The 490111-nt window shown below is 39.4% G+C and overlaps 5 protein-coding genes across 27 annotated transcripts; 3 read left to right on the plus strand and 2 right to left on the minus strand.

Moving 5' to 3' along the window:
* Positions 1-10688: 10688 nt before the first annotated feature.
* RPL34 (ribosomal protein L34) lies at positions 10689-29458 on the plus strand. Its single transcript, XM_048305244.1, has 5 exons — positions 10689-10699; positions 26596-26669; positions 26767-26866; positions 27604-27707; positions 29336-29458. The coding sequence occupies exons 2-5, from the start codon at positions 26605-26607 to the stop codon at positions 29418-29420; spliced, it is 354 nt and encodes a 117-aa protein (XP_048161201.1). The 5' UTR covers positions 10689-10699; positions 26596-26604; the 3' UTR covers positions 29421-29458.
* A 2896-nt stretch (positions 29459-32354) lies between these two features.
* On the plus strand, positions 32355-36832 carry OSTC (oligosaccharyltransferase complex non-catalytic subunit). Its single transcript, XM_048305008.1, has 4 exons — positions 32355-32585; positions 32800-32893; positions 34478-34675; positions 35789-36832. Exons 1-4 carry the CDS (start codon positions 32447-32449, stop codon positions 35805-35807), a joined length of 450 nt encoding a protein of 149 aa, XP_048160965.1. The 5' UTR covers positions 32355-32446; the 3' UTR covers positions 35808-36832.
* Positions 36833-68048: 31216 nt separating this feature from the next.
* ETNPPL (ethanolamine-phosphate phospho-lyase) lies at positions 68049-82166 on the minus strand. The gene is made up of 13 exons (XM_048302909.1): positions 82020-82166; positions 80073-80191; positions 79754-79913; positions 78820-78894; positions 77249-77342; positions 76130-76246; positions 74334-74416; positions 73608-73833; positions 72597-72751; positions 71771-71860; positions 71431-71561; positions 70493-70560; positions 68049-69634 (listed from the first exon to the last, which is right to left on the minus strand). Exons 1-13 carry the CDS (start codon positions 82073-82075, stop codon positions 69503-69505), a joined length of 1506 nt encoding a protein of 501 aa, XP_048158866.1. The 5' UTR covers positions 82076-82166; the 3' UTR covers positions 68049-69502.
* Positions 82167-87824: 5658 nt separating this feature from the next.
* Positions 87825-392194, minus strand: COL25A1 (collagen type XXV alpha 1 chain). Of its 22 annotated transcripts, none has more exons than XM_048302910.1 (42): positions 391582-392194; positions 390943-391012; positions 237420-237464; positions 235318-235325; positions 233194-233220; positions 214435-214461; positions 209690-209707; positions 191377-191403; positions 191185-191211; positions 179566-179637; positions 178570-178677; positions 175419-175454; positions 163739-163765; positions 161218-161262; positions 151794-151847; positions 150215-150241; positions 147830-147874; positions 143471-143503; positions 143278-143313; positions 139384-139428; positions 127588-127650; positions 127031-127099; positions 126086-126130; positions 124028-124072; positions 123432-123509; positions 120479-120502; positions 119527-119571; positions 117918-117962; positions 117525-117605; positions 116716-116778; positions 115093-115143; positions 114699-114725; positions 112554-112634; positions 110651-110686; positions 109740-109793; positions 104853-104906; positions 103680-103706; positions 102884-102937; positions 97314-97322; positions 97105-97191; positions 94269-94307; positions 87825-93526 (listed from the first exon to the last, which is right to left on the minus strand). In XM_048302910.1, the coding sequence occupies exons 1-42, from the start codon at positions 391972-391974 to the stop codon at positions 93524-93526; spliced, it is 2250 nt and encodes a 749-aa protein (XP_048158867.1). In that variant the 5' UTR covers positions 391975-392194; the 3' UTR covers positions 87825-93523. The 22 variants fall into 22 exon arrangements, with proteins under 22 accessions (XP_048158867.1, XP_048158869.1, XP_048158871.1 ...); XM_048302912.1 differs by lacking the exon at positions 179566-179637 and adding an exon at positions 180488-180547; XM_048302914.1 differs by lacking the exon at positions 233194-233220.
* A 43253-nt stretch (positions 392195-435447) lies between these two features.
* On the plus strand, positions 435448-481427 carry SEC24B (SEC24 homolog B, COPII coat complex component). Of its 2 annotated transcripts, XM_048304138.1 has the most exons (24): positions 435454-435723; positions 441688-442392; positions 450372-450557; positions 455296-455400; positions 458365-458445; positions 460178-460359; positions 461877-462061; positions 463223-463325; positions 464203-464329; positions 464949-465058; positions 465983-466095; positions 467480-467598; positions 467947-468002; positions 468309-468515; positions 468880-469003; positions 469621-469779; positions 470212-470385; positions 471033-471143; positions 472364-472539; positions 474125-474262; positions 476377-476481; positions 477536-477628; positions 479273-479376; positions 480526-481427. In XM_048304138.1, the coding sequence occupies exons 1-24, from the start codon at positions 435609-435611 to the stop codon at positions 480638-480640; spliced, it is 3693 nt and encodes a 1230-aa protein (XP_048160095.1). In that variant the 5' UTR covers positions 435454-435608; the 3' UTR covers positions 480641-481427. The 2 variants fall into 2 exon arrangements, with proteins under 2 accessions (XP_048160096.1, XP_048160095.1); XM_048304139.1 differs by lacking the exon at positions 455296-455400 and having other exon boundaries at positions 435448-435723.
* The last annotated feature ends 8684 nt before the right edge of the window (positions 481428-490111 follow it).

Below are 490111 nucleotides of genomic sequence, written 5' to 3' on the forward strand. Positions count from 1 at the left end.
GAGGTGTGTGTTCAGCCCCACCGCTTTGTGTTCAGTGTGGGAGCTTGACTTCATTTAATCTGGTAAAAAGAAACTGGAAGGGAGCCTAAGTTGCCCTTGGCACCAAGTGAAAAATGTTCTGGTCCTGGTGACCTTGGTTCTGAGCTCTTAGTGGTGTGAGAAGGGCTGCAGTAAGGAGACTGGGGAGCTGGTGGACAATGCCTTACACAGCAAAATCCAAGCAGCCATGGAAACGTAATACTGTGTTTAGCAACAGAAACAGGAGAATCACTACTGTTGATGATAACTTGCATATTTCCTGTAGTCAGAGTAAGGAAACATTGGAACAGGCTGCCCAGGCAAGTGGTGGAGTCACCATTCCTGGAAGGATTTTAAAGACATGGGATCATGGTTTAGTGGTGTGTTTAGCAGTGCTGGGTTAATGTTTGGACTTGATGATCTTAAAGGTCTCTTCCAAACTAAATGATTCTATGATTCCATGACTTTGTGCTGCTCCTTTAGGGATGTATTATTCACAGGAGGGAAAGGCTGGCCAACAGAGCTTCAAGCAACCAGTCCTAACCCCATCCTGGGCTTTTCTGTAGCTGCTAGGCTCTGCATGGGGAGATCTGACTGAGCTGGGACAGACAGACCATTTACCTGTGGACTGTTGGACTGCCTTAGCTTCCTACAGTCCTAGCGCTGTGGCCCTGCCTTGCTCCACCACTGCATGGCTGGTTTGGGCCAGGCAACTGTGAGTGTCATCCTAATTTCCTTCATTGGTGACATGGCTAACAAAGCCTTTTAGACACCTTTGCTGTTACAAATCTCTTCCCTGGTGCAGAGGGAAGATGTCCTTGTGTGAATACTGGACAGTGCAGTGGGTCTTGTCTCTAAGAAATAGTATAAGTTCATTAAGTCCATGCTGTCCTGATTTCTCATTCTTCACAGATAGCTCAGCATGAAGTCTAAGCCTCTCTTTCTGCTCTAGGCACTCTGTCATCTGATTACAGCCATGCAGTACCACATCCCCCTCCCAGGGGACAGCTGATGGTACTGCAGTTGTTAGTTCAAACCCTGAAAGCTTTGGTTTGGGAAAAGGCGCACAAAGTCTTGCAAGAAACAAAGAGAAAAAATACCACAAAATACTGTGGAGTAAACAAGATCTGTTTTGCAGAGGCTGACTAGAGACAGCTCGGCAGAGGCACTTCCTAAAGTCACAAATCTTCTTTGCTGCCTCTGTGCCTGTTTCCTGAAGGACCTGAAGTGTTTTCATGGACTCCAGATGTAAGACAACAGGTCAGTATAATTAAATACCCAAACCAAAAACATATCACCATTGCTAAATTGTATAGTTAACACCAAAAGCTAGTATTTTTACATCAAAACTGTCATTTGGTTAGAGAACCTCAGGTACAAACCCACAGACTAGCCTCTTCTGCCAGGCAAGGCAGGTTTTAGGATCTTAATTATGGAGGTCTTCATGTAGACTAGGCATCATGTGTGAAAAAGATAAAATAATTAATCTTGGTTTTGGTAAAATATGTTTATTTTGGCATTTTTTAATGCTCATATATTGCTTGTGGAAACATTTCATTCTCGGTTTAATCCCAGTAGTACAATAATCATAAAACCGGGGGCGGGGAAAGAAAAAAAAAAAGAGTACCCTAGTATACCATAAAAATTAAGTAGGATGTGGTATTTTGTGTAAAACAGCAGGGTGGGGTAGGAAAAAAACCTTAGTACTAATTCTGGAAAGGGAGCAGTCGCTTGCTTGATATGCCCTGATGAAACAATGGAATTTTTTGCATGAACAGCTGCTCACTGGTGTAAGCACAGGTTGCTGGATTTGGCCAGTCAGTATCAATTGAGCTTTGTTAAAAATAAGGCCCAGGTATAATCTTTAATATATCCCATGGGCACCCTTTCTTATGATTTTATCTATGTGCAATTGAAAGGAAACTCCTCTAGAAATAAAGAGACTGACATGTCACATCATGATATTAGTGCAGTGTTACATTTTGTGGCCCATGTTCAGTGCAGCCCTCGGTGATCTGTTCCAATAAGGCAGATAACAGCCAGTAGGATGATGATTCACCCGTCAAGCAATAATGAGCAGCCATTGCATCACCTTCTGTTGTTTATTATACCCTCAGGCTTTTCAGAATACGGTTGCCTTGATAAAAAGATAAAAGAAAGGAACATAAAACTTGGGTGAAAGAAAAATCTTATTAAACTGAATCTACTTCTTGTCTCCTCTTTCTCTGTTCTCTTTAAAGTTATTATTAATAGGGTTAGACTGTTTGATAGTGAGCAATGTTTGAATGAGAACCTTTACTGGTGGAGCAACACCTCTGAAGGCACTTGGTGCTTTAGTCAATGAATAGATGAGACTCAAAGAATGTAGGATGGATTAGAGCAAAGTCCAGCCCGGGAGAGACACAGGTACATTATGGGCCAAATTCTAAACACTTTGTTTCATATATTCGAATTGTCCAGATGTCAGTAAGAACTCTGCCAGCATAAGAGAGCTGAGTAAAACCTGAGTGATCCCCACAGGCTTTGAAGCTATAATAATGTTTATGTCTCAACCTCCTCTCAGAGTTCATAATGAGCATTAATTAAATACACCTCAGGGCTCCCTGTGTAAGAGTCAAATACTCTTACTCCCACTAAAGAGAGAGGGGAAACCAGTGCTTGCACAGGAGGGCTTGGAGTTTCTTCTGGCTCTGGGTCCTATTTCAAAGGACTTTGAGTGGTCAACCGGACATCAGATCTAGCTGTGACCACAAAGATTTAGTTGTGACGTTGATCCTGTGGCTCAGTTTTCAGGAACTCTGACCCCATCCGCTCCCCATATCTTCAGGCAGAGATGTTGCTTAGAGATCCGTATGCCAATATTCTATTTATCTTTAAGAACATGGGGTAAAGCAGTAATCTGTTTAGTAGACAGTCGATGCAAGTGATGTTGAAGATAGCTGGTGTACTTAATTTATGTGAGGTAGGCACCAAGTGCAAACTTAGTAATAAATACACCTAATTTGTTAGCCTCAAAAGTCACCACTGTAAAGTCCTCTCTAGTCACCGAAGAAATAATTCAACACATTCAGTTAAGTAGTTAAAACAAATACATTGTTCTGAATGTGAAACAAGGTGCCCGATTTTACTCTTGGAGGGAGCACTGACAACGTCTTTGTCACAGAAATCGCACTGGATTTCTCTGTCACTGTGAGCCAGAACATACAAGGAAATGATGACATAGTTTATTGCGTATGAGCCTCATTCTGAGATACTTACAGGAACAAACCCTGACCATTGCCATCATAGGGCCATTTGCTTAGATATGGCCCATGTGCCTAGATAAGGTCTCTAATCAAATGATACTTCAATTTCCTTTCAGCTGTTTCAGAACCAGCACCCACCAGAACCTTGACAATGGTGAAAACTTGGAGGGTGAAGACGGACTTATTGTACAATAACAAGCTATCATGGTTCACACTATCTTTTGCTGCTGCTGAACAGATTCCACATGTGACCATAACGGGCATGCAGGAGAACTTCTGCTCCTTCTATGTCGTGTGGTAGTACTAGCAGTGCTCTCTGTTTAAGCTCACTGGTGGAGTTTAGGCCATGACCAGCACTCATCTCAGTGATGGGTAAAGAGAGCAGAGAATAACGTTTGGGTCTTTTAAAGAACAAGATGGGAGAATCACCATAGAATATTTTATGTCTAGAACTGGCTCCTCTTGGGCTGTGAGTCCTGCAATACCAGGCAAGTGTTCACGTGCAGATCCCCCACACAATCTGCCCTGGAGACTAATAACCTAAAGCAAATCATCTGCACTATGTGCAGGTTCCCTTCATATAGACCATATAGCTCCAACAGCAGATGAGTGTACACACTTGTAAGACTTTCATGCTAATTCTCATACTCATTTCTTTGTATTATTCCTAGAAATTTACGGAATTAAATCACTCTCCCTTTTCCCTAGACAAAATCAAATTTGCAGCACTTCTACTTTTCTGAAGTTCTCATGGTTTCTCCAAGTTTTCTGTGGTGCACTTAAAAGCAGTGTTTGGTTTATAATTTGTGACATTTTCAATTTAGTTTTTTATATCTAGATTATGCCATAAAATCTCACATTCATTTAGCTGTCTAAAGTAAGGGAAAAGTTATAAACTTTTGCCCCATGTCTGAGACAAGACTTTTCTTATGGCAAAGTGACCATCAGGAGGAAGCTAGCCAGACAGTCTGAGTGATGACCTAGGGGGGGTGATGGAAGCCCCTGTGGGACAATGCTTTTTCCTGCTTCTGGAAGTCCCTCCTATTTCCACATTGGCTTGTGCATCCGGTACTTTACCAGGATTCTCTTTCACATCAAAGCATCTCTCCCCGGGCTACACATGTAGGGGCACAGCCTTAGTTTCCATGGGAAATAGTTTTATCCCAAAGGAAAGGGAAAGAAATGTTTGGTTTAAACATGCTTAACACTCCCCCTTCTGTATAAGGCACTCTGTTGTTGCACTTTCTCTGGTCCCTTGGGGTATCAACATGCTCTTTACCACACTCATGCTTATTTTCTTAGTTGAGGTGTTTAGAAGGGGCCGTGGGGAAATTTTGCTTTCATCCACATTGGTTAAATAAGCATCATCAGGCTGAAAGCTTGCTAAATTAATTGCACCAAATTCTTCTTTGTTGGTTTCACCCTTAGGATGAGTTGGTCCCAGTTCTACCATTTAAAATAACTTTGTGACGTAGACAACACGGAATTTGTGTTTCTCTACTAAAGTTATTAGAAATACAGAAGCAGCCAAGGTATGGGTGATAAAACTGTTGCTTGTCTCTTGCTTAGTGAACAGATCCCTGAATTATGTGGAGGGATCCATGAATTTTCCTGGAAGTCAAGGAGGTGTTTTCAATAAAGAGTTCAAATCAGATATGAGTTGCTTACTCTGTAATTTGCTGAGAATTTTGTGCAACCTCCGTCAGCCCATAGAGGAAAAAGAGATTTCTGGAAATTAGACTTCTCTTGAGCTGAGTGCTCCTCTTGAGTAAACAACCCACCAGCAAAAGTTGCAAGCTTCATGATAGCAGCTATAACATCTTAAGGATATCGATGTGATGAGGTTTGTAGCTGATATTGACTTATAAAACAGATGGGCTTTGAGTGCACAAGCCCTTTTCTAAGCTTAGCAAGAAGACAATAGCATGTTTCTGATTTGACTGAGTGTGGGACCACTCAAAACTACACAAGTGTTTGCTGGTAGTCATGAATCATACCAAGGAGGAAACACCCACTGCTTTCTGTGGCCAGGATTAAACCAAGCCTGGACACTCTAACCACATATGCTCTTCCTTACTCCAAATACTTAAAAAACATGTAATTTGGTAGCCCAGTTACTCCTTTTTTGAAGTCTCCTGAATTTGTGTGTTTTTCAACTGTTGATGCCATTAGTTCCTCCTCTACTTCCCTCTGTTGGCATGTAATCTCTTTAGGTTGGTTGCTCATGCCTTCAGGGTTGCTGGGTTTCTTTCCATGCCAGGCTCTTTGATTTTGTCTCTGTTGGGCTGCTAGGTCCTTTGATTATTTGAAGTGCTTTGAATGCTGACTTTAATTACATTGCCTTGTAAGAGGCTCTTCTACAAGGTTTGCTGACTGCAAGGCCTCTGACTGCCTCAGCAGCCATGCTGCTGGGTGGGGAAAGTGCCACGGAACACGTCAGCATTATAAAGACAGTAGTCACTGAAGTGCAAAACTGACAAATCACCTTCAAGAATGTGAGACTTTGTGTTGTTTTGTTTATTATATATATATATATATATATTTCTCAGTACTGGCAGAATTTAAAATGCTTACATCTACAATGGAAGAATGCTAAATCTGGAAACAGATCTCTAATGTCTCACTCAGAAGCATGGCATTTTTCTTAGTGACAGATTGTCAGCCATGGCCAAGCAGGGCCCAGCAGAGTTGAGGATGTGGATGATTTGGAGACTGTCCAGAATAAAGGAACAGGAATGATAAAAGCTTTATAAAACATGAGTGATGAGGAAATGTTAAAGAAACTGAGTTTGTTTAGTCTAGAGGAAAAAGACTATGGGGGAAAATGTATGAGTTTTTCAATATATAAACAATTGCTTTAGAGAGGACAGCCATCATTTGTTCTCCATGGCCACTGTGAGAAGGATGAAAATAAATCAACATCATCTGCAGCAAAAAAAAAAAAAAAAAGTTAAGCTACACTTTGGGAACTAGGTTTTGTCTGGATATTGAGCCCTTTCACTGGCAGATTTGAGAACGGGTTAGAGCAACACCTTACAGGGAAGAGGTGACTAAACCTTATTCTGACTCATGGGAAGGTATAGGACAAAATGATTGCAGGAGATTCTTTCCAAGACTTACAGCTTTATAAATTTTTGAAGAAGGACTTTGAAGGGAAAAGATTTGAGCTGGGTAAACACGTAGTGGCTTTTTCTAACTGGTAACTCCAGTCACCCTGGTGTCATTTAAACAGTAAAAAATTAAGTCTTTCCTGTGTCAGCCTTTTTGGGAAGAGTTTTTAAAGCCATACAGATACTCTGTTTAGCTCTTCTTTAGAAGCTCCCATTCTTTCCTCTTTGTTCATCCTCTTAACTTTCCTCCATGAGATGTAAAATATGCTTTGGTCACCTGCTTGAAGGACTTGGAGGAGGCTCATTCAGCTTCTCCCACTGGTTTAAAAGAGATCCCCAATCTGCAATCACAACCAATCCAGTCTTCCCAGTAGGGAAAACAGTTCATGGTGCCATGGTGGGATAATAGAGTTGCACGTTTTAGGTATCACACCTCAGGCAAATCATTCTGGGCCCTCACTGCCACCCTGAGGAAGTTTTCAATGCACATTCATCTGATGTTACACCATTGTGTGGTCAGATTTGCAGCCCTATTTGCAACAACAGAAGGAGTGTGGTGTTTGCTGCACCCTTATAACAGTAGGCTTAAAATCATCTGGTGAAAAATGCCTTCTGATCCAGCCAGATGGTGGGTCAAGGGCAAAGTGGAGGAAGAGATGAAAAAACTGAATGTTTTAGTAAGGGTTTTAAAACCGTTAGAAACATTTATGCAGTAGAGGAGGTAACCAGGGAACCTTTAGAAAATGTCTTAATGTGGTTTTCACCTTAGAAGTATTTTTCAGGGAATGATAATTCATTCATAATTAATTGGTAATGGATTTATTATTATCAATATTGATTTCACTTGACAAGGCGAGACATAAAGTTAACAAGTGTGAGGCATTGTGTGCAAAACATGAAGTACCTCCAGGTTCATTGCTGTGCCAAGTAGGTTGATCAAGAGCCAAGATTGCATCAGGGGACCCCTTACTGCCAGTCTGCCAGAGAGGACAAGAGTCCTGGAGGCAGAACTGCCATCAAGAGAGGAGGCATAAGCAGGCAGCCTTGAGCAGGCCATGGGGGAGGTAGTATACTTCTGAGATTAAATCCTATGTGCCTTAATAGAGACAACTTCTCTCTACAGTATCTTTCAGCATTCTGCTAATTAAAAAAAAAAAAAAAAAAAAAGACTAGGATAAATTTACAAAAATAAATAAATTAAAGAGAAAGTAACTTTTGCCAAAAAATGAACTTTCATGTTCAACTTCTGCTTGAAACTAACTTCCCAGGAGCCAACTTTCTCAGGGAATAGCCTGTTATCAGATAAAGGAAGGACTGAACAAGAAAAATAATTCCTTTGTTATGAAAGTCATCCCCCTTTATCAGGGCCTTCTCCCCCAGCTTTTAATGCTCACTGAATTTCTTCTGATCTCTTAGCATCTTTGTATTTTCCCGCCTGTCTGTCAACCTCCTCTGAGGGTATTTTCCTTCTTGAAGCTAAGCTTTGCAACACAACTAAAAGAAAGCAAACAGAAATGTCTTCAATCACTCTAATTACTTAAAAATTCATAATCATTTCTATAGCCAAAGGCAGAAAAACTAATTATTTACTGTCCCAACCAGTTTTAGCACCTCCCGGGAAAATGTGCTATTGAGCCAGCTGCACTGATGCATCTGCAGCAGGCAGCTCTCATCGCTGGGACCCAAGTGTGCCAGCATCACCAGTGGGACTTCTTCAGCTTTGAACAGATCTGCTGCAGCAGGGTAGCTATAAGGCAGAGGAGCTCAGCCACCGGGGACTGGGAAGACAGCAGCGTCTTGCTTCTCTCCCTAGTGAACCTTCTGGCCATCTTCACATTGGCGTTTACAGAAAAGTGAGCTATTTAGGAAAAGATTGTCATTTTTCTTTTTTCTAAGTGCAGCCCATTTAAGCTTGTTACATAGGATGTAATGGAAAAAGAGCACCAGTAGAATTCTGGCTGATGCGGGCAAATACCTGTCCAAAAATTATTCACTGAGCGGTGACACTGCCTTTCTGTTTATGTGTTTGTTTGCGTCTTATGGAAAGATGCCCAGCTCTGGTTACTGCTGTGAGAGATTTGGAGGATTAGGACTTGCTCTCTACCCCACATTATGTTGCTGTCAGATTCCACTGGAAAATCTTCTATAAAGGGCATCCCCTTCCTCATCCTTTTGAGGCAACTCGTATCTTCCTTCTTATGTATCTTCCAAGGGCCTTTCACAATCTGCCTCCTGAAGTTCTGATCCAACATTTGTGACTTCTGTGTAACATGTTCTGAACCAAAAAGACCTTTCCCTCAAAACCTCAAATTCTTTGAACTCCCCCATCCAAATTCACAACAGACTCTACTTTCATGTCCTTCTCTTGCTTTTTGTTGTCAGCTGGAGTAGACTTGCTGCATTTCTCAGTAAATACTGAGAAAGATAAACCTGAATACACAGCCTTTACTGAGGTCTCACCATGGGTTACCTCAGACACTGTCTGCTGTTCTACACTGGAGCAAGAAGAGCAGTCAGAGAGCTACAACATGTACAACATGTAATAATTTACCTGGTCTCTGACAAGCTTTAATTACCATAGCTGATTAAAAAGACCTGGAAAGGCTAAGTGTGAATGATGGGGATCTAGCAGAGGTGGATGGTCGGGGATGATAGATCAGACATGACATGATGATAGGACAGAGAGGATAACAGGGCTGTCAGCACTGGAGCTGCATGTGTCAGAACTAAGAGAAGCAGCAGATCTGAGACAGCAGTGATGGCAAGGGCCCTGCAAGGCAGGGAATGGATATGAGGGAACAAGCTGGGAAATGGAGAAGAGGGCATTGGGATGGCAAACATATCTATGATCAGCAGGTGCAAAAAGGTATACTCATGTTCTATGTTAGAAGTGCATTTACATCCTACCTTTCCTTTGTGCAGTGAATGTTGTGGAAAGGACTGTACTATTTTTAACCTTTGGAATTGAATTAGGCTATTGTGATATGCATCATAAATCAACCAAGCATGTGTCTAGTCCTAGCCATGTATCCAAGACAGCAGCGGCCACCAGCTCAGGAGCCATTGCCCTGGCTGAACGACAACGCTGCGTTGATTCATAAACAGAGGAAGTACTTTAGCAAACCGACTTTTTAGCCTAACTTCTGCCAAGGACACCCCACAGAGGTACTTGTGGACTCCATCAAAAGGCTGAGTCTCCATTATGGTATTTAGTCTAGGCTTCAGTACATCCAAAGGGCTGCTCACAACTTTCATTGCATTTGCCCCACCTTGGCCTTTCCCACTTTGGCTGTGCCCCAGCTCCTAGATGTCCCAGCTCCTCCCTCGGTCAGGCTTTGGCTTCCTTTCCCAGCCCCATCTCAACCCTTGCTCTCCCTGCCCTGAGCACAGCAGTCCCTCTGTCAAGGCCAAGGCTCCCACCTGCTTGGAGGGGCAGTGCCATCTCCTCCCAGCACCCAGCTAGGGTACCTGGCTTGCATAGCTGGGGCTGAAGCCAGCACAGTTCACCAGCTGTAAGGAAAACCTCTGGGGAGTTACGTCTGCTACTGTTTCTGGCAGAATAATTATACTGACACACGCACGGGAAGTTTCTACCTTTTCATATGTTTTCAGTGAGAGAATTCAGCATTGTTTCCCAGGGTTACCATGAGCTAATACTGCAGACATGGAGCCATGACAGCATTTTTCCTTTGTGAAGGCATAGGAGTAGTGACTTTCCCCTTCAAGGAAAGCCCTATTCCCTTCTTCCCATGCTTTCACTCTCCCACCCACCCAGCACAACTTGATGTTGCATTGATTGAGTAAATTGTGCAGAAGGATGCAAACATCTGGGTGTTGGCAGAGTGTCTCCCAGATGGCCAACACTCTTGCTTCCTTCTTTTTCAAGATGAAAGGGTCCATTTTAAAGCCAGTTAAAAGAATATTAGAGAATTGATCTGAACAACAAAGTGAATAGGCCAAGAGTTAACATTTCCATCCTCTACTGCCCTCTATTGAGAATGGATCCATCTGCAGAAAAAAAATCTAAAAATGACAAAATTCAGCATAGAGTTTTATCCCCACAAAAAAATCACAACATTTTAAAGCCCATATGTTCAGTTCCAAACAAAGCTTATAATTTTGCTTTGTTGACATATTTGTTAATGCATTATTCGCAGGTTCCATACATGAAGGCAAAATTGTAATGAATTAACCATTCAATCCCCACAGAGTAACCATTCAATCCCTAGGATATGCTTATGGAGAACCTGTTATATTAATAACCCAACTAATAATAAACCTATTATGGTAACCCAAAAACATCCATCTGGGACATGATCTTGCCAGGTGGAAGCTGCTCTGAGGGTTCCATATACAATATGTTCCACATATATTATGGCAAAGACCCTTTGCTTTCACCTTTACCTAATCAGCTCAAATGTCAGTGGATGAAAGAGCAATTAGTTATACTAGTCATCCTTGGAAACTAGAATGACACATTTACCTAACAAAAAAAAATAACTCAGAAGAAAATCTGCCTCTTCACTTTAAAAACACTCTATGGCAAGGTGATTCCTTGGCAATATCATTCCTTCTTTGGAAGTATTTGTGGAAAAATGTAGAAGAACAGAATGAGTTATAGTGATGCTAGTAAAAAGATGATTGAAAAGATTATCATGTTCTGTATTTTTCTACCATTTTATCATCGGAAGAGCTCCAAAGGCTTATAAGTAATTGCTTGCAAATTAATTATTTGCAAAATAATTACCTGGAGGTAATTATCTCAAAAATCACAATCGACAAGCAAAGATTAAATTTGATTTTGTTTTACATAAAGGGAAATTTGAGGGAAAAAAATCAAGTCTAAAGTGTTTAGGTCTAACGCCTAAAACTAGAATCCTCCATCTCCTCTTGTCCTTTCAAACAAAAAAGTTTTAATATTCACAGGTGTGTAGCACTTTCAGCTATATAAAGGATGGCAGTGGATTCATATTGGTAAACCACACGACCTAACATTTTCTGAGGTGAACATGTCCCACTGTGACATCTTCTTCATTGTGGAATTTGAGAGTGAAAACTTAATGTGTTGTGGATAAAGCTGTGATGATTTGAAGATGAATTTGCAAGAAAATGCCACCTATTTTGGATGCTGATTCCGGATACGAGTGGGAGAAGGTTCACTACTCTGGCCTTTCCTCATTTCCCCACTATTTTGATAGGTGCCCACCGATGTTTCTAGGTTCTCTTCTGCCAATGACAACTAAACTCTGACAGGCTTCACCCAGCCCAATTTATTTTTTCCCCCCTTGCATACAAAATGGTGTAATTTTTACAGAAGTTGTATTTTCTTCACTATCTTCTGCATCCCAGATCCATAAAATAACAGGCTTACATTCCAGAAATATTTTTCCTTCAGTATAAATCTGAGCTCCCTGAATGGGGAGCTGGGATCTTAAAAAACAAAGCCCTCTGCTCCTAGAGCTCTTATGGCATTTCATAAAAGAAATAATCCATCTTTTGCCAAGCAAGGATTCTCTCCCACAGACCATCTATGTGGTTTCCATCTGCACGTTAATTGGAAACTGCTTGGGGTAAAAAAGTATTTATATGTTTCAAATTGAAGCTGTTCCCATGCTCTGGCAAGGTGCAGGGAGCTCTCTTCCCACAGTCCAGCCCTCCAAGGAGAAACCACAAGCTGACTGCAGACCTTGAGCGCTGAAACTCTGGGGCATTTGGGTGGTATCAGCCAGGCCGAGGTGGAGCCATGTGCCACTGCTCGCTAGAAGGAGCAGTGTGCCTGTTTTCTCTTGGGCAAAGGGCTCTCTGCTGGGTACACTCCTGCCTGCAAGTCTTCAGCAGAGTCTCCTTCTCTCTGCCAACTGTGGTTGAAGGAACACGTATTTGGTATTGTTTCTGCCAGGTAAACATCTTTAATGCCCCCAGAATTGATGCTGATGACTTCCTTCAGGCATGTAAGTCGCGTAACACCTGGGAGAAACCTAGAAACACAGATGAGCCCCCTCAGCACAAAAACTAAGCTGAAAAGCATCAGAGGCTGAGCAGAGAGAGCACTTCTGTCTTACTCAGACCCTCTCTGGAAACAGGGGACTTGCCCATACAGAAAATTACAAGGACCCTGAAGACCAAAAATGATAACTGGTAGATAGGCTTTGCATTGCTCTTACCAGGAATAGTCCAGCAGTGGCTTACACTCGATCAATTTATCAAAACAGCTTTCTCCATGTGCGAGGGCTAAGAGCTTGGGCAACATTCATCCTCAAGGAGCACTCACAGAGCAGATCTAAGGAAGATTTCACTCAAAAACTGCTCTGGCATCTCCTCACTTAGGAAATTATAGGCACAAGCAACCAGAGAAGGGGCCTGGATAGATTGTACCCTGACTGGAAAACTGTTTTGCGGACTTGCTCTCTGTGCTGATCTTCCTTGCAAACTCATCTTGGGATCTCTTAAGAAAAAAACCCCAGTATATATAAAACATCAGAGCAAGTTTATCCATGACATGAGAAACATTCCATGGCTATTATTTTAGGAATGGATCCAGATGGTGATCTACTGCAGCTTAGTAACCAGAAATATTTTTATGCTGCTCTGAGATAAAATTTTTCTCAGGTCTGAAATCAGAGGAATTGACTGACAGTCTCTCTACAGCAAATAAATAATGTGAAGACCCAAATGGAGTATTTATTTTTGTGATTAAACTAGTCAGCAGGTTAATTTTAATATAATGTAAATGCAGGATTTATGGAAAGGATAGTACATAGCTAAATGCTATCTAGCAGTTTTCAATTCCTACTGGGACTTCACTGCAATGTACTTAAAGCCCCATCCTATGCTTCAGCAGGGCTGGAAGCCTGTTAGTGCTTTGAAAGGATGAAAGCAAATGAAATTGAATAGCAAACAAAAAAAAGTTCAGACTTGATCAGTGATGATGAGAGAATTCCAACTGGGTCCGCTTGGGAGCAATGATCAAGAATTAAAGTCTTGATTTTTTTTTAAGCTAACAAATGAAGCTTCTTTATTCTACTTAAATAGGATAAGAAAAGCCCTATTAAAGGGAGCTAACAGTTGTACTAATCTGCAAGCCACATCTCTCTTGGCCCCAGTAGGAAAAAAAGAAGGAAAGACTTCTAAAAATGTTTAACAAAACCCAGAGAAAATGAGAAGAGCAAGAGATAACTCAAAGATGTGCAACTTTGTCTCTGTGGAAGAAGAAAAGTCTGTTTTCATACCTGAGTGAAGGGGCAGGAGCATGGGGTGCAGCTCTCATCCTTTGCACTCCATCCTCCAGAGTTTACAGTCTGCAGGCTGACTGCAGAGGGGCTCTTGCCAGGTGTATGAAGGTGGCCTGGGGCTTGGGGTTTTGCCCTTTCTTTTTTTTTTTTTTTTTTTTTGTTTTGACTGAGGACTTGATCCCCCCAGGCACCTGCCTTACCAGGATTACTTGCATTTCTGGCATGAATGATCTCAGCAGGTGGCTCTGTGAGGGCAGTGTGCCCATTCCTGGGCAAGCTGAAATATTGGCCCGCTCTGCTGTCACATTGGCAGCCTTTAATGTATGCTCATCTCCATATAAGTATTGCTTAGGCTCCAGATTTGGCCAGTTGTGAGATTACTGTACCATCTGTAATCCATACGCTCTCTTGAACCTCTGGCTGGCTCGCTGGCTAAGGGGATCTTTCAGCACTCCTGCTGTATCTCCTCCATGTCCACGTGCTCTTGGTGGCACCATTCAGCGTCACTGACTTGACTCTAGCTGACAGGGACAGCAATAGCTGTGAAGATGTGTCAATATCCCTGGCTGCCAACATGTGGAGGGAACCTGAATGCATGCCCAGGACTCCTCGGGAATTAAGATGTGGCTTCTAAATCTTGTGTCTGTCTCTGCACAGCCCTGGTGACCTGTGCTGGCTGGATTAGTGACAGAGTAATGCTGTAAGGACACTTTCACAGGGCTGCTGGACTAATCCCTCAGCAGGGGAGGAGAGAGAGGAATAGCACGAGTGAGATAAGAGAGAAGATCCCTTGGCATGTGTGTACCAATAAGTTAGGGAGGAACCATTGCTATGAGAATTGAGGACAACATGCCCTCATTAGTCTAAGACACATAAAAGACATGCGGCATGGGGTGTACAGGGACAAAGGATAAAACTTGGCCCCATTGTAGAAATACGTAAAACAACAGCTGAAACAGAGTCTTAGTTCACTCTTTTTTTCATATGGACCAAGCCCACCTGTGAATTGATAACCAAAATATAATTTCGCCCTCATCTCAAGTCAATGTTTAAATGCAAGTGATGAGGAAGAACTCTCAGTAGGACCCTGAGCTCATTAAGCCTCAAGAAGAGAAGGCTCAAGGGGAATCTTACCAATCTGTAGAAATACTGAGTGAGGGAGAATAAAGAACAAAATATGCGAAATACAAGAGGTATTGAAATACGGTAAATCCAATTTATACTTTAAATAAAACGTATTTACTATGGATGTGGTCAATCATAGGAACAGGTTGCTCATAGAGATTGTGGAGTCACCATCTCTGGAGGTATTCCAAACCCAACTCAATGCAGTTTTGTGCAAACTGCTCCAGCTACCCTGCTTTGAGCAGAGAGGTTGGACTAGACAGGCTCCAGAGAACCCTTCCAGCCATTTTTTTCCCTTTACACCCCCTCTCATCATGGATTCAAACTGCACCCTCTTGAGGAGATCAGTACAGTTCTTAAACTCCTGCTCAGCAGACACATGTGATGGAGATGTATGTTTTTGCATAAAGCTCACAAATCCTCCATGTCTTAACATTTTTATGTAAGCATTTGCCCCTAAAAATGAAAGCTATAAAGTGCTTCCTGACTTGCTGTTAATGATTGCAACAAACAGAGCAGTGATGAATTCAAGGCCAAAATGGGGGTCTTTCAATGACCCTCAGAATTTCCAACTGCTGCACACAAACCCCGTTACTACAGAATTGTGACACAGAATAATGAAGTAATTTATCCAGGCTAAAATGGGTCAGAGTTTTGACAGTGATTTCAGTGAAAGCGTAGTGAGGTCCTTTGGGTTTGGCTATATTTTTCAAAGAACCTAACCTGATTCCTAGTACAAGGAAGCATGCCCAAGTTACATGGCTCTATATTTTAAACAGAACTTCCTTTTAATAACCTGGGTTTGATGCGTTTTACAATGTATTTATTATCTCACACTGTGATATTTTGTAACTTAGATTTTCAGCTAACGAGTAGCTCATCTAATGAAAATAATGATTTTTTCATGCTGTACTACATGGAAACTTAAAGTATTTCAATTAAACAAACCACCTCATTAGTGTGCCTTGATAACATAGTTGAGTTTTCTTTGATATGGTCAGAAATATATAGCATGCTTTTGGGATGCAATCAAACTCTCCAATAAACTTGTTGCTAAAGACAGCTGACTAGCACCATGTATTTCTTGAGCAGTCAAATGACCTAGTTTAGAAGTGTTTGAAGCCATTTTATACTTTGGAAGGAGAACAAATTAACCTTGTTTAACAAGTAGTTTTCAATTTGTGTCCCAGCATTCTTCTGCACTCTACCATCTCCAGAGCAGCAGCATGGCCTTATTTCATCCTTCCTGTTACATATCCTATATATTTAATGCTACAGCTTTGGGAAGCACCTCTCATCTGCTGCATGGACCCTTGGAGGGGGTAGTGTCATTGCACTCAACAAGTATTTGAAGCCACAAGGCTTATTATCTGAGGTCTGCTTCAGTTTTTTGTACTCACTGAAGAACTAAAAGAGAGCCAGGGTCATTGCTGCCTTTCACTTTGATTTATTTGGCCTGTTCCTTTGAAAGTCTTGTTCAAATGAATATTGCAAAGATAGCAGAGCACTCTGCAGCAAAACTCCAGCTTTTGGTTGAGACAAGGCCAAAATGAGCTATATCTTTACTGCAGAGTATTTCTGTGGCTGCATTGGGATGTGGGGTCAGACCTGTGGCTATTATAAATCAACATATCTCTGTTCAGGGAGCTGGTTTTTATCAGATGAAGATCTGGATTCACATTTCCATAGTTTCTCTGAGAATGAGCATTTCTGGGTAATGTTCCTTCTGTAATGCTAGGGTATATTAATGTTACAGTGAGTTGCTGTCTTTTAGGCTCTTCCCTTGAAAAATTTGGTTCAGATTTAGGTCTCCTTATAGCAAAATGATTTGCAGAAAATATCTCTGATTGTTGAAAGTAATTAACTACTCTCTCATCAGCTGCAGTGGACCACACATTTAACGCTTCACCATCTCTATGTATTCACTATAAAGGAGAAGCAGATGAAAGACATTTGGTCCATGTGCCAGCTCGCCTGTACTAACCCTTCTTGTCACTCTACTCCTTTGTCAATTCTTTCAAACACGACTTTAGTGTGGCTTCTTATCACTGTGAAAACCACATCAAGCAACAAACAAGCAAGCTTTTCGCACGCAAAACTTAACTGGTGGGCTGTTACATTTGGGAAGCTACATGGTATCTCCCCACCTGCATTCTTTCTCCCTCAGCAGCAAAACTAAAGTGGACCTTGTTAGTTTTCTATTCAAGTTAATTTTGATGCCTTCTGTTCTCAGCAGATAAGATCTTCATCCTGCTGCAAAGAAATATCTACACCCAAGACGCAAGGTCTCATCTACCTTTGCCTGCCTGTTACAAACCCTAAATTCTAAGCTTAATGTAAGTTGGCAGTGTCCCTTTAATCAAAATTTAAAGCTTGTCTTCAATCTCCTCAAAGCACTTAAAATCTAGCAGCTTTAGAAGGAAAAGAATCATTAGTGCTGCCGTTCTCTGCTTCCCAGCAAGCGGGAAGTTTGACCGTGGGGTGCTACACGGTGTTGTGTTGCTCTCCACAGAGCCCTATTTGGGATCAGTCTGTCAGACTTTTGCTCTTTTTGCTGCTCACAGGGAGGAGGGCGCAGAGCAATCAGAAAATCTGCTCAGCAATAAGATGAAGCCAACACTTTCCTTCAGAAGTTTGGAGCAAGCCCTTCTTTGCACCTGCCATCTCTGTAAAGACAGGTACTAAAATTCACATCTGACTATGTCAGAAATACTGCATTCAGCTGTCCCAGCTTCTATCACAGGCATATCTGCTGAGAGAGGAATCAGCCATTTAGTCTGGGATGTTCATAGGAGATTGGTTCCCGTTCAGTCATTCTGATTCCTGGACCAGTGAGAAGCCAGGCTTGCAGTTTGGCAGCCGAGTGCTTGGAAAGCTGGCTGTGAGCCCCTCTGAAAGGTTGGCCTTGAATCTGCAAATATGCAACTCGGAAACCCCCGTAAGGAGCAGCCAGTCTGATGCCAAGCATAAGCCAAGCTCATCACAGCTTCATGAAAAAATAACACCTTCTGGGGTTTTTGCCATGCACAGCAAAGTACAGTATTGCAAAAATATTTTGTAGGCAGCTTTCTGTACAGTAACCTGCTGCTCTGCAGGCATGGCTACCTAACATTGATCCAGGCATTTCTTTCAGCAGTGTTACATCTTGTGTTTCTATCAGCGTGATGCTTTCGGATTTAATATGCTCTGTTGTTTGCTTCTCAAACCATTTAACTTTTCTTCCAATTTCCCTTCAAACAAGATGAATTTGCATTATTTCTTTGTTACAAAACATCATAAATATGGATGTATATGGGTACCTCTAGGCCTTAATTGTTTCCTGTTGAACACCGATAAAAATGTATCTGGACAGATAGATATTTTAATGTGTCTCTAATTATTAATGTACAGTTTAGGTTGCACCTAGCAAGGAACATCCAAAGCCTCATGTGCACATATTTGCTCACTCACTTTCTCTCTGCTTCTCTCCCTTTCACATGTAAAGTGTGTAGTAATGTGCTGGGCTTTTACCTTTGGAGAATTTGTTTCAATCTGACTTACATTGTAAGCAAAATTGAGTTGCAGAAGATCATTCTAATTACTGGAAGTATTTGCCTAATCTTTAGTATGTTATAGCCTGGTCATTACCATTTACAGAATGTTATAATTTTAGATTTTAAAATGTGCTCACAGCTGGGCAGTACCTTGATAGCTCCTGCAGTGAAATCTGGTGTGTGGGGAGTGTATGCTGCATGCAATAAATACAGTGTGACAGTATAAAGGGCAGGACACTTGGTCCAGTGAATGTGCAGTAGATCATCGTTTGAAGGTGAATAATTTTACATGTAGCTAGCTACACAGAACACACATCCAAAGGGATTCTTACCTTCATGTCTTCTTGAAGAATGAAGGCACTTATGGAGAAGTAGGGTAACGAGACATATGGAGAAGACAGGAGGCAGCTCATTCATAGACTTAGCACTAAGATATGGATACACTTAACTGAAGAGGGAAGGAGTGATGCTTTTTTCTCTCTTTATATGATGAAAATAAAAAGTGATCAGGATAGATTTTTGTTATCCTCTGGGCATTAAAAGCTTAAATGCAAAATGCATGATTTATTATATCTAGCCAAATCTTAGGGGGTAAATAGGCAGTATGGGGAATTAGTTGTTGTTAATTGGACTTCTGAGCTGAATTCCCAGGGTGCTGCACTGCAAGCACATCCCTTTTGTCTTAATATTGAAACAGGGAGAAGCCAGTTCTATGATGGATTCATTCCACTATAGAACAGCAGAGCACGCTAAATCATCTTCATCAAAGTAAGTTGCACATGTTGAATGTAAATATTTTAGGGTTAATTTCCACATGTACTATAAAAGGTATTTGTTTCTCCATTGAGCATTTTGAAACTGTAGAGTAAATCTTCAAGTAGCATAAATTGCCTAATTGTTCTCTAATATCTGAAGATATGATTGCTGTTCCTTAAGCTATTGTATTTAGATCACATTTTCTGTGTAGTTTGGGGCAGTCAGCTCTGCTGCTGGTGAATTGAACTCTTCAGAATTCCATGGCAGTGAGTGTGCTTTCAGTGATACTAACAAAATGTGCAATCTCGAAAACTGTATTTCATGTTGTTTTATCAACACTATAAACAGTGCTCCTTCTTTAGAAAGTTTTAACAATAATCACAAAAAAACCCCAAAACCCAAAGATCCCTCACAGATTCAGGAGACCCAGAAAAAACAGCCTTTGCATCAGGCTTTTGTTCTAGGAGCCAGTCCAGTCTCATATGCTGAAAAAATTGATAAAGTACAAATCCCCAGAGCCAAGCAGAGGCCACAGGTCACACACCTCCTTTAGCAGCCTGTTGTAGTTGATCCTCCTTGCACAGCTAATTGCCATTGGTATAATCCAAAAGGTAACTGAGAAAAACAGTCTTCTCTCACATGTTTGACTTGGTAAAACATCACAAAGAAATGTCCCTAGTGCTCCTGAAGTGCTCAGAAAAAAACTAGGCAGATGTTTATATGAATTATAAACCCCTTAGAGAAGTTAAGAAGCAAAACCTTCCTGTACTGTTAATGTATCTTTAAATCACTAAGACAAATATAATTTTTTAAAAGGTAACTAATGCATGATTGACCTTTCTTCATTCTTTATCTCTCCCCTCATCCCTGTGTGGTCAACATTTGCTGTGGTAGGTAGCCCTTCCTACTTTAAAGGGCAAAGCAACAGCAAAATATCCAAAATTCCAGATCCCTTTGACACTTAACCTCTCACTGAGTAGTTTGGTCTCAGTCAATTCAAAGGAGTTTTATTGTTTATTGAACTTGAAATAGAATCTAGCCTATACCTTTCTCACCTGTTCACGGGATCCATGTCAACTTATGGCAGATGGTTTTGAAAATTTCTTGAGGAAAGGGGCAGCTACTCCTAGTATTTGGTGTTCACTACTCTCCCAAAACTTGTGCAGATAAAGAACTGTAATTTAATTATCTTTGCAGAGTCCCTGAGATTTTATTAAATAGTAACATCAATTATGCTTATTTTAACACTGGGAAAGTTAGACTTAAACTAGACTAGTGTTTGGGGAACTAGATTGTTAAGGTGTTTGGGAGGTAACACTGAGTTGCCTGCAGACTTTACATTAAAGATACCCAAAATCAAGGTCACCACCACCAGTGCCCACACAGCTGATTACACTGCCCTTAATTAAGTGATTGACCCAAGTCTGCCACAGGAAACTGTGTCAGTGAGGGTGCTTTGCCCCTTTGATCCTGGGCACAGGGCACATCCTCCCTGTAAGTCAGGGAAAATTTGGCCATGCCCTTCGCCTTGGGTGGCTGCTGTTGGAGGAGGGAGCAGTGTGAGGTGATGATCCCAAGCAGCTCTGGAGACATTTCCAGTGTGAATCTTCCTGGAGATGTGAGATGCCTACAGCATTGCACATATTGCTGGGGAAGGATTGCCTCCATGCCCTTGATGCCTGGATGGTCAGAAGGCTTAGACATGAGAAGCAGACAGAGTTTAGCTTCATTAGGCACCAAGGATGAAATGCAGTTCTCACAGCCTGGAAGAGGTGTGCAGAGCCCCTTTATTTGTCCATTGCTCTGAGTGGAATATGCACAGCCTGACTTACCATGGCTGCTCCAGGAGAACCGATGCAGGGGATGTCGTAGGCCAGGGACCCTGACTTCAGCTCCGGGGCTGATGAAAAGCAAATGTGAGCTGTCACCATGCAGAATTCACAGCTGCATGGGCTGCCCACGGGCTCAGTATCCTGCTCTGTCTTAAACACTTTCCACAGGGGAGGGGGAGTGCACACAAAGCCTGTTTAATTAGGCGTTGTGTAGGAAGGATGAACTCTATCCCAAGTGAGATGGAGGATTGCATGTCTCCTCCAGATGGTGAAAGCTTTTTTTTTTTTTTTAAGGCAGGATAAAATAAGCAGGTGTGAGTATGGGGCCTACCTGTATTGGTTTTAATCAGCAACTTTAAGCAAACTCAGTGTTCTCATCAGAAAAGGGGAAAAATAAACAGCTGAGCACTGTGATTCATTTACACTTCAAATATACTTTGAGTTGGTTATTCCTCAATTAATCAAATAGCTGGTGTATCCCTAAAGTAGTATAAAGTGACACGCTGTGTGAAATCAATTTTCCCTTCCAAAATCATTAAATTCAGTAGCCTGTGACTACATCCCTGCTAATTCTAGTACCGGTCCTTTCATCCTCCATTAACTTTGGCACGCCTAACAGGCTGTCAAAAATAATTTCCCAGAACGTAAATAATTCAGAAATTAAAAATTAATAAATAATAACAGAGAGCTACTGGGAGATAGACTGGGTCAATTAGTCAGCTCTGCATTCTGTTTCTTCGCAGCAGGGGGGCAGCCACATTCGTTACTAGAATCTTTCCTCCGATTCCTAGGTCTGATTTACGGCTCTTCATTACTGGATCCAGTCAGACACAATTACCTCCATCACTATCTCAGTTCCTAACTTCAAAGAAACACACATTTTCTTGTCTGCTTTTTTTCTCCTTGCAGCAGCCTCAGCTTGACGTCCCTGGAATTTCTTCCACGCGGACTAATTAATAAGACTTTGACTTATCATATTCACTTCTCTTCTTTGATGTCCTACCTTAGTCAATCATCCTATTTAATTAGAATTTCAATGATAACTTTACTTATCTGGTGGCTAGATGTAAATTAAAATAACGGGATTTTAATTCTCTTTCTTACAGGGTTATGACATTTTTGACAGAAAAAGTTTCAACCCAAATACGATATTATGTACTTCCTATGCTAGGAGTGCATTCCACTAAATTGTTTTTCCCTTTGCTACAAAATAATTTTGCTTGTTTAACAAGCTCTACTGAAATGGAAATGAACTACAGCTTCTCATAACATAATTTGCACAGGTCTGTGTTGTGGAAGGTTATGTTGATAGAAATTAGTATAATCAGATTGTGACGCATGCCACATAGTTAACAAGGAAAGGGAATGAGATTTTTAAGAAAAAAATCAGTTCTGGAGAGACAGTGGACCCTAGGACCTCTTCTTTCTCTCCTTTCCAACAGTCGCTAGTACTTCTCCAAGGTTTCTTGTTTCCTTTCCACATTTATGGACCTAAGCCTGCTCGTTGTATCCAAGCAGCACCTGAGGCTGGATTCTGACATTTCTAAAACACATATTCATATGCTGTTCACAGAAATGGTATCATGCCTGTGACTTAACAGGAGCAGCATACTGCTCAGCCATCACATCTTTTCCTCTCTGCAGTACCCAGTATGTGCTTGCCCACAGGCTTGCTTTCCTTCCCACGCCTCTTAGAATTTGCCAGTCTAGACTGGTACAACAGCAAGTGAGTATGAGTGAAAACATCTCTCATTTTTTAATTGAAGCTTATGGTGGGGAAAAGCCCCAGAAAGATTCATGAAGAGAAGTTAATGTGGTAGTAGAATCCTCCTGGGGCCTGGTAGATTCTGAAAGTGGTACAGAAGTGTGAAGAAAATATAAGGGGATCCAGCCAGGCTTATCAAGCATTATGCCTTTGGGAACTCTTGCTCTTACCCTGCTGGAACTTTCTGTGTGACCAAGCAAATGGTCGTGTACATAGGTAGGGGCTTGCAGTAAAAAGAGAGAGAAAGAGAGGACTATGTGGAAAAGAAAGAAAGGATGGTCATCATACTAAGAATTGGTCTTAAACTGTGCACAAAGAGTTCTTCTGGTGCAATAAACAGAATATGGTGACAACCTGCTGGCTGGTGCAAAATACACTCCATTACTAAACTGCCATCAGAGACTATTATCTTTCTAATTGGATCTGGTGGAAAAGAGGTTTACAGTTTTGTACCGCCAATAAGCAAGTACACCCTGAAGCCAGCCTCCAGTTTTCTCTAGGAAAAAGGTCCACAACCTCAGATACTATGCTTCCACTAACATCCTAGAAGGGAAAAATTTAAAGCATGCCACTGTTACTTTACGCACAGCACTGTTGGGCTGTGCGTTTGATAACCCATCCCCTTTGTTGAATTCAAGGAAAGAAGAAAATGCAGAAAGAGTTAATGAGGCATGTTGGATGTGGAAAATGACTGCTCTCAAAAGAGATGTTTTTTGGTCCTGTGAAGAGGTAGGAGTAGCAGAGAACATGAATCACTTGACTAATCTGTACAAAATGGGCTTAGTGAGCTGCTGCTTCAAATCTTATCCCCACATTAGATAGCATTAAACCAGTTGTCATTAAGCTAACATTTCTAGATACTCTGGTGAGCCGTTTGCCTGATAGCCCTGTTCCTCTTAAAAAATGAACTGGAAATGCTTAAAAACTAGGCCAGTGCACTGGCAGAAGCAAATGGCTGGAATTTAATTGACAGGTTCTAAAACCTACACCAGTTGAGTTTAGAGCCTAAATAGGGTAAGTTCAAAAATGTATCAATACTATTGTTCAATAATAAAATAGTTACCTGTTGCACTGACAACATCTAAACTATTCTATCATAATTTAATAGTGTTGTTTTTTAACAATTGGATTCTGTTACACTTTTATATTTAGGCATGATTATTTAATCTAATTTAATTGGCTTTCTTATTCCCCTCAGGGTTCTGGGCCTAGAAAGTTCATGTTAAATACTCTAATTGCTCTGAAACTTACTTGCCTTCTAAAATATGCTCCTATTTTAAATATACCCTAAAATCTAGTTCATACATATTTTCTCTTCTTTCATGAATTAAAAAAAATCTGGTGTCCATAATTTGCACTTAAAAAGAGTCAATAATTAACCAAAATAATAATTATAGATTGAAAACAGGGAGGTTGCAGTACAACCAACTGTGAGTTACACACCCGTAAATAAGGCCAGGAGCACACATCAAAGCTTTCTGAGCACCCGCTACTCTCTAAAAGCAGAGCTGAAGCTGCTAACGATGGCAGCAGCAGCACCCTATGTGTTTAATGCGTGGGTCCCTGAGTAACATTGTGGAGCAGTGCTCAGGTCAGTGGAACAAAAGAGCATTTTGGGGCTCACAGGTGGTGGGCCTAACCCTGTCCTCCTTGCAGATGGTGGTTTCCCATTGATGCTATATGAAGATTTTGACCATGTGGGTCAGCAGCGATTATGGCAGCAGCCACAAGGCATTCACACGCGCCGTGAGAAGGAGGGGATGGACTTGGTGTGGCAATGGGAACACCACCACTGCCACCAGAGGCTGGGGAGCAGAAGTGAGGGAAACGTGTGCTTTAAAATGTCTTGGTCTTTCATGTGTCATTGCCAGGTGGTGGGGTGGGATCCAGACCCATTAGGGAGGTCACAAATGGATAGCAGAGGCCAAATGCTGATTTCAGAGCACAGAGGCAGCTCTGCTTGTCAACATGCTCCTCAGCTTGGCAGGGACCTGGGTATGTGGGATAGGAGCTGAAACAAACATCTGGGAGAAGTGTAGCCCAGGGACTATTTCTCCTTTCCTTCCTATCAACACAGTGCTTAATGAAAACATGAGGGGCTGCCAGGGATACCTTTTGTGCATTTGGATTTTAATAATTATTAAAATGGCACCACTGGAATGCTGTTTGTGGCTACTGACAAGCCATCCTATACTCCCTTAGCTCTTGCTATTTCCTTTATTTTCTTTTCTCAGGGCTCTACCACAGGCTATTAAATAAATTTCACAGAATATTCTGAGCTGAAAGGGACCCACAAAGATCATTGAGTCCAACTCTTAAGAGAATGGCCCGTACAGGGACTGAACTCACAGCCATGGTGTTATTAGCACCATGCTCTCACTGACTGAGATAATTTCATAAGTCAGAAAACGTGAACCCAGCTCAGGAAACCTGAATCATGCTGACAGATGAACACAGGCAGATGTACTAAAGGAGAGTCCCACTTACTGTGTCCTGTTTCCCTATGCTTTTCCTGGGTACCTGTGCCTTGGAAATGGGAGTTTGAGTCAGGTGGACCTGACCAGCAGAGAAAAGTTTACAACTTCATGCTCCTGCGTGAGCACCTGCCTTGGAGCACATGACACAGTGAGTACATGTCATGGGAAACGGGCACCAGGATTTTCCATCCAAGACCACCAGCGCAGCTGCTGGCACAGCAAGGAGGTGTCAGGCAAACGTGGGTATTGTGTTGCTCTCCACAGGGCCCAGTTTTGGGATCACTCCGTCTGCCTGGTCCAGTGCCCGGGAAGACCAGTGCTGGGCAGGAGCAAGGGCATCTCGAGGGGAATGGGGCACAGCAAGGACAGCCCTGCAGTGCTCCAGGCAAGGCTTTCAAGGAGTTCTGGGGGAACAGCCTTTTCCCCGTAGAAGTTTAGTGTAAGACATGCAGTTTCCAGGTGTGTCACGTGCCAGTTTGCCGTGGAAAACCACGTATGAGTGACTTGTAATTCAGAGCTTCGAACAGAAGGATGGGGAATGGCTTCTGGGCTCACAGATATGTAATTACCATAATGATGCACAAACCCTTCTTTCTGAGGACAGAAGCCGATAGTTCAGAAAAAACAGTTTTTCGGTAAAACACACAATAAATAAAATCCGGCCCCCACCGCGCCCATCGCTGGTGCTCCCGGTCCCGCCGCCGAGCGGCGCCGCGCCCCGCCCCGGCCCGGCCGGCCCGTACAACATGGCGCCACCCGTGCACCTCTGTTCCGTACGCCATGGCGGCGCCCGCTCGGCAGCGCAGCCAGGATCCGGAGCACAGCGCGCAGGCGCCGCTATTTGTTCCGGGCTCCTGCGCGCCCCTATTTCAATGGTGACCCGCGCATTTCCGCTTCCTCTTCCGGGTCCGGCGGCGCCAGGTATGGCGGCTTGCGGCCGGGGGCTGTGGGCGCCCATCCGCCTCCATCCGCGGCCCGGCGGGCGGCAAGGGCGGCCCGAGGCCCGTGGGCTGTGGGGAGGGACCGGCGGCGCTGCTGCTGCCCGCGCTTGGGCTGGAGCGGGGGGCAGAGCTGCCCGGCAGAGAGGCCGGGCCTCCCTAGGCCTCCGCGGTGGGGCTCCCGAGCAGGGCCCGCGTCTCCCGGGGCTGCAGATGACGCTTATGTTTCTATAAAATACGTAGCTGCTAAAGCTTTAAGCAGTTTCCTAGGAGCGCATGACATAATCCAGGCAAGACCAGGATGGTTAAACAGCGTTCAAGTTAGTTCGGGTGAATCTTCTTTGCAGATCGCATCGTGCCCGCTGTCACGCGTTTTGTTGTTCTGTAATATAGTGGTGTTGGCTGTCACTGGTCAGGAAGGGCTTTAATTTTACTAATATCGAATCGACAGCTGCTGATTCACATCTGGTACAGTCGTTCAGTACAGGTGGTCCTGTGACAACCTGAACTTCCGTGTGGATATCGAGCTCTTAACTAGTGCCGCTTTGTTTTTGACTTACTCAGGTGTGAAAAATGGTGCAGCGCCTGACATACCGCCGTAGGTTGTCCTACAACACAGCTTCCAACAAGACCAGACTGTAAGTAAGACAGTTTGTAAGAAAATTTCTGTTGTAAAAAGGTGGTGTTTCAGTTTTGATTGATAACGTTAACTGCTTATTTTTCTGCTGTACCTAGGTCCCGAACACCCGGGAACAGGATTGTTTACCTTTACACCAAGAAAGTGGGAAAGGCACCCAAGTCAGCATGTGGTATTTGCCCAGGAAGACTTCGTGGTGTAAGTATGATCATAAACACCTAAGGGTGTTCGTGTGGAGCCGTGTTTTTTTCAGTACAAAGAGCCTTTCCAAATAATACAGTGTGCCTGTTTATTGACCAGTTCTTGTTGAAAGAACTTTTTCCTTTAAGATACTCTTAATCAAATGTTGTAAAGTTTACTGGTAAAATAAGCTTTGGAAACTCAAAACATTTTTTAATGCTCCTGATTTTGCATTATTGTTAAATATGAACCCTCTTGTTTTAGAAAATCTAACTAAAATTTTTAAAGCTAGACAAGGTGATTCTGTAGCAGATCTAAAAATGTAAATTGGGCCTATTAGACCTGCAGAAAAAAGGGTAAGCCAAGTTTAGAAAAGTTTCAGTTTTAGAAAAAGGAATTAATGTTTTTAACTGTTTTTCTTTGGAATGTTTTCTTGAAGTAACACCATCGCTTCTAACAGTTATGGGAATGCTTGCAAAATGTTGATCTTTAGCCAGTTCCTGTCTTTGAAAAAACAGTCTTTTTTCTAGCCAATTTTTTTATGAACCTGTTGATGAACCACTGGGGTAGAATGAAAAGATCAGCTGAGGAATGCTGAAGATGGTACATACAATGAGCTGCAGCCTCAGTCACTTCTTAGCATCTTGAATAGTAAATTTCTGGTGTTGCTGCTTTTTTTTTTTTTCTTTAAATGGCAGATACACAAAACTGCTGTCTTATGACACACTTCTTTTTCTTTTTTTTGTTGTTTGTAGGTCCGTGCTGTGCGCCCCAAAGTTCTGATGAGGCTGTCAAAAACAAAGAAGCACGTTAGCAGAGCCTATGGTGGTTCCATGTGTGCCAAGTGTGTCCGTGACAGGTAATGTACAGAAAGCCGGCTTTATTCCTGAGGTTGCTTCCTACGAGGTTCTTAACATCTCTTCATTCACATAACATGGCCCCAAACTTTGAAGGTTCTGCTCTGACACTGGTGTAGGGAAATGGAGAGTGTGAGCGTGGGGCACGTCAAGCAGTGATGGGTGCTAGTCTGTCCCTTGGATTTGAGGGAGTTTCTGCATGTGGAGCTCCTTTGTGGACACTTAATGTTCTTTGGGATTTCTTACTGCACTGTTGCATGGATGCTGAACAGTCTGCTTGTGCTGGATTTTTATCTTTTGTATTGAGCCCCCATAGTAAAGATTTTCCTGTTCTGTTGTCCTGTTCTGCCTCCTGCAAGTTTAATTGAATTTTTCACTTCTTTGAAATGTTTTGGGATTCAGAGATACTACTTGCTTGTATGTCAAGCAGCTTTATGTGGTTAAGCTTTAAAATGGCCTTTGCTGGGCCTCTCTGAATTCGGTTTTATTGTGTAGCAACTGCATATTCTGTGCTTCCTTGGCAAGTTTGAGGAAAAACACGACCATGAGTGTGTCATCTCTGTGAATGGTAATCAGAGCAGGTCTCTGGAGGCAGCAGTCTACTGCAAGTTTTTTTCATCAGTACTGCCAGCATTTGTTTTCTTTTTGGCATGTCTAAGTTTTAAGATAAATTACATTAGGCACCCCTGAAGATGAGCTGTTACAGCTGCAGAGACACAGCATAACTTTTCTCTGTTGAAAGCCACTTTTTTTCTGAGTGTTTTCCCAAAACCTTCATGAGCTTGATAGGTAGTTTTTAGTGCATGAGTATGTTTTATTCTTACTGTGCCTAAACCAGAAATCACAGCCACCTCCTTCCCTATAATGGTCAGGTTTTCTCCTGCACCTGCTTAGGCATCTTTGATAGGTTTTGTGTACTGTAGGAGTAGCCATACGTGCCAGATACGTGTAGAAAGCATTTTAATGTTTAAAGATAGAAGAGTGTATATGATATAATTGCGCTCTTAACTCAAAACTATCAAATAGGCTGTTGATATGTGAGTGCTGATAAATAGATCTGTCCCATCTACGTGGTGGCTCTGCATGTCTTCCAGAAATAGCTGTATTTTGGCATGACTTGTCCTGCTAGGCTTTTTCCCTGTTGATAGCCAAGGAGCTTTAATCCTGACAGGGAAAGTGTTCCTGTTTTTAATAACTGGGTGCACGTAGAATTTCCTTTAGTTGCAAGGAAGAGAGCTGACCACGACTGGTCACACCAATTCTGACTTTACCAGAATGAAATTAATTCGCCAGTTAGGAGTTCTGCTTTTTGTCTTTGAAGTTTGTGAAGATGGTAAATTTTCCCACGTTCAGCCATCAAGTATTACCTTGCTTGCCTCCAAGCCACTTACCTGTAATCCACAGGCACCCTAGGCTGCCATCCCCCAATTGCTACGTTCGTACAGTGCCACTGTCCCTGTCTTCTGCTGCTGGCAAGAACAGCAGTGGGTTCCCTTTTTATGTAACTGTGGAACTAACACCACCTGTGCAATGAGTGTTGGAGATGGCAAAATCATTTGTAATTGTCTTATTTTTTGTGGTTTTACTTTAGTAGGTAGACACATATGCTAAAGTAGTTTTTCTTTTCCAGGATCAAACGAGCTTTTCTTATTGAAGAGCAGAAGATCGTTGTGAAAGTGTTGAAGGCACAAGCACAGAGCCAGAAGTCAAAGTGAACCTATTTGTAATTTCAGCCCAATAAATGAAATCTCCACTTCTGTGTCCTGTCATTCCATGTGAAGAGCTGGGCTTTGGTGCATTAAAACCTGTAAGTCAGGATGCTCTGTTCTGCCTGCTGACAGGGAAATGAAGCAAGTGGAAGGAAGTCTGGTTAAACAGGACTCCCAGCTCAGGCTCAGTCATGTAGAGGGATTGGAATAACTTCCAGCAATGCAGGTTTTCTTTCAACAGCTGTTTATGAAGTCATTGGAGGACTCGGAAGAAAGTTAGGACTTTGACAAAGAGCAAACAAAAGTGACTGAAGACTAGAGGAGAGGTTGTCAGATGAACAGGAGAGCTAGTATAGGCCTAAGGTAGATTTTTTTTTATTTTTGTATGTGGTATTGCTCAAATGAGGGTAGAGAAAGTAGTCTTTAACTTCTCAAAGCCAGTGCTGTATCCGCCGGACAGTTGCATGCTGCTACATCTTCCAGGATCTCCTGGAAGAGAGCTGCAGCTGCTGTATTGTGTTAGGCCTCCCTGGGTCAGCAGTTACAGGTACAATACCAACAGAGCTCCAGGACACAGCTAGAACAGACCTTTAAAGGCTTCCTGGTTAGGTTTTAGAGTACCAATTTGGGCCTCTAGTATTGAAATTCAACCCAAAGTTAGTTTATCATTAAGGATGTAATTGTAGTGTAAAAAGTGAAAATGGCTTTGCTTCATTCTGTTCTGTAGAGAACTGTTAATGTGTCTCTAATGCTGTCCAGGAGTGTTACAACAGTCGGGATACTTCTTGCTTTACCTGTGTGTGCAGTAGTATTCCTCAGCCCCCACTCTGAATATTGAACTGCTTTTGCTATCTCACAAGCATCTATTTTAACCTGTTTTTAACCAATAACTTATTTCAAAAAGTAGTGAGCTCCACCATGAGAGTAAGGAAGCAGGATAAATCATTTCTGAGCACACAGACTTCCTGGCAGCTGTGAGAGTGCCACTTGAAGGGGTTTCTAAGGTCACCTGTGGAGTCTGCTCAGGCTGCGGCTCAGACGTGTGCAGGTCGCTCCTGTGTGCATGCTGTGTTTTAACCCTGCCTAGGTCTGTCAGGCTGTACAGTCAGCCAAGGGACAGAGGGCAAAGGTTGAGTTGAAAAACCCTCGCTGGTGCTTTGGGTGAGGTGCCTGGCGACTCACAGCTGCCTCCTGGGTGTGACAGCAGCAGGTGGCTCTGGTCCAGGATAAGTGACTTAAAGCTGTGCGTGGTGAAAGAACCTGTACCTCCCCAAGGTTTTCTTCACAGTGCCCCAAGTAGTTAAAACAATTTTATCAATATTTTCAAAATGGATAAATGTTGTATCTTGATGTGAAGCATTTCTCCTCAGCTCAGGTGCAAAGGTTGTAGGTCATTAAAGGAGCTTTTGAGACTAACCTGGCATTTTTAGGTGCTGTTACTATAGTTAGTTTACAAGGTTAAAATTTTTCTTGTCTTACTGTCCTAGTACAAACTTTAGTATTTTGGCATGCTGGAAAAAAATAAAGAAGCAGCAACCAGGGCAGGTGTGTGTAACCTGCCCCAAAAGTGCTCCTGTTTTGCATTAAATGCTATGAGACTAGAGTTTTCCTTCAGACTTCTGGAAAGGAGTCAAAATGGAGGGAGAGTAATTTTGGAATAATGAGGATAAATTTCATAAACATCTGCTGACAGGCACTGAGAGGGAGGTACTTCCAAACAGGAAGGCTAAGACTGAAAGCTAGCTATAAATGACATGATTGCACCAGAAGTCAACATAACTGATTTTGGAGAAGTGGCATTGCCACTGTAGGCAGAAATAAAAGCAGTCATTGGGCAAAGCATCAGTGAAGTGGTAATAAGGCCCTTAATTATTTTAAGACAGTTTGAGCAGATGGCTGCCGTGTAGGAATGGGGGCAGTCATTTGGGGCAGGGCTGTGCAGTGGGAAGTAGGCTGGGTAACTTGGCAAGGTGGGCGAGTTCAGCTGGCACGAGTGCTTTCAAATAAGCTCCTGTAAGCCAGAGTGAAGAGCTCTTCCCTGCCCCTTTCTTGAAGCAAGAGGAACTAGGCGAGCTCCCACTGAAAAGGGGGAGATTTTCTGACTGGGTGCTGCCTGGGTGCTTCTCTCCAAAGCGATCTGAGGACAGAGGCAGGTGGGGCCTGGCTGGGCTAGGCCGATGAGGTGTTTGCACACTTACAGGACCGTGTGAGACAGGGTGTTACACACGGTACCCTGCTTGCTCTCAGAAGCTACTGCTGTGCTGTGCCTTTTCCTCCCTGGTCTCTGTGCAGCTGTCGGGGTGGTCTCCTCTGGCTATGGGTGAGGATGGGCACCACATCCCATGATGCGGGCAAAGGGCATCCCAGCCCCACGCTCCCCTGCAAACACAGGGACTGGGGTGAGGCCTACTACGGACCTTCGTCTGCTCGCCGGGTCTGCATCCCCCCAGGCTGACTGCGCAAAATCACACGCGGGACGTGGCTTTTCCTTCGCCCGTCAGAAAACTGCATCAGCACACGAGTGCCCAGAGGGTGCCCCGGGCGCCGCCGCTGTCCCTGCTGCGAGCAGCGTTCCGCGGGTGGGCTGTCGGGAGCGCCGGTGGCTCCCGGGGCCCACGCGTGTGCGCGGCACCGCTACCGCCGGGGCGGCCACGTGGCTGCCCAGCCCGGGGCGGGGCCCGCGCGCGCCTGGCCACGCCCACGCCCCGGCGCCGTTACCCAGCGCCGACACGTCAGAGCTTCTGGGTCCTGGCAGATGGGTAAAATTGAGAGAACGCCCCCCCACCGACGGTGGACGTGCGGTGTTTCCGATGTTTTTATGCAGAAAAAAAGAGTCTCTTTTTGAATCTGTCATTTACGTCTGATCGTAATTTCTAGTGCTTTGTTTATTTTGTCTTTTTTAAAAGTGATCGATCGCTCCCTGTCAGGACGCGGGAGCCCATTTCCGTTTCCGCCTTCGTGTCGGTGGCGGAGCGCGGCCGCGGCGGGACGGAGCAGCGGTGCCGCGGCCGCCCCGGGACTGCACCGCGGCCATGGAGACGCTGTACCGCCTGCCCTTCGCCGTGCTCGAGTGCCCCAACATCAAGCTGAAGCGGCCGAGCTGGGTGCACATGCCCTCGGCCATGACCGTGTACGCGCTGGTGGTCGTGTCCTACTTCCTTATCACCGGAGGTGAGGCCGGGGCGGGCGGGCTGAAGGGGAGGCCCGGCTCACGGAGCAGCTCTCCCTCGGTCCCTGCCCCGGGTGGCAGAGCCGCTGCTGACCCCGTGTCCGGGTCCGCACCGCCCGTAGAACACGAACCTCGGCCAGCCCCGAGCGTCCCCGCGGTGTCAGGGCAGTTCTCGCTGCTGCGAGTCAAAGTCGGTGCTTGCTTTCCTCCCTGTAGGGATTATCTATGACGTGATCGTGGAACCTCCCAGCGTGGGGTCGATGACAGACGAACACGGGCATCAGAGGCCGGTGGCTTTCTTGGCGTACAGGTACGAGCAGGGCCCTGTCCCCATTAGCGATGTCTTGTAAATGGCTAAGCTCAAGGGAATAAACCTCGTCTTGCAGAGCTTTGCATCTGCTTCTTTTTTTTTATTTTTTTTTGGTAGCTTTCTCTACAAGGCAGGATTTGTTTTATATCAGGTTTTGGTTGGCAAATACTAAAGCCACCACCAAACCAGCATTGAAACCAGTGGAAATTGAAAAACTCAGCCCTAAAACTTTTAAAAATGAGAAACCTGGTAAAAAGAAATTGTTTGGGGCTGGCAATACTTCTGTTTCTTGCTATTCAAATTGAGTTTTATAGTGGATGCAGATACATTTGATCATCTTTCATTGCAGCATAGGTAATGTTTGGGAAACTTTGGGTTCTGACCTTTTAAACTCTAGTGTACTTGGGACTCTGGTGTCTGAGGGTGGGGAACATAGTTACAAATGTAACAACAGGGTCTTCTTAGAGGCCTTGCTTTCTATTACTGAAAATGAGCTGGAGGCTCCTAGTAACAAACTGGTCTGAAGAGAGTTAAATCTACATATGTAACTGGCGGGGAGCTTATGTGTGTGGAAACAAATAATGATTTTTGTTAAATGCCAAAAAAGTTGGTTGAATTTGTGAGGTCTGTGACATGGTTGATGTGACAGATTTTGACTTGGACTAGATATGTGTTTCAGACAGATTGGATTGTTGCAATATAGATGAATCAAGTTACTTCAGGGAGTTGCTAGCACTGTCATTTGTCAGTGTAAACAAGATGAAAGAAGACAAACTTGTTTGTTTCCAGGATATGAGACAGTAAGGATAATCTTTATTTCTGTATGGGCATCCACTGTAGTTTCATCAATGCCAGTTTTATGAGGTTGCTAATTAGGAGGATAGGAAAATGGCTCAGTGACTGTGGGAAGCAGGAGACTCGTGAGCCAGGTGCAATATTCATTCTGCATCTTGTCTTCCTCTCTCCCTGTCCCTTTCCATTTGTAAGAAGGAAGTCCAGCTCTCTGGGCTGACAGAGAGCCCCATGGGGCATCCTCAGGCTGGGTCCCTGCAATGGATCTGGATTGAGTGCAGGCTCAGCGAGCAGGCAGTGAAACATCCTGCAGGATGTGTGCTGGAACCAGAGGATATGCTTCATGCACTGCCATAGTGCTTTGAGTGGGAGTTGTCCTGAGAGGATTCAGGCAGTCCTGCTTAAATATCGGGATGGAAATAAGGAGGTTGTGGTGCCATGCCTTGGGCCCATCTGTGTAAGCAGGGACTCCTTGGACTAGGTGTTTCTGCAAACAGATGAGCCTGGGTGGTCTCTGTTAGTGTGCACAAATATGTATAAATCCTCTCGTGCTGGACTGGGCACCTTGCAGACTCTCAGTTCTGGAGACAAATTGTGTTTTAAAGTCTTGATGTAATTGTATAATATCAGTTTCCTACTTACTTTCAGTTAGAAAGTCAGCTATCAAAATTAATCATCCTGTGTGTTTATACAGTTAAATCATGTTGAGTAGATGGGGTTTGAAATGTAAATAATTTCTTTAATCGTCTTCCGACTCTTCTCACTTCACCCTTTTTTTTTTTTCTCCTTTAGAGTAAATGGGCAGTATATTATGGAAGGCCTTGCATCCAGTTTCCTCTTCACAATGGGTGGCCTAGGATTCATAATTCTGGATCGATCCAATGCACCAAATATCCCCAAGCTGAATAGGTTTCTTTTGCTCTTTATTGGATTTGTTAGTGTGCTTTTGAGCTTCTTCATGGCCAGAGTTTTCATGAGGATGAAATTACCGTAAGTGATTTAATTACCTTTCAGCCTTTATTCTCTTTTGTGGCTTATGTGTGCCATGTTAAATTTAAGAGTAACAGAAAATGTGGTGATCTTCAGCTTGAGTATAAGTTGCTTTTTTCAATGCACTTTTTGGAACCAGCTGCCTTGAATGAGGTGAGATGCTTTGGGAGCCAGCTACTGTAAGATGGTGCTGTAGTTAGAAAAGGGTGACAGTTCCTGGTATGTCAGAAAATATGATTAATGAGTCTGACATGCTCAGTGTACCGTAAAATTCATTGTATGTCCCAGTCAGGTAAGTAGTTATAAAGCAGGGCTTTGAGGAAAATGAAACTGTTTAAGTACTTGAAGGAGGGCAAAGGAAAAAGAGATCTGTAGCTTTCAAGTTATGCAAAATCCAAATGCAGGTTTTCTAATTTTCCCCCCTCTGTATTTTTCAATCCATTGATGTAATTTAGAATAGCTGAAACCTGATGTTGAGAATTACTGGTAGCTAGTTTTTGAAGTAGTTCCATGAACTGTTGAATGAATAGTTACAGTCATTCTTCTATTCTTAAAAACTTTTTATTGGCCTCTGCAGCGTACTTAAAAAAACCTGTTTCATAACAATAACAGTAGTGATGGGTTCCCTGGCAGCAGGTCTGGATAGGGACCTGCCCTATATTTTCTTGCTTCATTGATGCCATATATTCTTTTTGCTTCATTGAGTACATGTGTGTCTTAACAGTTCTCGTTCTGAAATTCATGTAAAAAGAGGAATGAAAGAGAGAGAACAGATTTGTGTTGAGTGCCAGAAAAGATCAGATATTATATTGAATATCTTAACATTTGTAGTCTGTGTAAAGGGTACAAATAAAGAACACTTAATAGGGCGTAATGTGGGCTTCAAAAATTCCTAACAGTTACCAAAGCTGGATTGAGAATGGGCTAATCCATTTTCCTTCAGTGTTCATTGAAGAAAATCAGATGAGGAAAGAGGATGTAGTTAAGACAGCCTTGATCAGCAGAGGCTTTTGCAGTCTCAAGTTTGGGTTTAAGATTGTATGTCTCTTGATTTTTGAGGAGTGCTGCCTATGTTTGCTAACTTTTTCTCTAAATTAACTTTTTTTTCTGTAGGGGCTACTTGATGGGTTAGTACCTCTTGTGCTGTGTGAAAGTTCGAGCTGAATTTACTCCTCTTCATGAAGTGTTTTAAGAAGAAACAGCAAGAAACAAGTTCTGTAGTCACCATCAGCAGCAAAGAGACCTGGCTATGAGAAACAACTAGGGAAAGAGTGCTTTCTCTGCAAACAAACTCACTACCAGTGGCTGATCTGTAGTTTTCAAGCAATGTTTTATCATTTTTGATGTAGAGCGTTTGAAAAAGAGGAAGTTACATAGCTGAGTAGTTCTTTTATATTCCATCTCAGTATGAAGTAGAGAACCTCCCTTTAGCTCTACCTGAAATGAGTATTTGCCATTGACTTGACAAGTTCTTTGTTGCAGGTTTGTCTCCTCTTCCCTGTGTGGGACAATTATGTATGTGAATCAGAGAAGAAACACCCAAAACGTTGATTTCCAAGTTATAATCAGAAAATTAGTAACTTTGGATGCTTTACAGCCAGAATACAATGTGTCTGAAATTATTGTGAAGGCACCTTTTGCCTTGATATTAATGCTCTATGTGAGCAAATCCAGACATGCACTGGGAAAGGCAAGCTGTATGAATGTGCATTTTTTTTAAGAAAAAGTGTACAAAAGGAGCCAAATAAAACTTATTTTCTAAAAAAATTATTATAATTTTGTGCAACTTGTAAAGCTTTTTCTTGTGTGCATGGACTGTTCTACATCCATATGCCAGTTGCCACACCATGACCACATAATTTCAGCTTTGTTTTTCACTGTTGGATAATGATTTTTTTTTTTTTTTTTTAATATCAGGGACAAAAAGCCTCATTTTCCATGAATTTGTACTGTATGCGAACAACACACGGTTATCAGTAGCCAAGAAAACTTACTTCTGAAGGTGCTGCTTTTTTGTGTGAGGCAAGGTTCCAGTTTAATTTGTCTTAATTTTAAAAGATTGAATGTTGCTGATATGTTTCTTTCAAGTAATGTATTGCATTTTGGGGGAAGGAAAGATCCCTCTGAATCACCATAAATGTCTTTTTTTGCAAGTCATATGTGTTTGAAGCACTATTTTGATCAGTATAATAATATAAAGTAGAAAAGTTTATTCCTGTAACTGTGAAGTAAGCATTACTGTTCACATACTTAACTTTCTGAGCTAGTTGTTATCATCTGCCCTCAGGCTATGGCACTTCCACTACCTCATTTGTATGTATAATGTGACACTTGCATCTGTTCATCTTACATGTTTGTCATTAAGATTTAAGGTAGTTTAAGCTGTTTAATGAGGCTCATAACTGCAAAATTTCCAGTCTTTTCGAAGCAGCTATCTTTTGGCCACTCTGATTTTGGTGAGACACATGCTTACCTTCAGGGGGGAGTATTGATATTGTGTAAGTAAATAACTGGATATGTAAGTCAACTTTTTAATACTCTGAGAGTCAAGTCAAACCAGAAGGTCAGTTCGGTGAGTGTAATTAAGACTTTTTGTGGCTCACTGCTTGTTGTAGTGCAGTTCAGCTTCAGCCTCCCTAGTTTGCAGCTGGTTCTAAATGAGCATGCTCTTGAACAGTGGTTTTGAAGGCACAGTTCGGTGCCTGTGCTCCCTGAAGTGCCTTTCACTATAATTGTACACCAGGTGATGGAACAACAAATGAAACAGACATAATTGCATGGTAGAAGGTAGTTTTGGGAGAGTAAAACTCGGTGACTCTCTCTGCCACAAATAAGGCTGAAGGAACATCACAGTTTTTTGGTCACAGGCTCCAAGCTAGGTCTGGTATGATCATCTGCCAACGTCTGTGCCACAGAGAGAACCAGGAAAACAAACACAGAGTAGAAGATGGACCATCCAGAAAAGAGGCATGTGGTAGGTTGTAAGATGGCAGAATGGTTTATTTTGAATGTGGAGGCTTCTTGGTCACCCAAAGTAAATTTCTACTGAGCACTGTCAAATAAACTGCAAAGAACAGGTATTGCAGTGTGTTATAGGAAACCTCTTTGCAGTTAACGAAAGGCCGGTATTTTCTGTAACTGTCTGCTGTTCTTTGTAGGTAACAGCAGGTGGCCTCTAAACTAGGGGCTTATAATAGCAATAGGAATGTTTCAGTGACTGAAAGAAAACTTCCTGTAACTAGTGACAATATCCATCTGTGTTTCATGTTCATATCTTCAAGGTTCAACTGAACTAGATCGTGGGCAAGAGGTTAAAAACAAGGTAAAGCAGAGCTTACAGGAACACATCTTTCCTGATTAAAACCAGAAATTTGGCCTACTTCTAAGTGCAACAGAAAGAGGCTGAAGTGTAGAGGTCTTGATTTTTTTTTTCAGTATTTTCAGAGAAAATACTGAATCCATGGCTTCTCTGAGAGATGATGCCTAGTCAATACAGTCAGGAGGACATATATAACTTATATAGCTTTTTAAAGTTAGCGTATACATATATGAACCCTTAAATGATCTTATACTTAATTGAATTAAGCTGAAAAATACCTCTAGATGAAAAAGAACAGACATTCCGACTTCTTTTTTTTCCCCCTCAATGCATTTTCCAGACCCCTGCATATTGTGGAACGGTAACAGAATCGTAGAATCATTTAGGTTGGAAAAGACCTGTAAGACCATCAAATCCAGCTATCAGCCCAGGACTGCCAAGCCCACCACCAAACCATGTCCCTGAGTGCCACATCTCCACATCTTTTAAATACCTCCAGGGACAGAGGTGCTGGTAACCGATGGGAAGTGGCTCCGTGAGCAATTCCACCAATTGCCTCTACTGAGGATCCTTGGATGCATCCCATCCAGCCCCATAGATCTGTGTGTGCCCAAGTGGTATAGCAGATCACTGGCCACTTCCCCTTGGATTATGGGGGCTTCATTCTGCTCCCCATCCCTGTCTTCCAGCTCAGAGGGCTGGGTACCACAGAATGACTGGTCATGTTATTAGAGACCGAGGCAAAGAAATCATGAAGTACCTCAGTCTTTTCCTCATCCTTTGTCACTATGTTTCACACCAGATCCAGTAAAGGATGGAGATTCTCCTTAGCACCTCTTGTGTTGCTAACATATTTTAATGTTTAATTGTAATTTTTAATTCCCTTTTGCAGCAGTAGCCAGATGAAGTTCTACGTGGGCTTTGACCCTTCTAACTTTCTCCCTTCGTGTCCTCTTGGCATTTTTATACTCCTCCTGAGTTGCTCCCACATCTTACAAAGGTCATAAACCCTCCTTTTTGTCATGATTTTCAGCCAAAGCTCTCTGTTCAGTCTGCTTCCTGCTCATCTTGTCTTTAGGCATGTTGGGATGGCCAGCTTCTGTACCTTCATGATTTCCCTCTTGAAGAATGTCCGGCCTTCCTGGACTCCTTTGTCTCCCGAGGGACTGTGTCTATCTGAGCCATAAGCAGGCCAAAGCCTGCCCTCTGGGAGTCCAACATAGCAGTTCCACTGACTCCCCTCCTTACTTCTCCAAGAACTGACACATATTTGAAGATTTGTGTCACTGAAACAATTTGTGGAGGAAGGAGGATGATTCAACTGTTTTGAAGAAAAATGCATAAATATGCATTCTTTAGGAAGCACTATGTGTTTGACTTCTTAAGAGTTACAGTCTTATAACCCGAGACAATCCTGAATTTCTTCTGCTGCTTCCAATATAGGGAGCCAATGTGCCTGTGGGAAAGACAGCAATTCTCATTTATTTTCCTGACACACATGGAAATCCTGCATGCAATGGAAACTGTTTGTCCTAGAGCATAGCAACATTTGTGATAGTGTAATTGGTATTGCACGTTTGTGAATGTGATTACTGTATTTTTCCTACAACACGGTAACTTTCCCAAAAAGGGTTGCAGCCATAACTCTGGCCTATTTTCAGAATTTCTAATTGCTACTTCTCATCACTATAGTTTCTTTAGAATATTTTTCTTCTAGAACATGGGAAAAGAGGATTGAAACAATTAAAAGAAATTAATGGGAACAGTTGTAGAAATCTCAGAAGAGTGTTTTGTCATGCTTTGCAGTCACATTAAGGTCTTTCAACTATAATGTTTGGAGAACTCTGAAGAAATCTGGATTTTAGTGACAACAAAAAATATAACTAATGCTTTGAACTCTTTTTAAAGATTAGTGTTTCAGGGGAAGTGGCTAGTAAGAATATAGGAATTTCTAGGTGATTTGGTTTCTTTGGTAAAAACAAATTGTGCTGATGTCCTTTTTGTTTGACATGGATACCTGTCAGCCAAGAACTGGACTGAGACCATGAGCTCATTTTAGAGCAACAGCTGTGGCACTATAATGGGAGTCAAGCATGTCTGACTTCCACCATGTTTTAATTAGAGATGCAGATGCAGGGCACTGCATTCTGCTATCCAGTATCTTGAGTCCATAAGGCAATTTGCTGAGCTCCTGTTTGATGATATCAGCTTAGTTACTGATGTTCTTCAGGCATAAAATGGAGTTACACTTCATCATGTAGCTATCCCATATGGGTTCTATAAATGTCAAAGCCCTTAGACTGTTCTACCTGCAGAACTGGAAGAAGTAGTATTTATCTGTGAGTAAATCAGATCAATATGGTATCATCTGCTGCCTTATGCTTGTGAAAGATTGACATTTGTAATTTCCTTCTCTTTTTGGTATCAGTTTTCACTACAGAGATCAGCGTGGATGGGGGGGACTAGTATCCTTTTGTTGTTGGTGGAAATACTATGCTTTTAGTGGAAATAGGGAAAGAAAAAGTTAGACAGGACTCAGACTGGTTGTGTTATTCTAAAATAAACTGTGAAAGTTAAACTTCTTCTCCTTTACTTAGTAGACAGCTTAAATAATTTCAGAACTTTTAGGTATTTCTGACAGATCCTGGATGATAGATAATATGTTTACCACATTCAGCTTTCCAGTGTATCATCTGTCTTTAAATGCAAATGGAGACTGTGAAGAATGGGGAATAATAAAAAATAAGCGTAACTGCACTTGGAAGAAGAGGTTTTGGGGTGTGGGGGAAGCATTTTAAGCACCTGGAAGAAAATGGCAAAAAGATGAGTAGCCAACTTGGATTTTTAAAGAATAAGTAATATGAAGAAAAAGGCATATATGAGAGTTATGGGCCCCATGAATAGAAGAAAAGCAGATGTTTGGGCTGTAGATTTTGATACTGTCTTGCATGTTTTGGAAACTTGGCTTAGCTAAAACAGATATAAGCTGAATTCCAAAGTACTCTGAAAGCATTTTCAGAGAGTGTTTACTGATTAGTTGATGTCCTTATATCAAAGTGGAAAGATATCTTACTTTTTAGGTCTGTCTTGGGGCTAGTTCTGTTCAACACTCACTGACCTGTATTGAGTAGGGTGTGCTGACTAAATAAGCAGAAATCATAAAACTCAAAGACTGCTGGGAGGGCAGAATTAGGATGCATAGTGATCCTAACAAATCAAAGAGTGGTCTGAAAAACTGGGCTGGTTTATTCTTCCTGGGAACAAGTGCAAAGTATCAATGCTACTCAAGCAAAATAGCTGACAAAATGTGGGATGCCTCAGAGTAAGTCCTTGGGTTCTTTTGCCCCACAAGCTGAAGAGGAGTGCAGATTGCCTTTTGTGCAGCAATACAACATCATGTGGAGATACTGGCAAAACTTTTAATAACCGAGTACAGGAGGCATAAAATTGAGAAAAGGAACGAAGCAATTTTGTTTCTGCATCAATAGTAGGTAGAATTTCAATAGCGGCAAGGAAGAGTTGGAGTAGTACTAGAAAAATCTTTAAGCATAAAATAGTTTACTACTGGACTAGATAGTCTATGCCAGTGATGGAATTTCTGCTTTGTGCAGCTTTAAGAACAGGCTTGGCAAATGTCTGTTAAAATTTGCAGGTACCTTTGGCTTGTTTTGGGATGAGTGGTTTCTTGAGGTGTCTTTCAGCGACTGCCCATCTTTATTATTCCATAGCTGAGAACAAAACTTTTGACCTTCCAAACATCAAGGCTCTGTGTCTTTAAAAATAGTTGTGGAAGTCTTTGTGAATAGCTAAATCTGTCCTTTAAAACTATCCCTGCAGTGCAGTTGTGGGACAAAATCCTGCTGGCCTTGGTTCAGTCTGAAAAATCAAGTGGTTATATGAGCTAGACATGACAGCAGAAAGTAGCTCCATTAACTGCCAGAACAGAAAATGAATTAGCTGTTGGAGCAAGGAAAATAGAAGTGCATGGAGGAATGTTTAAGGCCTTTTTCTTTTCAAAGTTTTATGTTAGTCCTTTAACTAAATGTGTTATAATTAGACAGCTGTCAGTATAGCTGTTGTATTAGAACAGGGCGATGAGTGGTATGGAAGGAGCCTGTGATATTTTTAGGAAGTATTTTGCTAATGGAGCTTTCTCTCTGTTTTCCCCCTCTTTGAGCTGGAGCAGCAGTAAGACACTGAAACGTTTCTCAATTACACGGACTTCCTCAGACACCTCCTTTCAGCAACTCTGCTTCACTGACCTGTGGAATTTAACTTCTTCAGTGTTTTCCCCAAGTGTGTCTGCCTGTCTCTGCTACAGCTGGTTGTTAAACCAGCTCTGAATGCTGTGTTTCATCTCCTTTTGCTTGTCTGATTCTGGCCTGAGCTTTGTCAAGGTCTTTATCCTATAGTCTTTCAGCAGCTGCCATCCCTTGTTCCTTTGCTGTCATTCCAGCCTTCTGAGTTTCAGGATACCACTGTTGGTTTTGATTGCTGTCTTTCTAACTGCTGTGGTATTTCTGCCTTCAAAGGGTATTATTTATCAGTCTCCTCAGCTCTTCCACTTCCTTATTCCTCCTCACTGGTACTTGCTCTTTTATCATACTGAAATCCATCACTTAGCCCCACCAGCCACTGGAGCCTGTCTATGAGGCTTGCTCCTCTTAGTATTCCTACCTCTGTTCCTTCTACTCTGTCTACAGGTCCTTCAATTTTCCCTGCTGACCATTGTCTGAGCTACTTTACCCTGCACTGACTCCACACTTCATTAGCTCCTGCTATCTGTGGCAAAGCTTAACCTCCTGGCTTCTCTCCTGCTTTCAGCCTCTCTCATCCTCTGGTTGTTTCTTTGTCTGTTCCAGTTTTCTCTTAGCTGTCTCATATCTTTGTTTTTTTTGTTCTACACTCCACACCATCTGTTGTGCTGCTGCCTGCATGACTCATCCTGAAAACAATAAAAATCCTGCTGCATTCCCAGTCGTTACACTAGGGAGCCAACGAAGGCACGCCAAAATCTACATCAACAGCAGTCAAGCCAGGGTCCTCATGGAATTCAGGTACAAAATTTTTGTTTAAATCAATAGAAGTTAACTGCCAAATACATCTGAGAATCCTGCCAAAGCTTCATCACAACTCTAAGAAAAGGAGGCCGTTGTTTCCTGGGGCTGGATTTAAAAACACCTCTGCAGGGATGATCTGCAAGGTCTTAAGTTTCTTAGTGAGTAACTTGAAAAAAACATTTTTTTCTTCACATACAGTTACTGAGTGTTTTATGAGCATAGACAACATATGCTCTGTACACAATAGAACAAGCTAAGAAAAATCTGTCACAAATACCAAGATTCACATACACAGTAAACAAGGCAATAAATACGAAAGCTCATAAAACCAGGGAAATGGAACATTCCACCAGACCTTCTTTAAAGGTACACAAAGAACATAATGCTTAAAACCACTGCTGATTAATAAAATATATTTAAATCATAGTTTGGTTCCATAGCCTAAGGAGAAACAATTTCAGATGTATGAGGAAGGATTTTTCCCTCTAGTGTTTTAAAAGGTAGCTAAAATACTGTCACCTTAAATATTTTTTTGTCTCATCTAACATCTAGGTAAACCCAGGCTATACTTCACTGAAATCAATGGAGACAGACCCGTGCAGAGGGAAACAATGCTTGTAGAATTTTGGATGTGTCTAGGGGTTGTGTTTAACCACAGCTTGTTTACCTGACTGTGACTGAACAAGCCTAATTTTACTTGCTTTGCATGGTCAGTACAAGGTTTTGCCTTTGTGCAGCTACATTTGGATAATGTCTTTCAGTCTTGACACCTTTAAATTTTACCTTTCTGCTGTTCCAATCCCCTGTTAAGCTGTTGGTTCCCCACTGGATGGCAGTCCCTGCAACGTTATTTACTCTGAGAAGGAAAGCCTGGCTTTAAAGCAGAGAACTGAAATCTCAGACTGCTTTGTAGATGAATATGTACGTAAAATGTTATGGCTGTGAGTATATTTGCATTCTTTTTTCTTGTTGCTACAGTATGAGTGTGTGAAAGATTTTTCTGTACGTGTCTTTCACTCAAGTTCATTTTCCAGCTGAAAATTCAAGGCTTAAAACCATGCAAGAGGATAACAACTTGCACTTCTGTGGATCAGTCCAGCCAAAAATTTCAAAGCACTTTACACAGACTAGGTCAATTAAGAAGTTCGTGTGTGTGTGTGTGTGTGTGTGTGTGTGTGTGTGTACATGTGGAATTTATACATAGCTCATAAAAGGGAAGAAAATCTGGAGTTTTAGAAAGTCATATGAATTACACAGAATTACAGTGCTTACCTAGAAAGATAAAAAAATAAAGCTTCAGTGTTTTGATTGAACATCCACTATATATCTGAGGGTGGGGATGGAATTCAATGGCTTAAAGGAACAGACTATTTAAAATATAGTGGGTACGCAGATCAGAACTACATAGTACTGAAATTATGACTGATGTCCTTAAATTAGAAGTCAAAGCATAGATTGCAGAGGTAGAGAAAACCATGTGGACTTTGCCAGGATTTTCATGTGTATGGTTATAAAGGGTTTTGTAGGATGAGTTTACTGCCACAAGGTTTTAGAAAAAGTGCTGCCAAAACCTGGGGCTCTCTGTGCTGGCATCTGCCTGGAAGCGAAAGGTGAAAAAGTATTGCTACAGCCCCCATAAAATACTTCAATCTCTAAGATGCATTTCTCTAAGGTGGAAAGGTTTGCACCCTAATATATTTTAAGGCAATGAGAGTCTACTGTTTCACTTGGATAGAAATTTATATGACAGCTTATTACAAATAAGTCCTGTAGAGGTCTCTTCAAAAGTGAAAGGGAGATAAATGAAAATAGGAAGAAGAATGTGTGCTTATCAGTGCCTGGAGAAAAGGCCTCTTTCAACACCCTTTACAGATGCCTATGTCTGAGCATTTCAAAGCGCTGCTGTCACACAGGTGGCTGGTTTTGTGCCCCTTTTAGAGATGTCATGTCGAGATGGTAAAGTGACTAGCTTAAAGTTATGTAGCAGCTTAATTACAGTGCTAGGAATAAAATTAAGATCTAATTGTCAGTTCCACATCCTACCAACAGCGCTGGGGACTGTCAGCAGCAAGCATTCACTGAAGTTTCTACAATATGTTTTTTATTCTAGATATTTTCAGGGTAACAATGGCTTTTTAAATGCTTTTGTCAAGAGGCACTTTCTCTAGAAAAAAAAAATGCAGCAACATTTTATTGAAGGTTTAAGCACAGTACGTCCAGCTTACTGGTTTGTTGGCAAGCTCTGTCTCTTCTTTTTCCTGAAATGTAGTCTGTTTCTCTGCAAGATCATTCCTTCACCCTCCTTCACAACTCATATATTATTGAAATAGTTACTCCCAACTCTCTCCAATTAGTTCATTGTGCTAAACTTTCTCCCTTGATAAATTTTGAAAGGAGCTCTCAAATTTTCAGTTCTGCTGGCCTTTTTGCTTATGCCCCATATACTTCTGCTTAAATATCATGTTATTCTTTTCCAAGCACACCTTGCTTTAAAACTGCCTCTGACCCCGTGGTACCTTCAAAATTAGAGGACTAGAGTCCAGCTCCGGAGCTGAGACCAGCCCGATGGTGCCCCTCCATCCGCCCCTGTTGCCCATCTGTTTGCAGATCGCCCAAGGGCAATTTGTAAGCTCCTCGGGACAAGGGCAGCCTCTGTTTCTGCCACACCTTGTCCAAGGGAAAGACTCCTCAGCACTTTGGTTACACCCATAGTAGATTTTCCATTAATTAAATTTTATCACGCAAAACCCTATCACCAAATTCCTGACCAACTGTACTGTTTATTTCTGTCTGATTGAGGTTTCAGATTACTTCTTTCTAAAGCTGTCTTTGCCACTTTTCCAGAGGTTTCCACATCCGGCTTTCCTTTCCTTTTCCTCCACCCCCCTCCCCAGCTTTCTGCTTGCAGGGAAATGCTGGTGCCCTCATTAGTGTGGCCCATTTCATTGCATTTCTGAGGCCTTTATTCAAACCCCGGGCCAGCAACTTTCTCCCTGTCTGTTTTTGAGCTTTTCTGTGCCTGGGAGCATGCCCCGACACACCCTCTATTCCTGCCCAATCCTTTTCCATGCTGACGCAATTTGTTTTTTTGGTCTGCTGCCTGTCCTGAGATAACCTTATTCACTATCCCCATGTAGTCACATCCTCTCCTTTAGGAAGAGCGTTCTCTCCTCAGCTGGAGAGGTCTTGCTTGGGCAGACTGCTGCAATAACGTGCAGACCGTGGGTAGATAATCTGGGAGACAAAGCATGTTACTTTTTATTGTACTTCAAGCTGACGCCACAGGCAGAGGCAAGTTCTGCACAGAGTAGGGCAAACAGCCACATGGTAAGGAAGCTCCAGCAGCTTCAGTGCAGTTGGACACGTGCATATTCTTTCTGAGTGACTGTCCCGTCAGAAATGGTGAGGAGAAGGAAAGATTGCAGGAATTTAATGATTCAGTACTTAACTTCAGGGGAGGCAGGATATTCAGTCATTGTTGATTTTTTCACTTCTTAGGCTGAGGAAAATACCCCTAAATAAAACGTGTCCCACATGGTTAGAAAGACCAGTTGTCCATTGAGGATAAACTTGGAGTACAGTCCAAAGCCTTGTTCCTTACTGAGATAGAAACTTCTTTATGGTGTGAATACACACGAGTGCAGAGTTTTGGTTTGGACAGCTGTAAAGACAGTCATGGCCCAGTTGTGACTGGCATCCAGATATATATCACAGGGGCATCATGCTTGGAGATGTCATTTAAGGCTTTTCTCTTGTATGGACAAGTGTTTATAGACTTCCCCAATGCATAGACTGGAACCATAATTTGTGCTCTGGATTTCAGGTGATAATCTATGAGTTGCTGTGTTGCTCTAATAAATTCACAACTAATTATGTCTGCCTGAAAAGTCCCCTGTATTCTCTTGTGTTCATTTATGAAGCGGACTTGCACATAGATTAAGTACCAGTATACAAGAGGAGGTTGCTGTAACTCACACCTACTTTGCCATAACATGGCTTTAAAAGGTTTTATTAAAGACTTTTTGTAACTGAAACACCCTTTCCCTGTACGTATTTATCTGTTTTGTATTAGGGTCTTGGATGAGACTTACTATAGGGAGCTTTGTGTTATGTCTGCACTGCAGGAGACATGCTTGAGTGCTATGGAGCACCCTGGGTTCACACGAGCATTAAGGCAGCTCCATGCTGACTGCCCTCCACACAACCTCTGACACTAGCGGCCTTTGATGATTCCCATTTCACATCTGCATTTTCTTATTGATTACAGAGTATACTTTTTGAGGTTACTGTTATTAAAAATACCTGGTCACTGCTTGTTCTGCGGCGATGCTTGGAGGAGCAAACTCCCATTGGGTTTCACTGCTTTGGCTATGCAAACCCAGGGATGACATTGCAGAATTCACAGGAGGTTGGGTAGGGAGGCAAGAGGAGTCTGATGATTAGAGAGCTCCTCCTCTAGAGGTACTGCCTGCTTCATCCCTCCAACGTGAAGTCTCAGGCGAACTTGCCGACACCATGGAATTGAAACTTTTTGGCACCTGCCAGAAGATTGTCTATGACACATTTCAGGAAGCACTTTCACCACAAATTTGACATGTTTTCTCTTTGAGAAATATCTGCTACGCTTTAATTCTTACCTGGTTTTGCATTTTGGGAGGATCTTTCCTTTGCTGATTTTCGGATGGAACTTCATTGCTCTACGTTTTCCTTAGATCCATTGTCCTCTAGGGGCATGGAAAAATTCTTTGGTGGGAATTGCTTCTGGGTGGACTCTGGATATTTATGTCTGTGAAAGTTGGATGTTTTGCAGCCTGTGAACATAAACTTCTTTTAAAGCCAAACAGCCTGAGAAATATAATTGCACTATATTATTTGATGACCTTTGACTTTTCTTATCAATGCAGTACTTCTTTTGCTGATGAAAGAAAGACTTGGGAAATGTACTATCTTGGTCAAAGATCTGTCATATGATTTAGATTCACTAGAGAGTGACCACCAGGATAGCAGAGGATGTGGGCTGTTTTGAATAGCTTCTCTATATATGTCATTTGTCTATGTGACTGTTGATATTATAAGTGTAAAGGGCTAATGTAGCCCCAACAGGATTAGAGATCTGCAGGAAGGCAGACTATACTTAACCTAATTACTGAAATGTTTAGTCAGCCAGTTCAGACACTAAAACATTTTTTTCCTGAGTCGAAAGAGGACATCCAGTATAGGGCAAAAGCAGAATTATACAGTTGCATGAGCAACAGAGCCTGCTGACTGGCTGAATCAGTCTTATCTGCTGTAACTAACAGAGAAGAGAGAAGAATGATAAAGCCTCAGGGGAAGGGCAAGAGGAGACACAGATATTTACCTCCTACTCCTTAAAAAGAAAGTTCTTTGCAGCAAGGGAACTCGATAACTAGAGGTGATGCTCGGAGGGAAGTGCACCTTGTATTGCTGTGGAAGATGCAAAAGACGCTGAGGAGAGTTTAGGCAGCTGAGCTGGAGTCCTGCGCTCATGTTTCAGATGCACAGAGCAGCAATGGTAGGTGTGTCTCAGCTGGTGCAGAGCTACCAGGTGGATGCTGACATGAATTAGGTTATCCACATGCCACAAGACAGGGCCATGCAGGGATACTTGCAGGAGTGCTGGAAGCAGCATAGCTGCGTCAGCTTGGTGCCACAGAGATATAAAAGCCTGTTCAGTATTTAGGTACTAATGTTCACTGTACTGTGCTGCTTCAAGACCTGAAAATGACTCACTTGGTGATACCTAGATCTCAATTTTGCTGTGTAGCATAGCCTGTGTATTTCATTTAATCTATGAGTAAAGCAGCTGAGGTTGAGAATTTCCTTTTGACAAATTAATTGTAAGGGACTAGGAAGGTGGAGTTTTGGCAAGAGCATCTATGGATTGTGATGGAGTCTTGGAAAGATGTGCCTTAAGGTCTTGAGGAGCCTGTCAGGGAGAGAGAAAGGACACCATTGCTGAGTCTGGAGAGTAGTTTCAGGCCAGATGTAGCATCCCAGAATGAAAAGTCCTCCCAGAGCAGCAGGAAGCAAAATTGAGGTCTAATATCAAAACATGCTGACTGTTCACAGAATGATCTCTGCCAGTGTTGTAATAATTTTCTTGTAGGTTTTTTTTATGAGCATCATTTAGTTGTTGTTATCTCTTTGGCCTATTTTAAGCTTTGCAAGAGAAAATAGATCCTTATGGGACTCCCATTGATACCAATAAAAATCAACAGTGCGTGTCAGTGAAATCCTGACTGAATTCAAGTTTTCCCTGCAACACCATTTACTTCCAGATTTATCCAAGAAATTAATTCTTTCCTTCTTTTATTTGATAAAAATGTGTGTTCAATTGCTTGCAGTTAGCAGCATGACAGTAATAAGCCATTAAAAGAAGGATAGGGACTTTGGAGATGAGCTCAGGAAACTCGTCAGGGACTGGAGGCAGTGATTGTGAGGGAAGCTGATGGAAGCTCTGGCAGAACAGGTGTGGTGAGGAAATGTGGAGTTAGATAGGGAGGGGTAAATGGGAGGAAGGGAGGAAAGGCAGCTGTATCCTGGGATTTGTAGGTGGTGACAAGAAAACTGTATTTGCTGTGACAGTGGATAGTGAGCAAGCGGGACATCTGTCATCTTTACTTGTCAGCTCTGTGGAAAATACTGTTAGAGCTTCAAAGTCATATTGCCTTTTCAAAATGAAATGATCAAATACCATGTTTCAAGGAGGACCATTGTCTACCTTAATCCCATGCATGATCTTTGCCTTTTTGCCCTGGTTTCTTAATTAGCTCAGCTGTTTTGTGCACACTTATCAGACATGTAAGAGCCAGGCCAGCATTTCTCATCATTATCAAGGATGATACTTTGAGCTCTAAAGCAGCCACACGTGGGTAAAAGGCTTGCAATTTGTACTATTTATTAGCTACTGTTTTCCAGAGCATGAAAATCAGTGAAGCTTTATAACCCTATTGTAAATTGGAAAAGACAGACTTTTAACTGATGAAGACAGCAATGGCAATGAAATATGCATTATGAAACCGTGAGCGTGTTCCTTTATCACAGAACACTGTTGGGAAATGCATTAACTGTTAACCACCAGTTAACAGGCAGGTCAAGCAGACAAGCCAAATGTAAAGGTCTATTACCTCTTTCAGCAACCCTAGGAATGACAGCTCAGCCTGGAGGCTGGCGTAATTCAACCAGACCTTGTCACTGTGCTTGCCCTGCTGCCATATATTTTGTAGTGAATTGGGAAAGACCATCACTTGGTGTCTGGAAATACTAGAATGATCAGCAGTTACTCTCAGGAATACTTAATCAAAGCCAATGAGTCTTCTCTATGAATAAATATAAACTCTTTGATGTGCATCCACATAAAAAAAATCAATTGCTATAAAATATGACTATGAAATGTATGGAAAATAGCAGTTAGTTGTATTTCAAGTGACCACTGACAGGTTATGGCTTTATGAAAAAGGGCTTTAAATCCTCAAAGAAGGGATGAATTAAAAAAGAGGGTAATGATTAAAAGTAAAGAATTTTGCTTGGGAAAACTATTAGCAATTCATTAAAATACCTGAAAGGCAAAATAAGTTGGTTTTGCTTTTTGTTATGTTACTTTGGTAAGTTATGTGTACGAGTTTTCAAATTTAGCATTGCCTTGAGTATAATTAAATATGTTTTGGAGGTATAAGGAAAGCAAAGTATGGAAATATGTTCTAGAAGGAATCTGAGTCTTGTCCACTGAGCTTTCCAGAACTGTCAAAATGGGGGTGATGTACAAGACCATGGCCCAAAAAAGTGGCAAGATAGAAGTATTTCTAGTTATACCAGAAAAAACTCTACTCTTGGAAATAGTAAAAGTAAAGTTTCAGAGAATATTTGAACCAGTCTAAATGTGCTGCTTTTTTTAGTGTAATTCTGCAGTTTTCTGAATCCTCAGTGAGTTTGTTCAAACCATGAGAGCAGAAAACTAAACCATGAAAAAAGAGTGATTCATTTTCTGCCAGCTAAGCTTCCTGACTTGGTTCTCCACTGCATCAGATGGGTGCCTGTGCTGTCCAAAGGGAAGGGTGGGAAGACACAGCCAGGGGTCCGAGGAGGAGAAATCATTGTTTTGAGCAGCAACTAACCATTCAATAAGGCACAGTTTTACTGTATGGCAAAGCCAAAATTAACTCAAATACTATGCAAAGGGGAGGTTCAAAGTAATGGGTTTTATCTCATTGATTGATAGGAAATTTTGTGATCTTTTTCTGGGAATTGTGCTCACCTCCGAGTTGTAGCATATAAAAAAGTATGCAAGATTTAATATTTTATATTAGGATAGTCACAGAAAATTGAAGTAGAGAATAAAATATTTTTGAAGTGAAATGAAGGGGATTTGGAAACACGAATTCAGATGTACATCAGAAATCAGGAGAAAGGGTGCAAATCCATTGTTTTACTTTTAGATAGACTGAAAGATTTTAAACACATAAAAAAAGCCAGAGCTTTACTAACAAATACCAGCAATTGTCCAGTTTCCACCAACATTTTTTTTATTCTGTGAACAAGACCACCAAACACTGGTGGTCAGTGCTCTAGTTCCAGATTTGTCTTTTAGTTGGTACGCAGATAAAACTCCCAGGTAACTTTGGTGGTGACCCTCCAGATGGGAATGACTAACTCAAATGTCTTCCCATTTGTCATGATCCTTTGTCATTCCTTCTTTGCATATCTTCTTGGCATCAGGTGTGTATGTGGAGTGATGCACAGTGGCATAGTGCTTAAGAAAGTGCTTCTTCTTGTTAAATACATGTGATGATTCCACAAGTGGCTTGACCTGTCTTTACTAGGCAAAATAAGAAGTTCACTAAGTATTTTGTCTGAATAAAGACTGGAGAAAGGGGCCCAGACTGTGAATTCAGTCCCCACGTCACCTGTGGATCAAATGGAGTCTTAAATGGTAATTCCCTTCACAGCCCCATGTGTATCCAGGGTCATTTCAGAAACATCTAACACCATATTAGCCTAACAGGAACCCAAATTTGCTGCTATTTGAATCAAGGTACGCCATGGTCCTTTCCTGTTTCTGTTGGGAAGTTCACCAGGCATGTCATGAAAGGTTATCAGTGTAACCCAACCGGCATCCTCACGGGATAAACCCAGGCAATTCCAAGCAGAGGGACAAAAGGTCAGAGCACTGCAAACCCAATACTGCCACCAGCATCTTGGGTTACAAGGTTATGGTACAGAGGAAGGAGGGGGATGAAGCGTAGCCTAGTAAACACTCAATCAGCTCTCAAAAATAGAAAGTGACATGGATTCTAGGCGTAGAAATATGAAGCTACTGTATAGTGCATATTCACCTGTCATTATCACTAACATACGCTGAGAGGGAGGGCAGCTGGCTCCAAATTTCTCCCTCAACAGAAGAGATATTTTTAAATAAAGTAAATTTAATTGACTTTGGCAGCAGGAGAGACTCTGGAACTTTCGTGATCATTTTGGAAATTCTTCACTTTAGACAGCAGTATTTCATGGTTTCTCATGTTGAATCAATATTGTTCCAGCAGTTTACATGCAGGTAAAACTGTGTATAGTAATGACCAAGCTCTCGTTCTGGTACAGTCTTAATTAACTGGAACAGCCTTTTGGTTAAACTGCTGCACATTTCCTTCCCATTTGCTGTATGCCAGAGAGCTGGTCTTTGAGGGTCTATCTTTAATCTCAATTCTTTGTTACTTAGGAAACCTCAAAGTGGAATGTGGTTCATTGACAGTGAAATATCCTTGGTGCCATCTTTGATTCATGGGTATCTCCTCTTCAACATCACCTGCAAAATTCTGTGTGTTCTGTGTAAGGCAGCGTCTTATTTACTGTTATCCGATATAAGCATAGAGGAGAGACTGTAACTGGGATATTTACACTGATATTGCAGATTGTACTGGAAATAAATGATGCAGACATAGGTACTTGTGCAACAGTAATAATGTTAGTTAGAAAGCCTCACTTTGCATTTGAGAGGAAAAGAGAAGACGCGCGAATAAGGAGATTGGCCAGAAGACTCTATCAACTGTTAGTCTGTGTAAGCCAGAGTCCTTTTAGTCTCCAGCTATGCTTCTGAGCCATCTTTCTGGATTAGCTGGAGTGCCAGATCCTGCTTTGCCTCTCAGTGCATGTCAACATTGGAACAAGCATAAAAAAGCAGGTTCTGTTCCACAAATACCTCCAAGTCTTTCAAAACTTTTGAAATCTTCTGAAACTTGTAATCAAGCATGACTTTGTTGAAACCTCTGCTTGCAGAGTGAAAAGGTCAGTCCCTCTATTTAAGTGCTTCTCTTTTATGTACACTGGACTTGCAAAATCTAGTCAAAAACATTGAAACTGATAATTTGAACAAATGTGTTTGGTTTGACGAAGCAGTTTCTGAAGCAAAATCTATTCTTTAAACAGATTTCGTGTAGTTCCAGCATAATAGTAAGGCAGCTAAGAGGGATGGCTCTCTCACTCAAACACTCCTGCACAGAACAGGATTTTTGTAGTGACTCCTCACCACATCTCAGTCTGACATGCCTCTGTGGGCCTGGAACTGATTGCATGGTTTTGGAATTGTTTTGATCAGAAATTTTATTGGCAGTTCATTCCTGCATAAGGGCTGTTGATGTACCTCTGCCCTGTACTCTATGGAACTATTATTTAACTCTTTTCAGACAAGACATGGACTTTTACTCTCCTGTTAACTATGTTCCTAGTACCTGGAAATAGTGTTGTGTCCTGGTGCTGCCCACGTTTCCATGTATCTGGGAGAATTCCTGGGTATTTTTGTAGAAGACTTGCTATTATTCTGAATAAAGAGTGATTGTAGCTACCCAGTCTTAAAACCAGGCAAACTGTTTTAGATAACCTGAACCAAATTACAGTAATTCTCCTATAAGTGCTCTGAAGCTTGATTATCTCTTTATAATTTGTATCTAATCTAATGCAGTGCAAACAGTACTGAATTGGTCTTCCTGGTGACATGCAGACATGCTATGCAAGTTATATAATCCAGGAAAACATGGTATTTGTCTAGAGCCACAATTTCTTCTTTTATTTTGGTATCCAAAACCAGATTGGGTTTTGCCAGTGTACTGCAGAGACTGACATTTACCAGTGATTGCTCTTTGTATTTTAATAGTCATTGTAGGAATCATAAGTCTGGATTAGGATTTTGATGTTCCAGGTGCCACACAACTAAACACAAAAATGACAATTCCCCAGAAACTTTCAATGAAACTTAATAAATCAGTTCAGTAGTGAGATGCAGCTACTTAATATAATCCTGAAAAACCCTAAGGAAATTCCCAGGAGTGAAGGACCAGAAAATACAGTCAGGGTTACCTGATTTGATTTATTAATACATTCAGTCCTACCGCATGTGTGAAACCTCCAGCTAAACTGGAGCATTTATTTGAAAGGGATAGAAAATAAAGAGAGTTAGGCTGAAGAAACAACTTGGAGTTAACAAGGGTCACAGTAGTACAGCTTTGAGTAGACAGACAGACATATAGATGGATAGATATATGATGTTGGTATTTTTTGAAAACTGGGATTGGAAAAATGAGCTGTCTGTCAGCAGAAGGTAATTCTGTACCTCAGGACCCACCATAAAAAGTGCTGCATTCAGATACTTGTTTTAAAAAGAGAAAGGGGGAAGAGGGAGAGATCAGAGACAAAATTTGCAGCAGGGCAGCTCTGGAGTAAGTCTGAAAAACAGGATCAAGCAGCAAGACCAGCAACTGGTACAAACCATAATTGATACATAGTAATTTATATATTTATAGCTCTGCTCCACAATAACGTCCACCTTTTCCACAGGGCTTATTAATTTCCTCAGTCATCAAAGACACAAAAAGGGACACCCTTTAAATTCAGGTAAAGAGTATTTATTGAGTGTTTTTGCCTTTTTTTGTTATTATTGACTGAGCTACCTGGTAGTTTTAATAGTAACTAGCTCCAAACAAATGATTACTCATGGTTGATGTAATTTTTCCTACCGGGTTGCTCAAGGTTCAGTAAGAAATTAAACATCAAGCAAAAGAACTTGCAATAGCTAAATGCAGCAAAACAGCTAAATGATAGTTTATGGGGATAGCGTTTGAGTTATGCTCTCACCACCTCTGCAGGGTGTATCTGCTGGCCACTGCTCCCTCTGCCCTCTGGTTAGCCTGAATCATACACAACCCAGGAAAAGAGCCAACTTTTGTGATTACAGATTCCATGAAATCCTTGCACGAGTGGGGTCAGGAGCTTGTTGCTCGTCAAGGGCACAGACGTCACTGAACCTTTGCAGTACCAAGATGGTTCAAGAACTTATGAACTGGGTGGGAGAAACAAAAAGCAATGTCAGTCATTTTAGACTGCTTGTTTCAGGTGTTACTAGCTGTCTAATACGTGCTCCAAAAAACCTGATTACTGCATTATTTTGGGGAATACAGATGACATGTAAGGTTTCTGGCACATCATTTTATATTTGTTTTCCCTATGCCTGGGGGCTTTGCATGATAAAAACAGAAATCACATACCCAGAGCTTAGGCTACATCCTCTCTGTGTTCCAGTCTGACATTGTTCCTGTCACACAATCAACGCACAGTCACTAATTCTGTAAGCCTACAAGGGTGTTATATCACCTCCTGTGAAAGCCTGTGGTGAAGGTGACTCAACCAACACAGTAAGCAGGTTATCCTGTTGCATAATTTGCTTTATGGTAAAATTAGACATGGTCTCAACCAACAAAGTTTGAGTTGAGACCCATGTTTTTCTGAGACTCAGGTTCACTTAAGTAATTTAAAAGAAAACAATCATTCCTGAGCTAACTTGTAAATTCCCACATAAATTTAGACCAACAATTGTAGAAGGACTTAAGGCTTGTATTGTCAATCTTAAAAGCAGCAGACATAAGAGTAGTAAAAGATGTAAGGGTGAGAATGACCTAGTAGTTTTGTACTAAAATATAAAAAGTCCTAATCATTTTTCACCTGCTCCTGTGACCCAGAATGGCTCACATTGATGTTAGCCTCCAAGAGCAGGATGAGCTCATCCAACCTGTCATTTGGGAATGGTCTACTTGCACCAACTCACTAATTTTATCCAGGACAGTTTGGAAAAAAGCTGTGGGCCATCATCATGCATGCAACACACCATGAGAATAACTTAATAGGACAGACAGCTGAGTTGCTTCATCCAGAAATGTTTGCAGGCACTGCTAACCATAGACAGAGCCTGAAGTTATCTGACCTTTACTTCCACCTGAAAAGAACCAGGTTGTTCCTGCACTGTTGATAGAGAATGTGGTTGTTCACATTGAAGAAGTTTCTTCTCCCTACCAGCCTAACCAAAACAGAAACAAACTTCCAGGAGGAAACTTGGGGTACACCAGAGCAAAGAGCGGAAGCTCCTAAAACAATATCCTGTGTCCTGGGGCCATGGTGGGGTAGAATCTCTGCCCCGGGCACTTCCAGGCCAGGTGGCCCCATGGCTAACTGCAAGACTGTGATGTTTTAGAGTGAACAGTTGCTTCGGAGAAACAATTTCTGCTTTTTGTAGAACAGAACCAGTTGTGTTTTTCCAGGTAGCTGCTGTCATCCTGACAGCCTCTCTGGCCTGAGGGCTTCATAGGCAGTTACGAGTTTCTACTGGCAGCTTTTTGGTTTCTTTGAGCGTGACCATGAAGAACTTTCAGTACTGAGCAGGTATGACTTTGCCTGACAAACCACGTGCTCCAGAGCATGTGAGGTGTTGTCATAGTTTGTCAGTGGAGTGATGCAAGGAGGGCTGGGTGCCTGAGAGGCCAGAGAAATATTTGATCATGTTGAACAGCACTGGGAGGGAGCAATGTCACAGAGAGCAGAAGACACCTAACTCTATAGCAGATTCTGTGTGGGCTTGACAAGGGGTGTGGGGGTTTTAGGAAGTGAGGCTTAGCCTAATGCTGTGGCTCTTAAGGGTGTTTTTTGCTTTCCAAGTTCATTGTAGGTCTGTGCAATAGCAGTTCTAAGTTTAACAGATGAAGCAATGCATATTGGAGAAGTTCTTTACCCAGAATTTTATTTTAAAATATACAGGTTTAGATGTGTTCTTCGAAAGTGTGTTTCACCAGAAAGTGTTGCTTTGATCGTGTCCATGGAGCCAGATGATTTTCTCTGAAAAAAGGTTTCTGAAGTGGCTTCACAGAAAGCTTTTGTACACACCCTGAAAGTAAAGGACAAAGAAATATTCTAATGCGTTACAAATTGTTTTTGAGAATATGATGATTATTGGAGATCTCAGCTCATAACTTTTGATAATTTGTGTCTGGCAAAGAATGAATCAAGTATATTTGACAGAATAGTAGAGGTTGTTCTCTTGTATTACACTGATAGTGAGGAAACTGGAGGGAAAAAATGAATTCTTTAAAGGTTTTGAGCACCAAAGGAAATTAATGCTAGGAATGAAGAGGATCCAGCATGGTGCTTGTTTGCAAGCCAAACTGACACCTCTTTCAACCATTTTTAAAAGTTGTGTTGGTACTTCATTTTTATGTTAGATTAGTGCAAGACAGCATAACCTGAGAGTGTGTGAGCTGTGGCAAACTGATGGACTGTAGCTTTGTACTTCAGGCTGTCTGTGTACTTTGGGTGTGAAACACTACTGGTTTCATACAGTTGTTCAAATGCATGGGATGGGGGATGCAGGACTGTGAGTGAAGATAATGACCCAAGGCTGTTGTGACTTGCACGACTTCACGGAGGCCAGAAACGCCACAGTAATTTATACCATCTGAGAATATGATACATCCTAATAAATTTAAGCCTTGCTTAATAGAGCTGATGAGCAAGCAGAAGCTTGATACATCCTTTCATGTGGAAAGCTCTGTGTGGTTCAAGTATTTACATGCATGTTTCAGGATGGACATGCACACTCTTCTCTCTGTCTCTCTTACTCTGCGAGGTTGCTCCAGACCTTAGAAATACTTAGATTCTTGAGGAAAAGTGCTTTCCAGCATTTTAAAAATGAGCAGTCCATGGAGGCAAGGAATTAATGCGGGACAGGTATCAAGACATTTCCCTGCAGAAGTCATAAGCAATGAAGAAAGTCTCTCATAATCTGAAACACCTCATCTGTTTTAGATTGTTCCTACTATATATTACAAATTAGTGAGTATTACAAATTAGTGAAACACCAGTGAAGACCTCCTGCTGTTATTCCATGTCCCTGAGTTCAGTCTGTATCATGCTCTGGCTGGATATTTTCATGTGAAATAAAGGGTAGCACATATAGGTTATCTGAAGTTCCTTACAGTGGCTCCCTACCTAAGCCACACAGGGTTTCAAGTGCTAACATACCTCAGTAAGTATTGTAACTGTTGCCACACACTGAGATTTTATGTGTCTTAAAATGCATTGTTTGCTGCTGGCCATTTTACATCCAGTACTGCTACTGAAGTGTAGAGACACTTCAGAGATGCTGTACCTCTTCTTTTTCTCATTTTATTGTCTTACACTGAAAATCATCATCACTGCCATGTTCAAAGCAGTGAACATGATTGGGTATCATCTGCAGCAGCATTCTTCATCAGCAGAATCTGAGGATCACCTAAGTCCTGCTGTGGAGATTAATAATTGCAGTTTTACCAGAGCACTGAATGCCTTTGTTGGGCATCTGTATCAGACTGGTATCTAACTTCTCAGCCTCAGGGCACATATCCAGGACCAGATACTGGCTCTGTTTACTTCTGAAGCATTCTGGAACCATGATTCCACACAGATGAGATGAATACACTTGATGACTGAATTTCTGTCAAATTCACCAAAGCACAGAATTTATAGACTCTGTGCTATCTGCAACAGGACAGTATAAGCCTCATCTGGCATAATATCTGTCAAAATAAACTTCCACTCTCTCTGTCCCCAAAATTTAATAAACTGTGTATGTACTGAATCAGCTCAGTGTAGCTTGTGGCCACAGCGGTTTTGATCTGGTAGTAGTCAGCCTAACATAGTCACCTCAAATCCTGGCTCCAGGTGTATGCTTTGTGATCAAGAGCACAGTACTGAAAACTGAGTTTCCTGTCTGGCTAACCCAGGGCTAGGATACAAACACCCATTTTGTTCAGAGCACCAGCTTTTAGGAGTGTCAGAACTAGAGCCAAGGAAAAGAAATACAGGGTGCCTTCAATGATCTGAAGTCATCTATTGACACTACTTTGAATTTTTATTGTCTTTTTATACATGTTTTTTGTTCAAACATTCCCAATAGAAAGAGTGGCTGCATGCACAGAGGAATATTTCCTTTCTGACTTTATGAGCCCCGTTGGAGGAGGTTGATCATCCCATTCTACCAGAGTTAAAAGTTACTGTGTAAGCAATTCTGGCCTGCTAGATGGTGCTGGAAATGAGCTCATTTCTAATCTCTCTTGCAGGCAAAAGGAGTAAAACACTGTCTAAAGAGCTGCTCATTCTGATTCCTAGTGCCATCATGGATGTGTTCAGAATCTCTAGAAGACTATGGCAAACAAAATCTTGAGCAAAACTATGCATATCTCTAAAAATAATGTAATTGGATGCCATGGTCATTCATTGTGGAGCTATAGTGTCCAAGCTGCTCCTCTCCCTACTCCTTTCAGAGTTATTGAGACAGAGTCTGCTATGGAAACTACAGAAGAGTCTTGGGTACTGTGGTCCTGAAGTTCTGAACCTAAAGGTACAGATACCCTAAGAACATCAGTTACAATATCTTCTGTACAATTCAAGAATGTCAGCAGGAATTAATCAATAAGAGGTTCTCCAGAAGAACTCCCTTCTTTTTTATTATTCCCTTTATCCTCACTGCAGAGCTAAATTAAATGTATGGCAAAAAGCCTACTGAAAATGGAACAGTGAGAGAAAATATCAAACTCAAATACATCTGAAAAAAGAGATCTCAATTCTGATATGTGTCAGATCCCGAATTCTTCCTTTCAGAGTGAGTGAATTAATCTAAAATGCAGTGAGGCAGACTGATTCCAGAACAGGTTTTCACACATGAGTTATTCTGCAATAGTTATTGCAATGTGTGTTTACTCTATCCTGGTCAGAATTAACTTACAAGTACAGACAAGTAATTCTATTAGACTTGAGCAAACTGCAAAAACATTTAATAAAGACAATTAGTTATAAAATCTGCAGTGGCATTTGTAGTTCATTTTGGATTTGCTTCTCACAACATTTTGTGAGCTGGCACTAACCCCCCCATATTTTTTAAGTAATAGAGAACCTTGTCAATTCTTCTGTGATAGTGTATGCCCAAGTATTTAGAGCAGAACTTTTGATATGCCTGATCTGAAAATTGTTAAGTAATCAGCTCAGGGACCGTTTGAAACTTAAGTAATGAAATATCTGTGAACAGCACTCATAGCATTACAGAGGTAAATTATTCCAGAATAGCCTGGTTGGTCACATGAATGTTTACGATTTTCATAAAGGGAACACGAAGAGAACTGTCAAAGGCATGAGCTTACATATCCCCATTTGCCCAAACTTTGGCCATTACCAACTTCATTACCACATATTTGTCCTTCAATGTACATTAGCACCATCTCTAAAGCAACAGGAGAATGATGTTCCTGGTGCGTTTTTGTCAAGTTTCAAATCAATGTTGACTTTGTCACTGATGTTTCAATGGCAGGCACACCTCCCTATTCAAAGGATGAATTTTGGCACCATCTACTTTAGTTAATCCTTTTAAAAGTGCTTAAGCATCAACAGTAGTATTTGGCTCTGCATGCATGATTTCTGGGCAACTACTCAAAACTTACTAAGCAATAATCTTTTTGTTTAATCATTCACTGCAAACATGTTACATAAAATGGACTGATAACAGAGTCACGAGACTCTTTTTTCCACTGCTATTCTACAAATTATGAGACTTAAAAAATTTTGGAAGACAGGCAGTGCAAAATTAAATTTCCTACTGCTCTGAGAAACAAGATTTTTTTCAGACCAATGGAATTAGGTCTTGCTAAGCTGCTAGTACATGTCTTCCTGTGGAAAGTAGATCATCTTTTGGAGAACTCAGGTACCGAAGGATTTCTGCATGTTTTGTTCAGTAACAGAAGGGGTGAGGCAGACATGATGCACCATTAGGAGCTGCATAGGCTTTTATGGAGGGAACACTTGTGTACTGTCAAAAAACTTCAACCAGTTCAAGAAAGCCATCATTGCATCCTCAGTGGGAGAGATTCCTGGATCTGAGATGAGGCAATGCTGCTGCTCTAAGGCCCTCAGCAAGTCCATACTAGGAGCTGCATTGTATTAATCTCCACACAGACATTTATATGGTATGGAAATACACTGCCACTGCTACATGCTCCATTGGCTGGCAGAGATTTCTCCCATCTGTCCTTCTGTTGTGCACTTAGAAGGTGCTTAAAGTTGTATGACTCTTCTGCTTCCTTGTTTTTATTTCTTGTTTGCCTCTTGCTTAAGACAACCTGTTGCCCATGGGCTGGAGTGTGTCACCACTTTCTCCCCATGTGATCTGCGCTTCGTGCCTGTGGTTCAGTTGCCATGAACCTTCTCCCTTGAGCAGCCTGCTGCAAGTTATGATCAGTCAAAAGGAGCCAAAAGCCATGTTTGCTCTGCAACGAGACATTGCAAATGAAGCACTATTCATCCAGTGAAGGCAAAAAACACGGTGGTAGAAAATGCAGGTGTGACTGACGGATGTTATTGCAGAAGTGAACCCTGTATTTGGGCAAGCCTTGGAGTTTATTGTGTAAGTATAAAGCAGTTAATTGAATAGAAACAAGTCTGGAAAAACAGGAAAGAAAGAACGGACTGTCTTGAGGTAATTCACCATTCAGCAAGCAAAGGGGGATTGTTACTGGACATGCCAAAGCTGCCATCTTTGACTTTCAGCCCCCTAGCAACTGGCCTAGAAGCCTGCCTTGAAACCAGGCAGGACGGAGGGCAGTCCATGAATGGCCTTAGGCGAAGGAGATGAGGAAAGGTAGCTGTGCTTGTTTCTCTCCATACACTTTTTTTTTGGATGTGGTGGGAGGGTGAGAGGAAAAGCGAGCAGAAAGATAATTTTCATCTAGGCAATTTTGAAGATGCTAGGCCTTCTGGCAAATATTCATGTAGGTCCCATACATGTTGAGAAATAATTTTGTTTTCAAAAAGCTAAATAATCCCTGTGGAACACTGGTCTCAGACATTTGAGCACCAGGTTTACAGGTGTCTGAACTCTGTAACCTGTAGCATCATTGCAGGTGCAGAGACTTACAGCCCCACACTCACCCCCAGAGCAGAGCCACTCTACCTTAGGAAAGCTCAAGACCATGAAGTCTGATGCCTAAGACAACATATTGCCAGGTTTTAGCAGGGAAGATAAACTCTGCCACAAGAACTGCACATAAGGTTGCAAAGTGGTTGTAGCTTCCAACAATTTTCCTGCATGAAGAAGCCTTGCTATTTTTCTTTACAGGCATTCTCTAGGCATTTAATGTTTCAAGGATCTCTAATGCATTTTTTGGCTGCAAGGTTTTCCACAAAAACCCATTTCTGACACTATTAAACCTATAGGTAAACCAGGTTAATCCATATAATGTGTTTAGGTGCAAAGATTTCTCAGTTTGAAGAATGGCAGAATGGCATGCAATCAAGACCTTAAGTGAGGATTTTGTTGTTGTTAATGTAGTCTAATTTGTCAACCCCACTTTTAAGTCTCTGTTTTTCAGGATTTGTACTTAGACAGTATTTCCTTCTTTTCCAGCACTGGCCTACAGGTACCTTACTGGCTTTTCCTTTTCTTTGCTACCTGTGGAAATAACTTTTCCCATGATAGCAGTATGATGAAGTATTCTTAAAGGGTTCACCTGCCAGTATTAGTCTCTACGGAAGCCCCCGTCCCTTCATAAAATTCATTTTTTCATCTCAAAAATATGTCCCATGGAGGTTCTCTCTGTTTTAGTATTACATTTATTGAGAATAAAGGGGCTGCCTCACAGATAAATTGCTTTGGAACATGTCTGTATACATATTTCTGTAAGCCTTTGTGCATATATGTGTGTAGATACACAAACCTACTCATATATGCGTAATGTACATGCACACGTATTATTTCTAGAAGAAATTCGAGTATAAGCAGCTGCTATTTGTTCTTCTAGGCTGTTCTTCTGGAATGTCAAATAGCAAGTTTTTACAGAAGGCAGTATTGTTAGTAGCTGGAAAATTTTTGAGAGATAAGGAGGAAGATGTTTGGCAACTTTATGATGCTGGAAGACAAAAAAAAGTGAGGAGAAAATAAACCTAGAGATGGGTACCCAGCAGAACCTGAAGGCTTATGCTGCTTTGACTGTACTATGGGAGGAGGGAATGTTTGCAATATGAAATGCTCTCTTAGCATGCTTTCCAGTGTGTCCCATCCCCCTGCTCTCAAATCCAAACTGGGAAAATATTTATAGTGTAGGGTAGGTACAGTAAAAAGAGAACAGGACTCTCACTGGGATGCAGCAAATAAGAAAATAGGCATGAAGGAAAAGTCTTCTGAATTTTATATGAAGCCATGTGCATTTGTGGGCAAATAGTTCCATACAGTGCTTGCAGGTAACTCTCCAACCTCTCTCATGAATTGGGAAGTAGTTTAAGGCACTTTAGGCGAAAGAATGAAGATTCAGTCCTTACCTGTAGGTATTTGTTATATTTACACATCTATGTCAGGAAAAATCTTTCTTACATCAAATCTAGTAAACTAGAAGTAATTTCTTTTTCCACTGGCATTTGGAAAAATGCCAAAAATACCAGTATCCTCATTTAACTGTGGTTTAAGAAAGTATTAAATTGTATTAAATATTAAAGTATTAAACATTAAATTGAAAGTATTATTTCATTATTAAAAATGAAAGTATTAAACATTAAATGCTGTGATTATTTTTGTGTAGAGGCATAATTTGGAAGGGAATCTGGTCCTGTCTCAGAGACTTGTAGGTCTCATCTGCTCTCAAGTGCTGTTCTTCAAAGGTGAATATGCAAAATATAGTCTGCCCTTATGGTCTCGTTTATTTATGATTTATAAGCCCTGTGTCTTGCCTAATAGAGAACAGAAGAAAGCTAACTTAATTGAGAGCTGGTTATAAGCACTGTGAACAGAAACCTTTGTTCTCAAGAGCCAGCCACTGGAGCGTGTTAGCAGTGCATTTTCCAGATGAACTCCTTTCATGCCTTATTTTGTGACTAGAATGAAGAAACTAAGGAATGGACACCGAAAGCTTTCTATTTGTTTAAAGAAATGCCTTGTGGCAACTGAAAATGTATTTACAGACCTTTAAGCTTCCTTGGAGATGCTAGCCATATTACTTGTGTCACTGTGGTTCTATGGTTGTGTCTTTTCATTGCTTCCTGATATTTAACATAATCAGTCTCTGATTATATGCTGCTGATTATAGGGGTTTATTCCTTGACAAAACCACAGGCAAGTAAGGAATAAAATGAGGTAACTGCAAATAAGTAAATTGAGCTAGCTCTACCTTGGGTTTTGCATTCCTGTATCATCAGTATTGTTCCTGATAGGGTGATTAACCTTTGCAAACCATAATAAAGGTTATTACAGCTGTGGAAGTAGAGACATAAAGATGTTAAGTCACTATCTGAGCCATGTAATGGATCAATGATAGGCTGAAGCCAGGAATCCTTTCCAGGTTTTCATGTGACCCCAAGACTTTCTGCCTTGTCGATTATTAAAGACTTTTAGCAGTCCTCAGTGCTGTGCCAAAACACACTTTTTCATGTTCTTCCCCTTCCCCTTCCTTTAATTTAATTTTAAATTCCATATTGTTGTAAATGTATGTCATTGTGATATTGGAGCAGTGTTTACCTAAGACATATGAATGACTGTGAGGAGAGGTGGGAGAGACTGAAGACTATTTTGTTTAGTGCACATTGGTCTTGAGCTGCAAAGCTCAGTGAAGGCTTTAAAGATTTGGTGCTTTGTATCTGGGGTTTTCATTTAGGCCCAAATGCTTTTCCTTATGAAATATCAGCATGAAGAGTCTTCCTCTGCAGAGTTGTCTCTCCTGGCCTTTGTGAGATACACTGCATCTCTGGAAGCTGAGGCCTACAGAGACAACATGACACAGTCCAGGCATACAACAAGTCAGTAGGAAATGCAAAGACAAAACTTGCCTTTTCTAATTCAGCTTTTCTGCTGAACCACAGGCACCAAAAAAATCAAATGTTCCAGGTAGGAAAATACAAATGTATGTGGATAGCAGAGATAGGGAAATTCTGTCACAGTCATTTGGCATTGTGTTTCCTTGCATAATCCTTCTGGCAGCAGCACAGGCCAGGTCCAGGGTGAAAAGAGACACTACTACAACACCTGCTCAAGTCATCACTGAGAAACCTGGAAAATTAAACCAACCTTTCTGCTGCTATGAGCTAATTTTCCCTGCTTGCAAGTATAAGTCACTTGGTATTTTTCAAAGTTATTTTATTAAATGGAGAAAAAGCCCACAGAGGCAGGTCAAAGATGCAGCTACAATATGCTTCAGCGTGTATACCCAGTACATAACTGTACATCCCAGTGCCTTACTTGGTCTTGTCTAGCATATTACCAATTGCTTCTTCTTTATCACATTCTGGTTTTTTCAGCTCTTAGCTTAGAGTAGCTGCAGCACTGGGGGCTTACTGTCCAAGACATACCTGTACAAATTCATTTTACAAGAGGCATCCACTTAGTTATATTTTTATGATGGGTGTTTTTGACTTCTTTTAGGTGTGATTTTTTGCATGTTGGTGCTGAAGTTTTTTTGCCCCAGTCAGACATTTGACCCAGACTTCTACCATATTAAAAATGAATTTTTTGTCTCTATTATTTTTTTAAATAAAAACACCTTGTGCATTGTGATGACACATGTAAAATAAGTTTTTCAGGCTTGTCCCTTGATCCCCTTCTTTTACCTCCCTTATTTTATGAGATATAATCAGAGCTTGCTGCTTCTGGATGTGAGTGTGGGGACTTTTCTGGATCTTGATGTGTTGGGGCTGTCTGTTATTTCCCAGCCACCAAGCTTAACTGTTGTGAAGGTTATAAATGTATTATCTGAGAAGAGGCTGTTGTATGTCTAAGAAACCATTCATCTGAAAAGCAACAGACAAAATATAATACCCCTGCATAATTCTTCTATTCATTGTAGTCCCATTGCAATGTTTTATAGAGGTAAGACTGAGCCTTTTCTCCCCAGATGAGGACGTGTGGCATACTCTGCTTCCCTGGCAGTTCTGCAGTGTTGTGCTGACATGGCAACTTTGGATGCTGATTCTTGTCTCCAGAACAGTGCTGTCTAAGGCACAGCTTCCTGACTCCACAGAGTCTCAGTCCTGCTTTCTTTTCTGCAGCAGAATTAACTGGCAGTGGATTCAGACTCTCAGTGTCACATTTTCATCAGTATTTGCAGCAAGCACTGTCCTTTCTTGTTCCCTTGTTCTAACTGGTCTGTTTGTTTTAAAATATAAATGTGCAATATAAAAAGTGACAAAAACAGTGACAAACTATGAGAATGCAATAAAATTTTCTTGATTGAGATTCCAGTAGGATGATGACCTAGAGTGAAGATACAAGTAACAAACTCCAGCGTGATGCCTACTTGGGATGGATTCCTGCCTTTCCCTCACTCCACTGTCTCTTACTCCTGCATGAGCCTGTTCCTTAGCCTTGCAGAAAACTTGGGGGGAAAAGGTGTGGTGTTTTTTTTATTCTGCAAGGTTAGTGAGTGGAACTGGCTTATGGAGATGTCTGATGATTGGAAGGACTAGGGTGGAGGTTGAATTACATGGCTAAAACCAGGACTTGCACAGCCAATACAGGAGAGGTAGAAAGAAGAAAAAGCGAAATGGAGTCAGAAAGGGGAAAAAAGCCTTGCCTGTTTAGCGAAGGGAATATATTTGATCAGTTCAGCTGACTGGAACTGTGGTCCCTGTGTTTAGCCTTAATTATTTCTGCTTCCACTCTCTCATCCTTTAGTCAGGCTCTTTTAATTAGTAAGGCCTTCGCAGTAGGGATTGTGCATAATCTTGCAGCTGAGATAGAGTTGGAACACTGATGTAGTAATAGTAAGTCCAGCAGATCCAGCTCAACTACTGGAACGATAACTGTTGGATTTGTTCCTCCATTTAAATGATAGTGGCTCTTTTTAGTGTGCATCATAGGAGTGATATCCTCTCTTCTTTAAAGAAAATAGAACACTCAGTTTTTCTAGGTAATCTGCACTTTGCAAAATAAGCAGAACCAACAGGTAGAGAACTTTCTGACTTGTGAAGCAGAAGCTGGGTGAAAAACACAAGTGAATTGCACCAATAGTTGTTCCAAATATTTTGAGCAAAACCAAGGCACAGGTACAGGGAGAAGTAGGGAGGCACAGGCCCCTTGTGCTTACGGGGCTGCAATCTTCAAACCACTCCCCCCACCCCCACCTTAGATTTAGGCTAATTGGAATTTTTAAGTCTATTTCTTTGACATACTTTTGAAAATTAAATATTAATGACCTGCCACAACAGCTGGTGTCATAGTACAGACTGGTGGGCTCTGTGCCTTTGAGCTTAAGCTTTCTAATATATCACACAAGTATTTGCTTGCTTGTTGCTGCACACAGTGGATGAGGTGTAATGTAAGAAGAGGCACTCCATACACAGAGTGACTTAAACTGTACCTTTAAATTAGGTTCTCTTAGTTCTCTGTGTAGTTTCATTTTGGAAAAGACCTGTGGTGTCCTTCCTGGTGCACAGTTAGCAGGGAATGAACTGTGGCAGCTGAGGCAACATTTGGCTTAAGGGTAAGAGCTGCCAACAGCTGAGTGCCTCAGGGAAACACAGCCTAGTCAGTTCTGCTTTGGCATGGGGACAACCTCCAGCTAAAACTGAAGTTACTTCCCTCAGCAAATAGGCATTACTGAAGAATAAAATAAAAAAAAAACCCAAAAACAACAACAACAAAAAAACCCACCACCCATCGTCATTATAAACAAGAGATTTATTTTTATGGATGAATTATTCAAGGATCATGAAACAGAAAATAAGCCAGCTTGAGGATGTTGGAAAGCGTTACACCAGAAACATCAATATTAATGTAGCAAATTGTGGAAAACATGAAATTAGATAAAGTGCTAAATTTTCAGTCATATCAGTAGGATCATTAGCAGCAATTAGGAAACAGCAGAATGTAGGGTATTAACATTGAAGAGGAAATAAATACATTTTGTATTTTTTTTTCTGAAGTACAAATTATTTGGAAAGCCCTCAGTGTCCTCCACGGCATGGAATTGTGCATGTACTAAGAAAGAAAAGCAGGGCTTGTATGCTGCCACTGAAATTTAGCACTGACAACGAGGCAAGTCAGTCTGAAGTATCTACAGCACAGATAGGCACTGGTTGCATGCATGGTTTATACAGTGGTCCTCTCCTTTTAGTAACCTACCCAGTGTTAGCATTTATGGGTCAGGATCCCATGCGACTGGTGTGCAACTCTTCATCACCACTGACAAAAAGTACCAGCACTGCTTTGACAGGATCAGGTAGTAACTCCCACAACTCTCAAAGCAACTAAAATCCATGGGAATGCAAGCTGGGCTGTCCCTGGGAACCTCTTTTTGAGAGACCTTCAGGTTAAATTCAATCAATCAGTGTGTTTGAAATTATATATACTTTACGTGCATATTTTATAGACTCATAGGATTCAATCTATACACTTCTGGAAAAAAGAATTTAAAATCTTACTCTATATAAATATTTATAAAAGTCACTTTATTCATAGAAAATTAGATTCTTCATTTTCTTTGAATTTATAGTGAGAGTGCCCTGCATAGGCATTGTGTCTCTACACTTGGAGTGGTAGACTCTTAATACAGCATTGCTGACATTAGCAAAGCTACTCCAATTTACATCAGCGGGGAATGTGGTCCATAGGACCTAAGTTACACTAGAAGATAATAAGAATTTATTTCTCAAGCATTGTTTAGTGAATTCAGCCATTAAAACATGGGAAGTAATTAACATCTCAATATTACATATTGAAATTTAAAATATTGTATAACTAGCATGTTAGGCATATATTTTTAAACTTAATAGGATTGGCATTTGCTTTATGGCAGTTAAGCAAATCAGATTCTGCGTAATATGGGTAAATCTGCAGTTTTCACCAAGTCTGTGTACCTAGGTCATGCCTGCCACTAGCACCAAGGTATTTTTGTATCACTTGTCCATTCTGTCACATCTAGATTTCAAGCCACATGGCACAATTCTCATGTATCTGAAAAAGTATTTTAAACCTACTGAAGCTAATAGGAATTCAGCCAGTTTATGGAAGGCATGACTAGGCCTCAAACAGATCCTAGGACTCAGATTATTGCACTCTTCATCTCAAAAGCAAGACGGACACAAATTCAAACCAAATGAAGAAACTTTCCCTCTTCATGTTCTTATTCTTTTACTTGGCACTGAGCGTTTTTTTGAATAAATCCCATTTTCTTGTCGGCAGGCAGCTCCATTCATGTGGCCGATGCTTTCACTTGCACCTTCTTGTGGAGAACTCTCTTCAGTTGTCTGAAAAAGAAAGGAGATGTCAGTGGAGGCATGTGTACATCTTCCACCAGGCAGCCACTGGACCTGATTCCCATTAGGTAGCTCTGCCTTTCTATTAGTGCCACAACTTCTTAGTTCTGAAAGAAATTGAACTGATTGTGTATAAATGTCTGTGAGAGTAGGCTTGCACTCCAAACCTAGTAAAATCTAGGTATATAGCAAATAACTCATCAGGTCTCTGCTTAATTACTACACCCCTAGGCAGCGGAGCTACTGCATTCCCACCCCCACAGCACCACCAAAACCCACCAAAGGGCAGTTGAGCAAGCTTTCCTGTATAGAGGGTGACTTGTTTTTAAGGGTGTGAGAAATCATATGTGATTTATACAAAGCTGGAGCTGCAACCTAAAAAGTCCTAATTTGGATGCATGTCAGCCATTCATACTCAAGGAGCTGTGGTGGAAACAAAACCCTTGGAACTCTCTGAAAACCTGGACACCTTCCAGGCTGCAGGCTGGCTTAGAAAGCCAAATATCTTTCAGTAGCATGTAATACCAAGAACCAGTAGTTGCTGACTGCTGGGCTCATGACTTCGTGCAGCCCAAAGTCTGGTTGGTCTTGTTTGCACACAGGCAGATAAGGTGAGGGGCTTGCCTATAACATGCTGTAGGTCTGGATTACTCAGCTCTTTTTAGATTTGCCCCAGTGAGACAGGGTAAATCCTCTCAGGTTTCTAGTAGCGAGTTACTCTCTGAACTCAGTTGCAAGGCACAGAGCTGCTCACGCTACCCAAAATGAAGGCATGCCCTACCAAAGTAATTTATACTTGCTTTGCCGAACACCTATCTGAAAAAGAGCTAAAAAAAATTTAAAACATACTTTTCTTTTACACTGTACATTTGTAGATGCATTATTTTCTGTCTTCATTCCAGTGGCCTCTTCCATTTCTGAAAAAAAAGTAATAAAATAATTAAATTAAAAAGAAGGAGGGGAGGTGGTAAGTAAGCATATTTAGTAGCTGGCTGAAGTATATCAATCAGCTATTCCTCTGGGCATTTATCACACAAAAGAAAAACTGAAGAGTGATGAATACTTCCTAAAACATTTTTCGAGGCAATGTGATTAATCTATCAGTACTGTATAGCTTGGGGGTATTTAGAGAACAGAATAAAATTAAGAATTTGACTGTAGCACAGGGGTATCAGAGAGACCTTTCAGAGCAGAATTCTGCCTTTGTCCAGCAGGTTCACGGAAGTTTAGTTGTTATATTCTCAGAAGATGGGAGCATTTCATGTATAACAGGCTCCAAGAGCCCTTATACTAACAGTATAAGTGATGTTATTTTCCCCTGGGTTGGTTCTCAGGTAAAAGACAAATAGAGCCTGAAAACCTTCAGGCTAAATTTGAGTGAGACAATCACGTTCCAGTACACTAGTTAAAAAACAAACAAAAAGAAAAAAAAGAAAAGCTAGAGCACATTATGGAAAGTTACACCAGTGTATCTGCAGTGTGTTTCAGGCCTGTGCTGAATTAACATATTCACTCCTTAACAAACAGCATATGTGACCAGAAATGAGTAATAACACTGAGTCTGTGAGAGAATGGCTCAAGAGCAGGATTTTGCCTAAAAGTTTGGATGAAGTACATATGGGGCTTTGTATTTATTTATAATAATTGTCATTAAGAACAGCAGTTTGATGAGTGGTAAGAAATGCAGTTGATTACTTTCCCTTGCATGTAATGGCCTAGGCTATGATGGTGTTTCATTGGGAAATGAACAAAGAAGAGTATTCCTTTGAGCCCTAAGACACACATACCTGTAAGAAGTGCATCAATTGTCTCCACTGCGTGTTTTGCATCTTCCATTGTTAAACACATTGGTGGTTTAAATTTTAAAATGTTTCTGTAGGGTCCATCTGCACTAAGAAGGATTTGACGTTCTTTGAGTCTGTGGTAAGAGGGAACACATGTGTTAGACAGATATAAAACTATGTTGTGTCCTGTCACTTCCTTCAGGCTGAGACAGATGTTGAAAGTTTTCTTTTTTAAGTACTAGGTTACCAAAAACTACACAAATCTAAAATTAAATTAATGACTAGCTGCTGGAGAATATTAGGAGGGTTTGATCACTGCACACAGTTTTTAAGAACTACTTACTTGTAAATAAGATGAAGGGCTTCAGCTGTGGCTGGTGTTCGCTTTTGCTTATCTTTCACCAGATCCACTCCAACAAACAATCCAACACCCCTGGAGTAGAAAAGAAAAGTACAGGCAAGTGAAATCCAGTGTCAGTAACCGAAGCCTTCTGCTGCAAACGCAATACCTGCTTCTAACACTGTAATTCCCTTCCCTGGAGGACAAATAGGGGAAGGAGCGTGAGAGAGGAGACTTCGTCTTTGGTCATCTTTTGGCGACTTCACACAATCAAATGGGATAATAGATATTTCTGGATAAATAAATTTACCTGGCTCATTAAAGCTATATGGCCAGATAAGAATGACAGAATAATTTTCTTTCATTCTTATCCTGAAAATCTCAAGCCAGGGAGACAAATAATGAAAAAAAAGAAGTATAAAAACCCCACAACCCAACCCTTTCCCCCCAAAAAACTTGAAGGCAATTATCCATGGTAGTAACAAGAGATGAGGAAAATCCATAGTAACGTCTCACAAGGAACTGGACCAGAGATTTGAACAAGGTCTGCATGATTACAGCGGTGTGCGGACAACTTAGTGCATGTGGATGGCTCTTTCTCCTACTCTCCCAGAACTTTTCTAGTGGCTATGCTTGTAACTAATTAAGCAGATGGATGGACAACTTTTTTTTAAAAAAGTATTGCCTTACAATACCAGTTTTGGGTAGTCCATTTTAAGAGAGAGGTGTACCAAAATCATGACATGTTTCCACTCACACCAAGTTTGTTGCTTTTTCTAGCATAGTTACTTTCTTCTCTGAAAGAATTACATTGCTGTAATGCACCCACCTGATATCTCCCACTAAGGGATGTTTCTCTTTTTGCTCAGCCAGCAACTCCAGGAGATAATTTCCTACACGTGTGGCATTTCCTTGGAGATCTTCTTTCTCTATTACATCCAGCACAGCCAAGCCAATGGCACAAGACACTGGATTGCCTCCAAACTGATAGCAAAGGCAAAACAAAACATGTCATCAAAATCAAAACCCATCATAACAAAACATTCTTCTGTTTCTATCCATGTTGCTTTCACTTGCCCTCTTCTGCTTGGCATGTCATGAGGAAAAGCTTGAAAAGGTGGGGATTTTGTGCCATTCAGGCTGTGGAACGCTGTCCCCTACACTTGGGAAAGGGAAGGGCTCCCTCTTCCTTAGCTTCAGGTTGCAGTAGTTTGAAAATTTCAGGACTGAAGCATTCAGCTGATTGCAGGCAAAATGCTCCTGGGAAGAGCAAGTGGATGACAGATTTTATATATTTTGAACCAGAGAGTATAAACTCCATTAAAAACAGGGGAATTTGTGGTAGCTGGGAAGAAGGCTGAGTCACAGGAGCAGAAAGAGGGCTCAGTAAATGAGATGACTGAACGTCTGTGGCATGCACACAGATGAAATGTTTCCTAAAGGGTCACTGTTTTGTTAGGTGTCAGCTGCAGAGCAAAGTCTGCCAGCGCATGAGCTCCACCACCACAGCCTATCCTAGAAAATGACATTTTACATGATCAACATTTCAGAGGGAGAGAGGGAAAGAGACCTAAGCAAGAATTTATCTGTATGGATGTGAGCTGAGATGCATGACCTGCCAGAGAGCTTGTGCTGGTCCATGTGATGATGTACCACTTGATACAGAGCATATTTCAAAGCCTCTTCACTTGCTTTTAGATATTAGACTGTGGTTGACTCGAGCTCTCAGTAGTGTGATGCAGTGATGGATGCCGATGTTATCTGGATCACCTGGAAAACTTCTAACTGCCAAATGCTCACCAAAAGAAAAAAAAAGGCAAAGCTTCACCTATGAACTTACTGTATTGAAATACTCCAGTCCAGAAGCACCAAAACCTTCAGCAATTTCCCTTGTTGTGACTACACAAGACATAGGGTGTCCATTGCCAATGGGCTTTCCCATGGTGACAATGTCAGGCACAAAGTCTTCACCTTGCAGCTGGAATGCCCAAAAATGCTTCCCAACTCTGCCAAAGCCAACCTGGACCTCATCAGCTATGAACACTCCACCCACGGCACGCACATACCTGGAAACAAACACAATAGTTTGAAAGTCTAGTGCTGCAGAACATGGCTAGGCAATAAAGGACAAGGCAGTCTGCATCACAGAAATTCTGCAGTGTGAGGCCAAGTCAATAAAAAAAGAAAGAATACAGTTATAGCTATTTTATAGCTATGAAATTTTTAGTGTGCTACATGTTAAGGAAAAATTTTGACATTTTAATGTCAAATGGGAGTACTGCAATGGTACTGCAGGATTATAACTGGTTTAACTTCATCTTCCATCAAATTTACGGCTGAGGATTAAAGATAAGTAAAGAATGGCAATTATCTACCTAAAAAAATTAGCTGATATTCCATAAAAAAAATTGAATTGAAATCATACTCTTCAATAAGTACAAATGAACCACAGATAGCCAAGAACAGGAAAGGTTAACAGCTGAATTGATTAGATAAGTCTATACTGAAAAAAGCTGTTTCTTTGGTTAATTTTCCCGTTTATGCCCTTATGAAGTGCTGTACGTACTCTGCCACTTTCTGGAAATAGCCCACAGGTGGAATTACTTGGCCTCCACAGCTCTGCATGGATTCAGCTATGAAGGCAGCAATCTACAAGAGACAAACTCATGTGAGAGCTGTGTTCATCTACTTGGCCTTGGCACAGATATCTAACACTCTAGAAATAAATGTTTAAATGTGGGCATTTATTTAATCACGCAATGGGCTGGACAACTGAGAGCTCTTGAAAACAGCTATGGTTAAAGGATTTATTCACTTTGTAATCAGGAGTGCCCAAATTTGCAGTAGCCAGGGCCACCTTTGCAGCCTGATGGGAATGCATGGACCTCCATTAAGCCCTTGTCCCATAGCTGTGGAATTGGATGACACTTCCTGGTGTCAGTGGATGTTGAATTACGCTCCTGGGAGCTACATAAATTTATTTACAAATGTTAGTTTACAGGAGACACACAACAGTGGGTGCCATTTTACCTAAGAAGTTAATAAAGCTTGCAGGTATATGTGGTTTTTTTGTTGAATCCAGAACACCAGGCAGAGGTGGGTAGAAGTTGAACTGTAAGATGACCTGCGGCTAGCCTTTGGGCACCCCTGCCTAATGCAAATAACTATGCAAATAAAATGTCAGCACGAGGCACTTGACAAAAGAAGAGAAAAATTCTACAGATGAAATAATTCCAGTTGCTAGGAATGAAAAAGAAAGTTATTTCAAGTCAGGAAGTGTAAGAGCAGCATATCAGACACACTGGAACATCAAAATTCGTTTCTTGTCAACAGCAGAGGTCTATGCAGCAGAGATACGATATTACCCCAAGGTCTCAGCATAAGTCTGCTATTTAAGGGATTGCATCCCCACACCACTTGTGAACCCCTCCCTGAGCATCAAGAGGTCTCTGTGCTGGTGCAGTCTTCCTGGAAACAAGGCCGAGCAGTAACGTGCAAAGAACCGTACACTACATTTGAGTATACGGCCAAAGAGTACGAAGCGTCCCATAGCATGTGAGGCTTAGCCTTTAGCACAACTTGTCCTGCCACAGGTCTATGTCACCAAAACCTAAGAAATATGCAAAAGAAAGGAAACAAGGGAAGAAAAAACAAAACTATCCGTTAGTAGAGAATAAAAAAAAAATTGATGAAGAAACTAAAAGAAGGGTGATGTAAGTCCATTGGACTAAAAGGGAACATGTTCCAGTCTCTGCTGAAGTCTTCTGGGACTTCAGCAGGTTTTGGACCAAGCCCTACAAGTCTCAACACACTAATGCCATCATATAAAAGATTAACACACATTTTAGGTACCCCTGTTCAGAAATTTTCTGGTTTTGTCAAGGTCATACTGTGTATGATTGAAAGTTTCACCTTTTTATATGACTTTGAAGTTATCTTAAGTAAATAGGCTCAGAAATGTAGTATCAAGATTTTAACCAATACATTTTCTCCATGTCCTGGAATTTTTTATATATGCTTACTAGAATTTGTGATGTAGTTTCTCAGCTGACCTCAAACCTTTCCCTATGATATTTACAATCTACCGAGTCAATGCATAAAATAAGAAATTTAACAGCTTCGATTGTATCTGCTTATATAAAACTGTGTAATTGATCCTTTCATTGATGCCTAGAAAAATTATGATAAGAGCATCAGGTAGAAAAATGGCCCATTTTGAACATAGAACCCATCGCAGAAAAATAAAGGGAGAGGGAAGCACATGAAATTGGGAAAGAAACAAGTCCTTAGTTGCCTGTTACATGCCCCCATGCCATAACAAATAGATGAAGCCTCTGCATTTCCAGAGCACAAAAAACACACCTTGCGTCCATTCTTCTGTGTTTCTTCAATAATCTTTTTCACCTCTTCAGCATAAGCACTTGCTGGATCTGGGTGGTCTTCCCTATATTTCCCTCTGTAGATATCTGGAGAAGGAGCCTGAAAAGACCAATTTATTTATTTGTTTTTATAAAGGCCATCCTTCTGTGAAACATTTACTTTCTTTTCTATTGCTCCACTTTATTGGCTTTCCACACAAATAGGTGATAGGAGTTAGGACAGCCTGGATGTTTGCTTTGAATTGCAAAAATGCTTACTGGAGCTTAAACTCAATCTGGGCCTGTCATGCGTTCAATATTACTGAAAGCAGCTGTTGTTAAAAACCATCATCTACCTCATCCACCTTTCAAGACTGTCCTTCCTCTCCCTCAAGACACAATAATGAGTACCCATCCACCACCTTATTTCAGATTCTTGCAGAAGATTCATTTCTGCAACTGGAGAGCGGGGTTTTCCAGTCTGTCACTTCCCTTCCAGCATTTTAGTCATGGTACAAATCTGTAGGACATTCAAACCTCTACAAATGGTGTTAGGTTCAGTAAATAAGAGAAAGGAAGTGGTTTAAAAAGGTTTAAAACTTCAGCAGTGCAGTTAACGCAAGGAGGTCTAGATAGGAAAGGCCTGCTTGGTGTGTATTTCTGGACTGAGAAAAGTCTTTGTCTTTTTAAGATACACAAATTTAGGTGAAAAATCACACTCCCTTAGACACCCATGAGTCCTATACCCAAATCTGTGTAAACTTGTGCAATCTGCCTTTCCAGTTTTTGGAACTAGACTCAAAGTCCTGCATATCTTTAGCCAAACCAACTCAATGGATATTGGCTAATTTCATCAAACTGTGTAACTAATGCAGTGACTAAGAAAACCTGTAGCAAAATTAAGGAAATCAGCCTCACAGATGAACACCTGCTTAGAAATCCAAAGACAAACAATTTTGCTGTATTTATTCCACTGAAAAACTGCCAAGCATATGTACACTAGCATCAGCAAAACAGAATGAAAGTATATTTACTCCAGAAGTGGGTAATTCAATATGCTGCATCACAGGCAAAAAAATGACCAAAAAAACCCAACCCAAACCAAAACGAAAACTACACTTACCACATGCACATACTCCTTCTTGCTGTCCTTTCCCAGCTGGTTAAATTTATAGGGACTGATGTCAATCAGAGATGTAACATGGCCATGGTAAGCACTGTGTGAGTGTTAAATATCCAAGTCACTTTTCAACAAATGTATAGGAGAGCTAAATTTACAACTGTGCCTATACATAATCCAGAATAAGCAACTGTATCTGCAACACAGTAGCATTGTTTGTGAAGGGATCTTGATTTAATTTACTCAGGCTTTCTCTCAAAGACAATATGAAATTGCTGTGGACTTCAATTCACTAGCAAGAGTGGAAACAGGATAAAATCAAGTGCCAGCACGGGGACAGACTAAGATGATGTCCCCTGGACTGCACTGACTTCAAGGTGGCTGCCCTAGCAGCTTTACCTGGAGCTGAAGGGTGGGTCCAGCTCCTTCATTTCCAACCCATGGGCCTCACTCTGGCCAGCCCAAGCTTTGCAAGCTAGACTCCAACATGGTTGTGAAGACTCTCAGGAGTGTGCATTGCATTGAGAAGTGGGGACCTTATGCGGCACACCACTATTTGCCCTGCTGGCACTGCAGGAGAGGGAGTTTGACAGAAGCCACTGTCAAGAAAAGGATATTGTTTGAATAAAAAAGTTTTATACTGCAGAGTATGCTAAAGCTGGCTACTACTGAGGCCATTTGATTTAGAAATGAGGAACCAGAGCCTTTTGAGCCTAAAGCATGTAGCATCTTTATTGAGAGAATAATAAACACTTTTGTTCAGCTTTAAACTTGAAGCGAAGTGAACCTCAAACCAAATCAAAGACGTGTCACGATCTCTTAGGAGAACACACACAGGTTAGCGTGTGGCTGACAGGAGTCTGAACACAGCTGAGTCAAACAAGCTTTGTGCTGTTCAGATAGAGACATGTGCCCTTGCAATTGCTCTGTCTGGACTTTCTAATCACAATCTAAGAAGAAAATCCAGTACTACAGCAATGTCACCAAACCTACAGCTGCATCTAGGATAGAAAAACCCTGAAATGTGGTCGGCCACCTACCCTGTGGCTGTCAGCCCTCTCAATGGCTCCTGATTTTGCAGCCACTTGGTTTTGTGTGCGTACTTGTGTTCACTGGAGGAGAGTTGAGCATCATTGCAGCACTGCTGCAGAACTACAGGATCTTTCTTCTTGATCACTGAATATTTGTTTGTGCAAAATGAAACATGTCCGGCAACACGTGACAAACAGAAAGCCCTTTTCTAGAGCAGTCCAGTAGCCAGACCACTCACTGCTGTTGAAACCAGCATTTAAGTCTCTGGCCTGAATTGCTTTGGGAATCTTTCTGGGAAATGCCCTCTAACAGGTGACTGACCTTCTGGGGTGACCGACAAGCTTATTTTTCAGAGATCTTCAAAATTTGTGTTTATCCAAATGTGAAAAAGGGATTTCCTGACCTGTTCTAAGACAAAAGCAACAAAACTTTTCTTTCAGCAGGCAGTGGAGTACAAACAGCAGGGGGTTGCTGCAAAGCTGCTTCTGAAGTAATGGCAGGAGTTGCTGGCTGCGTTCACACGAGCTACTCTGCGTACTTACTTTTCCAGGGTGATCACATCTTGGTGCCCACGGTACTGCCGAGCCAGTCGTAAAGCAAGATCATTTGCTTCAGACCTGCATAGTAACAGACACAACAGCATAACAGCGAAGAAGTGCTTCCAGCTAAAAGGGTATTCTGACAGATGACAAGGCATAGGACTCACGGATATAATAAATCAGCACAGCAGACTCTGTTACTCTACAGATTACAATGCTAAGGTTGAGACTATAAGTGCCCTGTAAGGGAGCAAAGAAAAAACAGCCCTTTGTATAAACAGCAAACAAAGAGATGCTTTATTTCCCTCCCCCAGTTTGCCTGTAGATATTTACCTCCCCTTGGTACAAAGGAGACCAATTTGCAGCTGAGAACACAATGTAGCCACTAATCCCCAAAAAGCCATGTCCCATCTCCCACACTCCACAACTCTGTTCTCCCCAGTGCTTGCAACATCACAAATCTTCGCGCTGGAAGAAGACTCAAGGTTCCAGCCTGATCTGTCACAGTCCCTCTGCTCGCATGTCCCTGCAGGTTGTGTGCTCTGGACATGTAAGCGACCGCAGACTACTGAACTGCCTAAAGAAGACTAACTTGATTCCAAGGTTATCTGTCAATTTACAGATGGCATTCATCAGTTTGTGTATAACATTCATCGATTTGCAGAATTAATTTCCTCTTGCTTTTTTCCCCAGACTTTTTTTGCATAGCATTCAGCAGGCTAGTTTCATGTTTTAGCTCTCTTGTTTTGAGCCATCACTCTAAATATGATGGCTACAAATAGGAAGTAAGTTTTGATCAGTGCTGGATATATTTTTGTTGCATGTTACTAAGTCCTACTTAGTAAGATTTAGACCAAGCTGCATTGAGTGTCTATCTAAAACAGGAGCAAAACAGTCATTAAAAATAGTCATATAAAAAAATACAATTCAGACCTACCCAGAGTTAACAAAATAACAAACAGAGAGTTTCTCAGGCAGGGTGGCTGTGAGACGCTGTGCATACTGAACGAGGTTGTCATGCAGGAAGCGGGAGTTTGTGTTGAGCAGTTCCATCTGTTTTGTTGCAGCCTTTATCACATACGGATGACTGTGGCCCACTAAAGAAGAAAATAATTAGTTATTACTTGCAAGCAGTCAATTACTAAACCACAAAAGGACGTTCAGAGAAGCACTGTGATCATCACTGGGTAGACATGTGTCCCGATCCCTATTGGAAATTAAGGAATGGAAGCAGTCTCACAAGCCAAACTGCTTACCATGTGCAACATTGTTGATGCAGTCTAAGTATTTCTCTCCTTTCTCATCAAACATGTATTGGCCCTGAGCACGCACTATCTTCAGAGGGTCCTTGGCATAGAAAACTTTGCAGGAAGACCTAAAACATAATAAATATAACACCATTTTAGTTTTCTCATTTTTTCCCCCTCCTTGAGTGTTGAGTGGGTTGATTCTTCTCTTCTGCAAAGAGCTTGTGAGTCATTCAGCTGGTGGTCAAGCAGGGGCTCTTGCTCACAGTGAAAAGCCATGCATTTCCCCAGGCACAATGGGAACAGAAGTTGGTCTTTAATAAGGGTGTTCTCAAAGCTTGACTGCCTGCAATTGATTTCACGGGAGAGCAGTGTCTGCACGTCGTTTCAGATCCTTATATGTCCTGCTGTGTTCCTAGGCCATAGTTCTGTTTGTTTACATACCTCACAGACATCTATGGCCAAGTAACTCACTGGGACTAAAGTAAGCTGTTAAGCACTGTTTTACACGATAGCCAAAAAATCATTACGCAATGGATGACTGTAGCATATAGAGGTCACAGTCAAGAACAAAACAATAATGCCTTGCAGGCTTTATTTTCAGAAGTGCTGAGCAGGTCCTAAAAACCTCACGTTCTCACCCTGTCTGCTTTGGATAAAACCTTTAAAAGCAGCTTTTTATAAGTATCTAAATCACACTGACTTCCAGAAAAATTCAAGCTCCTTATAAAATTAACCAAAGTCCTCTTTAAACACTTTTTTTCTTTCTTTTTTTTTTTTCCCCCTCCCCCCACTCTTGGAGAATATGCCAACTATGTAATTATGTTGAATGATATTACTGAGCAGAAGGAAAGTCTTCTGAACTGTAGTGGTGTTTATATGACCTTGGATAAACACAGTTGTTTCCAGGTAAGTCTGAGAATTACTGTTGGGTATAGTTATATGAGGTTATGAACTTGTAAAGCCTGAATGTGACTCCTGGATACTGAGTAGTTTGCTTTCTTTCTCACAGCTTCTAGCCCTGTTGCATAGTTCTTTTCTGACATCTTCAGCTATTTCTCTGCTATGCTTTGAAAGCAATGTCCATCATCATTGGCCATTTCTTGACCACAGGTTTCTTTCTCTAACCTGTCAGTTCATTCTGTGAAAGTTTCTTTTTTGTTTGCCCAGCACTGCTCAATCCTACAATCCTTGCTCAGGCAGGACTCCCTTAACAATGAGCTGGCCCCTAAAAAGCAGTTGATTTTCTCTCTTTATGAGGCCATGGCTTTAATGAATCTTTTGTTATGAACTTTTAGTAGGCTTTCTATATATGCTACACATTTAAGAAGCGATTAGCAAAATATATCTGTTTTTACAACCTGGACTTACTTTTCACTTGGCAACATCCACTGAAGAAATAATTAAAGCTGCTCATCATGTATGAACCAACGTTGCCATACAGAGGGATCAGATACATGCACAGGCAGGACTATTGCTCAGATCACAACCTCTGGCAGCCCTCCTGCATGTCCCTCAGTTAAACTTAAGGAATAGCCACAGCTTCATTCAACAGAGACGGCTGTTTTGCAGGTGCATGCACAAAAAACCCCAACCCTGCACAGCCCCATTTTAGACATACACCTGGGTACCACATTCTGGCTGCTTGCTTCGATCTGTTGGAAAAGTGAATGATGCGTTTGATGTGCAGTGTTTTAATGACGGCATTCCCCACCTGCCTAGGGAATGCCGGCTGGCCCCGAGACTTCCCAAGCCAGAGGGCTGACAGGTCCTCTGTGTGTCCATGTCCCCCTCCCCGCTGGGTCTCGCCGCGGGGCCGGAGGGGCTGCCCAGCACTAGCAGCCCCGGGGCAGCGCCGAGCGGGTCCGGACGGGCGCTGTCACTAGAGACTGACCTTCCTCCTCCTCCTCCTCCTCCTCCCCTCTGCCCCTCTCCCGGCCCCGCCGCCGACCCTACCCGATGTGCTTCCTCCGAAGGGCGAGGGTCTCCGCCTTGCTGTAGAGCTCCTCCATCCCGCCGCAGGCTCGGCACGGCTCGGCTCGGCTCGGCACTGCTCGGCTCGGCACTGCTCGGCTCGGCTCGGCTCGGCTCGGCTCGGCTCGGCACGGCACGGCTCGGCTCGGCTCGGCTCGGCTCGGCTCGGCTCGGCACGGCTCGGCTCGGCACGGCTCGGCTCGGCTCGGCTCGGCTCTGCACGGCACGGCTCAGGAGAACACCGTCCGTCCCAGCTGCTCGAGGGTTCCCCGCCTCTTATGCCGGCGCCGGCCCCGGCCAAACCCCTCCTCCCCACCGCCCTCTCTCCCGCCTTTCCCGGCGGGACGGGACGGGACGGGACGGGACAGGACGGGACGTCCCGTTACGACCGTTCCCCCATCTCCCTGATCCCCCTGGGTTTTCCTTTCGGGGGACTCGTGTTTCCTGTTGAGCTGAGGCGGGCCAGCCGCGGGTGAGCCCCATGCCCTGGAGTTTGTTGGGGTTTTTTTTTGTTTTGGGTTTTTTTGTGGTGTTTTTTTTTTTTTTTTTTCCTAGGGATGCAAACCAGCACAAACTCGCAAAACAGATTTGGTGCGTGGGGGCGGCGGGGGAGGCGGGCGGGTGCTCAGCTCCCACGGGCGATCCTGCCATTCCTGCCAGTCGTCGGTCATTCTGGTGGCCACAGCGTCGCTGCCACAAATATGCCGGGGGACAAATGGGGAGGAACACAAAGCGGATTATTTAATCAAAATCAAGGTCATGATTCAATGTCCCTCTGTGCTTCTTATGGCCCAAAATCTGTTTGTAAAAGTAGGCTGAGATACTACTTGTATACGTCCATCAAAGCCAGTATCCGTATTTGCGCATTTCTTGTAGAGTGAGGCAAATTAGGAAGATCTACGGTTTGCCGAGTTTTGTACATATAAATAGAAAAGAGCCCTGGTACTCAAATACATTGGTTCACTCTTAAGTCTGGGCAACACCTAAATATACCTAGTCCTTGATCACTTTGTAACCACAGCAGCAATACAGAAGTGACTTGCTCAAATGTGGCATTTCTTCATGGTTATACCTGGTAACCATCTCACTGGACATCAAAGCCCACAAGAAAAAGAGGGGAGAATAAGATGGGCGAAGAAGGACAGAATTCACATCAAAAGGCATCACATTTCTAAACAGCGGAGCTGCTGGCGGAGCACCTCAGATTTACCTCCAAGCATGCACCGTCTCCTCTGGAGGCTGCTCCTTGAGCTGCATGAGCAGAGAGCAGGAACACTCGCCCACAGCCCTGCCACCCCATCTGTAGCTCGTCTGTGCCACCTGCAGCACTATGTTTGGAAGAGCTTTCAGAGAGCATATGTAAAGCCACATAATTTCCTGTGCTGATGATACTTCCTTTTTCTTGATCAGTATCCAGCAAGTCATCCCAAATTGTGCAGACTGAAGAAACATACTTCCCAATTTTTACATTTTTTTTTTAAATATCTCTGCCAGCAAGCCACCTTTCTGCTTCTCTAGACAGCACTTCTTTCCATCCAGTCATTTGCTTGAGCTTTCTCAGTGTTAAATTTGGAGCTTTCACATTCTGTACTGCTCCATTGGAAACCTCATCTCACAAACCAACAGCGCAGCAGAAGTCATAGCAGCTCCACCTCTATATCCCAGCAGAGACAGCTGCTGCCTGTCTTCAGTGTCTTGTCCAGGCAGAAAGACTTTAAAAGACATGAGGGAGTTGCCAAAACTGTCAGCTAGGGCAGTATTGTACAGGCAACGATGAGATTCATTGATGGGGCTCAAGAAGAGAACAGGCATTTAGATCTGCTAACCTCCAAACAGAGCCAAGGCTAGAGCCTATCAGGAATGCTCTCTGAAATGCTTTTCCATTTTGCCTGCATCTCTGAAAACTGGGGAATGATATTTAGCATAGGGTGGATGCAGTTCAAGTTGTACTACACCTTATATACTGGACTTTGCAGCAATCCCTTTGTGCCAGCAATGTACAGACAGGCTGGGGCCAGGCAGCGATTGGCAGCATCGAAGGCTGAGAGTCCCGACGCATTTCAGGAGAGATGCTTTTCCCACACTGGGCTGGTGCCTGCCCTCTGTCGGCGCCGAGCACAGCCTTGTCCCTTCCTCCCGGGCTGCTGCCGATGCCAAGACTAGAAAAATCTCTGTTGCTTATCTGCCTGGTCTTGCTCACACAGAAACCCTGGACCATAAATATATTTAAGGGATATACAAAATACTGTGCTGCTACTTCTTCAGAAGCATGCACTGACAGCCCTGTTATCAGGGCTTATATTTCAGGTTTAGCAAAAGCAGGTTTGTTCACAGCTAGTTTAGTAATTGCTTGAAGCAATAGCAAACTTCACCCAGAAAGCTTGAAGTGGTAGGTGAAGTAGCTTCTTAGAAGGGGGAGGTTGTTTCCCTGTTCTTTCAAAGCCATGGAAAGGGGCTTAACAATCAAGAAAATATCCCTCCCTCTTGGCTCCTAGTTCTTTCATGCTCTTTTGATACCATGAGCACGAGCAAGCCTGCCAAGTCTCATGTGTAGAGCAGAGGAGGTCTCTCCCCCAAGAGTAGCAGAGACCCTGACACAAACGCAGGCCTTTGCAGCACTTCATAATGCTATGCAGTAAATATTGGGAGCTATCTCTGCATAGCAGGATTAGAATAGATTAAAAATAGTTTGGTTTTTTTTTTTAATATTGTGTTTCAGTAAAAAACCCAAAACACAAACCAAAACATGCTGTTTACTCCAGCCTGCTCTGTTCGCTTTCCAAACATTTTAATTTACTTTTTTCCATGCTTGTATATGGGCTTTGTCCTGGCATAGTACCAGAAACCAGAAGCCTGGCTTCCTGTATGAAGGATGAAAAGGAGTACATATTTCTAAGAGCTACCCAAAGTATCCAAGTAAGGCGCCTCTGGCTAACTGTGAAGGAGTTCCTCTGAAAAAAAATATATTGCTGGTGCATCCTGAGAAGCAAACCCATTGCAGATGGATTGCTGTGAAAATTGATCTGCACTGAAGATCTGTGTCAGTACAGAAATTTAAAGATGGACAAACCATACCTGTCTGCACATTCCCAGGGACAGGCAGCTGCTTGGCATTTGCTCTGGAAAGGGAATGGACTTGGCCTGTGAGTTCATGCAGCGACCGGCCCCAAGTCAGTTAAGCACAGGGTGTGTCATCAACATTTGTTTTTATCAGTTTTATCTCAATCAGAATCGATTACTTCACAACAATTTTAATATACCAAATAGAAGAGAGATCCTAAAAGCTGGCAAAAAGTTACCAGGTACTTGTTAGCTCCAGGAGGGAGCAGCCAAAGGTGATGTCAGAGAGACCTCGTGACAGCTCCGCTTAGGTGTGGGCACTTTGGAAACTCGGTCAAGCTGTAACCTGCACATACAGAAATAATCAAGGCATTTATCATCTATTGAACATTCTGTCTTGGTATAAGCACATGAACAAAACCTGCATCTTGGTTATGTGACAGGAGCTGTGTCCACCTTTAACCTGGGAGAAAAACTAAAGCAGCTTGAGTACAACTATACTAGCAGACAGTGATTATCTCTGAAGAGGTTTGTGTACAGTATTTGCTGAACTCTACTGGTCGTATCTACATACACATTTATATATGTTCAAGTAGACACATGAAGATGTACATACATATATACCTACATATGAGTGTACACACACATACATGTAGATACATATATATGAAACAAACCACTGTATTTTTTTACTGCATCTAGGAGGTGGGAGAGGAGGATGCCCTGTGAGTACTCCATCTGGAAATTCACAGAAGCCAATGGAAAACAAATTAGTAACCCTGGGAAGACAGGACTGCCTGCAGCAACATGACTTAAATGTTTTTGGCATTCTCCTGTTTTTCTTTTAGTATTTCTTTGGGTGAATTTGTTACTACTTGCTGGAACATGAAATGCTTTGTCAGCACCTTGGGTTTTTTGTTTTTTTTAAACGTTTGTGTGTGGTTATTATAATTGAACTACAAGGTGAAACTGTGTGAGACGAGGACATAAAAAGCAACTTCGGTTGCATTCTTTTTTATTCGGGTTGGGATTAGCAGCATTAGTAGGTCCACAAGGCAGAGTTGCATAATAGCCTTTAAGTATTTAATTAAAACTCCATTTTAAAAATAAAGAGGCCAATGTGGGAGGCATTTCACATGCAGTCCTGCATGTGCTTTGGCACATCCCAAAATTATGAAGGATACGTGTGAATAGGAGGCAATGCTAGAGTAAAGTCACGTCCCATGAGTGCAGTAGGATGTGAAGGCTATAGGATATTGGTTACCTGAGATTTGGCTCTAAAGCATCTAAAACTCTAAAGGGAGCAGAGTAGTGAAAAATAACGGGGATGCTGTCAAAGCACTGAACGGGAAACCCACGGGGTGTTTGCTCTGGCAGCAGTCCAGAACACACGTGCTTCTTTTCTGGCAGGACATCTAGAACTGCATTCCTCTATGAAAGTAGAAGAAAGAGGGAAGCAAGAAAAGGGCAAGAGTGGCCACGGCTGAAGCAAGGATGTCACCTGGGTCAGGGCTGCCCGGCTGGGGCGGCAGCAGTGCTCGCAGCCCTCAGGGCCACATGCTCAGCCTGGCAGAGCACAGCGCATGCGGAAGCTGGAAGTACCTCATCCAGGAATGGGAGCAAAGACATTTTTAGTCCCTCCAAGAGTCTAAAGCAGAGCTAGATAAGATTAATGGACACTTATGGGGATTAGCAAGAATTAATAGTAGAGGCCAAATGTCTCCACCTATAATTCTCTCCACCTACAGTGACTCCATTTTTGAGGTGATGGAAAAGGAAACAATGTGGAGTATTCTGTTTGTCTGAAATGTTTTGGGATTTAGAAAATCCAAACATTTAAATAATGTGTTGAAGAAATTACAGCTGCTCCCCTGTGTTTTCTCATTTTTTAAAATCTTTTGCTCAAGAAGACTCTTGCAAATGTATGTCTTCTTAAACCAGGGTGCTTAAAAATATACAATTTTGCAATAACTATTATGTTCCATCATTTCCGAACAAACTGAATCTGTGGAAAAGAGACCTTCACATTTTCTAGCTTGTACTGCTACTTGTGACACTGCCTGCACACATCTTTATTCCTCAGCAGGTAAGGTTTATTGTTCACCTTCAGAATTACAGAAAGGGGAGACTGGTGATTTTCAGCTTTATTTCTTTAGATCCCAGGGTGCCTCTGAACTTGCCTAAGCAATAGTTTCAACTTCGGGTTAATACAGAGATCCTTGCAACTTTCCCAGAGCGAGAAAAGGCTCTAAGCTTTGCAGCAAAGCTACTTCCTTACATGATTTGTGGATTCGCATAGCCTGTGCTCCCTGTTTAGAAAAGATAACGGAAGAGACTCTACTTTGAAGGGGAAAGACACATTAAGAATAGGAAGAGGAAGGTGAATTTTCTTACTGCACACTGCAGGAAAATAGAACACGTGGCAGAGGCCCTGATTTTTGTGCAAATGTCTGACACAACTTGCTCTAGACTTCAAACTCCAGGTTGGCACAAAGCAGCACACACGTTTTCCAATCCAGACAGACTAGAACACTTTTTTGCACCAACATTAAGAACTTTATAACTATTCAAAATCAGCACCAATGGTTGGATTAATATTTTAATAATTACACACGTTTTACATTATGAAAATAAATCATAAATAGTGTAAAAATAATTCTGAAGATCAACTTCTCACAAGCAAGAAACAAAACCTGAAGTACAAAACTGAAAGAAAACAAAACAATATTCAACTGAAAAACATGGAGAAATTTTAATAATAAAAACAAAAGCATGCTGTTTGATCGGGTTCAATTAAGTGGCCACAAGAAAGTGGTAAATAATAACAAATTAAAATGGGTGATTAAAACCTTTCAATTCCTTACACTATTCATCAAAAGAGGTCTTGTGACATATTTACAGTGCTAAGACACTCAAAAGTATTTCTAGTATTGACAATATGATGCTGACCCATGCATTTTTCCCCCCAAGCATTGAAATCCTTGCCAAATTACTTTTCTTTGTATTTTTATCTCTTCTACTTCATTTATGAGACCATTTGCAATACAAAAATAACGGCACATATAGATGAACTTAAAAAAGTAAAAAATACAAATAAAAATATATTTTCCAAAGGAAAAAGTCAGATACATACATCTTAGCGACATTTTTAAAGTTGTGTGATATTTTCCCAAACATGTACAATAATATAAGAATATCCACATATATGTTAACAATATGTAAAACATTCTTTCACCAACCCAACTCTCCATAATACTTCAGAGAAGTGTGCAAGTACCAATGGGATCTGGGAAATTCATACAATTTCTTTTTTAAATAGAAACAAGTAAAACACTAACGGTCCCAGGTTAAGGCCCCCTGCTTTCAAAGAAAATTCAATTTCTAAGCAGCATTGATAATTGGATGCATTTAAAAATAAATTGAAACAAAAACAACACTCCAAATCTCTTTTTAAAATACAAACTCCATTTGTTCTGTAGAGTATCTTTTTCAGAAATGATGGTGGCAGGCACTTGTTTCTAACTGCATTTAATGAATCCAACCACCATGTAAAATACTTTAATAACAGAGGGTGCAAGAAAACCTTCATTTGTACATTACAGCAACACTGACATCCATAAAAACAAGTTGCAGAAAAGGAAAAAAAATCAGTGTTAGTTTTAATTCCAGTCACTGAAATAGAATTTTTGCAATGTCTACAAATTAGACTTTATTTTGACCACTATCTTTGCAGATGTGTTTTGTGTGAGTCTTTAGTGTGAAAATTTAGGAATCTCATTAGGTAAAATACAGAGATTTTAAAATGTAATTTAAGATGGTCAAGCAGCAGAGATCAGGAAATTGGAAGGGAAGGGTCAACTTCTGCATGCCTTGAACCTCTTCATCACTTTCAATAAATAGGCTGAGAATATCTCTGCAGTTCTTACTGAAGTACTCCTGATTTAGGCAAAACCCCACTGCTGAAGTTGGTAAAATTCCCCTTGTGACAAAGCACAACACCTGGGTCCTTCCTCCCACATGTCTCAAAGAGCTTTTCAAGGAGAGGATGCATCTCTGTCCCCTGGTCATTGCTGGGGATGGGGAGGCACAGCCAAGGGAGGAGCCTTACATGGCTGAGCCAGGTTTACGATCCCAGCTCTGGGGTGGTCAGTGGGACAACTCTCTCAACACCCCACGGAGATCCAGGATCTGAGCCACATGTCCTGGCACAGCCCCTGGCCTTACAAGCACCACCCTCCCATGAGGACCAAAGGTCTTCTGATCTCATTTGGGTTGCTTTGTCTCTCTTGTGGCACAGCCAAGCAACTGGGGGTCCCATGCACCCCATCCATGGACACAATGCTCAGTGGGGCCACTGCTAACTTTCCACACTGTACATCAATCTTAAGAATTACTCCTTTTCAAACTCTATACTTTACACATGTGCAGATATATGGGTTTGATCATTCTGAAACTCATTCATACTACTTACACCATAGATTAAAAGAATATATAAACAGCTGGATGAAGAGTATCATTCTGCTTTGCTACACTATCAGAATATGACATCAAGATCAGCAATAAATAAAAATATAAATCAAAAAATACATTGTATCATTGCTCTGTGATTTAACATTTCATGCTTTACCTCAGGAAAAAATAAAAAGTTGTCTAAAGCATCCTGAAAGAAAGCTTTCCTGTAGTTAGTCTATGCATATGAAGACAAGGACCACGTATGTCAGACATATTCCATACAGTGCTTAAAAGACTTGCAGCCTCTGTAGCAGGACTTCTGCACAATGTGGTTTTAATGCACTGGAGTAACAGATAGATTACAAAATTTCATATGAAACAAATACTGAAAACTCTCAAAGAAACAAGAATTAATCATACCTGAAAAAGTCAGGGATATAGAAACTGTGTAGCCTAATACCACTACACATTTCTACAGCTGAAAAGACTGGTAGAGGAACTACTGTTCCTGTCACAAACTAAACAAAACAAATCATATCTACTTGGAGGAATGCCGCTAAACGATACAACAACACACTGGCGGTTCAAACTGTAGCTTTGCCATCAAAAGGAAAAATATATACTAGCACCAGAAGTAGTTGCTTCTTGAACAAAATAAACGCATTGCAAGTCTTCACAGGGTGCTTTTCCTGATGAAATATTAAACCCAATTGCTTTTTTTTCTTGTACTGACCATGCAACTTTTCTAGATATGGTTAAGTTTCATTTCAATTCAATCTTTGAGATGCAAATATTAATGCCAAATATTCAATCTATGTATGTAGTTTAACCTTTCAAATTAAATTGTTTATCTACTGCCCACTCATGATCATTTAGAAGGAATGAACACTTCATGATATTGAACAACACAAAGGCTAAAAAAAGATAAGTAAGATGATTTGGAAAAAAAAGTATTCCTACCTGTCAGGAATTTAATAAAGAAAATAATTTACAAGACAGAAAAGAAAGCAAATAAAGGTGCTTAAGTGTTTCTTCAGTAGGGTCTCAGCATCAGGGAGTTAAGGGAGAACTGAATTTTGACTAACACTTAACAGTAGTGTCTGTAATTATTTCCTGAATGACAAAACCATGAACCAAGGCTCTGCTAGCTTTATTGGTGCATATAGAAATGGATGCTAGGAGGGCAGTTAAAAAATATAGGTACACAAATTTAAAAAAAAAGAGAAAGTGCTAATGACAGCATGCATTTGATAGTTTTTTATCTTGTTGCTTTTTCTTAAATGAGTTGTGTTTGTGGACACTCTCAATATGGAGTTGCTAAATCATCTACACAGATCTTAAACATCCTACTTGATTTTGCACGAAAATACTCTGAGGCACCTTTCAAAAACATTTCATCTTACTGTATTGATTGCCAGTATTTGATATCTTAAAAAACATTCAGCTTCTAGTCTCCACATCTATCATATACCCGGCCAAATGTGCCAAGTTAGGACACTGACACGAGAGACTCTTTTCTGTTGGGCAGGCAGCTTGCTCCTCAGCCTGCTGTGTTTTTGAGATGGTGCTTCCTAAACAAGCAGACTGGAAAGTCAGAGGCTTCCATGGTGCTGCTCCTGTCCTCTTTCTGAGAGGCCCTCAGTCGCATTACTGCTGTAACACTCCGGTAACATTTCATATTCAGCCTGCGCCACGTGAAGGTTTTCACTGTTGTAATCATGACTATTCAAACAGGTTGATAACTTGCATCTCTGAAAATTTAAGGAAAGCAAAACATATTTCCTTATATCTGTGAACACTTGTTTATTTCTTACTACTGGAAAGATGGAATTGAGCAGTAAAAATGCACATGCATTCAGTGTATATATCTACATAGTGTCAGATTTATGTTTCCATTAGTAAGATATTACTAATTGGAGGTCACTAAATTGACTTTTCGTTTTGAAAATCTGTTTTTTCCTCAATGAAAAGCTGGATTTGACTCCAATATACCAAAATGATAATAAAGATTCACCAAAGGGAAATATTCCATTATAGTGGCATTTCCACTGATCTGAGATTGTGAAGCAATACAAAAAGTGTGACCCCCATCTTCACATGATTTAGAAATGATAGAGCAAGGAAAAATGTGCGTTCCAAGAAGGGCATAAGGCGCCCTCATATGAATGGAGGCAGGCTGTCTTCTTCAACTTTAGTTTTGGTCTACATATGAAAGACAACTCTTCGAAAAGTAACTAAAAAAGTTTGTGATGATCCTGCTATATACATTAGGAACAGAAGTGATATAAAAAGAATTTCCATCTGCCAAATATGGCACCATTTCTCATAAATTAATCTCTCAAACTAATTTCAGTGCACCATATGAAGACTCAAAATTGTAAAAAATACCTCGTGGCAAAACTACAAATGTGCACAAATCACATATTTCTAGCAATAAAAAAAAGAGGGGAGAAGGAAATGTTTCTCCAGAAAGCCATCTGAACAGAAACAGAGAAAAATCAACACATTTAACAGTGGAGCGTGGTGACAAGTGTGCAGTGATAATCACACGGAATTGTTTCTCTCCAATGTTTTTTGAGTAATAATGTCCACTAAAGTCACTGTAACAACATAAAAGGAACATGATGAATACACTATTCTGTGAAACACAGAAATAAACTCTTTCTTTTCTAGACTTAAAGACTTCAAAGACTCTGAAATAAAAACTGTTAATACTGAAACGATGAATATGTGGCTTGAAAGTATTTTCTTCAATGCTGTCACCACAAATGTTGAATACATTATTGAAATGCATTCTTTATGGCAACAGTAACAGGAAAAGGAAACAAAATTAACCACTGCTTCCAAAATCCCGCAGAGAAGTTCAGCTAGTTACGTGTAATTTAAAGTGAAAAACCTGAAAACCACACCATGATACATACATCTCTGGTCAGTTCCATTGTTATCCTCCTCTGGAGGATGATCTGATTCATCCCCACCTCAAGAATTCTTTCTCCTCCAGCAGTCCCAAAATACAATATGCAGAGTATACTCTGTCCATCCTCAAGTGAGGTTGAGAAGCTTCTGGTCTCAGGCGGTGTCTGCCATCAAATGATCCCTGCAGCACCTCTGTAACCTTTTCAAACAACCCACAGAGAAGTCTGGTTTCTTCTTCAAACTTCTGTCCCTCTTGATTAAGGACTCGACAGGGCCTATCGTGAATGTCTTCACGACCGTGAGCAGTGCAAGGCAAACCGATGCTGATCAACAGGCGGGACCCTCCTTGATCAAAGGGGCCAAGTATCCTGCAAGACTGGAAGCCATCCACCTGCAGCTGGAATGCTATTCCCCAAAAATTCAAGGCCTCTTTCTATGCTCCTCTGGTTTATCTCTTTTTAGCAATGAGCCATGGTGTGACTCCCTTGAGATGACAAAAGGAAATGACTCAGAAGCTGGAATCAAAGGTCACCGTGAACAGCCACTCATGATCACACAACAAGCAGGTTTGGCACACAAACTCATGCTTTTAGTTCATATGAGCAGATGTGGTGTCATGAATCATGAGGTGTTTAAGATGGACATGGAAGCCAAGTCAGTAAACTCCAACAGCAGCTGGTACAGTACATTTCATAGCATTTTGCTCTTATTTGGTCACAATTTCTTGTAAACTAGTTCATGGCACTCATTGTCCATGCATATCCACAAGCCAAAATATAAGAATTTACAGAAATATTAATTTCTATTTTTGATCATTGCTTTGAGATCTCTCTCTCTCATTAGAGAGACAAACTTTGCAGGTTTATCCTGCAGTTATTGTATCATCTAACTGCAGATGTAGGTGAAAAAAAGATGTATGTATGGACTATTGCAAACAAGTAGAAGCAGCTACATGTAAACATATCTCAGACTTGTAAAATCAAATTTTCAGTTTTCAACTATAAATAAAAAAAGTGGAGCACTATATACACAACTTCATGCTTGTAAGGTTAGATTCATCACTGCAGAGACAAAAAGAGATACAGATTAAACAAATTAGTAAGGTATTTTGGACATCTATTACAAATAAGGCAGAGTTGCAAATATAGATGGTTATTTCCTTAGCACCAACTATTCTTTGGAGATAAATGCACCCAGGATTTCACTTATGCTTCATGTTTTCTGATATATTATATACCAGTATCCCTCCACCTACATTATTCTGGATGCTGTGTTTTTAAATCAAGCACTGTCTAGGTTAAATCTTTACTAAAATAATGTTGCCAGTTAATACTGCCATAAAACACAAAACCCAGGAGGATATATTGAAGAATAGAAAACTAAGGGAAAGAGAAAGTCAGGATATGTCCTTTTCAGTATCCCAGAAAACCAGTATAATAATAGATCGACAGAATATCTTGACAAAAATGCCACATCCATGAGCTTTTATAACGAATAGAAAGCACTGATCATCTGCAGAAACCAAAAGATGTGTGAGTCTTCATGGGAAAAAAGAAAAGTCTTGGACTTTCCAGAAAACTAACGCCAGCTGTTTCTACAGTGCTGCCTCAATGAACTATTCTACATAAATTACAACACATGACATGAACTACTGTCATGGAGAGGTCTGATCTTGCACTGCTGGGTATGTCTGCCTAGGAGGCTCTGAAGTCTATCTTGATGCTGTTCAGTACGATTGTGACAGGCATTTCTGTGTGCTAAGGACATACTACTCCTGAAAAGAAAAAGCTCTGCCCATCCTACCTTTTGCCAACAGCCAGGCATTGGTAATCCATCAGGACCCTGTTTCAAGGGGAGTAAAAGGAAAAAAAAAAAAAAAAATGCAAAGGTAAGTTTGATAGAAAAGATATTCCAGCAACATCTGTTAGAACAGCTGAAGCAGCTTTGACTATCTAAAAAGTAGCTACCAAGTTTAACTTATTTCCTCTCTTATTCTCAAAGTGAAGGGAAAGCCAAAGGAGAGAAGGTTTACACTATAAATACATACGTGCAACTCTCTGCTATAAAGATGTTGTTCTCTAAATCATTAGAACATCTTTATCAGTCTCTTATTGCTGCTAGAGCTCAGGCTACATGTTATTTTAAATATAATCCATTTTATTCACAACAATCTCGATCTCAATGTACAAGATCAGTGAGAAAAAAATTCTATCACTTTTATTTTGTGAGTATTGTGTTTTATGGGCCCCTCATAGAAAGGTCACCCTGTGATAAGGCAGCAAGACCCGAATGGGAGTAGGATCTTTTCTTTTCACTTTCAGTATTAGTTTCTGAATGATGGAGTAAAATCTTAAGGCCTGAACACACCTTGAGTGCCACAGTGAAAGAAAACATCAGCGGTGGGAGCAGGGCAGAACAGCACCACTGATTATTTCAGCGCTTGGACAATATGGCCATCTAATTTCTTCTCATGTTAGTGAGAGTCACTCCTTTTCTTCCCTGCTGCTACCCTACCTTCAGGTATCTCCATGTGTCCAGTACAATCAGGGCCAGCTTTTGACCACAGTCATACTGGTTTTCATGGATCTAATTCCAATTTACATGGCTATCCAGGGTTAATTCAGGGAGTTATATGCTCAGAATTAGGTGCACATGTGATGTAACTGGACTATGCATAAGCAGAAGAAGAATCAGGCCTTTACATTTTTTAGAATTTAGAATACCAAAACTTAATATGTTAATTTACATGTGAAGAATAGTGGTAAATAAGGATTTTTGAATATACTTGCATGTGGTCTGTTGTGAATGACTTGCTGCCTAAATAAGAAACAGTGCTGCATGCTAAGCAGTTTATTCTAGCAATTATCTATGAAAAGAATATTTTTTATCCATCAAGGATTGTTAGTGAATCTTCAGATATAAATGATAATACAGAGACAGAGAAACATTTTTAAATTACAAAAGCATGCTTGATTATCCCCAACAAAATATGAGATATGGTTACCATTAATTGGAAGCAAACAACACGGACTATGGAATAATCTTAATGGACTATGTATTTACAATTAAAAAGCAATTGACTTCAAATTAGGAGTGCTATACTCGAAATAAAACCTACTTAATTCAACATTCATCTCAGAGAACCGTGCTTAACCACCAAACAATATCAGAACATGCAGATCAAATTTTACTGTGAACAATTAAAAAGAAAATCCTCCTTGTATCTTTAGGAAATGTGTATGTATTATTCATCTGGGGTTTTCTTAAATGGAAAAGAGTTCCAACTTACTTTACCACTAAATAAAAATCACTGTTGCCAGATTGGTACAAGGGAGAGGGTCAAGAAGTAGCATTTTAGTATAGGTGGGAACTTGAATTCATGCTAGCATAGGGTGGGGAGTGTTGTGTGTATTCCAGGAAGGTAAGTTCCAAGGGTAAGACCATTAAATTGAAGATATTAAATAACAAAGACAATCAGGGTTTGGGCTGCAGACCGTTATATTCTTACAAACATCAGGTAAGCTTTTTATTTCCAGATGTGTTTGAACACTCTGATGAACAGGCCAGACACCTCAAACATTACTTGTGCATGGTCTGAAAGCCAAGCTCCAGCTTGGCTTACTGGAAACCTTGATTTTTAGAACCAGTATTTACATCCTTCTGTTTGTGACTCTCATTTTGGCCAAATTGTGAAAACATGCCCCTAAGATGGCATGGATTTGAAAGGAAGTCCGGGGTGCAGAGTAGCTATGGGACAGGCCAGGGTGTGGAACTGAGCCAGTGCAGACAGAAGTCATGAGACTTGATTAGAGGTGAATGTTGTGCTGGATTTTTACAACTTGCGTTCAGGGTGAGTAAGGCAATGGGTATTTTGCGAGGAAAGTAACAAACCAATGATTCTCAGGGAAAATGTAGGAAGGAGACAAACTCATAAATTACCATGTGATGTGGGAGCAAATTGCTGAGAGTTAGGCTTAAGATGTCAACAAAAACGTGTGTTCTGTCACTGCAGTTATGATCACTTGAAGCAGCTGGTTTGGTCATGCACATGCATGTGTTACGTGGAAAATGTAAAGTCAGCTCAGAAAAACGTTACTTTACATTGAGAATGGCTGACCACAAACAAAGGAACTGCATGCAGGGTTGGTAGGAAAGAGAAATACTGTACCAATTGGCAAGGGGCATCCAGCCCATCCAGGCCAGGCTGGCCTGGCTCCCCTTTTTCCCCCTTAATTCCACGGAATCCCTGTTTGTAAAGATTAACTTGCAATGTTACTGTCAAGGAAATGCCTTCAGTATTGACTTAAATGGAGTGAACAAAAAACAACGTAAGAGGCAAGAGGAGCAAGCTGACTGCTTGTGATTTAGACCTGTGGGGCACTGACTCTGACACATTCAAAAAAGAAAAAAACCAACCCACCATGAAACTTCACAAATTTAGCCCAAAGGTCTTAAGTCTGGTGCTTTAAACCAAATTAGGAGGTTGACAAAAAAAGTCTGCTCTAGAATATGAGATGAAGCTGTGTTAACAAAGTGCAACAGGTTACACAGTAGCTGGTGCTTGTTCCTCTCCCCTCATTTTTTATTCCATCAGTTTACAGCAGGATGACTGATCTTTCAATACACAAGTGAGACGTACCAATGGGCAAGGTGCATCTAATCCAGGAGCACCCTGTTCTCCTTTCTCCCCTTTAGGCCCTTTTTTGCCTTTCTTTCCCTTTTCCCCCTGTGGATACAATGGTTTGGATAAAACAAGTTTCATTCTTTTGAAAAAAGTATAAAGAAAGATTTGGTTTAAAGTTTGGGTTTTTTCTTTTTAAGCCAATGGAGAGCTGAAAGGACACTTACCACTGTGTTCTGGTTTGGATGGTGCATTATGTGGAAAAATAAATTATATGATCACAAGCAAGAACTGCAATCAGTCTCTATTAGTTTGTGTTTGTACTTCATATCAGTATTATGAATGTTTTGAAACCTAGAACAGGGCTTGAAATCATTGATTTCTTGAGAAAGAGGCAAATCTGCAAATCCCCCCAATCCACAGTCCAAAATAAGAGGTCTCCTATTTTGATAAGTGGTAGCACTGAAGGCACATGTTCACTAAGCTGGACTTGTCAGCTTCCCCAGAGGATTTGTCACTAGTCAGAAGTAACTTTGGGACAGTAGAATCCATCAACAGAGTCTTTTGAAAGAAGACCTGTGGCACAGATGCTTCACAGGGACAGCTGACTCGATTCCATCAGCTTCCATGGTGTCACATCAAGGGTGAACTTGACCAGGAGCATCTTCTGTGAACTGACCCTGTGTGCTCTGGTAAGAGTTTGGAACAAATCCTGTTCTGTGGTATCCATAGAAACCCACTGACATCACTGAGGGTGCACTGCTGTCCCTCCACGACCATTTCAAACCCTGTTACAGGAATCAAAACACTCGAACTGCTTGATGGAGAGGTGCTATGACACTTTCAATGATTTCATATTGTCTTGGTATCATAAAGTAATCAGAAGTGATATTTAGATTATTTGTTTAAGCATTTCAACATTCAAATATTCTCTTTGCTGCGGGCAATGTTTCATCTATTTGTTTTACCAAAATTCAGTCCTTAGTTTCACACTGAGTTTTCTTTTTAAATGCAAAACTTCCAATGCTTTAATTTTCATAGAAATTAGTTGATTCCCTTAACAAAGCTACTTGGAAAGACGACCTCACCTTCAAGCAGTATAAGAGGTTTAGAGAGTTCATTTTATAATTGATTTCACACCAGTTGATCACAATGGTAAATGAGTTTCAGGTTGCTCTCAATTTCACAAAAATCAAAAAGGATCACTTAAAAAAAATTAACAAATTGGACTAGGATTGTAAAAAATGGGATAGGAAGGATGAGTAAATCAGGATATCACAAAGAAATGGGAAAAATAGTCATAGGAAAATTAGTATAACATCGGAGAACCAGCAAGTGAGGTCGTGGCTACTGGGAGGATTTAATTTGTGAGGAAAAGGGTAAAAAAGACAGAGGAATTGTAAGAAATGAGGGTAGAAGGAGAAGGAAGGAATGCCCCTTTGGAAAGACAGACGGATTTTGGTGAAGCATATTAAATAGACATTTAACTTGTTCCACACCAGTACACAAAGACTTAATCCATCAACAAGAGAGAAAAATAATATTTACACATAAAAAAATAATTATATAAATCATATTTTAAAGAGGAAGGAAAGCACATTAGTCATTTCATATTACAGTATACTTGACACAGTCAAATAAAACAAAATGTTCCATGAACAAAACATACTGCATTCATGTCATGATAGAAGCACAGGTCCTTGTCTATCTCTTCTGTGTGCCAAAAGGTCACAGGATAAGAGTTGGAAAAATAGAAACCCAAACATTACCCATCCTTACCAAATAATAAAGACTGTGATGTAAAAAAATCCTCACAAGACAAGAATCATAAATTGGCTATGTTTTCATCTTAAACCTACAAAGATGACAACATAGCAGAGAAACCCAACAGCTTAGGGTCAAATCTCGTGCTATTTGTGCTCAGTGTTGCACCAATTTATCTGCAGTGAGTGTGTGTGAGCACAAAGCATGGACATACTCCAGAAAGGATTCTGAAAATGAACAGTTTGGTTTGGTTTCCAACTCTTTTCAATCTTTAGGATTTGCATTTCTTTAACTTCTTGTGTTACAAGCCAGCAAACTATTTTCAACTTCCAATTTTGCAGGCAGATCTATGGTCTTATTCAAAACAATGCAGCAGTCACCTGGTAAGGAACAGTCTGAATTTCCTGGGTACTTCACTACTTTTTCCACAGACTGGGTTCTTTCTTCTTAATATTTACTCCTTATCCTGAACTACAGAAACCCACAGGAGATACAGAGCCTGTACATCTGATGAAGAATAAAAGAAAAATTCCTTTCTGTCCTTCCTCAATGCCTAGCGATATAAAAAAATGGTGGCACTTCTGCAACACTGTTATGGTTGGAACAATCTACAATCCTCACATGCACAGATTTTCATCAATGCAGAGTGCAAGGGAAAAGGATAATGCCTTTTCATCCTCTGTTCATATTCCTCTGTCAAAATTTATAACAACAGTCAACCGTGCATCTGGGACCAGGAGTCCCTTCCCTCCCTTTCCCCACAACAGAATCTCTAACTTTTGTTAAAGCTTATTCCTTTTTGAAAGGATTTTCTTTTTTCTATTCATGAAACTTGAAAACATAAAATGAATTGTGCAAAACTTTTTTGGGATAAGTGCTCCTGGACTATAATTTTATATGAGTAATTACAGCTAGAACACTTTAAAAAATATTTTTACAGTCAAGTCAAGAAGACATTATAATGCAAACACTGACTTCCTTTCACTGTAGCAGAACTACTGATGGGCTAAAATACAGATCAGCAGTCTAGGCCTCATCTCAAACTTATGAAGTAAAGGTTTATTCCCTGCATGTCTGCAAAAAAAGTGTCAGTAATGATACAAATTTTTGCAGTGCAATTTAAGTTTCTTAACTAGAAACTCACTAATTTCAATTTGTGTGATGTCAGTCCAACAGCCAATACTGTAGAAATATTTAAAAACCAAGAAATCATAAGCTGGATGGTCAACTTGTTTATTTGTTATTACAAACTGGTTTATCTGTTGAAATGGGTGCTGTTACACCAGTTTGGTCATAGTTAATCAGTAATATTAAGGAAAGCCACCAGAACACAGAAGACTTGTTATAATAAGAATTTGAATTAACTGCATTACTTTGTGTCTTTTGAGAGTCAGCTTCCTATTTGGAAAAGGAACTATTGATGCAGCTTAAGTAATTTTGGTGAAGCAAGTTTGCTTGCATGATACAAATATTCCCTAATTTATGGGGAAAATGTGTTAAACCTATGCAACAGAAGTCTCTTCCACAGAGGTCTCAGCTATGTCTTCCCTGACTTTTCACTGGGAAAGACCTTTCTTTGCCTCCTAGTTTTCCTTAAATATTCTGGGAATTTTTAAGGCAGGTATTCAATACCCATTTTTGCCCTACAGACTTCCTGTCAATCCTCTTTCTGAAAAAATAATGTATTTTTTGAAACATCTATCGGACTTGCTAACTACTTTATCCCACGCATTCTCCTCAGGAAACAGGGCTTGCCTTTTCATGAATTTTTAGGGGGATGGAGGACCAGAGTTCCTAGGAGATGTGTCCTGCAGCCCAAGAGAACAAGTCTCCACAGGCAGCCTAAATCACAACTGAACTCTGAACAGGGCCTAGCCATGCCACATGCAATTCCCACATACAATTCCCTCACTCCCTTGCAACTGGAAGTCCCATGTTCAACATATCTAGTCAGTCCCTGGGAATAACAGACTAATATCCAAAAGCAGCACGCTGGACTCTGGAACATTAAAACTTTTTACGTTCTGAGTGCTGAATCTCATCTGTTCCATTGTCACATCATATTTGTATAACCGAACTTTTTACCAGCTTTCCATCTTTTCTTCTGCAAATCTTCTGGAGCTCTGGTGGCTGAAATTTGTCTGCCTATCTCTAGCTGTACATGGAAACACACACTCAGAAAGTCTGGCTGCAAGGGAGTTCTGGATTCCCTAAGGGAGCCTAAGATTCCCATTGTGAGCAGGATGATTCCTGTCCCTAGGCCAGGTCAGACCAGACCAGGTTCTGCAGTGCTCCCTGGGCAGTGGTTCAGGCCCCTCTCTGGGTGCACTGTCCCAGTGCTGTGCTGTCCTTCTTGTGAGAACAATTGCTCTGAACCTCTCAGGGGCAGCTTGTGGTCCTGCATTTCCCCATTTGCCACTATCCAGAAGAGTTTTGCTCCATCATCTTTGTGTCTCCCCTTTCAAGCCGCTTGGCCTCCTCATTGTTAGACTAAGCCAGTCCACCTCCTCCAACCTCTACTATTGGTTGTGTTTGTCCCAGACCCCTGCCAGCTTGGTATCCTTCTTACTCCCCAACTTCTCAAGTTTTTCTTGAACTGTGAGGCTCAAAAGACCATCTGCAGTATTCAAGCAACCTCACTGGAATCGATTAGAGAGGTATAATAACTTATTTTTATCTTCTGGACACAACTCTTTGAATGTATCCCAGCATGAGAGCACACTGTTAAGCTCATTTGAGTTGGCACTTGCTGTAACTCCCACTTACCACAAGAGAGCATTTTGCCCACCACCTCTCTGAGCTGGCAGTTTATCAGTTACACCTTTGGACGGAGAGCTGCTCTCAAGGAGAAAAGCTGTTCACTTGTGGCAGACAGACCTGTACTCTGACAGCAAGCAAGAGCTCACCATTCATTGTGATTACTCTGCCAGGTCAAACAGTGCCTTTATAATATTCATGGAGCACCTGCTTAAACAACTGTTGTTCTGCAAAATCGGTACCTTACCAGGGATCTCTGAGCTCAAAAAAAAGAGCAATATAGCAAGGGACAAAGGGGAAGGATGTATTTCATAGCACCCTTTTCATGCATTCTTGGGAAGTGTTGTACTCATAACACACTTTTCAGTGCATTCTTGGGAAGTGTTTTGCTTAACCGTACTAAGGAATGCAGATGAACTCTAACACCCATGGTGACTTTTTAGCCCTGCTTCTTGTTTAAGACACCATAATGAGAAATTAACTTAGCCTAACCCCGCATATGTCAGCTTGACAAACATTTGTCTGTCCTAGAAAAATCATCTGTTGCATGTATGTACTTTTACATTAAGTGGCTTGGTGTGAGTTCTAATTCAGCAGTTTTAGCAACTGGGCTTTGTGTTGGATAGAAATGGAAGAGATTTGCTTGTGAAGTTTCTCTACACACATTAAGTCCTGAATTGCTTTTTAATAAACAGATTTCCAAGTCCCTGTGTCTGAACACTGAAAATGAAGTCAGGTTGTTTCTGTTAACTTCCCTGTCTAGTTGGTTTACCAGAAATGGTAGAGTACACGATTCAGTTTCAATCCACAAGTATCACAAAGTACTTAATTGCAAAAAAAGAAATTGCGAAAAATAAAAATTAAAACAGTTCCTGTCTTATCCACTTGTGGGACAGGTAGCATGTACAGGCATGGTAGACCAGGATCAACCATTACACTGCAAATACTGCCAGGGAACAGAGCTGGGCTCTTCAGTGTAAAATTACTACCACAATGACTAAAGTCTGCATTAAATATTTCAGGATTTTCAACAAGTGCAGGGTGGATTGGAGAAAATGAGCCTGAAAAAAGAGCTGTGCTTTGGAACATGCTGATATTTCTAGTTCTGTACATACATTTTTGTGGTTTTTTACGATTTTGCTCCAGTATGTATCTGTGACTTGCCTTTTGGCACACAGTAAAACAAAGATAATTTTTAATGTGACAATTTATAGCATAAAGACAGCAGAACTGATTAGCTGAGGAATCAAGCAACAGTTAATAACACTGTGGTCACCTTTTCTCCCTTTTCTCCTATATCACCCTTTTCTCCTCGAGGACCAGGGAAACCCTATAAAAACAAAATGGACAAAGATAGGTTGACTTTTATTAACATGCAGGTTAAGTTTTCAAATACTCTTGGAAAACCTAAAAAGATGATTTCACTACACACTCTGTACATATATGTGTGCTATGTGTGGACACATGCACAGACAAGAGCATGTGAGACAAGTAAGTCACAGAGTTTGGTAGAAACATTTTGGCAGCTACAGAGAGAAATCATACCGCTCAAACTGGCAATCATCCATGCTACACAGCATATGTGCATTCTGAAAAAGACTCCTCCAAGTTAGGGATTTCAGTGTAGGACTACAGAAAAAGACTTTCAGTAAGTCTTTCTAGCATGCCAAGGAAAGAGCCTATGTTTTGAAACATACCCCTTACAGGCTATGAAATTATTCTCTTTAATTAGAATGAATTTAGTTAACTAAGTGTTAAGTGACTCCTCGTTCTTCTACAAATGAGTCATCTGAGTATTTTCCTAGCAAGCATTTTTAAAGCCCACTGACATCCAAAGAACCAAGTACTTGTATTGCTAAGCACTAGTATCTGCTGGTGTCTGTCGATAAGGGCTGTACATTGCACAATCTTTGTCCTCTTTACCACAGAGAAAGAGCGAATGCAGCATTCAGCACACTCTCTGCAGGTACTGCATGCACACTAAAGGGCAGCAAAGCTGTTGTGCTCCATAAGGGATTTCTTGCAGATGCTTACCGACCCCTGAGTGTGCCCTGGTCACACACATTACTTACATCAAGGCCAGGCTCGCCGTCTTTGCCCTGCCAAAGAACCACAAAGAACCACAGAACTGCATTAGCATCCCTCAGACCAGGACATTGCTGCCCGTGTTTAGCATTTCCAGGAACTGATAACCTGGCTTCAAAATTTTGCTTGACTGTTTTGTTTGCAGGCAGATTCCAGGAGAAAGCTAAAAATACAGAAAAACCTATAAAGTTTTATTTTTAGTTCACAGGAATGGGAAACAGATACTGGATTTTTTTTTTTTTTGCTTTCAATTTAACTCACTAAAGTGACTCTCAGATAAAAATACGTAGCAAGCTAATTTAACACTCCATAGAGCCTGAAAAACCATCTCCAGCCACTGACTCCTGATTCAATTAAATGGATCCAATTAAACCACAGGTCTGTATTCCAGGTTAAATTAATTAATGAAGCAGATAAGACTGGAGAGGGGATGGAAACACTGAAAGTCTCCTGAAAAGGCTGGTTGTGCCTGGCCAAGCACATTTACATGGCTTTCCTTGCGTCAAAGTACAGAACAGACGTGTGTATGTACACACCTGACCCAGTCATCAGCAGTGTAAACAGGGAAAGTCAACTGATTTTATTGGGGATATCCTTGTCAGGCCAAAGGAAGTACTACCTCATATTTTAGGAATGGATAACATAATTAAAATTATTGATTTAAAGTGCATAATTTCCAACAACGAATGAGCAACAATGAAGTTCTCAGATTGCTTCTGAGCAGATGGCACAGAAATGAAAACAAAACACATCTCTGAAGTGACAAACAAAGCAAAAACATAATGGCAAAGAAACCTTGCAGGATGGAAATCCAAGCCCCTTATTGACATTAAAAAATTCACAGCTTTCCACAGTTCAGCCTGAACTCCTGGCACTCTCACATGGTCAGGCAGCTGATGGCCAAAGGCTGCTGAACCAGGAGCACCTGCATTCTGCATTTCCTCTCTCTTGCTGGCTCATGTCAGGTCTGTTTTGTTATGTGCATGGGTAGGAACCTAGCAGCGTGATACAGACCATAGACCTTGCACTGTCAGGGTTTATTATCTATCTTTGCCTTTTCCAGCTTACTCTATTGCTAGGTGAAAATCAGCCATAAAGCACACAAGGTTTAATCAGGGAGGGATGAAAAGTGCCGTGCGTACAAATTCTGTGGAACTTACAGGCAAGCCATATGGTCCTCTGGGTCCAGGGTCACCTACAGTTCCCTTCTCACCCTAAGAAAAGATTACAGAACAAGCAAACAAAAACACTGGTTATCTTAGAAATTATCTCTACCAAGTGCTTTAGGTTAAAGTTTATGCATTCCTAAGTATTTTGAGTGAAAAATATCCAAGCTCATTGCTTAAGGGGGAAAGAAAAGGTGTGTATTACTTTCTAGGCAAAATGACTTTCTAGGCATATGATACCACATTCATTTTTAAATACCTCAGTAACTGAAAATATTTTTCAACTGAACTTGCGCCAGTGTCAAGTTTAAGCTTTTAACAGCTTAATGCTGCTCTCAGTAAAAATCCAATGTTGTAATGAAAACTGAGGACATACAGCATCAAGCTCCAACACAGCAGGCTGAGATACAACACAGTGACACGCAAAAATGATGTGTCAGTCAAAGCTTGTATTTAAGTAGGCAATGCTTTTAACAGTGACATTGTGAAGATTATCCTGTGCACTGTGCTGTGTTGCTAAATCCTCTATTGGATTCTAGATAAGTGATGTAAATATACCCTGGTTTATCAAAATCAAAACAACTGTAACAATATGCAAGACAAATAAGTACAGAGATAACTCCAGAAGTCTGATCTCATTCGGCACCAAAATCCATGGAAAAATTACCAATTTCCAGAGGGGTGCTTCCAAAATCATTTTTCAAACTTAATACAGGGTAAACTTTTCTAAATGGAATGGAATTTCAAGGCAACAAATTTCAAATCACTTTTGCTCTCTAATTGTTCTTTATCAAGACTGATATGAAGTTAAGCTTCCCAAGCCAGCCAGGACTAGCCCATGTAACTGCGAGCACAGGTCCCTGTGAGCTTGACAGGGAGCCAGGGCTGGGAAGAAGGCATGGAAAGCAGTCTTGTTTCAGACTGTGGTGTTCCTTCTTCTGAATTAAATCCATCAGAAAAGCCATTCTCTTGGGAGAGAACTAAACTGCTCCAAGTGTTGATGAAATAAAAGAAAAAAAACCTGACCACCTCTAGTTTTCAAAGCTCCTACTCTGGATTTGTTAGGCAGGGTGACTTGGATCCCTTCTTCACCCCCTTTCCTGAACACACCCTAACACAAGGCTGCGTGCAAGGCTCCTGGTGTGCACAAGTGCTGAGTTTCATCCTAGTGTTTGCTGCACTTGCACTCTTGAGATAATTCTCTGTACAACATCCTCTGGGTTATTTACCACTTATTATTAATTAATTAATGACTCTATAATTAAAAGCACAAGACAGAGATGTAGATGTGTACCTAATTAATAGTGGTGATCATCGGCACAGCCAAGTACTTGGCACAGCTCTGAAAATGGACTGCTATGTCTAAATTTCATTGACCAAATTACACAAAAAATAAGGCACCAGAACAAACTGAACCTTAACCTGTGGTTGAATAATCCCAGCAATAAGGAGTCTGTCAGAATAACTGACATTTGATCTGTTTGAAATACTTCATATTTTTACTAAGGCGGACACTTGCTTTAGTCTAGTGGTAATGAGTTGTGCAATGTCAGGTCTCTCTGGATTTTGTTACTCCCCTGCTAATTTCTGAGCAGCATTTAGGCTGGATGCCCTCCAATAGGAGTATTGGGAAGTAACAGCTGATTTTCAAAACAATAAATCCCTTGCAGCTTTAAAGCTTTCTGCTAAGAAGAAACTAATGTGCTGACCTATGTAGGTAAGAGCTACAAAACCCTTTGATCAGTACTCGAAATATGTCAAGACTAGTTAAGCATCTTTGCTTTTTTACTCTTCAACAGCAAGATGACTGTACAAAGTCCTCTCAAGATAGGCTTATAACATTGCTAAACATATGGTAGACATAAAGATACTGAATGTATCAGTCTAGGAAATAATCTCATCTGTTATGTAACAATATATTTGGAGAACTGTATCTCAGAACTTTTTGCCTCCAATACAAAGCACATGCTGAAACATGTTTGGAGTATCAGATGAGGTCCTGAATGTTCATGGATTGTATGAGATGGATGGACTGTCATGAGCATACTGCCCTCAACTATCACAATTTCCTTCAGCGTGGCAGATACTGGCAAACCTTAGGAAGGTTTTTAATATTTTTTTGTGAGACAATCCATCAGTGTCCAAAGAATAGAAACTATAATCTATGTTTCTGCCTCCTATTTCACTTCAGTCTCCTGAATCATGGATATTCATGAGTTACCATTTGCGTGAATAAAGCTGAATAATTGCTGTCTCCACTAGGATAGTTAGGGAGATTTCATACCACTGCTGTGCTGAGAAACATTTTAACCAAATTAAAGAGAATGCACTTTCCCTACTTGTACTAAATGTGTGTAGTGATGACAACGTTACACAAGCTACACATCTGAAAGCCAAAATCAAGCTCAAAACCAGGTCCTTGTCATCAAAAAAAAGAAAAGAAAATAATAAAAAAGGAAAATGTATATTGCCAGCTCTCAGATTCCTTTAGCTGGTCAAGAAGTTGGATACACGTTATGCCTGTCATCATCCTTCAGGCTTACATGTTCCCTTTCATCAGCAGTAGCTGAAGATGTCTATCTGTTCTCCAGTGTTCTCTACTTTCTCTCAAGACAGTATATAAGTGAGATTAACAGGTACACAGTCAGATTCAGAGGCCTATTATGATTTACTTCTTCATTTAATAAAGATGGTCTCAGTAAAATCTCTCTAAGCACCTGGCAAAACGGTGTTCCAACAGCTGAAGAATTTAATAACGACTATGAGATACTGGCCTAATAATTATATGAATTCACATTATTAATTACCATTTCAATTTCTACTAAACAATTTATAAAAAGTTTAGTGTCATGCATGATTTTCTTAGTCTACCTTGCCACCATCTAAATAGATTTTGTATAAAGATGATCTGACGTTTTCTATTTTAATTAAATAGTTAAATTGAAAACCAAACAACCCACCCTAATCTGCACAACAGCCTGTCCTACCTCGGAGTAGTAATTCAGCATCACCTCAAATGCAGCCTGTGCAACAACAAATCCATGATTGTTCTGTAAAATAGCCCCAATGCCCTTCTAGATTAATACTGGCCCAGGGTTTTTCTTCTCAATACAGACAGAATGTGGTCCTATCCAGTGACAGTGAGCACTGGCCCTATGCACTGCTTTTAACTAAAAAGTAAAGTCTGAAATCTGCAGACAAAAATGTTTCCCTCCTGTTTCACATTAAAAAGTTCAACAGTTGCAAATGCAAGTTGTAAAACTGCATTAAAAAGACACTATTTGTTATTTAAGTAATGAGACATATATCAACACTGGGCACCTGTTACATAACTATGCTACAATCAAACTTCTCCTCCCAAATGGTACTGAATAATTAAATGAACAATTACAGCAATAATCTTGTTAGCTGCCCGCTTGGCAAAAAGCCTGTCGTATCAACTTCCTTCCATTCATTTAGTTCCACAGAAAATGGTGGGTGTGTAGGAATTTTCTGCACACCTTGGTCTCTCTATTTTTGCAAAGTTCTCCTTCTATGCCCCTGCAACTACTGATTTACATCACAGCAGTTCCTATCCCTTTTGCAGCTACTGCTTTTCAACAGTCACAGTAGGGCTTATTCCAGATCCAGCTGCATGACTTCTTATGACCTTGCATACTCCCACAAGAAAAAAATATTAGTAGCTCTTTTCCACAGACGAGAAGAATAGTTTATATTCTATTTCATTGTCAAAAACATTTCAGCTGGTAGTACATACACATATCCTTCAACATGAAAGCTCATAATGCAAGAATAAAATGTACGGTATTTTTATATACTTCTACGTGTGTATCTCACCTAAATTATTTGCTTAAGACAAGAGGATGATGATCAACTATCTTTTCACAGAGTTGACAGAAGATATATTATGTCCTAACTGAAGGAAAAAAAGAGCTGAATCTGTAATCCCCTAGAAAAACAGAAAAAGTACACAAGTCCTTCAGGCACTTAATTAGCCCGAGTGGTAATTGCAGTCTACGGTACAGTCTGTTTTGGGCTATGCTGCATGTCTTGTATTTATCCCTCAATACACATCTCTGTAAAAATGAATCTTACTTTTCTCAGATGAAGCTAACCAGACCTCTGCCATGTGGCTTTGTCCTTAGTACAGCTAGTCTGAAGTTGCTTTAGCACAGTTCTTTTGTTAAAGTGAGGAAGTCAAAGAGACAAAGTTCTGGACTGGCAGCTCCTTGGAGGTTTTAGTTAGGCTAAGGTATCATCTTCTGGTTTTTTCCATAAGTTGATGGTTGTATCATTAGAGGTGACAGGCTCAGTTAAAGATTAGAGTTCCTATCCTATTTCCACTGGAGAAAATATTCTGTGAGAATTTCAAATTAAATAGAAGGGCTCCTATCTTCTAAGCTTAAAAAAAAAACCAGGAAGAAAAGTTTAAATTTTACAACAGCTGGAGATATTCTTCCTGGATAAAAACACTTAAGTGCATAGAGGAGAGAAATACTCTTCTTTTTTTTGCCATTGCATTCTTACATAATCAGATCACATTATCTTCTTTTGTACCAGTTTGTTCTCTCAATTTACACAAAATAATGAAAACAATGAAAATCATGCTGTGTGTGATACTGTGAACTAGGAAGTCCTGTCAATTTCTTCGTGATTAGTCATTTCAAAATACCAGCTCCCCTGAAGTTAGTGAGTTACAGTGCCAACCTTAAACAGATAAATGTGTGTGTAACTAGAACGGACACACAGTTGTGGGCTGCTCCTCTATAGGTGAGGTACTGTTCTGTTTAGTGACATCTAGGCAGAGTACGAGTCCCCCCATGACATTGTTCCCTTGTGGCAGTCACTTCGTAGAGAGAAGCACCCAGAAGATATACTTACTCTCTCTCCTTTGGGACCTGCAGGGCCATGGGGACCAACTGGGCCATCTACACCCTACAAAAAGGAACAAGGAGGGTAAGAGAGAGTGCTTGTTCTTACAACTCTTTAGTTCTAATAGCTGTCTTGTAGACGAGAACTAACATGGAATCAGTCTTCACTGGTTGAAAATTTGGATTTAATTGTGATGCAACCTTTTTGGCTTTCAAAACTCCACCCATAAACTCTCCTGTTACAAGGCAGACTATCTTTCTTCTATTTGGAGTTCACTACATTCATGGAAGCAATCAGATTTACAAAGATCTTAAACTGATTGGAAGAAGATGGAAGAGTCAGAAAAAAAATTTTTTTAAATTATTGTTTGTTTTTTTTTTTAATTGATTATTCTTTAAATTGAAATGTCCACCTGTAAGATGGACTTACCTACTGCAGGGATTGATAGCAATCTTACTTCCAAGATATAACTCTTTCACTGTATAGAGCTCTTTATCATTAAAGAAAGCAAAAGATTTAACATTTATGATGTGTAATGTAACAATGCCTGTAGATGAACCCCAGCACATTTGCATCTCCTTCACTGATTCCATCTTAGCATTGAACAGCTATGTTCTCCTGTTATCTACATCCCTAACCTTACTCAGGAAAATCAGCATCCCAACCAAGCAGTTGTCCAACCAAAAATCAAAACTGAGCTGCCTTTTAAGGTTCAGAGCTCCTTCTACAGAGAATTACATTTGCTTTCCCACACATATTGCCCTGAGAGTCTGCTTGAAGCCCCCTCTTATGCAGCATGGAAAATGCCTGCAGCATTTGGCCTTCCTTCCTCTGTGCAGTGAGTGAGCTTGGCCGGCAGAGCCCCCGGGAAGCACATGGACTCAGTCACGAAGGGGGACACAGAAAGACAAGGGACTCACCCGGGCTCCTGGCTTTCCGTCTAAGCCAGATGCTCCCTGTGTGGTTAGGTGGAAGCATGGATGATGGGCACGACACGAATGACAAGAACGTGAGATTAGTAAGTGGTGCTGATGAATAAACACAATTCAAACACACAGTACACACTGTGACAGGGTTCTGGAGTGGGTATCACACTACTACAGCATGTTAGTTAAAAATTCACATAGAACACCAAGAGCCTGATTCTGTTCTCACTTCAGTGTAACATCACCGACCCACCCCTGCCCTCACATCACAGTGTATTAGAGCAGAATATTGTCAGGCTACAGGAGCGCTACAAACACCAGATGTTAGGGTGTTTTTGAGCCTTAACACATAAATATTTACTTTGTAATTTACTCGCATGCTTTCTAATTTGTAAATAGCGACAATACTGAATACTACACACAAAGGAAGAAAAATGTGTGTTAACTGCGATAGGAAATACTTAAGTGCAAGAATACTGCATTATGCAGCCAACAAAATCTGGATCCTGAGCACAATGGCCTCATTCATTTCCAAGAGCCCGGGAGACAATCACATTTCCTGTTTTCCCGATATACTCCCAGTTCAGGGCACAGTCAAGGGCTGCAGCGGGCAGCCAGGCACGCCGGGCGAGGAGCCTCAGCATCCTTGGGGACGGGGGGACCCCTCGTGGATTCTGTGGGAATAACAGAGCAGCAGCCGGAGCGCGGCAGCGCGGGAGGGGATGTGGGGACAGAGGGAACATTTGTCAGGACACAGGGAATAATCTGGGGAGCAGCCCCCTACTGGAAAAACAAACTAAACCAAACCCCAAACAAACCCAGCTAAAATCTCCAACCAACTCAAAAAACCGAGCCATTTTCTGTAACGTCAAACACTTGGACTTTGCTCCTGAGGATGACATTTAGTAAGCAGGAGCAAAACAAGATCACTGTAAATTTGGAAAACCTAGTAGCCTATTTTGTTCTGGAGCCTCTTCTACCTTGTAGCCATTTTCAGGGCATCTGCTCAGGCCTCCAAAGCTCACTGTCTACAGAGATGTAACTGCCAATGTGAAAATGAGCTTTTTTTTCCCCTCAAATTGAATTAAAATTCTCAGTGATGCTGACCTTGTCCAGAGGCCCTGAACACAGTTCTTGTAAATATTAATCAGAGAGGTTTGTGTTCCTTTGGGTCAACTAAGTCTATTTTCTCCATTTTACTGTTAACAACGTAATCACTGGAAATAATCCTCATACAACAACAACAAAAAGAAAAAATAAACTCTTTTTCTGAGAAAAAAATACAGCTGCCTTTTCAGCATGCTTTCAAACACATAAAGTATTTTCTATTTCATCAACCTAAATTTTAAGAACTGTGATGTTTCCATATTTTAAGGTTCTTCACTTCTAAGACAAAATTTATGCCAAACACTCAGAATGGAAATTTTCTAAAGAACAAAGCAAAAATAAGAATTCAGGGAACAGAAACCAACTAAATTCCCTGACCCAATTTTTAGCTTTCCTCAATTAGACCTCTCCTTTTGAACTGCAGAAGTGCAACCAGAGGAAGAATAACTGAGGAGATGGGGGAAAGGGAAGACTCCTTTTTTAATGGAAACACCATACAACACTTCAATAACAGCATGACTAATGTAATGGAGGTGATGACATCCTTGTGACACTGAACACTCTCAACTGACATGCAACAAAAAAAACCCAACCCTGACAGCACTGGATTTTACAGGACATTACTTGGGACGATAGCACAGATTAGAGACAAAACAAAACAAGACTGATGCTCTGCTCCAACATGGTATATTCTGTGTATGCTATCGAGTAAATCAGAGTTGTTCATCAGGGGTAGAAAGAGACGTTTGTGATTTGCACTGAAATTGAATAGTTGGGGTTTTTTACTTACTGGAAGACCAAGGGGCCCTCTGTCACCCTTTTGACCTGGTTCACCCTTCAATCCTTTAAGACCATTTAACCCTGGTTCACCCTAAACGTAAAAGTATAAATGCCAAATTTTTGGTGCTATAATGGGTGTTTAAGCTGGGATAGAAGAAGCCAGTCTCAGAAATAGCTGCAAATTCCACTTTGAAACAAATTCAACCTTCTCAGCTTACTGGCAATTTATGTACTGATTTAAGAGTGGGCAAAAATATTTGGGAGGTGTCTGCTGGAGATTTAAAATCCATATGAATAAAAAACTACAGGAAAATTATGGGTAACAGATTTTTTTAATCTTTTCCTAATAATTATCACTATAGTTAGGTGGTTTGAACTCAGCATGAGTTGCAGGGGGTTTTGGAAATTCTTCAAATCCCATAAACCACCCTATGCAGATAATACAAACTGAAAGAAAATGTTCATAAAAGTAAGCCTCAAAACAGTAGGTTTCTACAGTGGGATCTCCTGAGAAGCACATTTGGTAAGGAAGCAATACTTTTCCTTACAGCAAACTGGAATTTGCAGCAAAATCTTACATAAAGATATTTTAAACCTTTAAGCATACATCATAAACAGTAACAAGTTGAAAGAAACAGTACAGGTTACACACTGCCAAGCTGTTTGGGAGGTCCATAGATTCTGTGTTCATACAGAGAAATTTTAACCATGTAAGAAATGGCACTTGTTGTGATTGTTAAATTATGCATAGGCTATTATATTAAACATCACTAAGATGATAATACTGGGCTCAGAACTGCCAATAAATCATTCTCTCATAATGAAAAACTGCATCTGCATGAGGGCTGCTCAGTCAAGGCGAGTATTGACCACACCTGCCTCTTCTGGGAAACAGAAATACGTGGGTATTTCATCCAGGCTGCTCCCTATGGCCTCATTGCTAGATTTCCCTTTGATGTATTATGTTACTGTATATTATATTCATATTTTTTTTAAAAAATCTCAGTAGAACCGAGTCTGCTCCTTTAAGCAACTCCAGACATCATCTGCCTGCTTTGCACCCTAAGCAGCCATTTCTTCATTCTTCTATTTGACTCGATGTGACTTTCAGAGCAGTAGCACTGGAAATGCTGAAGTCTTGGAAACAGACCTGAGAAATCCCATAAAAGCCTGAGTCTCAGGCCAAAAGCCTGAGGTAAAGAGGGGCTGGTACTAAAATAGAACATATTTGATTTCAGAAAATGATTTATGACTTAGGTTTCTTGAGCCAACACAGTCTCATAAGGGGTCAAACCTGTGATTTTCTGTCTTGTACCTTCAAAAACCCAAAATAAACCCCCAAAACTAAACAAAAACACCCTCTCCTCTCTTCCTTATTTTTTGAGAAAGGTGTGATTAGGGAGCCATAGTGATTTAAATGATCATGTCTGACAAGACCACTGGCCTTAATGAATACAGTGTCATTCTGAAGTTTATCTTACTGGTGAATATGGAATTAATGCACAAATTAAAATATTCCAACTCTCCCAAAATTCACTTCCACTCTCCTGAGCTGTTCTCATGGGCTAAGAGAGCCCCTAAAGCATATCTTTGTGTACTACGCTATGGAAAATGTTCAAATGTATTGCAGACCTGTCTGATCATGAATTCCAGTTTGGAAAACAGGAAAATGCACACATCAGTTTGTGATGGTGAACCAGCATAACATGTGAAGGAACTGGTCAGCAAAATACCTGGTGCCTAACAAAGGCCATGAACACTGGAAGAAGCAGGAGATACAAGAGAGCATAAATGAAGAAGAGTTTATCTGACTTCATTTCCTGAGCCTGTAACATGCTTTTTTATTCCAAAGTAATTCCAAGTGCAACGGTAGCTTGCCCATAAACAGGAAGCTAAATAATTTAGTGCCACATCCCAAATATTTGTACAAAAAATGGACTCAGCCAATGCTGCGGAGAAATACTACTCAGAAACAATCACAGAAAATTTAGCAAGCTTTTAAGGTGCAAATATTAAAATCTGCTTTAAGGTTTAAGAATATCATGAACTTTTATTAAATGAGGCATGACAAAACATAGCTGCATGCATTCAAGAGCAAGGCATGACACTCTGCAGACATAAAGAGCACATCTATTCAAGACAGGTATTAATTTACCTTTGGGCCAGGCAGTCCATGAGGTCCCTGAAAATAAAAATAACATTTCTCATTATGAAAATACACCACAATTTTTTGGAGAGTGTTTTTGCTTTATAGGGATACAAATTACCCCTATATTTCTGTACTCTCAAAAGAAATTCAGCTGTCAATAAAGCAACTACAAACACCTGATTCTGAGGAGGTACCAGACCACTAGCATATTAACACTATCACAGGAATGTGCCATTTTTTTCTCCAATTCCTATGATTTTTTTTAAGACATGCAAAAAATTTTCCAAATTAAGTCCCCTCTTTAATGACCACATATTCTGATAACACTTCTAGTAAGCAGGCAATAAAGTGGCAAGAGGGCTTAGACCATTTCTAGCACCTCTGTTCCACCCAAGCTTACCATAGGGCCTGGAGGACCATGTGGCCCTGGTGGTCCAGGTGGTCCTATCACCTACAGATAAAAAACAATGGCATTAAATCATGCAGAGCAAAGAACTCCCACAAAAATACCAGAAGTCAGGCTGACTCTTGTTGGCAAGCACTTACAAAAATAGCAATGCAACAGTGAACATTGACAGTGCATCTAGACAGGGCTTTAGGAATGGGAATTAGTTGGATTTGAAAGACAGAGTACCCAAAGTGCAGATCTGCCTGTGCCATATGGCAGCATGCCTGTCTCCAGATTCTTATTCCTAGGGTCTATGATACACTTTAAGACACTATGGGGGAAACAAAATAAATCTCTGGAAAACAAACAGTACTGAGCAGGGATGCTTGAACTTTTAATATTTTATGGTATGTGCTCTTTAGTTCTCTCTTGTACTACTTAATCTGCAGAGCCAGAAGACGATGACGTGTTATTTTATTCCTCCTCAACACTGACAAATGGAAAAGATACTAAATTCAAGCTAGGCTTTGGCATATTTTCAAAATTGCCCTTTGTCTCTCCTTTTATTTAATTTAGCCCACTTGTACCAAAAATTCTTTGAGGCCAGTAAAAGAGGTAATTGGGTTGCTCAGCATTTAGTGCACATATATGCTGCAGTGGTTTTCCGTGCTCCTAACAAAGCCAAAGAGAGAATTTCATTATGATATATCCAGTGCAGTATCACCTCTGTTCCTGGATTTAATCCCACTGGGTTGCTACCATAACCCGCAGAGTAGCAGCAGGGATGCTAAATCAGGTCTCCAGACTCATGCACTGCTATAGTAGATGTCGGTAGTGGCAAGAGCATCACCGAGATGCACCTTGAAACATAAGACAGATTCCACCATCTGTGAAATCTCCTGAAAGTTGTAAGTCCTCCTTCAAGTGAAAATAAGCAGAACAGATGAATGAATTGGTGAATTAATTTGAAAGAAAATAATCCTCTTCTCATAGAAAGAAACTTGGAGATGAGGGATGCCTCTTGTGTCCTGCGACAGCACAGGGCAGCCTCTGACTCCGCAGAGCTACGGCTTCTGTCACTAACCTCTGCTCTGAGGTCTCCCATCTTACTGTGCTCTGATAATGTTAGTCACCCACACCATAAAGGTACTATGTAGGACTTTGTTTGGGTTTTTTGGGTTTGTTTGGTTTTTGGTTTTGTTTTTTAATGCCTTTATAATGCTTTGGGAAAAAAAAAATCAGGAGAATGCCTGGTCTCACACAACTAGCTCATTACCCTGGGTGACATATCACTAGTCAGTCTAGTTTGGTTCTCACTGGACTATCTGAGATTCCCAGAGTATAAGGTTTTGAGAGAGATTATGGTTTGTTTGGGTTTTTTTCTTTCTTCCCATTTAATTCATTACAGAGCCAGAAGGCTTTGACTGAAGCGAGCGGAACTTGCTCATAGTCATACAACAGAACAGAACAGGAATTATATATTTAAAATTTCTTAAACTGTATTTAGCTCTATGACCAGAAATCTGTTCATTCTCAGGAACGATCAGTCATGAATATCAAGTATTGCTCAGAATCAGAAGCTGGAGAACCACTGCTGAACTCCTGTGTTCATTGCAAAGCCACACTAAGACTTACTGAAGGACCTTGGGCACCAGGCAAACCAATGTCTCCTTTTTCACCTTTCATGCCATTAGCTCCCTATAAAATCATACAAAACAGCATTTATAAACAGCTGTAATCTTATTAGCAATCAATCTAGAAATTATAATACTTATTGGCAAATAGTTACCATCATTACCATAACACAGCACACATATAAAGGAAATCCTTTAAAAAATTCTGGCACTACTTTCTAAATAATTTTTAACAAATATAAGTGTATGCTTTTATATTGATAACTATCAATTGTAGCAAGATATTTATGACAATTCCTTAAACTGGCACTCCATAAATTGTACCATGGATACAATTTTGAAATTGTTTCTATTTTTACTGAGAAATTTCATTTGTATGTATATATATACACACATGCATATATATATACACACACACATATATAAATAGGAAGAATGCATCCCATAAATATTCATGCATTTTCTCTCCCTCCTCAATCTAAGTCACCTGAAATTTCCATTCAAAACATAGCTCCTTTCTCCTTGCCCAAGCTGTGCTATATATTACAAGAGAAGTACAGCTTTGGTCAGCCTGCCAGCTAATCTCTTTCTTCCCTATACAGTATTTTTTTTTTACTGTAAGTGGAATGAAAAGTTCTGACAATCTTACACCTCCTCCTAGATTAGCTGCAGAACAATCTCAGAATATTCTCCCCAGCGCTTTCTGCCCCATTTGCAATTTATCAGCACTGTTGGAAATTCCTGATAATGGAAGAGAGAAAAAATAAAAGTATTTTTGTTAAAACTAATGAATTCGTTTTTCATACTCACTGGTAGGCCAGGCAGTCCGATTCCTCCCTTTTCTCCAGGCATTCCAGGATCACCTGTGTCTCCTTTTGAGCCCTTAGGACCCTAAAATACGGACTTATTCAGCAAATCATGCAAAAAACTAGAGACACCAAGAGAATTCTAGCTTTGATCCTAATAAGCAGAAGTCATGTGCATGCATATACCTTTGCTATTAAAATGCAAAAATGGAGACATCATTAGATCACAGACTATGCAGCAACATTATAATGATCTTTATTAATTATTATCATAATATTAATTAATATCATAATATTCTTTAGATCTAAGTTAAAACTTGGGATCATGGAAATAATCTCTTGCAACAACCTATGGTTTCTCACATGTTCTCCACTACATGATTGACATAAAATGTACCTGCTCTCCATCAGCTCCTGGAGTTCCTGGGGATCCTGGTTCACCCTGCAAGAGACAAGACAGAACTGGATTATCCCAATTGTCCCAGACACTAGAGGAAAAAGTCAGAGAAATTCTCATAATTAACAAGAATAAAGCCAGGGAATATTCTGTCAAAAAGTCCAGGACATATATAATACCTCTATTGAATAACTTTGGGTTGTATAAAGGCCAGACAAGTGCATTTAAAAAAAGAAGAAGAAGACAAAATCCCATGGGGTGAAAAGATCCCAATCCAATGGAAACTTTGCCTGCTACCAGAATAAATACGGAATCACGCCTCTCCATTTATGTAAGGTAGGGAGGGACCTCATGTTTTTTTTCCCCTATTAAAAATCACTCAGTGAAGGAGTTCACATTCACAACATTGTCTTATGACCAGCTCCTAGGTAGCATTCTCTAAGGGAATAAGTTACTTGGATGGGTGCAGTCAATGATATTGGAAACAAACTCCTGTAATGTTGAATTCTGCTTCACATTGTAAATTTTGAAGGAGAAGGCTCACCTATACGAAGGAACACAATCTCTTCCACACTCAAACTTCTCTGTATTTCACAACATACCCCATGCTGCAGAAATGCTGCGTAGATGATAATGCAAAAAGCAATTTCTGCACACTTAACTGTGTACTCTATTATCAATTATCATGTAGAATGAACCTTGTTTCTCACAATTTCTCAAAACAATGCACATGTGTATTGTGATGTATTTCCATATGAAATACTCTTCATATCACTGGAAATACTGGATGAAGTCTGAAATGTCTAGTACTGTTATTGAAGATGCATCTATTTGCTCTTGCAAGAGCATAGAGACACTGGGAGAAGATGCAGTATCTACTATTTAAGAAATAGGAGAAACATCTCAACTAGTTTAAAAGCAATTAGGGACAGTCCACTAATTTCAACACTTTTTAAGTATAGGCAAATTTATTATTTAAATTTTACAGAACCGTGCAGCACATGGTATTCATTGTCTCTGTGTGGGCTGCTCACTAACCCTTCTGTACTACGTGTAAGCACCAGCCAGGTGGTATTAGCAGGCTTGGGTTTCCAGCCAGGCTCCAGGCCACATGTGTACGTTGTAATTTTTACTGACATTAGACAATACTGTACTTATTTGGGTGGGTACCCCCGTGACATAAAAGCTGCATTCACATGCACTCACACGGTGGCCAGTGGTGTCTTGCACACAGTTTTGCCTACCTCATTCCCACTCAGCCAGAAGTGAGGCATGGGAGCCACTGTTTGGTTGTGTGGATACTTCGCAAAGTCCTAGGGAGCTACCTTGGTGCCGATCCCTGAGCAAGATGGTTCTGCACTCTTTCAGTACTAATTAATTTTGCTGGTCCTTAGCTGAGCATCTGTGTGTGGCAACTAAACAAAGCACCTGTTCTGGAAAGCTACATTTCAAGAATCTGGGTACAAAGTTAGAAACATGCCATATTTGATGAATTTACAGTTAAACAACTGTGCTGGAAAGCTCAATTTACCTGGGTGCATACATCATTTAAAAAACTACAGAAAATTCTCCACCCTTAAGATACAACAAGTAAAATAAGGAAGATCACCTTTGACCCTTGCAGCCCTTGGGGTCCTGGTGGTCCTGGTGGTCCCTAAACAGAAAATACAAACCCCTCAGTTTTTAAATAAACTCCTGAAGAACTTGTCATGTAAGCACAGGGCGAATGTTAATATAGCTACTGTAACAAAATGGGTTAGATGTTTAACACAAGGGGAACCAAGACCAGTTATGGACAAGTTGTTAACCTATGACAGCTCTCAACAACAACAACACTACCACAAAAACAGTGTTAAAATAACAGTACAGCCTATATTTTATAATAAAGGCCTCTGCTCCTATTGATGAAATGACACTGCTTCCCTTAATGGAAGTGAGACCAGAACCCAGTCGTATTTGCCAGCTCTCACTACCTGATCCAAAACAATCTGAGACCAGGAGAAATCTCCAACCAGTTGCAAAGAGGATTCTGCTAAAAGATGCTAAGTGCATCTGGGGATACTCAGTGCTTTGTGAAATTGCCATGGAATAAGCTGTAACCATTTTTTTCATTTCTACCCCAGGCTGTGGACACAGTGTCATATATCAAATACTGGTCTGGATGGTGCATAGTGGGGATGCTTTAAGAAAACCCCACAACAACATTTAAAAATCCCCTGCATTAATATAAAGAAAGGGTACGTACAGATGGGAAAATATAACTAACAGCAATCTTGCAGAGAAGAATTTGAAACAAAAAAGAAGAATGTGTTTTCCCAGTCTTGTACTTAAATGAAGTTTTGCCATTAATTCAGAAGGAGCAGAATTGGTTCCATTGTTGGATGGCTTTCAACAATGGGTTCTCTGCTATGGGAACCACCAAGCAAAGAAATCAATACATGCTATGATGAACCAGGCTGACATCCTATGAAGACATGTCCTGAGCTAGAAGAATTATGAACATGCTTGCAACACAGAGGAGAAGTTCTACAACGCACAGTAAGTCATGCAATAGGAATTACCGTGACAGTCAGGGTGGCAACCCTCTGTTGGCAAAATTAAAGAGCTGTCAGTAGCAGAATTAAACAATGATATAAATAATTCTGTTTGCTACAGTTATAATCTCCACAGAAACTATGCTGTATCTGGGAGACACCATGCCTTCAGAAACATGAATAAAACCCTTGTTAATTTTAACTCCTGGTGTTGGATTAGCTGCTTGGTTTCTGTGGGAATTAGATGAAGACAGTAGTTTCGTATAATTAAAGAGATCAAATAAACGATGACTAAGTAGCAAAATCTAAGCAGAAGTCTTCAAAAAGGTGTTCTTTAAACTTTTTAAGAAAACATAAGGGGTTGGTGTCTGAAGTCAACCAAAAGACTAGCCCTATGTTTTGTGATGCCTGCAGGTTTTGTACCAATGCTTAACCAGTGAATACGATTCCTGGAGTGGAAATATAACATTCTTTTTCATATAAAAATGCAGTTCTACACTAAAACTACCAGTCCACAACCCAGCTATGTATACTACAATTCTGCTTTAAATGCTTGGAAAGACAAAGGATATTTTCATCATGGAAGGAAGCAAAATATCTTGACCTGTCACTATTCTTTTTGCCAAAGAATCTAAAAGCAAGTGGAAAAGTATTTAAATGTAATTTAAATGCCTGTCTATATTTTTAAACAGAGTAAAACCCCAAATATTGCAGCTTGCCTGTGAAGAACTTACTGGCCTAAACAGAACAAGAAATATTTGCTTTTCTAATTGTTATCCAATGTGCAAATAAATGTTTGCAGATCTTCTGTTTTAAGCTGTAAAAGAATCTCCATGTTTCAGTGCAACAATACATACTGTTGGCAAAGATCTGGAACCTACTCAATACAAAGCACTTGAACAAAATTGTTCTCTAACACATGGCTTTAATATACTCATATCCTTTGAATTTAAACATATTAACGGAAATATATCAGTAACCTTAAAAACACCGAGAAGTTCAGTTTATCTAGGTATGAAAACCTAAAATAACCATTGCAAAGTACTGTTTACGTGTTCACAGTAACAGATTCCTTTACAGTGGCAGATACTTTAATATCTAATGCTGTAGCTCCTACAAAGATTAAAATTTTGAGACTACTGCTTTTTGCCCTGGGAAATTCCGCAGCATAGGTGTGAAGAGCAATTTTGACAGAGAGATTAATTTTGTATTTGGTCCTGCAAGTGAAAGCCACATACTCGCAGCAGGGCTCTTGCTCAAACCACGATGACAATTTTAAGATTGTACTTAAGATTGAATAGGAGGCACAAGGCAAAGTAACTAAATTGCTAGACTGCTTCATGATTTATTACTAAATTCTAACATGAGACAAGCAGCTCAGATCTTGCAAACTCGTCAACTTCTTAAATCCGCAGGCCAAATTCTGCGCAAGTTCACAGCTCAGTGCTGAGCACTGGAAGTTCTCATGTACTTCTGTGAGAGAACTGCAAATCTCAGAGCCCCTAAGAATTTGGCACCAGGAGACTTAGGAATGGGTGTTTGCCATCTGAAAGGACTGTGCTGGATTTGGCAAGGATATTTTCGACTGATCCTATATAATCTTACTTATACCCTCCCTGCATAGTCATTCCCATTAATATCAATTATTTGTTGCCCTGGATCAGAAGGTGATGACATTTGGAATGATTTGCAATGGGATAAAGGCTTTCTAATATGTTTCAACCACTGCAAAAGGCTTTAGACCACTTTTAAGGCTTCTTTATGTGCTGCAGCTTTTCTGAGGAAGCTTGAAAGTAAGACTGATGCCAGAGTTACGATACAAAGACAGAATACAGGAGATAGAGGGGCTGAAACCCCTGGTAAATCTCTGTCTGGTAATACACAACATTAATTTCAGGCTACTTTAGGCATGGAACCCAGAGAGGGATTTGGATGACTGAAAGTTGTGTGTCTGAATTCCCTTACAAGCAAACCAAATGAGGCAAACATAATGCAGAGCCTCAAAACATGCCTGTGCCGACTTCCCCACACAATGAAAGAGTGGACGCAGCCTTAGTGACATACACGGCTCTGAGATTTTAGTAAAGGCAGTGAGACTTTTTATTTTTTGAAAGAGTCTTGAAAACCAAATGACTGGTCAGATATTTGCCCACTCCCACTGAGTAAATGCAAGAAAAAAAGTTCACCGGCTGCAGTGAGAAAGTGATCAGAGGCACAATGAGCCAAATCCAGTCTTCAGTTTCACATAAGCAAGCCATTCACTTTCGTGGAGTTATACTGCAAAGAATTTGCATCTGAGTATGCTGCAATGTAAATCACCTTGACTGCAATGACATGTGTCATCTTGGTCCTTTGCTTTTATGCAAACACCCATTCACTCTTTTTGTAACCCCACTTTAATCCTCCACACTTTTCTGCACACCAGTCAAAATAGGTTTTCCAGAAATGAATAAGTGAGAAGACTGGTACTTGGTCTACTTAATGTACTCAAGTTGCTGATTGAATCCACAGCTTGCTAATGGAGCCATGTTACATGGTTTCCAAATCCCAAATATTCTGCTCTTTGCATTTTATATGAAGAGGAGGAGGAAAACAAGGGAAAAGAGAAATGTCAATATTATAACACATGAATTGAAAAGCAGACACTTCTGTTAAACCTGTGTATGTAGTTTATTACACTAATTCAGCACTGAACACCAAAGCCAGCAATGAATTAGTTTTGTCCTCATTAGATGATGTCAATACTCTCCAGGGAACATGAAACTAATTCACTCAGATAATTTGTAACAGGGAAACAGTTTGTCTTAGCACCAAACAGAAAACCTGGTTTCCAAATATAGAAAGCGATTCCTGATTAATAAGCTCAACAATTTTGCACACAAAATGTTTTCAAGCTCTAGGCAAAAGAGAAATACAGTGCTGTCAAATGACTTTTTCCCAAACCAGAGTGAGCCAATTCACCCTTGTTATGTTTGCATACCTGCAGAGCTTCATGGATATTGCCATTATAATCAATTATCTCTGTTGCACCTTGATCACCCTTCTGTCCAGGTGGTCCCTGTAATACATTTTCCATTAAAATCTGGAGACAACCGAAGACTATTTTAAACTCTTAACTATTGACACATGCTTTGACTTTATTTTGTGGTGTTGGACTCTTAACATAGTTACAATATACTACCACAAAACATGGAAGTTAGCATTTAAAGGAAAATATTTTTTTTATAATGATAAATAAGCAAGTCAGTAACCAGTGACTTGTGCTGCAGCGGGAAAGCAAATACATGAAACCTCTGAGGGGAGACATTTAAGCAGTTCCTACACTCCAGTTCTGTAGTGGCTGTGAACAATGTCAGAACATCTGGCTTGTAACATCCTGCCCACAAACTGTGGATGTGAGACTGCTTCAAATAGTGGCAAGTGATGTTAGTCATATTAAAGGCCAGTTGGCAACCACGTTCCAACAGTGTCAAGTGCTCAGTTTCACCTGGAGTTTTAACTACTGCTACAATTTCAGTTCACATGGACTGAATCTAAGAGTACAAAACAAAGAGCTCACATGAGAAGTAGACTTACCCGTGGACCTGCAGATCCCGTGTCACCTCTCTCACCTGTATCACCCTATGTAAAAACGATATTTGAAAAAACAGATACGCCATTTGAAAATGTATCACATAGTTCTTCCCTTTTTAAATATGTTTTCTTATATGAACTGGTTCACAGGGCCTCTCATCCTAAACAGAATGTGAATCTTATTTAATGAAAGGAAAAAGTCCTTCAAAGTCTACATAGTGGTAGAATTGACAATGATGTATTTGATTCTGTGTGAATTATTAGAGTATTACATCGGTTTGAAATAAAAAAATCCCAAAGAACCAAAAAATGGGCAGTTACCAATTAACTGATTTGTGTAACATCCCCTATTCTTAATGACACTACTACCGAAAGCTTGAAGAGAATACTAGAGAAATGAAATCACTCAGGCTGAAAGCAGTCAAAAACTTCTTCAAATGTGTGTTTCAAAACGTATAAACTTTTCTTTCTGTGATTATGCCTCCACTAACCTCCTGAACTTCCCTGCTCTGAGACACTGCCACCCTTACAAATACAACAGTGCTGTCAGATTTAAGAGTTTCTTGATGCTCTTTCTGTGACAGGCTTAAGATCACTACCAGCTTACACACAGTTTTTTCTTCCTGGCTATTTGTAGCACATTTCAAATTATGGGAATTTCAAACATGTATGCATTCACAACCCAGCATCCACAATTAATTTTATTTCATGGTTACTTTCTTATATTTTTATATTGCTCAAAATTAATATGGGTAAAAATTGCAACTTTTGCTCCTGTTGAAATCTAGAGAACTTTTTGGTAAAAGTCAGGGAAGAATCATTAACTCACCAGTGGTAACGGAACACAAAGAAACCAGAAAACTTTCATAGAGCTAATGAAGGCATAATGAAGCTAATGAAGGAGAGCAGGCTGGTGGCAGGGCATGATCAAGGTTGTGCCATCTGCCTTTCCTTTTGGTGCTGCCTTCACAGCAGCTAGTGAACATGTCACTGGAACTGTTAAAAAATGCAGTTCCCAACTATTAGGCCGAGTTCAGTGGGCCAGATTTTCATCACAGGTATGCAGGTAAAATGAAAATTGCATATCCTTTCTTGATAAAAAAAGGAATTAAAGGGGATATATTTATAATTTTGGTGCATGTGGGAGGTGCCCAGGTACTGCAGTCAAATGAGAGGCTGATTTACTCTTCTACTCTCACTCTGATACTTTAATCCTGTCATCAGTTCCTTTGCCTTCCAGTGCTTCTTTCTGGTGGGAATCAATGAGGTTAAATGGCACTTGTTTAATCACATCCTTAAGCACTTAAGGCCACCCTTCAAGCACTTTACAAGTCCTGCAAACAGCATCACACCGGCCTACATTGTCCTGTCACCCTTATTTTGACACTAGACTCAGTAATCACCTACACAAACACATTTTCGTTTTGCTTTGACTCCATCATGTAACAAGAAGGAATCCAGTGGGAACAGTACTTGCACAGCAGATAAAGCAATAGAAAAATGTACATTTTCTCTCTCTCTCCATATATGTGGACCAGCTATACCTATAGACAGACAGATGGGTACATAGATATAATCAAAGTAGTCTTTTTAAAACAGTAATGCAATCAACAACTCTTGCTTTTGTAGGACTTCTGGCCATCATATCTCAGCCTGCAGTATGTGGAATACCACTGATTCCTACCTCACCAAAGTGTGGATCCACAAAATTATTGCAAACCCAGTAACAGCACACTCAGGTGTTGGGTCCTGGCATGTGGGAGGACTAACACACATCAGTTACACAGAGAGAAACCAAGTTGCAGGAGGAAAAAAACAACAGAGTGGAATGGACGTTATAACAGAAGAAGGATTAGAATCACAGTGTTCAAACCCCAAATAACTTGACAAAATTTTTTAGCTACAATTGAAGGTCAGAAGGTTTCACTTATAAAGAACACTGCAGATTGTGACAGGTTCTTTAAAAGAGGTAAGTGAAGTTTCTGTGAAATGTTGCAAATAATTGATCCTAAAAATCATTGTGTTAATTAGTTCCCTAAAGACAGTTTCTCTACTACTAACCTTTGACCCTTTGGGGCCTCTAGATCCAGGTTCACCTGTTTTCCCCTGTTTGAAGCAAGATGGGAGAAAAATGGTAGAGAAATGGGAGTGCAGAGAAAAAGAAATTAGTAATGGCTAACTACAGTTTGGAACAGCAGAAATACTTTATTTGATACTACCAAGATAATCTTTAAAGGCATTTAATTTAACAGCACCCAGATTAACATATTCTTTAATTCCAGAGTGCAATGGTCATAGATTCCACCCTTCCAAAGGAAAAGTAGTATTGGCATTAGTAAAGAGTAGGCATCATTATGGTTTTCAGGAATGAATGATGTCATTCCATTGCTCCTGAGGAATGATAGCCAAGAGATAGAGAAGATAGTTGAATATTCTAACATAAGGAGATTAAAATAAAATATGAACACCACTTCTTTTCACAACAGGCCAGGTGAATACAAACTCACTGGCCAAGGAGCACAAAATTAACCTTACTGTTTTCAAAATGCAATAGGAAAGAAAAACTTGACAGGATCAACACCAGGGGAAATATTAAGACAATGCTAAAATGTAGTTAGACAGATCTCTTTCTTAAAGAGTTAGAAAACAGCATGCAAAATGGATTTTCTCTGCATTCAATAGCTACACTGGTCAAAGAGTTCAAACTTCGATGCTGAAAGTTAGGGACCCGGAAGTCAGTACTTCAGCTGGAATGAATTAGGCCAATTCCATGACAGTGTATGTAGGTAGTGTCTTTACTTTGTAGACCAAATAAGAGTCCATTCAGACTGCAGTTTCACAGCTGTGAATACAAAACTGCCATTGTCTTCTGGACTGAAGTAGAGTATTAGACAGAATTTTCATTTAAAACCTCACTCACCAAGTTTTGTTCTATCTTTCAGCAGGCAGAGATGTGTTCATAGGTGTAAAACTAAGAAAACATTTCCAATGTAAAATCAGACTGACCTTTGGTCCAGGGATTCCAGGTTCACCTCGCTCACCCTTCCCAACAGGGCCTGCCTCTCCTCTGTCACCCTATTGCAACAGATACACATATATCACAAAATACTGGGCAGCCTTTAGCGTATCACCAACTGAGCAGGATCAAAGAAACCAAGACAACAGAAGAATCAGAGGTTTAGTCTATCTGTATTTTCAGAATCTGGTGCGTAGTATCAAAGTTCTATTCCCTGCACACACTTTTAAGCCATTTTCCTAAAACCCCTCACATTTATGAAATTATACTTTCTTCAGTCATGCCTATTCTGCCTCTTGAACAAGTAAATTTGGGGATTCTAACATGAAAAAAGATGCTTTATTAATTAAAGTTATGATGGAACATCTGCCTTCACATTTTTTGAGGGCACCAATATGAATATCTATATATCTATCTCATAGCACTGGTCCATGACTTTTCACATTTTCTCCAACAGTGGTCTCAGTATCTGTTACTTGCCGAGGGAAGTTGAATTTGACATCAGCTCTAGGGGCTTCACAGCAGCGCAATGGCCCATTACCCTTACCTTTGTTCCTGGTAGCCCTGGCAACCCAGGCTCTCCTTGTGGACCAATGAAACCTGGTTCACCCTTTAAAAACACAATATGAGAGGAATGCTGGATTACTTATTAAGCAGCATGCAACTATAATAACACAAGTTTATTTTGGGTAGTATTTTTCCCTGTATTGCTTGCAGCTCTCTGGCTGTGATGCAGCATAGTTATATAGAAGTACTTTTCTTCATGGGTAACTTTCATCACCATAAATTCCTGTAGCAAGACGCCACGCAGCACATGAGATGCAAATGAAGCAGAAGGTGTCAAACGTGGGGTTTATGAGGTTAAGGACTGTTAATATGCAACCTGGTCTGTAATGTAACACACCAAACTAATATCCAAGCAAGACTGAAGGCAGGAGGAGAGATCTGAGTTTTCCTAAATTTAAAAAGGGACAGTCCATTTCAGTCATGTGTTATGAGGTAGTTTCCGGTTGCAGCATGTGAATAGATGGGCAGGAATGGTGTGTGACACAGCAATGACAAATGGAGATGGTACTGTTGGGATGTGCTGAATCTCCTTTCAAGTCAGAGACTTGCAGTACCATGGTACTTTCCCTCCTCATTCTGACAGTAAAATACTTCAGTTCTTTGCAGCCAGACAACTTCTCTGGCTGTGAACAGCTGGGAATAAGGCACAGCTCTCCTCATTCCCTCTCTGTTCTGCCTCCTTCCTTCCCATTCATTTGTACAAACAGGACAGACAAATAGCAAGAACAGAGTAGACTTGCAGCAGAAGCAGCACTGAGCAGAAGAGTAAGGCTGTATTTTATTACCTATCTCCATGCCTAAAGGGAGATAATGCAAGATTAATAAGCCATATGCTTTCTTTCACAAATTCTCCTGAAGAAGGCTTCCTACTATTTAACCTTGCATTTTTTCAGATATATTTGAATCACGAAGATATATCCACAAGCTACTGTATATTTTAAAATCAGTTATGTAACCCACTTAATATTTATTTATTAGCTTTTTAGCAATATCCCTGAACTTAATGACTAAAAATTACCCATCAAATAGCTAGAAGACAGACAGATCATAATCCTGTAGTGATATCATTATTGACAATATACAGAGACAGTGCATATGAGCAGTTAATTACTATTTCTCTTCATCTCTTCCCCTCAGAAATACAGGTATGCTGCACATGGTGAGCAAATTAGGAAGTATTCTTGCACATTCATCTGTGCTCTCATCAGCAATCCATCATTAACAGTTAAAGAAATCTTTCCTGTGGTTATATCAAGGACCACAGCAAGCTCCCACAGACCTCCACTTAAGATTATAAAAAAATACAAGTAAATAATGAGCTTTCTCACATGACGTTCCAGCTGGCCATGGTTCAAAATATGGTAAAGAAATAAACTGAGACAAACATGTCACAGCAAAGCACGTGGGGTTTTTTTTGCTCTCACAAGACAAAAACTTAGAGTTAATATGAGTCTTCATATTAGTACACACCAGCAAGAGTAACGTAAGGTTGTCATGCAGATGGAAGCACTTTAATGTCAGTAAATGAAGAACAATGCAGCTTCAATCATTTGTTTTAGAATGAGAGGGTACTCAGTAGCCCCATACTGTTTTAATACTGAATTTGCCTGGGCTAATTTTTTGGCTGGCTTCTTATGACTTCAGGCAGAAAAAATATGCAGTGACTACGTGATTCTTTTCAGTGGTAAGGCTTAGAAGTCACTCAAAGGTTAATGCAGTTTTTGAGTCAAATTCTTCTCTCTGCTCTGGACTATACCAGTTGTATACCACAAGAAAACTTCTGGCCAAAGTCCAAGAAGAAGCCCCTCCTTCCCCCAAAATCTCTAAAAAGAGAAGAAAAAGATGCTTTGCAAAAGCTAGAGGAATTGATAATGGAATAAGCTTGTGGCTCAATTAGCATAAGTAGAATACAGGTCTCATATGACACAGAGTTTTAAAATGTTTTGAAATGTGGAGTGGAAGAAGTGGTGTGTCAGCAGAGACCAGGAATTGACTGGGTGAGCAGCAGCTCCGCTGGGAAAGACGCAGCAGCTACGGTGGATGCCAAGCTGAACATGATCCAACAGTGCATTCTTATCCCACATGAAACAAACTGCAGTCGTTAAAACATGGCTACATTAAGAAAAACATGCATTTCTTCCTCTATCCAGTGCTAGAGAGGATAAGTAGATTTAAAGACAGATCTGATTTGCCGTCTGAACTAAGCTTCTAAGTAGAAAGACATGTTTGAATGATTTGAAACTAAGCTATGTCTTCTCTAATATTTCAAATCTCTTGAGTGTAACCACAGCACAAGGCATTAAGTAAAATGCTCATTGGATATACTTCTGCATCCTGCCATAATACTGCTGACTTCATGCTTTATGGTATCTTTAATGCCATTCAGATAGTAAAGAAAAAAAAAAAGGAATCTATCAAAATTGGCACTGCCAATGTTGGGGCAAATGTAAAGAGAACAGTTTCCTCTCTGTAAGGCATGCTGGTGTCCCTGTTATGCAAAGTCAAGGAAAAGACCTTTATGATTAGTCCATGACACAAACAAGATTCCAGAGCAGTAGAGGAATGTGGTTAGAAAATCAAGAACTAAGGGCTTTAGTTTTTTGTTGTGAATGTATGACACGTATGATTTAGCTGGCATGTAGCTGCAGGAAAGCCAAGAGCAAAGGCTTGCTTGGGAGGGCACTGTGGTTTGACAACATTGCAGCTCTTGTGTTTGCTGAGGCACCTCCTGTTCTTAAGTCTCTAACTTAAATGAACTCAGAATTTGTTCTGCACTACCGTGAAATGCTGAGAGGAACGCAAGGAATCAGAGTAACTAAGACTTGTAATACTTTTCCAAACATCTCACTACAGCTTCTTACAATAAAATCGAAGTTTTATCTAGTTAGAATGTACAGTAATCTTCTTTGCCTGCTAAAGCTGGGGCAGGGAACACAAAATCTGGAAAGAGGAGTTAATCAGTTACATTTTGAAAGAAAAGTAAGGAACTCCTCCATGTGAAATACTGTTTGGCAGCTGTATAGAAAGCCATCTGCCAGTGATGACTCTATAATTCATTTTAGTTCAACTGTTTGGCATAGTTATGAAATCACTGCTTATGAAATTTTTGAAGATTATGAAATAGTCGCATTGCACAAGATGCCAACAAGGCAAATTTCAACGTTCAAACTTCATCTACTGTTAGACTTGGAGCAATTTGTATTAATCACAACACAGGCAGCTTAGTTAAAAGAAAAACAAAACTAAGCTTGTGAATTTCTACCAGTTTACAGAAATGATGTATTATGATATTAAGAATAATTTTTAGTGCCTTTATGTGTTAATATTTTAAGAGACTACCTCCATGCACGCTCATTTTCATTCTCAAGTATTTGTTGACTGTGGAAATAGTAATGGGTCAGATAGCAAATTATATACTACCACTCACAAACATTGTTAATGTTCATGTTCACATCTTACAACAGTCTGAAACAGAAAAGGGCCCTAAAATGCTGTAAACCTAGTGTAATGTGAGCTCGATCAGAATTTAATATTAAAAAGTCACCTTGTAATTTACTTCAGACAACAGTCAGATTTTTTATGAGGATTATTATCTAGGTATAATTATAACTGGTTTTCATGATGATCAAAGCTTTTATGGGCTGAAGCAGAGGCTAGCTTTGATATTAGAGGTTAACCCTAAGAAGCGCTTTAGTTCACTCTCAGTGTCATCTTTTAAGTTTTACAGAACCCATAATTGCCTAAAACTTGGACTTCTGCTTAAAAAAGGTACAGCAGTTGAAATACCATTTTCACTGTTCATTTCTGTTTTAAACATCACTAATTTGGCAGATGTTTATTGACAATGTAGTTCTAATACCGTATTTGGTCAGAATTAGCCTTCATTGCACAGCTGGGACACACACCACCACCATTCTTTGAAACTTTGCTCTCACAGACACACCTAGTCCTCTCCCAGTGCCTGAAATACAAAGCTTTATGGTGATGCATGCACTCAGCAGAGAACAGCAGTTGTTGGGTACACTGTTATCCCAGAGAAGGTTCTTCCTCCTTTAATCATTCTTGTAATGACTATACCACACGTTTTCACAATCAGATCAATGAATTCCTAAAAAAGAAACCTGTGCTGCAGAAAGGCATCCAAACCACAACTTTCCTATAACAATAAAATAAATTCACTTCCATTTCTGAAATTGCTATCCTACTTGTAAGCCTCATGGTTACCCTACTATATTACAGCTACATCAGATTATTACACTATTTCTTCTGTGCTACAGAAATGTGACTAAACCAACCTTTAGACCATGACTTTGAAAGGAGAATGTAATTTCAATCCTTATTCTCATCTAGTGCTACGCACTAGAACTAGCCAGGGAAATTTAAATGTCTAACTCTGACCTTTATTACATAGTTCACTGGTCCTGAAATATTTTGTTCAGTGTTGGCCCCATTGCCAAGACCATGGAAGTTCTGTGCCTCCTGGCTGAGTTGCAGGTCTGCCACAAGGCAGGACACACACAAACACCCTTCCCCGGCATTCTCTTGAAAATCCAAATGTACCAAGGTCAAGACTCCTGTGTGCACACCTCTGTGTTGGCAAACCATGCCAAAGCATCCCGAATTTCTGTGGAGGATTCTGGAAAGGCTGATGCATCCCACCTTTTCCATAAACAGAGAACCTAGCTGTGTGGACTGGAGGAAAACCACAACCATGCTTCAACACACCGCTTTGGACAGGCTTGGAAATTACAAACACCTGCCTGCAGGTCTAGTGGTTCTCCAAAAATTCCTGTGTCTGGCATGGGCCAGCACACAAATTCTTCAAGAGTCACAGACTTTGGGAGATGCCAAAGCTCCTTTCTCACAAGCACTGATGTGGAAGGGTCCTCATTTTAATCACATCAAGAGACCAGTGCTTGTCTTCAGTGTTACGCTGGCTCACTTAGAGCATATTTAAAACAAAAACAGTATGATGCCCTTTCTCACCTAACTCTACTGAAAGAATCCTGCCAAGGCGGAGTTATATAGAAGAGCTATCAAAAAAGACCCCAAACCCAGACGCAAGACAATTTGGAGAACAGCTGTGAAGCTGTAATAAATTTGATTTGGTTCATGGGTACCTGTGCTGATTTTCCAGAAGTTGCCATCTGCTGTCCTAAAAAAACTTTGTTTTTGAGGTTGCTATCTAACCAAAATACTGCACTCCTCCACTCTGGAGATGAGTGAGGGCCAAATTCTCAGGATCTTGTAACAGAGCAATCCATGGTGGTCAATGAAGCTGTGCTTGCTCATGTCCTCCCTCTGCCTGCAGCACTTAGTTCCAGTGAAGCAATTTCTCAGAAACTCAGCTGGCCTTAGACTATACAATTCAGAGTACTTTGTCACTGTGAAGGGCATTAGAGGGACTTTATATATAGCCTAATGTCCATGGGAATTTTAATCTCAGGAGGACTACAATATTCAGCTCCTAAGAAGGAAATGAACAAGGTACAAGGAAATCTGATTAAAAAAAACAACCCTAACCCCATTTTGTAAGGTCTTTCTTAAGGCTTTTCATATCACTTTAGAATTGGCTCCAGAAACTGCCAGTTAAAACAGGTTGTCTGGCTCACTCATCGCATTTGAAACAATATCTTTACTCCCTAATCAGGCTCTAAACTTAGAAAAACAATTGTGGTTTAGAATTTCCAAATGCGTATTTAGACTTTATGATTCATTTGGAGTTAGAGAAGTAAAACCTGGCTAAACAACCTGGCTAAAACACTGAGGTCTCACAACAAGCCTCACTTTGTATGACATACATTGCTTTTTAGTGAGCCTCATTTTCTTCTTGCTTTTAAGTTCTGTCTGCTTAGAAAGTATGTTGCTTTGGGAGAGTGCTATCAGAACTAGTAATGATTTTGATTAATTCTGCATCCATTAATTCTGCATCATATAAGGGACTTCTTATAGGCTAATTATAATTCAAGTCAGCATGGTAACTATTTCTGAGGATAGAATAACAACACTTGTTTTAAGAAGCACCTAATTTTTAATTCTTTTCAATGACTGAACTGCGAAGAAGTGTTTGGCCCCAAATTGTTTCTGTTAGAAAAGAGTTAGATGACAAATCTAAGGAATTTTTGTTGCTCTTCTGAAAGGTAAGGAGCTTTATTGCATACCCTCATTTCTGGCCTTATAAAAATGTGTATTTGAGGTACAGAAATAATTTCAGAATACTGGTATCAAATTTTCTTTGTGGATGACAAAGTACTTGATTTCTGAATACAGTTGGACTTTGATTATTCAACTATTTTCAAAAATTTTGATTTGGGGTTTTTTTTGTACAAAGAAAAATTAAACTATGGTATAAAACATTTGCTGTGAAGTAGTTCTTATAAGCTCAGTCTTCCAACCAGTAATAGCTTTAGAGCAAGCAACATTCTGTGCTTTGGTTCCTCATGTTTTAGCATTTTCCAGGACAGAAAATAAGAGATTTGGAGGATATAGTTTCTGAGAGATTAACAAGAACTGGAAGCATGTATCTTGAAGGACACCCGAACAAGCACTCCTGACACACACATACTATCCAATGTTAATGATGATTTCATTTTCTGGCTTTGATTCTCAAAATCAGCTCTGGGAAATTACATGTCTACACTATGAAACTGATTTGTGCCATAATATATGGAAAGCAGACAGCTAGGAATCAGTGAACAAAACTAGATATGTAACTATGTACATACAGATATACACTTCCACTATGGAAAGCATATAGTCAAAACACATTGCACAGGTGTGCAATGTATTTTACCTACCCACACAAAGAGATACTTCTGAAACCTAGCCCACCAAAGGCGGGTACTAAGTCCTATTTTTTTAGATCAGTTCTCATTTTCACCCAGAACACACATCCTTATCACCTACTCTCCAGTACTTAACCTGTACTACAGTACGCATTTTCAGCAGCTCAGGCAGAGGAGCCACTTTCAAGAACACTGTATGTGAGTGATGAAAGCCTGGAAATTTGATCACACTCGCATATTTATATACATATATATGTATCAGCTACAGCAAGTGTATATCAGAGAAAAATAAATTCCCTCAAATTTCAATTGATGCAATTAACATGTTCAGCCCATCTCTGTATCCAGGATTTGGACAGGCCTGTCACAAAATCAGAGGGTTCCTTCCAGCTCCTGGGTTCAGGCTAGAAAGAGTTCTGAATATGGTGACCTATCAGATAAAGATGAACTGAAGCCTGGGCAAGAATATCTGAGTACTGGAGGAAATGGAGAGAGAGACAGACCCTGCAGGTTTCCTGTTAACACTATCAAGGAATAAAAACAGGAAGAAAAATGGAAATACCAAAAATGAAAAATGCATTAGGAAAATGTGAACAGCCTTCCTAAGAACTCCTGTGAGAAAAGGGGAATTTACCAAACTTTCCTACAGGTGGTAAATGGCATTGACTCAAAACCAAAATGCTTAGAACTACCATTCGCTTCAGATTTCCTTTCATTTTGCTGCCAGATGGTAAGAACAGCACTTAAACACATAAGCTTCAACAACAGTTGCTCTCTTTTCTACAGGAGTTTAAACAGGAGACTAACTTCTATGCATTCAGCTTGAAAATTCTCTCTCATTTTCTCTGAAATTTCTCTTTTGTAACAGAACTAACTGGCTGAAAGTAGTGTCAAGTCTTCTAGACCTTAAAAAAGTACGTTCTGTGGAGCAGAGTGTCTTTCGGTCTTCAGAGGGTAAGATGTCTGAGTAGGTATAGAACAAAAAAAAGAAATTTAAGTACAGAAGAAAATTAGAGCTGCTTTTGCTTTCATAAAAAGAAAAATAAAAGGATATAAAATCGATTCGAATTCCCACGTTCTTATCCAGGTTTTTCTGAAACCTTGCTCAGGCATAGTCCCAGGGAAGTCAATCCCAAGAAATTGTATAGAAAGATACAAGGCATTGCATACTGGTAAGTCTATTGAATCAGCCACTTCCACTGGATTTTAAAACACAGAAAGCTTTCCATACTTCCCAAAAGCAGCCTTTCTCTTCTCATGTCAAACCATTCAACAGTTCAGTTTTCTTGAACACAATAAAATAAAAATTTATATGCGCTTGTAAGCCTCAGTTCAGTATTTGTTTTAAAAACTGAGGGACAAATGCCAGAAACACCACAGAAAATCTAGATCCTGCAAAAAGTGCTGTTACTGAGAAGAGGCTTGTCTTTTGTGATGGCTTCTCGCTGCAGTGAAGAAAGTGAGAACTGTACAGGCCAAATTCCAGAAAATGCAATGCAATGGATTTGAGAGATGTCTGACATTACAATGAATGAGGGCATGCATGATTTCCATTACAGTAAGCAAGTGCTGCTTTGTAGGTATCTTCCTACAAAAGCTATGAGATAAAACAGACACACGAAGTTTGTGTTTCACAGACAGACTTCTGTGTCTGCTTGGCATCAGTCGGGGGATAGTAGAGCGATGAGTTAATATTCTGAGTTTAGGTGGAACACATTCAGGGCTCATTAGGTTTCCAGCCATTCCTAAACAGCAACAGGTGCTTGAGAAATGCTTCTCCAGTATGTCACAGACAGCTTCTTCACTGTCTTGGAAATAACTGACTGCGCTTGTGTTTCCTCCATGGCACCAACTGACAATGAGGAGAGAACGAAAAGGAACAGGAAGAACTCCCAAAACATCTGCATGTGCATAGTGAATGGCTCTAGAAGAGTAAGAAATAAAAGGCCCTGCTGCATACCCTGAATTCAGATATGATACTCGCCTGTCTGTCCAATGTTGCTGCTCATTCAGACTCCGTATCACATTCAGCCAAGCCCTAACAGGTTCCCAGGAACATTGATTAATTAATTGAAATGGCATTGTAAGAAGCTGGAAGTTTCTCAGTGATTAGTATTCATTAATCCTTTATGTACTTGAAGCACACAGGACTAAATGTCTTGGGAAGCTTGTTTAGCCATGGGAAGAAAGATGAGATGTAGCTGGACAGTATGGTCCACTGCCTGGCACAGCATTTGTGTTGGCACAGGTTGGTTTAGCTTTTGCAAAGAGTGCTGTGCATGTGCACAGTTACCTAAAACATTTCATAATACAGCCTGCCACTGCAGAGAAACATTCACAAGGAAGCAATTTTAAGTTCAACTAACAGATTTAAAGAAAAGGGGACTTAATATTTAACATTTAAGAACTGTATCCAGGAATTTTCAATGTGTAGAATAAACCTGTACCTTGTAACCTTTTCCTTACCTCTCAAAAAGTTTGGAAAAGGCCTGAAAAATCTCTGCCAACAGCTACTGGGCTGGCATGCAAATGCACAAGAATGCTGTAATCTGTTTGTTAGGAAAAATTTCCCTTATGGAAACTTACATTTTGTAACAAGTTCTTAGATGTTGCAATGACATTGTGAGAGGTTTCTGCTATGTCTTTGATGTTATACCACTACTGCAAATCACTATTAAGATAGCATAGCAAAGACAGATCTTTGAGAGGTTTATAAAGTCCGTATGGGAACAGATCTCAAAATCCCTGAAAAAATTGTAACAAACAACAAGGATCACTCAGGGGGAAAAAAAAAAAAAAAAGGATAAAAAATCACTGCTTCAAGTAAGTTTTGTACAAGATGACAGCACCATTCCAAGTCCAGACAGTTGGGTTTCCTCCACGCTCAAGTCTCTCATCTGGGCACTGCTATTTCAAAGCAGCTTTCAATCAATCTCCAGATCACTGGAAATTTGTTTCTCTGTAAGATAACACTGATGCTGTTTTTGTAAATCAACACAATGATCCTACCATGGTGGTACATATATCATTGCTAAAAGGGAGGGTGAGAAAAGGGGATGAACTACTACTTTTCCTTTGCTGATGAGTGCCCATATTCCTAATTCCAGCCATTCTCTGATTTCTGCAACCACTTCTCACAAACATAGTCTCAGTGACTCAGAAAAAATGAGGGTTTTTTACTACAGACTGCTTAATAAAACAGAGTTTACAAATGCCTTGAAATGAACAGCACCCATCCTGCACTTCTGATGTGACCAGATATGCTTCGCTCTGTCCTGTGCACATTCTGCTTGCTTGTCACCATCCAGGTCACACACAGGTAGCCACCTCAATGCAGAATTGCACTAGATGAAATTTCTTCACTGAAACATCACCAGCCTCCCTCTGGACTAGACTTAAACAGAAAGTATTTTCCTAAATGATTAATATTTGACCAAATTATTCCATTTTATTCTGCACTGTTTTTCCACTGTATCCACTGAATTTGGAAATAAATTTTCACTGGGCAAAACTCCCACACTTTATCCATTTTTCACTTCACATTTTGTCTTTTAGGTGATTCTGGAAGCTCCCCTTCTGAGCCATTCTTATTGCCAACAAGTAATTTTCCCGGAGCAGCCACTCAGATGTAGACTTTTTTACTTAGTGGTTATATGCATGGACATGTGGCCTGCATGAACATGGAAACCCCAAAGACCAGCCACAACTCCAGTTGCTTTTGGCAAGTGTCCCCAGGACGAGTGCCTCAGGCAAGTGCCCCACTGACCTCCAACTGAGCTACCTCTTTGCTCACTGTTAAAGTAAACAGAATAGGGATTGCTGCCAAAGGCCCTTATAAAAATAGTTTATTCACACAAGACTCTTCTTCTGCATGATCTTCACTACTCAATATGGTGTTCATCCTTGCAGAAAATGAACAACCTCCATGGGAAATATATTTTCAGCTGTTACAACACACAAAATTTAATATGCACATTCAATTCTTCCCATAATTCACTAGTAACACAGAAGGGACATTATGCCTCAATGGTGTGGCAATTCACAGGTCCCTGGAGAAAATCAGTGCAAGTGTTACATTCCATGAGATAAATCCTGAATCCTACCACAGTGGACATGAGTTTGGTCTTTGAATAATCCTCCTTGTTATGGGGGAAATTCTATAAACTGTCTCCTTGAGACATATGCAGGCTCATGCTGGAAGGCAAAGAAAAAGTTTCAAAGCGATTTTGTTTTCTGAAAGGATGATCTTTGTCACAACGGAAAAGTGGCCATTCTGATCTGTGCTCACTCAGGATATGTGAATCTGCTCACTCTGTGCAGAATCACACAGTTACAGCTCAAACTGTGCAAATGTCTGCAGCTCCCAATGCAACCACTTATGCCAGAACTAAACCAACTATGTGTCTTTTATATCAGCTTACCTAAAGATTCCAGACAAACTGGAAGCCAGGGACTAAACCAGGTATTGTGTCAGGGACTGCAGCTAATACTGAACAGAATATTATTAAAACATTTTGACTTGTCAGTGGAAATCACTGCTGTGTAACGGAGCACAGAGTATTTTTGTCAACAGAGCCAGGTCTCCACAGCCTGTGTACAATTAATGCAGTTCTCCGGCTGGAGGCTTGGCTAATTCAGTAGATTATTGCTACTGGAAAGCACACATCGAAGTGGAAACCAAGTAAAACTTTTGATGACAAGACTTTTCCATTGAATAAAAAAAAAATTTAAACCCTCTACTATTTTATATTAAAAAAAAAATAACTAGAATGTTCTGCCTCACATTTTAACGTAAGATATACTGTTTGCCTACCCATACACACTTAACCAATTTTCCACGTGAGAACTTTCTGTAATAAACCCCAGTTTAATACCAGAGACACAGAAAAAGATGTAAGACAAATACATTAAGTCAATTTGAGCCACATTCTTGCATTTCCCCCTCTTTGTGGTGTTCCCCCCCAACACAACAGGTACTACAGTTTATTTACCTTTATTCCAGGGAGTCCAGGAAGCCCAGGAAGGCCTGGTTCACCCTATACAGGAAAATTACATAATATTACAGACATTATCCAGTTATGGTCGCTATCCAGTGAACAGCCCTGTAAATTCTGCAGCAAGATAAAAGAGCATGAATGATTGCTAGTCAGCTCCAGCAGGACTGATTTTTTCAAAATGAGTGACTTAAATGTACAATTAGTAAGAGTCAAGTTAAGAACTTAGGTATCTTCTGGGAACCTTCAATGTGAAGATGACACCCAAGTTGAAAATCCATGTCAGGAAAGCCAAATAAGAATTCACATTAGCCTTCAGCAATAGAGAAGAAAACAAGCAGCACTGGTTCATTTTACACACTGCCGTTGAAGTTCTGTACTTAGGACAGATGTTTAATTCTGTTCCATTTTCAACTCTGAGCTAGATATTGTGCTGTGTAACTGTCTGATTTAGCTACAAAGCAATTCAGAAGAGCTTGGTTTAAATTGCACAATTCAAGCAGGACTGCCTAATTATAATCGGGCCATCAGTTTTATAGAGCTATCCATAGCATCATTTCAGAGCTTGTTCTTTATCTGTGAATATACACGGTGTCATGAAGGATAGTGGGAATATAACCTTTTACTGCTTTACCCAGAAAAGCCTTGATTATTTAAAATTGCAATGAAAGGACCTATAGAACTCTATTTGCAAGGTAATTTTGTAACAAGTATTGAAAACTGAATGCATTAATTTTGAAATTAGTCTAAGACAAGAATGACAACATTCTCACAAATGGTCATTTTGAGATATCAGCTAAATGGAAAGATGTTGTCTAGGGAAAAAAGATGATGAACAGAAAAAAAAAAAAAAAAGAGCAATAACACATGAAGAAAACATTATTTTAAAGGCTGGGGATTTTACTTTAATATAGAGATGGATTCTAACCAGCACCTTGGATCTGAATATTCCCTGAACTTTCTGGAAGCTCAGGTTTGAACTCTGAAGCCAAATTCTACCTTTATAACGAGTTGAACTATATTCCAGATTTTTTACACTCATGAGCTTTACAGAAATCCAGACTTCAGCTCTGTGGTTTGGGCTGATACCTACAGGCTGTGCTATTAAAATATTTTTTGTCTCCATGTACACACATGCTTATACACACTCATACACTCACGTACACAGTGTATACACACACAAACAAACACATGCACACGTAATATAGGTGCTCATCAAACTGCACCACCCAGAGACACTTCTTTGAGGCAGAGATATTAAATAGACTTGAAATGCTCATGGCAAAGTTGCATTCTGCCACAAACTGAAAAACACAATAGAGGGGCTGCAAATCTCTTTACCAAATGGAATAATTTTTAAGTGGTACAGAAGGATCTGATAACAGCTTCTTTGTCTGTTTTAGTTTCTCCAAAGTTCTAACTGTTCAAATTGCCTACAGGCACAGGAAAGATTCCAGCCTCAAAATATTAACTATAAAGTCAGAGGAAAGAATAGAGGCTAGGATGCCATTTTCAACAGACACTTACTTTTTGGTATGTTGACTACCACTTTCTAAAGCAGAAAATGGGTTATTACTCTTGCAAAAGAATAATGCTCCATTGCACTAACTCCAAATCCCTACTCTGTCTTTCCACTTTTTGCATGAGTAGCCTATTACCATCAACTTTTCTCACCTAATTGTGGAAGCACTAAATTTCACTTGTAAGCACAGAATTTGAAAATTTATAATTTGTAATATATTGCTGCAATAGGTCACTATTTAGTCTTGGGACAGAGCTAACCCCCATACACTCACACATAATAAGCAGAAAAGATTCACCAAAGCCAGTTCAGAGTCACAGTAATCTAAAACAATTAAAATGCCCCTAAAAGATACATCAATATGAAACACAATGAAATCAATCATTATTTCTTAGTTACAACTAGCACTGCAGATGAATGCATAGTATTTGCTTTTTTTTGGACCTTTCCTAATATAAAAGTTCTGAGTGTGATTTATGAGAAGAATGACTTTTAAAGAAACCAAGGCTGTATACTAACTCTATTACATAACAGCAGCACGGGTCATTCTGTCACCTCTGAGCACAATATGGCCCACAACAGCCTTGTCAGACTGCTGTAACATTGTCACATTTCATTTCATGCAAATGGTATTCAGCTGGGCAGCTCAACAAATATTTGTCCTTAGAAGATGGATAAGGGACAACTAGAAGAAGAGGAAAAAAGGAAAATATAAGAAAGAAAAGAAGACACAGGAAGGAAATACAAATAGGACATAGAGAAGGGGAAAAGCATCAAGATGAGGTAGGTGGCAGAGGTGTGCCCCCAGTTGGAAAGAGAGCCTCCCACAACCTCTGGTGGTGTGAACAAGTCCCTGCTAAGCAGGGGTGCAGAGCAGCAGACATGGGGCACCTGTCTGGAGGAGGCACACTGAACAGGCATATTATGGGAGCTGATGGTCGGGGCTGGGGCACCAGTGTGGCATACTGGGAACTCATGAGTTGAATGGAAGGAAGACACTAAGCCCTCCTTTGGTGTGAAAAAGAAGGTGAGAAAGTCTGAACTGCATACCTCTCACTTATCCATGGTGCCTGAATCAGAGCAAATCTGAGCGCCTGGGACTGAGAACCAGCAGCCTGCTGATAAATCACTGCTAGTTCTGCCTCCATGGCAGCCACTTAATGAGAGTATGAATCTCCACAGGCGCTTAAGTGCATTTTCTAGTTTATTGCCCAAGTAAAGCATATGCTTCAGAATGCACACACTGAATGATTCTGCGGATTAGGTAGCTTTAAACTACTTTGATTACCTTTCCTAATTAAAACTGCACTTTACTAAGGAACTGCATTTGCAACCATAATAGTCTTTGTTTAGTCTCTGATGAGAATTATAATTTCTTAAATAAAAAGACTTAATTTCTTATTTATATGAGGCTTGGGGTTTTTCTTAGTCACCAAAAGACCTTGAATATTAGAAAACGGTTGTCCTGCCATCCACTATATAGAATTTTAGCTCTTGACTGTCTGTCTGGAATACCTCAGCTGGCAGAAGGACTCTGTTCCACTCTGGCAGCAGTGTGCAGGAGATCATTTTCAATGTTGTAAGAGGTAAGAACAGTGCCAATGGCTCCAGAGGGAAACCAAGTATTGCAATGCACAAATCCAGTTCTCTCACTGTCTCTTTGCTCTCCCTGCAGGACCTGCCCCCTACTCTTATGAAAGGGAGCTGAAGGCACAGCAATCACTGTGTTTGATGTACTGTAGATTCAAAGAGTAAATTCCCCAGCTTCAGAGGGCCTCATGCAGCACAGTCATTCTAACTCCTGCAGGACCTTTCCTTGCAGAAGCAGCCTCAGCCACCCAGCATTCAGGGGAATTTCTTACACTGGAAGGAAGAACAGAGTGGCATTACCTGGTCTGTGTCCTTCCAAACACACTGCGTACCTCTTACAGTTTGATTCCCCTCACAGGTGTATGTGAAAGAGATTCTGACCAATATTTATTTTCTTCCTAATGAGATCTAACAATGTACCAGAGTTTGAAGATTAGTAGTCAAACATGCAGGGTTAGCTTGTGATCACTCAAGGAGCAGAGCCATTCTTTGTTAGTCTCACCAGCTGCAACTGGGCAAGCTTTTAATGCAAGAAGTGTGCTGTGGCTAGAAGGGAAGGTGGGTTAGTCAAAATTGCTTTTCATGTTCATTAGTATCATCATTGCTCTGCCTTTTTAAAATACTAAATTATCATAGACCAAATGTGTACATCATTGGGCTGCTAAATTGGACTGCCTCTGACTCATCCCAGTACAGGTAAGTGCCACTGGTAACACAGATGTAACATAAATTATCACAAATCCAGCAGAAAAGGGAAACAGAACATTTCCAAGTAGTACCTTTTGTCCAGGCCGTCCAGATTCACCAGGTTCACCCTAAAAGAAAACCGATGAAAGACATGAGATCTGGGAAAATGAATTAAAGGTCGAGCTGTGGAAAACCGTAACATTAATGATACCCCAAATATGTGTGACACTGTAAAGTAACATGCACCCCTCTTCTCCTTGTTCAACTTCTTTAGAACTACATTACCTTAATTCCAGCCGCAGAAGAGCCAGGGTCACCCTGATACAAAATCCACAAGAAATAATCATTCTTACTACATATACAGTTTCCCAGGAAACACATAAAACAAATCATATAATAGTATAGCAACATCACATAGCAAAATAACTGCATAGCAAGGTTGCATGGTTTTTGTGCTGCTACATAGGAGTTTAACTAATTAATTACATCAGTGTGATTCAGAAAAGGAACAGTATTGTTTTCAAGAACATGCAGAGAGATCCAGCTTCACTCACCCAAACATCTATTATAGTTAACCTCAAACTTCACAACTAATAATGTAGATGTAATAATTGCAGACGTTGTATAAATGTACTTCACAAAGCCAGAAGATGGGACATCCTTTGACATCTCTAAATTGCTGATCTACATTAAAAATAATTTACTGCTGTTTACAAAGAATATGAGTGACCATTTTGACCTAATTTTATAGATGGCAAGTGTCAGGTCTCAACTGACAAAATTTTTTGTGCTAATGAAGATTTACCTTGAAAAAAAACTCCAGTGACCTATGAGTTTATCTCCATCAGGAGCTAGGTCATAGCTCTATTTCCTCAACACTCCAGCATATTTAAACTGATAGATTAAAGCATGCAATGTTATACTTTACAGGATGAGACAGCTACAGTAATTTACGTATTCAGGAAAGGTCTCTGTTCCGAGAAGGCATCTAGCATTCAAAAAGATTTGCCTACATTTTGCTGGGTTGACTGAATTTCATAGGCAGTGATATGCACAGGACAGTTTTTTTCTTAAACAACATGCCAAAGAAAAAAGAAAAAAAAACCTACTGAAAAGTTTGCTAGTCAGACTACATACTATTGAAGATGACTAGTGTGCTTCTATTTGAAAAATTGTTTAACTGTTCATTATTTAAAATAATTGTACATTGTTCACTGAAAGTAGCAAGCTGCTACATGGCAGCAACTTCAAGCTCCTGAGAAGCCTGCCTGTGATTTACATAGGCAAAATAGAAGCCAGTACTGAAATACACTTTGAAGATGTATATGCAGGGTATAAATGCTTAATATTCTTTGTACAAAATACAGATAGAGGACACCCATTCCTGATGTCTCTGTGAATGCCATAGAAAGATGTTTGGCTATGGCATCTTTTTGGTATTATCTTATAAAATTAAATTCTACCAGTTAACACGCTCACTGGCCTCTGAAGAACAGGAATACACAGTTAGTGCAGCTTGCTCTTGAGTGAAGAAAACACAAAAATCAGAATATTGAGGTTGATACATGCATGGAAACCTGAGCTGCCTCATTTTGATAGACATGCATGAGTGACACTGCTAATATCCCTTACAAGCATGTACAACTGAAAGCCTCAAGAACCTTTTATAGCTATAAAGGGTCAAAGCAACTAGTGAGACACATTAACCAGTTAAACATTTCGAAGGGCAACGATGGATATGGAGAAGATAAGACACAAAATATTTATAATCCACCTTCGTGCAACTATAAAAAAGAGCATCAAAGAAAAAATTACAGTACAGTATGTTCTCAATTTACTGATGAGTCAAGACAGTTTGCAAATGAAGCAACTTTAGCAGAGAAACATGTACAAAGAAGGAAGATACTTGGTAGTTTCTAGGGACCAAGGCTACAGAGGAAGAACAGAAGCAAGAACTCAAGTTTGGCATTTACACTGTCTTCAAAGTAGGAGAATTCAACAAAGACATTTTCATTCTAAAGTCTCAGGTCAAGAATCAAGGACTCAAGTCCCTATTTTTGAGTGTCACTAGGTACAGCAGTTCAGAAAACAAAGCTACATTTTTTGCACAAACAGGAACCTGCTCCTATACCAAATCTGAATCTGCTGCATCGTGGTATCTCACTCTCTCACCATACGAACAAAAATTTATTATTTATCTCAAAACATTACTTAAGCTTTTAAAGAAATGTTTTTAAGTTTTATGAATGATGGATTAAATCCTCTAAGCCTATGTATAGCATTATGATCTAGTGCAATGTTCTCTGCTTATTTACACAGAATTAATGGCTTGTTTACTGAGCAGGAGGGGTCTGTACATGTATGTGGCTGAACACCCAGAACTGAGTGGATACTGGGCTTATCTCTGAACACATTCAGCAGCTCTTTTAGAAAGAGTCGTTACAAAGAGCCTTATAAGTCTTACAATACAGATAGAAATACAAATAAATATAGAAAAACAGTCAAGTCTGCTTTATGAACAAATTAATTAAACGTGTCCAAAACAGTCATTCTTATTTCCTCTGCCACTTAGAAATTGCTGGGCATCTTCATGCCGGAATTATACAGAATGATCACAGAGCAAAAACTTCCCCCTATGCTGAAGAACAGGAAAGAACACAAACCCTGTTAAGCAGCTCAAGTGTAAAGTAATGACACCAAGTTTAATGCTTACTCCTAAATTATCTGCCAGAAACCACCCTTGTAAGCTCTCTAGAAAGTGCTGTTTGCAAAGCTACCTATCAGAAACGTTAAGCTGTAGCTCTGCTCTAAGAATGGTATCTTTTTTCCTGGGTGGCAGATTGTCTTGTAGGCAGGGAAGAAGAAGAAAAATATTGAAAGTCAACCAAGTCACAGCTCTGGAAAATCTGGCAAAAATTAATGCAGAGGATTCGAACCTGTTATGGTTAAAGCAGCGCACTCCAAACAAACAGAATATATTCCCACGTCACCACCCCACCTCTGAAACTCATATGAAGCCTAGAAGAGATGGGAGACTTCTGCATTATGAAGTTCAGCAGGTGTCTTGAAATTTCTTCAGATACAGCAATATATATATGAAGTCTCCTAACAAACTATACTTCCAAGTTGATTCCAACTTGACTGCCTAACTGTTGGAAGTTCACACAGCAGTATTTAAAACTTTATATTTGGCCAGAAAGGATCTCCCACTGAAAGAAGGAGAGAACTTTTTTCTTTCCTTAAAAAAGATCCCAAACAGGGGGATGTGCACACTGATATGGGCAATATTGGCATTCTAGTGGATGCAAGCTCAGCATTCACAGCTAATGAAGTAGAAAAGCAACAGGTGAAGTTGCACTAGGCCACGCAGAGAGATTAAAAACTTACCATTTACTTGTTGTAGAACTATCTGAACAAAAATCTCATACTTGTAGCAGATTATATTCTTAAATCACATAAGAGGTGGTCAAGATTATGTTACCAGCATACATTGTGTAAGTAAGTAAATAAGGTTCTGAAGACTTTCATCTGGGTTAATAAGCATGACTGCAGATAAAGTATTATTTAAATTAACTCCAAGAATCAAGTAACTTGACTATTCTTAAAACTAATGTCTATTTTTAATTGCTGATTTTAGAATATGCCTTAAAATATTTGTGCTCTTCAAAGTACAGATTAAATGCACCCAAATGACAGATCCTGAGGGATTTGCATGCATTCCTTACCAGCTTGATAAATCCATCATAAATTTCTCCTTGCACGGAAATGATGTAAGTTGGTTAAGCATTACACATGCAGGGGTACAAGAAAAAATGCTTATGCTTCTGCCCAAGTGTAATCACTAAAATAAATGTTTTTTAGAAATATATGAGTTCAAAAGTGATGGCAGAAGAGATCAGTATGTCTGACCCTTTCTCATGTGCAACACAGCCTTTACCCTGATTGCTAAAGACTGACTTGTGTAAGGAAACCACATTGAAAACTCCAGTTCAATTTTCTGAGCGTGAGTCTCACATAAAAGAAAACTCAAGAAAATAAAAATTTTGACAGAAGCTATTTTTTGGTGATTTCTGCAACATCTTGGTACCTTGCAACAATGAACTAAGAAGGTATAAAGTGAGGTTATTGTTGATGTCATGTAGAATGAAGATTTGAAGTGTGGTTATCGTCAACTCTTGATTTTCCAGCTGCCAATTTTGGAGGGAAATTGCCTATCATGATACCATAATTTTTGTCCCATATTGGTTTGGTCCCTCTCTTTGATGGAAACACAGAAGGGGAAAAGTTAAAGGGTGTATCAGAAAACGTGGCTAAAATTCAACAGAGCAGTTCCAGCTGGTGGGTTGTGGCCAAAGCTTTGTATGATGAAAATTTCAACAAAGAGGAGTGCTAGCTAGAAACACGATGATGTATTCTGCACTAGAGTTTCTGCTGTATGAAGTCAGAAATCTTATGCTTAGTTGAACAGAATAGTGAAAATTTTTCTGCTGCTCATAAAAATGAACTCAACTAAATCACGCACCTTTAGAAAACCCCCAGCTCAAAATGCATTTTTCTTTTGAACAAATTATTATTTTCGTTAGTTGGTTATACTATAAACACACCTAAGGCACACATTTTCTTCTCAACTAAGAAGCAGTGTACCTTTTCTCCTGTGTCACCCTTCAGTCCATTCTCGCCAGCATCCCCCTATAATTAAAATACATGTTATATTTTAATGATTTTATGTAAGCACACAGTATGCAGAGAAGAGTCAGCATTCCAACATGATTAGCAAGTTGATTTTGTTATTCAGATAGTCAATCTCTCTGTGACATGGTCAGGAAGTGGTGATGTCTTATACAGACTTCACTATAACTGCGACCCCTTTCACAGATCCGAAAAAAAGCCCCACCACAAAGTATCAAAATACCTGTTGGTATAATCTACCAACTCTCCCAGTTCATTGCAGCTCAGCAAGGAAGGAACGATTTAATGATTTCATGATGATTCAACACTTTAAATTACCACTACATTTTTCTTCCCAATGCAGAAACATTCACCTAGATGCATCTAATAAAACTCAGATGACAGTTACACAATTCCAGTACTTTTTATTAGGATTCTCAAGTCATTTATAGCATCTACTCTCTGAGTCTGAAGTCCTCCATGAATGATTCACAAACTAAAAAAAATTCACTAAATGTCACTCCTCCAAGGAGCTACCAAATGACTTTCTCTCTACACAAAATCTATGCACTCTTTATTGTTTAAAAAGTGATGTTTGGATAACACCTTTTCATGGCTGAGTAGGTATCTTCTACTCAAAAAGTGTCCAAAATTTTTAAATAAAAATTTCACAATATTTATCTATAAAAAGACCTAATTTCCACCCATAGTCATGTAGCTACATAAGAAGTCCAGACTACACCAAATAGTCTTTGTTATATGTTAAGAATATAGGCTAAAAATTTCTGTGGGACTTGAGGTTCACATAAAGTGCAAGAAGTATTTAAAATGCCAAAAATATTGATAAAAATAGAGCCTAAGTAGACTAAAAAAATAGTCCTGGTCTTGGTCAGATAACCAGTAGTACTATTCAAATAACATTATTCAGTATCTGTCATATTGTTCTGAAAACTTTAATGTGAAATTCCATTCAGAGAGGACTTAGAGAGCAATTTATACATCACAGTCACTGATACAATGGGAACTAGCTAACAATCTAGCACCACTTCAATTAAGGAAACATAGATGAAACACAGAAGAGTAACAGGAATGTCATGCCAAGTTCATTTGACATGATAAAGCATATTGAGGGGATTTGTAACTACACTTTTCAGAAAAAGACAAAGGATAATTATGGAAAAATAGAATGGTTTTAAGTAACAAAAGTTCAGTACATGTTAAAATTCACTGTTATTCCTTTCATGTATGAAAACAAACAAAGTACTGAAGCACTTTAAAAATATTATTTTAACAGAAGAAATTATTTCACGATGCATATTTCATGATTACATACTTCTACATGTGGGGTACAGACTTCCAAGATTTCCCTGGAATATTTTTATGGTGTGCTTTTGAAAATGTGAAATGAATTGCCTTGGCAAAGCATACTTCCAGCTGCTATTACACAGATTTACATGGATCTGGAAGTGAAATTCAGTTGTAGCTGCAAAGACACAGCTAAACACTTCTCAAGAGCAAATGGCACCTCAGTACAAGCAACTTGCTTTTTACAAGTAAGCTCAGCATACTTGCAGAAGATGAGGCTGTGCACAGATTCCTACTCAGAATAAGGCTTATGTAATTTCTCAAACTGCCCCTGTGTGCAGGCGCAGAAGCTTGACTCTAAACTCATTGTGCTCCTACCAGCCACTATGCCTGGAAGAGCAGAATTATACTCTCCTGCAGCACAGAGTTTTATCCCACCCCCTTGTCTTGTCTTGGTGTGACTGGACATCAGAGAAGCAATTTCTTGCTAACTCACTGCAAGTAAGAGCACCATCAGCATGCCAGTTGTGCTGCTGGTGCCTCTCCAGACAGCATTGCTTGAGGGCATCGGGGCAGACTCCCTTGCTCTTACTTAAACTGACCCAAACACAAATGGAGCATTCCACTTTTAGTATGTTGAGAACTGGTTATCCAGGTATCACTTAGAGTGTAGTTATCATTTGTTACCTAATTGTTTTATTCCACACAAGTGCCAGAGCATCAAAACAAAGTTATGAGAAATGTGTGGATCTCTAATTTATTCAGACGGGCTCATCACTTTCTGAGACTCGCCACAGTTAGGATTAGTTGCCTGATTGCTCAGCTGTGCAGCCTTTAACACACGATCACTGCACTCTGTGACTAATCCCACTGCAGTAATCACAGATCAGTAACTTCCATTAGTATTATCTGACTCTCAGAAAGGCTGCACAATGCTGCTCAAGTTCTAGGGAGTAGCTGTGGTTTTTTATTTTTAAACTTGGAATCAGTGCACTGGCGACTTTCCAAGCAAGTTATCCAAAACAGAACCACAACAAAGGAAGTGAAATGTCTCACCTTTTCTCCTCTTTCTCCAGGGTCACCCTGAGGAAAATGATTGGAGCAAAGAAGTCATAAGTTACTAACTCAGGCAAAAATCAAAGTGTTAGTATTACTACCATTACTAATAATTATGTCACTACTGACAACAATGTCTCAGATGATACAATCCAACAAGAAAATCCCCAATGAACAAAAAAATATTTAAATGTAATAGATTTCAATGGATAATACAACTGCAACATATACTTTTTTAAAGCTTCAGTAGTTTGCATGTGAAGACCTCTCTCCCTATTTTGTCATAGACACTGACAAACAGGCGTATGTCTTTGAGAAATAGCCTGCAGGGACCTAGGTGAATCCTACATGTGGTTCTCCTTGTTTTGGGAACAAACAAAGGAAAAACACAAAGTCTGAATGTGAAGGGAAAGTCTCATGATTCTGTCAATGGCTCAGAAGGTTCCTCAAGAGAGAGAAAATGCCTGAAGTGTCCTGAACTAATTCATAACTGTTTCAGAGCAAAGAGACTTCAGTGCTCCTTACATTCTCTGTAACAATCTCTGTAACAGAAAGATGGCTCATAGCCATTATTTTTTTCAAAATTAAAACATGCTTGAGAAACTGCCAAAGCACTTTTGCACACCAGCCTGACCTTGACAACTCATCTCTGCATTTCTGGCTCAGAGCTGCACTCTGGCTCATCTTTGCCCCTTCTCATGGCTGGCAGTCACCAGGCAACTCAGGGACTACAGCTGTGAATACGAATTAAGCATCAACTGCCATAATTTGGCTTCTTCTGTATACAAAGTAAGAAAAGGTCATGCTCCCAAATGGTTTGTTTTCATTCCTGATGGACAAGCAGCCAGTCAGTAAATGCAAAGAGGCTGCCTTGCTTGTCTGTCAGCTGTAGCATGATGCACAGAATCAGCTGAGGAGCACATGTGCACCAGACACGCTCCCTTGCAGCTGATGGGATTAGAATTTAGCATTACCCCTTCCAAGAGGCCCACAGATCCCATCATCTTGGACATGTTGAGTTTTCTTTTAAATGAAGTTATCATAAGCTTTATGTTCTATTTCACTTGTTCAATATTAGAACAGCAGAACAAATTATATGACAATAAAGTAAGTGCAAAGAGTCAGTCTGATGTAACAAATACAGGCTGAGACATGCTCCTAATGAGGCTTGTTGCTAACTTCTATAATAGCAGGATCAGCCCTCAAGACTTCACCCTGACATTTGTCAAAGAACTGACCACAGCAGTTCTTGAAAAGAACCCTGAAACACATTGTAAGGGGCATAAACAAAGCCTTTCTGAAAAGGTCCCCAAATTCCCAAATACTTGCAGGCATATTGCATTCAGCTGGGAGTGGATGTCTATGCGTCAGTGCCACTGACTGGAATTATACATGCACAGCAGAAGAATATGCTTCTTTATGGGGAGATGTGTAAAGCCTCTTACAGCACTGATCACTGGAGTGAGCAGATCATTAAAAGCCAGTCAGAATATAAAGCCGAGTTGGAAAGCCTGACTGTCATCTACATATGCACTCACACACTCAGTGCTTCTGTTTTTAATCCATTTTCAATACTGACCTTGAGCCCTGCTTCTCCCTTCTCTCCTGCTATGCCAGGCAAACCAGGTTCACCCTAAAGGCAAAGAAAACAAAAGATGAAGTTAAGAAAGACATGATGAAATATATGAGTTTTCTCGTATTGGGTAAGTAATGATAAACAAAATTTAAAAAGACTCTGCAAACATGTACCCCACAGCTGGGCACTAAAATGCCTTATTTCATCAGTTAGCGTGGATTAACCCATATTAAGATAAGAAATTATTCTTCTGAAGGAGATGAAAGCACACAGATGTCAAACTAAACGGAAAGGAGACCTGTGACTCCTGATTCTTAAAATCTGTCCAATTAACCTTAAAAGCACAGTCTTCCCAGCAAGACTGCCAATGCTTTCCTCTTCTCTGCAACTTAGAAATGCTGCAAGAAAGACTTATCTTAATTTATTTTGACATTTGTGCTTCTGGTCTCAGACAGAAGGCATATAACGAAATAAAATGAGAAGGGCTTGTTTCAGAAATGGAAGAATTTGGAAGAACAGAGAGCTTTTCAATTTTAAAAATATACTTTGCTTGTCCATTTTTTATACTCTTATACCAGTGGCTGAAAAGTGGTTTTAAAAGATTTTAAAACTGTCAGTATTACATCAATTTTCCAAATTTTGGGTATGTTTAATGGGTAGTATATTATTCTTCCAGGAGTCATAAATTCTTTTCATAAGTCAATTAGCAAGTAACGCTTATTTTCAATCTTCTTTCCCTCCTTTGAATTTAAAAATAATGGAAAGAAACAATCAAGGAAAAAACCCAAGTCAAAACAAACAAAACTCTAAAAGATATTTCTTAGTGTTTATATCCCGTATTTATGGGAGAACCACTGATATTCATTTTAGATAAAACGATAATGCAATGGTTTTTTTTACTGTAAAACAACTAGAGCATATGGCTAAGTATGTAAACGCTTCTGCGAGTGTATGTCTCAGCTTCACAAGAAATACCTTTTATAACCCTCACACAGAGAACTGCATCACATTTCTGACATGGGTAAGCACATTGAAATAACAGCCAAAAAAAAGATTTTAAAAAGTCTGCAGCAAGGTCCTTCTAAAAGTCCTTTGCTATGTAAGTGTATAAAAATCCACTAGCTAACATACCCATCGCATTTAAAACAGCAATTTATATCAGAAACTTAGTGAGCAATTTTCACACAGTGTTCAAACTTAGTACACGTGAACCTATCCTCTACTCAAAGTTACAGAGGCGTTAAGATAAAGGCTTTTCCAAACACAAGATATATTTTCTAGTCCTCCATAAAAGCCTTCTATTAAGAAAGAATTTCTCTCTTACTTCCGCAGGCAGATTTAATCATAGATAAATTAACTCTGATTCTCCATGAAAACAAGTTCCATCGTATTTCTAAATTAGGTAAAGGAATCATTAATTACATTTTAATTTCATTGAGAGTTGGACTATTCCAAAAAACAAAGCTAAAGTTCTAGCAAAACTCTAGTGAGGCACTTTCCAAGCCAGAGAAAAAAATGTTAGGTACCATTAAGCCCTCAGGGAATTAAATAGTCACTTGTGTCAGCCTTTTCTCAAGACCCCTTTGTACTACAGTAGCTGTGAGGCTGATAAAGTGGCACAGGCATTCAATATATGAGTGGTCAGGATTTGAAGCTGTTGGAGATTAGGTGTGAGTGTCCTAAAGGATTGACCTAAAATGCTCCTGAAGAAAACTGCCAGTTGACAAAATGAAGCAGAAGGGACCCATGAATATACACTTGTTTCTCCTCATCCTCACACCCCAAACAAGCTTGTTTCTGTTCCCTTCATTTTTGAACAGCTGCTGTCGGCTTATGCTTTCAGGGGCTTAAATCTCTAATCAAAGGGTTGAAGTTCCAAGCTTGCACTTTCCTCCCAGGTTTATGTATCAGTGCTATGAATGCAGAGGGCTACGATTGTGACAAAAAGGAGGCTGCAAAAACAGAACAAAAAAATTATTTTCTTCACGAAAAAGTGAATATCTCAGTTTGCCACCATAGTAAATCCCCATTCATACCAGCAATCTCATTTCTGACCTACATGCAACTCTTCTATGCACAGCACTACACTTATAATACTGAAAATACTAGGCAGAGACATTTGAAGTGCAGAAACTAGCTCTGAGAATGGGAAAGATTGAAGGCAAACCTAGAAGAATAACACAGAAATGACCTTGTGCCTTTATGTTTTTGAAGTGATTATCATTCTGTTTCTAATGTTCAGAAGAACAGGGAAAATATTCCTTTCCCTATGTCAGATCTCTATTTTCTTGTCGGTACGAGGAATCAGGGAGTAATAAGGCGAAGTGAAAATGTACAGCCCATAAGCTGTTCTATGCCCTAGCCCTGATGAACATTCCCAGTGCACAGCTAAACAAGCTTTGTGCCAGGCAGTCTCCCTTTGTAACTGCATGGCAGTCTGGCTTTATGGGCAGATGTTTTTACAATTCCAGTAAGCCTTAACATAAACCCCCCAAACAAACAAGAAAACCAAATCACAACACAAAAATAGAAGTAGTTATGAAGCAAAGAGCACTTCACTTTTGAAGATGAGTAGATTGATAGCTCTTGATAGCTCCTTCCTTGCTACGCACTAAAACACTGTATCATTTTAGCCATGTTGGTCCCAAAAGATCATTTTGATTCCTGGCATGAAAATAATTTAAAATATTTCTGTTAGGAAGTATAGTTAATTATTTTCCTTCCATTTAGTTACTTTTAGTTATTTATCTCTAAAGGCATGTATTAAAACCAGAGTGCAAAACGCTGTATGAGTAAAAGTGGAGTGTAGAATGCTGTAGGAGTACGCTTCAGCCCCACAGGTTAGTGCTTTGGAGATGAACAAAAAGCCCAGCTGACCTTTAGGAGGCTGAAGACAATGACACTGCTATTCACGGAGTGATGCATGCAAGGGAACACCAGACATTCAACGACATCAATTGACACAATAACTTAAATCAGACTGCTTTTCAACCTGATAGAATGAAAGAAGCTATAAAGCTAAATCCTCAGTGTCACATGTTTTTTACATTCACCAGGCCATGGGTAATGTCTTTCCTGACTGCTGTTGTAGTCTCTTTTCAATAGCATTGACAGCAAAGGTGTTAGGTTGCAGAAACAGTTCTCTTCTGCACATCTGCTAGCTTTGAAATCAAGGCAGCATATTTTTATTTATTTTTTCTTTCACAGAATCACAGAATGTCTGAAGTTAGATCTCCCTCTGGAGATCATCCCTGAGGGCCTTCATTGGATTCTACCCGGTATGTCCATGTTTCTCTTGTACTGAGGAGCCCACAACTGGACACAGTACTTCAAGAGTGGCCTCAACTGTGTTTCTTCCCATTTAAAGAATAATTTCTTCTATAGTACATCTAACTTTAGCCCTCAGCTTGCCTTTCTCCATCCAGGAACTCCTGAGAAATTATCACTCAGTAACAGAGTGATGGCAATCATGTTCCAAAACTTTCTGTTTTCATTACATGACCCAATACACAAATGGACAATAAACTATTGGAAAATGCTAGAAAAGCTTCCTTTTCCCAAATTTCATGTAAAAACTATGCAGCACTAGAAGGTAATTCTCTAGCCTCTGGTCTGCTGCAGAAAAAAACACTGCCACTAGAACCCTTACAGACACCGAAGTGTCCAGCTATTCACCACCAGAATCCAATTTTTTTCAGATAGAGTTTGCTGAATTCACAAATGATCTCAAAATGGTGGAAATAAAAATTTCCAGCAAATGTTCTAGTCTTCATTCACCTACGCAAAATCAATCAGCTTAACTCAGCAGGCGTGTAAATGTTCCAGTAGTTTATTTGATGACAGCCCACACAGAAGTATGCTGCAGACACAGTGGGATTGTTTTGCTGTTGTTTACATGCTATAGAGAAATTGCAGAGCCCCCATCAGTGGAATATTGACAGTTCACTTGCAAAGAGGTATGTTGTAATGTTTGTTTACTGTCAATAACAGGAAAGTCTTTACCATGTTTCAGGAGCAAACCTGTGGATGGGGAGCTGCCACTGACAGCTCCATGTGTTAACCCCAAACACCCTTACAGGAGGACAAGCACTTTGGCTCCTCAAAAATAGCAGCACTCTAACAAACTAAGTTACTGTCACTGCTGCAGTGAATTAGAAAGAAGGCTGTTCCATCAGCAAGCTGCAGTGTTGAGGCATGACTGAATGAGTTACAAAGGGCATCACCTTTAGCTATTCAAAACCCTCTGATAATTTCTAGAAATGGCTTCAACAAAATGCTCTGAGTCTCAAAAGTCTTTGGCTTTTTTTTCCAACTGGTATAAATGATCAAGGCAAACAAAATGCTAACATGTCAAGAATAATACCCAAACCAGCCATTCAATTCAGGAGTTTCAGATAATTTGAATCAAAACCCGAAGGATATTCCTTTGGACACACACCAGAACACCTTCATTCAAGTCCTGACACTCTTGAGCCTATATTAACTGTATAACTGAATTAACATTGACAGAATAACTCTGTCTTTCCTGTATCTGGGCAGAGAACAACCTACAGCACCCTGCTTAATAAATAGGTATAGTAGTTTCCTCAGATACTCTCATGATTGGGGCAATTTTAATGCTTACACTGAAGTGAATCTGAATTTGGTGAGTATTCAAATGTATAGAGCATTGCTTGGGCTCTGCTGGTAACATGAGAAAAATCTGTCAATACGAACTCATAAAATCTACTTCAGAACAGGTTTGAAAATGTATTACCCACTGGAGTCCATATCAAAGAGTCGAGGCAGTTGAAAGCATGCTTCTCCTTACTGGAGTGCTTTGTGCCCTTGAGGCATATACCTTCATATCCAGAATTAATCAGCTAAAAATAACATGGCTGGAGGCCCCAGCTTTTCTTGTTTGTAACAGAAAAACACCCTAGAGGCTGCAGGTCTGAAATAGGTTTTGTTTTGGTGAGATGCATAACTCTGTCTACACCAGCTGGTGGATATCCACCTCACCCTGAAAGAAAGGCTGCCAGTATTGCTATATTTTTCAGTCACTAGAATATAATCAATTTAAGGATAAGGAAATGCAAGAGGCCCCAAACCTAATCCAGTCTAATTTTACTCTAAAATACATAGAAGAGGACAGAGGCTAAAAAAGTGGTTTTTTAGATATGTTACTGTGATTTCCATTTCAAACCAGTGTTGAATTACCTCCTTTCAACTTGCTTTTTGCGCCCCTCAAAAGTAACTTAAAATTGTTTGTTTAAGGACTGGAAATCTCTCCTGGCCCACTCACCAACTGAAATTAAGTGGAAAGGCTCTTCAACAAGACTCAGCTGGCCTGCAAACCTGTCTGAGAATTTGTGAACTGCCTTTATGGTGTTTCCTCCCTTTATCTGAAAAAATGTTAGTACATGCACACCCTTCCTCATTTCTCTGAAGAAATTTGATATTGCTACCTTCAAAATGTGTTCCTACACAGCACTGTACACAGTAATAAGGAAATACATATAAATTAGAATAAAAAGAAGCATGAAGAAAGCAATAACAAATATGCATACCCAGATGCTGAATCTACTGATAAGAAGGAAAATTCTTCTGAGGTTTATCAAATTGCTACTGTCAATCTATCAAAAGAACTTGAAATGAAGGGATCTATCCTGACCACTCATTCTGTTTTCAATACACCCTTATGAAAAAACCCACCAAAATATCAAGTACTACATAAGAAAAAGCCATTTATGGAAGTATAGAGTGAGGGGTTTATGCACTCCAGACCAACTTATTTATAACAAAGAGAGCTGCACAGACTCCAGAAACTGGGTTCCTTCAGGCCAAATACCATCTTGATTTAAGGAATCTCTGCTTTTCTCCTTGTGTCTCTGCTGCAGCCAATGAGAGTCCTTATCAAATCAGTGCCACTTCACAAATACCAAAATTCTATACTTGCAGAGCTGAACTTTCCAAGAAGCCTTTTGTGGCCATTTCAACATGATTAATGTAGGGGTGTGATATCCTTAGATCACTGCAACCTCACATCTCCATGAAGAACCAATGCTTTTTTGTACTTTTCGAGTGCCTGAGGACTTTCTGCCGGGGATGGAGAAAGGGAAGTTTCTTGGCCATTGCATTGTGATAGAAAGCAATCTGTGGCTTGCACAACAGTCTGCAAAGGAAAAGGAGCACTCAGAAAGGCTCTCCTTGTTATCTCAGCAGGTTTTGGTCCATCCCAGGAACAACACTCTCTCCAGCTGCAGGTAGTATTAAGCAGCTCCTTTGCAGTACTGTTCTCAAGATAAACCTGCTGTAGTTTCTCAAATGTAGGAACAAATGAAGATTGTAAATGTCCTTGCAAGACTACCTGTAATGTTTCACTGGGTTTGGCCTAAAAAAAAAAAATGTGTGAAGGTTTTATGGCAGTGATTTTGCTACTCTGAATACAAGAAAAATCTATTAGTTAACAGCCCTGCAAAAACATGTGGGTTGTGTAAAATTACACTTACTCTAATATCTAGAGATTGTCTAAGAGAAATGGTTCATATGTTAAGGGATTAGAAAACTGTTCAAAGTGCACTCAGAATTTATGATCTCATTCCCAGACCTATTGGTCAGACTTGTCAATCATCTCCCATAGCCCACTATTTCAATTAAAGAAGAGGTGAAAGGAAAGAAAAAGGAAAATTACAGAGACACATAGAAGATGGAGATGACCTAAGTCTTTTGTTCAACTGCTTAAGGAGAGAGCAAAGCTAATTCACTGCTGACATACATTGGCTGAAAAATACTTCATTGTCCAGATGAGAAAAGCATTCATACTCTTAATTTTAAGCATGTGCTTAACACTCACTGACTTTTAAACTAAGAAAAATATTAACTTGGAACTTAGTGCACTGCACATGCTGCTGTTTGACAGAGCGAGCTCACTGACTAAAAGGCAACCAAGACAGTAAGGCTTTTGTAAAGTCTTTTAACTACGTAACTTCTAAAAAGGGGGTGACTCGCATCACACATGCAAGCTGAATCCAACTCTTCTGCAAATCAACATGAATCTGAATGAGTAAAGCCAGGAGTGACAGCAGCTGGCTCATAGTACAGCCCAACTCTTAAAATCACCACTCTGGTCCTCATTCAACAATATCTTCTGCGTCACACTGCACTGAGAATCTGTTTCTTCATAGAAATTGGAAGAACTGATCTTCTGGTAGCAAAATATTAACATGGGAGTCCTAGGCTGCATGATACTTCCTAATTTTAGACAAACTCTCCTTCAGTTTAAACTTCAATTCTACCACTGTTTCCAAGCTAATGGAATTTTTTTATCTATTTGTTTAAAGAGATAGCAACATTCAACTTTCAATGGCCTCATCTTATATGAAAATAATGTATTTTCTGCAAATAAGGAAGTGCTTTCTAGTCAGTATTGACCAACAGTTGGGAAATCAAACTAAAGAATGCAACAGCAATTCATTTTATCTGTGTTGCTTTTGTCCCGGTACTTATGTTTTACTTTAGCAATTTAGTTTTCTTCTTGAAGGTCAAAAGTAAAGCAGTCCAGCTACATTAAAAACACACTGACATTTTTAATAAAGTGGTAATAATTTAAAAATGTCTTTGACATTATAGATGTTACGAATGTTGAAGTAAATCAAATAAACAGACACCCATAAATTGAAAATTTTTGGCATTTTCTTTTAAAGCACAATTTAAAATTAATAATCAGCATTTAAATATGTGTTTGTATCTTCCCATAATGTTCAATTGCATATTTCTTTTATGCCCCTTAAAACATCACTGCAGGTCTATGTGGTCTCCTAAAAATAAACATGCAACAACCTTGCCATAGAGCTGAAAAAAATTCGTTGTCTCTTAAAATGACACATTAATCACACATTTGACACATTTCATTATTAGCAATTTTTTGTGCTCATCTGAGTGAATATTTCTGGCTGGAGTTTGTATGATTATTATTAGAAATAAAGTTCCTGAATAAAATATGAATCATCAGTTCTGTTCTATTCAATGTGGTTTGCAACTTCACCCTATCCAGTCTTCTTACACATTAATGCATACCCAGATATGCTACAAAGTATATTTTCACTCGAACTTCAGCCATAGTGAGACCACAAAAATTACTTGAATTATGTACAGTAACAGCATCTGAGTTGGTAAGCACTGTCTGCCATTCATGTTGCATCTGAATGCAGCTATAAAATATGAGGACTTAACACACATTTGTTTCGTATATTTTCTTATAAATTCTGGTATGAGATACATATACATATAAAAATTCTAAATATTTGTTATTTTGTTGTTCCACATTAGTTGTAATACTCTGAATAATTTATAAATAAATTCCTATCACTATCACTGTAGTGAAATAAATATCACTATAGTGAAATAAATGATTATTACATAATTTCTTACAACCACTCTCAAAACACAGGTCTAATACTATGTATTAGGCTATCAGAAACAATACATTCTCCTCTTTTTATTTTTTTTTTTAGGGGAGAAGAATTAAAAGCAAATTATTTGAAACATCTTAACACTTTTATTCCTAGGCCTCTTGGTGAGGGAAGCAGAAGCAAGAGAGGATTGTCTAAAACAACCCTTATACACTACCATCTGTTGCTGCTTGAACCTGGTGAACATATATATCATACATTTTCCTTTTGGCATCCCTTGCCAGTGCTTTTGAAGTTCACTAGGAATGTTAGGGCTTGTGAGAACAACAGATGGATAATACTCTGTACAATCAAAGAGGTATACTATTTAAACTTCATCACCCAGATTTGCCAAGCAACCTTAGCAATGCTGTAACACAGCCCTGCTGCTTTATTGTGACCTCTCCTTATGGAGGGCTGTTCTGAACTATGACTTTACTAAGAGATGACAGTGACTTGCCTAAATTAGCATTTCCTCCTAGTTGTGTTCAAAAATACTTCTGTTTGATTTATTTCTCTGTGTTTTCATCCTCAAAATTTAGTTTCACATTATTCTCCAGCTGTGTTTCCATCTCATTTTATTTCTCTATTTATTGGTTGTATTAACAGTGTATTGGGCACTGTATCAATACCCGATATCAACATAAGTGTTTGCATCATGGGACCAAATTAACAAAAAGTGAAAAACCCTTTGTTTGTAAATATGCTGACTAAAGCAACACATTATTAATATGCATCTCTTTCTACAAGCTATCAGTCATCATCAAATCTGAACACCAGACTTTCAGCTTAATTAATTACATTTTCTGCCTGTTCAGGTAAAACTAGAAAAAAATTACTTCTGAGCACAAAGCACATTATATGTTCTTTCCACGAAGCCAATTTGAAACCACAGCTCTGGATATAAAGTTGCGTATTGCTCATGTGAACAAGCCCAAAATTGCTTTAATCCACTACATAAATAATGGCAGTGCTGACAAAGTCAGGGAACTCACCACTTGTCCATCTCTCCCTGGAACACCAGGCACTCCGACAGAACCCTGGAGGGAAACAGACGCCAGTGTTTAGCAAATTAAACAGGTCATGAAACCTTTCATTTCATAATACAGTATTTAGAAATAATGGTGAATGCTTGCTTATTGTAGCTGCAGTAAATTTTTCAAAAACTCATTTTCATCCAAGCTGAGCTCTCCTTTCATTTGAGATTCTATACTAATTAGACATATTCTCATGTTGTACATTTTAATGACTGTATGGCCTTTTCCAGGAACAAGCTTCAAGCTCATGTTTTGTAATGTTGTGGAAGCTTCACAAGAAATGTAAGAATTAAAATGCTGTTCCATTTAATGCTCTCAATAAATTTTGAGGCTGATCCTATGCAATTGAATATAGCACCTGAACAAAACTATTAATGCTTCTGGAGGGATCATTCAAGCTCAATAACTTGTAGCACCAATCCATCTAAAGGCTTTTAAGAGATAATCTGCAGTGATTCAGTCTGACAGTACAAATTACAGATACACTTTTAAAGTGCACCAATATTAGCATAATCAAAATTAAGAAGTCACTACAGGCTAAACACAAGGGGCAAAGAAAGAAAACAAAATATTAACATTGATTTATATAACATTGAAGGGATCTTGTTTACAAAGGTCTCATACTGTAAGTTTTTATGTGATAGACAATTTTTTTGAAGGCCCTTGTGCAACTTGCTATGGAAGTTCAGTGAAAACATGATGAATGAGGAAAGCACAAAAGCTGTGTCTGCTTACACAGCATTCTCCTCTTATCTTATAAAGATGGTGCTGCTCAGCAAGGGAACTGAAAGAATTGGTGCATGGCATTTCCCCCCCATCTCGCTTAGAGGTGTCTTTAAAATTGGTTTAGTCAAAAATCACCAACATCCAAAGGAAATGCATCCAAAATGGATGCACATGTTTGTCAATGAATAGAGTTGGGAAATCCTGTGAAACAGGAAAAGGAAGCAACTCATGAGGGTCTCAAAAACCCTCCAAGAGCTAGTAACAGAGCTTTGAATCAGTAAGAAATAATACACTGCATCCCAGCATATCTCCATGACCCACAATGCTCTCCCCTTTCTCCCAAAGCTTCCACTTTGGCATCCTTGTTGTCTCTTCTTGCTGGATGCATGGTCATGGCTTTTAGCCACTGCAAAGGGGCCTGAGTGAACATTCTCACATCTCCGTATCATTTTTCCAGAAAACTAGAACATAAAGCTCAGGAGGGCACTAAACCATCAGCCTCAATCAACTATCCTAAATGTAACAACTTCTCCTCTCAGTGACAACTGATTATTTTTCTTACAAAACACAGGATGTTAAAAAGTGTAAAATGAAGCTGATTCTACCGTGATAAGTAAATGTTTATCAGATATTTGAAAGTTTAAGGCACATGGGTTTTGCTGATGCTGTACATGCAAAATATCCTTGTCTTAGGGTATAGCTTTATAATGGCACCTTAGACATGAGTACAGCTTTAAAATGCCACATTCCCACACTGCCAAACACGAAGGGTAGTCCTCTCCTTCAGTCTGCAAACTCTGTACAGCTCACAGCTGCCAAAATTCCATCAATTTGTATACTTTGGGATTATATTTTTACATATCACAGGTTTTTCTTTCTTTTGTTAAAAGTTTCATTTTAACAGATGCAAGAAAACCTTCACTCTAAAGAACATTATCTCAGAAGAAGAAAAACAGGCATCTTTCTCACATACGTCAATACTGCTTATTCCTTCCTCTTTTTTGTTTCCTTTATACCAATTAAAGCTGTTTTATTAAATATCTTTCATACAAGCTTTCAATCTTTTGAAATCAGCTATAAAATTACTCGCCTTGGTGGTATGTGGGTCAGATGCTGGAAAAGTATCACTAACTAGCTGTTATTGCTGATATTCTGAGGACTGTTTTAACGGCGTAATTCCATAAATCCTAAACTCACTCAATCAAACTGAGGCAGTCAGCTTTAATGAGTGTAAATAATGCTGAAGGCATTCCCAGGAAGTCAGGTCTCAGGTTACCGAAGGAACAGGAAGACACCAGCAGACCACCTGAACACCACCAACCAAGCACTATTTATCAGCAACACCTACGTCCTTTGTTTCTGCTGGTCAATTCTTTAGTCATATGGCACTGATCTACTTGAGTAAGGACATGCATTTAATCAGAAACTTTATCTCCCCACCTTTCACAATGTTTTAACTTTGGTTTCCTAATCGTACCAGTGTATGAATGAGAAAATTATAGTGACCTTTTCACCTGAAAGTTAAGCAGACAGATTGAAACAGTCTGCTCTGCATTGCTTCAACTTCCTATGATGGGGGAAATGAGAAATCTTGTGCCTCACATTATAGGGCTGCATTTTGCAAAAGCAAAATTCAGAACCTAAGCTAATTGAGTCAATGCACTGTACAGTAGCTTATTCCATTCACCTTTTCTGCTTGCAATTTGGCACAGGAGGAATAATCACTTTCACAGTATTGTTGTTTATACTATACCTTTTGTCCTGGAGGCCCCTGAGGTCCCTGCAAAGGGAAAACAATTCAATTAACATCAAAACTCCAGCCAATTTAAACTCAAATGAATAATTAAGACTGTCTTATTGTGTAAGCACTCTGATACTGGACTGAAACCAGCTGATGTTTTATAAATCAAGGAAAAGTAAAACTTTATGCTCAAAATGCACAATGAATCTTTTCACTTTTGGAACTGATCTAACTACTAACTAGAATACTCAAATTTTCCCCCTTCTAATCTTTTCCAAGCCATCTGTTTCTTCTAATACTGACAAATCTCTCAGCATTAAGATGACTGTGTTTTTTCTCTCTGTCAGCTAACAGCCAGTTGTGTGTCCACAGTAATATATCAGCTTGTCAGCATAAAAACAAGGTTTATGCAAACAAGCATTTTTAAGATAGAGAGAAGCATAAACCTCAAAATCTTCCCACCTTCTAAGTATCAGCACACACGACTGTGTTATACGCAACATATATATATATATCCTGTGTGCCATCATTTGCAAGTGAAGAGAAAAATCATTAACTTCAGAAATTGTTAAGAATGCTCTTAGGAGCATTTTGTCCCCATGACCTGAGAAGGCAGGAAGAGACATCTCAACTTAGGAAAGCTTAACTGCTTAATGTCATACAGGAGTCCAAGGCTCATCAATAGTGATAGGACCCATTTCTCATCTGGTGTCTCTGAAGTACTCAGGTGGCCACAGTAGACAGAAGAAACAGGTACAAAGTAGATGAAGCAACCATGTCTTGGACACTTTGGCAGTCTGTTTTGGTAACAGCCAGACCATGTCCACCAGAGTTCTATGCACTTTTGTCCCTAGGTTCCTACTACGGGCACTGGTGCAAACTGTGTGTGCTGGTGCTGTATCAAGCAAGGTGAATTCTGAGGCCATGAGGGTGCAAGAAAACCCAGAAAAACTGGGGAATCCAAATCCTTCTAATGTGAGAAAGAATAAAAGAATAATTGATTGATAACAGTCAGAAAAACAAAAAGATTGCTGCTTCAAAATTTGATGCTGATTTTATTCTGAAATTAGTGTGAAGTTAGGCAGAATTCTCCACTGTTGGTAGATGCAGGGCTTGTTGGAACATTGCTCCAATGTAAGTTTAAACTGCTAAGAGGAAAAAGCTCCACTGGTGGTAATTCTGGGTGCTGTATCCACTGATGCAGATGAAAGCCTTGCAGTTTTAAATGTGGATTCATGTGTCTAAAATTTGGTATCAAACCTGCAAAAGCACAGATCAATGTTGCTTCTCCAAACTTTTGCCTGATTGTCTTAACTGGAAGAGAGTATTGTGAGCATCTCCCTTGGACTGTACAGACAGATTCTGATAAAGGAAAACCACCTCTGAGGTAGAGGGTGACAATTTTACTTCCTTGTCTTCAAAAGAAAGCAAAAGTACCTAAGCACTCAGCACTGGCGATGGTCAGAGCAGTAAATGTATTTTTCAGATGGAGAAAAATGTCCCCAGCTCACTGTGTTTCAGAAAAACTGCTGTTTAAATCAAGTATTCTTTTCAGTAAGTGCCTGAGAGTGAGAGTGATCTGCTGGGTGAGGAACCACAAGTATAACAACAAGTCCACAAACAGTGTTTTTCCCCTTCTTCAAGTGCTTGACACCATCCTTCTCTTCTTCTGTGAGAAAGACACAAGTTTCTCTAGCATCTTAAAAACTCCATAAAATTAATGCTCAAACTAGTGCTTTTCCTGCTTCAACATTATCAAAATAGGCTCCAAATGTCTATATCCTGGGCATCAGGTCTGTTGACCTGTTGTGTACTAACCAGCTACAATTTGGGGTTACTTCATGTCTTAGGAAAAATCCCTCTATCAGTAGGCCAAACTGAATACAGAACAACTGAAGACCCCCTTCACAGATCATACCAGCTATTTTTATGTCCAAGGGATGCATATATCAGTTTATAACTACTTAAGAAGCTATTAAAACCTTCTAAAGACCTTCAGCTATATTAAATTACCATTTGGGAGCTCTTAACACAATACTACTGTATGAAGGTGAAAGGATAATTCACTTACTAATATTATCCCCCAAAGCAACCTGTTAAATGTATTCTCTGTTGAGGACTTTGTGCCTGGTGCTTGCAGCTGTCAGCCTGTGGGATGGATATAATTCAAGATATTGCAGAAAACTCTTTTTTCCCCCAGAATTTTCTCCTCATCCCTGACCCAGCTTCTCCAGATGAGTTACCGAATATGCAAATATTTACACAGTAGCATGATCTTGCTCTTAGGGAGCCTTTAAAATAAATCACTCAGAGAAAAGAAGCAGCGGATACTTATCAATAAATATCTTATGCAATTAAAAGTTTTCCATTTCTGGTACTAAAGCCTTTACTCAGACTGGAAGTAGCCCTGGTGTTTAACATCCACTGAGCCACTTGATGACAAGAACAGTCCTCAACAGTACAGCTACCTTCAGAAACAGTATGGCATTGACTCAGAAAACCAATTTCAAATAAAAGCTTACCTAAATTGATACACTTCACAATTTAACAAGTGCTTCTTATCCTTAGAATGTTCTGACCACAAAACACACCTGAATAGAAACAATTTTTCTTTAACACACTGCTCCCTAGCATTGGGAAAGAGGCTCAAAGCCACTGGAAACTTAATAGCTCATCCATTGACAGCTCTCATCTCTCCCCCACATAAGCCTGCAAGCAGCCACTTAACAGAAAATGTGAAATTAAGTTACTAATGGAAAACTACTTCAAAAAAAAACCAAAAAACCCAAACCTGTACAACACCCCAGATTTGTGCCTACTTTTCTAGAGTTACCTACAATCTCTGAGCAAGGCACAGAGTGACACTGGAGAGATAGAAATAATCAAGTAAATAAAATCTGGGAGAAAGAAAAGAATATGAAAGAATAAAACAAAGAAAATTAAAAAAAAAAAAAAAACAACAAGGCTTTAGCTCATTTCCAGAGGTGTAAATGATAGCTTTTAAAAGAATCTCTGTAGAAAATTCCACATGAACATGTGGATTTTTCCCCCATATTACTCTACTGAACTGGGGAGCATGCTGTGGTACCCACTTGAGAAACAGACAGTAAGACCAGCAACCAAAATCTCTACGTAAGTCTTAAAACAGAAGCAGAAGGCAAGAAATATGTGAAAGTTTCCAACCAATTCCTCAGGATGCTTTGTTTTGATTTTTTTCTTTGTTTTCCTTCAACTGCTCTGTGTTCCATAACAGCTGCAGCAATATCCCAAGGCTGCTGTTTGCTCCAGCACAACCAAAGAGATGCTTTGTAAATGCAGGCTCAGCTAAGCTTCCCTCTGGACAGCTATTCTGCCCCTGGGTCCTGGCAGCCAGTGCAGAGCTGCTGCCATGGGTCCCCACCTCATTCCCCTCAAGCCCAAAGCCTCGGCTCTGCAGTGACCACACACACACACAGAACATGCAGTTACCTCCACCAGCTGGAGGCTCCAACTACACCGCAGGTAATACTCAGCCTCTGTCACCATCATACCTGGGTATATGAAGGACCTAAAACAAACCCCAGCCCTCTAAAACCATCAGCTGATCAAGAAAACAAAACAATCCCAGAGGTACAGAATTTTTTACCTTTTTACCTGCCTACTACAAATATATATATATATATAAATCACTCCATAATAGTCTATGCAGATTACGTTGATAGCAAATATTTGTCTTTTGCCTGCATCATTGAAAGCTGCCAGAGTTTCCATGTAGGGATTCTTAGAATCAACTCCTAAACCATTGGCAATTGATGCCAAAAAGCTCATTTTATAAAGAGCATCTAGGCTTCAAAAATTTCAAAGAAAGTTTATGAAAACTGTTCAGATGAAGTAACTGCTGAGCATTTTTGAGGATTATGCCATTTTTCCTCAAATTGACACACATTTGCAGAGGAATTTCAACTGAGAAGGCTGAAAATTTTGGTTACAAGACTTGCCCAGAATAGGAAGATAACAAAATATAATGAAAATAAAAAATAGTTCTAACTCTTTCAGCCATCATGAACATTTCAGAAGAGCCCTTTGCCATCATGTCCAACTGACTAAACTAGCAAGGCAGCTGTGGCAGGGCTTCTCTGAAATAGGTTCTCATTCAAGTAACTCCACAGTAGGAGGATGGAAAAACAAGGTGTTTTGCTCCAAAGAAATTCAGCTGCTCTCTGTGTTTCTCTGGAGACAGAGAATTATTGATAATACCTAAATACTTGGAAAACGGGCTAACTAAGGATAAACAAATGTGTACAAAAGTCTTCTACGCAATTGTGTTTTTAAAAGGTAAAATATTTCCACTATGAATGGCATTCTTCCATCACTGTTTTTGGAAATCAGCCAAACCTCCAGAGACTGAAGCACGTCAAGACTTTGCATAATAGAAATGATTGCATGAACTTGGACATTCCAGTTTGTCCTTAACAAGTAACTATTCACAATAAATTAAAAAAACAAAACAAAACAACACAAAACACATCAAAAACTAATAACAAAAAACCCAACAAACAAGCAAACCCCCCCAAACCAAATCAAACTGAAAAGATTTAGCTAAATGTAGTTAAAACAAAGTTTGGGGTCCAGTTTCCTTACTACACCTCCCTTCTAATGTTGCAATTATATTTTCCTTTTATGCTTAATATGTTCCCTGTGTTTTAGCAAGCTGCAAAATAAGAAACTTCTGCCCTGTAAAGGTTAAAGCTGCAGTTTCAAAGAGAGAGAGAGATTAATTTGGGGTGTCGTACATTAGCAACCCTCTCAAGGTACTTTTGTATTCAAGTTCTAGGGACTCGGTTGCTTAACGTTTGAAGAAATGTATGAAATAAAAAGCTGGGGCATTTTCAATTTGCAGGTCTGGGGCAGGAATAATGATTTGTTTTACAAGGTGTCAGAGTTCATGGACAATGAGCACAAACACCAAATGAAAATGCCTAACAAAAATATAATGAAAACATGAATGTTTCTGTATACTCAGTAAGTTATACAGCAAAATAGGTCACAATGGTGCAATACACTGTCATAAAAAACTCTCTTATTCCAAAGCCTTGCAAACAAAAAAACCACCCAAAAAACACAACCAAAGAACAACAAAACAAGCAAAAGTTTGTGGTTTTTTATTTCCATACCCTATGTGAAAGTAAAAGCTCTTTGTAACCAGAAGGCCTCTGGGAAGTAATGTGCCTATATTTCTGTGAAACAAAAGAACTTCCAGGACTGTTCCTGAGAACAGATATTTCCCCTTTGCTGCCTGTAAGAATCATTAAACACTTAGAATAGAATAATGAAATCATTTAGATTGGAAAATATGTTTAAGATCATTGAGCCCAACTGTCAACCTAACACTGCCAAGTCCAGCACTAAACCACGTCCCTGAGTGCCACATCTACGCACCTTCTAAATAACTCCAGCAGTGGTGATTAAACCACTTCTCTGGGCAGCCTGGTCCTAAGCTTGACAACTCTTTCCATGAAGAAATTTTTCCTAACAGCCAATCTAAACCTCCACTAATGCAACTTGAGGCACTTTCCTCCTGTCCTATCACTTGTTACTTGGGAGAAGAGATCAAACCCCACCTGGCTACAACCTCCTTTCAGGTAACTATAGACAACAAGAAGGTCATCCCTGAGCCTCCTTTTCTCCAGGTGAAACACCCCAGCTCCTTCTGTTGTTCCTCACAGGACCTGTGCTCCAGGCCCTTCAGCAGCTCTGCTGCCCCTCTCTGGACACTCTACAGTGCCTCAATGCCCTTCATGTAGTGAGGGGCCCAGAATCGGACCTAGCACTCAAGGTGCAGCCTGACCAGCGCTGAGTACAGGGGCATGATCCCTTCCTTATTCTCACAAACCAGTATCTTACCAGTCTAATGGCATAAAGAACTGAAAATGGAAACCTGAACTAGCAAATAAACATGAAAAGGAAGCACAGGTTTCATACAAAGCATTCACCTGCATTTCAGTGGATCTTGTGTCTGGATCCCATTGCCTTTGTGTAAAATTCTGAAAATATGTACCTGCATGGTTGAGGAGTGTTTCATAAAGATTACAGTTTCTAGAATGTTGGTATTGAAATGTTCAATGCTGTAATATTGATACATCACCTAGATATAAGAATGATCAGCTAAGAAAACAGATCAACTATGATGAAAAACCTCTTATAGCTTCCCATAAAGCAGTGACCCCCTCCCATGCCATCTACCTTAACTGACAAAAAAAGCTGCAGTAACTATTAATTAGTGCTCAAGAAGAGCTTCTTATCTTCATTCTTTTAGTCATTGTTGTGGCAGCCATTACTGAAGTGCAGAGGTTCCAAAATGCCTGACTATTTTTCCTGAGATCTCCGGCAAGTTAAGCCCAGTGCAACCGTACTGGTGAAGAACAAGAATAGTTGCTATGAAAGGCACAGGCTGAGAATTTCCATTTCATCTGCTAGTTCTCATAAACTTTTGCAGCTAAACAGCTTAAGAACAACACCTTATAAAATTTACTATGAACATGCTACCAGAATAAAACAAAGAAGGCGCCTACAGAACTCTGGCCATTGAAAACAAAAATCACAATTAGTAGCTTCCCAGAGGAGCTATGAAGATTCACAGCAGCTGAGAATCTGGCCTTGACCATTGGCCCGAAAGGCTGAATTGAAACCAGCAGCACTTCCCAGACAATTCTGCCTGGTCCCTGTGAGTTCATTTTAACCTAAGATGAAAAATAGTGTTAATTCATTTTAAAGATGTGACATTTTTCAGACTTAACTGCAAGGTTACACTTTTCCACTGTCTTTCACAAATATGGCTATATCCTTTGGAAGAACATCCTCCTTTTTCTGAACAACCAGTAAAAGCAATAACATTACCTTTTATTTTCTTGAACAGATGCCCAGCAAATCTGTATAAGCACAAAAGTACTAGTTTGGAAAACAATGTATCTTAAAGCAGAGGGATTTTGCATTTGTGTTAATCATTATAGTATAGAGTTCTTTTGCAAAGAGACACCTTTACCTGAGTTCTCTGGTTATTCTGGAGCATTCTGTTCCTGTAAAACATCTGCAAAATTACTTATCTGTCTTCAAAGCCTATTTTGGGGAAGAAAATAATACATGGAGCTTTTCTTCCACTGACAAGAAGTCACTGTATGCTAAACATGTTTAAATTTCCCTCTGAAAAAAGGAGCTGAAAACATAGCATATTTTAATATTCCACATTTTTATTCATATGAACTAGTGGAAAATACTTTACACATAAAAGCACAGAAAAATCTCCCACATGGAAATTAGGAACAAAACCATCCCTTGCACACACTTCTATCCCACTGCATGTTATGAATCTGAACACATTGATCTATGAGTGTCAGCCTTTAGTATTTTCCATCACTGACTCTAAGTTCTCATGAATAGCCTGCAACCAGAAATCCTAACTCTTGGGTAGAAACAAATTCCAAATCCATCTATTATTCATTCTGAAAATGAGAAGATAAACTGGAAAAACTCTTGTATGGTATTCAAGAGTCTTTATCACCAAGAATTGCAGACAAATGGCAGGGGAAGCAGGATGAATTATGAGAGGCAGGACACAACTTTAACTGAGAAGGTTGAAAAACTATGGAAACTACTGGCCTTCTCTCTTGAGCAGCACACATTTTTCTTGTTCCACATAATATTTCAAAACTTAATCCCTTTGGTCACCCCACTGCTTGGCCTCCCTCTGAATTCTCTTAATCCTTTCTGCACAGAGGAATGATACCTTCAACTCTTGAAGAAAGTACATCTTGCAGGGCTTTCAAGTGTCATGGAAACCAGACACAAATTTCAACTACTAGTCATTCTTTCATTCTCTTCTAACATTAAAGATGCATGCAGTCACATCTTTATAACTTAAACCTCCATCTCACCTAAAAAGAAATTGAAATTTCTTGGCTCAAAGAGAAAACATATTCTTCCTGACACAGCAACAAACAGAGCCAAAAAACCCTTGCAAAGAGTTCTCCCAAGCATCTCAACCATAAGGACAGACAAGCAAAAGATTGCTGGCTGGCATTTGGACAACCTGGAATGATTTTTAACAGAGAATGAGAGACTCCTGACAACTAAGCAACTAAACAACTAAACCTCCCACATCCTAAACTGTCCCACCACCATGCCATAACCCACACATTTTTTTTTTACACTGGAAATAGGGGAAAAAGAAAGGCCATTCCTTGTCTTGAAGTTGAACTCTTGTACCAAAGCAGAACTCATGTCACAGAACTCAAACACTCTCATTCTCTGCATATCGTCCAAGCAAACCTCTACTGCCTGAGAGGGAGAAAGGTTATTACTGCCCTCTCTCAGAACATCACCCTGAAACATAATTTTCTTTTTATTTCCCAACACAGAACTTCATTAAATATGAAGAAAACCATGGCAGCAGATTCTCAGTTGGAGCAAATTGCCGTCTTGTCACTAGAGTCACTGGATTTCCTGTTACATTGAAAGGAGAACATGAATGTTCCCAGAATTCCAAATGCATTAAAATAATTTCAACTTTCTGTGCATCAAGGAACACACTGCCTGAGCAGGTGTTGGGAGGAAAGGGTGAAACCCACAAGATTTGTCGAGGAGGAAATAATTTCACTCAAAGTGACCTTGCAGCTGGGAACACCAAGAATTTTGGTGTGGGGAAACTCCACTTATTATGTCTACTGTTGCTCATCCTCTGCCTGTTTCAAGAAGCAGAATTCCTGTGTGGAGATAATACACTGTCACAGACATACTTGAGCCTTCTGCTGGGAGAGAGAGTGCTCGTTAGAAGCACAGCCTTGTGATAAACTGCTCCTGCAGGAACCCTTCGATATATTGGGGCCAGTAGCAGCCCCACCCCACCCCTGCTGTGCGCTAGGATGAACTGAGCCCAACAGAGCCTGTATCCTGTGTGTCTCTTTTCACTAGGATGAACTGAGCCTAATGGAGCTGTGGCTCTGTGTGTCCCAGCTACCTGGTGCTGTTAGTGAGCTAATGAAATAAATCTACTCTTTGCATTTCAGCTGTGGCTTCGTGGTTGCCCTGGTTACCCGTACGTATTGATTCACAGTGTGTCACGCCTTACTCAGCGTGTGTCACACTCTTGTCAGGCTTCCTCACATCCTGAGGAACAAGCTGGAAAACACCGTTACCTATTTCTGTTGCCATATCTTGTACTCTTCAAGAAATTTATTCCCCTTCTTGTGAGAAAACAGAAAACTAAGTCATTTCAAGCCATACCACTGCTGGTTCACAGGTACTAAGTTTGCCAGCTCTATCAATAACATGTACATTCATCTAAAAATACCAAGGCATGTTACCAAATTCAGGTGTAAAAAATGCTTTTGAAAGAGAAAAATGTTCTGTCCCCATTATTATAATGCAGAGGTCAGGATTGCTGCTCTCCTTAACTTGAGGAGCAGGATGGGATTTAAAGCCACTGAGAGTGTGACCCTATAGGCTATAAACAGCCTTCATTTTCCACAACCTTCAGCATGTGCACCCAAGCTGTAGGAATTCTCTCCCAACATTTAGCGCTCTTCTTGGCTGCATCCTGCCTCCATCTCTGAGGAAGAATCAGAATATATGCCACAGTACTTGCATCTTACTGGAAAGGGCCTTGGCCACATGGGCAAGTAGGAAACCACAGCACACTCCAACATATGGACCTTTGGGAGACAAGGACTGGTAGTACTTTATGGAACTCCTTGGATTCCCAGTTTCAATTTCATTGGGAAGAAAAACAGGAAGCTAACTCGGACTGCAGACTCTTGGTGTGAAACAAAGGCAAGTCCTTACAAAAGAATCCCTGCAGAAACAACCTAGAAGCTCCTCTGGTCAGAGATCTCCATTTTCCTTTACTTTGAAAAAATAATAGACGAAAAATGCACAAAAAGAAACCCAAACAAAGGGCCTGTGCTCCTCACCACATAATATACCTATTTTTTCTAGCAATGCAATCTTACAACATACATGTTGGGAAATCAGCTATTCTGGCAGCAGTATCTGAATTTCCAATATGGAAATTCATTAAATGCAGGACGGAAATTGTCAGAAGCAGCTAGACAGTCCCTGTCTAAAATTGTAACATTTTACAGAGAAAAGAGACTCTGCAAATCTGTACTGGCACAAAGAGTATGTCAGAAGCACCAAGAAGAATAAAAAGAAACTAATTACCTCCCTGATACTCTGATGCTCTTCACTTGATCTATACACAACCTAACATTTAAGCTGTCAGACTGACTTTTCAAGAAGACATTTGGAGGTGGAAATTCATGTAATCTGGGATCCTTCTCCAACTCAGGCTTGCTGATTTGATTTTCAAACACCTCTTCTTCCTATCTAAACACATCTGCATTTAGAGAAACAGAGTAGTAGCAGTTTTTTAGTTCTTACACACAGATGGTTACATTAGAGCAGTGGGAATGCTCTGAACATGGGGACTAAAAGGTGATGGATTAAAAGCCCTCAAGGATCCCATGACTCTGCAGATCTGGTCTTGAATAGAAAGAAGACACTATTGCAGAACCTGAGTGAGTTCTGTCCAGAGGTCAAATAGGAGAATCTTCCAAATACAACAAAACAAACCCAAAAAGCTCCCTTCCTAGCTATTGCATCTATTCTTCCCAGGCCCTCAGAAACCAGAAGAACAGATTAAAAAAGAGCACAGAAGCATGCTAAAACATGAGGTACTACCTTTGGGAGGCTTTGATTTTGAAACTGATAAACCTTTATTGCAAAATGAGAAAGTACAGGCCTTTAACTACCTGATCACAGCAGATACTTCCAGGTCTCAGAATCTTAGATTTTTTCTTTCAAAATATATTGGATTTTGTCAATTGAAAATGTTTTGCAATTTGTCAAGGTAAAATATCATTGTGCCTGTTTAAAGCTTCACAAATTCAGATAGCAATCATATCTGCACTGATTTTTGAGCTGATTATTACTGATAATCCTCCTCCTCAGAAACACTCAGGAATAAAAACCACATGCCTTGGGCTACAACCTGTCATCTCTCATAAAAATAAAAATGACCATGTTTAGAGAGATCTTAAGGGAGAAAAATCACTGCATGTTCCACAGTTCTGGGAATAGGTGACAGGCAGAAACTTATGATGCCTTAACCTGTGGCTGAAGCTGATTTACAACCAGTGGAGCTTCAATTTACTTCCAAATGAATAGGAAGTATTTGACACACACAGAGGAAAAAACTGAAACTTCAGAAGAGAACATTCTGAGAGTTTCAGTGCTGTGTCTTCACTGTTCTGTCCAGAGTCCTTGCTACAGAGACAGCTTGAATTTTGGCCTGTAAAACAAGTAGAGGATTCCTGTGCTGCTCAATGGTCTCAAGGTAGAAACAGCTCAACTTAGAGACACTGTTAAGAGGGTGCCAAGAGCTGTGACCCCTGGCTTGGTTCTTTTTTTGTTTTGCTGTGCCCTTAGCTGTTTTATTTCCCTCTGCTTCTGCAAGCTTAAAGAAGTTGGCCTTATGTGACAGGTGACTCTATTTAAACAGAGGATGTTTTCTCTCTTGTGTTTCTTCACAAGTAAGGCTTCAAATAGCCTGTGACAAAGGAAGGTTAGGAAACACACAGCCATAAATCTTTTTGGAATTTCCCATTTTAAAAGGTATGTGTCATGTTACACTTTCTTAGCAAACTGGAAGAATACTTACTGTCAGTCCTTGTTCTCCTGGTTTTCCTGGCTCACCCTTTGAATAAAAAAAAGGAGTGAATAATTTCAGCAACATGTCTTGAATCCAGTTTTCTATCCAGTAACAAAGTATCTTAGAAATTCCTAAACAGGTATGGCAGCTGACCGCACATTAAACTATTACGTTTTTGCTTTTTGACTGCACATTAAACTATTACTTTTTTGCTTTTTAACCTGGTAGTCCAAATCACAGACATCTTAAGAAGTACTACTCCACAATCATGCAATGGTATCGTTCTCAAGGCAAGAGTTAGATGTTGGTGTTCTGACTCTGTCCCTTGGTTCCAAACATAATATTCCATTCCATGGTGCTGAAGGATGCAGAAAGGTTATTTCCACGTATCTGCTGTATCCCACAGTTTACATATTCCAAGATTACTGTTCTGTGTCATCACCTCAGCCAGCAGGCATAACTTACCACTGTCAATTACCATGTTCCATAAAACCATGAATACTGGTATTTTGAAGCCATGCAATAATTACTCAGCTGTTAAATACCTGGATTTACTTTCAAAATGGTAACCCATCATTCTTCCAACGTATTCTCTTTCTGTGGGCACAACTCTACCTAAAGATAGAATCTATCTTCTCCCCTTTCTTCCCATATGAACACAAAAAGAGACAGTAAAACATATCAGTCATACAATACGGGCTAAAAATACCCATCCAAAACCCCCAGAGCTCCTATCATTTTAGCGGTCTGGTTTATACGTCACTCCCTTGAAAACCCAACAGAGCACAGGGCAGTCCGTGCACTGTTGTATCAGCACAGCTGCAGGGTCCTCTTTAGCAGCTTTGTCATAAAAGAAAGCCTGTCCTAAAATTGACGAGAACTGCTCTGATGTCGTTGTTCTTGGCAACTGAAAAGAATCAGAACTGCTTCTCTGGGTGTGTGTGCATTGCACTCAGAAGCAAACACGCAGCACCTGCAAACACACCGAGACAGCTGGGAGAAAGAAGCCATGGAGGCACTGGTTTGTGGCCAGTCATTACCCCAAAACACCACCTTACAGCTGTGGTGATTGTAAACCTTCTTTCTTGAGAAGGACAGGCTGGAATAGAAGCCCTGCTTTCTCTAACCCTGCAAAAGAGGCAATGTCTGCCTATGGTCATTGGTCACTGTAAGGACATCCTCCTATAGCTGCATGATGCTGCAATGCCCCAGCTCACAGCACAGTGCAGCTGCTGTTTTCAGCTCACTAGCTCAAAGGTCCACATAATTCTTTACCTCAAAGACAAAGCTGTCCTTACATCTCAGTTAAGTTTTCCCTTTACAGCTCTCCTATTTGACTGTGTATCACACAGCCATGGAGGAACAAGCCTTCTGAGGATCAGGAACATTAACCTGAGGGTACAGAACAGTAGCGAGGGGCAGCGAACTGGATGGTTTCTACCTGAGTGCTTGTTTGTATCTGATTCTAAAGCACTATTATGAACTGATTTTCCATAATGTTAGAGGGCTTAAGATAGCCACAGCTTAGAAACTATAAAAAGAATCTCTCTCTTGCCATCTAAAGTCAAAATCACTACAGAACTATTATAAAATGGAATGACCTCATTGCATAAAATGGATGACTTTCCTGATATGAGAAAAAACACTAGTGATCCCTTAGCTAAAAAGCACAGAGCAACATGCAGCCACACTGTAATCAGCAAGGTCAGCTGATTCTGCCAGCCCCATGTATGGGAATTACTAAAGCACTATCCCTGCAGTCAGAAATGGATTCTGGTTTCAGTCTTGCCCTTGCCAGATCAAACCAGCATCAACTCTCCTGACCACAGTCCATTTAACCACAATAAAAGAACACAAGGGAGACCCAGAAGAGACCCAAGGCCTGATGTGCCACAGGATTAACAAGAAAGAGAAGACTGCCAAAGTAAAGCATCCCAATGAGAGCTCCAGACTTTTAATGTAATTTCATAATCTTGAGCTAGAACTTATGAGGGCAGTACTGGTAAAAAATCAAGCCAAAACAACAACAGCAGCAGCAGACCTAGAGTCCTAGAAGTTTCAACTGGCCAGCTTTGCTGGATTTTCACAGGAAATTTTAGCAGCATCTTACTACTGTCATGCTATATTACATTTAGACAGTTAATACCTGAATAGCGTTAGAACAGGAGTGTAGATATTTCTTTTTTTGGTTTTACCCAAAAAGGCCGTGCAGGAAAAAATTATGCCTTCCTGTCCTGGCCTCATGTAACAACCTATGCTTTTCCTTCAAGAAACCAGTTTGTTTCCAGTGCTGGTCCTCACCTTGCTGGTTCCCCATGTGTCTTCTTGGCCACAATCTTTACTTGTCACGCATGTGAAGGTGCGTGTGCATCTGTACATGTGCCATTTCAGTTTTCATGTCTCCCTCCTGTCTGTGATTCCATTTCCACACTGATAACACATTCCGTGGCATTCACGGAAATGGAAAGAAAGATACGTCTTTCAAAGGAATAAAAATTAAGGAGGCCACAAAATATAAAACCAAAATCAAACACATACTTTGCTAAAAAGTCATGTGTTTAGGCATCTGTTTAAGAAGTGTGGGACTGATCCTGTGCCTAAAACAAACAATGCACAATATACTGGATTCTGCTGCTTGTCCTAATGCAACAGAGGCTGAGTCAAAAAAAATGGTACTGTTCTTGTTTAGAGATGGCAGAATCTAACTCCAAACTTCATCATACTTTGGGCAGCTTTAGCACCTTATTACTTTATTCCATGACTTTTGAGGTTAAACCATTAAGAAGTGAAAAGTAAAGCACATCCACACTGCGAGGTCTCAAATTCAGCTTTACCTTGAAGTTTGAATAGAAACATTTATTACTCATGGAAAGGGGCAGACTCTCCTCACACAGCTATTAAACATCAATGAGCAACTGAGAAACCTTAGAAAGTGTGGGGACACTGCCAGGGGTGGGAGGCAAGGAACCTTGGTGTTACTTCTGGCCCTGCTATACACTTGTTCTGTGTGTGTGGGACTTCGGGTACACCATGAAATCTGCCTGTGGTTCAGCTTCTGCACGTCTTACCTGCCAGTCTTACCTCAGAAAATGTATTTGACACTACACTGGCATACACTGGAGAGAAATTTGGACACCAAGGCAGCAACAGACTAACTCACCGTTAAGCCAGGCATCCCACGAGGACCATCTTTGCCAGTATCTCCTGGGGGACCTCTGGGTCCTGGTGGCCCTGGAGGTCCAGGGGGTCCAGCTTGTCCTTGGTCCCCCTAAACCAACAAAAAACTCATGACAAGTTTGCTTTAGAGGCATCAACCACATAAAAACACACACAATTCACCCACAAAGAGAGCAAGACGGGCTGGAAGAAGCTGCCATGAACTGGACAGTGACTTCTTCACTACTTATGGCAGAAACAGCACTTTGCCTTGAAGACCAACAGTTTGTATCTGTCTGGTGCCATCAGCCACAGAGCAGAAGATTTAGATTCCAAACTGCTTCTCTTACCACAGCACATATGCCAAAATTTGGGATAGTCTTGAAATATTTTACTCATCTAGTTCTCCAGAGCAAGTGACTGTTTTCGATAAGCATCTGTTTGCTTCATGATTTGCATAATCATAACAAAGCTGAGGCGAAGAAGGAAAGTCACATCTGAGAATATACAGATTTGCACAGCAATTTTCCAAGCCCATGAACGATATATTGGTAGATTTCAAAAACAAGCATGGAAAATAACTGCTTTTTCATGAAGTTGTACATAGTTTTCCATCTGTTTCGGGAGGCTGTTTTATAGTGACAATTAGCTAGCTCTCTTCATTTTTACCTATTAATTTGCAAAAGTCAATTTTCAAGAGAGTTGTCAAAACATATTACCTTCCCCTCTAAAAAAGAAAAGACACCCCAAAATGGTACTTTAGTTATTTCCAGCATGTCACTGCAAACCACTGGAAAAAGCTGCTCTGCTGGCATCTCAAATGTGGATCACTTAGCAAAGCCACCCATAGTCTTTTAACTGTTAATGCCATTAACAGTTGCTTGATTTCAAAGCCTTTTCAAATGAATAACCTGCTATAAGAAGGCATCTGATAAAAAGGTACAGCAAAGAGTAAACTGAGTGTAAAGAAGAACCAGACTCCAGTGAGATGAAGCACTACCTTAATGAGGCGGCGTTTAATGAGCTGCTGATCAGCAGAGAGAAACCCATGATTGATTTTAGGAAACACCATCTGATCAGGCAGGTGAGGTCAAAGGTTGAAGATCAGAGATGAGAGAATTGAAGAATAGACATCAGAAGGCCCGAGAAAGAAATAAAGACATATTCATTAGATTTTTAATAGCTAATGTAATATGAACTGGTGCTTCTGCCTGAAAGAAACTGTGCATTTACTTTTGGAAAAAAATTACCTCTATTGTACAGGACATACTGCTTATGAATTAAATCATATACAATGACTTAAATGTGTAACTGCTTTCTCCCCAGATTTTGCGTGAGAATTCTGCATGTATATTAGTTTTTTCATTACCCAGGCTCTAAAACTCAGTATTTTTATATGTTGTTCTTTCAGCAAAGCTTCTAGAGACAAAGCACCAGTTCAACTTTCAGTCAGATTTTCTAACCAGCATATTGTGCCATGAAGAATGGTGTTATTTTTGTAAGGACTGAAGCTCCAGCTTGACCAGATTGCTTCCTGCTTAATTTGCAAATCCACTTTGAAAAAATATGGATGTACAGAGTAAACCTCTGATATCTACCACAATTATCTGACTCGACATGTAACCAGTATAGAGTTCGCTGACATTTTCCACACTCATGTATGCCTCAGGGAAGCTAAACAACAGGAAAAACCTCATCTGAAAGTAAGATACTGACCAAGACCAGGGGGAATGTAGGCATTTCCAGGGGTAACACCATACACAGTTACAGATTTGATCCCACACTCTGCATCTGGAGTACTTAGATCAATGCAGGTACACCATAAGGATTCACTCATATTCCATGTTAAAAACAATTTTTCATGTGCACTTTTATGCTGATACAGAGAGACCTGACTGAACAGGCACATGTCAGCCACAAACCTTGACGGTGAGGATCTGATTACTGTGCAGAGCAGCAACTGTGGGGAAGCCTGGCAGGCCCTAGGGACACAGCATAACATGGTACGAGAACAGCACAACACAAACATCACAGAGACACAATTTACTAACAGACAAACAGAACAAACACTACGTTTAGTACACCCCACACTGTCGACTGACAGGAAATGGCCTCTCTGTCATATGGGAAACAGAGCTGGGTCTGCACTGCACTGCAGATGCAAGCTCACAATAGGAGTATCAAGAGATTTTAGAAGGACACCATGAAGGTGTCTTTCCTTAAAATTACAATAAATTATGATCATTTGACAATTGTTAAGACTATCAGCCAGCACATGACTTAGCCATTTTCAATTGAAATGTACTACAGCACTTCAAAAAGTGAAAAGTAGAAAGACTCTGGATTGCTGCAGAACTTGACAGCAATGACAGTATACACTGAAGTACTTTGCATAATTAATATCCTGCTCCTCACATTCTGTTTAACATATGACATTCAGCACATAAACTGGTAGCACATACCTAACTATAAACACTGAACATTGATCTACTGCTAGATATTGGGTAGTCCATAAGGGCCATGGTCAAAATTTTCAAGACATACATAGCAGTATTTTCACATCCATTTTTACCCCTCAAGTGTTGTATGCCACATATGGTTTCTCATATTCTACTCTACCAATATGTGCAGAACTTGTACTGTGCTGGTAGGAAAAGGGAAGAGTGTGGTAATTGTGGCCTGCTGTCACAATACAAGGGGGTGAATTTTGCTCTCAGTTCAACACCTTTCTTGAGCTACCTTGTAGGGTTATGAATTAAACCTTCTGATAAAGCCAAAACCTTATGCAGCTGAGCAGTGAATTCCTACAGAGGAGAAAACCCCTAAGTCCTCTCCTTGCCTTTAGCATAGCACATTGTCAGAAGCAGAGGCTTGTTCAACGGCAGAGAGGCTGAGGAACACAGAATAAAATTTAGCCAGGAGCTCTAAGCCCCCTACATGCCCACAGACCACCTTTATGAGGTAGAGTTGGCAGCACAGCCCCTCTGGGGGCTCCTCCTGCAGCAAACAGCTGCACCATGGCAGCTTAGCACCTCCTAAAGGGGAGGCTGCGGCCGACTCTTGCTGCCAGGCAAGCGGCCTTCTGGGGAGTCCCGCATGAAGGCTCTGCTGTTGCAGCCCATGTTGCTGTAGCACACGAGCTCTTTGCAGCCCAGCTGGCCCAGGGCAGCCTCCCAGGTCTCTCAGCTGCAGCAGATTCTTTTACTGCGGCAAGTACTTGCTCTGTTCATCTCCACGTGCAACCACACCAGAGATCCTCTGGATCACAAAGACTGCACCAGCCTTTACAAAAAAGGCAGAGTAACTTTGTGATGCATATATGTTCTTCGCTGACATCTTGGAGTTGCATTTAGCATCTTTATTCCTGCTATACATCCATGAGATGAGGAAGCTGAGACCCTGTAAGTCGATCCCATAAAGCCAGTGGCTAAATGCAGCCTTCCCACTTCCTGGGATGAACTGTGGTGTGGCTAACTGCATTGCTCAGTGACCTGAAATCTCCTCTTTAGAAACAAATAAACAGAAAACAAAACCAAAAAAGGCTAAAACTCACAACATATAAAGAGACTCACTCCTGAGACACTGATAAGACTGGAATGATACATCATTTAGGAAACAGATGTATCAAATTTGCATTTATCTTATTATGGAATATAAGTTAAAGAAGTTATTAGCTAGTAATGTGCCAGAATCTTTACATCTGTGACTCATTAGCCCTGCTGTGCACATGGTCCATTTCTCTCCCAGATAAAACTACAATACCCATGTAATGGAAAGGAGCACAAACAAGAAACCTACATAAGAAGTAAAATCTGAATAGCAAGCAATAAATGACATTTATTGAAAAAATGGATAAACAGAAAATTTTTAAACAACTTCATTTTTTATTTATCAGCCTTTAGAATTACAGCACAGTAATTTTCAGTTACCTCTAAATTAGTATATTTGCAATTGGATGTTTTAAACTCATATTAATTTGGATTTATTTCATCTTCAACATGATGGAGAACCGAGAATTAATTAAGAAAGGCACTTATGCAGAAAATATACTGGTTTGTCATGAAAGATTTTTTTTTCCTTGGGAAGAAATGGAAGACTTTGGAAAGATTTGTGTAGCTGTACACAAAATCATTTACATTCAGCACTTCGCAGTCCAGCCCCAGCATTTTCAAAGCTTCCCAACACCCCACAGGCAAGTTCAAGATCAGCTATCAGTCCTGCAGTTTTCTGCCTACATAAACAACACGTGAGAAAAGGGGACAATCCCATTCCTCCATCTGCAGAGTAGTTACTTCTTTCAGCTTGCTCCCAAGTAGGACAAAGCTTTCCTTCCTTTGCCCAAAGCGGTCATAATCTTAGACATAACACTGAGATACGTGCAAGGCCAGTTTGGACCTGGATCATCTCCCCATGAGTAACACCCATCTTTGGAGAGAGCCAGAAACACGGGAACACTAAATGGAACCCAGCAAAGAAACTACAATGGGTCCATAGTTTTTGCATGTGTGGGAGGCTTTAGAAGGCATTGCACCCTCTGGCATCCATGAAAGATAATGTTGGCACACAATGTGCTTCTAAAAAGGCATAAAAAGAGCTGTCCTTCCCACAAAGTGAGTTCTCTTCCTTTCCTGTCACTGCTATAAATACAGCCACAAATATCCCCTGGATCTGTTTTATTTTTTCTCTATCTAAAGCTGTTCTGAACGACGGATTTAAAGTTACTCAATTTTCTCTTTATTTGGTTTGATTCTTGAACTGCACATAGGAAGGGTTCTTGTTCTCCACCCTGGGAGGCCCTAACAGAATACAAAACATTACAGTCATCAACAGCGACCACTGGTCTACTAAATTCCTCTGCTGACAGCTACTCAAGCTCACCCTGAAATGCTAGCTGGCTACAATTTCTAAACTAGCACAGTTGTTGCATGCCTCACTGCCATTTTTGCCCAAATGCCAAGCAAAACACAATGTTTGACGGAGGGTAACAGCCATGGGACCACCTTACCTACCTGGCAGCGTAGGTAAACCCTACTTGCCCCATACAATGGCTACTGAGAAAACCAAGGGATGCCAGAACATGGTATCATTCCCCATCTGAATTTATAACTAGATGAAATAGTTCTCCTGTTACATTCATCATAGCCTTGAAGGATGTAATTCCCACTAGCTGTCCTAGATTTTTCACAGTACTTTCAGCTTTGTCCACTGGTCCACAACCCTGTCACAAGGCAAGTATGGTAACATTAAGCAACAGTGTTACTGGTTTTACACTGCGCTGCATACGCTCCAGTTTGACTATTGCATTTGCTCAGTATAGTAAATGTCATAGTCCTCCCTAGGATTTTCCTTCTGACCTGCCAATAAACCCAAGCTGCACAAGCTTGCATGTTCCTGTGAAGACATGGTAAATGAGACAGGAATTACCACCTGCTGTTCTCTTGCACTTCCTAAGGTTACAGCCAGCTGCTGCTATTTCACATCAAATCACACAGGCTTCAGGCCAGAGTAATCCTGACACTCTTTATGGCTGCTCTGCCTCTCTCCAACACCACCTCCAGTTCTAATTAATCCCTCAGACTGAGTGCCAGTCCTGTGGCTAATTATTGTACCTGCCCTGGGGAACACAGTGTTTGGTATCACCCTGTACAGTGCCATGGACTCTCAGCAGGAGCTCTTTTATATAATCCCTTTTATCATAACTGCTGCTTTCTCCAGCAGCAAATCTGCTAACAAAAACAGTACACCACAACAAGACAAGAATCCAGAAATTTCTTTTCACTTTGGCAAACATTCAGAAAAGAGTTTTGATTTGAATACATTATATAATGATTCACACTTTGTATTAAAATAATAAAAACATAGTGTTTAAGATCTGGCATAAACAGATCACTGTAGAAGCATTATTTCCTATTGTCACCTCTGTATTCACAGTGAATTCTACCTCACACTGCATTCAAACTGAATAAAAGTCAAAAAAGCCAACTCCTCTACTTCTGTCCGACAGATGAATTTTCAGCGAGGAAAATGTCTTTCCTACACAACTCAATTATGTGTTCTGATGAGTGATCACCATCTGACCTCCACAAAATACCCTTCCCGAAGGCAAACCTGCTACTCTCACTGAAAGTGGTTGTAGGCATCCAGTCAACTGCAAGATGGGATGGTCCATAACCAAACTGCTCCTCAAAGAAAAAATTCTGTCCTGGCTTGTGGTTCTCTTCAAATTTTATACCTGCTGCACTTATGTGATGCAGATTAAGTGGCTCAAGCTTCTTCTATGGTGGTTATTAGGATTGGATTAAATTTTTTTAGAGCTGTTTTCAATCAAATTTGCCTAACTCATATGTTCAGTTCTGCAGCACTTTTGCATGACAGCTGTAGTTGGAGATACAACAACTTCATGATGTATTTTCAGTGACAGGACAGGACGGTAGAAAAAGGAACAGGATGTACAGAGACTTCCTTCCTCACCACTCCTCTGGCATTACTAAAAAGGGGCAAGATGCAAGCCAACTGGTGGAGAGCAAGACAAGCACTGCCTAGCTCTTCAGACAGGAATGACAACATCCTCGTCTCGGGAGCAGGTATGTGGCACTTTCTCTGGAGTGTCACAGCTGTTCTGCATTCCCCAAGGGAACCTCAGGAGCTGAACATCAAAGGCATAGCTTGGCCCTAGAGAGTCATTCACAGCCAAAAGGACACTTTGTGAACTCTGACTCTCAAGTCGGAGTGTCCCAGTGCTTTAGACAAAGTTGGCAGCCAATACCATCTGAGTTCTTTCCTAACTTTTCCTCATTACAGAGCTCCAAGTTACCTTGCTCCAATTTGTTACCCTAGTTTCGCCTTAATGGAAAACAGGGGAGCCACAACAGCCCAACACCAGTGAAGTAGAACAGATAATTAGTCCCAGGAACGGAGAAGGTAAATACCCCTGCTGCCTCCTGGCAGATAAGGAAACAAAGTCTTAGAAGTTAAATTAACTGCTCACAGACAAATTGGCATTAAACCAGATGTCCAGAAGTTTTCTCAATGATTCTGCTTCAGTGAAAGTTATGTTAACAGAAGGAATCACTAATGCTTTTTAAATATTCTTATTGTGGCACACTAAGAGTGCAGTCTGAAACAGTAGCTAGATACAGCTTATAACTTGATCTATAATTTGATTTACACAGGGCAATTAACAACAGAAGAAACAGCCATGAGTGTAATCATACTGGTAAAGTATGAAATTAAAGCAGCTCTCTGTGTCTGCTACATGTCTGAAGTAACATACAGTAAAACAGAAAATATGCTTTTAGACATAAATAAGAATCATCAAGAACAGTAGAAATTCATAGAGTATGTTTAAATTATGCAAAATTGTATTTAATTAACGTAATATTTTGACTCTAATACTATACATTTTCACCTTGACAAGATGTTGAATGAGGATAAAAATTATCAGCATGAAACTTTTGGGAACAAGGCTTCCTCTAACATAAATGATTTACCTACATTCATTACAGTTAGCAATGTCAGCCTGACCTCACTCCAAAAAACTAAGTTTTGCTTTTGGAGAAGACAGGAAATCAGATTAACTTATATATTACTACTTATTTTGTGAAGCAAACCTGTTCCTTTCTTTAAAAAAACCAAACAATAACAAAGAAAACAACTCAAACCAAAATCAAATCCCCCCATATAGTACCAAATAGGATGGCTTTAAAGGAGGGTGAAAAGTCAATGGTCATGGTTTAATCATCATTCAGTAACTAGTATTTTCTAATTTATGACTGAGGTACTGATTCTAAGGACATGAATACAGATTTTCCATGCATTGTCACTAGGAGTAGGAAAAGGCTCAAAATATTATATATTTCCTAGAAACATATTAACTAATAATAATGCATACGTATTAAAAAAGGCTTTTTAAATTTTTCATTTAAAAAAAATCAGGTCAAAATTTACTGCTTTCACACCTTCAATTTCCCTTTAATATGGGATAGTTTATAAAAGTTGTATCTATAATAGAACAAGTGAAGCAATACTTCACTTTTAAAAGAGAATTTATGTCTATATATACACACACACTTGTATTTAGTTATTTCAGTAAATAGACTGCTTCCAGGACTGGTTTTGTCAATATTAGGTAATTTTGAAATAATCTGTCAGCATAGAAAAGTAGAACTTGCAAAGCAATGATTTCTCTCTACCAGGCAGCAAATAAGTAGCAAATATATTAAAAGTAAACAGGGAAAAGGATTAACTAGAAAAGAACATTATATCTTTATCTGAACCTAACTGTTTTAACAGGACTCAAGGAATGTTTTTAATCTTCAAGTCAATAAAGGTTAACAAAATAAAATAAACTTCTGAGTTCCTGTCTTTTCTAGAACTTCATCTTTCCTGCTTAAGACATTTTTAGAGATATTATCAGTTCTGTGCCACCCCAGCCAACAGGAAAACTTACTTAAACATACCAAAAGGAGAAAAGCATTTTATGAAAATACTTAATATGGCTTCTGGGTGGTATCTCATTTCACCTAGACCAAAACCAATTTAAAACCAGCTGCTAGCTAATGATTTCTAGCCCTGATAAGTAAGAAATCACTCATGTATCTGAACTAAAGGACAGAAGATATTTATTATGTCATTTACAGAAGGGTGTTGCTTTCTGTTGAAGACTGAGGCAAAGAAGGCATTAAGTACCTCAGCCTCTTCCTCATCCTTGATTACCAGGCTCCCCTCCACATCCAGTGAAGACATTCTGTACCAGCTGTTCTGTTCCCAAACATTGACCTCTGAAGACCAATTTCCATTATCAAGGTACAGTCTCTTCTTGGACAGTACATCCTTTGCAATCCTACCATCATGATATTTTCAAAAGCTTTTTGTAAATTGGACTAGAGCTGAACAACAGGAACTGAGCAGCCTGATATCACCATCTAGTGTAACAAACAGTCCACAGGCTAAACTACATCATTTTTAATTTTCTCATGGCTCAGTACAGTAAAGCAAATCTCCATGGACATTTCATGAAGCCAAGCCCTCTGCAAAAAGAAGAGCATCCAAAAGATGTACTTATATTACCATTTCTTACACTGGTATCGAGGAAAGCTAGTTCTGCATTTGACCTAAATGTTTAGTCAGCCACAACTTCACAGTAATTAGAGATCTGATATAAAAATACATAAAGAGATAAAAATATAATCTTTTCCTAGTAAGATCAGGACTCACCATCACTACCTTATTGGTGGTCTCATATGATTAAAAGCTGTATTAACTTGCTGCTCAAACTCACACCCAGGGTATGAATTTCAATATCACTCACACTACTAGAATGTGTTTTGGCTCATATTTTCCACAGACAGCATGGACATAGGTAGATCAAGCCACATGGCATTATGAACTAGAGCCCTTATGCCATCTCTGCACAATGAAGGAGACTGATCCACACATTACTTCTGAATACTTACGAAAACTCCTCAGATTCTTGAAAAAAAAACCAACACAAAACCCCAGCCACATTATTCTAAAAATACAAGTACCTGACCACTGGGTGGTATTTGCAGGATTGAGTTCTTAGTGTATGACTTTATTGAAGGCATTTTCAAGAAAACCTGAACTTCAAAGCAGTTCAGTATATATTCTACATGTCCAGTGACTGCAGACATTTTGAGATAACTGATTACTATTTTTGCAGTTTTGAAATTATTTCAGAAAGAAAGATCCTGCAAAAATCTCAAGGTGAAAACTTGGGTGGGTCAGAAACAGCATTATCTTTGCCTCTTGCAAAGTGTTTCCACAAACATCTTTTCTTTTCAGCAGAATTTTGGAAGTGTAAGGTCTCATCTTGACCTGGACAGTCTACATTTTATTCTGATTTCTTTTACTAAAATGCCTGGAAAGAAAGTAGCTTTTCTAAAGAATAAGGGTCATTTTGAAATTTCAGTCATAGCTTGGAACACTAACAGTTTTTGCTAAGTTAAATGCTTATTTCAAGCCAATTATGTAAAAATATAAACCCAAAGAAACGTCAGGCACCTTACCTGTAAAAGATGAATTAGCATGAAAATGTTCACTGCTCTTGGATATTATATCCAATCTGTCTGCAAACTTGTCAAATCCACACATTAATGTCATGCCCCAGTGACTTTCGGGTACAATATTTCTCAAAAATAATATTGTATGCCATTACCTCCAAACCCGTTTATTTTACACAGGCAGTGATGGAAAACTACGTGCAAAGGTAACCAACCAGGACTAAATGGGTTTAGTTTCATTTGGTGCATGAGTGGCTTACACATAAAATTTCTACTAATTATATTGAAAATCCCCTGGCACAGCAGGTTGAGCAGATTCACCCTGAAGACAGTCATCAGAAGAGATAACTGCTGTACCATGAAACATAAAATGGTCAGAGGCTTCATGGTACTTATTACTTGTGAAATATGCAGGTGGAAAAAGGAGAAGTTGTTGTAGAACACATTCAAAAGAGACTAAGGGAAAACCAATACTGGCTAAATTTCCCAAGCTAGACCCATATACTTAAATAGGAGGTATGTTACTGGAACATGCATTGACTAAAGAGTTGGTGAAATTTCAGCTTGTCCACAAGATGCTAGTCACCACCTCTTCCTCTCCACTTCTGACCTTATTGAACTCCTTTTCTGTAATCAGATACAGAATTCAGTCTCAAGAGCCAGCTGCTGCTGCAGATACAACTTTGTGATGTCCTTCTACATGAACTCCTCAGGTTGGATATTTTCTGCTTTTTATCTGCACTTGATTTACCAAACCCACAAACAGTCATAACCATGATTTGTATGGCTCAGTAGCCTGACAGTACACGGAGTGTATTTTGGCAAAGTGGGACACAACAGCCTCTGCATAGCAGAGGTCCCACTGCAGTAACACTGACCAAACCCGAATCTTCTTATCAGGCACTGCCAACACTTCCAGACCTGGCACTGAAAGCCACACATGCTTCACCACTCAACAGTTCTTACACCTCTTCAACATTTTGCCAAGATATCTGCATCATCATTCCCTTGTGTTGATACCACTTCATTTGTTCTCCAGTGTTCAGACCTCTGGGTCTTTCCCTGGAAGCTTCTCCAACAGTCATAATTCCAGATTCTTATCCTCACTTATGTAATATTCTTCACAACGTTGCTCTTCCGTATTTGTTATAGCATCCCTCTCTGATACTTCCATCAAATGTTCTCTCCTGTTCTTTTGAACCTAAGGCCACAGTTGTGAATGTGAATGTAAGAACATGCATCCTTCTGCATGTAAGGCCACTTAGTGCAAGCACTTACACATGGGCCTGTCTTATGCCACCTGAACGGAGCATCCTCTCCTAAGCCACAGGCACGGCACTGCTCTGCTTCCCTGCCATCTCTCTCCTCACATTCCCCATGAAGCTCTGTAGCACAGAACCAGACAAAATACCAGCCCACTATGGCCTCTGAGAGATACTAAATTTGCTTAGAAGTTAAAAGGTAATTTTTTAATTATTCAGAACCTTTAGTTCATGTATTAGTTAGCTTAGAAAAAAAGCACGTTGCTCTTGCTGTTTCTCTCTACTTTCTTTTATTTATTTGAGTAGTTTTCCAACTCTTCTTATTGAGTTTCAACTGAAATAATATTTAAAGCTGTTCACTCTCAGGCTGCTGTCTTTATGATGTGCAGCCCTAGCACCAAGCATAACAGGACACCTTGGTAGTTAATAGAACATCAAAATCAGCTGTAAAAGCATGTTGTGACTTTAGATAATCTTACTGACTGAAAAAATTTAAAATCCAATTAAATCAAATTATATGAAACAAAACAGTAGAATAAAATAAGGGTGCAAATTCAAAATATTTAACCTAGTTAACAGAAGAAAATAATCCATGGAACATACTGTTATGGAAAAAATTATAAACATGTAACTGAAGAGAGGTACTATATTATCTGAACAATGTAACCAAGCGTTTTCTAATGAAGCACAGATGTAAAGAAGAGTGAACTAGCACAGCCAATCCATTTGAACTTACACTCCTGTATTCCTCTATTTCTCTGTTAAAATAAACATGATATTTAGAAATTAAAAGAACCTTTACATTTCCTAAATTAAACCATGTTCTAACTGTCTGGATTGTAACTACAAGGTGATAATATTGCTATTATTAAAAATATTAAATACATATATGTCAGAGAAAAAAGCTAATACATGCATACATTATATTTGTTTATAATTCACTAAATATTAGCTACATTTTACATGAAATCCAGAAGTACATTTATTAGAAACCCCCTGGCCCTCTGCATTGTGGAAGCCCATGCATGGCGTGAACACATTGCTGGGGAAACTGAATGGTTTGGTTAGGAAAGCCAGCTTTATACAGCAGAGCAAAATCACTGTGAAACCTGCATCCACTCATAATGGAAACTGTACCCTATGGAATCACTCAAATCTTCCCAGACACTACCTGCTCACGTTCAGATTACTGTCCTGCAGACACTTCAACATGCAGGGTAAATGCAGCTAATAAGCATAATTAGCTCAGACAGTGTATTTTAATTTAGTTTTGCACTAAAGGCTAATTGCCTACTCAGCGAAGGGGAAGTGTAACATTTTTTTTAAGATGCTTACCCGAGGGCCCTGATCACCTTGATCTCCCTGCAAAGTGGAAAGATGAGATGATAGGTTTAACACAGCATCTGTGTGCTACCCAGCTCTCTTACATAATCTAACATTTCACTGCATCAATACAAACGGTCTCTTGAGTTCATGCTGGGAGGGCTTTCCAGTCACCTTGTAAGAATCACCCGAACATCAACTCACCTTCTCGCCTTTTGGACCAGGAGGGCCCTGAAAGAAACAAAGGCAAAGATTAATTACTGATACTGATGAAGTCCTGGGACGCAGCAAGAAACAGGTCTGCGCCAACCTGCAATTTCTTCCCAACTATGTATTTCCTTAAAATTTTTAACTCCAAATGCCCGGGCTATTCCAGAGATGGCTTCTTCACTCTACTAATAATAGGAACTGCATGCTATTCCTTGAAGAGTTTGCTAATACTGTGTGTTGAATCAGTCTACTTAGACAAGCAAAACTATGCCTGAAATGGCAAAATTTCTACTGATTTCACTTAGGGACAATAGTTTATCTCCTATCAGATAATAAAAGTTTTCTAAGACTGTAAAAGTTCTTTGCAAGTGCACTTAATGAATTCAAATACATATAAATCTGTCCTGTATTTTGGCACCCTCCTTGTCTTAGATTGCCAAAGAAAAATAGATTAGGAAATCTAAAATTAGGGTTTTCATTCCTTTTTTTGGCAATACTGATGTTTAGTCTCAAGCATACTGTTTAGTCAAAATGAGCTCTTTGTGTAACATGATTTTGCAGGAGTATAACTTTTTGTTACTTACCACCCAACAAACAGTAAAGTGACAGAATCACAAATATGGAATCACAAATATTCTATTTTTATTGAGCACTTTCCAGAAAGCTAGCAGCAGATTTCTAAACCACTAGTTTTGCAGGTTAGTATCTTGTGAACAAAAACGCCATCAGTCTGCAGAAAACTCGCTGCTGAGACAGTGCAGACTCTACCTCCAGCTTTCTAAAAGATATGCAGGCGTTTCATTACAAAGAAGGACCTGAGATACATATGAAAGGAGCTGTAAACAAAGAAGGAGCCATTCCAGCTAGCATGGTTCACTGTTAATAACACAAAGAGAGTGTGTGGCAGTGTGTGTTTGTGAGGGTGTACGCATGCAGAACAAGAAGAGATTGTCGCCAACAACACGGGCAAAAATTCACGTGGTTCACATAAATGCAGTGGAATGGAGGTCAGTCTGCTGTGTATTAAAGACTTGATCAACCACAGGAAAGTCTTTGAGAATCCCTGTTGTAGCCAGTTTTCTGCTTAGTTTTAAGGGCTTCTGATGCATGCCAGAGAAGAGCATCTGCTGCTAAATATTTCAAGGAGTTAAAGCATATGCCTCTCCTTCCATGGTCTGCCATGTCTTCTGTCTGCTGCCAAGGACAAAGAAACAAGTCTGCCTCCTGATGTCCCTACGACTCCTTCAGGCAGGACAGTGCTCACTGCCGGCTGAGTGGAAACTATCTGCTCAATTAACTATGACCCCCGCCCACTTTGTGTTGCCCTGCAAGCACTTAGCCTCTTTAAAAACAAATTAAACAAAATAATTTAATGAATAAATACAACCTAGCTGCACCTTTAAGGTCTCTCCATCTGGTTTTTTTTTTTATACTTTTACTGTCCTTTCCCAGTTCACGTGTTCACAGAAATACATACCAAAAACTACACGCAGCCCTGTCTACTTTTAGCTACAGTCCTCACATACAAGTACTGTGATGTGACATTACAGCAGAGCAGGTCTGCTTTAAAACTTTCACATACATGCCACAGAGCTTGTGAATTTGCAAACTCATACTATCAGTAACACAGTAATTGCTAGATGGGAAGAACTAAACTCAGTGCTGGCTGTTGCTGCCTTTTCCATAGTGAACGCTGAGCACAAGTGAAAGGCTGTGCTCACATGTTCTACCTCCTTGAATTATCAAGCCATTACTGGCTCTGAATATCTTACTGGCTGCAAAGTGCAAATAGCATGACCCCTATCTGCTACAGTCAGAATCCAATTTCTTGGGCCTTAGGCATGAAATTATAGATAACATGACATGACTGAGACTGTAAACAGATGTTGTCTTGCGGGAGCTGTTGCTGCCTTCATTTAGATGCTCAATGCCATTCTTATGCCCAAGAGTGGCCCTGCTTCTGATGGGTTTTGGCTCGTAACTTTTCTGAGGGGTGCTCGCCACAGCTCTGCCTGTTGGTAGAAGCTAAGACAGGAGAGATCACATCAGCTGCCTGAACTAAGCTGGCTCACTGAAACAGAAACAAGTTAGAGCTCACATGAGCGGTTCAGCCACCAGATCTGCAGGGCTACTGCACTGTCTCCCTGGTACAACTGCTGGCAGTATGTTCAGCCATCTCCAGCTGCACAAGCAGCCCCTGCCCCTACCCTGCCTATTTTCCACCGTTCAGAGTTCTCTGAAAGCACAGTTCATACCCATACATGTTTTTTAGTAAGACTGAATCATATATCTCTTTTTTTTCCCTCCTTTTTCTGTGCAGGATTTTCTGAAAATGACCTGTGCACATCATAATCAGAATTAGTTTTGTGTCTCATTGTTTGGTGTTTTCTCTCCCTAAGTGGCATACACCATCATCTCTATCAAGTCACCTTTCCAGCCCACAAATTTTTCATATAAGTCTTCACATGTATCTGACAAGGTTACTGTACCAGGAGTTAAAAACAGCTTTCCAAAAGCCCACAAAAGCACTTCTGGTGTGAACATTCTCACAAGTCTCTTCCCTTGTATTTTCAATGTTTTTGCTTTCCACAAGAGTCTTGAAAAACAAACAAACAATTGCAAACAAAAATAGCTCTTTTGGATGCAAGTGAAGAGAACCAGTGGGGTTTCTTGAAAATAAAAATTAATGCAATACTTTCATGGCTCATTCACCCATCTCTTGGCTTTTCCCCCACTGTTTCAATTGTCCTCTATTGTTTTTGCAACTTTAAACAGAAAATTCCTATCCTCAGCCTTTGACATCTTCTTTCCATTTGTGCTGAGAAATTCTCCCAAGGCTTCTACTGCAGAGTTTATTAGTGTATGTACACTGAGTGGAGGCAGGGAGGAAGAAAAATCTGAGGAGAAGTTGGGTTTGTGGGGGTGGGGTGTGATTAGGAGACAGATTTGTTTAAAGGAGGGCAAGGTTTCTTCTGTTTAAGGGTACAGACACAAAGCACAGAGTGAGTAAAATAACACTAGTTTTGTAGGCCACAGCATAGACTTGCTGCTTTTTTCCCGGGGAGACTTCTGTGCTTTCGTTTATGAGATGGCAGAGATCAAACCATGAGCTGCCGAACAAATGTGAAAGCATTTTGTGTAAGTTATATGAAACGTCTGAGGTCAGAGCATTTCTGAAATAACTTTACAGTGTTTTCACTGGAAACAGAGGCTCTTTTCTCAAAGTGCAATTATCTACTCCAGACTACTATACATTTCCAAGGAGAGTTTATAGCCTGTTTCACATAAGCAAGGCCTTGTAATTCTCGAACACATGCAAAATCTGCATTCATAATTAGGCGAAAAATACTACTGTTTTTAAAACGAGGTCTCCGAAAGCACACTGAAAGGCCTCCAGGCACCTGCCAGCCAAGAACAAAGCTGAAATCAGGGTCAAGTCCAAAGAACAGCTATGTTGAGGATTACCAACACGTGACCCCTTTTTCTTTTTTCCCCTTTTTTGCTATCAAAATCCCATTTCCATTCTCTGATGAAATTTTCCAGAATAGAATAGAAGGGCAAGAGAATGCAGTACTAGAAAACAGGAGACTGATCCTTGCAGTCTTCAACAGAAAAGATTCCCTTAGAATTAACTGTGATCAGCATGATTTTTTTCACACAGCTGGAATTTTATAATTCATTCCCTGAAAGATGCTAATTTTGTATCCTACCCTTGAGGCCACTGCCACCCATATAGTTTTGCAAAAGTTAGATTCAGAGACCTCTTAAAAAGCCAATAGTTGACTTATATTGGTTTTACAAACACTCATAATTATCAAAATTCTCTTACAGATATATTTTCTCCACATTCCTATTGCTACAGACCTGCCTTCAGTCATAATACAGGAAGGTCTGCTGCAAACTCACCCAAAAGGCTCCAAGCATTGATAGGACAGTAGAACTGAAAATAGTTGGGGATTCTCAGTACAGGGTTCAAAGGAACAGCCATGTTGAAGGTTCTGTAGAAAGCTCCACAGTCAGGACAGAGGAATGCAGATTTTTCCTGACTGTTAGACAGCACATACGGTGCCTCTGTAAAAAGGACCTGCCAGTCCCCAGCACAAGCTGGTGACAACCAACCAACAGAATCAGCTGGACTGTGACAGTCCCAGGTCCCACTGGGATCATCCCCCTTCACAGCTCCTAAGGAACATGACATGTCAAACTTGACAGCTCCCATCACACAGAGCTACCACGGAAGACACAGGTAATAGTAACTTTTCAGACACAGTCACTCTTTCCTACATTTGCACCACAACAGCCACAGGCTAAAGCAAGCTGGCAGCTGGAAGACTGAATGTAGTTTGCAAGGTTCAGCCTTCATTGTCATTTGGGATCAAAGAGCATACAGTGCAGTCATCCCTACCAGCAACTACAGCACCCACAGTGTGACTGGCAGCCCAAGGGAACAGCAGCCTTGCAGAGAGGAGCAGAAAAGTGAGCCAGCTATTCCAGTGTCATCCAGACAAATCCAAAAAGGGAATCAATTTGCCAGCTTAGTTGAATCATGTTTTCACAACTAAACAGCACGCCATACACTGCCTAAGTTAATTCAATACCGCAGATTACTTTGAGGGTAAAAGGTGGCTTTAGCACATAACAACAAAATAATCAGATACAAAGGTCAAACTTTCTTTCTTTGAAACCTGACTCATGACTTTGATAATTTACAAGAATCTGACTGGAACAACAGTCCCAAGTTTATCCTATAATTGCTACAAAATATTAGGATCAGATATGGTGAATCATAGGAGGTTATACAGAGTGTTATGAAACACCACTGTGTTTCATAACTATTTCAAAGTTCCTACACTCATTTCAGTCTTGTATCCACTATGCAAGCTCTGAACTACTGAGCAGCGTGGTTTTGGCATCAGCTGAACTTGGTCATGTTTTCAGCCAGTGTTTATATATGCTAGTTTACAATGCCAACATTTCACCTTGCATCAATTTTGCAAGTACTCAGAAGAATTTTCAGTGAATCTGTATAGTTTCTACTGCTGAAGTCCCTTCTTTTTACATGTTTTATTCTTCCCCTGTAATATGACTGACTTACAATGAAAACTTCAACCAACCACCTCTAAAAAGACTCTTACTTTCATTTCCTCCCCGTATAGTCTAAAGTTTTTGTTAAAATATCCTAAGCAGAGAAAAAGAAACCTGAATTTTTGACACAATAATGGTGACTGACTTAAAAAACATTATGTAAATTATTTAAGCTGAGAAATATAAAATTGATTTATACAGCAATCTAGATAAACAGCTCAGTTAACATTCACAACAGCAAATTCTAAATGACTCCTGCTGTAAATTCAAACAACTGCATTCAGAAGTCAGTGATTTATAGCAATATATAAACCAGACAAGTTTATAAATTACAGGCAGGAGAACACAGTCTACCCAAAATATGTCAAGAAACCATTTAGACTGTAATTTAGACATTGATTTCTCATGCAGTGCTCTTGCTGATGTTGGGATGGCGTGCTTTTTTTGAAATTTGTAATGCTGCTCACAAAAACCATCAGCTCACATTAGAAGCTACAGAAGGGTCACAGCTGACTAACTAATCCAGTGCCCAGGAAGAAGCACAAGGCCCAGTGTCCCAGGCAAGGAGATGCTGAAGGGCATCTCCTCTTCCTCACACTGACATACTTTCTTTCTTTGATTAATCAGTAAGACTGGCATCTTCTCCTCCCCTTTCCCTTCCTTCTACAGACAAACATAATGTTTTTCTTTGAAAACCTACAGAACACAAAGGGTCCTACAAAGGTTCCATGGTACAGAGGGTATGTGACTACGTACCCGTAGCCTGAGCAGGAAAAAACAAGGATCAGCTTTACTATTTCCACAAATTAATTTAAGTAAACATTGTGATTCGAACCTGCTGTTTCTTGTGAGTCAAGCAGCTGCTGTATGTGCCAGTAAGACCAATTTTACAGTGACAGAAAAAACTGGCACATTCTTAAAGAAAAGAAAATGGCTTCTGGTAAAGTCAGAAGCCTTCTGACGTTCACCTACTGCTCAATGCACTGCAATACATGTATTTCCTGAATCTTGGCCCTCGTTGCCTTGTCCACAGTGCACCTTCCTATTCTCCTACTTGGTTAGATGAGCAGAAATTTACTGATGATGTTAGAGATTTGATGCAATGCTGTAAAAAAACACCACAAGGAAATTCCATTCTTGTAAACTGGTAAAAGAGGATAGATGAGAAAACCTAATACTTCTGTATCTCTCATGTTATAAGAAAACAACCAGAGTTTCTGATTTTAATAACAGGAAGGAAGGAAGACTGCAAGGAAGATAAAAACACAATCTCTTGGTTACTTCAAAAACACAGAAACTTTTGGCTGGCATTCAGAAATGCAGGAAGACATAATAAAACAACTGATGTGGGCCCTACAGAATCAAAACTCAGAACACAGACTGAACAGGGAGCTTTTTTTACAATTACTGTTATATTTCCACCACAGTCTCAGGATTTTTTGAAGTTCAAGCTATGATTTTTAACAATATTTTTAATGACAACATCGTATCAGCTTCAGTGTTCAATATTTGGCTTATAAAAGATCTCAAAAATGAGACATTTTTGATACAGACTGGTTGAGGCTTCCTACTCTTCCACCCATCCTCCAGCAGATCCCTGACTCGTTAGAGTCCACCTGAGACCTGAAAAAGCATCACATGCTATCTTAGACTCACCAAACAGTTTGGGTTGGAAGGGTTTAAAGGTCATTTGGTCCATCCCCCCTGCAATGAGCAGGAACATCAACTTGAACAGGTTGCTGGTCAACAAGTTGCCTATCCAACCTGACCTTGAGTGTTTCCAGGAATGAGGCATCTACCATCTGTCTGGGCAACCTGTGCCAGTTTTTTGCCATCCTCATTGTAAAAAATTTCTTCTCTATATATCTAGTCTCAATCTACCCTCTTTTAGTTAAAAACCAGTAACCCTTGCACTATCATAACAGGCCCTGCTAAAAAGTATAGTATGAACAACATTAACTCCTCATCCTCCAGTAACTCAGTTAGGCTGTTCTGCACTCCTTTACCTTCATAGAGCCTCCCCACTTCTTCCTCTTCTTCTTTTTTTCCCCACTTGATCCTGTACTAAATGACTATACAGCAGAATTTTCTTTTATCCCCTCTCCATTAGGAATATCCATACTTTTGTGTGTGTGTCCATGTGTGTGTGAGAGCATGCTGCTGGTGGGATTTAAAAAACAATGCTGCATTTCTATATCAGCATTCACTCAATAGTTGAGTGGTTATGTCACAAGGAACAGAAAAGTGAATATACAGCATGGTAGCTATGGGATAGACAAAAATGAGTCTGCTGTCAATAGAAGAAAATACTTATTTTAAGTCATGGGATTCTTGGTAAGATTCAATAGCTTGTAAGATTCAATAATAAAAGAAAGTGTAGTTGATTTAGTGTCTTGTACCTTTTTTAATAAGTATTCACTATATTCAACAGCAATGATGCCACAGGAATTCAATGAATTAAAAATCTATAAAAATAATGCTTGGTAAACAGGAAGACAAAGAAGAATTAAAGACTACCTTCAAATTTTACAACAACAAGAACTAGAGTGCAAAGATTTTTCAACACTGATTGATCCACCTTTTCTTTAGAAGAACTGCATTATTTTTATGTCAAACTATTGAAGCAGGAAAAATTTTATAGCTCTAAACTGTTTTTATTTCTACAGATTTCATGCCTTTTATTTTGCATCGAACATTGAAAGGGATATGAAACAAATGGGGAAAAGTAACTAGCACTCCTTAACCTCCTGTTATCTCCATTTATTAAAATAACAGTGGCATAGTACCACTCCAGAGGAGTCTTCTGCACTACCCAGTGGGAACTGCACCCATAAGCAGCCAATAAGCAGAATGTACAAATACAGAGCTATTTTGCTCAAAAATACTCATATACTTCTGGCACCCTGGTCTAAGGAGATACTTCGGGCATTGATGCCTTGAACTCAATCACAACATTCTACTTTATGGAAGCAATTAATATGTCCTAGAATTAAATAAAAATTTGAGGAAAAGAAAATTAAAAACAAAAAAGAAAAAAGATTCTTAAAAGAAAGACCAATATAGTCCAGGGAAATTTAGGGCTTATAAAACTGCTTTGGGATTATAAAATTACATTCTGGCTTTCTTTCCTAACACAATAGAAATTGAAAAGAAAAAAAAAAACCACGTATTTTGCCAATCAAACTCATGAAATCCTTTTTCCAGTTTTTGAGATAAAAAATTCACCATTAAGTACTTTTTATACTTCCTTTGGTAGGTTTTTATTCATAGGCCAGCTCTCTCATTTATTCCTAAAAGCTTAGTAAGAAAAAAGCTCCTCAGTGGGAACAGTAGTTCATATTCCAATGTTTCAGCTATTTTTTAACCTAAAACCTGAACAGTGGCTTCTGTAATTCAAACACCTCTGGTGCTTCCCTGATTGTTTACTAGCCTGGTAGATGATTCAGCTGAAATGACAGTGCCCTTTGCTCATTTAATCTTTTCGTGTTTGACTTAAAACAACCTTTTCAATGAGGATGGCAGGTTGAACTTCAAATATTTTGGAGAAAACAGACAAAGGATGAAAGCAAGGGAAGGGGGGAGTTTCAGAGCAATGGAGATTCACCACCACCGCTCACTACCTACAGGAGAAGTACCTATGGTCATCAAAATACATCTTCCAAGCTCCCTGGCCTTCTGGATATTTCAACTTTGCTGTCTGCATTACTACTGTGTGATAAAATAGCATCCAAATATCTATCAGGCAGATCCTCCTTTGACCAGCAGCTGAGTCTAGGAGATTTATGTACTTCATTAACAGATGCTGCACAGGGTGCAGCTCTACAAAAAAGTAATAACTACACAGAAACAGATGACTGAAATTCCAAAAAAACCACCCCTCTCTGTTCATCTATTTGACAAAAGGGCTAGTTTCAAAACAAGGTTGTTTTTTGAAGAATTTTGGCCTGTACCTGCTATCATATCAAGGCACATTTACTTTAAAGTAATAAAGGCTGAATTTGTGTAAACAAACAAACCTGCACAGCTCACATCCAAACAAGGTTTTGCAGCCAACATGTATTTGCTGTATTTAAACCTATTTTCAGCAAGGGGATTTTAACACAGACTTTGAAATAGGGAAGGCCAATTCCATTCTTCCATTTACTGTCGTGACTCCACACTGGTTTCAGTAGCAATGCTTTTAGTTTCACTCAGTATTTCAAAGGCACAGCACACTGTCCATACACTGTTTTTCTTTTCCAAATTTTGCTACTCAGTACAGGAGACATTTTCTCATTCAAGGTAGTAGAATGTCAAAGAAACATTTAGATATCTCTTTAGTGTTGTCTGCAAATGCTACTATAAAATGCTACTGTGAAAGATGTGTGCTCGATTACTTATATCATGAATGGTTAAAAGAAAATGGCAGTAAAATAGTAGTATAAAGCCATAGCCATGTAAATAATAGTGTAAGGGGTAGAAAGGCTTCTGAGACATCCACAGATTAAGAACAATGAAATTATTTCAGAAACTAGATTACTTTTTAAACTTCAGAGTATGCTAATGCTTGGGGAAAATTTATTTCAGCAAAATACCAGACCTTTCTCTGAGGAACTTATTCTGCTTTCTTTCCTATGCCCCCTTGCAAGTTCTGTAGTCCCGTAAATCGTTCCATTGGTACCCAAAAAAGCCTTTTTACAAGAACTGTCTGATAAATATTGTGATAAAAGCTACACTGCACAAACCCACCTGAGGTGACCTGCAAGTATTAGGTTACTGCAAATGCTTCTGAACTATCACAGCTACAAGTCACTGCTTAAAAGAGGCAAAGACTTGACACTCTAAGTCATAACTCTAGTATTGATGGGGATGTGTCAAGCCTAAATTACAGATTAATTTATTTAACATCAAATAGTATACAGACAGAAAAGCATAAAACATAGCATATAAAATAATATTTATGTCACAATAAGACAAACAAATGTCACTACAAGAACTAAGTCTTTCATTTATCTTCACCAATTCCCTTATCCACAAAGGGGAAAATGACAATGATGTATTTCATAGAGCTATTTTGAGAACTTTTCAGCTTTGTGAAGTTTGAGATGGAACACCAGATAAATGCAAATGAGTTTTTGTATCAACTACAAACATACACATACTTTTATATGCAGACATATTTAAAAGTGAGATGACTGAATATATTTTTGCAACCTATAAGGCTGGAAACATCTTTATGCAGGAAGCGATTTAAGACAACATAAAGTTTATTAAAAACAAAACTGTTTTCTGCTCAAAGACTAATAGTATGGTCTACAAAATTCAGAACATCTTCAGGGGAAATTAGACACATATGTATATTTATACTTAAATGGATATTCATTCTTTTTGGCAAATGATCACTAGCAGACATACTGGGCAATATAGCCGGATTGTATTTCTGAAAATACGTGATTCTCTTACATGTTTCTCAGCAGCTCACAGCTCTTGAATGTTACTGATGGATCTCAGTAAAAAACTATATTAGGAAATCCTACAGTATTGCAGGGACGGACAAAGCATTTTTGAAATTGTCGATCTGAATTAAAGCTCAAAAACAGAACGGACGCTTCCATGCCATGCTCATTAGTAACATTACTGGCAGTACACAAAATACTCTAATGAAAGTAACTGCTGCATTTTCTGGGTTTTTTTCCTTCTCTCCTCGAAACTTGACTCACACTTACAGGAAAGAGTAACATATCAGCACAGCTCTTCATGCCAGCATCAGTTCAATATAAAAAACCTAAACCTTTTCTACTACAATATAAATTTGCTTGAAGTAAAACTTCAGTTCAGGAGTGTCACTTTATAATGGGAAATACAAATTTTGAAGGTTTTCTCTAGCAGCCTGAGATCCAAATCTCCCAGGTCTGCTCAAGTTTACAGAACTTTCAAGCATCTAGCACAAAACATCACCAGTCTCTGAACTGATAATGGCTTTCAAAGAATCTCTGATATTTTGAAAGCCTTGTGAAAGACTAATGTCTTAGACATCACAGCATTATCTTCAAGTCACAATAAGCTTGATGAAACACACATTTTTATAACTCTTAATTTCTTTTTTTTATTAAAGCTAGTGAAACTACTGGGATCTGCAACAAATTGAACAGGAATTCAAAGCTGAAATACAGCACGAAGATCACTAAAAACAATAAGCCAGCATGAGTTTAATATCAAATTAAAAACATGTGCAGCAGGATAGTAAAATACTATATAATATTCCCGAACACAGTGCAATACGTTGCTTTGACATAATCCCTAATAGAACACAGAACACACTAGTGTATTTCTGCCATATGTAGCATAAGAGGAAGAAAATACAAAGGTCATTTGATAAAGAAATGATTTAGGAATACAAGAAATGTTTCAGAGTCCTTAATTATATTTTGACAACCCTTTGTAATGTCATAATGGAACCACAGTACTAAGTTTGCAATTGCTTTTTTGTACTCATATGTACTCTGTTAAGCTAAGCAATGCTTTACCAAAATTAAGGCTTGCAAGTAATTTTTGCTTCACAGTTTCTCACTTGCTGTTAGAAGATCGACTATGCCCTGGTGACAGCTGGAACTTCTAGATGAATTGATGGAATGCTAATGTGTAATTCTCCATCACATTTATACTGGCATATGTCACCAGTGAATCAGACCTTCATGTTTATTTTATTAAAACAAACCCAACTCTTTTCAAAAATGAATGATGCCACCATGAAGAAAAGTTGGTAACATCCTACAAATAGAAAGCTCTCATGCATATTTTCTTTTAGAGTTTTAAATATTAGGTTTATGTATTTCCTTATTTTAGGGCTTGTTTTTTCACAAAAACAGTATCATAAATTGTTGCTATGCGAACTATGAAATGAGGAGATCAACTTCTACAAGTTTTGGGTCAAACAAACTGTTCTCAAACCCCATCTTCCAAGCTTTCTTTATTTGTTGCATACAGCTACTCCCAAAGGAGATCTTTAGATTCAGTAAAAGAAGCCACCTTCATAAGAGCAGAATTTATTTTACAAGGACATCCAGAGGTGATAATTATGTTGCATGAAGAGCCCTTTTCACAGAATTCTGCACAATGAATATTCTTATTTTTCTGTTTGTAGAAAATCAAAATGTAGACTGAATCAGTAATTGTAAAATTAACAGAGTTCAAGTCTGATACTTTCTGAATCGAGCAAGAAAATCAGAAATAAATTATCTGTTCCAGGAAATGCTGTGGAATATCTGAACATCTTGCTATTTCAGCACCAGATAGTTACTGAAATTGTAACTCAAAAGCATGCCTACCAGAGTAAGTAAAAGAACACAGTAGCACAGTTGGGGTAGGAGTCTGGCCTTCTCTTGGTGTCTGACAGAGCCTGATGAGCAGAGATCTAAAAAGTCTAATTATCCCCAACTACATTCACTTATCAGGGTACTGAGAGAAGTCATCAATCTGCCATTAGAGGCTCCTTTGCAATTCCTGACAAAAGGGTGGGAAAATACAAGTAAAAAAACACATCGAAAGCAGAGCATAGCATCAAATGGTACAAGAATTTTGTTTGTTGATGCCTGGAACTTTTACCCTCCTCCACCTTTTTAAATTATGTGTGGTGCTTCCTTAGTATTGGTAAAACTGATAGTTCACAACAATTTGCTCCTAAATCTCCAATTCTGTGCTCTCTTCTTTACAGAGCAAAGAATCCTCTTACTTGCACTAATACTATCTGCTTAGGCAAGAAAACCATTAAATATTCGCAGCTCTTCTGGTTTACACATGTGCATAAATCTACCAGTGTTTTATATTTTGAAAGCGCTCATTGTTGTCAATTCTTTTTAACAAAATTAACTTCTATTTTATTACATATGAAGCTGAGAAAGCATCATACTTAAAAACAATTAAGTGCATTATCTCATTCTGAGAAGACACATTTCTGGCATCTTCTGTGTCATAAACACTTATGTATAAAGTAAATGAAATTTTGAGCATGATTTCTCCTCTTACATTCTCTGATGTGGTTCATTTGAGCAGCTAACATAAAATGAAAAGCCATGAAAATGGCATTTCTTTCTTCATGTTCACAAATCAACATGAACTGTTTCCTAAACAGATCTCACAACTTCAATAGTGTTCACAAATGCTATTACCATTTAAGAAAGGAGAATGGCAAGCAAACTAAAGTTCTGCCTTCTAAATATGTATGAAACTTAGTACAAGCTTGTTTATTTATGATGCCCTCAGATTAATTTCTGTTCTCATAATTTATAGTAGATTGTTATTAGCAGCAAAGTGATCAAGGATTCATCTTTGTATAAAGAAAGTAAGAAACACTTTTACAAGTCTGCTACCTAATGTTAATAAACTAATTGTCAAAGTTTGACAGAAAAATCTGACCTTCACCTTGTAACTCAAAAGCAGATTAGCATTTTCATATTCAGACTGAATTATACAATCCTTCAGCTGGATCAGAAGTTTACAAAGGAGCACAGGGTATCAGTTTCTACAAGGGGAAACACCCCAAAAGATCATTCTCTGCAGCGTGAGTAGCTGACGGCCTGGGTACCACCGCTGGGATTCTCCCAGGAGCAGTAACTTTGCTGCTGCACTGTGTATCTGAAAGTGAGGAACTATTTCTTCAGTATTAGGCTGATTTTGTCCTTCATAAGTGTATTTCTTGCCTCCTTCCCCCACTCTCCATGCAAGTGAAGAGTCTTCAGGCATTCCTGAAAGCAAACTGCCAGAAAAAAGGAATGTGGGGTTTACACCTCAATTTATGGTGATCGGAACAAAAGAAACATACCCAGCTCTAATGATCTGACAGGTAGAGATCACTTTGCAGCACTGGTCAATAGGACATTATGAATCTCGCCCATAGCTTAAAAAGCAATAAAAAACCACATATACGATCCCTTGATGTTATCAACTGCCCTACTACTGAATGGCATGCACTGAGAGGAGTATTTAACTGGATGTGGAATGCAGATGGCTATCCAAACGATCAAAACTGAAAGGGAAACTCAGCAGGAATTCAAGTACATTTTCTTTATACACCCCCTTTCCCATCCTTCCTACCATCAGTTACTCTTTTCTAAGATCTGGAAGCTCTCCCTAGCATCACAGTGTTCTCTAGGAAGTGATAAATTCTGCTGCCTTCCAAAACCACTCAAAACTAGGGCCTGTGACCTGCTTTGTTTCTCTGTCCTTCAACAAAAACCAGAAAACTAAAAGTTAAAATGGTTCCCACCAGCTCTGTTGACAGCACAAGCCAGTAATAGCCAGTTTAACCATGAATCAGAATCTCTGTCATCAGAAATTAAAAATACTCCAGTCACATACCCTGGTGCTTGATGGTGAAAAAGAGACGCATACATTTGTCACCAGAATCACTGTGGAAACCCTTCATCATGCACAAAGCACTGGAAAATTTCAGGCTGTTCTAACACCACATCCGTGGATGTGTCACATAAAGGAAAACAAGAATCTCACAAAAACAAGTATCAATCATTAATATTTTGTCCATTTCTAATGCAGATTTGGACAGCTGCCAAAGAGAAAGGGGAAGCATCTCTGAGGCTGCTGTATCTCAAAGTCCCACACAGAGAGTGATCATGTATGCTGACATGAGAGACAAAGTACATTGTGCTAGAGATAGGCCAGGGAGAGGATATTGCCTCGAAAAAGAAAACAGTTGGCTGGCTGAGACAAAGTCACACCAAAACACAACCTTGCCCCATACTTAAGAGTTGTCCATAGTTTTAGTTCAGCAAGACTTTTTAAAGGATTGTTTTGTCTTCCTTCACCATAGTACTAAAAGCATGGCTTCTAGTATGTGGATGAACTTTACCTCTAAACAAGAAAAAAAGTTTAAAATAGCAAGCCTTCTCTCTTTACCCATTTGTTATGGAATTAACGTTAGACTAGAAGCCAAACGCTGTTCTCTGACAAGCAGGAATACTTCCATTATTTTAAAAAGAGAAAGCAGAAAGTATGGGCAGAATTTGGTTGTATAGATTTATTGGGAGAAGAACCCTTTCTGGTTCAAGCTAATCTAAACACATATTTACATTCCAGATTAAAAAAAAACCAAACGGATTTTTTTTGGGTAAATCAAAAGCCTGAATTTCATTTCAGCAAAAAGATTAAATATTTTATTACTTGCTCTTCTACAAAGAAACACATTTATTATAAAATATTTAAAATATTTGTAATTTAAATTTATTTTAAATAAAGGTATTTAAAATAGCTTTCTTTTTAAGAAAACCAAAATCATAAGAAGGAACTTTATTTTTTTAAGATTAGGCCTAGAAGTTCTTCAGTTTTTTTACTGTGGTCTTTACTTTTGAGACCTGCAACAGAACCATAAGCTTTTTCTGGAAAAAACAAAAAAAAAAGGGGAAAAAAAAAAAAGCCTGTGAGTTGTAATAAAGCTTGTTACTACTTAAGATGGGAAAATGTGAGGCAAAATTGTATTTTGTCATGTATTTTTGAAGAAAATCAGCAGTAAAAAGTTCAAAGTTAAAATGATGGGAGGTGTTACTGATCTGTTGTACCCAGTAATTAGGTGTGTGTTGGGTGAATTTAGCGTGTATTTTATAAAACCAGAGACAAAAAAGAATAGGTGTTAGTAAAACATTGAGGATCAGAATTTATTCTTGATCTTAGCATGGACTTGCATGGTTAGGACATCAGAAACTTTCTAAGTGCTTCTCCAGTCAGCATAACAATTTTGTTCTTTGAAGCCAGGCAGCCTTTACTTACTAACCAAAGTGATCAATACTTTTAATTTTGAATTTCTCATGGACACAGTTAAGACCTGGGAAATTGCTGACAATCGTAACAGGCTGGAATTGCTGCATCATTTTAATGACACGCCGAGGGGTTTTGAATTATTTTATCTGTATGCAAACGGATTCTGTTTTCTGTGGATACTTTAGTTTTTAAAAATCTTGAGATTTTCAGCCACAGCTTTCCATATTTAAAAAATGCTGCCTCACAAAGTTATCTGGATCTGGGTTTCAGTTTAAGGGGAAAGGCTTCCAAATGTACAGCCTCCATATAGTTGCCTGAGACACGCAGATGTCAACACTAGCTAGAAAGCAATTCAGCAGAATGGTTATCTGATTCAGTAGCTGCCTACAGTCAGAATCTGGAATTAGGAGGCACGAATGTGTACAGCCAGCGTCATGTGAGAGATTCCCTAGGTATCCAAGACAGCTGCCCGTGAATGACAGCTACAACCACGGCCCAACACAGAGTCCAGCCCGGGTACATAAAACAGCCAGCGGCTAAGGCTGGAGAAGCTGGATCAACTCACACAGCAACAAATGCCTGAATGCAGACAGTGTAATTGAGCCCGAGGAGTTTACCATGGGCTGAACAGGTTTCTAGGTGCACTGAGTATTGACCTAACCTTCACTGGCTGCAGGGAATGCTTAGACACCTCATAGGTCAACACCTACACAGAAGCCTCTGCGTTTAGGCATCTTGATCTGAAGCTGAACACGACTCTGTCTTATGCCATTATGGCTTCCCCACCAGTGCTCTCAAAAGCATTATTCCTGGACTCAATCAGCCAGACGAAATGACAAAGTACACACATGTCCTCCTGATACAGTAAGACCATCTTGAGCTGGAAAGGAGGAAAAGGCATTATTAAGAATAATGGTACGTGTTGCTGAGGACAATGGTAATGACCCAGAGGTGAGCACTTCCACTGGGAGGAATTACTGAAGTTAAGACACAAGAATTCTCTCTTGGGGGTCATTTTTAGATAGTTTTTCCTATGGCTTGCACCTCACTTCTCTTACACCCATGACAAGATTTCTCTTTCTGCCCTTGAAACAGCACTGAATGCTGCCATCTCCATGGTGGTTCCTTGCCTAACAGCTATCTCAGGGCATTTCATGTAGAGATACAAGCTCCAAAGACTGAGCAGTTGTTTACAAGCATTAGGCAAGAGACACTCTCTAAGCAACTGAAATGGGGGAGGTGGGGGTCCATACCCAGAAGGAAAGGACACGGGTGGCTGCACAAGTTAACATCAACTACAGGGCAGCCCACGGGCTCAAGTATCAGCCTCAGGTCCTCAACAGAGCTTGTTCAGAGCTACAGTGCCACACAGAATTACAATCTCTCTCTTCATTGACCCCCAGCAGCACAGAGGCTGAAGATACCTCTCTGTGTAGCCCACACATCAAGAGCCTGCTGTGAAACGTAAGTGCCATGGGCGATGGTCATCTCCAGTATCATATGGACTTCTTATACAATTCTATTAAATGGAGCCTGGCACTGCAAGGGTATTGCACATTCAGGCCAAGTGGTTTGAGGGTTTGTAAATCAATCTGTCTTTCAACAGAAAATGGTGTTTAGAAACTAAAAAATCTAAAAGAAATGCTTGCTTCTCATAATGAAAATCTTAACTTAAAAAAATTACCAATTGATAAGGTGGTAAAGCTTTAACTTTCAATTTTGATTCTGAAATACAAAAGGCCATTACAGAAATCCTGGTTCGGGCAACTAACTACTGCTAACACAGTTCCACAGACCAAAGCTTACTTCCCACAAAGGCTGAGTTTCTCAACTGATTTCAATAACTAACTGGTACAGGCTTCCCCCCCATTTCCAGGCTCTTCCATATTTTTATAGCACTCAAATAATTCACGCTGAATTTTTGCTATGTGTAATGCTTCCTTTTTGCTGGTCTACTTTTCCCTTAGAAGGGACAAATAGGTCCCTAGATTTCCACATCTTCAATTACAGCTCACAAGACAAAGTTCTACTATTCTTAAATAAAGCAGAACTAATTCAAAGCAGTGTATCTAATTAATCAAAATAGCTAGCAGTGCAGTATTTAAAATAACTGAGGGCTGCCTGGATTATAGCAACATTATTAGCATGTGATTAATAAGCAGTTGAAGAATTACATTTGCTACACATTTGCTAAGTTATTTTATCTTGCTTTAAAGTGTGGTGGCAAAGTTTCAAGCCATAGTTAGGAGATTTGCTTTATTCGGTATTATGTTGTTAACCCCACCATCTGGTCAGACAGCTGAAGGAACTTAACCATATGTGGGGGGCATATTTCTCTCTTGGGAAATATTTGTCTTGTAGAATTATGCAATGGTTACCAGTTTCTATCTTATTACAGTAGGATCAAACAACCTGAGCTTGGTGGGCCTTGTATTTAGCTATTAATTTTGTAAGAAAATAAGATGGCACTTACTTGAGGACCAGGCTGACCCTGAAAAGAAACAAGAAAAACAAAAGATTATGGAAAGTTATGGCAAGGATTAACTCCTTAAATAGTAGAAAATAGTTACAGTACTCTCTAATAAGGAACTAATGAAACACACATACAATGTAACTGCCATGAAGTCAGATTTTGGACTCTTTAAGTTGATATTGAATTTGAATGTTTTAATTCAAACTGATGAACTTTCTTGCAACTAACTGATTCTAGAAGTAAATTACAATAACATATCGAAATGATATTTGAGAAACTTCTTATTTTAGATAGTCATAACAATTTGGAAATGATAGTAAGACCTAACTGACAGTCCTCAAGTGAGAAAGAAGCCAGAGGTGCTGAGCTGATTCAGAAGCAGGTACTATGGGTTTTCTCACTTTCCTTTCTCTATTATGGCTCACCTCCATGTTTCAAGGAAATGCTAATTATATACTCTCAATGCTCATTAAATGAACAAAGTCTCAAAACTGGAGGAACACACTGCTGGACAAACACTAGTCTTTTTGCCATTGCTGCAGGCACCACAGTTTTAAGCAAGTATAAACCAGTATTTAAACCAGCAATTGTGAAACGTTTGAGCTGAACCTTTGTCAGTTGGTCCAAGACGACAGCTGATACATTTCCTCTCTCTTATTTATCAACATCCCCTTTAGATCACCCCTGGACAAGTGGAGAGGCACCCTTTGCATGCTGAGGAACTGCATCTCTTGTTGCTGCAAGCCCTTACACAGCAGACTTCCTATCCCTAATTTGCCTAGCCCAAAAAAGCCACTACAAGTCATGAGTTATTTCAGACCCCCTAATAGAAATTATTTGCATGAAGCAGAATTATTTTAGCAAACGATACAGTAGCTGTGACTATAAACAACATGACCCAGACAATCAGCTCCCACTGCAAGGGAAAAATAATTACGTATTTCTCCCTGGAAAACGAGAATTCCTTTAAACTCCTAGGTCTAGCTTAGCTTCTGGTGTTTTATGACAATTAAAATAATACTTCACTTAAACTGAAAATATGTTTCCTTTTGTTGACAGAAACCAAGCATGGAGCCTTCTTTTAAATCTTATAAAACCTCTTCACTTTATCTAGGAGGTACTTCTACAGAGACTTGAAACTGTTCTGTCTGAACATCAGGAAACACTTTTTTTAGTGTTAATCAAGCAGAGGAACATGGGAGATTGTGGAGTTTCCATTCCTGAAGATATTCAAAAACCATCTGGACATGATCCTGGGCAAGCTGCTCGGGATAGCTCTCCTTGAGCAGAGAGGTTACACCAGATGACCTCCAGAGGTCCCTTCCAACTTCAACTGCCCTGTGATTCTGTGTGATTTTAGAGGAGGTGGGGGGCAAAAGCATTTCAATTGGGAACAATTATCAACAAGAAAAGCAGATGGAGAAATGCTTTTATAGTAACTAATAGAACTTTATGTGCTGATTAAAAACCAGGGGAAAAAAGGTATCTAAATTCAAAGGAAGGTTTTAAATTTTTTTTTCTAAAATGTAAGGAATTGTGTTACAGAGGAATAATGGTAAAGTACAGAATTATTGTGGCTAGCTAATCTTTACACTGAGTGTAGCCTAAAGCATTCCTTGTTGTGGATGCTGCAGTTTTCTATTCGTTCCTTAGAAAAAACTGCACCATAGAGGTTATACAAAAAATAAATTACTGGCTGAGGTTTGTCAGTTCAAATATCAAGTAAAACTTTCTGAGTTGGTGAGCTCTATGAAGTTACACATCACACTGGGTTAATGAATATGATTGGGACTCCTTAGCACTCAGACTTCCCCTCAATCTTCCCCTCACAGCAGGTTTTAAGCTATTATATGCTATACCTGATCTTAAAATCATCAGGAATTGCTTACTGATGCAGTACTGGGCAGACAGTGCAATGAAATTGTATAAATTATCTAAACTGAGGCCTATGCCTGCAAGCTTTATACATAAAATTCACAATACATTTGGTCACAAGAATATCTGAAGTTGCTATACATTTTCACCTCATCATTAAAGGCTGTCTCCAAAGTATATATATTAAAAAAGCCAAAACTGTGTATATATTAAAAAAGCCAAAGGTCTGAAATTACCAAAATGTTTCAATAAAGAGTTGATTTAAAGCAATGGAAAGCAAATAAAGAGAATATATGCATATATATTTTAACAAAGAGATTTGAAAATTGACTTTTTTCCTTCATCTGGACATACAGGCTGCTAAGTGACCCCATGGTACATGCTATATGTACGATACAAGAGACGTATACATACACGTAATACAAACATATCCTGAATTGAATGTGAGGATGGGAATCATGCTCCCATGAAAGTGTTTTGTACTCTCAATCTCAACAGCATCACTACTTTGCCTCGCTGTTACTGAGCATTTATAATTACTCTTCTTTCATGTCTTCAATACAGAAAACCGCTGGAAAATGAATTTTTATAGGACAATAGTTTTTCATGTAGACAGAAAACTCTTAAGAGATATTGGGGAATATAATAGCTGCATTACTCTTAGTTTATACATGCTGCCAATATTACAATTATCCTGCATTTAGCTATAAATGCAGATGCTGAATACAAAAGTACTCATAGCAGGATTATTTTACCCCTTGGCTATTAGCTCCTTTGGCATGGAAGGAAATTTGCATTAGCGAAGTTAATTATTTTCTGGTTTCTACAATGGTTCCCAATCCTTCAATATTTCTTCTTATCTACTCCTTGCCCTACTATCCACTGCAGTTACAGTAAAATTTTCCCTTCTCACAAGTGATCCAGTAAGTGACACTACCCAGAGGATGCAGCAAGCACTGAATTACGGAACTCATCAGATGTTCTTATAAAGATATGCAGAAAAGCATAACAACACTGCCATTTTTAATTGTAAGGGGTTACTGTCACACAACAGCAATTCAAAGTGTGAGACACAAAAAGGGGCTGTTAATTTTGCCCTCTCTCATTTTTGCATGTTGTGAAAGGGTCAGGAATAAAGCTCCTTGAGTTACTTTGGTGTTCATTAAAAAACCCTCTAACATGAATTCAATTGGATACTATAACTCGTTTGAGCAAGCTCAATCTCAATTTCTCTGCTTGTGTTCCCAAAATGGCCCCAGGACTGATGAAATCAGTCTGGTTCATTGCTGCATAAATCGCCCCCAGTTCATGTTACTTGTGGATTAAAATGTTTTAGCTGTAAGTCTTTCTCTAAATTTTAGATAACCAACAGGGAGAAAATACTGTTCAAGACTGAAAAGTCAGCATTACTCTGATTTTTGTCTAATGAACATCTCTTTATTCAAATCTGTTATATACTCTAAAACCGATTCACTAGCTACCAACTAATTGCTGTCTTTGCACGCATTTAAGGATCAGTCCCAACACCACTGACTGATCAGGTGCATTTTGATGGCTGCTGCTTTGGACCTCTGGATCATTGCTCATGTACTTGATTATCCAAACTGAAAGCTGCTTTTTATTTTATTTATTTTAAATCCAAATTACTACAGTGGGTATAGCTGCATAACATGCCACGGTTTCAGTAAAATCTCCAGAACAATTTTCCCTCCTATATTCCTATTTACTAGCTTAATACACTATTTTGAGGTAAACAAAGGGGTTTGGCAACCTAGTCTAATTGCCATGATGAAAGGTCTTGTACTGTTGTTAGTTAAACCCTTCCTAGCAACTGAACCTATATAAATATATATATATATATATATAAGTGATATTAAATGATATTAAAACAAACAAAAAATATCCATGGTGTAACTGAAGTCAACAGGTAAGTTATCAACCCCCTAAAAGAGATTAAAGAAAAAGCCTATTGACTGCATGCTGCGAACTTCACAGACAAGCTACTTAACAGTAGAAAGAAACCTCAAGGAGCACAGGAAAGAAAGAGAAGAAAATGAAAGTTGACACTGCAAGTTAACAAGTTGAGCTTGCAAAGGAAATGGGGCTTGTAGTAAGTAAAAGGATAGAAAAGAAAATAGGTATCCAGGGTATCAGTGAAAAGGGGTGCCATGGGAAGGGAGAAAAGAGAGGGAGCAAAAGGAATATAAGGAACATGAGAAAGTGCCAAAACTGGATTTTCACACCTTTGCAATGGTGTTAATCTTTAAAGAGCTGGGAACATAAACTTCCAGGCTCATACATCCAAACATAAAGCTATATAAATATACACACAAGTACAAATGCATTGCATAAAATTAAAGGTTGTTTCTAAACTTAATTCAAGCAGGATATCCCTAAAGATTATCTGGAATATCATACAAATGCATTTATTATGAGACGTGAGGCCGTTCAGATTTAATCAGCCAACAAAATCCAGGCACAGAAATTAAAACACAAAAATTAAGAATTTGTGGAGGAAGGAAAGCAGCAAGAGTCACAGAAATGTAGCCAGAAGTGATATCCTGCTGTTTGAAAGGTACCACCAAACTATCCTTGGACAGAGCACCCAAGGAGGAACATCTGTCTTCCAATCTAATTCAGACAGAAAATGATAAGGAAACAGGAGGAGCAGAGCTGACCTCCATTTCCTTGCGTAGGCACAAAAGACTGAAGTGGCTTTTCAGCAACCTGTTAAAAATCCACGCTACTGGAGTTGAACTAAGTTATGCTGAAGGAAGCCAGTATTTGATTATATGTCAGCATATTTAAAAAAGTAAAGAGGGTAATATGTGAAAGACCTAAATTACACTGGTTTTGAACAAATCACCTACCAGCTTTCCATCCATACCAATCGGACCCTGGGATAATCAAAAGTCAAAACAAAATGGAACAGTTAAATCAGAGGAACACTGAAGATGAGGGGAAAAAAAAACAGACTTGAGGAATACTGTGGACTTCAGAAGATGTGTAACTCTATATCAGCAGCTAAATGCAGTATCTTAAAGATACTTTGAGAATGAAGGCACAGAAAAGAAACAACAAAAGAAGCAGACCTAAGACAGGATTAATAAAAACAGCATGGTGGGAAGTAGCCAAGCAATAGCTGGTGTTTAACAAAAGACAGGTTGAACATGCAATGAAGGAGTTGTTAGTCTGGCAAATCACAGTGATCCAAAATAACCAAACATATGAAATAATGCATCTTGCTTGTGTATTTTTCTTTAAAACAGCTACTTACTTAGCCTATTTATTTATGTGGTTGCAACATAAAATCTTTTAACTAATCTGTATTTAAATTAACATTATAGAAATGATTATTAATAAGAAACTTTAGCTCAGGCAGGTCACAGGGGTACTAAAGATTTCCACCCACACTTTGTCTAAGAAGTCTTGTGCCTTACTCTGCTTTTTTTCCCTTGGGGAACATGGAATTTTCCTCACTAGTACTTTGCAAGTTACTTATTTCCTTCAGAGTGCAGAAGTTGGTTGCAGTCATATGAATGCAAATTATACAAAGGATTTAAAGTGGATGTATGCTGTTGTAACTGAGTGATTGGTCTTGTATCAACTGCCTGTTTAGGTGATCAGAGGAGAGAGAAGAGAGCTAAAGGAAGTTGGATTAATTTTAAATGTCATGTTTATTTGCTATGTCTTCTGACAGTGAGCAGTCAGATTAACTTTCATTGACAATGGAATAAGAGCAGGAAGAGTAGTTTCTTTCTGCCATTAAATTAATGTTTTAGGCTGAAATTGTGAGCTCTCAGGTATTTGCCCTATGCAAACGGGACACTACTTTGTGTCTGCTGAAGAGAAGCTTTCTCTTAAATAAATCCAGACTTTCCCCTGGAGCTTCACAGGCACCTCTCTCCAGTCTGCCTCTCCTAAGCATATGGGTCCCTAGGGCTGACTGCTCACACTCCTACATTTGGATCACTGCTGCTAAGACAGCACATAACATATTTGCTGGCTTTAAGTTCACCTATTTTATCCTTGCTGCATTTAGCCCCCTTCCTAAGCACTACTTTGGCTCGTGAGCTAACAATCAGCGTAGAAGTCTAGTCTAAATCAGGTGTGCAGGAGTTCTGGGGACTCCTTCATCCAGGAGTGTATATTCATACCTTCTGCATCATTACTGATATGTACTACATATAGGTAGACATGTATTGAGCTAGTTCAACAAGCTATTGAGAAAGTAATAAGCACTATGAAAAACTGCTGCCACATCACCTAGTGAGTTCCCTAGGTATCTGTCTTCTCCCACCCTAGATCCTGGACTATGCCAAAAATTCCAGACATACTTAACATGAACAAGGGCGTCAGTTGGATGCACACATTGTCAAGCTCATTATTTTTGGTACAGTATTGGCTTTTTAAGAAGCCTGTGCACTAACCTACTTGTCAGATCCAATAACTAGTTACTGTGTCTGGGAAGCCCTGTGGGAATAAAATGCCTTACCTCACTTTCCCGCCAGCCCTTACTGTGGTTTCCTGTCACATCATGAGTAGATGACATGCTGCGAGTGTAAAACGGGTCATCAGTATCTTGGCTGTCTGCATGACCACCACCTTATTCATGTGCTGACAGCCTAGGAAAGTTTGTGACTCTTGGGATGACCTACAGTATCTTTCAAATGTTATCTCTGAACAGTCCTTCCCTGGTAGCAAGGAAGAAGAAAGTAACACTGTCCAATGCATTAAAATGGTACAGCTTCTATTATTATGTTTCCTCTGTGCCTCTTGATTCCACACATGCGGCACACATAAAGCACTCAGTATTTTTCTCAAAATTATTTCGCAAATTTCTAAATATGGTTCTATACACCCCAAAAATTAAGGCATTTCCAAGTTATTAGTTATCCCAGATTTTTTCTAGCACTGGGTACTACAGGATATTTACCTAGTAATATTTACACACACAGTCTGCTGCAGGTACAAAAATGAAGGCTGAGCTGAACTCTGGTTATGAGTAACTCTGCTTCTCAAAAACAAGGTAGAGATACTACCAGTTAAAACACTCAACAGTGAGGTCATGGTAAGTATATAAAGTTCCCCACAGGGCTTTGTGGAACAGCAGCTAAGTTTAACTGTTAGGTTCGCTGCAAGCTTAGCCCAACAGATTTAATTATTCTTATGATGAATGAATACAGAAAATAATTATGCAAGTATTTGTAGAAGGAAGATTATGGGGTTAAACTGGCTTAGAGGGACCAATCAACAGCTCTTGCACCTCTATCAGTGCTTGTATTGTGAGCATAAGCACTGTTTTTAGGGAATGTTTCTTTATCATAGGAAAAAAAGGCTGTTTGGGCTCCCTTACAATGACAGGTATTTTAAAACTACTATTGAAGTTTTGCCACTGTTTATCCATGCTACACAGCTCTTGTCCTTGAATTAAAGAACTATATGCAGCATCTCGAAGAGTCTCTTAAAGAAGAAACAGAAAATTCCAGTTGGCTGTGGAGAAGCATCTGCTTCTCTACAGGAATGTAAATAATAGGGATTTCTCCCATGACTCCATTTGTATCAGGGTTACTTGGTCTGAAGTCTCAAAATCTCTTCTGGGATTTGCGTTGTAGAGTAGAGGAAAAAGGCAAAACTGGCTTGAGTCACACTGCCTTCCAGAAAAAAAAATACGGTGAAACAGAATATTATTCCTTCATTATAAAAATACTGACTCTTTAACAGCCAAACATGGCAATTTCCTTCTTTCCTCAATTACTAGTGTTAGAGAGAAAAAGCACTTTTTAAAAGTGGAAAAGATGAGAATCTCCACAACAAATACAGGCCGGATGAGAAAGATAAGCTGAAATAGTACATGAGGTTGTTTCAGGAGAAAAATCCTATATATGACAATATTTTTTGAAATTCATGACATGATTGCACTGGAAGCCTCACGGAACACTCCAAGTAATTTTCTTTTGAGATAGGGACAGTTTAATTTTTTCATTCATTTTTAGAGAAAGAATTCAAGTGATAGTCTTAAACTTGAATGTCTTCAGAGCTGTGCTATGTAGATCGACCTACTTTCTGCTGTGTTCTATAAAATAATGGCCACTACAGATTAGAAAGTAATTTTTGACAAGAAGTACCAAATACATGGTCTTCCCTACCACAATCCCTGTAATGCAGTTTAGAAAATGAGACAAGACAATGAATTATGAAGACGAACTGGATGAGTAGGTTTAGAGAACACATGTACCCTAAATATTTTTTCATTTACTGTAGATACTAGAGATGGTATTGAAAACATTCCTTCTGGACTGTGCATTTCCCCTTTAGGTCTCCACTTCCACTTTTAAATGTATGCTATGGCTGGATGTAGCAAGTCTGTCTGGAACAGAGCTCAATTTCTTTTCAGTAGCTCCTGTGGGGCTGTGTTTTGTATTTCTGCTGCAAACAGTGTTGATAATATGGAGATGTTTCAGTGGCTGCTGAGCAGTGCTTACGCAGCATCAGGGCCTTTTCTGCCTCTCAGCCCGCCCCACCAGCGAGGGGACTGGGGGCGCACAAGGAGCTGGAAGGGGACACAGCTGAGACAGCTGATCCCAACTGATCCAAGGGATATTCCATACCACACAGCATCATGTTCAGCATATAGAGATGAAGGAAGAAAAAGGAAGGAAGCTTACATTCAGAGTGATGGCCTTTGTCTTCCCAGACAACCATTAGGTGTGCTGGAGCTGTGCTCTCCTGGAGGTGGCAGAACACCTGTCTCCCCATGGGAAGCATTGAGTTAATTCCTTTCTTTGCTTGGCTTGTGTGCACAGTTTGTGTGCGCAGCACTACTCAACTGTCCTTACCTGAACCTAGGGGGTTTCTAACTTTTAGCCTTCCAACTCTCTCCCCCATTCCACTAGGGGAGTGTGAGTGAGCAGCTATTTGGGGCTGAGTTGCCAGCTGGGTTTAAACCATGACACTGGATATTTACTTACACTATTACATAACTTTTTTTTTTTTTCCAGAATCCTCAGAAGCTGTTTGTACAGTAGATTTCTTCTTTTCCAAATAGCACCCAACTATTTACTTAGCACTTAACTACCTGGGTAACAACCCTATACTGGACAGAGACAACACATGAAGAGTTAGGAGAGGATGAGTGCCATTTCAGTCTGGTTTTGCACAAAGCAGCTTCCACTCCTCAAGAATGATGGAAACAGAATTTCCCTCAAAGAAAAATACTTTTAACCAGATTTTCAATGCTTCACAAAATCAGTTGCTTTCCATTTAAGCAATATCTTTGTACATATGTGTTACTCAGCAGGTAACTATTTTAAGGATTTTAGGGGTTATTCTTAGAAAGTGACTACGTAAGCAAGGGCACCAGAAACCTTCGGAGAGTTTCTGTCAAATAGATGGTAAATATTATTACTTCAGGTAGCTTTAAGGTGATAATAATTTCTTCAGAAATTTCTCACTGAAAAGCAAAGATAAGAAAAGATGTCACGTGTTGAAATTTACTGTGTGATAAAAGAATCCTCCAAAGAAAGAAAAAGAAGAAGGTATAGATTATCTTCTTACTCTTAACTTCTCCACTCATACTTCAGTGATCTTTTTCAATTAAGGAATACTCATCAGAACACTGAGTTGTGAACCAGGACATATAACAAACAGAAAACAGATATTTTTCCTTCTTTGTAAGGTGAAAAACCACACCCTATGTAAAGGAAGAGGGTTTTTTGTTTGATTTGTTTGGTTTGGTTTGTTTCTTTCAGAAAGCAGAAACTCTTATCCTGACAAAATTATGTGACTTAATTATTCCACATTTATAAACAATCTACCATAAATTTGATTGTTAGGTTGTTACCTGCAGCTGCCTGAAAATCTCTTATGTTAATACACATACAACTGGACATTCAGGAGAAAGCACAAATCAGCTTCACAGCAGCTTTATAAGCTGCATGCCAGTTACTATGTCAGACTGAGCTTAAAAATACCTATGTGGAGGAAGAAAAAAAAGAAAAAAAATCTGTCTCAAACTGCAGGTTCACACATCATCCCCATTAAGTTCTGGTGAGGTGAAAGATGACACATTATCTTTTCAAAACACCTATTTTAGCTTTAGACTGATAGAAGTCAGAAAACCCACCACTGTCAGGTTTCCTCACTATGATACCATTAAAATAATGACTTTCTTTCTTTCTTTCATTAAATGATGGATTTCTTTCTTTTTCTCCTCTTTGTTTAATTACAGGTTTATCAAGTCTGACTTTATTAGATAATATAGTATTCCTAGCAAGTCTGATGAGATTTCTTCTTAGTGAAGTTTTGCTTTAGAGCTTATATGAACAGTGAGCATGATAAGATCAACAAGCTAAATTTCTCCTACTGATGAAACATTATTGGTTCTTTTTCAATGACTGAAAATGATTGCTGTTAAGATCAATGGGAGACAACAGCCCAGGTACAGAAGTCACTTGTTCCACGTTTGGGAGAAGAAAAGTGCACTAAATCAACCTGCAACAAGTGTCTCAGGCCAGCAATCAGGATATTATAGAAAAAATCCCCAACCAAACCAAAAACAAATAATCCAGATTGGGCAGGAGAAAACTTTACTGTAAAAAAAAAAAGGCTCAAAGAGTTCAAGAAAGATGAACTGAGCCTCTCTAAAGCCTCTTTACTGCAAAAAGCAAAATTACTGACAATGACAAATGAAGCACTACAAGGCTCTTTTAAAAAAGTCAATTTCAGAGTTTCCTGAGTTCTACCCTCAAGCAATTTGTACCAGTTACTACTTGAGACATAAACTTCAGCTAGATGGATCATCACCTGGAGACTGCAAAGTCTAACTGTGTTCTGAGGTAGAGATGTAGAGGTTTAAATGAAATGGGTTTCTTTAAAAACAAAATTGACAGTGCTGTTAGGCTGCTTAATTTTCTTGACCAGAAACTTATGTACCCCATCTTAACTGCTAGAGACTTTATCACCTTCAACCTTCAGAACCATCTTTCCTAGACTCATTCAAACCACTGGTGCAGAATTAATCATTCGAGATCTGAACTACAACCCCTCCCCAAAACACCTCACTGATATCATTTTCATGGAATGGCTTTCTTAATAGCTTGCTAGAATTATCCTGTAATCCCAGGCATCTCTCACATGTTTGCAAGCCATGTATTAATTCTCTCATAAGAAAATTCCTACAAGATTATCAAACCAGCAAGTTTCTCAAAGCATACAGTGGAAGCAGAGAAGAGTCTTAAAAGCCACATCCTGATAAAATCTGGAGAGTGATGAATTGCAGCACCATGATTAAGGCTCCATCAGCCAGAAAAGTTACCCCATGCCTAAACTAGGTTTTCAGTATTGAGTCCAGTTCCTGAACATAAAGGTAATCAGAAGTTATTCAAATTTATATTTTAATCCACCTGTCAAGTGCAGTGCCTTCAGTACAGAAAAATATGCAGCATGCACATGCAAAGCAATAAGCCAATGTTAACAGTTACCTGCTGAACAAAAGTGGCAACAGTCTTACACCTTTTGTTGTTACAGAAAAGAAAATGTTTGTGTTTTTCCATACTTATTAGTTACTTCGAATTTCAAGAAACAAAAGGACACATGACCTGAAGCTATGAATTTCACTAAATGGTTCTAGTGGCCATATTAACCTAAATTAGATGATGAAAATTATCAATAGTGGAATAAGATGGAAGATGAGGAACAGTTTTAAATATTCCAAAATAAGCAAGAAGTGCCAGGTACAATTTCCAAAACTTTTTCTTGGAACAACATCACTCTATATTGCAAGACTCTTAGCTGGGAGCCCTACTTGCAGTCTGAATACTCTTAATAGCTCCTTTACATTATAAGATGGACTGGTTATGTCTAGAAGTAAGCAATTTAAGGAAGAAAAAATTGTTCAGAGTTTGGCTATTCAGGGAGTGGCTGAACTACGAAAAAGCTCTGCATATGGTAACAATAAGGGAGTACAAAGAGTTCTGTGCAAGAAAAATTATAGTCACAGCTTTACAAAAGCATATTTCACAGCTGAAAAATAATTGCCAAGATACTTTTTATTTTTATAGTTTATGCAGGAAATCTGAAAGGCAGTTTCTTGTGGTGCAGATGCATTTTTTGAGTATCTGAGCACTATGACTGCTCTTGCTGCTGAAATATGTATGTAAGAAAAAACCATGAGAAAGAGATGGACAGATCCAAGTCGGAAGGAACCTTCTCAAAGACTCTGGGTAGACATCCTTCTGTTTATCATGGCCAACACTGCATACATTGCAAATATATATGTAAAAAAAGGGCCCTGTATGACTGTGAATCCCAAACTGTGGAGTACCTCTGTTGTCTTCATACATCAGACTAGCAAGAAGATTATTCCCAGACAGTTTTCCTCCTTGTAGCCTGTGCCTCTTACTAGCATCTACTACATCTGTACAGTCATATTTGTATGACAAATTAGTGGAGAGGGAAACTACTGTTGACCCCAGAAAGAGTAAGAGCAACATAGTTGAAGTTCTGGTAAAGAATGGAGCGAAAATGTTTCACCATAGCCCATTAAAACAGTCAGTCTTGTGAAGTTTTGCAGAACTACGTGTTTCTGTAAAAATACTTGGTTATGCTACTGAATTCCAGCATAGCTTAACAAGTACTTGAACATGGAAAACATACAGACCAGAGAGAAAACTCCTAGTACATTCTACCTAAAACTTCTCTTTTCACCCAAAGAAATTGAAACTCCTGTATCTGTAAATAGAAAGCACATGGCTAATTCATCAATGCCAACATCACCGGGTGATTATATTTGATGTGGTTGGTGCCGTGTTGATGAGAAAACAATAAACTGTGAAAAATGTCACTTCTCAAAAATTAGCTGGCTAGCATTCAGTAGGAGATAGATTGTTGTAACAGCTGTGGCATGATGACTTTGATGAATTTGATTTTTGTTCTTCTGGGATAATTCTGAAGAATCTGTCTCCTCACACCACCATGGAAGCAAATCCATTTGCTCACTGAGACTCTGTTAAAGAACAATCTTTCTTATTACCTGTGTTTTGATGGCTTTACAGAATGTGGGGGAAAAAAAAAAATCCATTTCACTTCTTTCCATCAACCTGATTTTTGGCTTCTATAGATCTTTTTTTTTTAGGGGAAGTAAGGTCTATTACAGAAAAATGAAACTATAGTGGGTATATAACACAGTATTATATGAATGTAACCTTCAGAGACCAATTTTTTCACCTTCCCTCAGGGGAAACATCAGCTTTGGAAAATTGACAAACTCAGGAGCAGGAACATAAAATGATTTTTGCTCCATTAGGATAAAAGAATCCTGCCATCATGCTCCTTTTATCTGCCTGTAGAGGCAAATATTCTGAATGAGTCTCCCAGGGAATTAAGAAAAAATAGAGCTGCCATAGAGATACTTCTGGTTTTGAGTTGCAATGAAGAACATCAACCAGAGTGGATACATCTCCATAAAAGAGAACAGTTACAACAAAGGGTTTAAAAGAGAACAAAACTAAGAGCCAAGGTACTGAAGCATTTATAAATAAACACCCCAATCTCTTTCAACTATCATGAGGTTGAAGAAAGCTTTGTTTGAAGAATTCCAGGACAAGGAAAAGAAGCTTGTGCAGATACACGACATTAAACTCCAAAGCAGGTGCTTTCAGCTGCCATATGCCATCAGATACTGGAACATAAAATTTTGTACATGCATGTCCATTCAGATACTTCTGTCATGTACCTATCAGATTTAAAGGGCAAAAATATGCATGCAGTTAGTGTAAAGACACTCCTGTTGTTCTAAACACACAATAGCCTAAATAACTTCTTAGTGGGATGGTGCTGTACATAACTATGCCGCCTCCAAAGTGAGTGGACCCAGTAAATTCCCAAAAACCACAAAGCATCATGGAAAAAAACATAGGAAGCACACTTACAAAGATTATTTCAATCACAGAAATAAAGCAGAATTCAGGGATGCAATACAACTTTTTTCACTCTTTCTTCCTGAAACACTTCCGTATATATTTTTTAATGATGCACCACTTGTTCTATTTCCCCAATTTAACAAGGAAAGAGGGATGTAGCAACGAAAAGAATTTGTATTTCAAGAAAAGATGGCCGGTTCTTGAAAAAAAAAATTCAGGCAAATCACGATCAGTTTCCATAAGGAACTTCTATTACTGTGATTTCGAAAACAAGATCATTAAGAGCTTGTGAAATGCTCAGCCAGGCATACAGCATCTTTATTTCCAAGTCTGTGCTTTTACTAGATATATTAACTGGGGAGCTGCACAGTACTTCACTTACCATCTTAATACCCTGTCCCATCAATTTAAGACCTCTGTCCTAATGGTCTGTCACACAAACACCGGACTACTTTGATTCTGAATTCCCTTTAAATTCCAAGTACAGCCAGTGCCTCCTTGCATGAAGAGAAATCCTTCTTTCTTCCCTGACAACTGCTGCACAGAAACAAGTAAATTTGACCAACAAAACTAATCAAGGATGCAAAAGTTACTGAAATCTGACCTACAACAGAACATGGGCCACCCCTCCAGCCAAGAAAACTTGAAAATCCAAATATGTTATACCTGTGTCTTTTAGAGCCATACTCCAGCAAATCATGCACTCCTCTTGGCTACTTCCTGATTTCAGTCAAATTATACAAGTTAAATTGAAGTCCACCAGAGCTGAACACATGAATTCAAAGGCAGAACACAGTTCAGTGCAACAACTTAAAATCTCCAAGCATTTACCAAACTCATTAGTTCATTTAATCTCAAACTCTCTAGACTGTTCTTTTAAATTTTTTGGACCCACACATGAATACCTCAAAATAAAACATTTTCATTACTTTCTTCTGACATAACTGGTTTTCAAGATTATAAAACGATTTTTGCAGAAGCTGGTGACAGCATGAAGAAGAAAAATAAGTGGTTCTTTGCCTTCCCATCTAGGGAGAAAAAATTTGGATGTGATGGTAATACCAGATTACACTTAACATACCCTAAGGGCAGAGACCTAAAATGAGAGATCTCCTATCGTATTCAGAGTGGATTAGAAAAAATCAGGATAATTGATTCACACAGCTGGAAGTGGAAATGTTGAGGTCATTTTCTCTTTGGAGAATGGCTAATCAGAGTACCTGAATGAAAACCACAGGCCTGACTCGTGTCTTTTTCCTGTTAAAAAAAGGAAGCTACAATTGCACTTTCTCAATGACTAGGAATGCAAATACTACATTATGCATAACAAAAGTTATTGAACTGCTGTATGCTGCTCTTGATTCTTTTGGAGTACTTTCTTTCAATGTTCACTCTCACCCATGGAAAACTCTACCATTATTAATATCACCCTATGAAACTAACCGCAAGTGGCAAACTAAGATCATTCCGACTGCTGGAATCCACAACCTCAGTGTATATATCTAATATGACTGAACTAAAATATGAAATTGAATGTAAGCTTAAGTCCAGTATAGTGACACAACTCCTGTTTCATAAAAATCTGCGCACTGAGGAGTAGAAAAATCTACCCTTAAAACTTGGCTTATCTTAGTTGCAATGTGTAAATGTTAGATGTGTAAAATGAAGAACGGTCACAGAAAAAATAGTATAACTTTTGAAAACTTCCAAATTTTTTCTAGGTTTATTCACTTGCTAGAATGTCAGCCTTCCAAGAGCAGTTTATTTCCATTAGAGTATCATGGAAAGAAACTGATTTCTACATCAAAAAACTTTTCAACTCATGAGTACTCATGCACATGGATGGCTTTTCATGAGTCAAAGCAGCAAAGAACAAAATTTCTCTTATTTACACCAGGAATAGCTACCATGAACATGTACAAAATAATCCAAAAAGAGTTTTTAACTCAATGGTTCTCTGTTAGATTATCAGTACTTTTTAGATCTCAATACTAGCAAAACCAATAAATGTTAAGTGCTTTAGCTTAAACTGGGCAGGCAGGGAGAGGGAACCAACAACAACAAAAAAACCCCCAAAACAAACAAACAAACAAACCCCAAAACAAAACCAAAAAAACCAACCACCCCTCCCCCCCCCAAAAAAACCCAAAACCAAACACAAAAAAAATCATCCCAACAAAAAAAAAAATTCAAAACCATTTTCTGAGGATGATTTATGATCTATATCCTACACCGTCATGGAAAAACCTTCCAACTGACATTCCACACTGCTTGTATACATCTTTCCCTCCAGACAAGTATGTCTGCTTTCAGAAATGTCTTTAACCGATCTTGATTTTGATATGCACCGGTAGAAAGGTGAAAAAACAAAAATAACAGTCCAAGAAACAGCCTAGAATTTTCCCTGTGGTTCAAGAGGCAAAGATGCAGCACACTAAATGTGCCCATCTCAAGATCCCCATAATGGAGGAAAAAGCACTTAAAGGCTTTGATCTACCAGCTGACTCCTGGCACTAAAAAAGCAATCCAAAACCATAGAGCTGAGAACCCTTGACAAACAGTAGCCAAATCATTGTTGTGTAATTACTGAATGATGCTAACCAGTGTGGGGCCCAGTCCAGGCATATCAAAAACCACTTTGATTCCCAGTAGGGAAACAGTTGCTCATTCAGCCCTGTAAAGAAGAGCCAGTTCAGGTGACTGCCTGCTCCAGATGTTCCTCTCCTCATATCGCCTCTCTCCTAAATGGAATCTGAACGCTGACTGCAGAGGGAAGCAGAAGTGCTTCTAGGAAACACTATCACCCTGCACTTTCTGGAAATCACAGAATCCAACCACCTAGTCTAGCAATTTAGGAACAAGTTTCTTCAACAAAATTTTACACCCCTTGACCTCAACTAGGATTAACAATGCATTTAAACTCCCACGTGGGATTAGTCATCTGGGAGCAGTATGGGTAGTACAGTTTTACAGATCATTCAGAGTATCAGAAATCAAAATTAAAAATCCAGCATGAAAGAAAATCTCAGAATCATGTTTGTAGCCCCCCTTCCAGGGGAAGGAACTGATGACTTAAGAATTCTTATAGGGTATCTTAGGATTTGCCTTCACATTTGTGACAGATATAAACTGAATCATAGCATCACTTAGGTTAGAAAAGACCTTTAAGATCATCAAATCCAACCATTAAGTAATTACACAGGATTTCTATTGTAATTGATTTAACCTTGTCTTTGAATTTCAAAGCTTCTTGTGAGACAGTGACGGTTCAGGCAAATCCCAAGAGGCATTTTTAACCACCACTGGTTAATCACTCTACATCCACCCACAACTATCAAACACAAATTGAAAAATTAGACCTAGAATCAAAAATCTTTTGGAACAGAAAATTTTGCTCCAAGGTAGTTTATTTCATAAATAAAGCTTGTTCTGTTTCACCAGAGAGCTACATCGTGCATTGGGAGGAAATGACTGGAAAATTTCAAGTGGCAGGCCTGACGAAAAGCAAGTATGAATGATCTTAGGTACAGTTCAAGCATTAATTAAGCCTGTCAGAGCATAAATGTGAAGATGTTAACCACAGCCTTCTGCATGGCACCTGCTAAGCTGCCAAGCTGAACTCAGTGGAGTAGCCCAGAGAGACCAGAAATGTATGTATGCTGTCAAAAAATGACAAACCACCTTAATTCCTTTCTCTACCTACACATGCTTTATTATGAAAGAGAAGAGGGCAATTTCTAAGTCTGCAGAGGAAAGTACTGAAAAAATACATTTAATTCTTAAATTACACCTACCCCCTATCTATCTACCATCAGCTACAAATCTTTATTTATCTGATAGATATATGGGTTTGTGTCATTTTGAATTGACGTCAGCTGTGAATCAAAACTGTACTGACTCATTCATAGCCTTCAGTATCCTAGCATTTCGTGCTCAGTTTTTAATCACACACTGACATCTAGAAAGTCCCATGCAGAGATGTGGATTTTACAATATCAGAGTTCGTGCATCCGAGATGGAAAATGCTAGTTCAAAGAGGGTCTTGGTGGATCCAGCATATGGTAACAATTGTCTGTATTATTAATCCATACACTGAGGTTATTTATTAGAATGTTGTTTTATTTTCCTATTGGTTTTCTACATCCTTATTTGTAATGCTACGTATAAAATGGACACAAATAATTTAGAAAGTTTAATGAGTTTAAACCAGGACATACTATATAGGCAGGCTTTTACTGCAGCACAAGTAATCTTCTTAAATCACTATGTGGACTTTCTCCTCTAGCTTATCTATGGCAATTTATTTCTATAATTTCCAGTGAAGAAAAGGGTGGAGATATCTTTTTATATTGCTGGCTTTTGCAGATGAAGCAGTTTCTCCTGTACTGTCATAGTCACAGAAAAGGAATAGCTTGGGGCTCTCTGAGTTTCCTCCAGGGAGCTGCAGAAATAAACACTGCCTTCTCTTATTTATGCAGTCAGCATTACACAAATGTAACAAATGAGAGGATTCAGACCATAGTTCATTCAAAATGGCAACTGCCTTGTAAGAGGCTAATAAATGTGTTGATGCGCAGCTTCGTTTCTGTGACACAGAATTAATTGCAACTTTAATAATAGTAATTTTAAGAGGTCTCAAAATTTTCTGTTAGAATCATGTTATATAGTTATCTTCAATCACTGTGAAAACACTGGCATACAAAAAAATTAAAAACTAAATTAAAAATTAAACTCATGAATTGTATTACATGTTATTTCCAGAACCGAAGGTTGTAAAACCCCGTAATTGTATGAATGTGACCGACGTGATTACAAAGGCCACAGACAGTACTTAGCCATGAAGATTTAGACATCCCACAATTTGTAGGAAAAACTGCAAGTTTATTTGCTGAATATTATCAGTATGTCCTCAGCTACAGTATGTTTACAAAAATTACCACATTTTTACAACCTTCCTCTAGTTCTCACGGCACAGAAATATTACAAAGTTAACCTGCATGGCAGCAAGTTTAACATTGCACTTGTTTAACCTGAACCATCTATTTGGGAACAGTGTTGAGGTTTGCTGAGGATACTGTTATTGAATATGGTTCCAAACAAAGACATCAGTAAACCCAGGAATTTTTTAAGATGGACACCTGACCAATTGTATCTCCTTCCACTCCCTGAGAAGAAGCAAGGAGTTTGAGGCAAATGGATCAACTGAAAACCTCGTGTCTCTTAAGCCAATCTCTTCTATCATGACTGAATACAAGGATAAAGCATATAAACTGAGAAAACACGTACTAAATTCACAGTACAAAGAAGCTGCTGAGATTCAATATGTTTTTAATTTTCTGTTCATTTAAAAGGAAAAAAAAAAATCAAAACCTGAAATAGTTTGCAATGTTTCACTACCAAACCTGAAATTTATTGCAAAAGTTTTGCCGCCATATGCCTAAGAATTATGTTGGGCAAATGCCAAAAATAAAAGGTGGTCTGTGAAGATACCTGTTGAGGAAAAAAAATGCTGTAAACTGGGAAATTTTATAGGATCAGCAAGCCAAATCCTCAGGGTAAGGTCAGGAATTGAGATAGCTGCTCCTTGAGGTTAGACTTTTATATTTTTGTATGATTCTGAAAAGTAGGAGATCTGACCAGCTACTAGAAATACAACAGCTGTTGCAAAAATGCTTAATATTGCCATAGGCTATGTTTAATTACAGACAAAAACCTCATGACCTTTGCTCATTTCTTCTCTTTTGATTATTCTAATTTTATTTGTTTTACAGCAGCTGAGTTAATATTGTATCTGAGGTTGAAAAACTTGCACTTGGATGGGATTAATTTTATGTATATCCAGAGACACTGCTACTTATTACACTTTGGCCTAGGCAGCCCCAATCTCTAACTGGAGACACAGAAGAACACAAAATATGAAGCACCATCAAAGACAAAGCAACACAGCAGGATAAAAAAAGGCCTTTTACCAATTTCTCACAAGGATGGTTTTCATGTTCTTCCCCACCAGGCCTATTTCTTCCAACTCAAATGCCTCACAGCCCTCCACTGTTCTGCCTGGAATTCTCTTTGCCTTTTGCAATATACGAACAGAAAATGAGGTGAGAAGAAACCAGAGACTTACAACAGCAACCTGAAATTCCTTACAGATCAGGATAACAGCTTTTCTCAAGGTATGTTGGGACAAGATTTTATGGGTGCAAGAATCAGAAGCATGATGACAAAGACGTATTGTAATCAAGAAGGAATTAGATCAGGCTAAAGAATAATTGAAAGCCTCTACCTGCACTCCTAAGGTTTGCCCCTTTGTTATGTTGAGGTAAGTCTTTTGAGAGCTAGGAAAATTTTAAATTAATTAACAGGTGAGATTTCAAAGATCTACATTTCAGATTTTATCAAGTGATGATATTTGACACTTACAGAAGAACAATCTCCAATTTAGACACTTTTTCTTTTGTTCAAGAGAGGAATCTGTCTACATTTCTTGAAGATGAAAAAAGGATGTTAGAAGAAATGGGATTTAATACAAGGCACATGGTCACCTGGAGCAGCCACTCTCTCCACGGCTCCTGAAAGTCTTGTATATGCACAAAGTGCTCTGCAGACTGACTGTCATGGAGAGACATAGGAGAAATTTCCCCACTTCTCTGTTTATGAAGACATGCTCTATGGGTATTTCCATATTCTGACACTTAATTCTGAAGAAGTGCAGCTTTTCCACCACACATGTGGCAACTTCCAGGATGATTTACTTGGATGTTGAGTTTGATTCTGTTTGCTTCAATTTTTCAAGGGGAAATGGTAAATAACTGCTACCTATATAACCTACAGAGGTTTACAAAACCCCAAGGTTTGTGTATTTGGCCTCCTCACCGCATTCACAACATATTACTTTTTTTAGTGGTTGGGTAATTTTGCAGGGAGGATTTGGTGTGGGTTTTCTTTAAGGGTGTGTATATATGCATGTATTTTTTCCAAGTTCTAGCACCATTTCCAAAGTGACACTGTCACACAAAATCCCTGCAACAAATGCCTGTCATCCTCCAATGTTTGTGCGCTCTTTTTTCTTTGAGTAGATGTGATAGTCTATTTCAATTTTAAACTCAAGCTGAAAGAGTCACAATTCTGAATTTGGTCACTGTCTGTCATACAAAGCTTGTCATGAGGAAAAAGAAGTTGCACCAGTGTACATTTTTTTTAGTATTCATGGTGCCTTAAATAATAACCAGTTAATCATGGTTTTATAAATCCCTTAAAAACTGAGTTACTCATTAGCAGTAAGCCCCACTCATTTTATTGATTTTTGGTGATATATCTTCCTGGGAACTTAGATTTCTCACCGTAATTCCTTTTACTTGTAATTACTTTTTTTTTAAAGTATCTTTAAAAACTAGAATAAACACAGGCAAAGAAAACTTAAGTATTGGAGAAAACAGCCACTTGCTTTTGTGAGAGAGCTGCATTAGGTTTAGGTTGTATGTGGCAGATACACATCACTATCCTCACAGAATATCCCATAAAATCCAATAGAGATTTAAGTAAAAAAGCTTCTACAGGAGTTAAATAAGACTCTGGAGAAATAACTTAGAACTCTAATAGCCTTCTCATAGAGCTCTACAGGGCTGTACAAGTACTTTTAAAGTACATTGCACTTGCACTTACATATTTCCCATTCAAAGCAGGACCGTAAGACTGTAACTGAAAAGACTGAAACATTCAGCCGTATGACAACTTTCAATAAGCAAAGCCCAATTTTATTCCCAGTCATTTTCAAGCAGGAAGAAGCAGTACTCAGTCAAGTGCTAAGCACTGCTGAAGGCTCACACTGGCCTGTACGCAGGCAGATGCACACGTGAGGAGAAATGCATTCAGACTAAAGTTTGCCCACAACACCACCACTATTAGACTCAGCAATTTCAATACAGAACCATGGCTCTGAAGTATCTTCATTGTTTTCAGATCCCACAACAGATCTCTTCAAGGAAACAAGCTTGTACTCACCTACACAGATAAATCACTCTAAGAGAAATTGGAATGTGCACTCAGAAACCTGATAATGTTTTTTTCAGTACATCCAAGCAGGTTTCTTGACACGGATGATCAGTTCCTCACCAGCCAACTTTCAACTATCCATTGGTGACATCACTCAGCAATTACAGAAGCTGCCCAAGTAAAAGCATTGAAATAGGCTGCATCAAATTAAGTGTTGCCAGCAGATCAAGGGAGGTGATTCTCCCTCTCTGCTCCACTCTTGTAAGACCCCATCTGGAGTATTGTGTCCACCTCTGGGGCCTACAATGTAAGAGAATATGTGGATCTGTTGGAGCAAGTTCAGAGGAGGACCACAGAGATGATCAGAGGGAGGGAGCAGCTCTTCTATGCAGACAGGCTGAGAGAGTTGGCATTGTTCAGCAAAGGCTCCAGAGAAATTTTACTGCAGCCTTTCAACACTAAAAGGGGGCCTACAAAAAAAGGTGTGGAGAAATACAGGTTTTTTTACCAAGGCCTGTAGTGACAGCACAAGGGGTAATGATTTTAAACTGAAAGAAATTAAGTTTTTAGTGGCTGTAAGAAAGAAATTTTTAATTATGAGAGTTTTGAAATACTGGAACAGATTGTCCAGAGAAGCTATGGATGACCCATCCCTAGAAGCGTTCTTGACCCCTAGAAGTTTTCAAGGCCAGGTTAGACAGGGCTTTGAGCAACCTGATCTAGTGGAAGGTGTCCCTGCCCATGGCAGAGGGATTGGAACTAAATGATCCATAATTTCCTTTCTCACCCAAACCATTTTGAAAGTCTGTGATTCTACAAAGTCGTCCTCCAGCTGCAGATGCTATGCAATTTATATTCTACCAATGGAAATATTTTTAAAACTCACTGTCTGTATTTTGCCTATTGATTGGCAAATCAATATGGGAAGGTCCTTTAAACGACATTATCAAGTGCTATAAGTAATATCATTACTATACTTCAACAGTCACTATGTTGTGCACATATATTACCACGTTTAGTCACTTGCTTTCTAATACCCATGTGACAGCAGGCATATACTTCTTTCATGAATGGGATGCTGCAGACAGTTTGCCTGACTACTAGAAAGAAATGTATTAATAGATTTTAGAAAGATGCATTATTTCATATTTTTTTTTCCAGGCAATAAATCCTAAAGATGTGAATGAAACTGACAGGAAAATGCATTGCATCCATTATCAAAAATTACTCTGTGATAGTCATTGCAGCCAATTGCTAGGACCTCTGTCATAACACTTTAGTTTGCTCAAAATGCATTGAATGATGCAGTCAAGTGAAACAGGACAGAATCAAAAGAAAGGACTCAGAGGGTCCATATGGCAACACTACAGCTTTCTAACATGGAAAATTGAGATGCAGTATCTTAATAAGTTTTAAAATTAATTAATTAATTATGAATTTTGTATGCAAGAATGAAGAAACTCAACACAAAATATGTACAACATCAAACAATCAGTGCATTGTAAATAGTCTGGTTCTTTTCAGAAACTTGTCAAAGGCTTTTTATTTAGCTTTGTTTTTAAAGGAAAATCCTACATTTTCTAGGCATCTGAGACACCAAAAAAAAAAAAAAAAAAAAGAAAGGGTCATTTTGACAGTAATAAAGAAAAACCAAAATACACCAACAGGATTTTAGAGTAATCATAAATCGCTATCATAAACATATGATGGTATTACCGGATAGCCATTTCGCCCTGGTAGGCCCTGGTTGAATGAGATGAAATGGTACGACACATTAACAACACAGTCATGACATAACAAACATGCAGAGTACATCACTAGGAAATTATAATTCGTGTATTGCTTAGTTGTTTTGTATGTGATGACATTTCAAACCAATAAATATGAGATAGGTACTACACAGTGAAGAAATGAGGCTTTGGCAATGGATGTGTTTTAACTTAAATAAGCACTTTAATTAAAAGGCTACTGGCCTAGTGAAATTCTGTTTCTATGGAGAGAATTAGCCATGTAAACTGACAGGCAATATGTAGTTAATTTAAAAATAAAAAGGTTTAGTGCTTAGGCAGTAAAGTATTAGATTCCACTAGAACAGAGGTGCCAAAGAAGAAATCTGAGATGGCTGTAAATGATCATAAAAAATTTCAAACTCCCCAGCCTTTGACTGCTATTACATGTGCTACTCAGTAGTCATGTACAAAAAAAATAAACAGAGCACTGCAGAAGCCATTGAAATTACAACCTACACCTAATTCCATGCAGTTTCATGTGGGATATACAAATATTTGATATTTTAAATGAAAACTATTACCACAGTCTCCCAGGTGAAAACAATACATAAGATCACAACAGTTGCCCCTAGCCAGTGTCTGCATAAATACAGAAGTGAATTAGGAAGAGAAATTACATTTTTAATGGCTTGTAACAATGTAAAGCATTGCTGCCCGTCAGCAAGATGAAGTCTTGCAGGTTTCAAGCATGAAACTTCAATTCTAAGTTGGATGCTTCTTAAAATTATTTAGTTTTGGAATCTATTTCAGGTCTGTGCTAATATTGCCAAGATTAAGGCTTATATGGGGGGGTGGGGGTGTTTGTTTGATTGTTTGGGTTTTTTCAGTGTACCTATACTGAAACAGTGGGGAACTGAAGTCAAAGACATTCTGAATGAGGCATATAGTGAACTCTTGCCACATTGCCTTGGTACAGGAAAATAGCCTGTATCATGATTTATGTTTGCTCTTTGTGCTTCATTGGAGGGCTGCAAAAGAAATTGGGGGAAAGAGTGTTTCTTTCAAGTAAACAGCACCTTTAAGCATTAAGCCTGTCTTTCCATTGATTGCTTGTTAAATGAATTTGTCACTATGAATTGCTGAGCACATGGTCAAAATCTCACAAGGATAAGTAATAGCATGACTCAATATACGCAGTTTACAGTAAAATCTTTAGGTCATAGCAGGAATTCAACATATTAACTAAATATTCTTAAACATGCAGGTAGCATAGAATAGACAGATGATAGAGTCTTGAAAATATTGTGGAAATACTGCATCTATTAAAGAAAAAAACACAAAAGTCTGCAAACTGTAAAAGAAATAATGTTTTAACAGTCACACTCCTCCACCATATGATGCACATGGATGGCATGACAGATACAAATGTTTGAGACATATGTGCTTACTCCTGTCCTTCAAGTCAGACTTCTGACCTACTGTAGGAATATACAAATAAGCAAACAAAAGACACACAAAAAAACCCAAGCAAAAAAACAAAAAAACCCTCAAAACCTCAGAAGAGAGAAAATGTTTTCTCACACGAAGAATTAGCACAAGATTCAATCGACAATTGAATAGTATTATTTAATAATAATTTTACACAAACACTTACTGGCTTCAGTAGCAATTACACTGAAACGAGCTGGACAGCCTGTATGCCTCCAAAGAACAGGGAGATTCTACCCCAAGACTTTGTGATAAATGCAGAGGAAATTATTACCTAGCAAAAGTGGCCAAGTCTGGGCTTAAGATAGGATACTCGCGAGTTTTTATACTGCAGTAAAATCTGTGTTATGAAGTCACAGGCAAAATGAACATAACATACTTACGCAGAATTGTGAATCCAAATGGCCATCTGGAGCGCTGAACATAAAGCTTTATTGGTTTAGAGACTTTTTTCTTAAGGAACTTTCTGATTAAATTATTCAGCTCCAAAATACTGTGTACGTGTAAATATCAAAATTCCTTCTTGAGTATACATGATCATTTTATCATGCTGATAGCTTAACAGGATCTAACAGATTTCTCCCTGATTCTGGAAGAACCAACAATGTATCACTGTACTTACAGGAGGTCCTGTGGGGTGGGGGAGAGGGGAAAAAAGGGTAAAAAAAGAAAAAAAGAACATGTAAGGTTACGAAGTTACTGAAGAAGGACATACATGTACAGTCAAGCACAAGGCCTTGGGATTGTCAGTGAGCAGCACTGGTAATACCGGGCACACATTTTCCCACTCAAGTAATCTTGAGCTTTAGTAGTGCTCTGAAACTTGTAAATATGACTACTGCCTAAATGCATGCACTTACCTTAACAAATCTTCAATTACAGTCATGCAATCTTATGAAAATTTCTTCTCCATTCATTTCCATGCAATTTCATGCCAGTCCAAAAATACCAGCCATGGACTACAATTCATTTTTTCAGACTCCACATAAAGCATATGTAACCACATCACCAGTTTCAGTTAACCACACAGTAAGCACTTGATCAGAGCTTGGCTGAGGAATTGCACAAAGTACCCTTGGCATTTAACCTGGGCATCTTGTCAAGAATACATGTACCAGCATCTTCCAGAATTCCAACTTCGCCTGTAAGGGGAGGTTTCAGTGGCCACCTGACAGGGCTGAACTTTCTTTTCATCGCCTTCCTCTCTCAAGGCACACATATAAAATGCTCCCCATTAAAATGTCACACTTTGTGAAGTGATATTTGCACATTTTTTCAATTATTTAGACCTCAAAGACTTTTGTGTAGGAGTTCTTGGAAACATTATCAAAGGGCCACAAATCAAATCTACTATTTCAGTCTTATTAGGTTGAGCAGCTGCAGCTCCCAAATCAACGGCATTTCATTAAGCTTTTATGCCTCTCTCTAATTTCTGAATAAAGTGAAGTGCAAAAGAAGTATAAAGCAGCAGCAGCTGTACTTTGAGATTGCTTTTAATATTGACAGCCTTTTGGTTTTAACAATGCAATTTTTATTGTCCAGCAACTAAGGTAATTTCTTTATTCTGGCAAACATTCTTAAACAGCATTTTAAGGTGTAGGTCTGTTTTTAAATGAGGGATCCATTCCCTTTATTAATAGTTTAGCATGTGTTTATTTGAGATGTACAATGAATCAATGTGTATCGCACAAATTAATTTCCAGGATCATTTGTAATTTAATCTTCAACCACAGAATTTCTCTCTATATCATAGCCTCTTTCTCTGAAGTAAATACTAAAACAACAGTGAATGGAAACACCAAGGTGATTTGTATCAACCTTTGTCAGGGCTTGGCTTTAGTTTTGTGATTCAGGAAGATATGGAAATAGTTTTTAAGAGCCAGATAAATTATACTTTACATAGATAAGAAAGGCTACGGAAGATTCATAGAGATCAAGGTGACTGGAAGCCTTTCCTAGCTGGCAGATTAGACAAGACAGCCAAGGAGAATAGAAATGCTCATTTTCTACTGCATTGCCTCCACAAAGGTCACCTTGATGAAAAACTCAATCCCACAAGGTAATTGATTCAATTGTTGTGAATGTCAACAGCAAGAGGTGCTCAGCATCTCGCAACTTTGCCTCAAATGAAATTTCAAGCTACACACCACCAGCAGGTTTCTATCAATGGCAACCTCCCTGGTACAGAGCAATGAACCAACAAATGTTTTTCTTATTTCTGTTAGAACTTAACTGCTCATTTCTATAAAACAACTTCTCTCATGCAGAGTAGTCTACTTATCACATTATGCCCCTGATTATCAACATTCTTGACATAAGGAATTTTATTTCCTTATTTATTTCCTTATAAAATTGTTCTCCTCAAGCCAAAGGGGCCTGATGTAACACTGACACAGTATTCCAACTACAGACTTACATGGAGTTATTCTAACTTGTGCAAGTGTGAGAAGACCCCTAAAGGGTTTGACAGTTACAGATGTGTTTCCAAAGACACCATGTCGAGCTTTATGAAGTGTGCCTACAAATAAAGGATGCCCAAGACTAGAAAAATATCTGGAAGGCCACCAGATATATGCCAAGGCTCACAATATTTTACCAGAGAAGTTTCAGAATTCTTTTTCAGAGCACACATGCAATACAACTAAAAATCAAGGCATGCTGGGTATGCATCCTCACAAAAACAGACATCAAATGACAAAAGATCTTATGAAATTGAAAACTTACCAGTCTCTCCTCTTCTTCCCCGCTTACCTCTTTTCCCTGGAGGACCTAAAATGAAGATGGTAGATTGTAACTTTGTCCCTTGAAATTACATGTAGAATATCATTTGTTTGGATGTAAGGGCATTAGACTGATGTACCACATGAAGTTCAGAGACTTTGGCTGAGCAGGGGTAAAAGATAACCTGAATAAGATTTAGGAAGTTTGGGATAAATTTTACAGCTATGGTACCCACTACAGGCTCTCTGAAAAAAGGCTGGGAGAATCTTTAAAGGTCATCCAGTTCATCCCTCTTCTTCAAGGAAATGTTAGCCACATCTAAATTATTATTGCAACTTCCACAGGAGTTTTTTTTCCCCCGCAATATTTCACTGTTCTGACCAGTGGAACACTTTTCTTTATGTCCAACTCACTGCACTGAAGCCCATCAATTCTTGTGCTTTCCACCATGAACCCCAGAGAAGAAATTTCCCCTTTTCCTCTCTCAAAAAAGTCTTCGTATTCCTCAGAACTGCTGCACCATTCCTTCAATCATCCTAAACCAAATACATCATGGGACATGAAGTTTTATTCAGTTATTCCTGTATTAAGCCAGAAGATTAGTATTTATTTATAAGAGTAAATCCTCTGGAATTTGCTTTCAGCCTCTATCTGAAAACATGCAAGAGATGAAGAAATCACCACCTGGCTTGCCATCCCCCAAACACTTAACAACAATGTATGTGTTGACAGACACAGTGTAATGTGCTTTGCCTCCAGTTTATATTTTTTAGACATAACACAATGGCTTAGTCACTGTATTCCTTTTGCTGAGAAATCTTTACTTCTCATTGTCTCTTCTCCACAAGTATTTACATAATACAACCAGCGTCTGCTGTCACCTCCAGAAAAAAAAATAAAAAAGGAAAAAAATCCTTTCTTCCCCTCATTTCTGCCTTCAATATCCTCTTCTAAAAACTTCAGATCTCAGATGTCAGACTGCAGACACCTTCCCCACTCTTCTTGGTGACCTTGACATACTGTTCCTGAAAATGCCAGGAAAGCACACTTGCACTTCTCCATGTACAGTTTGGAGGAGAAGCAGCAGCTGTGGGGGTGACACAAGTACTGAAACTTGGCTGCTCTGAAAAGAGAACCACAGGTGGGACTCTCAAAGCCGCTGAAGAGAGGCAAGCGCACGGGTGGAATTTCCAAAAGCAGCGACGCGTGCAGGAGCACAAGTACCTCTGCTGTGGCTGTATCTCACCGTTTGTAATGGATACGAGATGCACAGGTGGTTTTGTGCAAATAGTCTGCTACTTTAAACTTTACAAATCATCTGAAGTATCATGCCACAGCTTTTAAATAGCTTTGCATTATGTATTTGCAGCAATCTGGCTTAAAATACTAAGATGCTGGAAAGCAACATTAGTGAAACAATTGCAAGATATATATGAAACAGCATTAGTTTTCCAGGTGAATAAAATACTATTGATTTAAAAAGAAAGGAAGAAGGAAGAGGAGAAAAAAAAGAAAAGAGAAAGGAGAAGGGAGGAGAAGGGAGGAGAAGGGAGGAGAAGGGAGGAGAAGGGAGGAGAAGGGAGGAGAAGGGAGGAGAAGGGAGGAGAAGGGAGGAGAAGGGAGGAGAAGGGAGGAGAAGGGAGGAGAAAAGAAACATGAAGAAGGAAAAGAAAGAAAATAGAAAAGCAGCTCTTGTCTTTAACATGGAGAGGCTTAGTCCTATCAGAGCATTGTAAATTTGACTAAAATCCTTCTTTCCTGTTCTAATAATTACTGTAGTGGCATAATGCAACACAAGTTTAAGACAACAATATCATACAAGGCAAGAATGGCATGGGATATTCATAATCAATAGCATGAATATTTTGGTATCATGAAATATAGCAAAAGTATCACTTAAGTATGGGAGAATCTTGCAACTTCCTCCTGAAACACTCCAGCCTCTGCAAGGGGCATCTATGGAAACTTCTTACACAGGAAATAGCATGTTACAGACACAATAAGTTTCTATATACACCTCTATTTTCTCCCCCCACAACTAAGACTGAAACTTCTTAGAGTCCCCCTGCATGCACACAGCCCTGCAGAGGCCCTCTGTGGAGATTTCCTGGGCTGTACCCAAGCTGACAACACAGCCATAGAGTAATTTGGGCTCATCATGAACATGGATGTGCAGGGGAAACTTAAAAGGTTCTTCTCCAGGTAATGACATGTCATCATGCATATAGCAATAATATTCTGCTAAACAGGGTAGTAATATTTTATTTTATTAAACTTTAAGTGTGCTATAGGTGTGCACACACACAGACAAGTCTACTACCAGGTTTGCTTTTGAGAAAGAAACAGCACTTTGAAATTAAAAATTTCAGCTACAGATCAGCAAAACACATTAAAGTCACTAACAGAAAACCCTGAAGGTAACTTCAAGCTATGAATTTTAGGAAGGAATGAAATCTGTCCAGAAAACCAGACTTCCACAGAGCACTAAGTTGATAGTTTAGCTGTGTACAATGAGAGCAAAGAATGGGCTCCAGTTCAGCTCTCTCCTCTGAAATCAGTTGCTGCTCCCTTCTAACATGTTATTCTAAGATTATTAGATTCGAATGTGTGAATCACCAGAAAAATTACTGTAATTACTATGTTTCCAAAGTAACCACACCACTGAGGTTATTACTCTGGACTTAGACCAATATTAATGAAACCATACTACTGTCCCTGACCATCAGACCAACAGTACTTAAGGGACACTGACTGACATGTATCTCTTCTCCCTCTCATTAAAACTTTTTTGATTTGTGCACTGTTTAAGTCTGTCAAGATGGTGGCATTTGCAAAACTCAAAATAACTGTGAGATGAGAGATGGACCTTGCAAACTTCTGCTAGATTTTGGTGACCATTTGAGGAAATAGTTTCTATATATATATATCTATTTACTTACTTTTTACCAATACAAACTAATTCATTTTGAACAGTTTACCACAGATGGTTTCAATTCACAGAAAACTAAAGCTGAAATTTATGGTCATCGCTCAGTGACCTACTGCTTCAGAAAGTACACAAGTTTTCATGTTTTCTGAACAGGCTGCTTTCTCTAAATCTCAACTGCTAACATATCATCTGTACCTCCAAGAGTTTCAAGCTATCAAAACCTCGGGCAATTTTCTATAAATATTAATTTTCCATCTGTCTATAATATTATAACTTTGCACTAATTGGACGATTTGGTGGAGACTCATCACAGCAGAAGGAGCAGTGAATAAAGTTATATTATGGATAATGTCAGCTTACATCAAGCCCACAGATTTTTACAGCTTGCACAAAACACTCAACATGACACAACTACTCTGAACTTTCCTGCCTGCCTGGGGTAAAAAATGAAAGTCTCTTCAAGAGTATCAGAAACGTCCATGCTGAATTGAATTTATTCCGGAGTATTTTAAGAGTATTTTGTTTTAAAATGTATTTTCATACTAAAAATAGAAGTATTAGGAACAAAAATAGGAGTTTAAATCTCAGTGGAGTGAGCTGGGTTAATAAATAATACTGAGCAATAAGCAAAAGCTTGTTTCTAGTAGCCAACTTTGCCAAAACATTGTTTTTCCAGGATCACTACATTTACCCACAAGTAGGGAGTAAGAGTAAAATGCCAGATCACCTGGTTTTCATTTTTAACTTAATTTAGTTTGAAAATATTTGAAATTATTTTATTCTTCCAAAACCATTTAATTCTTATCAACAGAAAATTTAGAAAGATTTTTTTTCCATTCAGTTGTTTAAAAAAAAATAATGCCACTGCTCTTCCATATTTATGAAGGGAATTTTGGAATGGAAAGAAACTAAAAGCTAATTGAAACTAAAAGTCAATTATTTATCTAAATTTATCTTCTCAAGCACAAAATGTCAGCCACTCAAAAAGTTTTGTCTTTCTTACCTACCATGAGTGTCTGTCAAAAAAACAAAAAACCACCACAAATAAACAAAAAAACCCCCTCCTCACCCCACACAAAATGGACAAAACCACCCATACTCTTTAAATTTATTGATGCATTTACAGCAAACAAATTCTATCTTTCAGAAACAGCAGACTGAAAAAAAACCAAAATACCCACCCCATTTGGTGAGTGAGACCTAGAGTACCACTATAAGCACCTGCCAGGAACAAAACATGCTTTGCCATTTGGTCACCAGCTGATGCAGAAAGTCAAGTTTGTCCTAATTTTGGAAAGAATTACAGTGGCATCATCAAGTCAAAATAAAAGGATTTACCCATCTATGGTTATAAGAAACTCCAAAAGCTATTAACCCTCACTACAAGTAACAGCTCCTACATCAAACCATGCACCAACCTAAGAATTACACAAGAGTTCAGAATCCTATTCCCTCTTTTACTGATGCCCAGGATATTGCTCACATAGTGTTTCACACACAAACATAGCTACTGTTAAAGGGAACGAGTATTCCACGTGTACATGAGAAGAAGAATATTTTCCTGGATATTTCAAAGGACATACCATTTCACATGAAGTTCACAGCCTTTCAGAAGGTTTTTACCTGTCAAGTCAGAAAAATGAATTCACCCAACTACATTCTCAGAGTAAATCCTGAGCAACTTTGTTGAAGGTCGTAGAATTACTTCAGTATCGTCAGGCATAAAACTGTCAGCCTTGCTGAAATCATGTGATTAAAATATCCAGGAGTCAGCTGAACTATACCAACCAAACCATCCTTTCTGATTCAACACTAACACTGGGAAAATAACTGCTATTGATTGCATTTCAAGCTCCATCACTCCACGCCATAAAGGGATCCAACTCTTTCCTTTTCACTTACAAAGTACAACCCAGCTGTCATCATTTTATCCCACTTCACATTTCTCCCTGTTAAACTGACTCAGGAAGGAGTAGGGCACTGAAGAGAGCCAACCCCTCACTACTCGGAGAGGAGAGCCTCCCCAGCAAACTGGCACCTCTCCCTCACAACTGGAGGAGCACCAGGCCAACAGGCCAGCACTGCAGGCAGGCAGCAGAGCAGAGTGGCAGGCACTGAGCCTAACCCCTCCTCCTGTGAAATATGCATGCCACGAGCAGTGTGGTGGCTCCAGGTAATGCTGTGCGAGTGAGTGCCCCATCCTGCCAGCCTCCACCTGCCAGGATGGTCCCCACCTCCAGCAAAGAGCACTGAAACATCCCAGTGGGCTGAGCACTCACCCGCTGGATGTCTATCTAGGTGACAATAGATTCAACAGACAAATCCATGGTCCCTACCCACAGCACTGCCACCAAAGGGAGGATTTCTATCTCCAAAGCTGAGCATGTTCTTATAAACTCTGCATGGATCTATTCCAGGATACTTCATCAGCCTTTTCTGCTCTCTCCTCTTTTCTCAGCTTTTTTATCTCATGTAACACTTGGACTCTTCATTACCATTCCACCTGATCTGTCAGTCTTCTTTGTACCTCAGTCTGTCTGTCACAGCCTGCCTGAGCTTCCTACCTCATAAAATTATCTACCTCATTTCGAGCCTCAGCTGGATAAATAACATTCATTGTTTCACACACAGTACATCATCTATTTGGCTCACCATGAAGTATCATTGCATTGCAGGGCTTGGATACATGTCAGAACCTATTATGCAACTTGGCTGAGGAAATGTCAAAAATGAGTCTGTCTGATCCCCACAGCAAAGCAATCTGACTGCCCTAAGTCAGATTTGTACCATTTCTGTACATGCTAAATACCACCTGACTAGAGACATCTAGCATAACCTTATTACACTAGTACCACATGCCACTGAGGAAGAATCCCATTACTGTCACCTGTGAAATAGCCAGACCTGCACACACACACACACACACACACACATATATATATATATATTTATAGAATCATAGAAAGGCTGGGCTTGAAAGGGACCTTAAAGATCATCTGGTTCCAACCCCCCTGCCACGGGCAAGAATGCCACCCACTAAATCAAGTGCTCAGGGCCCCATGCAGCCTGGCCTTGAACACTTCAAGAGAAGCAGCTTCCACAGCTTCTCTGGGTAACCTGTTCCACTGCCCTCACAGTAAAGACTTTTTTCCTAACATCTAATCTAAATCTCGTCTTTTACTTTAAAACCGGTGCCCTTTGTCCTAGCACTATCTTCCTGTGCAAAAAGTTGTTCTCCCTCTTTTTTATAAGCCCCCTTCAGGTACTGAAAGGCTACAATATGGTCTCCACAGAGTTTTCTCTTCTCCAGGCTAGACAGCCCCAATTTTGTCAACTGTCCTCTCAGTAGACGGTTTCCAGCCCTCTGATCATCTTGGTGGTCTGTTCTGGACTCACTCCAACAGAGCCACATCCTTACGCTAGGGATCTCAGAGCTGGACACGGCACTCCAGGTCCCTCACTCTGCTGGCTTCACTTCTTGTGATGCAGCCCAGGACACAGTTGGCTTTGGCTTTCTGGGCTGTGAGCACACACTGTTAGTTCATGTCCAGCTTGTCATCCACCAGAATCCCCAAGTCCTTCTCCACAGGGCTGCTCTTGATGGGTTCTTCTCCCCGTCTTGGCTCATGTCAGGGATTGCCCCAACCCAGGTACAGCATTTTGCACTTGGACTTGTTGAACCTCATGTGTTTCTTGTGGGCCCAATTCTACAGCTTGTCCATGTGCCCCTGGACAGCATCCTGTCCTTCTGTTGTGTTAGCTGCACTGCTCAGTCCCTGTCATCTACAAACTTGCTGAGGGTGCTCTCAATCTTGCTGTCTATCCGAGAGACAGAGATAGTAAAGAGCACCAGTCCCAAGATGGAACTGTGAGGGACACCAATTGTCACCAGCTGTTTTCCATCTCACCTGTAAGTGCAAAGATGCTTTCCTTCTGTAAGTTACAGTAGAGGGTTCCTGGGTTTTGAGCATTCCCTAACCACCACACAACTTCCACTTCTCTCCCTCCAACTGCACTCCTCACAGATAGTTTTCTGGCATGAATAGAACCAAACATCTGTTTGGTTCTATTCAGATCCAGGCACTTGAGTATCTGAAGTCAGGATTTACCTGCCAAGCACTCAGATAGTTCTTTGGGTTGAAGCTGCCTGAAAACTCTGTGAATGTTTCTGGTGCCACTCCCTGCGGCTAGATGCTTGAGTTCTTAATGGATATGCCCCTTTAGGTCCTCTGCCAGCTACCAGTTCTCATCCCAACCTGAAGCCTGGGTTCATTAAACACTACATGAAATATCAGGTGCATGTCTTGTTTTAAAGCCACAACATAAGGTGGGATATCTTCTTTCTACATATATCACAAATTACCTTATTAACACAGGTAACAGGTGTGAGAGCAAGTTCTTCTGTCTACAAATCTTCCTCCCACCATTTTTTTTTTTTCCTGCATTTTATGTTATTGTTTTCATGTTCTGTAGGAGTGACAAATGTTCCAGCAAAAGTGGAACCACTGGTTTACCTAACAGAGCTACAGCATATTTTGCGTTATACTTTATCCCTGTGTATGCCAACACTTTGGCCATGCCCTCGGCCACAGCTGTAGTTTTAGGAGTGCCTTTACTGACATAATCATGCATACACCAAAACTTTCCTGAATCACAGAAGTCTCACAATGCGTTACAGTCCCAAAATTCATTCATAATGTCATTTTCTCTCTTTCTTTTTTGTCCAGTAGTAGAAGGACTGGGGTAAGAAACACTGCTGCTTACATGAGCTCATTTTAGGGAGACTTAACAGTGCAGAAAGAATGGGTTCTTGAACTTCACATTTTTTTACGGGTTACTCCATCACCACAGAGCTGTGGCAGAACACAAGTAACTGAGTACAGTTAAAATACTGTCAGAGGTGAAGATTCACGGCTATAAGGCAACCAATGAAATGCTGCACGTCAGATCCCAGCATTTTTATCCAGATATAATTATGATTTATTTTGCTTAAGTAGTCTGAAATAGATCCCAGTAGCCTGAGCTAGAACAGTTTGATGGTTCTTACCGACTAAATTTTATTGGTAAAGCTGTTAAACTATTTTAATGAACATATAACACTCCAAGCACACATGGTCATCTTGCAAACACAGAAATAGCTGCTATCACCTGGCTGACAAGTATTGCTGAGGGACAGCTGAAGCATGTAGGGATAGCTATTCTATACTAGCAAGGCATGAAAGTATTATCATTTCAACTAGCCATTCCATTGTATTATTATTATGCCATATCAATAGTTGGCCCTATGATGCAAAAAGCATATGTCATATTGAGAAAAACTATTTAAGCTTCATTTAACTTTTTCAGATAATAACATGGATGAAATAAGAAATAAGGTATCAGAATTAAATTATTCTTCAGACTCAATGGAATTTAAATTAACTTTAGAAAGAAATTTAGACACTTTTTGAGGACACACAGCCAGCCAGATGGTAAAGTAACTATATGGTACAATTGTAGTCTTATAAAAGCAAAATCCTCAGAATCAGAAGTCCTTAAAAGCTCATCCACCTTTAGGAAGTCATATTATATCTCAGTACCAAAGTTCTGTCATCTGGAAAATGACAAATAATTAGAACAAAGCAACAGTGTAAAAAGCATACTACCCTTCTCAAATGCAGTGCTTTGGATGCAATAGGTGTCAAGCAGAGAGTCAAATTATAATCTCCAAGAATGAGTCATTCCTTCCCTACTATTTACAGAGTAACACCAGCTACAGGTCAGGACAGAGGAGGACTGCAGCATTCCAGGTCGTGTAGTTGAGAAATGGGGACTTCTCCACCTTCCTCAACCCCAGTGAATGGCAGGTACCCTCCCATGCAGTAGCATGGAGCAGCTATCCATCCTGGCTGTGGCTTTCATACTACTTGTGTCTGAGTCATTTTTCATCTAAGCCTTTCATGGCCTTGCATGTGCATGGGAGACTTTGGTCATTCCTCCCTCTGAAGGTTCACTCTGACCTGAGGAAACCCATGGCTTCAAAGCTTCCTCAAGCAACCAAAAGTGTACATCTCTTCTCAACGCAAAAGGACATCTCTCCCATGTCATGGCAGTATGATCATAGGCTTAGATGTGTGGGCCACACGAGGGCTGAAATCCCCACACATGGTAGACTTAAAAAGGCTTTTTCTATTTCCTCACAAGTCCTACATAAATTTATTCCTCCTGCTATAAATTCTCACCACATTCCTCATGTGCTCTTCCCTTCACATTTCATCAGTCTGATTTTGTTTGCTTGTTTTGCTCTTAGTTTTTGCATTCTTTTTCCTTGCTGGCCATATGGCTCTCAGCTGCCAGGCCCAGCACAGAAGCAGCTAGGTGCAACAGCTGGAAAAAAGTCCTTCTCAAGCACCCACATCAGGATTAGACACACTCTCAGTACTCTTGGTAGATGAAACACAGGCTGCTAGTTTTGCTTCGGAACAGTTGGGATAGCTCACCTCAATGCAAATATGGGATATTTTTAGCATGTGAAAAGAATGATTTTTCCAATGCTTATAACTCTGTGGAAGTTGTGTTGTCATCTTTTAACCACACATGACAATAGCAGAAGGTCACATAGACCTGATATCAGCCAAGGTTAAATCTCAGTCTTTCACTCCAAATTAAGGCTATGTGAGACTTAATTCACAAAGAAGAGGTAAAGCCAGAATATGTTTCCTTCAGCTTTCATTCTTAAACATCTGGTTCTGCTTGCAAAAAAAACCCCAACAGACTGCAGTTGCTTTTTGGCAAAAAGGTAAGCCACTGAACACCCAGTCTCATAAGGACACGGGAAAGGCAATGCTATCAACAATATGTCAGGTCCTCACAACCCTGATCACAGTTGGTGATGTTATTTTCACTGGCAGTAATGAAAAGAAGATTACCTAACAATCACAATTCAGATTACTCTGAATGCTCATCAGAGAATAAGAATTTTGCTACAATTTTCAACAGCACAGGTTTTAATTAATAAAAGTACTTTTAAGTGACTACAGTCTCTTTCAGTTTTAGTGCCATTTGTAAACCTTAGCATAAGGTACTCAACTTTTCCACATACTCTGATTTTTCTTCTCAGCTCAAGAGCAAACCCAAAATCCAAAGTATTGCCATGAACAAGTAAAATTCCCATAACAGTTTCATTTTATTCTAAAAAGTCAAAAAGCTAAAAAATTTTCTTCTGAAAAGTCACCGACTAACCTTTCCAGATTTTTTAAAGATGAGGAACAACAACATTAACACCATATTCAGCTAAAACTGTACAACGCAAATGAAACTAATTTTTAGCATCCTAGACTATCTCCACTTACATTGTGGAGTCCAGGTGTCTCCTCTTACTGCAGATTTGATCCGCATGCTTAACTTTTAAGCCATGATTGACAAGAGTTCATGATTATGATGACAGATTAAAGTGTTCATTGAATTCAGAGGGTTTTTATTTCAGTTGTGACAGTAGTGTACTGGGAGACAATGAAACACAATATCACAGGATTAAAGGCAGCACATAACTAGTCAGGCACTGGTACTGCAATCATCTTGGTCTCACACACGTGCTGATCACCCATTTAAACATAAAACCCTACCCTGAACAGTGCATATTCCTTTCAAAGTCTTACTCACGTGCCTCCTCTCATTTCTAACATAATAAATATATCATCTGACGAGGAGCTTAGTGACAGCTGCACAAGTTAGTTCTAATTACAAAAAATAATAAGTGGTTTTAAAAGGTTCAGTAAGTCTCTATTGCATAACAGCAGCAAAGCAGCACAATTATTGCTTACGAGCAAATGTAAATACATAAATAAAAATTGTGCTAGGATTGGCTTACTCTTGAACTACAAATGTCAGCTTCTCCTGGGTAATCTAAAACAACATTCTCTTTCTTGATGCACCATTCACCTATAGAGGGGGAAAACAACAAACTGCAGACAAATGCTTCAAAATATTTTGCCTGAATTAACACAGGAGTAACACAACTGCAAAAGACCAAAAATGATAAAGAGGAAGCAATATATTCACTTTGGTTTACATTTTACAGCTGTCTGTGAACTTTAGGAAGCTCTGGTTCCTAAGCAGACACATATTCAACCTGACAGACACCAGTAAATTATTTTTATTATCCTAGGCTACATCCCCCTCCTTAGTTTCTATTATTTCCAATAGCAAACTTTCCCCCCCAAAACAACCTTCAAAGAAAGGGCAATCTCCCATGCTTTAAACACTCTCATGAGACTTGTCTTTCATCCACTGGACACTACTTCAGGTTGAGATGTGAGTGCAGTGCATAATGACAATAAAAGAAGACTCCAGCAGGTGCCAAAACAACCAGAACTCAGATTATTCTGACTGTACAGGTCTCTTTCATAATTTAAGAGAATAACCAAGGGAAGTTGTACTAGGTCGGGCTCAGAGTAAGATTAAAGAATTAATGGATAGAAGTTTCTTATACTACTGTAGTGACTGGTTTTGTTGTATTTTTGCAATTATTTTTAAGCTTCAATAATTGTCTGCTATAAATGTAAATCTTAGTACACATCCCACATAAGGAGAACTTGCAGAAAGGAGCACAAGAGAATGGATGCTCTCAGCTGCTTCTCTGTGACCAGCTGTATCTACGGTAGCTTGGAAACCATCCAATGCTGTAACTTTGTCAGCCAACTGTAACCCCATGTTGAACCTAGAGGAGCTTAATCCACTCTATTATTGCCTTCTCACAGGTGGAACCTGTGCCCTTTTCTTTTATCAAGATCTTTCTCGTGACATAATAAGAGACTCCAAAAATCGAATGACAGTTCATATTAACTTATATAGCTCATCCTTTACCCATACAAAGAAAATGAACTAGCAGCATAAATAAGTTAAAAAAATTCCATCTCAAGCAAAGCACATGAAGTTGATCCATCATTTTAGACTGCCAGACACACAAATACACACTCAGAGTCAAGTATACACATAGAAGACCTTTCTACTTTAAGGCAATTCCAGAGGGCCTTATCGGCTTTGACTGAAGCAAATCTTCCCCTGAAGCTGTGGGGCTTTTACTTGGACAAGTGCTGAATTTAAAAGAAGCCTCTTGAGATTTGGCACTGTTTCAAAGAAAAAGCAATGTCATGGATATTCTTCATAATATATTACAAAACTAACTGTCCTCTAACATGTAATAGTTTACATATGCTGCTCTGCAAATAAGATAATAAATAACACACTAGTGACACATAACCTCTTATTATTTATGCATGAAGATTAGGTGCAAAATTTACTCACAGTATTTTCAGAAAGTAAAATAAAGACATTAACAAAGTTTTTACATACCTACTTCTAGACTGCAGTAAAAGCTGGGACTTAAGTCAATCAAGTTAATCAAATTCACAGATAGCAGCATACTTTTCTAACTGTGCCCATGCATAAGTGGGTGTGAGTGTAAGCCAGTTGCAAAGGCAACACATCTCACTGCAAACAGGGCAATCTGCTTTTGGTCCTCTACCTGCAAAACACAACTGCACCTTTCTACAACCAGTATGTAGCAGTAACGTTTGGAGTGAAATGACAATAATGCATAACAAGCTTGGAAACAATGAGATCTTGGCTTTTTACCTACAAGCCAAGCTGCAAGAAGCCTGACATGTGCGGAACTATTGAAAATCTGGCTCTCAGCATCACAGCCGAATCTTCAGGGACCTGACCATAATGGAGGGCTGTTCCTTGTACAGATGTTTGAGCAAGAGTTACATTTTTAACCTGCCCAGATGTGACATATGCAATGTGTCATAAAAGGAATAAACCACTTTTTACAAACATCTTTCTTAGTGAAACTGGACAGCACAAAAAGCTGTCAGCCCTAAAAGAAGGGGATGTTGCAAAGCACTAGGCTCTGCATTGCATCTAAAATGCTGTCCAGAGTTAATAAATTTATATGGTGCTATACCTAAATATCCTGAGAGTAGAACTTACAAGAAGTTAAACATTAGCACTTTGCTATGACTAAGTGTTGCATTTTACTAGAGGCAGGGAAATGCTATATTCATCATGTAACAGGAAGCTACATTTGTCAAGGTTAAGCAGTAGTCAAAGAATCTTCTTTTAAATTTTAAACTTCAAGGACTGTCCGAGTCAGGAAGTGAGTTATCCTCATACCCCCTTATAGTTACAGATATGTCCTAGCAAGGGCCACAGACCTGCTAGAAGTGTCCAGTCTCTTCTTGTGAAAAAGGACACATCCGTGCAGAGCTCTCAGTCAGGAAAAAAAAAAAGGCTACAGCTTTACTTAGATCCCAAAATCAGTGACATGAACTCATATGTTCCTGAACAAAATACTAACTTGGCAATGATGTTTGGAACATGTTACAGTTTGCATATTAAACCTACTTGGCAAGCCAGACAGCAATTGGAATAATTTCTCTTGGATAAAGGCACAGACTAACTCCTCGATGATGCCACTCACGAGCAAGCATGCTAGGGGGTCTGGCAATATTTCTGAGATGCTACTACAAGGTCATGACCATCTGCTGAATAACAAAGCCCAAACATCACCGCTGTATTAAGACGACAGTACGTACCCGAGTTAAAGTGACAGCGAACGCAATCAGCAAAAGCCTATCCAAACTGAAGAGACACTGGGAAGCCACCTGTTTGCTGTGGCCTTTCGAATACAGCCACAAAGCAAACAGTGCTAGAGTGCACACAAACACAGCGAAGGAAGCAAGGTTTGGCAGACCCAGGCGAGGGAGGCAGCCCCTGCCTGTGGTCCACACAATGCCAAGTCTGAAAGTCTACCAGGTCTTCAGGTAAGTCACACACAAATAAAAGAGAGCCGATACTAACCATATTATTACAAGGTTTAGCAATTTCACTATAACACAGTAAGAAACTCGGAGAAGCGAAGAATTTTTACTGCTGGTATTTGCAACTCTTCACTTATGTACTTTCACAAACTGTTGGTGACAGTGAACAATTCATGTTGCCCAAGTCAAAAATTAAAAACAATCAGGAAAAAAAGGCCCACAAACTTCATTAGTGGTGAATATGAGTCTCTAGTCCAAAAAAGCATCATTGAATTAGATGACAAACAGATTCAGGAACTGTCATGAGAAATCTTATAGGCAACAAATGTATGATCGATTTAAAATTAGGGCAACACTCACTTATTAGATAAAGGCAGACCTTTAACTATTGATCTATCCTTTTGAAAGACTGTATTAATTCCTGTGCAAAAGAACATCACTCAGCTACTGGCGTGATGTCACACACGTGCCATTAAAGTTGCTTTTCGATCAGGAGAGATGAGAAGACAGAGATCTGCAACAGGGTCACTTAGAGGCTCAATAGGAGTTCAAGAGGGGTGGCCTATTTATTCTTAAGCTCTTGAAATTCTTGCTGAATTCACCATGAAGAGTACTTTGACACCCAGATACTGAGTCATGTGGCTATTACCTCTTAAAACCAAACATTTGGTGGGGAAAGGGAGGAGGGAGAGAAGCTTTCTGCCTTTTGGGATCTCACTATCACAACAGCCAACAAAACAGATTGTTTCTTTACTTATGGAATAATCAGTAAATGCAATTAGCACCCTATGATCAAACCCTGATTTTGATTATTCAGGCCTTCAATATGATGTTACTCTTTTACCTCTTTTAAGGAATAACATGATATAAGCAAACTTTCCTCTAAAAATAAAACCCAACAGAGACAAAAAAGTGTTTAGTACAAAGGCTATTACAATTTCCTCTATAAAGCATTTGAGATCTAGAGAACAAAATGCTTAAGTAAAAGTTAAGCTTAAGTTGCTGTTATAGCACCATTACAAGCAGTGCCACTGGTACACTGTCCATCTTAAGACTGAGTTCATGTTCTGAAGCACAGTAATGTAACTTTGACCATTCAATACATGAAAAAAATTAATGAAAGGTAAAAATAGATACCTTTCATGTAAAAAAGAAACACTGAGACAACAAATTCATAAGTAGTTGCCTCATTTATCAAACTGCCATGCGTAGCAAAAACTTACTTCCTCTGAAGCGTTTTGCTATAGATGTTAAGGCTATTAAGTCATTATTTCTTCTTCATAGTCAGGAAGTGTGCATACCAAATTTTTTATCTTGAAGTATGCAAGTCTATGTAATCTATGTAATTATTTGAGGAAAAACAGTTTGGAGTGGTAAAGCTATTTGAAATCAGGTTATTAATTCTGCTTCAAGAAACAGACTGAATATGAAAAACAGTTTCCTAGCACTAGTAAAATTGCAGGTACATGGAGCTTTTGGAAAACTTCATGTATTTATATTCTCTGGCTAATACAGATTTTTCAGAGCAGGATCAGCAGGGGATTATTGAAATTACCTTCCAAAGTCTTCTAAATTGCACAAACAACTCTAAGCGTTTGTTCAATGCCGTTGTGCAGTTCTCCCACACAGTGAATCTATCATACAGAAAATCAAGTTGTACTGAATTAGCACTGGTACCCAAGAAATTTGCTTGGCATGCAATGTAAAATCCTCATCACTATGTTTTTCATACATCATAGAGAGCTGAAAAACTTCAGTCATGACTAAGAAAGTATCATTGCTCCACTGAGAAGTTTTGCACCATTTAGACAGAACAGGGTAGAAAATAGTATACAGGAGTAAATAGTGCTCTTTCATTACAAGTAAAGGTACAAGTATTTATTTTTCTGTTCTACCCTCTTCCTGAAATCCAAACAGTCATCACAGCCTCCTGCATCCAGCACTTACTCATATTAAGGATCAGTCTCAGTTTTCTGAACAACCTCATTTTTGCTTGCTACTCAGCGTAGAACCATCTTCTAGATACTTCTTTGCTTTCCATGAGACCTGAGGGCACCTGTCTGCATCTGGACAGTCTTCATGGCACACTTGCACAATGAAAATGCCAGCCAAAGTTATCTCAACACTTTTTCCTTGCATGAGATTGTCAAGACATCCCATAACAGTAAAGTGCATAGGCATCAAACCTTTTTTATATAATTAATTTTTCAATCTTAAGATGCTGTCACGTATGTAAATTACCAAAAAAGTCAGATTGAGAGTTGCAATCTTCTTAACCCATGTTCACATTCTGTAGAACATCACAGGCAACTGTCAAGTTGCCTTCTCAATCGCCATACCATATGTCGAACACTTCCTTCAGTTAATACCTGCCTGAAGAATGGGAATTTTACATAATGTGTAGTGCTGGAAATTAGTAGCTTTTTATTAAAGTAATTAAAATCTGACAAGCACACAACCATTACTTTGTTACCTTCACATCAACACAGTGACAAAGCATTCTAAGGATTATACCAAATCTTAAAAGATTTCAAACTATTTTCTCAGTCAACACAAAAACCCAGTTTCAAAGCCTAAAGAAATTGAGACTGAAAATGGCATCTAATTTAGAGTCCTGCTGCATATGTGAATATTCTGAAACTTTTCAGTACCCCTAATGTCTTTGCAGTAATTTGCTGTTTTCCTTCTATCAGGAGTCAGTCATTTTGGCTCTCAAAATCACATCATCAACGCATGAACTGGAAAAATATAGAAGCTAAAAGCTCCAATTAGAACGTGCATCACCCAGTATTTACGATTCCTATGCTTTGCACATGAAGATATGAGATTTACTATCAGTTCTTAGATCAGCCACCTACTGCAAAATCTTAGTCAAGTAACATTAAAAGGATCTAACCTACTTTCTGTTTTCGAATGTGGATGGTCTCTACTTTTTCTAATATCCAAACTATCACATTAGGGAAGAGATTAAGTGTTTTGTATTCACAAATCATAATGAGCTGAATAATCTGGAATGTTTATTTAATAGAATTATCATGTATGAGAATAATATTACATTACTACATTTATTACTGTTTCTGTCAGTGGAAGGCCAACACCTATGTACCCAGAATGCTCATACTATTAATACACTACTCCATACTTCAAGCCTGCAAATAATTAATCTCCTTGCAGTGTTGTGGGTGCTTCTGAAATTAAAATGTACGGTTTCTACTCTATCACAGCAGTCTCTAGGACGGATTTCAAGTCTAACCTTACAACAACAGGATAAAGAAATATATACTGGTATTTAATGAGTTGAAACAAAACCCTCAAAGTTAACAAAAACCAGCCAATCAGACAAACAAACAAACAAAAAAAAACCCAGTATGTGCAAGTTTTCTTTTTCAATCTTAAAATCTTTTTAAAGACATTTTTCAAATATTTCAAGTCAAGATCTACTTCTCAAAATTCACTAGTGCTAATAGGAGGGATAATTTACCAAACAGTGCAAGAGCTTTAAAAGGCCACATCTAAACCTCACCTGCTCCAGAGCAACAGCTTGTACCAGCCCAGACAGCTATACATGTTTTCACATCAGTGACTTAACATTATCTCTACAGGAGGCATAACTGCTTTCTTAATAGCCAGCTCTCTTCTTCAGGAGTTCATGCCAACTCCACAACAGCCACGTGCAAACGTGCAGACTGGGATTTTATTCCTGTCTAAAGCAATGAACTCTAAAGACATCTGCAGCTGGGCACAATGCCCACACTGGTTCAATTACAATGCTATGTCAGCTTCTCATTGTTTAAGGTGATGGATTTCATATCTGGGCACACTATCTTGCCAGAGTCAATGGTGCTTTTTTCTTGGAAGCAAGCTGGAATGGCACAGGACTGTGCCAATTTCAAAGCACTGTAATGTGTTTCTAAAGCCTTTTCCATAGGCCACATTATAAAGCAATTTCTGTTGTGCACCCTGCCAGCACTTTATCCTGAACAGGTGCTAAACAAACTTACAGACTATTACAGTGCAATATATTTGAGAAAATCAAGATATTAACAGCCAACCCTCTTGACAAAACAGCAACAGTAGCATGCAAGTAGAATGGCACATTAACAGCCCCCTCAAGAGGATCCTGCTTCATTTATTAGATCAAAGATCACCTATTACATCGACTAGGGCAAAAGACCTTTAATTTTTGAAATGGTAGACAAAAGTCATTCACAGCAATAGTCCCCAGTTGTATTCACAACTAGAAAGAAGTCTTTTGGCTTCCAAATATCCTCTTGTTACTCAGCCACCACAGAATGCAGTGTGATCCAAGATGTTTTCCCAAGGCTTACTCTTATTAATGCAGCACTAATAAAATACAATACCTGTGGTACCACAAACGAAATACAACTGCCTTGTAATATACTTGAACCTACAGTCTCTAAATAAGGTTTGTATTACTCTTTACAATAGACAAAAGGACTGTGAACATTAAATAGCTGGTTGCAACGTCTTCATCAGTAACACAGACAATGGAATCGAGATGCCTGAGGGACTGGATGCCATTCAGAGGGATCTGGACCTTGGAAGTGGGTCCACACTTGAAAGTGGGTCCTTGGGAACCTCACGAGGTTCAAAAGGGCCAAGTGCAAGGTCCCTTGCTCTTGCAAGATATCCCTGCACACGGCAGTGGTGTTTGACTAGATGACCTTTAAAGTTCCTCTTCAACCAAAATGATTCTATGAGTCTATGAAAGATACAGCATCTTGTCTGGTTCACAAAATGGGGAAAACAACCAATATAGAGCAGTCTAGAAAACAGTCCTGGATAAAGAGCAAGAAAGAATCCACTCTGTGCCTTCCACCCCAACCAAAATCCACTGTTTAAATATGATTCACTATGGAAAAATTCATAAATATTGAGGCCATACCAGATGCACATTTTATAGGAAAAAAAATTATGTGCAGCCATATAAAAAAATCCACCAAAATTACTTTACATAAATATCTTTATTAGAAATAAATATATATGTTTCTACAAATGTAACTAACTACAAACAGCTATCCCAAAGGTAAGCACATACGTAAGCTGACAATATTTTAAACACCATAAAGGGATAACTTTCCACTACAGATCCTGTGCAGAGTGGTACACTACCAGGCATTAAAATCACCTGAGAGATGTTCACAATGAGACAAGAGGCTGCTTCCTCTGTCTTTGCAAAGGTCTGCGGAGTGCAGCACCAACAAGCCCCAAAACTTCTAACTGGGCTACCTTTATGAAGTCTTCATACTAGACCATCCAAGTAATGTGCTGTTAGCACACACTGAGGCCAGAATATCACGGAAGGAGACAATTCCAGATTCTTAATTGATTTGTTCTTTGTGATTCTTTGCTTGTAAAACCTCTCCAGGCCCCAGGCACAAGCATCCCAGACTCTGGATGATGTTGATCAATATGACGTGTGCAAAACAGCTTGAGATACTTAACCAACATACTGCAAGAGAACAAACTAGGACTAGTTCATCATCAGCTGCTGCTCCATGCTCAGGAAACCAGTTTTAGGAAAACAGCACAGAAAATTACAATACCTTCATGGGTCTTTCAAGGAGCTAGTAAAAAGCCCTACAGGCGTTTTTCAGGCACCTAGAGAGCATTATCTGAGTGCCACAAACGGACTCAATCAGAGGTCCAGTGGAACGGTATGTTGCATTGTGTTGGTCGGCAGGGGTTGAGCCAAGAAAAGGGTTATCAGACAGTGAGTAATGGAACACCTGCTGTCACCTATAGTCAGCTCTGAGACCATGCTATACAGTTTCATCACTGACAGCACCAGAGTGTAAGTAATGCTGCAGGCCAAACGTGGACCTGTCTGTCAACCTCCTGGTGTTTGGACAAAATGTCCTGAGAAGCTGATGCAGTAGCGACATTCAAGAAATGCAGGAATCATGGCTGGATCCCAGCAACTCAGCAATGGCATTAGTGGTTCATGCTGTGGGCATTATTCCTGAATTCTGTGAAACCTTTCAGTGTATGAGTCCCATACATGGAGTCAGTATGGTCCCTCAGGACTAGTCAAAACTTTCGTCACTTTTAAAGCTTTTCAGCACTGAAAAGAATTTGAACTGATATCACTAAATCAAACCATCAGTGTAGACAAAAGTGTTGCAAAACATCCAGACATGCTGCCTCAGTAATACCAGCATGATCTGCTGCCACGTGCTGACCCAGTGCATTACTCCAGATCCACCTCCCAAGCTATCATTTGCACAGGTGCAGGACAGGACTCCAGGCTAAATGGAAATAAACTAAGTGCTCATTTGTTATGTACAGGATATGTGGTTAGGACCTAGAGGCCCTCTTCTGTACTTTGCTTCCTCAGCATCTCAAAGTAAGTAAAGGGGAACATTTATACAGGCCTGCAGAAAAGGATTACAGGAGCTGGGTATAGAGTCCCACTAAAATCGAAAGTTTGCATTTTCTCTCTTCCCCTTAATTTTCTCTCCCCTTACAGGAGAAAAGACTAATCATGATTTTGAGAATTCCCCTCTGAACCTGAATCAGCATTTCTGTCTCTAAAAAAAGTCAGCTCTATTCTAGGAAAGTTTCCACCAGTTTTAAAGTTATGCTTTCTTGAATATGACCTGCAAGATTTCTGGTCCCTATTGCATTGGTCCATCCTGCAAAAAAGGTCAAACAACTCTACACCTCTTTCCTAAATCATCTTAAATCTCAAAAACCTGAGAATTAGTAGAAATACGCCCAAATGGTTCCTTACCATAGAATCATACAGTTCAATATTTATATGGGAACTACCTATTATATGTTTATATCGGGTTAGGAAAAAGACTGGCATACTGTGGTGTTCAGATCATTACTATACACTCAGAAGGAATTAAGTATCTGCTTACAGGCAAGACCGTCCCTGAGAAAGTGACTTTATAAGCTGTACAGTACAGCTGGCAGTACAGAGGTAGCCAGCATTGAAAGATACTGTCTTGCTTTCTAGGAAGGATTTCAGCCAAGTGCCACTGAATTAGTAGCTAGTTCTCTGATGTTCTGTAGGTTCTTCAGCCAATTTACAGTTGCTGCCTATCTAAAAAGAATAAACTTAAAATCACTAAAATACTTATCCAAACCAATGAAAAACACAAAATCAGCTTTCAGGGTCAGTCTTAAAATAAAAGAATATTGTTTTGGGCACCCTTTCATCTTGCCAACACTCAGTTACTGGGCAAGTACTGTATTTCAGGCAAAGACATTTGAGCAGAAAAAAGCTTCTACAAAACACTTCTGAAAATTCCATTTATAGCCACTCAGCCACTTGAGCTCTGTGGCTCCTTTCGATATGGGGACACAGAGGCTGGCATGAATGGGATGGAGAGATCAGAACTACAGATGGATAATGCAGAATACTCCCTTTATTACAATATTTGTAACTACAGGGCACCTGAACCACCTTACTGAGGGGCTGCCTTTAGCCTCTCTAGTTAATATTCTGCCCAGAATTCTCATTTACACAATACACAACACCTGGTGTTTAACATACCCAAGGCACCACCTAAATAAATGAGACTTAACTAAACCTGTCCAGCTCAAACTGACTAGATGAATCCAGCATGTGCTGGATAACAAAGGCAACATTTCTTGTATCACATATAGGCAGGCGGCCAGAGGGTGATAGAAACCACAGCAGCAACCACTAATTAGCCTCAAGGAAGGAGGAAGTCAGAGAGATTGGCCTGGGGCTATGTGACTGCGCCAATGAGCTAATGTAGGGAGCAATAAAAAATTAAGACAATAGTCCCAGGGCCCGCAGAGTGGTCAGAGGTGAGAAATGTGATGCCTGGAATTCAGATACCTCGTAGGATCTGCAGTCTGATGAGAACAACTGCTACATGTAGTAGCTGAGCTGTGATCCATGCACTGTGCATGTTGCCTGGCTGAGTATCCCATTCCTCCACCACAGGACAGGTCTGAAGTGTAGGACTGAAGCTCTGATTTGTGATACAAGGCTGTTTGTAGAACAGGAATCGCTGTACCTACTGTATCTGTCCTGACAAATAAATATATTATAGATTATATGTCAACACGGGGTGTGGTTCTCTCCCAGTGGCCACCTCACTGATCTCCCATGACTACTTCAGTGTCTAACAACTCGGTACATTACTAACTATAATAATATAAAACTCAGAACCACTTCATAAAAGTTCCTAGAAGAATTAAAAAAACAGGAGATGGAGGAAAAAAAAAAAAGGAACGAAAAAAAATTGTATTTAAATTACCTCATAAAAACCCAAGCAGATGAAGTCTGCAATGTAACACACAAACATCACATTCTCTTTTGGAAAGGCTAACAACAAAAAAACCTTAAAAGAAAATGCAGAACCTTGTGCCTCACATCTGAAAACTTGCCAGGTGTATGCTCTTACAAACAAAAATTTCCTTTAAATGACAGAAATCACTTGTGGAGAAAGTCAGAATGTTTTTAAACTAAATGATTTCTCTTGAACAAGAAAGTCTTTTTGCAGATATATAAAGCAAGCATTCTAGACAAACAAGAAAAACAGACATAGGAGTGTTGTCAAGTTTTTCCAAGGTTTAGCCATTTGATAAAGCCTTTGATAATTTATTCATGAATGTTTAATCTGTAGCTTTAATCTTCAAACAGCTTCCTAACTTTATTTTATTACTTGTTTCCCTTCCGTATTCTACCCCACATAATTACTTTTTAGTTTTGCGAGTGATTTTATGCACTGATTAGCCCAGCAAGTAACAACTCCATCATTCAAACTTAACCATGCTCATCAGAAATCAGTGAAAACTGGTGGTGAAAAACAAAATCCCACTCATCTGTGTTTACTTAAGAGTAAATTAAAAGGCACTTTTCTGGCATATGAGGCAACCACTAAAATATCGCCCTTCCAACTACTGAAATGTAAATAAATACTTTCCTTCATTGCCAGTTTTTTGTGTGGCCATCATGGTAATATATTCGTAAGTGTTACAGAGAAACACTTCCCTTGTCACTTCAGTTGAAATACTAACACTTCAGTTCAAATGTCTATAAGAATATGTTAGATCGAAATTATACTTGAAAGTTTATTTTCAACATCATCTGAGCTTTTAAAACTAACATCACTCAAATGAGTGACTATTTTGGGTTGAGTATGATGTACTGGGTGGTGAAGGTGAAAGGATGCAGACAGACACAGAAGAGGACTTTCCAAGGTTGGGCAAAACAATGCTTATGGTATTCTTGAAGAATCCTTTTGTAAGGTTAAACATACATATTAGCCAAAAAAACCCCCCAAAGAATAAAAATACCTATTATAACTGCACTGGCCAGTGTACAGAATCATTTCCTAATTTCTTAATGTTGTGGGGGAAATAAAAATGAGTCAACTGCAGTGTGTATTTGTAAGGGCTTTAGAAAGACATGAAGAACTTTCATGTCATTTCTGAGGTCGCCAAATTACTGTAGGGTAAACTGGGTCAATTTTTCACAGCCCAAGTATAACGGGTAGCAAAATACTCCACCTTCTGTAACAAATGACAGTTCTTCAGCTAGAACAGTCATTTAACCAATTTCATTCTTTAGAAATTGATTAAGTTGAATTAGTTACAATCTCAAACAGGCTGATGCACTTCAACACTTACCTTGAGTAGTCTGTCACCAGACTTGCATGCAGCAAGCCAAGTAAAAGATTTTCCAAGGACAACACTCTGCTGTTAAATATCTTAGATCAGAAATGAGCCTGAAATCTGAACACTTGGTAACAGAAACACTGAAAGCTAATGAACCCCTGATGGTATTGAGAGCCATGGTATTTACCTAGGTGCCCAAATACAGGCCAAAGAACCTACTGTCTTGGATTATTACTGAAATAGACCCTTCACCCGGATGCCAACAGCATATGAAGAAGAAATTTGGGTATCAGTTACATTCCTGCGCTTCAAAAACACCTCTTGATGTCAATCTCTGTAAAAATCAGGAGTCATATGTGAAGAAGAGATTAGGCACACATCCAGAATATTATGGAAATATAACTATATTTGGCAAACTACTTGATCAGAGGGTGGCTTAGGCTTATACTAGGATGACAGCAGAAAACTCAAAACTGCCATACCTAAAGATTTTTTTAAAACCACAGAGAAAGTACTACATTTTATGAAAAGAGACTTTATTCATTTTGTGTTTCAAATCTCATTTTACATATCACTATATGCCAAGTTCTAGAGATTATTTTTTTTTTTTAGTAATAAGATAATCCAGATACCCAAATTGTTTTCAGATATATTCATTTTATGCATAACACTCCTTTAGAAAATTTACAGTGCAATTTCCATAGTCTGGACTTCAATTCCTTTCCCATTCCAGAAAAAAAATAAAACAACAGTGAGAAAAAGTTCCTAATACTAATGATGTGTAGTCTTTTTTTCACTGAATTTGCTGGAATGGAATAATTTGGTGACTGCATGGAATAAGGTCAATTATATATTTCATTAGAGTTCGACATAAACACTTACGGAGAGGTGAATTTTGTTATCTAGGGCAACTAGCTAAATTTATAAAAGCAGGATTGGACTTCCCAATTTGGGTGGTCAGCTTTCACTGAATGCCCTTCGTCGTATCTTCACAGCTCACTGTTTCTTTCACTACTTTAAAAAATCCTGTTCTGATGTCATCCCATCCTTTGACTAATTTTTTCTTTCACTATATCATTACAGAAAAATTTTTACAGGCACAGATGGCACATCTCTCAGAAACGAATCATATAAAATATGCAAAATCATCACCCTGCTCAATAGATAAAAGCAAAGACGCAAGGTACTGAGGTAGTAGCACAAAACTGAGTATTCCCATGAAGAACAATAACACAGCACACGATGGATTTTTCATTAAAACTCCCCTTTCACAACTCAACCCATCCTCAACAACTCCTGACATTATTCTCTGGCTGTGTCACGGTTGAAGCAGAGTCTGCAAATCCCAGGTGTAACTTTTTGAGCTTTGACAACCATAACTATATCAATCTTTCTATAGCTGCACTAAGTACCAGCCACTACTGTATGCACAGCATGGACAAAGGCCACTGCACAAAAGGTATTTCTGCTGCAATGTGAAGGTATAGGGACCTTATAAAGTACCAAATATCATCCTTATTTGTGTTAGGACAATTAAACACCACTTAATCCACCACCTCTGCTGCCTCCTCACTTTGAGAGGTTTCCCTTTCAATGCTTTGCTGCACCTGACATCTGTCCAGGAGGGAAGCTTTCAGAAATGGCTCCACAGTCAGCAAAGGATCCACCAAACAATGGTTTTCTGATGATAAAGGCAATGCCGTCCTGAGAAACAAATTTTCACTCTTTTCAGATTTTTCCTTTTATTACAAACATTTCTTTAGTATTAAAAAGATTTCCCCGTCTGATAAAAAAATCCAAAAAACTGACAAAGTGCACTTCTACCAGAAACCACTAATTCTGAAAAAAGGCTTTTAGTACAGGCAATTTTATCCTTCCTGAGAGATAATTTGTATTAAAAAAGGGCAAATCTCTAAAGATGTGTCAGAGAAACTGGAAAATGCAAAGAACTGAAATCAGCATTACATTACAGACTAAATCAAAGCCTGCATAACGCACAACTTTCCATTTGTTACTCAGAAGTATCTCCTCAAAACTAAAGCCTTGGCAAGCATTTTTTTTCCCCCAATAAAACCTAAGTGCCTCCCCAGCTCTTTGCAGGTGAGTGACATCTATGCTTCCTGGTGCTTAGACAGTCCCACAGACCAGTGTCAACCAACGCAACCAGCAAATGTGATCTTGGTTTTACACAGCTCACAGATAACTCAGCCAACAGGCTACCTACAACCTTCCAGCCAAGAGCCAAAACAAAGCTTCAGTGAGGTGCAGTCAGGCATCTGTAAAATAGTATTAACATGTCTTCCTGGCACAGGGTGGGCAGAACTCCTGAAGTGCCAATTTTGGGAAAAGATGGCAACCCAAGTTGTGGAAAGTGATAGCTCTCTCTGCACATGGATGGTGTCATCTTTTGATAAACACACGATCATTTCTTTTCACGAAATCCAGCAAATAAATTCACTGTCAATCAAAAGCATTTTAACAAACCTGGAGGGAGAGCAGACTGCACTCTTACACAGAACGTCCTGTGAGGGCTAAGAAAGCCTGTGAAGTTGTTCTTCAAATGCATTTCTATGTGGAAATAACCTGGCACCTAGCCCACAAAACAAACAAATACCTTGCAGTCTCACAGTAGAGCTATTTTGGGAACCCAGAGCTATTAGAGCTCTTTTATGAGTTCTAGAAGCTTCACAGTAACACAAGAAATTTCTCCAGAGAATCTACTGTATACTGCATTTAAGAGGAACTGACTCCAGCCTCTATCAGCAGGCTCACTTTCTCTTCCTCATAAAGGAATGATTTACTTATAGTGACACAGCAGCAGAGGCTATCTAAGAGAAAAAAAAAAACAAAAGCCCACCAAAAAACCTTGGGAAGAAGGTGATGAATGCTAAGCAACCAAAGGCACCCTGTATTTTGGGTCACTCTTTTGTCCAGAGACAACAGACCTTCCTGACTGTCCCATGACAGCATCCAATGGTAGGCATGCAGACGTTCTTAACTTGGAGACTTACTAAGGTACCAGGCTCGTTTCTCCATGAAACCTAGTTTAGCTTCAGCACTGTGTACGTCAGATTCTCCAAGGTGCCAATTCTGGAACGGTATTCAACATTTGTTGCTGCTTGAAAGCAACATTATAGAATGTTTACACTATTTTGTACAGAATACAAAATAGTTTAAAAAAAAATTTGCATTTTAATGCTCAATTCTTAGAAACTCTGTAGCAGGCTTGTTGATCCACTAACTAAAGAGGAGTTTCAATAAAAAGGCTAGGGAGCATATACATCTTTTATGCTTTGAAATATCTGTCTCTAACACTATTCTGTTGGAACAAAGCTGCACAGTCAAAAAGCCTGGTAGAATTTAAATTTTATCCTCTTTCATCCTACAGCATGAGAACACAGTACAGAAGGATTTAAAAAACTATTTTCATGCATTTGTTCTGTTTATCTTTTAAATACTTTTTGAGATATAAATATCCTTCAGTCAAGGACAACAAGAGAAAATATAAGTCAATTCTCACCTTGAAGAAATATTCATATTGCTTTAGATATAGCCTGTCTTGTATCTGAGTGATTCTGGGAGGTTCTTTTTTGAACCTGCATTTTATTCTTCTATTTTTATTTCATAAAGTATTTATGTTTTCAGATTAATTTCCTCCATAATGGCATTTTAAGTATTCATAAAAATCCTCGTGAATGTGGCTGGAAGCAAGCGCTCATCTCTCCAAGTAGTTTTAGGAGAAAAAGTCTCAGGGGAGCTCTGCAGACTGGATGTCCCACTGTTTTCTAATCCTCTTACTATTACACGACTCCATTTTCTAGAAAACTATGCCCTTCATTTACTTTGTGTCAACACTGCGATTGCTATCACATTCCTCCTCCTTTATCAAGCGCAGCCTTCCAGTTGTTACCTGCTAGGATAGCTGAAGTCAGGTATTGAGCTGAAAACATTGTAAGGTTGCATTGTTGGAAAAGAAGGCAGAACAGCACATTTAGAGACAAAGCACTGCAGCTACAGAAAGAGAAGAATGTTCAGAACAAATTACATCTCTGTGTAAAGGTAATCCACCCTACCCAACACCAAACTCCAATAAAGGATAGACGTTTGCAACATTAGTCTTCACTGAGTAATATGAATTTAAAGTTTTTCTGGTTTTGAAAGCAATTATCCAAAGGTTATAAAAAGTCCAGCTCCAATTCTCCTTTTATTTATAATTCATGTATCACGTTCTCAGGTTTTATTTCCTTACCTGTCAAGAAGCAAAGAAACAGCTATTTCTACCAAACTGTTCAGCAAAGAAGCTTAAGTGTGTATGTTCAGCAACTGTTTCCTCGCATGGAAACTGTACCTTGCCATACACAGAGGCACCCGATAACTTACATTCACTACTTTTTCTGAACTGTTCCTTGTAGTTACCGTAGGGTCAGTTATGTAACAAGCTAACACAGCTATCTTCTCCCCTACAGGAATATATTCTTACTGTACTTTCATCTGTTTAATACATAAATACAAAACAGATTACGTAAGTGAGAGACAGTATCATACCTCATTTAAAGACCCTGGGGGAAAAAAAAGAAGTCACTACTGAAATAATGTCAACTTAGAATACCAGAGCCATTTTAGGTTGAAAAAAACCTTTGAGATCATGTCCAACCATTAACCCAGCACTGCTAAGTCCACCACTAAATTATGTCCCTAAATGCCACATCTACACCTTGCCAGGTGGTGGCTGAACTACTTCCCTGGGCAGCCTGTTCCAATGCCTGACAACCTTTTCAGGGAATAAACTTTTTCTAATATCCAATCTAAACTTCCCCTGGTAGAACTTAAGGTCATTTCCTCTCATTCTACTTCTTGTTTCTTGTGAAAAGTAGAGGTTAAGAGATCAAAGAACAGGGGTTGTAGAGTCTCCTTATTTGTAAATACTCAAAACCCACCTGGACACAATCCTGTGCAAGCTGCTCTAGGTGAACCTGCTCAGCAGGAGGGTTGGATTACATGATCTCGAGAAGTCCCTTCCAACTCCAGCTATTCTGTGATTCTCTGAAAAGAACCTGACCCCCACCTTGCTAAAACCTCTTTTCAGGTAGTTGTAGAGAGCAATAAGGTCACCCCTAAGCCTCCTTTGTTCCAGGTTAAACACCTCCAGCTCCCTCATGAGAATCACAGAATCACAAGAACAATTAGGTTGGAAAAGACCTTTGGAGCCCAACTCCAAAGACCTTTGGAGTCCAACCTATGACTTAACACCACCTTGTCAACTGAGTGCCACATCCAGCCTTTTGTTAAACACCTCCAGGGACAGTGACTTCACCACCTCCCTGGGCAGCCCATTCCAATGCCCAATCATCCCTTCTGGGAAGAATTTCTTCCTAATGTCCAACCTAAACCTCCCCTGCCACAGCTTAAGGCTGTCCTATTGCTGGTTGCCTGGGAGAAGAGGCTGACCCCCACCTGGCTACACCCTCCTCTCAGGGAATCATAGAGAGTGATAAGGTCTCCCCTTTTCTCCAGACTAAACAACCCCAGCTCCCTTGGCTGCTCCTCACAGGACTTGTGCTCCAGACCTTTGCCAACCTTTATTTCCTTTTTCTGGACATGATACAGCATCTCAACATCCCTCCTAATTTGGGGGGCCAGTACTGAAGGTGTGGCCTCACTAGTGCCAAGTACTGCGGAAGAATAACTTCCCTAGTCCTGCTGGCCACACCATTGCTGATACAGGCCAGGATGCCACTGGCCTTCTTGGCCATGTGGGCACACACTGGCTCATGTTCAGTCTGCTATCAATCAGTACCCCCAGGTCCCTTTCTGCCTGGCCACTGTCCAGCCACTCAGCCCCCAGCCTGTGGTGCTGCAGGGAGTTGTTGTGGCCAAGGCGCAGGACCCGGCACCTGACCTTGTTAAACCTCATATTGTTGGATTAAGCCCATGGATCCAGCCTGTCCACATCCCTCTGCAGAGCCCTTCTACCCTCCAGCAGATCACTGCTCTCCCTTGGTGTCATCTGCAGATTTGCTAATGGTGGACTCAATCCCCTCATCCAGATCATCAATAAAGATATTAAACTGGACTGGGCCCAGCACTGATCCCTGGGGGACACCACTGGGGACCAGCCACCAACTGGATACAGCACTGTTCACTACCACTCTCTGGGCCTGGCCATCCAGACATTTCTTAACACAGTGGAGAGTGCACCTGTCCAAGCCGAGGGCTGACAGCTTTTCCAGGAGTATGCTGTGGGACACAGTGTCAAAGGCTTTGATGAAGTCCAGGCAGACACATCCACAGCCTTTCCCTCAGGCTGCCTGAGGTTGGACCACTTATATTCAGTATGGTATGCTAACAGCAATTGATTGTCTTGTTTATAAACAATATTAGCAGTATATTTTTATAACTTTTCCTGCAACATATATGGGAATCCTTTTTCATTTATTATTACTTACAGAAGAGTTTATCTCAATCCACATGTGTTCCTAGTGCACAGTGTAAGGTTTATGGTTTGGTTAGCAAGTTGTCAGAGTTCAATTAAATAATTGACATCACTCAGCAGTAATGCATGGGCTTTGGCAATACATCTCATGCCATCTGTTTGAAAAGTTTTGAGAGTTCAGAGATTAGTCAAACAGAATTAGTAATTCTTACTCTGAATGCATATTGTGATACTTCATTTCTCAGAAAGCCACAAGGGAAAGCAAGCTTTGAAGCATGAATTCAATCTCAAAAAAACCCCAAAACAAACAAACAAACACAAAAAACCCACACACAAACAAACAAAACCAACAAGAAAACCCCCCAAAAACAACAACAACAAACAAAACAACAACACAACACAAAAACCAAAACACCAAAACAAAACCAACGAAAAAAAAACAAAACAAAACCACCACACCGAAAAACCATTTGGTAGATCACCTATAAGGTCAGGTGAACAAACTAGACAAAACCAAGAACTAACTTAAAACTATGAGAAACCTTTTAAAATTCAAGACCTTTGGGGGAAGAGATAAAAAATAAATACTACTTAGCTTGATTTTATATTGGCCATATGTAGACAATCAGGTAAAATGGTAAAAAAAAAAAATCTGATAGTAGTTTAATTCTAGGCTCTGCAGCTTTTGTCTACTCATAACTTGGAGAACTTCTGAGGCAATTTTACTTTAGGCGAGGGCTCATGAAAAAAACCTGATTGCATCACGCATACACAACTAACAAAACAACTCCCACAAAATAATCTTTAAAAGAGGAATCTTGTAGGTACTACTTTCTTTAAGTTAGTATTACTAAAATCCTTTGACCTGGTTAAGAACAGAGACTGGGCTCAAGCTAAATACCACATCTCACAGAGGTTTTTGAGCATATCAAAGCAATGAAGAGACCAAGGTGGAAAGGTGGGACCCACACTCTTCACATAGCTGCAGCCTGAGAAAGGGCATCCAGCTCCTAATGGTGGATGACTCCCTGCTGAAGGAAGCCAAAGGGCTGCCTAAGAAGAGAAAATCAACTCTTCCCTGGTGAGAGCTTCATACCTAAAAGGGAAATATAAAAAACTGTGTCAGATTTTGAGGTCAAAAAGTTTAGAGTGGCTGATGGGTAAATCTAATGGACACAGGGGTTGTTGTGTAGTAAGGGAAAAGGCCAAGGTAGAAACAAGGTTTGCATTTCTGTTCAGGAGTCTCTCAACTGATTTTTTTCCTGAGGACAAGGACTTGTTTTCCTGATCTCATTACTTCCAACAGAAATTCCGTCATTTGACTTTAAACAGTATCTAGGGAAGATTCCTTACTGATGAGTTATAGTGTCATCTCATTTCTAGGTGTTCTAAGGCTCTAAATAAGATATTCATTACTATTCATATTATTGGCAGCTCTGCACAGGAATTTACCACCACTGCAGCAATACTTCACAGCAAGGAGCTATTTCTGATCACTGGGCTGCTGCTGGCATGCAAACTTACTAAACAGACACTGCATTATCCTAAGTAAATAAGAAATGCCATTCTTAGAGCAGTAAATGAAAATTATTTGAAACAATGAGGAAACAACATCTGCAGAGGGACAGATACTCTATCGACTTTCCAAAGACCTCCTCCATGCAGACCTACTGCATCACTCTAAGAGTGTACACCAAAGCCTTCTTTGCTTTGGACAGTAATTTAAAGTCCTTCATCAAAATAATGTACTTCCTGAAAAAACTCCTGGACTTACAGCATGCTGCTTTTATTAAAGCAGATGCAGCACAGCTACATTGCCTAAAGCTGGCATTTGCTTTGCAAGACACTAACAACTGAGTATGACTGTCCATAGAGAAAGTGGCACTTGGTAGCTGAAGTGGAATGGGCTGGTTTAACACAGAAGACCATAGGGAATAAAAGGAACATGGGAATGCCTACAATTTTCAGAGACTTAGCTGCTGCTGAATGGTATTACCTTTTGTCAGTGCTCTCAAAATATATTGTCAAACCCCACACATCCAAAGGAAGTGAATTAGAAGACATGGGCAACCATCTGCTGGGCTTTAAGCTAGGGAAATACTTCCTAAGTGCAAGCAAGTATGCCTGAATCTAATTTAATTATATTGGGCATGCCAGAATAGGTATCCTTTTCCATTTCTCTTTCTTTCAGAATAATAATTAAACTTTTTTTTTTCTTAGTATGAGACTAGCTTTGATCCCAAATTTACACCAGCCATCATCACCATCACTTGAAAGCACTCCTGTTGTTTCCAGTTCTTTGTTTAGCAAACTTGGAACACTGGCTAATCTCGCTCAGATCACTTCACCTGTTTGTAAGAAATTTAATATGTATGGAGAGGGAGAGACAGGGATAAAGTGACATGATGCATCAAGTTCCTTATGACAACAAGTTTTTTCACGGAAATCACTGTTTGGCAAAGGAACATGTCAGATTACTGAACAATGTGCCGCCTCCAGTATTTTGTCTACAGGGTATTATGTAACGGCTGCTCTACTGACAATACTTTCCCTTTCTGGGGGAAGGTAGGCAGGCAGTAGGAAAGCACGTTCACTTTGAGCTCAAAGGATCTTCCTCCCTGGTTGGGAAACGCAAACCAAACAGAAAAAGAGATTACCAACTAATTGGATAGTGAGTGTTGAGCTCATTCTAAAACTTCAGTGTCAGCATGAGGTGTCCAAATCCACTATTTTGATGTCTAGACAGAGAGATGCAATATTTTAGTGCTGCTTACATAACCATTAATGGAACTAGGACAAGCTTTTCATGCAAAGCAAGTGTATTACAATCATTTCATGAAGGCAGCCACGCTAGTCTTTAGTAAAGATAATACTCTAGCCACATTTCAGTACCACACATATTTTACATTATATGTATAGTGAGAGAGAAATTCAGGCAGTTCCACGTGAAACTGGCAAAAGTATGAAGTACAGCAGGAGTGCTTTTGGAAGCAAAACCCGTGCTCAACCAATTCCCTTCACCGCTGTGAAGGAGAAATAATTTTTTTGCCTCAATTCAAAATAAGCTGTGTTTTATTCCACAACTTAACAGAGACTCCAAGAAAACACACAGCTCCATTGATCCACCTGGCTTGCCTATCACAGGGTACTCAGACTCATATGTCTGAAAAGGCATATAGTTTAATGAACAAAGCCAAGCAACTGGGAATCAAGCCACCTGGTTTATTTCACAGGAAAAAAAATATAAAATGGATTAATTGATTAAGGTTGGGACTGTTACCTGCTCAGGTGCTCAAGAGAATAAGAGCTCACTTCTGCATGAACAGCAATAACTAGGTGCAATCTCAACCTCTGACTTTTCCCAAGGCCAAACCTGTGTAGGGATATTTTCTACTTAAACCACTAGAAAGGTAAGAGGAAGTTTCCCTGGAGGGTGGCTAACTCATCTTTCCATTTTGGAGGCAGTGCAGTTGAGCAGTGTCCAATCTGTGCTGGGCAGAGCCATGCCTCAGTGCCACTGTCAGCGCTGCTGTGCCCGTGCTCGCCTCAGCAGTTGCCTGGTGCTCACACTCTAAAGCCAGGTGGCCTTGGAGCAGCAGATCCAAGTCCCACTGGCTGAGCAGGCACAGCAGGAACCAGCTGCTCCTGCCCTCCATCCACTCTCTCCTACAGACTCACCTTCCCACAGGCACCTCATTGCAGCGGTTGAGAAGCAAATCAAGTGGACCTTTGGCAGCCTTCTCTCAGCTGCCACCTCCTCCAGGGAAAGAGAGGGAATCTGACCCTCCCTGCCACTGTCCATGATCAGATTATGTGCCTTCAGCATTCCCAAGCATGATGCCACCATCGGTTGCATAAATGACCTCAGTAGGCTACAGGCAGCCTCTAAGCACCTTCAGCAAATGAGTAATTTCATCAGGACTTTTGGAGCGCTTTACCAGCAAGGGAATGGTAATAATGGCTTAAATGGCTCACTCTGGCACGAACAGCAGAGCTTTTCTGAACTCCTCTTCCAAGGAACCATATAATTAGTGTCTCCTTCTAGGGAGGTATTTACATTCAAATCCTATTTTCTTTAGTCAACAAACACCAAATACTATTCCTGATTCTCCCATCATCATGTAAGACTACATCTTTTATTGCTGCCTTAGTACCAACAAAAAGAAATACTAAACACATTTTGACACCTAACTTACTTTTCTCTTCTAGTTACAATTAGATGCTTCAGCTCACAAAGCAGTGAGGTGCTGGCTTTTTTCCACTACCTCTCTCTTTTCAGATCTCACACAATCACCCTTGAATTTTAGGAAGTTATTCCTATCTCTCATTCTTGACCTAAAACATCTGGAAGTGGAATTCCAGATTTTGACTTGTGTAAGTGAAGAGTAATTTAAAATAATAAAGCTCAAGGGCCAGATTACATGCAAGAAAAGCAGCCGTGCGAGGCCCTTGGAGGGTATGAGGCTGAAGGAAGGAAGGCCAGATGAGAGAAGAGGCCAGAAACAGTAGCTGACATGAACACAAAGTTTTCTTCACTCTGTTTCCAAACAATTAAACAGTGAGATCTTTTAGTACTTAAGCATAAACATAAATTTCCTGATTTTACAATGCACACTAAGTGTATTTATTCGTACTGTTTGTATTAAGGCTCTTATTTCATACTTTTCAGTGTAAAAGCACAGTCGGACAAGGATAGGATCGCCTACTACGGGGAGTCTTCATTTGTGAGCAAAGGCTCTGAATGTAAACACTGCAATTCAAGAGAGGCTTCTGGTAGAAAAAAAAATAAAACCAGAGACAGCAATAATGAACTGTCCAGATTTTAATAACCCTTGTGCTAGTTCAAAAAACCATTGTTTTTCTACAATTTTTATGTGAGAACCACACTACAGAACACTGTATAATTGTAACGCTTAATGTGAAGAAGCTTTTTTCCCTTAGCTACAACTAAATCAATTCTTTGATTCTTCAGCGAGCACAAGAATGTGAGGGTGTTAATTCCAAACTAAGCCCCCTACAATTTTATTGAAAGTTAAGTCATGAAACATACAGCACCATGGAGAGATGGTCCCCAAGCAGGAAAGAAGAATACTTCATTTTTCCTCATTTTGACTATATCACATTTATAACAAAGCACAATTAAGATGTAAGTCCTGGGTGATCTCAGACAGGAGCAAACTACATTGATAGGAAAGTTTATTCAACAACAAAAAGTTGTATTCAACAGAGTAGGATCAGACCAAAATAGCATTTTATGTGAAGCTGACAAAGAAAGAGATGGAATATGTAAATAGGTAGCCTTCAAAATGGACCAAAATAACACTGAGAACAGCTTTTTAAAATGGTGCCCTACTGTCTCCTTGAGTAATAAATGGATCACCATACTGAACATTCCTGCTAACCATCCCATACAGCACAGTCTTCCCTACAGCACTCTGCCTAATGTGGAATGTGGAATGGTACTCGTGAAGGGCAATTCCTTTCAGTTGCCCAAGGACAGTAACCTTAGTCTCAGTTAACTTGTCAGTTTTGTCATATTTTGAAACTAATATCACAGCTCATGACATCTCAACAGACCATAAAAGGTGAACTAGTAGCAAAATTTGCTCTACTCTGTTGTCCATAGCAATACAGTTGTTACCAAACCAACAACACTACCCATCTTTTAACTTCATTTCTCTAGAACTAGGCTGGAGATGGATACTTCAGAACACAAGTATTCAAGGAATTAAAAAAAAAAAAAAAAAAGACACACAAACATTAGGATTAAAAGGCCATCTGGCCTTCAGTATCTCCTTACTTTGGGATGGTGCTAATTCAGCCATCCTGTTTTCTCACAACATCCCCTCAATACTGCCATTTTCTAGAAAGAAATCTTCCTAGATGAAAATGAAGTCTTTTGACTTCATTTATGCTTTTAGCTTCAAAATAACTTCCCTGAAACTTATTCCATATGTTTACCCTTCATTCTCTCATGAAACAGCCCATAACCTGAACAGAAATGGATAAAAGTTTCCCCACCAAGCTGACATCTGGCTGTCTCCTTCTGCTTCTCCTGGGCCTTCCCTGCTTACACACCAGGCTGACTGAGCTACCAATAGAGTTTTCTTTTCTCTCCCTAGTGAAAAATTTATAACCAGCAGTTCTTTGTGTCTCACCTTATTGGAAATGTATGCTGAAGTTGCTACAAATTTTTCAAATAAATGACAAGAAACCTAACCTTTTGTACTATTAAATGCTATAAAATATGTACTGTTTCCTTCAACAAACTCTTTAGAAGTACTGCTATCAAAGACCAAAGAAGACCAATAATAGTCTCAGAAGCTCCAGTCTCACATTTAAGAAGAATGTTTCAGGGCACATCCAAGCCCTTGTAATAAAGTCTGACAGATACGCAGTCTCACACGGTTCTCCTTTATATATCAGTATAAGGAAATTAATTCAAAACAATCCATTTAATGTTAATAGCATTAAACTGCCAAAAATTTAGTTTGGTCTTGAATTTATACCAGTACCTTGGTGTTCAGAAGAGTTGCAGAAGTTATACATTAATCTCTTACCCACTGCAAGGGGCTCCATGTGGGACAATGGGCTCTGTCACTTGGTGAAATGCTAGAGCTGGATCCACAGAGAAAACCCACAGTACCTTAAGGGGCTGTTCTTTCTTTGCATATTCTGAAATAAGCTTACTCGGCTACCTAATTTTCCCTGAAAACTGAAAAGAAATGGAGGTAATACTAATAGCAGAAAACTGGTAGAAAACAGCAGAATTCCATGTCGGAACTTGACTGCCCATTTTGTGGCACTGCAGAACACTGGCCTTCCACATCAGAGCCATCAGTGTGCATAACTCATGACAAACAAGCTGTTGTTTTTCTCTATGAGCAGCACCGAGACAGTATCTGGCTGCTCAGGACTGATGTAACAAACTCCTTATATTTGCAGTATATCCATCCATTCAGGAGCTCTTGTGACTGCAAGGAAATAAAAACACTAAACCAAAGCAGAGCTTTATTTTGCACACATACTCCAGAGCAGAAAGAGAAGGAACCTACAGCAGTATTTAATCACTGTAACACTGTCTCATAGAGGAGTTAATTCCACAATAGAAGCTAACCTTCCACTTGACCTGAGTGTCACAGATTAAGATACACTAGACAAATGAAGAGAACTTGGATTTAAAAATTATTTAATCTTAGTCCTTTGGAAACGTTAAAAAAAAAAGATCAAGCAATTGCTTATATCTGCTTAAAGAAAACTGCAGTTAAAATCACCAGTGATTTTACTGAGGAAGGAAGCATGAAATGCCCCTGTAGCTGATGACTGAGACACTATTTCCCTTCTGTTTTGCCACAATACATGACATTTTCTTTAAACACAACCCATTAAATATTGCTCTGAAAAATTCTTCAGTTACTGAAAGGGTTTCTAAGGAGCTCAGAATGCTGGAATTTCAAACCCCATAGGAGAATTTGGTTAGAAAGACAGATGTGGTCATATTCATGAGAACTTGTTTTCCATATTCTTAATCGCCTCCAGACATTGCAGAAGTCATATTGTGCAGGAAAGGTAAAGGAACATATGCTTTGTTTGCTGCCTACAGTGTGTTACACTCCAACTGATTATTAAGTATCTGGAAACCAAACAAAACCTCATACTTTATCAACAGATAAACAGATAAATAGAGAGAGTGTCACAACTGATAACATTATTGGAACATTCCTGAGAACTAATCGTTTCTCTGCTGCTACAAAGTGAAGAAATTAATCACGTAATTTAGAAATCATAAATACTACTTTACAGACTTTTGATTACATTACCCATCAAAAAAAAAAAAAAAAAAAAGAAAAAACCCAAACTGAATCCAGGATTGATATCAATACAACTCGACCTCAAAGGTAATAAAAGTCAGGAATTAATTCCTGTTCCAGCCTTCATGTGAAGCACACCAAAAAATCTTGTATTTCTGATGCTCAAACTCTGTTAGTGAAGAGCTGAAAAAATAAAAAAAATAAGCAAAGCCTTCTGCAAAGTAATTTTCCTTAAAAGGCTTTGCTAGTACATAGCATAAATAATACTCAATTCTTTCTTTTCTCTGATATTTTGAAGCAAATGCTGCCAACGGAATAAACACGTGAATAAAGCTTGTTGTCAAAAAATGAATCAAGTCTGAAACTTATCAATGTTCTTTATGGGGAAAGAAATGACTAGCAGGTGAAATAGATACTGCCTCATTAAGCTGTCACATTACATTCCATTAATGTGTTTCAGTTTCTAATGGGATGAGAACTCTAAATGTTTACTAAATTACCCAAAAAATATGCTCAAAATGTTTCCATTAGCTAATAAAAATTTGATCCTGCAACAAAGATTCAAAAAAGTAAAACCAGTCTGCTTATCTTTCCTTGCTTACTTTTTGAAAAACAAAAAACCACAAATACCAGGCAACACTCATGGTAAGTTGCTAACAGTTTAAGTGACAAAATTAACTAGCATATGTATCAACAAGTTGCTCCTCTACAAAATAAAGACAAGCATCAAAGAAATAATTCTATTTTTTAGAAAAGTAATTTCCAGTTGGAAATGTGTTTTTAGTCATTTTCCCTATTTGCAAAAATAGCCACAACTCATCCTAATTAGAATGCTAATCAAGTCTGTTTCTGCCAAAATTTAAGTCAGTACCTTTCAGCACCCAGATAATATTTCTAAGGAGAAAGTGTGATAAATACAGTCTTACTGCTTGACAAGGCAATAATGTTACTGAAAAGAGATTTTCAACTTGTATTCATAATCCTCTTCCTTTCTTATGTCATTACATTAAACAAGAAATTCTAGCTCAGCCACTGAAATGGCAACCTAACCAGGCTGAAGAAAACACTCAAGTTTTGCAGCATTTTGATACTTAACTCTATTTTTTCACACAGAATTCTTCCATAAAACCTTTCTTTGATTTTAGCACCTCATGATGAATTCAGGTAGTTTTTCTGTTACAGGTTTTTTGGTTTGGCTGTGCTGAAAAATTCTGTACAGTTTTGATTTATACTCTGTTCCACATATAAATTTAAGGGAACAGATTATTCCAGATGCTATATGAGGCAGTTTTCTGTTTTCCAGACAGTGTTATCTACAAGATTTCAGTTTATTTTATGTTTTCCTGTACATTACAGTAACCAGGAACTGAAAGGTTAGTTAGAGACTAACTGGAACATCAAATTATAGGTTAAAAGAGATTAATTTTAAAATAAGATTTTAAGGAGCAAATTATGTGAATATGCTACAAATGCAATTTTTCAAGATGCACAGAATACTCCTCCGGCAAGGAGAGGTCTTTTATCCCAGTCCTTACTTACACTCATATCTGATCATTCAGGACTGTCATTAAACAACAATCTTTTTTCAGATGTGTTACTTCAGTATCTTAAGTTGTCACAACACTGGCTATGGCTGTTAACCACACCTTCAAAACTAATATAGGAAACTAGCTGCAGATTCCCAATTATTTTCCACCAGCTTTGTCACAAGGTGAACTGCAGGCAAGTACCTATACCTTCACTGCCTTCCAACCACACCGAAAAGCCTGGATAGCCATTCATTAACAGAACTCTGTTCCACATTTCTTGGTCATAATCTCCCATCACCTTTTACTTCCCTGTACTCTTCCCAAATACAATTCTTCTAACCATTCTCTTCAGAGAGAATGGGTGACTTAGCAATTATTGCAATTTCTTTTTGAACCATTCCTCCACTGCAAAGAGAATGCAGCCAAAAAGAGTCTACAGCTGAGATAATTTGTCATGTGGGTTCTGGAAATAATTAACCTGTTGCTTCAGTAGCTCTAAGTTTCATTAAAAGGATTTTTTGACACTGTGCACGTCGGAGTGACTGCAGCAAAGCACAGACCTTCAGATACAACTGCCATTAAGCAGTGATGTGTTGACAGAGTTTTTCTTTAAACAAAGTCTTCATTTCTCAGAACTTTTCTATGGTCAAGAGAAGCTAGACAGCTCAGGAGTGGTTCCCCACATGGCTCCAGGACAGGCTAGCCTCAGCAGTTGTCTGTTGACCCTTGCTGATCTAAGGACTTTGTCAGAGCAGATGGTTTCCCAGGTAAAGACTTCAAAGAGCTGCAAAGGGAAAAAGCCAGACTAAGAAGCTCCATCCCATTACAGCTCATTAAACACTGGATTGGGTCCAGGCAGCTTGGCAGACAGTGGGCAAAAGACAGAACCAAGAAAAATGACAATCATCTTCAGTAGAACATGAATTTTACTGTTTCTCTTCTGGACAGCAAAAACTGCCAGCCCAGGGTAGAGACTTCAGAGACAAACCCTCCCCCACCTGTGAAAAGCAGCCCCAGGAAGGAGGGAGAGCCCTCCTGCCACTATCACATCAGCCTGGCAGCCAGTGGATAGGCAAGCATCCTGCCCACTCCCAGCAGATCTGTCCAGTGCAGGAGAGCTTAGCTTAATGCCTGGTGACAGCCCAGAAAGCTCTCCATGCTGCTCTTTCAGCATCCAAGCCACCCTGTTCATCACTATCCCACCTCCTACACCAGGAAAGACACAGTGTAATAGAGAGAGCTACTATAGAGGGGTTGGTTTGGGGTTCTTTTCTGATGACTCTTGTGTTGCAGGGCTTTTGTTTATTTGTTTGATTGATTTGGTGGGGGGGGGGGTAGTATTGGTTTGTTGGGGTTTTGCATATGTGTGTGTCTTTGGCAGGATTGTTTGTTTACTTTTATGTAGGGGGAGCAGTATCACTGCTGCACTGGATCAATAAAACCATATTCGAGCTATCGAAACAAGAAAAGTTAACTTGAATCCATATATCATATCAGGAAGTAAGTGAAAAAAAATCAAAACAAAGTAGAATGAAGAATTATGTAAGGCCTCAAACTAACCATCACTTCAAGCTTTTTGTTCAATTATTTTTCTGGTTGCTTTACAGTTGTGTATTAATTTTTCTAACTAAAAATTTTAAAATGGCAAAATCAAATCTCATCTATTAAAACTCACAAACCATGTTAGAATAAAGTACACTTAGGTTCACTTCAGGTCCTGTGAGAAGAAACAGACAGCAATAAAAATTCTTGTAATAGAGAATCTTTTAAATAACAATTATTCACAGTGATTATAAAATTTCTCCTAAGGTATGAGTGCTCATTTTCTCAATTCCATCAAAGGCTGTGTATACATAAAGCTGTACAGCTCTCATAGTAACAGCTGGGCCAGAAATATTGTTCTAAAATAAAATATTGGTGGCAAAAAGAAGTCCTTCACAGTTCCATTTGAGCAACCTGCTGGCCCCATTCAGCTATCAGTATCCACTCTCTCACCTTTCTCACTTCCCTTGTCTCAGTTGATCCTAGTATCAAAACCAGTATTTCAACAAAATGAAATACTTCGAACTAGTTCATTTCTCAGCTCATTACAACATTGTAACCAGTTTCTCTGAATTGTTAGGTAGGCACTACTGCCCTTGAATCTTAACTTCTGTAAGGAATTACTCCTGCTCCCTGTAAGAAATTACTCCTGAAAGTCTGGATCCCCATACCTGAAAATAAATTATAATTTTCCACCTTTTATTTTTTTTCTAAGGGAAATGGCAAGCAAAGCAGTAAAGGACATCCGTAAATTATTAAAAATTTCTTCTCCTAAAGTTCTGCTTTATCAGCTGTCAAATACTCTTGTGGAGAATAGTCTTCTCTATGGTGAATCATCAATGCCTGGGGCTGAAGGCATATCCAAAATGCCAGACAGCACTCTGCACAAAAATCCTTTAGTCAGGCTAGGCATTAAGATAACCATACATTTAAAGTAAGTCAGAACTTGATTCTACAGCATTTAGTCAAGACGCACAATGAACTTCGTTTCTTGGTTGATGACCACATTAATCGAAAAATGTCCCATTTCTTTCAGTAGAATGATTTCACAAGTTTACCTATGAATAAAAAATGGCTCGGAAAGACAGGAAAAATAAATGAGTTCACAAGATGACACTTGAAGTTCCATATTTTCTTAACACTGGATGAACAGAGTGTCAGAGACTGAAATATTGTATTTTATGACTTAAACATTTTCTTAAAAGACTTTTAAAACTGTATTACAAAAGCTGTGAAGAAGACTACTGCACCCTGAATGGGGCCCTGACTGAGGCCTTACACTGCTCGCTGATGAAGATGAGATGAAGTAACAACTCAGGGCTGGGGACATTCACAAAGCACAGGCTTAACACCTCCAAGATGAGGACCACAGCCCCAGGGCTATCAGCTGCCAGGCTCGAACAGACCTCCTGCACCAAAGGGTGGAGGGAAGAGAGGCTCTGGGTATCTGGGAAAAAGGCTCTGGTCAGAGGTGCAGTGACTGCCCATCCTCCACTGTGCAGAGGAGCCCAGCTGAGGGCTCCTCACCAGGATGGGAAGCTTATCCACAGCAGAAGGGGGTGACATGGCCCATCACAGGGGCCCCCCTCAAAGGGGTGCCCAGACCCTGCACCAGAGCACCAGAGATGATGCAACAGACCCTCAGTGTTGCAAGGGACAGTGTCAAGCTGGCCCCTGCAAGAGAGGCACGTAGGCATTCCCACCTGGCCCAAAGTGTGTATTAATCCATGGAGTTCTGCACTCTTCGGCATGGCATGTGGTGTGGCGGCGCGTGGTTTGGCGGCGTGTGGTGTGGTGGCGTGTGGTATGGTGGCGTGGCCACGGCGGCAATGGGGGACCCTCACCACCAGCAGACCAGATGGAGGGGAGCAATGAGATGTTGCTGGGACCCTCGGAGGGGTGATCTGCTTCCACCTAACCCCTGTCACCTCTCCCTGTCCCCCCACCCCCCACACACACTTCTTTTTCTATTTCTTTCTCTCTTTCTGTTCTCTTTCCTTCTCTTTGCCTCTCTACTATTAAATAAAATACATCCATTTTTTGGCAACAACATCTAACCTCGTTTGGTTTTAATCTCATTTCTGGGGATATTCTGAACCTTCTAAGTTCCTTCCGGTTTATGCACAGAGACTTAGCTTGCTTTGCTTTTCTGGGTTTAAACTGCATCGTAACACAGAGAGAAATAAAAAGACAAATTTTTAAAAGGAAATGTAATAAAAGTATTGGACAATTGTAAATAATGTCTTTCCTGTGATGTACTTCCCTGGACAACTAACGGTGGATAAAACTTCTCTTAACAGAACAGGAAGACAAGTCCTTCTTTAACCCACCAATGAAAGAACCAAGGTGTTTTGTAGGTATTAGGGGAGATTTGCCGTGAATGTGCAAAACAGATCTCTCCTGCTTGATACAGAACTACAGTACAGCAGTTTCCATGATCACAGCTTTATTTCTCCTTGGCATGCTCCTCAGTGATATGAAGGTTTTTTACCTTATGGTAAGTATCTATATATTGAAGGGTCCTTTTCTGTTGGCAACCCTCCCCTCCCCACCCCCCCCTAAACACTGCCTATCTGGTTTACAGTTGAGTTCTTTAGCCATAAAAAAAGAATAGAAAAAGAAACAAAAAACCCAAAGAAATGCTAATTTAAAAAAAACACATGTTCTGTTTTTAAATAAACTACTTTGAAAACCATCAATATTACATGATGAAAATGATTATTTATTTTATGTCTGTTACTGCTTTCTCAAGTCTGCTGCCAAGCCTCTAGTTCTCAAAAGCACATTCAAATAAAATCACTCAACTGAGCGACATCCTATTCAACACTAAGAATAAAGACCCTACAATCTGGTTTAAAATTTTTGATGTCTAAAAAGCATTTCCAATTAATGATAAAGCTTACATATGAACAGTAAAAAATAGTGAAAGACTAATTGTAGCTGTAATTGCTACATCATCAAACCCCCCCAAATCACATATTTACTTACATTACGTATTTTTTATGTCTGCATTCTGTACGCATTCGTATAGGCTTTCTTGGGTTGGGTTCTTGTTTCCCCTTTAGTAAGCATGTTTCAAGGCAGAAGTGAGAGGGAGAATAACCTTAGCATTCACCAGAATGCCAACTGTAGATCAAAGCTGCACTTATCCAAGTGACAAGCCAAGCACAGAAAGTGGAAAGATAAGTTCCTTTGTGGTTTTTTTCTATGTCTATGGCCTTGTCATCACCAAAAAATGATTCTGTTTATGACAGAAAACTCTGCCACAGACATCTCTGTCCAGGCCTTAAATCAGCTGACTGATTCAGACAGAAGTATGGCAGTATCAACGTATCATTTACATTCTTTTGTGACTTGATAGATATTAGTTTTCTAAATGAAAATGGGGAACGAGAACACAGGTACACAGAAAGCCTCTTCCTTCATGTAAAGTCTAGTGGAAATAATCACTTTGGCTTTGGCCCTATCTTTAACCTTCTTGCATGTGAGGATTGGATAGATGACACTATCCCAGTAACCGTATTTGTGCTACCTCAGGTTTTGCTTTCCTCAGGAAAAATAAGATGTTTCATACAATGTTAATGATGATTTAAACTCTAAGTAACAAGCTGAAGAGAAAGTCTCTAATGGATCTATCTCCAGATGCTTTGTAAAACATTTTTCATTTGCATACACAGCAGTATTTTTGACTGATTTTTTTCTGCAAGAAGACAGAATCTAAGCCAAAGGTGCTTCAAGCTCTGCTCAACTCATGCATATGGTTTTTCACACAGATTGCAATTCATTCTGATGTACAGAGCTGGAAGGAAAATTTGGTTTAGCCCTAAAGGAGTAATTTGAATAATGTTTTTTTACAAGGGTACTTTTTGTTCTTTGCTTCTTTACATACTCATTGGGCACCATGTTCTAATTACGGTAATTCACATGTGGCATATTAACACCTCTCAGGTGATAAAGAAAGAAGAGCTTCTAGGTCACCAGTACAAATACTAATATCTACACATGTCAAAATACCTTGACACCTACAAGATCACGATCTGTGGTATAAAAGTCAGCTGACAATAAATAATAAAGCATTTTAAAAGGGCAGAGAGCTTTTCTTCACCCTTTTGTAGGCTAAGTTAGAGGTCCAACAAGTGTCCTTGGATGTGGCGTTATAGAATGGGGACTACAACTTCCTGCATTTTACAGACACAGTAAGAGAGTAACACTTCAAAAGTCATTGCTTAACTGTTTCATTAATAATTTATTTCCTCCATCTTCCCTCTGATAATCTGATAAAGTAATTTACACTGCAGAAAGGACAGGAAGAAGCTATATGCTAAGGAATGTTGATTCTGAAGAGCACTCTGTATTAAATAGTAATATGCCTTCCTTACTATTGTACAGGGTATACAGGGAGAAAGAAAGGAAACTATGACTCATATTTTCCACTCAATTTATACAAAGGCTTCCATTAACATACCAACAACCAAATGTGTGCAGCAAGGAGAGCATACTCTCTTCCTCAGTAAATGTAAACTATATGTCCACACGCACACACATCAAGAGGATATGATTACACCCAGTGTAATCAGAAACTCAAATAGTTTGTGACATCTAAACCCAAGATGTATACGTAGTCTTAAGACCATATTTTGTCCTCAGAAGGATACTCACGGGTTGCATGGATTGCCACATTTTACTGAAGCATTGCAGTAAAACAGATTTTGATAACGACTTTCATACTTCTGTAGTATTTGGCTCTAGCACCTCACAATGAGAACATAATTCATATTAAGCCCCAACCTGGAGCCCTGGATACTGACAAATTCAAATTCAAACCTCCCCTCTTCTATGCCTGCTCTTAGGTGAATCATGTTAACTGCTGATCTTCCAATTAATAAATAAATAGATGACTATCAACAAACTGCTGTCAATTTATGAAGTGATACTTCATCTATCCTTCAGAAAGCAATGATTTCCCCAGCATTTCTCAACTTTTACCACATCATAACAGCACCTGTCTCTAACAAACCCTACTGCGTACCTGAAAAAATGATGATCACCATCCTTGCCACCATACAACTACAGACAGAAGAGACTATGAAAACATAACTCTCAATTCCAGTAAAGATATGCTGGTATAATAGCAAATAAAATTAGTGTTATTTAACTCTCCAGCTTTAGTGTTAGACTTACTTAAGAATAATCAAAATTATTCCATAATAAAAGATAGGGGAAAAGAAAAGGGGAAAAGGATGAGGCAGAGCCATAGCTGTAACTCAAGGTGCCATGTAATGGTTCTCTCTTGGCTCTTTGCAGCATGAGCAGAAGCAGGGGAGCCTGGCATGGTCCTAACCTGCTCTGTGCGCCAGTTGGTATGGCCAGGCAGACCATGGTACCACCTCTTCTCTGCATGAACAGCCAACAGCACCAAGCAAACATGACAGGACATCTCGCCTGCAGATCTCTACAACCCGTCCAGTGCCTTTTCTCCATTTAGTGACAGGAGCAGAACAGCATTTGTGGTTTGGATAAGGGATTAATCTCACAGCTAGGCACTACCCAGCTCCCTGATTTCTAGAAAAGAGGGTGTGGAAAAGACCTAAGTAATTTCACAGAGAATAAAGTTCTAGAGTAAGACCTCTATGGTTAAACACCATGTGCTAATGTCATGGGTTAGCAAGCATAGTCCCGGAAGGGATGTCCTTGCCAAGGGGTGCTTACAGCTTCCTCTGTGACCTGACAGAACCTATCAGCTGGCCAGTTTGAATATGGACAATTCTTTAAGCCACTTAAAGTTGTGACCGCCTCTGTGAGCCACACTTAAGAATAGAAACCCTGAGGCAGACTTTCTCTCTCTCATTTCCGGTGCTGGGACAGGTGGCTGCGGGCCCCTGCTCGGGCCAGGCCATGGCCATCCTGGAGCCGATGGGCCCTGTTCCACCTGCGGAACCCCCACAGCCCTGCTGTGGGCAGCTGGAGCGGCTCAGCTCCCCCCCCCACTGCAATAAGCAAAATTCCAGCTGCAAGGCCTAGGTGAGATTAACCCTTTTAGTGCTGTGAAGAGCTGAAAACCTGAGGGAAGAGAAAGAGGAGATGCTTAAAGCTGAAATTCTGTTGTGAAGCTATGATATATCAGAGTATCTCGTTGTAATTTCATTAAGATATGGGGGGTGGAGTGGTCAACTCGTAAGCAAAAGCACCTGTGCTGAGATAGGCAGATGCTGACGCAGCTGTAATTTCATGAGAAGTTTGGACAGGGAGAGATGGAAGTGATGAGGATTTTTGCTCCAAATAGGAAAGGAGAAAACTTCAGTTCCTAGAGATGCTTCCAGAGATAGTCCTAAAGATGAAGATGAGGAAGACCCTTTGCTCCCAGGGAAGGAGGAGGGCCTCTGTTCTTAGAGATGAAATGCTCCCAGAGATGGGTGAAGAGAACTTCTTTTTCTGAACGGCTCAGCCTTAAAATTGTACCCCAAAAAACTTCAAGAGTGGACCCTTGAAAGCAGTTGTGGGAAAAGCTGCAAGTCGGGGGAAGGGACTCACACGCAGGCAGGCAGACTCCTCTTCCTAAATGGACTGAACAAAGTTATTTGGAAGTGGGCGGCTGTCTCGTTGTGATAATGTGCTCATAGCATGAGCAAGAGAGACTCCTCTTCTAAAATGGACTGAACAGGGTTATTATGGAAGTGGTAAAGAGACTGAACATCTTAAGGGTTGTCTTTTTACATTGTCAGTGGGAGAAGGGAGGAAGGTGGGGGGAGGAGAAGAGTTCTGAAGGTGTGGTTTGTTTTTTTTTTCTTCTTTTAGGTCTGTTAATAAACTTCTTTATATTCTTTCAAGTTTGGTGCCTGCTTTGCGTTTCTCCTAATTCTTATCTCACAGAAGATAAACAGTAATGAGTATCTTGGACCAAACCACTACAGCTATGAATCCCCCTGAGTGATGCAAAATATTTTATAATAATTAAGAGCACATAAGAATACCTTTTGTACCAAAGCATGTAGACTCTGCCTTGTGACAAATGCTAAATAAAATCTGAGTAAAATCTTCCAAATATTCTTACTAAGTGTTACTACACTTACTTCATTCTACAGACCTTAATGTTTTAAAATAACAATGAAAACACTCACTGTTCCACATTCAGGAACAGTATGTTAAAAGTTGGCAGCAATATGTCAAAGCACAAAGGAAAAGAGATGGTTTACTATTTCTTCTCTGTATTGCTGAAGCACCAAACCTTATTGTAACCTTCAGAGCGGCCATAATCACTTAAACTACTACTGCTACTACTATTGGCATGCAGTAGCCCAAGGACACTAGCCTTGGGCTCCACATGAGGAAAAAAAATAGCCCAGGGAAAGGTTCGTAACAGAGAAACCTATATAAACCAAGCAACACTTAACCAAAAGCTAGTAGTCTTAGTGAATTATTCTTTTACTTCACACATTTTTCATTTCAAAATGCCCCTTTTCTTCTAGAAAAGATATTTCTGTAAGAGATTGTTGTTTACCATTTGCATAACAGGGCATTATTCAAGTGCTTCATATATATTGGTTTACCACTAAGCACAGGAAAAAAGCTTTGTCTGAAAGAGGAGTAGTTTTTTTTTTTTTTACGCAAATCCACAGGTTCAGGCAGTTCATAAAGGACCCTATAAAAGCTTACATTTCAAATGCAGTCCATGAAGTAAACTGTCAGAACTATAGAAAAAGAGCAAGAAATCCATGTGCAAATCAGCCGTGTTATTCTCTCTAGTACTGCTGCTCAGAACAAATAGTTCAATGATTACCGTTCAGACCATATTTAGGATAAAGTAAGCAAAAGGTGCCGTGCTAAGAAACAAGAAAGGGTGGAAATAAAAGCTGATCATACTTTCTGAGAAGAGCTTAACTACAGCTGATAGGAATAGTTTTTCTTTTCCATAGGACTTATCCAAGGGGTTTATAAACGTAAGTTTTCCTTGCTTATTCTTAGGCAGCGAGAAGGAAGAGAAACCAGACAGCTATCCGTTGGGGAAAGACTTGGATGCATCTGCATGACTAATGAACACGGCGATAAAAATCCATTCCTGTGAACTTTATAATCTATTTAACACGTACCTTATCCTCAGTGGAAGAGAGCACATTCCTTCAGGATGTAACACTGCAACGGAAACCTCTGTCAGAAAAAACATGGTACATAGCTGAGGATCAGAACAAAGTGTTAATATCTGGTACGTGTTTTCCTGGTCTTGTATTCCTATGCTGCCATGGAAAAGGTGGTTTGCAAGACTTTACAATAATTTTGAAAGCATGTCTTACTCAGACATATTATTCAAAAGCTTATTCTTGACTATATACACTTGCATTATAATTAGCTTTGTTTCCCAAGCAGAAACATTTTGGGGTTTTATTTTCTGTTTCTGCATATTTTGCTGTCTTTGAAAGGCAGTATTTCCTCTCTCACTCACATACAACGTGATTTTGTGAGAGAGGGATGAGGACAGAGAGTCTTTGACCATCTTAGTCTTTTACTCCAACAGCCAGCACACCTCAGAAGTGAAAGATGCAAAAACTTCTTGAGGAAACTCAGTTCATCAGCCAAAACAAACTAAAGTACAAGTGAAGCCAAGCCTACAGCTTCAGCCACTACTTGTATCTGTGAACTCTCCAGCAGCTTCCCCTCACTAGCATAACTTCAAGGGCACAAGCCCCAAATGATAGAAGCTGGTGTCATAAAGGGGGTGGATCTCTTCTTCAGAAACCAATCAACTCCTCCAGAGGCAACACACACATACTTTTAAATCCAAATTCTTGCTGGTCTAGCAAAAATTAAACCCAAAGTTACTATAGCTCAAAAAGATGCATAGAAAACACATAAACTTTCAAAACACTGCAGAAAATGTTACTTTCAGATTCATCTGGCCCTTCTCTATCCACATGCAGTTTGGTCTGGTCCAAAATCTGGGTCTAAAAGCAGCCATGTCCCACCTTCAAAAGCCACAATGGAAGTCACAGCCTGGCTCCAGGGCTAAGTGGTGGCAATTATAAAAAATTTTATGCATCCAGTTAATCAACACAGCAAACAGTTCTGCTTTATCAAAATTTCACTGTTTCACTTAGCGACATTGCACTAGATTCCCTGAGAGATGATGAAAGTTTTCAGTAAGAGACACTAGAAAAGACAGTCATCCTACAGTTCAGAAAATCAGTCTTTCACACAAGAGATTTATTACACTCCCTAATAATTAAGGAAAAAAAAACCAAAACAACCATGACTTCCATACAAATTAAGATGATGCACAGACCACTGTAACTATATTCAAATTTTGTTGATACTCATTGCTGGTATTTCCCTGCTAGTAGCTACAGATCTGAAAATTTATCCTTCATTCTAGTTAAGGAAAAACTACGGAAACTCCACCACAACACAAACAAATCCTTCAAGAAAGATGATGAGGAACTCTGCTGGCTCTGGTTTTGACCCTATAAACAAGGAGAGGAAGTCCCATACCTGAATTCTGCAAGATGATTAAATTTGAACAGATCAATAAATTTAGTTTCACCTCAGTTTCACATACCAACAGCTTCATGTTGTGACCCATTAATGTGAATCTACTGTAATTGTTAAACTTTCTCCTCCTCCAACAAATGACAAGCAAACAAATATTTCACATACACATTCCACTTTTGGTCTTTGATACTTTGATACAAAAATGCTTTGTTTACTTGTATCCTCTTTTAAAGCCAAGCCACTGCATGTTAGTGCCAGCAAGAATGGAAATCTCCAAACAATACGGTGTGGTGAGACATAACATTTAATACACAGCTGACTAAACACCGTTAAGTGTTTACTTCACAGTCATTGTCACCTCTGCCCACACTGAGACTATCAAATACAGCATAATCACAGTGCTGCAACAACAACAGCTCCACAAAAGGCTGTCCATGGAACCCATTGGCATTACAATGGATCAGTGAAGCCTAGTATGCACCTGGCTATAAAAAAGTAGTGGCTTTGCAGAAGTTACACTGCGTGCACGTGTGTATTTATGTGTGGAAATGTTTGCATGTGAACATATGTATAGATGTCTATTTGCCCACTCTGCATCAAGAATAAGTATTCAAAAAGACTGATTTTAATAATCACTGAACATTTTAAAATAGATTTTAAAGGACTTAACACTGCATAAATGTCAGGACAAACTTCTTATTCTCCAATTACAGCACAGGTTGGATCTTCAAAAGAGCCTAAGGTTCTAATGTACCTAGCTCAAAGTGAATTCATTGCAGGTGTAAGACTCAATATGTGCTTCTCAGCAGAGTAAACCATCATGCACGGGGGCTCCATGTCGAGCCAGATGAACTGCCTTTGCCATTGACCACAACAAGCTTCTCTAAAGCTGAGCACAAACTCAGTGGGAGCAGAATCAGGCCAATGAATCAGGTCAATTCAGCTTCTGAATATTCGGGCATCTGCAAACTACTTCTGCTGTTGCTGAAGTTCATGCAGAATTGCTACCTAGCAATGACAAAGCCATTTCAATTAGGAATGAGAACTTTGCATTGTGGAGATTAGCCTTGTACTTCAGTATGCTTTAAATACAAAAAGGGTTTCAGCTATCTCCCAAACCTGATCATTTTCAGGGCTTCTCTTGGACCCTATTTGCTTAGATCACAGACAGAACTTTCCAGCACTTTAGAGTTAAAGGAATCAGTTTGCTAGTATTACTCAGCAACTAGAGTACCTCTACTGTTATGGCATGGTTTTAGCTCCCAGGTACTGAGAGAAAATGGATTGAATCAACTACTGTATACAGACACATTTTTCCTGAGAAAAATCTGGACCACTGCCAAATGCAAAGTCACATCTTCTCAAGGAAAGCATGAGGGGCAGAGTTATGGCAGGGTAACCTTATCAGAGACAGCTATGAATTCAAAGAGACTGCTGTGATTGTGGTTAATCAACCAAACAAGAGGAGCATCTGCAGATGCTGCAACTGAAGCCATTCTAGATTACATGTATACTGAGGTAATGCTTGTACTTCATACAACATTAGTTAGATCCTTACTGAAATTAAGAGGTCAGTATTAGTATCAATTTTAAAATGTGAATCTGACTATTTGGAAACAGTTCAGAGAACAGCTAAATAGTATTAGTCAAGGTTTGGAAATGTGCCTCAGAATGAAAAGCTTAAGCACTTAATCTATTTATTTTATGAAAGAGAAGGTTAAGATGTGACCTGATTATGGTTTTTAAGTAGCTACACATGAACAGACTCCTCAGATTAGATAGCCATTTACTCCAGCAGAGAAATGCATGGCTAGAACCAAGAGCTAGGAAAAAAGTGAAAGTATAAATGTTTAAGTGAGATGAATTAAGACTTCTTTTTTTTTTTGTACACTGGTGCACTTAGCCATCAAGCATCGTCTAAATATATATTTATCAGATGAAATTATATGGCCTGTTATCAGAAGAACTGTCCTTATCACCTGAGGATTTACACAGCCTTCACATTATAGTGACATTTTCACTACAGGCTGCAAATCGATCAACACAAAGTATTGGGCAATTACACAGTGACGTAAAAAAAAAAAGATGTCAAAAAAAGAAGGCAACTTCATTATCTTATCTATATGCTGTCTAAAATCAATTCCATTTTGAAGTACTGACACACAGATGTGAACAGGCAAAGCTGTCTGTACAAGCACACACGCTCACACAAAACCTCAGCAGTCTTAAAACCGTTCTGCAAAGCTTACAAACTTTGCTCACTATGAAACTCTGGCCTAAAGAACAATGTAACCAAGGTATAAAATGTGAGCAATAAGATCCCTAACATTAAACAAGTCTGGCACCTTTTCTTTCCCTTTGCAGTTTTAGTTTAACACAATGATCACAGGGTAAGATAAAGCTGTGTGACATTTCAGGATGCTGCATGCTACAGTTTCTTTGTATACCTTTATTTGGGTAGCAGCAAGAAAAACTATTTCACTCTCAAATTCCTCTGCATCACTAAGATCTGCTTTGACAAAATAGCTCTATCTTCCTTTGAACTCTCAATCCCTACTCAGAACAACTGCCAAAGAGGATATCAGAAGGCAAAAAAGAGCATAATGCATTAAAAAAAAAAAAAAAAGCCAAGGTAATTGCTTTTGATCTGATTCCTATGGAAAAAAGCAGTTGAGGAGAGATGTTCTGAACCATGATATCCTGCATGGCCCTGTTTGGCTCTTTAGAATACACACTTTTTATTACAGTATTATTATTATTGTTGTTTTTATTATTATTATTATTATTAATCGAGGACACTGTAAAAATGATGGTGATATTTTACTGTATGGAACTAATATTCTTAATTGTGTTTGATAAAATATCATTTTTGTATTTGTGTATGGCAGTCAGTATTTCCTTTTATTTTCGAACAATGAAAATTCAACAGAGCATTACACTGCGACTGAAAAGTTAAAAGTGAGTTTTCCTGAGAAGTCTGTTGAACCTGAAAGTGAGGAGGAGAGTTAGATGGCAGTCTTAAGAGACAAAAAAAATAATGGAATAGAAATGTTATGTTCTTCAACAATTCAATCCAAAGAATAACTACAACACAACGTACATCTCTTCAAAAGCAAGAAATTTTTAAAAATAGCAGGAAAACGCAAGAGAAATGACATTATATTGTGTCTTTAAGTTTATAGATACAGACAATACAGGCCTGAGTTGGGACCTTTGGGACTGAGAAGAGTCAAAAGACCATCCTATTGTAAGGTATTTATTCTTTAGCTAATTATGGTTCATGAGAAAAGTATACTGAGGAGGAGGATTTTGGTGTTCACAAGGCACTGGGCAATGCTGGTGACATAAACGCCAACAGAAGCTGACAAAAATTCACATGGTGATAACATGGAGGCATCTGTGATGTATTTTTGTGGTAGAATGTGCCTGTAATTAAACCCTTCCACAGGGTATACCACTTTGGGTTTGGGCTTTGTTTTGTGCTTGGCTCCTGCATGTGCTTCAGCTTCGACCATCTTTTGTTGCCACATGCCTCCAGGAAATATGAATAAATGTGGAAATATGGATAAGCCTTTTCCCAAGAGGATTTACGATTTTTGCAGTTCTCTGCGCTGTTCTCTTCCTCTTTTACATAAACATATAATAATCTCCCAAAAAGGTAGATAGGAGGTGGTTCAATGAGATTTTCTTGGATGAAAATACTCCTTTCTCTTTCTTCCATCTACCAAGCTACCTGACTAAGCCACACAACTTTTTAAGACTTAAGACAGAAAACCTGAGTGTTGATTTTTTGGAATGTGGTTAGTATATATTTTCATTTAATATATACATTCAGAGTATAAGAACCATAGTTAGACAGACTAACCTTTAGCCACTTCATTCCCAGAAAAACATTTTTCCATAATTTATGGCTGTATTCATGTGTTATTACTAGACATATAAAACCAATAGAGATGCATGACAAAAGGAAAGGGGAATTTACTCTCAGTAACACAGCAAATAAAAACAAGACAGACAATGAAAAACAACAGTAAAATAAGTAACACAAGAAATACACTATCCAGAACAGGAGGCACAAAATGTGTTACCTTTCCTCTGCACCTTCCCTCCCTGCCAGAAGCTTATGTAGCACATTGTAAATGGTAGGGTTTTATGAAGGATGATACAGCATCATTAAAGCTGTATTAAAAAAATATCCTCTTGGCTCCAAAACTGTGGTGTGCTTCACTCAATAAATTACAAGTGACAGCTCTTTCACTTTACCAAAAGGCCTGTTGTGTGAGACACTGTGCTGTTGCTTCACTGCCCCTGTGAAATTCCATTTACAATGTTTGCAGTGCTGCTGCTTTTGGAGTTGCAGTAGGATTACTGACAGAGGATTTAAATATCTTCATTTATAACAGTCACAGGACAAAGATATATAAATGAATCAAGGGCACTAATTTTTTTATGAATCTTTCAAAGATACCATCATAATGACAGCTGATCATTTGCTTACTGTATTTTGCATTCAGATCTCAGAATTATGCAAAAGAGACATGAAATCTTCTAGCAGGATGACAATTATCTAACTGCTTCACCTCTGTTTCAGCAGAAAAGTGAAATATTCCATCTTCCTCAGGCATTACTTCTGAAGAGAAACCAAGAACCAAAGTTACATGTAGCATAAGTGACTCCTAAACAGAGGATTAAAATATCAATTTTCTATCCTTTCTACTATACTGTCAAGACATAATATAATCATGTCTTGGGTTACAATGGAAAACAAACAGCACAGTAAAAATAATTATGCATACTGTTTCTAAAGTGCTAAAGCTAGAGAATTATTTTGTATTACTCATCTTTGGACAACTTCCTTGTCATGAACTCCCTCTGTACTGGGCCCCATGCTCCACTATAACACATTTTCCTGACAGGCATTCAGTCATAGAAAGATGACAATTGAAATAGAGAGACACCACTTCCATTAAAAGCATTACAATCCAATGTTTAAGCCTCTTTTTTAAATGCTTTTAGTTTTCTGTGATAATAAGTGTCATTAGCCCTTATTCTTCCCTTCATGTCTACAAAAAGGGCACCTGGTACATAATATATTTTCTTCAAAAATGATACTAAGAATTATTATTATTTGTTTTAATAAGCTCCATCTTCTTCCTTTAGCAAAAGTCACAAGGATATCTGAGAGTATAGAAAGATATTTCAATATGTTTATTGATTGTGTGGTGTTCCACAGACCATCCAAGATGTCTAAACCGATTACACTTAGAAACCCACTCAAACCCACACACGCATACCCCTGTTATTTTTAGGCTACTTTCTGTTGAAACAGAAACTAATGTATCAATAAAAAAAAATATTTAGAAATTCCATATGACCGGTAAGTTGATCCAGTAACGTCTGAGATGGAAGAACTGAGCAGTACTTTTATGTTCTGTCCTTAGTGTCACTAATTAATCATGACTGTACTCCACAGCAGAACATATTCACACTCAAGGCTGCACTAAGTTTGGTAGCGGGAGCTGCCAAGATAAATTAAAATGGCAACTCCCCACACAAGGTCTCTCAAGTATCTTACATATGTTAAAACAAGGTCTACTTAAACTCATCCTTACATTTATACAAATATATCTTCAGCTTTGTAAGACCTTAACAGGAATCTTCTAAGAAAGACTATAGTATCTAAGACATTTTTACCCCCTACTTCCTGGGAGAAAAAAATATACCAAACACCAACAATGGTCTATTTGTGAGGGGCCCTGCTGCAGGGATGCTGCTGTCCTTTTAGCTTTGATACCTCATGATGTATGACACTCCCTGCCTATCTCCATCTAGCAAGTGCCAAAAGGGGAGAATAAGACTGGCTGTTTTGACCTCCATGTGCTTGAACACTTTGCGACATTCAGTGTGGCTGAATCTCATGCTCCAGGGCTTCAGCCAGATGTTGGTGAGGTCAGTTCACTCCACTTGGGCAGGCCTTCCCAAGGACCATCAGAGATCAGCCACAGGTTCAAAGCAGACAGAAGATGAAGCGCCCCACTGTTCAAAAACTGCAGCAGGAATCCGCCTTTGAGACACCTGACTAGTATGTGACCAGTTCACACATTCACAGCATTACTGATTATCAGACCATTCCAATATGAAAAGACTTCCCCTGTTTGAGATGACCAAGGGCCTTTGGTTTGTTTCCTTATTCCCTCCTCCACAACAGAAGAGAAGCTTTCCCTGGGGCCACTAGGATGTATTCTATACAACCTGAACAATACAGAAAGCATTTACCAATGCACTTGTCACTCTTGCTTACTGCTTACAGCATGCAGTTTCCAGAGGATTAAAGTGTTTTCGTTATGTTCTCTGGTACTGCCTGCGAAGATGTCAGTGTAGGTTATTTAGAAGCCTCTTCATGGCCTTACTACGAAACTTTGATATTAAATACCAGATTTTTTAAGGGGGATATTAACTACCATGTTTTTTAAGGGGCTAATTACAAATAATATATTTGTCCATGATAGCAGAAAATTAAATAATTTACTGCTATAATCTGCTGACGTTTCCTTGATTAGTACACATACACATACACAAATGTACATATGAATTTGTACATACATTGATCCACAGTTGTATGCTCACGTGAATTAACACAGAAGTGTAACTAAACAGCATACACAACAAACTATTCTTTTTTTTTTTTTTTTTTTTTTTTTTAATGAATTGGCTTTCTTGTTCCTGAACCAGCTTAAACCAAAGAAAAAACATGGAGTAAATTGCCTGTGGGTTTGCTCTCAAACAGCTCTCTGTGCTGGACAGAGGGTGAGACTATGAATCATCCGCTGGTCATCTACTCAATACAATACAATACTCAACTATAACAGACAGTCTGAGAACTGCATCCAACATCATTGCTGGAGTTCAGGAATTGTGTTCCTATCACATGCCTCTGTTTTGAGAGGTTTTAAAAAATGGCAGTAAGTGCACTTGCTTTAGGCTAAATTTGGGGTTGAAAGGAACCAAATCAGAAGGAAACATGCTGAACAAATTAACTCTCTTCCAGTATTCTACTTAAACATTTTAATTAATGTGAACATCGAAAAGTGCAAAGTCAGCTAGTTAGCACTGTTTATTCTGAGCTTGCAACTTAAGAAGAGGATCAATTACAGAACACAAGCAAGAAAATATGTGCATGTGTGAAATGGTTCTTGATAACATAAAATTATTTAGTGGTCCATTAAAAGCATCATCACTAAATACTTTCTGCCTTTAGATTTTGAACAGAACTTGGCAATGGATTTTTCTACAATATTTCCTTGCTCAGGAGGTAAAAACCTTTAGAGTTTTACCAAGCAGTTGTGCAGCCTGTTCTACAGAATAAAAAGTAGACAAGATTGCAAAGATAAAAAATTGAATGAGTCATTTGCACTAAGAAAGCACAAAAGAGGGAGAATGAAAGCATGTCATGGAATACAATCCCAGTCCAGTGTCTGTGGACCCATAAAGTGGATTTTCTCTGTTCCACAAGCAGAGAAATATCCATAAACCTATTACTAATAGCATGTTTAAAAAAATAAGAACTCTGACTTTATTCTCTCAGAGAACTAAGTTTTCACATCTCCTTTTTTGTTATTTTCAGACTTTTTTCCTTGTGTTAATGAATACATGTAACATCAAAGACTTCAAGTTTCCAACTTTGATCTGCAAGGTAAAATTTACATATTAATGGAAATTTAACATATTTATTTCCAGGATCAGATTCTTCCCAGTGACCTTGACTTCAGTCAACTACAGCACTTGTTTTTAAGAAGTTGTAAGCCAAATAAAAATTAGAATTACTGAAAGTTACATATAGAATTAATATATTCAAGTTACTGAGATTAATGTTCACGTGAAGTCCTCCTGTCACTGCATACAACACTGTATTCTCTATTACATCTTAAGAAATATATGGAAAGTCACTTTTCTAAATATTACATAACAAGAAAATCCTTTTAGCACTTGTTTGCAATCTACACTTCACTTAGACATCTTAAAATCACAAAAGCCATCCACAGAGAGGGATTTAAAAATCATTACTTTAGAATACTTGTTTAATAGAAAGTGATGGCTTAAATGTTACAATATGTTCCTTGAATATCTTCACATTAAATGGTAATTGAACAAAAAGCTGCCTGGCCCTCTTCAAGGGCAAGTCCCACAAAGCTCCTCATTATCGTAATTTCCAATTTGGAAGCCAAACTAAATAACAAGAAGTAATTTGCCAATTAGAACTTCCTGCTCTTTTTCCCTTTATTCCTTAAACACCATTCAGGGGCTGAACCAGTCAAACACTTTTAGCTTCAAAACTGCAACTGAAAGAATTTAATTTGTGTCTCTCCACGGTGAACCTGTCAAGAGGCAGCAGTGATGCATACCATGGTCCGACACAACAGTTGCCCTTAAATACACAGAGAGTTCTCCATGTACTTGCTCTGCCTCAGGTTTCTTTTAATCATTTCCTTCATTTTGCTTCCCCTAAAATATATGCACACTTTTCCAAGTTTTAAGATTTCTCGTCAATGATTTCTGACATATGGAATAGTCCCAGACAAAATTCATCTTTTGTGTTCGAGATGCTTTTAACAAATAAGAGGCACATAATGATAAAACCAACACAAAAGAGTGCTCAGAAGAAACAAGGTTCCATTCAGCTGGTGAAAGCCACAGAGACCAGATCACTCCAGAGAGATTTACAGCTTCAAAAACAAGACCATGTGTGAACTGTGCTATATGCTGTCCTGAGAATTCACACACTGACCAAAAATAATGAAAACTGGTTCACTTTACAGAAGTTCATTTGAAATGTGTGCATGCAAGGCCAAGTACGGATGAACAGTAATGTATAAGAGTGACGCTCATATCATGGACTTGTTAAAAACTAGCTGAAGCAATCAAAACCAGGCATTTTCTTAGGTAATGAAGTATTGTATTGTTATGGAAATCTGCCGTGGTTTTTAAGAAGGTAAGTAAGTACTAAAAAAAGGAACAGTAAAGCTAAAGATGTCTCTGCAGTTATTATATATTTATGGTAAAATAAATGCTATATACTGAAAAAAATTTTTTTAAATATTTTTGTCTCTATGCATATATTCTTTTAACAAAAGCCAGCATGATTATTTGCTTAAAGGAAGGCATTTAGTTTTTTCCTTTTATTTATTTACATAAGATTTTCCAGTCACCTTTCAGATCAGCAGCTTGATCTAAAGAGAGGCTGGTACTTCCTGCAACAGTTCATTATGTGAGAATAATGAAGAGAAGGATCTAATAGCATACAGATCAATCTGCCTTTTGAGGTATCGGGCCCCTGAGGTCAGAACATCACATTGCCACAGCTGATCCCAGGAGAAAGAAAAAGTGTGTTATTTTGAAAGACATAAAAATTTAGAACTCTGTACATTTGTGATTTTTAACATAACTGTAAGCCCTTAAATCTCTTCTGCAACTGCCGTGTCCATTATATTGACTTTTCAAACAGCTTTTTCTGCTGCTCAGCCATTTCTGGCTAAACTCTCCCTCTTTGTGGGAAAAATTTCAAAATCTATTAAAAATCCCCCTAAGGATATACTTCCCTCATACATACTGTGGGAATGATATGGGATAGATTGCCTTGAACAGGTCTCTTTTTGGCCTTTGTGCTGCTGTCTGTGCAACTACTTTGTGGTGTAAGAGGAAGACAAGATTTGAGGGAGGCTGCACTAGAGGGAAATTCAATGTAACCTAGCCTAACTTGAGTAGCTGAACTGCATTTGAGAGAGATAGTAAGAAATGACATTTCTGGTGGTAGATTAGGCAGGAAAAGAACACCAGGACACACACATTAGTGGTATGTTTCCTGGTCCATGTACCAATAAACTTCACATAGCTAAGGTAGCCCGTACTTGAAGTCAAAAAAAGTACCTCAGCAGCCCTAGGCCTTGATCATTTCCCCACTGAAGTCTTCTCCAGCATGGGAACCTGCTGTTTTCTAGGTACATGCAGCCTGTGCGACCCAAGAGATTTTCTGATTTTTAACACAGAGCACAAAATTCAGCACTCTTGCTGCATAGTCCAGTCAAAACATTCTTTCCCTTACTAAAGCTCAGAGAGGCATATGGGTAACAAACCACTGCCTAGCAATCATACTCAACACTTAAGTCTGTGCTATACGTATAAAGAAATCTGAAATGTACTCTGAGACACTAGACTAACAATTTGCACTACAACACTTAAATTGCATCTCCTTCAGTCAAATTCTACCTTCAGCCTCCTGGCAAGAGGCACAACCAGAAAAGGAAGAAAAAGAAGAAGAAAAATAAAGCAAAGCATGACGCAAGAGCATTTAACCGGTCTACAAGATGATAAAAATATCATTAGATCACCTCCATTTAAATATATATTATACCAGAATGTAAGTTGCAACCTCGTTTATAGATTAATTCCAATGGGAAAGATGAAATATAGCCTCTAGTCATCTCAAACTAGAGCCTAGTACAAAAAGCTGGGAAAAACAAAGGTTCATTCATACACCAACAAGATAATATAACTATATACTTCAAGATCAATCTTGCTGCAAATACTTTAAAAATCTGCTTACCCCAGTGCAGTTCTAAAAATAATAAAAAAAAAATTTTAGGCTTCTTGAATTTCAGAAGTCTTTGGCAGTTCTCCTCAACTCAGTTAATCAACTAATACCTCCTAAGGATTCTTCTGAGACATCTAAAAATCCCATTTTCGATGTACTCAAGGAATTACGACCCAGTCTGTATGCGTGGGATAAGACCCAGGAGTGAATCTACGAAACAGTACTCTGTTTGGCAAAAAGATAAATATATCTACTTGAAGAAACAACTTTGCAACTTTCTAATTTATTTTAACAGCATGCATCAGAAATAGTTCAGTTCAAAAACAAGAATGAGCAGGGGAAATGTAACTACATGTTAAAAAAGGAAAAAACTTCTGTAAGTCTACTCTAAACCTCCAAGGAACAACCTTCACAGTATGCTGAAGTCACAGACAAATATATAAATCCATATGTTAATATTCACTAGAAACCACACACCATTATGCAGTATATATTACACCCAGAGATCTCAAAATACATTATCAGCTAAGGCCATATCCCACTCCCACATGACATGAGCATTACTACACTGATTTTCAGGGTAGGTAAAATGAAGACAAAAATGGTTTTTCTGTTTCTTTACAAAAGAAAAGTAATTCGCTGTGGCCTCACATTCTGAAAATAAGTGTTTGCCAAGTGGCATATGGAGGACAGCAGTGAGCAAACTCCCTTGAACCAAATTAGTAGACTTGGAAAGGGCAAAGAAAGAACTCAGTTGTGGCTATTTTCTGTGCCACACATTGCACAACTTCTTAAAGGTATAATCAGTCTCACATTTAAATTACTTCACTGTCACATAATCTAGTACCATTCAAAATACTTTGTCATCTTCCTATCAGACAGCTATGAATTAATGGGACAACACCCAAAGCTGTTCATAGCAACTTAGTGATCAGTTAACTGAGGTTTTAAATGAAAAATTGTCATGCTGTGAAAACTTTCTAACTAGAAACTCACAGAAGGTTTTATAAAAGCAAGTATTTTAATTTTTCATTCCTACAACACAAAATGTAAGCCCAAACCAGGACTCCTCCAGCTCTATCTACCATACTGCAAGTGTGACAAGAATATTCAAGGCACGTTTTCTGACTCATGCCTGCAGTTCATTTGGCTGATGTAAATACACTGTGATAACCTGGGTCCACGAGAGGGCTGTAAGAGCAATTAGGAGCACTTTCAAAATGCCATAACAATGAAGTGACAAAATTTAACAAACCTTAGAACACCATGCTATCAGATGTGGACTGGTTTACACCATCAAGGGCCAAGGCCATGTATTCTCCAAGTCTGTCCTAAACCACAAGACAGCCTGTCCCCCATCCCATGCTTGGGCAAAATGAAGGAATGAGAGGAAGAATGTGGCCAGCAATGCACTACCTCCCTTCGCCAAAACCTCACAGAAACATCTCTTTGGGTGGTTCATATGCATTGGTCTTCCATTTTTAGGGATGGTATGCACCAGGGAAATTCCCAAGAGGAAACAGGTAGGTTACTACAAAATGGCCTTTCACGACTATCTGCATTCCTGGTATCAAACCTACTCCCACAGTGCACTAAAGGGGGAAAATTGCTCACAAACAGGAAGTACCTGTCACACAAGTTCAGCCTTGTAGTTTTTACACATAATATATAACCAACTGCAACATTTTATTGTGTCAATTAAAAACATTCTCTGGAAAACCCATAATATGGTGCATAAACACTAAATATACCTAGCAATACATTTACATATAGAGCAATATTCACTCTTTTCTGTCCCTTACAGCGTCAAATGGTTTGGTGGTCCAATTCCTCAGGAACACCTGTTAGCCTCACAAAAACCACCATCATAATCTGGAGTTTATTGGCAGCCTGAGCAGTGAGGCCAATGACTGGCATGAGGAATGAATTGCCTCAGAGTCCTGGAAAAGTGTCATTCTGCAATGCAGCTGAGGCAGATTGGCAGAAGCTGCTTGCACTAAACCTGTCTCGACAATGAACGTTCCTATTCAGTAAAATTGATTAAAAAAAAATATGGATACAGCTTTGCTCAAGGAACCACACAAGCAGAAGGCAAAAAATTGTTGACTTCAGCACAGTGTCCAAGTCCTATCGTATCTCTTCTTAATTCAATTTCAGTAAAGCCAAAGACACAGTGTATGAAGAGCTAGAGGGAAATGTTCTCAGATGGCACCCACCTTAGTAATAGTCACATCTGTTCAGAAAAACCACAGCCTGTTAACTTTCACTGTCTGGACTATTTTGCACACCAAAACCAGAACTGCCACTGGCTCCTGATGCTGTGTGCAGGTCCCACATCTTCATCAGTTCACTTTGTTTAATACATGACAAGCTGATGGGTGGGATCTTCAAGATCTTTATTTTAGGAGCCATGGAAAGAGATGATGTTTTGCTGTGACTGCAAGCACCCTAATGTAAATATTGCCAGGTACAGACAGTATCGGATGATCTATGACTCAAGATCAGATTCTGCTGGTGGTTGTATTTGGAGAACAGTTTTAACTTAGTTCAAAGTTATATTCGGCCCACATTTGTTAAGCATTTAGGTTATTCAGCATTTAATTAGATAATATTTTATAGGGTAAGCTACTTTATTCCATATATGATGCTTCTCTCCAGTTTGCATTTTGAGATAATGGTCCACGCTTTGAAGCATGTTTGTTTCATAGTACGTAAAAAGTTCTGTATAAAGCATAATTACCATATATGTTAAACTGGCTGCATAATGATTAATTGCAATTAAGAAATCACTTTAATAATTAACTTAGGGGAAAATTCATTAGCCTCACTGTTTATTTTGTTAAATAAACTAGAGATGATGTTCCACTGGGATAAAAGTTAAATTAGTTAGGACTCCCTGAACATCACAGACTTCACATTACGCACCTAAGAGCGGAACAAAGAACTCCACTAGCTTCAGTAAGACAGGAATTAATAATGTAACAAATACACAGGACAGCAGATCAAATACCATTTTGAAATAATTGCTATCCTACCAATGTTACCTTTAAAATATTGAAACTATTAGTTTTAAACCCTGTAATTTAGTGAATCATTTAATTCTCAAAGTATTTCCATCTCCTACTGTACTTCCCAGTATCACTATTTTAAATAACACAGATGCTGGAATTGAAACATTTAACCACAATAAAGAAACTAAATTACATGACGGCTTCAAAACTAAATACAAATAAAACTGAGTCAATTTCACCTGCTACATCACCTGAAATATTATTTTAATGCCCTAATAGTTATAAATATATTTATCTAGGTATTTATCAACAGCTTCTTTCTGCAGAATCTATGCACTGAGCATGATGGTGCCTCAGTATTTATGCCCATCTGGCCTACAAAAAATGAAAGGTCACTCAGAAAGATGCAGCATCCATCAAGGGTTTCTTTGAAGCAGAAATACTTGTATTTGAAGAAATAATCAACATGCCTTATTACAGTCTGAAAATTGACTAATGGCCACTTCTGCTGGAGCAAAATGAGAACAGGCTTGAAACAATCTTTCAGCAGTTTGGTGATGGTACCACTGGATGTGATACTCTGCAATGGACAGACCTTCACTCGAGCACGGAGCCTGCACCAGCTACTTGATAATGAGTTCCATCATGGAAAGGCAGCATGCAAGGCTGGCCACCCATCCTCCACTGCAAGCTAATCCAGTCATCCTCTGTCAATGCAAGGAACCGCTCCAGTTTGTCTGGCTGGGGCTCTTCTCTAACACCTATCATTAAGGACTGAATCCACAAAAACTACTGGATACAGATAAACAAGGAAAAAGCCACAGAATGGATTCTCATTAACAACGAAAATGGAAAAAATCTAGTAGCACTCATATCAATTCAAACAAGACTGGACAGCACATATCTAGACAACCATCCCACCTGAGAAAGGCAGCACACAGGATGAACTTGCTTTTACAGCCTTTTTTTCCTACAATTCCCAAACGGAAGCTAATTTCCTATGACAGTATTTAATAAATCCAAAGTCCACAACTTGTTTTGATGATGTTATCACAGGCAATAGGCTGGGAAATTCACAACAGAAGGCAGTAATAGCTGTAAAATTAAAACTTACACTAGGAAAAAATAAAAGACCCTTGAAGCAATTTCTTAAATTGTTCTGAGTCAATTAGCCTGTTTGGATTTTTGGCTTGTTTCAAACTGGAAGCACTGAGGCATTCTACAGAAAAGGCAAGGTTGCCTGTACAGCTTGTCTGACCTCGACATATAACCCTGAGCCTACCAGGAGCAGCACATTCCAAACTCCCATTTATCACTTATTTTAACCACCATAAATTACTTTTCATGCTATAAAACAACAGGTTATAATCCAGTAAAAATTTTAGAACTGCAGAAAGTTTATTCAGGCTTAGGTATCCATTTTAAACATCCTAACACCCTACCAAATTTGGTTATTGTAAGAGCTGGTTTCAGCAGCTGTAATTCATAAGTGAAGTGCCCTTGCTTCACAGAGAAAAGTAAAGCAGCATTTGGTAGCAAAGTTTGATCCTACATGAGTAACATCATGTGGACTAACAGAGTATGTCTAAACAAAGCTTTCCATTGACCCTGCCTGCTCTTTTTGAACCAGCAATTTCATGCTGTTACTCTAGTTTCATTAATGTATTTTCAAACATATGCTGAAGTACAAAAACACTATATACATATAAATTCCAGATTTCAGTTTTACTCTTAGTTCTCCCTTTTCATACCCAGAGGAACTCCACTGGTTTTTGACTGTATCATCCTAGAGCTGCATAATAATTAAAATGCTAACTCTGGATCTGTTCAACTGATACACATTAGTCTAATGTTTTATAGCATGCTCTTATATTTGAATGCATTCATAATACTCTAAGTAATTCAGCTTAGAATGGTAGTATTGCAGGAAAACAGGTAAAATAGGAAAAAAGTCAAAGTATTCTTCTAGATGAGGTTAAAAGAAACCACTTACAAATTTGAGGGAGCTAGCCACTTCCCACCCATTCCATTCTATGTTTGTTTCTCTCGTATACAGACGCACCCATATTCACCCCCACAAATTTTGTTTAAGAAGCACTATATTTATATCATCTCACCAAATGGACAAAATCCCTTATATTTAAGGTAAGAACAGTACGTGGGAAAGTAAACACAAACTTGTCTAGCAGATGCACTTTCAGAGTAAGAAATTTATAAGGGTTACATTTCAAAAGATGCTTTTCCAACTGTCTGCCTGAAGAGGCATAACTGGGCTGATCCTGTCAGTTGTCAGTGTCAAAGCTCAGAGTGTGCAAGCTCTAATTTGACCCTTCTGAAAAAAAAAGTACAATTACAACCACATAAAAGGAAGCATTTAAACATCTCTGTTTAGCACACTGGCTAAGCTAATGTGTAGGTGTCAAGTGAAACAAAAAGATAAAGAAAGTTTCTAAAGGGGTTTGTGTGTTCCAGATAAAAGCAAAGACCTTTGAAGACCCAGCTTTTGAAGTGGGCTTCCCAGGACTCAAACATGGACAAGACTAAAACATATCTTCATTTCCTCTGACCTGTAAGTATTTAAAGATCAAGCAACTGAGGAACAATGCAGTTAGGCATCTTCATGCATCTGTGAGCTATCTCCAAGCACCTTGAAGTTGTACTTTTCATCACATCCGTATTCTAATGTGAAGTATTACAGAGCCACAAACAGCTTTAGACATAAGCATTGGTTCAATTCAGTTTTCTGAAACAGCATCTTGCCAGCAACGCCACACCAACAATCAAATCATACAGATGCACAAAGCTGGCCTACAGAAGACAAGAGAGGATTTCACACAGTATTAAAATAACTGTAAACTGTAGACTCCATATTGTAAACAGGTAAGAGAAATGTATAAAATTTCAGTTATACCACTTTCTACCTGAGCCTTGACAGACAAGAAAGAACTGTTTCAATGAGAGAAGTTTGACATGACATTACCAGAAAATCAGATGGGCACAGCTCTTGAAGCAAGCATTGATACACACTGCATTGCAGACACACAGTGAGAATCATGTTAAAGAAGTTATCATCATTATTCCTAGTCCTAATTTTTCTTTTTTCAAAATATTTTCAGTTTCTGTTTTTAAATTACTTCCATTAATATTGTTACTATTAATATGATTACATGATGAAAGAACTGTACAGATGACATCTTTCAAAAACCTACAGAGATTGCTTGATGCAGTTCAGCAGTCCAAAAATGTCTTCATGACCTTCCAGTCAAACCCCCAATTCACGCATTCATTGCCGCAGGGATTTAAGTACAGCTTTGTTTACAAAATCCTCTTTGTCAAAGGCTAACACTGATAAATCCAAGATCAAAAATTCCTAGCTTTTCAGATGCGAGCAACACCAAGAAGTCTGTAAAAACTATATAGTCACACAGACTGAAGATTTTTTAGTTAGGTCACCAAGATGAGAAAATAAATTAAATTTCAATGGCCTCCTGGGGTGAAGTGAGAGTTAGCCACCCACCCAGGTTCTCCCCATTCTCAATAAAACACATGGATTTGTAGATAATGCATTAAAAGCCAAATCCATCAGATGCTAAGAGCTGTGATGACAACCATCATCTCTTCCGTCCCTCCACACTGTCATTTTTCACCCATATAATATTCAGTGCACGGCAGTAGTGTGTCCTAATCAACTGCACAAGGAATGGTGAGCCACTGTTTTCACTTGGATAAAGTAAACACACATTTCCCTTTGACTTTACAATAATATGAAATAATTTTCGAAGTTTTTAACAAAAACTTTTGTCTTCTTTAAAAATACAAAACCGAAAAATCCTTAATTGTATCCTTTTCTGCTGAATGGATTATGACAATAAGACCTATTTTTATTTCAACAGTTGTACAGGATGTACTTGCTACCAGTGATTATGCATGAAACACTTGCTGCAGTAGATTTATGGCAGGGTAATCCTCTAATGGTCCCAACAGAGAACTGTCCATGTGATTAATACAGACTGAGGTACAGTACTGAGTAAGACAGTCTATATGAAATGCTGAATTCACAGAAAAGGTGACAATGTCTCCAATGCATGAAACAGACAAATAAGTGTCAACCCCCTTTTCCACCTTCACTAAGATGCACAAGACAAAAGGACTGTTGGAGGTGGAAGAGCTGGATGGCACCCACATGTACTGGGTGTTACTATCCTTTTAACCATTACCAAAGAGTTACACGAGTCCTTATCAATATCTGTTGGGCAGAAAACAAGTGGGAATACAGACTTGCATTAACTTGCTGTTTATTATTTTACTATCCTAGGCATCAAGCTCTTTCTGTGACAATCCTTCGCATGATAGATTTGGTGCATATAGGGGGCTGCTTTTGACTGAATAAAAGGTATTACAGAATCCCAGAATTGGCCAGGTTGGAAGTGCCCACAGTGGCTCATCTGGTCCAACCTCCCTGATCAAGCAGGGTCATCCCAGAGCACATGGCACAGAATTGTGTCCAGATGGTTCTTGAGTATCTCCAGTGAGGCAGACTCCACACCCTTTTTGGGCAATCTGTTCCAGTGCCCAGTACCTGCACAGTAAAGAACTTCTTCCTCATGTTCAGGTGGAACAAGCCATTCTTTCTGAAGGCATCTTCAGAAATCCAGCACGAGACAAACAGTCCCTACAGGTTTTTCTAAAGGGTCTGAGGTAGGTAACTCTCTGTATCCCTTTAAACAGACAATAAAGACCTGCCCACATTGCTGCTTGTCTTTACAAGAAAAAACCAACCATAAACTACCAATAAAATATATAAAATATCTCCTTTAACCATGTTTGCCTTTTTAGGTGAACAGTGCAGTGAAAAGGCCAGGTCTGAAAACAAGCCTATTACATCACAATCCTAGACAACCACTGAAATTCTGAAGAACTCCATGACTGATCTTATGGACTGCACTTTTTCCTTTTTCCAGCTTTCCTGATTGCTGTAACAATAGTAAATTATTTGCTGTGTTAGTACTACACACTACAGTTGTCCAAAGAAGTCAGTCTTGTCAATTCCCAGATAAATCGCGAATCTGCAATTCTCTCCCTGTTCTTAGGTCCTGACCAGTATCTTTTTCTCTAGAAGCTGCTGCACCAGCATGTCAAGAATTCAGGGGGTTTGAATCCTAAGTTCACAGCTCTTCACTATGGCAGATGTTTTCTTTCACTAAAGCTGAAGTGGCTTTCAAATACTATGCCTTGGGCAAGCACAAGGCAAACATCCAGGTACGGTTTTCTCTTTTATGGAGGAAAGTTAACAGTTTGATCAGTCAGTGAACAAAAGATACAACAGATCATTAATTCCACACTTTTACCTGAAACACTGGTACTTCTCCAGGTTTTTATTCCTTAACATCATCAGTAATTCCAGATGTGACCACCCACAAAAATCATATCTATTCCATTTTAAAGGCTGCTAATATATGCACCAAATTATGAAATTATGATTCTGTAGCACCCAAATTAGTTAACTGACATATTGTTTTATCTCTTAAATTAACATTGATCTCTGCTGACTTGAAGGTCCAGAATCCAGTAGCTATGGTGGAAGACAACAGGCCTAGACTTCAGACAAAAAAAAGTCTGACTGGGATAGCAATGAGTATTAATCCTATTAATTGCACTGCAAACACTAGACAAAGTGTCCAACAACCTGATCTAAAAGAAAATGGGTTACCTAGAACTTGTCACCACCCTGGCACATATCATAAGGGTCAAAAGGAGTATCTGTCTTTTATCCTGTCTCCTGCTCAACAGTTTTGATTCTTGTCTTTGGGCACTCGGGCCACTCCACACAGTGGGAAGAGAATATCCATTGGCAGGGGTGCAACTTCAGCATCGTCCTTTTCACACTGCTGAGCAGCTTCCTGACAAAGAGAGTAAGTAGACAGCACTGAGCACTGCTCCACTACACAGGCTTAAAGTGCTCATTTATCTTCCCTCTTGGCATTCCTGCTCCTTAATAGGGTATTTTAAACAGACACAAAGAAACTTCGTGATGTCCTGGTTAGTGAGGATGATTGACTTTTCTCCCTATATTCATGTACCCTCACACTGCTCTTTTTCCCCTCATCTGTTCTGCTTTTAGTATACCCAAAGAAAGCCCAGTCTTTTCCTCTCTGAAGCACTAAACTTGGTAACAAGTAGGTGTTAGGGTCTTATTCCATTTCAAAGTGGTGGTGTTTTTCATTCCACTTCCCTGCTCTTAGTGCTGCAGGCAGCACTAGAGAAGATCTAAGCAATCACTTTTCTTTCTTTTCCTTACAGCTTCCAAGGCATCAAACAAAGCAGCTGCAAGTGAAAAGGGAGAAGCAGCTCCAGAGTACACAGAAGAGCATCAGCAACCCACTAAGCAAAATTTGAGAGCAAATGAATTTAAAAACTGAGTGTTAGAATTGATTACTTATTACTTCAGTGGCTACAAATTAGCAATCTAAGGTAATTATAGTTGGATGTTACTATAGAAGGGTATCTCCTTTGCAGTGTGATTTTAACGCCACAACAGCTGTAAAGTGGATAAAAATTTAAGTTTAATTAATGTTATTGGGGGACCTTCACCTAAATAAGAAAATTCACAGTTCGGATTTAAATGAAAATTTTCAGGCTAAAACAGACAAGTAACTGGTTTTGACAAAAAAATCTTGATGAGCAGTTATCAGAGCTTGTTTTCCTTCCATTTACACGTACTGGCAGAAATCAGAAATGAACATGATTTTATTTCAGGCTGATGGACAGAGTGTAATGAATATGAATCTCACAGTTTCTTCTTCATAAAAAAGGAACAGCAGCATAGCCTGCATCAAGTGCCTCTGATATCACCAGCAAAAAAACTCTATTCACCATAACAGAAGCATCAGGCTCCCTGCTAACCAAATTCCTTTTACAGAAACGTAATCAGACTTTAAATACGTTAAGGACCCTTGATGCTATCACAGGAATGAAAATGTGGCAAAAGTAAAAGAGCTTATCTGTGATCATGTTCTCCCTTCACGCATTCTGATACAAATTAAGAAAGTAGAGCTACTCAGTCTAAATTAGATGAGAAAGAAATCATCTGTCAGAATAAAAAATGAAAAAAAGATGCTATTTACAAATTTGAAAAAAATCTTACAAATTTCAAGTTAGTTGGCTTGTTATAATCCAGGGATTTAAAATACCCCTTAAGCCACTCTTCAAATCAAAAAAGTGTTCTTATTTCATCCTAAAGATTTCAGAGAATGTAATATTGATCGTCTTGAGAGACAACAAAAACAGAACACACACTCTGAGTCCACATGGACCGGAACCATTAACAAAGGTGATACTTTAAACCATGTGTGATTATCTCTCCACTTACTAAACTCCTCTGTTCAGCTGATGGAACATCATGCATTAGCAAGAGGCTTTTTTTACTGTGATGTTTGTAACATGGTGCTCACCCATATTATCAACAAATCTGTGAAACCCAAGCTTTACTACTCCAGCTGCCTTTCACATGCACAGCATAAGCAGTCATTGACACAAGAAAGTACTGAGCTGGCACCAGGCATACAACCATGGAGCCAACACTGACACACACCGAGTTTAAATAGTGCCATACCATTGCCAACACTGTAGCGCCAGTATCAAAGGCATGGACATAACTGAAATGCCATAGTCTATGTCTCTAAAGCTTCTGAATACCTCTATATAAAATTACAGTTATGTTGACAAGCCACCTGTTAGGCTGAAGAAAAACTGAGTAACATTGTGCCCTTGTGAGGCCACCTTTCACTGCATGTCCTGCTGACATTTTTCCTTTTGCCCAGCACAGTAGCCCTGTCTGTGACTCACCATGGTGCGTGTTCGAGGCAGGGCAGAGCTGGGTGATGTTTGCTGGCCTTGGCCTTGGCTCCAGCAGCACATTGCCTCACTCAGCCAGGGCACGCTCCCTGGGCACGCACAGGTCCTGCCAACCCTTCCAGCAGCTCCACATGCTCTCCCTTGAGCGCTGGATCTCGCGTCTGTTGCAATGGGACAAAATGACAGGGGAAGAAAGAGAAGAGGCTCCCAACTGCAATGGGGGCTTTACTGGAAAAGAAGCTCCTAAAAAAATTCACAGGCCATGTGACACGTTCCTAAGTTGAAGGATAAGAGTGACCAAGACAAAACTATTAAATGATACAGCTCTGTGACTGTTTTAATTTGTAGTTTTTTCAGATTCTCATCTGTCAAAGACTCTCTCACCTAAGGGCAGGGTGTATATCTGTTGAAAATATCATGTTTTAATGTTCTCTATTTGCTTTTCAGTAAGCTCAAATATCACTGTAGCTTTGTTCTAATAGAAGACTGCGATTGTGAAAAAGGATCTGGAAGACAAATCAGATGAAAACTACAACACAGAACAGGAGACATTTTCAAGGAAATCCGTTGAATTTTATTTCATTGGCTTTTTAAAGTTTTAATAGTAATGTTGTAAAGCAGTAAGAAAATATTTTTGTCAGTAATAGGTGCTTTCTGATCTTTAGATATTTAGATGAGGCTGTTCATTTTTTACAAAACCATGGTTTCTGACAGAGACATCTTGGTAAACGTAGTAAGTGTTCTAGCTCCCCTTATTTATATTTTAAGAGAAGAATATGAGAATTATAAACTGTATCATTTTGCCCAATAAATTTCAACACCAGTTTGGAGAAATCATTTTTAAGGGCTGCAGGGCAGTTTAATTCTACAACACAGATTTTTGCTCCCGTGCAAAGACTGCTAGCTAAGTTAACAATTGTAGTAACTTTTTTGCAATGTGGACACCTGTTCAGTACAAACTGAAGTAAGACAGGCTACTCATTTCACATAAACCACCAGCTGTTAGATGGTACCAGGATTCAGTGACTACTGACCTGGGATAGATTTGAACTGGTGACCCAGGAGTGGAAGACTGTATATCCAATTACGAATCCACATTTAAAAAACTCAACCTTTTTAATTGCATTCTAATCTCAAAGATCTCAATTTTAATGAATGGCCTCATTTCAATGAAATGCAGGCATATCCAGGAACTTTGTTCTTTCTAATTGTGGATTTAATTGCACACGCACTTGCTTGCATTATCATGAAAGAGGGTATTTCTTTACATGCTCGCTGGCTCACCATACATGCAATAAGAATGTACAAGTCTTTAAAATCTGTTCCTAGAACGGGATGGGATTTACAATTTCTTTGCTGTATATGAGTACCACTTAAGAAGAAGGTATTTAAGCAGAATTGAGGTACATTCAGCAGTTCTGAGCTCTTGGAGGACATGGGGTTGGATAATAAGTATTAGCAGATGGTTTTCATAAAATATGCAGAATCAAAAATTTAACTACCTTTAAAAGCTAGGAACAAGTTGACCTGGAGAGCAGAGAAACAGCTTGAGAGACACAGGAACTGAAAGAAACTGTAACATTTAACAAGTCTGGAGTGATGGCCCTGTTCTCCTGGTTTCTGCAGTACAAGAAACACGGCAGCTGCACTGTGTAGGATGACTCTGTTTAGTGGAGAAGGATGGAGAAGAAAGAAAACAGAAAAGAATAGTGGGAAATAGGAACAGCTTTGCACTAGTAGTGAAGGTCTAAATGTTGATGGTGTATTTATTTATCTATTTATGACTGAAGTTACATAGAGGCACATTTTACTCAGCTTGCTAGATTTTAAACTAGCTTGATTATCTTTTGTGAAGCCTAGGCACAACCTAAGCCTTGTGGAAACTGTTCTGGCTGCACTCTAACTTAGTTCCAGAGCAAATGTAAAGACAGGAGACTTCAAGTCTGATTTTGAGTCCAGAAGAGCACTTTTGTAAACACAGAAAACAACACCTGAGATGGCAGAATTACAGGTTTACAGAACATAGGGTCTTTGCAACTGTTCTGAGCTGACTGACAGTGAATGTGGCCAGGCAGGCCTAAAAACAATCTACAAGAAAAACAGCAGCAGACGAGAAGCTGTTGCAGCAGACAGCAGCAGATGTGGGAGCAATAAAACCAAAGATCACAAAATAAAGCCCCACCCCAAAAGAAACCCCAAACCCACAAACTTTCCACACGCAGAGAGTAACCCATGCATCTCAGAGTAAGTCAAAATCACTTGTTATAAACATTACTTCAATACAATACATAATGCACAATGCATTATGCACAGAAGAAAAAAATTAGCAGTCATTGAATTTGGATATGCTGGGGTTGGAAAAGTACTACCAGAACTGCTTCTTATGGAAAACACTTAAACAGCAGCAACTTGGGTCTAAGATTGGGAGTTTTCAATGAGACACACACCTGCAAAAGGAAGTTATGGGATTGCTTAGAGGAAAAGTTTTCAGCTAGCCATTAACCATAAAGCAATGTGAAAAGTCTGTGAAAAAAACTGTAGGCTCACTCCCCTTGATTCTTTCAATATCCTTTACATTTATAGCGTCCCATGGATGTTAATGACTGCCCTAAATCACAGGGTTTTTACTTGGATTAAAAAAAAAAAACCAAACAGTATTGATGTGTATTCTGACCCATTTCAGCATAACTCCAAAGCTTCTCTGTATCTTCAAGCAGATATAGTGGGAGAAATGTTCATATTCATTGTGCAAAATCATTAGGTTTTCTGTAAAGCATAGATTAAAAATTGCTAGCTAATGCCAAGGAGCCTGGGTCTAACCTACCTGCATAAAGCTGGCATGGTAAGTCTATGCAAAAATCACTTGCTCTCATTACACTGTCCTTCTGCTGGCTTCACTGAAGTAGAAATAGTACTGATTTGGTCTTGTCAGAGCCGCAAACAGATGTGAGGTGAAAGCCAGCCAGGCCAGCTAGTAAACTCACTGAATTATATGAGTATCTTTAAACATCACAAATAAGAGGCAGATTATAATTCAAAAGTAAGACTGCAAGGTTATTAAAAGGTGAAAATATGCTGACTGATTCACAGGCACATGAACACACACAGACACACAAATACACACAGATACACCCTGAAGCATAAAAACAGATGTGCCAAAGCACCTGATACCACACATTGTCTGCAGCCTATTTTCCTGCAAATTTATTTCCTCCTTGCAGAGCCTGGCAAGTAGACTACAGAAAAAAGGCTTAGTAAGTTTCTCAAGGTAATGAAAGAAATCTTAATCCATACAGCTCCTTTCAGATAGGAAAATTCCCATTTGAAATGACAACTTGCATCACGCTGAGGCAATTTACAGGTGACAGGGTACTGTATTAGCTCCCCAAAGAGTATAATAAGTTAAACTGCAATTCGGTCTTAACTATCAGCCAACTGCTGCAAAGGGAATAAAAGGACAAGCCAAGTAAAAGTAAAACTGCAGGCAAGAGGAGGACCAGAACCAGCAGCATATGGAGCACCAACACCGGGAGCACACAGCCAGCTCTCACTTCAGGTCCTAAGCGAGTCCTGTCTGGGGCTGACCATGTGACTGTGGGACTGGCAATCAGAGACAGGATTTGTGCTCCCACCCACGCTGACAGCACTCCCACCCACCTGCTCACCAGCTCCCACTGCCCCTACATGGCCACCTCAGCACACTTCACACAGCACAGTACGATACGGTTTTGCAACACATTTCTAACACTGCTGTTGCAAGCTCCCACACTAGGATTTGACCTTACAAACTGTGAATATTTGTTGGGAAGCTACGTTCCTAAAACATGATGATAGGCGCACACATGATGCACTGAATTAGGGATTAGGGATCATCTAATCAACCTCGGGAAAATGGCCCAAAATCTTGAGCTTCTTTTTCCTCCCACCATATGTTTCTATCAGTCAGAAGCTTAAATAAAACCGACGTGAACTTATGCATCTCAGATACAAGAGCATAAACAAGCAGTATTTAGATTTTTTTCTTTTAAATCATGCTTGAAATATACTATTTACTCTTTGTATGCTCAACAATACTGTGTGGTTAATATCCTCTTTTAGGGTCTATTACTGGAATCAAACATTGTCATTAAGATGAATACACCGCATTTGATTACACAGATAGTGTAAATGTGTAAAACCAAGCATTGTTAATGGCATGATGTAGCAAAGTTTATAAATAATTATATTTAAATCTTCAAGGGGTCAGAGTCTCAAAACAAACCAAAAACCAAAACTGTGAGCAGTTTGAATTACAGGTATTTTCTCTCCGCACCATGTTCATTCCAAACATGAAGCAACTGCCAATGATTTAAGAATAATTTAAGAAACTCTAGGTTCGTTCAGGTGAGAGTGAAACTCATTCAGTTTACACCATTGTTTTAGCTTTTAACCACAGGTCCTGCCGCTGTCTCTATGTTCCTGTAAGTCTGAACCCTGTCCACTGGCACAATCCAGACACATTTCCTATAATTAGAAGAGTGGTCATTTGTTAACCCAGTGTCAACTTGCACTCTGGGCCAGTAGTGAAGCAAGAAGAGACATGTGACCTTTCCACTGACCTGATTGATGAGGTGATGACCTCTGAAGTCCAGCCCATAAAGGAAAGGGGACACTGTAAAATGGTCATTATGATTAATGGTTTTCTCAGGCTAGGCCAAATGAGTAATTGATCAATCAAAAAACCCTCAGGCCTTAAACAGTTTTATTACCTATAGATATCAGGTATCTTTTCAACTTCTAATTCTCTTTGCTCTAGCTAGGAATTACATGGAAACATTTCTCATTGTATTTTAGAAGTTCAAATTAAACTTTTTGGATTAAAGGCATACATAATTAAAATACAATCCACCTGCAAAGCAAAGGGGACTTTAATAGTCCTCTGTTATTCTGAACTTTGGGTTCCAGCTAGTGAGCTTTGCTTGTACCATCCCAGTACTGCTTGCAAAAATTTGAATTCCAAGGGAAGATGTTTCAGAAAAAGAGATAATTAACAAGCTGTAATTGTTAGAAAATTAAGCACACTTTCTCAAGTTGTTCTTGAGTAAGACAATTGCCTCTTACTGCTTTGAAGGCATTAGCAATCTGTTCTGTCAGCCCAAAATGTTTGCTCTGCCAAAAATTGAGCAATTCAGCATTATGAACTACCAACCTTTATTCTAAAACAACACAGGCAAAGTTTATATGTATTGTTGCTCTCAAGTTCACAGCCCAGGAAAGCAGTCAGTAACTTCTTGACGTGACATTGCTAACGTTACCATGATGGCAGGATGGCAAAACCACCCTATTCCCTTTCGTAACTTCTCTAATCTGCAAAGGGATGGCAAACTTAAAGAGGTAAAATATCCTAGTAAAGCACTGGTTTTTCCTAGTCCCCAAAAGTTAACACCACAGATAACTGCAATTAACTGTAGAAGTTATGTAATGTGTTGGCGAACAGAAGACAATCAACTCCTAAATCTGAAACCACAGGGCATTAAATTTGCATGAGGGGCTGTACTTCACATCTGCTGTATTTCAGTGCAACTGACTTCAGAATCACGTCTGATACATTTCTGTTCTCAATTACTTCAGCGTCTTTTTCAGCAAGGAGGATGAGAAGAGCACCTGTCAGCCCTCAGGGAACACAGGGTCACAGGATAATTGCATATTAAATGGTTTCATGGCCTAGGATAAGGTCATGGATTCTGCCATTTATGGAACAATGTAACTGTTGTCAGAAAGCATATCCTATAACAAGAGTCCCACAGTCAACTTAATGACCACATGCAAATACCTCCAAAATACCTTTGCTTTTTTAGCAGATCATTAGAAGGGATATAACCCTAGAGAACCGAAATAAAAAAGGCAAAATCTGTTAGAATTCCGGAAGTACTAGGCAGAAAATCTCTGGAACTGCTGGAGAAATTACTATGATTGGGCACCTGCTATTCACTTACCTAACAGTCAAATATTTTTTTTTCCACCTTTTTTTTTTTAAGCCAGAGAGTCCACCAGTAGTACCTTCTGCATATATCCATGGAGAGAACTGAGTTAGCAACTGCACAACTTAATTTAAAAAAGATTACCTGGAGAGTTTAATGGAGAATTCATACACTGCAAAAGTGAGAACACGGAATCACGAAATACTGCATTCAGTCCAAGAATTCAGTATTTCATTTCCTATGAGGCCAGTGATTAAATTCTCCCAGAAAAATGCTAAGCAGTCTACAAAAGCAAAGGTTAACTGATCACTCAGTTAGGACAGACCTGGTTGGGATAAAGGTTGACAATGTTACGTACAATAAAAAATAGTTTACCTTTTTTTTTTTTTTTAGTTTTATTTAATCTTGAGTGGTACTTACAGGTAATGTCAGGAGATACATCTTAGTCTTCTAACTAAAAGCAATTAAAAACAAGAAGTTCGTTGGAAAGGAAAGTGACATTTAGAAATCTGAACCAGTGAAATGCTAATGCAATTGTAGTGTCTTTATGCATAATCACTCAAACTGTAAATGAAAATATTAAAGTGCAAATGTTTGCTTGCTCTTATATGCAGTTAAAAATAGCCATTTCTTTCCTGTTAGAAAGATTTATTCATTATATGACTTTTTTTCCTAAAAATCATCTTTTCTTCTGTTTTTATCTTCAGGCAATCTTTGCTTAAAAGGTTCCTCTTTAAGACTGCTGCCCTTATCAACTGCTCTCTCTTCTCTATCTTGTCAGCCTTTATAAAAGTTTAAACTCCTGACATTTTCTGCTTCCTTCCTGCGTCTGTAGTTCCAAACCTGTCTATATGAATTGGCTCGCATATTGGATTAAAACTGCTCCATAAAAACTGGCTTCAGAGTGGAAAAGAATGTCAGAATTGTTTTCAACTGCTATGAGTCATTACTCAATACTATTTTTCAGTCACCTAGTTTCTTAGTTTTGGTGGATTGAGTTCCCACTCCCTGTTCCAAAGTCCTAAAGGCATCTAAATTTTTCTCCTCAGGCTACAACAGAAGGACTGGAGGTAGTAGAAAACTCATCTTGCTCTACTTTCACTAGCACCATCAGCTAGTTCTCATTTTTCATAAAACATTCCATTATGTGATGTTTTATTCCTCTTTCTCCTCTAACTCTTCTAGGTGGAGCACTTTTGGCTCATTTTGACAATCAGCTCAGTTCTATCAATATGGCAGCAGATAAATTTAACTATTACCATGAAGGACAAACACTGGCTATAAATTTATGGTTATAAATCTGTTGTTCTTCCCTGTATCACATCCTTCCTTCCCAACTCCCACTAGGTTTTAGGTACAAACCATTCCAAGAACTGCTGATATGCAGACACTATTAAGAGTTTGCACCCATCTAAGCTGGCATCTGGCTAAAAGCACCCTCACCCCTCCACATTTTTACTTTTACAGTAACAGAAATAGCATCTCAAATCAAAATTCTTCAACTTCTTAGATACTTCTGTCCTCCCAAGAGTGTTCTCAGACATACCAATAAAAATTCTCGCAGCTCCAAAGTTCATACAAACCTTAAGAAAGATCTATTTGTTTAATCACACTAGTGACACTCACCATCACTCTCTGTATCTCCCCCAAGAACTGAGATCTCACTTTTAATTTTGTGTTTCAAGCTCACTTCCACCATCAGACAGCTCAAATACGCTGAACGTGTTATGCCTGCAGCATTCCCACGATCTAGAATCGACACAATATCCAGTTCTACACTCACATGGTCATCTAACATGTTCTTTGTTTAAAAAGGACATCACTTTATACTTGCCTGCTAAAGTAAATTTTATAAAAAATGAGATCACTTGTATTATTACAGCAATCAGTACCCTATGCAGTACTTTCACAGACGCAAATGAGCAATCCAAAGCTCTAATCAGTAAATAAGCCTCTTGAAAGTAAAAGTAAAGCCTAAGTAATATAAAGATTTATTGCAGAATAGGCTCAGTCCTATCTTTTCAAAGGTTTCAATCTATCTATTAGAGATTTGCTTTAAATGTCTGCTGAGCATAAGAGCCATTCATAATGCTAAGGGATCTGTTGGAGAAAATACATTGGTACCATTTTAACAGCCTTTAGTAGACAGTTTTGACAGCATTCCACATGAAACTTTACTTGCTGGATGGCAGAGCAGTACTTAATCATGGGTTTTATCAATCCATTCAAATTCGACATGTTTACCTATAGAGAGCAGTCTCAGCTGCTGGGCACACAGAGTCCAACCATGAAGTAAGATTTTAAAAGCTTCTGAAACTGCCATAATCACTGCTCTGGTTCTAGTCCTGGTTTTTACATTTTCAGTACAAATACTGGACATAACCTGAATGTCTCACAGCATTTTAAAAATTCAGTGTATTATTAAAGAGTTGAAAGCAGACTTCAGTTATTTTGCTCCTTCAGTTATATATACATTTTCTCTCTAAAAAGAGCAATCAAGCAGTATAGGAGGAAAAAAAAAGACTTTCTCTTCCTTTCTGTCTACTATTTCTCCCCCTCCAAAGCCCTGGAGACTGAACATGTTACTTAATTGATTTAAACCTGCTATATCCATCTTTTCAACTCACAGTGCACCAACCAGGAGAGAAATTCAAATTTGGGTGAAACAGCGATGAAATATAATGTCTGACAGCACCGGATTATTTATTCTCTTTTCACCTTATTCTGTCTGGGTTGGGGTGGGAGAAGAATTCTGCAAAATAAAATAAAAGTGAAGGGAGGGAAGTTCATATTGTGAACTCTCTAGGACAACTACCATTTTCTTATGCCATGTTCACACCATGACTGACAAAATTTCTGCCAGCCTATGACTAGAGTTTCTAGGCACTTCTACACTACCAAAAAAAAAAAAAAATTATTTGGACTACTAGTGATTACCCACAACCAACTGAATGGTAACTTTTTAAGTTACCACTACTTCAAGAGAGCCTGTGTGTCTCACATATCCCTGGATGCAGTGCCCCCTCAGTGTGGATGTGAAGAGGTAGCAAATCTGACCATAATTCTTTATTAAAATATAATACAAAAACGTATGTATGGACAAATTGATGCAGAAGGGAGGAGGCAAAAAATAATCAAAGAGAGTGAAATTGTTTCTTGGGAATGACTGCTGGCATAATTCTAAAATACACTTTATTTATATTAAGTTCCAAGCTGTGCTAAAGAGTTTCAGTAGCATACATTTTATTCCCCGTTGGTAACAAATGTGTTTCACTTGGCACCACCACTATGTCAATTGCCACAGCCTCCATCCATCCATCACTAGCTGATTTTCAAAACCTGAAAGATTCTCTTTTAGATACAGCTGTAACTCCTTAGCTTCTTTTTGCCAATCTTGTTCCAATGCACTTCTTTAGTTCCTACACAGACACACCTTTCTCACTGAACAACAGACTATTTCTTGGTTTTGACTCAAAAGTCAGTAAAATTAGAGTGTCATAAGTATGCTCACTGTAATTCTGATATTCTTTCTGTTTCTGGCTCTCAACCGAATTACTAAGCTCTAGTTTACCAATGTGTTTGTCCTCTTGAATTTATTTGGTGTTTTGTTTTTTTTTTTTTTGCTAAGGAGAGGGGAAATTGGTACAGTGATCTTTCACATTCAGTAATCTCTTCTCAATGTACATCGAAGACCAGAGTGCACTGATTTATTATCAGTTTACTGCTCAGCCCTTGGAGTTAACAACCTTATGCTAAGGAATACATACCATGTACCATTTACTAGGCAGAGACAAACATCAAAGACTTAATTTACTGAACATATTCTATCTCTGTTGGAAAAATGTTAGGTGCAAATTAATCCTGAAAACAGGGATGACAAAGCCCCAGACACAAATACGCAGTGGATCACTGTTCACAGACAATAAACTGTCCAGGATTTTAACCTGTATAGAAAGACCAAGAGTCTCAAGTCCTGAGGAACCTCTAGTCTGGAGAATTAAGTAAAGATTTCTATGCCCTTTCTTGAATTAATTTATAAATCATAGCCAAACACAAGAGAAAGCCCTATTCCAACCTTCAGAGTCTCAAAAAACATCCAAGAGATGCTGGGACATTTTGTAACATCTATGAAATACATATAATTCCGTGATATCATGGAATAAAGGCTTAACAGGTGCTCATCTAGAACTACAAATGTTATTATTCCATTGTGAATTAAATCACAGCAAATGATATACAACTGAATACTCTCTCTGAAGCTTTTCTTAAAGCTTTTTCTGTCTCTACCACCATGTAATTCTTCTCATTCTCTTCTCCCATGGAGCCATTCAGCTTACTTTATAATATATGTACAGTAACAAAAACTCTGTCCCCTCTGACACAAAACCCTGTTCCTTCACCCTCTATGACTTGCCCACAAAATAGGTGTACACTAACAATATCAGAAGAAGTACTGAAGACAACTGTATTCCCTACTGCCTATTTCCTTCCAGTTTTCCAGGAGGCAATTTCACAGAACCAATTAGGTTGGAAAAGACCTCTGACATCACCAAGTACAAATACACTGAACTAAGTCAATTACATAGAATTTGAGCATAGGCTAAAGTAAGAGGAGGAGGTGCCCCGGGCATCAGAACAGATGCACAGCAGCCCATAGAGGAGCCCCACGCCCAGAGCAGGGGCGTATTTCCCTGAAGGAAACAGACTCTGGAGAGGACCCATGCTGGAACTGTAGAGAAGTGGGAGGAAAGGAACATGAGAGAAGAACTCCTATGTGCTGATTATATCCCCTCCTAAATCCCACTTGTGCCACTTGGGCCAGGCAGAGGAATGTGGAGTAAAGGACTGAATTTGTTTGAACTGGGGAACAGAAGGAGATGGTTAACATTTATTTGTTTCTTACTACCCCAATCAAATTTAATTGGCAGCCAGTTAATTATCCCCAAGGCAAATCCTTCTTTTGCCCACAATGGTAATTTTTAAGAAAACCCCCTAGCTTTATCTTGAACCACAAGTTTTCTGATTTCTGTTTGTTTCCTGGTTTTCCCCATTCAACTGAGTCATGGAGAGTGTGGCTATGCAGGAATTTCACTGCTAACTCACCACAATCAGTAATAAAACTCCTATGGTTTTACTGAGATTACTTGATCCCTTGATGCATTTGACAGAATATTAAATGTTCCTTCTACATTTTTCATTTTCCTATGTTTTTCTCAGTCATACGCTCTGTCGGATACGTTACATTTGTCCATTAAGCAGCCGTTAAGTCTTCTCTGCACCATGTATTTGTCAACTAATACTAAATCACCATGTCAAACGTATTTAAAACACACTCGTTTTACCTCAGAGCAAAACGTTCTCTCAACATCTAAATTGTTCTCTCTGCACTTTCCATTTACCTGCTAACACCAGAAGCTGCCCAGCACACCTCTGCAACATGTTTAGGGAACAGACATTTTGCCTTCCCTGGTAATAGGCTGGTACTACAAGTGCCACTCTCCAAGAAGGTGTTTGGGATGAAAGGTGTAGTGGATCATTTTCACTGCTCCCACTCTTGATAGAGTGTGCACCATCAGGACTTGGTAACATGTTTGCTTCTCATTATCACTAGCCAGATTCAATGTTAACTGCATGTCTACTTCAGAAGTTTCTCTTCTTCCAGGTTTCCCATTTCACTTCTCTGAAGAGCCTGACACTGTTCCAGGATTCTCCCCTTTTGTTGTAATTATATCTTTACTTTAGGATTCTCTCAATTGCTCCAAGACAAATATTCTCATCTTCTCTCAGACTGCTCTCAGGTTCTCTCAGATATATATATTCCTTTGCAGGAAGAGAAACTTAGTTCTAGAACACAGATTCATCACTTAGTTAAATTTACCATTATGTAAATTAGTTTCTCTTGTTCATATTAATGTGTTAGAGATAAAATGCATATACAGACATACACATAAATCTATAAACACTAATCATAAGACTAAGCAGTAGTTTAGCTCCACTCCCTGAATAGTGAAAGATACAAATTTGTTTACCTCATTTAAAACCAACTTAATTTTTTTTTATCCTGAAGTAAAACCAAATGTGTTCATATTTTAAAGTCAAGACCAAGCAAAATATGCTTGATAGGACTGAGACAACAGTTCATAGTTTTCCAGAGAAAAAAATGCAGGGAGAAGGAAATTAAACAAGCATTCTTGCATTTATATCCTGATGTTATTTTCATTATGAAGAAGTAAAATTATATTTACTCCCTTCACAGCAAAGGTCAAACAATCTGATAAAAGCTACTTAATGCACTGAGAATGACTGATGTTTAAATGAAAAAGTCATGTTATTTTATGTAGCAAAACGTGTACTCTCTTCTTTATTATCTCCATATCATTAATATATTTATTCTTAATATTAAAAAAAGGTCTAAAACCAAACTAAGGTTCAGGGGAGCCTTCTGATTTATGTACTCCCATATCCAATAAAGATTAAGCCATCCATGACATTTTCATAATGGTAACATACCTCCTCTGTTGAGTACTTGAACTACTTAGTTCAACCACAATATTGATTTTTAGCCTAATCCTTATCCTATATAAGTACTCACACACCTATTTTACAAACCTCATGCTTCTCCAAAAGAAGGAGCAGTAGATATTACCAGTAATCCTATGTACAATAAAACAAATGCACACATAACTTCTTATGTATTCTGACTTAAAACCCCTTGGAATCAACCCTGAACATGGCTTTTTAGTTCTCAGAAACCAAAGAACTGGTCACTCATCATTATAGGTAAGTACATGCTATAAGCTTTCCTCGATACCTACATGCTATGGAAGCATCCTACAGAACAGCTGACAGTGTTTACTGCACGTTAAGTTACTGACATGTTCCAGAAAAAACTTCTCATGATGTTCTAGAAAAACAGTAATAAATGCTCTCCAGAGACACACCGGGAACACCACTCCCTCCACCCAACAGCTGAACAGCCATTGCAGCCTTGACATAGTTCATGATTCTGCTCCTAGACCTTCGAGGAAGGGCAGAAAGTGGGATGATAAAAACCCAAGGACCTGTGTGATTTTTTGCTAGATCATCTGGAAGAATTGATTTAATTCAAAGACAATGGAGCTGTAACAGGTGATCAGTTGCTCAGTATTCTGTATAAAAATCACTACGGGACAGGCTATCTTGGTCAGACATTTAGCAGCGGCACACAACACAAACCTATGGCTTTAAATATGTGCACCATTTTATTAAGCTGGAGTTACTGAACCAATATTGATGCTATCCCATTTATCAGTATTGTCTGTCAGGATAGCAATAATTACTTACTTTCAAATCCAGTTATGATCATCAAGGTCACATTTTCTGGTGTGGACACCTAATAATAGAAGTTTTCTGCTAACTTTCTGCCTTCAACTTTTCCTATCAAAAACCCATTTCAGTTTGGCAGCTCAGATTTCAGGCTACCTCAGACTGCCAAATCACCATTATAGAATTTTATTCTTTTTCAACTCAGGAAGATTGCAATGTGAAATACTCTCCAGCAATCACTTGCAGTGTCTGAAAAACAATGACTTCTCTATTCTAGGTACAGAAAAAAAAGCACCTAAGGTTGATAAGCAAAATAACTTAAATACTCTTTTTAAAAAAATATAGTAATAATATGTGTATTAATATACATAAAATTTCTAGTTGACCCACGAAATAAGCCAAAGCCTAAAATACTGTAGGGCCATACCAAATATAAAGGGAAGTGTGTAACTATGAAGTCAGCTGTTTATTTGGTACCATTCCATTTATTTACAGTACTATAACCAATGAATAAGCAGCAGAAGTGAGTATCTTGGGTGAGAAATTCAAGCCTGAATTCCATTCTTTGCCAATTGAAAAGCCATTTCCTCTTATGGATGTACCGTCTCTAGTCCTTCCACTTTACCTGCCATGGATTTTCTATCACCTCTGAACCAGTGACCTGACCTCCAACCCACAGAGACCACCCCTAAAAAATGTCTTAGCTTATTTGACACAGCTTTCCATCTCCTGTGATACTAATCAGGGTCCTGAAAAAGATTACTATAGCCCCTGATACTGCTGTAGAATAAAAGCATTTAACTACTCCCCATGTAACCTGAAAGAAAGCTTAAGCAAAGTCTAGACAACAGACCAAAGATTCATTTGTGGGCAGCTGCCACAACTCTGCAATGCAGAAATATTATTTGCTGAAGGAAAATAAAGATTAAATTTCATGCTTTAATTTGCTGATAAAACATCAAGCTCTGTCAGAGTCAGCCATCAAACTTGCATTAAGTCTCATTTATTTGCAGGTGTAGCCTTACCAAGTGAAGTCTGAAGCAGAAAAGAAAAAGGATGTGGTATACAAAAAAAAAAAGTGATCTTCGCCATTTCCCTCACAGCAGACCAAAATACCATGCAAAAAGCGTAATTCTGTCCTATAGCATTACATGTCTTACACAAACACCATTCTCTCGTCATCCTTACAACTCATTTTAGTTGAAAATCCTGGAAGTCTTAGGGACAGTAATCTCTCGGATGAAATTCTGATTTCCCCCATCTTTAAATCATTGTAAAAACACTCTTCAATTTCAACATAACCAAAATTTCATCCTATATACCAAATATATCAGTATCCCTATACATCATGAAAGCCAGCACCCAAGCAAAAGAGCTTTGCTGTTTGTTTCCTATTTGTGATGCTTTCAATTTTCATGCAAATTGAAGTTAGACTTGGCTACTGAGCTCTTGTTTCCTTGCTAAAAACAGACATGTAAATACTTGCTTTAGATAGAAGTTATGAGAATAAAAAGGATTTTTTTTTTCATATTTAAAGCAATAAAAACACTAGGCAATATTCTCTTAAATTCCAGAAAATTATTTTAAGGAGGAGCCAGGTACATGGAGCACAGTTGTGCCCATGACTTCTCCACAGTAGTACTGCATTCAATCAATCAGTGACAGGTGCCTGAAGTTTGGACAGTTATACTCCAGCAACACAAGGCAGTAAGGTAAGTTCTTCTTTCCTTATCTCTGCATACTCAAATGAGTAACTAAATCATCTCCTAACCACGTCCTTGCTCTTCAGCCTGGCCCATCAACGTGCAGCCGAGTTCCTTCAGAGATAACGGAGTGGGCACCATCTGCTATCAATACCGTCCACACCCTTCCCAGTCGAGACTTGTTTCAGGCCAAGCTTCTTTTCTGAGTTAACAGAAGGTGACAAGCCTGGCAGTTCACAAATTCTCCCTGCATGACTGATTCAGCCTGGCTGACCAGATACATGCTAATGAGAATGTGCCAACTCACAACAAAAACATTTCTGAATAATTTAAAACTTCAGAGCTTGGTGTGCCAGATAATATAATTCATTGTTTAATGACGGTGCCAGCAGAATGTACAGGCATCTACTACAAACACTGACTGCAAAATCATCATCAGACCTAACTTTATAAATAATGCAAAAAGAAAAGGAAGCAAAGCCAACTTAAAACTTTGTTTTCATCTGCATCAGCAAGCCTGATGACATGAGCTATATACATTTCACATATTCTTGATTTTGAGGCTTCATGTATTTTTGTAGCTTTCTTTCAAAGATAAAGGGTACTGCTGACTAAATTTATGCCCTGAAGTTTTTCAAAGACAATACTTATTATTTTTCTTTTAGCTTGCCTGTGCACGTGTATCACCAACACCATCCACTCAGGAATGCAGAAGTGAATCAAAGAGGTGCTTCAAAACAAAGAAAAGAATATTTAGGACACTTTCTTAGGTGATAGGTCCCATCACGCCACACTGTGCCTTTACTGCAAGTCCTTAAAACTAGTTAAGACTAGTTAACTTGGAAAATACTGCCATTAACTACCTTTCTACACCCAAGTATTTTTGACAAATCCATTCTTAACTGCAAAAGTTGAAGTCTGTTGATCACAAATACTGTTGAAAATCCAATCATGATACCACTTTTTTTTTTCCAGTTTTAAATGAGTTTTTAACCTAAGAGTGAGTTTGGGTTTGGGTTTTGTTGATGTGGTTTTGTGTGTGTGTGTTTTGTGGTTTGTTTTTTTTTTTTCTTTTAATATTTAATACACTGAGCCTGTGCAACTTTTAATGAAAGATACTTTGCCAGACTTGAATAAAACCAGTCTTATTCTTCTGAACAACTGGCACTAACAGAAGAATTGTTCAGTTAAAAGCCAGTTTAAACAGCAACTCTGAAGAGTAGAAAACTGTATTTAGGTGCTTTGGAGTTGATGCAAATCCTTGGTAGAACACTAAGTTGGGGATGTAGGTACACTCTCAGCAGCCCTATACTACTTGTTCTAACAGCATCAGTCTGACACACGTCCATTAATGACTGTAACTCAAGCATAGAAAGCTTCACAATTTTTTAGACACTTTTAATAGACATGGACAGACAACTGTTCAGTTTTGCAATCACTCCAATGTTTCCACATGCCATAGAAGATTGGCACAGTGTATAGAATAGATAGTGTAATAAAAGTTTAGTTGGAACAGCAAGAATGGTCATTGACTGACCATTCTATTAGAACATAAAAATACACACACATATACACACAAAGTGTTTGGGGTCTGTTTTGTTTCTTCCACTACATGCTGTGCTTTGACAACTGGCTGTGTGTTCAGGACTCCACAAATTACAAACTGCCCTTTGTTCTAGGAATCTTTGTCTTAATTTTGATAACTGGACTTCTTTTCAGATATGCTGCAGAATGATTAACTTGTTCTACCATTAGAGATTTATTTCATTTACAAGAAAAAATTTCTTCTTTGACAAACTAGGGACATGTTCTGCCACCCTCCTGCAAGCATATTCTTGTCATTCCTCCTACCCTGTTAGCACTTTCTGTTCACTCCAAGTCAGCATTTGCCACGCTGTGACCCCAAAGGCAGCCGTCACCATCTGCACCCTACCAGCTTCATGGGCTGGACAGCTATTTGGAAATTCCTCCAAAATGGCAAAAACACATCTTGCACCACCTCAGAGACTGCTTTCCACTGCCATGACTGGCCCCAGCTGCACCTGACACGGCAAGTGTTTGGACAGCTCCAGCCAGCACTGTGGATTTCAAAGCCCTGTTCTGTTAAACTACACATGCTGGTCTCATCCTGGTTATACCATGGGCACCAAAGACCACTGACAGATTGTCACTATCCCAAATATTTGCTACATCTTCTTGGGACTTCAGAAACTAAATCCCATTTAAAACTTTCATGTACCCCCTTCATACTACAACCCCTTTTGCTATCAGTCTCTGGTACTCTGTCGTAAGACTTGACCCGCTATATAGGTGTCATATCTACTGAAAACCTAAAACAACTTTAAAAAAATTCCTAACAATTACATACATTTCTCCTCCTCTTCTTCCATCTCTTTAGCAAAGGTGCAAGTGTATCAGTGCAAGGGTCACATTTAAGACAGAATGTTGGATTGTTGCTTTTACTAGTATTTTGAGATTTCAGAATCTTATCTTGCTTGTTAGGTGCTAACCTCTGCTCCACCAGCCATCTTTGGAGAGCCCACCAGCAGTTCTGAGCTAATTACAGAGGCTATAGACTCCCTTGCCCTTCCTATGCTTAGATGAAGTTGGTCATGTTCTATACTAAAATCACCTCCTTTTTAGGAAAGAAAGGCAAAAGTAGGCTTCACTTCATTTTCTGACTCAATTTGTGTGTCTGGCTATTTCAGCATGAGAGTTCTATTGCAGAGACAAGGAAATGCACAAGCTACTTAAAAGGAAATAAAAAAAGCTGCCAAACTTTCCAACTAATTAGTGAGTGTTCATAAATTAAGAATTTTATCCTAATACCAAGCTGGATTTTTTTTGTACTAAGGGAAAACAGAGGAATAGAAGATTGCTGATACAAAGATGCCAAGAAAGACCAAAAAAACCAGCATTCGCACATTCCTGTAAAACATGGGGCAAGAAAGTTGTGGGCCCTTCCCCTGAGGCTTCAGTTCTCACTTCCCAACTAATCAGTGAGGCCAGGTTTTCCTACCTCTTCATTTGCTTTCTTGTATCCTATTCCCATTTCAGAGGTCACCTGCCTAGTGACCTTGGGTCTAACAGATACAGGAGGGCTCGTACAGGACCTCTATTTTCTCAGCTGCCAAACTTGCTGTACCCTCACCATTATGTCATCAGAGTAACAAGGGAGAGAAAAGAGGGGTTTGACCCCAAAAAGCTCTGCATCAACATTATGCCTAGTGTGCTGCCTGGATTTTGCTCCAGCGATGGTACCTTCTCTTAAAATTATGCAGGATACAGACTCCATAGAAGACAGTTCCACGTATCTTTTTAGGAACAGAAGACACTGCAGAAGCTGCTTCTTCAGGTCTTTATGAAAATAAGAAAAAATTAGCTTTTTAAGAATAAAGGTGGCAAAATAATCAAAGCCTTCTAAAGGGGACCTGAAATGATCTCTTCCAGACAGACCATAACCAAACCATGGCAAAACTGCAAAGATTATGCATGTTACCTCTGCAGCAGCCAAGTTACCCTGTTTCCCCTGTCCTTCCTTTTTCAAACACACCCCAGGAAAGGGCAAACTGTGCTTTCCTTGGCTTTTGTGGTCCTGTCACCAAACAAATGCATCAGTTCCAGTACTAAGACTTCAAGGAGTATTGCTTGTAGGATGATAGTGAACTAAATATTAAGTGGCTAATGCATTTCTTTAGTTTAAGAATTGTTTATCCCCACTGCAACAAAGAATGTCTGGTTTTACTTGGAAATTTTACTAACAGGTCCTGAATACTTGTTGAAATACTTCTCTGAAAGTCAGGTAGTGCTTTCAAAAGCTTATCAGTAAGATAGCCTAGAGTTTTTTCTCTTCTTTTTTGGCACTGGAATAAAATGGATGTACTGGCATGTAGTCTGAGGGCCACAACCCTATTCTAATGAGGTGTTACAGGGCCAAGCAGAAAATAATTCTCCTGCATGGTCCCTTGGTGTCTAGTATACAAGTGTAGTACTGTCATTTTCATAACTAAAAGCAGTCATGACTGCTTAAAGCACAGGCTGAACAGGTTTCAATGCCAAAGCTTTGGGGAAAAACTAGATTTACTTGGAAAGCTCAATAGGATCAGGATGTAGCAACTTCACAGCCATACTTCACCATGTCAAATGCAGACTCCACATTCATTACAAGACGACTTCCCACAGCAGAGATGCTTGTAGGTATGATTTCTGGGTAAGGAGATCCTTTCACCACAGTCTCCAACTAGGCACATGCTTACAGTATTATCTGCAAGTATGAGAGACACATTTCTACATTGTCCAGCCCTTTTGCAAGCAAGCATCTGTTAAAGACATTGAGCTATATGAAGAGCAGCTGAAATGCACCACAAAGTCAGTGCTGAATATGGGCTTTTTTTTGTTTTGTTTGTTTACCAGACTGAGATGTTGGTCACCCCTAAGCCACAAGCTAAAAGGCAAATTTCTACCCTCCTTTAATACTGAAATGTGTATACTCTTGGGAGCAAGTACTTTGAGAGCTTGAAGTTGACTGCCTTATCTAGATAGCATTGAGGGGTGCAATAGCCAGTTAGGCCTCTGAATTTTTGAAAACGCTGTGTTCCACCAGCCTACCCAAAATAATAAAGTCAGAGTTAGGGTAGGTAGAACAGCATGCTGTTGCAAACATTAAAAAGGCACAACTCAAGGGCAGAGGTCCTGCAGAAAGACCTCAACAAATTAGAGAGATGGGCAATCACCAACAGTTTGAAGTTTAACAAGGGCAAGTCCTGGACTCTGCAACGTGGGACAAGGCAACCCTGGATGTATAGATGAGTACCTCTATAGTTGGGAACCTCAAATCCTCTATGCAGTTTTGGGCACCACAGTCTAAAAAAGACACTAAACTATTAGTCCAAAGGAGAGCCACGAGGATGGTGAAAGGTCTTAAGGGAAAGCCATATGAGGAGTGCCTGAGATCACTTTGTCTGTTCAGCCTGGAGGAGACTGAGGGAGACCTCAGATCCGTCTACAACTTCCTCATGAGGGGAAAAGGAGAGGCAGACACTGATCTCTTCATTCTTGTGACCAGTGACAGGACTCAAGGAAACAGCATGAAGCTGAGTCAGGGAAAGTTTAGGTCACATACCAGGAAAAGGGTTTTTTTCACCCAGAGGGTGGTTGTGCACTGGAACAGGCTCCCCAGGGAAGCACCAAGCCTAACAGAGTTCAAGAAGCATTTGGACAGTGCCCTCGGGCACTTGGGGTGTCCCATACAGGACCAGGAGCTGGACTTGATGGTCCTGATGGGTCCCTTCCAACTCAGCATGTTCTATGGTACTGCTGTAATGGCTTGCCCTCCTGTCTGTTACTCCTACCTTGAAGCTATACGGAGGAGGGAAACTTCCATCTGTCTGCAAACATGCAACAGGTCTCCCTTACAAATCCAGTGGGTGTAACTGCCCCTTCTGGGATAAAGTTTAGGTCTCATTGCAGCTGCAAAAACAGCCAAAGGGTGCCAGAATGCCAATTCACATGTCAGTGTGTGGCCAGTGCCCATAACCATTCTGTGCCCATGCCAAAAATAAGTCACGAGTCACAGCACATTTCGTTTCTTTAACAGCAAGGTAAGCAGATTCATTACAGGAAACATTACAGTGCAAGGAAGAAAAAAAATCTTCCTCCTTCAGAATATTCATCTTTTGCTTAATATCTTGTGCTTTTACAAAACTCCTCATGCCAAAACAGTAATGTGCAGTCTGAAGAGGCAATACCCAATCTCCGAAGAATGTATGCAGAAGTACAAGAACTTCATAACTTCAAACAATATAAGGTGATGTTTACAAGTGGTACAAACCCCAGTAACAGCAGTGGGATTTACTATGGACGTATGCTTGGCAGTGTGATTAAGCACCCATCCAAACTGGGGCAAGCTGCTGCATTAGCTGTTAAAGCAGGTAACTGCTGAAGCTTGATAAGACAGTACAATATTAACCCCTAGTCACATTAAGAGAGGCTCCTTGAGGAACAAAAAGCTGGCATTAAAAAATTTCAAGGAAGTAGATAAATGTTTATGTAAGTCTAAGAAATAAGGTATACTTTATTAACATTACATTTTGAAATTGTATTTCTACAGTACATCTTATTCAAGCATTTTCAAAAACCTAAGCTTCTGAAAAATAACTCATTTTTTCTGAAAAAACTCAGAATTAATGCTTGAAAGAAATTTTAAAAAATCATCTGAATGGAAGCCTGACTTCTGTTTTTCCCCATAGTTTAAATGCCTGGAAAAACATAGTGCTATTACACAGGAAAACCATGAGGGGCCATTACTCAAGCTCTACTTCCATATTTGCAGACCTTTTGAACCCATCTTCTCCACATAAATTTCCAGCTATTGTAAACAGAGCTCTACCCACTAGACCTACTAAGCTTAATGATATGGAGAAATGCCACTCTTTGCCATCTGGAAAGAACACACTTCATACAGCTTCCAGCTCAAAGCCAGGGTAAGCATAGCAGCCAAATCCACACTTGGTACAAATTGGTGCCATCTCACTTCAGCACTGGGGTTTTTCCAAGTAATGCCAGCTGAGTGGCCATTGAAATGTAGTGACATCTTTGCATCACAATCATCTGTAAGTGGTAACTGCAGCTAATGCAGCTATAGCAGGAGAGAAAAATGAATCTCAAATGCATTGCAGGACTGCAGACCTCGTGCCTCACAGGGCTTTTGTACAGCCTACATTCAGTATGCTCTAGCAGAGCCTGTGAAGTGGGCAATGAAGAATGAGGGTTGCACCCAAGCAGGGGTGGAGAAGGTGGCAGTGTTGAGGGCAGGTAGACTCCTTGTGATGCAGAAGGTCAGAATCAACATCATTTGCACCAGGGAGCAAGAAGGATCTGTGTCACTGCCCTACCATCTACCATCTATAATCAGCCAGCTAAACCCTTCTGTTTGCAACACACAGCTGAAGAACTGTGGTACTGGGCTTATTTAACTGTCTGCAGAGACAGCAGCCATCACACAGGAAACCCAAACCTCAACTACCCTGTCTGTGTTGTGTAGCAGTGTGGCAATGAAACCTGGAGAAGTGTTGAAGAGCTCAGTCTCACTGTAGGTTAACAAACTTGCCAGGCTGCCTAGAAGTCACGTTTCAGATTACTCTTCACATGACCAGAGCAGATTTAGACCAAAGTTCACTGCAACACCCAGTTAGACATATGACCTTGTAGGCTGGCAGGAAGAACACCTCGTGGGAAACTCAGAAGAGAATCCCAGTTATCAGATTTGGGTGCTGAACTTCAACAGCCGAGGTTGTTTATCTTCATTCTCTCTGTCTCTGTTGCCCAAAGAGATTTTATTTATCACCCAACGAGAAACAGAGAGAAGTGAAATGAACTTAAGCTTCTGTTCTGAAGAGACCAAGTACTCAAAAATTAACAAGCAGACTCTGAAGTTCCTCCAGTCCCCAAACTCTAAATCTGTTTTCCCTTTGTGATCGACACAGAAAGGCTACCCCCAACAGCCAATCAATCAGGATGAGCTGGATGAAATACCTTACTCGAAGTTCCAGGAATTAGAGCATGGAAATGAACTGATTAAGTGAAAGCTACTCATAGTGTAGTTTCACTGGCAACACCACTGCCTTTTTCCCTGTAATATCAAATTCCTATCTACTTGGATGTTGGGAAATCCTATACACTCCAAAACAGGGAACTGTAAGTAGTTACTTGTGACCACCAGTTAAGGATATGGACTTGCATACCTCACTTGTGACCTCAGTCAGCGCTGCACTGAGGTCCACATAAGTAGATTGGAAAATCTGTGCTTTTATCTGACCTGCTGACTAGACCACAAAGTGTTCATATTCAAGCAGTATCAACTGACTCACAGAAAAGGCTGATGGACCAACATTTTTACACCCTACTTAGAAGTACTTACTTTGCTAAATAAAATGCTACTAAAGAGAAAAGTGACATAGAATTCCCCCACGAACTGCTCTTTGTTCAAATAAAATTTGGAGGAAGTCAGAAGTCCCCTCTCTCTAGCAATTTTCCTTATCTCTCTGACATTAGCCTATCTTTTTAAAGCCATGCCTTTCGAAGAACTCTCCACAGATGCCATGCTTTGCACAAGCAAGGTTCTGAAGAGCAGCACTCTGCACTGCACAGGATATAGATTTGGTTCCATGGCAGCAATAAGAACACAATCCCTTACTACTGCAGCCTTTATTAGAATTACAATTATTAAGCAACTAGTGTTTGAATTTTTAACATATCTTTTAAGATGTGAAGTCTAATATTTATGGGGTTTCTATTCCAAATTCATTATGAAAGCTTCACCTTCTAAGATCTTAAATTTCATTTTTTCTTTCTTTTTTTTTTTGTTTTTCTGAACCACGTATCTTAGCTGAATAAGGTAAAGGAACCCCATCTTCACCCTCCCCAACCCTAATTTCACAAGAACAAGGCTGAAGGAAAAACAGTCATAAGGTTCATTTCAGCTCACAGCTCCTTAAATGGTCACAAAACAATGAGAGCACACAGATGCCCATCCACTTATCTCCATCTTTTCAACCTGCCTGGCAAACTCTGTGGACAACACAGAAATACACCAGAATCCTGGCCTCAGCAGCATTACTGGAGTGGGATTTGCTGCTGCAGTATATAATTCTGTGAAGAGTTGCAGGCAGGCAGAGTGAAAGGCCAGCGAGACACAGCTGCGAACCCAAACAAAACTATTAAGTCCAATATTAGAGCCAGCAGCTTTGTCAGCATACCTCTAATGTAAACAAAACATAGGCTGCACAGTACACCCTCAGGAACAGAGGGAACGGCCTTCCTCCAACTACCAGACTTCCTCTGCAACATGAAGACAAGGCTCAGGATTCATACTTGAGACCTAACTAAAATTTACAGTTTTCCAGGCCCTATCATCTTGAACACATCATGACACACAGAAGCCAAGGAAAACAAATGGAATTCATGTTTTACTGGGTTCCACATGCTGCAATATTTCCAAGCCTACTAGCATCCACCAAGAAACATGCAGAATGCTCAATTCTGAAAACAAATCCATTACCAGGACAAAGCACAGAACAAAATCAACTCAACAAGCTACTCCAGATGTTTTTCATTTAACTGTATTCTGCAGAGGAAGTGAATCTGGTACAAAATATACTTGGCTTTGGTCCATATTCTTTTTTATTATTAAGCCTGGGGGGCAGGGGGACTAGTGCCCATCTTTGCAGCCAATTCCTCCTCCTTCTTGGTGTACACTCACTCCCACTCAAAGCAGATGGTACAGAAGAGTCACCTATTCAAAGCTAGCTGCTGGTACCACTCTAGCAGTGAAGTGCACTCGGGAAGATAAATTAATGTGCACTGTAGACAGAACACATGCTGTACATATACTGGATCAACAAGACATGAGGCTGGACTTGGAGACCCTGGCATGCATACACGACAGCAGAGGAATACTGACAGCAGTACAGGCAGGCAGCTTTCCCTTTCCCCTTAACAAGGTTAAACCAGCAACATAAAGATGACTGTACACCTTGGCTGTCACCCAAAAGTTTACTCTGAAGGGAGAAATCTGATTTACCCAAAATTATGTGCTCTACAGATACCACGTGTACAGTAAATACACATCTTCTGGAAGAATACACACTCACACTTACTTATTATAAGCAACTGACTGAAGTGCCATCAACTCCAGCAAGTTAAGCTTCCTTCAGTGAGTTACAGGGGATACCTTTATACAATTTACAGTCCCACAGCATTCCACTTGCACAAAAGGGGAAGTTGCTGCATATATCTTGGGTTTGAGAAGCATGTATGTAAAACAAAACTGCTAGACAACTCTCCCATACTAAGCACAGAAAAAGGTTAAGGAAGAAAGAGGATGTGAAATGATTTTTTCTGTGGAGTACATTCCTCCCACCAAACCATATATCTAAACATAGCCAAAATAATGGTATAAACAGAACAGATTAATAAAGCTATGAGGTTTTTATTTTTTGGTACTAAACTAAGAACAGTTTATTATAATAAACAGATTAATCTGAATCACCTTTCAAAACCTACACTGTAATGGCAAAGTTTGAAGACAGTTTTTGATCCTAGATTTGATTTTTTTGTCCAGTAATATGAACTACTACTTAAAATATCAACAAGTAATTAAAATACAGAAGTTGCCAGTCTATTTCTGTGTTGTTAGCATGATGAATCATTCATCTAATTCCTTCATTAAATTCCACCTGATTATTCACACCCCTGTCGAACAAACATTTGTGCATTGTGCTACAAATCTAATAGCTGACAATCACCAACACACAGTTATTCCCTAGCAAAATTTGTATTCATTATTCACATACTATTTAAAGTTTATTAACTATGACATTCTTATGAGTCTAAAAGCAGACTAAGTGAATATGTCAACACAACTATGTGTACATCTGCACAAAGAAGTTACTTCTAGAAACCATTTCTAATTTATCTAAAAAAATCTTCAGTTGTGCAGGAGCAGATCCATGTTTGGGAACAGATAACTGCAACTTGATACCTACTGAAAGCATGTTTCTGGCCAATATTCCAGGGCATAACTGCGAGACAGCTAAATCTTCTAAGGGCACCCATCCAGTCTTGTGATGAAATTTTGGGAAAATTCTCTTTCTACCCACATGGCGTGATATAGAAAGTGCCGAAAGAGTCACTTTATCTCCAGGGAACTAACAAGCCTGCATGGTTACAATGTAGATTTATAGCCCTTGGCAAAGGCAACTTCTACCTCTTCCCACCTCTGAATCTGACAAACTACTGTCAGATTTCCCTGCATATTTAAAATCCTCCAGGGAACAGCTATTTATTACTGCTATATATATAGCCATATTCAATAGTATTTACTTACTATCTCCAATAGCATTTTGTTTCCATTCAAAATTAATGCAAGAACATTTTGCTACTTATTCAGGCTTTTTAAAAGAATATTTATTCCATATTCCCATATGTTGAGTTCTACTTCCTTTCTAAGTTTGCTTCCAGTTGTTTTACTGCAGCTGTGAAGGTGTGCACAGCTTCCTTGTCATTTACAAAGCACCCAGAAAAGCTCTTCAGTAAGTAAGCCAGCACATCTCCCCACACACTTCAGACACACAATTAAAACCTAGGAAATGGAATTACTCCATCCTTTCCAGTTAACAGTTTACTCTAATAACTAGGTCAAGTTGTACTTTCAGGCCACAACAGGATGCATTCAGGAACACAGAAATATGAGAGCACTCTCAGGTCATCAGCCCAGTGCTGTACTGTTAGCAAAAATACCTAACAAACTCCATTTCAAAACTCTTTGGGATTTCTTATGCAAATTAGTCTAATTACAAGACCACTGCAGACCTTTGATTTAATGACGAGAAAGTTTTTTCTAACTTGCAGCCAGAATTTAATCATGTCCATTTAAAGCCAATTTAGAAGCAACTCAAGCTCCTTCAGTATCTACAACCCTAAATGAAAGTAAAATTCAGCCTGAAAACTGAGATTGCAACCAGATAAACTTTAATTTAGAAAACAAGTGATAAAAAAAATTACTTAATTTTAACTTTTCTTTCAAGTGAATCACAATTATTAAGATACCTTTAGCTCTGCAAGAAAATGGGCTTTAAAAAACCTCCAACCTACCTGATTACATGTCAATCTACTGAAAAGCACAGTCCAGCAAGAGAGATTCCAGTGATATTCTGCAGGATTTGAAGGAAACTCTAGCTATAATTCAGTGCTCCAAGAAGGTTACACCACAATGAGAAGATCCAAAATCTGAAGACAGATATACCACTAAAGACAGAAGCAACTTCTGTAAAGTGCAAAAGGGGTTTAGAAAGGCAAGAATTACAGAACTGTCATCTAAGGAGGGTAGGAAGATGATCACAGGGTTGACATTGTACTTTTGGGGAGTTGCCTGTTTACTGCTAAAAGATCTGGGCAAACATTTGCAAAGGGCACTATACCTACACTTTTCCAGCAAGCGTATCTTTTCAATGCACAAGTCAGAGTGATGAAAGTCAAAATGTTTTGACAGCATTAAAGTAGAGACTGCTCATGTAACTATGTCATTACATGAACACTGCCACAGAAGGATTAAAAAATGCAGATGCTCTGTAGATATTCTTGTCCTAGAAACTCAGTTTTTTGTCAGTTCTTATAAACATGTTCTAAGCTTTTAAATCTAAACTGATACACAGAAACAGCTTAAAAACAAATGCAGAATTTAAGCAGGCTGGAGTTAACAGACATCCCCTTTGTTCTGTCAGAGGGGGAATTGCTAAAGGTCAGCGTGTTTTCAGTGCACGCTACAATAGCTATCAGTCACAAGAGAGCTGCAATACAAATCTCTGTATGGAAGTTGATGGCTACAAGGATACAGCCTAAATTCCACTTTTACTGCGTTACAGTAAATGGCACATCAAGGAGAAACTTCCACTGCCATGGCAAAATTTGTACCCACACAGCAATCAACACATTTCATGTTGCTTTTATCAATGGTAAGAGTGCACAGATATCTGAGAACCTTTTCTAAAAATAAAGCTTGAGGGGAGGGGGGAAGATTAAAGAATTTTGACCTCTCGTGTCATCGACCTAATCCTATCATAAAATGAATTATATGAAGATGAAAGAAGTGAGAGTATAACTGCCCAGACACAGGCAAAGCCAGCAAGAGAGAACATGAAGGCTTTCAAAACAAAGTCTAACATAATGACAGGCACTCTTCAAGGCACAGACCTCCAAAAATCTTTAGAACCATGTCAGAAGGTAGAATTATTTCAAGTCAGATACTCTCTGAAGTAAGATCTTCTAAACAAATAAATAACCACTCTTGAGAGGTTAGAGAGTAATAGAACTACTACTTCAGCAGCACCTGTCATCAGTGCAGAGTCCCCTCTTTCACACAAAGCAGCTCAGTTCATTCTCGCACCTTTATGAAAACTGCTTGGCAATACACAGAAAACACCAAGCAGCCATGTAGAAGAGAAGATAAAGACTGATCACCTTGGGAAACATGGCTATTTCATCAACACCAACACATTACACAATTTACTGTATGCCTCAGGATTGAATATGCAATGGAAGGCTTAAGGAGATCTTATCACTGACTGTAATCAGAAGAACAGTTTGGACAAACAGAAGAGACAGTTTAACTTATTAATTAAACTGTACTGAAAACAGAAAAAGGACTAAGTGTCCCCACAACCTGAAATCTTATTTTATTATTATTATTATTATTATATATTGGCAGCCAATGAGATTTAGAATACCATCAAAACATAAGAGAGACAACATACTTAATACATTAATTTTTTTAAAAGTCAAAGGTAACAAGAGAGTCAAAAGAAGCTGCAATTTTTTTCCCTTGCCTTTTTTCACCCCTCCTCTCCTATTTCAGGAAAAAGCACCTTTAATAGAGAGCCAAAACAAGAGGGAGATCACCAATGATTAAGAGAGATAAGCATAATTATTTGGGTAAGTAAGAATCAAGAAAGGGATCAGGAACTTCAATTAAGGCCAAACCTCAAGAAATACACAGTGAAGAAACTGAGGCATGCATCTGTTTTCTTTTGATAGGACAGGATTTGTATAGATTTCAGCAAAATTCTGTGGGATTTTTCTGGGGTTTTTTGAAAGTCATATTTCTTACTACATTTCCTGAAGAGGTGAACTGAAAAACCATGCCCCAGAACATTAGCGCTTGAGGAAGTGGTCTAGTCGAGCCAGTGTGTTTGGGGAGCTCTAAAGGCAGCTTAGCTACAAACTTTTCCTTCCTGTTAAGTTCCATTAGACCAAGACCCTGTGTGTAAGTGGAACGTCAGATAAACAGGGCTGGCTCCTTTACAGACCACCAACACGAAGATTTAGGTATACCAGGGGTTGAACACTGTGGCACCACTCACAGTAGCCTGGACAGCATACAAAATACTTTCAAGGAGTAATGACAACTACAGTTCAGCTCTACCCAAATCCATCTGGAACAATTTAACAGAAACCATCGAGCTATTGCAAGACGAACCCTTGTGCAAGAGGAGTTGATTATGTCCCACCTATTATGTCCCACCTATTGAGTCCTTTTCTGGTCTAGTTCCAATGTTAGGATGATTTTACTCCAAGTATTTCACTGAAGAAAAATTCAGAGCATAGAAAAAATACAGTGAGACAAGTTCAGGGAGATCAAACTACATTTGACAAAACAGAAGTTAGCTAAGGCCACGGGCAAAACTGCAAACTCCTCATTTCTGAGGAAAAATCAGATTTAGGGCAAGACCCAAAGTGAAGAGTGCCACCTACTGAAGTGCCAATATACCCTACGAAAAACTAGGTTTTTCCTGGAAACCTCCCAGCTGTATAGTACCAAGCTAACTTTGCAAGGTCACAGAATCACACACTAAGGAGATCTGGCTGCAGGCCATGTAAAAGTAGACACTGTACAAAGTCCAGAGACAAAGAAAGCATTTGGCACTGAAAGCAGATGGAAACCTAAGAGGTCTTTGTTTATTTGTTTGTTTTGTTTATCAGCAATTATCCCAGACACAGGAGGACTGGGATTTATCTATTTAGACCTATCATAAAAATCAAGCTATGCCTGATCACAGATACCTCAACTTTCACAGGAAAAATACGGCACTTAAAAGAACTCATCTGGCTCAGTATGCCTTTTTGTCAAGCACACACAATTTCCCAGGGCTCCCAAGAACCTTGCCATAAGGAGATCTACCTACCCAGTCCAGTTAGTCTATTTTCCTAGTCCTATTTCTACTAAAGAAACATGTAGAAACTCTTACTTTGAACTGACAGATTCCTGTTCTCTTGCTGCAGTTCATTTGTAAACAGTTTATACTTCCTTGTTCCTGTGCCAACATTATCCCTGAGCTTAAATATCTTTTTCTTCCCTGGTGAATAGCCCTGTTCAATTCATTTACAGGCAGGAAGCATTTTTCTTCATATTCACTTTGCAAGGCCAAAGAAATCAGTTTCTATAGCCTCTCATAAGCCAAGCTCTCTTCCCTACAGTGATTTGAGTGATTTGTATGCCATTGCTCCAGCATGAATTCACTTTTTTGAACATGGTGATACAATACTCCAGATAAGGCTTTGGCAACACCCTGCACAATGGCACTAGTATTCTCTCAAGATTTTTCTTATTTTGGGGTTTTTTTGGTGTTTGTTTGTTTTGGGGAGAGTGATTTTTTTTTTTTTTTGGCTTTGCTTTTTAAATACAGAGATGCCACATTGAAGGCTCAGCCCTTCACTGAATAAAACTCAAGTTTTCTCCTTTCTCAGGGATTCCACCTGTTGGTCTCCCATCTTACAGTTGAAATTAAGACAACTGTTAGTCCTCAAATGCACAACTTTTCACTTTGAAATAGACTGCTTTATCTTGATCTTATTTTTCTAGTGCTGACGGTCATTCAATTCTTCTATATATGGTTTTCTGATTGTCTTTGGATTGACGTTTATTTTTTCCCTCCCTATAGGTAGAAACTTGTGTTTCTGACCTAATTTATTCATGAAAGTAGCAAATAAAATTTCATTGAGGACAGAATGAAAACAGTAGAATCCTGTTTATACTACATACGTTTGTAAAATTTTGTTATCTTCCTGTGTACTTTGTTATGTTCATTTCCTGAACTAACTGCATCTTCTACAGTTAAATTAGCAGTATCTCAGGTCCTTACCAAATTCTTGGAAGTCCACATTAGACCAATTATACCTTCTGTCTTCAACAAGACAATTATATTACAGAGCAATTTTAAGTATAATCTCTGCCAGTATTTTCTTAATCACTTTTATTAGTACTGGTAAATATTTAATTAATTGATAAACCCATATTCTGTTCTGTGCCATAACATGCATCCATCCTTTCCATAATTCTTTCTCTCATAATTTAGTTTTACATTTGCATTTCATATAAAATAATTTGGCATGAGTCTACAGAAGTAAAAGTTGAGAAACACAAGCTTAGGCAAGAATTCTGAAGCCACAGCATGTGTACTATGAGGGAAAATGTGTATCATCTCCTCAATTTGTCAAGTGGAAAAAGAAATTAGCTTTATATCAAAGAAATACTTCAATTATTTTTGTAATCCTATACAGATAATTTACAACTTCAGTGCAAAGAAAACATACAAATGGATTAATAACAAGGTGAACAGAAAATGAAATAGTAAAAGAAGAACTTTTAGTTTAGTCCATAAATTACTGTATGTTTTACCCTTATCTGATATCTGACACCAAAGCAACTCTGGCTAACATCCTGTTTACCCTCACACTGGGTTAAGTGAAAGACTTCATTACTTTTGGGTGAAGTGCCAAGTGTTTCAGTGTGCCTTGTGCTGATATCGGAAGCTGCCAAACACTGAAATTAGAAATGAGCATGCCAGCTGCCCCTGTACCTCACCCTGCATATATGTGATACTGCCAAGTCAAAGGAGCTCACATCAGATAATCAATTAGCTGGAGGGGAGAGACTTAAAATCTTGGCACAGCCCTGAAATATGGTTATAGAGATGTAAATAATATCAGTGCCTGCATGAATAGCAGAAGGGACATTCAAGGTCTTACTATTAAACAGTCGCCACTCCCTTTCTTACACACACTCATGTTTGAGCTCTGCTATGGCATCTGCAAGAAGCTTCCAAGTCTCTGCCAAGCAAAGTATATAGTGTCTCCCTCTCAGTTTCCTAACTGGACATTTCCCATATATCCTTCCATTCATTTCCCATTTTAAGATAAAGTTACCATATGCCTCCTTCCAAAGACTGAGATGTTACTAATTAACATGCCTTAAAATTTCATTTCTGAATTCTGATTCTGTCTCCCTTCACAAGGAAAGAAAGTGTGAAAGATAATTAAGCTCAAGTAAGGAAGGAGAACTGAAATTTATGTCCTTACCATAAGAAAAAAGGCTGCCTTCTACAGTGAAGGCACCCTACCATCAGGGTTCTCTAGATGCAATGGTAACACCATTATTATTGTGTCCTTTTCCATGGTTAGTCAAAATTAAGCATCATTAGTATTATTATTGTTGTCATTGTTATCGTTGCTTCTGACTGCTAAATAGTTCAGGAAATGTCAGGAAAATTTCAAAAGGGGAACAAAATTGGAAAAGCAGCATCCTGGAGTAACTTAGGTGAAGGTATACACACAGAGCCATTTACTCAGGAATTCACCCAAGTCCAATCCTGTATGCACAGGCTACACTCACGTTTCTGCTTGTCACGTTTGGGATACGCTGGGATTTTCTAGCTAATGAAGGTCTTACCAAGTGCATCATGGGCTAAGTTCTCCTATTGAACATGCTCTCCTCAGCAAGAGGCCTGCAGTTCTGATGTCACTTTTTTCCACATGAGGCTGACAGGATCCGGTCATCACATGTTATGTTTACATTTCCCTAATCTCAGAGCTGGACCTGGAATCACACAGCTTTCAGTACTACTAAGGGAAGTAACCAAGGGCTGTTCAACCAACTAGAATCCTACCTACCCTTCTCATTTCACAGCTGCTGTAGTTTGAATACAGCTAATGAAGCAAAGAGCAGACATTCCCATACTGCTTCCCCTGCAATACTCTCCTGACCCACAGGGAACAGACAAAAGCTAAGCTTCAGGAAGCTCAGGATTCTCACGGTCTCCATTCTAAATCTGAAACTGCCAGTGAAGTAAAGAGAGTAACACTTATAATTGTTCAAAACTACATCCAATGGCATTATCCTCCAACAGACTGAACACAGTCAACATATTCACAGGGTGGGAACTCTCAACACCGATGCTGATGTCCACACACCGTCCCACCTACTGGTGAGTCTAAGCTGTACTTGAATTTCTGAATAAATTTTGTACTCAGAATAAATAAGTAAATTCTAGACTCGTAATTTCCATCTGAAGAATGAGATATACACATCCCAATGACTGAGCTCCATAATACCTTTCAGTAGAGGAATGTTGATGTGCTGCTCCTACGACAGCATTTTATCTGAGCTAGCAATGGCTATGGATATGAACTGATCTTTAGAAGACGATTTCTACATCCATCCACACCTTGAACTTTTTATCTTCACCCACAGATGAAGAGAGACCTGACTGTAACGATTATGAGGTAAGAAACAGACCAAGTTTAGCCAGCAGAGCAACAGAAAGCAGCAACGTACAGCACATTTATTCATTTATATTTAAAGCAGCAGCAACTTCTCTCTTGCTGGACAGTAGTAAGTTCTACACAATCTCAATCCTTACTGATGCATTTAAAAGCAAAACCATAAATTCTCTGCATTGACCAAAGCAGGAGCCAGCCATTAAAATCTATTATTATAGCACTACCCAGGGGGACACAAAGACTAAATTCATTAACTTCATTATGATTATTATTACAGCAGTCCTATACATGTCACTGAAGTTGGTCACATATCCTGATACATTCTTCTGCTTCTCCCAAGATTATCTTCCCAGCCTCAGACACACCCCCCATGCACACCGCCACCCCTCCTGGAGTGTTATCAGTATGGCTAACTAGGAGACATACCTAAGCATAATGGGACTGAGAGCAGTATCTGCTGAAATGCTTTAATCACCCTTTGGGCTTTGGTAAGCTCCACAGTTGTGATGGTGACTTGAACTTTCCCTTCAGATTTGCTGCAGGAATGCAAAACTGATAGCTCATCTGTTTTTTTCCGCACAACATTTAGATTTACTGTGAGAAATCACTGAAAACAATATTTTCCAATTTCCCATATGCAAAGCCACTTGTAATAAAAAACATATTTCCCTAAATGCACTTTCTCTTCAACACCAACTGCAATTTCAAACCAGCAAATTGCTCATTTCTAGAGAAGCAAGACAGTTCTGAAAATAGGCTCCCACAGGATGTTTTTTCCTGTCTCCTTGAAACTCTGTACTTTCTGACTGGGGTTCTATTAGATCCAGAAACCTTACATGTTCATTACCATCATCGTTATTAATGACATAAGCAAGGAAAACATTTACAGAACTCTAAAAATGCACTCATAACACAAAATATGATCCATGTCATAAAGAGATTGTAACATAATGGATTGCTGAACAATAGCTATCAATATCAATTCAGTTCTGAATATATTCATATCATTACAACATTTAGAGCAGATACCTAAGCTGTTTTCCAGATAGCTGTATGCAGTATAACTCACTAGTGCTCTAGGACTTCATTCTGCACGGCCTAGATGTGAACCTAATCATTACCATCACAACGATGATATTATTAGCCTAAGTAAACAGCACAAAAATCACATTCCATTTATAATGATGATGGAAGTTAAATGACAGGCTACATGATGATAGATCACAACAAAGCTAACGTAAAAGCTGATCAAAGTTTTGATACCCGTAGCACTACATATTAAAGGACTCCTGCCTTATATAAAATAAGGTGATCTGTGCACACACAAGAACTCTTCAGACACACTGGCACAGGACTCCGCTCATACTGTGGGTTTGTCCAAGGCTGACACTTCTGTGCAGTACAACTTCTTCAGTGACTGTTTGAAAACCAGCCATTGTCAGTGTAAACATGAACACGCAGCTTGGGAAGCACAGAGGAAGCAGCTAGGCAAACAGTGCGGTTTTGTACCTTAACTCAGAAGTGCTTCTTTTTTTTTTTTTTAGTATATTCAGGCTTCTGGGAAAGAAACTCTGCCACATTTTTACTGTCTTACAGCCTTTTCAGAACATCTTCTCTTCAAAGGGTGCAATCCAACCTACCAAAAAAAAAAAAAAAAAAACAGCAGGAGCACACTGGCTGAAAAGTATCTCACCACCATTTGGGAGAATAGAGTACTGCAAAAAATGACAGCCCATCTTTGCTGTCCAAGAAAAGAGTGGGTAAAAGCCTTGTAAGTGATTCTGGTATCCAAGAGGAGACTGTGCTACAAGGCAATGCCTAAGACTTCTCTCTATACGCTGGCTGTCAACATAAACACTAAGAATGTCAGAGATCAAGCGTTCAGTCATGTTTTAAACATCAGACAGTCACAGTTTCTCATCCCGCACATCACATCTCCATAAACAAGCACCAAACGTGTCAAATGGATTGCTCACTGGGGTAAACAAGCTCAGTAACATCAGCTCTTCAGCTTCCACTCTTTTCTCACCTCTTTCCATGCTGATGTTTTGTGTAGCAGGCAAATGGGTGCCTGAGAGACCACACAGAAAAATGGAAACCCTTCTTGTCTAAAGGACTACTAAAGTATTTCGGTATCTAGAAATGCAAATCAGTGCCCCCAAAATCACAAATGGGAATTAAGTGCTTATGCATTATTTTTTAATCCCAAGAAATTTCTATGCGTATCTTTAAGTACTCAAATACCTTTGAAAATTTGGACACTGGAGCACTCCAGTCAATTGAAATCTTTATGTCTACAGAAGAAAAAAATGGATCAAACACATTAGAAAGCACAGTGTTGTCTGGGAGATATTATAGGATGATGTCAGCTATGTGAACTGTGGTTTCTTTATTTGGCTCACTACATTTTGTCTTAACCATTAACTGATTTGCTCTTCAGTAGACCCTTGTTTGAACCTTAAGGCTCCTTGAGATTGAACAGACCTCCAGATCACTCTAGGTACTTGTATTAGCAGTTTAACTCACACTGAAGAGACATTCAAAAATGACCATACACAAGACATCTACTAAAAACAAAAGCAGTTCGGTAGAGAAAAACAGATTGTCTACAAAGGCCATTCATGCAGCACACATTGGCTTTTTTTGGCTGCGGAATGCAGGGGGAAAAAAGTTGACCACAGAATTTTAATTATGTTAAACAAGGCTCGCCTAACTCTGCCAGTGCATCAAATTTGAGTTTAATAGCCCTCAATCAGGTATACAAAGAGCTGAGCTGACAAAAGGGGCTGTTTTGTATATACTTACACTGAAATACATTGCTCAACTGAATGAAACCTTTTCCAGAGGAAGACAAGGCAGACCTGAAGTTCTCTTCAATTTATTTCTAAATCCACATAATAAAACCAAAAGTATTTACCAAGCAATCCTTTCAAAAGCACGGTTTACATTTCAGAAAATGAGGTCTAAATCAACATTTAATTTGAGCAGATGGAACCAATTTTCCCTCTCGTAGGGCAAGCATGCAGCATTATTTAACTCTGAGTTTTTCCAACACTTTATTGGCCTGATTACATCAGGTTACAGTATGTCCAGCTATAACAAGGCATCATCATGATCTGCAGTAAAGTCCAGTAAGCTACACATAATGAAATAATGGTATCTTCAAGGTAAAATTACACACCTACAATTCAGTTCCTTGTGGACTGAGCTGCCTCAGCTAATTCAGCATGTTGCTACACATTCCCAAATGCCTTTTTTTCCAGCTGCAGGTCAGCTGAAATGCCAAACTCTTTATGCAGCTGATTACTGCCAGACAAGATGTGCATGTACACAGTGCTGATGTACTCCCTCATTCAGATGCCCTAGCACACTCAGGTTAAATCAAGTGATCTATTCCTAAATCCAGGCACCATTCTGAAGACAAAACCCCTACATTTTAAATTCACCTCAACAGCCCACTAAAGGGTAGACCTGTGCTTCAGAGAACTGCACATAGGTCAGCTATAGAGGCAGAGCTACAAGCTAAAATGTGACAGAGAAGTAGAGGTATGTCATACAGGTATGACACAGAACTGTCCTTCAGGCCCCATTTAGCTTACACTAGGCTGCTACAGAAAGAATCACTGATGTAAGTTCAAATCATACATCAAATTTGCAGCTGGGGTTGAGAGTGAAGCAGGTTCCTAGAACAGCACCAGTTCACCTATTCAAGTAAATAAACTCTATCTTTAAGATCTCTCCCATTTACTTTCTGAACATGGCACACTAGAAGCCTTAGCTTGTTATCAAACCAAAGTTGAACATTTCTGAAGGCATGATTCAAGAAAAGCTCTGAAAAAAACCCTCCAGATTTCCATTAGTTGGCATTAATTCTCCTTTCAATTAAAAAAAAAAAAGGTTTATAGCTACTGCAAGAGCAAATAGCAATGAATAGCTTGCTGGGATTAATAATTCCATTGATTCCTTTGTGCACAGTTAACCAAAATTAATTCCTTTACTTCACACTCATATTTATGTGAATGGCACTCATCCTTTGACCTCCTGCTGAACCCTGCACTGGAAATGCATTTATGCAGCACAATTCACACTTTGTTAGGTCTTATTCCAGAAAGCAAATCCTTATTCGGGCTGTAATCAGGGCACCACTGTGAGGAGTTCTGCCCCAGCACTATGTTTCTGTGGCTGTTATGATGGCTTACTGTCTATTCTATGAATTTTGTCAAGAAATCTGATGGAACTAGCTGACAAAGAGCCCAGTAACTTCAATAAATTCAGATACTGAAACCTGGAAGAAAGTGTTATGATTAACCACCTAATTGGACCTCTTGAATTTCACCAGCTGATGCTTTGAACAGCTCCATAATTTCTAGGGGAGATAAAGCACATCTTTTAGAAAGTCATTTGATCTTGATTGAAGTGCATCAGGAGCTGAAAAAAATCCACTGAATCAAAAGATAAGTTCCAGGTTTTAATTACTACTATTTTGTTTTAAATCTCTCCTTCATCAGGAGAAAATGAAGAGAATAAAAAATCCTCGACATATGGTGTAATTTCTAAGGAAGAAAAGAATCAAAGTGATGGAACAGCTCAAATTGGGTTTTCCTTCCTAAAACAAAAACATCTAAACAAGATTTTAAAACCCATTAATGCTTAGATGAGGGTGGGGAAAAAACCCAAACAATTTTCCTCAATGACATTCTGATGGTAATAATGAGCAGAAACATTTATGCACCATGTAGTTTACCAATTTAGTACCTGGCATATCTAAATCAAACATTAGAAACTCCAGAGTCATGCAACTCCTCAAGAGTACATGCTGTCATACAGAAATAAGAGAAACATTTGCAGATTTAATGCTTTCTGGCTTTTGATGATTGGTAATTCTTATCTCGTTTTTAAAAAATCCTATCTCACTTTCCAGTGTGTTTTGAGACCTCAAAGATCAAGATTTTTCAAATTATTCTGGTGATACATAAGGACAGTCTTGCCTTTAATTTATGAAAAAACATTATTACTGTTCGTTGAAATTAGTGGGAGTAACCAGCTAGTAGTGTTATCTGCAAGAGCATAGAAGTATAGGAGAGGTTGGGGGTGGGATTTGGAGAGGCTTGGTTTTTTTTTTAGGTTCTTCCCCTCCCTCAAATATAGAGAAAGAAATACTGTTGCAATGTAAGAGCACTACCTCTGAATAAAAATATTAGCTAAAATCATTCTTTGCCTGTTAGGGTATCTAATAGACTTTTTTTCCCATAAGAGAACACCTAATTTTTATTGCCTTATTCTATGGTTCTGTACATTGTAAATGGCATTGCACACAAAAAACCAAACAAACAAAAAAAAAAAAATTCCTTTCTTGTACAGCCCTAGAAGACACTGCTTCTGAAAGAGAATTCAAACACTTGGTTTACACACAGAGAACAAGCACTGAATTTTTGAGCATTAAAGAAGAATTGCCCAGTACTGAAGTTTTAATCTTCTAATGGTTGTACCTCACTAAGTACCAAAACCGTTTATATTCAGAAAATAGAAGTCCACCACATGGAATTTAATTTACGGAGATCAATTCATAGTCTCAGAGTTGGGACCATTATAAGCATCTAGACAAATCTTCTGCTTAACACAGCTTCACTCAACTTCCAACATTAAGTTCAAACAGGAAACTTAGAAATTCAACATTTCTCTAATTCACCACAGAGAATTCATCTGTGTGGCTCCTGTCATGACACTTATCTCAAGATGTACAAAATTATTCCAATATGCAATTCAAGCAGAAGCCTAATGCAGGTACTCAGTTTCTCTGCATGGAAGACAAGTAAGACTGCTGTCCTATTCTTAAGTGACAACCACTGCTAGAAATAAAAAAATCAGAGGCATAAATAAGAACTGTGATTTTTTTTCCTTCAACAGCTTCATTAATGCATTGTTTCTGACCAAACCAGACCCTAGCAGAGAAAGACACACAGCTAAAAGTAGGCATCATGTTAAATCTCTGTATTATAGAGTAAACCTGTTGTAATTTGTGCCAACACATGGGAGAGGAGAAACAAAGTTTGATCCTTCGCTCTTTGGAAACTCCATGTGCAGCCAGTGTTAACACTGCTCACCCATTTTTGTAATGCTCTCTAAAGCCAAAGCAAAAAAGCACCATATAAAGTGAAAATTAATCACCTGTTTTGTAGAACACAACTTTCTAAATTTGACTGGGTACCTTTTTTGGTGGTACAAATGTCTTCTTTAAACTTTTGGAGAAGTTTAAATGTGCCACGCAATTCTGAAGATACTTCACTAGTTTCAAGCCACTAGAGAATTTGTCTATCAGACCACAGGAGGACGTTTGGGGATAGCTGTTACAGTGCAGTAGCACATAATGATGTTTTCTCAGAAAACCATGCCAGCAACACTGCAGCTCAGGCATTTTCTGAGGCAAGGGTTTAAGCCTAACAGACATAAACATTTATTTTATAAATTCATGAAGATCCTTTCTGAATCCATGTACACCATCAGCATCCATCATCTGTGGCTAGGACTTCCACAGCTGAGCCGTGCATTGCACAGAAGTTGTTTACCTCTTCTTTCTGTGAGCAGTTTTGCCCTTGCATTAAGGAAATAAGTGCACTGTCAGCACCTGCTTACCTTCTCCAGATCAACTGAGATGTTTCACCCTCCTCATTCAACACAGTCTTAGTCATTCCCTGCACAGAACAAGCTCCAGAACTCTGGCCAGCCTTTCAACCCTTCCCACGACCTTTCTAGATCTACTTCATCCTTTTGGAGACAGGGGACTACAAATGCACCAAGGAATTATGCCCTGATACTACAAATTTCTTTTTCTGTTACTTTCCACATGATTCATCCATGTTATAACATTAACAGAAACCACCTTGTACTTCACAGAACAAGTACAGCAGAGGCTATATTTTAAAAAATTTACCTTGTCTGACAGCTACTCTTACTGAGCTTTCTAATAAACCCAAAACAAAACAAACAAACAAAATTAAAAAAAAAAAAAAGCCAACCCAAACCAGTAATTAGATTGATTGCAGATCAACAAAGCCTCCCCCAACACATTTATCCCCTTCAGACAATGCATTTATCTTTTCGATCATTATTATTGCTATTTACCAATCAGGCACTTTTCAAATAACGTAGCTGATATTTAGATCTTCCAAGAGCAATGAGACTTAGCAAAATGATTCAATTCCACATAGATGGAATATTAGACCATGATTTTTCACTCTTCCTAAACTTGGATCTTAACTGACATCTTCAATATTAAGCTATGAAGATTTACTGTCCTGGTATCTTGGGATCCTCTTTCTTTAACCATTAGACTAACATGCACTGCTATTAGGGACAGTAATGAGATCTCATTGATATCCAAGCCCAGTAAAATTTATAGGGGCTCCTTTTTCTACATATGCAGTAGCCCAGTGTCAATCTCAGCTTTGTTACTCCGTAGGAATATTTCCATACAGTTGATGGGGATAGGACTGAAGGAGTGCATTTTTCTGCAGCTATGGCTGTTATTTTCAGAGATCAATAGAATGAACCCGACCCAACCTTCACCCAGCACCAGTGCAGTATTATGCTACAATGCTTGACAATGCTGCATTGACATTAGGGAGAGCAGTTCCCTTGCAAAAACTTATTTTCACATGTCCCATGTCAAAACAACATTCTCATATTCTAAGTCACTTTAGAAGGGTTTGTTTGAAAATTAGATATAGCCTTCACAATTAAATCAACAGAAGATGACTGTTACTCAGTTATTTTTATTGAACAAAAAAAAATCTGATGCCTTTTCATGGCTTTCAACATTATCAGCATCCAGAACAGCCCATTAAGGACACTGCCAGCTAGTTTTCTCCTCACTCCCCTCACCCTGAGCCTTTGTAACACCTCTGCCCTGCTCCTCATGAAGAAAGTTTTATACTATTTCTATATCACCTTCTCATTATCCAAGTTGCTTTCCTCAAACATTAAAAGCATCTCTGCAGTACAAGTGCCCATGGTGCAATTTTCAGATCTAAAAGAAATACATAATCACAGTCTTGAGCACCTCATTAGAAGTCTAAAGTAGCTGACCAGCTTGCCAGCATATTGAGCTAGTTTCTGTTACATGCAAATTTGATTTTAAAATCCAAGTTATTGAAAAATAAATTACATTTTTTAAAAAGTCAGTTTTATTTAACATCTTGGAAAGAATCTTGCAATTTTAACTAACAGAAAAATACCATTTCAGTAAGTCTCATGCTTTTATTAGAACATGTATAGATGGCATATTACGGACTGGTGAACCAAGGTAGCAGGCACCCATTTGAAGAGATCATCAAGAAATGCTAGCTTGACAAACAGAGCCAGAGCTGAGGGAACCACATCCTTCACGAAAATACCACAGAGGAGACTCTCTTAATTGCTCACATTTAGAATGGGTTTTGATGCAAGAGTTAATAGCCACAATATATGAACTAACGTAATATATTATATTTAATAGGGCATTTAGTTATCTTGTTCAGTAATGATTACTGAAAGGTAAGCCTTGAAACTTCTGTCCATCTCTGAAGAATAAAGCATTTTAAGCACTTTAAGTCATCTAGTTATTCTACTGAGGTTAGTCCTAAAATAACCTTGATGTCTTGGTTTCAGTGCATTCATTTTTAAAATCCAGCAAGAGAAAAAATATTAACCAGACAGAGCCAAGGAAGCAGCTGACACCACCATTACATGAAAAGAATGTTCCTCAAAAGTTCAAGCATCTGCATTACTATCCACCACAGTTTCCCCTTCTAATATTTCAAAGACATAAAAAAGTGCTAATTGCAGTCTTAAGTGAGAAAGAGGAAGTAATAGACTGCTGGAGTGAGAGAGGATATGGCTCCACCCAACTGTAGACAGACATGCCTTCTGCTTCCTGGACACTGCCAATATCACAGACTCACTAACAGTTAACAGAGGTCCAGAGGAAAAGAACCTGAAGGCTCACAATTCTACAGGCTTTAACAGAACCTCCAGATGCAGAGCAAGTGTAGTTGTAGCCTCCCAAAACTCAGTCCCCAACCATCAGCTCTCCTGGGTGTAGTCCAGAATGCACATTTGGATTTAAAAGCTCAGCACAAAAGTAAAAAGGGGGAAAATAGGATGCACAACAGGGAGACACTTGTATCTTTGCATTTTTGCTTCTAGCTTCAGGTAACTAATTAGGTTGTTGTGCTAAAGCGGGGACCAGTTGTTTCTGTCTCCAAATTACATCTTTTTCCTCTGTCGACACACCATCACTTGTCTTTCAGCTCTTTCCAAATATACAACAGCCTGTGGGATCTGGTTTTTCAAGGCCTAACATACCTTCCTGCTTTATTATGGGACAAGAAGTATCTTACACACTATGCCCAGAACTGTATGAAGTCTGAAAAGAACACATGCATGCATCAGGTATGTACAACAGACTGTTCAGCATCAATGTAAAAAACAATTTTAGGGGGTTTCTAAGGCTTATTAAAAATACGGAGAAATTCATTACTTCTGTAACACAGGAAAACAGGAGTTACTGATGTCAGCTCCTCAGGCCTTTATCAGCTGTCTGGTTGGGTAATAAATGCCACTCAAGTAGAACCTCACATTCTTCTCAGCTCTGAACACTGCAGCATCAATCTGACAACTAATGACTCTGCTAACTCTGCTCTCACAATACAGCCATCACGTGTTCATAGCCTATTTCAAAACTGGCTAGACTGATAATAAAAGGAACCACAACCATCAGCAGCAGAATCTTCCCAAGGTACACAGAAATCACCTAGCCTTGTTCCCCACTTCACTGTTATCCCCCAAATAGTCAGGGTATTTCATACAACAGCAATCACTCTTTCCAAGTACACTGTAGATCCATCCTTCATTACACCAGTGTGAGAGTGGCATTGAGTGCATGTGCTACTATACCGCTTCTGGCTGGGATAGAGTTAATTTTTTTCACAGCAGCTGGTGTGGGCTATGTTTTTTATTTGTGCTGGAAACTGTGTTGATAAAACATGGATGTTTTCATTACTGCTGAGCAGTGCGTACACAGTGTCAGGGCCTTTTCTGCCTCCCACACCACCCCACCAGCAAGCAAACTGAGTGTGCACAAACTGGGAGGGGACACAGCTGAGACAGCTGATCCCAACTCACCCAAGGGATATTCCATACCATACTGCATCATGCTCAGTATATGGAGCTGGGTGAGGGAGAAGAAGGAAGGGAGGGATGTTCAGAGTGATGGCATTTGCCTTCCCAAGTAACCATCACGAGTGATGGGGTCCTGCTTTCCTGGAGGCGGCTGAACACCTGCCAGCTCATGGGAAGTGGTGGTTGAATTCCTTGTTTGGCTTTGCTTGTCGGCTTTTGTTTTACCTCTTTATCTCAACCCACAAGTTTTCTCACCTTTACTCTTATGACTCCCCCCTCCCCATCCCACTGGGAGGAGTGAACAAGCAGCTGGGTAAGGCTGAGCTGCCATCTGAGGTTAGATCATGACAGCTACAGAAGCACAAACTAAACACTGAGATCTTTCAAGAGATAAAGGATCTCACACACAATGTATACCAGAAGGTAGAGAACAGAAACAGAATCTGAATTAGCCTTGTGTTTAGCAACATCAGAAAGCATGGCATAGTTCCTGCTATGAAACCTGGTCTTCTGGCTATCCCATGAAAGCAGAATATTGCTTCAGCCCTTCTTCCCATGCCTTGTCAACCTTCCTGATTTACATGAACACCAGGATTTTGCAGCAGGACTCCCTCCAGACCTGGCTCCCATAAAATGATGTGTGTCTCCTTGGAGAAAGCGTGTACTGCTTTGTCTAGCTGCATCACAGAAACTCACATCAAGAAAAAGTGCCCTGCGCCTTTTTAAGACATGACTCAGAGCAGTAGCGGCACCAAGGACAGGTTGTGCCTCTGAGATGTCACCTTGCCTCTGGACCTTCCTCTGTGCACTGCCCTCTCACCACGACCACACAGCAGAACGCACATTCTAGTTGCAGTCACAGTTTAAAGCCTAAGTAAAAAGTAAAGGTTTTCCATTTGACACAAGTTAATAATGCTACCAACCTGTTATTTTCCAGTCATCTAAAAACTATTACTCTACTCTCCATTTAAGTTCTTGAACAGTTTACATTTCAAAAGAAAGGGTGTCACTGTAGAATAATATGTTAAAATTGCCTGTAACTGCTCTGAATGCGCACTCAAAATGGGATTAGTCTTTTCAAAGAGTCTGAACTTTTGGCATGGCACCCACTTTTCATCTTGTCAGAGTGCTATCTGATGCATATATGCAACTGGAAAAATCTTTTGCTATTGACAAAAAATGGTTTAGTGCAGTGCTTAAATATATTACGTAAGAGACATATAAAACCAGTTTTCTTCCCAAAAGAGATCTGTATTCCTCTAACTGCCAAAAATTTGAAGCTGGAAGGGCACTTTTAACTGAGATTTAAGATTCCCAGTACAGCTGTAACTTCTCAGATGTTTTTAAAAGCCTCTGCCAACAGTCATCACTGCCCACTGGATCTGTATATTTCATAAATTCAGGAAGTTAAGAGGATACTAATAACTAGCACACATCCGATGAAACTCTTCACAAGATTGCATCAAAACTTGAATAAGCAAAGGCCCTAGAGATTAGTCCCAAACTATAACCTTCAACAATTTTCTTGACAATGGAAAGACTGTTCAAAGTAAGTTACAACTTATGAGAATTAGCTTATTGTCAGAAATTCCCCTTCCTGACAACTGCAAATCAAAATTTATTATAAGAACTAGTATCCAGGTAGTGGAGAAATTGGTGCCCTTATTCACAGTATAGACACTAGGGAAACACACTCAGCAGGTGGAAATCAGTGCTTTGATTTCAGTTACACCACTCCAATTTATGCTAAGTGATAATCTGTCCTTCAATATCCTTCCTGTTCAACATCCTCAGCCCCAGGAAAGAATTAAAAACACTTAGTTCGTTTCTGTCATTCCCAACTCAACTATCAGACAGCAGCAAGGTGAATGAATGCTAAGACTGTTGCAAGCTGTTATAGTTACACATTTTCACTATGGGGAAAAGAAACTGGACATTGTTTCAAATCCTTGCAAATTGAGAGCCAGATAAAAGAAACTGTAAAGAGCTACCATATGACCCATGTACCCTTGTCATTCTGGAAAACACATCTGCCTTAAAAACCTTCGAACAGTATGATCTATTCTAGTCATGAATAGAGAACAACTTAGATTGTGTTCTGTTTTACTCACAACTTCTGTAACAATCCTTGGAGCACAATAACAATACCTCCATTCCTTGAATTGCTAACTAGATAGTTGTACATAAAAAAAAATACTAGAATGTGATTGATTTCTTGGAGAGGTAAGAATTCTGGTTTACTGAAGGTGACTATTTGAACAAGCACCACTACAACCTAAAAACTAGATGGACACATTACAATAAATCATTTCTGAATTAAGGATGAACCATACATCAAAGTACTTCTAACAGTACATTAGGAAAACAAGCTGCTGAAAAACTTGTATTGGGTTCTTTATTTCAAAGTCTCCCATCATTTTAGAAAAGAAAGTGCCTATCTTCTTACAAGTTAAAAAGGAGTTAAAAAAAAAAAAAAAAAAGGATCTTTCCTTACATGAAAGAGCTAGGCTGCACACTGAGATGCTATGATTTCCTGAGAGCTCACATACAGTTCCTCTGGGTTACTACTTACTCAGAGTACCCAGAGAGCTACAAGTGCTAATACTGATGATTCACAGTTCTTAAGAAAGCCACTCTGCAGCGTGACCTGCAGGAAAACTGTACAGATGGTAAGGCTGCCATTTGTCAGGTGGGAATTTAAGTGCAATTTAAACTCTGCACAGCAATGGCTATATATATTGAATAAATTCAATTTCAGTTAAGTATCAGGAAAAATACTTCCCTCCCTTCTCTAAAAAAGCAAACTCAGGCCAACTGTTCCCCCTCATCTTTCCTGATCTTTTTCCTATGCTCCATGAACCACAATATAAGGCAAGTGCCCTTCCTACGAACCCCAGGAGGAACATCTCTTTTAAACAGCTGGCCTCCATAAGGATGTAACCATTTCTGGAATGGGAGAGGAAACACAAAAGTGGTAGGAAAAGGACTTTCAGACAATCCTTGTGTAGTGATGCCTCTCCACGGTGCTTTTGGCCAATGCTAGGCCTAGTAAAACAGTGTGAATGAGAACAAGTCCACTAAAAAAGACTTCCTTAGCAAACAATACCGAGTATCTGACTGGACAGATGAGCCAAGGTATTTGGCTGTGTGGATCAAAAACAGTTTGACAAATAGTTTCTCATTAAACATATGGTTATAGCAACACCTGATATTTGGAGCTAACATCTGGCTGGTGACCAGCCACCAGCAGTACTCACAGGGGCTAAATTCTAAGGACCAGTTCTGTTCAATATTTTTATCAATTATCTGGACACAGGAGTTGAAGGCACCATTAGTAAGTTTGCTGATCATACCACACTGGGATCTGCTGTTGGCTCTTTTGAGGGATGAAAGGCCTTGCAGAGGGATCTAAATAAAGTGGAGCATTAAATGGCACTAATGGCATAAAATTGAAAAAGAAAAAAAAAAAAGCCTGATTCTGTACCTAGGACAGAGTAATGTCAGGCACAAGTATAAACTGGGAGAGGAGTGGCTGGAGAACAGTCCTGCGGAAAGGGATCTGGGGGTGCTGGGTGACAGCAGGCCCAACATGAGTCAACAGCGTGCCCCAAGAGCCCAGAGGGCAAACCCCATCATGTGTGCATCAAACACAGCATCACCAGCCAGTCAGGACAGGTGACTGTCCCACGGTACTGAGCACTGGTGCGGCCTCCCCTGGAGCACTGTGTGCATTTCTGGGCCCCACAATTTAAGAAAGACGTGAAGGTATTCAAATGCACCCAGAGAAGGGCAGCAAAGCTGGTGAAAGGGCTGGAAGGCATTTCCTATGAGGAGGCCTGAAGAGGTCAGACAATTAAACTAGGTGGCCATCATAGGTCTCTTCCAAGTGAAATAGTTTATTTAAGAATAAAATATCTTCTTGACACATTTCTATATCAAATGTTCCATTTTTCACATGGGAATTGAAGTCCATTTCCCCATTTCATATCAGGAATGAAGACAAGTGGAAAAGCACATACATATGTAATTTATCAGAATATATTTTCCAAAGTAGTTTCAGATTGTGAAGTACAGCAGTAATCTTGAATTATTAGTAGTACTGAATGCTTCCACCATAATCAAACATTAAAAGCATTTCAAGAAGATTTAAACAGAAGGATTCAACTGTTTCTCCATGTGGTTACAACTGGGTTTTATGGAACGTGCATTTTGTGGTAGACTTCTATGCCACAATTGCAATTCTTTACCCAACATTTACATTTTCCATTCAATTCAATTTTCTGACCAGATAAGAGATATCAGATAAAAATACATTCCGTGTAACAGATGAAAAACGCTACAGCAACACTGCACTGCCACATCAAATAGGACTGCAAAACAAAAGAACCTTTCAGACATCATTCCCCATAGATGTCTCAGTTTTTAGCTACAGCAGAGGAAATGATTTATTAAATTTAATCAGGGTACCATCCAGAGAACACCTAATACAAGCATTTCCAGGGCTGGGTCAAATGAAATTCACTGCAACAGAATTTATCGCACAAGTGTTATGCAGTCAAATTAAATAAGAGGGAGGTAGGAATCACCTGAACTTATATCCAATGGTAGACAGAAAACAAAATTTCAGAAGGTATTTGTGAGGAAAAAGTAGATCCTGCATCTTAATTTTTCCCCTCCAACCACTTCTTTCAGAGCACTTCAGACAAACTTTATTAAACTTGTCAGCATTGCATTCCTTTATGTATGGATACACTGCTCTTGAAAGAGGTCAACATGAAACACACAAGCAGGCTTTCAACATCAAGAATGCATGCCTTTTCTTTTGACTCCTCCCATGAAAAAGAACTTTCTCATGTCCCTGTACGGGATTACATTGCTCATAAAAGAATCTGAAGCTTTATCTTCCCACACTCAACTACTCTGACTTCAGCCTCCAATCTGTTTAGGCATGTTCTGGAAGGCAGGACTTTTTTTGTTCCTACATACATATAAAAATATATATATATATATATATGTGTGTGTGCTACATGTCATTGACAATGTAGTTCTTTAAAATCTTTGGATGCCAAAGTTTTTACGCTTAGGCATCTAAGTATACATCAAAAGACACGTTTTTCCTCTGAATTCAATCGGAACACTTTGAAATAAACTGCTTACGTAAGTGTCCAAATACAGAGTGGTGTGCTTCATGTTAGGTACTCAAGGTGAAAAGTTTATCTACATCCTTACTCTTGTAAGGGAACCACAGAAGTGGTCTGTGACAAGGTGTAAACATTACAGAATTTTCCACCTAAAAATACAGCCAGGCGCTGTCACAAGAGTAAAGCTATTCTGTTCCTACTGAAAGACAGTGGGAATTCTGTCCACTGACACTTAAGGGATTTTTCTGGTGCTCCACCTTTCTCTTCGCTTAGGATTCTTTCTCAAATTGCAACACCTGTCCCCATTCTTAGGTGAGGTGATGATATACTGCAGCTCCAGAGAAAAAACAGTCATCTGCTCCTAGTTCTGCCACAGAATTCCCTGAAGTGAGCCTGGATTCTCATTGAGCTAGAAGAAGAGAATATGCACTACACTACACATAAAAGGCTTGGAAAGTCCATAAATTAATTTCAGATGAAAGTAGAAGAACAGAAATACGTATAATCTTCACAGCACTAGAAGGAATAAGGCATTATGTCATTAATGTGTCTGGCTCTGTGATGTAATGAGCCGGTCAGCCTCTTTTCCTATCATGGAAAGACTCACATTTTCTATATGGCTCCAGGGGCACGCACACCCGTGCTGTGTGCATTCATAAAGAACTAACATCTGCACATCAGCTCTTGTAACCCGGTACCTACCCATTGTACTGACACATAAAACATCCAGGTGCCACTGAATATTGTCTGGCAGCATTAATCAAAAAATAACCTTCAACTATATGTTAGGGGAACATGAGCTAAATAGCCAGTGATTTAAGAAAGAGAAGTCAGTACAGTACCATTAAAGCTGGACATATCTCAGTTGCTCTTAGCTGGGAATCCAATCCTGGCACACAGTATGTGAAAAAAGGGGAACAATGTTTATGCCATACATACACATGCACATGTGCACACAGACAACTCCAAAGATTAGAACTGAAAAGTCAGTGTACTTACTTCAAAAACACAATAAATTCTCCATTATTCAGCTAACATGAAACAGAGCAATACTGTCATTCCCATATCCACAGGATTTAAAATATTTCCTGTTCTGCTTATCAAAGCTCAAGTCTCTGTATTAAGTTATCAGCTGCAGCAGGATAAGCAAACTACTGAATCTAAATAAAGAAAATTAGCTCTCAACGGTACAGTGCTTTCAGCATTAGATACACCACGTGCTACACCAGAGAATTTGTGTGGGAAATTTAGAGAAGAGGCTGTTCAATTCTATTCCCCCTCCTAACAGGATGGCAGCAGTGCTGAAGCTGATCTTACAAATCTGTGACTATTTCATAGAGCTATTCTTACTTTTTCTCCACTTGCAATCAAGACAAGGGCATTTGGTTCAAACAGGCAGGCTTTTCTTCAATAAATGTGATTTCAGCCAGCTTGAAAGGATTAATGAATCCAGGTCAAATCCACTGACTAATTTCATCTGGGGAAAAAACAAACTAAGAGCTAGTGTCACAAAACCTCCCTCAGGAGCTGGAATTGTTCCCTCTTCACCCAATAGCTCAGTCAGAGTACTGAGGATATATGGAAAACCTGGGCTCTACCTAGCACTTCCAGAGCAGTTAAAACAAAGCCCAAGCTGTCAGGTGAAAGGAGATGCCTTCTTGGCAGTTCAAATCTCCATTTTTATTCACTTGGACACAGTGTCCAAAATGAAGTATTTGGCCTCTAGTCAGACAAACCATTCCATGTCAAGTGAAGCATCACTTTTCTCCTGCCATCTAGAAGCACACGAGAATTGATCACTGCCTTTGGTTCAACATTAATTACCAAAATTAACCAAAATGAGTTTTGTAATTTTATGGGGTTTGAAGTGCAGATATTGAAGATACCTTTGCACTGTCCCATACACTATACATACACTGTCCCATACTCTATACAGTACACTGCTCAAGATGAAATCTAAATTTCAATTACTCACCATTTATAGGGAATATGCACATTTATCCAATACTCTCCCTAAATACAGTCGAATTGCCTGTTCATCTTTTCTAACACTATACAAAGTTTAAAAAAAAAAATACTGACTGCAAAATAAAATGTAATTATTTCATTCTATTCATTGTGCTGCTTTGGAGACTGTTCCTTCCTTGAAAACAAGCAGCTATAAATATATAGATATAGAAAAATACTGCTTGCACCTTGGTGTTTTCCCCAAATTTCAGTCCCCTTTATGTTCCCAGATGGTCTTAATTGAAGTAGATTATTTTCTAATTTACAGAACAGGAGGCATTTTGCAACTGTTGTTGAAGTAGTGTAAGGGAAACCCCAGTAACTCAGATCTCACCCCCAGACAGGTACATCAATATCAGTAATTTATCTGCTTAAGCTCCTGTTGTGCTTGCAAGTCTTCTTTACTCTAACAATTCTACTTTGCTTTCACAGTACCTTAACATCCCACCCCCCGAAATACATTTTCACATAAAATGTGTCATCACAAAGTAGTATTTATTCCTTTCAATTCTTGAATTGCCCTCCTTTGAGCTGTTTCAGTTCTGCAAACAGAGAGTAACACAGGCAGCAAACTTCATCTCGAGTGTTACTAACAGAGTCTCGCTTTTCCTCTCAAGCATACCACATTCTGTAAAAACATCATCATTGCTCCAAAGCACCTAAGTGGGATACCATATGTCTTTGCAACACGCTTCTCACGCATCCCATCAGTCTGCTTTTCTTGTAAGCCAACAGCCAAAGAAGAGTGCCATGTGTACAGCTCACTAACATAAAGAACCCATAAGCCCTCTAGGGCTTAATGCTGATCTTCATTCTCATTTCTAGCTAGTATTTTTACCAGCAGGTGCTTTACTTTTGCACAACAACAGCCACATATCTATTAATAGCTTATGACCAAAGCTAAAAACAGCAAGAATTTTTTTGTAACAATGGAGGTTTCCCCAATGCCTCTACACACAAATCACTCCAATTATCACTAAGGTGGTATGTGCTAACATGAAGTGTAGGTTTGCATACGCCCACAGGGAAATCCTTACATCCTTACCAAAGACAGCTACAGGTTTGCTCATCATTGCCAAAATGACTATTAAGTGGCTTCAGGAGGCACAAAGACCTAGCTCCCTTTGAAAAACACTTTCCATAATACACTCTCAAGAGAGACATGGCAGATGTCTGGCTATGTGTAAAAAAAGGAACCAGGCTTGACTGGTTTAATAACCTATCCTAAACACAAACCATAAAACAGGTGCTTTGCCTGGATCCTTGGAAAGAATTGGAAAAAAATTCCATCAAAAGGACTTGAATGGAAAATACCAGGTCAACACACAATCTGTGTATGTGTTGTCACACTCTCACTTAAACTTTCTTCTCCTAACTCATTCCCCTGCTCTGTAATTCTGCCTCAGCCAAAAAGGCAAGATCCATCAGCCAGTCACAAACTGAACTCTGTTTTATCAATATTTTCTTTGAGCTTCACTAAAAAAAAGTACATTGAGTAATTTGCTTCTGTAGCGATTGTTTCTACAACTCCATTACATAAAAATGGGTGAGCAAACAGAAGATTAGAGAGCAAAAGGTGAAAGACAAAAAGCTGAAGAGAAGGAGAACCCACACATGTATAGTTGAGAAAAATCTCCAAGTTCTTCCTGCTACAGAAGTCAAGAAAAGGCTACACAGAACCCCACTAAGCTTGCAATAAATTCGTGGCACTTTTGGAGCATGGAAATAAATATACTTGCACCCATAGCCAGTAGCACAGGAGTTCTTTAGTCTCTCCATCCCAGTAACTGTCTTGCAATCAGCAGCAACAAACTGCTTTCCCTGCATATATTTGCATGAAAAACATCATTTCATTTTCAGTTGAGCTTTTCTTAAGCCATTCTTCAATCCTTTTTTTTTAAATATTCTTTTAATCAATTATCCCCAATTAAAAATTTCCAACTTAACACCTAAGATAAACTGTTTTCTCCTCATTTACCATTCCAAAAATTTACTGCACTTCTGGAAGCTTTTACTCTCTGAAAGGGGAGATGTGACCTCAAATATTGTCATGTCTTTTAATTCAGTATTAATCAGATGACAGCCTTGAGAATGACTGTCCTGCTTAATTAGTTTCTCCGCAATCCTCCTTCTCATGAAATAAAAAAATTATAGATCAACACTCTTAAACAATGTCAGAATAAATATGATATATTACTGTCTAGATTGCCTGATTGGTGAACTTTAAACTGATGCAAATTGATTTATTAATAGTTAACTATAAAGTATATTTTGGACTTCTGCATTCATCAAATATACACAATCACTAGCTACTGCTTTTTCATGGAATCTCTTTTTACCTTTAGTAAAGGTATTCGTTGATGTCTAAGTACAGAATAAATGTGAATTTTTTCTCATTTCTTAGAAGCAGTCAGCTTTCCCACTTGAGACCCTGAGCAGTGACACCTGAAATTCAGAATCCCACAAGCCACAAGATCCAAAGAATGACTTTGTTTTGCTGGTGATTTAGAGTGTCTCTAAGCACCTTTTGAGGACTTGAACAGTTTCATTCCTTCGTGGTACAGACTTACGATTTCCTTTCAACATTTGCAGTCTCTACTTTTCTCTGTAGCAGATTTTTCTGTAAGGGACAGGAACTTGATTTGAAAATTATTTCTCATTAAAAGTTTATTCAACAAGCTACAGCAGTAACCCTTCTTTCCTACCTCCCACAAAGCTTACAGAAAGAAAGCAAAAGAGAGACTTAATAAAGTGAACTTAAAACAAAAAATAAGCAAACGTTTATTAATTATTGCATTAGGTGTCTTTTTTTGTAGGTGGATATTTTTTTCACTATAAGAGTTGAAATTTCACATTTGCAAAGTAAAGGACCTGGCCATACCAACAAACTCCTTTAACCACATCCCTAAAGCTTTTTCCTCCAAAAACTTACAGAGAAACCATAAATTCCAAAACCTATTAAACCATTAACAGATATTTTCAATTTTTTTTTTTTTTTTTTAAATTTTGGTCTCCCCTACCCTCTGCATCCCCATACCATCTCTTACAACAAGGAGCTTAATTTCTCCATTATGCAGAGGATGCTGACAGTCAATTTGCTTTCTGAAACAGTTTTGGGACTCCTATCACTTTTGAAGTGTAAAACCAACAAGCATAAAGGAAATTCCCTGGAGTCGTGTTAGGCAATACAGTGAAAATTCATGCTTAACACACAGAATGCTAATGAAGACAAACTATAGTTATTCTACACTATGCTACATCATTAAAAATTTATTAAAACTACATATTATTTCCAAAGACTGAGTTTCAACAGCACACAGACTATCTGAGATAGTTAGAATAATAATGTGTCTGAAGTGATGAAAGCATTACCTCTGACAAGCCCCTCTTATTTGTCAAAGTAAAGGTAGGAAACATCTCACCCAAACTGATCTGAGAGGCACCTTGTATCCAGCTCCTTCATTTGCCAGGATAAAGTGTTTTGAAAGTCTGTTTGATCATGGAAACATCTCAGGACACACATATTTCAAGATAAAAAGCCTCCCACTTACAGGCAAATTATTTTCTAAGTAAGTAACTTTTGCAATTTTATACCATTTACTATCATTTTTTTCATAGCACCACTTCAGTTTGGGGTTTTTTCTGCACTACCCCCTTTATATCCAATATAAAGATTTGTGTCACTAAGCCAGCCTCATTAGCCTAAATGATGATAAACAGAGTCCTGTTGTCTGTCATTTCAAGAGTGACCTTTTTTTTAAACTTAATTTGAAAGCTGTCTCACAGTCAAATTCAAACTTTTGCCCTCTGTCTGAAATGCAATTAAAAAGGAAATCAAGTTACCATTAAGAACACTTTCAAGTCCTAGTTTAGCATTTTAAAGCTATTAACATGCACCTGCAGTTATACAAATCAAAAAGACACTTTCTCCCCATTTCCCAATTAATAATATGAAATGTTAATCCACAACATAAAACATACATGCAGTGGCTAACTCAATTACACCGTTACGATTTTACAGGAATAAAAAAGCTGCAGAGTTCATACAAGGTATTTTGTGTATCTACATCTTTTATTAGAACTTAACCTAAAACCTAGGTAGCTATATTTTTAAAGACTAGGAAAGAAAGCACATGGTTCTCAGGGATCATAAGTTTTTAAAATGTCTTTTTTTTCCCCTAACTTCCTACACGGCTGATGGAGTGTTATAGCTGCTTCTATTCAGTCCAGCTTTTATTTAGGGAAATATACTTTTGAATTTTCTTGACATTACCCTGACCTGTCTGGAAACAGATGAGTTTGTCTCATTTTCCAAGGAGGCACAGGTTAATCTAAATATTTAAACTACTGATCAACAGTATTCCTGAAGTGTGTATATCTGGCTAAATCTTTAGCCTCTAGTAAATTAACAGATTAATGCTGTTGACCACAGGGCAATACTCCAAATTTACAGATACAGAGATGACAGCAGAAATGGTTGCACCTTTCTGTGCATCAGGGACAACTGCAGGGACCTGCAATCAGATGAGATAAGAATTAATATAATTATTAATTTATTCATGTATTAGAGCAGAGTCCAGAGAGCTCTGGTTTCACAAGGAGAACTGGGCATGGAGGGAAGGAGGGTAACTATCATCAGTTTTCTCTACGGATTCATAGTTCAGGAATCCTTTCAGGCGCATTTCCACCCACAGTACAATTACTGGCGTACAATCTCTTTCCTTTCATATATGAACCGAGTTGCTTTTATGGCTTTTACTAGCACTCACATGGCCCATCTGGAAGGTCCAGAATTAGCTTTGTTCTTCTCTATATCCCTTGAGGAGATCTAATCAAATAACTGCATTTCCATTAAATATCATATGAACTTCCACAAGCTTTCTCTGCAAAATTACAGCAATTGTCTATTATATGGAAATCCAGAAGTTTTACATTATACTTTTTCCTCCACCCACTCCATATTGTGTTTTACACATCTGGAACCAGTAGAAAAGCTATCACATTAGTGTGGGCAATAAGAATCACAGCAAATCCACTTACAGTACAGATATGCTGTTCCAAAAAAATACTGCCAGTAATGGACATCTTTTGCCCTCCAATGTTCACACAACTTCGGAGGAATAACAGAACTATTCTTGGCTAGCAGGGAATACAGAAATACACATGAACAGACAGAAAGGTGTAACACCTCTTGATCTTCAGGCATTTCTGAAAATTCAGATCATTTAGTGACCTTCTGCAATCATGTCATTCTACTGAATGCAGCACTAGGGCCAATGGTAAGAAGCACTAATGTGCTGATGGAGGAAAAAAAAGTTTTATTTAATTTAGATTTTTTTCTTCTGAGCAGGTACTACAATTCTATCCCCCCCTTTCAAGTGTCCTCACTGAACACCCAATCTCATCCGTAATTGTATACAAGATTTGATTTTAACACATTTTTCCCTTCCAGCCAAAACACCACTACACATAAATTTGGCTGAACAGAGGCACGTTTACCTGCTTTTCATCATCTGTCCAAAAAACAACCCTCAGACTGGAAAAAGCCTGCGAAATCCATGCACCTGAGTTAATATACTGGAATTAATATTCTATGAGGCACAAACTAATGCATCAAGCAGTGATGACACCAGATTAGGTGTGCAGAATGCCTGCTTGTTGGTATGTTTTACAGCCTGTGACTTTTATCTGGAACTGCAGATAGGAAAACAAGTTTTCCTTTCTATTCACAAATAGCACACTTATCTATGAACAGTTTCAAGTTTAGCAACCGTGTCAGACAAAACACACCCATAAAGGGACTTAGCACTAACACATCTTACTTTTGAGAAAGATTGGTTCCAGAACCGGGACCAGTGAAACTGTACTACATGGAACATGTCTGGCTCACTGCAACACAGCCTCAAGTGCATCCTTCTGCTTTAAGGTAACAGCGTTAGCTGAAGGAGGTTTTGGCTGCTTACAGTCAGGTACTTCCACAGTACCTTCCATGGCTTTCACCAGAGTGAAATAAAAAGGCAAACAGTTTTTCTGCAATACATTTCAATTGTTTTAAAGCCAACACAAGTTGTGGAGGAATATGCTCAAAGACACCTGATTTGCTGAGACCTTTCAAGAGGGATGAGAAATATGTGATGACCCTTTCACCGGCATAGCCATTACACACAGGAAAACAAGTCAAAATTCAGAAATAAAACAGCATCTTAAACTTGCTTACTATCATGATTGATTTTGAATGTGAAGAAGCAGAATGAACCTGAACATTCACAAATCACAAGTCATTGCCACAATCTTTCCCCTTTAGCTTCTCTTCATTTGTTAGACTGTATTTACAACAGCCTCCCCTACTATCCCTACTGCTAACATCAGCTTCTCACAGAATGAAAATAACTCTTAGACACACTTTTTTCAGGGAGATGAAAACACTGTTGTAAGGCAAATTCATAAAAATTCTCCCAACATAATGTCAGAAGCTACCACACACTTTAGGTGTAACAAAATGCCATGACACTTTCTAGAAATTCTGTGTTCGTTTTGGGTGGTTTGGTTTTTTATAATGTCAGCCTCTTGTAATTGTGCTGATTTGCTTCAGATTGGGGTGAGTTAATTTGCCAGGGTCCAATCACAGAGTCTGGACTCAAACTTCAGCTTGAACAAACAAAACACCTCAGCTGCAAATACCATATTGTGCTGAAAATACACAGTGGCTCAAATTCTCACACACTCACCTCAGAAATCAAATCACATTCTTCACTAAGGAAGGTTTGCTAACCTTCGATTTAGACCACGATTAGTGAGTTTCAACTGTCAGAGAGTTCCTAGACAGGGAAAAAACCCAACATGCTGACATACATCCTCACAAAAGGTCTAATAGCAACTTCATTCTCATACAAAAAGTGCTTTTTAGAAGCTTTTAATACTGCACGCAATAAATGCAGGATCTGAGGTCTGCAGGGGGTGGACAACTCCTTATAGATTTCTCAAATCCTCTTATTCCACCCACTCTACAGCTCAAATTTAATGAGTAAGTGTACTGCACTTCCACTGCCAAGCTCAGCTATATTTGTATCCCCCAAAAGACAGAAAAAGCCCCAAACCCAGATCTTTCTTCTTCTGCAACTGCTCTACAGAATCAGGCCTTGAAATACTAGCTTGAAGTCATGTGCCTATGCATCACTGTGTTTCAGACTCTGAAGTGCATTCTATCTTCAAATTATAAATGTCTTCTATTGTTTCAGAGAAAATTATATTGCCTGTTGCATGAAGGATGTGTGAATATTCAGCAAACAAACTGATTCATTTTGGTCTTGAACAGCAGTAGGACTTCATAATTCCGAGCAAATCCGATCATTTGTAAACTCATTTTTTAAGCAATGTAATTAAAGCTCCATGTTCATGCATTATGCTCAGATGGTGACATTCGTGACATTTTCAATTTGAACAACGTCACCAGAATGGAGAAGTCTGAGATTTACTCATTTCAGCAGAGCCTGGTGACATGATAGTACCTGATTTAAACAGCCAGAATTTTAAGTCCTAACATGCTCTATCCGTGCAGCTACTTTTTGTTTGCCTTCACAGACCATCGACCAATTTAATATTTTGGAAGTGAAAGAGTCCAAAGTACTCAGAGTCTAGACTAGATGCTCTTGGCTTGATGATTCTGTCATTAAGTCTGGTACGACTGGGCTTTGCTACAGGCAAAGTATCACTGCCAATGGAATAGCAATTTTCAGTCGTGCATGAGACTGCTTAGGGTAACTGTGAGTATGTTTTTCATATATTTGGTGAAAAAAAATAAATACTTGTCTCTTACATCTTGGCCCTGGTTTAACAAACTTTTTAAGTGTGTGTGTTTACAAGGCAAATGTTTGACACATAAAATCATACTAGGGAGTTGCACTTACATTGATTTCAGCACCTACTGCCCTTTTCAATTAAGTCAGTGAGAAGCAGGCTCTGAAACAGCTTCAGAAATCCAACCTTGTCTTGGTACTTAAAATTTCAGTTCTCCTACTTTCATTAAAATGATTGGCCACGCAGCATTTCAGAAGAATTAAAAACTATACAGAAAGTAGAAACGTTATCAAAACCAGTTAAAATACGTGAGTATTAGGAAAACACAGAAGTTGTAAAAACCAAACCCATGAAACTGGGTAAAGCACCCCATCTGTTACACAGACAACTTTCAAGAACAAGGTTCAGTTCAAAGGATGCTCAAAGATTTGTATCACCTTAAACCAGGCTGGCCGAGGAAGCCTCTGTTTTTTTTCTTTGGTTCTTGCTATTTCTACCTCCATGAATATTCTCTAAGTTGTCTCCAACTTTTCCAGTCCAACAGTATGACCAAGATAGAGAATTCCACACTGAAGTCATATCAGTGTCCAGGGATAATACGTAGCATATGCCTAGCTATCTCTTATTTCTCAATTCACAATAAAAATGATCCTTCCCTCACCAGATTTCTCTCAGTGTCTCTCAATCCAAAAGCACTGTATAAATTACTGGAACATAGCTTGCACATCATCTTGAATTCAAGGCAGATGTGAGGACCTGTATGGAATTCTGTGCCTAAGTTTCCTGTCTCTCCATCTCTCTGTTGGTTGTCCTTTCTTTAACAGATCAATGCTTATTAATCAAGTTCTTCCACATTCCAAATAATCTCATCTCCAAAACATCAGTCTGGATGCCAAAGTAGCAAATACCAACAGCAAATAGTGTCTGCCTGCTTTTGCTACCTCTAGTTTTCAAAACGGTACCTTTTAAAAAGCTTCCTCCAACCTGTCCTTGCCATTTGTAGGACATTTTCAAAGATCAACAAAGCTTCCTCATTATCTTTCTTGAAGACCCCACAAGCCTGCATTGAACATAACTTTTTCTCTTCACACTGATTGTAAACTGTCAGGAATAGAGACTGTCTCTCCCTTCACCCACCTTCCCATTTCCTTTTCTTCGTCTTCAGCAGAGTTCCGAAGCACTGCGGTACTACTAAAGGAATAAATACACTCTACATTAGACTATACCAGTATACCACTTCCTAATCAATGCTGTAGTCTCTTCTACATAGGAAATAGCCCCTTAAGAACTGCCTAGTACTGTAAACTGACTTTGAAATGGTAACAGAATTCAGTACTGTGTTTGGAAATATACCACCTCTCTGCTAAGATATTCCTACCTTTCCAAGCAGTTAGGACCGGTCTTTCAAAACTTCTCTCAGCAGCAGCTTGTTGACAATTACATTTACTGGGATTAGGAGACTGTTTAGAGACACCCACTGAGAGACCCAAAAAGTTACTGATGACACATGAAAGTTTCCATTGTGGTGAACAGCTATGATGTGACAAATTGTTTCACTTTAAGTGATAACAACTGCTGAATTCTTTAGAATTCATTAAGTATCAACAACATTCTGCTCTATATAAAAAGAAAAACAAAACCAACACCAAAACAACGCTAAAACTGCTGACAGTTATAGAACCCTCTCAAAGCAATTTAATGAAAATCATTACTTACCATTTCAGAACTGTTACAGCATAATTAAGAATTTTCTTATTTTAAACTCACCTTTCTAAGGCCATATAAAATAACAAGTGCTTTTCTAAGATATGCCTTTATATAATTTGTTTAAGAAGTTAAATTGCCTAAACCTTGAGGTAGGCTATAATCCACTGGTTACAAAAATCAGCCCCCTAACTGACACATTCAAGCATTTTTTATGCGCCTTTGCACTTTCATAGAAGCGAAACAGCCACCCTCCCATTTGAATGAATCTAGATCACAAAGGCATTTCCTCTTTTCCCCTTCATACTAACAAATCCCCCAAAGACTACAGACAAGTTTCCCATCACCACAGGGGTACCAAGGGCAAAAAGCAAACTTAATGAGGCCAAACGGAGGCCTTGTCTTGCAGAAATGTTAATCTCAATTTTAAGAGAAAGGGAGGTAAAGAGAATCCCATAAAATCTGTACAAAATCACTTGTAATAAAAACATTTACAACATTTCTTTTGTCCAAGGTTACTGTGCAAGGCTTTAATTCAGAGGAACTAGTGGGAATACTATTCCTCTTATTAAAATATATTAATTAGTGTAATATATACAGTTGTCTCCTTTGAAAAGCACACCAATTGAGAGAGAAACCCATGAGAGGAACAGCAGGGCCCTGCAAAGACCCGCCCCCAATCTCGGATTTACTCCTCTGAGGATGGAGTCCCAGAAGCTGCCTCTGAAGCTTCATCTCTTTTCATCTTTAAAACCTTCATTTACAGGCATAAATAACAATGGCATAATCATTAGCAACAGCAAAGATTCAAACATCATCAAGAATTGCTATCGTTCTTATCAGTCTCTCAAAACAGAAAGGCTAGTCTACAAACTGGAAGCCAGCTTTAAAATTGCAGATTTTTAATGAAATCCCTAAATCTATTTCCCAGGTCTGAAACATAACTATTGCTAAGACACTGATCTTGATCCTTCGTTCCATATATGCACATAGTTGTGCTTATTTGGTTTATAGGGATATCCTGGTACCTAGAGTTTGCAGCAGCAATTTAAGTACAATTTCTCCTGCGTGCTGGCTGATTGACAAATAGCAAGTTTCAGCAGTCAGCAACCACCTCTAGACTGCTTATTTCAGGTGAAAGTTTTTTAAAGCGTAATTTTTGGTACTAGTTTAGATGCTAAACCATAAGTGCCCACCACAGAAGACACCACTGCTACCAGAAACTCACTCCAAAAAGGAAATCATTTGAGGTTCAAGTGTGTTTTGTTGAAAATTTACTGTCTGTTCACAGCTAACAGTGATGTTTTCCATTTCATGTTTCTGATTTACACATAAATATATTTGTACCCACACTCTTGTCTTTCTGCAGATCTGCTACTGGCTAAAAGATATAGCAATAAATGCGTATGTTATGTAAATGGTATTAAGAAGCAAAAAAATAAAGTCTATAATCTATTTCAGAAGAAAACCTACAACACCAGACACAATCATTCTCATTTCCACGCACATGACTGTCATCAAGCTTGTGTGAGTCCAAATGTATCAGTCATTTAATTAGCATAAACCTCTGCAGCATGAACTTGTGAGGGTTAGCACGGGTAAGAATCATTAGCCTTGTAACTCATGCAATTCTGATGATGCTTGGGGGGAAATAGTAGCCAGTTTACTCTGCTGCTGACAGCACTAGGAATAATGGTGGTTTTGTCTCTTCTGTCTATTATACTTCATGTCTTCGTACACATACGGAGCAAACAGTCAGTGAAGGCGTTAATTTACAAGTCGGTTTTTAGAACTCAGCCAGGCTTTAAAGTTGTGTTTGTTTAATCACTGCTGCCACGTCATACATACAGAAACGATGCCAACAGTACCATGTTTTTGACTGCAAGCTTTTTTTCTTAAAAAGCACTGAAAGCACCAAGCTTGATCAAACTGTGACTCAAACTAAATAGAGGCTCCCCTTGCTGTGAGGCCCCCGGTTTTCCTGAACCTAAGGAGCATTCATACACCACTCTGGCAGTTAAACAGCCATGCCAACTTTTTAAAGGTGTAAGGAAGACATGGGGAGAAATGAGGAAAAACACACCAGACTCAGATTCTGTTAAATCTTGCAGGAAATTTCACACTCAAGTAAATTAATTTGTGAAGAACAACACAGGTAAAGGTTTGTGTGGAAAGAGGACTAAAGGACTACAGGAAGCAGACCCATTCCAGGTTCTACATATATGTAAAAAGGATGGCTTGCCCAGGTGTTCCTCTAACACATTTCCTAATATTTTCAGAAGTACTGAGGATTTAGAGAGGTATAGTCTATCCTAACTCTTATTAATATATTTTACTGGTTATTTTAGAAGCAGAACTACATCTGCTGTATCAGTTACCATGATTTCAACATGCACCTTGCCAAAAAAAAAAAAAAAAAAAAAAAAAAAAAAAAAAAAAAAAAAAAAAAAACCTCAACAACTTTATACAGTTGTTCTAAACACCACCATAGCATATTGAGTCAGCAACAGCACAGTAGAGAAAAACACTATGAAAATTAACTTGCTGTCGTATCTCCTGTGGCATGTTTGCTTTTCTAACTTGACAGTCTACCAACTAAGTACTTACTAGAGCCATACTTGCTTGACTTGCATGTAAAAATATCACTGAAGAAACACACAGCCCCACTGAAACCGAAGTAAAAATTCTTACCCAAAAAACCCACATACAGGCCAAATAGAAAGAAATTCAACACTGGCAAGCAGGTCTATAAAACTTTTATTTCTATGCTACTAAAACAAATATATGTCCAAAAAGCACTCCCCTCTCCCCCAAATTGAGTTAGCAGCAGAGTTTATTTTTTAAATTTTATCTCGGTGATTTAGAAAATTACCCTTCAACTTTAAAAGCTATGAATTTCTTGAAATAAAATCATCTGACTGAAATGTTTCAATACTACCATTCTATACAAAAGAGAGAACTGGAAATGAGAGTGCTGCCAATCTCCTGCCTCCTTGGAACCTTTCTCTTACAGAAAAGCAGTACTTGGTCCCAGCTTTTGAGTTTTCTTTCTCCTTTCTGAATGTGGGAGGGAAAAAATACACATTTCTGGTATCATCTACATCTACAGGCAGCCTATCTTTTAAACTGAATTCAAGTGTAAAGGTGGTAGTGAACAAATCCTGGGGATCTAAAAAGTAGTATCTATAAGAAAACGGATGAAGCAATGTTATCTACCACAAACAATGAAACCATATTTAACTTACAGGGTGTTTAAGATCTGAAGAACTGAGAAGCAACACTGGAAGTAATTTCCAAAGATCAACTAGACTGTTACCATAAAGTAAGAGCAAAGTTATTGATACCACTCCTGACAGATATTTACAAGTCTGTTCTTGAAGACATCTTGTGACAAGAGATGCTATAGCCATCAAATTAAATCAGTTCCAGTGCTTACACTGGAATTGCCTTCAGCAGAGAGAACAAGAAATAATCACACCACTTAGGTTTCGAAGACTTAAAAAGAAACTAAAAGAAAAAAAAGAGAACTTACTCCTCCCCTCCCTTGTATCCATTCTAATCTAAACCACTCCAGAAGTTCCTTTTCTATCTAGAGGCTCTCTTTTGATGGCTGTGGTAGCTGTGCTTGAACTCTCCTCATTTGAGCCATGTTTGCATTTCAATGCTTCCCAGAAGGGGACAAAATTCTGCAAATGATACACTACTGAGAGAAGGAACCATTTCACACAGATAGCCTGTTTTGATATACGTGCATGCTGTTTGTCATTTCTCAGAACAGCACAACACTTAACTTACGCTTGGCTTGGGATTGACTACAAACCCCAGAAATTTGCGTGTGACAACTGGAGATTTAAGTGCTAATCTAAATTCTTGATCCCAAAAAAAAAAAAAAAAGGGCTATAAGCATATATGCATGGACAGGAGTGTGCCAATACATTTGTACGGCTGCACAGGCAAATAAGTAGCTAAGCACCTAACACCTCATATATATGTAATATCTACCCTATTAACACATCCAGCCAACAGCAATATACATCTCTTTGGGGAACTTGCACCTTCATCCTAGAAATTGCAGTCCAATCATTATTTTAATGGAAAACAAGAAAGTAACTTAGAAATGTCTCACTTTATTAACCAAGGCTTGCTTTCCTGCCTACACATCCTTACACCTCAAATGCCATCTCTACATGCAAAGAAGAATCCCCCTAGAAACCAAATAAACAGCAAAAGTGCAAATGGCTTGTTCTGCCTCCTGGTTCATCAGAAGAACTACCTCTAAGGTGTTATTACTGAAAGTAACTCCTGGTGGGAGGCAGGGAGAAGGGATTGAATTGAATTGGTGACACATGGAATATAGCCTTGTTTTTCGCTTTTTAGCTTGAGTTGCAATGCTGCCAAGTAGAGAGAAAAAACCCCTCTCACCTGCAAACAAAATGCATGTATGGAAGACAAAGAATTCACTTTTTCAAAGTCACTTTTTTTCCATGTATCTTAACTACACTGGCTGAAGCAAATACATTTTCTAATTCAAAATAAAGGTCAGTCTAACAAGTTTAGTACCACAGGTCTATCAGGAAGAACAAGGCACTGAGCTATTTAAGCTGTTAAATGTAGTAGTAGTAGTATAAGGGGTTTAGAGTAAGCGCAATTTACTGGAAATCCATCCTAGTAACAACCCAGATCTTTACACTGTGCGAGGCAGATTTGTAACCCTTGAAAATAAAATATTTCAGTATGGGTAGTACTCCATCACCAACCATTAAATCCCCAATGCCTTAGCACTGGATTCATTAGCCCAACAACAAAAAGCAAAAGACACCAATAAATAAAGGCCAATATTTTTCGACAACTGCAGTATATTCCAAGAACCCTGTAAATTACTTCATCATATGAAGTACTGAAACTTTATTGAGTTCTCATTCAAGTAAAATTAAAATATTTCTACCAAATCAAGTAATAAGACATCAAGTCTCCAGAGAAAATCACTTTTGATTCCGTATTAATGGAAATAAGTAAAATTTCACAAAGTTAGCTGCCAGGAACTGCTTTTCCTTGCAACTTAAGAGGACACACTTGGCTAAGAAGGTCAATGACTTCTGTAAAAAGACTAGAAGAAAACAGTAATAAAACTGAGCACTCTGTGCCTCCACTCCCTCAATATCCTGTAAGACCAAGTACAGCACTGGGGGACGCTTTTGTGCCTATAGCCAATCTCCTGTTTCACTCAGCCATTTATCAAAATTTTAATGAAAAGCTTTCTAGTAAAAATGGGGGCTTTTTTGGTTTTGGTTTGTTTGGGCTTTTCTTAAAGTTTCATGTCTGTGAGGTAGTTGCTCACAGACACATTTTCTGTGGTTTTCAATCGCTCCTCTTGGCAAATAAGGTTTTAAGATTTTTCAAGTTACAAATTTTTTATGAGTTCTGTAACTTCCAAAGGTATAAGAATTTTCCTAGTTCTTCTTCTGTTTAAAAAAATTTCCACTGACCATCTGTTCAGTGATATCTTTTAAGAAAAACAATTGGTTTACCTATAATATACAATCATATATCCTTACCCAAATTTGAAGTTTTTCAACAGTAATCACGAAAAATACACTAAATATGAGAACAGATTAGAAAGAGAATTTATCTATAAACACTTTGAAGTACACCTTGTTCCTACACTTCACCTCTTGGGAAAAATGTTTTAATCACTGTTTCCATTAAATGTGTTCAGCTGTTGAAAACCAAGCAAAACAGTAAGATCTGTATTTACTCTTACTCCCGATGCACATAGTGAATGGGCAAATAGAAGTGATATTAATGTGTTATTAGTAAAAAATATTGCCATTGACCCCAGTAACAGATGTTCCATTTGTGCTAAAGAAAAAATTCATACTACCTTGTATGTCTCATAGGCATAAAATACTACTGACTTCCATCTTACTGTTTTGAAACTGCTCTCAACTGACAGGAGAATAAGTAATCAATTATTTCTCCCCACAGTTAAACCAAGAAGCATTTTTAGACTCTGAAATGACCAATGTCGTAAGATTGTGTTTTGTATACAATTGAAAAGTAAGATAAAATGCAGCATATATAATGAATGCAAATAAATATGAGCTGCCTGCTGCTGGTCAGTCCAACAGTAATTGCATTTTGCAGCATGTCTAGGAAAATTAATTTATGTCTCTTCTTTGCTAATCAAAGAGCATGTAATTAACTTTCTCTGTGGAAAAAAAGTCATTTTATTCAGTTCAATCATTTCACAGCACAATTTAAAAAATAATAATTGTATTTTACCAAAACACAAACATCTGGGATTTGGAACTACTGGTTCTAGCCCTCCTTGTGACTGCATTTCAGAAAGAAAATGGGGGCCTGTTATTTAGAAGGTATATACTTATACAGTGTCATTCTTCATAAAATTGCTGTTTTATTAAGAACACTATTTCACTTCACAAAAGCAGCTCTCAACAAAGCAGCTGAAAATTAAGCAGAAACAAGTAAATGCCCCCTTGCTGTGCCTGTGGGAAGTGTACGATCCCATCATGAAGCAGCCCTGCAACCTCCCCCGGTGTGGACGCAAGAGCTGCTGCTATTGTATAATCTGTACAATCTCAACAGCTGGAGAAAACCACCTGTTCATCACCCATGAAAAGGGGCTCCATGAACCTCTCCTCACAGGTCACTACAGACTCCTTGCAGACTTCAAGGTGATGGCTCTGTGTCACCGAAGTCCTGCTTGAGCCACTTTTACTCTGCCATTCCACAGGGTTTAGACTGAGCTGACAGATCACAGACTAACAAAAAGATGAGTGTGTCTGAACAGAGTGCAATACAGAGATGTGAGTATCCCTCTGTGCCATCTTTTTCAGATGCCCAAGCATTCCCTCTTTTTGACTGCCTTCAGTGGCCTTTAAACCATGTTGCTGGTGATGCCTGTTTGAGGAGATAGCTGTCTTCATTTGAAAGACAGTGTTCCTTAGAATCTGCAGGAATTTTATGAAAGGGTCAGAAAAAAATTAGGCAGCATGAGTTCATATCCAAGTGCTATTATTAGTAACTAAGTTAAACAATTACAGTTCATCTCAAAGTATGATTAATAGCAACATAATAGTATCATACCCACCACTCTTTTTCTGTCAAGTCCCACACTTTATAAGACAAACACAGAAGAAGAGGCATATTTAATGCACGCAAATTAAGATGAACTGCCCGCTGCTGGTCAGCTCATCAGTGGTTGTATTTTGCAGTGTTTTTAGGAAAATGACTCATGTCAATATGTGGTCACCAGGTTACTAATCCAAACATATCAACATGCCTGGGAAAGAAGAAACTGGGAGTATAATTAAAGTTTGCTTCTAGCAAAATATCAGTCCATAGGAGGAATCAGAGTTCAGACCCTAGCTGTTGCCCTTCCTGCTCTACACAAGGCAGGAAATGAGAGAAAACACTCACAGCAACATGATCAAGCAAGGAGGGGTGATAACAGCTTTTGAAATTACTCAAGTCCATCTTTGTGCCTTTAGAACCTCAACATTAACTTCTACTACAGACCATTGGTCTTGACAATCTAACACGTTTCAATAGAGATAACAGAGCATGATAGTTCCCATGGGTTTCAAGGAACACTGCTTTCCACACAGAGGAAGGCAGCACAGGCACTATTTTAATGCTTCTGCCTGTGTAGTCCTATTGCCAGAGCAGAAGAAAGCGATGCAGAATTGGAAGAGAATACCTTACTGCTAAATACCACTAGCCTTCATCTTCCTGTAAATCCCTTGTCAGCACCACACAGCATGTTAGCACCCTCTGTCAGGACAACATCCAGGCTATGCACTCTCCCCGCTCACCACTTTCCAGAAGCTGAGGATGTGCCATGAGTACCTGACTACATGCACCATCTAGGAGACACCCCAATAAAGTGAGGGGCACTTAACCACCTTCTGCCACTGTTTAAGTCCTCAGATGATCTATCCCTTAAACCACAGAATCTGGACATCTTAGATGAGTACACATCTTAGATGCGCTTCAGACATGACACGCCACAGATGTGTCCCTTTTTATTCCTTTTTGACAGGACTTGCATTTGCTAAGTTTTGAGGAGCCCTTTCAGTAGATTACAACTTCAACATATTCTGCTGTCATTCACTGCTCAGACTGAGTGAGCAGTAAGCACTGAGATAACCTCTGGAACATCAAAATCCACCCTAAGCTAACCTCCCCCAGATGCTGCAGAGGAAAGCTGTATGGAAAAACATTAGAAGATCTTTTCACTATTTTTTCTCTTAGGACTGTGTCGGTCCTTAATTCTTCATTATCTCTATAAACAAACCAGGGACCTCACTACCACAGCGTGTTCCTCCTCACTTATCTCAGTCTTTGACAACTGGATTTTCTTCCAAATATGGATGTTTCTTTAACAACACAGACTGAGATATTCTCTGCTCTGCTACTACTGAACCGCACTGAAGAGAACTTCAACAGCTTGGCGGAGCATGGATCTTTCCCAGAAGGAAAGTCCACGGACATTGGAACCAGGTACAGGCAACATAGGAGGATTACAGAGATGCTGTCCACCACTCAAGGGAGAAAACTGTTGCAGCCTAAGCTTGATTAGAGTTCAGACTGGCAAGCACTGTGAAAGACAAAAAGGACATTTTAAAAATATATTTACAGCAAAAGTAGGATCAGAGACAGCATTGGTCCTTTACTTGATGAGGTCAGTCACCTCACAAATAGGGGCACAGGCAAAGTAGAGATGCATAATGCCACCTTCTCCTCTGTCTTCAATACTGATGATGGCCCCTGGAACCCCAGAGCCCCATGCTGAAAAATCTTAACAGGGTGGTCGATAAACTCCCAGCCAACTCTGAACTTGTTTGATACTTGCTGCTTCAGCTGGATGCTTGTAAATCTATGGTACCTGATAGGATTCCTCCCAGGGTGCTCAAAGAGCTGGCTGATGTCATTGTGGAACTTGTCCCCAGTATATTCCAACAGTCTTAGGAGTCTGGAGACGTCCCAGTTGACTGGAAGATGACATATGTTGTTTCAGTGTTCAAGAATGGTTGTAAGGAAGACCCTGGTAATGACAGGCCTGTCAATCTCATTTCAGTGCCTGATAAAATTATGGAGAAGTTTCTTCTGGGAGTTATTGAAAAAACACACAAGACACAAATCAGTCACTGGTCAGAGACAGCCCAAGTTTAGGAGGGGAAAGTCCTGATAAAACAACTTGATTTTCTTCTATGACAAGGTTACCCACCTAATTGACCAAGGGAAGACACTAGATTGGGGGAGGGGAGGAGGGGGGATTTTAGTAAAGATTTTGACAGCCTCTCTCATAATGTTCTTCTGAACAAAATATGCATCATACAGACAGACAAGCCCATAAGACACTGTGTGAGCAAACGGCTGACGAATCGGGCTCAAGGAGTTTAGTAAATGGGGTCACATCAGTCAGTGGCCATTCACCAGCAAGGTTCCCCAGGGGTTAATTTCAAGGCCAGTGTTCTTTGGTATTTTTACAAATTATCTGGATGCAGGAATCAAACGTACATTAAGTTTGCTGATGATACTAATTTAGGATGAGATGTGGACTCCATGGATCATAGAGGCCTTACAGAGAGATCTAGATAGACCAGAGAGCTGTGCAATCACCAACTGTCGGAAATTCAACAAGAGCAAGAGTGCCAGATCCTTCATCTGGGACAGGGTAGTGCTGGTTATCCATGCAAACTGGGGGAGAGGCTGGAGAGCAGCCCTGCAGAAAGAGATCAGAGTCTGAGTTGATAGCAATTACAAGTCAACAGCGAGGCCTCGCAGCCAGAAGGGCCAACAGTAACCTGGCGTGCATCAGGCACAGCATCACCAGCCAACTGAAGGAGACAGCTGCCCTGCTGTGGCCTCACCTCAGGGACTGTGTGGGGTACCTCAACAGAAGGACATCAGACTATTTCAGTGTCCTGAGGACACTGACTAGAACAGTAAAAGGTCTCAAGGGCAAGATTTACCAGGAGCTGCTGATGTCCCTTGGATTGTTCAGCTTAAAGAAAGGGAACATTCGTGTTAAGCAAATAATGACTTTTCAAGCATAGCATCAGCAAAGGGGAGAATGGGAGACCTAGTTCACTGAGTTAAAAGAACAGACTGATGTGAACAGAGGGATCACCTATTGTCCAAGTATGAAAATCTATCTGAGCAGAAACACACATGCATATGCAGACTTCAGTTACGTTGGTAAGGAAACTAAAATGAAGGTCCAGCTGTATATAGGTATCTTTCTTTCCTAACCCTCAGAACTGATGTTCTGAATGCTTCTGTACAATTTTAGTAGCTTTATCTAATCACTTTTAAACAATGAACAATCCTCAGAACAATACTCATTGGTCTGTGATCTGTGAATTAAGATGTGAGAATACATAATTTCTCCATGAATATATAAGTTTAATAATTTTTACTGTTCAGATTGTCCCAAGTGCAGCCAGAACTCTTACAGTATTACAAAACTAGTTCAGTATTCCTAGAAAAAGATACAGACATAATGTTCCTGCTCAGAGACTGAAAAGACTAAACAATAAACTGAATGGCAAATGAATGAAAAATAGTATTTGTATCATAGAAGAGAACTACATATCAAAGCTAAAGTAGATGGTAGCAGCTGCATACATAAACAGGCATTCACAAGGATCCAAAGGCAAAAAAATATATAAGAAAAAAACAACACTGAGGCCAAACAACACTTTGCTCTAAGATTCCAGAGTAACTACTGATTTCAGTTAAAATCTTTGGGATTATTAATGTGCCTGAAGTAATGTACATGCCCATATCAGGTCTGATTGCTGTCAGTCAGAGTTTTAGTTAAAAGCCTCTTTTCACCAACCTCCAGATAAAAGTAAAATACTGTTTGGATACCAGAAACTGTCTAGCAGACACTATCTATATGTGATTTGAGCTGACACTGTCCACCTGTTCAACTAAAAAGAATCTTCAGGGATGGGTTGTTTTTAAAACAAAAGCATACTTTTTAAAAGTTCCCAGAAGGTTTGTATAGTCAAAAGTTTATGTTTTTACAACTATGTTCACATGATGACACCACCTGATTATGTCCTGTAGGATGGATCAAAATGGACCAGAGAGCTGTTTACTAAAATTAGAAAGCAGATGCAAGGAATGTATTGGGAGACCAACTTCTGCTCCCCTAGACAGTAACTTTATTCAAAATTATGAATACTTGGTCATTTGCACTCTTTGGTTAATGTATTTACATCCATTATATTTTACAGATGCAAGAACTCTCAAATATGAAGACATTCTATCCCACCCTTACAGTCCTGTACAGGAATATAGTTGCAATACAGAACTGTTACTTAGTTGTCTCTGCTCTAATTCATTAAGCACAATATTTCCTCTAAGGTGCATCCCTTTAAACTCACTGTGAGAGAGCTTCTTTCCAGAGTGTTTCAGTTGTTATAGAACACACTGAAAACAAATAGAATTCTTATTATTCTAAAGTAGACTGTAATTGTTTGAAATACATCAAAACACCACCTTGTAGTAGCAAACCAATTTTAAGAGAGAAAAAAAGTGAGGATTTCAGTCTTGCTCTATTTCTCTCAATGTTGGTGGTTTGGTTTTCAAGGCTCGCACTTCTTTTTAACTGGCCACTGTAATGGCTTATGTGCAGCCTCTTAATTGAAAGTGATAAAAAAAAAAAAAAGTCCTTCTACCACACATTAGGACATGGCTCAGCCTGGAACTAAAACTAAGGAATTATGCAAAGCTGTCCTAAAGTGAAATCCACAACTGTCAGACTTAAATACTAATCTCTCTTAAGATTAGTCTCTCTACACTAAAGAAATATAGTGCACTTACATGCTTGTTGCACTGGAAAAACACTTCATCTTCACACAGAGAAACCTTTCTAGCCTTCTACAAACATGGCTGTCATCATTACAAAGACACCAACTCTAAGTAAGTATTGACAATGGCTGTCTAAGCACTGATTCATTTGAAACTGATGCCGTACCACTGTGTTTTTCAGCCTCTCTTGATTCATCAGTATTCAGTGTTCCTACTCACAGGAACCGCTTGGAAAACATATTCAAGATGATCCTCACTGAACAGAGATGTCTTCATAAACACACATAGATAGCTACAGCAAACATCACGATCCATTTCTGCGATAACACACATTTGTAAGTGCCAACCAAAGCCACTACCTGAGCTGCGTATTATCAGCTGACACAAACAACTATCAAGCATCCACCAGGACAGAGAACAAATAAAAGCTGAGTTCAAGCTCACCACTACCATAAGGACCACCTTAACAATGACCCCACTTTGGCCTACACTTGAGTCTGTGTGCACAGAGCACATTTCCTGGTACAATGACCAAATTAGGAGCCAGAAAGTGTTTTTACTGAGAAGGCTATCCTGTCTGAAAGGTGAAGGGTATGAAATAAATAATACATTAATCACCTCTATGTCAAGCTGAAGTGATAGCTCTCAACATATGTCTCCCTTCAACTAGCAGCTACCAGAAGAACAGCAGTGGCACCGAAAACATTGAGGGAGCGCTTGATAAAAACACCAGAAGAGCTGACAGTACAGAGACTCTCTGGCCAACACTGAACAGTATTTGTCATAGCGATGCCATTGGGCATCATCTGGATGTAAGCTCTGTGACTGGAGAAGAAAATATTAATACACAGGCTATGGAGTTTATCCTTTTAATCCCCTGTGGCCATACCCCTCTGCTCAGGTATCAAGGCTTCCTCTAAGATCAAGGGAATCTGAACAGGAGCTTACTCAGAGACTAAGGGCACAGGTGGGGAGCAAGAGAAGCGCCTTCAAGCAGCTGGTTCTCATATTCTTAAGAGATTATTAGAGGTTCCAGCTAAAGGAAATACCTCCTCAACTTAAGATGTATATACACTTTGACTTTCAGCACCACAGTCCTCTGTGAGGACCCCACTATCATCCTGCTGAGGCACTGATACATAAGAAACCTCACATCATTTCCTAGCAACACAACTAGTACTACCAGCAGAAGCAAGACCTTTGTAGTCAGCTATGACCCTAACCATAAATATCTTTTCAGAGAGTTTATTTAGTGTCCTTCAAGTTACAGGATGCTGTTCTGCTTTCAGATACACAATCTGTCACCACTGCAATGGCAGCCACGCCTCTGATAAGATATTTTGGTCTCCAATTTTCAATACAATTTCCTGTTTTCAAAATTTCCTCTGTGTTCCCCAAACACCGGCCCCACTCCTCCCCATGCCCAATTTTAGAAAACATCTTTTAAATAGCAGTTTTCCAGCATAATCTTAAGCTCAGTGCGCTGAAAAAGAGACCATGCTTACTGAAGAAACCTAATTCATAAGCCAGACCTTTAACATACACTTGTGGTAGGATTTTTTCGTATGCTTTTATATTCAGAGAAGGAATATTGAAAATACTCAAATGGGAGGTAAATAAATGTAGTGGGGTGTTCTTAAGATGGCACAAACTGCAAATGGTAGACTAGCAAAGATCTTAACACTACAGTTTTAGGTCTTATTTTCTACAGTCTTTCTTCCATTATATTTACAGCTTTTACTTTACAGCCCCTTACTCCTACGAGTACTAAAACTATTTTAAAAGGTAGAAAGTGCCAAGTCCATGAACTTCTTTTTTAAGAACAAAACAAACAAACAAACAAAAAAAAAAAAAAAAAGAAAAGGAGATGACAAAACCACTTTTCTCCCACAAATCTTTGCTGACGAGAGGAAGCACATCCCAGATACCAAGAGACTGAAGCAGTACCTGGCACGAGCCCGTTACTTCAGTCAGAAGAAAGCAGTGGATCAGCCACCTGGCTTTATGCAGGTTTTCCTTGCTAAGATGAGCTGTGTTGTACATTATGGCACCATGACTTGGCAGGCAGCCTGCTGTGTGTCCAAGATAGGGCAGTGTGACAGACTACCAAAAACATCATACATATATATATATATATATATATATATATATATATATATATATATACATACCGGTATACAGTCCTGTGTACTGCATTAAAAAGAGGATCAAAGAGAAAGATCATTTGACTCCCTTCTCCTCAATACTTCTTCAGCTGAGCTTGTAGAAGAGCCACATAAGGAGACGGGAAGCTTTTTAGAGAGACTCATTAAGAGTCCATCATTATTCCATGTACAGTCTCCTTTTAAGCCTCCCCAAGAACCTGTTAATCTGTGATCTACTCTCCACTGTAATCCCAGCCAAAATACATCAGCAAAGCTAAACATCTGTGAAAAAAAAATTTGCAAGTCATATTCCCAAAACACCAAATTTAAATTCCTAAGAACCTAAAAAAAATACACAAATCATTCAGAAAGTCTTCTAATATACTTGCCCAATACAATAATTACAAGATTATATTCATGCATAACCAAACTAAGATAATTCTAATGCCTAACTAACTGAAACTGAACTAAAGGCACTGATTTTAATAGACCTTATGAAATAAAATCTCTACTTTCTTCATATTTGTCAACTGCCCGACCAATTTTAAGGACAGTGCAGGGTAAAATATTATTGCTTAAATTGTTTGAGCATGTCTAAGCAGAAGTCACTGAAATCATTGTATTAATTTTCCAGAAGATTCTAAAATAAAAAGTAATATCCCAGTTTTATCACCTCTATTATTACCCTCTTTCTTCATTCCATTTGTTTCTTTGCCCTGCAAATGGCTGTCTTCCTATCTTTGATAATTATAAGAACACATATTTCTATCTAGCAAAAAAATTTAGATAGCTGTGTAGCAACTTCATAATTTTTCAAAAATCTTAAAATGCATCATCATCATCTGTTTCAAAGCTTCCCAAGCACAAAAAGAAACAGTTCTCTACAAACAGGCATGCAAAACTCACAACTAAATGTAAATGCCTCCTTCTGTAAACATACATCTGCACATATAAACAAGAAACAATTTTAGTACAACTCCAACCCTGCAAAAAAAAAGGACAGAATAGGGGAGGAGCACACAGGGTAAGTTTTAGAGCGTGCATCAAAGACAAGACTGTCTTCTAACATATTTTGATAGCTGCTTTAAGGAGAGCACAACAATCAGGTTTTCTTCATCAACATGACAGATGGAACAAGTGGTTTGTTTCACAAATAAGGAAGTTGTAGTCTGCCTGCTAAAAACGAGGTAATCTATGGAAATATTTCAATAGTAGATAATTTTATTTTAGGCATGTCTATGCACTAGCTATTTCTTCCACTATGTGTTCACCTATTTACAGAGCAGCACTTATTTTTAGCTAAGGAGACTATTTACATGAGGCTGCAGCACATAATCACAAAATTAAGGGAGATCAAACAACTTGTTGAGCCATGAATGACTACACACTTGAGTTGTGAACCACGTGGAAGGAAACACTTGACAATGATGGCCTAGATACATCTGCTTCAGAGGCCAGTAGCATGCATCAGATTATCTCCTGGAGTATCAACCTGACCAGCATTTCTGAAGCTGCTCAAGTCTACAGAGGCAAAAAAAAGCAGTATTTACATGAAAGGTATATACAAACCTTGCACTTTCAGGCTGGACACTCTGTTCTGAAAATTTACCCTGACATTTATTTTGATTAAGCTCTCACAAACAGCTGGTTCTGCTTAACTTAATCTCATTAAAAGTCCCAAGCAGACGAATTTAAACAGGCCCTGTTCTACTGTAAGTCTAACCTGTAAAAACATGACAGTCCACAAGTTTCCAAACAACAAGCCTTCAGCATCATGTTCACTGGTGTATGCATCTCCTAACTGCAAGCTGCAGCTTTAGTAGTACTGAGTGAAAAGTGTTTCTCTCAGCCTGCATTATTCTATGCCTTCTTACTTCTCATTTGTAGCTTTAAGTAAGCAGACAGATTCCATTTTTTGTGGCTCACTTGAGAAATCAACAGAAATGATGAAGGGGAAAGGGGCTCTGTGTAGACCAGCCTTCCTGAAAGGGCTGTAGTTAGCAACTCAAGGTCTGTGTGCATTAAAGTGTGATGGATGGTTTCACAGGGCTGATAACTTGAACATATTAATTATATGATTCTATCTCATAACCTAAAAAGCCCTAAAAAACAGCTTCTGTCTGTCATGCTGTTTTCAGATTTAGCTGATTTTTACTGTGCTAAGCAGAGACAAAATAGCCAGGTAAGCTGCAGCCAGTAAATTTAGAAGGGAGTGAGAAAGATGATGAGTGCTGTTTATCAGTGCTGTTCTGGCAATACATTTCCAAGAACCCACTAACCTTTAAGGAAAGGGACAGGGGGTAAGTACAGCTAAATAGAACTCAGTTATATGAGCTTTAGAGACCTTTCAAGGAAAGAGATGCATATATTTCACAATTTAAGAAAGTCAACAAGAAAAAAAAAACCAAAACCCAATCACAGACACTACAAGCATTATTCCAGAAGTGAGCTTAACAGCCACTTCTCCCACTGCAACACTCACAGTACTTGAAGTGCTTTGACACTTGAGCAGTTTGAGATGGACCAGTGCCACACACAAGGAAGTCTAAGAACATAAGAACATATATAATATTAATCTCATATATTATAAGAACAGTTAATGCTGATAATTAAGCCTTCCTTCTAACATGCCTTGTTTGATGTAAGCGCACAAGTTTGAATTTATTCAACTCAAGTCATAGAAAAACCTTTTGTTAATAACACTTTTGCAGTCAAATCAACCTTTGCTACAGCACTGCTGAGATCAATAATATTACAAAAGAGAGAAATCTGGTGCAGTCTGCTGTCAATCAGTTCTCTTCTGAGCCACATTATGTTTCATTCATCGTGCTGCACACCCTACTTCCTTGCCCAGAGGGAAGGGAATTAAAAGGTCACCACTTAGCCAATAAAATATATATCTAGCTATTTTGTGGGGACGAAACAGTGTCTTTAAGTAGTCATCCAAAGAAGACAGACTACCCAGAAGGTCGCATGCTACTGCACATCAATAAACATCTTGATCTAGGAACCGAAATGAAAAATATCAGACCACTGCAGGTATGAAAGGGGGACTCAGAGACCTGTCAGAAAAATTACAAAATTAGAGCTGAGCACTGCATTCAGCAAACAGATGATATAGACACAGCAGAAATAAGTAGTGCTGGGAGCTAGGTTCAGATAGCACACTGAAATTTTCAGTAACAGGGAAAATATCACTTTGGATACTTTTTATATGTATCTGTATTTTCTCTTAGGTCTCGCTACTGGTAAACACATAAGTCAGCTTCTCTTTTCTTTCTTTACCTCTTCAGTCTTTCCAGGACTGTTTCACTGTAAGCATAATAAAAAAAAAAATTAAATCACCCTGCTGATACCTACTTCATGATTCTTTTAATCCCAAAAATTGCTTTCTCCTCCATTCTTTCAGACTCACTAATTGAAATGCTCCAGGGAACAGTCCTTGTGGAACATGTGGAAATAAGAAAGAGCACCTAAACTGTACTTCCACTGCATGTCAAAGCAAACATTAGATGCTTAAGACAACAAAAACAGCACTGGGATTCTAAGGAAATACACTGATTTTTGCCATCCATGCTGCTATCAAAACACATATAGCAGACTCATCATCTCACTGAAGAACTGTAGCTGTAGAACAGAGCTTCTGCACTAGAACTACTGTAACCAACCAAGAACAAGACCAACTGGTATGCTGTTTTCCCTCAAAAAAAAAAAATCCCTTGGCTTATGGAATTTCATCCTGAATTAACAGGTTTTTATGCACACAACTACACTGAAACGAACCTGATGGCAGCAAATTGCATAGTGAAATAGGAGGAACTTCAAATGCCAAACCATAAAGCTCTCTAGGACCGGAACAGAGAATCAAGATGACATGATTACAAAACCAGCACAAAATAGCTGGCTAAGAAAGAACGATGAGAGTGTCTCTGCCTGGAAAGGATTTGAAGCTACAGAAAGGGAAAGAGTCTATGAAGACACTGGAGTCACAGGAGGAAGAAAAATGTACATTTACTGATGGGAAAAATACAAGAGAAAGAACAAAGAAAGAAACATTACCTGTGGCACTGAAGAAAAAACCAAATTTGCAGTCAACTTTGACAGGTATCCAACACTGAAGTTCAGCTAATGTTCTGGGGAGGGAAAAAAACTCCAAAACAAATCTCAAAACCTACAGACCCCATAACTTCACATGCAAGTTATAGTAAACATACATACACAGTGTGTTGTATAGCTAGAGTTAAAAGACATCTCTTATGTAACTTACGCTTTGTCAATGCAGAATTAAAGAAATGTGTTCCTTTAAGGAATAAATTCACTATAAAGGTCTTCCTCAAAAGAGAAGAAGGAAAAAAATAAAGGTAATTGCTTCCTAAAACTAGTCAAAAGGGACATATAGAAGTGTACATAATCACCTGCCAGCCTTCCTGCTGAGAAAGCTTGAACTTCTTGTACTTCTAGATTTGATTCCTACTCCTGCCAAGATTATCTGACTCCAAAAGCAGGCTCTGAGGACCACTTACACAATGAGACACCACGGCACATGACCGCAAGTGTCAGAACTTGACCCTCACAACATATAAAGGATCAGATCACTAAAACATGTAAAATTATGTTCATTTTTGTTGAAGTCTACAGGTACATTCACATGTGAATGATTTTGGGAAGAGGAAAATCTGAAAGGATCTACAAAAAAGAAACTCCTTTAAATTCTGTTGAATTGGGAGTATCCCTGTGCTTTCTATATGTGTTACTCTTTCCACAACTGTGTATTTCTTGGCACATAGTAAGAGGTACCCAGCATGGTGCTTGACTGTTCCGCATAAGAGCTGATTATGCTCCCACAGCCACTTAGAGGAAGATTTAGAAGTATGAAATAAGTACCTACACATCTCCATCTTTAAAAGTAGAAAAACATTAACTTAAAATAAAAAATGCATCTGGCAAATGAAAATTAATTTATTAAGCCTAAAATTATTTTAGCTGCTCAATTTGTGCCCCCCAGTCCTATGTGCAGAAGGCCAACTACCAGCAGTGACTGCTGCACCAGTTAAAAGCACGAGATTTATACTGGCACTCTTATTAGAGCTGAGGTAATTTAAAAGGAATGTCAGCACAAATTTACTTTTCAAACTTTATTACTCTGCTTTAAGAGGAGAAAGAATGCCTGCTATTGTAATTTTTAAAATATTTACAAAATCTTTGGTATCTGGTTTTAGTCGCACAGAGTTAAAACCAAAACTCTTAAAATCACATCACATTACGTTTCTTTCATAAGAAAATAGGAAAAAAGAATAAGAAAAATCACATTTAGTGAAAACAAAGTTTTTAAAGAGAAATGTGATCACTCTTCACTCTAGATAGAATTCAAGGCTACTGCTGAATTAAAAGGAGGACATGCGGACTGCACTACAAGCTATGAGCTTGTGAAGCTGGCTTCCATAGGTATCTGAGCTATTCAAACCCACTTCCCTTTGAATGTGCAGGTTCCTACCATGGAGAGTCAAAAGGGGATGAAAAATCTCAAACTAATGACATCTACACCAGTTGCGCAACTTTAATCCTGAACCAGAGGCCACATTCTCACCCTCCTGTCTGCAGACTGAACTTCCTTCTCTTCTTCTGGTAGGGAACAATGTAACCTACTTTTTATATCATCTTTATTTCTCTTTAAAGAGAGGGATGCTGGAAACTGTCCTGGTGGCCATTCGGTGTGACCTTTTCTCACAGCATAGAGAGATTTCAAAAATCACCTCTGTACCATGAAGGCCTTCCAAAGTCATCTCTAACAGACATGTATTTTATTATTACAGAAACACAGGAAAGAAATGTGTAAGTTGAGCAGAATACAGAAACAAAAGGGAACCATGTGGGAAAGAGGCAATTTTCTCTTTGGCTTTGCAAATAGCAGGCAACAGAAAAACCACTGATGGACCATAATACTTTTCCTATTAAACCAAGTACCTTTTTGAACATAACTACTTGTAATAGCAGTGTTAAGGATTAAAACAAAAGCCCATCCTGTGCAGTCAAAATGGAATTCTAACAGAGGGAACCAAAGGAAGAAACAACAATTTATTTGCTCTGTCTCCTCCTGCTCTGCCTAATGCCCACAGTTAGGAGGGCACTGTCCTCAGGTGGTGGTGCCACTCAGCCCCTGCTCTCTCAGGCAAGGCTCCCAAGACAAAGCCATTTTGAGGTAGACACCTGTCCACTGGCAACAAGCATGAGAACATCAACCGCAAAATGAGGCTACCACATGGCAACATCTTTCAGTCACTACAAAACTTGCTTCCAAACTGAAACAGCTACCAAGAGGTGAAAAGCTCCGTATCAGATTTCTAATCCCTCCTCTTTACAACTTTTTTTTTTTTACTTTGTAATGATCCATGTAAGTTTTCCTGGTCTTACAAAACTTGCTCCCTCGAAAATGTTTCCCAAATCACTTTGACTTTCACATAGCAAGGATTTTTACAATGCATGTGAGAAATATTCTGTTGCTCATTATCTATTTGATAAAACATACTTTAAAAAAAGGTCAGATAAAAATTGGTATAATGTGGAGCTCTAGTGGTAGTGAAGAAGTAAAGCAGCACATAACACCAACCATGAAAAAGTAGATATTGACCTTTAGTAAGAAAACAGTAACATAATCATAACAGATGGATGTAAACAAGGAAGAAGGAAAAGGGGAAGAGCTTAGCATCAAATTCAACATCATTTCAGGCTCACAGAATGCATCTCTGCAAACAGCATGATGAGTAACTCACATTTCTGTGCACAAACTTGCATCTTGTAATTTATTGCAGTTAAGCAACAGAAAAAATAATGTCCGTTTGCTTATATTAGCCTTAAAAATATATATATATAATATATATACTACAACAGGAAACCAATGATCCTTACCAAAACTAGCTGGGAGTTGAGTAATTCTACGCACTCTTTTAGAACAGTCCTAGTCAGATATATTGTCCTTCTCACGATAGCCATGGCAACTCCTACATCAGCCAGTAAATACTCTGTTCTCAGCTGTATCAGTAGGCAGCTTTAACACTGAGGTTCGGAAGTCCCTTCAGACTGATGAGTTTGGCAGGAATTAAATCCTAAACTAGGAGAGCTCCTTCCTTATATATGAGTACTATCACACATCCTGCTGGCAAGCATATTCAGCTTAAGTCCTGTTGACAGTCAATATTCCACCTGTAAAGGAGATGGGTTTTCGAACAGAGTGAGAGGATATGTAAAGCATCCTCTGTATCTAGTGTGCCTCATGACAGAGGATGCTGGAATTCCTACATGCCCCTGTAAAACACTGGCATTATTTTCTTAACTTCCAAGGTGCGAAATGAATTTGGCTATACATTAGAGGAAGCTTCTGAAGCTAAAACAACATTGACAGTTATCAGACTACCAAAAAGGAGCACAGAAACTGACAACACTGCAGTGTGAATGTGCAAACAATTGATTGGAGTAGTAGAAGGGCCCATTTCCAAAGTCAAGCAGTATCCCTGGTTGCACAAATCGACAGTGTCAAACCTTCAGTAAGAAAACCCTGCAATTCCTTCCTAGAGAATCTGCTTTCCACCAAGACTACAGAAAAACAAGACTGAAAAAAGCTCATGTATATATTACTGCTAACTTGCAATAGACCCTCCACCTATTTCAATCCATGTTATAAATTGTTCAATATTTTTGCCAGGAACTTTTGCTCTACTTCCCAAGTTGAACACACAGTGCCTTGATTCAGTTCTATTCCATGTAAAACAGAACATATTTCATCTGCTAGAGTAGACCATTAACTTCTTCCTAAGTGTTACTGTTTGGCAACATCCAGCCTAATCGGGAGGGTTTATTAGCATTAATTCCAATATAGTGCTACAGTGAAAACAAATTATTCTGGGCTCAACACTTTTTCCACCTAAGGAACAGCTGCTGATTGAAGAGGCATCCCCTGGATCTGACTTAGGTGTATTTCAAAAACATGGGATACCAAACACCCCGGAGTTACAAGCCTCCGAGAGGAGATTTCCAAGCTGTGTCTGTTACCTGGTGGACAGTTGCACTCTGGAGCCGCTTCTCTCGCTACTCGTATTTTTGCCAAGTGCTCGTAGGATTTCTGGGGGCGAGAGAAGCAACATGAGGCCACTCAGCGAGCTCGCTCCGCCACAGGCAGCGCTCCCGACCGCGGCCGCAAACCGGAATTTACCGCTATGCCAGAAGCTGCGCAACCAGCGGTGGCTTCTTTGCTTGGACTCGGCCTAAGGTGTCTCGCTGACCTCACCACCCCCTCATCAACAGAGCCAAGCCCGACACCTCGGGGTCTCTCCCACCGCCGCCGCAAGTGACGCCCGTCTTTCTGCCTTGCCGACACGCGCGGTCGAGAAGCGCAGGCACGGCGGCAAGTTACAAATGAGAAAAGCGCCTCAGGGGCGGCAGACGCAGGGTCCCCCGCCACCCCCTATCCCGCCCGCTCCAGCAGCCCGGGGCGCCCCCGGCCCGCTCCTCCCCCGGCCCCGCCGGCCCCCGGGGATGCGGGCTCACTTTCCCCGCTTCCCTCTCCACCTCCCACCCGAGCAGCTCGCCCCGGCCGCCCCCCTTCATGGCCGCGGCCGCCCCCCCGCCCCGAACACCCCCCATGCCCGCCACACGCACACCGCACGACAGCGGCCACCCCGCCCCGCACACCTGGGCGAGAAGTCGCTCCACTTTCTCCTGCATCATCGCGTTCAGTTGCTCCAAGGAAAAGCCGGGCAGCGGCGGGAGCGGGGCGGCGGCAGAGAAGCCCCCTCGGGCGCCTTCGATGGCCGCGACCCTGGCCTGGAGGTCGCTGGTCCGCACCCCCAGGCAGACGCAGGAGGCCGCGGCCAGCGCCGAGAGGAGCGCGGCCAGCGCGGAGCCGACCGGCCCGGCCCGCCGCGGGCAGCGGTCCCCGCCGCAGCCGGGCTTCCCGGGGCCGGGCTTCCCGCTGCCGCCGGGCTTCCCGCTGCCATCCTGTCCTGCGGCTCCTCGGCTCTTCCCCAGCGTGCTCGCACACCCTTCAGCTGCGGCAGCTTTGATTTCCTTTCCTCCGCCCCCCATGGAGGCAATTAGTTTACAAACAACGATAACAAAAATAATAGCAACGAAGTAGGAGAAAATAAATAACAAAATGGCAAAATAATGATTTAAAAGAAGAAAAAAATGCGGTAAGTAGAAGCAAAGCCCGCAGCCGGCTCACACACTTTGAAGGCGAAGCGGCGGCGCGCTCCGCAGCCCGCACCGCACCGCGCACCGCCCGGCAGCGGGTCGCGACCCACCCCGCGGCAGGGGCGGCGGCGGCGGGGGGCGGGGGCGACGAGCCGCAAGCCGGCAGCGGGGCTGGGTGCGAGACGAGCCCCCGCGGCTTCCAGCCGCCCGTCGGAGGGAGCAACGTGCTCTGCGAGCGCTTTGCCACTTGTCAGAGAGGTTTTCAGGCGCGGGGCGGGAAGCGCCCCCCCTCCGCCTCCCGCTCCCCTCCCCGCCGCCGCCGGAGGACTTGTTGCTCCCGCTCCACCTGCCTGCCGGCGCCCAGCAGCCGCGCCGCGCCAGGCGGGGAAGCCCGCAGGCGGCAGGCAGCCCGCGCTGCCCCGCTGTCAACCGCGGAGCCGCCGCCCCGCATCCCCGCCCTCATCGGCATAATTTATTCACCTAGGCGGAGGGCGGCCTGCGGGCCGAGGGGGCTCTCTTTGCATAATGTATGCACGGCGTGCAGGACATCAGACCCGCAAATTAGGAGGACGAGGGTCGCAGTGGCCTCGGGAGGGGCGCCCGCGCCCGGTGGTAGCGGGGAGGGGGCTGCAAAGGGCGGGGGGAGCTCCGGAACACTGAGCAAATTTACAGCGGTTTATGGCTGGGCTGTCATGCCCACGGTGCGGGCATAAAGCACGGGAGCACTTCGTTGTCCCGTTCTTTTTTTAGAGTGTGGAGGATAAACGCGTATAACTCACCGTCGCAGGCAGGCGACACAAGGGCTCGCTTACAAAGAAGCAGCATGCACTAGCTTCCCAGGTTTAATTAAAAGTAAACCTTCCCAGGTATGAAGGTTTAATTTTAGCCAATTTGTTTATTTCTCAAGTTGCTTCTTCACTGTTCCATGCACACTAGCCAGTTTTCATTGTGTCTGGTTCGGTTGACTAGAGAAGGAGCATCACCATCCAAAGAACTGCAGGTGTGGCCTGATGGAAAGCTTGGTGGTTTCTGGTCCTTTCCTCTCTGCCTCTTACCTTCCAAATGCTGCATTGACCTGCTGTAGTTTGGTTCTCATCTCAGCATTACCACAGTGCATCTCCTATAAATCACTTTAATGTGACATTTCTTGTGTTTGATACACTTTTTGAACCAGAGAAACTTCTCAAAGCAGGACCAGATATTGAAAGAACACATAGCTCACTCTGTTTGGCATTTACTTGTGTGAACTCTGACTACTTACAAGATACGGGATGAAAAAGAGATTTGTCCAACTATGGCACTTCTCAGGCAAGACTAAGAATGTGGGTTTACACTGTGAATCAAGTTTTCTTATGGAATAGTATTTGTGAAGTTTTATTACCTATTGTTTCCCAAGTATTCAGTCACAACTGCCATGAAGACATGGATCCAAAAAGCTTTGCGGGTTTCAGTCTAATTACTTTGACTTTGAATAAAGTGTACCAGAAGTTCATAGCTAGTCATTTATTCTTCATAATTTGTCTCTTCTAGCCAGAGAGAAGAAACCGTGATTACATAGCCCTAGGTGATAGTTTCTTCACAATAAACAGTTAAGAGTTACAATGGAGAGTTTGCAAACAAATTCCACCAAGCAGCATGTAACTTCTGCTCAGGACTTGTGAATAACAACTGCACTTTTAAAAACAAGGACTTGCTCACAGGCTATCTGTTGGCAATAAGAAGTTGAAATAGTAGTTGGAATTAATAACTGACAGAAGAAAATGCTCTTATTTGGCGCACAGCATGGGCTCCCTGAGTATGGTATGAGCAGTGCCCAGGCTGCCTCGGAGTGGCTGGCAGCCATTGGCGCCAGCTCCAGCTCTTCGCATTACCCCGTGTTGTTAGTAGCCAGCACCATTACTCACCCCTGCTTGTGGTGACATCCAGCAAAGTAACCCTGCAAACCCTCGGGATATTGTTGCCATTTTCTGCAGGGCGTTAGTGAGGCTCCGCTGGGAGCAGGACGGCTGCCCGCACCCCGCTGCTGCCTCACAGCAGCGCTGCCTCACTTGTGGTGTGCTAGTGGGTGCTGCTCATCTCGGCCAGGGTGACATTTCCTCCTGACATCTGGTCTTCTTATTTCAGGGCAGATACAGACATCCTCTGGCTGCTTCAGTGCCCCACATGGGGCACAGACAGCCACGTACCCATAGGTCAGTGTGACCTGGCTCAGTGTTTTGCATGGCCAAATGATGCAATCTTTTGCCCAAGCATCTTTCTGTCTCAGCATCATGCCATCCGTTTGTTTTGGATAAGGCATATTCTACATCATAAATTAAATAGCTTGAGACAGAAGGTCCCTTGTTACATTAGATTTGCATGTACTTGCCATCATAAAGATTGCCAAATGAGCCAGATCACCATGTTTCTGTCGGCCATGGTGCAAAGCCATTTTCCTACTGAATAACAAATCTCAGGATAGATGTTTCTTATTCTGAAGAGATACGATGAGAAACCTTTCTTTTTTCTGTCTGGGACAAATAGAAAATTCTGCCATACTAGAATCAAAGCTGAAACTGGGAAAGCAGAACTGTAAAATATCCAAGAAATTGCTTTCATGCTCTTTTTCACAATGGGTAGCTATAAATCTACACAATTGGGAGAAATGCTAGCCCTGCCTGGTCGCACCTCTGAAAAGAGATGAGGCTCATGCTCATGTGTACATGGGTCTTCTCAAACATATCCTCAGACAAAGGGAAACATGATGAAGAAGAGTGAGAGGAGAAAGACCAGTGTCAAGTCTTCCTCCTTGCTCCAGCTTAAAGTTACATTTTTCTTTTTGCTAAAGCTTGGTTCTGGGAAAGATGTCAGCTAAAAGTTTTTTAAAATGCTTAGAAATTACTTGATAGTGGCAGAGTTTGAGAACAAATTATTTCCAATAGCTTTTTTCCTAATGTGTTTTCACCTAGAAACAGAAAACAGAGTCTTTAAAAATGCAGATTAGCAGTATCCTCTGCTTGCAGCAAAACCATGGTGATTTTCCCAATGGAGGCATTATTTATCCACTTCACAGCAAGGTTGGTCCAAACAGACTAAACTGGACTGTGGAATCTGAGCAGCAAGCTAAATTATGCACAGTGTGATTAAATCTAGCACAGGAGTTGTTTGTGTAGGCAAAGAACATAACACAGATGTTTTACCTGTTATAAAAATCTCCGGTCACGTCTGCCCGAGTCGAGAGCGTTAAGCAGCCATACCCTCCCATGCTCAGTTACTTGATACCATCAAGTGGACAACCGGCAGCTTTGCAGTACGCTTGTCCCATCTAAACACAATAAACCAGAGAAAAAAAACTGTTAAGACACAGCATTTGCTGCTTTTGCCAGCTTTCCACAAGCGGGAGGCAGAGCAAATCCAGGACATGCATATGTTCAGTGCCAGTGAGCCTGCTTCTTATTTTGCAGCCATGATGATGCCAGAGTCAAGAAGGCATCTACTTAGGATCATAACTAAGATTAAAAGCAGATTGTTGTAGCACTTTTGAGAATGCTATCCATGCAATGAAAGAACAGGGTTTCTTTTTTTCCTCTCGCTCTTAAAAAAAGCCACTATTTTTTTACCTTTTTTATTGGTGAGGATTTATAGGTCTTGAATTAGAGAGAGTAACTTGGTCTAAGGAGTTAAACTCCTATTCCGGGAGTAAACCAGATGGCAGTTTGTATGGGCAAGCAGTAATTTAACTGCTTGCTGCCAGGAACTACATCTTAGATGTTGCTAGTTGCATTTAACATGTTATGCCATGCAAGTTTAGGTTACAAAACACTTAAAATGCTTCAAATGCCTAGTGTGTATCTCATAGCCAGAATACAACAGCTTGAAATAACTGTACACCAGGTGTTTTGAGCTGGTCACTAACATGTACAGGTAGAGTATGAAAAATGGCAAATCTGCAGCACTCCAACTCAAACAGTAGCAAAAGGAGGAGAATTTTAAGTATGGTCTGCTGAAGTGCTCATGCACACAGACCTGAGGCAGCCACGCTTCCCACCAAGAGGGAAGTGCTCTCACTTTGAAGATGCGAATCTCTAAGGGCCACGTTTCAGCAGATTTTGTGTATGACCAGGCCAAAGGTATTGACACAAGATGCTACTGTTTGTATTTCATGGGTCTGTGTTTGAAGATGTGGATGGTGTTTGCAGATAACAATTTTCCACCAGACAGGACTAATGTCTGGAGTTCTTTCCATAGTTTAATGTCTGCAGCATGCTGTATTCTCGCTGACCAATCCACAGTCCACTACTGGATTTCTTTACCAGAGACAACATAAACTTGCGACTAAAATTATGCAAAAACAGATGAGTGAAAAATAAGCATCCATCTGCTGAAACAATGAGCCATGTTCAATTTTTGATATGTATGACCAGGAAAGGCAGAAGGCAGAGAATAAATATGAATAGGGATTTGAGTCTAGGACTTTGAGTTAGAGCTGAGACTATACACACAAAGATAAACGCTTGAATGGTTAATAATGGTTATGCAAACCCTTCTTTTGCAAAGGTTCCCACTTTCAAACAGAGCTTATATATTATTCATTCTCTGTGGAGTCGAATTGTATCTACATTCTGTTTCTTTCTCCATTCATCTCTCTCCTGCTCAGTTCAGCCTTCAAATTAGAGTGCATCTTGCACCTTAAATGAGATTTTACTCAACTTTTGTATACTTACATGGGAAAAATGCAAGGTGGAAGCAGAATCCAGCACTTCTCTCACTTCTCAGCTCCCTGGCAGCTTAGGTAGTATGGTATTTCTCATTGACCTGCTCATAATATCTGCCAAGATAGCTCAGAATCACCAGAAAAACAGCTTACTTCACTGTTTTGGGAAGAAAGTTGGAAAAGCCTTTTCCTTTCAACCATCCAAATTGATTGCCTTCTGTCACTTTAAATTTAATATAAGCACATTACAGTATACATGATGCAGTACATTAATATACTTAGCAGATGGATAACACTTGGTCATGATTTACTTAGATATACTCATTTCACATCTACTGTACAACCACTTCATATATTTGAATCTTTAAGTCAGACTTATCTTCAGACTAGAGGCAATTGAGTCACATGAGCATGGGATTTAGTTTATTAGTTTCATAACCTTACTGGTACTTTGGCAAACCTGATATTAAAAATAAAAAAATAAAATAAAATAAAATAACCCCTTACATCTGGATTTTAATATATTTCACAGGATTTCCTTTTCCAACATAATGAAACCAGCTCTCCTAGACCTAGAAACTGAATCAAGACAAAATTCAGACCCTGTATGTCATTCTTTACTAAAATTCACAAGTAATTTTCACATGAATGTGTTACAAAACACTTCATAACAGATAAACCAACTGTCTGACATTTTTCATAGGCTCAAATACTTGCTTTAAAATGCAGCTGATTCTTGGGAAACTCTGGCAAGAGTTTTACTGAATTTTACTGAATGGAGAGCCATCATCAGAAATTAGGATGAGAAGACCAGACCTGAGAACCTCAGATGGAAAAAAAAAGATATCCTTGCCCTGGCTCGAGGCCAGTTAATATCCCTTGGTTCCCTGGTCTGTTTATTTGTGTATGAATGAACACCACTGGAATTCCTGGGTCGTGGTGAAAGGCTGGGAGGACAGAATTTGGACTAAGAGTTTCTGAGCCTGCAAAGTCCTATATTAACACATAACTTCACTCACGTGTGTAGTCTGATCCAAATCAATAGGATTAGTCATGGAAGTAAACTTTCACATGTGCTGGAGTATTTGGAAGGTATAAAAATGCCAACACGAGGGTCAAGATGGATTCAGCACAGAAAGCTAATTACACAGCAGGGAAATTCTCTTCACCTTGTTAATTCCAAATTTTTGGTATGCAGAAGCAGTTACTTTCAAGGAGAGAATTCTTTTTTCTCAGAGAAATGATTACAATAAAGAGTATACTGCTGGGACATTTCAGTGGAAAGCACGTCTGAAAAAGATAGCAGTAACTCTGGGTATATTTTTATGCCCCAACACAATTACTAGAAATGTAAAGGTCCTGCAGGATATTGGCAAATATAGAATCATTGTAATGCAGATAAACTAACATTTCTGTAAGCACTGTCAACGATTTACATTCTTGAAACAGGTTGAAACTTCTGAAACCTACAGACATTGTGGGTCAAAGAAGGACAAGTTTATTGTGGAACAAACAATTAGGAATAAGAAAAGGCAGAAGACAGAAGGAGGAAGGTTTAAATACCAAATTAAAAGGAAGGAGCCAGGAAGCAAGCAGAATTAAAATCCCTGAATGGATTTTCAGAGGGTGTGGGAGATAGTTGCAGCAGGAATTCTTCCCTTGGTTCAGTGGACGGTGTCTTCCAAGTGACTCAAAGACAAAGTCTGGTGATCCCCCCCCACCCTCCCCCCTCCACCCCGCCACAATTTGGAATTAGTATCTTCTGAGTAATTTACCTGGAATAAAATTTCTTCTTATAAGAACTGCGCATCTGACTATCAGTGCGCCATTTTATACTGTCATCCACAATTCTACTCAGGGCCGTGTCCTTATCTCTCTTTAACCAAATTACTGTGGTGCAATCAAATGAAAATCCCTATCAGGATGTCCATGACACTTCTTGAGGTTTCTGTTTTGTGTTTCTAGGCCTGAAGGAGGCAGTGGTGGGCTCAGAAGACTTGTCTTTTCCAACAGGTAGTTGAATCTCTCATTATTTCAGTGAGATCTGGGAACCGATGTCTACATGCTCACTCCTACCTCCCCAGTCAGTCACATCACAGGAAAAATCATGGCTCAGCAAATTGTAAAAAAGTCAATGGGCTAAGCACAAATTCTCTGTCATAACTCTCAAAGCTGTTGTATCATAAAAGGGGAGTCTGAAAACTAATTTTAATTTCAGATTTGGTATCCTGTGTTACAGAATTCAATGAGATGTTGATATAAATTTTTAAATAAAGGGTGATTTACCTCGGGCAAATTTATCCTACTCTTCTGAGGACAAACAGAATTCTATCAGAAGATAGATTCTGGATAAAATGCAAAAAATTCAAACAGATCAAACTTGGATAAATATAAATCACAATTTTGTTACTTTTTTTTCTGAGCTAATCCCTAATTTGACTAATTCTATCAATGGTGGTCCCCGCCACAGTTATTCAAGTACATTTTCAAAATGCTCTGCCATTAGTAGCTGAAGATTTTAATGCACTTTCGAAGGACATAAAATTTGCTGAGAAATTGTTGTTTGCTCATGAAAAATTTCCAAAGAAAAACCTTTCTTTCCTGATCATGCTCAGATCAGTTGTATACGGTATCTCCTTTCTTAGGAAGAAAAAATGCCCAAGTGCATCATAGGGGGGAAAAATCCAACACAAAACCAACCAACAAACAAACAAACAGAAAACCCTTCTCTTAAAGGCTTATCAACATCTGCAAAATAAGTGCTTATTTCCTCTGGATCAGAACAAAAGATGTCTGCAAGTGCATGACAAAACCTACACAACAGGGTTACTACTACAAGGTGTAAAAGAAGTGTGTATTATGGATGTCACTTCTTTTTCAGAGGTTTTGAGGGGACATTCTGGTTTTCTCACACCTTTTATTGCCGCCAAACTGCCACCTGTCGGATGACCCACTTTCCCTCTCTGCAATGAGCTCCAGTCTGCCTCTGCAGAGTGGGGGAGCACATGGAGATGGTCAGCAGGCTTTCCAGAGCTCCTGCCTTGGTGATTCTCTAGGCTTCTCTTTCTCTCTACAGAAAGAAAGGAGGGGGGGGGGGGGGGGGGGGGGGGGGGTGGAAGCTTAATTCCTTGAAGGCTATAAAAAAGCTTTTAAAGGGTGTTTTGTAGGGAATGGGATGGTCAACCATTGAGGCTGGTTCCAAAAATCAGTGTCAGAGGTCTCCTTCTCATGTCTTTCCATCTATGAACAGCACTGTGATCTCTTCCACATGAAATTACCAGAGAAGGAGGATGGGATAAGACACCTGCAATATCTCGACAAAATTTAAGTTATTATGAAAATTACAGATCTAAGATATCTGATCACAGCCTCTGAGAGCTGCAGAGCTAAAAAATTAAGTTGGTGGTCAGAAAAGTGTCTGAAACCTTATCACAAACATTTAGGACATTTTTCTTTGCTGTGAGTAGAGAGATAAAGGAGGCCAGTCAGGAGATACCATCAGCTAAAGAATCCATAGATCTCCTGTAGATTTCACAAGAATAAGCACAATAAAATAGCCCGGCTGCTTGGGATTACAAGTCCCAGCCTTCTGTCTGCATCATCTCAGCTCCATCAGGCCGCCAGCTGCTAGAGACTTTACTGAATCTTTCAGGGGCATAGATTCCTCAAATTGCTGTCATAGACTTCTTGTAGCTGTCATAATCTTTACACTACTTATTTTTATGCCAAAGGTAAAGTAAAATTGTCTTCCCTGTTTTCCATGCGTGTTAGAAAATTTAAGTCTTTGATGATAATTCTGGCTATGGAGGCCTAACCCAGTCAGTACTGACATAAGGGAGAGAGGGACTACTAGATAACATCTCAATTTACCATCCTAGGTATTACTCATGCTCCTCAGTCCTGGAGCTCCTCTGCAGGGCTTCCATTTTCCACAGCCCTGCTATGCTTCTTTCTCACCCCGAGCCCTCCACACGTACGCTCTCCAGAAAGTTGCACTGCTGCATTGTAGATGTCTGTTTAGAGGTCAACACCAACTTTCCTTCTCCTCTAACTTTCCAGGATTGCACTGTCAAAAGCAACCAGCTGAAAGTTACATGTAAGTTAAATGCTCTCTCTGTCTCAGTCTCTCAGGGAGTTGTGAGACCCTGTCTTTATAGGTGAGCAGGAATAGATTGGCAACTGCCCATATGAGATCAATGGCAAATGTGAGTATTGGGGAGGGCTGATAAAGGAGGAAGCTGGAGGAGAGGGGTACATGCTACATTAGCATTGCAGAAAGCAACAATGAGGGAAATATGAAGAAAGGGAATTTACTATGGCCTCTTACAGTTGCTCCTAAAGGCTGTTTCTTGATGGAGCAGAAGTAGGACCAAGAGACAAGAATGGACAGGCTTTGGTGGTGGGGATGGTAGCATTACAGATGAAAAGGTTGAGGGGCAAAAAAGATGTATGATGGTGACACAAAAGACTCGATATTCATATGTACAGGGACTGTGATGAGATATAGGAATTTTAAAGTTCATATTTTACCAGCTAACTGGAGGACAGGATGAAGACCTCTTGTCTGGGCTCAGCAGATCTCAAGATGAAGAAGGTGCCTCTCACATTTGGAGAGACTGCCCTGCACACTGCGCTGGGAATGTCTTGTAGCAAGAAAGTGTTGTATGGACTTAAGGAAGAGTGTCTTCCAGCTGAAAGCTTTGTTTTGAGTTGGTTAAAACCTCTAAAAACATGTCCTTCTGATGTTTCTGGTTAACAAAAGCTTAAGTCTAAAATTAAAACAGTCCTTGTGTTAGAGGGACAGAAACAACCCCAGTGGGCTTTGGGAGCAGCATTCCCCCAGTGGAGCAGGAAAGGGAAAGCTTTTGATCACTGCAGCTAAAGTATTTTCTGCTTGATGTGGAAGGCCAGGTGGGTGAGCAGGGTTGCAGAGCACAGCAAGGCTCTCTGGAGAAGGATCTATTATTTTGGGGGTTTGGTCTCCTGAATCAAAGAGAGGAAAAAAGGGTTTGGGGAGAAGTCCTCTCCCAGGGTACTTACTGGTGTGTCTGCTTTCTGACACATACCTACTCAACATCAGCGCTCCAGTGGTTTTTGCCTGACATCATATTTAGATAAACTGTCCTCCTGAAACAGCAGGATGATTTGTGTATAATTCTTCATTTTTATTGAATGTGGACTTCTACTAATTTAAGAAATCTTGGGCTCTTAATTTTCCATTTCATCTTACCCTTGAGGATAGTTTGGTTCTGCTGTATTTTTCTGTACTTGTCTGTCCTCTGTGATTGTAAATGCTTGAGACTTATTAAATATAAAAGCTCTTTGATATCAGCTGGAGCACAGCTGAGGATTAAGCCTGCCCCTCAGTGCTCTCTTTGCCTGCTGCTGTCATGTGTAAATCCTATGTAGGAGTCACTCCCTTCCAAAGAAATCAGCTGTAGCCTGCATGAAACATAGCAGATGCTTTGCAAAACAGATCGGAAAGGAAGTGAAGATACCTTTTCCAATGAACTTTGTGATAAATATAAAATCCAGCATCAGAGCAGCCTCCCTCAGGAAACCAGCAAATAGGCATCTACAACTCACTCATCTATAAAATGCCTCCTGGAATCTTTAATGGCTGTGAGCAAGCATCTCTCAGCTCTGTGCCGTATGGGAAGAGCTGGAACCAGTGTGGTAGCAGCACTGCCCACAGGAGCAGTGCTGGCAGGCTGGCAGGCTGTGCTGCGTCTGACACATCACAACCACCCGGGCACATCTGGGAAACGCCCCAGTCAGGCATTGGGCTCAGCTAACCCCAGCTCAACCTGGTCTCACAGCATCACATTTCTACGTGTTACAACTGCAAGCAACAATACCTTAATCTCCAGAATGTAAGAAATACTTAAAAGTTTCTAAGACCAAAGCAAACTGGTAGTATTGGTCATTAAAAGGTAATGAAATTTGGCTGTAAGGTCAGAATCTACTTTTTCTGGCAAAGATCAAATATTTTGTTGCCAAGGTTTCCTCAGCTGTACTTTACGTTTTAGTTACTTGAGTCTCCATTAATGTGTCTGCTCTGGAACTAATTTTTAGGTGGTTTACCCACAGGAATACCAGCCCATATGCTTAAAATAAAATAGGGGATATATATAAATATATATACACACGTAAAGAGAGGGAATATAATTTTTTTTTTTTGCAAGTGATAGCATGCCTGTATGTGATTACAATGTGTAAAAAACACTCCAAAGCCTTCTTCTCAATCCGTATTTATAGGAAAAGTCCCATGCACTTATAAAAGAATGAAGAGTTCTGAAACCATACCGTAAATCAGCTGTAAAACTTCATTAGCAACAACCGTGATGTAAAGTTCCTTGGACCAATATGAGAGTCCAAGGGCCTTTGCAGCCTCTAGGTTAGGTAGCTGTGCTGCAGGCTAGTTGCTCCTCAACACTCAACCATAACCAAACTCCTGCTCTGCTTTCCAGGGGAGCTGCATGCTGCCCTGGTGCTTTCATCTGGAGGTTGGTTTGTTTGGATTTTGGTTTTTGTTCTTGTTTCTTCACTAGAAGCTGATTTGAAAAGATACGTTGACAAAGAAAGGCAGATAAGCTGTGGGCAGGTTTATTGCTGCTGCTGCCATTCATATCCCTGTGAATCAGGGCACGTTGGAGCAATCAGCTCTTCAAAGGAGTCTCCCCAAATGTTGCTTCTTCCAGATCTGATGTTAACATGTACTGATTTATTACAGTCAGGAGCTGGGACCCATCAAAATCACCCTTATAACACCCTGTGTTTATGTCACACCTTTACTGTTTCCTCTTGAAGCTCCCGTAATCCTCCCCCAATTAAAAGCTTGTCTCATCTTCTCCTTGGTTCAGAGACAGCATCCTTCTTTTCAGCAGTTTGTCCCCTTTCCGCCTGCAGCTGCACTGCCACCCCATCCAAGTTCTGTAGGTTTCTGTAGATCTCTACTGCCAAACACCCATTGAAGACAGACCTTTTACATCTTCCTGAACACTTTGAGAAGGATTGTAGCTCAGTACAAATGTTTGCAGTGCTGTCTCTTGAGTTATTTTGATGGTGGCTGTATGAAGCAGTGATGTGCTGATGGAAAGGGATATGTGTTTGCAGCTGTCTGTTGGCAGGAGCTCCTTGTGGGCCACATACCTGATGGCATTGCTACAGGTCAGTGAGACCTACCAAAGACAAAGAAGTTACCTGAATTTAGGGTAGGACTCTCACACCAAATATCTCTTTATTTCCTCTGTTTTATTGATCTTATTTTGTTTTCCCAGTGCCTTATTCTGTGCATCCAAAGCCTGCATTTTTTTTAGAACTTAAGCAACTTGTTTTGTCTACCTCTTGTGCTGCCGTGAATTTTGTAGGATCCTATTTAAGGCCACGAAGATCACTGTTCTTTCCCCATGAGCTGGCTGTGTATTCAAGTCCCATTAATATTAAACAGGATTTCAGGGAACACATTGAGGGAAAATAATCCTCTTTAACACCTCTTTTAACATACCTATTTTATTTCTTTGACATTTCTCACCTCTTGAAGCTATATTCTTATTTCCCTGTCTACACAAGCATAGACCACGTCTCACCCTTCTAACACAACTCTCTCCTTTCCCTCTTGAGGACTCTCAAGGATGCCAGGCATATGGTTCTTTGTGCTATTTTCTTTTTCACTTCCATTTAAGAGATGCTGTTTGCTTCCTCTCCAAACCAATTTTCATTCAGAGACCAAAACCGCTTCCCCTCTGTTTTGATCTGAAGACGAACATGTACTTGCCTGAAGCCATATGATGTTCTAAGACTCCTATAAAGATTCATTTATTTATTAGCCTTCTTTGAGCTTGATAAATACAACCCTTTTTTTCACTGTGTCTTTCACCCTTAAGTACTTCACAAGTTACAGCTCTAGCACTGACAGAGAAGTGCTGTGGGCTCTAGGGTTGGGCAGCCCTGTTAGAGTAGATGGCTTCATGTGGTCCTGTTGGGAAAGGAAGTGTTTTCCCACGAAATTCAGTCTCAGTCCATGGGCAGTGACACTGCTTGTGGCAGGCAGAATGAGGAGTTAATACCCAGCTTCACGTGCTGTTTCCTTCTTGAAATGATAGCATGAGCCACCAAGTGCCATTTCTACATATCTCCAAAATATAAAACAGCATTTCTGTACTCAGATGAGCCATTTAGCTCCAGCTTTTGATTCAATTGTTTTTCCATTATCCAAAAATGAACTGTTAAATGAGTTGGAAATCTGTTCTGGACTAAAGATGTCTTTTCTATAGTACTAATTGCTAACAAACTGAAACAGAATACTAAGGAGGAGGATAGGTCACTTGCCTGGAATTTAGTTTTAAAGGAAAATTATCTGGGCCTATATTAACCGTATCTTAGAAATCTTAGAATGAAGGCACTTAACACTTGAGATTTTGAGGATGTTGCGATTTGTCATATATGACTTCTTTAATTGCATGTAGCTAGCTTCCAGTAATGTCTGTATGGCTTCACAGTTACCTGGGTAGTATGCTGGTCACAATTTCTAGTTTTGTGTAAGGATTACAAGGCATCTCTAGCATAGTCATTGCCATTTTTTGCAATGATTGTTACTTAATCTTGGCTATCTCATGTGCCTGTGATATGAATCAGTAACAGCACACGGCCAATCAACCTTTATTTCCCAGACAGAGAAGTAGGTGATAGTGTAATGAATAAGTGCTTAAATAAAGTATCATTCCATCCGGAAAGTTACAGCACTAGAAGGTGAGAGAGAACATGGACCCTGTCTTTGAAGACAGCACTTCAAAGGTGTACATAATAAAGGGGCAGTATGAGCCATACACAGGGACACCAGTAACAGTCCCGGTGCTGCGGGGAAAATTACCACATTACTGTTTGCTTTTTCCTCTTTTTTTATTTTTCTCCCTTCTCCTGTTAACAGTGGCCTTGTGAGGACAAAGTGAGAGCTTTGGCTCACATTCACTGCGCAGCCACCACAGCTGTGCTGCGGGGCTGCCCTGGCTGGGCACTCTGCCGTAGGCAGCTCCTCTGCAGCAAGCAGGGCCCAGCAGCCCCCCAGCACCTCAGCCACCCGCACGCAGCGCGGCAGCCCACAGAAAACTGGCTCCAGGAGTAGCTGTCTGAGCCACCACCTCATGCCAACACACTGACTTGTCGCTGGCCTCTGCTATTCCTCCTGAAGTCAAAGGTAAACAATCATTCATACCATGGGCTTCCTCTTTAGGCTTCGTTCATGTCTTTACTTTTCTTCTGGGTGTGCTTTCTTCAGCTGTTGAGCAGGGCTGTGTAGCCAGGAATCTGGGAATGTCTCAGTGTGAAACGCTTTCCTCTGGTCTTTCTCTGCAAGACAGCACCACAGGTGGCAGCTCTTTGAGAGGGGAGAAAGAGAGTGAGAAAAGTTCTTGCCCTCCAGATTTCAGAAGAGTTTAAAAATGTGAATACTAAAGTCTCAGACCATAAGTGAATTTGAAACTAAATTCGTTTTATCTGCTGTGAAGATTTAGAACCAGTCTCATCACTTTTTAATGAAGACCTGACACATTTGTGCTTTTTGAGTTCTTCCCATTGGTTAAACAGGCAATTTACCTTCTAGTTTGCTCTCACTGCTGCTGATACCACAAACACATTTACTAAGGCAGGCAGACACCCCTTGCACATCAGGAGGCAGAGGGGTTGGGTTTGTCTGAACGTTACACAGAGTCTTGTCATTCCGGACCTGTTGGCCATTGTGAGGAGTTCAGACTAGGAAAAGGACATTCCTGGGGAGCAGCAGTGGGAGGAAACAAGATGACTTCTCCTCATTTACCAGGCTGGAATATTGGGGGATTATCTGCAACGTCCAGGGGAGTGCACTATTAAATAAAATGGCATAATTGTCAAAAAGGGCATGGAGCATTTCCATAATGCCTGCTGTGCTTCATAGGCACGTGCAGAGTTTCACTAACATGTCAGCATGTACAGTGGCACTGAGCACAGAGAAGGAAGGCAGGAACCAGCTAAGGTTTTACTGTGTTACTAGATCACCAGCAGAGAGGCAGAGAGGGAAAGGGGCACCTTTGGGCCATGCCCCTGCCTACAGCGACAAAAAGAGGTGCTCAGAAGCTGCTGCCACATCAGGCTGGGCAGACATTCATGGTCTAGCTCAGACCAGGAGAGTGCTTTTCAAGTGAATTGCCTGATTACCCACCATTATCCTGTTCCATTGGCAGTCTGGGTGCACAAGGCTGGATGCCTCCCAGCTGTAATGCACTGGGATGATGTGGCTGGGGATGAAGCTGAGGGGGAAGGCCCTGAGGCCTGTACAGTGCCAGTGCTGTGTCAGGAGCACCCAGGGTCCTGACCTGCATCTTTGAAGGGATCACAGCAAGGAAAGGGTCTCAAACGGGTAGGAGTTTCCAGGAACTGAGGAAGTGCTTGATAGCTCCTTGTGCTGTAGAATGCTTAATGTAGTGAAACCATTATGTTACTTTTAGGTCCAGTTTTCACAAGTGAGGCGTGAACACAGGCTTTGTTTTTTAAAGGTGTGACTCTTCCTCCGCAAGCTGTTCTAAATATGTGCCTCCATGTTCAGTGTGCCAAAATAAATGTTCTGCTACATTCTGACTCTGGTTTGGATTTTCATTCTGAGTTTTAAGCCAGTAATGTGCACAGTTACAAATTAGGTATCAATGCTCAACCATCAAGTACATGATACTTCATGTTGCTTTGCTCATCTTTCCTCTTCCCTTTAAGTTGTTGGCTCATACATTGCTAAGAAAATTATAGAGAAAAGAAAGTCTTAGAAATAATAATTAATTTAATTCCATTATATGAACACATTGATGCCAATTTTTTTAAATTTTTTAAAAATTTTTTTTAGGGAAAAGCCTATATTCCAGTTAGGTTTCAAAAATAAACCTGACTTCTTTTTTTCTTTTTAACAAGACTGCTGATCATGCTGGTAAAAGCCGAGCAAGCAGTACTGGCTTTGTTTAAAGCCTCAGCTGCTCAGGTAGCCACCAAATATAGCTGAGCTCTTACAGGAACTGCTTGTAGGATTCTAGTAGTGTTTAGTTTGAATATAAATCCTAGTTCTAGGGTTTCATACTGCAACTAGATTTAATGTAAGTGAGATTCTGATCTGGAGCCAAGCTCCACATCTGACCAAATCCAAATATGTCAGAATCCCAAAATGTATTTTAAGTATATCGCATAACAGACTCCCAGAACATCATGAAAAGTTATATGATAAATATAACCAAATAGGAATGTTTTCATAAGTAAATGAGTTCTTGTGCCATTGAGCCCTTCTGCCATGGTGTTGAGGGTGCAGGGTCAGGTCCGTATCCATCTGTGCAGAATAGGCTTTCGTTGTGCCGATGGGCTTGGACTGCTCCAAAGCCATGTTTGATGGGCATAACATCAATTGCAGAGATGAGAAAAGGAGCCAAACTTCTCCAATGCTACAACCAGATGGCCCAGCATGAAACTGCTGCGCAGGAGGGGCCCACGTTGAGCACTGCTGATCCTCAGGCCAGCTGCGAGGCACCCATTTGTCTGAGAGATGCGGCACCACGGGCTCCAGCGCCTGCTCTTCCATGCTCTCTGCAGGTGGTTACCAGGCAACACCGCAGCTTCAGACCCACGTTGTCCTCCCTGCCACGGGATGGATGCATCCGTCACTGCTGCTGCTATTGGAAGAGAGAGAATATGATTTTGGAGGAGGGTGGGAGGAAGGTAGCCATAAATGAAGGAGATTTATACATCCCCTACCCCCTAGATTGCTGTAGATCAGCTGGCTGGTACTTGTAGATAGTCTTCAAGGAAAATTCAGGGATCTGAATTCAATCATTTCACAGTAAATGAGATTACTGTGAAAGGAGAAAGATTCCAGATGCTTGCTCTCCTTGCAAAAGAGCTAATGCTCTTGCCTGATTTTTCAGAGTAAGCAGTTGTAGCACCTGCCTTTCCTGAGCTGTGCAGTGACGCAGCTCACCCTTACAGTGACCTTCAAAGGGGAAAACAAAAAAGAGGAAATAGCTTGTATGCAGAAATACCTATATCACATCTTGCAAGAAAAGACTCTGAAGAGCGCTTGCCTGCTGGCTATAGCTGATGTGATGGGGTGTGGGGCTGGAACTTCACCCTGGATTCTCACACCATTCCTCTTTTACAACCAAAGAAGGTGACTGGTTTCTGCTTTTTCTTGGCTATTTTTCCTGTGGCTGGGTTCATAGCCTGAATAGTTAGGATAGGAATCTGGTGCAGTACTTCATCCTGCTCCCTGCCATAGCACCACAAATATGCACAAGACAAGGAGGAGGAACAGCCTGGGTGAAAGCTGGGCGAAGTGCCCTGGAGAGAGCTTTCCATATGCTTGCTCTGCCAGGGTAGCCAGTACATATGCCCAGCCTGCTGACCCCAGCTTTATGCTTCTACAGAAACATCTCATCCTGGCCAGTAGCGCCAACTCCTCCCCTTGAGCTATGAAGAAACATTTCTACAGACCATGAGGGATGCAACATGAGGGAAAGAGAAGGAGTGGAGAGGAGATACTTTCCTCCCTAGCACATCCATGTAGTACAAAGTGTAATTTAGCCCTTTGCTTCACATCTAGTTGCCCTTAGGTGCCATGCAACCAAAAGAAGCCCAGTCTTGATTTGCTTTTGGGCTTTCTCAGTTGTGTTATACACCTATTCCTCAAAAGTGCTTCCTAATGTAGGCACACGAAGGATGCCTGTATCGAGGAATGCTCACTTTCTGGACTTACCTTGCTCACAGGCAGAATGGGCTTCAGAAGGACCCTTTTCACACTGCCTCCTGCAAAAACCGGTATAATATATTCCTATTAAAATCTCTGTTTAAGCAAACAAGGAAACATGATAAACTATGTTGAGCTTTCATTCCATTTCAAAACATGAAAATGTTTGCAAAAAGAGACCTGATTTCAGCAAGCCCCATTTTTTGCATATTCTTTGTTACAAGATCTGCTCACTGCCTGAAAATGCTCAGCATCTCTCCAGGTAAGGACCCCAGGCCCACATTCAGGGTAAATACGAGTATCAGAGGCTGCATCCAAGGGAGGCCTCACCTGATGAGCAGGATCAGCAGCCGTGCCTGTGCTGCAATGTGGCTGCGTGACGGGGCAGGGACGCAGCACATTCTTCTCCCTGCCACAGGCATTCCCGCAGAGGCAAGGAGGCTCAGGGGCTGCCAGCTGCTCGGCCCTTTGCTGCTGGAAGAATGCAGCTGAATGTAAAAACTTGTCACCAGGCTGAAGCCACAATACACCTGTCCCTCCTGTCAGTCTCCTGCAGCAAAGTCTCACAGGGACTTAAAAACTCAAGCCATAAAAGTGGGATTTAACAAGCCTTATTCTAGAATGCAGTATGTAACATCCATGCTCCATATGTCCCATGATGGGAATGTCCATTTAAACCATGCTATGTAAACAAGACAACAGCTGTGGAATGGCATGAGCCATCCTGAAGTAATTCAGAGAAGAGTTAGGCAAAACTTTAGATGAACATTCCTTTTTGTTAAATACCTATGCCCAGAGAAATGGGAAGAATGTGTGATGGGGATCAGTGCCATCTCCTTTTTTTATTCAGTGGTAGAGCAGTGAGAAACCTGTCAGAAGGAGGAAAATGAGTCCTCCAGTAATGAGAAAAAGGGAAACTATTTCCCTTTTTCATGTTGTTAACAGTCTTGCGTCTAGCCTGGAAAGATAACACCTTGAGAAGCTACTTGCACTCACCTTTTATAGGTCAGCAGTGTGGGAGCCCTGGAGGAATGTACTCTGCTAAATGTATGGAAACAGCTGGCTGCAGCTGAATCAGTTGTTTCCTCCCTGGAGATAAATGTTTGTCTGTCTTTTTTTCCGCCTGTTTTCTTAAAATCTAAATTAGACTGCCATAATATAGAGAAATTTCCTGATATGTCTAGTGAAATATAACAAATGCAGTAACAAGCAGTGCTCAGAGCATTACTTTTTCTGTTTGTTAGCTGAAGTGAGAGGAGAAGAATTGCGGTTTTCTTTTCATTCCTTCAGTGGCTTTTCTTCCACGTCCAAACAAATACATTAATCTGTGGTTAAACAAAATGTTTTATTCCACGATAAATCAAACATCTTGGCTGGTTCTTCTCCCTCTCCCCCCATGCTCTCCTTTATTAAACTTAGATAAATTGAAACTAAGCATCTCTAAATTGCAGGTCAAGATGCTTGACCACTCTTAAAAAAGCAGCCCAGTGGTTTGATTAATTTGACTTTAACCTGAAAATAATTAGTTTTACCAAACTCTTATTATTGGTTAATAAAACTTCTAGCACTGCAATTTTCCTCTGTTCTATTTACAATATATATACTGACATTTGTAAAAGACACTAAGATTTAATAACCTCCTAGGAAAATATTGACCAAGACAAGAGGTCAATGTTAAACTGTCAAATCAATAAATCCAAACATTCACACTGGCCGTAGTTAATCTGCTTACACTTATTTTTAAAATAAATAAATTAATTAAAAGCCAATATTATCAAAGAAGTTAAAGTTGCTGAAGCTCAGAAACACACTTATTTATCACATTGTTTACAATGTAATAAGTAATAAGTGTTTACACGAAACATGGAAATTAAAACTGAAGACCGTCATAAATCTTACCTACTTGACCTAATGAGAAACTAGGAATCATCATCACACACATACTTTTCACTTGGATATTTAAAAGCTGCATTTAACTAAGGTAGCTTGTAATCTTAGAGCTTGAGTGTAGGCTTGCAGGGTCAAAAGTGAGAATTAGGTGCACTCTCTTCAAAATATGTGCTGTGCTAAACATTCTGGCTAAACTTACTTGCATTGAGATACTGGTAGCTTTGGAAGGGAAAAAAACTCTCAGGGAGGGCAGGAGAGATTTTATAAGGGCAATTTCTTCAAAGCTCTGGGTAGGAAGCCAAAATCTACATTTAAGAAGGTTTTCAGGAAGGAAATCAGAACAAGGTGTCCATCTTAAAGAGCTTTCCATCTGTGGTTCTGGAGCAGTAAGCCTTCCTAGCAATGATTCCAACTTCCCCTAAAATCTGTTATTTATGATAGCCTTGCGATAAAAAGTTAGAACCCTGCCTGAGTTACAGGGAAGTGGGCATACACCTCGTCAAGCTTTCAGAGAGGATTTTGAGAAGAATTTCCCACTTACTGAATTAATAATCCTGTGTTTGAAAGAGGTACAGCACAGAAGCTGAGAGCAGAGGGGGAACAGTCTTTTTTCTCTTCTGCAAAGCACATCCTTGAATATAAAATTTAAGATCTCCAGACCTTTATTTTTTATTTCCAGAACTCAAGCAATTTCTTGGCCATTGATTATCTGCGAGCTGGAAGTGCAAATCACCACGCAAATGAGTACACCAAGGACACTTATTAACAGAAAGGCAGCAAAGACTCTTCAGGAAAAGACAGGGAAAGCAGGAAAGGAGAAAAGGTTCCCATGGGTCAGTTGTGGGGTTAGCAGAGGGAATTCAAGGCTTGGAGCTGAACCATCAACAACCTCTCTCCACCCTCACAATGGGGCATTGTTCAAGCATTTTGGTGATGTCCACTATTAATAATGGTGTATTCTCTTTGAGTAGCATGCCCTGGAAACTGTATGGATTAGACATAGAGTCCCACATACTTTAGCAAGGGAGAAAGAGAGAAAGTGTAGAAAAGCTAGGCTTACTCTTGCATTCCTTCACCATTGAGGGCAATGGAATAACGCAAAGCACGCAGGAAAATGTTCTTAATAAGGTGTGTCATCTGGTTGTGCAAAGGGGAGGGAAAATACAACTGTAACACTACCAGTTTCATCCAGCTTTCAACATTGGGATCATGGCTGTATTTTCTGCCCTTCATGTTAATGCAGCTGAAGTGGATGAGGTCTGCAGAGCACTGTTTATTTCAGTTGTCAGCTGTAATCACGATCACCATCACTCGTGCTGCGGCTGTGCCCCGTGTAACAGGATAGGGGTCCCCCATTCTCCCAGACCTTGATGAAGTATAAAGGACATCAATCCTGTCCCAAGCAGCTTACCATGCATCCACCAGGCAACAAGCCTGAGCAACAGCATAAAAGCAAGCAGTGGGGCGGAGCAGGTGCTAAAGGGAAGTTCGCAGCATTTCTGGGTTACAATGGTTAGCTTTATATCCAGCCGAAGGTGTCGGGACTATTTAGAATTGTTGAGCTTATTGTAAAATGAGCAATTAAATGATAACAGCTCTGCTCAGGCACAGTTTCATGTGGTCCCCTGAGCACGTTGCTCTCAGAATATGGGATCAGTGAATTCACGCTTAGATTGCATTAAGACTTTGGGTTTCTCACACAGCTCTAAAACAAGTCAGCTACAAAGAGCTGCAGAGGAGGCAGACAAAGATGATGTTGGTTGTGGAGGATGGAGGAGGATGGCCACAGAGGGAATACCAGCTGCAGTTGGAAATACGTGGAAATATGGCAGTGGGTTTAGGTTGAGTTTTCAGTCTACGGCATTCGCATTTTCCAACCTGGTGCTGAGAGCTCAGAGACCCTTGGTACTACATGTGAGAGCAGCTGCAGGAACTGAAGGTTTGCCTGGTGGGTAGCATGCAACAAATGACTCTCAAGGACAAAAAGGAAGATAGATCCACAATCATATTCAGAAATGAGGCCATTGAAGAAAAGTAGCATTGCAAGCCACACAAAATAAGTAGGTGGATAGACAGCAGGCTTGTCTACAGGGGAAATTTAGTACCAACTCAGCTAAGGTGTGAATTTATACAGCCCTAGCTACTCCACGCTAGCTTCCTGTGTGGATAGCCTTAATCTGTACTAAGAATGCTCCTGTGAGCACAATGACACATTTACTACTACGGGAGTTAATGGAGAGCAGCTAATGCGCTGCGAATTCACACCCTGGAGAGCACCATCCTGCCTGCCCCTGCTGACTGCACAGCAGTGCTTTTTTCAGCAAGGGGCTCTTCAAGCCAACTACAGTCAGGGAAAGCTATTCTAAATGCTGATGCCCTGTTGGGACTGGGCTGCCTGTGCGACCTCATGGACAGAAACATTAACAAGGATTGAATGGGAATGCATATAAAACAAATAAGTCTGGACTTTTTTATGAGGTTGGGAGAGTATCCTCAAGATTTTTTTTCTTTCTGAGGTATAATATTTTACATTATCAAATAACTCTTTGAATATAGATATGCTAATATGTTTTATGTATCCTACAGATATGATTCCATTTCACTGCACACAAAAGTTTGTTTAACCTCTGTTGGAAACATTGAAATCAAAATACAAGTGAAATTATGTACTTGAGAGTATATCTGGAAAAGGAGTCCTTATCTCCTGATACTAAGTCCTGTCCCTAGGGAGTCTGGCTGTCAGAAAACAAATTATTTTGTGTCTGTGAAGGGCAGAAGACCTGAGATTTTGGTCCAGCTATGAATCTAGATCCAGATTTTGCAGCTGAGGCACTGCAGTATGTGATGAACCTAATGTGCTTGTTGGAATGCATCAAAAATAACACTTTAAAGAATGAGGCTTTTAACAAATCCCAGTCACTTCTGAAAAATGTTTGCTTTAATCCTACTGACATTACTGAGACCCTTAATCCTGGAATTGTCTCACTTACTTGAGTACATGTGGGGGGAGAACTATCTGGTTCTATGGAAACAAACATACTCTTTTTATAAGTGATAGGTTAAGCATTCAAAATCTGTCATTATCATAATGACAAGAGTGATGCTCTGTGACGAATACTAATGCATCTGTACTCATTCCATCATGGAGGGCATGCCACTTTTTTTATTGAAAGCTGCTGATGTGAATAACATAGAAAGGTTTCTCAACATTTCCTGTTTTGCTGAATAGTATGTCACATTGTCACATCACACTGTTATATGATCTGGTAATGAAACACCATAATGCACTTGTGCATGGAAACGGACTTAAGGATATGGAGACTACATTAGCCCTCAATTATCTGGCCTTGGATGGCCTAAATCTCAGCCTTCTGGATGCTTTTACATAAATGCAAAAAGTAGCAATCAGAACTGACAACCATCACTGGCTGCAGGAATGTAACAGCATTTTCAGTGAAGGCAGACAAAACCAGTGTGCTGCTGTACATGGAAAGAGTGGGTGCTTATCAAGAGACATCCCACCTGCTCCTAGCTATCTGACTTTATCTTTAATGTTTTACAAGTAAACAAGCTTCCATAAACCCTCAGCTATGTTGTGTTACTCTGCAGTTATATATAGAAGCTGCAGTGTGCTGCTTTGCAGGGATGAAGCTGTTTTATAAGGGGATGCTCCAATAGGAAACATCTGTCCCTTTTTTATGGGCATGGTTTAAGCCATTGAAGTGATGCTTCTTTCCTCTTTCCTTTCCCCTCTCTCCTAGCAAGCTATTCCACAGTTTGCCAGATATTTACAGTCTATTCTAAATGTCCTTCTCCTATTTCCTGGCTTGAAACTAGCCATGATACTACTCAATATACTGACATTTTTGAAGCTTAGCATCTAAAGAGATGTTTGCTGATTCCCTTCCAGATTAGAGTAGATGGGTACAAAGTGAGTAAATTCCTCAGAACTCTGAGGCAGCCAGTTCAGTCAGGCAGGGAATGGTTGTGTGTTACCATATCCCATCTGCAGTGCTATCGTTACATGGTTGAATTGCAGTTTCCATTATAAGCCTCATTTTCTGGGGTTTGCAGCTCATCTGTAACTAGCCATTAAGGTTGCCAGCCTAGCAATGAATATTTTTCTCAGACTTTGTTAGAAAATTATCCTAGCTTGCCCTTTTTTTTCTCCTTTAAGAGCTGAAGTCTAAAAATAGATTTTAGATGTGGGCTGTGAAAATCTCAACAGATCGCAATGCCCTCACCAAAATATCATGGGTACTTTGACGCACACTCTCAGCCAGCAAAGCAGCACAGACTGAAACCTTGAATTTGAATTAAGGTTAATTGAATGTCTTTCTGCATCTTGTGTGCCATACTGCTCCATTCCTGGCCTTCCCACTCTGATTAGAGGCACTGTCTATATTTAGCTTTCCCACACTAACCCCAGTCGTTCTGCATATTAGACTGGACCTCACATATTCCGCATTCAGTTTAGTCTTGCTCAATTTCAAAGGCAGAAAATGGCACTGCTAAAATCTCTGTACACCTCCAAGGAATGCAAAATAAATTCCATGCTTAGGCAGCAGTTCAGAGCATTATGACTGTTGTGGGTCTCACCCCCTCTCTGCTACCTAACCTTATTTGCTTGCTCTTCTGTGCCTCCATGGACCAAAAGTGGGAAGGATTGCATGGAGGTACTTTCTGTCTTCTTCCTGAGGATGAAGGAAAAACAGTGCTCATTCTCTTTTGGAGTCTTCTGGGATCCCTAAAACTTTGTGAAACCTAGTACAAGAAATGCAAGCCATATTTTTGGTGATCTTTTGTCCTGCTCTGGCCTGGGGCCCTCTCTTTTTGCTGCATCTCTCAGACAATGTGTCATCAGACAGTTTTCTTGAAATGGTTAATCTGTAGTTTGGAAGGGTCAGATCATTCCTTCCTGAGCTTGCATGAGCTCCTCTCCAGCCACAGAATTTCTCATTCAGATGATGTGGTTGTGGCAAGCTGTCTACCATGCTGTTGAAAAAGACTTGCATCCATCCTTTGATTTAATTGTGAGTCATGGTCTGATTGTTTATTGCTCCCTTTGGAGCTAGGACCTGTATTTGGTATCCTTGCAAAATGCTGTGAATGCTTGTGATGAAGTCAAGCAAATGGCAAAGAGTCTGATAAATTAATAGCCTTGCCAGTTGCCTTTGGAAACCAACATTCAGGTGGCATTCCACTATAGAATTTCAAACTGTCAAGCTACAGTTCAAAGTCAAAGATAGTAGGGAACCTTGTCAAAATGTAAGACTGCTATAATATTCTAGTATGGTACTAATAGGGAATTTACATTTCACCTCTTCCCACAGTTTACATTTTCCCAGTTTAGTGCTATGGTACACAGTTCCCAGCATGTATAACAATGACATCCAAAAAGTTTGCTACCCCTTAAATCCTCTCTGTCCCTTTGTCAAAAGTTGCTGTCCCAAAGGCAGAGATAGCATAGCAGGCAGCACATCAGCTCCACTGACACCACAGTGCACAATATATCAATGTAAAGCACCACTGGTTTTAGTTTATGGTAAAATACTGAGCAGTGCACTGGTGCTGAGAGCAGGTACAGCAGCTCCATCACTTCTGCCACAGGAGCAGCAACCTTTAAAAAAACAGGGCAGGTCAGCCAGCTGGGGCAGCTAGGATTTAGCTGCCACTGTCAACTCTGACAGGGATCACAAACCAGAGACCTCAATTTCACCTACATTATTCACTCTTGCTGTATTAACTCATTCCTGTCGGCTTTTACTGCTTTGCCTAACATATGTGGATATCATACTGCCTATTGCTTAGCCAAGCTTGCTTCAGACCACAACTGAAGAGAATTCAGAGAAAAGCAATACAGTTTGCCACTGACTCATCTGGCAATTACATACCCAGGAACAGGGAACAATTACTCCAGGATCCTGCAGAGAGGTACCACTGCCTCCTTGCTCCTCATACATGAGTAAATCACTTTCTCTCAAGTAAAATCAAATGCACAGTAGAAAACTGAAGCTTTTCCCCAACTCTCCCTTTTGCTTGTTCAGTTTCTTAACTCTTATTTCTTTTTGGAATGCCACTGCTAACATAAAGGAAATTAAGTATCAACATTTCTTTCAGCACTTTTTAATCATATGCTTTGTGGTTAGAACTTACACTGATAGTAAATGCATATTAAACCTCGAGGAGATTACAGTGCAGCCCTGGGATCTCAAGAAACTTCAGGGAAATAGCCATTCATTGTCCTACTGTTGTGTTACAGCTACCTATGGTGCTAGGAAACAGAAACTTAGTACTGATTAATCCATTTCTCTGATTTATACTCAATACAAGAATGTGCTAACAAATTGAAATCTAAATTAATTTAGGTAGGAATTGTATTTATTCCATACAAAGATCTTATCTAAAGGTGATAAAAGTAATCTTGTAGGAAGAAATTAAGCAAAATATAGTATCTCTAAATCCATCTCATTCCTAGATTCACAAAAACCAATTTGGACTTGCCCTAACTGAGCCCAACTCCCTGAAAATAAGACATAAATTACTCCTTCTAACAGGTCTAAAATTTCAATGTATTTTGTTCTTGCTTAGATTTAAAACTGTTCCGATAGGGATGATAGTAACCCTTCTCTAAGGAAAAATTGTGGTCCTGGAGGGAATACAAATAGAAATGCCTCCAAGAGAGCAATTACCTGTACCAGAAAATGAAGCAGTGACCTACTAATAATGTGTCCTTGAACCCAACAGCAACCAGTATCCTGAACAATAGTTCTTCTCCAGGTACATTTTATTCAGGAGCCTTTTGGCGTTTTCACTCTTTGGGGCAAGGCTCTCAAATAATCGGTAGCCAACTGTGAATTTAAAATTGGCTTCAGCCAAATGTGTCTGCTGACTTGACACGAGTTTGTGCCTCAATAGTTCACCTTGCTCCTTGCACTGCTCTTCATTATGAGACAATCCAGTTTCCTATTTTTCTCCTACAACCTCTGGAATGATGAGTTTGGATTCCTTTCAAACACCAGCTAACAATTTAACAAGGTGGGAAACCACTACAGCTCTACCCAGCCAGCAAAAACCATCAGCCAACAGAATGCCTTCCCTTTCTTTTGCACTCCTGTCTTGTGAATATATGCACCTGAATCACATTAACAGAAATGTTCTACACTGGGATATGCATTCCTGCAAGATCCTTGTCTGTTTTCTGCATGTAGAGTGCCAAGAGTGGTGGGAACCTGCAACATCCACAACAATATTTGAACTGAAATAAATAGGGACAAAAAAGGGTTTGCTACTTTTAACTAAGCTGTAAATCAGTAGAATAGAAACAAACATGAAATTGTGAAATAAATTCAGATTTGATGTTTTGTGGATGCAAAAAACACCAAAATGGATTCGTATTTAATCAGAGGCTAGAAGAAAGGTTAAAAGTTAACAAAATAAGTTGTACGTGGGTCTGGAAGACCAATTTAATTGAAGGCAATATTTTATGGGATTTTCTTCTTAAACTCACCTATCCTTACAGAACAAAGTAATTTTTTTTTCACATGCACTACTGTAAAAATATGGTGCAAATAACACTGTTTTCGCACATACGTCTATTTTTTAAGATATTTTGCACCTGAGGTGCAATTTCTATCAGTACTGAAACTAATTGTTCACATTCTACTGGGGTTTTTTCTGTCTTTCAATGATTAGCACTAGAGGCTCATGGAGTATATATATATATATGAATATGCACCATACTGGTACTAAACTTCATTATCATGGGGTTTATTAAAGTTTTCTTTGTGTACCTACTTGTTTTCATTGATTATTTCTTCAGCATCAGCACCAAATACCAGTCATCTGACCCTCAACTTTTCCATCACAGGTTTTCTTTAATGTACACTTCCCATGCAGCAGTAAGGAAAAGGTCATGTAATGCCCCTCAACACTTAATACTAATGCCTCTGCATGATACTCATCAAAAAGCAAATAGTCCACTGCTGGTTTAAACCTTTTGGAAGATAAAGTTTAAATTTATATTTCAAGTTCTAATCCACAAAGATTACCACTTAACAAAATGGTAGAACTCTTCGTGACCCCTGAGAAACTAATATTGGTACATTCCCAACTGTGACCCACAAGAAGAGTCCCCAAACAGGGGAGGCTCAAGGCCAGCTGTTAGTTTTACTGAGGATTGGTTCCTGAAAAAGTACCACATGTCACCTCCACAGCTGGGGAGTGAGGCAGTGAACTGCATCTGCCCCCTGGGAGACCTGTAAGGTCTGGCAATAAATACCAATGATACCAAAAAATTTCCCACATGTCAGTTTGAGACCTCAGTGAGGTCTGGGCAAGCTGTGCTTAAAATCCTCACCCATGCCAGAGTGCTCACTGGAGTACCCCTGCTCTAAAGCATCAGAAACATCTGTACTGACAGTCATCCTGTGGGTTTGCTAAGAATTCAGTGCTCGTCTTCCTTCCATAAAACAAGGTAAGCAGCTCCCTGCTGTAACACAGAAGTCTAAATATCCTCTAAAAATATTTTTTCTTTCCACTGCAACTGAGATACACTGCTTTCCAAATTCTCTGTGCAGGGCCAGAATATATGTTATTGATTCTTTATTAATAGCTTTGCCTAGCAGAGCTTTACAGATCCTGCAGGATAAAGAATCCAAAAAGTAAGGCTTAAAGATGGTGGAAGATGTTTTCTTTCAAGAAAAAGGTTATAAACAAGCTGTATGCTATCTGTAACACCTTATTTTCTCATTTGTATCTGATTCCTTCCTCATGAGAAAATTCAGAGGGAACTTCGCTACCCTATTTGTGGTGAAGCCACAGTAAATCCAACCGGATATTCTGCTCAAGGGAGAGATCCAGGGGGGAATGATATAAATTGCCAGCAAAAGCAGAACTATTTCAGGGTGGTCTACTTAGGACTAGCTTCTCTGCTTGTTGATTAATCTGTTGACAGTTGGCCAAGATTTTTTTCAGAAGTACCTAAAGTTAGCTCAAAAGGTCATATTTGGGAATGCGAATAAATGGCCCAAATTACATCCATTCTGTGCTCCAGCAGCTCAGACAATTATGAAGAAAGCACACTGCTTATTCATCTTTCTTAACATTTTGAAAATCTTGATCTTTAATTTTCAACCGTGATGCAGTCCTTGCCTAATCAACAGCTCTTAATCTATTCCACCAAGAAAGAAAGTAAAACTCCATATACACGAGACTGTAAAAGGCATAAAAATTAAGAGAGGAAGATACTTTCTCCAGAATAGCCAATCCAAGCTGCCAACATTCCCTCTTTTCAGATACCAGCCTGCCAAGACAGGAGAGGCTCTTTCATGTCTTCCTTAAAAACCCCAGCATAGAGGGTGTTGGCTTCACTCCTTGGTATCATGTTGTTGAGAGAACTCGCTGGAAAGCAAGTGCATAGAATTAGATAACGAAGGAGAGACAGAGGGATCTGAAACACAAGTGATAGGATCACAGTGGGATAGCACTGAAGAAGCTGGCATGGACCCAGAGAGCTCTTTGCAGTAATAGAGGAGAGAATTATTACAAACCCTCATCCTCATTCCAGGAGAGCAGTTGGTAGCTGTTAACTACATGCAGACTATAAAAGGAGAATGAGAACTGCCTACCTTCAGCCAGAAGAAGAATGAATAAAATGCATTAGGCCTCCAACATATGAAGAATCAGAAACCTATACAAATAAACTATTTCTGCAACAAGGCACAGTGCCAGCAGCAAGTCTCAAGTACTAGTCTGCTCTGACAGCAATGAGAAATGGCAGCTACTCAGAGGACATCACCTTAAAATCATAACAGCAAAAAGTGCCACAAATCTGCATCAGTCTGGCTTTTTTTAGGAAGAGAAATACTTTGGCCATAGATAGTTTCTGGGTTTGGCTTTTGAGTAATTGAAGAAATCAGGCAGTGATTTAAGAGGAGTGGATCACCCAATGTCTATACACAACTTGGCTGTGTTAGCAGAGCTTACTGCTCTTATCTCATCTCTCTTTATTTTAAAAAAACTAGCAGGGTACATGCAGAGAACCAAAGGGCCCAGTCCCACAGCTCTGTTTGGATGAGCCTGCAGTAACTCACTTGGCTGAGTGGTCAGTAGAAAACTGATAGGAGACAAGGATCTGACCCCATCTGGAGAGTCTCAAGGCAATTAAAGGACAGAGAAGTAAGGCTTCCATTAATGTTAAAAGCGTTTGTAAGAACAAATTCCTCCTTCTTCTGTGAAAATGTGTTTAGATACATCTGTGTATTAAAAATAGAGAAGAGATTCCCTATAAATTTATACACACTGAACTGAACTTTGTGGTGGGGTGCAGTTAAAGTAAACAGTGGAGAATGGAAGAGTAGGGAAGAACAGATTTGACCAGAGTCTCCAGTTAACTGTTCCAGTTCCTTACTTCCTCTTATATTTTATTTTATTCCTTCAATCAGCCTGTGCATTTTTATTTTGCAAATTAATCCCCAGGGAAATATGCACATTTTAGAAAGTTTAAAGTGGTGCTGTCATACTTCTATAAGGCAAAGGAAAATTGTCCAATCTCAGCTTCAAGAAGCTCCTGATTGCTCTGATGAGCACTGGAAATACCATCATCGTCACATTAAAGGGGTCTCCATTTCCCCAGTACTGTCTTTGAAATTAATTTCGTACAAAAGGCTTCATAGAACTCGAATAATGGACCTGTCTGCAAGAAGAGCAGCATTGGCATCAACCACTATCTTTAGTTTCTTTCTCACTCTCTGTGACTGTAGACTGGTTAATCAAGATTCCTGTCCAACTGAGTATGTCTCCTACTTTGATACTCCTAGGAGCACTGTTAATCCTCCTTCCAAAGGAGGCCACACATTTAAGATTAACTTCTATAAGAATTCTCTGTGAAATTCTCACAAGCAGCCAAGGGACTTTTCAAGCTTCACACTTGCAGATCAAATATCCTATGATTTGTTTGGTGACACTGTTCTGAATGTTGTCCTGTCATTTATGGATCAAGTATAAACATTTCATCATAACCTCTCACGTGAAAAGCTCCTGCCACTTCCTCCTTCCAATCCCTCCTTAAATGCATTTCCTTTGAAAGGCTTCCAACGTACCTCTGCTCACCAATAACATCTGCACCCACTTTATGGTAAAGTAATATCAGGAACTTGAGCCTAAAGTAGACTTTGTGCTGCCTGTAGAAGGACCCAGTCGGTTTGCAAAGTCTATATGTATCTTAGGATCATTTCCGTTTCTTTCCCCCAAAAAGCAACCAGAAACTGATATAATCCAGGATGGAATTTTGATAGCAGACCTTCCAGCTGGGTCCTGCCAGTGGAACAGCTGAAGGAAACAGCACAATCTTCCAACCAGTTTCTAAAGAGAAAACAAAAAAGGAGAATTTATATTGCACATAGGAACACTTTGAAGCCTCGCAAGTACACTTCTCACACAAAGAATATCTGCAAAGCTTATAGAATAGAAATAGCAAAAATTAAACTATTCTTCATTATGCTCCCTGTTCTACAAGACCTACTTTTCCTGGAAGCTTAGTACTTATCATCATAAGCTTTCTGCTCAAGAATAAGTTTTTCAGCTTAGCCATTTAAATTTAAAGTTATTTTATCCTTTCAGTATATATTTAACTCCCTGTCTTTTCCCTGCAAAGCCCCACAGAATTACAGTTGGCTTATTGGAAAGGCTGACCTGGAGCTGTACTGTAACACCTGATTACTGCTGACCACGCAAAAATACCAAATGCATCATGCAGCGTGCATGTCTCTTTAACCAAATTCATTTCCATCTTCCTCGGAACTTCAGACCCCCACTCCCCACATCTCACCCCTGCTTCTCATGCTTCTAGTTTTGTCATGGACCAAAGCCTTGTTTCCCATAGATGCAGCTGCCAGAGAGTAGCTGCCAGGCCTGCCTTCAGCAGAGGCAACAAGTGGGATCTGGCAGCAGCAGTGATGGAAGCTGTGTGGAGGAAGTCACTGGAGAATGTCCCCTAAAATGGCACTGTATACATTTGTTTTAGGAGCACAATATGGTACATCCAGAGGGAGGGTGAGGGGAGAGCTAACCACACAGACAGTTGAGCCCGCCTGGGAATTGAGATACTTATTCATACACTGTTCTGGACTTTTAATTCTATATATTTAGATACACAAATAAATGGCCTCTTGTTCTGCAATACTGAGAACTGCATTTACTAAATATGGAAACAGGGTATCTAAATATAAACACAAAAGTATGAAGACATTAGCCTTATTCTATAAAACAGGGGCAAGAGAACTGCAGCAACTTAAATGTCAAAAATACTCCTAAAAGTAATCCCTTCTCCTACCCATTCTCAAAGAGCCCTGAGCAAAACTAAAGAAAACAAAAAAACCTTCACAAAAATTCCCAAAGTTGAGCAAACATGTCAAGAAAGGCCCAGAGAAAGATCGTTAGTGATAAGTGGGCTCCCTGCAGATGAGTAACCATTTATGTTGCCAAAGTACAATACAAATTTGACATTGTTTTACTAATTTTCACATTCTTCATTTTATGGCAGCAATCATCATAAGCCAGTAGAAAACAATACTGTCTGATGGCAAATGACCAACGTAAGCACTCATGGCATCCCCAGTCACTGTGCAGGGTGATAAAAGCCACACAGCAGCTGGAGTTTTGCTACAGTGACAAGAAAATACAAACACATAAATGGAGTTTTCAGTTAATCTTCGTATTTTGGAAGACCTTCAGCAGCGCTCCAGTAAAAGCTTTTCTGACACCTTCATTTTGAACTGGAATTACCATTAAACCTATCAGGTTTCTTCCTAGACATAGAAAATCCCCTTACTTGAATCCCAGGTGCATTTCTAATTTCTGAGTTTAATTACATCCCTGAATTTTAATTTCACTTTATCCTGGAAGGTTTTTGTCAATCTATGTTGAAGTCATATTATCGAGTGGGCTAAAGTCTTCCACATACAGAGACACAGACATTTTAGTTACCCAAATCCCAGTAGTCATTACTCTAGATCAGAGAAGTAAATTCCTGGGTTAGTAATTTATACCAAACTAAAAGGCAATGCCTTTTTTAAGTGCTAAAGTAGTCCTCGCAAATTACTGCAAACTGAGAGTTACTGTTTCACTCAACACAATAGTCTTGTACATATTTCTGTCTCAAATTTCCCCTGTAGATGCCTAAAAAAAAACCCCAAAAGTCCCATGGCTCAGTCTGGACTGAAGTATTTCTTCCTTCGCTTCTGTCTCCCGCGGCGCCGGATGCATTCCGCGTACAGCAGCATCTCCTAGTGGCCGTCCTGCCTTTGCTGCGTGGGAAAGGCAGCCGAGAGGGGAACTTGTGTTTCCCACCGTTTCGCTACGCTTCCGGGTGCTTGTGCAATAAAGGGAATCAGCAGGGACCAGTTGTTGGTAATAAAAAGCAGTATTTACCTTTGCTGAAGTGAGGGTTTCCCTCTGAGTTACAGGACCTGGCAATGCGAGGGTCATAATCCTTCCTGCCGAAAGAGGCAGGGTGGTCTTTGCCGAACAGCCCTGTCCAAGGGTACTCTGTGGGAAGAGTTTCTCCAAGGCTTGAATCTGCCATCAGATATAATTTTGTGCTAAGTTATACCAGTGAAACACTACTGAATTCCTGACAGATTAAATGAAAGAGGTGTCTGCTTGCTTTCTGAGCGGTGAATAATGAGTAGTGTATTCCCTGCTTTATCTGGAAAAAGTGCTGCATGAAGTTATAGAAGTCCTGAGGATAGTTTCCAGATAGACAACAATTTACAGAGAATTGGGGGAATGCTTTCTGTAGAAAAGACAGAGAGATGAATAGGATTTCAATACACTAAAAGTGGCAGAGAGATTAGAGATGCTGTTAACATTGCAGCTCTAATCTGTAGTAGCAGGCTGGAGCTGGGTTCATCAGTGTGTGCAGAACCAAGCACAGAGTGTCCAACACTGGCAAGATGGGGGTAATCCTCTGAGCCACTGGACACCCATGCATTCCCTGTGGCCTCTGCCACTGCTGGGACAGCACAGAAAGTCCATATTCAAGAGACAGTTGCTATTCACAGCAGCTTAAACACCTTCTTAACTCCTGTTGAAGTCAAGATTAAATGTCAGGCACATGTTTCAGGACTTTCCGGAGTCAAGTCGAGTCAATTATTTGGAAGGGAACTTGCCCACTGAATTCATTGCTAATCCTGGTCATTATATCCATGCTTGCAATACCCCAATCTGCAAATATTTAGAGCTTTGGTATTGTTTTCGCTGAAGCCTGCTGAAGAACATTAAAACAGACTAAGTATTCAATCTCCAGAGGTCAAAAAAGAAGCAAAGATGTAACACTGAAATTGTGCAGGAGTGCGATCTTGCACCATTTCCTGTTTTCTGCACGCATAAATCAGAGTACTTCTATTTTTTTCCACATGGGTTTTGATTCTTGGCTCCACTATAATATCTCTGGCAAGGGAAACATCATACAGCAGTAACAAAACCATCATTACTCATTTATTGAGCACTCCCTGTGTGATTGACATTTACAATACCTGGAGGGAGACATAGGCCCTGTCTCAAGAGTCTTGCAGCCTGGAAGAACAACACAGCTTAAAGTCATTGGCCAGACAATCAGAGCCAAGTATGTGAACCTCAAAAATTCACCATTTACATTTAAAAGCTGCTTCTTTTTTTTTTTTTTTTTTTTAATGGATAGCTATAAAAATTCTTAGAAGATGAAGAGAGTTGGAGGAAAAATGTAGACTGATTTCACCGCAAAGTAGAAAAGGCAGATAAAATGCTTTTTTCATTGCACCCAAAAAGACTAAGTACTCTTGAAGAACCGGGGGATGAAGTCTTCAAGAGGACTGGATGTTGGTGCTCCTTAATAAGTAGAATTCAAAAAAAGCCCTGAAAATAACTGAATATCTCATCAGTCTAAAGTAAGAATTAGAAACATGTTAAGTGTTAATATGTCAAAGCCACAAAAACTCTTCATCCTCTCTGCCTGTCTCCCTACCTGTATTGTATTCTCCCAGGTAAGTAAATCCCATCTAAATCTAAACTGGTTCTCTTGTTTTTCCTCAAAGCCCAAAGAATCCAGTGCAGCACAAAGGGATCAGGATTATCTCTGGAGTCTTTATGAAATGAAAGGAAGCTGCTGCAGAGATTGCAGGACAACCAAGTTTTTCTGAAGTGTTGTGCAGCCTGCCAAACTAGGCAAATAAAAGCCCCTATATACTATTAGTAACCAGTTTCACTGGTGATATTGCTTCAGTTCAAATATTATTTTAAATTGGGGACATCCTACTGATTGTCCTCATATGATTGTCAGTAATCCTGCCATATTGTACACTACTTCTGACATTCTATATGCTAATGGAAGGAAAAAAATAAATTCAGTAAACTGCACATTATCTTTTAAATTCTGAGAATAAACTATCCGTTTAAAACAATTAATTAAGAAAAATTTAGTATTATTCCCTGCACTTTGTTGAAAATCAATGCATTTTCTAATTTAAATCCTTAAGAAGTAATGACCTCAGCACATTAAATGTGAATCCTGGGGATAGATTAATGTCCAAAGCTACCAGAATCCTTGTTGGTAACAGCTCCTGCATCTGGGAAATGCAAATGCCTGGAACTATTCTCAGAGGGCAGTTTATTTATGGTCCCCACTGTGCTTGACCAGATCTCTTCATGAACACGTTTACTTGGGGAACAGTAAAATAAAATCTTTGAGCACACATTTCTCAGCTGCTCACGCGTCTCCAAGGAGCAGGGAAAAGATGTCCCTCAATTTTTCTGCTTTCTCCGCCCACATGTACGGAAAGGTTTTGGTCCTGTGACACAACACCAGTGTATAAAAAGTAAACACTGTGCAACAAGAGCAACAGAAGTTGTCACATCTATAGGAAGTTAACAGCACGAAATTTTGAACAGGAAATCTAAGTTTAACCCCAGTTTCCCTGTTCAAGTCTAGCCTAGAGCTGGAAAGAAAATAGCTGGAAAGAAAAAAACACTCTTGTATGATGGTATTTGCTGCTAAATAAACAGCTCCAGACTCAGGGGCAAATGTGTGATTAGTCCCACTTTCAGAGACCTCAAAATGTATCGGGTTAATTTATCTCCTAAAAACATAATCCCCCACTCTTAGGAACAAGCAAACTTGGGGAATGGGGCCTGTCCAGTTGATTTTTCTGGCAGTATTTTGTTCTCAGAAACTACACACGTACATATTTAGACATGTGCTTAACATTCGTAATCTAGAGGGCACTTAGACACAATGTTAACTTTGGACACACGTTTCTGAAGCAGAAGACTTGTTTAAATACTAAAAGAAATTCAAGAAAATGGCTGGTTTGATCATCCGGCCAAAAGGCAAATAAATAAACAGATCTTTTGAGTCACAATGATATGATAGAAAAAGGCTTTTTGACATCAAGGAGAAAAAGGGTGAGGTGACCTGAACTCATTATGAATCATTGAACTGCATTTCACATGCTACCATTCCTTTCATCACCTTTCCTTATACTGCATTATACAGCAGGAACAATGCTAAAGAAAGTGCTTTTGAAATGGAAAGTATTCAATCACATTTCTGAGCACTGTCAGGCCAGAGCTGTTTTGTTTGCAGCTAAGTAAATAATTTGTCGGCAAATGTTCATCTACTTGTAGAACCAATCCCAAACTGGGATCTCAGTTAAAATGAAAGCAATTTGATGGAGGTCAGATGAGGAGAAAAATAGACATGTTTCTCATGATGGACTAAGAAGCAGCAATATCTTGCTGTCCCAAGTCATAACCTTCCACAGAAAAATAATTTGCCTTTAAAATAATGTCCAAAAATTGTGCTACTTGTTCTTCTGTAAACAAAATGGCTCCCACAGATGTGACTTGAATCTGCACTATTTCTATCACAAAGTGAAACCACACAGCACAAGCTGCTCTTAAAAGATAAGGTAGCAGAGACCTACTTCCACTTCTTTTTAAAGCAAAAGCATCGCACCGAAAGCAAGTTGATCTTTGTGAAGGCAGATTTACATTCTATACTAGAAAAAATATTTATATGTAGGCACTTTATTACTGAAAGGAAGTCATTGGCTTTTATTGGTATTTTTATAATTTTGTGTTGTGTGGTCATAAATGTTGCAGTCTTAGCAAAAGATGTGCTAAACAGAGGTGCTCACTCCACTGCCTCCTGTTTCAGCAAATTTGAAATTAGAATGCCACCACTTATTTCAACAGAAGTTAGTCGTATAAAAATAAAATGTGAATTTCAGCCACTATGAAAAATGAAATTAAATTAGGAGGCAACAGCTGGGAACAAGCTACAAATAGTAAAAAACCACCATTCAAAAAAGCTCAAAGCAAGATTGAGTGGTAAGGTGGTCAGAGCAACTATAAGCACAGAGATACTTTTTCAGATGGGCTGTTTACATGTCTGAAAAGTTTCTAGATAAACATGTCTTTCTCCAGGAATGCTACTAATTACCTTGTGCTTGAAAATGAAACTAATCATTGCTGTTTAATTTTTTTTTTGTGCATATAATATTATATGAATCAATCCATTTTTTTTTTATTAATTTTATTTATTTATTTATTCTTCTGCACATTGAAAATCCCTCTCTGGGTTCCCTTGGCTGGAAACAACATACTGCTACTCATGAAAATAGTCTGACCTTAAATAACTAGTATGTGATGGGGTACTGCTGTAGAGGGAAAATATACCCCTTTATGTGATGCCTTTGAGCAATGTTTTTTCTAGCAATATGGAGCTTCATGTGCCTCCTCCAGCCGGTCTCGCAAGAGGGCAAGGCAGTCAGTGCAGAATCTGGCCTTGGTCGGCCACTGTCGATGATACTTAGTTGGCATGACAAGCTTCCGAAATACTGCCAAATATTGTGAGAGGAATTTTTCAATTAGTTTCAGAGGACAGCAGTCTCTTCAGATAAGGACAGACGCAATTCCAGCTCTTTATGTTGCTTCAAATGTAATGTACACAGAAACCCAGTGTTTATAAAGTGCTACTGCAAAGTCCTTGAGGTTTACAGCATGAAGCTGATAATCCACAGTGTGGGACTTTTAAGTGTACTTCAATGGTTTAATTATCTCCAATTTTAGTTTTGAATGGTTTGATCTACAGTTCACATGAGCCTATCTCATTGCCATTGTTCATATAAGAAACCCTTTGAAGCCAAGTGTGTTATGTGACTGAGCTCCTCAGGACCTGTGATGGACATAAACAGTGGAGCCTGTGCAGTCAGATAATGTAGAAGAGGAATTAAGTCTTCTGGTTTGGTCTGTTGGTTTCTTACTGATTATGTAAAGAAAGATACATTGGGGACCAGTGATGTACACATCCAGGAAAACTATTTTTGGAAACAAGTTCCCATATTTGGAGTGTGCTTCTCTTTTAGAAGTAACAGCAAGATTTGCTTTGGGAGCAAGTGGCACATCTGGAGCCAAAGGAAGGAGGGAGCTCCAGTGGTTTAGATGAGTCATTGTTCCCTCTTAATGGAAAACATATAAAATATCAAACTGCCAGAGAGTAAAAGATCTTTCAGGGGTTTATTAGTTTTACAGATCTTATAAAAATTACTGGAAAACCATAAAATTTTAATAGCTGAAAACGGAAAGGGTTTCATGAGCTAAAGCTCAACCTGTTTGGATCCCAGAATCACTATGCCTCTACAGCTGGGATGTGGCACATCAGCTGCAGAAATTTCTCAGACTGTCTTGCTTTTGTTTAGCTGTGCCCCAAAGTCATATGAAAGCTTGTGGCTAGAGTTTCCCTTTGAACATAATTTCATGAAAATATTTAGATCTCAGGATACAGCTGAGGTTCTTCCTTAGTGGTAGCTTGCCTTAGTGGTAGCTTACCATAGACTGAAGTTTGCAGCTGATGAAACCACCCAGGAATCTTACAAGTCTAGATATAGATGTATTTGTTTATTTACACTGTATACTCAAGAGGCTTACCAGGCATAATTGCCAATCAGGAGCACCAATTTAAGTGAGAATTTGTGTCATATATCCAGATTTAAAGAGGTATCACAGAAATTATGGACTAGAGTATGAGCAGAGACAACACCCATCATTAGGGGTTACAGAATGGAACAACTACTCTGACTTCTAGCCTCAGACACAGAGGCCATAATGATTAGCTATACCCAGCCACTATCAGCTGTAGCAGTTAGCAGAGCTCATTGCCTCGGTCCAGCAAAGAGCTAAATCATTCTTTTACATAATTCACAGCCACCCTATGATGATGACAATTAGACTGTTGTTGATGCCAAGGTAGTCAAAAGTAGCTGGGTCACCATCATTATGTTGGTATTTGCAGACCCCTTTATCCTATAATTTGTACAGCGATTGGTAAATGTGATGTGCAAATGTGTAAGGTTTTCCTTAGAGCTGGTGAAACCACAGCCAGGTAGATCCTGCTGCTTTTTGAGCCTTTTCCATTAGAAGTATAAATATCCCGGAGGGGGGAAAAAAATGGAAGGGAAAGGAAAAAAAACCCTCACGAAAATTTAGCACAGTTCAGGCTTGTGTACCCAGATAGAATACATGCCAAGTGCTTCAGGCAGACAAACAGAAGTCCTGCTCATTGCTGAGACACAAAACTCCTCTGGAGTTATCTGGATAATTACTAAAATAAACTACATGGAAAGTAAATCTGTACATGTGTAAGAAAACGGAGCAGCATCACAACTGGTATCTTGTTCTCTGGTATGTTTTAGAAGTTTGAAAGATCTTTATTTTAAGTGGAGCATAACTACCCTGGGGCCTCTTCTACTAATTAACCAGCTGCAAATGAAGTATAGCATGGAACTCACCCAGTGGATGCAGGGATTTATCCTTCATCCAGATGAAGAGGTCACCCAAGCAGAGGCACACTTCACAGTGACATCAAGAGTCTTGATTTGCCATTCTCATTCTGGAAAGTGATCCCACTGCAGTGACTAGAGGCAACTTATGCAAATACAGTGATGTTAACACAATTGGAGACTCTTATTGTGGAAATGTGAAGCCTTATTACTTTGTACTGAAGTGGCCCAGTTCCTGTTAGAAATACAGCACAATAATTAAAAATGTACTAGTGAGATAGAGTGACCTACAGCTATATTTTGTTGATGGAGGTTATAAAAGCACCTGATTTGTCATTCTCCTTCTGAAATGTGTGACAAAGTGGAAGAAACTTGGCTTAGTTACGCTAAAGTTCATTACTAACTCCATTTATAACAATTTGTTCCCAGGTTTTCCTCCTCATAAAAATAGCCTTTTTTTTTAAGTTTGGACATTTAATGCCTCATTTACCAGGTTATGGGTAACAAGATGCACTTTCACATTTGTTCTGCAAACCCAAATGGCAGAGAGACTTTTTCTATGTCACTGTTTCCTCCACCAAAGGTCAAAATAAATCTATTAGTAATTAAGTCTCATCAACTGGCCAAAGAATTTATTACTTCTGTAATAAGCTGGTTGCTAGACTAGGAGGAAGCAATGGCCCAGATGAGACAGCTCCTGTGTTATTTGTTGCATGGTAGCATAAAAAGCAGACATTAGTACTCATTCCTTGCTAACGCTTTCAGATTCATTATAAATGAGGAAAACAAAACTCATGGGTTTGAGTTTATGGTGAATTTCCATTAGGGGATTGTGTTCTAGCTGCCAACTTATCTGGATTTCCTAGGAATTAATGGGTTAAACCACAGTGTCATTGTTGTTTGTAGAAAATAATTGATTAAGCCGCGCAAAAGGTTTTGTAAAAGCATTCAAAAAATGGGAAAATTCCCAGTTGCCTCCTCTTGCTTTTAGCACAATGATCTAAAACTACTTCTGCTTGATCATAAATTGATGTGTAATTTTCAAAGACTGTGATATAGGATATATTTATGGTTTCACAGTACCAGGAGTTAGAGAAATGAGACTTAGAAAAGGAAAAGCCTTTGTCAAAATAGATTCATATGTGCTGCATGCTGTGACGAAATATAGTTGTAGTACAAGGAAGCAGTTACACGCCTTCTCAAACAGCATTGAGAATGAAAAGACAAATCAGCTGGTTGTCCATATTTCTGAATTATTTTGCTGTCATGCATTCATTTCTCAGAAGTGTTTTGTGTAGGATGGAGTATGGGTTACAAAGAAAGGAAAGCGTGGGTTACAAAGAAGGAAGAACAACTTTAACAGCAGAATTTGTTAACCCTGTCAGAGCAATACAGGCCTGGAAGAGACTTCAAGAGGTCACTTTCTGGCTGACAGTCTGATTCTCAAAATATTTGTGTAACCCCTGTGAAAACTCCTTCTATTATGGCAATGTCACACCATTCCCAAGCCACTTAGTCCTATAGTATCCTAAGATAATGTTTATTTCTTAATAGTTCACCTGAATGTTGCTGCATTTTGGACCCATTATTTCTTGCCCTAGCTTATTAGGTCATGGAGAAGAAACTGTTTCTTTCAGATATGGATCTACAATCTATCAAAGGAGGATGGACGCCTGCGCAAGACACCTCTACATTGTCTGATAGGGTGTGAAGGCTGAGAAACGTTCCAATACAAGCAGTTCCTGCAGTATTAAAAGATGCCCCTTTATTAACTGTAACAGTCAGAGGTGGGCCATATGCTAAGCATACAGGCAAAGTAATTTAAAAAGTATTTAAGGACAGACATGCATAATAACCAGTAGGAAGGACAGTATACAAACAGGGATGAGACTGGTCAAATGTATGCAACAAGTGAAGGTGACTCAGTGTTGTTGGATTTAGTGTTGATGATATAATCACCTGTATATTATAGTGCTCTTGACCTTTTAGTATAATTAATTAAATAACCTGAGCGATTAATTCAGTCTTGAGTAGTGTCTGAGTGAATAATAGGTGATAGACAGGTGATAGAGACAGACAAACAGTCAAAATTAATATGGTTTAGTGTGTGATTGACTGTGGAAAGTGTTAAACTGAATGGAACCTTTGTCAACGGCAGCCAACAGGGGAGGGTGTGCTGGTTTGGGCTGGGGATAGAGTTAATTTTTTTCACAGCAGCTGGTGTGGGCTATGTTTTGGATTTGAGCTGGAAACAGTGTCGATAAAACAGGAATGTTTTATTACTGCTGAGCAGTGCTTACATGGTGTCAAGGTCTCTTCTGCCTCTCATACCACCCCACCAGCGAGGGGGCTGGGCAAGCACAAGAAGGTGGGAGAGGACACAACTGAGGGAGCTGATCCCAACTCACCCAAGAGATATTACATACCATGTGGTGGTGTGCTCAGCATATAGAGCTGGGTGAGAGAGAAGAAGGAAGGGAGGGATGTTCAGAGTGATGGTGTTTGTCTTCCCAAATAACCATTCCATGTGATGGAGCCCTGCTTTCCTGGAGGTGGCTGAACACCTGCCTACCCACAGCAAGTGGTGAAGGAATTCCTTGTTTGGCTTTGCTTGTGTTTTTGCTTTAACTCTTAAACAGACTTTATCTCAACTCACGAGTTTTCTCACTTCTACAATTCTGATTCTCTTCCCCATTGCACCCGGATGGAGTGGGGTGGAGTGAGCGAGAGCCTGTGTGGTGCTCAGTAGCTGGTTGGGGTTGAACCATGGCAGAGGCTCTCCAACACTTGTCTTCCTGTTCAGAGAATATGTAGCATATATTCTGCACAGAGACTGGAAAGTCTTGCCTTATCTCACCTCATCGTTCCTTGTGAAGGCCTGTCTCTATAGATAGCATGTATCCACACTGGAGACAGACAGAATACAGTGTGCACTCCTAACACTGAACGAAAGGCCTTGCCTCAGCTCACCCCATCTCACTGAGGCTTTTCTGTTTGTACAAGAATAATTACAGCGGGAGAGCTTTCACCTCACCTCACCTTCTGAGGCCTTTTCCTCTGTGCAGAACATGCACATTACCTCTGTGTATTCTAGGGTACATTTAGACCTAAAGTAGCACATATTACCTATACATACAAAAATGTCTCAAGCAAAATGATGAGAGGTGTGTGTATTGTACATGTGTATATCTGTGTCATGAGGCAGGGACATGGAGCAACCTCACAGAATCTGTCGGATTGAAATAGACCACAGTGGCTCATCCGGTTCAAACTCCCTGCTCAAGCAGGGTCATCCTACAGCACATGGCATGGGATTGTATCCAGATGGTTCTTGAGTATCTCCTGATAGTCAAGTGAGGGAGACCCCACAACCTCTCTGGGCAATTTGCTCCAGTGCACAGTCACCCATGCTGTAAAGAAGTTAACGTGCATCAGTTTCTGCCAGTTGCCTTGTGTCCTGCTGTTTGGCACCAGTGAGAAGAGCCTGGCTCTATCCTCTTGGCAGCCCCACTTTAGATATTTATAGAGTATATGTGTATAGATATATATTTACATATATATAGATTAAATCCCCTCTCAGTTGTCTCTTCTCCAGGCTTAACAAGCCCAGCTCCCCCAGCCATTCCTGATAAGCAATGCTCTAGTCCCTCAAGCAACCTTGTTGCCCTCCACTGGACATGCTCCAGGAGCTCCATGTCTCTCTTGTGCTGAGGAGCCCAGAACAGAACCCAGCACTCCAGATGTGCCTCACTAGGGCCGAGTAGAGGGGCAGGATCACCTCCCCGAGCCTCTCCTCACCGTGCCCCGGCCTGCTCACAGAGTCACAGACACGGCATGCGGCCTCGCCACACACAGACTAAGCGGGCCGGGCCGGGCCGGGCGGTTTCTCCCCGCCACAGGGGCCGTGCCCGCCGGGAGCGGGTGAGCTGAGCCTCTCGCGGGGTGCGAGGGCCGGCCGCGCTGCTCAGCCCATCCTGCCTGCTCAGCCCGTCCTGCCTGCTCAGCCCATCCTGCCTGCTCAGCCCGTCCTGCCTGCTCAGCCCATCCTCGCTGCTCAGCCCATCCTCGCTGCTCAGCCCATCCTCCCTGCTCAGCCCATCCTCCCTGCTCAGCCCATCCTGCCGGGCCCGCGGCCGGGCAGTGCCGGGCGGGGCGCGGCCTCACGGCGGAACCGCCGCCAGGGGGCGCTGTGGGCGGCGGCGCTCAGGGCCGCGACGGCGCGCGCGGCTGCTCGGGCCCTCCCGCGGCTCCCGACCCTCGCTCGGCGCCCGGCTGTGGATCGGGCGGCGGAGGAGAAGGAGAGGAGGAGGAGGAGGAGGAAGAGGAGGAAGAGGGGCAGGCAGGAGTGGGACGCAGTGAAGAAGCGCTGCGAGGAGTCATGTCCGCGCCCGCGGGGCTACCGCCGCGGCCCGCCGCCGCGTTTTCCCCGGGCGGGCCTGGCAGCTCCCTGGAGGCCGCGGCCCCTGCGAGCGGCGCGCCGCGCTGCCAGAACGGTGAGGGGCCTACGCGGGGCTCGGGCGGGCGGGGAAGGGCCGCCCGCGGGGTCCCCCGGACGAGCTGCGCCGCTCCTGCGGCGGTGAGGCCCCTGTGGGTGCTGGGGGCCTGCGCGCTCTTCCTTCCTCCCGGGGGGGCGGGCGTGGGCCCGGCGGATCCGGCACGTAGCGAAGCCCTTTGGCTCAGAGGCAGCAGGACCCGCCGGAGCTGCTCGGGGAAGGTTTGGGCCCCCCGCGGCTGCGTGCGGAAAGAACTTGAGAAGGCGCAGCCTCTTCTCTCTTCGCTGAAGGGGCGAGGGAGGGGATATCCGCACCTTTCTCTCCTCGCGGATTTGGATCTGCCCGGTGCTGTGGCGCCTGCTTTGTGGCGTTTCACGAAGGCTCTGGAGGCCGAGGCACCTCCAGGCCTCGACGCTGGCTGTCGTGCGTGAGAATGGGCAGAAAATCGCGTATTGGGGGCGAGAGTACTCACTTTGTAGCAGTATATGAACTTAAAAGTATTAGGTGGGGTGAGCGTTCACACAACTGGATCTTGCGATCTGAGTTGAACAGGCAACATTGGACCAGTGAAATGTGGGTCACTGAAAAACAAAGGCAGAATAGTTTAAAGTCACAAAATATTGACTCCCATTTCAGGTGGAGAGGTAGTGAGACTGACTGTACTATGAATGAAAGTAGTGAGTGTACACTTCCGCATTTTTAAATTGCTGCACTATAAAATCAGTTCTTTATTGACACACCACATTAACTCTTCAAAATCCCTACATAATCATCTCCTCTATGTAATATTGGTGTGGTAAATAAATGTGGCCTCTTGCATAGAGTTCTAGCTTATACTGTTAAATCTTTTGTAGCAGACTATTTCCTGCACAGGTGTGTTTTCTGAACAGATCAGTATGCAGGGTAAGGACCTACAAAATATTTTACTTGAGAATTGTGAATTTTTCTCGTGTCCAAAAGGGAAATTAAGTGCTAAGCACTTAAATGCTTATAAAGTAGGTGTTGAGGCAGTCACCGAAGAAAATGAATATAATTAAACGGTAGGTTTTAAGGAGATAGTGATACCTCAGTTGTGTCCAAACTGGTATTGTAATGCTGGTGTTTGTAAAAATTGTGCAGAAAATGCCAATCGATATGGCTTTTAATCAAAAAACATGCCGTTATCGAGATACAACTGCTACAGCATGAGTAACCTGGAAGTGTTTCCAGAAACAAATAGAAACTGTCATCACATCTTCTCTTCATGTTCTTAGCTGAATGAAATACTAATTTTAAAGAGCCATCGTTTTTGTTGTTTTAATTAATTAACTCCTTGTTGCTGCTAATATTGTTAGAAACAGCTTGTGTAAAACAGGGCATAGGCCATTTATTTTCTGAAAAACACTTTAATTCTGAGAAATTTATACACCGTTCAATAACAGACTTGAATTGGTTTCTGTGTTCCTTTAGATGCTTTTGATGACATTAGTCAATAATTTTAGTCTCTGAATTTTTTATTTTGTGACATTTAGCAATAGCATTATAAAATGTTTCTGTTGGTCTATCTGTTGTGTTGTAGTGCTAATCTCCTGCAGTTACAACACAGGATTTGGGGCTTTTTTTTTAAATTGAAGTAGGAGGGGAAGTAGAGGGGAATAGTAACATAAAATGACTAGTGGAAATTTCTATTCTATCTCATAGAAACTAAACCTCACAAAGAGGACTGTCATTGCTTTTGAAATTTAATTTTATATCACTGTAATGGAATTTAAATGTAAGATTCTAAAGTGAATTGAGCTATTTCTATATTGGCTGAAGGAAAATACCAGTGTATCCTTTCAAGTGTTTAGAGTGCTCTGTGTTTTAATTTGATTAAATGTGAATTTTTCAGTTAAAACTTTGTAGTTGCTGCCATCTGATGAAAAAGAGTGTTTTTTGCAGAAGGCAAGCAGCCTGTTGTACATATGATGGTATTAAAAAGGATGTTTAAGTTTGTTATTAGTAAGTTTTGCTTGGTTCAATGACCAAGTCCGTTTGAGATCCTTGGAGACTTTAGTTTTTGTTAAATTTAGGGGTGATTGTTTTGTTGGGTTTTTAAAAGTAACTTCTTGTGTATATGGTATTATTTTCGAGAAGTTTTTTTTTGTAGTCTTACAAGTGGCTTTGTATCTAAGTGGAAAATGACCTATTTCCTAATTTCAGCATAACAAAATGGTTCTTGTTAAACCAGTACTGAAAGATAGTGTATTTCTTCAGTAGTGATGGAGGACTTCAGCGCTAACAATTTAATGTATTGAAATGCAGCACTGAGAGGATAATTGTATTGAATCCCCATGGCTCTTTAGAAGAGTTTTGTCTGGTGCTGTCTACAGCTGGTTTGTAAGGCTGCCATTGGTATCTCTACTGGCACTTTGGAAGCAAAATTTCCATTATTATGTTATTTAGCCTTGTTTTTCATCCCTCCTCAGACTTTGGATAGTTTCAGTCAATTTAACAAAGAGAATAGAGATGTGAAAGATGGGAAACCTCTGAATATTTTGTGAAAATGGGAAGCTGTGTGAATGAAGGAGGAGACATCAATTCTGTGACTGAGCTGTAGTGAGAGCTCAGCAGCACCTTGATCTGCTGGTTGGTTTGCCAGCAGTAAACAAGGGACAGTGGTGCTGCCCTCTGCCCACGGAGTGAAGGACATGTTTGGAAGCTGTGGGAGTCTTCTCTGGAGGTGGGTAAAGGGATGTTGCAAGTTTTGGAAAGCTCACAAGTGGTTTTGGATAGAAAGGAAGTTTGGTATTGTAGCATCTGTAGACTCCGTGTAGGTAGGGTATGTGGCAGATGGCTGAATTATGCTGCTGAGGGAATGCATGGACGTAAAAACCAAACATGGCATTAGCAAGCAAAACTTTACTAATTCACTTTGTGGTATAGTCATAGCACTGCTGCTTTTTTGTGTGGGAGTTTGGAGTTTTTTGCATGGTGGCTCTCCACCCCCCCCCCCCCCCCCCCCTCTTAAAAAGCATTAAGATTTTTGAGGTTTACTATCACAAGGGGGTCCGATGCTGGTCAGCACCAGTGTGCCACGACCTTCCTAGAGAGAGTGTCCTGCAAAGAACAGCTCTTCCGGGGGGATGGCAGGCCTCCCTGGGCAGCAGGGGATTTCAGCAAGTGCAGCGACTTCTCTGCTACAAGTAATATCAGCTCTTTGTGAAATCACCCAAGGCGAACTCGGGGACAGAGAGACAGGAGCCTCGTTTGGCAGTTCCACAGAGGCAGCTTTTGTTGTCCAGCAGCCCCTGTGAAGGGACGGCCAGGGACAAAGGCTCCCTAGTCTGGGGCAGAAACAGGGGCTTTTTATGGGAAAGGCAGGGGGTGGGGTAGAAACCAATGAGCCAACTGGGTACAGACTATTACCATATAGAAACAAGGCGTGCTGGGGGTGCTTCACTTTGTCACCATGACCCAGAGGAAGGTTGCTTATCTCTGGGAGAGTCTTTTTGCCCTCAGGCCTCTCTCCTCCAAGGGAGTGCAGAGGGCTCTTGTGCCAGGGGTCACAGCCCTCCACAACTTCCCCTTCTTTTTTTACCAAGAACGCCTCCCGAACACCCTTTTTAAAGCAGCTTAAAAAACATGAGAACATGGGCAATACAATAAGAATTACAATGAAAATCCACAGTTTACCTGTTAATGTCTGTGTAATTACACATTGTAACATTATATAAAATATTAGTTTGTTCATAGGAGAGGTTCATTGCTTTCATTATAGAGATGATGTGTTAGAAATACACCTGCTGTGTGCAGCTGGTGTGTGATTAATGAGATTTTGAAATGATACTGAAGATGTATTCTGATTTCCAGTGTTGTAAACTGTCCAGTTGTCTAGCCACCATTAGTAGCTTCGGCTACTAGTTGCAGTGCAAAAATTACTTTCTACTCACATTCTTTATAATCAAATGGAGAAAAAACTCACTTCAAATAATGAGATTTATCTTTCATCTCTAATTGTAAAACTTGCTTTCAAAGGACCTGCAGTTTGAAATCAAAAATATAATTTTTCAAATATTGTCTGTCTCAGTGAAATTTTCATGTGTGTATTTATAGATGTTTCTACTTAAAATGTGAATAAAAAGGACTCTGCATTTTATTATGTAGAGACTGAAATCTTGTATTGGTAATTTAATCTCTGTTTATGGTGTGTGCTTTTAAAAAAGAGCTAGGTACTGGAAGACTTCACAGTAGATGATTTGATATGCAACCTTTTATTTAGAAGTCAGGTGCTCCTAGACCAGTTTCTAAATTATACCTGCTCAGTTAGTTGAATCTGCATATATCAGTAGAACAGATGCACAGACTTTTCAAATAAAATATCTTTTCTTGACACCTTAAGTGACATAGCTGCTTAAAGCCATAAGCCTTGACACGTGTAAGTTATTGGTGTATTTTTGGGTTTGCTTTTTCAGACTTTAAAAAGCAGGTCAAAAGTCTGGCAAAGTTCATGTATCTGGTAATGACTTGCTAACTCAAAGTCATTTTCCTTTAAAGGAGAAAAAACTATGCAGCTCTATAAAGTAGTTCCCACTTTTTCAAGGAAAAGGTGAATCAGAAGCGTAGTTACATGCTCTCCTCAAAACTTGAGATAATTTTTTTTTTAAAGCTCTTTATGCTTTTCTCCAAAGTGCCTCTCTGTCTTTTACCCAGCCATCCAAGTTACTGCTCTGCATTTTTTTTAGCTCCTTTCTTGTCTGCTCAACTTCCTGTCAGTTATGAAAGGGCATTTTTAATTTCACCAGAAAGCAATTTTGGGCAGTATCTTCCTTATTTATAGGGGTCTGTTAACAAATTCATTATTAAAATTGCCTTGCAAGTTAATCATAGGACACCTAGAGGTTACTTGGAAAACAGTCGTTTTTCAGAATTTCAAGACAAGGGAATGAATGCTTAAGTTTTGTAATCATTGTAAATATAAGCAGGGGAATCAACTATTCATTATTACCTCAGCTGCCGTTTAATTTGTGAGTGGGCCAGTGCTGTGTTTGTGTTTTTATTGACCAAGGAGTGAGAAATAACACCACAGTCATTCTGCGTGGTGTAAGCAATAGGGTGTGGCAATTTTAAGAAAGTAAGTTATCCAGACACAGCATCTGTGGTTCACTAAAAATAAAAACAGGGTTAAGGAACAGAATGTGAGGAAGAACTTTGAGATTTTCCATTGAATAGTTGGTCCTGAGAAAATCAGTTTGGACATAGTTAACATTTGGTCTCTAGCAAGCAAGCACTTGTTTGACCCTTGCTGGGCCAGTGTGTAATTAACCTCTAATGTTGCATAGTCAGTTGCAGTGATACCAGAGGTCAGTTTCTCTGATATCAACATCTCTTACACGTGATGTAAGTATCAGGCAGTAAATTAAAATGACATGCCTTATCAAATACTCTGTAGTTCCATAAAAACATCAGTTTTCCTGAAAGCATAATACATAAGGACATAGAAGACAAATATAACTGCCCTGCAACTCTTTATCTTGGTCACTGTATTGAAGACTTGTAAAGAAGAAATACCTATATTGTTATGTAGTGACATACTGATTTGACTGCAGCTTTTCAGTTTCCATATTCAGGCAGTTTCTGTAAGGCAAACCCTTGTGTTCAAACACTTAGAAACACCAGTTTGGTGTTTATTGTTGCTCACTATTTTTTTTTAAGTATTAACCTCTTATAAACTGTTAAAAATATTCAAAATACAAACAAGAGGCCAACAGTCTTGGCATGGAATCCATTTTTCTGCTACTTCTGTGTGTGTTTACTAATTTCTTCAAATACTGTATTTGCATGTGTTATACTTGGTTTATCCTCTCTCTGCTGATGGGGATTGAACTCAAAAATAGTGACAGAAAAGAAGAAGAAAGTAATTGTTTGTTAGTTCAAGTGCAGAGTCCCTTTGGCACTACTAGCAGATGCTCATTTAATACATGTGATGTTTTCTCTTCATTTCAGGTCCTGTGCAGAGTCAGATGCAGTTCCCCTCTGGCTATGGCTCACATCTTCCAAACTACAGTGCGCCTTCAGGACACTATTCCCAAGTGCCCAATAAAGCTGCTGCTTCACATCTGGATAATCAGTACAGAGCCAGTTACTACCCTGGTTACTATTCAGCACCAGCACAAAACGTTATGACATCTGTGGGTAGCAATGTGTTGAATGCACAGGAATCACAGCAATTGTACAACAACACTCCTCCCCATTCAGGGGGGTCCAGTGACAGACCTGTTCAAGGAGCAATATCATCTGCATCCTACTTGCATATGAGTGCTCAGCAGTCATATTCAGCATTTGATAATCACTACAGCACTTCTGTCAGCTCTTCAGTTGCATCTCAGGGATTCCCCCTCAATTCTGATCACTATGCCATGCCTGTGGTTTCTGGTGCCATGTATCCTAATGTTTCCTATCCTCCCGTGGCTGCTGGCGGTGCGTATGGGCAGACATTTACCTCGCAGAGTCTACCTACTGTTGGACAGTTCAAAGACACAAATGCGTTTTCTAGCCAGAGTACATCAGTACCTCATTCTGTTCAACAGCACGTTCCCGTGGGATATAATACAACATTATCGACTGTTTCGTCTGCTCAGTCTGTGCAAGACAACCTCAGCAGGAATCTCACTGGATCAGTTGCTAAAGTAAACAACCAAATAAATACAGGTATGGTATTACTTGAAAGATCGTGAACTTCCAGATTTGTCTGGGAAGCATAAGTAATCATGTGCTCTTGTTGGCTGGGGCTTGTTCACTGTAGAATTCTGTAATGTAATTTTGAATTCTGTCACTCATTCTTGTAGCTTTTCTAATTTGGTTACCACAGTCCTCACAATAGCAGCTACTTGTTTCTATTGAGAGATACAGAAAAAATTCACTATTTAGGGGATGGTTTTAGTTTACTGGTGTGTTTTTCATGTGCATAGCCTTGGAAGGGAATTTTTTCATGCAGTTCTGCAGCAATGGGTAATTTCTGAAGTATATCTGTTAATCACAAAGATACTTTTTTCTGGCTAGAGAATTTTTCATGGTTTAAGTAATTTCTTTAAATTTTGCATTAGTGAACGCTATGAGAGACTGAAATGTTAGTTGTAATGACTCAAAACAATCAGCCATTTGTGGAGGCCACAGGGAGCTTTGCTGAGGCCAGGTGTGCACACCTTCTCCAGGGGGAGGAGTGTTTTTGGGAGTGTGGTGTGTGATGGGGAAGCCTTTGATCCACACAAGACAGGGAGGGTGAACACCCACCACCAGTGGCTAGAAGCTGGGTTTTGAGCTAGATAAGAAGCAGACCCTGTGGAGGCAGGGTGATATTTTATGTCATGCCAGTTGTCCTTCTTTACACAACTGTCACGCTTAGGCCAGAGGGTGTTCATCCCTTCTGATGGGGCATAACTGGCTCAGCTGCACTGACGTGAGAGGCAGCGTCATGTCTTAGAAGGGATCATAAACCATCAAAGACCCCCGAAGTGCCCCCAGACTCAATTTCTGAGGCCTTCCACCAAAGGACTGGGCATGATCCACAGTGTTGCAAAAGACAGTGTAAAACTCTCCCGCCTGCATGCAAAGGGAAGTGCTTGGACTTCCCTTGTACACCTGAACATGATTAACCCATTGAACTCTGTTGTGTTGGGCTCCCACCACCAAGAAGACCAGAAGAAGAGGACTAACAGGACACTGGATCCCCAGGTGGTGATATCTTTCTATTTATCAAACACATATAATTTATGTATATTCCTTTTCCAAGTTAAGTATAGGTGGCCTGTCCACTTCAGTGAAAATCAGTAGAATTTTGTCCCATTTGGATGGTATGAGGCACCTCATGATATGAGTCCATTCTCATCCCCACGTGCTGTCCATGCCTGTTATCAGCTGGCTTGTGGCTGCCCAGTGCCCATGCCATTTGCTGAAACCTCATTGGTGAGTTAAGGTGATGTAACAGCACGTGCTTTACTCCCAGACACATGTACAACACCTACAGAAGTGCAGAGCGCTCTGGAGGCCAGGCTGTCTTCTCCTTCATTGACTTGGAGAGACCCAGGGCCCTCAGAAGTTCGTGGTTTCTATGGTACCATTTCCCCCATGCTCCACAGGGAAAGCTCACAAATACGATGTCTACCACATTTGCGAGTTCCTGGATGTGTTTGTGATGATGTTGGTATTTCTTCACTTTTTCTATGGCCGCTGCTTCTAAAGATGTGTCAGTACACTCGTATCACACAGTCACATCCACCACGAATGTTTGGATTTCCTTCACAAAAATTAAGTCCGGTTTGTATAACCCATTGCTGTTATCTCTTCTATGTGGTTCCTGAAACACTGTCCAATCTTGCTTTTTTGCTTCCTTTGATAACATTTCACATAGGTAATTGTGCCTTTTAATTCTTGTATCCTGCACAATTGGGCAGTTCCCAGTGAAATGAGAGCATGTTTTATTCTCAGCCTGGGAGTGCCTGCAGGATTTGAGGTATTTTTCTTGTCTACCCCTTGCCACTCTCTTGATGGGTCTTAATCTGTCATCACTCTCTTTCTCTCCCCTCCCCTCTCCTCTCTTTTTAATTATTCTCTCATTACTTCACATTTACTGTTAAATAAAATTCATACCACTGAGTTTGGCATATGGTCTCATTTGCACCTTAATTCAGGCAGAATCATCTCTCTAGTAATAGTAATAATTGTATCTTAATAAACACACATGCATTTTCTCACAAATTTCAGGGAAAAAGGGGAGCCCTACATGGGTTTGGAGTCAGCTGGAGGCTTTTTAATCAATAGTTTTGATAAGCATTTGAAAGAGTTAGGAAGTTGTAGCTGATTTTTGTAGGCAACAACTTGATAGTTTTAGTATGGATGTAGCTATAAAGTTGTGAAGGTGCCAGTTGAGGGCAAGTATTTTCAGTCCTCACGGGTACTTTCAGCTTCTGTTTTGTAGGAAAACTGAGTCCCAGTTCATGGGATAGTACTTAGTACTACAGAAGCATGGAAGAGATTAGAGATGTGGGAGTTCTTTCACATTGAAACATCCTGCTCTGCAGATGAGAGAGCAATGGTCTGTGCAGGAAGATTCTGATTTTCTTTCTAAACTGGGAATTTTCAGACTTCATGGAGTTTTGACTTGTAAGCAGTGCCAGACTATGGCTTGCTTTCTCTACTGAGGACAGATATTAGATAGCTGTCGGTTTCCTTTTTAATGCTAAATATTTTGGATTATGGTGTAACATTGAAACCGTTTTAGGAGTCCTTGTAACTGAGGTTTTCTCAGACCAAGGACTTAAGACAGAATATGGCCTTGGTAAAGCTTTGGGAAAAGCAGTTAAGCTTAAATGAAGCTCATCCAATCCACAGTTTGAATTTAGTTTCAATATTGTTTCCCATGTGCCCAAGGCTAGGATGTAGTGTGTCATGCTCAGTTCAGTTTTATACTTTTAATATTAGTAGATTTGAATTCTGTGCTGAGGAGTGCTCTGTGTAATTTTCTCCAGTATTTCAAAACTATGAAACAAAATACCGTTTAAAAAAGAAAAATAGGGAGCTCCTTGAAAAGCTCCTGAAGTTACTGTCATTTCGTCTTTGAGCATAAAAATGAATTCTTTCAAGGACTGGCCAAAGAAGTTGACTCTGTGGAGTGCAGAATCTGCAGCTGGACTTGAAGGAGTGCAGGTATCTTTCCAGAATAGCACAATATGCAGTAGGCGTCCGAAAACAACTTATTGTTTGTTGACACTGGTAGTGTTTTATTTTAATTTCAATGCTTGTTGATTTTATTTCCTGTGGAGGTGTCTTGAGATGATTTGTTCATAGCAATTTTTTTTGTAATGAGCAGCTGTTTTAAGGGTGGAACAGTGGAGCTGACCAGATGGTGAAGAGCAATATGAGCAGTAGTTTTATTTTTGAACTGTTCAATGCTGCTCTTAAGGGTGTGATTGAATTAGTACATGGCCTCAAGAAGAAGTAGTAATATTACACTTGAATTTTGAAGAACTAATGATAGACTTGGCTGTGGCATGGATGCTCACTTTGCAGTTATGAAAACTAACACTGATCCACTGTTTCTGTTACACTTGGGTAATACTGCAGTCCTTGGTTGGTTTGCCAGACTGTAGGCATCAGTAGTTAAACCACATTAAAACTCTTTATGGGCTTGTGAAGCTGCTGATAGAAGCATGCCCTGTGCTTCATTGCACAGTGGACAGGTTTCTGGAAGTGAATTATCTGGAAAATAATTTCTTTTTCCTCTGAATTCTGGTTCAGCCTCAGCACATAAATGATTCTGTATTTGCTGACTAAGAAAAGCAGATAAAGATAGCAACTGATAGCAAGGCTGAAGGAAGAGCTGTATGATTTTATTACTAACTCTTGAACACTTTAAACCATTTTTGATGCCTGGGGCTAAACCAACTGCCTCCAATGATATCTGATTTCTTTTAATCTAGAACATCTTTGACTAAAATATATTAAAAATCCAATTGCTACAACACCTGGATAGTAAAATACATAAATAATTACAAATAAATGCATAATAATAAAATTGTAAAGTAATTACAGTAATTGTTTGATCCTGGCATAATTTGTTTGCTTTTGAGATGCTGAGATGCTTTCTAAATTTCCCAATGTAGTCTTACTGTTCTCAAAGGTGGTCATTTTATACATAGTATTCTATTTGTTTTCAGCCTTTAAGAAAAGGAGTTGGATTTTGAAAATTATTTGCCAGTTCTTGTACATCCTTGGAAAGTGTCTGGATACAATACATAAGGAGCACAGGGAAATAATGAAATATCTGTTGGGAGGAAATTTTCTGATTCTTTCATACTCCCTGCTTTCCCCAGGAAGAAACAACGATGGGAAACAGTTGTCATCTGTTCTGTGCATAGTTTTTAGCTAAACTACTTTAAAAAAAAATTAAGATACGCTGAAATTCGTAAGTGCTTTCTGTGACTGTTTGTGTAAAGAAACTTGGATACAGTATCCTCCTGTTAGTAACGGTGCCGATAAGACAGTTTGCTGTACTTGCTCCTGTGCTGTGAAAGATGACCCTTACAGTCTTTCAATTATAAGCAAATTGCAGAAAGACTGTCAGTCAGGATGCTACAGTTTTGATGTATTTTTCAAAAGCACTTTTGTACAGTCAGCCCTGAAAGCTCTCTGTGATGAAAATGAAAGCTTTATGTAGAGGAATGATGTGTTAATAAAGTCTGTGTGTTCAAATAGGACTTACTTAGGCTGGTAACTTAGGCTGGCAAGATTTTTCAGAAGTTGTTTGATTTTAATTGTTTTTTACTTGAATCAAAAAAGTTGTCACCACTGGACTTAAATTGGTTTCTTTAAAAATCCAATTTTATGTATAGCCCTGCAAAGCTTCCAGCATGTTAAATTTACTAAGGTCAACCCCCTGAACTTCTGTATGCTGTGTCCTAAGGACATAGAACTGCAACAAAGTCTTCCTGAAACTTTAGCAGCCCTTCTCTGAAACAGCTGAAGTATTTTCGGCGAGCTTGCTGAGATTTCACTAGAAAAAAACAAATTTATTTTAAGAGGGGGTTTTTTTGCTGGTAGTTGACTGCTCTTGATGAATAATAGCCACTGAGAATAATTTGCTTTGCAATTTGAGATTCTTCTTGGAAGTTTACACTAGTTTAACCCTGCAATATCACCCTCTTCTAGCTTTAAATTCTGCATTTCAGCAGAACAGTGTTGGTAAAAATCCGTCCAGGAGTGTTATGCTATTTAAATGACATACTCTGTATTATTTAGGCTCATTGTCTTTCTAGGTCAGTAGTTTTCTTTAATGTTTTTCCAGCTTATTTCAGCTGCAGTCGGAGCACTCTCATTATTCTTGGTGCTCTCCAAGTTAGCATGGATGTCAGCCAGGATGCCTGAATTTTACTGGACTCCTCCCTGAGGAGAGGGAGCTGGAGAACTCCTTCTGTGGATATATGGCAGGGGTTTCTTTGCATCCTGGTATGTATGGACAGTCTGCTTGAACAGGAGACACTCTAATTTCATTATCTCACGGACATAGTTCCCCTTATGTCAGATCAGGATGTAAAGTCCTTGCTGCCCCAGTTCCGTGGGAATGTAGGCTATAATCCTGTAAGCCTGCTAATATAGGTGTGGTTGAAAAAAGGGGAAGGACTGCAGCCAGTACTGAAAGTCAGGAGCAAAGGATGCTGTTGAAAAAACAAGCTGCAGGGAGGTGGTACCTCTCTCCTTAGAAATTGTATGTTATGTTGGGAGTGGGTGTGTGAGGGATTGCAAAGGTTGTGAGGGCAGGAAATCAAGATCACAGCTGGAGCAACTCAAGAAGGATAATTCTTGCATCTCTTCTAAAATTTTGAGGGGATGGTGTGGTGATACTTTTTAACTATGACCTCTAGGTCTCAAGTTAGAAATTAAATTATAACTTTGTGATGATGTATAGGGAAAAATGATGAATTACACTACTAATCTGCTCAGTTCTGATTCTTCCTGTAACATGCCTTTTAGCTGTAGATCTTTATGCTTGATCATTTTTAGTGCAAGAGGTGTTCATGGTTAAGACGCATGAAGTTTTGAAAACTTCAGTACACATTGAAGGTGAGAGGAGTTGAATGTGAAAACCAGAAAATACTGTGTCATTGAGAATGAGGTTTATATTTATCACTGCCTGAGACAACTCTTGACTTCTCATGACATCAGTTGATGGGACTATTATATGGCCTGATTGTGTTTGTCCTGGTTAAGTTGATGGGAAACTTGTACTCTAAACTGGTGTCAGTCCAGCTTTGTCTTGAGCTAAAATAAGCAATCCTAAAATGATCAGTACTTATATGACAGAATGCAATCTTCTCATTGGCCAGAGAAAAAAAAAGGTGATAGCATAATTTCTGTAACCATGGATTGTTTCATGTGGTGACAGTTACCAACAATGTGTTTTTAAATGTTAACTTTGTTCCAGTGTTTCCTTTGGTCTTGGTTGCTTACAGCTTTCAAAGCCTTTACAGAGTCACCAAATAAAGTTTAACATTTAATTTTGCAGGTTGAATTTTTATACAAAGAAAAAAATACATTTTATTTCTCAGAGTTTTAAAACTTTTTTTTTTTTTTTACAATGCATTTAAAGGATTCATGTAATTTTGAAGGTAATTGGATAACCTTTGTTTGAGAATAGATATTAGTACTTGGCAGGAAGGTATTACATCTTCAGCTAATCCAGGTGTAAATTGGTTTTGGCTTTGAGCATGTGACACTGACATTACAGCATTTAGCACTCTCTACACTGGTGCTTGATGCTGCCAGCATTGCTATATTGACTTTGAAATGTGGAAAATACCATCACCCTACAACAATTCTCTGCTACAAAACCTGGATAAGCATGTGAATGTGGCAAAGAACTTCCCTTATTGTCTTGCATATCTTACTTGAGGAAGCTACTGTAATAAGAGCATTCCTGCTGACAGGTTCTGAAGCTTCCATGGGGAATCTGCAAGACAGTGGGTAGAAGCAGAGGTTATAGCAAGTACATCTCAATAAAAATGCTCTGTATGTTCGTTGGAAAAGGACATAATTTTGATTTTGATAAGCCTTGGGAAAAAGCTGTATATATGCTCAACATCAGAATTGAAAATTGCAAAATATATAAAAGTTCCCTTAAGATAATAAAGATGTGTGCTGTTAATTTGACTGTAAATAAGAAAAACAGAAGGATCATTTTAAGCCACCTCTTCTTCTTCACCCTCTAAAGGAAACCTCAATTTGCTCATAAAGTTCTTTGAGATATCACCTCCCATTATTCAAGGAGAAGTCAAGGGACTCTATGAACTACACAGCTATATGTGCAGAAGAAGCAAAGTTAATATTACCTCTGCATCCTCTAGCAAATTCTGTAACTTAAACAAGTACTCTACAAATGGTGAATTTTGTTCTTGCTTAATTTCTGTGTTTACTCAGTATTTTTGGTAAAACAATTTCCTTCTTATTTTTAACGGCTTGGTCTGTCAGGGTTCTTTTAGAAAGAATCATAATACAAGTTTTCTCAATTTATAAGCAAAGAGCAACCCTTATGTTGTCCTTGTCTTTGAACTGGACTGTGTCAAATCTCTCAAAGCATTAATCTGACCTTTTTTAAAGCAGGTTATATCTAGTCCAGATGCCTAAAACACATCAGAAGTTTTGTGAAATACTCAGGGTTGATTGAAACAGATTGCTTGGAATATGAGTCTCATAACTGAGTACCCAAATTGCAAAGTGTGATCAGCACTGCAAGGGAGGCATAATATTGGTCTGCTGCACAAGGTTTCCTCTCGTGGGAGGAATGTTGAGGGGGGCCTGTTTCAGGTGAACTACATTCCACTTATGTGGGAAGAGTAACTTGTAAAAGCACAGAGTTGAGGGGATGTAGCAAAAATAAGCTTCAGCTTAGTCTTGCTTTCACTTTTTTGCTCTTAGTTGTCAGAGCAATTTGTTCGTTATAATGGAGTTTTAGCACTATAGGTATTTAATTTTTTAAAGCAACCAACCTTTCCATAGATACTCGTTTGAAGGCATCTCTCTTTGAAGTACTGTATTGTTTTTTGTAGATACTGTGAAATCAAATGCGATTGCTTGTGTTGTGTAATTGTCTGTGCAAGTACATACAAAGGGTTCCTGCTTTCTGCTGTTGTTTTCAGGTGGCATTGACTCTTCACAGCCCGGGCACTCAGTGAGCCAGAATGTTCCATTTACCAAGCCTGGAGCTGGAACATCTGCTTCCTCTGCTGTGATGTCGTCAGTAAGGTCGCCTGCTCCAAGCCTGTCTTCAAAGCCACCATCTTCACCATCTGTTACACAGTCACCAGAGCCGGCCCTTCAGGAAGGTACTAATAGGGAATGGGAAGTTACAGTACAGACTTCTGCTCTATTCCACATGCACACATGAATGCTGGAAGTTTTATTGCTGCTGTTCTGTGTTTGACTGGAGTACATGTCTGGCATCTCATCAGGCTCCCTTAGTGGTGGTGTTTTATGTCAGCTTGTGTTTGATTTCCTTTGTCCAGGTGTTGTCTTTGGCTTGTTTGTCTTGTTGGCAGTCTTACATGTCTCTTGCTCAAAAAAACCTTCTTTTAGTTCCCGTATTCTTCTAAAAAGCTGCTCCCTACTTTTATTTCATAGAAGAAGGTCTAAAATTTAGCTGTTATAATTAGTCTGTATTGAAAAATGAAGTGTAAACTAGAAATTTGCTAGTTTGTGTGCGGAAACAGTGGGTTTGAGGATTAAGTGCAAACTGGTATAATTCTTTTCTTAACTGTAAGTGCCTGTGGAAAGCTGCTGCAAGAATTGTGGGAAAACAGGAGTTTTTGTATAAGCTCCTTCCTGTTCTGATGTTGGCAGCATCTTAACAAAGAATCATTTGGCTCCTGAGCCTTCTTCTAAATTAAAATTTACACTGATGTTTTGAGTTGCCTCTTGATTGTTACATGTTTCTGTATATAGTATTCCAAATCTAATAGACTGCATGAATTTTTTTTTTTTTGGCCGTGTTTTCTCTTAGCAATTTCAGAATTTTAAATTCTTGCAGATAAAGAACTCTGCATGAGGGGTGGAAGTAGGCATTAATTTTGTCCAGAACAACGTGATATCTCTGGAGTTCAAAATGATTGTCAACTGCATGTTGTGTAATTGTTGCAGTGTATTTTTTTATTCTTAAATTGCAAAATCCTCTGTCGTAAATAACTAAATTACCCCTTTTCCTCCATTTCCTCCTTTTTCTGGTAGAATGCAGCCTACAGGTTGTCCATAAATTATTTCTATATATATTAGAGGCAAAAAAATAATTGTTCATTGCTATAAAGTCCTATGTATGGTGTATAATTTTAAGGAAAATATGTCAATTTTTGGAACTGTGGATCTTGCACAGTTTTATAGTTGATTTTGGTGCTAGATAGACTTTGTATTGTAGGTGTGCTTGCTAGAAAAAAGTGTTGCTGCTTCTTCCAACAAAATTGCAAACCATGTTTTTAATGAGAAAAAAGATCTTAGCTTTTTAACTGTGATTGCTTTGATGTGCAATGTGTGTGTTCTGGAAGTGATTCCTGTGGAATCTGTGAACCCCTGGTACGGCAGCTACAGATCAGTGAAGTGGCTGCTGAACTCTTTCCTACATTCAAATGCTTCCACTAAGTGAAGGTCTATGCAGTAAGTAGCTGAATGAGCACACTTTAAGAGCAATATGTTGGCAGTATAAAGATAAGTTGCCAGGAGTTTATATTGATCTAATTTTATCTGTTTACATGTCATCACACTTAAGTTTCTATGTTCAGATGATGGTTTTATGAGCATTGGAAGACTTCAAACTCTTAATTAGTTTCATTTGAGGAGTCTGAAATAAGCAATGTACTTTTGCTTTTTTTATCAACAACATTTTTGTCAACAATTTGTGGAAATGATCCTACTGAAAAAATAGAACACGTACTGAGTATTTGCCTGGGTTAGAATTCCAAGTAAGTTTCCCATGCAGAGATCAGATGGACGTTTTTTTTTTTTTTTTAATTTAATATTTTTCTAAATTATAGAATACCATTGTCTGCATGAAAGCATTGTGAAAAAAACAGTTGGAATTAATTTTTCAAGAGAATTTCATTGTTTTAGGCTCCTATTGGGGCATTCCTATAAAAACTAAAAAATTCTGATTGTTTATTTGGCTATGTTCTAACAGGACAAGAACCTTAAAATGTATTAAAGCCTATTTAATCTTACATAACTATCTGTAGAAATTTAATGTGCACTTTTTGTTTTAAAGGCTTTTATGGTATGGGTGATTGAACTTAAAATACCTAAAAAGTTGATTTATTTCACAGGCAAATGTGTCGTTATCCCAATTTATCTTCTGTGTCCTGCCACGTACATTTCTAGGTGTCTAAATTATACTGGGATAAAGCCTTGGGATGCAATATTATTATATCACAGGTACACTGGTTGCAGGCTTTAGAAATTTCCAGTCCAAGAGATTTGTGATGATTTAAGTTCTGTGATTGCATTTTAGGCCAGATTTATGAAATAATCTGACTCAAAATAAATAATGATTTCAAAATTATCTTTTGCAGTTTTAAAACTGGGAGATTTTAACATCATTATCAAATCTGTAAAAGATACTGAGTTGTCACAACAGAAAACATGATTATGCACATGATTGCACTTGGAACTGCTGTCTGCAGCCACCCATTGGCCTACTATTGGCATTGCTGGACAGTGAACTAGAATGGGAGACTTTTCCCCCTGAAAATGACTGTTTAAACTAGGTTATTTTTTAGCCAGATCTATTCTCAGGAGCGTTTTTTTGGCTGGCAGTGAAAATAAATCTACGCAAACTCATAAGGCTGGTAAGAGTCATACCAGCCCTGTCTTCACAGCATTCATAGTGACATAATTTAAAATTCCTAAACTTCTGTGTCACTATCATATTTTTTTAATCTCTTCTGTATTCTTTCTGAACACCTGCATCCTTAATGTATGTGACCAGTAACTGGAAAAGCGGGAATTTTAGCAGTAGAAGATTGTTTGTTTGGGGCTTTTTTAAAGTAGTCAAAAGGCTTCAAAGGAACATTGATAGAATGACTAATCCAGTCCTTTTCTCTCATCTGCACATGCTTGGAATTTTTGCGTTGGCATGCACTTTCCAGGTAGATATCCTTTCTTTCTTCTTCCTGTCCATGTACATGATGTTTATTAGAGGTCTGTCTTTGCACTCTCACACTGGGCACATCTACTTTTACTTTGGTTCTCGCTGTTACAGTGCAGCCTTTCTTGTCATCCTTTTTTCCCCTTTTACTTGCATGTTAATTTTTTTAAGGTAGGTTTTATTTTTTTCTCTTTCACAATAATGCCGTTGTCCTGTTTTATTCCTCAGCAGTTCTCCCAGGTGTGACGAAAGACACAGTCTATTAGCTCTACTCTGTTCTTGCCACAGATAATGATTTTCTTGTATTCTCCTGCTCAAGTACATCCAGTAAATTTATAAAAGATGGGACTAGAAATTACTCAAATTAGCCCTGTGTTTTATCAGTATGGAAAAACTGAAGCACTGCATCTACTCAGTTGCCCTTGGGATGATTTTTCAGTCATTGTTGTGACTATTTGAATTATAGAGAAATTTGATGGGAATTGTACAAGTGTTAATGCACTAGATAAAGGAGTATTATGCCAGTTTTCTTGCACCAGTCTCTCTATGAAAGTTCACCTCAAGAATGTTGTTACAAAGTTTTGCTTTGTTTTGTTTTTGCTTCCAATATTTGGGTAGATACTCTTCACCTTGATTCTGTTGGGGTTTTTTAAGTGAAATTAAAGTGCTCCTCTTGGGTTCACTTGCTAACCCTGTTTGAAAAAGCCATGAAACCAACAGCGTTTATAGGCCATGTTTTAAACAAAGGTTGATACAGTTGATTGAAGTCGTGGATGGGCATATTATTAGTTACCATCATGGTATCAGATTATGCATAACATAACACTTCTGTAGTGCTTTATAGTATTAAAATAAAGAATGCTACTCAGTGGTACAGTGGTGCCACAGTACTTGTATGGGGGAAGAAACCGCAAATTCCCCAAAATTTGAAGAGTTTTGAATACTTAGGATATTTTCTTGCCATAGCAATCCATTAGATTGATAAGAGAGAAACAGTGATCACTTGCATTTATTTAGGATGACACTGCCTGACTAAAAGCATATTTAAAATCCTTGCTAACCCTGCCGTGTAACAAGAGAAACGTAAGATTTCTTGGAGATGCTGAAAATTCATCAATAAGAAGTAATGTAGGAAATTAATTATAAGCCATTGCTGCATGCTTTACTCTGTTTTAAAGTGCTATGTTTATGTGTTGCTTTTGTGTATTGTTCACATATGTTTAGAGTAGATACTGTAAAAGCAAACAATTAAAAAACTAAAAAAACCCTGTTAGGTTGTACTGTGAAGGTGACAGCAGTAACAGTTGTTGCATTGGCACCAGATGCTAGAAGTGTATGGTGTAATCACATGCTTATGAGCCCAAATTTAGGCGCTCATGTAAACATAAAACAACCCAAATTTTCATGTTTACCTAGCTTTAATTTCACTGATTGTGTTGTGCTCTCTGTATGTGTGTTTGTACTCTCGCATGTGGCAACAGCAGTATATTTCAATCATTTCTGACAGAATTCCAACATGAATTGTTCTTGTCTTAAATGGGGCAGGTGTGCCAAGCAAAAGTAAATACTAAACATTTCCATAACATAATTTAAATTTATGTGGAAATAACTCCTTTATTTCCATGTATTAATTTATGAAAGCACTCCACTGGACAAACTGGTATTAAAAAGATACGTAGCAAGTCTGTGTGTTTAACTTCCTGATACACATGCACATACACACATATAAAATTATCTGCTAACTTCCATGTGCTACTAATATTTTGCTGAACTAGCCCACTAAAAACTGCTTTTAGGGTTGTAAATTTAACTTTTTGCATGTTGGGATTTTCTCTGGAAGAGCTAATTTCTCTCACTTTTAATGCAATGATTTGTGACTTTCGTTTCTTGTCTTTCCTGTCTGTCTGACTCTGATGTTTGTGCTTTCCACTTCACAGGCATGCAGTATGGTGGATATGTTAATAATCAAGCTAGCTCTGCACCAGCTCCCTTGTCATCAAGTTCAGATGATGAGGAAGAGGATGAGGAGGATGAGGAAGCAGGTTGGCTTTAGCTTTACACCAGTACCTTATTCTCTTTTCTACTCAAGGTCTTCTCCATATTTCCATCCCCTGAAACTTTTTCTTCCTTTAAAGAGAAAGCATTACTCTGACTCTTCAACTTGAAATTTCCCAGGTGTTACTAGTATAGTAAACAAAAAGGACTTCAACAGTGACCAACAAATAGGTCCTTTTTTTTGTCATGTTAATATCAGATGTTTTATGAATCTAAAAAAGTAATATTTACAACTTGCAAGACTCCCGTATTTTTAGTATTTTGATTTGCAGTGAGTTTTAACAGAAGATAACTAGCTGTAGAACTTAGACTGATTAATTGCTCAGGTTAAGCAACCAGATGCCATTTGTATCATTACACTAAACAGTGTTTACCTTGTTTCTCATTCTATGCATAAGGAAGTCTTACAATTAAGGTAGTAAACACTGAGAGGTAGTAAGTGTGCTTTTAAAGACAGTAAATTAATCTGTGCTGGTTTTTTTCTTCTTCTAAGGTATGTGTCTCAATGGTCAGGCACTTAAGTTCAGTTAATCTGCTTGCTTTGCAGGAAAACTTAAAAAGTTTGTGGATTTTTTTTTTAAAGAAGCAGTTTGTCCTGATTGGTTGAAGCGTTACATACTTGGTTGCAAGGATTTTGCATGTCTTTTGTCAGAATGACCTGGTTTTGTGAGTTTAATGTTTCTCACCAGTTTAGTTTCTTCAATTATGGTAACTTATTTTCTTGGAACTTAGAGAAGTCTTTACTGTCTGCATGAGTGGTAGCAGTATAAAAAGCTTTTTCAGATAAACATTAGACTACTACCCTTGTTGATAGATGGAGGTAACAGCGCATACCTTGTACAGCTGGCTTTTAGTATTGATTGGGAATAGGAAACCGTTGTAGCTTTTTCTTTAGTTTTATAATTCATGCTTTCAGAAAAAAATCACTGCCATATAGTTCAGAGTTTTATTAAAATAATTAAATCATCAACTAGAATACTGGGAAAATAGTGTAGTGTACTCATAATAATTCTGTGAAGAATGGAACAAACCAGTGATGACATCCAGGTCATAATTAAGAACAGTGTGTTGGGTTCACATGCTAAGGTTTCTTTCAAATGATGTTGGTTGGTTTTTTATCAATTGTAACCTTTCTCTCCTTTGTTCCCTAAACGAAGTTTCGTACTCCCTACCATCATTCTCTCTCAAGTTCTGTACTTCACTAAAACCTGTAGTCTTGGAGGTATCATTGCATTTAAATTTATCTTAAGGAAAAGAGTGAAAGGGCACCCAGATTCAATACAGAAGCTACCTGATTAATAAGCAACATCCTGTTCTGTGCCCTGTCACCAGGAGCTAATGCAAATCCTAAACAGATTTCAGTAGACAAATTTCTGGCTCAGACTGTCACAGTGGTTTTATGAAAAATAGGTTTTGGAGATCTGGTTGTTTGTGTAACTTCTCAATTATTTTGTTGACGTAACAAAAGTATATTTTAACTTTTCTGTAGTAAGACTTAGCTTTAAAAGCCTTAATCCTGATCAGGGTAGAAGTCATGAATCTTGTTTCCTTCAGGTTCTAGAATAGAAAATAAAATCTTGCAATTATGTTCTTTTGTAACTTCTAGGATTGAAAAAAAAGAAAATTTACAGTGAAAATCTGAAAACTAAGATTGTATGAGTGTGACAGCATTAAATTTTCCTTTAAGTAATATATTATTGTTAGTGTTACGGATTTTTTTTAATAGCTTTTCTATATCTTAGTTGAATGCTTTAAAGGCAAAATGCTCAAAAATTATGTATGCTGTCAGGATGGTGCCATGGTATTGCTTCGTCCCAAATGTTAGTGATGTTATCTTTTCATATGCAGGAGTCTCTTTACTTGGAAATTTCAAATATTCCACCATTGAAGTTCTCCCTTGAACTACTTCCAGCTTTGCAATGGGATGTGTGGTCGTGGTTGATCCTTCTGAGTAGAACAGTATCAGTGAATCTTTTGAGTCTGTTCTGCCACAAAAATTATAAATACAGGATTTTCATTTTTTTCTTAATTCTTAAATAGACACTTTCTTTTCTATCGCACTTCATGGCTTGGTGTGTTTTAAAGAGCAGATACCTTTAATCTTCTTGGCCCTTTTTTCTTCAGAAATAAATGGATGTGAAGTGGCATTGGAAGATATGGTTTAAAATAATTTTTTGTTTTGCAATATGTTTTACAATAAGATATTAAAGATCTGTGCATAGGTTGAACTGAAAATTAATCAATTGAGTCTCTTGAGCACTAACAACTAGCTATGTGCTCATTGTGCTTTTTTGTATCTGTCAAGTTAACATTTGGTACTTACTTTTACATAGTTACTTTTTACTTAGCTTCTCTTGGCTGAGCCCAAGTTTTTACCAACTGAAGCTGAGACCTCTTGTCCGTGATAATGAAAAGTAGAATCTTTAGCCTGAAAGGAAAGCAAGCTGTGAATTAGAACAGTACAGAAGGGAGGGAAGAATTAAATACGTGGCAGTTTGGCTTGAAGGTGGGGTGGTGGATAATCACTCTGAAGACCATGGGAATCTTCTGTTGTTTGCAGTTGTGATGAAAGTCATGAATGGACTGTTTTTAAAATAAGCATGGCTTCAGTTGGTGTATTCTAGAAGTAACTTTTGGTTTAATAGAAAAATATTTTTTTATTTCAAGAAACAACTTTTTTCATTGTTTCTGTCTTTTCCCCATTGATCTCTCTTGCTGTTTGTTGGGCATGTGCTTGTTTGTTTTTAGTATCATGTTGATTATACTTTCTCCCTTTCCTCTTTACAGTGGTAATAGTTTTCAAGTCTTAGAGCTGAAGTGGTGGGGTTTTTTTCCCAGGATCTTTCTTGACAGTTTCTTATCAAAGGTTTAAAAAAAACCACTCAGTCTCTTATTTATCAAAAATTTGCCGTTTCTGATGTACCTAAAGTTAAACTATTTTCCTCCCCCAGCACTTGATAGTTCCTCTACTACAAGCAGTGCCTCTCCTGTTCTGAACAATTATGATGCCCTGGAAGGAGGTGGCTATCCAGGTAAGATGTTTGTTTTGAATTATTTATTTAAGTACTTAAATGTGGGTTTTTTATTATTTCTGGTGTTGTTATTGTTAATTAACAAGTAGATGAAAGGTGATGCCTATAAAAGGAACAAGGGAAATCATCAGAGAAAACATACATGCCTATTTTAATAACTTTTCACATTTTTAACACTGAAGTTCATATAACCATTTAATAAAACTTCCTTGAATCATGTCATACTTTCCACTGTAGTATTGAGCGTAGTGCTGAATATATGCTAAGTGTGAAAGCGGCATCTTTTTCTAGATTATACTGTATGCCTGATTGTGCTGTTGACATTAGGAGCTGATAATAGTGGCTGACACATCACAGAAGTTTTGGGAGACCAACAATATCAGCTTGCAGAGATGCTTGGATCAGGTTATTTTCTTTTATTTTTCTTCATTTAAAGAAAATGGCTGCTATTTTGCTTACTCTTAGCTCTAAAAATATCAGGACTGTCTGGTTGGTTCTGAATGAACCCACTGGCTGACTACCTTGGTCTTGAAATCTGTAGAGCTGCCATATTATGAGCAAGTGGAAAAGATGCTATTCAAAGTATTTTATCCAGTATTTTAAATGATAATTGAATTAATTTGGACGGCCTACCCCTCCTGGCTCTTTTGCCTTGTTCTGGCCCCTGGGAGTGTCACAGTAGTTTGCCTTAGTTTGATGGGTTCCTGATTAAAGTGAGGTCTCTCTCAATTAGAAAGCTGATATTGTTATCCACATAGGGTCTAGCAGGATTAAAAATTCTAACTTCTTGCCTAATAACTAACTATTTTGGTTCTGCTGAAGGCATATTCTAAAAACAACTTGTTCCTTCTTTTTTTCCTTAAACAGAGTCAACATTACATTTCTTAAATCTGTTGATTTTTTAGTTTATTGGATTTTTTTCCCTCACGGAGTGTTCATTCCAAACATAGTTTCTTGGCAGTTGGTTTCTGGAGTGCTTTGTTTCTTTGCTTGCACTTTTCCCAGTGGACTTTAGCAAGCTTAAATTCTTCTGAAACTTAGCTCACATTTGTAGACATTTCTAAAGAGTAGTTTCATCTATTTACAACTGTTAACTTCACTATGGATTTAGGTCTATGTCTTACTTTCAGTTTGACTTCTAAAACTAATGGAACTAAACTGTACTGCAGTGATATACAAGAGAAACTTGTATCAGTTATTAACGTCAAGAGAGACCATGCTTAGTTTCTTCTCTGCCATTTGTGAATACTGTCAGAACATAAGATTAAGCCAACTGAACTATTCTCTAACTGTAGACACAGCTTTTCATTAACTAGAATCACAGAATGATTCTAGTCATGTTTTGACATTATTCAGAAGTGGTAGAGGGGAGACTTGGTCTCTTCTGTGGTTTATATCAAATGTATATGTTGGAATAAAATGTGGTTCTAAGGGGTTATTCTTTTTTTATTCAGTTGAAATAATTTTTTTTCAAGTTCCCTCTTTTTGTAAAGCAACATTTTGTTTGTAGTGACACAAGTCTCTGGTCATCTTCCCATATACACTGTCTTTGTCAGTATTCTTGAAATAATCTTCCTTGCTAATTTCTTTTTTCAGTGCAGAAAAATAACTTGATGGATAATGAAAAAACTTATAAATGGCAATGTTGTTTTAAAACATTTAGTTTACATTTAAATTTAGAAGGAAATAGTAAGTATATTGAATACCTGTGGGATTTCTTTTGTCCTTCCAGAGACACGTTCTGTGACCAGCAGCCCAGTTCCCGCTCCATCAGTCCTCCAAACATCAAAAGCTTCTAAGCCCTTTGGTTATGGATATCCAGCACTGCAGCCAGGCTACCAAAATGCAACACCACCTACTCCTGTGCAGCCCAGTAATCCAGGACACCATCCTGGTTTTCAGCACTATCCACAGGCTTGTATTTTTAATTTAAATATTACTTCATTAAGTACTTTGTGAGAAAACCGTTTTCTGTGTGATCTATTTCCCCTTTATTTTCATATTTTTATAATTTCTGAGACAATAAATATTAGGTATAATATTGATGTCATAGCTGTGGTTCTAAACTTACTAGCAGGCTTTTGAATGAAAATTTTAAGAGTGCCTCCAAGTAGTTAGACGAACAAGTTTGCTTCACCAGTTATGAGCAACCTCCACAGTGTTGAGGTTTGGTGTTTGAAAGAGCTGGACTTTATTGATAGGAAACCATGAAGAAGCATAAGGAAGTACTTGATCAGCATATATCAGAGCATAGGCTATGATCTCAAATGATCTTATGAGCAAGGCATGGCATAGGGTCCAGATAGAGAGCTCTATAGAGCTTGTGCTGGGCATGTGCAGTGGAGCAGGCTGCCTACATCTGATCTGTTTTCCTGGTAAAGAGAGCACCAAACACCCAAGAAATTGTGTACAATCACCTGATTCCTGTTGTACACTGAGAACAGTGACAGAAGAGCCAGACACTGGGGCAAGACACAACTGCTGAAGAAGTGCAGAGAAATGTATGTGTGAAGGGGTCTTGAAAAAGAAACATAATGATACACAAATCCTGCTCTCTGAATAAGAGCCAGTTGGCAAAACAGTGAAACTGCTGTGGTGGGTGACCAAAATTCCTTACTGCATATAACAACCAGGAGCGCTTTCACTGTCACAGCCATAATGTAAAATGTGATTTGGAATAAATGTTTAATTTAATTTTTTTTTTTTTAATTGAAAGGATTGGCTTCATCTTTAATGTAAGATGGAGTTAAGCTCTTTTCAGGAGCACACTGTAAAAGAACAGCAGTTGCTTCAAGTGAATTGTGGTTGGATCTATTAGGAGAAAATTCTTCAGGATGGGAGTGGGGAAGCACTGGAACAGATTGTGCTGTGAAATTGTCAATCCTTAGATATTTTCAAAACTTAGCTGGACAAGTCTATATGAGCAACCTAAATTAACTTTTAAGTTAGCCTTGCTCGAGCAAGGGGTTCGACTACCAGACCTCAAAGGTGCCTTCCAACCTAACTTTTTCTCCTCTTCTATGGTGTTTTGTTTCAATTTAAATATTTAAAGGCAGTGTCTGTAACTTGGAAAAGTTTATTGTAACATAAGTTAAATTGCAGCAGAGAGTGGGAGAGAAATTGTGTCAGCATTTTTAGTAACTTGTTTTCTTATGCCTGGAGAGATTGAAGGATTATGTGTGACTTCCAGTGTTGATTTGTGTAATGAATTTGAATTTTGTCCAATGATACACATTTGGAAGGTGTGTCACATTTGTCTTAGCATTTTTAAATTTCTGCAGTACAACTTTGTTTGTGTGGGTTTGTTACTAACTGCTGCTGTATCTTTTTTTAATACATGCCTGGGATGGAGGGAATTACAAGAAGATTGAAGGTTGTTATTTACACATCATTGTGTGTTTACCTGTTTGTCATGCTGTTACTTTTTTCAGCAATATCCAGGTGTGAACCAGCTGTCCTCTTCTTTAGGAGGGTTAAGTCTACAGCATTCTCAGCAGCCAGAAAGCTTGAGACCAGTAAACCTTACACATGATAGAAATATTTTACCGGTGTCTTCAGTTCCAGCACCTGTGCCTAACTTGAATTCTGATCTTAGGAAATTAAACTGCAGTCCAGAGTAAGTTTACTGGGTCTGGGACAGCATCTTATATTTTTTAGTGGGCAATAATTATTTAAAATGTCAAAAAATGTCTAAACCGACTCCTGACTTTAAATCTTAGTGATGAGCTAATAAAACCCCTTTCAATTGAAAATAAGTTTATCCTCTGAATACTTACACAAGTATTGAAACTGTCCTGCCATCAGAATACATAATATGCAGTGAGTGTAGCTTGTTTCCTAATACTTTAATAATTTTGTTTTATCTTCACCTTGTTTTATCCATTTAAAAAAAACCAGTCTTTTAATAAACACCTTAATGTTATGCAGTATGTTTAATAGAATATTTTCATAATATTGCATAGGATTTTCTTCACAAAAATATTATGATCATGCCTGAATACATGTAATAATGTATGAATATATTTTATTATGGTAATTCTGCAATCACATATCCTTTTACCTCTGATTAACATTAAGTAGTATTATCAACTATCCCAAGTCACGTGCAGCTAAGTACAATGGGAAGTGCTATTCCCCAGAGATTTTGTTTGTAATTCCAAAATAAATATTCTTCATTGCCCTAAAGTGACACAGCATCCTTATTGCTGTAGTGACAGTGCATGGTCCCACCAGAAAGCAGAAATCAGAAAACCGAAGGCCAGGAAGTCATTCTTATATGTGGAACACTTCGGACCACACTGTTTGTGCCTTGGGCTTTTTTAGTGTCCCTTCAGGTTACACAAAACAAGAGGTTTTTACTCTCTCAGTATTTGGGATTGTTTTCTGCTGTTTTCTTACATAAATATGACATCCTGAGAACTAGTCAAATACTCTATTACTTCTGTAGTTCCTTCACTGGAAAAGTCTTTATAATGAATAGAAAAATACGTAGTTTTCATTGAGTATTGTACCTAAAGGTTTTCTGTCTCTTAATTGCAAGTTAGTTTTGTTATACTTGTATTGCTGAACTACTAAACTGCGGAGCAGGGGAGTATTTTTTTGTTCATTTCCTTAGGAAGCCATTCTAAAAATCGGTTTGCATTTTTTAAAATTAAATTATCTTTGTAAAACATAGGGTTTCTTAAATTTCTAAGTTCTTTAAAATCAGGTGTTAACACAATGTTTTCAGCATCTTTTAAAATGTTGTTTTTAACATAATTTTTCTGTTTCCTTTCAGCTCATTTCGATGTACATTGACAAATATTCCACAGACACAGGCTTTGTTAAACAGAGCTAAGCTTCCTTTGGGTTTGTTGCTGCATCCCTTCAGGGACTTAACGGTAAAGTATCTTACTTTTTTTTCAGTGTGTTTATTTTATATATGCATTTGTTCTATTTTCATTCAAACAATAAAATATAATGACTCTTAAGTCCTAAGTTTAACAGAAGTACCAAAAAATTGTCTGTGACTTAGAGAGGAGGAGAGCAAAAAAAGCCTTGAAATTGCTACTTCATTGAAATTCATAGGGGAGAAGCTTTGGAGAAGTCCTTCAAGTTTCTTTTTGTGTTGATGGAAATCTTTGCTTTCCTGTGGTTCTCCAAAGAATCGCCGCTCTGTGTGTTGGGCTCACAACTGTCAGATACCTCTTGAAAAGGTGTTCACAGAGCTCTCCTGGAGAGAGGTGCTTGGTTTGAATGGGTGACTGGCCTGATACTTGCTGTCAATAGAATGTAAGCACAATGTAAGAGTGAAGCTATATTCATAATTGTTAAGCAACTCCTCTCAATATAATTTATTAGCACTTATGTAAAAATGTGAATAACTGTCTGGTATAACTTCCTTTTATAAAATGTGTGTTCTTTGTGTAAGGTTTGCTTTCTGTCATATTTCATACAGAGTCGCTCAGTTGTCCTATCTTTCATAATTCCTTTTGCTATAGTAGCTGTAATTTAAAGTAATTTCATTTAAGATCTTACTGCATCTTTGATTTTGAGATTAGATTAAGGCAATAATTAAATGTTACTTGTTTTGATTTTAAGTGGGCTATTGTTTCTAGTAGACATAATAATTACTCTGTGAAATTGAACTAAACAGCTAAAAGGAAAGATGATAGAAAATGTAGTCTTAGAAAGCTTTTATGAACTGTACTGCACAGTGATGTTTTCCATAAAATGTATTCTACACCTTTGTGACAGCTTTTCATTGTTTCTTTTTAGCAACTACCAGTAATAACATCAAGCACAATAGTGAGATGCAGATCCTGCAGGACTTATATCAACCCTTTTGTTTCTTTCATTGATCAAAGGCGGTGGAAATGCAACCTGTGCTATAGAGTTAATGATGGTAAGTGACTGTCGCGGGAGATGCTTGCATTTATAGAATCTCTTTCAAGTATTTGCATTGTATCAGTCCATGGGATACTTTAGATTAAAACATAGACTATACTGACAGTGTTCTTATGATCCAGAGAGTTTGAAAAACATCTTAAGTCAGATGTGTTGTGCATTTTCTCGAAGCAAAAGATTGTTTTGCAATCTTCGGGGAGATGAAGAAAATGTATTCATATTATGCTGATTACTTGTCTAATGAAATCAGCTAATCCCACTGACTGCAGTTGCAATATGCAAATGGAAACACAATAACAGCTACAACTGCAATCCAGGCCAGAGGTTATGAGAAACAGTACAGATTGCTGCTCGTTGTGAAATGCTCACTTGCATTGCTGTTTTATAGTTGGGAATATATTGTTGTTCAAAAAAAACCTTTCTGATTACTGAACTTTGATGTTAAAGATATGCTTGAGATATTTGAAATATTCCTTTGTTTTATGTATCCGTAATGTGAATTTTTTGCTGGTGCAATAATTGAAATGTGCCCACATTACTTTGGTTGTAGCTGCAATAATGGTTTTTATTTGCTGACAAAAATATAATCTATATTGGGGGGAATTTTTTTTTAATAGTTCCTGAAGAATTTATGTATAATCCTCTGACACGGTCTTATGGAGAGCCTCACAAACGGCCAGAGGTGCAAAATTCTACAGTGGAATTCATTGCTTCCTCAGACTATATGGTAAAAAAAGTTTTTGTGGTAGCTTCAACAGCAATTGCATATTAATATAATAGTGCTTGTAATTAATGTTGCATATTGCTCCTGTGATGTGTATTAATTTTCCCATGAAGCTCGTCTTAACATCAAGGAATAGTTAAATTCATATTTTGAGTTTTGGTTAATGTACACAGTCAGAAGATTTTCACTTAAAGGTAATTCAATGTGTGTTGTAATCCAGTGTAGTTTAATGTGGCACGGTCAGATTTGAATCTGATGCAGTGTAATTTCTGCCTTTCTCTCTCCTTTTGAGGAGGTTTTGAAAAACCAGTAATAGAATAATAAGCAAATTAATTCAGCTTCAAATTTCTAATTAGTAGTTGTGAAGAAATGATTCTTATTAGGAGTCAGCTTACAATTGCTGTGATAGTGGGAAAAAACCTAGTTCATAATGACATTATTAGCAGCAGCAAAAATAAATTGTTCTCTTGTCTTTGAATTGAAACACTGTGGCAGACACATTGAACAGTGAATAAACAGAGCTTGTTACACATCCTATTCTTGGGGGAAGGATGTAGGTAGGATACTTTAACCCTGTTTAATGGATCACATTGTCCATGTACTGAAAGAACAATGGAATTTAAAAGATGGGAGTCCGTATCTTTCATCATGTTTGACTGTTGGAAGGAGGGACTAAAACACCCTTTTTTTTCCTGAAGTATAGTATTTTATGTTAACTACAAATGGCAGTTACTAACCACTGGGGATTGTGGTTAAGTCTATGTGCACATTGCTTAGTAAATTACCTTTATTTCATAATGTATACCTTGCATTTTTCTAAGTATTCCCTTTTCCTACTTCCCTTTCTAATGACTAATCACTTTTAACATTTCTTTGAATATGATTTTTGAGTGTTTTTGTTTTGTTTTGTTTTTTTTTACTTTGTAGCTTCGTCCTCCTCAGCCTGCGGTATATTTATTTGTTTTAGATGTGTCTCATAATGCAGTGGAAGCTGGATATTTGACAATAGTCTGCCAGTCATTGCTGGAAAACCTAGACAAGTAAGAGTATAAATAACCTTTTCAAATCAGCTAACATGTTGTTATGAAGAATTGTCAATTAAAATTTTGAAGGAAGTTTCAAAGTGTCTAAACATTCTGTCCCTAAAGGGCAGAAGTTCCATTGCCTGGAATTTCTTCCCGGCATGTGTATCTGCATATAATTTACTTACTTATCTGCAAGGAATATTTAGCTGTAACTTCTAACAACATGTTGATTGTACAAAGATTTTTAAATTGCATTCTTTCCCCCGCCAAGAACAACAAAAAAAATAAATTACAGAGCTTAAATTGTCTGGTTCTTGTGCTGAAACATCTGAGGTGCTGCAAACTGGATTGAGAGTGAGACTGCCCAGGTGAATTCTGTTGTCAGTTTGGTTTTCTTAGATCACAGTTACCCAGATCTACCTGTGCCAGTTTCTGTGTGTTTTCATTTTTGCACTGGGACAGCGTGTATGGGACTGTTGCTCGTGCTTTTTGAGCGAGGATTAATGAGCTTCACTGTGTTCATGCCTTTTGACAGCTAATCCTGTGGAGGCCTTGCCTTGAAAATTCCTTTCTTCAAGTTTTTCTTGGGGAGCTTGGTTTTCTCATGAAGAAACCAACATATACATTAAAAATCTTCACTTCCATTTTTTGGTTCAGTCTTTCTTTGTTCAGTTTTTTACAGCTGTTTTGTCAACAGATTCTCAGAAACATGCTTAATTATTTTAGGAAAATTCATAAAATCCCATGCAAAGTCTACAAGAAAATCAGTGCATCCACCTCATTTATATACCCAGATGGTAACAACAATATTTGCCTCTATTGCTTTTGGTCACTGTCATGGTTTTCAGCACTTGATGATGTTTTTTATATTTTATTTGAGAAATCCCATGTAGTCTTTAATTTTGTATTATGCCTGCCATACACTGAAATATGGTCCACATGAGAAGTAAGTATGTTGCATTGTAGAGACATTGGATTTTGGTTTAGAGCTGTAAGTACTCTGCAACTACAGCTACACTAACTGCATTAGTGAATGGGGGCTCTGAATTAGGAAAGAGCACAATGCAATGTTTTCTATTAAAGAACTGAAAAGGCTGCCTTCTTTCATGTGTAATGTTTAAATGAACCTATAAAGTTCTCTTTTGAAACAAAACATCAATTAATAGTGAGTGCTTGTCTGTAACACTTGGTTTTATAAACTGTATTATTACCCCAGCTCTTCAGAAAATATTGAGGGGATATTGCTTGTATTCATGCTTCAGATCTCCCTTCTTATGTTCTCTCCCGTCACTTCTTTACACATGAACTGAGTTTCTGCTAACATCAGCAGGAGACCTGAGTATCTTTCTGCCTTGAGAGAGAGATTTAGGGCTTAATAGTTTATTTTTAATTGCTTCAGGCTGCCTGGAGATTCAAGAACAAGAATAGGGTTCATAACGTTTGACAGCACTGTTCAGTTTTACAACTTGCAAGAAGGTTTATCACAGCCTCAGATGCTGATTGTCTCAGATATTGATGGTAAGTAAAAAGAAAATGGAAGTTGAATTTTTGAGAACCTATTATTTATTTTTTTCCCAGAACGAAGGCTAGAATCTCTCAACTATTTGGTATTTTACAGAGTATTTTTTTGAAAAATAGTCTTGCACTAACTACAGAGTAGGCCATGTTTAAAATGTGAAATTCAAAGGTTAATTTTGCTTTGAATAGGACAAGCTTTGTATAGACTGTATTACTCTCTCTAACACATATTAGAAAAGTAGACTGTTTTGTGGTGTGTGTGTGTAGCAGTGGGCAATGAAATGTTTTGTTCTATTTTAGTGCTACCTTTTTCTTTAATAAAAAAGTTTTTTTCTTTTCTCTCTACAGATATTTTCCTACCTACACCAGATAGTTTACTTGTAAATCTCCATGAAAGCAAAGAGGTATGATTGCTCAAAATACATCATTAAATTTAAGGTGTTAAATGTTCAAAATAGATGCTCGTGTTAAACTTTGAATTCAAGCTTATCTTCATAATATGTGGTTCCAATGCTAAATTTTCATTATGGAAGTATTACATGTTGTTTCTTTGATACATCACAGCTTTTAAAATTACAACTTTGTTTTCCTTAGTGTATTAAAACTAAACTGAAATATTTGGTACTAATTCTTTCACTTTAGTCATGGCAATACAGCTTTTTAGAAACAGCAGAAAATGTCAAACTTACAAAATCTCGTTTGTTCTGCAGCTGATAAAAGATCTACTGAATGCATTACCAAATATGTTCACCAATACTAGAGAAACACACAGTGCATTGGGCCCTGCTCTTCAGGCTGCATTTAAACTGATGTCTCCAACGGGTGGTCGGATCTCTGTGTTTCAAACTCAGCTACCGTCTTTGGGAGCGGGGCTTTTGCATTCCAGAGAAGATCCCAATCAAAGGTCAAGCACAAAGGTAAAAACCTTACTACTAATTTCAAGAGACTAAGGACTGGCCATGTCTTTCTGACTTGCATAGTTCTGCAGATCAATGCTTGGTTTTATTTTATAACAATTCACTAAATTTTAATTATGTCTATGTTTATGCATTTAAGATCACTAGTTTATACATGTATGTGTGGTGTTGTTTTGAAGTGTGTGAGCTGTCTTTTGGCCTTTGGTGCATCATTTTTCTTGGCAAGCAAAAGAAGCTGCAAATATTTGTGATTGGTTTGTGATCAGTTACTCAGATGCTGCTGTATAGTACATCTTTTGTTCCATGAAGTCTAAAAACCGTGATTGTTGCCTTAACTCTTCCCTGTATGATTTATTCACTAAAGGTGGTCCAGCATCTTGGTCCAGCAACAGACTTTTATAAGAAGTTGGCACTGGACTGCTCCGGCCAGCAGACTGCTGTGGATTTATTTCTCTTAAGTTCACAATATTCTGATCTAGCTTCTCTTGGTAAGGAGTACCTCATTCCCTCTTTGTGCGCTGTTGTCTCTCTTCAGAAGCATAGGCTACCTCAGGAATTCTTACATCATGTAAATATTTTAGCACTTCTGTAATTGCAGCTCATGTTGCAAAGGAATTGACCTTGAAGTTGATAGAAGTAAAGAACAGAAGTATTACATTGGTGGTATCAGACAACTTATTCTAGGATTTCAAAGTTTTAAATGAGAAGTATTCTCCTGCTCAAGAACAGGAAACAGAAACGTGGCAAGGAATAAATGAAGTTTAATTATAGGGGTAGAACAGAGGTTTCATCTTTCAGTAATTATCCAAGATTTGTCTCTGCACACACACGTAATTTTGCCTCTACACTATTAGATGTTTTTGCAAGCACTTCAGTCTTAGCTGCCAAAGGTAGGATGCTTATTGAGCTTGGTGTATAATTAGGTCATTATGGTTCATTTCTGTTTTCAGTGGCCTGAGTCTGGGACAGTTCTCACTGTCTTACAGATGTGGGTGATATTGAGAAGATGAACATAGATGTGACTTGTGGAAATCTGGACACAATTTTTTGTCCTGATTTCACATTACAGTTTTACTTCTTAACTGTATCTTTCCTTCCTTCACAGCTTGCATGTCTAAGTATTCTGCTGGATGCATCTATTACTATCCATCTTTCCATCGTACCCATAATCCTGCTCAGGCTGAAAAGTTGCAAAAAGACCTGAAAAGATACCTTACAAGAAAGATTGGATTTGAAGCAGTTATGCGCATAAGATGTACGAAAGGTACGTCTTAAATACTGATTCATATGGAAAGGTTGGTGTAGGTGTGTTAGCAATCATTTTTATTGTGCTTAGTCTTAAGCAACATTAAATTGAATGTTATTTCTCTTTCTTTCAAGAATAAGATAGTTACCTTCTTTATGTCAAGTTAGCTTTTGGTGTTTGTTTTCTTGTTTTGTTTTTTAGTTGATGGTACCATCTCACTGTAAGTTGACATGTGTAATGTAAGGGCATCATTCACTTTGGAGTGTTCAGAATTGAACATGCACTCTACAGGATCATGCTGAAATGTCTAATGATTCATTTAATTGGTTCTACATGATAGAATTTTTACTGTTTTCTTAAACCTTAGCTTGAGGGCTGTGGGTTTTAGTTATTGATAAGAGTTTTCTATGCTGTTTTAACCTCACTCTGAATTATTGAATCTGCTTCTAGGTCTTTCAATACACACTTTCCATGGGAATTTTTTTGTACGATCTACTGATTTACTGTCCCTTGCCAATGTCAATCCTGATGCTGGATTTGCAGTACAAATGTCCATAGAGGAAAGTCTGACTGACACATCTTTGGTTTGTTTTCAAACAGCTCTTTTGTATACTTCCAGCAAAGGTAAATAAATTCAAATTAATTGGTCAGTGGGCTTTATGTTTCTTTTTATAATGTAATGTTTGTATAGTTAGTTACAAAGCCTTTTGTTGTGTTCTGTACCCTATGTGGATCTTGTCAGAGCTAGTAAGCCTACTTGGCAGTTAATCACACACTGGAAATCCTTACAAATTCTGTTTTAGTGTGACAATTTCATCTCCATCTGACATAGTACTGATTCAGCAAGACTCTTTTACTTAAAAGTCTGGCCATTGTTACCAGCAGTAGCATGTTTGGCAGGCACTTTGCCCAAATGCACAGACGGATGGATTGGAACAAGCTGCAGTTGCTACATTGGGTGGGCATAAAGAATAGCAGCTAATTTCTGTGGTGGAAGATGGCACAAAATTTTGGTATGGGTATCAGTGTATTTGTTTGTAGGATCAAGACACTTATTGTGAATGTTGCTAGTTTGTGTTATCAATTTGAGCTGCTTTAGAGTAGAATTTGAACAGATTGAGACAGGAATGGGAGACAGTGTTGCAGCAATTTCCTGACTGGTATGTTTTCTAGAATGGGTGCATCTTAGATGGGAGGACATACTGTAATGACTGAATTTGTTTACTTCTACCAGGAGAGAAGGCATAATGGTTTCCACTTATTTCTCTTAGGTGAGCGTCGGATTCGCGTGCACACACTTTGCTTGCCCGTAGTGAGTTCCCTGTCTGATGTGTATGCAGGAGCAGATGTACAAGCAGTCGTGTGCCTCTTAGCAAACATGGGTGAGTAGAGACCAGAGAGATTCACATGGTTTTTTGCATGTTCCTTATTTTGCCAGTCATTTAATTAAAGTAGTGAGCAAAGCCTGGATATTATAGAAAAGGTTGGAGTGCAGCACACTGAAGCCTGTGAGTGCAAAAGATGACAAACCCAAATTTATACTGAAACTGCAAACTGAAATATTACTTGTTCTGAATACTTAGATGACTTAAATCTTTTAAAAGGAGCCTTCTTTCTTTGTTCTCTGGATGTTAGTAAAGGACAAAGAATCATAACATACTTGGATCAAAACTCTTATTTTTGTATCGTCATTATCATTGTTGTTCACTCAAACTTCAGCATTCTAAGACTACTTAAGAAACAGAGATTCAGTTTAGTGAGTTGCTGGAGACTAAAAAGGAACTTCTGGCAGCAGTCTATCTGAGATACTGGTTTTCTATCCCTCTATCCTGTTGTTGCCAGGTTGAGGATTTTTACTTATCCCTTGCTTGTGAGTCATAAGTAGCTGTTTCATAGACATAGCTGTTAAATATGTAGGACTCTGTGCAGCATTTTAGTGTGCTATATTGTATATTAATAGTGAAATCAATTACAAGAAATAAATTGTAATTCTGTGTCTTTTGGGGTTGGAACTAGATGATCTCTAAGGTCCCTTCCAACCCAAACCATTCTGTGATCTCCTCTTAAATACACATTGAGTCCAGCAGGTGGCTTCCTCTAACCAAAGGATTTGCAGCCCTTGCTCAACAGAGAAAAATTTACATTTACATAGTGCATTTACACTAATCAGAATTATGCCACTGAAGTAATGGAAGAAATATCTTGGGGGGGGGGGGGCAAAAATAATCAAAATTAATTACTGCAAATCTTGTCTTGGAGGTTGGGCAACATTTCAACAATAGCTAAGTTGTTTGTATAAGGTTTAAAACAGGATTTATATTTAGACTCCACTATGTATGATTGCTTTAAAAATTTCTTTTAATTCTCCAAGAGTACAAACTATGGAGCCAAAATTAGCCACACTATCTTTTTTTGCATTGTGAAAGTGAGTTCCTTTATGGACAGTCATCTAATTTACTCCTAAAAAAAATAGGAACACAGATGTGGTTTGGGGGATTTTTAGTCTGAAAACATAATCCAGAAGCACTACTAAAATTTTCAAAATTCTAGGGAATGAGTGAAGCCATCTCTAGTAACTTCTTCCCTCCTTCTAACCCACCAGCTGTGGATCGCTCGGTTTCATCCAGCCTTGCAGATGCAAGAGATGCCTTAGTCAATGCCGTGGTGGACTCCTTGGCAGCATATATGTCAACTGCCTCAAATCTGCAGCAGTCCATGCTGATAGCACCAACTTCCCTCAAGCTCTTTCCACTCTATATTTTGGCTCTTCTCAAACAGGTATGTATAATCTAGTGGATTACTGTTTGATGTTTAGTTTGTTGTTCCATTTGAGGAATTCTTCAGTTCTAAGTCAAGCAATGTCTGCACTTCTCTAAAATTATGGAAATTGGATTATCATCTTCATGCAGACAGGAATTTAATGTGGAAGATGACTGTAGTAGCTTATTTTAAATTATTAATGTCTGAACCATTTATTAGTTTTCTTAATTTTGAATTTTTTATGTTTTGTTTTAAATTGTTTTAGAATGAAAATATATATATAATTTACAACTAGCATTTCTCAGATTTTGACAGCTAATTAGTGTAGCCCATTAAGATTGTTGGAAACTTCTTATTAGTACTTCTTCATTTTTATTTTATGACGCAAAAAACAAGTCAAGTACTTTTCAATACATATTTTTTGTAGTTTAAAGTTCCAAGAAGAAAAATGAGTTTCCATGGAAATACAGTGAAATTTATTACAGAAACTGAAGTGATATAGTTGAAAGTTCACATAGAAGTATTTACTACTTTTTTTTTTTTTTAATATCTTTGTTTGGCTTACTGAACATCATACTTAAAAAGAGAGAGCTTCCTGTAGGATTTTGTTACAAATAAATCTCACATCTTTAAGCTTTTCATGTCTGACAGTTCTTGGTTCTCTTATGATGAATAAACCTTTATATAAGTTTTGTAAGAGATCTAACCATAGTAATATATTTTCTTCAGCTCAGTGATTTCTTCAGTCTCTAGTATACTGAGTATGATCTTTTGATACTTGCATAACAAATGCAGTTAATGGTGGGGAAAAAGCAGACCATTTATTATCAAGAAAATCTGTGTAAAAGATAGAAATTAGAGTGGTTGAGAAAAGTTGTTTAGGTTTGGAGTTTTTTTTATCTTTACCAACAATAGTAAAACATAGAGAAACCAAAATCAAAATGCTTGTGGCAACCAAGGAGGAGTGGTGTCCTTAGTTTTGTTGTAGAAGTGAATATGAATTTTAATCATAGGAATGTTCTCCATTGAGTCAGAATGTGATGTTTACTTCATTGTATTGCTTCTCACAGCAATTGTGTAGCAGTTGCTTCTAAAGGAAATCTGAAAAATTCATTAGGAAAGAGTTAAAAAAAATATTTTATCTATGAGTCTAGTTTCTCCTATGAAACGTGAAAGTATGTTTCCCTTCCAAAGCTTTTCCTTAACACTGAATTCTCACTACTGTAAATTGAGTTAATCTTGTGCACGTATGTACCTTGCCTGAACTCTGCTTGTCTCATATCTTTCATTATGATAGCTTGCATTGGTGAGTTTCACAGGCCAGTATCATTTGTCAAGAATAAAAATGAGAAATGCTGGTCCAATTGCATGCAAATTTTAGACAAACTGAGGGAGAAATTTATTCTCCTTCATCAGTAAGAAGGGACAGTGGATTATGTTTTAAACATATTCTGCTCAAGGTGTATGATTAAGATTCTATCAATAAGGTACATTTTTATACAAAAGCTTTGCCACCTTTGACAGTTTCAGAAATCTGAAATGCACTTTTACATGGGACATAAAATACAGGATTTGTTTGAGTAGTGATGTTGTTCTCCTGCAGAAAGCCTTCAGAACAGGCACAAGTACACGCTTGGATGATCGTGTCTATGCAATGTGCCAGATGAAGAGCCAGCCTCTTGTTCATTTGATGAAGATGATACATCCCAACTTGTACAGAATAGACAAGTTGACTGATGAGGTAATGTATGAAGCCTGGTTATAGCATTTTCTAGTTTTAATGGCCCGTTAGACTTGGTGTTGTGCTGCAGTAATTTTATGTTGTTATTGTAATATAAACAGCATTTTCATGAAGTTATAAAAAAAATCAAAAGCATTCTTTTCAAGTTTTGAGTTCCAAGTACGGTAGTGTGGTATAAGCAGAACTGTGGTTTTACTTCATCTTGTTTCAATGACCACAGTAATTCCATAATTTTTTATTATACAAAGAAAGTAAAGAAAACTTTATGCATTGCAAACATCTTCAGTGTGTTTTTATTATTTAGAACTGTTTGTGGTAAATGGGTGTAGTAGATCTGATGGATGATTCAGGGTTTTACATACAGAAATCAGATACAGTTGCCTGCAATAACAACCTTTCAGTGGTTTCTGACTGAAGTGGATAAAACAGAATTGTACTGGTTATGATCAGACTGAGAAAGTATTCCGTGTACAAAACCAGGTTTTATTAATTCATCTTCTATAGACATAGCCTAGGAAATGGATGCATTTTTTTAATAGCAAGAAGCAAGATGGAATTTTATTTAAGGTCAAAATTAGTTATAATTGCAAAAATAAGGGGTTTTATAAGTAAGATTTTATGAGATTTTTAGTCCCTAGTTTTGGAAAAGAATAGGTAGGAGTTTGTTTCTAAGTGATTCAAGATTATATGGTAAACTGAATAGTTTCTCTTGTGGTGATATTGTATTGTTCAGCACAACCTCTGAGCTATTTGTAGTCTTAAAGCTTCTTTTAAGGTATTTCATAAACTCAAATAGGTGAGTCTAAACTCAGTGTTCTTCAGTGGAGTTAGTCTTCTTATACTTCACCCCTCACAGTCTTTGAGATGCCAACTTCAACTGGCCTTGTAAAGTTCTTTTTGTGGCACTTAAATTGAAACAATGTGTTCAGTGTGCTTGTGTTGTAAAGAATCAGCAGTGTCTTTAGAAGATCCAGTTTTATTAGCAAAGGCTTTTAGATCAGTTATTTTGAGAACAATAATACAAAAAATAAGGCTTGTTTTACCTACTGGAATTAATTGACAAATCACATTCTAAGTCATAACAGAATGCTAATCTGCCATTTAGTACTACTTCAGTTTAAAGTATTTGTAACAAAGGCTGCTCTTCAATTTCTTGTTTCTTTAAAAAATTCTGTGTGATATATTACAGTATTCTTTTTAAATGTTTTTGTTGGTTTTCTCTTAACATGTGATTCTTGAGAGTATTGAGTAAAGACTGGAACTTTCCCAAGTGGAATTCAGTAGCTTGATTTTCATAATTTTGTATAAATCCCCAAAAGCTGCTAATCTGTGGCATTATAGTATGAATTTTTTTAAATACTGATTGCTTTTTAATAATCTTTTACTACATGGACAGTGGTTAGTTGGTAGAGTATTTTTTCCCTGTACTATTTGCAGAATGATTCAGAGATACTTGACATACCTGGCCAGTTTTTGTATTGGAGGGGAAAGCGGCTTTAATCTGAAAATACTGGGGTGTTGGGTTCATTTTTTTTTTTATTTATTATTGGTTTTGTTTGGTTTATTGCTGGGAAGGAAGGCGGGGTATTTTTTAATAATGTCAGTGCAAACAGCCAGATTCTTTAATCAGATCAGTCATAGTGCTCTGGGGACAAACCCAAGGATCACTTGAGGGAGGATGTTAAATCAGGGGACTTCCTGTTAAATGAATGCAGTTAAATACTGAACCCTTCTGTATAGGGAGTAGAATGTGATGGTCTTCTGCTCTTGCAACATTTCTAGTGAAATTGAATGCAATGGGAAAAAAACAGAAGTTGTTTGAGAAAAACTTAAGTGTCAACGCCAGAAATTCTTTTGAAATTTTGACATTTGTAGCATCAAAAATGTTACATAAGCAACTTAAATTAACTTGCATTATTATGTTTTAGGTATTAAAGTAGCCTTTCGAATAAGTAACATTCTAGAGCTCTTTGATGCACATAATCATTTTAGGCTTAATGTAGTACTTTGTTATATGAGAATCCTCAAAATTTTACTAGAGATTAAAGGTGCTTTTCCTGTTTTGTTTTACCTTTCAAGGTAAAATTCTAGTGTTATTGGGTTTTTTGTTACAGACTACAATACATGTAAATGACAGAGTTGTTCCTCAGCCGCCTCTTCAGAAGTTGTCTGCAGAGAAGTTGACAAGAGAAGGAGCTTTTCTTATGGATTGTGGTTCAGTAAGTTAAAATTTTACACATTCATTCTTAAAAAATTTTTTAAGGAGGAAAAAAAAATGCAATGCCTGCTGTGTTATTAAAACCAGTCAGCTCTCAGCAATAACAGTGTTGTGAATCAGCATTCCAGGTAACCTGACAGAAGTCTGTGTTCCAGTGAAAAGCTTTCATATTTTGATCTGAGAAGTATCTTTGAGGCTATAGAGGTTAATTTTTTTTCATGCAAGACTGATCACAATATACCAAGAGTTCACACTGAGGTGTTTTTTCTGGAATTTAAGATTTTTATTTTCCAGAATTTCTTTTAATGGCTATAAAATTGCATATACTAAGAGTATTTAAAAAAACACTTGTCACAGGAATGTTCTCAGTTACCCACAAAAAGTGGGTTTATGATTTGTGGCCTGTGTTATGTAAGAGTTGCGAGTGAGAGGGAATTGGAGAGTGAACAAAATCTGTAGATACAGCTTAAGGTATTTGTAGCAGTTGCACTGAAACACACTCAATGGGATAAAGCATTATGCTACTCCAGTGGCAGTCTAGAAGGTGTTTTTAACCTTGAATCACTTCAGGGCTGAGTGTGAAGGTAAAACTTTTGTCTCCAGGCCTCTGAAATAATTACTACAATAAGCTTTGATAATTGGTGCTTTACTACGACATGTTTAGATTGGGAAGCCAGTGTGCAGTAACCAACAGAGTGGTGTGACTTCAAATAATTTGAGGGCTTTTATTTAAGGAGGTAACATGGGAAGTTACTGCATTAACTGTTCCATTATAAATGTGTCCTGCAATCTCATTCTTTCAGTATTTGAATTCTACCTATATATTTTTTTTTATATTTAATGACCTTTCTCTAAGTGTTACCAATTTACTGATTATTTTCATGCTTACTTATGAATATAGACATGTATGTATGAATTGCAACTGGAACACTTAAGTGATTCATTTGCATGGAAGTTACTATTCTGGTATTATTCCTATTGCAGCACTACTTACTTGCCTGTTTCTCTAAAATGTTTGCAGGGCCTTTACTAAATCTGATTCTGACATCTTACAGGTTTTTTACCTTTGGATTGGAAAAAACTGTGATAACAACTTCATAAAAGATGTCCTCGGATACCCAAACTATGCATCAGTGCCACAGAAAATGGTAGGCATTTTAATGAGTTGAGCTCTATAGTGCTTACAGTTGGAATGTGCATTTAATCTATTTATTTCTGCATTTTCAGTTTTTAATTATGTAACTATGAGTTAGGTTGGTTTTTTTCTAGTTAGGTACCTTCTAACCTCTTGTCAGCTTCATAGGAGCCAGATAGGAGTTCTCAGATGCTTTCAAGGAGAGAATGTCAACATGTAAATTTTAGCATTCATGAAATGCCAAACAGTTGCTCTATAATATAACTGCTTTTATTATTTTAATGGAAGCTTTCACACTTTTAATGTGTGCTTTCACAAGAATAGGAAGTAATTTCACAGGATGAATACAAAAATTATCTATTCAGATGTGCTAATGATTAAGACTGGAGTTACCATAGTTTTCAGAAGCCTTGTGTTCTTTGAACCTGGTGTAAGATACCAAATCTGTCGTATGACACAATAGGTTTGTAATTAATGGTAAGAGTTAAGTTTTGCTCAGCTTCCAAGACTTGACTCAATGTTAAAAAGAGAAAATTTTAGCTATTAGAACATCAAAGACCCTTGGATGTGTGTTTTGGTGGAGCGCTTTTTATGTTATAAACTGTACCTATAGTCTAGTGCATGAAACAGAGCAGCAATTAAAGAGAAGTCTCCTCTTAAGTGAGTAGTGATTCCATAATGTCAACAATTGGCAGGTAAGGATGGACCCTTTTAAGACACTCTAGGAAAGTTCAGAATCAAATGGTTGTATCCAGATAGTAGCAAAAATATGTTAGTATAGAAACACATAGGTAGATATTTTCTGTTTATAGTTGCATAGTATCAAGGAGGAAAATGAAGAACAGGTTAAGAGTGGTAAGCTGTAAGACTACTGTAAAACTGGACTGCTGGTTCAGAGTTTTGCATTTTGCATGTATTAGCTATTTAAAACTGTCCCCTATGACCAGCTGGTGGTAAGTATTAGTTAATAGAGCTTCCAGGAAAAACTTGGATAACGGAAGGAGGAGAATTTTTTTCTAATGGTTATATAGCATCTATTATAATGAAAATGAGACAAAAACTTACATAAAATTATCTTTTCTTTTAAATTATGCCCTCATTCTACAAAGGTAGCAGTGGAACTACTTTAACTGAAATAAATTCCTTTATGCCATGTTAATTGTCTTAGTGTCAAATTGGCTGAAGAGTTGGTATATTTAGCTCAGTGAATTGCTCACATCTTTTTAAGTCTATTTTTTTCAGCTTATTCCCTAACCAGATAGTCCAGTAGCATCTTTCCATTGATATTTACATAAAATTGAGATTTCACTTCTTGTTTCTTCAGTAATGCAAAGTGCAATATGTAGAAACTTGACAGAGGAAGATACAGGCAAAAAGACTGCAAAAGCAGCATTTTGAGAAGATGACCTTGCTGTCTAAAATCTTTTGCACTTAAAACACAGTGTAAGATGTACTCTTACCTAGATAGCAGCGCACCACAGATATTATGAGGTGTTGTCCTTTAAACTGAAGAAAAACATCTGTGTATGTTAATCCATGGCTGGTAATTTCTTGATAGAAATTGTGGCTTGAGTCATGTTACAACTTCCAGGATCAGGTTTTTTTTAATAGTTTTGATCATAAAAGGTGATGGTTTCTTTCAATTACCTTCAACCAGACACAGCTTCCTGAGGTGGATGCACCTTCTTCAGAAAGGACACGATCTTTTATATCTTGGCTTAGAGATAGTAGACCTTTAAGTCCAGTTCTTCAAGTAATAAAGTAAGTATTCCTGTTATGTACTGACTTGTTACTAGAAACTTGTATTTACAATTTCTAATTAAAACTGATGAAAAGTGAGTATATCTGTCTAGAAGAAACTGAATAACATCATCTTCCCAGCTGATACAGTGCTGTTTCTAAAACTGTCTAGTGACAAAGGTTGTCTTTGAATCTAGTGCAAATTCAGATGTTAATAGTTGTATTGGTAGGAATTAGTTCCGTATTTTTATATTAGGAATACTAAACTGCAGTGGATGTCCTTATGATCAATGGTGTTAACCAGGTTAGTTTCCAGTATAGCTTTTATAATTTCATTATATGCATATAAAAAAGATTCAAGTAAAGTTAGTAATCTGTAGATGGTTTAATAATTGTATGTGTTACTGAAATCTATAGGACAGCAGTTGATTTATGATAGATGAGGCAAGTTCTGAAGCCTTTTCAAGCCATGACCTGCTTAAGGATGTTCAAATTCTCTAAAGTGGTTATACTTGAGATTACATTTCACTTGTAAAGTACTCATTTTACTGAGCCAGATGGGAGATCACTTTTTAGAGAGTATCATAATTTGCACAGAGAAATGATGCTGAAATACAGGACTGAAGATCCTGAGCTGTTGGCATTGTGGCTGCTGCTTGACTTGCAAGAAGTTCTGAGAGACCATAATAGATAGGAGAGCTCTGCTGCGTGCTGCACAATACCAGATCAGAGGACTGTGTCCCAGCAAATTTTTATGGGGGCAATAATTTTGGATACTAGGTCTTTGACATGTTTACCTTTTCTATTCTGTTGCCAAGAAAGTCTGGGGAGGGGATTGAGATTACATGTAAACAGAGGTGGAATTTTTGCATTTTTTCATTGCCACCAGCATATTTGTTAGCTTCAAAAACAAAAGAATTTTTACATTTCCTGTTTTGTGTTTCTACAAGATATTTTAAGTGCTGTATTTCACCTGCTTTTCTACCATTTTATATACTTAAAAAGATGTTGTTTGATAGTGTATTGCAAATTTCAAGTGTTTTTCTAGGCTTTGGATTATTTGCAAATGACAGTAAGCAATTTATTAGAACTTATCCTTCTGTTTGAATTTGTAGTGGATTTTTTTGCTCAAAGTTTGATTTTGCTCAATACCTTCCCTTCTTCTTTCAGAGACGAGAATCCTGCCAAAACAGATTTTTTTCAGCATTTAATTGAGGATCGGACAGAAGCAGCTTTCTCATATTATGAATTCCTACTTAATATTCAACAGCAGATTTGTAAGTGACCAAGGAACACGTAGAGGAAAAAGTCAGACAGAAGCATGGGCCAAGAGAAGCATATGGGAAGTTACAGAAGTGGATGCTTGTTCTTCACAATATACAGTGACCAGCACTGTTTTGGAAGCTTTACAGTTAAAGGAGTATACATTTCCAAAAGAATTTTGCAGATTTCCTTCAGTCTAAAAGTGCTACAAGTGATGAAGCTGTTTCACTAGTAAACTTTAAAATTGGTTTGTACACGTTTCCAGTTGTGCAGCGGTATGGTGCTCTGTTTATTGCAAGCTGGTGAATTTATGTAGCTATGTGGGATGATATTTCTTAACAAAATGTACAATTAGGTAAAGCCTTTTTTCTTACATTTATTATAGTAGCCCTTCCAGATCCAAATCCTTAACAGAGATATCAAAGGGCAGTAATGTATGTTGGTTGTTTATATGAATTTCTTTTTAAAAGGAATGACTCATATTTGCTAAAGACTTCAGCAAATTCCCTGTGAAAGTTGTAGAGTTTCAGTAAAGTAAATCGATTGTAGAAATAAAATATATAATGTACATAAGTATTACATTTGTAAAGAAAATGTAAAAAATGTAACTAAAAAAAAGACCTAGCTCATTGTGCAGAATTGTTGAGTGCTCGATGATGATGAATTGTTTTGTCCCAGGCTAGACAATGAAGTTGACTATTAAAACATGATAAAAAAAGTATCAATGTAGAAGGAATACAGCTGCTGCTTCTGTTAATTTTAGGTGAATTTATTTATGATTGGCTTACTAATTAAAATATTTTGCTTTATCGTGTCGTTTTATATTTATGCAACTATAATCATTTTGCAGCTAAACTCTTACTGAACTGAATATTGAAGAGAACATGTTTACCACCTTACTTCACAGACCTATGGAAGGGAGGAGAAAACACTACATAATCTGAAATGAATTTTGATACAGAAGGCATATCTGTTAACCTTGTTTTGCGTTTTGTAACTACTGTAGTCTTGGTCCAGGTTTCTGTAACTTGTGTTGTCTGCCATTTAGAGTAAGCGTGGATAATCACTCACACTTGAAGATATGAATTCTTCTGTGATCTAAAGAAAAGAAGGGATGTAAAAATTAATTGCATTACATCAGTGAAAGTAAAGGCTTTAAAATGACAAAATTCAAAATGTAATCACATTTGCATATTTCAGAAGCTTTGTTCTTGCTAATGTTTTGGTAACTCAAGGGTTTGGGCTTTTTGATAGATTTATGACAGATTTTTTTTAATTTGTTTAAGTTGGGATGGTTTTGTTTGGCTTTTTTTTTTTTAGAGACACATTAGAATTAATGCATATAGCACAATCACTCATACTTAGTCTTCTGAACTTTGTTTATCTGTTTGGTTTAATGAAATGTGACTACGATGGAATAATTAGGTACAAAAAAGTAAATGATGATTAGTATGATTACATTTTAATTTAATGTAGCCTTGAAAATGCTAACATTGTATTTTAACTGCTATAGCCCCTGAATCAAATAGTCGAGGAAAAAATGTACTAGCTATGGTTTGCAAATGCTTTAAAAGCTACAACAGTTAAATTGCGCAAGTAGTGTTACTCTGCATGTTAGCACAAACTCATTGTTTGGAGAAGATAAGTTATATTTGTGTGTTGTCTTTAACTAAATGTGTTTAAGTTACCCAAAGAACTACATAAGAGAAACTTTCCATTTAGTAAATTAATTTATCATGTAATAAATATCTGAGGCAATGCTGAATGTTGTCCCGAGATCAGACCTTCAGGATTTCAGTGCTTGTTTGTAAAGTAATGTTCATTGGGTGAAAGCTAAGTGCTGCTGAAGAGTGGGGCATCTTAAAAATTGTTTGTATTTGTGAAGATGAGAAGAGCATGATAACATTTTAAATGCTCCGTGAAGATGCTTCTGATTTGTGTGTTTGGTATTGATATCTGGGAACACGTTATGCCATGATTAATTGCAACATATTCTGTAAAATCATTTCTTAAAGCTTTATTCTTCTAGTATAGTTTTTGTATATAAAAATTATGAAAAGTACATCTTGAGAGCTATTTGTTCAGTAAAATTATTACACAGCACAGAGAATATAGTTATTTTTCTTATTAATTATAGAGCACATCTCCATTCTGACTGATCTTTGGTTTAAATTTTAAAAAGACAGTCTCATGGAAATATCTTGAATGTGAAGCATCTCAGGATTCAGGGTACTGATATTAGTCTTTTGATCAATAGAATATCTGTAGGCATGGCAAGAGTATCTTTCTGAAAAGGACCTGGGAGTTCTGGTGGACAACAAGGTGTCCATGAGCCAGCAGTGCCCTTGTGGCCAAGAAGGCCAGTGGTATCCTGAGGTGCACTAGGAAGAGCATTGCCAGCAGGTTGAGGGAGGTGATCCTGCCCCTCTACTCAGCCCTGGTGGGGCACATCTGGAATGCTGTGTCCAGTTCTGGGTCCTCAGCGCAAGAGAGACATGGAGCTCCTGGGGCAGGTCCAGCAGAGGCCACAAGGGGCGATGAGGGGACTGGAGCATCTCTTACGAGGAAAGGCTGAGGGAGCTGGGCCTGTTCAGCCTCGAGAGGAGACAACAGAGAGGGGAACTCATCAATGTCTCTTAAGTGTCTGAAGGGAGGGTGTCAGGAGGACAGAACCACGCTCTGCTCAGTGGTTCCAGGCAATAGGACAAGAGGCAACAGGCAGAAACTGATGCACAGGAAGTTCCACCTAAACATGAGGAAGAACTTTACCGTGCAGGTGACCAAGCCCTGCCACAGATTGCCCAGAATGGCTGTGGAGTCTCCCTCATTGGAGATAACTCAAAAACCATCTGGACGCAATCCTGTGCAACGTGCTTTGGGATGGCCCTCCTTGAGCAAGGATGTCAGACTGGATGAGCCCACTGGTGGTCCCTCCCAAGTCAAAGCATTCTGTGATCTAAAAGACAGTTTTTCTTACAATGGCTTGGATCACACCACTGTAGCAGAAGATACACATCAAAAGATTAATCCCACCAGGGGAAGTACTGTGCAGCTCAACAAGCTTGTTGCCTAGTAAGGTTTTGGAGAAGAGATAAAAGACATGCTTTCGTATCTGCTTAAATAAAGTGCTGAACTGTCCAAAGTAGTTTTCTAGCCATTCTAGGGATTGAACTTTTCCCAAAGTGTCTTCCACACTGCATAATATAAATCATGTGTGTTTCATTAGAAATTTAAGATTTTGCAGGAAAGATGTTTCCCAGCCCCAGCTAAGTAAGTCTTTGGGCGATCAGTTCAAATGCTCAGTATTTTAAATACTGACAGTGGGGATCCCTTTCATGTCTTTGTTCCACGCACAACATCTTGTACCTCTTTTACCAAGGACGTAGTATGGAATTTCCTGTGGGAGAAATTAGAGCCCATGAAGCTCTTACAACTGTAGGACATGTGATGCAGCTCCCCGAGAAGAGTTATTGAGCTTGATTCTTTATTTTGTTCTTAAGCTTATTAAAAATAAACCCATTTATTAATCTTGGTGTAGAGCTTCATGGCAATGGAGGAAAGATGACTAGGGGCAGGTAATTTTGTTTTGCCTTGGCTTTGTGTAAATTTTATCAGATACTGAAAAGATAGGTTTTTTATGGCTGGTGTTTGTAAAAAGCCAAAATCAGTTGTTAGTAATCCTGAGAGTCTAAGAGCTCTTCAGTAGTTTTAAATGTGGAGTCAAGTTTTTTCAGACCAGAGGACACAAGTAGGTTAATGAATTACAACCTCAGTCACTGACTTCTGTAGTTAGAAGTATTAATTTAAGCATTAGAGTCTGGAAAGATCTTGTTTTGATTTTAGTTTTGATCTGTATTTTGTCTCCAGGTTGTATTCTGATAGCGTGCAGGATGTAATCCTCCAGAAATTCAGCATCCAGTGCGAGGAGTGGGGAGGTCTGAGGCTTAGCTGGCAATGAATTTATGCAATACCCCAAATAAGTGTCTGTTACTATGTAAAAATCACTTAAATGATATATAGTTTAAAAGCAGTTTTTCATATTTTAATACATGTTAAATTTTTTTATAGTATTTTTTGGTCGTTTATTAAGTTCTAAAAAAGGGTGGAGAGGGTTTTACATACCCTATTGCATCTCAGATTTTCATAAAGGAGGTAGAATATAATTAGAATCACGAGATACTTCTGATTTTTAGCATACCAGGATCTTTGGTAGACTTGTGTTGCGAATTTTAAAGGGAATGGGCAAACTGTAATGATTTTTTGATGCAATTTCTTTACCTGTCAGCCTCTAGAATTAAAAAAAGAAAACCATTTCTAGCAGTCTTGCATGTCTTTACTTAAACTGATGTTATGTTATATTCAAATTCAGGAATCTGGAAAAGTGTGGTTACAACTTTTGCTAATAACTGGCATTGAAGTCTCTTTTGAGAACATTTTCTTTTTCCTCACAAGATACTGATGATTCCTCTCCATGGAAAAATCCAAAGGGATTTCTACTTTTTTGAGTGTATCAAGAGAATTCTCACATGATTAGCATCGTGTAAAAGATTATTACAACAACAATGACAATTCAAGTAACTATATAATAGATCTTTCTTCATTTTGTGCTTCAATCCACTTGCAGGACCTTTGATGTCTTTTCCTTTACAGTTTTGATAACTAGAAAAAATACATATTACACAGTCTTTCTTCTTACTTTCCTTTGGCAGACTTTAGCAAAAGGAGCTGCCTAATTAGGAGTACCAGTCATGCACAGGATTTTAGTCCGTGCACGGTTCCACAGAAGAGAAATAGGGGAGGTGGCAGAACTCCTGGAAATATTTCACAACCTATTTTTAAAAAAACTTTTTGAAAAGGAGGAAGGATTAAAATTTCATTTTCTTGCACCCGTTTACCTTTATGATTTTCTGGTTTATATTTACTTAAAGCTACGTGTGAGGCTTTTATTTGATTTTTTTCAGATGTTAAGAGAACCCTACCCTAGAGGCATCATCAAATACAGATCTCCAATTACACCCTTAATCATGTTACCATTAAAAGAAAAGTGTCAATTTTACAAAGGTCAGGAGTGTTGGAAGGAAGTACTGTTTGGTTAGCAAGTAGTATACTACTTCTTTTATCAATGTGAGTAGAAAGTCTACACTTGCAAGACACTGAGGCCTCGGGGGATTCTCAGGTAAAGTGTTTATTGGCATAAGAATCCTCAAGTATGAGAAATAGTTGGTGATAATTAGCCATCTTGGTAATCTGCTAGCCATACGAAATGTTCTCATATTGTTTAAAATACGTTTTAAAAATTAACAGATTATCTCATGTTAGAATAATTAGGGTGGAGAAAGTAATATTTAGGAAAATACTTAATTCTGTTAATAACTTATATAGATACAATGCTTTCAAAAAGTTCTGCAGGCTTTAAATCTCAGCTTCTATGAATACAAAATATTACTAAAAATTATCTGATGACCTAATGCTGAAGGAAAGAAAAAAGGAATAAAATATGTAGCAGTCGTCTGTAGCTAAGGAACTCTTTATGCTCTTTTCTTTTTGGCAGCAGAATACGATGCCTTCATTATCTGAAATAGTGCTTAGGAGAAGCTGGAAGTAAAACTGGAATCACTGGTATATGTGCTGGATGTCTTCATCCAGCTTGCTGAGCTTCTGCAAGATTGGTGCTTTTCTATCCAGGTGCTCAATTTTAGGAATTTCTTACAATATGGCTGTATTTCAAAGTGCCTTATATGTTTATTCAAAATAAAAAGCCATTTGAGTTTCCAAGCTTTCCCTTTTCCCTTATCCAAGTTATTATATCTAATTACCAAAACCATGTATGTAAAAGTTTGATTTACTCTTGGAGAGCAAGTATGAGATCTTTCAGCCTTCTGAACATGTTTTGAAAGTTCTTAAGTTCCTGGAAGGAGAGTGGAAGCTGCCTGTGCAACGCGGACTCTGGCATCTCCAGCAGTGCGTCTGAATCGGTTCTGCAGGAGCGATGCGGCCATTGGGAAAAGCAGTGCACGAGGGGTCTGTCTGCTGCTCCAACACTGTCAGGCTGCAGCTGGATCATCGAGCAGTGCTGCCCATCCACCTGCTCCAGCATCCTGTCTCCTTTAAGAGTGACTGGTGTCCGATGGTCGGGGTGAAACATGAGAAATCCCTCGTGTGTAAGTTGTCCTACCCTGAGATGCATCTCTACCTTATGTATTTAGAGATCAGCTGGATGTGTAAAGCCCTGTCAGCATTTTTGCTTATCGGAGTAACTGAGTATTGTTGACCTTAGACTGAGTGATTTCTTCTAATGAAAGGTTTTGCAATCTAATTATACCTGTGGAGAAAAGTATAATTTTTTTCTTCTCTCTGAAAATTTCTAAATGTTCTGTAGCTTCCTGAACTGGGGGGAACAGGAGGTAGCAAGCTGCTCTCTACCCTTCTTTTTTTAGTACAGTGTTAGGTCATCTCCTTAATTTGCTTTCTATGGCTTTCAGTTTCTCAGTGTGTTTAAATTTCTGATGGGATGTTCATTTGTCTTTCCACACCACCTCTTAGGATTATACTTGACATAAGGTGCCTGCTACTATGCAAGCTATCACAAACAGTGTTACATGAACTGATTTACGTGAAGGTGGGTATCTCCAGCCTTCTCCAATTTCTACCCTTCTTCATCCTAACTTCTTGCTACCAGAAACTTTGTTAACCAGTAATACCCACATCTTCAAAGAAGTAAGTGTGTGTGTGTTATAAAAAATAAGTTCTGTGTTACAGCTTAATGGAGAAGTTTAAAAAAAAAAAAAAACCAAAACCCCAGAAACCTGTGAACTGTTGGCCTTCAGTGGCAGTTCCCTAAAACTGGAGAAAGAATTTTTCAGCTCCTTAAAAATTTAGCACTTGCCTTAAAAAAAACAACTGGAAGTAACTGAAATCTTGTAGATACTTGTAGAAACTGCATGTTGTGGAGAAGGTCTAGGTATGACTGCAAGACTTCTTGAAGCAGGAATTAAAACTTACAGGAATGTCCTTCAGCTTCAGCTTATGAATTTTACATTAATCAAATGTAAAATGGCTTAGGAACCAACCTTTTCTCAAACATTGCTTTGCTTCTGGCAGCCTTTCTTTCTTAGCCTAAAACAGTAACAGGGCAGACAACATGATACCACCTTGAAGGGGGGGGGGGCTATTACCCAAACAAAGAATATTACCACAAAAACCCTTGAAACCCTTGCACAAACATGCTCTGCAGAACAGACAGATGGAGTACAATGGCCTGGGAAGGGATGGGGGTTGGAGCAGATGCTCAGATCCCTGAGTATTTGCATAAAACGGGATATCAGAATTTTTAGAGTGAATATGGTTGTGATTCATGGAGTCTGTGCTCAGCTCTGGTGGTCATTTGCAAAGACTAGTGTGAAAGGACTTAATGCAAACTAACAAAAAGAATGTTCCTTTGTGGGTGTGCATTACTTTAGTATAATGAACGTTTGTGTTTGCTCAAGGAGTCATTTGTTATTGCTATTTGCAGGTTTGGACTGTATTTATTTCAGTTCCCCTCCTTCCCCTTGCTTCCACATTCTGTGTATTTGAGTGAAGTGTGTCGAACTGTGCCTAACCACTACTCACTCTCAGTTACTAGCACTGAATGCTTAGGCAGAGGTTTCACTGAGGAGCACTAACCATAAGGGTCGTGCTCTGTTCTGAACAGTTGTTGCTTCCTATCCAGCACCTATGACATTAAATTTGCATGTTCTCACAGCCATCAGTCTTTCAGGTGTAGTGTAGGTCATTAAGGCTGCCTGAGTGGGAAAAACCACTTTCTACACTCTTTAATACGGCAGGTGCCAAGCTAAAGACTTGAGTTCTGTCTCTGTGGCAGAGTGGTGCAGAAGGAACCAGAGCCAGAAAATGGCCCAAGCTCTGCTCTGTGGTTTATCCAGGGTAAAAGAAACAGCTGAACTGTTCCATCGTGCTACTGCTGTCTGATGACAACATGCCTTGAGCACAAGCTGGGCCTGGAGTGGCTCCAGAATTGAAACTCTAAATGGGAGATCTCCACCCATATCTTTCTGGCATGTTTGTTGTGTATTTCTCCCTGGAGCTGTGGCTCCCTAAGCAGATGAGGCTGATTTCCCTGTGCAGTGGTGGCCAGAGGGGAAGTTCTGCGCTGTCCCCACACTGTCAGAAGTCACTGGACTTCTACAGCAGTTCCCTCCATCCACAGTCGTGCAACTACTTAAAAGATATATTTACAAGCCAGAGGAAACATACAAGAAAGCCTAAGCAAAAGAGAACACACAGTAAAAAGAAGAGGGAGGAAAAAGCAATGCCTGTACATTATGCCATCTCCCTTTAATTGTGACTCAGGTCTCTGCTTAATACTCCACTACAATTTAGACAGCTTGGCAACTCTGTAATAAGGGTGTAATTTATGAGCCTCCACCTCTAAGCATTTCTGCCTTGAGTAAGAATTTCTCTCTGTAATTGGAGTCTAGGTATTTTCCCATGTGATACCATGCTGTCCAGCAGTTTATTTAGGAAGTCCTACTGGCATGATCCCCTGCTCTATAAAAAATACAGACCTTTTGTTTGTGTTCTATGCCAGGCGGTGATAGGTCTCATCTCACTCTGTCTTTACTAGAGCAGGAGGATTAGTATATTACTACTGGCCGAGCTAATATTTTGCAATGAGCTCTTCTTTTATACCTTGAAGAGAGATTTTTTGCTCTGTGCCATGGGAGAGAACATAGTTTTCCCTGGTGAAAAAGTTTGTCTTTCCACTGAATGGCATGTTGCTGATACCATGTCCAGAAGTGCTCCCCTCTTCATGAAAACATAGGAGTTTGGGTTTCCTTCTTGTGACTTTTGGGAAAATTCAGGCTGTTTGTTAATGACTTGGAAAGACCTTACCTGAAGTTCTGCAAGCAAGGCTTGGGATCTTAGCTCATATTTGCTGCTGAAATGGGGAGATTTTGCAGCAGTTTTCATCACCAGATGCAAGATAAATCTGAGTATAAACATGGTTTTTGGAAGATATCTCAGAATTTTATTCCATGTCATTACATTTTCTGTTTTGAACTGTAGTGTGCAAGAGTTAAAAGAAAAACCTGTAGTTTTGTTGGTTTTCAAATAAGGTTCATTGGAAAACTTTGTCCCAGGAGCATGCTGAATCCTGCTCAAGGAAGGAGGACACCATAGAACTGCCTTAGAGGGAGAACTTCAAGCTGTCTGCTGTGGGTTTGGTATTGTTGGGGGACTTCCCAGTTTTGTCATCAGATATTTTCTGCTCTCTCTCTCCCTTACCTGCCAGCTCTGGAAAGGTACCTGTGAATAAAAAAGGAAGCATTTAAAGAACTGTGATGAACAAAACAAGTCAGAGGATGAGGAAAAGGGCTCTGGCTTCTCTGTAATCATGGCTGAAGTTACATCTAAGCATATTTGTTTCCTTGAGTGGTGAGAACATCATCCTATAATTGGGGTCCTGATTAAATTTGTCACTGGACTTCTA

The sequence above is a fragment of the Corvus hawaiiensis genome, chromosome 5 (assembly GCF_020740725.1).
Source record: "Corvus hawaiiensis isolate bCorHaw1 chromosome 5, bCorHaw1.pri.cur, whole genome shotgun sequence".
Classification (NCBI taxonomy): domain Eukaryota; kingdom Metazoa; phylum Chordata; class Aves; order Passeriformes; family Corvidae; genus Corvus; species Corvus hawaiiensis.

Coding starts and splice junctions, on each gene's coding strand:
- RPL34 (XM_048305244.1), top strand. CDS start 26,605: ATGGTGCAGCGCCTGACATACCGCCGTAGGTTGTCCTACAACACAGCT. Junction 26,670..26,766: donor GCTTCCAACAAGACCAGACT/GTAAGTAAGACA, acceptor TGCTGTACCTAG/GTCCCGAACACCCGGGAACA. Junction 26,867..27,603: donor GCCCAGGAAGACTTCGTGGT/GTAAGTATGATC, acceptor TGTTGTTTGTAG/GTCCGTGCTGTGCGCCCCAA.
- SEC24B (XM_048304138.1), top strand. CDS start 435,609: ATGTCCGCGCCCGCGGGGCTACCGCCGCGGCCCGCCGCCGCGTTTTCC. Junction 469,004..469,620: donor TTCTGATCTAGCTTCTCTTG/GTAAGGAGTACC, acceptor CTTCCTTCACAG/CTTGCATGTCTAAGTATTCT. Junction 472,540..474,124: donor TTTTGGCTCTTCTCAAACAG/GTATGTATAATC, acceptor GTTCTCCTGCAG/AAAGCCTTCAGAACAGGCAC.
- ETNPPL (XM_048302909.1), bottom strand. CDS start 82,075: ATGGAGGAGCTCTACAGCAAGGCGGAGACCCTCGCCCTTCGGAGGAAG. Junction 78,895..79,753: donor TGTTATTTTGTTAACTCTGG/GTAGGTCTGAAT, acceptor GTTACTATGCAG/GTCTGAAGCAAATGATCTTG. Junction 69,635..70,492: donor ATGTACAGTGTAAAAGAAAA/GTATGTTTTAAA, acceptor TTTCTTTTTCAG/ACAACTGAAGAGAGTTCTCC.
- OSTC (XM_048305008.1), top strand. CDS start 32,447: ATGGAGACGCTGTACCGCCTGCCCTTCGCCGTGCTCGAGTGCCCCAAC. Junction 32,586..32,799: donor CTACTTCCTTATCACCGGAG/GTGAGGCCGGGG, acceptor TCCTCCCTGTAG/GGATTATCTATGACGTGATC. Junction 32,894..34,477: donor GTGGCTTTCTTGGCGTACAG/GTACGAGCAGGG, acceptor TTTCTCCTTTAG/AGTAAATGGGCAGTATATTA.
- COL25A1 (XM_048302910.1), bottom strand. CDS start 391,974: ATGGGGGGCGGAGGAAAGGAAATCAAAGCTGCCGCAGCTGAAGGGTGT. Junction 117,963..119,526: donor AAGGGCTGCAAGGGTCAAAG/GTGATCTTCCTT, acceptor TGTCTCTTGCAG/GGTGAACCAGGATCCCCAGG. Junction 114,726..115,092: donor ATGGTCCTCCAGGCCCTATG/GTAAGCTTGGGT, acceptor TTTTATTTTCAG/GGACCTCATGGACTGCCTGG.